At 46.3% G+C, this 484,644-nt stretch overlaps 7 protein-coding genes, 2 long non-coding RNA genes and 3 pseudogenes across 50 annotated transcripts, besides 51 other annotated features; 7 read left to right on the forward strand and 5 right to left on the reverse strand.

Moving 5' to 3' along the window:
- Positions 42,851 to 42,930: an enhancer, noted in NCBI's record as "active region_2302". NCBI's record gives its function as "activates an Ori minimal core promoter by ATAC-STARR-seq in GM12878 lymphoblastoid cells {active_cell/tissue: GM12878}" and the evidence as "EXISTENCE:reporter gene assay evidence [ECO:0000049][PMID:35858748]".
- On the forward strand, positions 43,221 to 165,032 carry CAMSAP2 (calmodulin regulated spectrin associated protein family member 2). Of its 7 annotated transcripts, none has more exons than NM_001297707.3 (18): positions 43,221 to 44,294; positions 65,167 to 65,426; positions 111,704 to 111,865; positions 119,889 to 119,972; positions 132,901 to 132,933; positions 136,528 to 136,669; positions 137,034 to 137,173; positions 146,322 to 146,415; positions 149,110 to 149,197; positions 151,538 to 151,620; positions 151,968 to 152,037; positions 152,360 to 154,562; positions 156,869 to 157,005; positions 157,603 to 157,823; positions 159,145 to 159,217; positions 160,338 to 160,453; positions 161,634 to 161,752; positions 162,082 to 165,032. In NM_001297707.3, exons 1-18 carry the CDS (start codon positions 44,156 to 44,158, stop codon positions 162,385 to 162,387), a joined length of 4,470 nt encoding a protein of 1,489 aa, NP_001284636.1. In that variant the 5' UTR covers positions 43,221 to 44,155; the 3' UTR covers positions 162,388 to 165,032. The 7 variants fall into 7 exon arrangements, with proteins under 7 accessions (NP_001284636.1, NP_001376567.1, NP_982284.1 ...); NM_001389638.1 differs by having other exon boundaries at positions 151,586 to 151,620; NM_203459.4 differs by lacking the exon at positions 132,901 to 132,933.
- Positions 43,571 to 43,930: a silencer, noted in NCBI's record as "silent region_1676". NCBI's record gives its function as "represses an Ori minimal core promoter by ATAC-STARR-seq in GM12878 lymphoblastoid cells {active_cell/tissue: GM12878}" and the evidence as "EXISTENCE:reporter gene assay evidence [ECO:0000049][PMID:35858748]".
- Positions 43,961 to 44,030: a silencer, noted in NCBI's record as "silent region_1677". NCBI's record gives its function as "represses an Ori minimal core promoter by ATAC-STARR-seq in GM12878 lymphoblastoid cells {active_cell/tissue: GM12878}" and the evidence as "EXISTENCE:reporter gene assay evidence [ECO:0000049][PMID:35858748]".
- Positions 47,675 to 47,875: a silencer, noted in NCBI's record as "peak646 fragment used in MPRA reporter construct". NCBI's record gives its function as "represses an SCP1 promoter by STARR-seq MPRAs in K562 erythroleukemia cells {active_cell/tissue: K562}" and the evidence as "EXISTENCE:reporter gene assay evidence [ECO:0000049][PMID:32103011]".
- Positions 71,145 to 71,645: an enhancer, noted in NCBI's record as "H3K4me1 hESC enhancer chr1:200735945-200736445 (GRCh37/hg19 assembly coordinates)". NCBI's record gives its function as "activates a minimal SCP1, AML or CMV promoter by ChIP-STARR-seq in primed H9 embryonic stem cells {active_cell/tissue: H9 hESC(primed)}" and the evidence as "EXISTENCE:reporter gene assay evidence [ECO:0000049][PMID:30033119]".
- RPL34P6 (ribosomal protein L34 pseudogene 6) lies at positions 168,102 to 168,528 on the forward strand (annotated as a pseudogene).
- Positions 170,917 to 170,966: an enhancer, noted in NCBI's record as "active region_2303". NCBI's record gives its function as "activates an Ori minimal core promoter by ATAC-STARR-seq in GM12878 lymphoblastoid cells {active_cell/tissue: GM12878}" and the evidence as "EXISTENCE:reporter gene assay evidence [ECO:0000049][PMID:35858748]".
- Positions 171,257 to 171,306: a silencer, noted in NCBI's record as "silent region_1678". NCBI's record gives its function as "represses an Ori minimal core promoter by ATAC-STARR-seq in GM12878 lymphoblastoid cells {active_cell/tissue: GM12878}" and the evidence as "EXISTENCE:reporter gene assay evidence [ECO:0000049][PMID:35858748]".
- On the forward strand, positions 177,309 to 178,506 carry GPR25 (G protein-coupled receptor 25). The gene has a single exon (NM_005298.4). It carries the CDS (start codon positions 177,366 to 177,368, stop codon positions 178,449 to 178,451), a length of 1,086 nt encoding a protein of 361 aa, NP_005289.2. The 5' UTR covers positions 177,309 to 177,365; the 3' UTR covers positions 178,452 to 178,506.
- Positions 177,361 to 178,003: an enhancer, noted in NCBI's record as "H3K4me1 hESC enhancer chr1:200842161-200842803 (GRCh37/hg19 assembly coordinates)". NCBI's record gives its function as "activates a minimal SCP1, AML or CMV promoter by ChIP-STARR-seq in primed H9 embryonic stem cells {active_cell/tissue: H9 hESC(primed)}" and the evidence as "EXISTENCE:reporter gene assay evidence [ECO:0000049][PMID:30033119]".
- Positions 187,955 to 188,155: a silencer, noted in NCBI's record as "peak649 fragment used in MPRA reporter construct". NCBI's record gives its function as "represses an SCP1 promoter by STARR-seq MPRAs in K562 erythroleukemia cells {active_cell/tissue: K562}" and the evidence as "EXISTENCE:reporter gene assay evidence [ECO:0000049][PMID:32103011]".
- Positions 190,233 to 190,292: a silencer, noted in NCBI's record as "silent region_1679". NCBI's record gives its function as "represses an Ori minimal core promoter by ATAC-STARR-seq in GM12878 lymphoblastoid cells {active_cell/tissue: GM12878}" and the evidence as "EXISTENCE:reporter gene assay evidence [ECO:0000049][PMID:35858748]".
- Positions 195,188 to 196,016: an enhancer, noted in NCBI's record as "NANOG-H3K27ac-H3K4me1 hESC enhancer chr1:200859988-200860816 (GRCh37/hg19 assembly coordinates)". NCBI's record gives its function as "activates a minimal SCP1, AML or CMV promoter by ChIP-STARR-seq in naive H9 embryonic stem cells {active_cell/tissue: H9 hESC(naive)}" and the evidence as "EXISTENCE:reporter gene assay evidence [ECO:0000049][PMID:30033119]".
- Positions 195,329 to 195,448: a silencer, noted in NCBI's record as "silent region_1680". NCBI's record gives its function as "represses an Ori minimal core promoter by ATAC-STARR-seq in GM12878 lymphoblastoid cells {active_cell/tissue: GM12878}" and the evidence as "EXISTENCE:reporter gene assay evidence [ECO:0000049][PMID:35858748]".
- Positions 195,459 to 195,578: a silencer, noted in NCBI's record as "silent region_1681". NCBI's record gives its function as "represses an Ori minimal core promoter by ATAC-STARR-seq in GM12878 lymphoblastoid cells {active_cell/tissue: GM12878}" and the evidence as "EXISTENCE:reporter gene assay evidence [ECO:0000049][PMID:35858748]".
- Positions 195,669 to 195,963: a silencer, noted in NCBI's record as "tiled region #6069; HepG2 Repressive non-DNase unmatched - State 1:Tss, and K562 Repressive non-DNase unmatched - State 20:ReprD". NCBI's record gives its function as "represses a minimal TATA promoter and a strong SV40 promoter by Sharpr-MPRA in HepG2 and K562 cells {active_cell/tissue: HepG2 | K562}" and the evidence as "EXISTENCE:reporter gene assay evidence [ECO:0000049][PMID:27701403]".
- On the forward strand, positions 195,859 to 220,070 carry INAVA (innate immunity activator). 4 transcript variants are annotated; one of them, NM_018265.4, is made up of 10 exons: positions 195,859 to 196,029; positions 202,635 to 202,783; positions 203,801 to 203,925; positions 204,432 to 204,548; positions 205,265 to 205,487; positions 212,162 to 212,215; positions 213,058 to 213,268; positions 213,552 to 213,725; positions 215,781 to 216,465; positions 217,865 to 220,070. In NM_018265.4, the coding sequence occupies exons 1-10, from the start codon at positions 195,869 to 195,871 to the stop codon at positions 217,955 to 217,957; spliced, it is 1,992 nt and encodes a 663-aa protein (NP_060735.4). In that variant the 5' UTR covers positions 195,859 to 195,868; the 3' UTR covers positions 217,958 to 220,070. The 4 variants fall into 4 exon arrangements, with proteins under 4 accessions (NP_060735.4, NP_001136041.1, NP_001354218.1 ...); NM_001142569.3 differs by lacking the exon at positions 195,859 to 196,029 and adding an exon at positions 199,228 to 199,415; NM_001367289.1 differs by lacking the exon at positions 195,859 to 196,029 and adding an exon at positions 199,228 to 199,415 and having other exon boundaries at positions 215,781 to 216,405.
- Positions 199,122 to 199,632: an enhancer, noted in NCBI's record as "H3K27ac-H3K4me1 hESC enhancer chr1:200863922-200864432 (GRCh37/hg19 assembly coordinates)". NCBI's record gives its function as "activates a minimal SCP1, AML or CMV promoter by ChIP-STARR-seq in naive H9 embryonic stem cells {active_cell/tissue: H9 hESC(naive)}" and the evidence as "EXISTENCE:reporter gene assay evidence [ECO:0000049][PMID:30033119]".
- Positions 199,633 to 200,144: an enhancer, noted in NCBI's record as "H3K27ac-H3K4me1 hESC enhancer chr1:200864433-200864944 (GRCh37/hg19 assembly coordinates)". NCBI's record gives its function as "activates a minimal SCP1, AML or CMV promoter by ChIP-STARR-seq in naive H9 embryonic stem cells {active_cell/tissue: H9 hESC(naive)}" and the evidence as "EXISTENCE:reporter gene assay evidence [ECO:0000049][PMID:30033119]".
- Positions 200,145 to 200,655: an enhancer, noted in NCBI's record as "H3K27ac-H3K4me1 hESC enhancer chr1:200864945-200865455 (GRCh37/hg19 assembly coordinates)". NCBI's record gives its function as "activates a minimal SCP1, AML or CMV promoter by ChIP-STARR-seq in naive and primed H9 embryonic stem cells {active_cell/tissue: H9 hESC(naive and primed)}" and the evidence as "EXISTENCE:reporter gene assay evidence [ECO:0000049][PMID:30033119]".
- Positions 201,379 to 201,966: an enhancer, noted in NCBI's record as "H3K27ac-H3K4me1 hESC enhancer chr1:200866179-200866766 (GRCh37/hg19 assembly coordinates)". NCBI's record gives its function as "activates a minimal SCP1, AML or CMV promoter by ChIP-STARR-seq in primed H9 embryonic stem cells {active_cell/tissue: H9 hESC(primed)}" and the evidence as "EXISTENCE:reporter gene assay evidence [ECO:0000049][PMID:30033119]".
- Positions 201,967 to 202,556: an enhancer, noted in NCBI's record as "H3K27ac-H3K4me1 hESC enhancer chr1:200866767-200867356 (GRCh37/hg19 assembly coordinates)". NCBI's record gives its function as "activates a minimal SCP1, AML or CMV promoter by ChIP-STARR-seq in primed H9 embryonic stem cells {active_cell/tissue: H9 hESC(primed)}" and the evidence as "EXISTENCE:reporter gene assay evidence [ECO:0000049][PMID:30033119]".
- Positions 210,261 to 210,380: a silencer, noted in NCBI's record as "silent region_1682". NCBI's record gives its function as "represses an Ori minimal core promoter by ATAC-STARR-seq in GM12878 lymphoblastoid cells {active_cell/tissue: GM12878}" and the evidence as "EXISTENCE:reporter gene assay evidence [ECO:0000049][PMID:35858748]".
- Positions 220,071 to 233,271: 13,201 nt separating the features above from the next.
- On the forward strand, positions 233,272 to 270,996 carry MROH3P (maestro heat like repeat family member 3, pseudogene; annotated as a pseudogene). Its single transcript, NR_147176.1, has 16 exons — positions 233,272 to 233,392; positions 234,218 to 234,306; positions 236,597 to 236,746; positions 241,508 to 241,659; positions 252,420 to 252,564; positions 253,025 to 253,200; positions 253,852 to 253,989; positions 254,087 to 254,202; positions 261,627 to 261,767; positions 262,035 to 262,154; positions 262,351 to 262,527; positions 263,157 to 263,366; positions 264,660 to 264,761; positions 269,359 to 269,461; positions 270,038 to 270,097; positions 270,713 to 270,996. The product of NR_147176.1 is annotated as a maestro heat like repeat family member 3, pseudogene (transcript).
- RNU6-704P (RNA, U6 small nuclear 704, pseudogene) lies at positions 237,673 to 237,775 on the reverse strand (annotated as a pseudogene).
- KIF21B (kinesin family member 21B) lies at positions 273,718 to 328,042 on the reverse strand. Of its 7 annotated transcripts, none has more exons than NM_001252102.2 (35): positions 327,671 to 328,042; positions 313,594 to 313,816; positions 313,097 to 313,279; positions 309,873 to 310,022; positions 309,636 to 309,770; positions 309,094 to 309,261; positions 308,668 to 308,783; positions 307,914 to 308,109; positions 306,489 to 306,678; positions 305,045 to 305,108; positions 304,718 to 304,936; positions 304,211 to 304,292; positions 303,677 to 303,794; positions 302,712 to 302,903; positions 300,524 to 300,723; positions 296,610 to 296,717; positions 295,985 to 296,053; positions 295,245 to 295,477; positions 294,904 to 295,051; positions 294,466 to 294,660; positions 294,270 to 294,371; positions 293,094 to 293,259; positions 292,821 to 292,872; positions 292,624 to 292,681; positions 291,324 to 291,529; positions 291,172 to 291,246; positions 289,187 to 289,300; positions 287,384 to 287,422; positions 285,288 to 285,424; positions 283,863 to 284,043; positions 281,540 to 281,704; positions 281,104 to 281,221; positions 279,827 to 279,997; positions 279,042 to 279,241; positions 273,718 to 277,906 (listed from the first exon to the last, which is right to left on the reverse strand). In NM_001252102.2, the coding sequence occupies exons 1-35, from the start codon at positions 327,709 to 327,711 to the stop codon at positions 277,849 to 277,851; spliced, it is 4,872 nt and encodes a 1,623-aa protein (NP_001239031.1). In that variant the 5' UTR covers positions 327,712 to 328,042; the 3' UTR covers positions 273,718 to 277,848. The 7 variants fall into 7 exon arrangements, with proteins under 7 accessions (NP_001239031.1, NP_001239029.1, NP_001239032.1 ...); NM_001252100.2 differs by having other exon boundaries at positions 273,718 to 278,522; NM_001252103.2 differs by lacking the exon at positions 287,384 to 287,422.
- Positions 275,403 to 275,582: an enhancer, noted in NCBI's record as "active region_2304". NCBI's record gives its function as "activates an Ori minimal core promoter by ATAC-STARR-seq in GM12878 lymphoblastoid cells {active_cell/tissue: GM12878}" and the evidence as "EXISTENCE:reporter gene assay evidence [ECO:0000049][PMID:35858748]".
- Positions 280,992 to 282,191: an enhancer, noted in NCBI's record as "P300/CBP strongly-dependent group 1 enhancer chr1:200945792-200946991 (GRCh37/hg19 assembly coordinates)". NCBI's record gives its function as "activates an origin of replication core promoter dependent on BRD2, BRD4, P300/CBP, MED14 and CDK7 cofactors, with strong dependence on P300/CBP, by STARR-seq in HCT116 cells {active_cell/tissue: HCT116}" and the evidence as "EXISTENCE:reporter gene assay evidence [ECO:0000049][PMID:35650434]".
- Positions 284,016 to 284,165: an enhancer, noted in NCBI's record as "active region_2305". NCBI's record gives its function as "activates an Ori minimal core promoter by ATAC-STARR-seq in GM12878 lymphoblastoid cells {active_cell/tissue: GM12878}" and the evidence as "EXISTENCE:reporter gene assay evidence [ECO:0000049][PMID:35858748]".
- Positions 304,430 to 304,930: an enhancer, noted in NCBI's record as "H3K4me1 hESC enhancer chr1:200969230-200969730 (GRCh37/hg19 assembly coordinates)". NCBI's record gives its function as "activates a minimal SCP1, AML or CMV promoter by ChIP-STARR-seq in naive H9 embryonic stem cells {active_cell/tissue: H9 hESC(naive)}" and the evidence as "EXISTENCE:reporter gene assay evidence [ECO:0000049][PMID:30033119]".
- Positions 320,875 to 321,422: an enhancer, noted in NCBI's record as "H3K4me1 hESC enhancer chr1:200985675-200986222 (GRCh37/hg19 assembly coordinates)". NCBI's record gives its function as "activates a minimal SCP1, AML or CMV promoter by ChIP-STARR-seq in naive H9 embryonic stem cells {active_cell/tissue: H9 hESC(naive)}" and the evidence as "EXISTENCE:reporter gene assay evidence [ECO:0000049][PMID:30033119]".
- Positions 323,769 to 324,063: an enhancer, noted in NCBI's record as "tiled region #10908; HepG2 Activating DNase matched - State 8:EnhW, and K562 Activating non-DNase unmatched - State 5:Enh". NCBI's record gives its function as "activates a minimal TATA promoter and a strong SV40 promoter by Sharpr-MPRA in HepG2 and K562 cells {active_cell/tissue: HepG2 | K562}" and the evidence as "EXISTENCE:reporter gene assay evidence [ECO:0000049][PMID:27701403]".
- Positions 324,169 to 324,268: an enhancer, noted in NCBI's record as "active region_2306". NCBI's record gives its function as "activates an Ori minimal core promoter by ATAC-STARR-seq in GM12878 lymphoblastoid cells {active_cell/tissue: GM12878}" and the evidence as "EXISTENCE:reporter gene assay evidence [ECO:0000049][PMID:35858748]".
- Positions 325,419 to 325,568: a silencer, noted in NCBI's record as "silent region_1683". NCBI's record gives its function as "represses an Ori minimal core promoter by ATAC-STARR-seq in GM12878 lymphoblastoid cells {active_cell/tissue: GM12878}" and the evidence as "EXISTENCE:reporter gene assay evidence [ECO:0000049][PMID:35858748]".
- Positions 325,799 to 325,928: an enhancer, noted in NCBI's record as "active region_2307". NCBI's record gives its function as "activates an Ori minimal core promoter by ATAC-STARR-seq in GM12878 lymphoblastoid cells {active_cell/tissue: GM12878}" and the evidence as "EXISTENCE:reporter gene assay evidence [ECO:0000049][PMID:35858748]".
- Positions 326,237 to 326,844: an enhancer, noted in NCBI's record as "H3K4me1 hESC enhancer chr1:200991037-200991644 (GRCh37/hg19 assembly coordinates)". NCBI's record gives its function as "activates a minimal SCP1, AML or CMV promoter by ChIP-STARR-seq in primed H9 embryonic stem cells {active_cell/tissue: H9 hESC(primed)}" and the evidence as "EXISTENCE:reporter gene assay evidence [ECO:0000049][PMID:30033119]".
- Positions 327,449 to 327,498: a silencer, noted in NCBI's record as "silent region_1684". NCBI's record gives its function as "represses an Ori minimal core promoter by ATAC-STARR-seq in GM12878 lymphoblastoid cells {active_cell/tissue: GM12878}" and the evidence as "EXISTENCE:reporter gene assay evidence [ECO:0000049][PMID:35858748]".
- Positions 327,899 to 328,258: a silencer, noted in NCBI's record as "silent region_1685". NCBI's record gives its function as "represses an Ori minimal core promoter by ATAC-STARR-seq in GM12878 lymphoblastoid cells {active_cell/tissue: GM12878}" and the evidence as "EXISTENCE:reporter gene assay evidence [ECO:0000049][PMID:35858748]".
- On the forward strand, positions 328,277 to 341,004 carry LOC101929305 (uncharacterized). Of its 12 annotated transcripts, none has more exons than NR_188462.1 (5): positions 328,277 to 328,413; positions 329,750 to 329,947; positions 334,906 to 335,559; positions 339,380 to 339,451; positions 340,616 to 341,004. It is a non-coding gene; the product is annotated as an uncharacterized LOC101929305 (long non-coding RNA). The 12 variants fall into 12 exon arrangements; NR_188461.1 differs by having other exon boundaries at positions 329,832 to 330,135; positions 334,906 to 335,693; NR_188460.1 differs by lacking the exons at positions 334,906 to 335,559; positions 339,380 to 339,451; positions 340,616 to 341,004 and adding exons at positions 330,032 to 330,135; positions 332,853 to 332,942; positions 334,451 to 334,875 and having other exon boundaries at positions 328,277 to 328,404; positions 329,832 to 329,947.
- Positions 328,610 to 328,767: a silencer, noted in NCBI's record as "fragment chr1:200993410-200993567 (GRCh37/hg19 assembly coordinates)". NCBI's record gives its function as "represses an EF-1alpha promoter that drives an FKBP-Casp9 reporter gene in an ReSE screen in HepG2 liver carcinoma cells {active_cell/tissue: HepG2}" and the evidence as "EXISTENCE:reporter gene assay evidence [ECO:0000049][PMID:32094911]".
- Positions 332,889 to 333,183: an enhancer, noted in NCBI's record as "tiled region #14143; HepG2 Activating non-DNase unmatched - State 22:ReprW, and K562 Activating non-DNase unmatched - State 20:ReprD". NCBI's record gives its function as "activates a minimal TATA promoter and a strong SV40 promoter by Sharpr-MPRA in HepG2 and K562 cells {active_cell/tissue: HepG2 | K562}" and the evidence as "EXISTENCE:reporter gene assay evidence [ECO:0000049][PMID:27701403]".
- Positions 343,840 to 416,754, reverse strand: CACNA1S (calcium voltage-gated channel subunit alpha1 S). Of its 2 annotated transcripts, NM_000069.3 has the most exons (44): positions 416,516 to 416,754; positions 414,492 to 414,597; positions 398,210 to 398,349; positions 396,300 to 396,442; positions 395,968 to 396,120; positions 393,586 to 393,791; positions 392,154 to 392,257; positions 389,764 to 389,909; positions 389,278 to 389,359; positions 387,490 to 387,650; positions 382,207 to 382,432; positions 381,248 to 381,455; positions 379,823 to 379,943; positions 378,834 to 378,948; positions 377,877 to 377,970; positions 377,083 to 377,152; positions 374,600 to 374,732; positions 373,800 to 373,929; positions 373,465 to 373,524; positions 371,215 to 371,321; positions 370,557 to 370,644; positions 370,166 to 370,273; positions 366,790 to 366,842; positions 366,272 to 366,418; positions 365,595 to 365,796; positions 364,986 to 365,144; positions 363,517 to 363,627; positions 362,736 to 362,819; positions 358,833 to 358,889; positions 357,787 to 357,915; positions 357,537 to 357,602; positions 356,885 to 356,976; positions 355,312 to 355,471; positions 354,717 to 354,844; positions 353,331 to 353,427; positions 352,910 to 353,012; positions 351,853 to 351,954; positions 351,443 to 351,567; positions 348,656 to 348,784; positions 347,609 to 347,859; positions 345,832 to 345,917; positions 344,950 to 345,041; positions 344,559 to 344,702; positions 343,840 to 344,410 (listed from the first exon to the last, which is right to left on the reverse strand). In NM_000069.3, exons 1-44 carry the CDS (start codon positions 416,665 to 416,667, stop codon positions 344,159 to 344,161), a joined length of 5,622 nt encoding a protein of 1,873 aa, NP_000060.2. In that variant the 5' UTR covers positions 416,668 to 416,754; the 3' UTR covers positions 343,840 to 344,158. The 2 variants fall into 2 exon arrangements, with proteins under 2 accessions (NP_000060.2, XP_005245535.1); XM_005245478.4 differs by lacking the exon at positions 358,833 to 358,889.
- Positions 356,257 to 356,757: an enhancer, noted in NCBI's record as "H3K4me1 hESC enhancer chr1:201021057-201021557 (GRCh37/hg19 assembly coordinates)". NCBI's record gives its function as "activates a minimal SCP1, AML or CMV promoter by ChIP-STARR-seq in naive H9 embryonic stem cells {active_cell/tissue: H9 hESC(naive)}" and the evidence as "EXISTENCE:reporter gene assay evidence [ECO:0000049][PMID:30033119]".
- Positions 357,345 to 358,302: an enhancer, noted in NCBI's record as "H3K4me1 hESC enhancer chr1:201022145-201023102 (GRCh37/hg19 assembly coordinates)". NCBI's record gives its function as "activates a minimal SCP1, AML or CMV promoter by ChIP-STARR-seq in naive H9 embryonic stem cells {active_cell/tissue: H9 hESC(naive)}" and the evidence as "EXISTENCE:reporter gene assay evidence [ECO:0000049][PMID:30033119]".
- Positions 361,816 to 361,935: an enhancer, noted in NCBI's record as "active region_2308". NCBI's record gives its function as "activates an Ori minimal core promoter by ATAC-STARR-seq in GM12878 lymphoblastoid cells {active_cell/tissue: GM12878}" and the evidence as "EXISTENCE:reporter gene assay evidence [ECO:0000049][PMID:35858748]".
- Positions 363,265 to 364,018: an enhancer, noted in NCBI's record as "H3K4me1 hESC enhancer chr1:201028065-201028818 (GRCh37/hg19 assembly coordinates)". NCBI's record gives its function as "activates a minimal SCP1, AML or CMV promoter by ChIP-STARR-seq in naive H9 embryonic stem cells {active_cell/tissue: H9 hESC(naive)}" and the evidence as "EXISTENCE:reporter gene assay evidence [ECO:0000049][PMID:30033119]".
- Positions 363,430 to 363,636: a silencer, noted in NCBI's record as "fragment chr1:201028230-201028436 (GRCh37/hg19 assembly coordinates)". NCBI's record gives its function as "represses an EF-1alpha promoter that drives an FKBP-Casp9 reporter gene in an ReSE screen in phorbol 12-myristate 13-acetate-treated (for megakaryocytic differentiation) K562 erythroleukemia cells {active_cell/tissue: K562(+PMA)}" and the evidence as "EXISTENCE:reporter gene assay evidence [ECO:0000049][PMID:32094911]".
- Positions 366,813 to 367,586: an enhancer, noted in NCBI's record as "H3K4me1 hESC enhancer chr1:201031613-201032386 (GRCh37/hg19 assembly coordinates)". NCBI's record gives its function as "activates a minimal SCP1, AML or CMV promoter by ChIP-STARR-seq in primed H9 embryonic stem cells {active_cell/tissue: H9 hESC(primed)}" and the evidence as "EXISTENCE:reporter gene assay evidence [ECO:0000049][PMID:30033119]".
- LOC124904481 (uncharacterized) lies at positions 400,077 to 402,966 on the forward strand. The gene is made up of 2 exons (XR_007066788.1): positions 400,077 to 400,210; positions 402,870 to 402,966. It is a non-coding gene; the product is annotated as an uncharacterized LOC124904481 (long non-coding RNA).
- Positions 405,439 to 405,940: an enhancer, noted in NCBI's record as "H3K4me1 hESC enhancer chr1:201070239-201070740 (GRCh37/hg19 assembly coordinates)". NCBI's record gives its function as "activates a minimal SCP1, AML or CMV promoter by ChIP-STARR-seq in naive H9 embryonic stem cells {active_cell/tissue: H9 hESC(naive)}" and the evidence as "EXISTENCE:reporter gene assay evidence [ECO:0000049][PMID:30033119]".
- Positions 405,941 to 406,440: an enhancer, noted in NCBI's record as "H3K4me1 hESC enhancer chr1:201070741-201071240 (GRCh37/hg19 assembly coordinates)". NCBI's record gives its function as "activates a minimal SCP1, AML or CMV promoter by ChIP-STARR-seq in naive H9 embryonic stem cells {active_cell/tissue: H9 hESC(naive)}" and the evidence as "EXISTENCE:reporter gene assay evidence [ECO:0000049][PMID:30033119]".
- Positions 408,187 to 408,703: an enhancer, noted in NCBI's record as "H3K4me1 hESC enhancer chr1:201072987-201073503 (GRCh37/hg19 assembly coordinates)". NCBI's record gives its function as "activates a minimal SCP1, AML or CMV promoter by ChIP-STARR-seq in primed H9 embryonic stem cells {active_cell/tissue: H9 hESC(primed)}" and the evidence as "EXISTENCE:reporter gene assay evidence [ECO:0000049][PMID:30033119]".
- On the reverse strand, positions 418,271 to 431,512 carry ASCL5 (achaete-scute family bHLH transcription factor 5). The gene is made up of 2 exons (NM_001270601.2): positions 431,412 to 431,512; positions 418,271 to 420,205 (listed from the first exon to the last, which is right to left on the reverse strand). Exon 2 carries the CDS (start codon positions 419,698 to 419,700, stop codon positions 419,080 to 419,082), a length of 621 nt encoding a protein of 206 aa, NP_001257530.1. The 5' UTR covers positions 419,701 to 420,205; positions 431,412 to 431,512; the 3' UTR covers positions 418,271 to 419,079.
- Positions 418,881 to 418,930: a silencer, noted in NCBI's record as "silent region_1686". NCBI's record gives its function as "represses an Ori minimal core promoter by ATAC-STARR-seq in GM12878 lymphoblastoid cells {active_cell/tissue: GM12878}" and the evidence as "EXISTENCE:reporter gene assay evidence [ECO:0000049][PMID:35858748]".
- Positions 419,581 to 420,101: an enhancer, noted in NCBI's record as "H3K4me1 hESC enhancer chr1:201084381-201084901 (GRCh37/hg19 assembly coordinates)". NCBI's record gives its function as "activates a minimal SCP1, AML or CMV promoter by ChIP-STARR-seq in naive H9 embryonic stem cells {active_cell/tissue: H9 hESC(naive)}" and the evidence as "EXISTENCE:reporter gene assay evidence [ECO:0000049][PMID:30033119]".
- Positions 430,706 to 431,696: an enhancer, noted in NCBI's record as "H3K27ac-H3K4me1 hESC enhancer chr1:201095506-201096496 (GRCh37/hg19 assembly coordinates)". NCBI's record gives its function as "activates a minimal SCP1, AML or CMV promoter by ChIP-STARR-seq in naive H9 embryonic stem cells {active_cell/tissue: H9 hESC(naive)}" and the evidence as "EXISTENCE:reporter gene assay evidence [ECO:0000049][PMID:30033119]".
- Positions 431,697 to 432,687: an enhancer, noted in NCBI's record as "H3K27ac-H3K4me1 hESC enhancer chr1:201096497-201097487 (GRCh37/hg19 assembly coordinates)". NCBI's record gives its function as "activates a minimal SCP1, AML or CMV promoter by ChIP-STARR-seq in naive H9 embryonic stem cells {active_cell/tissue: H9 hESC(naive)}" and the evidence as "EXISTENCE:reporter gene assay evidence [ECO:0000049][PMID:30033119]".
- Positions 438,875 to 439,081: a silencer, noted in NCBI's record as "fragment chr1:201103675-201103881 (GRCh37/hg19 assembly coordinates)". NCBI's record gives its function as "represses an EF-1alpha promoter that drives an FKBP-Casp9 reporter gene in an ReSE screen in HepG2 liver carcinoma cells {active_cell/tissue: HepG2}" and the evidence as "EXISTENCE:reporter gene assay evidence [ECO:0000049][PMID:32094911]".
- TMEM9 (transmembrane protein 9) lies at positions 439,100 to 475,886 on the reverse strand. Of its 14 annotated transcripts, NR_109920.2 has the most exons (7): positions 458,773 to 458,802; positions 458,186 to 458,287; positions 456,089 to 456,180; positions 451,068 to 451,176; positions 449,437 to 449,663; positions 448,148 to 448,279; positions 439,100 to 440,143 (listed from the first exon to the last, which is right to left on the reverse strand). NR_109920.2 is itself a non-coding variant. In NM_001288564.2 (6 exons), the coding sequence occupies exons 2-6, from the start codon at positions 458,249 to 458,251 to the stop codon at positions 439,991 to 439,993; spliced, it is 552 nt and encodes a 183-aa protein (NP_001275493.1). In that variant the 5' UTR covers positions 458,252 to 458,287; positions 475,818 to 475,886; the 3' UTR covers positions 439,100 to 439,990. The 14 variants fall into 14 exon arrangements, 12 of the variants coding, with proteins under 12 accessions (NP_001275493.1, XP_011507688.1, NP_001275498.1 ...); NM_001288564.2 differs by lacking the exons at positions 449,437 to 449,663; positions 458,773 to 458,802 and adding an exon at positions 475,818 to 475,886; XM_011509386.3 differs by lacking the exons at positions 449,437 to 449,663; positions 458,773 to 458,802 and adding an exon at positions 475,818 to 475,886 and having other exon boundaries at positions 458,177 to 458,287.
- Positions 458,039 to 458,188: an enhancer, noted in NCBI's record as "active region_2309". NCBI's record gives its function as "activates an Ori minimal core promoter by ATAC-STARR-seq in GM12878 lymphoblastoid cells {active_cell/tissue: GM12878}" and the evidence as "EXISTENCE:reporter gene assay evidence [ECO:0000049][PMID:35858748]".
- Positions 458,599 to 458,878: a silencer, noted in NCBI's record as "silent region_1687". NCBI's record gives its function as "represses an Ori minimal core promoter by ATAC-STARR-seq in GM12878 lymphoblastoid cells {active_cell/tissue: GM12878}" and the evidence as "EXISTENCE:reporter gene assay evidence [ECO:0000049][PMID:35858748]".
- Positions 475,576 to 475,735: an enhancer, noted in NCBI's record as "active region_2310". NCBI's record gives its function as "activates an Ori minimal core promoter by ATAC-STARR-seq in GM12878 lymphoblastoid cells {active_cell/tissue: GM12878}" and the evidence as "EXISTENCE:reporter gene assay evidence [ECO:0000049][PMID:35858748]".
- Positions 475,887 to 484,644: the final 8,758 nt, after the last annotated feature.

The raw sequence follows: 484,644 nt of genomic DNA on the forward strand, positions 1-484,644 counted from the left end.
ACCACAGGCACGTGCCACCAAACCTGGCCAATTTTTGTATTTTTTTGTAGAGAAGGAGTTTCGCCATGTTGCCTGGGCTGGGCTCGAACTCCTGGGCTCAAGTGATCTGCCTGCCTCTTGGCCTCCCAAAGTGCTGAGATTACAGGCATGAGCCACCATGCCTGGCAAATTTGAATTTTCTTTGAGCCTCCTCTCAGACTTAAATTAGATTTGAAGCTATGAATTACAAATGGGCCTGATTATTAGTGAACATTAAGGACAAATTACTTCATAATTCCTTCAGTCTGTGATACTTGTTAAGCGATAATTGAAAGTGACTATGTCCTGCATGAAGGTTATAGACACAGAACTCTCTGGGGATATAAATGACCCACATCAAATGTTCTAACCTAAGAGTTTCACTGAAATCCTCAAATACAAGTAATATGTATGTGATGAACATAAGTATTTTGATGAATTATAAGTGCATACCCAAAGTACTATCCAAATAAGATTACCACAATATCTGAGACTGACAGAAAAGGAGACGGGCTGAGTGTGGTGGGAGGGGAAACCTCCATTTGATCTTCTTGAGCTACAGCCAGAGAATAAGAGTGATGGAAAAGGGAGGTCTCCCAAAGCTCACTCTTACAACTCGCAATGGAGGTGACCAAAGAAAGGGACTGAGTGAGGCTTCCTAGCTTCAAGTGTTTCATTGTGGCCTAAGGACATGTATTTAAGTTAACTTTTGGTGATTTTATAAACTTCTGTAACTTTTTATTTTATTTTATTTTATTTTATTTTATTTTATTTTATTTTTTGAGATGCAGTCTCACTCTATCACCAGGCTGGAGTGCAGTGGCATGATCTCAGCTCACTGCAACATCTGCCTCTTGGGTTCAAGCGATTCTCCTGCCTCAGCCTCCGAAGTAGCTGGGACTGCAGGTGCGCACCACCATGCCCAGTTAATTTTTGTATTTTTGGTAGAAATGGGGTTTCACCATGCTGGCCAGGATGGTCTGCATCTCCTGACCCCATCATCCGCCCACCTTAGTCTCCCAAAGTGCTGGGATTACAGGCGTGAGGCACCGCACCCGGCCTAACTTCTGTAACTTTTCTAATGTTAATTTTAAATCTTCTATTTCTCAGTAATATAGACCAGTAAAAACCCTTTAAGTGCACAGATTTGTGAGCCTGCTTCAAAATAGCAGAAACAACCCCCTTTAAGGCAAACTGTGGAAAAATGGATTTCCGGGAGAAAAACTGGACTAGCTAGGAGGAGAATCAATCTGGGAGAGTCCCTGAAATGTGCAAGAAGAAATTTGGGATCCATGCAGAGCTAATGCTGGGGTTGGAAAAAGTGCTTCACGTCTTCAAATATGGATGCTGAGTTCTGCTTTACATAGCGCCTCATAAGAGGATTTAATACATGTTTTTCTGATTTTGATTAGCATTTTGCTTCTAAATACTGTTCTTAAATTCAAATTATAGCTTTCCAGAGGATAAAAAAAAAGATGAAGAAATATGCTGAGGTCTGCATAGAGATCAAATGACCATTCCACTCTAAAACCATGGATTCTGACATTTGTTGGGTTTTCATGCCAGGTTTGACATTTCTTACGCTTGATGTCTACATACAAACATTCACATTGGAGAGTCTGAACAAAAATCACTTGGTTGGTTTGAGCATTGTAAGGAATACATAAAATGTTCCTTGAAATTATAGTTCCAAGTTTGCTTTTATATTTAGATGACTCGTTGATATGGTTAGGCTCTGTGTCCCCACCCAAATCTCATCTTTGAATTATAATCCTCACATGTCAAGGGAGAGACCAGGAGGTAATTGAAGCATGGGGGCAGTTTCCCCCATGCTGTTCTCATGATAATGAGTGAGTTCTCACAAGATCTGATGGTTTTATAAGAGGCTCTTTCCCCTTCACTCGGCACTTCTCCTTCCTGCTGCCGTGTGAAGACGGTACCTTGCTTCCCATTCACCTTCCGCCATGATTGCAAGTTTCCTGAGGCCTCCCCAGCCACGCTGAACTGTGAGTCAATTAAACCTCTTCCCTTTATAAATTATCCAGTCTCAGGCAGTTATATATAGCAGTATGAAAACAGACTAATACACTCACAAAGACTTTATTTGCACACTATCCATTTAGCATGAAAGATGATCTGGATGAATATGAAAAACAATTAATTTCAAATTTAAGTAAAGAAAAGATGGCAGCTTAGTGTCTCTCACATTCTCTCTCCTTCCAACTCCATCTTGACTCCATCTGCTGGGGCCAATCAGTAGGCAGGAGTGACCTGGAAGGGGAGAATCATAAACCTGATGTAATGGTTTCTTCAGAGCGGGAGGGACAGGAGCTGAGGATTAAAGCTGGATAGTCCTGACATGAAAATCTAAAAATGGTGGTTGCTGGCAGCTGGACCCTCTTGTGGTGCCATGATAGCTGGCCTGCCAAGAGGTTGATTTCTGCTCTGTGAAAGTACACATATTCTCCCTGACTGCAGCTGCTGGGGGAGAACCAAACTGAGGCCAGGAGAACATGAGGAGATCAGGGAGCTTCCTTCCTTCCTGAAAAACTATCTGCTATTATACAACATGAAACATGCAGACACTGCTGTCTTTCACCCTTTCGGTGACACTGAAGCTACTTCCAAGGCACCCAAAACCAGGAAGAGAAGGAGAAAATTGAATAGAGTAAGTCCCTTATGAAACAGAGTTGCTGAAAGAGGCAGATGATAACTTGTGCAGCAAGAACAAATTAATAAGAACACAAAGGAGGTCTAAGTGCAGCACAAAAGAAATGCTCTGGAGATAAATAAAACCATGATTTTTCAGACTATAAGTGTAATAATAAAATAAAGGCCAGGGTTGAGAATAAAATTAGAAGCCTAGAAAATCCAATGGAAGAAATATCTCAACTGACAGAGCAAAAATACAGAGGGATAGAAATTATGACCAAAAAAAAAAAAATCAAAGATAAGAAATTTGGAGGATAGACCCTAGAGGATAGATTCTAGAAAGAGAAAAAAAAAAGAAGATGGAGGAGAGATAATAATAGAAGAAAATATTTTGTGTTGAAGAAACATCTGAGTCTGCAAATTCAAAAGGCTAAGTTCCAGGAATAATTAATGATAAACATATCTAAGCATATGCTGGTAACATTCTTGAACTTTTTTTTGGTTTTTTTTTTTTGGGGGGGGTTTCTTTTTGTTTTTGTTTGTTTGTTTGTTTGTTTGTTTTGAGACAGAGTCTTGCTCTGTCGCCAGGCTGGAGTGCAGTGATACAATCTCGGCTCACTGCAACCTCCACCTCCCAGGTTCAAGTAATTCCCCTGCCTCAGCCTTCCGAGTAGCTGGGACTGGGACTACATACAGGTGCTTGCCACCAAGCCCAGCTAATTTTTTTTTTTTTTTGTATTTTAGTAGAGATGGGGTTTCACCATGTTAGACCTCGTGATCTGCCCGCCTCGGCCTCCCAAAGTGCTGGGATTACAGGCATGAGCCACCGCACCTGGCCACATTCTTGAACTTTAAAAGAAAATCTAACAAGTTTCCACTGGTGAAAAAATGAGTAAATTGACAAGAAAAACAACCAGACATGTAATTTATCTCCAACTTTGGAGGCTAAAAGAAAATGGGGCATACTCTACAAACTACTGAGAGAAAAAGACTACAATCCAAGAATTCTTTATCAAAGCAAGTTATTTGCATGTCAGTGTGAATGAAAGATATTTGTAAATATACAAGGACTCAGAGACTATATCACAGACATACTATCAGTTAAGAAAAAGATTTAAATATACAAATTGATAAATTATTTTTGAGATGGAGTCTCACTCTGTTGCCCAGGCTGGAGTGTAGTGGTGTGCTCTTGGCTCACTGCAATCTCTCTGCCTCTCAGGTTCAAGCGATTCTCCTGCCTCAGCCTCCCAAGTAGCTGGGACTATAGACATGCACCACCATGCCTGGCTGATTTTTGTATTTTTAGTAGAGACGAAGTTTTGCCATGTTGGTCAGGCCAGTCTGGAACTCCTGACCCCAGGTGATCCATCTATCTTGGCCTCCCAAAGTGCTAGGATTACAGGTGTGAGCCACTGTGCCCAGCCATAACAAATTAACTTCGATATATACATATATAAAATATATAAAGTGCATACATATATAATATAGAAATATAATTAATTATCTGTCATTGCATAACAAATTATCCCAAAATTTAGTGACTGAAAACAACAGTATGCATTTGTTATCTCTGTTTTTGTGAGCCAAGAGTGGCTTAGCTAGGAAAATCTGTCTTGAAGTCTCTCACAGAGATGAACTCATGATGTGGGCCCAGGCTGCAGTTACTTGAAGGCTAAACAGGAACTGGAGGATCAGCTTCCCTGGTGAGTCACTCATATAGCTGTCAAGTTGTTTAGCTCTCGGCAGGAAACCTCAGTTCCCTGCAGGTGGGCTCTGCTAGGCCTAGGGCTGCTCAAGTGTCCTCATGATATGGTGGCCAGCATGACCCAGGGCTAGTTATCCACAACAGAGGAAGCCAGGAGCAGCCTCAGAGGTTGCACAGTATCATTCTAGAAGCAAGTCACTAAATCCAGGCTATGTTCAAGGAGAGGGCAATTAGATGCCACCTTTGAAATAAGAAGTGTTAAAATATTTATTTTGAGATGGAGTCTTGCACTGTTGCCCGGGGTGGACTGTAATGGCACAATCTTGGCTCACTGCAACCTTCTCTCCCCAGGTTCAAGCGATTCTCCTGCCTCAGCCTCCCAAGTAGCTGTGATTACAGGAACCCGCCACCACCCCCAGCTAATTTTGTGTATTTTTTTAGTAGAGACGGGATTTCACTATGTTGGCCAGGGTGGTCTCAGACTCCTGACCTTGTCACCCGCCTGCCTCAGCCTCCCAAAGTGCTGGGATTACAGGCATGAGCCACTGCGCCCGGCCTGTGAATATATTTTAAAACACCACATATATAAAGTAAAAGCTAATAGAAATGCAGGGAAAAACCTAATAAAAATTCAATCGTGTTAATAAATTTCAACATATCTTTTTTCAGAATTGGACAAATAAAGCAGACAAAAAATTAAGGAAATGTAGAAAAAATGCATTAATATGCAGATTTAATAAACATACATAGAGCCTTATATCCCTCAGAAAGAGCACATACATCCTTTAATCCATAAAATAAATAAAAGGGAGACCTAAAGTAAAAACATGTAGCAATATATTTGCTAGCATTTTTTTTTTAGTTCATTCTGTATGGCAGGTGCCTAAGCACTTTACATGTAACAATTTATTTAATTCTCACAACAACCCATGAAGTAGGATTACATTAACCACTTGGAAATAACGAAACATATCAACACATGCTAGCTTATCTTTGGTCTAAAGAGGGAATAAAAACTGAAATTATAACTGGGAGTGGATATTCATCAAAGTGCACTAATACAGGTATACTGGAGTTAATGGCTAACATCCATTCAACTGGTAGGTTCCTGCACAAAACACTGGTTGTTAAACATTTTTAATATAACCCCTATTATAAACTATCTAAAGAACTTTGAAGAGAATACTTCATAAAAATAGCTTGCACTTTATACAAAAATTACATCAAAATGGATTTCAGACTTAAACATAAAATTTAAAACTATAAACCTTTTTGTAAAAAAGTAGGAGAAAATCTAGGGAATTTAGGGCTAGACAAAGTTCTTATACTTGACACCAAAAGCATGAATCATGAAAGGAAGAATTAATCAATTGGACCTCATCAAAATTTAAAACTTTTGCTCTGCCAAAGCCCATGTGAAGAGGATGAAAAGATAAACTACAGATTGGGAGAAAATATTTTCAAATCACAGATCCGACAAAAGATTAGCATCTAGAATATATAAAGATCCTTTTGAACACAACAGTAAAACACCCAAGCAACTCAGTTAGAAAATGTGCAAAGACATGAACGAACATTTCACTGAAGAGGCTCTGTATAGCAACTAAGCACATGAAAACATGCTCAACATCATTAGCCATCGGGAAATGCAAGCTAAAACCACGATGGGATTTAACTACAAACCGGTCAAATAAAATTTAATAAATTAAATAAAATGAATATAAAATAAAATAAAATAAAATTTAATCAAAGCTGGAACAATTCGAGCAACAAAATAAAGTAGTATTGAATTATAGTAAAATAGTGAAAACACCAAATGCTGGCAAGGATATGGAGAAATTGGACCACTCATATTTTGCTGGTGGGAACGTAAAAGGGTACAACCACTCTGGAAAACAGTTTGGTAGTTTCTTATAAAACTAAACAAGCAATTTACCATACCACCCGGCCATTGCATTCTTGGGCATCTATCCCAGAGACATGAACATTTATATTAACACAAAAACCTACACATAAATATTTATAGCATTTTTATTCCTAGTGGCCCCAAAACTGGAAGCAGCCCACATGTCTTTCAGCAGGTGAATGATTAAACAGACTGTGGTATATGTTCATTGTAGCATTATTCACAGTAGCCAAGATCAACCTAAGTGTTTACTGATAGATGAATGGATAAAGAAAATGTGGTATATACACAGAGTGGAATACTGTTCACCCATCAAAACGTTGGAAATCCTGTCATTTGCAACAACATAGATGAATCTGAAGGACATTAGGTTAAGTGAAATGAGCCAGATACAGAAAGACGGATACCACAGGATCTCACTTACATGTGGAATCTAACAAAGTTGAACTCATTGAAGTGGAGAGTAGAATGGTCGTTTCCAGGGCTAAAGGGGTGGGGGAGATTGGGGAGATGTTGGTCAAAATATACAGAAGTTCATTTAGACAGGAGGGATAAGGTTTCAAGAGACTGTACAACACGGTGACTATAGTTAATAATATATATTGTATACTTGAAAATTGCTGCATAGATTTTAAGTGTTCTTGCCCCCCAAAAATGTGTCTGTGAGATAATACATATGTTAAGTAGCTCAATTTAGTCATTACACAATGTATAGATATTTCAAAATATCATATTATACATACAAATATATACTTTTTATTTGTCAATTTAAAAATGTTTAAAGTTGTGGTGTATACACACTATGGACTAATACTCAGTAATAAAAATGAACAAACTATTGATAGATACAATAATTTGGATTAGTCGTCAGGGAATTATGCTGAGGGAAGAAAAGCCAAACCCAAAAGGATACGTACTATATAAGTCCATTTATATGACATTTCTGAAATGAAAAAAATTAAGAAATAAAGAACAGTTTAGCAGTTGCCAGGGGTTAAGGACAGGGGTAGGGAGGTTGGTGTCATAAACGAGCAACATGAAAAATTACTGGGGTGGTGAAACTTCAGTATCTCGACTATGATGGTGGATACACATGGAATAATATTATACAGAACTAAATATACACACACACACACACACAGGCATACACAAAAATCAATACAAGTAAGGAAAACTGGGAAAGCCTGAATAAAATTGGTGGATTGTACAATGTCAATATCCTGGTTCTGATATCGTCCTGTAGTTTTCCATAATGTTACCACTGGGGAAATTGGGCAAAGGGTACAAGGCATCTCTCTGTATTTTTACTTATAACTGCATGTTAATCTATGATTATCTCATTACAATTTCAATTAGAAATAGATAGCTTCTAAGTTTTTATTTTTATTTATTTTTTTGAGACAAGGTCTCACTCTTGTTGCCCAGGCTGGTCTCAAACTCCTGAGCTCAAGCCATCCTTCCACCTCAGCGGGACTTTCCCAAAGTGCTGGAATTACAGGCATGAGCCACCGTGCCTGGCCTGAACTTTTAAAATATTTCAAAGGGCATGAAAAATGAGAGAAATAAATGCCATCTGTTATTGAAGACATGTAGCTATAGGTGGACTGTCTATCCATCTGGAAAAAAAATACAGTCAGACCCTGTGTCTTATTATGCAAATTATACCACATAAATAGAAGAAGAGATCATTAGCTTCATCTTTTATATATGTTTGTACCATGTAATTTTACTTGTTATTGCAAGCATGGGTTACTGCTGTAATGTTCAAAAAATCAAATGGAGAATTTTTTTAAGCCAAGCCCAAGTTTTTCCCTTCAATACGTCAAATGTTTACCACAATCTGCATGGAGTGCACATATCAGAGGAATATGCTAAATGTCCATTTTGGAGACAGTATACAGTCACATATTGGCTTAAAAAATTACTTTAGGCTGGGCATGGTGGCTCAAGTCTGTAATCCCAGCACTTTGGGAGGTCGAGGCAGGTGGATCACCTGAGGTCAGGAGTTCAAGACCAGCCTGGGCAACATGGTGAAACCCCGTTTCTACTAATAATACAAAAATTAGCCAAGCATGGTGGCACATGCCTGTAACCTCAGCTACTCCGGAGGTAGGAGAATCCCTTGAACCTGGGAGGCGGAGGTTGCAGTGAGCCGAGATTGCACCATTGCACTCCAGCCTGGGGCAACAAGAGCAAAACTCCATCTCAAAAAACATAACACAGAAAGAAAATAATACTCAAATTTAGGTGCACAAATATGTATTTAAGTTCATCTTGAAAGAATATTAGATAGCGACTGAAAAAATAAAGCAAAGCAATGCTCCCTAATGCAAAGCAAGAAAGAGACTGACTCAGTGTGGATGGGAATATGATGCTGCCTGTAACACACAGCAGCGACTATTCAGGCCTGTGGGCACTACCTGTATTAACTCAGGCAGCCACAGCACCAGGCAGAGCCAAACTCATCATTTAAGACAGTTTGCTGAGGCCTGTAGGAAGACCACCAGGGCCTTAGGCAAATTGTAAAACAGAAAAATTTAAGTGTATTCCCTTTCCTTATGTCTTCCCCTTCCTCAGACTCCCATTGCCCATGTCATTGGATGTGGAAAGAGATTTTCTTGTCTGAAAATTTCAGCACCAGCCTCAAAGCTGTGGATGACAGGTGACAAATGCCCCTGTGTTCAAAAGAGAGATGTTAGATACATTCATGCAAGACTTACTAAAAGGTGACCAAACCGATCTTTGTTTTTTGTTTTTTGAGACATGGTCTCGCTTTGTCACCCAGGCTGGAGTGCAGTGGCCACATCACGGCTCACTGCAGCCTCAACCTTCTGGACTCAGTGGATCATCCCACCTCAGCCTCCCAAGTAGCTGGGACTACAGGCACGCACCACCATGCCTGGCTAATTTTTGTTTCTTTATTTATTCATTTTGCAGAGACTGGTCTTGCTTTGTTGCCCAGGTTGGTTTTGAACTCCCAACTTCAAGTGATCCTCCCACCTTGGCCTCCCAAATGTTTGGGCTTACAGGCATGAGCCACCACACTGGGCTCCTGATCTTTAATAATCACTACTATTACCCATCTCCAAGTTGGTAAGAAAAGGGGAGATTTATTAATGAGCTTCTTGGTAGTAAGAGAATTCGTATAATTAGAATGCCTTATTAACATGCTTCCTCTCCCACCAGCAAGTCAAAAGAAGCAGTTCCACTTGGAAGGGATCCAAATGATCTACTTTAGAGATCGGCGCTATCTACAGGAGAGGAGACTGGCATCTCATTTTTCCATCTGGAAGCTGGATGTCTTGCTGCCACAGTGAAATACAGGAGCATTTTGGGGAGAAAATGTCTTCAGGAAATTGTGTTATACAAGATAAAAGTAGAGACTAGTGGCTTAACTCTCCCCTCATAGGGTGGGGGCCTAGCTAGAGTTGCCCATGGCATCAGACAAGATTGTCTAACAAGCCAGCCCAGATTCTTAAGAATCACTCCTTCCTCTGAGTTCCATATTGCTGATTGGCAATGAAATAAAATATTCTGTCTCTGTAAGCACCCTCAGATCACAAAACCTAATTTTCAGTTGAAAAATGTGGTCACCCTACATCTAGTCTTTCTCATTTATGTCACCATTTATTTTAATGTTTATACCCTACATGTCACTACAAATTCCTTGACAGCAGGGTTATTCTTCTTATTATTTGTCTCATTATATCCCCAGACTTAGCATGCAGTCGATTCTAGGTAAATATTTGTTGCTGGTGTTTATGTTGCTGATAATTCAGTTCTTTCTTTTCTGCAGTCCTTCTCACCTTCTTCCTGGGGACCTCTCCCTAATACTTATTGCCCTTATGTTAACTTCCTTTTTCTTTTTTTTTTTTTTTTTTTGAGATGGAGTCTCGCTGTGTCGCCCAGGTTGGAGTGCAGTGGTGTGATCTCAGCTCACTGCAAACTTCGCTTCACAGGTTCAAGCAATTCTCCTGCCTCAGCCTCCTGAGTAGCTGGGATTACAGGCGCCCACCACCACGCCCGGCTAATTTTTATATTTTTAGTACAGACAGCGTTTCACCATGTTGATCAGGCTGGTCTTGAACCCCTGACTCGTGATCCACCCGCCTCGGCCTCCCAAAGTGCTGGGATTACAGGCATGAGCCACTGCGCCTGGCCACCCTTACATTAACTTCCTAATGAACTGGGAATCAAAACTACAGGCTTACTGTTTTACCAATGATCTGTGGCCCAGATTTCTGAAAATGCTATGTTCCACTTTCTCTGTTTTAAAAATGGGAACAACAATATATTTTTTTCTGTCTAATCACTAAGCATATTAGCAGAATCAAATGAGATGATGTGACTCATGTTGCTCTGTAAATCTGATTATGTATCATTAGCCCTTTGCAAGATCATTTCCAGAGAGACACAGAAATAACTTATCTAAAAGGATACTAGCTTCTCACAGGATTTTCTTTTTTATCCTCTTGTCAAACTAGAAATCAAGATTGGTAAGATTTCGGTCCTATAGGAATGAGATAGCTGGGCCATGAAGCAATTATGACTTATTTCAAGGATTTAAACAATGTAAAGAAAGCTTAGCTCCAAGGCTTCTCATTCTGTAAAGGTTAAAAATTGTATCCTAATTTCCATTTCTGGAATCTCTATTAGTCACAAGGAGGAGTCTACTGTGCCCTAGTTTAGCAGAAGGCAGATTAAGTACAAGATCGACATTTGCTCTCAAAGAAAGCAAATAGCCATATTTTGTCTTGAGAAACTACCACGATATGGAGAAAAAGATGAAAGATAATAAGATTATCTGGTGGGTTTTATTTGCCGTGTTAATGCTCTGGATGATTCAGGAAAACAAGCCCAGAAACTGAATTGTCTAGATTATTTGTCATCATCTGAATCTGAATTTGCTTATTCCACAGATAAATCAGCCAACCCTTCATTTTCCTGCTGGTTGTTTAAAAGTAGGGAAATGAATCAAATATCCAATTTTTCTTCCCTGGTAGTGGAGAGTCCAGAGCTCTGACCTCAGCTAGAATTTTGGGGGTACAAAATCAGAACTGCCTGGGGTACAGGTGAACAGCAATGGGGGCCTGAGGTGGGGGACCCAATGAAGGAGTCTCGGGAAGCAAAAATAGAGGGCCAAAAAGATCAATGGCCCAGACAAAAGACAACTGGATTCGAAACAAAGATCTGCAATAGTGCATACAAGATGGAGTGACTGCGATGACTGAGTGTGGGGGTACCTGAAAGTGCAGCAGGCAGAAGGACATCCTACGAAGTGCCCATTTCTGAGCATCATTAGCTGTAGCAAGTCAGAGCAGCAGCTGTCACTTCACATAACACATTGCCAAGCAGAACTGAGAGTATCTAGTGATTTCCAAAGTACCACAGAGAAGTCAACTAATAGAATCCTTGCTAATTTATTCACCCATTCATTTCTTCATTCAACCAACACTAATCGAGTGCCATTCTATGCCAAGATCTGTTCTGTGCTATTAGGATATGGCAGTGAATGACACATGTGGAGCTTCGAGTCTAATGAAGGAAAACTACAACTATAGACAAAGTAAATAAGAAAGCTATATGGTATTTAATATTTAAGAAGATATTAAGGGCTATGGAAAAAATTACAGCAGGGTAAAAGGTATTGAGAGTGCCAAGAGTGGGAAGAATTTGCCATTTTAAGCAGAGTACTTACTGAGAAGGGGATGTTTGAGCAAAGACTTGAGAGAGGTGAAGGAGTTTGCCATGTAGATATCTAGGAACAGAATGGTCCACAGTGTTCCAGGCAAAGAGGACAGCCAGGGCCTGAGTCAGGGACAGGCCTGTTTGGGGGAACAACAAGGAAACCAGTGTGGTTGGAGGTGAGAGAGTGAGGGGATGAAATCAGAAAGGAAAGGAGGGGAGCAGAGTTGCAGATCACACTGGGCCTTCTAGGTCTTTAGAAAGACTTTGACTTTTGATCTGCAAGAAATGGGGAATTGTTGGAGGTTTTGCAGCAGAGGAGTGATGTGATCTGATTTAGCATTCAAAAGGATTTATTTGGAAACTGTATTAATAAGAGACTGTAGAAAAACAAGGGTGGAAGCAGAGACTAGTTAGGAGGCTTTTGTGTTATCCGAGAGAGAGAGATGTCAGTACAAGTGACGGGTAAAATTTAATCTGCTGTTCCTCAGTGAGCAGTACATTTGGATATTGTACCTATATTGATTCTTTTTTTTTTTTTTTTTTTTTTTTTTCAGACAGGCTCTCACTCTCTCACCCAGGCTGGAGTGCAGTGGCATGATCATGGCTCACTGAGCCTCAACCTCCCAGGCTCAGTTGATCCTCCTACCTCAGCCTCCCAAGTATCTGGGATTGCAATCTCTTTATGCCTCAGGCAGCCAATGGTGTTCACTGACATGGGGCTTGGTGATGAGTCAAGCTAAAGACCCAATGGCAAATTGATGAGGTCTGTTATAGCATTTAAAAGGAATCTAAACACAAAGCAAAATATTCAAAATATCTAAATATCTCATCTGTATTTTCTCATCTTTGTCTATCTAAATTTCATCTATATTTGCTTATGCATTCTTGTTGGGGAGTTTCTACTTCTTTTTACTGTCATATTTGCTGACTCTTAACATGTGTTTTCTGAGGTATTATATCTACAAGTTATCTTGAATCTCAAGAACCCATATGATGGACAGAGTCTGGAGTGGTATGGGTCCTGTACCTCTTCCAACCTTTATTCTTCCCTCAGAGCTGCTAGGTCCACCCTAGCTGGCTGATTTCAGGACCCGTCTCATGGCAGGTGGAAAACTACATGTCAGGGAGACTTAAAGCTGGACCCAGATTTCCTTATGGAAAACAAGATCACTGCAAGAGCTGTCTAGGGCCTGTGAATGTGGGGTGAACTGGGCAGGTATTCCTCTGCTGGGAGATGCCAGGGCTGGCAGGAGCCAGACATGCATCACCTAAGATATGCTGCTGTGGAATTCACAGTGGGCCAGTCACTGTGCTGAGGAGGATCTGTTGTTTGAAGATAGTGATGACTCAGTTTCTGATGCAGTGAACATCAGTGATGAAGTGAATCCTCTGGATACCAGCAGTGACAAAGGATTTCATCTTCGAGAGTAAATGATTTTCTTGGTTTTCAGGATGAAGATTAAAATATTTTATTAATTCTTGGATGTTTTGTGACTGATTTTACTCTACTACATGGAGTGAAATATCAGCTTTTAAAAAAATTCACTTAATTTTCTCCTCTTTGCTCACTAGAGTGTAATGTGACATATGAAGGAACATTACAACATAGGAATCTCTTCTTTTCTGTTCTTTTTTGAGACAGAGTCACTCTGTCGCCTAGGCTGGAATGCAGTGGTGTGATCTTGGCTCACTGCAACCTCCACCTCCAGGTTGAAGTGATTCTCATGCCTCAGCTTCCTGAGCAGCTGGGACTACAGGCACATGCCACCACACCTGGCTAATTTTTGTATTTTTAGTAGAAACAGGGTTTCCCCATGTTGGCCAGGCTGACCTTGAACTCCTGGGCTCAAGTGATCTGCCTACCTCAGCCTCCCAAAGCGATTGACAGGCATGAGCCCCTGTGCCTGGCAGGGAATCTTTTCAACATTTTCTGTTTCTATATTTTTTGTGACCATTTTCTTTTCTTTTCTTTTTTTTTAACTGTGATATTTGTTAGTCTACATGTACCAGAGTCTGTCAAGTAAGAATCTTTGCTTTCAAACATCAGAAACAGACTCTGGGCCAGGCCTACTGGCTCACGCCTGTAATCCTAGCACTTTGGGAGGCCGAGGTGGGCAGATCACCTGAGGTCAGGAATTCGAGAACAGCCTGGCTAACATGGTGAAATGCCGTCTCTACTAAAAATACAAAAATTAGCCAGTCGTGCACCTGTGGTAGCGAGCACCTATAGTCCCAGCTACTCGGGAGGCTGAGATAGGAGAATCGCTTGAAACCAGGTGGTGGAAGTTGCAGTGAGCCAAGATCGCACCACTGCATGCCAGTCTAGGCGACAGAGCAACACTCCATCTAAAAAAAAAGGAAAGAAAAAAGGAAAAGGAAACAAACTCTGGCTAATCTCATTCAGAGTGAATTTACTGGAAGGCTATTAGGAGCTCATGGAATTGATGAGAGGCTTAGAATCCAGCTTTGGAATAGGTCGGATACAAAGACAGTTACTAAGCCTAGGAAGCAGAACTCAGAGGAATTGTCTCATAGTAGGGACCTTCTGGTTCCTTTACAATGACCAGGGTGGCAGAAATTTTGACTGCTTTTAGTCTTTTCATCTCTTTGATCATGATCCAAATTTGGGTGTGGTGGGGTGGTGATGACTGTTAGCCTGGGCCCTCTGAGAAGAAGGCAGACACCAAGATAGGATTAACATGCAAGGATGGTTTTAGGAGAAAAGCCTGTGAGGGGAAGGGGGAGGGAGCTGGGAAGAGCAGAAGGGTCATCAGATCGTAACATGAGTCTGACTCTGAGTGAAGGAGTTAGGGAAGGAAGATAGGGTGGAAGATCCTAGATGGCTGTGCAGTCTAAGGAAGTTTTGGCAAAGGCCCTGGGGAGTTCTCCAACCGAAGCCACCCATCAGAGGAGGTCTGTCTCTCCCAGGAATGGGCCTGCTGCATTTAGTCATTGGCTGGGAGTAGCCCCGGAGAAGCATGACCTCTGGTGTAAATGTGGCCGTGGGTTTCAGCAGGCAGCAGCTGGGGACCCTAGGTCAGTTATGCTCCCTGTAGTTGGATCTCTGTGAAGTGCATTCTCACGGTTGCCTCAGCAACTGACAGGCTTAGTATGGGCCATGGTCCCACTCTGTTAGGGCAGGGAAGACCCCTGTTACGGTATCACAGATGGAAGATGTAATTATCCAAAAGGAAATTAGGTCCTGCTACAGAGGGGAAATGTATGATGGGTGGCCAATACCCAACAAATTCCACTTCTTGTAGCTACTTGTTTAGAAATTCCTTAAAATTACCTATTTTGCCACTTGTTTTGTGCCAACTTTAAAAAATGTATCTGTTTCATCCACATGGGCTATTAAAATTCCATGCAGGTTGGGCACGGTGGCTCATGCCTGTAATCCCAGCACTTTGGGAGGCCAAGGTGGGCGGATCACCTGAGGTGGGGTGTTTCAGACCGGCCTGGCCAACGTGGAGAAACCCCATCTCTACTAAAAATATAGAATTAGCTGGGTGTGGTGGCACATGCCTGTAATCCCAGCTACTTGGGAGGCTGAGGCAGGAGAATGACTTGAATCTGGGAGGGGGAGGTTGTGGTGAGCAGAGATCGTGCCATTGCACTCCAGCCTGGGCAACAAGAGTGAAACTGTCTCAAAAAAACAAAACAAAACAAAATTTCATGCAAACATATATTATGTTGATGCTTTTGGTTATGAATATTTGCTGAAATTACTACTGGTATTTGCTTTGATAGCATGTGTCTTATAAGGATTCTATTAGTAAACATATGTGCTGTTGCCTGTTATCTACCAATATTCAATATTACAAATATATTTCTTTTGCTAAGGGAGTTTATACTTATTTTAGGATTTAGTCAACTATTACTGCATGTCTAGAACTTAAGATTGTTGACTTTGGATTCCAGTATTCTCTGCATTGTATTTACATGAATAAAATAATGTTTTCTTTTATTTAAAAAACTTTATGGCCTGGCCCGGTGGCTCATGCCTGTCATCCCAGCACTCTGGGAGGCCAAGGCAGGTGGATCATGATGTCAGGAGATCGAGACCATCCTGGCTAACACAGTGAAACCCTGTCTGTACTAAAAATACAAAAAATTAGCTGGGCGTGGTGGTGGGTGCCCGTCGTCCCAGCTACTTGAGAGGCTGAGGCAGGAGAATTACTTGAACCTGGGAGGTGGAGCTTGCAGTGTGCCAAGATGACACCACTGAACTCCAGCCGGGGCGACAGAGCCAGACTCCGTTTCAAAAAACAAAACAAAACAAAAAACTTTATTTATTGATTTATTTTTATTTTTTGAGACAGAGTCTTGCTCTGTCACCCAGGTAGGAGTGCAGTGGTGTGATCTCGGTTCACTGCAACCTCCACCTCCCGGGTTCAAGCGATTCTCCTGCCTCCGCCTCTCAAGTAGCTCAGACTACAGGGGTGTGCCACCATGCCCAGCTAATTTTTGTATTTTGAGAAGAGACAGGCTTTCATCATGCTGGCTAGGCTGGTCTTGAGCTCCTGACCTCAAGCGATCCACCCACCTCAGCCTCCCAAAGTGCTGGGATTGCAGGTCTGAACCACTGTGCCCAGCCTATTAAAAAAAACTTTAAAATGAGACCCTCAATACATGTATTAATTTATTTTATTTTATTTATTTTTTTGAGACAGGGTCTCGTTCTGTCGCCAGGCTGGAGTGCAGTGGCGTGACCTCGGCTCACTGCAATCTCTGCCTCCCAGGTTCAAGCGATTCTCCTGCCTCAGCCTCCCGAGTAGCTGGGACTAAAGGTGCAGGCCACCAAGTCCAGCTAATTTTTGTATTTTTAGTAGAGAAGGGGTTTCACCATGTTGGCCAGGATGGTCTCGATCTCTTGACCTCGTGATCTGCCCTCCTCGGCCTCCCAAAGTGCTGGGATTACAGGCGTAAGCCACCGTGCCTGGCTTTAATTAATTTTTCCAGAGAAAATTTTCTTTGTAAAATTGGAGCATGCCTTATATGGCAGTAATCATGGTGGTTTGGGGAAGGAAACCCTGCCATATCCATCAAACTTCTGATAAATTCTCCAAATTTAAATAAATATAAATTGTACATCATTTACTTTACTTCTAATTGCTAATATTGGAGGTTTTCTCCCAGCCCTCTGTAAGTGGATTATGCATCATATGAGTCCCACTCAACATTTTCTTTTTTTTTGAGACAGATTCTCGCTCTGTCATCCAGGCTGGAGTGCAGTGGCTTGATCTCAGCTCACTGCAACTCTGCCTCCTGCGATTCTCCTGCCTCAGCCTCCCGAGTAGCTGGAACTACAGGTGCGCACCACCATGCCCAGCTAATTTTTGTATTTTTAGTAGAGATGGGGTTTCACCACATTGGCCAGGCTGGTCTTGAACTCCTGACCTTGTGATCTGCCTGTCTTGGCCTCCCAGAGTGCTGGGATTACAGGCGTGAGCCACCGCACCTGGCCTGAGTCCCACTCAACATTTTCATAGAAATTATCCGGGCATTTTATAAAATTTTTACCAATTTTTAGTTATTAAAAGTCATACTGCTCAAGCACGTAAGACTGGAAGATATAATTTGCTCATGTTTATAAGAGTTTTACAGTAATAAGGGTTGATATGGCAATATATAAAAGTAGGAATCATTTCAATGTATCCCAGATGATAGTGGCATTAAATAAAAATAATATCAATTAACTAGTGAAAATAGTCTTTCTGATGTTTCTGCTTTTTAGAATATAAAATGACAAATCTACTACATTTGCTTCTGTAAAACAAACTTTGTCTTTAAATATAACATGTGGTCAGGAAAGTATACAAATAAAATGTATGGCTCAATGAATTTTTACGAGGTACATTTTGATAATCACTAGAATGCATCTTCCTGACCTCTAATAACAAGGAGCCTAATTGACCACTGTGCTCTACAATTTATTATTATACCTGAGCTGAGGCCACTCTGGCCTTGGGCTGCTTTCCATCAATGACTGTGTTACTGAGGCAGGCCCATTACGGGGAGACACAGGTCTTCCTTGATGGCCAACTTAGACTGGAGGACTCCCCAACACCCTTGCTGAATCTTCCCCAGACTTCATGGTGCTCTAGGATACTTTCACCCAACATATCTTCCCTTCCTCTTTTACTCAGGGTCACACTTGCATGTGACCACTCTCTCAGTCTTTCCAACTCCTTCCCTATGTTCTCACACAAGCATTTTCCTAATAAAATCCTTGAAGATTTAATTCTGTGTTGGTGTCTCCTTCTTAGAGAACTCAAACTAACACATGAACCCAACTATGTAACTGGCCCCAGATCAAGAGACAGAATATAACCAGTATCTTGAAAGAGCCTTTTGTGCCTCTTCCTAAAAATTATGTCACAACCAGCCCTCTATCAAAGGTAACCATTATCTTCACTTTTAATTCCATAGATTAATTGTGCCTGTTTTAGAATTTTGTATAAATGAATCTTACAGACTATATTATTTTGTGCCTGTCCTCTTTAATGCAACATTATGTTTGTGGCATTCATCCATGCAGTTATATATAGCAAGATTTCAGATAGATTTTTGTGTCTTATTCATTCTAGTTGTTATTGATAGGAGTATTGATCTACCACATTAAGGTGATAGTGAATGTCCTTCACTAAATTTATATTTAGTAACTGTAGTACACCAAAGAATTTATTACCTAAAGAGTACCTTGTTAAATAAATAAGATCTATTCAAGCCTTCACTGGCTTAAAAATGAAGTTTCATTGACTTTTACCTTTAAATGAATGTACATCCCTGGAGGATGTGGATGTCAGGGAGGGACTTCAAATAGAAATGAAATAGACGTCGAAAAATGCTTTATGTTATATACGTACAAAGAATTCACAGTATAGTGTGCCTTTCATCAGCCTTGAATTTATCACTCCAACCCAGTAAAAATGCTCTCTTAAGATTACTAGTGACCTCATAATTGGTCACCTTGATACTTTTCAGCCCTCATTTCATTCCATAGTAGTGAATGACACTGTTAAATTAAATTTGGCCTATGGCTGCCTTCATAAGCAGTAAACTGAAACCTAACTCAGTATGTAAACAAACTGCAACTGAATTAAGCCTATATTCTTGTAACAGGTAGCTGATTCTCAGCCAATCATAGCAGCTGAACTTCAGCCAATCACAGGTTGCCAACTGATTAGACCATGTCCATAACACAAATGGTGACCTGTAAACAATTAAACTGTTTCTGCACGTCACTCCCTTTTTCTGCCTGTAAATACCACCTGCCTGCATTGCTGGTGGAGCTCCCTGAATCTCTATTGGTTCAGGGTGCTGCCCATTTCATGAATTGTTCTTTGCTCAGATAAACTCTGCTAAATTTAATTTGTCTAAAGTTTTTCTTTTAACATCAATGACAATATTCTTCTTAAAATTGTCTTCTTACTTAGCTTCTGGAGGGAGAATATAGTGAAGAGTTTAAAGGTACAGGATCTGGAGCCAGATTGCCTAATTCTGAATACTAGCTCTAAACAGCATTCTGTTTGTAATGTGTCAAGATTATGTAAGCTTTCTATCCTTCTGTTTCATTATCTTCACAATGGAGATAGTAATAGTGTTTGCTTCAAAGGGCTATTGTAAGATTTGAATGAATTAATATTTGTAAAGCACTTAAAATAGCACTGGCACATTTTAAACAGTATATGTTTGCTGTTATCAGTCTATTCACATTACTGATTCATCTCTGATATCCCAGTGGACCTCAGTTGTCTCTGCAGGCTCCTCTTTTTCCCAGTTCCCTAAAGTTTTTGTTCCCAACAATTCTCTGCTAGTCTTCTTGTCGCTTATTTATTTTAGAAACAGGGTCTCACTCTGTAGCCCAGGCTGGAGTGCAGTGGTGTGCTTGTAGCTCACTGCAGCCTCAAACTCCTGGGCTTAAGCAATTCTTCCACCTCAGCCTTCCAAGTAGTTGGGACTACAGGTGTGCACCACAATGCCCAGTTTTTTTGTTTGTTTGTTTTTTGTAGAGACAAGGTTTTGCTATGTTGCCCAGGATTTCCTCTCACTTTAAACACTCTCCTCAGGGCAACTTTACCCATGCTTCCAGATGAAAGACCACTTACATGCCAATGGCTCCTTAGCTTAGTCAGCCATTTTGGCCTCTCTCATGAGCTCTAGATTTATATTTTCAGCTGATTACTAAACATCTAGAGGTACCATAGACACTTCAAACTCAACATGTCAAAAAGCAACTTTATTTTCTTGTTGTCTCCATTTTTCTAAACCTTCACTTTATGGCCAATGAAGAGCCCTAGAAATTAGGGCAAGATGTTCTTCATTGTTAATTTAATAGAAGAGGATGTTGTAGTATTAAATATGGGTGGGGGCAGGTGCTGTTCAAGTTCCTTTAGTGGCAGATATAGTCATGCCTTGTAGACCACATGAAGGGTTTTGGAACAAGACGGGTATGTGTTCAAGATTAGTTTTGAGATACCTAGAGAAAAGGTGTATTGTAGTCCAGGGTGGATACTTTTACCCTTCTCTCCTCCCCTACTCATGTAAGCTAAAGCTCACTTCTCTCCCGTATCCAACAGGAGAATTCAGACTGAGGAGAGAAGAACTTGATCTGGAGCTCAGTGCAAGGTTCTGCAATTTACTAAACACACGAGAGAACTTGATTTTTGATGAAGAAGTGGCACATTCTGGAAAATAGAAGAGAGGTTAAAGACATCAGAAAAGGGATGAGTTAAAAGAGAAAGGGACTGTGGGGAGAAGAGAGCAGATTAGCCATAAGAAAGGTGGGAGTCTTCAACCAGGGACACCTGGAAGATCTGAACCGTGAAGCTCTGTGCTCTTGTGGCCTGAAAGGGGATGAAAGGAATGGGTTAGGGGCACAATGCCTACTTTTCTACCCTCTGACTATATAGGGTTTGGATTTATCACTGATGGCTTTATGTAAAGAACTGTTTAAACACCCTTAAGCGTCCAGTGTTTGTTTACTGCAGAAGCAGTTTTCCAAAACAGAATCTGGAATGAGGGGGGACTATTTTCCTTTATCCTGATTTACCAGTGGCAGTGTTATATTTACTATGAAGCTAAAGAAGCATCAGCTGTACGGACATTCACTTGTGTGAGCCCTTGCCAAGGCCCTTGGAGAAGAAACATATGCCCCTGGTCAAATGTTTTTATAAAATTTGAACAGGCAAGATTTTTTGGTATTCTTTTTCTATGAAGATCTCCCCCACATCCCACCCCTATAAAATTATAGAAGCTTCAAACTATGTAAAATCTGACTGTGACACTGTCCCCCTACAAACAACAAACTTTAAAAACATCTGCATTGTAAACTACAAGGAAAAAATGACAAATCAACAAGGATGGGGGAGATTATAACATCCTTTCTCAGTGACTGATATATAAAGCAGACAAAAATTAGAAAAGATATAGATGTTTGAAAACACAATTAACAAACTTTATCAAATGAACATATATAGAACCTTGTAACAAATAATTAGATAAATTCTATTCTTTCCAAGCATATATGACACATTTATAAAAATCACATAGACTGCCACAAGAAAAAAATTTTAACAAATAACAAAGAATTAACATCATACATAGGATGATCTCTGAACATACCATCATGAAGTTACACATCATTAGCAAAGTTAACAAAAAGGGATAACTACAAACTCCACACATTTGGAAATTCAAAAATACACACCTATAAATTTGGCAAAATTTTGATAATTTTGACTCTGGGTGTCAAAATTCATTGTGGATCTTGGAAATTTTTTCATAATTAAAATATGCTTTTAAATAATTCTCATGTCTGCCAGGTGCGGTGGCTCACGCCTGTAATCCCAACACTTTGGGAGGCTGAGGCAGGCAAATCATGAGGTCAGGAAATAGAGACCATCCTGGCCAACATGGTGAAATCCTATCTCTACTAAAAATACGAAAATTAGCTGGCGTGGTGGCGCGTGCCTGTAATCCCGGCTACTCAGGAGGCTGAGGCAGGAGAATCGCTTGAACCCGGGAGATGGAGGTTGCAGTGAGCTGAGGTTGCACCACTGCACTCCAGCCTGGCAATAGAGCAAGACTCCGTCTAAATAATAATAATAATAACAATTCTAATGTCAAAAAAAGAAGTAATAGGCTACCTGATAGGCCAGGTGCAGTGGCTCACACCTGTAATCCCAGCACTTTGGGAGGCTGAGGCCGGACAACCGCTTGAGGCCAGTTCAAGGCCAGCCTGAGCAACATGGTGAGACTCCACCTCTACAAAATATACAGAAATTAGCCAGGTATGGTGGTGCATGCCTGTAGTCTCAGCTACTCAGGAGGCTGAGGTGGGAGGATTGCTTCAGCCCAGGAGGTCAAGGCTACAGTGAGCCATGACTGCACTACTGAGCTCCAGCCTGGGCGATGCAGTGAGACCCTGTCTCAAACACAAGAATTAAAAAAAAAAAAAAGAAAAAGAAGTAATAATGTAAACTATAACTCTTGTATACACACACACACACACACACACACACACACACATCAAAACTTGTGGGCTGAAGCTGAAGGTGTTCTTAGAGGGAAATTGATAGCCTTACATGGTTACATTGACAAAGAAGAAAAAAAAGGAAAAAACAGAAAAAGTGAAATTAGTGAGGTAGCATCAACTTAAGATGTAATAAAGAGAACAATGTGAACTCAAAGAAAACAGAGGAAGGAAATACAGAGTAGAAAATTAATGATACAGAAAACAAAGATCAATAAAAACAAAAGCTGGTTTTTTAAAAAGTTTAACAAGATAGACATACTTCTGGCACGACTAATTAGAACATAAGAGACAAGGCACAAAGAAGCAATACTGGGAATGACAAAAGGGACATAACTACAGATAAAGCAGAAACTGACATACTGAGAGAATGCTATGAGCAATTACACCAATCAATTTGAAAATATAGGTGAAATAGAAAGTGTTCCTAGAAAAATATAACTGATCAAAACTTACTCATAGAAGGCCTGAATAGACTTTTTTTGTTGGGGTGGGGAGGACAGTCTCGCTCTGTCGCCCAGGCTGGAGTGCAGTGGCATGATCTCGGCTCATTGCAACCTCTGCCTCCCAAGTTCAAGCGATTCTCCTGCCTCAGCCAACCAAGTAGCTGGGATTACAGTTGTGCACCACCATGCCCAGCTAATTTTTGTGTTTTTAGTAAAGACGGGGTTTCTCCATGTTGGCCAAGCTGGTCTTGAACTCCTGGCCTCAAGTGATCCGCCCGCCTTGGCCTTCTAAAGTGCTGGAATTACAGGTGTGAGCCATTGCACCCAGCCCTGAATAGACTTTTAACTTTTAAAATGTTGATTCAAAGGTAAAAATTCTTCCTCTACAAATACTATCAGGCCTAGATTTTCTCAGTAAAGTTCTATCAAACCTTCAACAAGTTGATTATCCTATTTTATGCTGCTCCAGATAACAGAAAAAGATAGAATGCCTTCAAATACAATTTATGTAATTAGTGTATTCTTTATGCCACAATCGGACAAAGAAAGAATGTAAAGTAAGTTCAGAGGTGATCTCAATTATGAAAATAAATGCAAAAAATAATAGTCCATATCAGAATTGATAATACTCATCATGATTAAAACAAAACAAAAGCTCTTGGAATAAAAAGAAACTTCCTTAATCTGATAAAGGTTGCCTTCCAAAACCTTATACAAACAGGATACTTACTTGTGAATTATTATAAGTACTACTTTTAAAGTCAAGAACCATCCATGGAAACCTGTTATCACAATGTATATTCATCATTGTACTGGAAGTTCAAGTCACAGCAGTAAGACAGTAAAGCAAGAAAGATATAAAGATTAAAAAGACAGAAACTATACTATAACAATTCACAAGTTACCAACTATCACAATTAGCGTAGAAAATCTAGAGAATCAATAAATTATTAGAACAATAGAGTTTTAAAAAACTGAACTGCATCTACATATTTCAACATAACAGTACCAAAACCCTTAAGATTCTTAGGAGTAAAACTAACAAAAAAAAAATGTCAGGGACCTTTTAGAAAATAATTCTGAAACTAATTGAAAGAAATGAAAGAAGACCTACATAAATGCAGAGATATACTTTGCTCATTGGAAAATTCAATACTGTAAAAATGTCCAATCTCCCCCAATTAATCTCTGAATTCATTGTAATTCCAGTGCAAATCGCTACAGAGTTTTGGCAAGTGAATTCTGAAATTTACATGAAGAGATGCTTTTAAAGAAAAATAACGAGGTAAAGGAGTTTTTCCTACCATATTAGAAAGTGTATTATAATTAAGCTTTACGTGATAATAAAGACATGGTATTGATGCAGGGATGGGAAAATAAATCAATAGAGTTGCAAAATGAAAACATTTATGCATGGAAACTGTATACAACATTACAAAGCCGTGGGGAAAGGACAAACTTCCCAATGATTGGTGCTGGAAAAACTCATTAATCATATGAAAAAAACTAAAATACCTATTTCACACAATCTGCAAAGGAAAATTTTACATCAAATAAAGACAACACAAAAGCAAAATGGACAAAAGATAGGAATAGGCAAGTTACAGAAGAAAAAACTCAACACAAAATAAAAATGTTCAAGCTCACTTTTAGTTCACTTGTAATCAGAGAGATGCAAATTATAACCAAAATGAGCTAGCATTTCATCCTACCAGAAAGTCTGATGGTGCCAAATGCTGGTATGGATGTGAAACAGGAGAAGCTCATACACTGCTAGTGGGAGCTTAAATTGGATCGATCCACTTTTGAGAGCAATTTAGATATATATAGTCAGGTTAAAGATGCACATATTCATAACTCTTAACAACCCTTACATGTACTCAAGAAAATAAGTACAAGAATATTCTAACACTGCTTGCAACAGTGAATAACTAGAACACCTAAATATCCACTAGCAGCAAAATGCATAAACAAATCATGGTGTATTTGTATAAGAGAATTCTATCCAGCACTGGAAGTGAATGAACTTGAGCTAAATGCATCAAGATAGGTAAATCTCAACATTGAAAGGTAGTATGACATCGTTAATATGAAATTTAAAAACATGTCAGTATAGGTTTTGTTTTACTTATTACACATTCATAAATAATAACAGTATAAAAAGGAAAAACATTTGGTGTATAATAGTGCATGCATGTAAGGTAGAGGGTGATGAATCGAATGGGGAAGAGTGTACAGAAGATCTCTTTCTTTTTCTCTCTTTCTTTCTTTCCTTCCTTCCTTCTTTCTTTCTTTCTCTCTCTCTCCTTTCCTCCCTTTCTCCCTTCTTCCCTTCCTCCCTTCCTCCCTTCCTTCCCTCCTTCCCTCCTTCCTCCCTTCCCTTCCCCTCCCTCCCTTCCTTCCTTTCCTTTTTTTTTTTTTTTTTTTTTGAGATGTAGTCTCGCTGTGTCACCCAGGCTGGAGTGCAGTGGCGCCATCTCGGCTCACTGCAAGCTCCACCTCCCGGGTTCAAGCCATTCTCCTGCCTCAGCCTCTCGAGTATCTGGGACTACAGGCGCCCGCCACCACGCCCAGCTAATTTTTGGTATTTTTAATAGAGAAGGGGTTAGACCGTGTTAGCCAGGATGGTCTCGATCTCCTGACCTCGTGATCTGACTGCTTGGCCTCCCAAAGTCCTGGGATTACAGGTGTGAGCCACTGCACCCGGCCTCTTTCTCTCTCTCTCTCTCTCACTGCTGCAACCTCCACCTCCTGAGTTCCAGGGATTCTCATGCCTCAGCCTCCCGAGTAGCTGGGATTACAGGCGTGCATCACCACACCCGGCTAATTTTTGTTTTTCCTAGAGATAGGGTTTTGCCCAGGTTGTCCAGGCTGGTCTCGAACTCCTGGCCTGAAGTGATCTGCCTGCCTCAGCCTCCCAAAATGCTGGGATTACAGGCATGAGCCATTGCCCCCAGCCAGAAGGTTTCAATTGCATCTGTAACATTTTATTTTTAAAAGTTGAAGCAAAAATAGCAAAATATTCAGATTTGACAAAGATCAGTGGTCAATACTTTACAATATTACTTTCTGTAACTTTTGGTAAGCTTGAAATATTTTAAAATTAAAAAAATACAGTAGAACCAATACTGAGTGATTTATACCTTCAAATAATTACATTAGTGTCTTAATGTAGTAATGACATATTGCATGATGTTAGAAACATTTTTCTAACATTTTCAACTTGATTAAAGATGTCTTATGAAATATTGACTTAATAACAGTATTTTCTTCTTCTTTTCTTCACAGCAAATAATGAAATAATTTAAAATCAAGCAGCACTTGCTGAAATTGCTTCACTAAAGCAAAAGAGTGAAGACAGCAGTGTTTAGTGAAAACGAGTGAATGATGAAGGAGAAGGTGAAATAGGCTGGGGTGGAGCATAGGGATAGAGAGAGGAATATTGCTGAGCAACCAGGAGGAGACAGGACCAAGAGGAAAAAGGACAAGAATTAAAAGGGATGCACCCAAGACCAATGATAAAGTGAGTACATTGGAAAGTAACAAATCAGCCTGGGCAACATTAGCCGGGTGTGGTGACGCATGCCTGTAGTCCCAGCTACTCAGGAGGCTGAGGTGGGAGGATTGCTTCAGCCTGGGAGGCCAAGGCTACAGTGAGCAGAGATTGTGCCACTGCACACCTGCCTGGGTGACAGAGCAAGAGCCTGTCTCAAAAAAGAAAGAAAGAGAAAGAGAGAGAGACAGAAAGAAAGAGAAAGAGAGAGAGACAGAAAGAAAGGAAAGAAGGAAGGAAGGAAGGAAAGAAAGAGAAAGAGAGAGAAAGAAAGAAAGAAGAAAAGTAACAGAGAGTAATAGGTAATTTTTTAAAATTATTTATTTATTTATTTATTTATTTTTTGAGATGGAGTCTCGCTCTGTCCCCCAGGCTGGAGTGCGATGGCGCGATCTTGGCTCACTGCAACCTCCACCTCCCGGGTTGAAGTAATTGTCCCACCTCAGCTCCCGAGTAGCTGGGACTACAGGCATGTGCCACCAAGCCTGGCTAATTTTTGTATTTTTAGAAGAGACGGGGTTCCACCACGTTGGCCAGACTACTCTCAAACTCCCGACCTCAAGTGATCCTCCTGTCTTGGCCTCCCAAAGTGCTGGGATTACAAGCATGAGCCACCGTGCCAGGCCAATTCTTTAAGTAACTATAGAAAGTAATCGGGCCAGGTGCGAAAAGAGCCTGGGTGAAACAGCAAAACTCCGTCTCAAAAAAAAAAAATAAATAAAAGTAATTTAAAAGGCAGACCCAGATGCTAAATGTGATTTGATTTACTTAGACCATAGAATTTTACGGTTACTAGCATTTTTTTCAACACTCTTATTTCAGAATGGGAAAACTGAGTCTGAGTTAAGCACATTTCCCTATGGTTAAGTGTAGAGCTGAGAGTAAAACTCATCCTCTGGAGGCACCTTGATGCAGTGATTCTTCCATTTCACTGCACTGCCTAATATTACCAGGGTCTCCAACAGGCCATGCACTGCTGCTGGGTGGGAGTGCAGTGTGAGAGGGAAGCACAAGGGACTCACCCAGGGCAGGAAAACTTCAAAAAATGGTTGCAGCAGAGAGACATAAACAGAGCTAGCTTTTTATACCTGTATAGTCCTCCTCTTCTGTTTTTAAGCCTTTAAAAAAGAGGCTTGTGGGACATGCTTCTCCTGTTTTAGGTATTTTAATGGACAAATGATATGAGAAATTTAAAATGGTGAGTTGAAAATAAAAAATGTTGAGAACGGTTATACTAATCTATTCTTACACTATTTTTATTTTAGTTTTTCTGGCAGAACATTCTCTATAACATATTCCTTGTAATCCAGTAGAGAAAGTATCAAAAAGGAATCTTCTCTAATTAGGCCCTAAAATAAGATTACAACCCACAAAAGAGGAGCTGGTCTATAAACACTTCTATTATGATTACTCTGATTTCCCTTTTTAAGTGTGAATTATACCACATTTGAACAGTAAACCTTGGCTTTTAATGGTTGTTTGATTTTTCTAGTTAAAAGATGGTTTTTTATATATATATAATATATAGGTATATCTTTTTAAAAGATACATATATTTTAAAGATGGTTATAGTTTTAAAATTATTTTTAAAAATTTACTTCTCTGAAGATAATGCTAGATTTCTTTTTTATTTTTATTTTTGTAGAGACAGAGTCTCACTATGTTCGACTGGTCTCAAACTCCTGGCCTTAAGCAATCCTCCCACCTAGGCCTCTCAAAGTGCTGGGATTACAGGTGTGAGCCACTATGCCCAACCTGGTTATATGTTTTAAGACAGAATATGAAATTAAAAAAAAAACAAGCAAAAACATTGGTTGTGTGATACGCTGAACTTTAAGTTTCTCAGTTTCATTATTTCCTGATGAAATATATGTGCCCAAATAATTTTTGGTTTATAAGAAGTCTGATGCATAAAAAGATGCCCAGTACATTTTTGTATGTTTCTTTCCATGCCTTTGAGTCTTCCTGATAAACTTCACTAACAGCTCTAGCAATCTTATATTTAGCTGGTGACAGACTCAAGCATTAAGTGGCTGACTTGACTCATGAATGAGTCTTTGTTTGAGCAGAGAAGTTGTACTGCAGTGAGGGCACTGTCCTGCCCAACACTTGCCATTTAAACCTCCCTTTGCTGAGATTTATGACTTGGCTGGAACACTTTATTCATCATACAACTTGGTGTCAGAGGATTACTTTTTATAAATTCTAAAAACCCACATACCAAGTAAAACAAATCAAACATTTCATAAATGGTAGAGCCTGATTTTCTCCCTTCATAAGTTGTGTTCTCATTTTTTGGAGAAAGGATGCAATTAGGGAAGTGGGTGTTTCAATGAGACCTTTGATTAAAAACCAATCATACTCTTGGCAAGCATTTGTTACATAACGTAGTTATAGTTTCATTTGGAATCTAGCAAGAACTAAGACATTTGTTTGGGAAAAGTGTGGTAATTTGTTTTCTTTTACAGCATTTCCTCTTAGAAAAGGTACCTGAGATCCTACTGAATCAGTTTAAAAACTGATTGTGGTAAAAGTCACTTAGTGTCTAAACTACAATAATTAATATATTTTTTAAATAATGTAATACTCAATTTTTAAGAAGTTCCACAAAACTGTCAGTATCCACTAAAGTGTTGCAGAATTCAAGGATGAACCGGACTCTGAGGTCACTTGGCCCATCTTTCCACCAGGCAGGGCTGTCCCCTGTATTGTTTCCTTCAGCATTTTCTCCAGGCTCATGGAATGTCTAAAGCAACACAATACAGTCCTTTGAATTATAATTGTTTTTTGAAGTTTTCATCAACTGGAGCAATGCTGAGTGGAAATCATTTTTCTAAATTGAATGTTGCTTTTAATCTTCATTAAGATATTTAAAATTAAGCCAATAATACTTTTAAATAAATGTTGGTATTCTATTTGGGAGTGGGTGTTAGCCTGTATGCAACTTACAGACTAAGCAATGGTTCAAACTTTTACTATAATTAGTTATGTTTCAGAAGAGATAGCTCTATGCAGAGTCATGCTATAATGAGATGCTACTGTAACACATAATATTTTGAAAATGTATTGCTTTATTACATACAATTATTCCATAAAATGCTATACTATCTAAGTATTCAGCTGGAAGTGTTTGGAGAAAAATAATTTAATGAAAGAAATTACCTCAAGACACAAAGAACATTACAGCTGATGGACCCTAGGGAATAACTGCAGACACATTTATTAAAAACAAGTAGGACAGGCACGGTGGCTACGCCTGTAATCCCAGCACTTTGGGAGGCCGATGCGGGCGGATCACGAGGTCAGGAGATCAAGACCATCCTGGCTAACACGGTGAAATCCCGTCTCTACTAAAAATACAAAAAATTAGCCAGGCATGGTGGCAGGCGCCTATAGTCCCAGCTACTTGGGAGGCTGAGGCAGGAGAAGGGCGTGAACCCGGGAGGCCGAGCTTGCAGTGAGCTGAGATTGCACCACTGCACTCCAGTCTGGGTGACAGAGAGAGACTCTGTCTCAAAACAAAAACAAAAAAAAAACAAAAAACAAGTGAGAGACAATTAAAATGCTTTACTTGTGTGAGTGATACGAGTAAATAAGTTGAAAATCTATTATTACATAAACTACAAATATATCCTCTGTCATTTATAAGCACTGAGTTCTAAGTGGAATGGACAATTCTATAAGCAATTTCACCACACCAGTGAAAAATTTTTGAAAAGAAGTACAAATAGCTTTTACTTTTGTGTTTTCAGCTGTTCATCCCATCCCTGTCAGCAAGTTTTCTTCATGGCAAAATACATTTTGTGTTTGTGGATCCATTCTTTTTGTTCTGTTCTTGCATAAAAATCAATGACATAATTTGACTACTTAAAATCACTGTTTCCATAGTATAGTTGGTTTTAAACATTCCCTAAAGTTTGACTATAAAATAACTATTTCCCCAAACAGTTTATTTGAAATCCTTGGGTTGCCCACCCAAAATAGGCACAAAATAAATGAAGAGGCTGCTGGAGGATTGGGAGGAGGAGTGGAGAATCTATCACATATAAATCTACCCCATGGAAGTAATTTGGATGGGGGAGGTGGTGGTAATATGTAATAATCAAAGCTGTTTCCTTTACACACACACACACACACACACACACACACACACACACACACACACAAATCCAGACCAATTTATACAACTCTTTTCATTGCTATTTGATTGGGAAGAGAAAAGGAAGGGAGAGAGAGAATGGGGAGGAAAACAAGGATAAGGACAGGAAGGTAGAAAAGTAGGGTTGTAAGGAGAAGGTCTGGTGAGGCAGGTGGAGGAGTAATACAGAGAGGGGCATTTGCTTTAGCACTGATGGAGAGCAAACTACCACCCAAATACCATCTCCGGGAAGTCTTTTCTGACCCCTCCTCCTGACTCACTGGCATATCCCCTTTATTAGCCATCTATTACTATTTAACAAATTAACTCAAAACTATCTCACACAGTTTCTGAGTGTTGAGAATCCAGGAGCATTTTAGTGGAATCATTGTGGCTCAATCTTTCATGAGGCTATTGGCTGGGCTGCAATCTATTCAAGGCTTGACAAAGACTGGAGGATTTGTCTCCAATATGGCTCACTGACATAGCTCTTGGCAGGCAACCTCAGTTCTTTAGCAAGTGGGTCCCTTCATAGGCCTTTTGATTATCCCAATATGGCAGCATGATTTCCCGGGGCTGGGGTGTACTTCCAGAAAGAGTAAGAGGGAAGCTGCAATGCCTTTTATGGCCTACTCTCCGGTGACCATGTTATGGATGCTATCTCTTATGCCTTTTAAAATTCTTTGGAATTGTGTTCCAATTCTTTTCTCTGGGAGGTCCAGCCCATGTTCAAAGGAAGAGGAATCAGGCTCCACCTTTTGAAGAGAATATCAAATGATTTGTAGACATATTTTGAACCATCACATCACTTACACTGCCTGGGCTGACAGAGAGGTCCTGAGCTCTTGTGTGGTATAGTAGCATAATTTACAATATCAGTTCTCAGCCCATCAGTCTTTTATTCAATTCATAATAAAAACTGCTAGTAGAAATAATCCCTATGAAATAAAAAGGACAATGGCCCAGATTGCGTAAAGTAAAAGTTGTAATAGATAAAAAGTTTTGCTTGGAGAATCACATCTTTTTAACAAAATTAGAGCTACAAAAATGTGACTGAAAACTGAACTTGTTAAAATAATGGCCGAAAAAGAAAATTTATGATAGCAAAAGCTCTTGCTGTTAGAATTTGATGTGGACAAAAAAAGTTGTGCAATACAATAAAATCTTTATTGTAAATTGACATGGAACATAACTAATCCCAATAAAAATATTCTCAGTAAAACAGCAAAAGAAAATGAAAAAATCAGAATAGTTTAACTGCAGAGTAGAGAAAATTGATAAAATAAACTAGCCTAATGGTGCTCACCCTAAAAACACTATCTTCACAATCAACCTATTTGGTAAAATTCTGATTTAAACACTTGTGTTAGTATAGAGAGCTAAAATGTTCTTGAGATCAAAACAGAGGAGTCTAAATATCTCTGGAGACAAAATGTCTGTATCAACACGTTTATTCATTTATTACATGAATATTTATGTATTCAGTTGTATAGCCTTTTGGGTGGGAGTGGCAGTGGAATAAGGGCTTTCCTAAGGTTGACATCTAAGGCAGAAATTGTAAAAGATTGATAGACTTGACCACAGAAGAACAAATGCAACCCAAAATGCTAACACTAACATTAAAAGAGAAATGATCAACTTGGAAAAATTACTGCATTTTATAGACAAAGAATTGATAGGCTTGGTGTGGTGACTCATGCCTGTAATTCCAGCACTTTGGGAGGCCGAAGCGGGAGGATCACAAGGTCAAGAGATTGAGACCGTCCTGGCCAACATGGTGAAACCCCATCTCTACTAAAAATATAAAAATTAGCTGGGCGTGGTGGTGCACGCCTGTAGTCCCAGCTACTTGGGAGGCTGAGGCAGGAGAATCACTTTAACCCAGGACACAGGGGTTGCACTGAGCCGAGATCGTGCCACCGGACTCCAGCCTGGCGATGGAGCAAGACTCCATCTTAAAAAAAATAATAAAAAAGAAGAGTTGATAAACAAATTTATGCACATCTAAGAATAATCAGTGAGGTAGGCAAAAATGTATGTTCAAGGGTATTCTTTATGGTGTCACACTATTATTCCATAAAAACAAAAATCTAGAAAGAATGAACATATCCTTAACAGAGGCTTGGTTAAAATAAGAAATAAAAGGATGTATCTCTATAATGAAATTCTATTATGCATTAAAATTATGTTTTAGGTGAACATTTACCAATATCAAATGATAGAAATAATATTGTTTTATGAAAGAAGTTATAAATGGGATGTACAATATGATACCATTTGGGCACAAAATGAATGGAAAGATATACAAAGGGTATCTGTAGATAATGAAATTATAGATGTTTATTTCCTCCATTTGCTTTTCTTTTTTAAATTAAATAAATGAATATAGATTGCTTTCATTATTAGAAAAACTGTGATTTTTTTAAGTATAAAAAATACACTCAATTGTAATTAGAAGGCTGTCTAGCTTTATTTGTAGTCTTGATGTAGGGTTCTTTAAATTATTTATACTGTTTTTGGCCAGGCACAGTAGCTCATGCCTGTAATCCTAGAACTCTGGGAGGCCGAGGCGGGAGGATTGCTTGAGCCCAGGAGTTTGAGACCAGCCTGGGCAACAAGTGAGATCCTCGTCTCTAAAAAAACAAACAAAAAAGAAAAACAAAAAAACAAACAAACACAAAAAATTAGCTGGGCATGGTAGCTTGTGCCTGTGGTCCCAGCTGCTCAGGAGGCTGAGGTGGGAGGATCACTTAAGCTTGGGAGGTTGAGGCTGCAGTGAGCTGTGACTGCACCGCTGCACTACAGCCTGGGCAACAGAGTAGGCCTCTGTCTCAAAAAAAAAAAAATCATTTATACTGTTTTTCCTCTTCCTGATGAAAAAAATAACATACTTTTAAAAAAAGAAGCTGGCTAAGATTTGGGTACAGGCTGTAGCTATTACCACCCCCTGTTCAACCCTGCCCCCACAGTCCACGTTTCCACTCCAGTTTCCCATTCCTACCCTCACTCTGAAAAGTTAACCTGACTAGCCAAGTGGCTGATGGAAGGTAAACAATAAAATTTATTTGAAGCAAAGTAAAAAGTTAAATGATTACGGTATACAACCTGCTTGGACCAATCCCTTTATGTGAATATGAATGTAAACATACAAGGCTTGGTAAGGGAATAATGGTTTACTATTAGCACACATCCAGGCAGTTCTTCAATTTCCAGTTCTAGTTATAAATAAATAAAAATTTCCTAATTTAGAAATGGTTGTTATTCTGAATTGTATTTCAAATGGCTGTAATTATTCTGGATTGTGTTCACTAATTTCATGTAACAAAAAATGTTTTAAAATACAGTAAGAAAAAAGAGAGAAAAAATACAGTAAGAAAGGGGCTTAAGCAGATTTTAAATGGATTAGTAAAAGCACTAGAGTATTTCTTCTATTTTTAAAGAAATCTTTTATTTTGGATTTGTGAAGGACTAGGTCAGCACATTTTTAACCCACTAGGCTTTGTTGTTGTTGCTGTTGCTTTTCTTTTCTTTCCAATTCCAGCTTTCATTTTGAATAATCTAAAAGTAAAGTGTTTCTCATATGGCAAAAGTAACATTCTGAGCTATCTAAATTCTATAAAGAATATCATTTTGGATGCCACAAGCTTTTGCCTTTTCAAATTCTCGACGTCAAGCTATAATTTTCCTCTTCCAGTTTTATCCAGAACCTTTAAATTAACAGCATAAGAAAGTAAACAGGAAGTTACATTTCTCTGATGTAGAAAATTAGGAGGAAGATGGGGAACAGATGAGAAAGCTAAATCAGGGAAGGACGCCACCATGTTTTGTTTCTGTTAATCAAATCATATATTCAAAATCCTCCTAGTATCCTAACTAAAAAGATGAAGTATCAAAAAGAAGTGTAATATATTTTTCCAGCTGTCCATAGGTCATAATGAAAGGAAGAAAAAGACCATTTCCTCTGATGCACTGATGATTCAAAATCTATTTAAAAAGAGGTCCATGAAAGTTAAAGCATAGCTCCTAACTAATGTTTCAAAGGAAGATTTGATTTATATTTTTAGAGATTTAAAAAGAAAGAAAATTTAGCCCATATGCCACGACTAGTTCAAATACCAACATATTTGAAACGACAACAATGACTGTTTCCATAGCAAATATGAAACACAAAGATAACATATTTTTGCTTTGTTTTTCTGAATGCTATTAGGAGCCAGTTTTGTTAAAGAAGCAATCAGGACTAAGTCACTTATTTTGGTTAATTAGAGCGATGACCTCCACACTCTGGGATTTCACAATGCAACCAAGTTTCTTAAATGAATAAATGAATTGGAGAGAAGTGAATATAAAGGTATTAACTTTTTCATTTTACTAAAGGAGACTACACAAAAGCTCAATTAGTATCTACAACCACTATCATTTCATAAGAGAAAGGACATTTTAACAGAAAAAAAGCAGAAAGAAAATTATAATTAAAAAATAGTCATTCAGAGGAAAAAAATCAGGTGTATTAAAAAATCACTACATTTTCTCAGAATAAATTTTAATAAAACATAATAGCTTTGTGTTTAGGAACCACTGGGAACCACTTGGTATAGCATTAAGGAGATCAACTTTCCATCTTTAATTCCCATATAAGCTAGTCAAGTTATATTGATATATTTCATGGCCCTAGAATGTGTGTTAGTATGTATTTTTTTGTTACCTGCTAATTCACTGATTCTTTCCTCTATTCAAGAAATACTTGCTGTGGTCTATTATATATTAAGCACTGCTAGTGAAGCAGAATAAGATTGTCTTTTCCTTTATGGAACACAGAAAGAATTACAATTCAAGACAAAACATACCACAAGAGAGCACAGATATATCAGGGACCCAAGAGTGGGGCAGGGAAAGCTTTATGGAAGAGGGGGCATTAAAATCATTAATGAAAGATGAGAAGATTTCCATAGCACATGTTGGGCTCATGAAGGGCATTATAGAGAAAGGTTAACAAAGGCCAAACCAATAAGCCTTAAAAAGACTTAAATATGTTGAAGGTCCTTAGAGCCGTTTGGCTGGATATATACAGGAGGATACTAGGGAAATATGAATGTAAAGATAGGATATGTTGTAGAGGATCTTCAAAGTCAAGACAAATGTTTATATCTGGTAAGCAATGCATAGCCACCAAGCTGTTGAGTGAGAAGTTGAGTTCAAGTGCAGGAAAGATTCCTGAACTTGAATTCAGGAACCATGAGTTTGAGCATCGGTTCTGCTCTTTATCATAAAATCTTAAGGAACTTCCTCAGTCTTTCTGAGCCTCCATTTTTCATGTATAAAATTAGGCTAATCTCTATTGTTTTAAAAAACATTTAGACAAATGCAATTTAGCAGAGTTTATTTGAACAAACAAATAATTCATGAATCAGGGCAACACCCTAAATCCTTAAAGGTCCACAGAGTTCCACTCAGCAATGTGGGCAAGCAGTATTTATAGACAGAAAAAAAAAGTGACATACAGAAATAACCTGATTGGTTGCAGCTTGGAGTTTGCTTTATTTGGACATGTCTGAGCCTATTGCAGCTTATGATTGGCCGAAAGCTTGGTGGCTGTGATTGGTTGAGATTCAGTTACTTGTTACAAGAATATACTCTCAAGTTAGATTGCAGTTTATGTACTAAATTAGGTTGCAGTTTGCTGTGTATGGAGGCAGCCTTGGGCCAAATTTAACACTACGTTACATGCTATTTTACGATTAAATTAAATAAGATTCAGTATGTGAAAGGCCTAGTACAATCTCAGACACATGGTCTGAAGTCCCTAAAGTTTGCTGACTGTGGATATTTGTTGAATCCTCAAAGTTTGGTTTAGGAAGGTTAATGTGTTAACGTGTAAGTTCAAAAGAGAGAAACAGTAGGCGTATATGAGAGGAAATAAGACATTTGTGGGAATGGAAAAGAGTACATGGAAGTGACAGACATTTGGATTGCTTGCATGGGGTGAGATGAGAGAAAGGGGGAGCTCAGGGATGACACATTTTAAGCAGAGAAGGGTGTCATTAGTAGAATTTGGAAGATTGGGACTAGAAGCCAAGTAAGAGGGAAATCTCATGAGTTTGTTTTTGATATGCTGAATTTGAAATCCTAGGACTATATCTGGGTTAAAACGCTCAACAAGCTTTAGGAAGCTACTCAGGAAAGGGATCAGGAGCTGAGATACAGATTGGGGAACCACCTCCATAGAGATGAGGGTTGAAGCCAGAAAGAGATCATTGAGCCAAGTTGGGGACAGTAAAGGACGGAGGTAAATAAGGATGGACGGAGTCGAGTAGCTGCCCTGCTGGGAAGGCAAACAAACAAAGGAGGTGAAAAGGGCAGCTGAAAAGGGATTCGAAAAGTGACAGTGAACCAGGTGCCTAAGGGAAGTCCCTGGAACCAGAGAGAGAAGATAGTTTTAAGAACTCCAGCCTGGGCAACATGGCAAAAACCCATCTCCACTAAAAATACAAAAATTAGCTGGGCGTGGTGGCGGGTGCCTGTAATCTCAGCTACTCGGGAGACTGAGGCAGGAGAATCACTTGAACCCAGGAGGCGGAGTTTGCGGTGAGCCGAGATGGTGCCACTGCACTCCAGCCTGGGTGATAGAGTGAGACTCCATCTCAAAAAAAAAAAAAAAAAAAAAAAAAGGAACAAAGGGACACTCATAAGAACTACAAGCTATAGAGGCCAAAGGAGAAGGAGCACAAAAGTCACGACAAGGAGTTGTAATAACTTTTGTGAGAATAGTCTCAGTAGTATGGTGGGAGCAAAAGCCACATTGCTGGGAAAGATTGAAAAGGTTAGTTTCAGAAATATTATTAATTTATATTTTAAGTAAGTAAAAATGAGAAGGTGTGAGCCACCGCGCCCGGCCTCCTTCCATTTTATTTATTTATTTATTTTTTATTATTATACTTTAAGTTCTAGGGTACATGTGCACAACATGCAGGTTAGTTACATATGTATACATGTGCCATGTTGGTGTGCTGCACCCATTAACTCGTCATTACATGAGGTATATCTCCTAATGATATCCCTCTCCCCTCCCCCCACCCCACAACAGGCCCCGGTGTGTGATGTTCCCCATCCTGTGTCCAAGTGTTCTCGTTCTTCAATTCCCTCCTTCCGTTTTTTATTTAGTCTCTACCTTAGCTGGAGGATCCCATTTTCTGCTGTTACCTCCCCTTGCCTTTCTATACAATCGTATCTTAAAACTTTCTGGAAATAAAAAAGTAACTACTGCTCTAAAGATTTAAATCCTGAATACTAGGCAGCGGACTGATTTAACTTTCAGTTATAACCTAGTAAAGTATGTAGATGTCATCCTCCTATCATAGACTATTGGTAATAAGGGTACTTTAGAATGTGCCTGGTTCTATCTACCCTGTTGTTTTATTGCAGGGGAAACCTGAGAGGAGGGAGGTGGCACGTGTTTCCTCAAATCACATGGCAGATATAAAGAGCAGCACTGGAACCCAGAGTCCATCCTCCTAGCCTAGTGCTTTTTCTGTTACCTCCTAACACCCTGACCTGCCTTCAATGATGTTAAAAATAAAAGAAGCATTGCCCATTGTTGGAGGCTAAGGGTTCTTGGTTTAAGTAGGGGATTAATCAAGGAAAAATGTTTTAGGGGTCTGGGAAAATATGGTGCTGTACCTGGACACCTGAGAGCCGGGTTTCTCTGTTTGGTTCAGACACTGACTCACAGTGTGACTCTGGAAAGTTATGTGGCCTCCCGGTGTGTCAGTCATTCCAGCCACACACTTGGCATCATACTACGCAGGCCTCGCTAGAACTATTGTGAAGGTTGATGAGGTAATTCTTATAAAACTTTGCTAGCTATTCCAATGAAAGCCACGAGTGTATCTAGAAATGATAGACTGTCAGATATATAGCACAGACTCTTCTATCTCATGTTGGTTTATTAGAGGCGGCTATACTTCAACCAAGTGAACCTCTTATTGTCATCAATTAGCTTAGCATTCTTTCTCCCCTCTTCACGCCCACCCTTGGCCATTCTTAACCTGGTTGATTTGAAGTTTACTTATTCTAGTCCCTTGAGTTTCAAAGGAACGTAAGGTCTTCACCACTCAAAATTAAGTCTTCTGCCCCTTGGTTTCTCCAGCCACCAAATGAGGATGATAATAGGGGCTGTGGTGGGGATTAAATAAGTTACTATAGGATCGGGACTGCTACATAGAGAGTGCCAATAACTGTTAGCTGCTATTAGTGTAACTTATTGAAAGTGAATGATAGTACATGTGTATATGCCTTCTATTTAAGAAAATAATGTGAAGTCCTACTTATAGTGCTTGCTGGTTTAGTACTTCTTTGCTTCTGAGGGGACACACTGAAGACGTCTATAGGTGAAGTCACAAGGCTTCTAACTTACGGAGATAAGGACATGACAATGAAGGAGAGCTGGGCTGCTCAGGCCATAGGATTTCCAAGTTTTCTTACCAAAACTTTGCTTCTTCAGCTGTCTGTTTAACATCGCATCCTAGCACCCAGGGGCTCTATCAATACTGGCTGATGAATGAATGAACTTATGAATCTATCAGACAGAGAAATAGAGGATCGCCATATGGAAGGAAGTCTGGCTGGCATTTTGAATTCTCCAGGAGAAAAGAGAGAAACATGTTTACAACAGAGAGAAGGAGGGCTGTCTGTGCGGGAATAAGGGTAACTGTTGCTCAATGAACTGAGCCCCTAGGCCTGGAGATAAAAAGTAGAGGGATAGCTGTGCAGTTGGACAAGCAGGTCCAGAGAACCACTGGGTTTTGTTCTGAACAAAGTCAGATATCTTAAGGGGAAGTGGAGAGCATTTCTTTTTGACAGTGATATTCTGCAGAGATTTCCAGGTTTTAAAAGGATCATTCTGAAGGTGACACAAAGAACACCCTATTAGAGTGTCTGTCTCCCTGAAAATGAATCCTTCTTCTTTGTACTCAGGGTGTTTCCCTCTTAATAATAGCCTCCTACTATGACCCCAAGTTGTTTCACAGCCTCCCTGACAGTAAAAGCTGCTCATTGTTTAGGCATTTTGTTTTTTCCCATTCCTAAACACACTCCTTCCCAGTTGGGGTTCTAGTAATGCCATCTCTACTAAATGCATCACCATTGAATCAAGGGACAAGTTGCAGCAACTTACTTTGTTTCCTTCTCTTCCTTGTCTTGTTCATTTAGGTTGAAATAGTTTTCAATGAAATCCAACAAGTATTTACCCAGCACCCATTGAGAGCAAACTACTGTGCTAGGTCACATGCAACATCAAGGTGATTAGGCACGATTTCTGGCCCTGAGAATCTTGTATTGGCTTGCAGATTATTATAATGACTGGTAAAATGTTTCAGTATCTCTCTTCAACCTTTCTGGGCTATAGGTTCTTCCTAACATGATTTATGTGCTCTAGAATTCAGTCAAAGTTGCATTTGAGAACATTAGATTCAACAGATGTCTCCAAGAAACCTTCCCAATCCCTCCACCTATATATGGTCTGCCTGCAAGCTTTTTTTGGTTTGTTTTTTGTTTTTGTTTTTTTTTTGAGATGGATTCTCGCTCTGTTGCCCAGGCTGGAGTGTAGTAGCATGATCTTAGCTCACTGCAACCTCCGCCTCCCAGGTTCAAGCAATTCTCCTGCCTCAGCCTCTCAAGCATCTGGGACTACTTGCGCACATCACCACGCCCAGCTAATTTTTGTATTTTTAGTAGAGATGGGGTTTCACCATCTTGGCACGGCTGATCTCGAACTCCTGACCTTGTGATCCACCTTCCTTCAGCCTCCCAAAGTGCTGGGATTTCAGGCATAAGCCACCGCACCCGGCCTTTTTTTTTTTTTTTTTTTTTTTTTTTTTTGAGACAGAATCTTGCTATGTTGCCCAGGCTGGAGTACAGTGGTGCGATCTCTGCTCACTGCAATCTCTGTCTCCTGGGCTCAAGCAATTCTCGTGCCTTGGCCTCATGAGTAGCTGGGATTACAGGTGTGTGCCACCAGGCCTGGCTAATTTTTGTACTTTTAGTAGAGACAGGTTTTTGCTATGTTTCCCAGGCTGGTCTTGAACTCCTGACCGCAAGTGATCCACCTGCCTCAGCCTCCCAAAATGCTGGGATTACAGGCATGAGCCATTGTGCTTGGCCCCTGACTGCACTTTATATCTCTTACAGCACTTATCACTTTTACATTGTATTATAAATTTATTTATGTACATGTTAGCCTCCATAATGCGGAAAGAGAGCAGGCACAGGGAAAAGTGCCAGAGGAGTGGAGCCAGAAGACCTGTGCTTGAATTTGAAGCCAGACTCAGATATGAATCAACCATGAAATCTTGGCCATGCCACTTAATCTTTGCAATTCTCAGTCCTGCATCTAGAATTGGAAGACAATAATAATTCCTACTTCATAAAATAGATATGGAAATTAGTTATCATATGAACATGCTTTGTGAGTTGTTATCTATCTGTTAATTTTATTAACCTCCATGTGATACAGCAAAGGGCCTTCCTTGCCCATGAGAAAAACCCTATTAATATTAATTAAATTATTGGAAAAATTACATCAACCACCCTCTGGCATATTATTATTTTCAAATTCTTTTCATATCCCACATTGTTAGCAAGCCTCATCTGTTGTGTCCTACTAGGTTTAAGGAGGAGTGTTTACAGGGATTAAACAGAAACAAAGGGACCTGCTTTTTGATGGAGCTGCCCTCTGCCTTTACTAGTTGTGCAGAATAAGAGTAATTAATTTTTTTTTCTGAGCCTTAGTTTTCTCATCTGTATAATGAAGATAATACAGGATTTTATAATGATTAAAATTAGATAATGCTAGCGCTTTGGGAGGCTGAGGTGGGAGGATCCCTTGAGTCCAGGAGTTTGAGACTAGCCTGGGCAACATAGGGAGACCTCATCTCTACAAAAAATAAACAAAATTAGCTGGGTGTGGTGATGTGTGCCTGTAATCCCAGCTATATGGGAGTCTGAGATGGGAGGATTGCTTGAGCCTGGGAGGTTGAGACTGCAGTGAGCTGTGATTTTGCCATTGTATTCCAGCCAGGGCAACAAAGCAAGACCCTGTCTCAAAAAATAATAATAATAGGCTGGGCGCAGTGGCTCACATCTGTAATCCCAGCGCTTTGGAAGGCTGAGGTTGGCGGATCACCTGAGGTCAGGAGTTCGAGAGCAGCCTGGTCAACATGGTGAAACCCCATCTCTACTAAATACACAAAAAATCAGCTGGGCGTGGTGGTGCGCGCCTGTAGTCCCAGCTACTCAGGAGGCTGAGGCAGGAGAATCGCTTGAGCCCTAAAGGTGGAGATTGCACTGAGCTGAGATCTTGCCACCACTCTCCAGCCTGGGCGACTTAACAAGACTCCGTCTCAATAATAATAATAATAACAACAACAATCACTTAAAAATAAAATTAGATAATGTATTAAAATGAGACGTGAGGAGCTAGTGATTTAAGTAAGCTCAGTATGTGTTAACTTTGATAATATTCACATGTAGTCCATTAATTGAGCAATTATACTATGGGGCTGGGCACCGTATAGCTGCTGGAGATATACCCTGTCATCATGTCATCAATGGGAAAAACCGACAAGTAACTGATTATTGCCACACGATGTGACAGATGCTACGACAGAAATAAGAACAGGGTGCTCCGGGAACAACAGGGGAGGCACCTGTGTGACAGCCCTGACTGGAAAGTTGTCAGCAGCTGTCAGGGAAGGCTTCATGGAGGAAGTGACTACTGTGGAGTTTGAAGGTGCAGTAGGAGTAAGCTGGGTGGACAGAGGAACCACCCTGAGCAAGGAGGTAGAGATCTGAGAAGGCATGCTCATTGAAGAAAATAGAGAGCAGTTCTGACAAAATGAAGCTATAAAGGCCTGTAGATGCCAGATCACAAAGGGCATTAGCTTGTTTTGTGAAAGAATTTATGCTCTTTTCTGAGAGAATGGGGAGGCATTGTTGGACGTGTGCCCTCTCAGAGATAAAATTTAAGTGGAGAGCACTGAGTTAAGAAAATATCTCGATATCATGAAATTAACACAGGTTTGGAGCCCCCACAGATCCTCAATCCTGGTTAAGTTCCATGTATGACCTAATCAACTCCACCTCTCTTTCGTGGACAATCAGCAATGACATCTACCTCTCAGGATTATTGCGAGGGCTAAATGAGATAGTGCAGGTCAAGTTCGCTGCAAAGTGTGTGTCACATAATGAACATTTTAAGTAAATATCAACTCTTTTCGATGAAGCACTGTGTAAGTAGAATACGAAAGCTATTGCCAGGCCTCTCCCTCCTCCCTCCCTTCCTTTTCCTCTCTCAGCAGTGCAGGCAGCAGCAGCCAAAAGCCAGGGACGTGGAGGATGTCCACTGAAGCGAGTACTCCAGAGCGATGATTAAAAGGCAGCCGCCCCGAATCCCGGGCGCGGGCGGGGAGCGAGGCTGGGCATGCTCAGTGGGCCGGAGACGGGAGGGAAGCGGGGAGGGGGCGGGGGCGGGGGCGGGGGTTGGGGGGGGTGGGTCGGAGCCGCGCGAAGGCGCATGCTCAGTCTCCGCATCTGCTCCTTCATCCAGTGCCGCAGCCGGAAAACCGCAGCGGCGGCGGCGGCGGCTGAGGGGGAACGATCCAGCGAGCTGCAGAAAGGGGGGCAGGAAAAAATTACAAGGACATTACTGATAAGACAGGAACTGAGAGCTTGGGATTCGCGGCCTCTCCCCGGCCACCACCTTCGCCGTCAGCAAGGGAGGAAGACCCGGGAGACGGCAGCGGCGACGGCGGCAGGGGAAGGAGGAGACGGCGACGGGAGGGAGCACAGAGGAGGGGACGGGCCGGCGGCGGCCTGTGAGCCGCAGTGATTTTGACGTTTTCCGCTGCTGCGTCTCCGGCGGGCAGGGGCCGGGCTGCGCTGGGTGGGCCAGCTCGCCCCGCGCTTCCCCCTCGTCCTGCTCGTCCCTCCGCCCACCCGGGGCCTGAGGGGTCTCCCCGCTCCGAGGGAAGGGGAGAGGGAGGCGAGGGCGTGCGGGCATCGCGATGGCGGGGACATTTTCCACAACGTGATTGTTGAAGGCTCCCCCCATCCCCCCTCCCTTAAAATTCCGGGCCCTTCCAGCCTCCACCCTCCCCCAAGCCCGTGTGACTAAACCGAGACAAAGGGGAGGCGGCCTCGCTCACACGCGGGCTCGCGGGGCGGGTGGCTCGGAGGGGCGCGGGCACGGGGCGGACCTCGCGCGGACGGACGGACGGAGACGGCGCCGCCACATTCCTATGCCCGGGAGCGGCGGCGGCGGCGGCGGCGGCTCCCGCGGGAGGCGGCAGGCGCGCGGCGCGGACAGCTGAGCTTCTCCTCCGTCGGCGCCCGGGCGGACATCGCCCGGGCCCCGATGGTTTGAGCTTGCTTCTCCCTCCCTCCCGACCCCCGTGGTGGCGAGGCCACGCCATGTGAAGGTTAGGGCCGGGACATCCCGAGGAGCCGCGGTGAAAGATGGGGGATGCTGCAGACCCCAGGGAGATGAGAAAGACGTTCATTGTTCCAGCCATCAAGCCTTTTGACCACTATGATTTCTCCAGGGCCAAAATCGCCTGCAATCTGGCCTGGCTGGTGGCCAAAGCCTTTGGGACAGGTTAGTGGTGTCACCCTTTCCCTCCCCTCTTCCTCCTGATGTGGTCCACATCTCGGTTTTTGTTCCCGATTCTCGAATCCCTCCCTCCCCGTGCCTGTCTTCTCGTACAGGTTAAGGGAGATGATGGGAGGCTAGGAAGAGAAAGAAAGGAGAAATAAGGAAAGCAGGTTTGGTCTTCAATGAAGGGCACGTGAATGGTCAGGTGGGATTTGGCCAGATTCCTTTTATTGGATGGCAAAATGTCCCCCCCATCCCCCAGTGAGCAATTTTATGTTTTTACATAGAGTGGTTTTGATTTGTGGTATTTTCTTCATTGTGTTGCGTACATTTCTGCCTCAGTCATAATTGTGATTACACCACCAAGAAATCTGAGTTGGTTTCTTTATTATTGCAAGAAGGTGGATGGTGCATAGTACTATATTGATTTTGACATTTGTAATGATGGCTGCTATTCAGGCTCCGTTGGATGTAAGGTGGCCTGTGTCGAGTGCAGTATTAATTTTTGTTGTCATTCTTTAAGGCTGTATCAGCCTTCTGCACGCATGTTAAGTTCTTATTAAATCAGTTATTTAAAACCAGCGTTCAGTTTGCTGACTGTAGGGTGCAGTTTTCATTTCATATTATCAGTGAGGCATATTCTTTTTTCCAAATGTATTTTGGCTTCATAAATTAAAAGAAACAAAAACTCCCTACTTTGGGAAGTTTTTTAATAGATGAGTTTTTCGAAGGCGTGTGCTGTTGACACAGAAATTGTATAGTACAGTAGCAGTTAAACACTCCCTCCATAACCCAGTCTTTGCAAAATAACAGGAAAAGGGCCTCCCGTTATGATTCTTTAGTGTTGCTTTAGGAGCCCATGTTGTGAAATGTTAAAAAAATTAGAGAGCTGCTTTTCATTGGAAGATGCTTCTGTAATTTGGTAACTTTTAAGAGTAATTTTACAAGATTTCTGTTCCCTAGTTAATGAAGTTTAGATATATGAAATATTTGTTGAAAAGTTCCCTAGTACTCACAAATTTCCACATGTTAAATATAGGGTTTTTCAGGGGGAGGGTGACTAATTTCCAATTTTAGGACTATGTAATGTTTTGGTAAATGGTTTAGTTCAGTTTTACTGCTTAAACTTACACAGCTGAGTATTTTCAGGACTTACACATCCTACTTAAATAGCAGATTAATCTCAGTGTTTGGAAAATGATTTGAATTTGTTTTTGGGGAAACTTGACATTGATGTGATTTTATGTTTATGGCAGCCTTAATTTTACTTGAATTTTTATGCTTTGATATTAAGCTGGCATCAGGAATAAATATAGTAAATCCTTTTCAAATTATTTAAATTTTAAACATCTCTTTGAAATTGAATGTCTAGCGTAACTCATAGGAAGAAACACAAAGTGTTACTGCCTTTATATAAAAACATTCTGGCACCACTGATATAAGCAGTGAGAATAATAGATGTATTTTGGTTTTAACTTAAGCAGCACACTGAAGCCGGTATCTATTTGGATGGCAAATCAAGGCTATTTAAGTGCTTAGAAAACATGGAAAGAGGGAAATTTACATAGTCACCTATGTGGAAAAGTAGTATGTATAAAGTGGAAGGCAAAGGGAATAAGAGAAATATTTTCTTTCCATCTGGAACTGAGAGGATACTTATAGGATACAGATATCAAAATTTTGCCATGCATACACAAAAGCTTCCAGCTAGAAAATGGCCTACTTTCTGGGTATGTGTCAGGCAGGTTCGTAGATTCTAGACCACTTGAACATATTGAACACACCTGAAGAAGAAAGGAAATGAAGGGAATCTAGTATCAGTGGAATCTGATGTCTGCCAGGCACTCTGCTGGATGCTTTGCAGTAAGTTGTACGTTAGAGATTGATAACAAGTCTCTGATGTAGGTAGTGTGTTCCCCATTTAAAAAATAGGAGGAAATCAGTGCATAGAGAGGTTAACTTTCCTACTATCACAGTGTTAGTAAGTGGCAGAAGTGAGTTTTGATTTGAGGTCTGACTCAAAAGGGTAAAGGTATTGGTGGAGGTGGAACACTGCTGTTAGATACCCAGCACTCTGAATACATTACTTCATTTATTCCTGCAGCAACCCTGTAGATACTGTTCTCATTTTGCAGATAAGGTAACTGGCTCACAGATTAATTTGCACAAGATTAAACATCTGGCAAGTGATGTGTTCTGCATGTCTGACTCTGAAGCCTTTGCTTATTACTCTATACCGTTCTGCAGAGTAACCGTTTTATCTGCAGGTGTGAAAAATGTGCACATAGTACATATTGAAGTCTAATTTTTTCTTTAAAAATTGTACAAATCTTAATTCATTTTCAGATAGATGATATTGTTGGCTATTACATTTGCCTTGGCAGCAGTTGGAATGGATGAAAAGACCATATTCAAATGGGATGAAAAACAAGTTTAGAAGACCTTGAGTGACTTAGTAACAATATATTAATACATTATTAAGAATGTTATGTTTGTACATTTTGTTTATTCTTTATCAACAGTCTTTCAAAACAAATTTATATGGAGTGAATAGAAAAAAATTAGGAATTTTTTTGATGTAAATATTCTTTATTTGCTGCAGATACACTTATGCAGGAAAGGTTAATAGATAGCATATTTCAAAGGTATTACCTAATTATATTTAGTTGTTCAAAAAATCAGCCCAGCTTTCAATATGATTTACTAAAATCACTCCTTTAACAATGACTTACAGGGTCTTCAGGCACTGATTTGGTGTTTTCTATTAGAAACTTTCTAACTTTTGATGTACTGAAAAAGTAGTCAATTTTATAACCATATGTTGTAAAAGTCATTTAAAATGATAGCTAGAAATGTGAGCATAGAATGAAGTAATTGAACTTAAAAAAAAAACACTGATGTTGTAATACCTAGAAAGCAAATATGGAATATTTACTTAATTTGAAGTCTTAGGAGCCTTGAATCATTTTCTTCTCTTTACAGTAGTATTACAAAAGTATTACAAATAGCCCAAATTTTAATAGTTTATTTTGTGGAAGATGCAGATACAGGTTTGATTAAATGAAGAATACATTTTTATAGATGAATTTGAAACACTAAATCGATAATCCAAATTCCAAAGGAGGAAGTAGTTCAACTATCTGTGCCTTTTCTATATTTGAAGAGCTTAACCCATTTAAGCAAAGATTTTACAGAATTTTCTTTAAATGTTCTGTTCTCTTAAATCCTTTGGGGGAAATGGTAGATGCAAAACCTCTTGTGACACTCTTACTAAACTCTTGAATTTGGAATTCAAGGCCCACTTCCTAGTGTCAGTTTATCACTTCAATCTTCTCAACTATTATTCTCCTTTTTATCCCATTTAGTTTAGTGATATAAAATATTTCCTATCATAAATATACCTTGTTACATTTCTTTGTCTGTCTTAACAAATCTTGCTGTCAAAGTCCTGTATAAGGTCTGACTCTTGTGCATATATGAAGATAGTTGAGAGCAGTGGGTAGCATTGTGGTTAAGAGAGACCCGTAGCAGAGGGGCCAGTTTGGGACATTATTGCAAGAGTCTGGGCAAAAGATAAGGTCCTGTGTCTTTGACTTTGTAGTCAACAGAAAATTTACCAATAAGAAAAAAAAAAAAGAAGTTCATGAGGTCTTGAAGTGGTAGGGGGCGGGTATGATAATAAAGCTGCTAATATAGGCTGGGCATGGTGGCTCATGCCTGTAATCCCAGCACTTTGGGAGACCAAGGCGGGTGGATCACCTGAGGTCAGAAGTTCAAGACCAGCGTGACCAACATGGTGAAACCCCGTCTCTACTAAAAATAGAAAAATTAGCTGGGCATGGTGGCGAGTGCCTGTAATCCCAACTACTCAGGAGGCTGAGGCAGGATAATCGCTTGAACCCAGGAAGTGGAGGTTGCAGTGAGCCGAGATGGTGCCATTGCATTCCAGCCTGGGCAACAGAGCAAGACTCTGTCTCAATAAATAAATAAATAAATAAATAAATAAATAAATAAATAAAGCTGCTAATACTTATTGAGCTCCTACACTGTGTGTCAAGCACTTTACACATACTGTATCATTTAAATCCTCATGACAGCCTTTTGAGGTGGAAAGGTTACTTATTCCAATTTTACTGATGAGGAAAGTGTCCGGGGACTTAGGAACTCTTCCAGAGTTACCCAACTAATGGAGCTGGGATCTGAACCCAGGGAATTTGACTTCAGCCTGTACTTGTAACTACTGTTCTCTATGGGTAGAAGTCAAAAAATGGAAAGGAGGCAAATGATAGAAAAAATGTTGCAGAGATTTAATCTCTAGTATTTCTAAGTGGGTACATGGGAAATGGTTTGAATGAAAAGGGAATGTGTAAGAGGGTGAGGTCGCCTGAGGTTTTAAGAAGGATGAGGTTACCTGAGATTTTGAGATTTGGTGACTGACAGGCTGAATTGAGATGCCATTGACAGAGAAGAAAGTATAGTAACACTGAAGCCCTGGAAGGAGAAAATTTCAAGGAGAATGGTCTGATTCAACAGTGTCAAATCCTATGTGTTTAAGCTATGCCTTTCTTTTAAGAGTTTATGCTTTGCTAGGGGAGGTATGATAAATGTATAACCACAGTAGAGTTCAGAAATAAGCTAAGAGTCATATAATTGGAAATATGACATTCAGAGGGAGACTGGTGGCGTTAGGATGCGGTGGGGTGGCAGGGGAGAGGCCATTTCCAGCCTCATCAGTGGTCTGTGAAGGAAGACCTCTCTAGTGGAGGTGGTATTTAAGCTATAGGCTGAATTGAAAGTAGGCATGGTAGATGGAGGAAATGGTTTGTGTGTAGACATGGAGTTGTGAAACCCAGGTAGTGCTAATGAAACAACATAGACCAGATTGATGGGATGAGGTTTATGTAATGAAGCAGTGAGAGAGCCAGCTTGAAAGACAAACGGACAGAATTATGTGAAGGGTGAGGTGAAGGAATTTGGTATTTATTTAGTAGTTAAATTATCCTAAGCACATTGGATTAAAAAAAAAAGAAAAAATACTATTAAGTATATTAAACATGTAATTTGTGCTCATTATTCTTGTAAGCGTTTTATATGCATTATTTATTTTAATTCTGAGAATGAGCCTATTAAGTAGATATTATTTTATTCTAAGACTCTAAAACAGGGTTTCTCAACTGCAGAACTATTGGCCAGATAATTCTTTGTTGTTGGGGGCTGTCCTGTGCATTCTAGGATTTTAGCGGCATCTGTGGCCTCTACCCACCTGATGCCAGTAGTGTTCCCTACCACTACCCCTACTCCTACCCCAGTTGTGACAACCCAAAATGTCCCCAGACATCTCCAGATGTCTCCTGGGGAACAAAAGGAGCCCAGGTTGAGAATCACTGCTATAAATATTATAAGACACACTATTGTGATCTAAAAAGGTTTTTTTTTTTGTATGTTGAAGTACAAATTAATTATAAGACATACTGATTTCACAAATATTCAATTTGAAAATAAGAATTTAGGAAATATTATATGATAGTTCACCCTTTTTAAAATAAACAATGAGACAGATTTAGAGGAGTTAACTAACTTGCCCTTGATCATACAACTTGTAAGAGGTGGAAACAAAATTAGAGTCTAAGCCTTTGTGATACTGAAATTTGTATCTTAACCTCTGAGTTACAGTCTTCCTGGATTTTTAGTAGAGATTGGGGTTTTGCCATGTTGGCCTGGCTGGTCTCAAACTTTGGGGTCAAGTGATCCGCCTGCCTCGGCCTCCCAAAGTGCTGGGATTACAGGCATGAGCCTTTGTGCCTGGTTGATGATGATGTTAAAATAGATTGTTGACCATGTGAACTTATTTTCTAATTTACGTTTTATAGAATTTTGTCTCGTAACAGATTTTGAAACAGCAGAAATATTTTCTATTATCTACCCTTTAAAAAATAGATGCTAGAGGTCTTTATTTATATAGGTTCTTGAAAATTTATTGACAGTTAAAAAGTTTTTAAAAATAGGTATACAGGTACAGATTCAAAACTCAAAGGTATAAAAGAGTAGATCTTGTGAGAAGTCTTCTTCCCACGTGGACCCTGAGCTAGTCAGTTTCTGTTTTAAGCGAGATGAAATCATCAGAAGATTTGTTTTTAGAAAATCTCTTGGAATACACTTAAAAATGGTTAAAATAGTAAAGTTTATGTAATGTATATTTTACCACAATTTTTAAAAAGATGTCTTGGAAACAGTAGAAAATGAATTGGAGGAGGGCCAAGAGTTATGAAGGAGGAAACCACAGGGAAGTTATTATGTTTCAGGTGAGAGATGATGGCATCTTGAATGTGGATGGTAGTGGTGGGTATGGAAAGAAGTGGATGAATGTAAAGGATAAGGCTTGGTGATTGATTGGATATGTGGAAGAAAAGATGAGATCTTGGGAAGTGTTAAGATTGATTCTATTTTGTGAGAAAGGGAACAATGGAAGAGGGCCAGTGTATGTGTTTAAGAGCGGGTTGGGGGGAAAGAACCATGTTGAGTTTGAGGAATATAAAATGGTGGTGTGTGCATTAGGCCTGTGGAAATTCATGTATGGAGCTTAGAAGACTTCAGGGATGAGAGCTATAAGTGGTAATTAAAATTTAAAAAGTAGGTGACTACCAGTCACTAGTCACATTTTTTTTTTTTTTTTGAGACGGAGTCTTGCCCTGTCGCCCAGGCTGGAGTGCAGTGGCGTGATCTCGGCTCACTGCAAGCTCCGCCTCCCGGGTTCTCGCCATTCTCCTGCCTCAGCCTCCCGAGTAGCTGGGACTACAGGAGCCCACCACCACGCCCAGCTAATTTTTTGTATTTTTAGTAGAGACGGGGTTTCACCGTGTTAGCCAGGATGGTCTTGATCTCCCGACCTCGTGATCTGCCCCCCTCGGCCTCCCAAAATGCTGGGATTACAGGCGTGAGTCAACTGCGCCCGGCCTAGTCACATTTTTTTTAAGGTCTCACTGTCACCCAGGCTGAGTGCAGTCATGTGATCAAAGCTCATTGCAGCTTCAAATTTCTGGGCTCAGGTGATCCTCCTGCCTCAGCCTTTTGAGTAGCTGGGACTACATGCCTGGCTAATTTTTTTGAAAATGTTTTGTAGAGATAGGGTCTCACTGTGTTGCCCAAGCTGGTCTTGAACTCCTGTATTCAAGCACTTTTCCTGCCTCGGCTTCCCAAAGTGTTGGGATTACCTGCGTGAGCCACCCCACCCAGCTGACTGCCAGTCACTTTGAGGGAGCGTATGGAGAAAGAAAGGACCCAAGACAGGCGAGCCAGCAAAGGAGCTAGGCATAGGGTAATTAGAAAGAAAACCAAGGGAATGTGGAGGCTCAGAAGACTAGGGAAGAGAACATTGAGGATGAAGGAATATGAGGTGTAGCTGAGAAAGATTAATCGAGGACTCTCAAAAAGATCCATTAGATTTAGCTACAAGGAAGTTATTGATGATTTTGCTGAGAACATTTTGAGGGGAATGTAGAGACAGAAGCATGACTAGGTTGAAAGTAAATGGGAGATTGTATCAATTATGCCGTCCTCACTTGTAGTAACAAAAAGTCCACCTCAAATTGGCTAATAGTAAAGAGGATTTATTGTTTCTGAAAAAGTCCTCAAGTGGGATGGGCTTTGGTTTTGATTTGATCAGGGCTGTAGCGTCATTTCTCTGTGATTCTTTTAGCTGTGCCCTTGTTGATGTGTGGATTTCATTCTCAGGCTGTCTAGTCTCATGGTAGAAAATGGCTGTAGCGGCCGGGCGCGGTGGCTCACGCCTGTAATCCCAGCACTCTGGGAGGCCGAGGCAGGCGGATCACGAGGTCAGGAGATCGAGACCATCCCGGTACTAAAAATACAAAAAATTAGCCGGGCGTAGTGGCGGGCGCCTGTAGTCCCAGCTACTTGGGAGGCTGAGGCAGGAGAATGGCGTGAACCCGGGAGGCGGAGCTTGCAGTGAGCCGAGATCCTGCCACTGCACTCCAGCCTGGGCGACAGAGCGAGACTCCGTCTCAAAAAAAAAAAAAAAAAAAGAAAATGGCTGTAGCAGTTCTAGGTCTCACATCTATGTACCACACCATTCAGAGCTCTTCTCTAATCACTGAAAGTTCTACACTCTTCTCTTGCTTTTTTCTTGCTCTTCAAACGGAAGGATTGATTATAGAAAATCTCAAATATATACAATAACAATAATCTTTCATGTACCCATCATCCAGCCCCTGCTGTCATCAACTTATGGCCAATCTTGATTCATCTCTAAACACTCCCCACCACTGCCAATTATTTGAAACAAATTCCAAACATCATGTCATCCCATCTATACGTGTATCAGTATGTATTTCTGTAAGTCCACTCCCTTTTTAAAATGTAATTGTGGCACAGCCATCACAGCACTGTTGTCACAGAATTCCATATCATCAAATCAATATGAACATTTCTGATTGTCTCATAAATGTTTTTTATTTTTATTTTACAGTTTTATTTGTTCTAGTTAGGATCCATCTAAAGGCCATACTTTGTAATTCGTTGATATCTCTTTATATTGTTGTGTTTTTTTTTCTTTTTCAGGTATATATGACCAGAAGATTTTTTTTCTTAATGTATAGGCTCCTTCTCCATCTCATTTTAATCTTCCTTGCAGTTTATTTGTTGGAGAAACCAGAGTATTTGTCCTATAAAGTCTCCTACAGTTTGGAGCTCCATGATATTAACAAGTTTCTCTTTGTCCTCTGTATTCGTTATAAATTGATAGTTAGATCTAGAGGATTGATTGCATTCAGGTTTGATTTTTTTTTTTTTTTGGTATACTTTATACGTGGTGTATAGTTCTACCACAAGATACTTAATATCTAGTTGTCTCTCTATCATGACTTCTCTATTTATTAGCTGAAATGCTGTTTTAAAAATAAATTTCCCTTTATTATTTGGTTACCCTGAGTGCTGTGTGGGAAATTACCTTGATCCAATGGTAGCCTCTAAGTGCGTGCCATACAAAAACTAGCCTAGAGGTCACAGAACAGAAAGCTCACAGAACAACTTAAAATGCCCAAATTATGTGATTTGTTAAATCAGTTTTTAGTGAGAAGCAAGAGGAAAGAGATAGGATGAGTTAAAACACTTAGGATAGGATGCAAACAGGGAGGAAGGACCACACTCCCTGAATGCTGCAGTATATACATTTCATGTGTCCTGTCTCTACTGCATTAGCCTTCTCTGCTGATAGTGTGGTCACCAGGACCAGAGCTGAGGTTTGAACAAAGAGGCCCACACAGACATAGGCCAGTGCCACACACTTGCTCTATTAGACATGGGACAAGGAAGCCTGCCACAGCTGTAGCTTGCCACAAGCCTGATGATAGCCATGGGCATTGTGTTCCTTGGGCAGAGGACACATGGGCCAGACTGGGCATCATCAATGGGTAGCTGAATTAAGGACTCATGAATATCATGCTCATGTGTTCATTGACTCTTGTTTAGTGTCATGCATATTTACTCTGTCATGAATATTTAGTACTTAGTATATTTAGTGTATCATGAATATTTAATACATAGGTGCCTCATAAATATTAGGTATCTTGTTTTTTCCATCCCTTTCTATGTTTAATATATGTGTGCTATTAACTGCTTACCTTTATTTAACATGTTCTATCAATTATATGTTTAACAAACTTTTAAAACTAGCTCCTTATCTATACTTAAAATATCTTTGAACATTTCATCTACATTTTACAAACTTTTTCATCTTTATTTATAATAGAATTGAATAGTCTCAAAAGTAAAATTTTATTACATTGAGATACAGGGAAAGCAGGATAAATGCTATATTCTTTCTCTTTATGGGGGGGAAATTGGACCAGACTGAATGGATCACTGGCCCCTGAGAATCTGAAAGGAGGTAAAGAATAGGGAGAACATTCCAGAGAATGTGAAAAGGCTCCGGAGTGGAAGAGAGCATGGTTTCCAGGAACTGAATGTGACTGGCAGGGATAGGATCATTCCATTCTTGTAGGCCAGAGGAAGGATTTTAATCCTTAGAGAAGTGGGAAGTCATTGGAAACCCTTGGGGATGGGGTGGTGTGTGTGACATGACCAAATTTGCTTATGGGAAATAAGCAAATTCTGGCTACAGTAGAGAATGGTTTGGAGCGGGGAGCAGAGTGAATGTGGGAAGACAAAATTTGGAGTAAATATAGTAATTAAGATAAAAAGTGCTGGTTGCCTGAACTAGGGAGAACCAGAACCTGGAGTCTGAGATTGTGAGAAGGGGGAAGACTTTAGCCTGGATTCTGTAATGGATTTTATTTATGGTTGAAGGAGAGGGAGGCATTAACGATGACTCCTAGGTTTCTGACTTGTTCGGCTCGATGGATTGTGGTGTACTTTATTGATATAAGGAACACTGAAAGATCATCAAGTTTGGGAGAAAAGATTGGTTTGGGGCATTTTGAAGTTTTGTAGCTTTTTCAACATAATTTCAAATGTGTAAGAATAGTATAAAGAATTCCCAAATACTCTTTACCCAGATTTACCAATTATTTTGTCCCATTTGTTTTATTATTCTGTCTCATTCCTTCTTCCTACCTCCCACACAAATGCCTGTATGTGTGTGTGTGTGTGTGTGTGTAGAGAGAAAGAGATAGATAGATAGATACATCTTTTTTTTTTTTTTGAGACAGAGTTTCGCTCTTGTTGCCCAGGTTGGAGTGCAATGGCGCAATCTCAGCTCACTGCAACCTCTGCCTCCCGGGTTCAAGTGATTCTCCTGCCTCAGTCTCGCGAGTAGCTGGGATTACAGGTGACTGCCACCACACCCAGCTAATTTTTTTTGTATTTTTGGTAGAGACCGGGTTTCATGATGTTGGTCAGGTGATCCATCTGCCTCGGCCTTCCAAAATGCTGGGATTATAGGCATGAGCCACCGCGCCTGCCTTTTTTTTTTTTTTTTTTTGAGACAGGAGTTTTGCTTTGTCACCAGGCTGGAATGCAGTGGCACGATCTCGGCTCACTGCAATCTCCAACTCCCGGGTTCAAGGGATTCTCATGCCTCAGCCACCCAAGTAGCTGGGATTACAGGCACGTGCCACCACGCCCAGCTAATTTTTGTATTTTTAGTAGAGATAGGGTTTCACCATGTTGGCCAGGCTGATCTTGAACTCCTGACCTCAAGTGATCTGCCTGCCTCAGCCTCCCGAAGTGCTGGGATTATAGGCATGAGCCGCCATACCCAGCAATGTATATATAACGTGTGTGTGTGTGTGCTTGCATATATATAGGATATAAATAAATATATATAATATTTCTGGACCATTTGAGAATATGTAAAGAGATATTGTACCCTACACTCCTTCAGTGTATATCTCCTATAAAATGAAGGATAGTTCCTGAACATAATCTCATTTAAAAATTGGGAAATTTTAGCTGGGTGTGGTGGTGGGCACCTGTGATCCTGGCTACTTGGGAGGCTGAGACAGGAGAAGCACTTGAATCAGGAGGCGGAGGTTGCAGTGAGCCATGATCGCACCATTGCACTCCAGCCTGGGTGACAAGAGTGAGACTCCATCTCAAAAAAAAAAAAAAAAAAAAAAAAGCTACAAGCTACAATATGAGGCTATGGTAAAGGCAGGGACCAGACTACCAGATTAGTCAGTTCTCTCTAAATCATAACAGAATATTTAACAAACCCTAGGAGCAATGGAAGGTCACTGGTGTGTCAAAAGCTTTCCCTGGCTAATAGTAAGGATGAAAAGATGGTGAGAGCACAGAAGTGTTGCTGGAAGTCACGCAAGAGGTATGGGACCTGGAATGAGGTAATTAAGATGGAGAGACACAGAGGTGTTCACAGTCTGTGTGGGAATCTGTGTTGGAAATAGAGCTTGGTTATAAATTAGATGGAGAATAGGGTTGGGCTGTGGGTGTAACAGGTGCAAAACTGAGCCTCAGTTGACTCATTTGGAAATAGCAGAGTTGTGGTTTACTGACGTGGAAGCACTGGATTGGGGCAGACTTATTGTGTGCAACATGGGCCACATTAACTTGGAAATGCCTGTAAAGCATACAAGGGAAGATATCACAAACATAATCTGTGGCTCAAAGGGGAGGTCTGGGCTACAAATCCAAATGTATTTTTTTAATTTTATCTTTCACTTTAAATTAAACATTAATGCATGACCGTTGGGGGAAAAAAAGCATTAAAAATGACCATAGAGTTCTTTCTCTACATGTGTACACATAATTATTATTTACAAAAGAATTATATTATTTTTAATCTGATTTTTAACATTTTGAGCACAGTTTCTTCAGGTAAATATAGATTCCTTCTGTGATATGTAACTTTACTGAGCATATAATATTGCTTAATGTATCTATACTGTAAATTATTAACCTGGTTCTTATTTTAATATATATAGATGGTTTCTAATATTTTGCTACAATAAGCAGCACTACAATTAACACTCTTATATGTCTTTGTGTAATCACTTAGTAAAATTCATAATTCATAAGAAAAAAAATTGGGAAATTTAACCTTGACGTGATACTCTTATCTGATTCACAGCCCGTATTCAGATTTGCCAATTATGTTGATTTTCATTATTGCTATTTTATTTCCCAATTCAGGATCATGCTTTGCATTTAGTTGTCATGTCTCCTTTTTTTTTTTTTGCTGAGATGGAGTCTCGCTCTGTCGCCCAGGCTGGAGTGCAGTGGCGCCATCTCAGCTCACTGCAAGCTCCACCTCCCAGGTTCACACATTCTCCTGCCTCAGCCTCCCAAGTAGCTGGGACTACAGGTGCCCGCCACCACGCACGGCTAATTTTTTGTATTTTATAGTAGAGACGGGGTTTTGCCGTGTTAGCCAGGATGGTCTCGATCTCCTGACCTTGTGATCCACCCGCCTCGGCCTCTCAAAGTGCTGGGATTACAGGCGTGAGCCACCGTGCCTGGCCTAGTTGTCATGTCTCTTAAGTCTCCTTTAACCTGGAATAGTTCTTCAGTCTGCCTTTGTCTTTAATGATATTAACACTTCTGAAGATAGAGCACCAGCCTGGGTGTGGTGGCTCACCCCTGTAATCCCAGCACTTTGGAAGATTGAGGTGGGCGGATCACTTGAGGTCAGGAGTTTGAGACCACCCTGGCAAACAAGGTGAAAACCCATCTCTACTAAGTGGTGTGTGCCTGTAGTTCCAGTTACTTGGTCCGTGCTTGTGGTTCCAGCTACTCGGTAGGCCGAGGCAGGAGAATTGCTTGAACCTGGGAGGCAGAGGTTTTAGTGAGCTGGGATTGTGCCACTGCACTCCAGCCTGGGCAACAGAGGCAAAACTCCATCTCAAAAAAAAAAAAAAAAAAAGATAGAGCACCCTTAGCTGTGTGCTGGCTGGATATCAAGCCCCTTCCTTAGGCATTGTCTTAGCTCTTGCCAAACTTTTGCCTGTGTGTCTGGTACAAGCAGCCAGTTCTCTGCAGGAGCTGACTGGGTGCCTCCTTCTTTGTGTTCCTCTTTACTCTGGAGTGCTGGGCCCTGGTTTAGCAGATGTCCCCCTCCACCCTTGGTTCAAATGACTGGGACAATGATGAGATCCTTACATGGGTGCTGGTATTGATAGGAATACCTAGACAGTAGGAAAAAAACAAATTACACAGAGTCCTGCCCTCAAACAAGAGCTGATGGAGACCCAGGAACTGGAGACCATCTCCTAAACCCCTACTACTTCTGCCCTCTGGTGCACCCTATCTTTTGGCTTTCTTCCCTCTTTCGTACTTCCCTTCTTCCCTCTCTTCCATTCACTCTTCCCTGCTCCCCTCTGGCAGACCCACTCTGTACTCCTCTTGCTTGTCACTGCCACTACCACGACCACCAGTTGTCTCTCTGTCAGCAGATGTGCCGTGTTGCCTCTCTGCACAGTACCATCCCTGCATTCCACAGAAGACTTGGGCAAGGGTGCCTGAGAGGTACCCAGAGACAAATCACGTGGCAGCCAGGCAGCCCCAGAGCAAAGATATTCAGACAGATGAAAGTCTCCTTACCCCCATTTCTTCCAAGATCAGAACAGCTTGACATACTCCTTCATACACAGTGATGCCAGGAAGGCAGGGGAGGCGTGGGAAGTCTTCCTTCCCAGTACCTGCAAAATGTCTGAGCATTATGTTGATTTTTTTCCTTTATTAAAATGTACTGTTTAATCTTATAAGAACAATATGCCTGTTATTTTATAGAATGTCTCTAAATTTGGATTTGTTTAAGGTTTCTTTATTCAAGTTTGATAAGGTTCAAGTTATAGAAGCCTGGTAGACTACTGCAGAAGAGATGTTGTAGTCTCAGTAAATCATATCAGGGGACACATAATGTTTGTTCCAGTATAGGTGATGTTAACTTTGATCACCTGGTCAAAGTGGTATCTGTAGTTTTCTCCATTATAAAATTATTTTTCCACTTTAAATTAATTAGTAATTTATAGGGAGGTAATTCAAAATATCCTGTTCATTAAACTGTTACCCACCATTTTAGAATCCAGTAATGATCTTGCCTGAACCGATTATTGCTGTTGATTACTATCCTTTTTTTCCATTTGTTTGTTGGTATTATTCTACCACAAGAAAGAGCTCCTTTTTTTTTTTTTTTTTTTTTTTTTTGAGACGAAGTCTGGCTCTGTCGCCCAGGCTGGAGTGCAGTGGCCCGACCTCGGCTCAGTGCAAGCTCTGCCTCCCGGGTTCATGCCATTCTCCTGCCTCAGCCTCCTGAGTAGCTGGGACTACAGGCACCCGCCACCAGGCCCGGCTAATTTTTTGTATGTTTAGTAGAGACGGGGTTTCACCGTGTTAGTCAGGACGGTCTCTATCTCCTGACCTTGTGATCTGCCTGCCTCGGCCTCCCAAAGTGCTGGGATTACAGGCGTGAGCCACCGCGCCTGGCCGAAAGAGCTTTTTTAATGTATTATTTATTTGTGTCAGGATAGACTCATTGATGCGTGTTTTATTCAGTGGGTTATAATTCTTTATTATGTATTCTGATGTTGGTGTTTTCCCAGTTTTAGCCAATGGCATCCCCTTCCATCTGGATCCTGTGTTCTTTTGACATGGCTCCATTATTTGTTAGCATTTCCTTACTTTCTGGCACATACCACAACAAAGATGTTCTAAGCATATCTTATACTTTCCCTGCTCCAGACCTGGAAACATTTCTTCAAGGAGCAGTGTTGCTTTTGGTGGGGAAGGTATTAGAAACCAAGATACAGGTGCTAGGCTTATTGCTAACAGTGTTATTTAGCAGACAGATAGTAAACACACACATATATACATAGTGTATAGCTAAATCTATTTCTTTTGCTATCCATATAAATAAAGAGATATATATCTGAAGCATCATGTATTTATAATGACACTTCCCATTTCAACCAGCACCACAGAGTTTATTCTAGTTTTTCCTTTTTCCATATTTGTAACTCCCCTGGTCACTGAGAAACCTGGCTCCCATTTTGAGTTAGGTTTCTTTGTGACACCCAAGTGAAGAGCTGAGTAGGCTGATGGCTTATAAGGATCTGGAGCTCAGAAGAGGTGCTTTGGCCTTATAGGGTAATGGGAGGAGTAGAGGTGATAATTTAAGCTCAGGAATGCTGTACCACACTTACCATGTTAGGTAATAATGTAGAGGGCAGGAGGGAGCTAACTTTTAATTGGTACCTTCTTGGAAGGCAAGGCTCTATGTGTAGGTACCGTACAGTCTTGGTAAATATTTGAGTGCGTACTGTGTTTCAGACGCAGTTCCAGGTACTAGTGACACAGGACAGATAAGTATCTTGCTCTCCTTCAGGTACCTTATAGTGAGAGGAGGTAGAAATAAAATATTATGGGATAGTAATAGTTGTTATCTAGAGAATTAAACTACAATGAGTGACTGGGTGGTCAGGGAAAGTGTGTTTGAGGAGGTTACATTTAACTGAGATCTGAATGGAAAGAGCCAACCATTCATTCGGTTAAGGGGAGGAACATTAGAGGCAGAAGGCCTCTAGTGCATGGGCCAAAAGGTCTGAACCTGGCATATTCTAGCAACAGGAAGAGTTGGGTGTTTGGAACATAGCGGCCTGGGGAAAGTGGAGGAAGTTGAGGTCAGAGTAGGAGTAGGCAGTACATTTGTGGAATATGGAGAAACTAAAACTCAGAGAAGTTAATTACTGAACTCAAGATCCCATCAAGTAAATGGCTGGGCCGGGCATGGTGGCTGGTGCCTGTAATCCCAGCACTTTGGGAGGCCAAGGCGGGCAGATCATCTGAGGTCAGGAGTCCAAGATCAGTCTGGCCAACATAGTGAAACCCCATCTCTACGAAAAATACAAAAATTAGCTGGGTGTGGTGGCACATACCTGTAGTCCCAGCTACTCGGAAGGCTGAGGCACAAGAATTGCCCGAACCCAGGAGGTGGAGGTTGCAGTGAGTCGAGATCACGTCACTGCACTCCAGCCTGGGCGACAGAGTGAGACTCTTTCTCAAAGAAAAAAAGAAAAAAAAAAGAAAAAAAAGTAAGTGGTGAAATTAGGACTCAACCGATTCTTTTAAAATCTAAAGCCTATACTTTCTCAAAGCCCAAATTTTTCCAAATTTTGGAATGGATGCAGGTAGTGAATGTAGGTAAACTGAAAACCTATGTGGTTTTGAGAGGGATTGCTGTCACAGAAATTAAGTGTGGCCCAGAGAAAACTAAAGTTTCTCAAAGCGTGTACAAGGAGTAAATAATGATTACTAGCACAGAATCAGGTAGTAAACTTGAGGGGGAAATTTGAAACCTGGGAGTACTTTCAGGAAAAGGCTAGTGACTAGAATTTTTTTTAATAACATTTTTATTTATTCATCAAATCTTTCCTTACCACGTACCAGGCGCTGAGTTAGGCCCTAGAGATTCATATCATGGTAAATGAGGAAGACATGATCCTTGCCCTTTGGTCATATATTAGGGTATTCATATCGGTACACCCTTGTCAACAGTGGGTTTAAACTTTTTTTTTGTTTGTTTGCCATTTTGATAACTTTAATTACTGGTACTATGAAGTTTTAAATGTTATTGATCATCTTTATGTCTTTTGGTTAATTTCAAGTTCAGATTCTGTGGCTTACTTTTAATTGGAGTTCTTTGAAACTTAGAAGTTCTATAATAGTTATTACCTTAGAAACTATTTTTTAGATTTGGAAAATAAGGTGGCATTCCTATGATTTAGTGTGATGATATTTCTAAAATGTACTCCCCTCCTGCTTCCTGCCCCTTTATTGCTTTTAATAAATCTGTGTCACTTGCTGGAATGTGGATGCAACTGGTAGCTAACCCAGTTTTATAGAAAATTGCCTTGAGCAGTACTGTCTCTGCTCCCTCTACCTGTACCTCAAGCATTTCAGGTGGATGTTACTTTCAAAACTTAGGTCTAGTCAGGACTTATAGTAGCATGATTAAATTATGTTCTGCTTAAGTCATGGTATACAAGAAAAACTCATCTCATATCCTTTGCAATTCTAGCAGTGGTATTTCATTCAGCTGTTCTGTCTGTATTAATTTCTTACTTTTTGTGTTCTGGAGGTTAGGGAGAGAGTGAAACCCCTTATCTTTGATTTTGCTGTTTATTTTCTAATATGCTGTTTCAGTTCATTTTTTTTTAATGTGGTACAATTCCAAACTTTAAAAAAAATAATAGTTTTATACCATTGGTAAAATGATAGACACATTTGAAGTCTTCTCTTAAGTATATTTAGCTCTTGAAGACTTGTTTTTAAAATGACCTATTTTATATTCAGTATGAAGTTTTACATTCTCTTGAGGGCTGAAAAATCTATTTTTGTTGTATTCTTGAAACAGTCTTTGATTAGCTGTGGATCCTTTCCCTTTTCCTTGCATTGGGGTCTTTTTAAAACTTACACTTTCACAACTTAGGTTAGTGGATATGCTTTAATGAAATGGAAGCAACCCCTGGACTCTTGTCTTCCACCTTCCACCCTTTTGATCTTGGCAAATCATTATTATGTTTGAGCCTGTTTAGCAAGATGGTGTAGAGCTATAATTCTGTGCTTATCAGCTATGTGCCCCTGGGCAAGATGTCCTTTCTTGAGTTCTTTATCTGTAAAATAAGGTAAGAGGGTTGTCAGAATTAAATGACAGAATGCATGTTTAGGACTGTGTCTGACAAGATGTTATAAAGGTCATATATGAAAATGGATGTAAAAGCAGTAAGTAAATGCTAGGTGGATATATAGGTATGATAGATAAATTTGTAATCCTGATAATGAGCATTTACTTTTCACAGCTAATATTTAGATGCCAAATAACTTATATTAGCCATTTTTTACTGATACAGGAAATAAAAATCCATTGTTTATACATTTGATAAGTTATCTTAAAATCAAATAATTTTCCTTTTACAGCTGTTCTACTAATAGTTTCTGTTTATTTCCTACAATACTAAAGTGTAAATGAATACCAGCACTATATTCTGCAATTTAAAACTGAACTTCACCATCACGCTGAGGCAGCTATATTAAATTTAAAGCTGGCTCACTACTGGGTAGTGCATCTACGAAGAAAGGAAAGTGTTTTCAATTATTAAATGAGGATGATATTTTTAGATGTCACCAAAATCCCAAATTGATACATCCACTCTTGACCTCTTTCCAGAGTCCTATATCTCCAGCTGCTTATTGGATATTTCCACTTGGATATTTTTGCTATTGTTTCAAACTCAATATGTCTAAAACTGAGTTTTTGATCTTGCTTTTAGAATTGGTGCTGCCTCTGATTTTCATTTTTCTATTAATGATATCACTGTTTCCCTCATAACGTAGGCTTATTATTGATTTCCATCTTGACCCTCTTTCTTTGCTTTATTCCTGGGTACTTTTTGTTTGTCTTTAGCAGTTAGTCTCTTATGTCCTATACTTTCTGTTTTCACTACTGCCTTTGAACTTCATTTCCTTATATCTATATGGTAATCTTCTATCTCTGATTTTTATGGCCATCAATATTAAATACCAGATTGTTCCAAAACGTCAGTCTTAATGTGACACTGTCCTGTAAAACTGTCAGCACCTCCTTGTTAGCTAATATACAAAGTCCTCGTGTTTAAAAGATGAATATTTCTTTCAAGTCCTCATCACGAACCTCTCCCATTCCAGCTTTGCCTCTTACTGCTTTCCCACATGAACTCTTCTCTCCACCCAGATTGTTCAATTTGGTGTCTCTTCACATCTTTTTTCCCTACTCTTTCTCTCCTCCCTCTCCTTACGTTTAGAAAGGCTCTTTTTTTTCTGACTAAAATTCTGCCGATTCCTGCTATTCTATTTTTTTTTTTTTTTTGAGATAGAGTTTCACTCTTGTTGCCCAAGCTGGAGTGCAATGGCGCGATCTCACTCTCTGCAACCTCTGCCTCCTAGGTTCAAGCAATTCTACTGTCTCAACCTCCCAAGTAGCTGGGATTACAGGCACCTGTCACCATGCCTAGCTAATTTTGTGTTTTTAGTAGAGAGGGGTTTCATCATATTGGTCAGGCAGGTCTGGAACTCCTGACCTCAGGTGATCTGCCCACTTCGACCTCCCAAAGTGCTGGGATTACGGGCGTGAGCCACCGCGCCCAGCTGCAGATTTTTCGAAGTACCAGTTTTGGTTAGTATTGTGGCATTATTGAGCTTATATTAAAGCTGCCTATTCAGGAAACAGCTAAGATCAGTGATGGGATGGCTGGCTTCAGAACCTCACTTTCTAGAGAGAAGGCAGGTGAGGGACTGGCTAGGTCTCAGGACAGAGCTATCAGGTTCTATAATTGCAGCTCCATGTTAACCTCTAACTCAGAAGCCCTACCTCTGGGGGACATACCTCATCCTTGTCCTGCTTCGATGAGAGGTATAGAGCCCAGGTAAGAAATGGAGAGGAGGAGGAAGAGATACAGGGTAGAATAGGCAAGAAAACTTGTAAAACAATGAGAAGTATTTTGTTTCTCTCGTTTGTTTTGGTAATTTTGCTGCTGTCAAATACAAATGCCTTTGCTTAAGTTGATTTGGGAGCAGACATTGGGAGAGTGGGAGTGGACATTGGAAGAGTAGGACTTGGCATTCTTAAAGGGTAGTGGCTAGCAGGAAAGAGAAACTTCGGAGGAGATTTTGGTTTTCTTCCCATCTCCCATTTCTAAACTACTACTTATGTTTTAGTCGAACTTGTCAGTTGGGTGCCCAGGAAGTCTTTTTCAGGTAGGATGGGGAGTGGTCAGTGGTAATGTGGCAATATCAGTGGTTTACTAGTGTAAGGGATTTTTAAGAGTAGTTCTCTCCTAAACAATTGCTATAATTCTTTTTCAGTAGTGTCAGCAAGCTAAGCATGAAGGGAGAGACGGCAGAGGTCTTGAGGCAAAGAGATAGAATAAGTTAGGCAGTCTCTATTCTGCAGCTCATTAGCTGTAAAACTGGGCAGATGATTTTGTATTCTCAGGTGGCAAGGACTAGCAGTCTCCTGAAATACCTATTGTGCATTTCCATGTTGACAGCTTGCCTGTGAGGAGCGTCATTGAAATTAGTTTTTAGGAATCTTATAGTTCATTCTGTAGATTTGACTATGAATGTGGGAATACTTTCCCAAGAGCCACTAGACTCAGAAAGCTTTTCTCCTTGTCTTGTAGTCCCTTTTTGGAATATACTCAGAAAGTATCTTCTGTAAAGGAAATTTGTATCTTTGTCTCATTCCAGAGTATATGTCAAAGTTTAATGAATCATCTTTTCAGTTAAAGGGTTATTGCTATATTTTTAGAGGGAATCTTAAATTCTATGACATAAATAATAATTATTAATTAAATTCTATGTTTCTTTTATAAAAATCTTGTAAGAGAATTTTTTCCATTAATCTTTATAGAAAATGTGCCAGAGGAACTTCAAGAACCATTTTACACAGATCAGTATGACCAGGAACACATCAAACCACCTGTTGTTAATTTGCTTCTATCGGCTGAACTATACTGTCGTGCTGGGAGTCTCATTCTCAAGAGTGATGCTGCAAAACCCCTTTTGGGCCATGATGCTGTAATCCAGGCTTTAGCACAGAAAGGTCTTTATGTCACTGACCAGGAAAAATTGGTAACTGAACGAGATCTCCACAAGAAACCCATACAGATGGTGAGTCTTTATATACCCAAGATTATTTTAAGTTTGAAGTGTGTACTTTTGAGTGTGAATGATATACTGTAAAACAGAGGGAAATGTTTTGAAATTGGATTGTATTTTTGCCTAGAGTTTACAACTCATCTTTTTCTTAACCTTGTTTCCAAATGAAGGAAGATTTTAACGATTTTGGAATGTTTGGTGCCATCTAATACCTTGGAGAAACAACTACATAATTTCCAACTACCTTAATGTAATTTTAATTGAAAACTTTTATTTTTTCCGTTGTAGAGACTGGCTAGAAGAGATGGAAAATGCATCCTTGACTTTATCATTAGGAAAGAGTTGAGATTAATAAGTGCTGATTTATGGCCGGGCGCGGTGGCTCACGCCTGTAATCCCAGCACTTTGGGAGGCCGAGGCGGGCAGATCACCTGAGGTCAGGAGTTCAAGACCAGTCTTACCAACATGGAGAAACCCTGTCTCTACTAAAAATGCAAAATTAGCCGGGCATGGTGGTGCATGCCTGTAATCCCAGTTACTTGGGAGGCTGAGGCAGGAGAATCGCTTGAACCCAGGAGGTGGAGGTTGCGGTAAGCTGAGATCATGCCACTGCACTCCAGCCTGGGCAACAAGAGCAAAACTCTGTCTCAAAAAAAAAAAAAAAAGCTCATTTATGTACTTGAATAACTTCTTGGTAAATTTCTGCATATCAGATATTTTCGTTTATTTGATAGCTTTGAACTCATTCTTGTAGACAACACACACAGAAGGCCTCTAAGCTGGCCTGGGGCCATCATGCAGGAACTCTCTCATAGGCAGTCTCAGGAAACATAAATCTAAATGTTTAAGTTCATTGTATGCTGGTTCAGTCCATTGTACTGCTTTAGCTTGAGTTTCACAAAATGTGGACATCATCAAGGATGGTATTAGAAAGAAAAGTGGTTTTTCCATACTCGATTAAATCAAAGAGTAGTAGTTTTGCTTGGGAGGAAGGTAAGGTGTATATGTAGAAAAGTATATTATAAAATTTATGAAGTTATGTAATTTAGGAAGAATGAACAAAAAAATTAGTTTATAAAATCTATTACTAAATGAGGTGATGACCTGTTTTGTTTTCTGGTTTTTTTCCTTCTTTAAAGTAACTCTTTTAATATTTCTAAGTAATGGAAAATAATGTATTGATTAGTTAATGGAATTTATAGATTTACAATATAGTTATTAACAATAACTAGAATATTGATTATCCAGTATGAGATTGTCATCTTTCATTGATGGCTCCAAAATCACCTTATAGTTACCCTCTGACTTTGGCATACCTGCTTTGCATACATATCATATGTGAACAGTTTGCCCATACCAGGGACAAGCAGAATCTACTTAGGTCCTTATCAGTGTCTCATATTCATCTCCCCCAGAATCATTCCCCTAGCTGGACACTCCAGCTTGTGATTACTTCTGCTTCCGTTGTTTGAAGGCTAAGTGGATAGTTAGAAAGCACATCCATGACTTTGTGAAGCAGTGTTTGTTTAGTTGCTGTTCTTTCAGATACAGATATATATGTCATAGATAACCTACTTATCCTTAGAGTGTCTATTTCAGATCCTCTAATAAGAATGAAACAAATTTAACATGTTTTCTACATTTTTTTCCAGTGTAGTTTGTATGTGTGAAATACTTGGACAATTAATTTTAAAATGAGGGGTTTGGTAGACTGCTGATTGTGTTACTCATGTTTCTTTCACACTTTATTGATCCTGCTGATAGCTTTGAATGTATTTTAATAATATTTAAGGAATGGAGTTTAAATGACTTAGAATCTTTTTTTTTTTCTTAGTTGGAGTCTCACTCTGTTGCCCAGGCTGGAGTGCAGTGGTGCGATCTTGGCTCACAGCAACCTCAGCCTTCTGGTTTCAAGCAATTCTTGTGCCTCAGCCTCCCAAGTAGCTGAGATTATAGGCGTGCATCACCATGCCCAGCTAATTTTTGTACTTTTAGTAGAGGCTGGGTTTCACCATGTTGGCCAGGCTGGTCTTGAACTCTAGACTTCAAGTGATCCTCCCACCTCAGCCTCTCAATATGCTGAGATTACAGGTGCACGGCATGGGCAACATAGAATCTTTATCTCTGGTTCTAACTTCTATTTGTGGATTGTTAGAACTTGAGAACTTCAGGCTGGGTGTGGTAGCTCACGCCTGTAATCCCAGCACTTTGGGAGACAAAGGCTGGCGGATCACCTGAGGTCAGGAGTTTGAGACTAGCCTGGCTAACATGGCGAAACCCCATCTCTACTGAAAATACAAAAATTAGCCAGATGTGGTAGTGCGCGCCTGTAGTCCCAGTTACTCGGGAGGCTGAGGCAGGAGAATCTCTTGAACCCAGGAGGTGGAAGTTGCAGTTAGCCGAGATTCCGCTACTGCACTCCAGCCAGACTGGGCGACAGAGTGAGACTTTGTCTTAAAAACCAACCAACCAAAGAACTTGAGAACTTCATATTTGACCTACATCATCTTAACCCTTTGCAGTGTCACATTTACCAACCTGTGTTTTAATTGTTTACTTTCAACTTTTATCACAATTTGATTTAAAGTTTTCCAGTTGCTGTGGCATTTTGATTGATGATATTTAATGTAACTATTTTCCTGAAACCTGCGTGAGAAAATTTCTCAGATTACTAGTAAAAAGTTGTTCCTTAAGAAACTATGTTTTTGGCTGGGCGTGGTGGCTCGCGCCTGTAATCCCAGCACTTTAGGAGGCCAAGGAGGGTGGATCATGAGGCTAGGAGTTTGAGACCAGCCTAGCCAACATGGCGAAACCCCATCTCTACTAAAAATACAAAAATTAGCCAGGTGTGGTGGCAGGCACCTGTAACCCGAGGTCGGGAGGCTGAGGCAGGAGAATCGCTTGAACCTGGGAGGCGGAGGTTGCAGTGAGCCGAGATTGCGCCACTGCACTCCAGCCCAGGTGACAAGAGCAAGACTCCGTCTCAAAAAAAAAGAAAGAAACTATTTTTTTAAAGAGTAAAGTAAGAGTTAATGTAAATTAACAGTTTTTTTTTCCTGCTTTTTGGGAAGTATCATGAAAAATAGTGTGTTTAATTGCACTGAATATATTGCCCCCCACTTCCACTTCTAAATTATTTTTAATTTGGGATATTTTATTTCTGTATGCCAGCCTTTTGGGGGGAAAAAAAGTGTGGTGGTAGCAAAAGTATCATCCTAATTTTTCAAGAAATAATGTTAGTACTAATTCTTTTTCTTCAAAGTCTCAGTATAAAAATTTCCTGTGAAATAATATATATGAAGACAGAAATCTTTAGAAGAATTTACACCAGACTGTTAACTTTGGTTTCTTCTGTGAAATGGGATTAAATAGGATTGGAGAAATAAATGGTAACTTTCATATCTTATTTGATGTATTTCTGCACTATTAACATTTTTATATGATTTTACTGTTTTAAAATTTAAAATGTAGAGAAGAAATTTAAATTCAAATAGAAATTATCATTATCTGAAATAACATGCCTTGTATGCATACTAAATATTTCTGATAGTTAAATTGTTAAAGAGAAATAAGTATCCTGCATTTAGCCTTTAAGCAGACATAGGAAATAAGAATAAATATTGAAGACCTCTCTAAATGGTTAAATTCCAAATATCCCGTAAATGGCAATTCAAACCTTTAAGATATCTTTTCTGTAGTTCCTTTTAGTAATCAATCTTTAAAAAGAAAAGATGTGGCTGGGCTCAGTGGCACATACCTGTAATCCCAGCACTTTGGGAGGCCAAGGCGGGTGGTTCACCTGAGGTGAGGAGTTTGAGACCAGCCTGGCCAACATAGTGAAACCCCATCTCTACTAAAAATACAGAAATTAGCTGGGCGTGATGGCAGGCACCTGTAATCCCAGCTACATGGGAGGTTGAGGCAGGAGAATCACTTGAAACCGGGAGAAGGAGATTGCAGTCAGCCAAGATTGCACCATTGCACTCTGGTCTGGGCAACAGAGTGAGATTCCATCTCAAAAAAAACAAAAAAACAAAAAAACTCAACGTAACTTCTCAAAACAAAAACATTTCTCTCAATCTCCACCCCAAAATTAATACTACAATCTGCTTATCAGTCAAACTTGCCTTAGTCATACTTCTTTATTTATTTATTTTTTCGAGACTGAATTTTGCTCTTGTCACCCAAGCTGGAGTGCAGTGACACAATTTCAGCTCATTGCAACCTCCACCTCCCAAGTTCAAGCAATTCTCCTGCCTCAGCCTCCCGAGTAGCTGGGTAAATTACAGGTGCGCCACCATGCCCAGCTAATTTTTGTATTTTTAGTAGAGATGGGGTTTCACCATGTTGGCCAGGCTGGTCTCGAGCTCCTGACCTTGTGATCCACTCACCTCGGCCTCCCAAAGTGCTGGGATTACAGGTGTGAGCCACCGCACCCGGCCATATGTTATGTTCTATGTATCCAGCTGACCACTGACATCTCCGCTTGAATGATGTTTGAACTAAAAATCTAATGAGGAAGAAAACTGGGAAAAAAAACTAGACAGTATGAAATAAGTGTTCTAACTTTAAGCAATAGATACTGAGATCTTAGAGGTGGATGTGATCATCTCTATTAGGGAGGATCAGGGAAGGCATCACAGGGTAGAATGATAAATGGGATTTCAGTAGTTGGGAAAAGGGATGGGATGAGAGTAGTAACTGGGTTGAAGGAATTGTTTGACTCAAGATTGAACTGTGAAGGTATGTTAAGTATTATAAATTAAAATATTGACTGCATGGAGGGATAAATGTCAGATGAGGCTAAAAAATAATTTAGAGCTAGATCATGAAGAGTCTGTAAGTTAGATAATGAGGAGGCTGTAAGTCTGAGTTAAGGATTTTTAACTTTCTGTGGGTTACAGAATCATGGAATAGATTTTCATACTATATTACAAAACACTTGGAAGCATTGCAAACTGAACCGCTATACTGTCAGCTTAGTTTAAATAATTATTGCAGTCTGTTAATTCTCAGATTTTATCTATTGTTTATTTATGAGACTATCAAGTAGCTCTTTTTTTTTTTTTTTTCCTGAGACAGGATCTCACTCTGTTGCCCAGGCTGGAGTGCAGTGGCGCAATCACAACTCACTGTAGCCTCGACCTGCAGGGCTCAGGTGACCCTCCCACCTCAGCCTCCTGGGTAGCTGGGTCTGCAGACGTGCACCACCCCACCTGGCTAATATTTTTTTATTATTTTTTTTGTAGAGACAGGGTCTCCCTATGTTGCCCAGGCTGATCTCAAACTCCTGGGCTATGCTGGGATTACAGGTGTGAGCTGGGATTACACCTGGTCTATCAGGTAGCTCTTTTCATTTAGTTTACTGTGTGCCATGCAGTGTGCTTACACTTTAACACTCTATCTTACGTAATTTAATTCTTACAACAACTCCAAGAGGAAAGGATCATCCCTTTTCTATTGATGAAGAAACTGAGGCTTTGAGAATATAAGGTCACAGAGCAAGTATAGTTAAGTAGTGAAGGCAGGATTCTGAACATCTCTGCTTTAACTATAAATCCTATATTCTTTTTCGGTTTTTTTTCTTATTTTACTTCTCTTTTACATGATAACAGGATAAATCCTATGTTCTTAACCACTAAATTGTATTTTCGTCTTTGCCTAGGGAATAGGTAGATGGGAAGTAGTAAGGTGGAAGGAAATAGAAATGGTGTGCCACCTGGAACTCTGCCTGGTGGTTTGTTTGAAATCTTGGTAATTTGCCTAGGTTTCTTTCCAAAGTAATTTCCCCTCTCTGTTCCATTTACCCACTCTGTTCCTGTATTAAAGGTTATGTTAATTCCATGTACCTTAGGAGTAATTATAGCAGTTAAGTAGAATGACTGCTGACAGGGGATGAAGTAGAGTTGTGACAGAGTCTAGGTGGACATGAGTTAATTGATACAGTATTTAAGAATATGCAGGCAGGGCGTGGTGGCTCACACCTGTAATTCCAGCACTTTGGGAGGCCAAGGCAGGTGGATCACCTGAGGTCAGGAGTTCGAGACCAGCCTGGCCAACATGGTGAAACCCCATCTCTACTAAAAATACAAAAAAAAATTAGCTGGGCATGGTGGCGCACTCCTGTAATATCAGCTACTTGGCACATGCCTGTAATACCAGCTACTTGGGAGGCTGAGGTGAGAGAATCGCTTGAACCTGGGAGGCAGAGGTTGCAGTGAGCTGAGATTGCGCCACTGCACTCCAGCCTGGGCAACAGAGTGAGACTCCATCTCAAAAAAAAAAAAAAAAGAATATGCTGAATAATTCTCTAGTTACCATTATTTTTGCTGGATACACAAAATGTATTGAGAACAGAGAAGCTGATCCCAGGAACTTTGTGTTGTCCCTCTTTTTTTTTTTTTTTTTTAAACATATTGGTCTTATTTGGCAACTATGCTTAGGAATTTCCATTGTGTCACCATCTGTTGGAACTCAAGTGTAATTTACTTGTGTAGAGGCTTGTTAAAAAAAATCCTTTCCCTGTTTAAGAACAGGATTATATAAATGTAGTATTGTAATAGTAGGTGAGAAGACATTAATTTCTGGTCACCCTTGTATATGAGTGGCTTGCAAATTTATAAGCCAAACCTGTCTTTGAAAAATTAATTACATTCTCATAGATGTTGTTGAACAGGGTTTTCTTCTTCATGCACAGTGCTAGAACTCAATTTTCTGTTTACTACTCATGTACCTAATAATGTTCCATTATTTCTAGGTAACATCTATACCTCTGTTACAAATTCACAATATCTTTTGATACCTTACAACCATGTTTATCATGTTAGAGTAACTCTTTATTTGTGATCATTTATTTGGAGCTCCAAGTTTACTTTCTCATAGAAATAACTTGATGAATGGTACTTACTTTACTAGGTGATCTCACAAAGACTCTTTTTAATAAAACTGAATTGTCAGACCATTTATTAATTTATTTAAGGAGCTTCTGCATTGTCCTTTGTATTTTCTACCATGATTACAAAGAGTTTCATGTTCTTCAGTGTCTCACTTTCTAGCGGTGGCTTATAGAAAACTGTCCAATGTTTTAGGAGTGTAAAGGCACCAAACTCTGTACTACACTTCAACTGAGTTTTGAAGGATGCGGAGGAATTTACCACATAGAGAAATGAAGGCTGTGTTGTACGGTATTGTATTTGGGAGTATAATGGGATGTTAAAAGGGAGTGTGAGAGCATGGTGACCCTCAGGTCAAAGGAAGCAGCTTAGTTGTGGCGTTAGCACTAGCTGCCTTTTGAGGGGTGATAAGAAACGAGATCACAGAGTTAGATAGGGTTAGGGCATGAATGATGTTTTGTGCTATGCCAAGTGTTTACGTTATCCTGGAAGTGATGGGAACCCTAGTGTAGGGTTTTAAGCCAGAGAGGGTATCATCAGATTTGTGTTTCAGAAAGTCACTGTGGTGTATTGTAGAAGAGATACCACTTAGGAGGCTGTTGAAATAGCTGGAGGCCTGAACTAAGGTGCAGGCCATGAAGATTTATTAGTAGGGTTGAGTGGGAGAGACTTTTTTTTTGTTGTTGTTGTTTTGAGATGGAGTCTTGCTCTGTCACCAGGCTGGAGTGCAGTGGCGCGATCTCGGCTCACTGCAACCTCCATCTCCCAGGTTCAAGCGATTCTCCTGCCTCAGCCTCCCAAGTAGCTGGGACTACAGGCGTGTGCCACCACGCCTGGCTAATTTTTGTATTTTTAGTAGAGACAGGGTTTCACCATGTTAGCCAGGATGGTCTCGACCTCCTGACCTCGTGATCCACCCACCCTGGCCTCTCAAAGTGCAGGGGATTACAGGCATGAGCCACTGTGCCTGGCTGGAGAGACCTCGTTAAGGTAGGATTGAGATGATACCTTGATTTATCAAGAATTGGGAGATTAGGAAGAGAAACCAGAACAGGGCTGGCAAAAAATATTTTATCCCTTATGTCAACTCTAATTAATTAATTAGTAGTTAACTACTGGAAGGTGGGAAAAACTAGCTCCTTGGTTTTCACTCTGTTCCTTTGAGAGCCTCGGGGTCTAGATGTTCCCTTCCCCATCCTTTGTTCCTCCTAGTGCTTTTGAACTCTTGTATTTTTTACCTAATAGTGGTAAATGACAAAAACAAGTAAAGGAACAGCTTTATAAGTTTGAAGTCTTGAGCTGATATTGCTAAACTTACTATTTTTGATGAGAAAGATAAAGGCTGTTCTGTAAGACTCATACTAAGTTTCTCTTTTCTTCTTAGAAAAAGAGTTGAAAAGAGTTTTTCCCAACACACCAAGCAACGGACACCAGTGGGGTGTCCTCTAATTCAGTTCCAACATTATCTACCTGGAGATAGTATCAGATCAGTGTCAGATCCCACAGGTTGAGGGCTTAGTCCCCAAGACTACCCCACCACCACACCAGTCACAAGTCCAGGCCTCCGGTACTTCTCACTGACCGGCTTCAAGTTGGGGTTCCCATGACCCCCTCTTTGGGTTCAGTTAATTTGCTGGAGCAACTCACAGAACTCAGGGAAACTCTTACTTACATTTACTGGTTTATTATAAGGGATATTGCAAAGGATACAAATGAAGACACGTTTAGGGCAAGGTATGGGAGAAAGGGTGCACCACCCTCCAGGAACCTCACTGTGCTTAGCTGTCCAGAAGCTCCCTGAATCCTCTTCTCAGTTTTTTGAAGCTTTATAATCTTGGCATCCCTTTTCCCAGGGTATAGGGTGGGACTGTCTCATAGAGGGTCTTAAGACCCACAGTCAGAAAGGCAGGAGAAGATTAGATTCCTGCCTTGGGGCAGGTGAAAGGAGGGCAGGAGATTCTGTTTCCTGAGGCCTAACACACCCAAGATTATAATGAAAGACTATAACAAGGGCTTTAGAAGTTATGAACCAGGAACTGTAGATGGAAAGCAATATATATCATAACACCACAGTGATCAAGTAGATAGATGATTCTCCCCTATCATGTCTTGGAAGATGTGAGGTGTGGGATTAAAAAAGTGAGTGTGGAAACGGGATAGGACCGAAGGTACAGAATTGTAGGGATGACATGAGGGATGAGGAAAATTGAGTACACTTTACAAATATTATGAATGTAATGTATGATATAGGTGGTGCCCTATTGATGAGGAAATTGATCTATAACTGACTCCAAAAGGTGAGTTAACTTGCCCAAAGTCAAACAGGTAATAAACGATAATGTTAGGATTTAAACTTGCATCTGCTGATTCCAAAGCCCATGCTTATTCTGTTTACACCATGAGGCCTTCCCAAACCAAAACAAAATGTCCCCCTACTATTTCTTTTTTTTTTTTTTGAGACGGAGTCTCTGTCTCCCAAGCTGGAGTGCAGTGGCGCCATCTTGGCTCACTGCAAGCTCTGCCTCCTGGGTTCATGCCATTCTCTTGCCTCAGTCTCCTGAATAGCTGGGACTACAGGTGCCCGCCACCACACCCAGCTAATTTTTTTGTATTTTTAGTAGAGATGGTGTTTCATTGTGTTAGCCAGGATGGTCTCAGTCTCCTGACCTTGTGATCCACCCACCTCGGCCTCCCAAAGTGCTGGGATTACAGGCGTGAGCCACCGCACCTGGCCTACTATTTCTATAGTACTTAATAGTTTGTAAAACATGTATACGTTATTATTATTATTTTCTGATAATAACCAGAGAAGGCAAATAGGGCAGTTATTACCATCTCTTTTTTCACAAGTAAGGAAACTTTACGGATGGGTTTATTTAGTAGATACTCGGTTCTTAGTGGAAAGAGGTGTAGAAAGAAAAAATGCATAGATCATGATCACATGGCTAGGCTAGTTAGTAACAGAGCAGAGATAGATCCCAATCTTCTTACTTCTAACCCAGTGCTTATTCTACAAATGCATCCTGCAGCCATCCTTTTTCCTGTCCTTGTGGATTATACCATGTATTGATTCCGGAAAGACTAACAGAGAATATGAGCATGGAGTAGGATGTCAAACACTGAGAGGCGATAGCAAAGAAGGGGAGAGGGGAACAGGGCAGGAATCCCAAGAATAGGAATAGAAGGGAGAAAAGGGGATTGTTTTGCTCACCTGACTAAAGCATTATTTTCTCATATAAGAGATATATCTTGTTTAGTGACCACCGACAGGAAGATTTAGATCTACAAAAATAATTTACTTTGCAAAGTAATTTTTTATTTAAAAAATGTTTAGAATTAATTTTACATTGTTTTAGAAAAATAGAACTTGAAGTAACAAGTTTTCAAGAACACATGTGAAATGAAAAATACCATATTCATTATAATGTTTAATATAATGTTGATTATATTAAAAATTATCTCGTTCTTAAGTAAAATATACATTCTCCTTTACTGATAACATATTTTATATTTTTTATATTGTACCACATATCATGCCTGGTACATAAGGGCTTGATAAACAAAGTGTTAATTTCTGGTCATAAAGAGATATTTTAGACAAATTGGGGAGGTGGATAATTCCTTATTTTTCCAGAGACCATGTCTATGCCTCTCACTTTGCTTTTGGCCATTGCTGATTGATCTCAGGATTAAGAAATCAGATGTAAGATGGGCTGACTAGATTGTTTTCTGGAAAACTGGAAACCCAAAGGGAGGGAGAATGACTGTACAGTGATGGAAGGTGGTTGGAACCACCCTGTCTTATAGAAGCAGTGCCCTAGGGAGAAATCTGTGAGCTCCTGCTGCTGAAATACCGGTGCTGCTCAATTTCCATGCTTTCTGAGCTTAGTGTTTTGGCTCTTCCTTAGATTCTGTGAACTACTTTAGTGTTCCCTCAGTAAATTACAGCTAATTTAACAGGGTTAGATTCTGTTGCCTGCCATTAAAAGAACTGTAGCTAAACAATAAATAAATAAAAAGCCACCCATTGACCATTTTTACTCACTTGAGGACAGATTTCATTACAGAAGTATAGTTTTAGAGCTGAAAGAGATCCTAGCAATCATCTGGTCTCGAGTTTTGAAATTCTCTTAACTATGACTCACAGTTAGGAATGCATTTTACTTCAAGATACCCACCTGGTTTACCTAGTTACACATGTATTACAGAAACAAAAGTACTTATCCTTGTAACTTTATTTTTTTAAGATTCTATTTGAAAAAAAAATATGGGTTGTGACCAACTAAATTGACTTTATGCATGACCCATGAATGGGTTATAAACCCACATTTAAAAAATACTAATGTAGGCTGGGCACAGTGACTCACACCTATAATCCCAGCACTTTGGGAGGCTGAGATGGGTGGATCACTTGAGGCCAAGAGTTTGAGACCAGCCTGGACAACATGGCGAAACCCCGTCTTTACTAAACATACAAAAACTAGCCAAGTGTGGTGGCATACGCCTGTAATCCCAGCTACTTGGGAGGCTGAGGCATGGGAATTGCTTGAACCCAGGAGGCAGAGGTTGCAGTGAGCCAAGGTCATGCCACTGCACTCCAGCCTGTGCGACAGAGGGAGACTATGTCTCAAAAAAATAAATAAAAATAAATAAATTAATTAAAAATACAAATGTAGTTAAATTGCTTTATCTTATAGAGAAGAGTGGTAAAATGACAGTGTTACTAGAAACTAAATACCATACCCATGTTTTTCTTTAAAAATGTATTTTCATTTTCAAATTACCAATAGCATCTATTTGTTTGAAAAGAGCTATGGAAATAATTTGTTGTACATACTCTTACTTCCTTGAAGTTTGTCTAATCTCTATGGTATACTGCTGCCAGATTAATTTTCCTGAAATATCACTTTGATATCTAGCTTATTTCCTAATTCAAAACTTTTAATTATTTTATTTGACTTAAAATGCCATATATATTTTGGTTTCAGATGTATGTCCTTTTAAATTTGTCAGATTTTCAGAGCTAGCAACTGTAAGTATGAGGGAAGAAGTTGCTGCAAACTTTGTCCATAAATTAGATAATTCACTTTTGAATAGTGGAAGTTTTATATTCCTTTGTTTGTAATCTTATGTACATAAGAGACAATTCAAAGTAACAAAAGCTAAGATACTTAAGGAGTTGTCTGATATTACAGACCTGCCAGCAATAATTTTTATGAATATAGAAGATGAATTAAGCATATATTAACCATGACTTTTCATTTTTTATTTTTATTTATTTATTTATTTATTTTGAGACAGTCTCCCTCTGTTGCCCAGGCTGGAGTGCAGTGGTGTGATCTCGGCTTACTGCAACCTCTGCCTCCCAGGTTCAGGTGATTCTCTTGCCTCACCCTCCCAAGTAGCTGGGACTACAAGTGCACACCACCATGCCTGGCTAGTTTTTTTTGTATTTTTAGTAGAGACGGCGTTTCGCCATGTTAGCCAGGCTGGTCTCGAACTCCTGACCTCACATGATCCGCCTGCCTCAGCCTCCCAAAGTGCTGGGACTACAGGTGTGAGCTACCATGTCCGGCCTCATCTTTTAAAAAGATAAAAAGATTTCTATGCATTCACTGCAGATTAATAAATTTAAATAGATGGTATATTGTAAGTTAGCGTCAGTGTCTGGGACCTGGCCTATTGTGGAGTAATAATGTTCTCCTAGTTTAAATATCTAAAAAACTAATAGTAGACACACACATATAAATAATTGGAGTGGCTTGGTGCGGTGGCTCAGGCCTGTAATCTCAGTACTTTGGGAGACTGAGGTGGGCGGATTGCTGGAGCTCAGGAAGTCAAGGCTACAGTGAGCCATGATTGTGCCACTGCACTTCAGCCTGGGCAACAGAGCAAGACTCTGTCTCAAAAAATAAAATAAAATAAAATAAAATAAAATAAAATAAAATAAAATAAAATAAAATAAAATAAAATAAATTATTGGAGCACAAGGTTGAGATGTTTTAGTAGGTTTGGTATTAAAACTACATATTTTTCTGATTTGCAGAATACAGTATAGTGCTATAGAACAGTGGACAGTCATGGCAGTTGTCTGTGGCCATCCATACCCCAGTGTGTGTTGAGCAGATTGATGCTCCAACACTGCCATGATATGGAACCATTTTTGCAATTTGTTAGGTTATAGCAGTGAAGCAGATTGTTTTTAATTAATGTCAGTGATGTGATTTAGTGGAATAAAATAGGTGGTCATTAAAACAAAAACTTTAGTAACTGTTATTTTGTTGCTTGCTTGTTTTCCGGTAACTGCATAAATGAGCTTCTGTAATAGAAAAAAAAAAAATCTTTACAATGCTCAGATTCCTTCTCAGCCTGTACTGTTCCATGTTTGAAACAGTGTTAGAATGAGCTGTGTTACAAAGTGCACTATGTTAGAAGCTGTCCCAGGGGCCCGTCTTTTCAGGAAGTTCTTTTGCTATACTTGGAGGATTGTGAGAATACTGATTATTGTTTTCCTGAAGCTAAAACTGTTAGTTTGTGGTTAGCAAACAAGTAAACAAATATTAAAAACGTAACTAGAGAGTGGTGAAAGCTGTGAAGAAAGTAAAAGCAGGATAATACAAGTGATCTGAAGGAATCATGTGTTATTATAGTTAGAGTGGCTAGGAGCAGTCTTATACAGGAGATTATATTTGAGCAGAGATTTGAAAGATGAGGAGCCATTTAGGCAAAGATCAGAGGCTATCGCATTGCCGACAGAGGGAATAAATACGAAGACCCTGAGTTAGTATATAATTCACAAAATAAATAAACTTCATGGCTGGATGATAAAGGTCCTACTAAGAATTTCCTGGAGGGAACATCTTCAGGAATTTGAAAGTGTAGAGTCACATTTATTTACCATATAATATGTGTGATAGGAAGTACTTGACTCATTCAATAAGTACTTTTTGGTTACGGGATGTAGTAATGAGAAGACAGACCAAGCCCCTGCTTTCATGGAGCTACTATTTTAGTAGTAAAGTTGACCAGTAAACAATTAGACAAATTGTAACAATTGCAGGAAATGGTAAATGCTGTGAAAAAAATAAATTAGTAAGGAGCTACAAGGAGTGGAACAGGCTCTTTTCATAGGAGGCTTTCAGGGAAGGCCTGTCAACTGAGTTGATATTTGAACTGAGACCTAAATACCTGAAGGAACTGGCAGATGATCTGGAAAAAGAACATTCCAGGCAAAAGAAATAGTAAGCTTACTGGCTCTGATGTAAGAGGAGTTTGGTATGTTTCAGGAACTGAAAGAAGGCCACTGATTTTGGTAGTGAGCAAGATTGATATGGAGAGTGATAAGAGATCTGGTTGAGAAAAAGATTGTAGCCAAAGCAAGTGAAGCTCTATAAGCCAGATTTTATTGTGAATGTGCAAGGATGTCTCTGGAGGATTTTAAGGAGGACAATGAGTTGATCTGGTTTATTTTTTTTTCAGAATCATTAAATGCCATAATAATAATTTTGGTAAAATAGAAAAGCTTCCTTTTTCATGAATATCCGAGGCTTTTTTGTTGTTTGTTTTTTGAGATGGAGTCTCACTCTGTTGCCCAGGCTGGAGTGCAGTGGCGCAATCTCAGCTCACTGCAACCTCTGCCTTCCAGGTTCAAGCAGTTTTCCTGCCTCAGTCTCCCAAGTAGCTGGGACTACAGGCACACGCCACCACACCTGGCCAATTTTTGGATTTTTAGTAGAGATGAGGTTTCACCATGTTGACCCAGGCTGGTCTCGAACTCCTGACCTCAGGTGATCCACCCCCCTCGGCCTCCCAAAGTGCTGGGATTATGGGCATGAGCCACTGTGCCTGGCCAGAATGTTTGTATTTTAATGTAGTAACATTATAGTAAAACAAAATAATTTGGGAAAAGACTTGATGGCAAGTATATAACTTTAGTAAGTACAGAGTGCTATGCCAATATAAAATCACTGTTTCATCAAGGCAAAAGCTTTCAAGGATCTTTAAAAACAAAAAAAAAAAGAAAAGAAAAATCACTGTTTCTTGCATGGTGAAGTAGGGAGTCAACATGAGTAATAATCAGATAAGAACTTTCAGAAGCTTCTTTTTTATACCAAAACATTTTGCCAATCTTATTATTTTTTTAAAAATTTGTTTTTGGTGTTGAAAATGCATAGCTTTAGATGTTGTAATCATAGTATTTGGTCAGGGAGCTTGGAAACATTTTAATTGTTCTTCCATCCAGCCTTCAGGTTGCTTTGTGGAGAAATACTTGAGAGAACTAGGCACAGAAAAGGCAAAGCAAGACCAAGAAAACATTTTAGCATTAGCTCAGGTTAGGTTCCAACCCCTGATGCAGAAATCTGGTAGGTGAAACTGGACCAAGTAAAAGGGCTGTTTTTGTCCTGAGCCAGATTGGCCTAGAACCAAGTGTAGTCATAAATGTCCTTTATTTTCCTACGACAACCAAACATGGAACTCATTCTTCCAAAAATAGGGTCAATGTTCATCCTGCCTGTTTTAGAGGAAGAAGAACTTGAGGGTAAGAGAGAGAGAGAAACCTGGGCAGGCTTGTGCACAGGAAGGGCAGGAAAGAGAGTTGACTGGGTGTGTTGTTGGGTGCCTGTAATCCCAGTACTTGGGAGACGGAGGCAGGAGAACCACTTGAACCTGGGAGGTGGAGGTTGCAGTGAGCCGAGATTGTGCCACTGCACTCCAGCCTGGGCAACAGAGTGAGACTCCGTCTTAAAAAAACAAAACAAAACAACAACAACAAAAAACCCAGACATTCATGAAAAAGGAAGCTTTTTATTTTACCAAAATTATTATTATGGCATTTAATGCTTCTGAAAAAAAGTAAACCATTGGTGGAAGACTTGGGAGAAGAGTGAGAGAAAAGGAGGAAGGAGAGACAATGAGAAAGGAAGGAAAAGAAGGAGCTGGAATGGGGAGGAGACAGTTTCCAGACAGGTGCTTGCCTCAAGGCCCCTTATGTGGAAAATCTTCAAAGGAGAGAGAAGGACAAAACACCTTTCTCAGAGCTCCTCTTAATACCTTATTTAATAATCATAAGGAAGAGAGAATGAGAGAAGGATGACCAACCTTTCTCCTGAGGGAGTAGGTCCTGGGCTCATCAACACTGCAGCCATATGGGAAGAGGCAAAGAAAAGGCCATGACTCAGTGCTGACCTTTGACTCCTTTGAATATACTAACCTACAAAATGTGGGGCCCAGTCTGTGTTTTGGAGTCATTTATTCTCTATCCTAGATATAGAATAAAGGGATGGGCCCCTTTATTCCTCATGGTGCTTTGAAGAGAGAAATTATTTCCTTCCCCTTGAGCCAACTTTGTAATGAAAAGGATTTAGACTTTTTCATTTTTTGTCTGTATAGTAAAGTTGCTTCAGAAAAACACAATGAGAAGAAGCATGGTAGAACATCTTGTGAATAACCTCAAAAGAAAGAATATTGCATGTATCTCTAATTGCCTTTTTTTCCTCCCTGATAAATGAGGAGAGATAAATCGTATTGAACAAAGTACTAAAAAGTGCTCAACAACACTTTTATCTCTTTAAGTTTGTCTTTTTCTAACTTCTAGGAGTCATTTTTAGGAAAGATGGATGCCTGTAGATTTCAGCTTATTTTTATATAATGGAGCCAAAGTGAAATTCTTCAAGTTCTTAATAGGAAAAAAAGGTATACTTTACAGTTGTGCCACCCAGCCAAGGCTAACATATATTCTCTATATATGCTATATGTGCATATATTCTGTAATATAATCTATATTAAAAAGTGTGATTTTGGAAATAAAAAATTAGCCGGGCATGGTGGCAAGTGCCTGTAGTCCCAGCTACTCGGGAGGCTGAGATGAGAGGATGGCTTGTGCCTGGGAGGTAAAGGCTGCAATGAGCTGTGATTATGCCACTGCACCCAGCCCAGGTTACAGAGCGAGAACCTGACTCCAGAAAAAAACTTGTGAGGCCAGGCACAGTGGCTCACACTTATAATCCCAGCACTTTGGGAGGCTAAGGCCAGAGGATCACTTGAGCTCAGGAGTTCGAGACCAGCCTGGGCAACATAGTGAGAACTTGTTAAAGTGTGCTTTTTACAGAATCAAAAAACAATTTTATATAGAATCTTTTTATACAGAATCAACTCCACAAAGAGGGGGCCATAATTGTCATCGTATTCCCAGTGCCTAGTCTAGAGAAGATGTTGAATCATTGAATAAATAAGAGGTATTAGCGAATGTTTTAATTAAGAATTAAATATATTTTTTAAGAAAAGAAAGTCATTCAGAATTATTACTAAGAGAGTGGTGGAGGTTCTTTGTTTTGTTCCTCCCCCTTGACATTTGAATAGAGTAAGCAGTAATTATTGAAATACGTATTTATTGAGTTGTGAGAATTAAGTGTTTTGGGGGAGGCTCCTGAATGCCTGGAGTTTATACGAGAATCTAACCAAGTGATTAGATGGTTTGTTTTCTGCTTTATCATTTTAATATAACAAGTACCTTTATAATTTCAAATACTCATAGGGAAAAGAGTGTTGACTTTTTGTTTCAGTTAACCAGTGATCATTTGACTTTCCTCTCTACCTTTGCTTTTTGTGTCTAGCTGTGTTGTTTAAAATTTAACAAATAATTAATCATGTTTAATATATAATACCTGCATTTTTACCAGTTTTTTTCATGAAGTGAAGCATGATTGAGATATAAATACTGTAGATCTATTTAATACCAATGATATATTTTAGAAACTAAATCCGGCTACAGTAGATTTAGGTTGTTCCTCATTTTTTTTCATTATATATTAATAGTTGGATTGTATTGATCTAGAAATCTTTTAATTATATGTTAATTTGGAATTTTATTGGGTTGGGTCCAAGCCATTTTTTTTGCAAGAGCAGATAAAATCCAAAGAATAGCTATGACCTACGGCTCTTGGCGTGGGGCCTGGCACAAGACAATGAATGAGGCCAATCAGATTCTTTGCCTCAGAGACCTGAACAAATCGTGGAAGGAATTTGCTTGTTAGCAAATTGGGAAATTAAGCAGAGTCATGAGGTAGAGTTAGGGCTGGAGGAGCTGTGAGAAACCATGGAGTTAACGCTGGGGAGGGTGCCTGGAAAAGCCTCATAACCATTTTTCCCTATTAATGAATATAGGTCTATACCATGATTTTTGAAGGCTGCACAATATTCTGTGGTATGAAAAGTACCACAATTTATTTGCCCCAATCCCTTGTTGATGAATGTGTAGGACCTCCCCACACCAAAGGGTTTTTAATCACAACAATGACACCATCAGAGTTCGATTTTTAAAAGATAGAAAAGACTATGTAACCTAGACTAAGCAAACTAGGTATATATTGTAGTGACTTTTACTGACATAGGAAAAAGAGGAGAGAAAGGAATTGGAGTGGGGGAAATGGCCATGGTAGAGTGCAGAGATAATACATTCAGTTTGGGACAGGTTTAGGATGCCTTCAGGACACCCAGGAAAAGATAACCAGGGAGATATGGGCTTGAGATAGAGATTTGGGAATCAGCTGAGAGTAGTGGTTATTGACGTCATGGAAATTGTGATGCCCAGGGAGGGCATGTTTCGAAGTGAAAAGAGAAGGTCAGAGATAGAACTGTTAGAAGACAAATATTCAACTAATGTGCAGAAAATACTGTGGAGGGTAGTCAAAGGTGTAGGATATAGAATTGAACAACTCTGGCTAACATCTGAATCTTCTTGTTCTATGAAATGCCTATTTTTTTTTCTGATTTTTTTTCCATTTTGCTGGTTGATCATGTTTTTGGTCTTATATCTCAGATTGGGAATTTTAACAATGTGTTTAATAACTATAGAATATCAGGATATGTTAAGAGTGATCTTATAGATTTTTCATAATTTTGAAATAAAAATGGAAAATTCTTTAAACTTTTTTTAAATAATGAGGCAGACAGGTTCAGAAATTATTTGGCTATTTTGACATTTTATCATTTGCAATAAATACTATGCATAGGTACCATGTGTCTATAATAAGCCTTTTCTTCTTATTAATAGAGTTTATGCCATACCATTAGTTTCCTTGTCACTAAAAGAATATAAGAATATTATTCAAGAAAGCCTGAAAACGCAAGGAAACTAGTTTTTTGTCTTTATTTTGTTAAAAAGCATTATTTATTGAATTGTTAATGTTTAGAATTTAGATTTAAGTAATGTCTGTGATTTATTACAAATTAGTGTTTTAAAGGATCCTTATGTGACATGGTCTACCAAAATTACAGAGGTCGATGTTTTATGTGGGCAGTACTTGTCAACTCTTTGAAAAGCTGATGCTGGTAAGGTGTTGTCAGCTGATACAGTTAAAAAAACTTAACAGTCTTTTGTAACCCTTTAGCAGTAAAGATTGACAATTTTATGTAGGTAGGAGCATTTAGTGAGAATTATGACACCCTGTCATTTTTGCTTAATTTGGGGGCAAGGAAATTCTAGCATACTTGTTCATATATTCAAACTTATTTCAAGTAAGTATAAGTTCTGGTACCCACCAGATCTACAATTCCTGATAGTTACACTTTCTGTGCTCTGGCCATATGTATTTGTAGAGGCAGTGAGGTGTGGGTTAGGTAATGTTTGGTCTCTTAGTTCCACCTCTAAGGCATGCTAATATGGTAGTTGCTTGCCAGCAGCATTGGTCTGGAAATGGGTGACTTCTAGATACCTGGTAGGTTGGAGGAAAGGTGTTACTACTTCTTACTGTGCTGTTTGAGTATCTGCCATAGATATTTATGTGCAAATCTTGTGAAACCCCCTGCTGTTTCTCAGCTGTAAGTTGTCTTTGTAGTTTATAAAAACCTGGGATGGCTACTTAACGAGGTGGATATCATGACTTTTTCTTTTCTGTTTCTCACAGTGCTTGGGAAGTGAAGCCTGACTGAGTGGTAGAGGTAAATTGGGGAACAGTTACGATTATGTCAAAACCTTGTGTGGTTCAGTTTCGTTTTCTTCTAATAAAACTAGCGCCATGAGGCACTTTTTTTATACACACCCAGCTGAAAGAAATGTGCTGACAAACTTTTTTTCAGGGAATTTTTTGAGTGTTAATTGGAGCTGTTACTGATGGTTATTTTTATATGATAAAGTGTATTTCAGTGAATTTAATGTAACTTGTTTTAGATTTTTAGATTTGAAGCACAGTTTTTGGCTCAGGACCAAATATGCCTGGAAAACTTTCAAATCTGGAAAGCTATAAAACACAAACATACTTTGAAGTACGGCATATGTGACTGTTTAAAATATACTAGGAATGTCTTTATTGGTTAGCAAATGAAAGAACATAGCTATCATTTTTATATTGTTGGCATAGGGTAGCAGCAATTATGTTGAGTGGTGGTGGACAGGCCTGAGCTGCCTTATATAAATTATCATAAAAATAAGTTTGCCCAGGTCACTATGGTTAGGACATTTGAAAAATACGTATGTTCTGTACTTAAATCTTGATTTATTGAATATAATCGTCTAGTGGGTTTTTTCATAAAGCCTATGTTGTATACTGTTTTTTTGTTGTATGTTTGTTTTTGTTTTTTTTGAGACAGGGTCTCCCTCTGTTGCTCAGCTTGAAGTGCAGTGGCATCATCTCGGCTCACTGTATCCTCAACCTCCCGGGCTCAGGTGATCCTCCTACCTCAGCCTCCCAAGTAGCTGGGATTACAGGGATGCTCACTATACCCGGCTAATTTTTTTTGTATTTTTTGTAGAGACAGGGTTTTGCCATGTTGCCCTGGCTGGTTTCGAACTCTTGGGCTCAAGCGATCCTCCTGCCTCGGCCTCCCAAATTAAGAGGATTACAGGTGTAAACCACTGCCTGTAATCTCATGATTACATCATGTGTACTCTTGATAGTTACTGTTTTTTTCCTGCTTACATGTCTTTGATGGCTCATTGGCAACTCCATTATTAGTGAACCAGGCACATGAAGAAATTTCCTAATTTATTTCCTTTAAGTGTTAATTGATATAACATTTTGGGGGGAAAACATAAAAATAAATGATTACAGTGAAGTTTGAAGATTATCTTCAGATTTTATTCATTATTGTAATAAAATGATTCTGTAGGCTAATCTGATGGCCATACAGTGACTGTATAATGCCTTAAGTAATAAAAACACTAAAAATCTTTAGAGCATTGGGAAATTTTTAGAGCAGTTTGATATACATCTCATTTGATGCCGTGTGTGGTAAGAAATGAAGTATTATCCCACATTTAACAGATGAAGAAGATGAGGCTGAGTGAAGTCCATTGATGTCCTAAGGTCAGAACTTACTTTTTAAAAAATCAACTTTACTAAGGCATAATTTACATAAAATGTACCCATTTAAAGTAATTTGAACAGTTTTGACAAAGGTATGCACTCTTGTAGATACCACTACAGTTGAGATATAGAACATAATAACCCCCCAAAATTCCCTTGTGCCTTTTTGCAGTCAGCCCGCAGCCCCACCCCACTTCAGGCATCCATTAATCTCAGTTCTGTCGTTGTAGATTAATTTTTGCCTGTTCTAGAATTTCATATAGATGAAAGCAAACTGCACGAACTCTTTTTTTACTAGATTCTTTTGCTCATATTTTTGAGATTCATCTATGTTGCTATGTGTAGTTTATTCCTTTTTATTGCTGAATATTCCATTCTGTGAATACCACAATTTGCTTATTCATTTACCTGCTGATGGACTTTGATGCTGTTTCCAGTTTTGATGTGTTAGAAATAACGCAGCTATGATTTGTATTTAGACATGTATTTTCATTTCTCTCTTTTTTTTTTTTTTTTTTTTTTTTTTGAGACAGGGTCTTACTCTGTCATCCAGGCTAGAGTACAGTGGCAGTGGCTTGATCACGGGCTCAACCTCCTGGGCTCAGGTGATTCTCCCACCTCTGCCTCCCAAGTAGCGTGCACTACCACACCCAGCTAATTTTTTGTAGACATAGGGTTTCACTGTGTTGCCCAGCCTGGTCTGGAACTATTGGAATCAAGCAATTCGCCTGCCTCGGCCTCCCAAAGTACTGGATTACAGGCCTGAGCCACTGCACCCGACCTTATTTTCATTTCTCTTGGTGGGCCATATGTATGTTTGACTATTAAGCTATCAAGCAATTTTCCAAAGTGGTTGTACTTTCTATTTCACCACCAGCAATGTCTGAGCGTTCCAGTTGCTCCACTTCTTTGCCAATACTTTTGGTATTGTCAGTCTTAATTGTAGACATTCTAGTGTAAATTAGATTCTCCTTGTGGTTTTATTTTGCATTTCCCTGAGGACTAATAGAATTTAATGTTTTTTGTATGCTTACTGGTCATTCATACATCTTTTATGAAATGTCTGTTCAAATCTTTTTCTCAGTGTCTTATTGGGGTTTTTATTTTCTTATTACTGTAGGAGTTATTTATACTGAATACAAGTCCTTTGACAAATACATGCATTGCAGATAGTTTCTCCTAATCTGTGGTTCACATTTTCTTTTCTTTTCTTCTTTTGAGACAAGGCCTTGCTCTGTTGTCCAGGCTGGAGTGCAGTGGCATGATCACGGCTCACTGCAGCCTCGACTTCCTAGCCTCTATCAATCCTCCCTCTTCAGCCTCCTAAGTAGCTGGGACTATAGGCGATTGCCACCATACCTGGCTAATTAAAAAAAAAATTTTTTTTTGTAGAAACAGGGCCTCACTGTGTTGCCCAGATAGTTTTGAACTCCTGGGCTCAAGTAGTCCTCCTGCCTTGGCCTCCCAAAGTGCCGGGATTACAGGAATGACCACCATGCCCAGCCTGCGTTTCATTTTCTTCGTGGTGTCTTTCAAGGAATTTTAAATTTTGATGAAGACCAGTTTACAATTTTTTTCTTTTTTAGTTAGTGCTTTTATGTCCTAAGAAATCTTTTCTTGCCTATATTATGGTTGTAAAGATTTTTTTCCCCTATGTTTTCTTCTCGAAGTTTACAGTTTTAGCTTTTTCATTTAGAACTATGATTCATTTTGGATCAGTTTTTTTGTATAGTGTGGTCGAGGTTCATTTTACCCTTTTTTTTTAACAAGATTATCTAGTTGTTCCAGTAGTATTTATTGAAGACTGTTGTCTCCTCATTGACTGACGTCGACACCTGTGTCTCTTCCATTGATTTAGATGTCTGTTAGGCTGTGCCACACAGTCTTGACTAATGTAGCTTCATAATAAGTCTTGAAACTTGTTAGTGTAAGCCATCCGGCTTTGTTGTTTTTTATCAAAATTGTTTTCGTTATTCTAGGTTCTTTGCATTTCCATATAAATTTTAGAATCAACTTGTCAATTTCTATTAAAAAAAAAGCTTGCTAGGATTTAGATTGGAATTGTGTTGAATCTATAGACCATTTTGGGAAGAATTAATAGTTTAACAATTTGTGTCTTCCAGTGAAAACATGGTTTCTCTTCTCATTTAAGTATTCTTTAATTTATTTCAGTAGTGTTTTATAGTTTTTAGCATATGAGATTCATATGCACTTTGTTGAATCTTTCATATTTTTGATTTGGAATTGCATTTCAGATTTAATTCTTAAATTATTTATTGCTAATATATAGAAATACAATTGAATTTTGAACATTTTTTTTATCCTGTGACCTTGCTATATACATTTATTCCTAGTATGTTTTTGTGGATTTGTCAGAACTTTCAACGTAAACAATCATGTTGTCTGTGAATAAACACAGTTTTACTTCTTCCTTTCCACTATGTATGTGGTCTGCTCCCCGCTTCTTATTGCACTGCCAAACACTAACAGTTAATGTTGAGTAAAAGTGGTGAGACCAGACATTTTTGTCTTATTCCTCATCTTATCAGGAATCTGTTGAGTTCCCATTGTTAAATGTGATATTATCTGTAGGATTTTTGAAGATGTTCTTTTTCGGGTTAAGGGAGTGCCTTTCTGTTCCACGTTTGCTAAGAAATATATGTATGTTTATGTTTTTAAAATCATGAATAACTGCTGTATTTTTCAAATGCTTTTTCTGCCTCTATTAAGATAATCATATGGCTGTTCTCATTTATCCTGTTAATAGGTGAGTTACGTTGATTTCAAATATTAAACTGGTCTTGAATTCCTGGAGTTAAACTCAGTTGGTCACGGTAAATTATCTCTTTTATATATTGTTAGGTTTAATTTGTTAATATTTTCTCAAGGGTGTTTACAGCCATGTTCGTGAGAGATATTTTTCTTCTCATTTCTTTGTCTTGTGTTAGCATCAGGGTAATACTGTTTTTATATAATGAGTTGCAAAGTGTTCCCTACTCCACTGTTTTCTGAAAGACTTCACTTAGGATTTCTGTAATTTCTTCCTTAAATGTGGGGCAGAATTCACTAGGTATGCCACCGGGGCTTGATGTTTTCTTTTTTTTTCTTTTGTTTTTTTTTTTTTTGAGGTGGAGTCTCACTCTGTGCCCAGGCTGGAGTGCAGTGGCCTGATCTTGGCTCACTGCAACCTCTGCCTCCCAGGTTCAAGCGATTCTCCTATCTCAGCCTCCGAAGTAGCTGGGATTACAGGTGTCCCCCCACCACACCTGGGTAATTTTTGTATTTTTAGTAGAGACAGGGTTTCGCCATGTTTGCCAGGCCGGTCTCGAACTCGTGACCTCAAGCAGTCCATCTGCCTTGGCCTCCCAAAGTGCTGGGATTATAGGCGTGAGCCATGTGCCTGGCTGATATTTTCTTTTTTTTGAGACAGAGTCTTGCTCCGTTGTCCAGGCTGGAGTGCAGTGGCGTGATCTTGGCTCACTGCAACCTCTGCCTCCCAGGTTCAAGTGATTCTTGTGCCTCAGCTTCCCAAGTAGCTGAGATTAAAGGCATGTGCCACTACTCCTGGCTAATTTTTTGTATTTTTAGTAGAGAAGGGGCTTCATCCATGTTGGTCAGGCTGGTCTCAAACTCCTGATCTCAAATGATCCACCTGCCTTGGCCTCCCAAAGTGCTGGGATTACAGGCGTGAGCCACGGCACCCAGCCAATTTTGGTTATTTTATATCTTTTAAGACATTTGTCCATTTCATCTAAATATGTCAATTTATTGTCATTAAGTTGGTTATAATACTCCCTTATTATCTTTTTAATATCTATAGAACCTGTGGTGATATCCCTTTTTACTTTCCTGGTGTTATTAATATATATGGAGGTTTATCAATTCTGTTAATCTTTTCTAAAAACCAGCTCTTTGTTTCAGTTTTTTAAACTAATTTTTGCTTGTTTTCTGTTTCATTGATTTCTGTTCTTTATTATTTCTTTTCTTTTTCTTATTTTGGCTTTTTAAAAAAATCTAGCTTCTTAAGATGTACTCTTAGGTCATTAATTTTAAAGCTTTCTTCTTTTCTGATACAAGCACTTAAAGCCATAAATTGCTTTCTTTTTTTTTTTTTTCTTTGAGATGGAGTCTTGCTCTGTCGCCCAGGCTGGAGTGCAGTGGCGCAATCTCAGCTCGCTGCAGCCTCCGCCTCCCGGGTTCAAGCGTTTCTCCATCCTCAGCCTCCTGAGTAGCTGGAATTATAGGCGCCCACCACCATGCCCAGCTAATGTTTGTATTTTTAGTAGAGACGAGGTTTTGCCATGTTGGCCAGGCTGGTCTGGAACTCGACCTCAGGTGATCCACCAACCTCAGCCTTTTAAAGTGCTGGGATTACAGGCATGAGCCACTGCACCCAGCCTAAGCAAGATTTTCGATGTAGATGAAATAGCCTTCCTTTAGAAGAGGATGCCATATAGGACTTGCATAGCTAGAGAGGAGAAGTCAGTGACTGGCTTCAGTGCTTCAAAGGACAGGTTGACTGTTTTGTTATGGGCTATGTGGGCTAATGTAGCTGGTGACTTTAGATCGAAGCCAGTGCTCATTTACCATTCTGAAAATCCTAGGGCACTTAAGAACTATGCTAAATTGACTATGCCTGTGCTCTATAAGTAGAAAAACAAAGCCTGGATGACAGCACATCTATTTATAGCATGGTTTACTGGATATTTTAAGCCCTTATTGAGACCTGCTCAGAAAAAAAAAAAAAAGATTCCTTTCAAAATATCACTGCTCGTTGACAATGCGCGTGGTCACCCAAGAGCTGTGATGGAGAGGGACAAGGGCATGAATGTTTTCATGCCTGCTAACACAGCTTCTGTTCTGTGGCCCATGGATCAGGGAGTAATATTGAATTTCAAGTCTTTTTATTTAAGAAATAACATTTTCTAAGTATATATCTGCTATAGATAGTGATTCCTCTGTTGGATCTGGGCAAAGTAAATTTAAAACCTTCTGAAAAGGATTTACCAATCTAGATGCCATTCATGATTCGTGGGAGGAGATCAAAATATCAACATGAACAGGAGTTGGGAAGAAGTTGATTTCCAACTTTTAGGGATGACTTTAAGGGGTTCAGTACTTCAGTGGCAGAAGTATCTGCAGATGTGGTAGAAATAGGAAGAGAACTATAATTAGAAGTGAAGCCCGGAGATAGGACTGAATTGCTGTAATCTCATTATCAAAATTGTCTGGATGAGGAGTTGCTTCTTACAGATGAGCAAAGTGGTTTCTTGTGATGGATCTATTCCTGGTGGGGATGCTGTGAACATTGTTGAAATGACAACAAACAATGGATTTACAGTATTATATATCAAGTTAGTTGGTGAAGCAGCGGCAGAGTTTGATAGGACTGACTCCACGTTTGAAAGAAGTTCTACTGTGGGTAAAATGCTATCAAATGGCATCACATATTATAGAGAAATTTTTGGTGAAAGAAGAGCCAATCAGCACGCAAGTTTTGTTGTCTCAAGAAATTGCCACAGCCATCCCCTCCTTCAGCAATCACCACTCTGATCGAACAACATGGAACCAAGACCCTCCACCATCAAAAATACTGTGTTTCATTGAAGGCTTGGGTGATTGTTAGCATTTTTTAGCAATACAATATTTTTAAATTAAGTTAGGTACATTGGTTTTTTAGACATAATGATATTGCACTCAATAGATTACAGTATAAGCATAACTTTTATATGCCTGGGGATATTAAAAAATTGTGTGACCCGGTTTATTATGCTACTTGCTTTATTGCAATGGAATGGAATGGAACCTGCAATATATCCAAGGAGTGCCTGTAGTTGGAATCATAAAGAATGTAGCCTTTTCACATTGACTTTTTATTTAATAATGTGCACTTAAATTTCCTCCCATGTATTTTTATAACTTGATTGCTCACATCTTTTTAGCACTGAGTAATATTTTGTTGTCTGAATGTGCTACAGTTTTAAAAATTCATATATCAACTGAAGAATGTCTTGGTTGCTTCCAAGTTTTGGCAATTATGAATAAAGCTTACATAATCATCTGTGTTTAGGTTTTTATGTGGACATAAGTTTTCAGCTCCTATAGGTATATACCATGGAGTGTGATTGCTGGATCATAGAGTAATAATATGTTTAGTTTTGTAAGAAATCACCAAACTCTCTTCCAAAGTGGCTGTATCATTTTGGATTCCCACTAGCAGTGAATGAAAGTTCCTGTTGTTCCACAGGAACTTTCCAGTCCAGTATTTGGTGTTGTCAGTGTTGTGGATTTAGACGTTCTAATAGGTTTTAATTTGCATTTCCCTGATAATATATGACTTAGAACATCTTTTCTTTTTTTCTTTTTTTTTTTTTTTGAGACGGAGTCTCACCCTGTTGCCCAGACTGGAAGTGCAATGGCACAATCTCGGCTCATTGCAACCTCCGCCTCCTGGGTTCAAGCAATTCTCCTGCCTCAGCTACCCAAGTAGCTGGGATTACAGGTGCCTGCCACCATGCCTGGCTGACTTTTGTATTTTTTTTTTTTTTTAGTAGAGACGGAGTTTCACTATGCTGGCCAGGCTGGTCTCGAAATCCTGACCTCGGGTGATCCGCCCACCTCAGCCTCCCAAAGTGCTGGAAATACAGTCATGAGCTACTGTGCCCGGCCAGAACATCTTTTCATATGCTTACTTGCCATCTTTATATCTTCTTTGGTGAGGTGTTTGTTAAGGTTGTTGGCCTGTTTTTTAATTGGGTTGTTTTCTGAGTTTTAAGAGTTTTTTGTATATTTTGGATAACAGTCCTTTATCAGAGATGTCTTTTGCAATTGTTTTCTCCCAGTCTGTGGCTTATGTTTTTCATTCTCTTGACACCCTTCCGCAGTGCAAAATTTTTTATTTTAATAAAGTCCAGCTTATCAATTATTTTTTCATGGATTGTGCATTTGGTTTTGTATCTAAGAAGTCATTGCCAAGCCCAATATTATCTAGTTTTTCTTCTGTTATCTTCTAGAAGTTTTATAGTTTTGTTGTACATTTAGGTCTGTGATTCATTTTGAGTTAATTTTTATGAAGGCTGTAAAGTCTGTCTAGAGTCTTTTTTTTTTCATGTGGATGTCTGGTTGTTCTAGCACCATTTGTTAAAAAGACTGTCTTTCTCCACTGCATTGCCTTATTTGCTTCTTTGTCAGAGATCAGTTGACTTTGTTCGTGTGCTCTATATTCTGTTCCGGTGATCTATTTGTTCTTTTGCCAGTACCACATTGTGTTGATTACTGAATCTCTGTAGTGAGCTTTGAAGGTGGGTAGCATCAGTTCTCTAACTTTATTCTTCTCCTTCAATATTATTTGCTATTCTAGGTCTTTTGCCTCTCCATGTAAACTTTAGATCAATTCATCAATATCTACAAAATAACTTGCTGGAATTTTTACTGGGATTGCATTGAATCTGTAGATCAAGTTGGGAAAAACCGGTATCTTGATGATACTGAGTCTTTTTATCCATGAACATGGACTCTCCATTTATTTAGTTCTTTGATTTTGTTAATCAGTTTTATAGCTTTCCTCACATAGATCTTATGCATTTTTTTAGATTTATACTTAGTATTTATAATTTGGGGGTGCTAATGAAAATGGTATTTTGTTTTTAATTTCAAATACCACTTGTTCATTGTTGGTATATAGGAATGTGTTTGGCTTTTGTATGTTAACCTTGTATCCTGCAACCTTGCTATAATATGGTGGTAAGGTGTGGGGGAGAGGAGAAGCATTCTATAGTCCTATAATTAGGTCTCAGGCTTTTAGTGAGCCTATGCCTCTGGACTGTGGACTTCATAAATGTTTCTCAGGTTTTTTTCTCCTTCTTTAGGTGGGTCAGGAAGGCTAGAGGGGACAGGATTTGAATGTTTCCCTCTCCCAGGTCAGTTAGGCTTTGATAGTACCTTAACAGATTAAGCTCTGGTTTAACCTAGTTTCTTCTGAGGGCAGGCCTTGTTAAGAAGAATGGAGTGCTCTAGTATATTTAGAAATTCTCTCTCCCCTCCCACTGGAACCATGGGGGCAGCGGGGCTGGGGGGAAGGGTTGGGGACAGTTTCTGATATTTATTGTGAGAACCTGTTCAAGCCAGAGCCTGGTTGAGCTCTTGAAGGTAAAGCTCCCTATAACTTGATCCCTTGGAGTTTTAACTCTCAGACTTGTTTACTCTGAACCTGCAACAATTCATCAGTTACAGTTTAGTTTTCCTTCTCCAGCACTGGTTCCCTTGGCTGTTTCTGTTTGTGAGTCTTTGCTCTGGTAATCTGTGACTTCCCTTTGCCTGTCTGTCTCTCCATCCTTTGGGCTGGTGGTTTGCCTTGTGTTCTCACCTTTCTTTCAGATCTACCTAGAATTGTTGATACTTCATTCTGTTCAGCTTTGTGCTTGTTGTTAGAACAGAGTGACTGCTAAGGTTTTTACATGCAGACCAGAAACTAAAGTCTTCTTTCTTTTACATTTTTTTGTAGTGCACATTTGCTAGTGACATCTTTAGATCAATAAACATTGAGAAAAGTTATCTTTATTTTACCTCCTTTTTTTTTTGAGACGGAGTTTTGCTCTTGTTGCCCAGGCTGGAGTGCAATGGTGCCATCTTGGCTCACTGTAACCTCCGCCTCTCAGGTTCAAGTGATTCTCCAGCCTCAGCCTCCCAAATAGCTGGGATTACAGGCACATGCCACCATGCCTGGCTAATTTTTGTATTTTTAGTAGGGATGGGGTTTCACCATGTTGGTCAGGCTGGTCTCGAATCCCTGACCTCAGGTGATCCACCTGCCTCGGCCTCCCAAAGTTCTGGGATTACAGGCGTGAGCCACTGCATCCGGCCTTTACCTCCATTTTTGTAGGTTATTTTTGCTGAGTAAGATGCATTCTGTGTCTTATGGCTTGCATTGTTTCTGAGAGAAGTCAGATGTTATTCTTATCAGATTTCCTCTGTATGTAATGTGTAATTTGATTTTCTTCAGCTGCTTTTAAGATTTCTTTCTTTTTTTTTCGGAATTTGGTTATGGTGTGCCTTAATGGATTTTTCTTTGTATTTACCCCGTTGGGGATTTTTAAAGCTACTCATATCCTTGAGTTTATAGTTTTCATCAAAATTGGAAAAATTTCAGCCATTATTTCTCTGAATATTATCCCCCACCATGTTTTTTAGACTCCATTTGTATAACTGCTTGCTATTGTCCCACACACAGGTCACCGATGAGGCTCTGAGGCTTTGTTCATTTTTTTAAGGCCTTTTTTCTTTTTATGCTTTAGTTGGATAGCTTGAAATATCACTGGAAGTTGAGAACAGGAAAATCTGTTATATTTACAGTCTTATTCCTGTGGTCCCTTTCAAAGATGTATTCTGTTGCAGTTAGCACCTGTGATTGTTATTCTTTTCCTTTAAGACCCTCTTAGAGATTTACTTTTTGTGCGAGCTAGTTAGATATGTTAAAAATTAAATAAATAGTAAGGCCAATATGGTGAAGCCCTGTCTCCACTAAAAATACAAAAATTAGCTGGATGTGGTGGCACGCGCCTGTAATCTCAGTTACTCAGGAGGCTGAGGCAGAAGAATCGCTTGAACCCAGGAGGCAGAGGTTGCAGTGAGCCAAGAACACGCCACTGCACTCCACCCTGAGTGACAAAGCAAGACCCTGTCTCCAAAAAAAAAAATACTTACCCAAAATAATTTTTTTATTTAACTATGCCATATGACCTGAGTTCTTCTTTTTAAGAATATGAACTTTAATTTCCTTAGAACTTTAAACATTCCTAAGAAAGGTAGGTTAAATTGGGAAAATTAGGCCACCCATAATAGTAAGATTAGTACTTCCATTTAATATATTTGAGGTAATCCTAAAAACATTAATGAGATAGTTTTGTTGAATGTTCAATGTGTAAGTCAAGCTGATGTATTTACATTTACAAAAGTGTTTATATTTCATAATCTGAAATAATTGTTGTCTTAAGTAGTTTACCGGAATACTACTCAGCAATAAAAAGAAATGAACTATTGATACATATAACAGCTTGTATGAATATGCATAGACATGCTAAGTTTAAAAAAGCCAATCCCAGCCGGGCGCAGTGGCTCAAGCCTGTAATCCCAGCACTTTGAGAGTTTGAGATCGGGAGTTTGAGACCAGCCTGGCCAACATGGTGAAACCCTGTCTCTACTAAAAATATAAAAATTAGCTGGTTGTGGTGGAAGGCACCTGTAATCCCAGCTACTCGGGAGGCTGAGGCAGGAAAATTGCTTGAACCCGGGAGGAGGAGGTTGCAGTGAGCCGAGATGGCACCACTGCGCTCCAGCCTGGATGACAAAGCAAGAGACTCCGTCTCGGGCAGTAGGGGTGGGGGAGAAGACAATCCCAAAAAGTTACATACTGTATAAATCCCATTTATATAAACATTCTTGAAATGACAAAATTATAGAAATGGAGAACAGATTAGTGATTGCCAGGGGTTGGAGAGAAGTAGATGTGACTGGGAAAGGGCAACATGAAGGATCCTGTGTTGTAGTGTTTTGTGGCTTAATTATATCCATATCAGTATCCTGGTTGTGATATTGTACTATGGTTTTGCAAGGTGTTACCATTGGGGGAAACTGGGTCTATGGTAAATGGGATGTTTCTGTGTTCTTTCTCACAGTTGTGTTTGAACTTACAATGAGCTCAAAATAAAAAGTTTAATAAAAAGATGTATGAGGAATGAATTTTTAAGATGAAAAGAAAATGCTACCATGTGGAGCAGAAATGGTTTCAGTGTCATTTCTCACTGGTAGTGAGAAAGTATGGAGTGATCGAGTACATTATCTCTGTAGTGGACAGACCCCAACAATGATCAGCAGTTTGACTTTATAACATTTCTAAAACTCTCTGAGCTTCAGTTTTCCTCATCTATAGTAAGCAATGATAATATTGTCTGCCTTATAAATAGGTGTGAGGATTAAATACAATAGTGGCTGTGAAGTATCTAATGTGGTGCTTGACCTATAGTAAGAAAGATCAGTAAACGTTAGCAATCATCGTTGGTTTTTATTGACCTACTTCTATTTCTAGGGTGTTTTTTTAATGGATATTAGTATATATGTTAATTTAAATAACATGTATAACTGAGTTACTAGGAAAAATGTTTACTTATATATGGGAAAACAAAATAGTAACAACTAAAAGAAATACAATTATTTTTCACTTTAGATCATAAAATTTCTTAAGAGTGGATTTGATTTTGGAAGGGTTGCTGCAGAGAAAGCTGCCTTGTTTGGATATTACTGATGGTAGGACAGTATTCTGAGCTTAAAACACTTGTATCCTGTTGCTCTGCATATTTATGGTATAATTAAAGTGGCTTATATTTGCTTTGAAAACCCACTTGAAGGCATTTTATTCTTAAGGCTTTTTTTTTTATTTTCATCTTTTATTTCTTTTTGGCTTATTGATCCCTCTTCAGTTTCTGTAACTAATTGTAGCAACTGGACTCACAAACGTTGTTTAATTAGCACTACATTAAGGTTGTAGACTTTCTTATAACCACCTGATGACGTGTGTATTAAACAAACAAACATTTTGAAGTGCATTCTTTATAAGGTAAGGCTTGGGAGGAAAGCTGCCCACAATTAACCTAGGAATTAAAAAGGTAAGCAGAAACAACTTATTCTGTGGATGTAGTAACAGCTCCTTTTTACTCCAGATATTACCCAAAGCTTACTTGTAAACATAGTTTTCTGGGACAAGAATATTGAGATCTGTAAATTCATCTTCAGACCTTAGCTGACTTAGCTATGACATATATAATGATGCATGTATAAGATGTGCTTACTGATTTCTGTGGAAAAAATACAAGCTTTGTTTGCTTCTAAATTATATTTTCTTCTATTCTTAATTTTGCCAAAAGTTTAAAAACTAAGATAAGATAAACATTTTGCCATACAGTTGACCCTTGAACAACATGAGTTTGAACTGAGCAGACCCACTTTATACACAGTTTTTTCAGTAAGTACAATAGACCCTGCAAATCAGCGGGTTTGGCATAACCAAATATGACATAACCAAATATTCCAGACTCACTTTCTTCTTTCCCTATCTCTGACCTGGAACCAGCTGTTTTCTGTGAAGCCTTGGGTTTATATTAATGGGGAATGTTATTTAGAAACCATGATCTGGGGATAGATGTATTTATTGCTGCTGTTTTAGTGTTACTGCTAGGCCCTTAACTCATGACAATGCCAGGAGAAATATGTAATCATGAGTTCTTACTGATATCTCCATAGGATTCTTCCATATTTGAATCTTAAAATGAGCATCTGCCCCAGGGCCCCTTCCCAGAGGTACGCATTCCCAGCACAATGCAGTTCTTGGCTAGGGTCAAGTTGTATTGCCTCCTGTGCCTGCCTTAATCTGGCTCTGCTGGCTGAGATCCATGTCTATCTGGATTCACCAGCAGCACTCACCATCCATGCTCTAATTAGAGTCCCATCTGCATTTCCACATTGTAGTTTTGTGCATTTTTCAGTATGGCAACCTCCAGCCATGTTGATGAGTCTGCCTGGGCAGTCCTCATTGCCTCCTGGTTATAAAGTTGTGTGACTTTTGAGTGATTCATCCTAACCCTATTCTTGACATAAACCATGTTATTTTTACAGCATGAAATGCCTTGTACTATTATTGTCACTCCATTTTATAGTTGAGGTATTGAAGCACAGAGAAGTTAAGGAATTTGCCAAAGATCACCTAGTTAGTAAGTGGCAGAGTTGGGATTAAACCTAGGTACTCTGCTTAAATGGTCTTTGCTAACCTATGCTGCTAGACTATAGGATTTATGTGGGGAAGTATTAGAAGACCTGAAAAGAGTGATTATTTTAAGATCTTGAAGAATTTTAATATTATTTAAATAATCCTGGACTTGTTGGGTAGGCCCTGGGAAGTCACTGAAGGCTTTTGACTGTAGAGTGATGTGATTGGCAATGTCCTGTAGAAAGGTTAATCACTTGTAGCTGTGAGGGACTGTGAAAGCAAGATTCCTGATAGTATGCTGTTCTTGGGCTTCTCTCTAGAGATCTAATGAGTCAGCCTCTAAGGTTTGATGCCAGGGAATTTATGATCTTTTTGATGATCATCCATATTTGGAACGACTGCTCTAAACTGTTTCCTTTGTTTACTATATTGGTTTGACTACTAGTATGCCATTCCTGTATGTGTCCATCCAGTACAGCCACATTTAAATGCCCTTAATTTGCCATTTGAAGCTACATATAGTCCAGATGAAGTCGATGAGTCTGCTCAGGAGACATATCTTTCATCTGTCTGGGCCTTGCGTTTCAATAGATATTTGAGCTATACTCTTTCTTATATATATTAAGTTTGCAATAAAGCTTAATATCAGCTTGTTTTAACATTATCTTGGAAACACTTCTTCATTGGGTAGTGTGATTATTACCAAATGTAAGTGACAAGATGTAAACCAGATACTCATCTACTTGTATATAAACAGATGAAAGAGAACTCTCAACTACTTCCTTGTCTCTAATATTTGCTTCCTAAAAATTTGGGCAGAATTAAATAGCAGTTAAATCAGTATCATTGTGCTGATAGTCGCATGCTAGTCATCATACTTTTTTGACTTGCTCTGCCTACTTCATTGACATATCTAACCAGGGAGGTCCAAATAAAATAAAAATAGCAGTTTTGTGCGATCAGTTGTTTAAGCATATGTCATATTGTTAAGATTTTGAAACTCTTCAGAGAGGTATTTTGAATCTCATGAAAGTCACCCCTCTTGCCAGGGCTGCCACATGCATAGTTCCACCTGGGTATAGCAGAGTAGCAGTGGCACCTTTGGTCCTGACTATGTTTAATACAGATTGGGTATAACAGCAGTACGTCTGGAACAACAATGCCATAATCCTCTTGTAGGTTACTACTTAACTATTTGCTGTTCAATAGTTAAACAAAATTTTTTGTGTTAAAAAAAATCAATTGACCATAGACATATGGGCTTATTTATGGACTCTGTTCCATTGATCTCTGTTTTTATACCAGTACCGTATTGTGTTGATTATTGTTGCTTTGTAGAAAGTTTTAAAATCAGGAAGTATAAGTCCTCCTACTTTGTTCCCTTTCACGATTGCTTTGGCTGTGGTGAGTCCCTTGAGCTTTAATATGAATTTTAGGATCAGTTTGTCAGTTTCTATAAAGAAGCTACCTGGGATTCTGATAGAGATCACATTACTTTGTATACCAATTTAGGAAAGTATTGCCATCCTAGGAGTATGTAGTCTTCCATCCATCAATATGGGATGTCTTTCTGTTTATCTTTAATTTCTTTCAACAATGTTTTGTAGTTTTCAGAGCATAAGTTTTTTTTTGTCTTTTTTTTTTTTTATACTTTAAGTTTTAGGGTACATGTGCACATTGTGAAGGTTAGTTACATATGTATACATGTGCCATGCTGGTGCACTGCACCCACTAACTCATCATCTAGCATTAGGTATATCTCCCAATGCTATCCCTCCCCTCTCCCCCCACCCCACAACAGTCCCCAGAGTGTGATATTCCCCTTCCTGTGTCCATGTGATCTCATTGTTCAATTCCCACCTATGAGTGAGAATATGCGGTGTTTGGTTTTTTGTTCTTGTGATAGTTTACTGAGAATGATGATTTCCAATTTCTTCCATGTCCCTACAAAGGACATGAACTCATCATTTTTATGGCTGCATAGTATTCCATGGCGTGTATGTGCCACATTTTCTTAATCCAGTCTATCATTGTTGGACATTTGGGTTGGTTCCAAGTCTTTGCTATTGTGAATAATGCCGCAATAAACATACGTGTGCATGTGTCTTTATAGCAGAATGATTTATAGTCCTTTGGGTATATACCCAGTAATGGGATGGCTGGGTCAAATGGTATTTCCAGTTCTAGATCCCTGAGGAATCGCCACACTGACTTCCACAATGGTTGAACTAGTTTACAGTCCCACCAACAGTGTAAAAGTGTTCCTATTTCTCCACATCCTCTCCAGCACCTGTTATTTCCTGACTTTTTAATGATTGCCATTCTAACTGGTGTGAGATGGTATCTCATTGTGGTTTTGATTTGCATTTCTCTGATGGCCAGCGATGGTGAGCATTTTTTCATGTGTTTTTTGGCTGCATAAATGTCTTCTTTTGAGAAGTGTCTGTTCATGTCCTTCGCCCACTTTTTGATGGGGTTGTTTGTTTTTTTCTTGTAAATTTGTTTGAGTTCATTGTAGATTCTGGATATTAGCCCTTTGTCAGATGAGTAGGTTGTGAAAATTTTCTCCCATTTTGTAGGTTGCCTGTTCACTCTGATGGTAGTTTCTTTTGCTGTGCAGAAGCTCTTTAGTTTAATTAGATCCCATTTGTCAATTTTGGCTTTTGTTGCCATTGCTTTTGGTGTTTTAGACATGAAGTCCTTGCCCATGCCTATGTCCTGAATGGTAATGCCTAGGTTTTCTTCTAGGGTTTTTATGGTTTTAGGTCTAACGTTTAAGTCTTTAATCCATCTTGAATTGATTTTTGTATAAGGTGTAAGGAAGGGATCCAGTTTCAGCTTTCTACATATGGCTAGCCAGTTTTCCCAGCACCATTTATTAAATAGGGAATCCTTTCCCCATTGCATGTTTTTGTCAGGTTTGTCAAAGATCAGATAGTTGTAGGTATGCGGCGTTATTTCTGAGGGCTCTGTCCTGTTCCATTGATCTATATCTCTGTTTTGGTACCAGTACCATGCTGTTTTGGTTACTGTAGCCTTGTAGTATAGTTTGAAGTCAGGTAGTGTGATGCCTCCAGCTTTGTTCTTTTGGCTTAGGATTGACTTGGCAATGCGGGCTCTTTTTTGGTTCCATATGAACTTTAGTTTTTTCCAATTCTGTGAAGAAAGTCATTGGTAGCTTGATGGGGATGGCATTGAATCTATAAATTACCTTGGGCAGTATGGCCATTTTCACGATATTGATTCTTCCCACCCATGAGCATGGAATGTTCTTCCATTTGTTTGTATCCTCTTTTATTTCCTTGAGCAGTGGTTTGTAGTTCTCCTTGAAGAGGTCCTTCACATCCCTTGTAAGTTGGATTCCTAGGTATTTTATTCTCTTTGAAGCAATTGTGAATGGGAGTTCACTCATGATTTGGCTCTCTGTTTGTCTGTTGCTGGTGTATAAGAATGCTTGTGATTTTTGTACATTGATTTTGTATCCTGAGACTTTGCTGAAGTTGCTTATCAGCTTAAGGAGATTTTGGGCTGAGACGATGGGGTTTTCTAGATATACAATCATGTCGTCTGCAAACAGGGACAATTTGACTTCCTCTTTTCCTAATTGAATACCTTTTATTTCCTTCTCCTGCCTAATTGCCCTGGCCAGAACTTCCAACACTATGTTGAATAGGAGTGGTGAGAGAGGGCATCCCTGTCTTGTGCCAGTTTTCAAAGGGAATGCTTCCAGTTTTTGCCCATTCAGTATGATATTGGCTGTGGGTTTGTCATAGATAGCTCTTATTATTTTGAGATACATCCCATCAATACCTAATTTATTGAGAGTTTTTAGCATGAAGCGTTGTTGAATTTTGTCAAAGGCCTTTTCTGCATCTATTGAGATAATCATGTGGTTTTTGTCTTTGGCTCTGTTTATATGCTGGATTACATTTATTGATTTGCGTATATTGAACCAGCCTTGCATCCCAGGGATGAAGCTGACTTGATCGTGGTGGATAAGCTTTTTGATGTGGTGCTGGATTCAGTTTGCCAGTGTTTTATTGAGGGTTTTCACATTGATGTTCATCAGGGATATTGGCCTGAAATTTTCTTTTTTTGTTGTGTCTTTGCCAGATTTTGGTATCAGGATGATGCTGGCCTCATAAAAAGAGTTATGGAGAAGTCCCTCTTTTTCTGTTGTTTGGAATAATTTCAGAAGGAATGGTACCAGCTCCTCTTTGTACCCCTGGTAGAATTTGGCTGTGAATCCGTCTAGTCCTGGGGTTTTTTTTTTGGTTGGTAGACTTTTAATTACTGCCTCAATTTCAGAACTTGTTATTGGTCTGTTCAGGGATTCGACTTCTTCCTGGTTTAGTCTTGGGAGGGAGTATGTGTCCAGGAATTTATCCATTTCTTCTAGATTTTCTAGTTTATTCGCATAGAGGTGTTTATAGTATTCTCTGATGGCAGTTTGTATTTCTGTGGTATCAGTGGTGATATCCTCTTTATCATTTTTTATTGTATCTATTTGATTCTTCTCTCTTTCCTTCTTTATTAGTCTGGCTAGCAGTCTATCTATTTTGTTAATCTTTTCAGAAAACCAGCTCCTGGATTCATTGATTTTTTTGAAGGCTTTTTCATGTCTCTTTCTCCTTCAGTTCTGCTCTGATCGTAGTTATTTCTTGTCTTCTGCTAAGTTTTGAATTTGTTTGTTCTTGCTTCTCTAGTTCTTTTAAATGTGATGTTAGGGTGTCGATTTTGGATCTTTCCTGCTTTCTCTTGTGGGTATTTAGCACTATAAATTTCACTCTAAACACTGCTTTAGCTGTGTTCCAGAGATTCTAGTACATGTGTCTTTGTTCTCATTGGTTTCAAAGAACTTATTTCTGCCTTAATTTTGTTATTTACCCAGTAGTCATTCAGGAGCAGGTTGTTCAGTTTCCATGTAGTTTAGCGGTTTTGAGTGAGTTTCTTAACCTTGAGTCCTAATTTGATTGCACTGTGGTCTGAGAGACTGTTTGTTATGATTTCCATTCTTTTGCATTTGCTGAGGAGTGTTTTACTTCCAATTATGTAATCAATTTTAGAATAAGTGCAATGTGGTTCTGAGAAGAATGTGTATTCTGTTGATTTGGGATGGCGAATTCTGTAGATGTCTATTAGGTCTGCTTGGTCCAGAGCTGAGTTCAAGTCCTGAATATCCTTGTTGATTTTCTATCTCGTTGATCTAATAGTGACAGTGGGGTGTTCAAGTCTCCCACTATTATTGTGTGGGAGTCTAAGTCTCTTTGTAGGCCTCTAAGAACTTGCTTTATGAATCTGGGTGCTCCTGTATTGGGTGCATATATATTTAGGATAGTTAGTTCTTCTTGTTGCATTGATCCCTTTACCATTATGGAATGCCCTTCTTTGTCTTTTTTTATCTTTGTTGGTTTGACATCTGTTTTATCAGAGACTAGGATTGCAACCCTTGCTTTTTTTTTGCTTTCCATTTGCTTGGTAAATCTTCCTCCATCCCTTTATTTTTAGCCTATGTGTGTCTTTGCACATGTGATGGGTCTTCTGAATAGAGCACACCAGTGGGTCTTGACTCTATCCAATTTGTCAATCTTTGTCTTTTAACTGGGGCATTTAGCCCATTTACATTTAAGGTTAATATTGTTATGTGTGAATTTTATCCTGTCATTATGATGCTAGCTGGTTATTTTGCCTGTTAGTTGATGCAGTTTCTTCATAGTGTCGATGGTCTTTACAATTTGGTATGTTTTTGCAGTGGCTGGTACTGGTTTTTCCTATCCACATTTAGTGCTTCCTTCAGGAGCTCTTGTAAGGCAGGCCTGGTGGTGACAAAAATCTCTCAGTATTTGGTTGTCTGTAAAGGATTTTATTTCTCCTTCGCTTATGAAGCTTAGTTTGACTGGATATGAAATTCTGGGATGAAAATTCTTTTCTTTAAGAAGGTTGAGGCCTGACGCAGTGGCTCACACCTGTAATTGCAGCACTTTGGGAGGCCAAGACGGGCGGATCACAGGGTCGAGAGATTGAGACCATCCTGGCCAACATTGTGAAACCCCTTCTCTACTAAAAATACAAAAATTAGCTGGGCATGGTGGTGTGTGCCTATAGTCCCAGCTACTTGGGAGGCTGAGGCAGGAGAATCTCTTGAACCCAGGAGGTGGAGGTTGCGGTGAGCTGAGATCGCGCCACTGCACTCCAGCCTGGAGACAGAGCAAGACTCCATCTCAAAGAAAAAAAAAAAAATAGAATGTTGAATATTGGCCCCCACTCTCTTCTGGCTTGTAGGGTTTCCACGTAGAGATCCGCTGTTAATCTGATGGGCTTCCCTTTGTGGGTAACCTGACCTTTTGGGTGAATCTGATGATTATGTGTCTTGGGGTTGCACTTCTCGAGGAGTATCTTTGTGGTGGTCTCTGTATTTCGTGAATTTGAATATTGGCCTGTCTTCCTAGGTTAGGAAGTTCTCCTGGAAAATATCCTGAAGAGTGTTTTCCAACTTGGTTCCATTCTCCCCATCACTTTCAGGTGTACCGATCAAACGTAGGTTTGGTCTTTTCACATAGTCCCATATTTCTTGGAGGCTTTGTTTGTTCCTTTTCGTTGTTTTTTCTCTAATCTTGCCTTCATGCTTTATTTTATTAAGTTGATTTTCAATCTCTGATATCCTTTCTAAATTATCTGAAGGTTATTAAAGCTTACACCATCTAAATTATATTTAGATGAGTTACCTATAAGCTAAAAGCTAGAGTCAGATGGCAGTATCTAAGATGAACTCTTAAGTGTAGGTGGTATCCTTGTTTTCTTTTTCATAATCTCTTTAACTCGTCTTAGTACCTTATTTATTTATTTGTTCTGGGAACCACATTTGAGCTTTGAGAGGCAGGAGGACAGTGCTTGATGTGTTGGCAGCTAGTAACCCCTAGTTTAACTGAGTTGAGGACAGTAGTAATACTATGGTGGCAATAGCAAGATTTTTATCTCTGCAGCCTTATAGTACAACTGTCTTGGTTTAAAACTGGATTTTATTTTAACTAAATTCTGTTTTAAACCAAGATAGTTCTATATAAGAATGTCTTTGGATTGGAAGCCTTGGTTTTAGTTTATTCTTGAATTGTCAATATCAGAAGTTTAGAAATAGTAATTCAATGGCAAAGTATTATTACATAATAACAAAAGATTTATTGTGAAATACTGGGGCCAACATGGAGGAATGGCAAGTATACGAGCTTTGACCATAGACAGACCAGGATTTTGAATCCTAGTTCTAACTCTTACTAACTCTGTGACCAAATGTAGATACTCATCCTGAGATTTCCTCATTGATAAAATGACATATCATCTCAGCGGAGTTGCAAGTGGTGTTTTACTTTTATCTCCATGTAAATTAAAGATAAATGAAACTTATGAAAAAGTGTTTATATAGATAAATGATATGTAAAATATTTTCTAAGTTGGAATAACTTTGAAAAACTATAGAGTTTAATATGAATATGCAGTATGTACCATTTTAGCAGAATAACTAGTACCTCATGTTTGTGATTGATTAAAGTATTTATTTCCTCTTAAATACCTGTGGGCGTACTTGGGCATAGTAGGCAGTCTAGCCACTTTATTAGTCCAAAAACTAAGTTCATTTTAGGATTTTTTTTTAAGTTCTATGTCTAAATCTGATACAAGAATAGTAAAAGCCATGCAGTAGTAGATCTTTTATCTTAATTTATGAGGCTAAAAATTTCTTATAACACTGAAACCCTTTCCTTTCTTTAATAGGTTTAACCTTCATTTCTAATACATAAATGTAATTTATTTTTGCTTAGACTCCACTGGTTGGAGATGATAAAAATATAACCCTTGTAACACAGATATAGAACCTAATGGTGGCCTTTGGATGATACTTCAGCTCTCACCCAGTAAAGTCCCTGGGATTCCACATTCCCCAAATCCTTTTCTTTTCATTGAAATGCCAAGTAGCCCTCCTGCTTTTTCTTCCATAACCAGCCTTCCTGCTGCTGCTCTTAGATGTCATGCTATGCTCTGCCACCTGGTGGTTGCAATGTACACTGCTGTTTCTGTTGCTGCCGCAGTTGCCTCCTACAAGGTGCAGAGGTTGGGATTTAAGTCTGCAGGTGTGATGTTCAGTGTTGTGGGCTCTGGAGGCAGATTTCTAAGTTTGAATCCCTACATCACTGCCTCCTTGCTGTGTAACCTTGGACAGGTTATACAGTTTTCTTATCTGTAAAATAGGTAGAGTAATAGTGCTTACCCTCACAGGGTTGTTTCATTAAATTAATACAAATGCTGAGAACATTACATACTGAAAACAGTACATGACAGAAAACAGTAAAATGCCAAAAACAGTATGTGACACTTAACAGTGTTAGTTATTGTTATTATTCTGATCTGAATGCTTTAGGTAAGCAATTAAACGTGTATATTTTATTTGGAGCTATCATAGCTCCAAACTGATTGATTTTAGCCTTGAGTTTATTTTTTAATGTTGATCTTTTCTAAATCCATTGTGTATATACTTTCTGTTATACATAATTTTTAATTATCACTATCATATTGTAAAGTTAAGAAGTAAAAAAAAAAAATCACACTAAAATGTAAGAGTTCTTAAAGTGAGTGAATATCATATGGAAATAACCACAGCACAGTAGTGGAATTTTTAGAAATTTGTTTTTTAATTTGGGAAGTTAATCAGTGAAATGAGCTTTGTTCTGAAAATGTATCCCAATTTTCGAAGTAAACTATAGATTTTATTTGTGTTTTTACATACTATAACAAGGTAATTTCTAAGTTTTACTTTTATTCATTCATTTTCCCTTTCTGTTGTGTGTGCGTGTGTGTCTGTGGTATTCAAACATTATTATGGTATGATGTTCTGTTTTTCTTTTTTTTTTTCTTTGAGACAGAGTCTTGCTCTGTTGCCCAGGCTGGAGTGCAGTGGTGCGACCTCGGCTCACTGCAACCTCCACCTCCCGGGTTCATGCCATTCTCCTGCCTCAGCCTCCTGAGTAGCTGAGACTACAGGTGTCCGCCACCACGCCTGGCTAATTTTTTGTATTTTTAGTAGAGACAGGGTTTCACCGTGTTAGCCAGGATGGTCTCGATCTCCTGACCTTGTGATCTGCCCACCTCGGCCTCCCAAAGTGCTGGGATTACAAGCGTGAGCCACCGCGCCTGGCCAGATGTTCTGTTTTTCTTGTTTCTTGTCTGTTTCCTTCCTTTTTCATATTTTTATGTATATATATAAAACAGTATTATAGTGTGGTATTCTGTTTTTTCCACTCAATTTTATATTGTACACATTTCCCTTATTTTTAAATAGTTTAATATATCATAAATTACTCATTTTGGTTGGATATTGTTTTCTTTCTGTTGTATAATATTATAATGGTTATTTTTTATTTATACAGCGTTTTTATCCTCTCTCATGTGTTTATAGAACAAACTGCCAAGAGGAGTCTTAAGAGTACATGAATGATTTTGTGGCTCTTGAAATATTTTCCCACATTTTAATCCAAAAATGCCATGCTTTTTAATGCTGTTAAACAGGAATTTACTTTCACCCATAAAACATTGTCTAGGAACAAAAGTGAAAAAGACAGGATCCCTGCTCTCCAGGGATGGAGTATAACGGAGAGGATACATACAGATGAATGACTAAGAGAAAGGCTGCAATATTCTGAGTGTGAAGGAAGAACTGGGATAGTTGGACAGTAGCAGTGTGGAAAATACTTCTTAGAGGAGATTGAATATGAAAATGCGGTTTTAATTTGAAATAATTATTGATCCTACTTTTTCTTTCTTGCATATTATGTTTGTCATTTCTGAAACATATTTTTTTGCTTTGCAACAAAATGACTTAACTCCTGCCAACTGCATGATATGGTAGAAAGAGCACACAGGTTTGGACAAATTGCATAATTGTCTAAACTTCAGTTTCTGCACATATAAAACATAAATGATACTTCCTTTAGAGACTTTTGAGGATTATAGAAAGTGTTTTTTATCTATTGTCTCCAGGCTTATTTCAAAAAATATTTGAAATGAAAGAGTTAATATACTAATAAAGTATTTAGCACAGTATATGGCACATAAGTTAGACTTAGTAAGTAGGAGCCACTGTTGGTTTTATGATTGCCAGTGTTAAGCATTCTGCTTCTTACAAAGCGTCAGCTTTCCTATAAATACTGCTCAGTTTTCTAGAAGCTGGAACTGCCACCTCCTAAACGATCAGAATTCACTTCCTCAACCTCCAGAGTAACCCAGCTCTTGAGTCTTTATAGTAACCAAAAGGCTAGCTTCTTTCTTTCCTTTCCTTTCTTTAGCCCCTGCTAGTTGCCAGATACCACGTTAGATGTAGGGAATAGGAAGATAACTGAGATAATATCCTACAACTGTCTATCTAGAGAAATAGAGTCATATGCAGGTGACTGTGCACATGTCAGAGAAATCAGTGGTTCTCAACCCTGGCTGCTCATTAGCATCACCTGGGGAAGCTGTTTAAAAATACCAGTGCTGATGCCGTACTTTAGATAATTTAGAAATTAATGCAAACAGAAACAATATTCTGTAGGAACCTGTACTCATTGATAGGTTGAGTGAGTCATTTTGATTGGAAAGAGAACTGGAAAAATCTTCACAATCAGAGTAACATTCAAACCAACGACAAAACTTAGTCTGTATTGTTAGGAGGACAACAAGCCAGGGCACAAAAGCTTGAAAACTGGTAGCAGATTGGAGAAGGAAATGGTAGATTCTAAGGCTAGACTAACAAAGCAGCTAATAAGAAAGAAAGAAAGAAACTTTACCTCTTTTAAGGAGTTTAGACTTCGTTATGTAGAAAATGAGGTAGACTTTATGAGAGAATGATATGATGCAATCTCCGATTTGGAAAAAACAGCCGCTAGTTTATAACATTGTCAAAAGTAAATTCCAGATGGAATTAAAGTTATGGAAAAAATAGAGAATAATATTTCTATATTTTGGGGTTGGAGAAGACCTTTATAAACATGTTATCAACTCCAAAGCCATAAAGGAAAACACTGAGATTAACAGATTTTACCAAGTAAATATTTAAAACTCTGCAACAAAAGGTACCCTAAAGTTGAAAGTCTGGAGAAAAACTAGGGGAAAGTATTTGCTACCTCAATGACAGAAGGTTAAAAAGTACTTAATATATAATGAGCTCTTACAAATCAGTTAAGAATAGGCAAAAGATTTGAGCAGGTAGCTTTCCAAAGAAGAAATGCAAATGGTTGCTAAAGCACATAAAAGGATGCTCATCTTCAGTGATAATCAGGATTGTAAAGTCAAACAAGAGTGGGGTCTTCTAAACTTTCATGTTGATACAGATTTTTAAAAGTGAATAATATCTAATGTTGTCAAAAATGTGGAGAAACAGGCAGGCTGATAACGTTGGTGGGAGATAAGTTGGTGTAACCTTTCTAGAGAGTAGATTAATGGTTATCTATCAAAACTTAAATTGTGGTTGCCCTTGGACCCAGTGGCCACAACTAAGAATTATCCCTGGAGAAATACAATGTTGTAACATTGTTGGTAATGCCAAGCAGTGTAAATGTGTACATATTTCATAGGCATTAAACTTTTTTGTAGGAATATATACCAGACTGAAGAAACTGGTGGAGGGAGGGGCACTTCATATACTACTGTAATGTTTTTTTTAGAACTTCCATATAATTGTGTGTGTGTGTGTGTGTGTGTATCTATCTATCTATCTATCTATCTATCTATCTATCTATCTATCTATCTATGCCAAATCTATCTATCTGTGCCAAAGGCTAGAAGTCCTGTTCTGGATGAATTAGATGAGGAAGAAGTTGGAGGCAGGAAAACCAGTTAAAGAATTTTTTACCTTGTTCAAGTGTGAGAAATGTTTGGGTCTGAATTGGAACTGTGACAATCAGAATGAGGAAGAGGGAAGATTTGAAAGATAGAGAATCTATAAACTTGTACTATGTGGGTGAGAAGAATGAGGAAAGACTGTCAAAGATGGTTCTGAAGTCGGTAAGTTATATTGCTGAGTAAATGACCATGACATTATAAAAAATAGGAAAAACAAGAAAAGAAGCATCTTTGGAGTAGAAGATAATGAGTATCTTAAATATAGATCCTCAATAAGTATTTGAACAATAAATTAGTTTGGGTCAGTTAGCTCATCTTTAGCATGTACAATTTATGCTTTCTTATTAAGGCTGGTCTTCTGTAGTTATTCTGCTGCTTGTTAGGAGATGTCATTAACATTTCAAAATATGTAAAAAGCAATTTCTAAATATAATTTTTAAACTATTTGTTCTTGTTTTATATTTTCAGAGTGCACATTTGGCCATGATCGATACCCTCATGATGGCTTATACTGTAGAAATGGTCAGTATAGAAAAAGTAATTGCGTGTGCTCAGCAGTATTCAGCTTTTTTTCAAGCCACAGATCTGCCCTATGATATTGAGGACGCTGTCATGTACTGGATAAATAAGGTAGGATTATACTCACTTGAGTAAATCGCATCTCATAGCCAGAAAACGTGAAATTCTAAATTATACATTGCCACTTCATTACTCTTTTTGTTTCAAATCAAAGTGCAAACTTAAGTTGTAAAATACACTTAAATTTTTTAGTAAAAAAGCTTAAAATGATGAAAATAGTTTTCTGTATACTTAGCAATATTTATGATTACTCTTTTTTTTTTTTTTTTTTTGAGAAGTAGTCTCGCTCTGTCACCCAGGCTGGAGTGAAGTGGCATGATCTCGGCTCACTGCAACCTCCGCCCTTCAGGTTCTAGCAATTCTCATGCCTCGGCCTCCCAAGTAGCTGGGATTACAGGCGTTTGCCACCACACCCGGCTAATTTTTGTGTTTTTAGTGGAGACGAGTTTTCGCCATGTTGGCCAGGCTGGTCTGGAACTCCTGGCCTCACGGTGATCTACCCACCTTGGCCTCCCAAAGTGCTGCAATTACAGGCGTGAGCCACCACGCCTGGCCAATATTTATAATTACTCTTAATGATTAATCTGGTTCATACCAGATTATGAAAAAATTCAGAACACTCCTAATAGTGAACTATACACAGTGGGTGTTCAGTAAATATTTTTTGAATTCATTTCAAGAATGAAATAATTTTCTTACATTTCCAGTTAGGGGATTCTTAGGTTTGCTTGACCAAGTTGCACAAGATCCTATTGATTGTGGATTCCTCTTCTTGGAAATTTTTATGGAGCTGTGATTTGTGCTTTGAAGATGCTTAATTTGTCAGCTTATCACTCCCTTTGCCAATTTGAGTAGTTAATTTGTCTTGATCCACTTTCATTTACAACTGCCAGCCAAAAGAAAATTAAACCTTATCTGAAGACAAGCACTAAACGGATTTAAAAGAAGTTATATCTCCAGGTATCCTTTCTTGAAAGCTGGCATGAAGCTCGTAATAAAAAGCTAAATGTAAAAAACACTATTACAGCTATCTTCATTATCCATAATATCAGTATCATTGTAGAAGGACTGCTTAATACTTTGCCTCTGGAGTTCCTTTATTTCTTCATCTTTAGTAATCTTTCCCTGACTCCTCCTCAGCTGTAGAAAATCACAGTTACATTCTAGACCTATTCATCTTGAGAAACTATGCAACCTTCACATCCCATTACAGACTTCCCATTCTTGAACAGTTTCTCCTATCTTCCTAACCCACTTGCTTTAAATAATAATTTTTAAAATGTTGAACCTCATTATGACTTATAAACTATTGAGCCTATTAATTTCTCACAATCTTATTGGACTTCATATTTGTCCATCTTGAACTTAGATTTTTATAAGTACTCTCAGTTCTTATGTCTCCCCTTCCCTCCCTGTTACTCATTTGGTAACAGCTCAGATGGTTTAGCTTAGTTACCCATTTTATTTCTAACCTGCATTTGCAGAGGCAAATATTGCTGGAGAAATTTACACAAGGAAGTTGGTTTCACTTTAAGTTCATAAGCACAAACTTCCACTGCCAGTCCAACAAATGTGTCCCTAAGTTTGCTTTCCCACGCTTCATGACAACTGTGTTACCCATTTTCCTCTAATTCTCGGACCTTCTGTAACCCTTTCCCTACTACTGTCAGCTAAATTTGCCTTATCTTTTCTTGAGACCAGAGATGGGAAGGCTTTAGGTGGGAATTATCTTCCCTTTATACTAGCAAATCTGTAAACAGTTTTGGATCGCACTCATTGCCTTTCTTTTGTCCTACTGTTACAATGAAGAATTTCCCCCTTCACATCAAACGTGAGTTTTCTACTACTTGCTCTAGAACTTTCTTCCCTTTTTTGTGGTCATTGGTCCTGTACTTCAGTTCTTACTTTTTAATGTACATAAGAATTACCTGGTGTATTAGTCCATTTTCTTCTTGTAACAGAATACCTGAGCCGGGCTCAGTGGCTCACGCCTGTAATCCCAGCACTTTGGGAGGCCAAGGCAGGTGGGAGGTCAGGAGTTCAAGACCAGCCTGGCCAACATGGCGAAACTCCGTCTCTACTAAAAATACAAACATTAGCTGAGCATGGTGGCAGATGCCAGTAATCCCAGCTACTCAGGAGGCTGAGGCAGGAGAATCACTTGAACCTGGGAGGCGGAGGTTGCAGTGAGCCGAGATCGCGCCAGTGCACTCCGGCCTGGGTGACAGAGCGAGATCCTCTCAAAATAATAATAATGATAATAATAATAACAGAATACCTGAAACTGGGTGATTTATAATGAAAAGGAATTTATTTCTTATAGCTATGGAGGCTAAGAGATCCCAGGTGAAGAGGCCACTGGTGAGAGCTTCCTGCTAAGTGGGGACTCTGCAGAGTCCTGAGGCAGCACAGGGCATCATCACATGTCTGAGCATGTTAGCTCAGGTCTGTCTTCCCCGTCTTACAAAGCTGCTAGTGATAGCCCGTTGATCCATTGATCTGTGAATTGGGTCTGCTCTCATAACCCAGTCACCTCTTAAAGGTCCCACCTTTCAGTACTGCCACAGTGGAGATTAAGTTTCAACATGAATTTCAGAGGGGGGCAAATATTCAAACCATAGAACCTGGGAACGTGTTAAAATGGCTGATCTGAATGAGGAGGTGTCTAGGGTGAAGCAGGAGAGTCTGCATTTCTAACAAGCTCCAGGTGATACTAATGCTGCTGGTTTGGGACCACACTGTTATTTGTTCACTCCCACATTGTCTGACTCTTCCGGTCTATTGGATCATTCTTATAAGAATACAGATTTGGGCCGGGCGTGGTGGCTCACACCTGTAATCCCAGCACTTTGGGAGGCCCAGGCAGGCGGATCACCTGAGGTTGAGAGTTCAAGACTAGCCTGGCCAACATGGTGAAACCCCGTTCTGAAAATATAGTAATTAGCTGGGTATGGTGGCGGGTGCCTGTAATCCCAGCTACTTGGGAGGCTGAGGCAGGAGAATTGCTTGAACCTGGGAGGCGGAGGTTGCTGTGTGCCGAGATGGCGCCACGGCACTCCAGCCTGGGTGACAGAGCGAGACTCCATCTCAAAAAAAAAAAAAAAAGAATACAGACTTGGAGACTGGGGGCGGTGACTCACGTCTGTAATCCCACTACTTTGGGAGGCTGAGGCTGATGGATCATTTCAGGTCAGGAGTCGGAGACCAGCCTGACCAACATGGCGAAACCCTGTCTCTACTAAAAATACAGAAATTAGCTGGGCGTGGTGGCACGCGCCTGTAGTCCCAGCTACTTGGGAGGCTGAGACAGGAGAACCACTTGAACCTGGTAGGTGGAGGTTGCAGCGACTCGAGATTGCACCACTGCACACCAGCCTGGGCAACAAAGCAAAACTCCATCTCAAAAAAAAACCAAAAAACAGACTTGCTCTAGTGTCTTCCATCCTAAGAAACAAAACTTCCCCATCCAAATACAACCCTATTTCTCCATACAACAGACTCTCTCAAGAGTTGTTTGCTATTTCGTTAGCCTGCTCTTCTCTCTCTCTCCCATACCCATTCCTAACCCGAAATTGTTCCTGAGTTGGTCAAAAAGGCAAATCCAATCAATATTTTTCTGTCCTTAATTTAAACTCAATCTTTACTTCTAAAGCATGAACCATCTTTTTGAAGTTTCAGTGGAAAACCCAAGGTGTTTACCAAGCCCTCCTCTACTTGGTGGGATTTGAACAACAAACTCTGTCTCCCCTGTGGTGGCAGTTTCTTTGGCTTCTCAGCAGTTTTTTCTCCCTGCACTTCTTAGAATCTTTCCTACACATGCACAGTCCAGGGCTCAGCCAAGAGTTGAGGGAAGTTTATATGCAGATTTTGGGCCTCCCCCATTACCCTTCCTAGAATATTCCTCCTCAGTATCCAGCTACTCTAGCAGTGCCAGATTTCCCTTGATTCCTCCTGCCAACCAGACTACAGTTTTCTCCTTGAGTTCTAGTCACAGTGCACTGTTGAATTGAGGGTAAGGCCATATAAACATGGATTTCACTCAGTGTGTTTCTTTCTTTCCAAAGTTGAATTCTTTCTTGCTTCTACTTGCTCTTGGTTGCTCACCAGTACCTCCAACAGATGCTTTATATATTTTGTCCAGAGTTTATAATTGCTCTCTGCGGGGATTAGTGTGATGCATGCTATTCCACTATTACCAGAACCAGAATTCTACAAGTATCTTTTTATAGTGCAGCTTGGATCATGCCATTCTTTTGCTCAAAACTCTTCAGTGACTTCACTTTACCCTTAAAATAAAATGTAAAATTTATCGTGGCCTGCAAGGTACCACCTAACCTGACCCTGTGTACTCCATTGTAGGCTCATGGCCACTGTTCCCCTTTCTCACTTCTTTGACTTCCTTCCCGCTATATGCCCTTTCTCACCTCTGAACCGTTGAACCTCATGTTTCCTATTCCTGGGCAGCTCAGCTCCCAGCTTTCTGCATGGCTTAGTGCTTCTGCTCTCCGTCAGCTTGGATAGCACTTTTTCCTGACAACCTTATCTAAATGAAGTGCCTCTATCAACCCCTTGTTTTCTATACCCTAACACTCTACTTTTTTTCTTTCATAGCACTTTTCAGACTAATTACTTTTCTTAATCATTTAATTTTTTAAAATCTGTCTTCCTCACTAGAATAGTCTATGTGAGGATAGGTACAATGAACTTTTTATTTCTAGTGCCTACGATGACCTTCTTCTTTTCAGTTTTAGTATCTAGACCAGCACAGTGTTTGACAAAGAGATTATATTTAATAAACACTAAACTAATAAAGAGAAGGATAGTTTAAGCCATTGAATTAAGCTAGGCACTTTAGAACTTTGGAAATCTACACAAAATTAAGGAAATCACTTAACTAGGAATGTTCAGCACCTTTATGCAGTCATATCCACCTCATTCCATTTTCAAATTAGGTTTAAAACAATTTGATTCAACCTGAACTGCAGTGTATTTTTTTTCCTTGATCCATTCTACCAGCCCCAGCATTATTTTTTATTCTCGCATTATGACTTTACCCTTGCCTCTCAGATTTAGTATATGTTTTCTCCTTCTGGCTCTTGTTTTGGCTCGTCCTAACCCAGTTGCCTTTTTTCCTGGATAATGCATCCACAAGTATAAAAAAACCTACCAAAGAAAAATGGCAATAACATGGCTAAAATAATTATCAGCATAGTGGCTAAAATGAGTTTAAACTTAAAAAAGCAAAATCACAGAAGACAAGATTATATTGAATGATTGAATCATGCAGAGGTACACAAAAATCATGAATATATTAACCTTATATTATTTGGCTCTACCTCTGTTTCCTATCTCATTTTGTGACTTCTTTGGGTTCACTATGTCATTCTGTTACTTAAACACGCAAGTATTTTTCCTACCACAGGGCTTTTGCTTATGTTTTTCATTCTCTCTCTGGAATGCTCTTTCCTCTACTTTTCCCATAGCCAGCTTGTTCTCTTTAAGATCTCAGCTTAAAGTTACTTCTTAAAGAAATTGTCTTAGTCTGTTTGGGTTGTTATAACAAAATGCCTTAGCCTAGGTAATTTATAAACAGCAGAAATTCATTGCTCATAGTTCTGAAAGCTGGGAATTCCCAGATCAAGGTGCCAGCAGATTCAGTTTTTGGTCAGGACTTGCTCTCTGCTTCAGAATGGCAGCTTCTTGTTGTGTCCTCACGTGGCCGAAAGGGCCACTGTGCTCCTTCAACCCCCTTTATAAAGGAACCAACCCCATATGCAAGGGCAGAGCCTCATGACTTAATCATGCCCCGAAAGGCTACACCTCTTAATATTAACACATTGGGGATTAAGTTTCAAATATGAACTCTGGGGGGCAAACATTTAGACCAAAGCGAAGGCCTTGTCTGATATAACCATCTTTTCTAAAATAGATCTTCCTGCTCCCATTATTTTCTACTCACATTTTAATGTATTTATAGCATTTACAAATGGTTTTTGTTGTTGTTCTATCTCCCCTGCTTCATGAGGACAGGAATCACTTTGGCTTTGTAGTCCATTGTATACCTAGCCTCTTAATACAGTATCTGGCACATAACTGGCATTCAGTAGATATCTGTTGAATGTGCACATACATGAGTGAATGGTGGTTTAAAATGTTAATTTGTGACCACTTTGCTTTTTGGACAGAATCAGATAAAAACCTCTTTAAAAATGAAGGTATTTCCTCAGTGGGGAAAAAAATAAAAACAAGGATATTTCCAAACTGGCAGATCAATTACGACTACCTGACAATGAATTAGAAAGTGTTTGTTTTTTAACTTAAAGGGAATGAGGCTGGGTCTGGTGGCTCATGTCTGTAATCCCAACACTTTCGGAGGCTGAGGCAGGTGGATTGCTTGAGTCCAGGAGTTTAAGACCAATCTGGGAAACAAGGTGAAACTTGTCTCTACCAAAAACAAAACAAAAAACAAAAATTAGCTAGGCATGGTGGTACACGCCTGTGGTCCCAGCTATTCGAGAGGCCGAGACAGGAGGATTGCTTGAGCCCAGGAGACAAAGGTTGTAGTAAGTCGAGATCACGCCACTGCACTCCAGCCTGGCTGACAGAGTGAGACTGTGTTTCCAAAAAAAAAAAAAAAAAGGTGGCGGGGGGAGGGGTGGGCGGGTGGGGAATGAAAATACTACAAAACAAACAAATAGAAAACATTATAAACTTTCCCAGGATTTGGTCCTGTCTTCTTCCCCTCCCCGAATTGGTAAAGAGACCAAAATGCTTAAAGATACATGGGTGTTATAAAACTGCTTTGTAACACAATGTATTACCATGATAGAAAATATGGGGCTGGGCATGGTGGCTCATGCCTTTAATCCCAGCACTTTGGGAGGCCGAGGTGGGTGGATCACCTGAGGTCAGGAGTTTGAGACCAGCCTGGTCAACATTGTGAAACCCCATCTCTACTAGAAATATTTAAAAAATTAGCCGGGCATGATGGCGGGCGCCTGTAATCCCAGTTACTCAGGAGGTTGAGGCAGGAGAATTGCTTGAACCCAGGAGACGGAGGCTGCAGTGAGCTGACACAGTGCCACTGCACTCCAGCCTGGGCGACAGTGTGAGATTGCATCCCAAAAAAAAAAAAAAAAAAAAAAAAACAAGAAGAAGATATGAATGATTTTGTCAACATGTCACACTAAAACTACAACTCTTCCTGTTAGGAACACCTAAAAATGCTTGATAAATATAATTAGAAAAGTTTATACTGCAGAGTTGAGTTTAAAGGAAGAAAAGGGAATTCTTAGGTGCCAGAAACAAAGTGGGGACTGAAAGTTTTGGTGGCTAATGGCATTAATATTTTCTACAGTGCCATGATTAATAAATTTGAACTTTTATTGATTGTTACTAGAGTGACCTTAAAATCATTAACTCAAAACCAAAAATTATCTAAAGTCTTCTCAAGAAATAATTTATGCACCATGTAGACTTTTTTTTTTTTAAACTGTTTTTGGATTATGGACTGCTTGAATAATCTGATGAGAAAGAAATTAAGCTCTCTCCTCAAAAAGTTTTCATATGCAGAAATTTTGCATGTGTTTTAACTGTGGCATTATGACTGCCCTAAACTCCCCCATGATCATGGATATGTCTGAAATCATACCTTAAGAACTTGATTCACAGTGTTATTTATTGATAACAACAACATTAATTTTAGGGAAAATAACTTTCATTTACTAGTTCTAAAATAGATTGTAAAATTTTTACTTGATATTAGTTTGCTTCCTAAGCATTAAAACTGACATTACCAAGTACCTTTTTTCCCTTAGCGCTCCAACCAGTTCCTGACATACAGTGTCTGCTCAACAACTATTTGATAAATTAATGAATTCTAGAATATCAAATAAGTACCCATAAACTATTTTTTTCTGATTGTGAAGCTGAAATTTTCTTTATTTGAGTGAGACTGATATTTGACATCAGGGCTCTGACTATAGGCATCTTAATGTGTGTTATTTTATTGTTATATTTGAATGTAAATTCAAAAAAAGAATAAAAATTCAAACTGATATTTTTATATTTTAAGGTAAATGAACATTTGAAAGACATAATGGAACAAGAACAAAAACTGAAAGAACATCACACAGTTGAAGCTCCAGGAGGTCAAAAGGTATTTATTTCAAAAACAAAAAGGTGCCTTTATGAGACTGTATATATGTTCACATATTTGTATTATTTTGGGAAATGTTAATTGTGTTTATTAAATTATTTTTTAGTGGTGTTAACTGTACCCTAGAAAGCCATACTGTAAACACTAAGTAAATAGAAGTACAAAATGAAGGTTAATTGGATGATGGTGTTTGTAAAAAAATATATTAATGACTAGAACTCAAGTTCTGAGGTTCTTTTGTCAAAAATAACAGTTTGCCTTTCTTTGGTAAAATGTGTAAAACAACAAGGAAACAATTTTAAATGTTCAGGCTTTATAATGACATGCAATGCAGCAAGACCAACATTTAAAACAAAATTCCCAGAATTTCACTGGGTGCGATGGCTCACGCCTGTAATACCAGCACTTTGGGAGGCCAAGGCAGGCAGATCATGAGGTTAGGAGTTCAAGACCAGCCTGACAAACATGATGAAGCCCCATCTCTGCTAAAAATACAAAAATTAGCTGGGCATAGTGGCGTGTACCTGTAATCCCAGCCACTCAGGAGGCAGGAGAATCGCTTAAACTCAGGAGGCAGAGGTTGCAGTGAGCCGAGATCATGCCACTGCACTCCAGCCTGGGGGACAGAGCGAGACTCCATCTCAAACAAAAAAAATATATATATAGGGCCAGGCGTGGTGGCTCACACCTGTAATCCCAGCACTTTGGGAGGCTGAGACGGGCGGATCACCTGAGGTCAGGAGTTTGAGACCAGCCTGCCCAACATAGTAAAACCCCGTCTCTACTAAAACTACAAAAAATTAGCCAGGCGTGGTGGCCGGTGCTTGTAGTCCCAGCTACTCGGGAGACAGAGGCAGGAGAATCGCTTGAACCCAGGAGGCGGAGGTTGCAGTGAGCCAAGATCATGCCACTGCACTCCAGCCTGGGCAATAAGAGCAAAACTTCATCTCAAAAAAAAAAAATATATATATATATATATATGTATATATATACACACACATATATATGCACACACATACACATGTGTATATGTGTGTATATGTACATGCACACATATATGTGTATATATACACACGCACATATATGTGTGTACACACACACGCGTGTATATATGTGTGTACACACACACGCGTGTATATATGTGTGTACACACACACGCGTGTATATATGTGTGTACACACACACGCGTGTGTATGTGTGTACACACACACGCGTGTGTATGTGTGTACACACACACGCGTGTGTATGTGTGTACACACACACGCGTGTGTATGTGTGTACACACACACGCGTGTGTATGTGTGTACACACACACGCGTGTGTATGTGTATATATCTACACATATATACATATATGTGTACCCACATACACACGTATATATGTGTATACCCACATACACACGTGTATGTGTATACACACACGTATATATGTGTATACACACACACGTATATATGTATACACACACGTGTGTGTATATACACGTATATATGTGTATATATACACATACACACATACACACACGTGTGTGTATATACACACACACACATGTGTGTGTGTATACACACATACACACATATGTGTGTGTATATACACACATACACACATATGTGTGTGTATATACACACATATATATATATTTTCCCAGAATTCCAAAATGTACAGTATGGTTGTTCTGTGAAGAAAGAAGAAACATTAACATGGATTTATTCTTTTAAAAATCTCAAACAGACTTTTAGAATTTTCTTCTCTGAAAATTTAGTTGTGTGTTTGTCATATGCTAAGACCAAAAGCATATTTTCTATGATATAGTATATCTTACGTCTTTTAAAATGTATTGTAATTGGAACCCTTTAAACATGTTGTATAGTATTAGAATTGAGGTATAAGAAATTGTAATCATTCAGAAACTTTAATCTCCATTTGGTTTAAAGTTTCTTCATTATTACACAGTACTTCTATTATTTTGAGCTTATTCTTATTCCACTATTCACTGATCTCTCCATAAAAAGAGAAAGAAGGGAAAAAGGAAGGAAAAGCGAAGCTGTTCTGTCTCTTATCAACTTCAATAGAAAAATCTTGTGGAGGACCACGTACAATTTTGTCTGATTTTGATGTTTTGGGATCACAATGCTTTCCCCCATTTGGTTAACTGACTGGCTCCTGAAAATACGATTTGTGCTTAATCCTTCATTCTAACTCTGTTGAGGTCCTTTACCCTAAAGGTAGATTGGAATGGAATTCTCCTTTTTCCCCATCACCCCAGATTATGTTTCATTTCCCTGCTTCCAGCCAATTTCTGTCCTTGCCTCTTCCCTGTTACGTCCCACAGTCTTTTCTTGTCAGCTTCCTTCCCTTTCTCTTTTTCATAATCATAGGAGCTGAAACTTTTGCCTTGGAGATATGTGTAATCCTGCCCCTCAATTTTGCTCCTGGCTTTTTATCAGTAATAAGGTTGAAGTGGCATCATTCTAAATTATAACACTAATGAAATTTCTCTATAGAAATCTTGTGTATTATATATAATGGTTAAATTCTGTAGTATTGCATACACATTATGAACCAAATGGGGATTTTATATGATGACAGAGGGCCCAAGAAACATTTTTTTAATGAAAAAAATGCCATTTGTATTTCAAACAATCAAATAAAGTGATCTTGAAGAAAAACTGTATGGAATCTAGACATTGTTGTATTACATGGCTTTTACTTTTTCACAGCACTTAGCTCCATGCAGTTGCACGTATTAACTGTACAACTAGTATTTGGTGAATGGGTGACTGAGTGAATAAAGAAATGATTGTGCAATTCATTTTTAAATATTTGATTAGTATACACTTGTAGTTTAGCACATACATAGCATTTACCCCTTCATTTTCAAATGAATTTTATCCTTTTCCCCCCATTGTTTTTGAAAATTGAATCTTTGTGAAAATAAGGGTTAATTTAACATAATCTTACTGTAGGTTCAGGTGTTGTCATTATGAAGAAACACACAATCACAGAATAAACTAGGGAAAGGAATCTTGGTCTGTTACCTAACAATGGGATTTTTGGCATTTGAACTGTGTACTTGGTTTGACTGGAAATATTATCATTCCATTCTTGGTTTTTAATTCTGTAAAAGCAAAATTCATGCTCCTTTTCTTCTTTTACAAATGAGAGAGAAAATGACTTGCTCTTTTTATTGCTATACAGTTGGTAAGAAGTTGCCACTCTTTCCATCTACTTCAGTCAGCTTTTCTAGTGAGGCGTACTCAGGAGCCTAGCCCTGTTGCCTATTGCTTGTCCAGCTATAGACAGAGCCCGTGGTATTGAATAATAACATATCTTACCTTTTGTCCTTGCCCAACTACTCTTAACTCAGATGTCCAGTAGAATTTGTTTTATGAAATATCTTTTTATAACCATATTCTTGGTAAAATATATGCACATGTTGAAGGATACTTGTACTATATATTATTAGGGTTGGACTGAAATGAAAGATTTCAAAGGTATTTGTTTAGGGTATTAGATCCTCCAGTGATGTATTTCTGATCATTGGATTGGGTGGTGTCCTAAGAGAAAGGCATTTTAAATAGTGTCATGTCCTAGGAAAATGTTTTGTTTAAACAGTTTACTAATGTTATTTTCTCTTTTTTTTCCAAGTTGCTCATTTTGCTTCTAATACTTCTTTTGATTGTAAATTAGGGTGCCTAATTAAATTTGAATGCCAGAGAAACAACAAATAATTTTTTTATAAGTTGCACAGGTGTCTTGTATTGTGTGAGCATCTTGTATTTATTTGCTAAATCTGGAAGCCGTACTTGAACGATTTCTGAAGTTTATAGCCAAGATGACATTAAGTCCAACATTCATTCTCTTGAAGAGTTTGTATAAAGTACTATGGTAAAATGAGTATTGCACATAAAGTCAGGCTAGTTCTGCCACTAAATAGCTTCATGACCTTTACAAAGGCACTTGACCTCTCTGGGCCTTGGGTTTGTTTTTTTTTAATCTGTAAAAATTAGAAGGTTGGATTAAATGGTTTCTAAATTCTGTAATTAAAAAGATGCTCAGTTTTTCCCTTCTCGATATGTTAGTAAACATGAGACAAAAACAAAAGGTTGGCAAAAATAGTAAATAGTTATCATAGACTTTTCTATATGTATATTACTAGTAGATTTATGCTAACTGTATGCATGAAATATCTAGGAGTACCTTCTAGAGGATGTGGGACTTTAACAGGGCCTTAGTAGATTTCATGATACTAGGTCATAAGGAACAATATAAGTAGTGACACTAAGTCACAAGTGAAGTCACATGTGGGAATTACTGAGTGGATGAATTTGGCAGAATCAGTTTTGAAAGAGCTATGAATTCATGAGTTTGTATTCTAATACTAACTATATAGAGAATGAAGTTTAATGTTTCTCAAAAAATTTTTTTTTTTTTTTTGAGACGGAGTTTTGCTCCGTCACCCAGGCTGGAGGGCAGAGGCATGATCTCGGCTCATTGCAACTTTGGCCTCCTGGGTTCAAGCAATTCTCGTGCCTCAGCCTCCCTAGTAGCTGGGATTACAGGTGTGCACCGCCATGCCCACCTAATTTTTTGTGTATTTTTAGTGGAGATGGGGTTTCGCCATGTGCTGGTCTTGAGCTCCCGACTTCAGGTGATCCCCCAGTTTGGCCTCCCAAAGTGCTGGGATTATAGGTATGAGACACCACCCCAGCCAATGTTTCTCAAAGTATTAAAGATACATGTTTACTTAATGTGGCATTTGCTACTTTTTAAAAAGAAATATTTGTGAGGTATTTTGCAAGGGAGTAGGAATTAGGTGAAGGAATTACCTTTGGAGAAAAGACATCCACAGAGCTCTAATTGCTTTTCACTTTAAGGTGTATCTCAATATAGACTACACTTTCCCCCTGTGAGAGAGTAGGTAAATGCTTATACCTCTTTGCCTGATTACTTCAGCCCTTATGAATTTCTCCCTTGACTAAAATTCCTTAACAGTTACAAACTATAACCCACTTTTTTCTCCCTCAAATGCTGTTTCTTCAAATAGTACTATTTGAGAGAAGGGCTCCGAAGTAAAATACATTTGGGAAATGCTGCCTAGTCTATGCCCCTTTAAGAATGTTGCAATCCATTTCAGTACATTAAAGTCCCAGTCAAAGAGACTGTTTAGCCATTTTCCAAACATTTTTGATCTTTGAACTGTTTTATAAATGACTTTTACTAGCATCCCATAGAATTAGTGTTCTTCAGTGCACAATTTAGAAAACGGTAATTTTTAACGTATAATTTTGTACTTAAGTTGTCTATTTAATATGTATATAAATATATAAAACATTTAATGTTCAAATATAGCGCATCATTCTCAGATACATCATTTCATTTGACTCTTAGATTTACCTCGATTTCTTTTATACCATTATTTTAGTTAACTGTGAAGACATAGCCTGTCTAAATTAGATAATTTTTGTTTTGAATCCTACCCTTAAGATTCTGTTTTATAATTATAAATCTATCCATATGTAGCCTGCTTCTTCTTCTTCTTTTTTTTTTTTCCTTTTGGAGACAGGGTCTCACTCTATTGCCCAGGCTGGAATGAAGTAGCGAGATCATGGCTCACTGCAGCCTTGATCTCCTGGGCTCAAGCAATCTTCCCACCTCAGCCTCCCAACTACTTGGGACTACAGGCATGTGCCACCATGCCTATCTAATTTTTTTACTTTTTGTAGAGTCAGGGTCTCACCATGTTGCCCAGGCTGATCTCAAGCTCCTGAGCTCAAGCAGTCCGCCTGCCTTGACCTCCAAAGTGCTGGGATTACAGGCCTTTGGCCAATGTGTAGTCTTCTGTGGTCAATGCTAATTCATTTCTTCTTCTTCTTTTTTTTAAAATGTTTTTTACATTAATAGGGATGGGGTTTCGCCATGTTGGCCAGGCTGGTCTCAAACTCTTGGCCTCCAGCGATCCACCCGCCTCGGCCTCCCAGAGTGCTGGGATTACAGGCGTAAGCCACCACACGTGGCCATTTCTTTTTTTTATCCCTAATATCAACATACCTTTTCTCTTTCATAATAATTTACTTGCCCTTACAGGAAACACAACAACCTAGAGTACGTCCCTGTTCTATTATTAACTCATTTATTATAGTTAAGAGAACTTGGCATTTTAAACATTTTTTTGAATTCAGAGATGGTACCATGGTTTTAATCTTTACCTAAGAGTATGATAACCATTAGATTTCTCTAACAGTTTTATAAATTAATAATCTTGTGCATTTGGACACAAGACCCTATAAAGACTTGGATTGGTATAGATCTAATATAACTTTTAAAGAACTTTTATTTTATTTTGAAATAATTACACCCTTACAAAAAGTTGCAGGAATAGTAAAAAGAATTCTCAAACTCTGTTCAGATTCATCAGTTTTTCAACAGATTCATCAGTTTTTCAAACTGAAAATTTCCTTTATCATTCTGTCTCCCTCTCTCTCTCTCTCTCGCTCTACACACACACACACACACACACACACACACACACACGTAAATTGTTCTACCACATTTCAAAGAAGGTTGCATATATCATGCCCCTTTACCCCTTAATACTTCAATATATATTTCCTAAGAACAAGGCAATTCATTTCCATAACGACAGTACAGGTAATTTAATGTCAGTATAATACTGTATCATTTATGTTCCCATTTTATCATTAATTTATTTCGCTGTCATATCCCTAGTCTTCTTTAAACTGAAGCAGTTCTTTAGCTTTTCTTTTCTTTGTGGCCTTGACATTTTTAAAGAATCGGGCTATTTTAATAGAATACTTCTCAATTTGGCTTTTTCTAATATTTCCTCATTATTAGATGAAGGTTGTGCTTTTCAGGCTAGAATGCTTTGTAAATTGTGTCCTTATCACAATGTAATATCCAGAGGCACATGATATCCATTTACCCCTGCTAGATAATGTTCATTTTGATCAGTTGGTTAAGATATTCTCTGGTTTCTTGACTACAGGGTTACATTAGTCCTCTTTTATCCTCAGAGGATATGTTCCAAGACCCCCAGTGCATACCTGAAACCTCAGATAGTACTGTATCTACACTTTGTTTTTTCCTATACAGCAATGGGCAGGTAGCATATACAGCATGGAATGCTGGACAGAGGTATGATTCCCTTCCCAGACTGGATGGAATAGGACAGCATGTGGTTTCATCACACTCCTCAGAACAGCATGCAATTTAAAACTTATGAGTTGTTTATTTCTGGAATTTTTCATTCATTTTCAGACAGTGACTGTGAATAACTGCAGATACAAAACTATGGGTAAGGGGGGGACAGCTATATTATGTTTCCGTTTGTAATAGGTAATTTGAGAGGAGTTACTCTACCACTGTAAATAGCCTATCTTTCTTGAAAGCTTCCCCTCATCCTAGATTTAGCATTCATTGAATATACCTACCTGAATTAATTTTACTATGATAGTCACAAATTTATAATTTTCTAACCCCTTCATTTATTCCATATTTATTAGTTAGCATTCTGTTATAAGCAAGTTTTTCTTCTTCCACCCATCTACCTGTCTATATAATATTTCTCTACTATCTGAATGAGCTTATGGATATGTAATGGGTTATAATCAGTTTTTGTCCTTATGTATTTACTTTTAAAATTATTACAGAATTATTTTAGATTTACAGGAAAGTTTCAAAGATAGTACAACTTCACCCAGTTTTCTCTAATGTTAACATCTTACGTAATTGGAGCCCATTTGTGAACAGTAAGAAAGTAACATTGGTACATTATTATTGAGTACACTACAGACTTTATTTAGATTCTACTGGTTTTCCACTGATGTCCTTTTTAAATATTTGTCAGGTGTTTTGTAGTGTTCTTCAATTTGGGTTTGTCTGATATTTCTCATGGTTAGACTGGAGTTACAGGTTTTTTGAGAAGACTACCAGAGAGGTCATATATCATATCATATATTGTATCACGGGGTACATGATAAGAACATGATTTAACACTAGTGATATTAACCATGATCCCTTGGTTAAGGTAGTGTTTGTCAGGTTTCTCCATTATAAATTTACTGGTTTTCCCTTCTTATTTTTGGAAGTGGGTCACCACCTCCATCCTGCACTCCAAAGGAGGGAAATTAAGCTCACTCCCTGAAAGGGAGAATACTTGCATATACTATTGGGGATTCTTCTGTAAGGAAGATTTGTGTCTTCTTCCCCATTTATTTTTTATATTCAATCATTTATTTATATCAGTATGGACTCATGTATACTTAATATTTTATGCTTTGAGTTACAATCTAATACTGCGTTGTTTATTTTGTTGCTCAAAATTTTACAGCATCAGCCACTGAGAGCTTTTTGGGGTTGGCTTTGGTATCTCTTGGATATGCCCCAATCCTTTTGTTTTTTGAGCACTTCCTTACTTTCTGGCACTACAGAATGCTCCAGGCTCATCTTGTTCTTTCCTTGACCTAAAATTAGCTATTTCTTTATTTTGATGCTCAAATGGTCTTAGATTTGGCCAACGGGAGTCCCTTCAGACTGACTCCTGTGCTTTTGATATGCCCCCATTCATCCATCTCTTTTTTTTTTTTTTGCCCCTCCTTATTTAATTTCTAGCTCAACAAGATGTTTCAGATTCATTTTGTAGTTTCCTTGCCATAATCCTAAAATCAGCCATTTCTTCAGTAAGTCTTAATTCTTTTTTATGGAAAACAGTATTTAGCAACTGTAAAATCTGGGCACTAAGTGGCTCATTGCTACAGGAATATCATTACTTCTAGGCCCTATTTCAGTAGACAGAGTTCAGAAATAAAATTTTAAAAATACACAAACATGAGTTCATATATAAACCTCCAATTCCAATCAAACTCCACAGAGTTCTTCCTGGCTTCCCCTATTCCATGCAGGACTTCCCCTTCCACAGTGAGAACTCAGGCTTCCAACAGCATTAATATATTTTACTTATTTGCTCAGTCCTACAATACATATACAGTAGTTTCAGAATTGCTATACTCATACCAATATGAAAAATAAACCTACTGGCCGGGCATGGTGGCTCAAGCCTATAATCCCCGCACTTTGGGAGGCCGAGGCGGGTGGATCACTTGAGGTCAGAAGTTTGAGACCAGCCTGGCCAACATGGTGAAACCCCGTCTCTACCAAAAATACAAAAATTAGCCAGGTGTGTTGGCATGCGCCCGTAATCCCAGCTACTTGGGAGGCTGAGGCAGGAGAATTGCTTGAGCCCGGGAGGCGGAGGTTGCAGTGAGCCGAGATCGTGCCAGTGTACTCCAGCCTAGGTGACAGAGTGAGACTCTGTCTCAAATAAATAAATAAATAAATAAATTTAAAAACCTACTAAGAAGAATTTAAGATTTGTTTGCAATTTTTTTTTAGACTAATAGTATATAGTCAAAGTACAGTGTTCTTAAGTTGTTTCCCTCTGCCCCCGCCTTCACTGTGGTTATATTATTCCTTTGAAATACATTTGTGTTAATTGGTTTCTGTATTCTTTCCATTTTAGCGATCTTTTTTGACACCATCCTTGTTAACTTTTGTTTTTTGAATATGTAGAACATTGACATAATTCCAAAAATCAGAACTATATAAATGGTATACTCAGAGAAGTATCAATCCCTCCCCTATCTCTTCTACCCCTTACTTATTCCACATGTACTCCCTCCCAGCCCTTCTAAATGGACCAAGCACGTATGTGCATGTTTGTTTCTCCTCCTTTCTAGCACAAAACATAACATATTTATTCTTTTGCAGTTTGCTCTTTTCAGTAACTGTATATCCTGGAAATTACTCCATACGGTCCCTAGAGATCATTCTTTCTTTCTTTCTTTCTTCCTTTTTTTTTTTTTTTGAGACAGAGTCTTGCTCTGCCACCCAGGCTGGAGTGCAATGGTGCGATCTCGGCTCACTGCAACCTCTGCCTCCCAGGTTCAAGCGATTCTTCTGCCTCAGCCTCCCAAGTAACTGGTACTACAGGCGAGCGCCACCACACCTGGCTAATCTTTGCATTTTTTAGTAGACACGGGGTTTCGCCATGTTGGCCAGGCTGGTCTCGACCTCCTGACCTCGTGATCTACCCGCCTTGGCCTCCCAAAGTGCTGGGATTACAGGTGTGAGCTACTGTGCCCGGCCAATCATTATTTCTTAAAGCAGCATAGTGCTGCCTTGTGAATATGTGCCATAGTTTCTTCAACTATGTACCTATGTGTAGGCATTTAAGTAGTTTCCAGTATCTTGCTATTGCAAATTGTGCTGCACAGAATACTGTTATATGTGGCCTTTTGTATTTTGGATATGTATTTTCAAGGTAAATTTCCTAGAAGTTGGACTGCTAGATTGAAGGGTAAATGCATACTGTATGTAGTTTTGTTAAATGTTGACGAAATCCCCTCCAAAAGAGCTTGTACCATTTTATATTCCATCAGCGATTCGGCATAACTTTTGGATCTGCAACAGCTAGGAGATTAAGTCTAATGGCTGGGCGTGGTGGCTCACACTTGTAATCCCAGCACTTTGGGAGGCCTAGGTGGGAGGTTCACTTGAGGTCAGGAGCTCAAGACCAGCCTGGCCAACATGGTGAAACCCCGTCTCTACCAAAAAATACAAAAATTAGCCAAGCATGGTGGTGCATGCCTGTTGTCCCAGCTACTAGGGAGGCTGAGGTGGGAGAATTGCTTGAACCTGGGAGGCAGAGGTTGCAGTGAGCTGAGATAGCTCCGCTGCCCTCTACCCTGGGTGACAGAGGGAGACTGTCTCAAAAAAAAAAAAAAAGATTAAATCTAACAAGTTAACAAGTCATGCAGTAACAAGTCACAGCCATGATTAACTCCCTGAAGGACCCCAACTCTTTGAGGTCTCCAATAAAGACCACACCAAACCAATATCCTCCTGGAACGGCCTGAGAGCACCTAGAAGTAGTTCAGGAATTATCCTACCTTGCCAGAATGTTGTAGATACCCAGAGGAAGAGTATTATTTGGAGAGTATTAATGGCAAGTCCTAAAACAACTAGCCAAAATTCAGGGTGAGCCAAACATGTATTATAAAGACAATTGAAAGGAATATTTGAAATTAGAACTATTCCAGAAAATCTGGACTGCCTAGGTTGGCCCCTTTGTCGGTAGAAACTTAATAAAAGTTTTTTCACCTGTTATCCATGGGTTTTAAAAAACCCTTTGTTTCTTGCCTGGTGGTCCTGATAAAAAGAAAAAAAAAATCAAAAAACCTTTGTCCTCGTGGTTATTTACATCTTAAAACAGGATTTGATGTTGCAGTTTGCCTAATTCTTCCCTGAAAACCAAAAGGATAGTTGCTGATCACTTCAGAAATGGCGTTATTCTTCAGCAAGGAACTTATGCTATGTATTTGAGCTTTTTGAAGCATACGTATATAAGTATGCATAGTATATTTATTTGTTCTTTTAGTACATTTACTCTTTAGTTAAATTTCCTTCACACAGCCAATCTGTGGGTTTCCTTTTTCCGCCAAGAAGATTGCTGTTACCAGTTTAGATCAATGGAGGGCCAAGAGAAAGGCCAGAGCAGTCTGAATTAGTAACAAAATCCAATTATTGCATATTTTACAAGAAATATGGAATAACTTTAACCGTTAAGAGACTTCTTTGTACACCTGCTGTTAGGAATAGTCCACAATAATTTCTTGTTATCACCATTTTCTATTTAATGGGTTCTTCTAGTCTAGAAAACAAAAAAATCCTTGTTTTTAAAATTTCTGTTACAAATTGGAAACCCTGACACGTTTTCAGTGGCTTCCTGCTCTTTGGTCCTGCTCTTGTACTTTTTGTGGCTATTATAACTGCAGCTGCCAAAAACGTTCAGTTAAATGGGAGATTAAAATACATTCCACAAAATTATTGAGGCTATTCTTCCTGGTGCTATAAGAAAAATTTATTGGAAATGTTGTTTATATGTAGGAAGCTGGTATGTTTCTGATTCTTCAGGTGACATTTTTCTAATTCTTAAAGTTCTTGAAAATACCTTATTTATATTATTTTTCTGTTTATACGGAAAAACTTTCTACATAAAAATTTTGGATATGAATTTTAATTTTGGATATGAATTTTAACTCAGATTCTATTTACTTTGGTTCACTTCAACAAACATTTATTCAGAGCCAGAAGCTGTTTTAGCAGATACAAAGATAAACAAACACAAATGATTAATTCATGTTATCTGAAATTATGGGTTTATTATATTCATTTTTTTAAAGAAGAAAATTAGATTCTTTGGGACAGCCCTAGATAGTAAATTTAATAACATTTATATTCTCTTTGTGTGAGTAGTTACTTGCTTTAGACACTTACAAAAATCTTAACTGGTAACAATTGCCAACTAGGTTTTTTTCCATTAATTAAAAGAAACTTTTTATATAGTGAAGGAAATGATCATCTTGATATATTCTACTATATTATTATTTGCTTTATACTTGTTTTTATTGAAATTATCTTTCTACTTTGCTTTTTGGGGAATATTGCCTTGTCAGACACAGTCTACTAATACCTAAGAATTATGATTGCAAACCTAGCTGTAGAATATTTTTACTTCCCTTTTGTGATATAGATTTATTTTTTAATATGACATATGATTCCAAAACTCAGAAATAAAATTTTTTGCTGCTAAAGTATACAGCATATTCTAGGTATCCTACAATGAATATCTGTATGGGGAGAGGAGAGAGACAGGAGAAGATAGTGGTCTTTAGCATTAGGAACTTATGTATTTTTAACTAAAATATTTATTAACATATGAAATGTTATGAGAACTATAAACTTGGAACTCCACTATCAGAAGCTTTACTATAATTTGTTAATTGAAGATAATTCTGATGAATTTTCCCTTTACCTTTTGCTTTCCCCTTTTTTCCCGCTGCTTCCTCTGAAGTCTCCTTCCAAATGGTTTTGGAAACTGGTTCCAGTAAGTTTGCTCAGCTACTTCAGTTTGCTCTCCAGAATTGTAATTGTAGAATGGTATTGTTTATGTCTTGCTGTTAAAGTCATTTCATGTAATTCTGTTAGTCATTGAATAGAGATTGGATTTTAAGGTCATGTAAAATGGAAAGATAAAAGATACAGCCAAGGTTTAGATCAGAAGTTCTAAAAATAATTTAAAGGGTAAACATCCTGTTGCTAATCTTGTCAGTATTCACAGACTATCAGTAAGTAGGTTAAAAAAAAAAAACTTATGGGCCAGGTGCGGTGGCTCACACCTGTAATCCCAGCACTTTGGGAGGCCAAGGTGGGCAGATCATGAGGTCAGGAGGTCGAGACCAGCCTGACCAACATGGAAAAACCCCATCTCTACTAAAAATACAAAATTAGCTGGGCGTGGTGGCGCATGCCTGTAATCCCAGCTACTCGGGAGGCTGAGGCAGGAGAATCGCTTGAACCAGGGAGGCAGAGGTTGCAGTGAGCCGAGATCGCGCCATTGCACTCCAGCCTGGGCAACAAGAGTGAAACCGTCTCAAAAACAAAAACAAAAACAAAAATCTTACTATGTAGCTTCTCATTAATTTAAATAATTTTAGTAAATATTAATTTGAATTGCATGAATAAATTGCCTGCATTTAAAAATCATCTTTGTGGCTGAGCATGGTGGCTCACGCTTATAATCCTAGTACTTTGAGAGGCCAAGGTGGGAGGACTGCTTGAGCCCAGGAGTTCAAGACCATCTTGGACAACATATTGAACCCCCATCTCTATTTTTAAAAAATTATCTTTTTGACAGACCTAGTTCCTTTTCAGCTTGAATTATAGATGACACTTCACTTTTTGTGTGATTAAGAAAGCAGAAGGTTTTCTGTGACCTCACCAGTAGCGGACCAAAACCATATTAAATTCTGATTTGACTTAAAGATTGATCTTTCAGATTTAAATATGGGGATGGGTGTGTTAAACCACTTAAGAACTATTTTACATCCTCGATAATAAAACTCTAATTTAGAAATATACCATAATGGCCGGGTGCGGTGGCTCACGCGCATAATCCCACACTTTGAGAGGCCAAGGCAGGTGGATCCTTTGATCCCAGGAGTTTGAGACCAGCCTGGGCAACTTGGCAAAACCTCATCTCTACAAAAAATAGAAAAATGAGGCAGGCATAATGGTACACATTTGTGGTTTCACCTACTCAAAAGGCTGAGGTGGGAGAATCACCTGAGACCAGGAGGTCGAGGCTGCAGTGAGCCATGATTGTGCCACTGCACTCCAGCCTGGGTAACAGAGTGAGACGCTATCTCCAAAAAAAATAATAATAATAAAATAAAAATAAAACAAACAACAAAAAAAAGGAGAAGAAAATAAATATACCATAATGTTGAAATATAAAAATATAGGGGGTTCTTTCTAAATGCCAAACTTCTTAGTTTGCAGAAAGAAAGGGCATGTTTCCATGCAATAAGTTTATAAAGCAAATAGCATGTTCAAGTACAAAAGACTCTTTCATGAACTGCGGATGAACCTTCTGAGTGCTGGACATAATCTCAAGATTTAAAGTTGGTTTACTTAATATATCTTCTAGAATACAATCTTTAGGAAAATGTTTTGGCATCCCATTCATAATTCTCTGTCTAGTCTAAACCATAGATACTTATTGCTAATGTCATATAAAGCTGTGTGTGTGTGTGTGTGTGTGCACGTGCACATACATGTGCCTGTTTGCACATACCTTGTACAAAAGTGCTACTTTGCAGGAGGGAGTAGAACAAATCACATAATTCAATTCTTTGTTGCATGACCCTGGGTGCTTGGCTTAGTCCAATTCAGGTCATAGGCTGAAAACAAACTACTAGTCCCAGCCCAATTTTGAGGATGTCCAAGAGGCAGACTGTTTTTATCCCAGATAACCAAAGAAAAGCATGTAAGGATCTGGAACAGATACTAATTGTGAGAACGGTAGCTTAAGCCTAGAAGATACCGCTGTACTGGTTGATTTCTTTTTTCTTTCTTCCTTCCTCTTCCCTCCCCATGGTTGATTTTAAGCTGTTTCTTAGCTGCAAAGTGAGGAATTTTCTAAGAATTATGTTAAAATCAGAATCAATTAAAGAATCCATATAGTACCTGCAAGTAATTTTTTTCTGAATATAGTTACCCCCTGAATTAGGGATGTACTCTTAAATACGGAGTCTATTATGCACTAATTAACAAGAACCTTCAGAAATCTTTAAGAGGAAAACATGTTCCATGAATTTTGTCCTTGGGTAGCCAGTGAGAGAAATCCAGGAATAAGTATCTCCTTCTTCATTAATGCTGATGCTTTTCTGAGAGATAGCATTGAAAAGAAATCTAACTTCACTACCAAATGTTGTGTTCTCTTTCAGTAAATTTTTATTTTTCTATTTTTATTCTCACAAAAGTGTTTTATCTTATAATTATATTTTAATTCTAAACTATAGAGATGACCAATTTAGATGGAATTAGAAGAAAAAATAGTTTGATAACCTTAAAAAAACTACCAGTAATTTATGTTATATATTTTGCTAGCAAAATACTTTCGTGTGTACATTCACTAAATCTTCAGCATTATTTTACTTGGCTTTAGAAGAGTTAACAGCTAATAATAGCTAACCTTTATTGATTGCTTGCTGTGTGCCCAGCAGGATGCATAGCACTTTGTGTCCATCATCTTACTTAATCTTCCAGTGGTTCTATGAAGTGGGTACTATTATTACGCCAGTTTACAGATGGGAAAATGAGAAATGAGAGTTTAAGTAACTTGTCCAAGATCACAAAACTAGTAAGTGGCAGAACCAGGATCTGAACCAGGATCTGAATTTGTTCTCTTAACTATTACAGCATGTCTCATTTTTTAGAGATCTATTTTTAAAAATTCTATCTAGCCACACCAAACAATCTTTAGGAAACAAAGGTTTCTTCTCTTTTTCTGAGGGGGAGCAAGAACCCGTATACTTGCTCAATTATTAATGAAATCTAAGTTGGAAGGGTTTTTTTTTTTTTCACTTTCAAAGTTGTTAACTATTTGTGTTTCCTCAACATTCAGATAATAACCCAGAATGTCTTGGTGATACTATTCCAGTTCCTCAAATTTCTTTTAAGAATAGTATATTCTTTTACCTTCCCCCTCATTTTGATAACTCTTTCTGCTTGAATAGTATTCTTGCTCTTCCCGTATAAGAATTTTCAGTTTAAATTAAGTCTGAATTAAAGTAGATGAATTTTATTATCTTCAAAAGAGCAGAACTGATTATTTGGATACAAAGTGTTCAAAATCTGTTTTGTGATGCTTTTATACTTAAATATTTAAGCCAAATGTCAGTTAGTGTAAATTAGCAGTATGTTATATTAAGTATTGAGCTTCAAAACTATAGCTATTGTTGCCGTGTATTTAACTTTGGTAATACCTAGCGTTATTTAGAAAAAAAGAAATATTGGTGAGTGGTCTCATTTCTCATGATTTATTTTATTACTGGTACATTAGAATTTACAGTACTGATTTTTTTCCTATGCGTTATTTGGTACTTATTTATTTTCATGTATTTTTTTTATATCGTAGGCTCGTTATCGGAAAGAGCAAACATTGCTTAAGCAACTGCCTTGCATTCCATTGGTAGAAAATTTGTTGAAGGATGGGACAGATGGCTGTGCATTAGCTGCCCTTATTCATTTTTACTGTCCTGATGTTGTCAGATTAGAGGGTAAGTGTTCCATTGTAATACTTCTGAACTGTAGACAGATAGTAACCAATATTTAAGACAGTATTATTTTGCACTCCAGCCTAGGTGACTGAGTGGGACCCTGTCTCAAAAAAAAGACAATATTATTTAATAAGTACTGAAGACTTTTTTTTAAAAATAAAGAACATTTATATATAATTCTGAGGGAGGTAGTTCAAAAAAAAATAGTGCTCGGTTTCTAAGTCTTAATGTATAATGACTACTATATTTATAAATGTATGTTTGTTAACCAGAATTGTGTATTTGTACTAATTACAAGATGGATATGAAATATTTATTATCAAATTAATCCAAAGTCACCACCTTGCTCTTTTCTTATTTGAAGATATTTGTTTGAAAGAAACTATGTCTTTGGCTGATAGCCTGTATAATCTGCAGCTGATTCAAGAATTTTGCCAAGAATACTTGAACCAGTGTTGCCATTTCACTCTGGAAGATATGCTCTATGCTGCTTCATCCATAAAGGTAAATTAAATTATTCTTTTTTTCCCTTTGCTTTGTTAAAATATGTTTTTTTAAAAAACAAACAAAAACACCGGGAACAGTGGCTCATGCCTGTAATCCCAGTACTTTGGGAGGACAAGGTGGGAGGATTGCTTAAGCCTGGGAGGTTGAGGCTTCAGTGAGCGATGATCGTGCCACTGCACTCCAGCCTGGGCAACAGAGCAAGACCCTGTCTCACAAAATAAATAAATAAAATTTTAAAAATAAAAAATAAACCATAGAACAAGATATATAAATGACCTAGCAACTTTAAGCTTATAGATTAACTATATTAGTCAAAAGAACTTTTGAAGAAAGTTTTTAATTTTTTTCTCCTTATTTTGTTTTTTAATATACTATAAGCTACAAGTTTCTTTTATAGTGCAAAGCCAAACTTAAAGTCATGTACAAAATTGGCCAGTTGTAGTGACTCGTGCCTGTAATCCCAGCACTTTGGGAGGAGGAGGTGGGCAGATAGCTTGAGCTCAGGAGTTCAAGACCAGACTGGGCAACATGGTGAAACCCCATCCCTACAATAAATACAAAAATTAGCTGGGAGTGGTGGCATGTGCCTGTGTTCCCAGCTACTCGAAGGCTGAGGTAGGAGGATTGCTTGAGTCTGGAAGGCAGAGGTTGCGGTGAGCTGAGATCGCGCCACTGCACCCTAGCCTGGGCAGCAGAGCCAGGCCCTGTCTCAAAAAAAGAAAAAAAAAAGTCATGTACAAAATTGATCTATTGTCTTAATGTTTGCAAAATAGAGAATAAGCCATTAAATGTTTCTTACAAATAGCAATGCTTACAAATAGTAAGATTCTTTATAAATAATGAAGCTTTCTTTTTCTTAAAGAATTTTTAATTTTTGAATTAAAAAATTAATTGAAAAGTAACATTATGTACTATTTAACTACCATTATGCATAAATATATGATATGTATAGTTAAATGATATGGTATCCTTGCGTATTTTTATGTGTACAATGAGTCATTGAGCATTAAATTGAAATTTAGTTTGTTTATTCTCACTAGATTATATATAATTGTTCTGTAGTTACCAGACTGTTTGAAATTTGTCACGTTTATTGTCCTTTGACTGTAGGCTAATGTATGCTGTCAGATTGTGTTAAAATAATAAAATTTCACATGGGTAGTATTATTTTCTTAATTTTAAGTTGAATATATTTTATTTACATTGATGTTAAATGTTAAAAATAATAATCATGGCTGAGCATGGTGGCTCACACCTGTAATCTCAGCACTTTGGGAGGCTGAGGTGGGCAGATCACTGAGGCGAGGAGTTCGAGACCAGCCTGGCCAACATGGTGAAACCTCACGTTTACTAAAAATACAAACACTAGCCAGGCGTAGTGGCACGCACCTATAATCCCAGCTACTTGGGAGGCTGAGGCAGGAGAATCACTTGAACCTGGGAGGCAGAGGTTGCAGTGAGCTGAGATGGCACCACTGCATTCCAGCCTGGGTGACAGAATAAGACTATGTCTCAAAAAAAAAAAATCATTATTATCATCATCACGAATAGATTTTTGAAAATCATTCCATTCCATTCCCAAGTTTGAAAATTAAGTTGTGTTATGAATACTGTTATTTTTAATACTTCAAGAATTATGTCTTATCCTCCAGATGTTATTTTAGTAATGTTAGTGTTGTACTTTATGTGAGTCAATAATATAAAGTCAATTCAGAAATCAGAAATGTTTTCTAGTTGAGTCATATTAATTTATGAAATACTGAACTACAATATAAAAACTTCAGGCCTGGTGCGGTGGCTCATGCCTATAATCCCAGCACTTTGGGAGGACAAGGCAGGAGGATCGCTTCAGTCCAGGAGTTTGAGACCGGCCTGGGCAACATAGTGAGACCTTTGTCTTTACAGAAAATAAAGTTAGCCAGGCGTGATGGCACACATGTGTAGTACCAGCTACTCAGGAGGTTGATATTGGAGGATTGCTTGAACCTAGGAGGCTGAGACTGCAGTGAGCCCTGATTGCATGACTGCACTCCAAACTTAGTGACAAACCAAGACCCTGTCACCAAAAACAAAACAAAAACCATAGGGGCTTTCTCTTTTAATTTTTAAAGGTTAAAAAAGAGTGTTTAAAATAGTAATTATTTGAAGTTCAAGATTTGCTGTTGTTAAAAACATGGTGGGAATCATATACATGCTATATAAACACAGGCAACCCCCATGTATGCAGTTTTAGTTCTGGTAAACCATTTGGAAGCAGACTGGGGAAACGAACTGGGTACACCTTTGCTTTTGAAGAATTTTAGGATTTGTTTGCAGCTACTCTAGGTTACCAAGTGTCACATGTGCATCATTAGAACAAAGCCCTAATTTAAGACACTGAAGAACTACAGAATGCAAGTGTGTAAAAGTTATTAAGATGAAAAGAAAGGAGCGTTAAACAAGTTTGTCAGCAAAATGTAAAATGGCAAAATTTGGAGATTATTATAACTTTTAGAACATTGCAGGACCCACACTAATGTTTGAAAAATATTTTAGCGAGAGACTATTATATGCTAGACACTGTACTGAGCCTGGGGATTTGGTCATTTATTCATTCATCGGCAGATATTTACTGAGTATCTCCATGTGCCAGACACTATTCTTAGCTTTGGAGGTAAAGCAGAGAACGAAATGGCAGGGTAAACTATAAAGCCAGTGGTAAAGACATTTCTAAAATAAGCCACTGCTCCTGCTGACCCAAAGTTGTACCCAGTCTCTTGTGTCTGACACATCAAAAAAAATTTTTTTCTAATTGATGTTGAAGGTTTACACCCTTGCCATTCATATCAGAATGAAAGGTAATATCATTTCCATATATATCTTGTAATGCTTTTTCTGGTATTTTCAGGTAATAACAGAAATATTAATTTCTGTTAGTACCAGAAAAGGCATCAACATGATATCTACATTGTCAGCTAAAAATTTAAATGCTACTTCTGTAATCTCAAAGGAAAAAAACTGTCTCACTAAATACATGGAGATATAAGATTGCATTTGTTTAAGTTGGTATACCTTGGACTTCCAATACATAATATACAGTCCTGATGTTTATATCAACTTTGTCTGGGTACGACCCATATAAAGATATTTTCTTAAATTAGGTATATTTAAACTATGATTTTCTACAGAAAGGGCTTTGGTCACTTTCTATGTTCTTTACTTATTACTACCACAGCTTTGACTTCATTTGAATCTTTTTTTTTTTAATTCAATCTTATTTTAAACTTTTAGCTTAAGCTCAAGGGTACATATGCAGGTTTGTTACATAGGTAAACTTGTGTCATGGGAGTTTGTGGTACAGATTTTTATTTCGTCACCCAGGTATTAACCTTAATACCCATCAGTTATTTCTCCTGATCCTCTCCCTCCTTTCACCTTCCACTCGTGGATAGTTTGCAGTTTCTGTTGTTCTCTTTCTGTCCCTGTGTTTTCGTCACATAAGTGAGAGCATGTGGTGTGTGGTTTTGTTTCTGCATTAGTTTGCTAAGGATAATGACCTCCAGCTCCATCTGTGTTCCTACAAAGGACATGATCTTGTTCTTTTTTATGGCTGCATAGTATTCCATAGTGTATATGTACCCCATTTTCTTTATCCAGTCTAGCGTCAATGGGCATTTAGGATGATTCCATGTCTTGGCTATTGTTAATAGTGCTGCAGTGAACATACACATGCATGTGTCTTTTTGGTGGAATGATTTATGTTCCTTTGGGATATACCCAGTAATGGGATTGCTGGGTTCAGTAGTATTTCTGTTTTTAGGTCTTTGAGGAATTACCACACTGTTTTCCACATTGGTTGAACTAGTTTACACTCCTACCAACAGTGTGTAAATGTTCCTTTTTCTCTGCAACTTTGTCAACACCTATTATTTTTTGACTTTTTAGTAAGAGCCATTCTAACCGGTGTGAGATGGTATCTCATTGTGGTTTTGATTTGCATTTCTCTAATGATCAGTGATATTGGGCTTTTTTTCATATGCTTGTTGGCCGCGTGTATGTCTATGTCTTTTGAAAAGTGTCTGTTCATGTCCTTTGCCCACTTCTTAATGAGATTATTTTTATCTTGTAAATATGTTTAAGTCCCTTATAGATGCTGGATATGAGACCTTGGTCAGATGCATAGTCCGAAAAATTTTCTCCCATTCTATAAGCTCTCTGTTCACACTGTTGATAGTTTCTTTTGCTGTGCAGAAGCTTTGTAGTTTAATTAGATCCTATTTGTCAATTTTTGCTTTTGTTGCAACTTCTTTTGGCACCTTTGTCATGAAATCTTTGCCCATTCCTATGTCCAGAATGGTACTGCCTAGATTTTCTTCCAGGGTTTTTATAGTTTTGGGTTTATATTTAATTCTTTAATCCATCTTGAGTTAATTTTTTTATATAGTGTAAGGAAAGTGTCTGTTTTCCATCTTCTGAGTATGGCTAGACCGTTATCCCAGCACCATTTGTTGAATAGGGAGTCCTTCCCCATTGTTTGCTTTGGTCAGCTTTTTCAAAGATCAGATGGTTGTAGATATGTGGCCTTATTTCTGGGCTCTCTGTTCTGTTCCATTTTTGTACCAGTACCATGCTGTTTTGGTTACTGTAGCCCTGTAATATAGTTTGCAGTCAGGTAACATGATGCCTCCTGCTTTGTTCTTTTTGCTTAAGATTGCCTTGGGTATTCAGGTTCTTTTTTGGTTCAATATGATTTTTAAAATAGTTTTTTTTAGTTCTATGAAGAATATCATTGGTAGTTTAATAAGAATAGCATTGAATCTATACATTGATTTGGGCAGTATGGCTATTTTAACAATATTGATTCTTCCTGTCCATGAGCATGGAATGTTTTTCCATTTGTTTGTATCATCTCTGATTTCTTTGAGCAGTGTATTGTAGTTCTCCTTGTAGAGATCTTTCACTTCCCTGGTTAGCTGTATTCCTAGGTATTTTATTCTTTTTGTGCCAGTTGTGAATGGGATTGCATTCCTGATTTGGCTCTTGGCTTAACTGTTGTTGGTGTATAGGAATGTTAGTGATTTTTGTACATTAATTTTGTATCCTGAGACTTTGCTGAAGTTGTTTATCAGCTTAAGGAGCTTTTGGGACAAGAGTATGTAGCCTTATGACCATCTTAACTAAAAGAAGGAAAGAAGAAGCTTTTAAATGAATTAATCTGGCATCATTCCTGAAATATGGTGACAGATTTATTGCTGTTTAATCGTCATGAACTCAGAAAGACATAATCTTCATAAGTTTTAATTACTGGGAAAATTATTTCTTACTCTACTGACATCTTGTGGCCAAATAGTACAATTAATGTTATTAGGATGGCTATCTTACCAAAGTCCTTAAAATATTAACTTATTTTCTGTTCAACAGATAATTATTGAGCACTTAAGCAGTATTTTTTCAAAATATAATCAGCTTTCAGTTAACTAGGCTAGTAAAATGGAACCTAGCACCAGTACTTAAAAACCAATTTTATACTTTGGCTTTAGAAAGTATACCATAAAGATAAGTATAAAGAAGAAATATAAATCACAATAATCTTACTAATCAGAAATATTGTGTCAATGTTTTGATGTTTTACTGACTGTTTTTTTTAGTACGTAGATTCATTCATTTGTACATTCATTTAATAAATATTTATTGAGCACCTATCATGTGCCAGACACTGTTTTAAACACTGAAGATATAATGATGAGCATAAACTTTGTCTTTTTAGACTTTATCATCTGGAGGGTAAGATGAGGAAACTTGGAGAATGTAGTAATAGATAAATCTGGGAAGAGAAAAAGGGACTGTACCAAGTAGCCTCTTGTAAGCCATAGTAAGATTCCCTTTACCTCAAGAGCAATGGAAAGAGAGTTGCATTTTGAAAAGTTTGTTTTCTTAGCAAGCCAAAGAAAAAGCTATTGTGTTCCAAACAAGGCAAAAATGTTTGAATCAGAGCAGTTATGATGGAGAGAAGTTGGTGAATTCCAGAAATATTTAGGATGCAAAATCTGCATGCTTTGGTGATGAATTGGACATGGGAGAAAGAAGGTGTCAAGGATGACTCCTAGGTTTCTGGTTTGCACACTGGGATAGTGGTGCCATTCAGTGAGATAAGGACTGCAGTAAGATCACATTTGTAGGGAAGGTCACTATTTCAATTTTGGACATAGGCCTTTGAGATATCCAAAAGAAAATGCTCGGTAGGCCACTGCATATATAAGTGCAGTCAGTACATTTGAGAATCATTTAGTAGCTGATGGACGTAGGCATGGCAGTGTTTCAAAGAGGGGCGAGATCAGGAATATCAAATGCAGCTGAGAGGTCAAGTAAGATGGGAAATCTGTTTGATTTAGCAACATATGTACATCATTGGTGACTTGAGCAGTTGCTGTTAGGGGAATGATGTGACTCAGTGCCAAGACTGAAGTAGATTAGAGAGTAAAAGTGATGAAATGGAAAATGTCAGTAGAGGCCTGCTCCTAAAAGAAGTTTGTGAAGAGGTAAAAAGATGGTGGGAATGAGGAGAAACTAGAGAATAGTTATTGAGTAAAGGTTTTGTTTCATTTATTTTGATGGGAGGGATTTGAGCATGTTTAAAAGCCAAATAGGAAGGATTCTGTTGACAGGGGAAGGATACATATGTAGGAGAGAAAAGTAGGATTAAGAATATAATGGCATTCACAGCAATTTGGATGGAATTGGAGACCATTATTCTAAGTGAAGTAACTCAGGAATGGAAAACCAAACATCATATGTTCTCACTCATAAGTGGGAGCTAAGCCATAAGGATGCAAAGGCATAAGAATGATACAGTGGACTTTGGGGACTCAGGGAAAAAAGCAGGAGGGAGGTGAGGGATAAAAGACCACACATTGGGTACAGTGTACACTGCTTGGGTGATGGGTGCACCAGAATCTCAGAAATTACTTAAAGAACTTATTCATGTAACCAAACACCACCTGTTCCCCTAAACACCTATTAAAATAAGAAATAAATTTTTTAAAACTGTAAAGTTTCTGAGAAGTCAAGCAGGGATGAGAGCCACTGCATAGCCTTTACGGATTATAAGCATTCTTATTACTTTTTTTAGTCACAAATTTTAATGGCTGCTTCAATTAGTATGTATCTGTATATCAACATTCTAAAATTCTGAGAATTTACAGTAAAAGCAAACATGAAGGTAAAGTAGAAACCTACCAAATGCTCTTCACCACTGTGCATTATCTTCTGTAATACTCCAGACTCTTACACTCAGCCACCTACAAGACAGGTCCACTTAAATGTCCAGTGAACATCTCAAACAATGACTCTAGATTCCTTTCATTACCTGTTTCTCCCAGTCCTTTCTATCTCACTATTAGTTGCTCGAGACAAAAACCTAAGAGTCATCACTCTTGATTCTTCTCTTTTCATCACTTTCTTTTTATTTTTTTTTAGAGACAGGGTCTCACTCTGTCACCCAGGCTGGAGTGCAGTGGCACAATCAGCCAAATCCTGGGCTCAAGCTGTATTCCTGCCCTAGCCTCCCAAGCAGCTAGGATGACAGGCACGTGCCACCATGCATAGCTAATTTTTAAAATTTTTATAGAGGCAAGCTATGTTGCCCAGGCTGGTCTCAACCTCCAGGCCTCAAGCAGTCCTTCCTCCTCAGCCTCCTCAAGCACTGGGATTACAGGCATGAGCCACTGCGCCCAGCCTCTTTTCTTCACTTTCTACATACACGATAGCCTTCCAGAACTATCAGATGAGAGATGATATTTGAAAGTCACCAACTTAAATATGAGAAAACCAAGAGAACGCATGAGTTCTAGTGGAGAGCATATAGAGTTTAAGGATTATTCATAATTAGCAAGTAGGAAGAAGGCAAGACATTAGAAAATAACCATATCCAGGATAATCTTAAAAACTTTAATATGAAATAAGACCTTATTAAACATTAATAAATTTGATAGTAACTATTTTATTAAATGCCAAACACCCAAAATTTAGAAAACATATTATTTTAAATAGTTATGAAAACAGATTTTGTAGTTTTTAAAAATTTACCGAATGCCTAAAATTGAAATAATTCTTCATGCTTACAGCTTTTATTTTATATGCATTTTAAAATATAAACTTGTAGTAGAAATGTGCTTTTGAGGACCCTTAATCCTTTCTCTTAATTTTAAGCCATTTAAAAAATTATTTACATTTTAAAATAGTAATAATAAAAGGTAACATTGTTGACTTATTGATAACTTTTCAAAGTTAGGTAGATACATTCATTGTATAAATAATGTTTTGTACATTTCAAAATTATTAAAAATTAGCTATAAAAATTTAGTTTTGGTGTTATTTAGCACCTGTATTACTGGTGAGTTTAACATTACTGAGCACATACATATAACTTTTTTTGTTTAAGACGGAGTCTTGCCCTGTCACCCAGGCTGGAGTGCAATGGCATGATCTTGGCTCACTGCAACCTCTGTGTCTTGGGTTCAAGCTATTCTCCTACCTCAGCCTCTCAAGTAGCTAGGATTACAGGCACGCGCCACCACACCCGGCTAGTTTTTTGTATCTTTAGTAGAGACGGGGTTTCACCTTGTTGGCCAGGCTGGTCTCAAACTCCTGACCTCGTGATCTGCCCACCTTGGCCTCCCAAAGTGCTGGGGTTACAGGCGTGAGTCACCACGCCCGGCCAAATAAAGTATTTTTTTAACACTACATCCAGTTACGTTTTGGAGAAATTTCTAGGGATCTGAGTAGAGCTTAGTTATGTTTTGAAAGTGATAACCCCTCTTTAGAGTGTCAGATGATTGAATAACTTTTTAAGTTGCTTATATTTACTTTGGAATGAAAGTGCCTTATATATTATCTCAGTGTTCTACACAGTTAGAGGTATTCATGCCTGCTAGATCAATTGGACCACCATTTTAGAACTATAGAGCAAATGATCAGCAAGAGGTTTTGAATAGTTATAATTTTTACCCACAAGAGTTAATATTCCATCCCATGTTTAATAGCCTACTATAGTGAATATACTCCAGTGATGAATGAATGAGATTTAAACCTATATTTTAAAACAATAAAATTCTGTTTATCATGAAGTTTTACCTAATGTAGGCTTTCTCTTAAATTTCCTATATAGAGTAATTATTTGGTGTTCATGGCGGAACTGTTCTGGTGGTTTGAAGTGGTGAAGCCGTCTTTTGTACAGCCTCGTGTTGTTCGTCCACAAGGAGGTAATCAATCTTTTTAATTTTAAATGTTCCTATGAACAGAAAAAAATGGAATGTTGATATAACCTTACCTGGTTACATTTTTAGAAATCAGCCTATTATTTTTTTTTTAGATTTCAGCTATTACACTTGATAGATTCTCCTAACCTCTTAAAATGGTTAGAGGAGAAGAAAAAGAAAATGGAGGGAATGGCTTTGAATTTGAAGTCTTATGATGTGGAACTTTTAGCTTTAACTGTCCATTTCTTTTCTTTGCATCTTTTATCGTTATCCCAGCTTTTATTCCCTTTTAGATTCTTAGTTTTTAACATTGTGTTACCCAGAATCCCCACAAATTATTGTTTGGCCTTAACCCGCAACTCGAATTTGCCATTAAACTATAAAAAGGTTTGTATGGATTTTTAAACCTAGTGGATTTTATGACTATTATATCATGAACTATTGATTGTACATAATAAGAATAAAATTAGTAAGAAATAAGGGGGTTACTGTAAAGACCCCTAGATATAAGGAACAAAAAATCTTCCTAAATTTTCTGTAAAGCAAAATTTCACATAGCAAAACCAATTTTCTCTTGGCTCCCATTATAAAACTAGAGGTTTATTTCTAGGCTGGGTGCGGTGGCTCACGCCTGTAATCCTAGCACTTTGAGAGGCCTAGGCGGGTGGATTACCTGAGGTCAGGAGTTTGAAACCAGGCTGGGCAACATGGTGAAACCCTGTCTCTACTAAAAATACAAAAATTAGCCGGGCATGTTGGTGCATGCCTGTAATTCCAGCTACTCGGGAGGCTGAGACAGTAGAGTTACTTGAACCCAGGAGGCAGAGGTTGCAGTGAGCGAGATTGCATCACTGCACTCCAGCCTGGGTGACAGAGATGAGACACCATCTCAAAAAAAAAAGAAAAAAAAAAAAAACTAGAGGTTTATTTCTATAGGGGGAAAAATGATCTTAAATTATAAGCTTAGCCCACTAAAGAACTTTCTTCCAGCATAACTTATGGAAACATTTCTGTCTGCTACCAATAGCTGCCCTACCCAACGCAACACATGATCATTGTGCATCCCAACTACTTAGCAGCTTTCCTTGGCTCCAAAGTTTGTTATTTTTGTAACTGCTACCGTTACCTGCACCTCCCCGCTAAACCCCCAAAAAATAAAAGAAGAGAAAGTGATCAGGAAGGAGGAAAAACATATGTAGCCAAAGGGGAGGCATAGTCTAGTGAGTACAATGAGGTTACTTCAGGCAGCCCACCGCATCTCAGGCAAAAATCTGTGAAATAAGCAATAATTAGAGTATTGCTAAGCTTCTTAAGGCAGATTCTGAATATCGAGTCACTATATAACATTATATAACTTCTTTACATGCCTATAAAAAAATTGAGATGCTCCCCTAAGTCCATTGAATGAAGTCAGATATTCTTAGTAATTTTCATAACCAATATTTGTATAATTTTTAAAAATTATTAACAGGGTTTTCACTACATTGCTTTCTGTGATTTCACCTGTGAAGCTCACTATTCAAAATACCAACAGCTGTTGCATCAGATCTCAAAGTCAAAAAGTAAATTGAGTCTTCCTCCAGAGTTACTTACAAAAATAAAAGTATACCAGCAGGTTTAATTATTTTCTAAAGAAATTCTGTTTTTCTCTAATTGACCAAAATACCAGCTGTTTCATAAAGAAGCAGAGCTGACCATATGTATCTGAAGTTCTATGAAAGCTTTCACAAAACTAAACGCTCAAACTTATTTTTGTTTTTTTTTTGTTTGTTTGTTTTTGTTTTGTTTTGTTTTGTTTTGTTTTTGAGATGGAGTCTCGCTCTGTTGCCCAGGCTGGAGTGCAGTGGCACAATCTCGGCTCACTGCAGGCTCCATCTCCCAGGTTCACGCCATTCTCCTGCCTCAGCCTCCTGAGTAGCTGGGACAACAGGCGCCTGCCACCACGCCCGGCTAATTTTTTGTATTTTTAGTAGAGGTGGGGTTTCACCATGTTAGCCAGGATGGTCTCAATCTCCTGACCTCGTGATCCACCGGCCTCAGCCTCCCAGAGTACTGGGATTACAGGCGTGAACCACCACACCCAGCCACTTATTTTTGTTTTAAATACATGTATTTATTTTATGTTAGGCTTTTTCCCCCTAATTATCCTTAATCAGATGAATTTTTTAATTTAAGAAATTTTTGGCTGGGCGTGGTGGCTTACGCCTGTAATCCCAGCACTTTGGGAGGTTGAGGCGGGCAGATCACAAGGTCAAGAGTTCGAGACCAGCCTGGCCAATATGGTGAAACCCTGTCTCTACTAAAAATTCAAAAATTAGCTGAGCGTGGTGGCGGGTGCCTGTAGTCCCAGCTGCTTGGGAGGCTGAGGCAGGAGAATTGCTTGAACCCAAGAGGTGGAGGTTGCAGTGAGCTGAGATCGCGCCATTGCACTCCAGCCTGGGTGACAGAGCGAGACTCCGTCTAAAAAAAAAGAAAGAAAATTTTTTTTAATTTTGAAATTAAGTCTGAATACTTCAAAAAGATCTTAAAGAAACTTGACCCTTTGAAAATTATTTAAGAAGAAAACTTTATGCTATGATTTCTCAATACGTAGAAAGGGAAATAGAAGTTAAATTTTGTTATAAATTTGCTTATGGTCCAGAATTTTTCATAGAAATATGCTAATTTGAGGGTGTTTTTAAAAATCTTTTATTCCAGCTGAACCTGTAAAAGATATGCCTTCAATTCCTGTCTTGAATGCTGCCAAAAGAAATGTCTTAGATAGTAGTTCTGACTTCCCTTCAAGGTAAACTCCACAATGACTTTATTTTCACCATTTCTATTCTATTTACTAATTAAATTACATAATATTATATTACATTAAATAAGGTTTTTAAGAATTTCAGTTGGATTTTGAACTGTTATAATTAGCTTACCCTATTAAAGCCTGTTTTAACTTAAATATAAATTGAAATATACACTGAAATGAATGTTTATGTACCACACTGAAAAGATGGGACAATATATTCTAAGTTCCCAATAACCAACCTAAAACCAAACTTTTGATGCATAACTTGTTCATAATTGAGAACTGTCTAATAGGTAACTCTTAGGCCTTGGAGGGAAATTTTGAAATTCTATTAGGACTTTTACATATTTTATTATTTTAAAAATCTTTGAAGGTTTTTCCTGCTTTTTTTTTTTCTTGTTAGGATAGCTATTGAGAGATCACAGTGTTACCCACACAACGGGTGGGTTTGGTCTCTTGGCAGATGACAGTCCAAAGCCACAACCAAGGAGGATTTAACAAGACGAGGATTTTATTACTTGCAGCAAGTAAGGAGGACACCGGGAATAATTCCCCAAAGCAGTGCCTCCTCAAGCAGAGGTGAAAATAGGGCTTTTAGTAGGCTGGTTAACTGTATCATTGTGTGTAGAGGTGGAGTAAAGGCAGTAAAGGCACAGTCATCAGTCATGCTTCTGCATACTGGCATGTATAGAAAATGCGGAATAAGCTCCTCCTTGGATGGGATTTTTAGTGTGGTAATGGTAATACATTTCCGTCTCAGGCATCTCTACATCCACCCAGCTTGTGTAGTTTTTGTTTTGTAATGTGGGGTTGGGCTGCTTCCTGGAAATTTCTCAAACAATAAAAATTTCAAGGTGCAACAGTTACAAGCAGGTACCTTTTCACAGTGTGTACCTGAAAACCCAAGGACCCTGGGTTACAACAATAGAATATTTATTACAATATTAAATCTTTAATGTTTTAGTACATAGTATTAGGAACTAAACTGAAAGCAAAGTAAAAATGTCCTATCATATTAATACCTAGATAATCCTGACTTCTCACCCAGGTATATGATAGGGACATTAGTTTGTTTAAAAATGTATTTCAGCAGCTCCTATAAGCAGCTTTTTATTTGAATCTATTAGAACCTACAATTTATATTGACTTTGGACTCCCTAATCTATCTGATTTTTTACGTTAAAACTAATGTCTTTTGTGGGTTTTTGGAAATTCAGACACATTAAAAATACATTTCAAAAATTATGAGTAAAACATTCAAAGTAATTTCTGTATGAATTCTTGGCTTAACACAAAAATATGAAATTTAGCAGGCATGGTGGGTCAATAGTGACATTTCCTTCCTTGAAGATTTAGAAAACACTCAGTGTTCTAGGTCATCACTCTTGCTCTATTAAATCTTTAAATTCCACTTTCAAAGTGGAGGAAAGTAAAGCTTTCCACTCAAAGATTAGATTATTCCATAATTATTCTAGGAACCTAAATGGACAGTCTCCCACATTTCTGAAAAATGTTTTAATTCATGTCCTCTGGAAAACTCATCTCTTTTCTGTCTCTCAGACATCTCAGCAGCTCATTTTTCCTATTTTTCCCAGCAGAAACTCTTTTTATAATGCAGATGGATGTCTACATTCTTTTCCTTGAAAAGTTATTGTGTAGCCATTATTCTAGGCTATTCTGAGTTCCTAGTCATCCTCTCATTTCTATAAGTCTCCATATGGTCCATTGTAGTTCTCCAACACTGTGGAACTTTTGAGAAAGAATTGAAGTATTTTTACCCTTCCTGGGAATAATGTAGCCACATCTCAAATGTTAGTGAACCTAAATAATGATTTTATGAGAAAGAAAAAAACAAAGGACGAAGACAGACAAAGCAAAAGATGTTTTCAGCAGCTACTCCACACACTTGGCTACCAGCTGTTGGAGATATACAAACAGGTCCGTGAGCAGAGAGGCTGTCAAGGTATTTTACTAGGGTTTATTATACCTATAGTTTTTAGAGATTAGATTTGACCAAAGTATTTCAAATTGGTGAGTTTCATTTTACTTTTTTATATATCAGTTTTTATGTTTATAAAAATGAAAATAATTCATATCTCACAAAGACATTGAGATGTATATGAAAGTACTTCAAGTTGTTTGGCTAAAAGACATAAAATATATATAGATACATACTGTAATCACAGCCATTCTTTGGTTTAAACAATATGTTTCCATATTTTTAAAATTTAGGTTGTAGAATGAGAGGTGGTAGTGTTGTTTCTAACTTAAGACATTCTACCTAAATTTATATTAAACAGCTAAAATATAACATTTTAAATTTATTTTCCATTGCAGTGGGGAAGGAGCTACATTTACACAGTCTCATCATCATTTGCCTTCTAGGTATTCACGTCCCCAGGCTCATTCTTCAGCCTCAGGTAATATATTTGAAAAAGCCTAGGAAAATACTCTTTTAAGTAGGTTACCTGGGAAATGATTGACAGTAAATATAAATAAACAAATATCCAGGGTTTTTTTGTGTGTGTGTGTGTGTGTTTTTTTGTTTGTTTGTTTGTTTTCTGAAAAATGGCTATTATAACACACTAAAAGCATGGTCAGTTTCACTGTGGTTGCTTTTCTTGATAAAATTATCTCTAATTCTCCTTATGTACCTATTTAATTTGTATTGCTATTAATGAATCCTCAAATACATGAAATCTCCTAAGTTGCTATAAGTTAATTTTTTTACATGATTTCAATGGCTTTTTCTTTTTTGCATTTGAAGGAGGAATTAGAAGGTCTTCATCTATGTCTTATGTTGATGGCTTCATAGGGACATGGCCCAAAGAGAAAAGGTAAACAAAGAGAATTACTTTTAGTGTATTCAGATTATTAAGAAATGCAAATTGCATCTGTGTCTCTCTTTTATTGATAACCAAATTGCTAAAACTTTTAATTAGTTCCTAAATTTGAAAAAGGCAGTATAGGCAGATGATAGAGATGTAAAAGAGGCTAACTTTAAAAAGTAGCTAGATAGCCCTCCCCTTACCTTGAAGACAGTATGATTATGAGAACTGGGGAAAGAAAGGAAATGTAATTTCAAATAATTCTTGTTAAATGATACTAAAAATCATTTCTAGGATTTTTAAAGGATTTTTCTCTTTAACTTTTTTTTAGATCATCAGTGCATGGCGTATCATTTGATATTTCTTTTGATAAAGAAGATAGTGTACAGAGATCCACTCCAAACCGAGGAATCACTCGTTCTATTAGTAATGAAGGACTTACTCTGAACAACAGTCATGTATCTAAACACATTAGGAAAAATTTGTCCTTCAAGCCAATAAATGGAGAAGAGGAAGCAGAGAGCATTGAAGAAGAACTTAATATAGATTCTCACAGTGACCTCAAATCTTGTGTGCCCCTTAACACAAATGAACTAAATTCTAATGAGAATATTCATTACAAGCTTCCAAATGGAGCTTTACAAAATAGAATACTTCTTGACGAGTTTGGCAATCAGATCGAGACACCAAGCATTGAAGAAGCATTACAAATAATTCATGATACTGAAAAATCTCCTCATACACCTCAGCCAGACCAAATTGCTAATGGCTTCTTTCTTCATAGTCAAGAAATGAGTATCTTAAATTCAAATATCAAGTTAAATCAATCTAGTCCTGATAATGTAACTGATACGAAAGGTGCCTTGAGTCCCATAACTGACAATACTGAAGTAGACACTGGAATTCACGTTCCTTCAGAAGATATTCCTGAAACTATGGACGAAGATTCTTCGTTGAGAGATTATACTGTAAGCTTGGACTCTGACATGGATGATGCATCTAAATTTCTTCAGGATTATGATATTCGAACTGGCAACACCAGGGAAGCTTTGAGTCCTTGTCCAAGTACTGTAAGTACCAAGTCTCAGCCAGGCAGCAGTGCTTCTTCTAGTTCTGGAGTTAAAATGACCAGCTTTGCTGAACAAAAATTCAGGAAACTGAATCATACCGATGGAAAAAGTAGTGGAAGCAGTTCTCAAAAAACTACACCAGAAGGCTCTGAACTTAATATTCCTCATGTGGTTGCTTGGGCACAAATTCCAGAAGAAACAGGGCTTCCACAGGGACGGGACACTACCCAGCTGTTGGCCTCTGAAATGGTGCATCTTAGGATGAAACTAGAAGAAAAGAGGCGTGCTATAGAAGCCCAGAAAAAGAAAATGGAAGCTGCTTTTACCAAACAGAGACAGAAAATGGGAAGGACAGCATTCCTTACTGTAGTGAAAAAGAAAGGGGATGGGATATCTCCTCTACGAGAGGAAGCGGCGGGTGCAGAAGATGAGAAAGTATATACTGATCGAGCAAAAGAAAAGGAATCACAAAAAACTGATGGACAAAGGAGCAAGTCACTGGCAGATATAAAAGAGAGCATGGAGAATCCTCAAGCCAAATGGCTAAAGTCTCCAACTACACCTATTGATCCTGAGAAGCAGTGGAACCTGGCAAGCCCCTCAGAAGAAACTTTAAATGAAGGAGAGATTTTAGAATATACCAAATCCATTGAAAAGTTAAATTCATCCCTGCATTTTCTACAACAAGAAATGCAACGCTTGTCACTTCAGCAGGAGATGTTAATGCAGATGAGAGAGCAACAATCTTGGGTGATTTCACCTCCACAACCCTCTCCACAGAAACAGATTCGAGATTTTAAGCCTTCTAAGCAGGCAGGCCTGTCATCAGCCATTGCACCATTCTCCTCAGACTCCCCTCGTCCTACTCACCCATCTCCACAGTCTTCTAACAGGAAAAGTGCATCTTTTTCTGTTAAAAGTCAAAGGACTCCTAGGCCAAATGAGTTAAAAATAACACCTTTGAATCGAACCTTGACACCTCCTCGGTCTGTGGATAGCCTTCCTCGGTTAAGGAGGTTTTCACCAAGTCAAGTTCCTATTCAAACTAGGTCATTTGTATGTTTTGGGGATGATGGAGAACCTCAGTTAAAGGAATCCAAACCTAAAGAGGAAGTTAAAAAGGAGGAATTGGAATCCAAAGGGACTTTGGAACAGCGTGGACATAATCCAGAAGAAAAGGAAATCAAACCTTTTGAGTCAACAGTCTCTGAAGTCCTATCACTGCCTGTCACAGAGACTGTATGTCTGACACCAAATGAGGACCAATTGAATCAACCCACAGAACCCCCTCCTAAACCCGTTTTCCCACCCACTGCTCCAAAAAATGTTAATCTGATTGAAGTTTCCCTCTCAGATTTGAAACCCCCTGAAAAGGCTGATGTACCTGTTGAAAAATATGATGGAGAAAGTGATAAAGAACAATTTGATGATGACCAGAAAGTATGCTGTGGATTCTTTTTTAAGGTGTAGTATTAATCTGCATAGTTTTGGGCATCTTCATTAGATGAGTGTGGTTGTGTTGGATATTTTTTTTTTCAGTTGACATGCTTGCTTCTTTCAGTAGCAGTCCCTTTTGATACAAGTTCATCCCCATTAACTATAGTAACATTCAAGCACACTGTGGTTTCCAGTATGGACTCAAAGCTGTAATAAATCCTTTTATCACATGTTTAGATGTATTCCTTGGTTTTGCTCCTCTACTGCTCTTTCTCACTCACAAAAGCCTTTTAAAAATTAAGCTACTCAGATCTCTTCAGAGAATGATTCCATTTTGTCTCTTAATCATGTAACACTGCCATTTTTTTTAACAGAATGCTACTGTAGACACTAATAGATATTAAAATTTACTGCCTAGAGACTCTGTTCCTTGCAGAGGAAGGGAAACAAAGGGGAAGAAAATCATTAGTATAAAACAGGCAGTACCTCTGTTGCTTCATTTCTATTCCATTTATTTACACATCTTCACCACCCCATTACTCATCTGTTGGACTATGGTTACAGCTTCTTGACTGGGCTGTCTGTCTCCAATCATGCCATTCCAGTCTTCATACTGCTACTAAAGGTGATAGTTCCAAGAGCATAGCTCCAATTGAGTCTCTTTCTAGTCAAAAATCTTGCCTGTTGAATAAAGTTCAAACCCTTTAGCACAACATTCAGGGACTTTCACAGATGAACCTAAATCTTTTTGTCTAGCTTCTTCCCCATAATTTTATTTTGTATTGTTCTTTAAGATTAACTTCAAGCTTCATCTAAAGCCTTTTATAATTCCTTCAGTCGAGGTCAAATGTTTCATCATTTGTGTATCTATTGTATCCTTAAATATACTCATACCTGTCCTGTGTCCCGGAGTTTTCAACTGTTTTGTATGATTTGCTTTGTCTCTTAGACCATGACCTCCTAGAGGTGCTGCATCTTTTTATTTTTATTTATTTATTTATTTATTTTTTGAGACAGAGCTTCGCTCTTGTTGCCCAGGCTGGAGTACAATGGCGCAATCTCGGCTTACCACAACCTCCGCCTCCTGGGTTCAGGCGATTCTCCTGCCACAGCCTCCCTAGTAGCTGGTATTACAGGCATGCACCACAAAATAAATTTTGTATTTTTAGTAGAGATGGGGTTTCTCCACGTTGGTCAGGCTGGTCTCGAACTCCCAACCTCAGGTGATCTACCCGCCTCAGCCTCCCAAAGTGCTGGGATTACAGGCATGAGCCCCCGTGCCCAGCCAAGGTACTGCATCTTTTTATCCCCATAGCATAATAAAGTGTCTGGCAAACTACAATATATGTAATTTGATAGATGAAGACATATGAATGTTTGAACTAATTGCTTGAATGGTATCTTCTGACTTTCTCCATTCAGAGTTAAATCTCTCTCTGGGTTTCCATACAAAGCCTGTTGTTTGTACCTCTTCTCCTTGTGATTTTTTAGGCTCCTTGACCTGAGGTACCATATATTTTAATATATGTAATATCTGACACTATGTTGTGAGTATGTTAGACACCAAAGAAATGTTTATTGAATTAAGCATTGGCAGGGACAGTTGACAAGGAGACATTAAGACAGTGAACCACTTCTACAACAGCTTGTTACTTTGCTGAATTCTGAAGCATTTTGGAAGCCCGCTGAGAACTAGGGCTGTCCCTAAGGATTCAGGTAGAAACTAGGGCAGGCCCAGGAGGCCTATAGATAATGAACTAGCTCTCAAATTAAAAGTACTGTAGAAGGGAAGTATAATCATCCCCATCTTTTCTTCAATGGAAAAATGTTCATTATAGTTCAGAACCTATCAAGCAGACTGTCAGTACCTCAACTTAAAATCATGCAGCAATAGTTTCATTTATGTGCTACAACATTGGGTGGCTAATTTTGGGATGTTTTTACTTGAGGTATTTTTACTGAGCTTATATTTTAAATAAAATTTAAATGCAATTTTAAAAATTGGTGGGGGAACTACCTACTGTAAGTTATTAAATTAGGGTTAAAAAAAATTTGTGCTTTTTTGTTTTGTTTTTATGGTTGTTCTTTGCAAATCTCATAGGTTTTGACAGAGTGTAATTAAATAAGTTTGCCTGTCCTCTTTTTTGATGGAACTGTTACCACTGTAGTTCCGTTCTTCCTTCATAATTTCTCAACCACACCCACATTCAGAAGGGTTGTAATAGTTCAAACTTTCAGTTATAGGACTAACCACAAAATGTGACTACAACAATTGAAAATGAGAATATTGGTACCTAAAATGTTTGATCGTTTTCAATGAAATTCGTTCTTAGGATGATCAAAAAGCAGAAAATGATATGGCAATGAAACGGGCAGCTTTGTTGGAGAAAAGATTAAGAAGGGAAAAGGAAACTCAGCTCCGGAAACAACAGTTGGAAGCAGAAATGGAGCATAAGAAGGAGGAAACAAGGTAAAGGAAATTGCTGGCCCAGTGCTAGATCTGAACTTTAATGATGCATGGGCATATTTAGAAAAAGTTGGTAAGTACTCAAAGAGGTGGTCTCTCATTAATTTTTATTAACAGATTTCTTTCAGAGAAGTTTGTAGTATAGATAGACAGCTGGATCAATGCTATTTTTTGGTGCTTTGTAGAAATCAATTTATTTTCCCAAAGTATTGCCTAATTTTATATTTTTATCTTAAGTTTAAGGCATCTCATGGGAAAGTTCTCTAGAAACATTAATTTAAATAATTATATGTTTAAAAAACATTAAAATAACTTTCCTGGGAGATACACACACACACACACACACACACACACACGACCTAAATTATCTCAAATACCTTTATTTTTATTTATTTATTTGACTCTTCCTTCCCTCCTTTATTTACTTATTTATGCTTAATCCCATGTCTCAGCAGAATCGTCAAGTACCTTTTAAATGAACCATTTATTCACCAAGGTGATGAAATAGAATTCTCCTTTCTCATATCAAATACATAACTCTCTCCTGTATGGTTTGTCTTTGGTATGCAGAATAAGAACTGTAACCATTTGATTTCTTAGGCGTAAAACTGAGGAAGAACGTCAGAAGAAAGAAGATGAGAGAGCACGCAGAGAATTTATTAGGCAAGAATATATGAGGCGGAAACAACTGAAACTAATGGAAGATATGGATACAGTAATTAAACCCCGTCCTCAAGTAGTAAAACAAAAAAAACAGCGACCAAAATCTATTCACAGAGATCATATTGAATCCCCCAAAACACCAATAAAGGGTCCTCCAGGTAACATAGCTTATTATGAAGAGTCTGTTCATAAAAAACACCAGCTTGATTGGTTTGTCATACTAACTTGGTTGTACTTTGATGTGCAAAATTGGATACACAGTTTGAGATTGTGCATGCTCCCTTTTGGAAAACCAAAATGAGCAAATGAAGTTTTTAATAAATTAAATGTATTATGTGTGCATGCATATATTCAGTAGAACAAATGTGAATGCTAAAAATCAAATCTAAATATTAATCTATTAGGGAACTGTGCCCTCAGATATAATCTCCTTGAACTATTAACTGCCCTTTACATACTTATAAATTTAAATAAATGTTATATGCATGAAATGTACAAGAAACATGTTGGTATAATAAGGAATGCAAGATCAAGAGTTCACAAGTCCCTCCTTCAAGATAGAAATGGTTGAAAATCCAAACTTATAATATCTGGAGTTGAGAGAATATATTTTCTTTAAAAGTCAGTATACATACTCATTATTACTATTATTATTTTTTGAAACGGGGTCTCAGTCTGTTGCCCAGGCTAGAGTGCAGTGGTGTGATCATGGCTCACTGCAGCCTCCACCTCCCTGGGTTCAGGTGATCCTCCCACCTCAGCCTCCTGGGTAGTTGGGACTACAGGTGAGTGCCACCATACCCAGCTAACTTTTTTGTATTTTTTGTACAGATGGGGTTTCTTCATGTTGTTCAGGCTGGTCTCGAACTCTTGGGCTCAAGTAATCTGCCTGCCTTGGCCTCCCAAAGTGTTAGGATTACAGGTGTGAGTCACTGCGCCTGGCCATACTCTTATTTTTAAAAAAATCTTGGGGGGCAGGGATAAATTCGTAAAAATAAAAGAAATCTTTATTAAAACCAAATGCCATGGAAATTTTTTAGAGAATTCTCATAGTTATACTAAACCTGAGGAAAAATAACATAATATTGACTGTTTAAAGAGAACTCTGTTTTCAAGCCTGTAAAACTAATTGATATAATTTTCTACCTAGAATTTAGATATTATGAAATTTTTTTTTGTTATTGTTTTTTTCTTTAGGATCACAGTATCACGTCTCATATTAACACTTTCCTTTTGGAACGCAAGTTAGTTTTATCATTGTTTCCTAAAAGTAGGTTCCTTGCTAATTTTAAATAAATTGTGTATATATGCATGCAAGCATATTATGTGTTTAAAAGTACAGAGAAAAGGAAAAGAAACTACAGAAGCTCAATTTTTATATGCTGGTGTTATCTAATGAACAGACTCTTTGCTAGTTGCTCCTTTTAAATTTCTGATTTTGTTTTTATTCAGGATCATGAATTTATCGTGTTTTTTCAGTCTCTAGCCTTTCTTTGGCATCGCTGAACACGGGTGATAACGAGAGTGTACATTCAGGCAAGAGGACGCCAAGGTAAATCTATAACGTATGAATATTTTTACAGAAAAGAATATAGTACCTGCAATTATACAAACTCTAAGTAAAAATTCTTCAGTGTTTTTACATTTTATAATGACCAAATCATAATCACAAATTTTACTAAGTTTTGCTGACTTAGGACTGTTAGAGTTTCTGTTAAAATAAATTATGTAAAGAGGTGTCTATTCATCTTTCAGTGCTTGTCTTTTAGAATTTAGAATTATTGACATTGATAACATACTTTTTATAAGCTATGAAACATTAACAGTAATTATACATCAGTAATTGCTAACATGATTATTAAATCACAGTCAGTAGAATGAGAGTACCAACTTCTCTAGTCTATTACCAACTAAGACAAAGGAGTTTTCCCCATTAGAATAATTCCAAAGTGGGTTGCCTATGACTTAGGAAGGATCTCTTTTGTATTTTCTTTCTCTAGGATTCTTTCTCTAGATTAGAAGCTAAAAGTCAGTATTTTATTACTTTATACTATAATATCATATCAGAAAAGAACATTTCTAGTGACAGTCATCATCTTAGAGTTCTTATCTTTGTATTACCATCCTTTGTGTTATTTGCCAGTTTTCACATTGAAAAACATTCACTCTTTCAACAGATATTTATAGAATGCTTACTATGTTCTAGGAACTTGGATGTGTAGCTGCGAATAAGACAAACAATGTTATATTATTTTTTATTATTAATTTTTTTTTTTTGAGACGGAGTCTTTCTCCATTGCCCAGGCTAGAGTGCAGTGACACGATCTCGGCTCACTGCAACCCCTGCCTCCTGGCTTCAAGTGATTCTTCTGCCTCAGCCTCCTGAGTAGCTGGGATTACAGGCGCGTACCACCATGCCCAGCTAATTTTTGTATTTTTGGTAGAGACGGGCTTTCACCATATTGGCCAGGCTGATCTCGAACTTCTGACCTTGTGATCTACCTGCCTCGGCCTCCCAAAGTGCTGGGATTACAGGCATGAGCCACCGCGCCCGGCCTTATCATATTATTTTTAGGCCTTTAGGTTGATTTTGATTGTTACTTTCACGTATACCCTCTGGGCCCCATTTTTTCTCTGTTTGAGACATAAAACATATTTTATTTTCTAATTAGATCAGAGTCTGTAGAAGGCTTCTTATCTCCAAGTCGTTGTGGCAGTCGAAATGGAGAAAAAGACTGGGAGAATGCATCAACAACTTCTTCAGTGGCTTCTGGAACAGAATATACAGGTTAGTGTCTATACATTTTTAGAGAAACATTTGAATTTAACACACTCATAAATGGAGGGTGTACTAAAGAAAATTTTATTGGCTCACCTTTGGGTCTTAAACATAGGCAACTAATAAACAGTGAATGCAGGTGGTCACTTTCAGGTAGTTCAGTAAGTTTCTAAACAAAATTAGTGATGCTACTTATATCTCATCCCTCTAACCAATGCTGGCCATTTCTGTGTGTAGTTTGGGTCCGAAGAAGTTTTAGAGAAGTTCTACATAGTTCCTCAGTACTGAGTAAAGGCTAGAATCCACCAAGTCCTCTCCCTAATACTGGGATTCCAGGTATCCAGAATTGTGCACCTTTAGCAAGTATTAAGAGGCTCTAAAAGATAAGAATGCATTGAATCTAGGAAGGTATCTAGCCTCACATATCGCCACCAAGTCCTCTTCTAGCTTCTAGGTAGGCATGATTGGAATAAAAGCAATGAAGAATAGAATGTGGGTTAAGGACACTTCTAAATAAATGAAGCAGGAGAGAAATCAGAAGAAATGTCAGCAGCACGTTGAGAGGTAAGATAGGAAGGCATGGGAGAACATGTATGGGGAAGAGCAGAGGGAAAAGGAGATGCCTCCATCTATCCATGATAGAGTGGAAGTGGAAACCCTAGAAAGGCCTAAGGAGGTTAGAACTTGCTAGAGACCCACTCTGTGGCTTTTAATACTACCTCCTACCGCCAGTCTGACAGCCTTTAAGGCCTGGGATTTGACAGTATTTCCATGTTACTCACTCTGCTTCTCTATGTTAGTTCAGTTGAACAATCTGAAAAAGAAAGCTTTTTTTTGCCTTTTGAAAAGACTTAAATTACTCATGGACCCATTCTACTCTAAGCTAACCAGTAACCGTATAGATTTAAGAAAGAAGGTTAAATAGGCAGTATGACAGTTATAGCAATATTTTATTTTTAGTACTGCTCTCACAGGGTACTCCAAAAGGCCATAGGAACATCCTCCATATCTCTGGGTGGATAAAACAATGTTTTGGTTGGATTGCAGCCAGTAAGAGGCCTTTAAGCACAGAATTTGGTCTTCTATTACAATATTTCAGCAGTGTAGGAACAATTACATCATTTTAAAATAGTAGTATTTCTGACTTAGGAATGTTATTTTTATTATTGTTGTTAAATCCCTACCATAGGACCAAAGCTCTACAAAGAACCCAGTGCAAAATCCAATAAGCACATAATACAAAATGCTTTAGCTCATTGCTGTTTGGCTGGAAAAGTAAATGAAGGTCAGAAGAAAAAAATACTGGAGGTAAGCATGTTTGCATGAAAATTAAATTTGGCAAACTGTAGAAGTCTTTTATCCATTCAAGAGAATGTACTCTCATGGGCCTAGACTTTCAACAGCATGTAAAAAGATCTGTAGCTAGATGTTTTAATTATCAGATTTAGTTTATTTTCACATTAGGTTCTGGAAGCCTGCAGATTTTATTAAAGACTAGCAATAGGCTTTAAGATTTGTCATTGAAATAATGTTATAAAATGTGACTAAGAAACGTAACATAATTATATAAACTTTATTCAGCAAAATAAAGGGTTTTTATTCGTGTTGTTATGTTGTTTTTGTTTTTTATTTTAAAGGAAATGGAGAAATCAGATGCCAACAACTTCTTAATCTTGTTCCGGGATTCAGGATGCCAGTTCAGATCTTTATACACTTATTGCCCAGAAACTGAAGAAATCAATAAACTGACTGGGATAGGCCCTAAATCTATCACTAAAAAAATGATTGAAGGACTTTACAAATATAATTCTGACAGGAAACAGTTTAGCCACATACCCGCTAAAACTTTATCTGCCAGTGTTGATGCAATTACCATTCATAGCCATTTATGGCAGACCAAAAGACCAGTAACACCCAAAAAACTTTTACCCACTAAGGCATAGAAGTTGGGAAATACTTGCTTCAGAACATTCATGGTAAATTTGCACTTCATCTTTCCTGCCTATAGAAAATCTTTCTAATTGCCAACAAGACTTTTATTAATTAAAACTGGACATTAAGCTCTGTTGTCATGAACAACTGGAATGTAAACCACAGTATTTTGGAGTGCAGAACATTCTCAATTAAGTGATAAGTCCAAATGATGAAGGAAATGTTTTAATTCACAAATGGAGATTTGTATGTGTTATCAGGTTCACCTGCTTGATATTAGATACATTAAAGCACTGAATTTTCATGGATATTAGTTGGATTTATCATTGAAATATGGTTAAGATTACAAATTATGTGTTTTATTTGTTGCTTTTTTTTAACCTTTTAATGTATATTCTTGTCTTCAGATGGTTTGCTATTTTTCTCTCCTGGGGGTTTATTCTAAGATACCTTTGTATTTTATTTCATGTGGAGATCATGAAAGTAGGAAATATACCTTTAGAAGTAACTCGCACCTTTCTTATGATGTTAAGAGAAACACTAGTGTTTAGTTTTACAGTAACCCTCATATTTTAATGGTGTTACAGCATTTGCAAAAATTATTCTGCTAAGTATTTACAACTCTATTTATTATTCACTCAAGTATTAACATTCTCTATTAAATAAGAGGAGGTGTTGTAAAGAGCTGCTAGTAGGTTCGCTTTAAACCACATGAGCTTAACCAAGAATATGTTATGAGAAGTTGCTGATTAAATCAGTGCTGTTTTTACACCACTTCTGGCCAACTCAGAATAATTTAGATTGTTCTTTTAACAAAAAAGGCTTTCTATCTCTTTTAAAGTAAGTCACTTTATAAGTTGGCAGAAGTGAATGACACTTTGAGAGTAGTCTTTCAATCTGAAGATGTAAGACTTCCTGAAACAAGTTCTCAAGAAGTCTTTACATTATATTTATAACTCATATAAAAATTATATTTAGAATTTTTAAACATGTACAAAGGGCTACATTTTAATTTTAAAATAGCTTCACATTATTTTACTTATATTGGGTTTTTCTTCATTTTAATCCTTTTCAAGTGGAATGGCTTAGAATAAGTATACACTTGAAATCTCCTCTACATGATCTTTGTTCTTTAACAGTGTATACCAGAGGGTTAGTTGGGGAAAAACTTCATTCTCAGGAAAAGACTTGAATGATTATGTGACCCTGTTATATTTCAGTGTTGTGACAAATGTGTAAACTAGCGGGGGAAGACAGTATTGTATCATAAATGAGATGCGTAGTTTGTTTTCTTTCATGGGAAGTAGAGATAAAAATATATACATTTCTCTAATTGAGTTGTTTAGAGAAAGAACTAATGTCTCATATGATGTATTTACTTATTTTAAAAAAAAGAATAGGAATGAGATGTCCCTGAGCTGTACTTTTCTATTATTATAAGGCCTTTAGGCATCAGTGCATCTGGGTTATCAACATTTTCTCAAATGCTGTCAATATTTTACTGTAATTTATGTTCTTATATTTATGTATATTTGTTAAAACTGTAAAAAAATTTCACAGATTTTTTTCCAATACCTGTGCAAGATACATGTGTAGCTCAAAACTATTTGTGATCTACTGTTTGCATGTAAGAGACCAGGATATGTAACTCTTATATTTTAAGTGTATACATATTGTGTATATAACATATGGATATTAAAAATGGGGAATTGCACATTTTACCTTTTGGACAGTAATTTCTATCACAGTTAGAAGGAAATGATAGTCAAATACACGTTTAGATTAAAACTAGTTTAAAAAATTATAAATGAATCTAATCAAAATGTGAATAGTAGTCAAAAGGATAATTTAATAAGCATTTTACGTTACTAAATTTGTTCATTTCAATATTAACTAAATTTCCCTCATCAAAGCAATCTTTGTGATATTACTTCGCTATTAAATAAAGAAAATTGGATGCAAGACAATGGAGAAACTTTAAAACTAAACAGGACCACCCTTTATTCTTAAATTTGTGTGTGTCCAACAGTTGAATTGAATGTCTATAAGGTCTAAAGGTAGAATGTGAATATTGCCACAGAGTTCATTGCTCTCAGTATAAGATTTTACTTTATTAATGCAGAAGGAATATGGATATATTTCTTTAAGTCTGCAGATTTTTTTATTATGGTGCAGCTTTTTTTTAATTATGTTTTTAAAATTATACAGTTGAAAAATATGCCATTTCATAAAGTCTGAGGATTTTCGTCAACCTTACTGAAACACACTGGTGCTTTCATCATCAGAGGTCAAATTATTATGATAACTATTCCATTAAGTTTGCCAAACATTTGTCGTGGTTACCAGTGCAGCCTGTCAAATTCTGCTATTTGACACAGCTTTGGAAAGATTTAGTTCTTGGTTTTTCCGTTTTGTATTAGAATGACTGTTACAGTTTTATTTGGCTGTTTAAAGCCAAATTCAGCTATTTAATTATGGTTTCATGGACACTGTTGAGCAATGTACAGTGTATGGTGTGCTTACCTGTCCACTCTAGAGCATTGCTTACAGGTTTTTTGTTTTTTAAGATGCTGTGCTGTAAAATACTGTCATACTTGCTATTTCCTGGTACAGTGTAGTTTTTCCCCTTTCATTTGAATAAAAGCATGGCACCAAATGACTCCTTTTCTGTTTCTTGAATAAAATGTAGTTTTTGGTAAAATTATTTGAACTTGAGATAACTCATACAGTTTTTCTATCCCCTAACCTATGTTTAAATTTAATAACTTGAATATTCATAACAGGCAACTTGAAATAATTAGCCTTTTAAAAATACTAACTTAGGGCAATGTTAAAAAGTCGGTAACTTTCTATGCTTAGCACAGACGGTCTACATAGTATGATTTATAAATGTGCTTATCTTATGTTAATCTTGCTCATACTAATTCACTATCTTTTGGTGAATTGATAGTTATATTGTACCAGAACTAGTGCTCTATGTCTTTGAAACTGAATGGCCAGTGAACTCACTGATCTGGAGTAGCCATGAGAAGCTAGTTCTTGACCATTATTTTGTAAGTTTCACTTTGATTTTGCTGATTCTACTTACTCAGAACAGAGTAAAGAAAAAGGTGTTTTTTAAGAAAAAAGAGATCTGATAACAAAACTATAAAATAATCGTCATGCCTAATTATATACCTGAAGAAATATCTGGTTAGTAGACATAAATGTGGTTTTCTAGCTTGGGACCTTTTTGATAGGTTCTGTAACTTCAGAGCACAGCTATATTTCCACAATATTTCCAGTACTTTAATTTTCAGAAATAAAAATATTTAACCCGGCCGGGCGCGGTGGCTCACGCCTGTAATCCCAGCACTTTGGGAGGCCGAAGTGGGCGGATCACGAGGTCAGGGGATCGAGACCATCCTGGCTAACATGGTGAAACCCCGTCTCTACTAAAAATACAAAAAAAATTAGCCAGGCCTGGTAGCGGGCACCTGTAGTCACAGCTACTTGGGAGGCTGAGACAGGAGAATGGCATGAACCCGGGAGGCAGAGCTTGCAGTGAGCCGAGATTGCACCACTGCACTCCAGCCTGGGCGACAGAGCGAGACTCCGTCTCAAAAAAAAAAAAAAAAAAAACCCTAAGACCCAGGCAACATTAGAAAAATGTACACAATGCCAGGTATGGTGGTGGCTCATGCCTATAATCCCAGCACTTCGGGAGGCCAAGGCAGGCAGATCACTTGAGGTCAGGAGTTTTGAGACCAGCCTGGCCAACACGGCGAAACCCTGTCTCTACTAAAAAATAAAAATTAGCCAGGCATGGTGGCATACGCCTGTAATCCCAGGTACTCAGGAACATGAGGCAGAAAAATTGCTTGAACCCAGGAGGCGGAGGTTGCTGTGAGCCAAGATCGCACCTCTGCAGTCCAGCCTGGGTGACAGAGTGAGGCTGTGTCTCAAAAAAAAAAAAAAAAAAAAAAAAAGTGTACACAAACCCTAGAGCCCCCACACAATAAGAATGTGTTGCCTTATGACTGAAATTGATACTTCTTAACTAGGGCAGAGGAAAATATTCTGTAGTGAATAGGAACAAACACCTTTATTTCATGATCTGTCTACACAGAAAGATGATAATAAAATTCAGCAAAGGAAATGTAGCTGTAATGTTATGACCTAGGAATTGGCTATTGGAGAAACACATCTATAAAATGAGTGTGAAATTCTGTCGTCCCTTAGAAGTATATAGATGCTTAAGAAATAGGTATCTTCTCAAAAGAAACAAATGAGATATTAATGATTTTGCCTAATTTGATGGGGGTGGGGGAAGTACACAGATTGGTATGTCAGAGTTGCTCTTCAAATAAGGAGATCTAGAATCTAGTTTCAGTCACTTCCTTTTTGCCCCTGTGGGCATGTAGGTCTTCTAGCAACTCAAGGCCACATGCTTAGACAACACAGATTAGTTTTGTACATGTGTTTAAATCACTGTGGTGATATGTGTCACAACAACAGCTAAAATCAGATAACTTTATTCCATCTACAGTGGCTTATTTATGTCAGGAAAATAGGGGGCAATTATTTTCCATCAAAGAGGTGAAAAGCAAATTAAGAAATGTTTTAAGACCCACTAAGGTTTTTTTTTTTTTTTTTTTTTGGGGACACATTAAGCAAAGCCACCATGGTACCTTAGGCTACTAATGCATTTGATTCTTCTTAACCCCAACCTGTTGTTTTAGGTGATTGAACCTGTGATTCAGCCTTCAGTAGGTGTTAGAGGCATCCAACACAGGTGGCAAGTATCGTCTACAGCACCTCTACTTCACAGTTACATTCAGCTGCTGTGATTCCTGGCCGACCCTATTATTCATACTTCAGGGTTTGTGTGTTTATATAGAAAAGGAAATGTGGCTCTCAACCCGAGATCGCGCTGCTGCACTTCAACCTGGGTGACAGAGTGAGACTCAGTCTCAAAAAAAAAAAAAATTGCTTTATAATTTAAAAGATTCTTTGCTTTGCTTTCTCTTTTAACTTACTGCTGCCTGGGAGGAGGTGAGCATTTACGTCTCCATTCTACAGATGAGGAAGATGAGGCTTTAAAAGGTTAGTAGCTGTCCCAGGGACTCAAAGCTAGTAAGTGACAGCATTACAAGTGGCACCTAAGCCTTCTGGTTTCAAATCCCCTTACTGTGCCATATGGTACAGTTTCCCACTGCGTTGTACATGTTGTGGAATAAGAATAAGGCTCACAGCTGTTACTAGTTAATAACGTATTCACCATTGGTAGAAAACTCAGAACTTGTGGTTAAAGTGGATTTTGTTCTCTTGCCCAAGACTGTTAACCATCATCAACACAACAGCTAAAATCAGCCTGTTACGCTCACCTGCTGTTTAATATCTAGATTCATAAAGATGAGAGAATGGAAAAACTGCAAAAGTGGTGAAAACAAATTCTGATAATAGGTTAATCAGAATTATCTAGGAAACAGTTATTAGATGAAAGGGGCTAGGTAGGTCACAAAGGTAAGTTCTCTTCCATCAAGGAACTCTTGAAGTGGATGCCATTAGACCTTTACAAACAACGGATATACCGTGTGCTGTATTAGAGGTATGGAACCGAAAGTAAAGGACAGATGCGCCCTTGTCTTGTCAACAGTAAGAGCCTCTTGTCCATCAAGAGAATTCATGTACTTTATAGGGTACTAACTCTACTAAAACTAACTCTATAAAGAACTTAAGACTGCTCTTCCTGGGGAACTTGTCTACAGGCACTCAGAATGGTCCAGCATTTGACATACTGTCATAGGCTTTCCTACAATACAGCCTCTAACAAAACTACGCGAACCCCTGGTAATAGAATTGTTTACCTTTATACCAAGAAGGTTGGGAAAGCATCAAAATCTGCGTGTGGCGTGTGCCCAGGCAGACTTTGAAGGGTTTGTGCTGTAAGACCTAAAGTTCTTATGAGGTTGTCCAAAACAAAGAAACATGTCAGCAGGGCCTATGTTGGTTCCATGTGTGCTAAATGTGTTTGTGACAGGATCAAGCGTGCTTTCCTTATCAAGGAGCAGAAAATTGTTGTGAAAGTGTTGAAGGCACAAGCAGAGTCAGAAAGCTAAATAAAAAATGAAGCTTTTTTGAGTAATAAAAATGAAAAGACTTGCTGTATGGAAAAAAAAAAAGACTATCTTACGTTGTCAGCCAACAGGATACCACATTAATTCTTTAAATACTGAATTTTGCCGGGCGCGGTGGCTCACGCCTGTAATCCCAGCACTTTGGGAGGCTGAGGCGGGCAGATCACGAGGTCAGGAGATCGAGACCATCCTGGTTAACACGGTGAAACCCCGTCTCTACTAAAAATACAAAACTTTAGCCGGGTGTGGTGGCGGGCTCCTGTAGTCCTAGCTACTCAGGAGGCTGAGGCAGAAGAATGGCGTCAACCCAGGAGGCGGAGCTTGCAGCTAGCTGAGATCGCTCTGCTGCACTCCAGCCTGGGCAACAGAGCGAGACTCCATCTCTAAAAAAATAAATAAATAGTGAATTTTGAATTGCAGAGACATCAGTTCTGTTGATAGGGCCTTGAGGTCCTCATTTATGATGAGAACAAAACTAACTAAACTGCATCCTCTTTCTTAGCCAGAGGCTAAGTACAGATATTTTTGTATACATTACGAAATGAGTTTGTACTTGGATTCTTTATCCTTATAGTCTCAACACAATCGGTATTCAATAAATATTCGTCAAATGAATACATGAAGGGAGGACTATGCAGTCCTGGCCCAAAATTCAAAATCAAATTCAAAACATGTTCTGATTTCTTCTAGGTCACCCTTCATTTCTTACTATAGATATTTTTGCCCCCAAAATACAAACCCAAAGTTGGCTTTTCTGCTCTGACTCCCCCTGGTTCATGCCATTTCAAAGGACCCAGGTGCAGCTTGAAAATCTGACCTATTGGTCACCGTGACACAATGATGTACTGTTCCTTTTTACCTCTCTCCAGCTCCTCTCACAAATTATGGGCCAGTCTCAAGGCTCAGTTATTCATGTTCTGCTGTCTCCACTCTTTCCAAGAAGGGCTTCAATATCAGCTTTGACTGACACCTCCATTCAGAATCTACATCTCCAGCCCTGAAAGCTTCCTCTGGGCCCACTCATGCATCTAACTGCCATCTCAACATTTTCACCTGGGAGTTCCAAAGTCATCCTCAACTTAATCTGTTTAAAAACCAAAAGTCAACCTGATTTTACAACTTCCTTATAAAAGCAACTCTCCTTCCTGAAAGCCAGCCACCAAGACTGAAAGGTCTTATCCCTTGTCTAACACAGAAGACAGCCTCATGCACAGACAGCCACCAAATCCTATCAAATATTTTTACTTTGAAACTGCTCCTCATCCCTGCTGCCACCAGCTTCAAGTCCAGGCACCAAAAGCTTATGCCTAACTGCAAGAACCTTCAAGTGGTCTTACCCTAATTCGATTTCACCCTCCAAAGTGTCTTGCAAAATCTAACTTTCTTAGACTTATCTTAAAAGTTCAACATTGTTTTTATTTTGAATTGCGGGGAGGATGGGGGTGGGGTGTTGAGGTGGTGGTAATCTGTTCAGTGCTTGGAACCACTAAAGGTCTTGATCCTGTTTTTCAGGCGGCTCCTATACACAGACCTTTTTCTTCAGAAAAGCTGACCTGCTTCAATCTTGATAGAAGTCAGGATATCACAATCTGCCTTATATCAAAGTTATTTGTACATTATAGCTAATCTCCAATAATGTGTAAGCTTCCTGTAAGGATGCACCATGTCACATTCTTTGTATCTGTTACATTACCCAATAACAGTGCTTGCCCCACAGTAAGAAGGGGCTGTTTACAAAGTCAACTGGAATCAAATGTGATATTAAGAATTGGTTTTGGCCCGGGCGCAGTGGCTCACGCCTATAATCCCAGCACTTTGGGAGGCTGAGGTGGACAGATCACTTGAGGTCAGGAGTTCAAGACCAGTCTGGCCAGCATGGTGAAGCCTTGTCTCTACTAAAAATACAAAAACTAGCTGGGCATGGTGTTGCACGCCTCTAATCCCAGCTATTCAGGAGGCTGATGCAGGAGAATCACTCGAACCCAGGAGGCAGAGGCTGCAATGAGCCGAGATTGCACCACTGCACCCTAGCCTGGGTGACAGAGCAGGACTCCATCTCAAAAAAAAAAAAGAATTGGTTTCACTGATCAGTAGCAGGATCACAGCACTGTAGAGGGACCCTCTACCAATGCCAAGGGAATGCTGCCAAATTCCTCCTGCAAATACTTGGAAATTTACACTAACTCTCTGTGAAATCACTGAAAAGTAATGGCAAATCATAGGTTAGAAGCTCCTGTGGGCAGAATAATTGCTACAAAGAGAAAACGTTACTTTCTTTCCAAACAAATTCTGGGGCCATTTTTATATTGGGGATGTCCCTATTGCTTGTCTTTTAAGTTTCTGATGGTTTTTTTTTTACCTTTAAAAAACGTTCGAGCTACAGGAACCTGCAGTGGAAGAAAGGAGTCTCACTTTCCTTGAAAGCTACACTCTTCTCCTCCAGCCTCCCCTCCCTTCCCTGACCCCCTCCCCCATGTCCCCTAAGAGGCATCAATGATGTCCGGGGTAGATGGGGGGCCCTGGGACAATCACACAGCTGCAGGCCACAAGGCTTTCACATTGAGTCATCTCCTTAGCAGTGTGGGCTGAAGCCGAGTCTCATGTCTAACTCAGATGATGCCCTTTCCCAGCTACCCCGTATTTAGTACCTGAAAGTTTCTGAAGTAAATGAACATCTGAAACATTCTGCAGGGCCTCTGGCATCCAGGGTGGGGCTCCTCATCTGGTGTGTGCCAGCCCTCCCTTAGATGTTGAGGGTGCAGGGTAGGGGCAAGAGCTATTACTGTCTTCTGTCCTCTAATACCCTGTCCCTACCACCCTCCCCGCCCCCCGCCCCCCACCCCACTCACACACACGGCCTCAGGGCTATGTGGTCTATGGGAAACCTCATCTTGGTAGCCAGTCAGTAATAGTGAATAAAATAGAGGACTCCCCATTCCCAGTTCAGTGTTTATCGAGAGAGGTTGTAAAAACAAAGAGATGTGGCTTTGCAAGATTTTCCTCACACTCAGGACTCAAGTTACTGTTAACCTCTCCGTCATCCGCAACTGACTTGGCATAAGGCCACCTGTCTGTGCTTGGGTCCTGTCAGCAGTTTCTCTGCAGCATCCAGACTGTCACCTTGTAGAAATCACCATTAGGATAATACCAGGCACCAGACACTGTGGTGGTCAAATCTTGAAGAGTCAAATCTTGGGAGTCTCTCTTTATAGATTCCCAATCCAATCCCCAAAACATTTACTTACCACCCACTATGTGGAAAGAAAGCACTGTGACCTGGAGGGTAGGAGAAGCAGCGCAAGCAGCTGAGTCTAGCAGCAGGACCACCAGAAACTAGAGCCATTCTTCACGATGCTGCCAGCCAGGGAACGGAGTGAGCCCATGAGCTCCGACCCAGCATGGGCAGCACCTTCCACAAAGGGTGCCTCATTTGATCTTCACAACACCCCTATCGGGTAGATACTATCATGCCTATTTTAAGATGTGGAAACTGGAGCCCAAGATCACACAGCTATCAAGTTATAAAGCTGACATTTAACCTGGACTCTGACCACTAATAATCTGATCTGCGTGTTCACTGATCAGAAACAGACAAAATGACATATAAGAAATTGATATTGGCCGGGCACAGTGGCTCACACTTGTAATCCCAGCATTTTGGGAGGCCAAGGTGAGAGGATCGCTTGAAGCCAGGAATTTGAGATCAGCCTGGGCAATATAATGAAACTGTGTCTCTACAAAAGGTAAAAAATAACATTAGCCAGGCATGGTGCTGTGCACCTGTAGTCCCAGCTTCTCAGGAGGCTGATGCAGGAGGATTGCCTGAGCTGAAGAATTTGAGGCTGCAGTGAGCTATGATCACACTGGGCTACACTGCAGCCTGGGCAACAGAACAAGCCCCTGTCTATTAAAAAAAAAAAAAAAGAAATGCATATAATAAAAAAAAGAAATGCATATAATAAATTCTATGTCACAACACAGAGCAAGGTTTTAAAAATATATATTTTAAATTTAATAAATGATGTTAGGAAAGCTGGATAGAAATATGAAAACATCGATTACACACCAGGTAAATTTTAAAATACTAATGAAAATTATTTTTTAATGACAGACTGAATCTTCTTACATTGTCAAAGAGAAAGTAACATTCTAAACTCTGAAATTGCTAATAGCAACAAATTTGACTATATGAAAATGTCAAACTAAAATAAATAATAGCTAAGAAAAGAATTTGGAAAAATATTTGAATCAAGTGGAATAAATCATGACTCATCCTAAATATATAGTTTGTACAAATTAATAAGAAATACATAGATTATAATAAATATGTGAAGGACATGATTAGAATGGTTCACTTAGGAAATAAATAGATTTTCCATCTTATTTATAAACAAGTGCAAATTGAAATGAGGTACCATTTTACCTCACTGCCTATTACAATGGAAAATATATGTTACCGATGAACATCTCTAAGAAGACTGTGTTGAACCTTATACTCTCATACAATGCCAGTGACATTCTAAACTGCTAATCACTGTAAACATTTGTATCAAGCAATAAAAATTTTCATTGCCTTTGTTACAAAATTTGTATTTATAACGTGTTTTACAACATATTTATATAAATGTTATATTTATACATATTTATATAAATATGTTATATTTGTACATATTTATATGTATATAAATACATATTTATATGTACTTATACAAGAGCATTTATGTTATAAAAACAATATAAAAAAGTCATAAGTGCAATTATTCATTACAAATTTCTATAACAGTTAAAAATACTAGAAACATCCTAAATATCCATATTTAAGGGTTTAGAAAATTAAGCAACATAGACTCATGTGGATTTATATGATATTAATTGAGAATACTGTGTACACTCTAATTACAGATACGACTTTGAAACACCTGTGTAAAAAATGTGAAGAATATCTGAAATGGAATATTTAAAAATAGAAAATCTAAAAATAATGAGATTACAAATAAATACTTTTGAAAATGTCCTTCACTGGCTAAGTTTGGTTGTGTAGGGGTAGCAGGTCCAAGATGACGACTACTTCTTTATTCTGTAATGTATTAGATGGCTTTTATGATTAAACATAAAAAGGCAAATACAATTTACTTAAAATGTTAAGATTCTTTGTACAGAAAAATTAAAATTAGAAAAAATAAGTTATAAGAACTTAAATATAACCTGTAAAGGGGCAGAAATAAACCTACTCTCGAAAACAATTTAGCCCGAAGCATTGGATATTTATTTAAAGTATCTCCTCTGTTTTCAGGCTTGTGCTAATCACCCTGATGAGTAGAAAGAAGCTCCCCCTCGCCCTGAGAAGTTCATAATCCCATGGGCAAGGCAAGACGGAGCCACGTAACAGTTGCCCTGGCTCCAGCAGTGCAGAGAGAGGAAGTCCTCTTAGGGATGGAGGTTAGAGAAGGCTCCCAGGGGTGGGATGGAGGAAGAGGGAAGACTTCTTCTGCTTTGTCCACACCTGTTAGAGAGCATGGCCAGGATTCCCAGCCTGTAAGGGTGAGTGTTTCTATTAGTTGACTTGTGTGTAATCCTGTGGGGAGTCCTCCTGAAGGGTGAAAGAGCAGTCTTGTGAAGTTGGCCTTGGTCACTGAAACCGGGCTGGGCACCCCAGGAGACCGGGCCTAAGGCAGTGTCCCTGGCTCTGACCTTTGCTGTTTCTTCTCATCCAGACAAGTTCAGTAAGGCCCATGGACAGCACCCAGGCCTCAGCAGAGAAAATTCAGCATATGCTCTGGGCCACAGACTTCCCTTGGGTATGAGATGATGGCCCAGGAAGCAAGTAGCTCTGTGATTTTTAAAATAACCTACTTCTACTTCCCCTCAACCCCCTTCCTATATTCCCCTCTTGGTCTGCTTGCCCCATTCTTTGTTTTCACCCGGCGGCTTCTCTGCTGTTCATCTCTAGCTTTCAGGATCACTCACACTCTCTGAGCCCGCAGACTGAGGTGTGCCTGAAGGGGTGAAGTCCAGCAACACTGGGTCTGTCTCTGATGGTCTCTGGGCTCTGGCAGGCAAGCACTGCCCCTGCTAGCCTTCTAGGGGAGGAGGCTGCAGCCCCCTACTCCACCCCGGATGTGGGCACCGCTCACCAGCAACCACATGCTCAGACATTAGAAAAGCGGCTCTGGGGTGGGTCTTCAGGGGAAAACCAAGCCCGGAGGCTGAAAAGCCAGTGAAGGGAAGGTCCAGACCATTCATTCCCTAGGCTCTTCTCTTCCCTGCCCATCTTGTAATTGGTGTGGGAGAAATTCTTGACAGGAGCAGCCTAAACACTGCATACCCAACCCTCTGTGAGCTCTAGGACCATTTTCTTTTTGAGATGGAGTCTCGCTCTTTCACCCAGGCTGGAGTGCAGTGGCTTGATCTCAGCTCACTGCAACCTTTGCTCCTGGGTTCAAGCGATTCTCCCACCTCAGCCTCCTGAGTAGCTGGGACTTGCGCGTACCGTGCCCGGCTAATTTTTGCATTTTTAGTAGAGACAGGGTTTCACCATGTTGGCCAGGCTGGTCTCGAGCTCCTGACTTGAAGTGATCTACCCACCTCGGCCTCCCAAAGTGCTGGGATTAGATGTGAGCCACTGCGCCCGGCCTCTAAGACCATTTTCCAAATCCTTCCTGGGGATCTCCGTGTGCCAGAGGGACCCTGAGCGAGGGTGACCTTATGTCCCAGTTTGCCCAAAATAGTCCTGGTTTACGGCCCAGGTTAATTCTGATAGTGCCCCTTTCACTCTCAGAAACATCCTGGTTAGATGATAAATTATTTCATGACCCCACTTCAACATCAAACTGAACACATACACACATGTGCCTCTCTGTGTTCTTGGCAGTTAAGGGGACAGCGTCCATATAGTCCCTAAGCAGAGAAACCCCAGGCTTATCTTTGACTCCTCTTTGTGAGACCTATGATGTTACAATTATCTCTTGAATATACCCTCCCATTTCTGTCCCCACTGCTCATGATCTATTTCAGACACAAATAATTACAACCTACTATGGGGTCTCCCTGGCTTGAGCCTCTCCCTTCTCCATAGTTCTGCCAGCGATCTTTTCAAAACACAGATCGATGCCTCCTGGCTCCCCATGACCTATAGATTGAAATCCAAATCCCCTCATGATCCTTTCCTGCTTCATCTCCTGCCCCCACCTTCCTACCCTGGGCTCTGGCAGACTGCTTGTCCCCTGAAAAGCCCACATTCCTACTCATTTTGGTATACTTGTTCCCTTTACTCCCTCCTCCGAGTCTGACCCTTTCTTCTCTTTTCTGCTGCTCTTATTTGACTTTCAGCTCCTTCCTGGGACTGATCTCAAGTGTCATCTCCTCGAAGGCCTTTTCTGATTCAGCCCTCCCGTCAAAAATAATCACTCCCCCTCCACTAAACCCTAAGAGGGCTTGGTTTTTAACATTTACTACAATTTGGCCCCTGCATAAGATTACATAAGATTCTGCTTATGTAACCATCTCTCCTGCCTATGCAACAAACTGCGAAGGCCAAGAATGGCATCTCTTGCAGTGCCTGAAACAGTGCCTGCTTCATGGAGGAGTTCATTGTTAACAAGTCTTAATCGAACAAAATTGATAATCCACCTCAAATTTTCCACACCGGGTTGCCCGGCACATCAGCCACTCATACCTGGGAACACTGGGGACAGACTCAGAGGGCACTGTGACATCAGTTCTACCACAATATCTTGTGGAAGGGATATCTGCTAAGAAGAATTCAGATGTAAGTGGCTGCATGCCTCCTTCAGGAGAAAGAGCAAGCTTTCCCTCACCCATCCTCTCCTCCTTAGGTCCCACTGCCTCCTCAGGGTCAGACTTCATTCCCCCTCGTCTTTATGAATCCTCCCCTTACTCTCAGTTTCTCAGTTCAGAAGGGATCTTGCTGCCTCCAAGCTCCTGACTCATAATTTAGGACAACTAATCTGGTGTTTCATTAGGTGTCATCTTTTGAACTGAGCTTACATCTGTGTCTGGCTTGACAGGTTTTTTAGGATAGGAGAAGACAGGGAAGAGGCAGATGTGAATCCCAGGTTTCACCCCTTTCCAGCAGGATGATCTGACTACACCCCTTCCTCGCTGCCTTAAAACCCTTTCGCGTGGCTTCATGAGGACCTGACTGGGTCAGAGAAGCCACTCATAGGGTGAAGACATGAGCCCCACATCTCAGGACGCTAACAACTGCTTGACTGCCCAGGGCGGGCTCCCCCACCCACCCAGATCTGCTGTGTCCCGGCAGTGGAGTCTTTCCTAGGGAACAGGTGGATTTGGGGTGGGGCGTGCCTTAGGCCCCATACTCATAAAATCCCGGGGCTCTGTCTTCTCACCTCTAAAACAGAGAAGACAGCAGCCGGTGGGTGCAGGTGGGAAGGGGTGAAGTGGAGGCTGAGAAGAGGTTAGGGCTCTCGGGCACCCACCACCTCTTGCAACGCGACCCTGAGACAGTGGGGCAAGTATCCCGATTTCACGAACAAAGAAACTGAGCAACTAATAGAGGAATGGGCCACGCTCCTACTGGGAGGCCGGGCAGGTCTCCCAGCCCTGAAGACTTTTCCTCCCAAGATTTAGATGTGAAGCCCCTTTTGCCTGTCCCTGCCCTTACCCCTCGGGTCAGCCCCAAATCGGAGGCCACCATCTCTCTCACAGAAGCCTGCCCCTCCCACCCCATCCCCTCCTCCCTCCCCTCTTTCCTGCCCACCCATTTGCCTCCGGCTTGGGTGGCAGGAAGGGAGGTGCAGGGCCGGGCGTGAAGAGCAAACCCCCTCCTGCTCAGAGCTGCTGCCGCCTGCGCCCAGGGCTGCACTCCGCGCAGGCCTCATAGCCAGGCCATGGCCCCCACAGAGCCCTGGAGCCCCAGCCCGGGGTCAGCGCCCTGGGACTACTCGGGGTTGGACGGCCTGGAGGAGCTGGAGCTGTGTCCGGCCGGGGACCTGCCCTACGGCTACGTCTACATCCCCGCGCTCTACCTGGCGGCCTTCGCCGTGGGCCTGCTGGGCAACGCCTTTGTGGTGTGGCTGCTGGCCGGGCGGCGGGGCCCGCGGCGGCTGGTGGATACCTTCGTGCTGCACCTGGCGGCAGCTGACCTGGGCTTCGTGCTCACGCTGCCGCTGTGGGCCGCGGCGGCGGCGCTAGGCGGCCGCTGGCCGTTCGGCGATGGCCTCTGCAAGCTCAGCAGCTTCGCGCTGGCGGGCACGCGCTGCGCGGGCGCGCTGCTGCTGGCGGGCATGAGCGTGGACCGCTACCTGGCCGTGGTGAAGCTGCTCGAGGCGAGGCCACTGCGCACCCCGCGCTGCGCGCTGGCCTCGTGCTGCGGCGTCTGGGCCGTGGCGCTGCTGGCCGGCCTGCCCTCCCTGGTCTACCGGGGGTTGCAGCCCCTGCCTGGGGGCCAGGACAGCCAGTGCGGCGAGGAGCCCTCCCACGCCTTCCAGGGCCTCAGCTTGCTGCTGCTGCTGCTGACCTTCGTGCTGCCCCTGGTCGTCACCCTCTTCTGCTACTGCCGCATCTCGCGCCGCCTGCGACGGCCGCCGCACGTGGGTCGGGCCCGGAGGAACTCGCTGCGCATCATCTTCGCCATCGAGAGCACGTTTGTGGGCTCCTGGCTGCCCTTCAGCGCCCTGCGGGCCGTCTTCCACCTGGCGCGTCTGGGGGCGCTGCCGCTGCCGTGCCCCCTGCTGCTGGCGCTGCGCTGGGGCCTCACCATTGCCACCTGCCTGGCCTTCGTCAACAGCTGCGCCAACCCGCTCATCTACCTCCTGCTGGACCGCTCATTCCGAGCCCGGGCGCTGGACGGGGCCTGCGGGCGCACCGGCCGCCTGGCGCGAAGGATCAGCTCAGCCTCCTCGCTCTCCAGGGACGACAGTTCCGTGTTCCGTTGCCGGGCCCAGGCCGCGAACACTGCCTCGGCCTCCTGGTAGCTGCCCCGGGCCGCTGGAGGTGGGCGGCAGCGGAGCATCGAGAGGAGGCCAGAGGTCCCGGAGGGGACTGAGCTCCCCAGACGCGCCTGTTCTGGCGGCAGCAAGCTGCTCGGGCCGGCATCGCATTTCCTCGCGCGCTGCCTGGACTCCCAAGGCCTCCTCCATCGGTTTCCCCGGAACCTCAGAACAATTGAACTCCCCTAAACCAGGCTCCTGTGACTAGCTGTTCCCTCTCAGCCTGCAGGGTACCTGAGCTAATTTTGTCCAGTCCAAGATAGGTGCTATGAGATGTAGCAGACAGCAACTCGGAGACCCGCAGATTCACCAAGTAGACAGAAGGGAAGTGGGTTTCCTTCTCTGTCCCATCGGGAAGAGAACCCACCAGAATATCTAACCCAGACCCCCAAATGCCATTCTGATTTCTGGCTGTGCTTTCTCCCGTCTCCCACAATAGCCGTTGCTTTCAGAGAAATACCTTCTCCAAGTCAGACCCCCTGCCCTTCTCACTCACAAAACCCTTGCATTGAATCTGGTGACACTTCTCCCCCTGTGAAGCGGCAGGACTCACCTGGAAGTTGTTCTGGTCTTTCCCTCTGGACAGAAGGTCCTGAAATCGCTCACCAGGCGTTTTTTGAGGTCTCCATCACTCAGCCAGGAACCTCAAAATCTCTGTGAATTCATCTTTCTCAATAAACACTCTTGCTAGCCCTGTCTTGACAACCGTCTTTGCTTGAGCAGTGGGAGTGAAATGCATATCAGGAGGCGGGTCGTACACTGGGTGAGACAAAACTCAACACAGTAGTTGAGGTTGATCTCAGGATGATGAGGATTTGGGGTGGTGTCTGGGAGCATGAGAGCTGGCTGCACTCTGCAGGTGCAGTAATCCCACAGGAGGAAGCAAGTCATTTATTCTTATTTTTAAGGACATTTCACATTTTGAAAATTACCGAAAGAAAATATATTTATATAAGGGCATCTGCCAGCCAAGTGTCACTTCCAAGAGAAGATGTGTCATTTTGGATTTTCAAATATATACCAGGCCCCCCCTTTTTTTTTCTATCTTTTTTCAGACCTTCCAGTACAAACTTGGAGGATTAGCCATTTTCTGACTCTGTCATTTCTCATTTGAGGTTTCTGTAGGGTTTGGAAATTCACTGTTTATACTTTTGATTTAAGAGGATTTGGCCTAAAGACATTTCAGTCAGTGCACATCCTAGCCAGATCCCCACAGGCCAGTCTTGATGTTGCAAGCTCTGGGGGAACGGGTGGGTGTGCACGCACATCAGCACCTCAGCACTAGGTTGGGTCTGAAGGCTGGCATTCTGTCGCAGGCTATCCATCCCATCCCCCCATCAAATACCCCTGTATTCTCTTCAGCATTTGGAGCTGCTTGGATTGAACATCGGCTCTCCTAGGTCAGCCTGCCAAAAAGTGCATCTCTGCATGTTCCTACCATATACTCCAAGAGAGGCAAGCCTTGCAGCCTGTGAGGTCACCTCTGCCAGCAGGACACATTTCAGGCACTTCGGTGTTTGAGAGTTCAGTTAAGTCTTGGCCCTTCCTATCCTCACGATTGCTCTCCGAGGCAAGAAATTATTTTTTCATGGGGCTGAGACCCCAGAATTTTCAGGGCAGGGAAGCTGATTCTCATCTGGGTTTGTGTGTGACAAGATCTCAGAGTACAGAGGAGGCACTTTTCTAGGCTATTGGGACTGAGCCCCCACCTCCACCCCTGCCAAGTTGCTGCTTCTGACTTACTGACTAGTTGAGTTCCCTGAAAACAGACAGGAAGAAAGAAGACTTCTCCATGCCCTGGTGGGTTTTCGTCTCCCCTCCTGCAGTAGCTATTGAAACTCAGCATTCCCCTCCTGCTGTGGAACTCTGCAATGTGGAGAGACAGTTTCCGCCCTTTGTTTGAGTAGATCACGGAACTGGTCTACCATGTGTCCTTTGGAAATTTTCCCTTAAATTCAGACAAAAATGAAAGAGGATCAGTGAGCTCCCATCTCCCACTGGGGAAGATGAGGCTCAGATTCATCGAGGAACTGGTTAAACGAGCATTCCCACATATGTGGCTGGTGAGAGTAGATTCCTTTAGAAAGCAATTGTCAATCTTCATCAAGAGCTTTAGAACTTTTCATATCCTGTTTATTTAAAATGTTTATACCCTTCGACCCTGTAGTTTTGCTTCTGCCACTCTCTTCTAATGCAACAGTACTAAATTTAAACGATTCTGCACTGAGTTATAGAAGTTTTTTTGTTTTGTTTTCGTTTTTTGTTTTTTTGAGATGGGATCTTGCTCTGTTGCCCAGGCTGGAGTGCAGTGGTGTGATCTCGGCTCACTGCAACCTCCACCTCCTGGGTTCAAGCGATTCTCCTGCCTCAGCCTCCCAAGTAGCTGGGAATACAGGTGTGCACCACCACGCCCGGCTAATTTTTTGTACTTTTAGTAGAGACAGGGTTTCACCATGTTAGCCAGAATGGTCTCAGTCTCTTGACCTCGTGATCCACCCACCTTGGCCTCCTGAAGTGCCGGGACTACAGGCATGAGGCAGTGCACCCTGCGGCTGAGTTAGAGAAGTTTTTAAAGAGTTAAACCTGAAAGGAAACAACAATGTCCAACAACAGTGTAATGTTTTTATTAAGATGAATGACTATTATGCAAATTTAAGATGCTCTTTAAAGAGAGACTGAAAAATGTTGACGGATAACTTAAAAGGGAAAAAAAGGTAAAATTGTGTCTGTTAAACACACCCACACACTTCAAGTCTGGAGGATGTAACATGGTTAGCACTGGTTTTGTTAAGTAAAACATAACATGCTTCATAGTCCTTTTGATGAAAACGATCTTTTGCTCTTTTATTTCTCATAGCTCAAGCTTTGAACACTATAGGTATATCTCTTTTATCTAGGTGCTAACTAATGGAATGCTGTCGATTTATTTCTTCGTTTCTTGCTTGTCCCTCCTGTCAGGATGCAAGCTCCATGCATGCAGACGGTTTTGTCTGTTGGTTCAAGGCTGTGTTCCCAGTGCCTGGAGCATGCCTGCACATCTCAGGCACTCACTAACTACCTGTTGAATGAATGATCATCAGGACCATGTCATGATATGAAATAATGTCATAGAATGTGAAGAGTAAAAGGAAGGCTATTGCATTTTATGTGTAACAGCTATGGATTGTTAAAGGACTTGCAAAAAAAGGCTAGGAAGAAATACAATAATCATTAATGATAATGATTGTGTATGATTGTGTTAGAGTAAGTGGATTTTAGATCCTTTTTCCCCTCCATTTCTTTACTTTTAAATGTTCTATGAGCTTTTTTTTTTTTTTTAAAGAGACAGTCTTCCTGTGCAATCATAGCTTGCTGCAGCCTCCACCTCCTGGCCTCAAGTGATCCCCCCACCTTGGCCTCCCAAGGTTTGCTAGGATTACAGGCATGAACCACTGTGCCTGGGTTTATAAGCTTCTTTTTTTTTTTTGAGACAGAGTCATGCTCTGTCACCCAGGCTGGAGTACAATGATGGGATCTCAGCTCACTGCAACCTCCTCCTCCCTGGTTCAAACAATTCTCCTGCCTCAGCCTCCCAAGTAGCTGGGATTACAGGCTCCCGCCAATTTTTTAATATTTTTAGTAGAGATGGGGTTTCACCATGTTGGCCAGGCTGGTCTTGAACTCCTGACCTTAGGTGATCCACCCACCTTAGCCACCCAAAGTGCTGAGATTACAGGCGTGAGCCACCATGCCTGGCCCCTATAAGCTTCTTTTAAAGGGCAGTTAACAAATAGCAACGAAGCTACCAAAGCACTGGAGCTCATAACAAGCTGCCTGTCCTTGGCCACCTCGCTTACCTTTCTTGAGACTCACTTTCTTCATCTAAAGGATGAAGATGATAATATCTCCTCAGGCTGCCTCACAGATCAAAGGAAATAATCTTGAAAGTACTTTGTAAGCTGTGGTGTTTTAGACAAACATACTGCAGGAGTTTTAGACAACATACCCTCAGGATTAGCTTGTTCCAGGCCGGGCTACCCCATCCCAATCCTTGTAGCCATGGAGAGGAGATGGGGTGGAGCCACTCTGGGTTTTCAAAAGGTCAGCATCTAGGCTAAGGCTGGGCACACTGGCTGTGTGTGATTCTGATTTGCTTCTTGTGACTAATTCTGGGCTTCCTCCTCACCTCTCTCAACCCCTTGGGTGCTTTCTTGGGGCACAGTGTGGGAACCCAGGGCACTTGGGTTGATGAGTGATTTGGGGAGTTCAGCAGAATGGCAGAGCTCCAGGGGTGGCACTTGGTGATATGACTCAGCCCCACACCACTCTGAAGGCAGAGTGAGGACTCTGGACACTTGTGAGTACGTCTTGCTTGTTAGAGCTTACTGGGGCTAACTCCCTGTCCTACCTGGGCCGAGTGGCCACAAGACATACTTATCCCATCACCCCCAAATGATGGGGCAAAAGGTGCAAATGATGAAAAGACCAGGAAATGCTTGGGATGTGAGAGGAAAGGAGAAAGCAATGATGTGAAATCACCCCTCCTCTTCATCATCATGAACATCAAAAAGTATTTATTGAGTGTGTAAGTACATCTTCCATGAAAGTGGGCACTGCCTGAGATTCATATTTACATCCATCACAGTGCTTTAAGGACAGAAGCTCATTTTGTCCATTCTGAGAACGAGGAGACTGAGGGCCAGAAATGGGGGTCACTTAAGGTAATAATCACCACTTATACCTGTGTAGCATATTAAGAAAAAATTCTTTTTTTGAGACAGAGTCTCACTCTGTCACCCAGGCTGGAGTGCAGTGACACGATCTCAGCTTACTTCAACCTCCACCTCCTGGGTTCAAGTGATTCTCCTACCTCAGCCTTCCAAGTAGCTGGGATTACAGGCACGCGCCACCATGTCCAGCTAATTTTTGTATTTTTAGTAGAGACGGAGTTTCACCATGTTGGCCAGGCTGGTCTCAAACTCCTGAGCTCAAGTGATCCACCCACCTCGGTTTCCCAAAGTGTTGGGATTACAGGCATGAGCCACCACACCCAGCTGCAAATGTTTTAAAAGCAGCCTGGGCATGGGTAGCTCACATCTGTAATCCTAGCACTTTGGGAGGCCGAGGTGGGAAGATCGCTTGAGCCCAGCAGTTCGAGACTGGTCTGGGCATCATAGTGAGACTCTGTCTCTAAAAAAATTAAAAATGGCCAGGTGCAGTGGCTCATGCCTGTAATCCCAGCACTTTGGGAGGCCAAGGCAGGCAGATCACCTGAGGCCAGGAGTACAAGATCAGCCTGGCCAACATGGTGAAACCCCGACTCTACTAAAAATACAAAAAAATTAGCGGGGTGTGGTGTCGGGCACCTGTAATCCCAGCTACTTGGGAGGCTGAGGCAGGAGAATTGCTTGAGGCGGGGAGGCGGAGGTTGCAGTGAGCTGAGATCACACCACTGCACTCCAGCCTGGGCAACAAGAGCAAAACTCTGCCTGAAAAAAAAAAAAAGACAAAACAAAAAAAAATTTGTCAGTTTGGTGTCTGCCCAACTTAAAAAGAAAATATTTACTATCTTGTTATATTATTTCAAAGACAAAAGCCTTTTATACATAATATCTCATTACAATATCCCTCTGAAGTAGATGTCAAGATAATAGCTAATATTTACTGAGCGCAGTTGAGAGGCTCTGAGCTAAAGTTCTTACTTTATATATATATTTATATAATATTATTAATCCTCACAATAACTTTATGGGGTATATAATATTATTGTTTCTATTCTACAGATTAAAAAAATGAGTTCTGGAGAGTTTATATAACTTTCCCAAAGTATCTTGCCTAAAGAACCTGTGTTATTATCCCCATTTTAGATAGGAGAGTTAGAACTCCAAGAGCTCAGTTGACTTGCCAGGATCACACACACACAGGGCAGGGCTGAAAATTGTGGCTTCATGGGCCACAGCTCAACCCACCTTCCAACTTCCACCAGTTTTCTAGTGCCCGCTAACCCTGTTTCTCACTAATTGGTACTAAACCAAGTGTGCCAGAGTCAAGGCTGTTGCCCAGCATGGAAATTACCCCGCTTTTGTTCTCAAAAAAATCAGAATCCCTGTCCTACGGACATGGACAGTAAATTGTTGGGGCATTGGATTGAGAGAGAAATGGGGCTCTTCCCAGGGGTGATAGGGGCAGGACTGGGGAGAAACCCACAAACCCCAGGGTTGCCTGGTAGTCCCAGCAGTGAATGAGAGAGCTGGGGAAAGACGGGCAGGGCTTCAATGGGCTTCGATGGACCTCAGACAACAGCTGCCAGTGTCTGGATGGAGACTGTGGTTTGCCTCAGGGAGATGTGCTAGACAAGGGGTGATTAATTGCTGCCCTGCTCTGAAAATGACTGTCTTCATGCTGTGCATGCAACCATTTCTTTCTATTCATCATCTCTGCTTCTGAATAACCTTAAGCAAGCAGGTTGTGCCATGGGCTGCTCTTATTCTGGGTCCCACAAACACAGAGTGGCAGGATAAGGAAGGTCACAGGGCACTCTGAATTCCGTTTCTTTGTAGGCAAAGTCTTATTCTTTATATAGCCAATTGTCCCAAATCTTCGTAGGTTTCTTTTTCCTTTCTTTTCTTTTTCTAAGAAATGGGGTCTTGCTTTGTTGCCCAGGCTGGAGTGCAGTGGCACAATCATAGCTCACTGCAGCCTCGAAATCCCAGGCTTAAGCCATCCTCCTGCCTCAGCCCAAGTAGCTGGGACCACAGGCACACACACCATCACTCCTGGCTAATTATTTAAAAATTTGTTTTGTAGAGATGGGGTCTGTCCATTTTGCCCAGGCTGGTCTCAAACTCCGGGGCTCAAGCTATCCTCCCATCTTGGCCTCCCAAAGTGCTGGGATTACGGGTGTGAGCCACCGTGTCGAGCCTTCTCAGGTTTCAATTTCTAAAATTATTATTATCATAAAGAGAGAAAATATAATATCAAGAGTGAACTAACTCAAGATCCTGCACCCTAATTGCAATAATTTTCATTTTTGCCCATCCTCTTAACCCTTCTCCACATGGTCACATTTTACATTGCTGAGATCGTGTCGTGTCCAGCTTTATTATTTTGCAGAACATATTATAAACATTTTCCTGTGCCACTATATAGATTTCATAGTTGTCATTTTTAAAGGCGTCATTCAGTGTATAGACCACAGTATAACTAACCATTCTTCCATGATTAGACATTTATGTTGCTCAGGAGCCTCTGCTTTTATAAATATACCATAACAAACATCATTTCTATCTAATTTGGGACTAATTTTGAGTGTCTGTTTCAAACTGAAAAAATTCCCCTGCATCCATCACCCTCTTTTGGGTTCTTCCCCCTCACCACCCTGTGTGATTCTCTCGCCTGTTATGTTCTCCTTCAAAAGATTGAAACCTCCTCAAAAGCAGTAGCTGTGGACTTGTGGAAAACGCACTTTGAAAAGAAATAGAGCACACTAGGCCAGTTGCGGTGGCTCATGCCTGTAATCCCAGCACTTTGGGAGGCTGAGGCGGGCAGACCACAAGGTCAGGAGATCGAGACCATCCAGGCTAACATGGTAAAACCTCGTCTCTACTAAAAAAATACAAAAAATTAGCCAGGTGTGGTGGCAGGCGCCTGTAGTCCCAGCTACTCGGGAGGCTGAGGCAGGAGAATGGTGTGAACCCAGGAGGTGGAGTTTGCAGTGAGCTGAGATCGTGCCACTGCACTCCAGCCTGGGTGACAGAGCGAGACTCTGTCTCAAAAAAAAAAAAAAAAAAAAAGAGCATACTAATGAGTGTAAGTGCTTTTTAGTAACCATATATAGACGTTCAGGGCACAAACTCCAGTGCCACTAGCTGGGTTCAAGTTCCAGCTCTGCTTCTTACTGTCTTTGAGATCTTGGGTATGTTACTCACTTACTTTTCCCCTTGGGATCCTCCTCAGATCACAGGAGGAGGAGATGATACTTCTTAAGTCACAGAGTTTGTGAGAGGGTGAAATGTGTTGACTATGACTATCTGGCACATATTAAGCATTCTATGTTTGCTATAATTTTAAGAGTAAAATTGAATTCTACCATGGTTGTGGATTTCTCTTCTCTCTCTCTCTCTCTTTTTTTTTTTTTGAGACCGTGTCTCACTCTGTTGCCCAGGCTGGAGTGTAGTGGCACGATCTTAGCTCACTGCAACCTCTGCCTCCCAGGTTCAAGCAATTCTCCTGCCTCAGCCTCCTGAGAAGCTGGGATTATAGCCGCCCACCACCACGCCCGGCTAATTTTTTGTATTTTTAGTAGAGTCGGGGTTTCACTGTGTTGGCCAGGCTGGTCTTAAACTCCTGACCTCAGGTGATCCGCCTGCCTTGGCCTCCCAAAGTGCTGAGATTAAAGGTGTGAGTCACTGCACCTGGCCGGATTTCTCTTCTTAAATTCAATGTTTCAAGAAACTTTCATTTTGCATTACTACTGTGCCAGGTAGGATATGCAAGACTGTGGGGCTACAGAAATGAAAAAGACGGCCGGGCATGGTGGCTTACCCCTGTAATCCCAGCACTTTGGGAGGCTGAGGCGGGCGGATCACAAGGTCAGGAGTTCAAGACCAGCCTGACCAATATGGTGAAACCCCGTCTCTATTAAAAATACAAAAATTAGCCAGGTGTGGTGGTATGCGATTGTAGTCCCAGCTACTCAGGAGGCTGAGACAGGAGAATTGCTGGAACCCGGGATGTGGAGGTTGCAGTGAGCCGAGATCGTGCCACTGAACTCCAGCCTGGGTGACAGAGACAGCCTCCATCTCAAAAAAAAAAAAAAAAAAAAAAAAAAAAGAAAGAAAAAAAAGAAAAGAGAAAAGAAATGAAAAAGACTCCCAGCTCTCCTGCAGAGCAACCATGAATAATTTGTCTCCATCCCACACCAAAAAAGAAATGGAAAATGTGGGCTTGTGTGGATCTTTTGTTTTGGGTAAAATGTTATTTTTCCTTTCCTATCTCTTTTTCTTGAAATTAAAAACCATACAAAGAATTCCATGCTGTGAATCGGTTGCTTTTGTATATCTTTGATTTTTGGAGATCAGTTGGTCAGTGTGTCCCCACAGTGAAAGACTGTGAAAGACTTTGTCTCTCTGTCTGGGAATTTCCTGCCAGAGCCCAGAGTGGTCTCTGAAATGAGTGAGGCTGTGTGTTTAATCCACAGCGACAGTTTTGTAGCGGTGCCATCTATCTACAGACAAGGCCCCAGCACTGGGTGGGGATTGGATAAGGAGACCTCTCTGATCCCTGTCAGCCCTAAGATCCCCAAATCCTTTGACTGTAGGCCTAAGCCTGTTCTCTAGAGGCTTGTCTAGTTTATTGCTTAAAATTATTTTTTAACATTTAATAAAATGGACCCATCAAAAGGCTAGAAGCAGACAATCATCAATTAAAAATCAAATAATCAGATCAAACAATCAGGCAAAACAATTTTAAAAACCCATCCATTACTATGAACAACCCCATCAATAGGAGACCAAAGAAAGAGAAATAACTGACAGCACTTAGCGAGTAAAATACACTTATCAGCCCACTTAATACACACTTTGTGACATGTAAGAGCCTGATTCTATGTGGTCCTGTACCAAGAGAGATATGTGCACACATACTTTATGCATTCTCAGAGGTTATGGTCTAAGGAAGACAACAGAGCAGAGTTGGCAGAGGGCTCTCCAGAATGCGGTACTAACAAACAGGGAAGTTATTTTTAATACGTAATCAATCAATACGGGTGTCTTTATGGGATTCTCTTATATCACAAGCTGAATTTGGAAGCTAGATCGGTAAGAAGCTGATTGATCACATTTTATGAAGTTTATTGCTTTTTAACAGTAAAACTCATTTTAGTAGAAATAGCAAATCGCCTTTTGCAACCTCTAATAAAATAATTGATTCAGGCAAAAATCATCAATGGCTGCTAAAACCTTTGGGTGAGAGGCTTCTGGGGAGCTAGACTATTGCAAGATGTCAACATGTTGCCCCACAGATTCTCTCCCAGTGAGAAGGGGGAAAATGCAAGATGATGATGGAGGGGTCAGGCTGTCAACATCTGAACCCACTGATGTACTTAGCATTGCTAAAAGAGGACAAACAGACATGACATGCTTCAGAATAGGAGCAGGATGAAGCACCCAGCATTACCTGTGAGGTACTTGCCAGAAAATGATAAACCTGAATGTTTGCAAGCCTTTGGTGCTAATTTCCATGTTTTAGGAAATATAGGGGTTAGGAGGAGTTAAATGACAATGTGAGGACACAGACAGATAAAACAGAATTTAGGACATTTCATGAGACAACTGACCCGATTTCTTTAAACAAGTCACTGACATGATTTTAAAAGTTGGGGGATGCAGGGCAGGGAACAATACCAGATTAAAAGAGCCAAATGCCATGTGTAGATCTTACTGGATTTAGATACAAACAAACCAAAATTTTATTTTATTTTTTTGAGACAGGGCCTCACTCTGTTACACAGGCTGGAGTGCAGTGGTGGGATCTCAGCTCACTGTAACCTCGACCTCCCTGGGCTCAGGTGATCCTCCCACCTCAGTCTCCCAGGTAACTGGAATTATAGGAGTGTGGTACCACACCCGGCTAAGTTTTGTATTTTTCGTAGAGACAGGGTTTCTCCATATTGCCCAGGCTGGTCTTGAAGTCCTGAGCTCAAGCATGGAGGCCAGCCCAGGCCTCCCAAAGTGCTGGGATTACAGGTGTGAGCCACTGTTCCCGGGCTAACCAACTTTAAAAGACAGTATGAGGACAACTGGAGAACTTGGAATATAACTTGGTATTAGGTGAGATTAAGAAGTGATTGTGATAATGGTCAAGCGATCATATAAGAAAAATGTCCAATTATTTTCAGAGATACATTCTGAAACATTTATTAGTCATATGTCACCATGCCTGGGATTTTCTTTAAGATATTTCACTAAAGAAAAAAATAGTCCCGGTGCAGTGGCTCACACCTGTAATCCCAGCACTTTGGGAGGCCGAGGCAAATGGATTGCTTGAGCTCGGAAGTTCGAGAGCGGCCTAGGCAACAAAGTGAGACCCTATCTCTACAAAAAATATAAAAATTAGCCGGGCATGGTGGCGCATGCCTGTGGTCCTAGCTACTCAGGAGGCTGAGGTGGGAGGATGGCTTGAGCCTGGGAGGCAGAAGTTGAAGTGAGCTGAGATTGTGCCACTCTACTCTAGCCTGGGCAGCAGAGCCAGATCCTGTCTCAAAAAAAAAAAAAAAAAAAAAAAAAACCAAGAAAAATGAAAGGTAATAAAGAAAAAAAAACTATAAAAAAGAAAAAATCATATAGGGAAATGTTAATCTTTACTAAATATACTAGATGTAGGTGATGGGTAAATGGGAGTTCATTCCATAGAACTGACTTTCCTACTGAGCCCTGTCTCACCACTGCCCGAGCCCACAGGGCTGTGAGAGCACCCACAACGCTTTGGTGCACACATTTTTGAACAAACGAATGAAACTGCATTGACCTAAATGAACCAATTGCAGAGGGGTGTGGACGAGTGTGGGTTGGGGGCAGAGCTCTGAGGAGAGATGGGGAGGAGGTCACACGTAGCTGGGTTTATGGACCATTTCAATGGATTTAGACAGCATCTGACCTCAATTAAAACCCTCCTTTCTTCAAAAACACACTCCTTTCTCATCTCTTTGAGTATTTTAAGACAAGGCAAAGGTATAAGGTCCTAATTTGTTTTTATATAACCCATGCCAAGGCCATAGGCCCAGGCCTGATCACAGGGGGAGATTGGTCTTTTGAAGCCCCAAGTTGTTAAACCACAGGAAGTGGAACTTGGTCACCAGTAAACAGGTCTGGACCATTAAATTTGTAATTATCATGAGTAAATACTATCTTGTTTTTCCTGGGGGTTGGGTGTGAGGAAGAAGAAAAACTTTAAAAAAAAAAGATAATTTGGAAAACATCTTCTTTAAAAAACCCTGCCATTTTATTGGGTGCTTACTATGTGCAAAGCACAATGCTCAAAAGCATTTTATCTGCATGATTTCATTATCCTCACCACAGTCACGTGAGTGGGCCTTCTCATGCCCATTTTACAGATGAAGAAACTGAGGCGATCTGACTACAAAACACATATTTTAAAAGTTTCCCCCAAATTATGTACCTGAGCCACGCACTTAACATTCACAGGATAAATTGATAAAAAGCCCCAAATTGTTCAGGTGCTATTTATTTATTTATTTATTTATTTATATTTTTATTTTTAGATAGAGTCTTGCTCTGTCGCCCAGGCTGGAGTGCAGTGGCACAATCTTGGGCTCACTGCAACCTCCACCTCCCAGGTTCAGTGATTCTTGTGCTAATTTTTGTATTTTTAGTAGAGACGAGGTTTCACCATGTTGGCCAGGCTGGTCTCGAACTCCTGACCTCAGGTGATCTGCTCGCCTTGGCCTCCCAAAGTGCTGGGATTACAGGCGTGAGCCACTGTGCCCGGTCTGTCAGGTGCTATTTTAGAGGGCACCTCCAGCCCAAGGTCTTTGAAAAATGCAACTGCTATTAGTGGTATTAAACAAAATTTATTGGAGGTCATTGATTTGGACTGACCTCCTGCTCTAGGCTTAACAGAACAAACCAAAATGGTGTCACTTATGCTAAAGTTTGATGTCACCAAACTGAAACTAAGTTGTTTATCTGACCTTCCAAGAAAACAGGAGAGAGAGAAAGATAATAGCCAAATCCCCAGATAGGCCAGTTTTAGCCAGCATGATAAGAAGTCCCCTCTGCTTTAACCTTTACAAAGAAAGTTAACTGAAGTTACCTGATGCTAACTGGTTGCTTTTTGTTCTGATTCTGCTTTCTTCAGCCCTTTTCTGCCTGTAAAGCCAACCTCCTCTGCTCAGCTCATTGGAGCACTTTTTCTCAGTTTTTAGAGAAAAATGCTACCCAGCTTCATAAGTCACAAATAAAAGCCAATTACATCATTTAACTAAATTTGTCATAATTTTGTGTTTTGACAGAGGGGTAATAATCATCCAGCCCTCAGACCCCCGACACGGTGTCTTCACCTCCTGCCAGTGTTTCAGGCTTCCTGAGGTGCAGCCCAGCTGGGACGTGGAAATTCCCGACCCTACACACCACCGCCCGCGGGGAAGGAAACATGGACCTGCACCAAAGTGTCTTTACTGTGTGCCATCTGATTGCAAACAGAACTGGGCTTTCCAAGAGAAACTGAGGACAGTGGAGAGCTTTTATCTTGAACCCGGGAGGTGGAGGTTGTAGTGAGCCGAGATCGCGCCACTGCACTCCAGCCTGGCGACAGAGCGAGACTCTGTCTCAAAAAAAAAAAAAAGAGCGAGAGAATGGCCACAGAGGCCCGGGCATTAGGGCTTACTGGACCAGGGATGCTGCAGGGGGCTTGGGCTTGCGGTTAGAGAGGGGCCAGGTTTTGCTCTCCCCAAAGCAGGGGTCCAAGTCTCCCCAAAGCAGGGGTCCAAGTCTCCCCAAGTGGGGCCACAGAAAGCAGGGGGCTCCAGGTTAAATTAGAGCCTCCAGGCCACCCCACACCCCGCTCTCTACCCCCCAGCACTTTCACCCTTAGGTTTTCTTCCTCCAGGGCACACAGAAGAGCAGATTTCTGGCAACTGTCAGAAATCTGACCCCCCAGGGGTCCAGCCCAGGAGAGCGAGTTACAAGAAGGGCAGAGGTCGGGGAAAGCGTGTCAGGGGCCAGTGCTCTCCATGTGCAGTGCGAGGTCACTGTCCTGTGGTCCCTGAAATCTTCTGGGAGCCCAGGCAGCCAGGATAGAAGAGCTGTAGAGGAAGGGGGAGGAGGAAAGAGAGAGAACAAAGGGAAAAAAAAGTGAAGAAAGAGAGGAGGCGGGGAAGGTAGGAAGAGGACCCTAACTTCCTGGAGAGGACCTGGGAACATTGAGAAACCAGCCCAGGATTGCTGGCCAGGAGGATGCTGGTGTGTCTCTGGGGAGCAGGCTCCTTTCCCATCTCATGCAACTCAAGAGTCTGAGCCCCAGTGATGGGCTTGCCCCTCTCCTCCAAGCAGCTCTCTAGATTCAGTATCCTGGACCCATTTGGGGGTTTTTCTTCCTTTGAAGCACTTTGAAGCAGCTGAGTGAGGCCCCCTGGCTGGACCTCCTAAGTCAGCTGTATGCGTTTCGCATAGCTACTCACCCGCCTGCAGCCCAGCCTGCACCCGATCAGTTGAGAGGGATCTGGTCCACAGAGGCTGAGGCCAATAGAGGACAGTGCCCCTTCTGCACCTGCCTCTGGCTGTGAGCTGCAGGATGTGGTCAGGAGAGGAAGCGAGGCCTAGGCCCAAGTCATTCTGGGGTTTCCAGAGAGCTTCTCACCCAGGGCATTGACAGGGCACTGTCTGGGTCTAGGCACGCCTCCCTCTCCTCATCCGGCCCCTGGAGCAAGGGTCGGGGGAAAGGGAGAGTGGGGAAGTTCAGCCTCCTCCCCCTCTTCCTCTGCCTGGCCAGAGAGCCTGAGGATTGTGAAATTGGACCAGGATAGCTCCCTCCGGGCAGGGAGAGGACTCAGTGAGTCCCTCTACTGCGTATGGGGGAGGATGGTGCTTCAGGGTGCGAGCAGCTGCCCAGCTACCATGCAGCTTTTAGAAGCTCAGCTAAGGACATCCAACTTTGCTTCCCTTTCTCCTGCCTAGCAAGAACTCAAAGGTTTTCCCCACTTCCCTTCCACTTCCCAGAAAACCCCATCTGATGGAGAATGCTTGCCCCTTCAGCCAAAGTGGGAAGGAGAGAGAGCTGATGGGGGCTTAGCGACCTCTTCCAAATCGCACCTCCTTCCTTCCCCTACATGGGCTGAGCAGTCAGTTTCCAATGAGGACTCTGGTTTCTGCTTCCATGGTGCCTGCTTCTGAGGCCCTTGACCTCTTCCCTCTGCCTTTCACCCACTCTCTCCCCTCTGCCACAACAGGAGTCTAGGCGCCATCGCCCTCGCCTGCATTCCTGCCTGCCTATGCTTTCTCCCCACTCCAACCACTCACATGCCACTCATCTTCTAAAGGTCAGTTTGCCCAGTTCATCTCCTGGGTCAACGTTTTTCAGCAGTGTGATGGTTAATTTTACGTGTCAACTTGGCTAGGCCCAGTGCCCAGATATTTGGTTAAACATTTTTTCAGATGTTTCTAGACGGTGTTTTGTTGTTTTGTGTGTGTGTGTGTGTGTGTTTTTAGATGAGATTAACATTGAAATTAATAGACTTTGAGTAAAGCAGATTACCCTCCAATCTGTGGAAGTCCTGGTTGGAACAAAGTCTGATCTCCCTGGAGCAAGAATGAATCCTGCCAGCAGGTTGCTTCGAACTTGAACTCCAGCTCTTCCCTGGATCTCCAGCCTGAGAGTCTATCCTGCAGATTCTGGATATGCCAGCTTTCACAATCCAATGAGCCAGTTCCTTAAAATCAATCAATCTCTCTCTTGCATTCTCTCTCTCTAGATATAGCTATCTATACATACACATCTTACTGGTTCTGTTTCTCAGAGAGTGCTGATTAATTCAAGTAGCTTCTCTTCAACTTCAGTATAAAAATCTTAAATCCTCACCTAGCCCACAAGGCTCTTAGTCATCTTACCTCATATAATGCCTTTGTACAAATTAGAAAAAGCCACCCTCTCTAGGCAGATACAGCTCTGACCAAACATAGGGCGAGGTGGGTGGAGAATGGTGAACCTTCCCTCTTAGTATAGTGCACAACCTGGACAACCACATGGAGTTGCCTTACTTTTGTTTGTTTGTTTGTTGTGTGTGTGTGTTTTTAATTGAGACAGAGTCTCGCTCTGTCACCCAGGCTGGAGTGCAATGGAGTGATCTTGGCTCACTGCAACCTCTGCTGCATGGGTTCAAGTGATTCTCATGCCTCAGCCTCCTGAGTAACTGGGACTACAGGCTCCCAGCACCATGCTCGCTAATTTTTTTTGTATTTTAAGTAGAGATGGGGTTTTGCCATGTTGCCCAGGCCATTCTTGAACTCCCGACCTCAGGCGATCCGTCCGTATTGGCCTCCGAAAGTGCTGGGATTACAAGCGTGAGCCACCGCGCCTGGCCGTTCGTTGTGGGTTTTTTGTTGTTGTTGTTGTTTTGAGACAAGGTCTTGCCCTGTCTCCCAGGCCGGAGTGTAGTCTCGGGATATTGGCTCACTGCAACCTCCGCCTCCCTGCTCAAGTGATCTTCCCACCTCAGCCTCCCAAGTAGCTGGGACTACAGGTGCGTGCCACCACTCCTGGCCAATTTCTTTATTTTTTGGTAGAGACAGGTTTTCACAATGTTGCCCAGGCTGATCTCCAACTCCTGACCTCAGTCGATCCTCTGGCCTGGGCCTCCCAAAGTGCTGGGATTATAGGCGTGAGCCTCTGCGTCTGGCTGCCCTGCTTCTGGATGAGCCACTGACTGACGAATTAGCCTCGTCTCTCTTCCATGTTCTTTCCCTTTACTCCTTCCTCATCCCAAACCCTAACCTCCCTGCAGCTCCTGGAACCTGCTGTGCTCCCTTGCTGCTGTGCTTTTGTACACCTGTCACTGCTGTTTCAAGTCCCTCTCTTATTTTCTGGTATTGCTTCCTCTGGCCAAGTTTTGCCGAGGCTCAGCCTGGGTCAGCCTTCCCTCTTCTTGCCCGGGGTCCTAGCCCTTACTTCAGGTACTGTGCTGCTTCATCACTCGTCTAGATTGGAGAATCCTCCAGTGAATGGGGCTTGAGCTTTGATCCATCGTGCTGGGCACTAGTAGGTGCTCAATAAATGTTTATTGAACAACTGAAAACCGGGAAGTGAATGAATGGATGAACGGGGACACAGCAGCTCGCAGCGGGCAGCAGGAGGCGCTCGCCGGGAGGGTGCTCCTTCCCTTCAGCCAGCCGGAGTTCAGCCAGCGGGCCCGGCGGGAGGAGTGGGAGTGGGCCGGGGCCAGGGCCGGGGAGAGGGGCCATCCCCGCGCGACCCGCAGCGCCGCACAGCGAGGGGGAGGGCGCCTGCGGGGAGGACAGGGTCGGGGGAGCGCCCTTCCGCAGGCTCCTTTCATTCTTCCACTTAGGGGTCTCCAGGAATGAAAACTGGCCCCAGCCAGGCCAGAGCGCGCGAATGAAAGGCGGCACTGGGACCAAGAGAGAAGCTTCGTCCCGCCTGGGCTGCGGAAACTGGCGGCGCCAGGGGTGTCCCACCGCGCGGGCGTCCGAAAGCGGGGCAAAGGGGACAGCCTCGCCCCTCGAGCGGCTGCTCCCGCAGCTCGCTCACCCCTGCGGGTACGTCGTCACTCCCGCGTGCGGCCCCGTCCCGACTCTTGGATCGGACTCTTCAGTCCCTTCTTGCGTCTTCCCCTCTTTCCTCTGGGCCTTGGTATGCCCCAGGGGACAGATGTCTTGGGATCTTTAACATTTGGGATGCTGCAAATGCCGAAGTTAAATGAAATACCTCCGGGGAGGGCAGGCCGCAGGGAGGCTCGGGGGGAGGGAAGATGGCCTGGACAAACAGGTCCTGAAGCTGCGAGGCTGGAGTGGAGGGCGCAGGGGCAGGCGGGCGGCGCCAGAGCTCCATGGGACAGGTAAGCGGGAAAACTTCGGGGCACCCAGTGCGGGTGAACTGGGGCGGGGGATCGGGCCCCTGAACCCACGGTCTTCAGCCTTAGCGGAGGGTGCCCTACAGGGAATGGGGTAATTTTTTCAAAGGGGCAGGAATTCTGAGTTCCTACCAAAAATGCACATTTCCAGTCCCTCAACCTTTCTCCTTCGACCTTCTTCGTGCCTGTGGATCTTCCTGGCCAGGTTCCGGGAAGCCAGAAAGCAGCCAAACAAAAGGAGCAAAGTCTCGGGCCAGCCTGGATGTGGAGGGCGCAGTGGGGGAGGGGAGCAGGGTGGACAGGACAAAGGGGCTTTTTAGAGAAAGCCTAGAGGTCTCATTTCAGGGCGCATTCCAAGCTGGCTTGGAGTTCCCCTGTCCCAGCCCACTTCACCTTTGCTTAGTGGAGGCGAACACCTTTCCTAGTGAGCAGGGAGCAGACGCGAGTAAGAAAACAGTGAAGGAACCATCTCCTACCCCTCTTGCCTGGAGGGTCCCGGGCTATTTCACTTCTTCCTTTTTTCACTGTTGTCTCTAGCGCTGGCCATTGATTCCTTAATTCTTGAAGTAAGATTTTAGCAGTGCCTGAGACTACTTTGCTGGGGGCTGTTGGGGATGTGAAGATGGTAGGACGAGGCCCTTGCTTTAAAGAACTTCCAATCTGGTGTTATCAGAAGACCCTAAAAGAAGGAACTTTTTTTTAAAAAAAATGGAGAGTGGATGGCTACAGCGCTGGGGAAGAGTTTTCTGACTCGGGACTTTTCCTCAGGAAACGAAAACACTGAAGAGGTCCAGTTTCTCTTCCCTGGGGAAGGGCTCTTGTCTGCAAAGATCAGATTCCAAGTACTATAATGTTTTGCAAGGAAATACCACTTCCTCACCAACTGGTGGTCTGGACGGCACTCTGGGGTTTGGGGCTGGGGCATCAGTCCCCTGACTCCCCGGCCTGACTGGAGTGGGGAGCTGTTTCAGATTCCCAGCTGGCCTCTGGAGTGCCCACCTCCCCCATTGGTATTTTGAATTGAATGACATGGCCATCAGAGAGCTCCAAGGATGGCTCCCCGGGGTTCTTGGCAGGAGGTTTGGTTAGCCAGCTCCCTTCCAAACCTCAGATTCTGCAAGGTTGGGAAATATTGAGCGTGAATTTGGGGGAGCAAGGTGTTTTTGAGAATTCCAAAGGATCAATGCAAACAGTGAGATTGAGCATCTGTACTAACCTCCCCTGAAGTCAGAGATGGAGGATTACCTGAGGGCAGGGATTCTTAACTGGGTTCATTGGCATTAGGCATCTGTAGATGGAATTCAGAGGATGTGTAAACTAGGTGAGGCAAAAAAAGATATCATTGTTTTTCACCAACCTTTAACAGATTTTAACATCACCTTTAGTTATGAAGACAACAAATCACAGTAGCATTGGCAGTACCTGTGACTTTGCCATTAATAGAATTCATAGTTTCATATCACACTGCAGTCACAGCAGTCTTGAAATGTTGTTTACACTCAGCCCTTGTGTGAAATTACCCACTGCTAGACCCTGCTTAATGTTAATAAAGAAGCATATATATTGCTATGTTTTTATATTTTTAGAACTTTATTTCATATAATTGACTTTTTTAGTGATCTTCTTAATTTTATTTTATGCTCAAGAAATGTGAACTGTGAGCCAATTCACAGCTGGTAGAAACTTCCACCAACCCCCACCTGGAGCTGGAGATGGGCAAGGTGGAGGAAGGGCCGCTTATGCCCAGAGTCAACCCCTCTCTGTTTGACTTTGTAAGAAAGTGCCAAGCCTCTATGGGGAGGGACGGTGTGTCACGGAGGACTGGGGAAGGGCAGGGCTGCAGGCTCTTTGGGAGACCCAGAGAACAAGCTCCCAATGGGGCGGGGGGAGGAAGAACTGTCCCCTCTTAGGGCCCCTCAGCCTCAGCCTGGGCAGAAAATGAGGTGGTCAGCCTGGAGCACTCTGGGGCTAGCATTGTTTGGAAAAAGGGTGTGTACAGGAATGTGAAGGTGTGCTGGGTGTGTGTACCGGAGCAGTGGGGGATGCTGGGGGACTCCAGCCCCATGAGTTCCGCTCCACAGGAGATGCCTGGTGAAAGCAAACTTCCTCTGTCATCCCTGCACTTGGGGGTAGGGAGTGGGGACAGGACTTTTTAGGGGCTGGGGGAGGGGAAGCAATCCAGACATGTATTGAGGCACTGGAATCTGGGTCGGGGGAATGGTGGGAAGATCAGAGAGTGGGGGGAAAGGGAGGTGGTAAGATGAAGACTTGAGGGGTGCAGCCTGCTGGGGACAGGCCAGGCAACAGTCAGCGTTAGCTCTGCTTCCGCCTTGAAATAGGCTAGATTCCAGTTTCCCATTTGCTTGGGGGTCGGTGGGATGGGAGATCTTGAGGCTTATTTTTTATAGGAAATAAGTTCCATTTTGGTCTCTGGCTCCTTGCATTTGGGGAGTGGACTTAGGGTCTGGGGTCACAGTGGACCTCCTGTGGAGTAGGAAACAGGACTTGGGCTCAGGTCAGTGCCTGTCAGTGCCCCATGAACATGCGTTGCTGGGGGATGGATGTAAATAATCAACAGAGAAGTGATGGCCTCGATACCCTTGGGGGACAATGTCTGGGATAAAAAGAACAGCCTGATCCTCTCTCTCTAGGATTCTAGAACTTCTGCATATTGGAATTCCAGCTGCCTTGCCTGAGGTTTTAAAATCCTCACTCGGGAGAGATAAAACCCAGGCCTTGGTCTTCATTTCCATATGTGGGGAAGAGCAGTGACCCATCCCTGTCAGTTTGTAAATGTCCTGCTTGTTTTTTCCATGGACAGTGGACATTTCACCTTGCTTCCGGGGTGCTTAACAGGCCTCAATTTCTGGAAAGAGAAACTGAGGTCAAAGGAAGGCAGGGAGAGCCAGGGTCAGGACAGGAGGGCACGCAGGTACCTCACAGCTCAGAATGTTGTACTAGGGTCTCTTGAGGCCATGAAGACATGACTCTTGTTGTTGTCTTCTTTGGGGATTCCTCCATGGGAGCCCCTTTTTCCCTGCTACCCTCCTGCCCCCCGGAAGTGCAGAGGCCCAGGAGCTGCCTGCTGGCACCAGTTGCACGGGATTAGTTCAGGGAAGGACTTGCTCACCTGCTCCTCCCCTCTGACTCAAGTCATAACAAGTAACCTGGTTCCCCTGGCCCGGCAGCCTGGGAGGGACGGCAAGGTAGGCAGGTGAGCCGAGACGGACGGACGGCCAGCAGCTCCGTCAGCTGGAGAGAGAGCACAGGCCTGTGGCTTGGGAGACCCTGAGGCGACATGTGAGGGCCCTGAGCCCCCTGACTGGAAGCAGGGGCTGTTTTTCAACTCCTGGACTAAAGCCCAGAAGCAGGTGAGGGCGGGGGAGGTGGAATGGGTCTTTGGGGCTGAGAGCAGGCTGGCCTGGGAGTGGAGGAGCCCAAGCAGTGGCCATCACCCCCCTCCGACCCCCACCCCCGCCAGCCTATGTCTGGTGTGTAGGGATGACAGAGGGGTGCTGGTGGGCTTGGACGGGAGCCTGTTCTTGTGGTTGCCTAGGCCTTAGTTTCCACCAGAGGGAGAGCAAGCAGAGATGAGCTGGGACAGGCAGGCCTGAGACCTGGCTTTGGGGGACACACTTGGGATAGAGGAGGATCCCCCATGGCCCGGCCTGAGGGAAGGTGCTCTGGAGTTTCCCTCCCTCCCTCTGTGCCCCTTCTGGTCTCCTCTGCCTTTTTCTGGGGACATTGTTCAGCCGGGTGGGCTGCTTTTTAGGGCCCAGTACTGGAGCTTGAAGAGGCCCAGGAGGGATCCCTGTGTTAGGGAGGGGGTGGGGATGTTACCTGAACTGCCTTTATCTAAAAGCAATGCCTTAGACACTTAAGACTCATAGCCTCCTGGGTGGGGGTGGTGCCCTCGCTCTCACCTGTTGACTCTGGGGCAGGTTCCCTACAGCTGTGGAGGGCGGCCTCGGCAGAGGCAGATGTGAGGGTCCGCTATGTGGCTGTACGGGTTTCCTTCTTGGCCTGACATTGACCAAGAGGTCGAGATTCAGACCGGGGACCTGGAAAGGCTTTAGACACTGTGCAGTCTTTATTGTGCACAGGAGGAAAGGAAGCCCCGGGAGGCCTGGTGACTTCCCCAAGGTAGTACAGACCGCAGCAGAACCAAGCCTTGAGCCCACAGCCAGGGGCTCTGGGCATCTGACGCTGTTCTCTTTGCTCTACTTGGGGCAGCAAGTCATCCCAGAGAGGACCCAGCATCAGGCTGGGACCACTGGGAAGATCAGTGCCTCCCCTTTGATGCTGGCAGTCAGAGACTGGGCTGAGCTGGGAGAAGGGGAAGCTGGCGGAGACGGGAGGCGTGCTAAGGTACCCCTCTGTCCCTGTAAGTCCCCACTCCTCTGCAACAGTCTCAGAGCCCCTGAGAAGCAGGGGCTGAGTTGGCCCAACTTTCCAAGGCAACTACTTAGTGGTTAATAATTAATTAGCAAGCGTGACTAATTAATGGCTTCCCCTCCCACATTACTTCCTCCTCTGTGCAAAGCAGACACACTCAGCATGCTAGCTGAGACCACCTTGCTTCCTACCTCTGGCTGCACCCTGCTCTTGGCTTCTGGGGAGGGTGGGAGGATGGCTAGGGTGGGTGGGAAGGGGTGGGGGTGAGCTGCCTGCTCCTCTGTCCTGTTCTTATCTCTACGAGGGATAGAGTTTGGGACAGATGGACAGTGCAGAGCTAATAGTCATCCTAAGTATCCTGCGGGGTGGGGTTCCAGAATATATGGCCAATCTTTCAGAACTTTGGCATGTTTGCAAAGGCCTCCCATAAAGTTAAAAAAAATAATTCTCCCATGCATTCTCTAGACTTCCTTGAATAATTGAAATTCCAAAGTGCAAGGTACATGTTGCTTTCAGGGCTTTGTGTTTGATTGTTGCTGCCTGTGGTTGCTGTGTTGTTTATGTAGGTCTATAAAAGTTCTTGATCGTCCTGCTCTTATCATCTTGATGGGTGGAGAGGTATCACCAGGGACCTGGCTGACAGCAGTCCCCTCTCCCTGTTGGCCTTGCTTTGTTACCAGCTTTCCCAAGGCCGACTTTTCTGTCGTGTTGGCTGCCTGAGGAGGGGTGGAGCTCACCTCCCCCACCCTGCGGCCCCGCGCTCTGAGGAGGCAGGATAGGCTCCAGACAGAAACTCGGAAGGACTTTTGGACTCTTGCTCAATGGGCTGACTCAGTGAGGAGGTGGCTGAGCTCTCTTTCCAGACCCAACCACCTGCATGGGCTCCGCCCACCCCTCCCACCCCTGCTGCAGCCAGCAGCTGCCAGGCCCTGGCCAGCTGGGACCCCAACCAGGGGTGTGGGTTGGTGAGGAGGGAGAGGGGGTGGGCACAGGTGTTATCTGGGTGACTGGTCCCTAGCTGAGCCGACACAATGGGATGGCACCTGTACCACCCAAGTGTTCTCCACCCCGAAGCAGGCAGAGGAGCAGGTGATCTCCTTTCTGTCCTTGCACAGCTTCTGCTCTAGTCACTGCTTGCCCCTCTCCTGTCAACTCTTGGCAACCCTGATAGACACAGCCCTGGGTCTCCCCTGGCTGTGGGGTGTAGGGGATCTAGGCTGATTCCCCTTCAGTGGTCTCCCAGGAGTAATTGATGGCTTGAAAGTTGTTTGAGGGCTTTGGGACAGCTCTCTGGCATACAGTGGCTGCACATATCTGCAGATGATGTGAAGTTCAGAGTCCAGGGCGCCAATTCAGAGAGTGGGCGTCCTGGACTTCGGAGGCCCCAGACCAGGGCCTTGGCCATGTGCCTGCCCACTTCTTGAAGTGTCCTCAGCCACTGGGGCGTAGGACATGCCTCACACCTCCTGGGTTCTTGGGTTGAGGATAGCTGTGTCCCATAAAGATGTCTTCCCCTTCCTCCTTTCTTTTTTTTTTGGAGACGGGGTCTCTCTGTTGTCCAGGCTGGAGTGCAATGGCGTGAACATGGCTCACTGCAGCCTTGACTTCTCCAGGCTCAGGCAATCCTCCTGCCTCAGCCTCCTGAGTAGCTGGGACTACAGGTGCACACCACTATGCCCAGCTAAGTTTCATTTTGGAGAGATGGGGTCTAAGTTGTCCAGGCTGGTCTTGAACTCCTGGGCTCAAGCTATCCTTCTGCCTTGGTCTCCAGAAATGCTGGGATTACAGGCGTGAGCCACCATGCTGGGCTTCCTTCCTCCTTTCTTTGTTATCCCATCCCATTTTTTGTCCCCTTCCTTTTTATCCTGTCTCTGCTCTTTTCCTTCTTGCCCTTCTCCCCAGTCGAGCGGTTCTTGTGGCTACCACAGCTGTCGACCCCCTTAGGCCTAGAGGACTTTGGCCCAGAGGGGAGTTAGGCTGGGCCCCTGAGAGCCCACTGAGAACAGGGTTTGCTGGTGAGGCCCACAGCCCCTTCTCTAGGTCAGCACCCCCAGTGCCAGAATCTCCTGCCCCAGATGGTTCCTGAAGCACAGTCCTCCCTTCCACTCCCCTGCTCTCAAGCATCTATTCAGCTTTTTGTAACCAAGATGGTTCATATCTAGCTTTTTTGTTATTGTTCTCTTTTCTCTTTAAAGCTGGGGAAGCTCCAGGCTACCTACACAACCTGGCCCAGGCTGGTCACGGTGTCCCCCCTCCCTGCTCTGTGCCCTCTCCTTCCAGAAATCCACCATGGAGAGTAAGGATGAGGTCAGCGACACCGACAGTGGCATCATCCTGCAGTCTGGTGAGTGTTCAGGGAAATCCCCCTGCCCTAGTCCCTAGTCCCTGGTCCCTGGTCCCTGGCCCTGACTCCTGAGTCCTGAGCCCTCAGGCACTAGGGCTGGCTGGGCTGAGACTCCCAAGGGCTGAGAGGAAGGGGAGGGAGAGGCCTCTGCTGGGAGGAGGGGGAGGTTCTGGAAGGGCTGGAGCCTCAGGGACATGTGGAGTTTTCCTCCCTGGAGAAAACTGGCTTGGAGTTTTGGTTCTATCTGGAAGAGGGATCTGCAATGTTCAACTTTAGCCCCAGCTGAGAAGTTGAAAAATCTCAGGCAGGCACAGTGGCTCATGCCTGTAATCCCAGCACTTTGGGAGGCCAAGGTGGGCGGATCACAAGGTCAGGAGATCGAGACCATCCTGGCTACCACATAGTCCCAGCTATGTGGGAGGCTGAGGCAGAAGAATCGTTTGAACCTGGGAGGCGGAGGTTGCAGTGAGCCGAGATCGCGGCATTGCACTCCAGCCTGGGCGACAGGGCAAGACTCCGTCTCAAAAAAAATATATCATCTGGCCAATGTGAAGGTCTTGCCTCTCTGTTTGGCCAGACCTGTGGGCCTAGTCTGGCCTAGTCTTGACAGAGGACAAGAAAGAAGAGGCTTATGTGTGTGTGCAAGAGAGAGGGGTAGTGGGGAGAGGGAGAGAGAGAGACAGGAAGAAGAAGGAGAAGGAAAAGAGGAAGAAGAAGGGAGGAGGAGTGGGGGGAGGACTGCACCGGCAGAACTCCCTCCCCTGCACTCCCCCACCATAGGTCACCTGGTGGGACGACCCTCCCTTCTGAGTTGTAACATTTGTGCAGCCAAGAGACGTGGTGTTTTGTGGCTGTGACACAGGCCACAGCAGCCAGCCTGCAATTTGTGGGCAGGCATGAGATGTGTGTGTGTGTGTGCATGTGTGTGCATGTGCATTCCCCTAGGGGTGGTCAATAAGTAACGGAGGAGGCTTCCATCTTCAGCCTCCCTGAGCATGTGCCCCCCAACCCTTGCAGGCCCCGACAGCCCGGTCTCCCCAATGAAGGAGCTGACCCATGCAGTGCACAAGCAGCAGAGGGCCCTGGAAGCGAGGCTGGAGGCCTGCCTGGAGGAGCTGAGGAGACTCTGCCTTCGGGAAGCGGTGAGGCCCCAGCCAGCACACACAAGCATCGGGTTCATCTCAGGAGCTGTGGAGCCACGTGTGGGGATGCGGGAGCTGGGGAGAGGGAGCCCCATTCTTGAGGGAATTCTGGACATCAGGCTGGGGGCTGGGGCCCAGAGTCCCCATGATGCAGTGTTTGACCTTGTGCTGGATGGAGAAGAGTCAGACCCAGGCAGGGGCCCAGGCACAGAGAACAAAGTTCATCAGGGGCTGCAGAGGGACTGCACAGACATAAGTGCATATGAGTGCTGTAACCCGGGTCGGTGTAGCTCTGGAGGAAGTGATCAGAAAGAGGTCTGAAGGGAAAGGGGAGGAGTGCAGAGTGGGTCTGAAGACAGGAGAGACAGTGTGGAGGATGGGATGAGGTGGGGTGGAGGGTGGTCCCACCAGGGCTTCTATGGAAGGCAGGCACATGCAGTGCAGGGGCCAGTGAGCCAAGTCTGGGCAGGTGGAGAGGACCTGGCTGGTCTCTGCTTCCTCCCCAGGAGCTGACGGGCACCTTGCCAGCGGAGTATCCCCTCAAACCAGGGGAAAAGGCCCCCAAGGTTCGCCGCAGGATCGGAGCGGCTTACAAACTGGATGACTGGGCCTTGCACAGAGAGGTGAGGAACCTCAGGAAGCTGCCAGTACCCCTCGATCCCCAAAGCTGATCACTGAGACGCCACACCTCAGCTCAGTACCCTGGCAGGTTCCCTTCCACCCTTTCACACCCAGTGAGGGTGCTTGGCTGCCTGTTGGTGAGAGACACCATGAATATGTAGCCCAAATGGCTGTGGAGAAGGGGCGCCACTAAGGAACCGAGAGCTGGGAGCTCAAGGGAGGACACTGGGTTTGACCCCATTGGGCAGAAGATCAGTTAAGAGCACCAGCCACCAACCCAGCGGGCAATAGCCTGCTCAGACAGGTTACTCTGGCCCCTAGGGCTGTCCTCCTTTCTCAGGAGGAGGTGGGGGCAGTCAGGCCCTGGGTGCCCTTCCCCTGTGGCGTCAATGGCAGCAGTTTCCCATGGGCCAGCCTGCCCCACCCTTTGGGGTCAGGAGGGAAAGTGTCCCACTTGGGTTCCCACCCTGCCCGGTTCAGCAGGTGGGCTGGTGGGTGGGTGCCCATGCCAGCTTTTCAGGCTGACAAGTTTGCTTTTCGGCTCCTCCCACTCCTTCACCCTCTGCTCCACGTCCGTCCATTGGTGCTGCTGTCTGCCTCTCTTCTGTCCTCAGGGCTTAGGACTGGGACCTAGAGCACTGTGTCAGGGCTGCTGTCCACCCTCTGGGCCCCCAATCTCCCTGCCTCTCTCTAGCCTCACTCCTGCCCCCTCTCTCAGGACCCCCTAAGCAGCCTGGAGCGCCAGCTGGCCCTGCAGCTGCAGATCACAGAGGCAGCCCGTCGGCTGTGCCTGGAGGAGAACCTCAGCAGGCAGGCTCGGCGGCAGCGGAAGCACTCCATGCTGCAGGAGGAGAAGAAGCTGCAGGAGCTCCAGCGCTGCCTGGTCGAGCGGCGGCGCAATAGCGAGCCACCTCCGGCTGCTGCTCTCCCCCTGGGCCGAGGTGAGCCGGCTGCCCTGAGGGGGGCCATGCTCCTTAAATGAGCTTTTGAGGGATGGTGGGCGCACAGCCCCGTGCCACTGCCTTTGCATTTGGCTCCAGCTGGGTAAAGCTGATTCTTGGGTTCAGCTCCACCCCATCCTGATTCTCTCCAACTCCAGCAAGGCTTCCCCATCCTGTGAGGTCTTCTTCTCCGTCTCCTTAGAAAACACCCTACTCTCTCCTTCCGTATCCTCCTCAAAATACACTACCTTCAAGAGACTTCCTACACAGAGATATTTCTCAGCTGACCCTGAGCTGAATCCAAGGTGTATTCAACTGGGTAGCCCAGGCTGGCCCCGCTGCCCTCCAGGCCCACAGGGTGATGGCATCTCTGGGTCAGGGTAGTGTGAGGCTCCCGTGAGCCCAAGGCTCTGAGTTGATGTGTAGTCCCCTGGCCTGAGTTAGGCAGCAAAGGGTTTGACGATTGCTATGTGTTACTGATCACTGAATTGTTTCAGGGGCCCACAGCTACTTAGGAGATGTTCAGGTTGAAATCCAGCAGGACTGGTGCCACACCCCACAGCCCCTTAAGTATCTACAACCACCCTGGTCAAGGGTGGGATCCTTCCATGTCTGTTCTCTGCCCTCCTTGTGTCTGTAGTTCAATCCCTGAGCTCCTTGGCCCAGAGACTAGTGGCCGTGGGGGCACCTAGTGAGTTGTTGATGCCCAGGTGCTGCCACATCACATCAGTGTGTCCACCACAGGTTAGCTTCCAACAGGTGGTTCTGAGCCCTTAGGTGTGACTGTTTTCCTTTGTCCTGACCCAAGGCCAGCCTGTCAGGTCAGGACTTGCATCTCTCCATTCCAAACCCCACCGCAGCAGGCCCATGACTCAGCTCTGCCCCCCGTCTCTCACATGGGACCCAGACCTCCCTGGCTGCCTCAGAGGGAACCGGGAGGGAATGAGGCCGTGGCCCTGCAAAAAAAAATCCAGAATTGGATTCAGAGGTCTCGGCCTTCATTCACATTCTCAGGCTCCCATCCCTGCATATCGTGTTGGCTTTTTGCCAAGACTACTCCTCAGCCTGGGAGCAGTCATGGGGAAGCTGGAAAGCCCTTGCTAGTCCCTGTGCCCTGCAGCCTATGCCTCAGGCAGGGAGTTATCTCAGCACAGGTCTCAGAAGTCCCTGCTCCTATCCATGGCTTTTAATTTAGGGTAGAAAGTGCATGACCAGACACCACCCAGGTCACCTCCCGCAGCCAAGAGTAGGTGATAAAGGAGGAGGTGCCTCCATGTGACAGTTAACCCAGTAAACTCAGAAGACAGTGGGGCTGACCCAGGGAAAATGGCCAGACCTCTGTCCGGTTCCAGTGGTTCTGGCTTGGCCGCAGAACAACACTCCCAGTCTCTGAGGCTCTAATGGAAGACAAGTTCTACAACCTTACTCCACTCTCAACAGGGATCCCAGGACTTGACAGCAACCTTGAAAGGTAGCTGCTGAATTGGACATGGAAGCCCCTAAGGGCCAACTTGCTCTGTGCCTGCAGGGAGAGGTCAGGGTGGTGAGATATGCCCGTTGGTTGCAGCGCCTCCTGCTCCCCGGTCCAGCCTCACACTGCTCAGCAGCCTCCCCTGCCCACCGGGGCTGCCATTGCTGGGAGCTTCTGCCCATGATGGGTGGCAGGGGAGTGTCACCCTGATGCTGCCATTGTGACCCATAATGCTTCTTGTTGGGAGTCGGGAGCAGGCCAGGACTGGCCTGGGGCTCTGTGGAAGGCAGGAGGATGAGGTTCTGAAACCTTGGAGCCCTCAGTACAGGTGAAGACAGAGCTGTGGAGAGGAGACAACTGGTGTAGTTGCTGACTTTCCCACATCAGGAATCAAGATCCCACTGGCCAACTTCAGGCCCTGGGATCTAAAGTCCTGTTGTGAGAGCACAGAAGGGATCAGTTCTAGACAAGTAATTTCTGTTTTGTGGCTCCTCTGCCCAGCCGAGCCCTCCTAGAAAGGAGGAAGTAAAGCAGAATTATTAGTAGCTGAGGTGTTTTGAATTAAAAAGGGAAGGCCGGACACTGTGGCTCATGCCTGTAATCCCAATACTTTTGGAAGCCAAGGTGGGCGGATCATGAGGTTAGGAGTTCAAGACCAGCCTGGCCAACATAGTGAAACCCCATCTCTACTAAAAATACAAAAATTAGCCAGACATGGTGGTGCATGTCTGTAGTCCCAGCTACTCGGGAGGCTGAGCCAGGAGAATCCCTTGAACCTGGGAGGTGGAGCCCAGGATCAAGGGAGCCGAGATCGTGCCACTGCACTCCAGCCTGGCAACAGAGTGAGACTTTGTCTCAAAAACAAAAAACAAAACAAAACAAAAAAACAGGAGGCCAGGTGCAGTGGCTCACACCTGTAATCCCAGCACTTTGGGAGGCCGAGGCGGGTGGATCACTTGAGGTCGGGAGTTCAAGACCAGTCTGACCAACATGGAGAAACCCCATCTCTACTAAAAATACAAAATTAGCCAGGCATGGTGGCGCATGCCTGTAATCCCAGCTACTCGGGAGGCTAAGGCAGGATAATCACTTGAACCCAGGAGGCGGAGGTTGCGGTGAGCCGAGATTGCACCATTGCACTCCAGCCTGGTGACAAGAGCGAAACTCTGTCTCAAAAAAAAAAAAAAAAAAAAGGGAAAAAAGCAAACAACCCAAAAACCGAAATAAAAAACCACCCTGCCCCCTTGGGCTCCATACAAGGGTAATTTAGTTTGGGAAAGTAACTGCTAGGTGAGAGTCATCAGCCATACTTTGCAGTGGCAGGGAGCAGTCAGGTGTTGAGCTCATTTACTAGAGTGAACCGCATGAGGGCCACCCAGCACCCACCTGTGCAATGTAATAGGCACTCTGGATGCATCTGTTGATCAACAACACCAGCCATTAGCCACATCCTCATAACATTTTTTTTTTTTTTTTGAGACGGAGTCTTGCTCTCTCATCCAGGCTGGAGTGCAGTGGAGCCATCTCAGCTCACTGCAACCTCCACCTACCGGGTTTAAGCGATTCTCCTGCCTCAGCCTCCTGAGTAGCTGGGACTGCAGATGCGTGCTGCCACGCCCAGCTAATTTTTGTATTTTTAGTAGAGATGGGGTTTCACCAAATTGTCCAAGCTAGTCTCGAACTCCTGACCTCAAGGGATCCTCCCGCCTTGGCCTCCCAAGTGGTGGGATTACAGGCGTGAGCCACTGCGCCTGGCCGCTCATAGCATTTCTGAGATGGTGGAAGTGTTCTGTATCTGTGCTGTCCAATACAGTAGCCACTCGCTGCATGTGGCTATGGAGCATTTGAACTGTGCCTAGTGTGACTGAGGAACTGACTTTATTTAGTTTTAATGAAAATAGCCACATGCGGCTAGTGGCAACTGTGTTGGACAGCATAGCCTTGGGGGAAGCTCAGCATTTGTGAGTAAAATCTCCACCGTTACCCCTCTGTCTGGGGTGTCCTGCGATGCTGCTGCGGGGCAGGGGAACGCTGAGCTAGGGCAGGGTTGGGACAGTTGCTGAGATAGTGAGCAGCTCTCAGAAACCTGAATCTTTTTTTTTTTTTTTCCAATCTTTTTAGAGACAGGGTCTTGTTCTGTTGCTCAGGCTGGAGTGCAGTAGTGTGATCATACCTCACTGCAGCCTTGAACTCCTGGGCTCAAGTGATCTTCCTTCCTCAGCCTCTAGTAGCTGGGACTACAGTCATGTGCCACCACACCCAGCAAATTAAAACAAAACAAAACAAAAAAACTATTTTAGAGATGGGATCTTGCTATATTGCCCAGGCTGGTCTCAAACTCCTGGTCTTAAGCAAACCTCCTGCCTCAGCCTCTGGAGTAACTAAGATTATAGGTGTGCCTGGCCCAATGAAAATCTTTATTCCTAAGGTTTTTATAAAAGATCAAAGGCAGGAGACCAGAATTCAGTAAGAGGGGGTCTCTTTAATTGAACCCTAAAGCAAAGGCTACTTGTGAGCCAAGCAAAGCATGGGCTGGCTGGCTACTCAGGAGTCAAGCCCAGCTCCTGGTACCGTATGTCCTAGAAATCTACTGCCTGCTCTGGGTAAAGATTTTTTCATTAAATTGCGGAGCAGGCTGAGCATGTTGGCTCAAGCTTGTAATCCCAGCACTTTGGGAGGCCAAGGCAGGAGGATCTCTTGGGCCCAGGAGTATGAGACCTGCCTGGACCACACAGGGAGACCCTGTCTCTACAAATAACTAAAATAAAAAAATTGGATAGGCATGGTTGTGGACACCTATAGTCCCAGCTACTCAGGAGTCTGAGGTGGGAGATTGATTGAGCTCAGGAGGTCAAGGCTGCAGTGAGCTGTGATCGGGCCACTGCACTCCAGCCTAGGCAACATTGTAACAACCCATCTTTAAAAAGATGGGTTAAACCTTTGTGGAGCAAAGGTTAACAAACTTTTCCATAAAGAGCCAGACAGTACATATTTTAGTCTTTGTAGGCTCTTTGGTCTTTATCACAACTGTTCAACTCTGCTACTTCAGTGCTAAAACAGCCAGACATTACATAAACAAATTCATAGCCGTGTTCCAATAAACATTTATTTACAAAAGCAGCTATTGAACTGGATTTGACCCCTGGGCCATAGTTTGCTAACCTCTGTTGTAAGGGATTTCAAGATGGTTGGAACTTTTTACTTTTTTTGAAACTTCCTGGGCAATGCCCATGCATTTGAGATGCAAGCTCACAGGGGAGAGCCCATAAAGGGTTGTGGTTAAGAGCAGACTCCAGTCAGACTGTCTGGGTGTGAATTCTGACTCAACCACCTTTGTTGAATGTATAACCTAAACCACGTTACTCAACTCCTCTGAGACGTGGTTTCCTCAACTGTCACTTGCAGGTGATAATATCTACCTTACGTGGTTGTTATGAGAATTACCTGAATTAATATATATAAAGTGCTGTATTTAGAAATGTATTGGCACAGTAGAAACATTAGCAATTATTACTTTTTCCTCATCTTCATTCTCAAACACAGTTGAAAATGTTTCGTGAGTTCCATCCAGGTCACTTTAGGCTTATTCTCAAGATCTGAAGGCCTGGCCGGGTGTGGTGGCTCACGCCTGTGATCCCAGCACTTTGGGAAGCCGAGGTGGGTGGATCACCTGAGGTCAGGAGTTCAAGACCAGCCTGGCCAACCTGGCAAAACCCCGTCTCTACTAAAAATACAAAAATTAGCCAGGCATAGTGGTGTGTGCCTGTAATCCCAGCTACTCGGGAGGCTGAGGCAGGAGAATCGCTTGAACCTGGGAGGTGGAGGTTGCAGTGAGTCGAGATCACACCACTGCTCTCCAGCCTGGGTAAGAGAATGAGACTCCATCTCAAAAAAAAAAAAAAAAAAAATCTGAAGGCTTAAGTTTCTTCAAAAGCAATAGCACAAATGAGTTCCCTCTGATTTCTTAGGTAAAAAGTGCTGCTATACCATGAAGTAAAGTCACACTGAATTTCCTTCAGGTGACTTGCCAGATCACCAACTGAAGAAACTTCCCTGGGGCCAGCTGGCCAGACCTTATCTTAAATTCAAATTCCTACCTTGCGTTCCTCTTGTTGTTGGTAACACAGGAGGTCTCACATTGGGATCTTTGAATTGTGTTTGTGATGTGAGATGATTATACAAAAGTTAGAGTGAAATTCCCTTTTTTTTATTTGAGACAGGGTCTCACTCTGTTGCCCAGGCTGGAGTGCGGTGGTGTGATCACGGCTCACTGCAGCCTCGACCTCCCAGGCTCAAGTGATCTTCCCATCTCAGGTTCCCAAGTAGCTGGGACTACAGGCATGCACCATCATGCCTGGCTAATTTTCGTATTTTTTGTAGAGACCAGATTTCACCATCTTGCCCAGGTGGGTCTTGAACTCCTGGGCTTAAGCCATCTGCTGCCTTGGCCTCCTAAAATGCTGGGATTACAGGCATGAACCACCGCGCCTGGCCATGAAATTCTTTTTATCCTAAGGGCCTTCCAAAATGACCCTTTGTCTTTCCTTTCCACTACCAAGAAGCCCTGCCAGAGGACACCCTTTTTCTTTTTTTTTGACAGGTGGGGAAACTGAGGTCTAGAGCATTGAAATGGTTTATTCAAGGTTGCATAGCTAGTATCAGAGTCAGGATTAAAATCAGGTTTCCTGTCTCCTAGCTCTGCCTTCTATTTTTTTCTACTTCCATGTAGTAAGTTTACAGCCAGGCCAGGCACAGTGGCTCATGCCTATAATCCCAGCACTTTGGGAGGCCAAGGTGGGATGATCACTTGAGCCTAGGAGTTCAAGATCAGCCTGGGCAAGACAGCAAGACCTCTTCTCTACAAAAAAAATAAAATAATTTAGCTGGGTGTGCTGGCATGCCCCTGTGGTCTCAGCTACTTGTGAGGCTGAGGTGGGAGGATCCCTTGAGCCTGGGAGGTCAAGGCTGCAGTGAGCCATGATCACACCACTGCACTCCAGCCTGGGCCACAGGGTAAGACCCTGTCTCTTAAAAAAAAAAAAAATCACTCCCAATGTGTATTTAGCACACAGAGGGTATTTCCTCATAACTGATGCTGTCCTGGGGGAGTGATCAGGCCTGAGCTGCTCAGCACTGCTGGTTACTCATATCTGTTTGTTCATTTCTTCACTTCCTTCTCTTCTCTCCCCTTTGTCTTTCGCAGAGCTCAGTGCCTCTGATGACAGCTCCCTGTCAGATGGGCTCCTCCTGGAGGAAGGTGAGAAGGACGTTTGGGGGACTATTGTCAAGGCTGGACTCCTACTGCAAGACCATGGGGTTTGGGCAGTTTGCTGGTGTGGAATTTAAGTGGGAGTGAAGGCTAGGGTGCCAGGCTTAGGGTTTCCGCTTGGACTTCATGTCAATTTCCGCATGTCCTTGCACATGCTCAGTTGAAGATGGGGAATGTGCGATCATCTCCCATTCTGGAAGCTCATTATTTTTACAGGGAAAGGAAAGGTGAACTCCAAGAGAGCTGATCAACCCCAGATGTCCCTCCTTCACCCTTGGGTGTGATTTCAAGATGCACCAGTCAGAGCCAAAGAGCAATCTGCCCACAATCATTGCTGTTTTTTAAAAGAAGGGAGCAGGAAGGAAACACAAGTCTATAGATTAAGAACCCTGTGTACAAACCATGAGGATGCCAGGGTCAAGGTGGATCGAGAAGCTGTTGCAGTCCTGCCCAGGGGAGTGCCCAAGCCAATAAGGAAATAAATAGGCCATATGGGCATGGCAGGAACAAGAAAAATAGGTAAACAAAAGATAACTGCAGACATGGTACCAGGAACAAAGGTTAGAAAGTGGAGCACTGTAAGCCCAAGAGAGTCAATCTGGGAGGCTTCTTGAAGGAGGAAGGCATAAAATAGGGCTGTGTGGGAAGAAGTAAGTCCCAAAGGAGAAGAAAACATGTTTGAGCATCTAGGGCTGGAGCCATGGCCTGCAGCAGCTGCACAAGCCAGCATGGGAGGGAGAGCGGCGAGGCATGGGCTGTGGTTTGTGGAGGTTCTTGTTGGGCCGGTTCCCCCAGCCTCTGGCCTTACCAGGTTTCTTTTACTCCTGCAGAGGAATCCCAAGTGCCAAAACCTCCTCCAGAGTCTCCAGCCCCACCTTCTCGGCCTCTCCCACCCCAAACCCTTGAGGGTCTGCAGCCAACAGGACCTGAGGCTGGGAGCCCAGAACGGGCTCCAGTCCAGAACAGCCCCTGGAAGGAAACCAGCCTGGACCACCCCTATGAGAAGCCCAGGAAGTCTTCTGAGCCCTGGAGCGAGTCCAGGTCAGGATCAGGGGGAAGGGAGAAGGGCAGGGCAGGGCAGGGAGTCGGTGGGAGCTATGCTGGGGATGGCTATAGGCTGGGCAGATGGAAAAGTGGAAAGGTGGAGGAGAGAGCTCCTGCAGTCGTGGGATGGAGGTGTGAGCCTTGATAGTTCCCCAAGGGTGCTGGCAGTTTGCCCTACTAACTTTGGGAGCCCCTTCCACTGCATCCCCATTCTTCTGCACCTCTTGAGCCCCTGAATGGAGGCATTCCTGCCACTGACCTGTCTCTAATCCTTTTGCAGCAGCCCAGCCACCACACCACAGGATGGGCCCAGTGCCTCCAGCCTGTGGCTTCTGGAGCCTGCCTCCTACCACGTGGTTCCCATCCGTGGTGTTCCTGGCCAGTGGCAGGGCCGCACCAGTGCCCCAGCCACCCCTGAGATACAGGGGAGGAGGGGCCAGTCGCAGTCTCTGAGGTAAGAGACAGCTTCCCCAGAGAGATGGGGGACCCACTTAGAGCTTATCGTTGGAGGGTGGGAGCTCCCAGGACACAGGTGGGACAACCCTGGGTGACACATGGCTAGTGCCTTGACTTCTCTTAGGATCTCTTCTTGGGGCGCCTCTTGACAGAGAATGCACTGCACCCCACTAAGCCAAAGGCCATCCATGAAGCAAGTGGTTTTCTTCCAAAGACTCTAGTTTTGTCTTTTTGCATAACTTGATTCAAATTTTCTACCCTTGCCATGTTTCCTTGTGCTGGTAGATTATTATTGGTCACTGACAATAGGCAACTCACTTTTTCAATTGATGCACAGTTGATTCTCATTATCTGTGGTAGTTATGTTCTATAAAGTAAAATTGACGCAAATCCTGAATTAGCAAATACTGAACCCTTGCCCCTGGGGAAATATAGGGTTAGGTTCCCGTGAGCCTTTGGTCACGACATTTTGCATCAACTGATTAATATATAACCTTATGTTATGTGAGTTTCTGCTTAAGGACACCTTACTTAATATGGGTTGTTGATTCATTAACTCATGGCCAACAGCACTGTAACTCATACCCAGATGAAGCTTACCTAGCACACATATTTTCTCCACAAGGCACACCACAGCCTTTTCCCAGTATGCCTTAGGGAGGAACAGTAGACAGCACTTTGGCACTGTATTTGGGGGCATTTTAAACAGCAGAATCACTAATCAAAGCAAAAACACACACAGTACATAAATATGCCACAAAAAGGACACTGTGCACTTACAGCATGAGAACTGAAACATGAGGGCAGAACATGGCCTCGTTTAACCTCAGAACTTAAAGAGACTCAAATTTGTCACTTTTCTGCAGTGTCCAAGAATGACCATGAAAGCACTGTGTATATTGCTTTGGGGATTAAAAATAAAGTTTAGCAACTAGGAAAATTACAAATACTGAATCTGCAAATAATGAGAATTGACTGTATGTTACTTTCTAAGTCATCTGCTACTTGGTAATAGTTTAAATGGCTAAGCGTTGACAGGCAGTATTGGCCATACCATATGGGGACTGGGGCACCATGAAAGCACTGCTGAATTCTCCATCAGCTTAAATTGGCTGGTCAGGCAGCACTGAACTGGGGGCAGCTTGGGACAACTGCTCTCAAGTAAAGCAATGGATTTTGTTTAATTTTTAAATTTTTTTTGAGGCAGAGTCTTGCTCTGTCATCCAGCCTAGAGTATAGTGGCGCAATCTTTGCTCACTGCAACCTCCGCCTCTCAGGTTCAAGCGATTCTCCTGCCTCAGCCTCCTGAGTAGCTAGGATTACAGGCGTCCGCCACCACACAGCAATAGATTTTATATTTTACATGCTACGAGGGCCATTTTACAAACCATGCCTTTGTGCAAATTAGGAAAAGGCAGACACAGCCCCATACCTGGGTGCATTAGTAGAGTGAAGTGAAGGCTGGATTTCAGCCCCTGCCGGTCTTGGGCTGCAGGTAACTGCTCTGGGTACCACATGACAGCTTTTACACGTTCAAGTAAGGTACCTGGCAGTGCCTACCGAACAGATGCTGTGGATGATCTGCCACTGGACACGGTGTACCTAAGCTGAAAGTACTTAATGTAGTACTTTAAAAAAAGTAGTTAATGTAGTACTTTAAAAAAAGTAGTTAATGTAGTACTTTAAAAAAAGTACTTAATGTAGTACTTTAAAAAAGTACTTAATGTAGTACTTTAAAAAAAGTACTTAATGTAGTACTTTAAAAAAAGTACTTAATGTGCTACTTGATGTAGCACACTTTACACGAATCACAAGCTTGTGAATGCAGCAGGAACACTTTTGCACACAGGGAAGGAATGCGTTGGCACCCACGCAGCCCGGCAGAGGGTTTGTTGGTTTGCTTTGGGAGACTTGACCTAAGACCCTTGCACGAGGGCCATGCTTGGGCCTTGAGGTAGAGCAGGACTCACCTGTTTTAACTCCACCTCCCGCCCCAACCCCAGTGTGGAGTTTCTGCCCCCCACACTCAGAATGCCTCTCTTTCCCTCTTCAGGGTGGATTCCTTCCGGGCGGGTCCTGAGGGCCGAGGTCGCAGCGCCTTTCCCCGCCGCCGCCCCACTCACTACACGGTGACAGTGCCAGATTCCTGCTTTCCCGCGACCAAGCCCCCGCTGCCCCACGCCGCCTGCCACTCCTGCTCAGAAGACAGTGGCTCTGACGTCTCCAGCATCTCCCACCCCACTTCGCCGGGCAGCAGCAGCCCCGACATCTCCTTTCTGCAGCCTCTCTCCCCTCCCAAGACCCATCGTCACCGCGGGGCCTGGGTCCCAGCCGGCAGCAGAGAGCTGGTCGCCCACCACCCCAAGCTACTGCTGCCGCCTGGCTATTTCCCGGCGGGGCGGTACGTGGTGGTGGCTGAGAGCCCCCTGCCGCCTGGCGAGTGGGAGCTGCGCCGCGCAGCCCCGGGCCCTGCTTACGAGGAGGAGGGCACTCCCCTGCGCTACCAGCGTCTGGTGCCCTCCCGCAGCCGCATCGTGCGGACGCCCTCCCTGAAGGACAGCCCGGCAGGCCGGGGGCTCAGCAAGGCCGCCGTGTCCGAGGAGCTCAAGTGGTGGCACGAGCGTGCACGCCTCCGGAGCACCCGCCCCCACTCACTGGACCGCCAAGGAGCTTTCCGGGTCAGGAGCCTGCCCCTTGGGAGAGAGGGCTTCGGACGAGCCCTGGGACCCCGGGCACAGGTACGGCTGCTCTGGAGGGACCCCGGGGCCAGGCAGGAGGGCTGTTTTGTTGGGGAGGGGCTGCAATTCTAGTATGTCCAAGGGTACAGAGGCATCAAAGCAGCAACCTAGTGGCCGGGTAATCCCCGTCTAGGAAGAACAGGCCAAAAAATCATTTCCTCTTGGCTTTGGAAGGCACTCTTGGCTTCCCTGGGGCACCTCCTAATTTTGCCTGCCATGTCTAGCTCAAGAGCATATACACTGGTGGAGATGATCCCCGAAGATAGCTGAGACTTTTTCTCTCCCTAAATGATGATGCACAAAGCAGATAAGCCTCTTCATAATCAAAAGTCCAGTCCAAATCAGCCCCTCAGATTTCCATTTGAAGGTCTAGGACAAAGGGAGAGTAGGAAATGAGTTGCAGAAGCCAGAACCTGTGATTTTCTGGGCATCAGCATCCTCCCTGACACCCCTCCTCACCACCAAGCCGAGAAGAAGGGTGGCATCAGAGTTAAGAGCACCCACCCTCAAGCTAGACCACCAGGTTCAAATCCCAGTTCTGCCACTTACGAGCTGTATGATTGGGCAAGTTACTTAACCCCTTTGGACCTAGTGTTTCCTCCCCTGTGAAATGAGAGTAGTAGAGTACCTATCTCATAGGGCTGCCAAGAGGCTGAAATGATTAGAGCAATGCATGGTAAGCGCTAGATATGTGATATTATTATCATCTGGGGCCACAGAGGCCAGGGAGCAGGCTGGAGGGTAGTATATAGGATAGAGCACCCTGACACTGGGTAGGGTGGCAGCCTTGGTTTCCTTGGCCCCTATTTCTTCATTCTGGAAGTGGGGAGCCACACACAGGAATCCTTTCTTTATTCTTTCTCCCTGGTACGGAGGGCTCTGCAGGTGATGTGCTCCAGAAGTTACCAACAAGCTGCTTCTTTGAGACCCCAGATTCCCAGCAGACCCAGCTGCGTGTCCCTCCCCCACCCACGGTTCTTTGGACTGCAGCTGGCATCCTGGGCCTGGCAGCACCCTGGCCCCGGTCCGAGGCCGCGCCCTCCAGCTGACGTGCTTTTCCCTTTCTGCGCGCTTGGGCCTGTCCTTGGCTGGATAGACCCAGCCCATCCCAACGTGCCAGACAGGGAGGGTGATGAGAAGTGAGCCCAGGAAAGGTGGGGGAGGAGGAGGTCAGGGCGCCTGTCACACCCCAAAAGAACATGGAGGAAAATGTGTAAAGGGGGTCCCTGAAGAACAGAGAGCATCCTGGGAGGAAGGGGCTGAGTGCCAGGGCCTGCTGCTGCTGCTGCTTCTGCTGGTCAGTGTCCCTAAGGGATAAGGATGGTGTAACTGTGCCTGCTGTCCCCGCTTTTCTGCCTGGTTCATTTACCCACCTGTCCTTTCTTCCTGACCCTGGCAGGTGCCCACAGTTTGTGTGCTGCGGAGATCGCCTGATGGGGCCCCTGTGCAAGTCTTTGTACCTGAAAAAGGAGAGATCATCAGCCAGGTGTAACTCTGCGCCCCACGCTGGAAAAAACTGTTTCATAGAGGGGCTGGGCTGAGACCCCCCCACCCCTGAGTGCCTCTTTCAGCTCCCCCATCCCCATCGCAGGCCGATGACCTGGAGCTGAGACCTTTTATTATTTTTTTTTTACACGACTTTTTTCAGAAGCCCTGACCTAAGGATTTATATATGTGGATTGTCCTCAATACCCCTGTGATATGATTATGTTTTATCCCCCAGAGTTTGGCCTACTGGACTTAAGGCCTTGCCTGTCTGACTGACAGCCTCTATCTCCTTATATAAGACAAGTGGCAGGGGACGAGTGAAGCAGAGTGAGCCACCTTGGGAGTTCTCCAACGCTCTGTGCTCTGGTTCTAAGAAATTCCCTGGGGAACTGCCCCTGGCCCTCCTGTCCCACTATTGCTGGAGGCTGGACATGGTACATACTCATGCACATGACTCTCCCCCATTTCCCAGGTCTCTGGGTACCCCAGCCTGGGCTGGGGGAGAATCTCTTCCCCCTTTTCTAATGTGCTCTGTGATGCACACACCAAGTGGTAGGTCAAAGGTCAGTATATCCCGGTGGTGTATTGTCTTGCTAGACCCTGCTATTTTCCTGACCCCCTAAATCCTCTTTAGGGACCCAGTCACTATACCCTGTCTATGCCCTGTGGGCTCCCAGACCCCTGAGCTTTGAGTCAGTGGCATCACAGTTTGTAGCCTCAGGGGGTCTGGCTGGGGGCTGGTCCATGCTTGTGGTTAGTGGACAGCAGCCACCCTTTGACAGCTACCTCTGGGCATCTCAAGGGCTTGCAGCCCCACTGCTCCTTCTAACATTTTGTTTGTTTTTGAGATGGAGTCTCGCTCTGTCGCCCAGGCTGGAATGCTGTAGCAAGATTTCGGCTCACTGCAACCCCCGTCTCCCGGGTTCAAGCGAATCTCCTGCCTCAGCCTTCCGAGTAGCTGGGATTACAGGCAAGCACCACCATGCCTGCTAATTTTTTATTTTTAGTAGAGATGGGGTTTCATCATGTTGGCCAGGCTGGTCTCGAACTCCTGACCTCAAGTGATCCACCTGCCTTGGCCTTTCAAAGTGCTGGGATTACAGGCATGAGCCACCGCACCTGGCCCTTCTAACGTTTTTTCATCATAGTCCCAAAAACCAATACTTTACAAGTGGTTTTGGAAAGGCACCACTTTTGTGGCATGTTCTGGTTGGGAGAGGGAGTCACAGTTCCTACTCCCCCCACCAGCTATGCTTCTGCTCTGAGAAGGTGGTTATTTATACAAACATGGACATACTCACTCCCAAGGGCTGATGAGATGCTGAATTTTCTTTGGGGGCATTCATTAATTGTCCCAGCTGCAGCGACTGGAGCAAGTCTGGAAGCTGCCTGTGCTAAGACCACCCAGCTGTCCCTGGGTTCTCATCCTAGGGCCTTCTTTGCTTCCAGGTCAGGGGACCTGCTTCAATGAGAAAGCAACTGAATTGAGGCTAGGAGAGGTAGGGAGAGCTGAGTTCTGACTTCACCTGTGCAGAACTCTCTGCCCCCATGTTACCTGGACTGGAACAGACTGTGAATATAGCAGAAGGTTCCAAGAACTCTGGTGTCTGACCTAGAAGAGGCACAGTTCTCTCTACTGGAAAGAAAACGATGTAGCCGATTGCACAAGGGTGCCAAGGGAAGACCCAGGATGGCCCATCAAAGGAACCTGGGGGAGGATGCAGGAGGCTGAAGGGATGCACCTGGCATTTCTCTCACTGTGCTCTTACCGCATCAGCAACCCCCAACTTTTGGGCCTACTCTGCCCCCCATGCGTGAATACCCTGCTTGGATGCTGTGCTTTTCCGGTTTGTCTCTAAGCCCCTTTCTCCAGGGCATGTTGGTTTCCCTGGCCTCTCAGTGTCCTAACTGGAGCCCAGAGTGCCTTGTTCTGAGCCAGGAGACGGCTGAGCACTGGCCCTCCACACCTAAGCGTCCTTTACATTAACTTATTGGTCTTGTATAACACCTGGTGCCATTGCCAAGTGGCTGTGTCCTCAGCTACAGAGCTGGAATTGTGTGGGGTTTAGTGCTAAATACTTCAATAAAGTCTGTTTTTTGTGATTGGCTGAGCTGGGGATGAGGGATTTTTTATTTTTATTTATTTTTATTTTTTGGTGTGTGTGTGTGTGTGTGTGTGTGTGTGTGTGCGCGCGCGCGCGCGCCAGGTTTCCCCGAGCAGAGGCTGAGCCCGGCCCCCTGGGCTGCCCGCCAAGGTGGCCAAGTTGCCCGGCCCCTCCAGCTGGTCTGGCCAGGTCCCTGGGGAGCTGGTGTGATGGGTTGGGTGGTAGAGGGAGGCTCTCAGATTCTCTGCTTCCGGGGCAGGGTGGAAGCCAGCACAACCCCTGTCAAGGCTCCTTACAGCCTCTTCAGCTTGAGGAGCTGGCCTGTGGGAGTCACTTCCCCAAGGACAGGGCACTGGCCAGGCAGAGGGTAGAGATGGGTGGCTCAGCGCCTCCAAGCCATTCCTGGAGCTTTGACTGCCCGGAGCCCAGGCTCATGAGAAACAGCCCCTTCCCCATACCTGGAAGACTGGGACCCCTCCTTGGGGTGGTGAGGAGGCGGGGCTCTCCGCAGGCCCCTCCCCCATCGGCAAGAGTGCCCACAGCCCCTCCGCTGCCTGGGGTCCCACTGAGGCCAGGGGCGGGGAGCGCCACCTTGGACACTTCCGTGCTTGCCCTGCAGGGACCGCTCCAGGGCCCCGGAGCACAGCGCCCCCTGGAGAGGCTGTGCCCGGACCTGAGGCGCCGGCGTGTCAGGTAAAGGGGTCCCCCTTCCCGCCAGTTCCCTCCACAGCCAAGGAAGGGGCGGGGAAGGGCCCCGGCCCTCGCTGCCCAAGGGGCGCCTCCAGCCTTGCCTGGGTGCGGCCCTGGGGGCCGCGGGGATCTGTGGGCCTCAGGGGTCTGGGGCACTCCATTCTTGGGGAAGGTAGGGGAGGGGAGACGGCTCCAGGGTCTCTGGAGAAGTTGTGGGGTATCCTGATCTCAGACCTGAGCGCTTCGACCTATTATTTGTGGGGAATGGGGCGCTGGATTCTGTATTTTAGACGATGGTGAGTTAGGCCCGGGGAAAACAGGGTGAGCAAGTTCCCAGGGGATGACCTGTCCAAGGGGCAGCTCCCAACAACAGGACAGAGACCAGCTAAGAGGGGGGATACAAAAGAGACGGACACAGGGGCAGAGCAAGGCCCTTTAAGGCAGTGAGCGATGGGACGCGCCCGTTTGGGGACCCGAAGTGCAGGGCGGTGAGAGAACCAGGTTGCACAGCAGTTTCTTCCTGGTCCACCAGCAGGCTTCCCTGGGCCATGTCTGGGAGGGGCAGACATGTGGGGGCTCTTAGCTCCCCTACCATAGGGCAGAAGTAAGGTTATGAATTAGGGGGTGGGGACAGAAGCCTCTGGGAAGAGGGGACCTCGGGATTTTAGCAGCAAGACTCCCAGAGGCAATTTGGCCTGGAGGCAGAGGGATGGCCACTGTGACCTAGGAGCCCACCTGTGAGTCTGAGATTCTCTATGCTGGAAGATCCCAGAATGGAAGACTACTAGGCAAATCAGGAGGGACCAGGGCCCTTCAGAGGGTCCCGAATCTTCCCATGGGGAAGAAATGGGAAGCTGACCCTGGAACCCGGCACTGGCCCTACTCAACCAATTCCTTTTGTGGTAAATGGGCAGGGTCTGCCTCCTGCAGCTTCCCCCTGGAGTGAGTGCAGAGGCTGTATCCCTAGGAAGGAGTATCTTACACCAGGCCTGCCCACTGTTCTCATCGCAAGCTGCAGGCTGCTGCCCCAAGTGTACAGATGAATCCGAGTTCTAACAAGCGAAAACCAAACAGAGTAACCTTTGAACCATCGACATTACAAATCTCTTGGAAGTCCAGCTTACCGGGTGAGCAGTTGGTTCTGTCTCTCAATTAACTGTGGGTGCTCAGAAGTGGTGGTGATTGCACAAGCCCTCGCTTGAGGTGTACCTAATGGGCACACATCTGCCCACTTCTGGCTACCCCTGTCACAGCTCTAGTCTCTGCATGCCTGTGCTTTTTCAGGCCTGCCTCCCTGAGAAGCCTGGAGCTGAGCCAGGAACAAGACATTGCCTGAGACTTTCAGTGACACCTCCTCTAGCTGACAGCTGTTCAGGAGAGCCAGAACGCTCTCTCTCTCTCTCTCTCTCTCTCTCTCTCTCTCTCTCTATATATATATATATATATATATATATATATAATTTTTTTTTCTTTTGAGACATGGTCGCATTCTGTCACCCAGGCTAGAACGCAGTGGCACCATCATACCTCTCTGCAGAGGTATGACCTGGGCTCAAGCAGTCCTCCCACCTCAGCCTCCCAAGTAGCTGGGAGTACAGGTGCGTGCCACCATGTCCAGCTAATTTTTGGTTATTTGTAGAGATGAGGTCTCACTATGTTGCCCAGGCTGTTCTCGAACTCCTGGGCTTAAGTGATTCTCCTACTTTGGCCTACCAAAGTGCTAGGATTACAGGCATGAGCCACTGCACCCAGGCAGAGAAATCTTTAGATAACATCTACATGCCAACAATTCCCAAATTGGTATCTGCAGTCCAGATCTGCAGTTCTGGAATTCCAGGCTCTTACATCCGACTGCCTATTGATATCTCCACTTTGATGCCTAGTAGACATCTCAAAATTAATATATTCCAAACTGAACTCTTAACTTTATTCCCAACTGCAAATTTGTTCTGTTCCCCACATCAGTTAATGGGAACTCAATCTTTCCAGTGTCTCAAGGCCAAAATTCTTGACTTCTCTCTCTCATACTCACATCTAGCCATCAACTATTCCTATTGGTTCTACCCTCAACATGGATACAGAATCTGATCATTTGCATCTAACCACCTCCCTTGGTGTGAACCACCGTCTCACCTCTGTATTATTGTCATAACCTCCCAGTTGGTCTCTTGCTTCTGCCCACACCCCATGCCATTCTCCACCTCTACTCCTGATCTATTCTCAGCTGAACAGCCAGAGTGCTGTTGTTAATCAAAGTCAGACCACTTTTATTCAAAACCTGCCCAGGGCTCCTGTCCCCAGAGCCAATTGTCTTTACAATAAGCTACGAGTCCCTCATGATCTGCCCCATTACTGCTTTACCTTCACCTCCCACCACTCTTCCCTGCTCCTCCCATTCCAGACACCCAGGCTTCCTTGCTGTTCCTTGAGCTTTCCAGGCACGATCCTGCCTCTGGGCCTTCACACTTGCTGTTGCCTTGGCTTAGAATGCTTTCTTACCAGATATATAAATGGCTTGCCATTCACGTTCTTCAAGCCCACTTAAATTCAATGAGATTTTCTTTGACCTCTGTGTATATACAAACCCAAATGGGCAAATACAAAATAAAAATTCTTTTAGAAGGGTAGTTCCTATGAAGGAACTCCCTGGTGTGTAAGAAGCTCTGTGACAGCAAAGATTATTGTCTCTTTTGTTCCCTGATGTGTCTAGGAGAGTCCTTTTACATAGTAGGTGCTCAATAAATGTATGCTAAAGAATGCACTCATTGATTTCCTACTATATGCCAGGAAGCATTCTAATTTTTTTTCACATATTAATTTATTTAAATCCACAACAATAATAGATACTGTGATGATCATCCCCAGGTTAAGATGTCAGAACTGAAGCTTGGGGGATTTTAGTTTGCTCAAGGTCACTTCTTACATGTATTAAGACTCATTGTTCATTTAATCCTCAAATAATAACAGATAGTATCATCTTCCCTGTCATACAGATGGGGAAGGTAAAGTTGACAGAGTTTAATTTGCTGGAGATCACAGAGCTGATGAAGCAGAGGAGCTGAACTTGGAACTCATGCAGTTTGGTGCCAGGGTCATTGTGTGCAGCTCCCGTGCTTTGGGTCCAAGTCCTATTCTGAGAGGCTTTTCTTGCAGGGCAGTGTGAGAGGGCAGCAGCAACTTGAACTCAGGCCTGTGTCCCATGCTGCTTTGGAGCCCAGTGGTGTCACCAGCTCCTTCCTCTTGCTTTACCTTCTCCCGACTTCACTTGGGGCAAACAGGCTGTATTCCTGGCCTCAACCCTCAGGCTCAGAGAGGCATGCCCTGAAGGCTGTGCCAGTCTAGTTGGCAAAGAAGCCTCCCAGGCTGACTTGGGGTTTCAAGTCCATTCGCAATCAAAACTTTCAAAGTCAGTCTAGGACAGCCCTAGAAATTTGTGGCCACTGGGAGTGACTTAAAGGTCTCCTCCCAATTGTTTTTCCATCCCGGGCCATTGGGCCATACCTGATGCAGAAAGTCTTTTTTTTCTTTTCTTTCTTTCTTTCTTTTTTTTTTGGAGATGGAGTCTCACTCTGTTGCCCAGGCTGGAGTGCAGTAGTGCGATCTTGGCTCACTGCAACCTCTGCTTCCTGGGTTCAAGCGATTCTCCTGTTCTCCTGCCTCAGCCTCCTGAGTAGCTAGGACTACAGGTGCATGCCACCACACTCGGCTAATTTTTTATTTTTAGTAGAGATGGGGTTTAACCATGTTGGCCAGGCTGGTCTCGAACTCCTGACCTTGGGTGATCCACCCACCTCGGCCTCCCAAAGTGCTGGGATTACAGGCATGAGCCACTGCACCCGGCTGAAAATCTCTTATCTAATCCCCACATGATGGCCTTTCCACTTTGGCTTCCATTGGCCTAGAGAAGCTGGTTCTGGGGACCCTGGTAGCTTCTGGGCCTTCTTGGTGGGCAGGAAGGGAGGGGGAGGATGACTCTGGCTTCCTGTTCCATCTGGTGGAATCAGCTAAACTCCCCCAACTACATCCCTTTTCAGGATTGCGCCAATCAGAAAGAGAAGCCTATGAGTTCATAGTGGACTTTCTAGAAGAAGAACATATGGTAAGAAAGTTCTCTGGACCTTTGTGTGAACTGAGGCGGAAAGTAGAAAAAAATAAGAGGGCTTATGCCTCCTTGGGTTTTGAGTACCAGCCCTGGCTTGGAAGCCACCAGATACTCAGCCCATTGTTGCCTCGTGACTGGGCAGATCTTTGGTGGCTAGGCCACTGGACAGGGTGTCTAGGGCTTAGATCTTGCAGTTCCCTTCCTGTAGGAAGGATCTTTGTCAGAGATCCTTAGCCCCACTGTCCTCCAGAGCCCTACACAGGTGGCCAGACATTGGTGAGCAGCAGTCCTGGGGACAGGGACATTGCACTGAGAAAATCAAGTGAGCAATCCATCCTTTGGCCTAGTTGATGGGAATCTGGGCTGGGTGTGAGGAGCAGGGGTGGGGTGTAGGTCTCAGGTGCTGCCTGTGGGCAGAGCCTAAGGGCTGAAGCCCAGCTTATGGGCAGCAATCTGTGTATTGTGTCCTAGTCTGAGTTCACCAAGCTGAAGTTCCTGAGAGCTGTGGAAACCTTGAGTAGTGCTGTGCATGGCCAAGCAGACGGCAATATGGACGATTACTATCCCAAAGCCATCCTGGCCAAGAAAATTGAGGTGAGAAAGACCCAAGCTCTTCTGGGAGTTGGTCATTCAGGGATGAGGATGACAAGTCCCGGACCTGAGGGCTGGCATCTCTCTCTGAGGGGGGTTCTTGTTTTTTTTGTTGTTGTTGTTTGTTTGTTTCCTGGCCTTTCTAGATACTAATTCTTGAAGAATCCACTGAGATTTTGATGGGCAACATGCGTCAGCAAGCCATGCTCTGCATCGTGGCGCTGAGGTGCCTTTCCTGCTCTTACCCCCTCAGAGCGCCTGGGTCTCTTGTGCTCAGAACATTTGGGTTGGGAGGAAGGGCAAGGTTTGGGGACTTAAATTTTGGCCTGTGGGTGGCATAGCCCCCGTGTCTGCCACTTTATCTGCCTGCATCCTTGGGTGGAGGGGGTGTTCTCCAATTGTACTTTTGGAAGCCTATTAAGACGTCCAGTGAGGGAAGCTTCCCTAGCAACCCAGGCCCTCCTTCCCTGGAGGAGAGGCTATTAGAAAGTGTTTGGGGGCTCAGATCCCCACTGTTTCCTGCATCTCAGAAACAGCAGCAGAGCACATTCTCCCAGAGGGTCCCAGTCTCTCCCAGGGACCCCAAAGCCGCTTGTCATTCCCTGCCTCTCCCTGCAGTCAGGTGAATCCACCATTCCACTTGTCCCAGAAACTGGATCTGGTAAATGTGGGCGTCTCCAGCCTGTTCTCTCTGCCGCCTATCGTGCCCAGCCTGTACCGAAGAGACAATGCGAGTCTCTACCTCCAGGTAATCCCCACCTCTTCATGGAGAGCTCCACGGGGAGGTTTTGTCTTTGGAGTCACCTCTTGCCCTTTAACTCTCCCTCCTTTCTCCTGCTCTGACCTCTCTGCAGAGCTCTTGGCCCCATGTTCCTGGGGCTGCTAAGAAGCACTCCAGCTGTCGTACCCTCACCTGTCTTTCCAGGGATTGGCCCATGCTCCCACCCTATCCATGTCCTTGTTCACTAAGGCTCACAGCAGCCTCAGTCACGGGAGGAGACAGTCTGATAATAAAACCCACAGATACTGTGGAGCAACTGACCAGTAGACTGCCAAATCTTCCCAGGGGCCTCTAATTTTTTATTTCATTTTTAATTTTTAAATTTTGAGACGGGGTCTCACTCTGTTGCCCAGGCTGGAGTATAGTGGTGCAATCATAGCTCACTGCAGCCTCAACCTCCGGGGCTCAAGCTATCTTCCCACCTCAGCCTTTGTAGTTTTAAAAATAGATGTGTCCTGGACCTAGCGGAATGAATCTAATGCGGAGAGTCCCACGGGATCTGGCTTTCTTGGGGAGAATGGCCCAATGCCTACATTTCACCAATGGGCTCACAATTTGGGCTGGACCTGGTCCAGTCTTCATTGAGACCAAGAAAAGTCAGCACCAAGGAAGATCAGAGTGTGGCTGGCCATGAGAGAGAGACTGCCGGGGGTGGCAGAGCCAGGCTGGCCCCACTTCCTTCCTCCAGAGGTAGGGGACAAGGAGATGGAGTGCCCCCAGGGAGCCGAGCTGGCACTGTGGCAGTCTGTTCTGGACACTCCCTGTCTCTTCACTTGTCAGAGGGTCCAGGCCTTAGACAACATGTTGCAGGCTCTTGTGATGGACAGGATGAACCCTAACATGCTCATACTACAAAACTTCCTGGAGGTAAGTGGCTGTGGAAATCAAGGAAACTGAAAGTCCATATTAATTCTAGTATGTTTGGGAGGAAAGGAAAAGAATATCAGGATAGCCTAGGTGTCATTCTAGTCCAAAGACCATCGGTTCTCAAGCCTCAGCATGCATAAACATCACTTGAAGACAAATTTCTGTATCTCCCACGAAATACCATTTTGAGGATCACAGTTTTGGAAACATAGCCCACTAAGCTGAGGACCCATTTCTGCCCAGGACTTGGACATATTGGGGCTTCGATGGTAATAACATTTATATCTGTGCCAGACTTTAATCTTCAAAGTATTTTCCCCTTTTGCAGCATCTGCCATTGCTCTGTGATAAAGAAGACCTCAGTGCTTAACCACAGGCTACTCTTATATCCCTTAATGTAATCCCCACCAGAGACTCATTGTACTTCTTTAACTGTCTTTAGAGCTTCAGAGCGTTTCAAATATTCTTAGTTATGACAAATTGTTATCTCCTGAGGGTAGTTGAGTTGGGGAAACAGCCAAGAATCACTTGAAACCGACTTTCATGAACACGATGGTAATCAATTACGGTAATAAAATTTTGCATAAAGCATTAGGTGTGACTACAAAGAAGGAGACAAGATTGCCCAGGCATCTTATAAAAAGACCTTGACAAGGCCAGGTGCAGTGGCTCACGCCTGTAATCCCAGCACTTTGGGAGGCCGAGGCGGGTGGATCACTTGAGGTCAGGTGTTTGTGACCAGCCTGGCCAACATGGTGAAACCCCGTCTCTACTAAAAATACAAAAAAATTAGCTGGGCGTGGTGGTGGGCACCTGTAATCCCAGCTACTCGGGAGGCTGAGGCAGGAGAATCTCTTGAACCCAGGAAGAGGAGGTTGCAGTGAGCTGAGATCAGGCCATTGCACTCCAGCCTGGGCAACAAGAGTGAAACTCCGTCTCAAAAAAAACCCCCCAAAAACCCAAAAAGACCTTGACAAGGGCTTTAGCTAGAGGGAAATTTGTCCACATTTGGATGAGTGACATAGTTCTTTTGGAATGTATCATCTCTGGTATGTTTGTTGAGAAGGATTTTTGTGCTTTTTAGGCAACCTTGCTATAAATGTAAGAACAAATGTTCTGTTGTTCTTGGAGTCTGTGGGGGAACAGAGATGCAAAACTTTGGTCCTGGTCAGGGTACAGTCTTCAAGAGATCCATTACTGGGGTTCTCATTATCCAAAGATAAATGATGCCCTGCAAAATTACCACCTGAAACAGGTTCCAACATTTTGTATAAAATAGTGGAGGAATCAATTTATCTTGATAAATAAAATTAAAAGTATAAAAATAAGTTATTTTTATGCGAACAAAATGTATTTTTGCTACTTTGAGGTAATTCTCAGTCAAGTGTGTATATATTTTAGACATATTTTTCCTACAAAATGACATGATAGCATAATACAACATCATTTATTTCACATTTGACTTTGCAGAGCTGGATCAGAAAGGTCGAATTTGAGGGCTATATGGTTTTCTTAAGGGCCCTCCTTTTTCTTTTGTCTTCTTTTTTTCCGTTTTAAAATTAAGGTATAATTTACATATAGTATAATTCAGCTTTTAGTGTGTAGATCTGTGGGTTTTGACAAATGCATGCAGTCCTGTAACTACAGCCACAATTAAGCTATAGAACAGTTCTATCACCCCCCCAATTCCCCCATGACTCTATGGTCAACCCCTTCCCCATTCCCCATCCCTGGCAATGGCTGATTTGTTTCCTGTCCCTATAGTTTTGCCTTTTCTAAAATGTCATCTAGGTGCAGTGGTTCATGCCTATAGTCCCAGCACTTCAGGAGGGCGAGGTAGGGGGATCACCTAAGCCAAGGAGTTTGAGACCAGCCTGGGCAACATATGAGACCCCATCTCTACTAAAAATAAAAGAAATATATTAGCTGGGCATGTGGTGTGTGCCTGTTGTCTCAGCTACTTGGGAGGCTGTGGTGAGGGGATCGCCTGAAGCCTAGAGGTTGAGGCTGCAGTGAGCTGTGATCATGCTACCGCACTCCAGACTGGGCAACAAAGCTAGACCCTGTCTCGAAAATAATTAATTCATTAATTAAGATAATTAAAAATGTTATCTAAGGCTGAGTACTCCAGCCTGGGGAACAAAGTGAGACCCTATCTCAAAACTAAATAAATAAAATAATTAAAATGTTATCTAAGGCTGAGTACAGTGGCTCATGCCTGTAATTCCAGCACTTTGGGAGGATCACTTGAGCCCAGGAGATCAAGACCAGCCTGGGCAACAGTGAGACCCCCATCTCTACAAATAATAAAAAAATTATCCAGGCGTGGTGGTATGTACCTGTGGTCCCAGCTACTTGGGAGGCTGAGGTGGGAAGATCACCTGAGCCCAGGAGGTCGAGGCTGCAGTAAGCTGTGACAGTGCCACTGCACTCCAGCCTGGGCAATATACAGGGAGACCTTGTCTCAAAAAAAAAAAAAAAAAAAAAAAAAAAGACATCTAAGTAGAATTATCCAGTAGGCAGTCTCTGGAGTCTGTCTTCTTTCATTTAGCATAATGCATTTGAGATTTATTCATGTTGTTATGTGTATCAGTATTTTGTTTCTTTTTATTTTTTAATTGAGTAGATGGATCACAGTTTGTGCATTAATTTTCCAGTTGAGGAACTTTGGGGTTGTTTCCAGACTGGGATGATTACAAATGAATCTTCTATAAATCTTTGTGTGCAGGCTTTTGTATGAACATAGGTTTGTATTTCACTTGAGTAAATTTCTTGGAGTGGGACTGCTGTGTTTTATGGCATGTGGATGTTTCACTTTATAAGATACTTCCCAGCCCAGCGTGGTGGCTCACGCCTGTAATCCCAGCCCTTGGGGAGGCCGAGGAGGGTGGATCACCTGAGGTTGGGAGTTTGAGACCAGCCTGACCAACATGAAGAAACCCCATCTCTACTGAAAATACAAAATTAGCCGGGCGTGGTGGCACATGCCTGTAATCCCAGCTATTTGGGAGGCTGAGGCAGGAGAATCGCTGGAACCTAGGAGGCGGAGATTGCTGTGAGCCGAGATTGCGCCATTGCACCTTAGCCTGGGCAACAAGAGCAAAACTCCCTCTCAAAAAAAAAAAAGGAGGGGGGATACTTCCAAAGTGTTTTCCCAAGTGGCCATTTTCCACTTCCACTAGCAATGTGTAAGAGTCCCAGTTGCTCTGCATCCCTGCCAGCATGTGGTATTGCTAGTGTTTCCTTTTAGTCATTCTTATAGATGTGTAGTGGTATCTCTTTGTGGTTTTAACTTGCGTTTCCTAGTGACTAATGTTGGGCACGTTTTCATAGTCTTATTTGCCATCTACATATCTGCTTTGATGAAGCGTCTATTTAAATCTTTTGCCCATTTTTTTATTGGGTTGTTTTCTTATTTGGGGGTTTGAGGGTTATTTTATTTTATTTTATTTTATTTTATTTTATTTTATTTTATTTTATTTTATTTTATTTGAGATAGAATCTCACTCTGTTGCCCAGGCTGGAGAGCAGTGACACCATCACTACTCACTGCAGCCTCGAACCTCCCCGAGAGACCTTCCCACCTCAGGCTCCTGAGTAGCTAGGACCATAGGTGTGCGCCACCATGCTCCACTAATTTTTGAATGTTATGGGCCAGGCACAGTGGCTCATGCCTGCAGTCCCAGCACTTTGAGAGGCTGAGGCGGGTGGATCACTTGAGGTCAGGAGTTCAAGATCAGCCTGGCCAATGTGGCAGAACCCCATCTCTACTAAAAATACAAAACTTAGCCAGGTGTGGTGGCATATGCCTGTAATCCCAGCTACTGAGGTGGCTGAGGCAGGATAATCTCTTGAACCTGGGGGGAGAAGGTTGCGGTGAGCCAAGATCATGCCACTGCACTCCAGCCTGGGCGACAGAGCGAGAATCCGTCTCAAAAAAAAAAAAAAGAAAAAGTTTATGTAGAGCTATGGTCTCCCTATGTTGCCCATACTGGTCTCGAGCTCCAGGGTGCAAGCAATCCTCCTGCCTTGGCCTCCCAAAGTGCTGGTATTACAAGTGTGTGAGCCACCACGCCCAGCCTTGAGAGCTCTTTGTATATTCTGGATATAAATATTTTGTCAGATATGTGATTTGCAGACATTTTCTCCCATTTTGTGGCCTGATTTTATACAGTGTCTTTTTTTTTTTTTTTTTTTTTTTTGAGACGGAGTCTCACTCTGTCGCCCAGGCTGGAGTGCAGTGGCATGATCTCAGCTCACTAAACCTCTGCCTCCCCGGTTCAAGCAATTCTCCTGCCTCAGCTTCCTGAATAACAGGGATTACAGGCATGTGCCACCACACCCAGCTAATTTTCGTATTTTTAGCAGAGACAGGATTTCACCATATTGGCTGGGCATTCATTGAATGCCCACATCGTGTTGAACTCCTAACCTCAGGTGACGCACCCACCTCAGCCGCCGAAAGTGTTGGGATTACAGGCGTGAGCCACTGCACCCAGCCCTGGCCACTCTTAACAGTATCTTTTGAAGAGCAGGTAGTTATTCATTTTGATGAAGTCCAAGTCATTATTTTTTTTTATGGTTATAGGAATTTTTGCCTCCCTTAAGTATTTTCTCATTTTCTTCTAGAATCTTATCATTCTAGATTTTAAGTCTGTGGTCAATTCTGAATTAACTTGTGTATTGGACGGTCAGGTACACGTTGTAGTTCATTTTTCTTTTTTTGGCACATGGATGTCCATGATGGGGTTCAATGCTCTGGGAGAAAGGCTACCCTGAAGGACACCTGTCCAGCAGCTATGATACGGGACACACTTTCCCAAAAGTTTGTAGCAAGCAGGACACAGGCCTGTCTTCCCTGGTGGGATCTCAACCTAGTGTGGTAATAATAACACTTACAGGGAAGTGTTGTTATGGGAGGATAGAGTGCATTATTCTATTCAGAATACTTACCTGTGTCACTATGATTATTAACCTCCAGAAATGAATGGCTCTGAATCTCATCCTTCAGAGACCACTTTACCCCTTCCCCTGGCCTAGCAGGTAGGGGTTTGCATGGATATGCCACCAAGAGAGCCCTGTCTCCCCATCTTATCCCATTCCTGCTTACCCACTGCTTTGTAATTCTACATCTAAGGCACAGCACTGTCTTTAAACATTCCTGTCAGAAGAGACCCAGAAGGTAGCAGGTGAAGCCCCGGAGACTTTTTTTTTTGAGACAGAATCTCACTCTGTTGCCCAGGCTGGAGCGCAGTAGTGCGATCTCAGCTCACCGCAACCTCCGCCTCCCAGGTTCAAGCCATTCTGCTGCCTCAGTCTCCCGAGTAGCTGGGACCACAGGCATGTACCACCACACCCAGCTAATTTTTTGTATAGCCCCGGAGACTCCTAAACCCACCTTTGCTTTGCCAAGTTCATGGGGCCGTGTGCTCTGGTGCCTGGCACAACTCCCTCCTTTTTGTCTTTTTAGCAGTCAGAGATGTGGAATTGAGAAGGAAGGGAGCAGCACTCCCACAGAAGGGGTTCACAAGGTCTCTTTACTCCTTTTCCGGATCATCATACCTTGGTCATTACTGTCAGACAAAGTGTATGAACAGATGCGGGCCTTGGGCACTATTTCCTGGCTGCTGAGGTTTATTTGCAATTTTCCCGAACTGTCAGTGAGTGCTTGGAGTGGGGGGAAAGGCTGACCCAGTGGGCCCTGCTTCTCTGCACATGGGGTACCTGAGAGTCTGTGGTTCTGCAGGGGGTTACTGGGGGGTGGGTGGTCAGAGTGTCCCTCTTTTTTTGCATTAGTGCCTTTTCTGTTCCTATGGGGGAAGAGGCTTAACTTGTTTGCTTGGTTTGCCCTTGGCCAAGTGAGTTTCAATTGGCTGGACACATCTCAGCCTTGTTGGGGGACCTTGGCCTAAACAGCTGGGTTGGGTCCACAGCTTCCCACTGGCTAACATATTTTAGGGATCTGGCTGCCCCATTTCCCTGGGTGCTGCTTTGAAAGGTTTTCTTGGGCAGGGAAAGAGTGTGGAGCTGGTGTGGTGAGGGGATACCTGCAGGCAAATGATTTAGTGGTGTAGAGGGGTGGGGAGGTTGGAGAGGGATGGTGGCCACAGTATGGGGAATTTCCTTTTGGGGTGATGGGGAGTTAACCAGTTTCCTCTTCTGGGCAGCACATGGAGGAATTCTCAATGAGTGGGAAACTGATGAGCATCTTCGGCCTGTTCGTCATGGGCTGCAACCACGAGATCAGCATAGAGGCATCAGAGGCGTTGCATTACCTGTTCAAAATCCTTGTGTTTCAGAGAAGTAAGCAACATGAGCCTGAGTGGCCACTGGGCTACAGCCGTGGGGACCCATGAATAACAAGAGCATATAAGCACCATTCACTGAATGCCCACATTGTGTCAGGCACACGATGAAGGGCAGTTCCTTCTCATGAGGGCAATGGAGTAAATATGCTATGATGCCCCAAGATGAGGGATCCCCATTACAAGTAGATCTGGAAACTTTATCTGGATGAGCTCCAACCCCATTGCTGATGCAATGCCCTCTTGTAAGAGATTCTAAGAGATTCTCGGGGAAAAGGGGAGCTAGGCTTGCAGCCACCTGTGGAATCAACTTGGATACTCAATATTTCTCAGTGGTCTCAGCCTTACTGCTAGGCCTAAGACTGGGAAAATGAACATCTTTTCTTAGGGAACAAATTTGGGAGTGCCAGATTGAGACCCTCTTTGCTCAAGGAAAACAAAAAATACAAAGAGTCACACACGCTTACAGAGGTGCCAGAAGGATTTGCAAATATCCCTAAAAGGAGTTTCAGAAACTCTGACTTCTCATGGTTCAACAGGGCATACTTCTTATAAGGGCATTTGCTCAGCACCCACGGGTAGAACAGTCCACATTCTGGCACGGCGCAGGAACAGCTGCAAGGACCAGACTGAGTCCCCAGCCACATTCTCCCTCCACCCATTGGCCTGGTGCTGGGGAACTCTTCCCATTCTGTTGAGCAAATGTTATTTCACCCATTTCACTCTGTTGATCTTCTCTGAGGTTTGGAGGGGAAATAAAGAAGGGTGTGTTCCTATTTCCCTGTTAAGGCCCTGCCCCTTAATTGTTGTTTTTGGATTGAAGGTGTGAAACAAAAGACAGAGACTATCCTGAAGGATTTGCAGAAGCATTTCCATGGAGCATGGCTTGCCAGCCTCCAGGATCTAACACTGGTAACCCTCACTCTCCACAGTGCATGAAATGCCCAGATGGGGAGCCATGACAGGGAAGAAAGAGAGCTGGGGTGGGGAGATTGTAGAGGGCCTGGGTGGGGCCACAGAGGAGTACTCCTTCACCCAGGGGAGTGTCTCCAAAGCTCAAGGTCTCATGGACAGCAGGCTGGAGGGGTAAGACTCATTCCCTAGCTGCACTTGAGTTGACTGAGGCTTGAGGTCACTGAGAGAGTTCTTTTTTTTTTGAAATAGAGTCTTTCTCTGTCACCCAGGCTGGAGTGGCACGATCTCAGCTTACTGCAACCTCTGACTCCTGGGTTCAAATGATTCTGTAGCCTCAGCCTCCCGAGTAGCTGGGATTACAGGTGCGTGCCACCACGCCCAGCTAATTTTTGTATTTTTTAGTAGAGATGGGGTTTCACCATGTTGGCCAGGCTGGTCTCAGACTCCTGACTTCAGGTGATCCACCCGCGCTGGCCTCCCAAAGTGCTAGGATTACAGGCATGAGCCACTGCACCTGGCCAAGAGAGTTCTTTAAAAGACGTATAGTCAACCCTATTCTCCTCCTACAGATTGTGCCCTTGTACCTTATTTGTAGCCTAGCCTTAATTTTTTTAATTCAGTAAAGATGTATTGGTTGTCTTAGCCGGGTGTGGTGGCTCATGCCTGTAATCCCAGCATTTTGGGAGGCCGAGGCAGGTGGATCACGAGGTCAGGAGATCGAGACCATCCTGGCTAACATGGTGAAACCCCATCTCCACTAAAAATACAAAAAAAAAATTAGCCGGGCATGGTGGTGGGCGCCTGTAGTCCCAGCTACTTGGGAGGCTGAGGCAGGGGAATGGCGTGAACCTGGGAGATGGAGCTTGCAGTGAGCCGAGATCGAGTCACTGCACTCCAGCCTGGGCGACAGGGCGAGACTCCATCTCAAAAAACACAAAAAGATATATTGGTTGTCTTAGATATGGTGTCTCCAGGCTCAATCAACTCAAATCACTACAGTCAGAAATCCAGGAGTCATCCCTTGCTCTTTCCTCTCCCTCACTCTTCACATCCAATTCAACACCAGGTTTGTTCATTCTGCCTCCTGGATAGCTCTTGAATTTGTCCACTCTGCTCCAGCCCCACTGTGGGGCCCCCAGCATCTCTTGCCTGGGTCACTCCAGCAGCCCCTTACTGAGCATCCTGTTTCCAACTGTGCTTCTTGTCACATCACTTTCTATGCTACAGTCAGAGAACTGCATTTCTAAAATGCAAATGCTGAGATGTATTATTCCCTTTCAGACTGCATTGAATCCCCACTGTCCTCATTCTAAAGTCCAAACTTGTTCACTTGACCCACAAGACCCTTCATGATCTGGTCCCTGCTGTAACTGTCCTGCCTCATCTTGTCTTAGTCTCCTTTTTCCATCTGGCCCAGGTCTCCCTTGCAGGACACAGTAGTTAGGCTGAACTTCCTTCCACTCCAGGCCTTTGCATATTCTGTTCCCTCTGCCTGGAACTCTGTCCTTCTTTTTCCTTGGGTCTGAATCATGGCAGTAGGGGAACCAAACACATCCTTCTTCACATGGCAGTAGGAAGGAGAAGTGCTGAGCAAAGGAGAAAACATCCCTTATAAAACCATCAGATCTTGTGAGAGCTCACTCACTATCACAAGAACAGCATGAGGGTAACCACCTTGACACATGAGGATTATGGGAACTACAATTCAAGATGAGATTTGGGTGGGAATACAGCCAAACTGTATCACTGACATTGCACTATAACTGCCTGTTTACTTGCCCTGACTTGATGGTAAATTCCTTGAGGGTAAAGGCATTGTATGTCTTAGTCACAGTTGTCCTGAGCTCCCAGCAATAGAACCAGGCACAGAGCTGGGCCTCAATATTGTTTGAGTGAATGAGCTTCACGTGGATATGCAGGTGCAGGCTCAGAGGCATGAGGCATGTCTGCTGTACATAATAGCACTCCTACTTGCTTTGGAATGCTGCAAGCTCACTAAACATCAGAACTAATTTCCAATGGACTCACTTGCTTGCATTCCACATGGAAGTAGAAATGCCTTTTGCATTGTCTTCTGTATCAAGTTGTCAGGACCATTGCTCCTTCCTGGAGACTTCAGAGCTGGTGGCACTCTGAGGCTTGGCTTACACCACGGAATAGCCAGATGCTGACCAGGGGCTGCCTCCACTGGCCCCTGGTTGATTAGTCTCTTTGGAAGCCAGAGGCTTTGGGGCAGACCCAAGTTGGGATGCTGACATTGTGGAGACAGCTGTTCTTCTTTCTTCAGTTCTTCAAGAAATACCTGAACCCTGAGAAGAGAGCAGATATGATCATGGTGAGCATGGAGGCCATGACCAACACCAGCAGGCGTGACATCTCTGCAGCTTCCAAGATGTTAAAGATGATCCTGAAGTACACGATTCCAGAGATCGGGAAGGTAGCAGCTCTGGGCAACCTAATGGTTCAAGGTCAATTTAAGGATTCTTCCTTTCTGTTCTGTTTTGGGTCTTGTTCTATCTCCTACCAGTTTGAGTTTAAAGAATCACATGCTTCAACCCAGAGGAGAAAAGGCTAAATGAGGAGTTGTGATTGTGGAAAAGACTCTTCTTTGGGAAGGGTTGACCATCTGGCTTCCATCTCCACCAGGATGGGAAGAAGAATTGAGTCAAAGCTATAGCAGACTACTAGGACCTGCTAGGACCAGGAAAGACCACAGTCATTCTTCCTGCTTCCAGACAGTATTTGATATGTTAGATCTATAGGTGCCTTCTTGTTTATTCAGGAGGGATAATTCAGGGGTGTGTGTGTATATAAATATAAATATAATATATATCCATAAACTTGTGACACACTAACATAAATAGAGATGAAATACAGAGACTCCTTTATGAGACCTGGGACTGGTTCTCAGTAAAATTAAGACAGCGTAGGGCTGGGCGTAGTGGCTTACACCTGTAATCCTAGCACTTTGGGAGGCTGAGGTAGGGGGATCACTTGAGCCTAGGAGTTTGAAACCAGCCTGGGCAATATAGCAAGACCCCATCTCTTAAAAACATTAATAAAAAAATTAAGACAGCACAGTTTAGCTGTCCTTTTTATTATAGTATTTTAAAATATCTGATGGACTGATGGAGTCCCTCTTCTTTTAATGGCCTAACCCACTTCTCTAACTCACTTATGACCTCTCCACTATAGGTCCTATGAGCAGTTCCAGGATCTTACATTTTCCACTTCTCTGGCCTGGATTGCCTTTTGATTGAATGCCTCAGAGCAGACCACTGATAAGTTGAAGGGGACCCCAAAGGTCAACTACTCTAACTCCCCACTTGATGCTTGTAATCTCTTTTTAAGGTTTTAAATCTATTTTGTATGGAATGCTTCACGAATTTACATGTCATCCTTGTGCAGGGGCCATGCTAATCTTCTCTGTGTTATTCCAATTTTAGTATCTGTGAAGCGAGCACAATGCTCGTAATCTCTTCGAGAGCACCCCAGACCACTGGACACCCAGACGGTGCTGAAAGCAATCTTGAGGCCCTCGCTACCTTAAACCATAGCTCATTTGTATTTGTAAATGACTTTCTTTTTTAAAAAAAATAATTTTTAATTTACCAAAAGGATATATATTTATGGCATACAACATGATATTTTGAAATATGTATACATTGTGGAATGGCTAAACCAAGCTAATTAACATATCGATTAACTCACATACTTTTTTTTTGTAGTGAGAACATTGAAAATCTACTGTCTTAGCAAATTTCAAGTATAGAATAGTCACCATGTTGTACAATAGATCTGAACTTATTTCTCCTGTTTAAATGGAATTTTGTATCCTTTGACCAATATCTCCCCAATCCTCCTCACCTCCAGCCCCTGGTAACCACCATTGTACTCTCTGCTTCTATGAGTTTGACTTTTTTAGATTCCACATCTAAGTGAGATCACCCAGTATTTGTTTTTCTATACCTGGCTTGTTTTGTTTTTCAAAACAAAACAGGTTCATGTATACTGTTAAATGACAGGGTTTCCTTCATTTTTAAGGGTGAATAGCATTCCATTGTGTATATGCCACATTTTCTTTATCCATTTATCTGTTGTTGGAAGCTTAGGTTCTTTCCCTATCATGGCTATTACAAAAAACGCTGCAATGAACAGGGGAGTGCAGATATCTCTTCCAGACACTGGCTTCATTTTCTTTGGCTATATACCCTTAAGTGGTATTGGTAGTTTTACTTTTAGTTTTTTGAATAACCTCCATAATGTTGGAATTTTCCATAATGGTTGTGCTAATTTACATTCTACCAACAGTGTATAAGGGTGAACCACTTTCCTTATCTAAAAGTTCTAACTTACAGCACACTGAAGTCTGCATCCCCATAGTTTCTAGTCCCTGGCCCAAGTTTACCTTCTTGGGTTATGCAGAATTCAATTAATATTCAAGTGTTACTAATGCTAGGTGCTATATACTGTGCTAGTTTCTTTTACATATTCTTGTATTGAATTCTTACAACATATCTGTTGTAAGAATTATTTTCTCTTTAGAAACGAGAAGGCCAGGTGCAGTGGCTCACACCTGTAATCCCAGCACTTTGGGAGGCCTAGGAAGGAGGATCGCTTGAGTTTGGGAGTTCAAGACCAGCCTGGGCAATATAGTGAGACCTCATTTCTACTAAAAATCAAAAGCATTAGTTGCGCATGGTGGCACACACTTGTAGTCCCAACTACTAGGGAGGTTGAGATGAGAGGATAGCTTGAACTCACGGGATGGAGGCTGCAGGGAGCTATAATTGCGCCACTGCACCCCAGCTAGGACACCAGAGCTAGACCCTGTCTCGAAAGAAAAACAAAACGAGAAAAGGCTCAAAGACGCCATGAGCCTTAATTACTGAAGTTTCGCCAGCAGTTACTAGGTAACAGACACTGTTCCAACCAATTCAGATGCATTAACTCAGAACTGTTGATGTGGGTAAAATCGTCCTCATATTTTGCGTGAGGAAATAGAGCGCAGAGGATGAAAAGCTTTCCCAAGCTCACACAGTTGGCAAGTGGGGAGGTGAAATTCACATCCAGGTAGTATGACTTTAGAGTTCATGCGGACCACTACCTGTTGCCTCCACCCCACATGGCCAGTAAACAGCAAGGACTGACTCTTCTCTCCCTCCATAATAGTCTTGAGACCATTTGGAGGCAGCAATCGTATGCCCTCCGGCTTCCTCTCTCTAAGTTACTCATCCTTAGATTCTTCCTTCATTCTTCATGACATGGTTTCCAGACATGGTTCTGGTCTCCCCTGGCTGCTCTCTATTTTGTCCCTCTTAAAATATGGGGTCTGTTCCGTGGTGGGCAGGTCTGTATAAAGCTACCCTTAAAATCCAAGGAAGCTGAGAGGTCAAAGAAAGAGGTTGATGAATCCAGTTTCTGAGAAAGAAACTACTCCGGAGGCAGAGGCAGGAGAATTGCTTGAACCCAGGAGGCGGAGGTTGCAGTGAGCCCAGATTGCGCCACCGCACTCCAGCCTGGGAGGCAGAAGGAAACTCCGTCTCAAAAAAAAAAAAGACCCGGCGTGGTGGCTCACGCCTGTTATCCCAGCACTTTGGGGGGCTGAGGGAGGTGGATCACCTGAGGTCAGGAGTTTGAGATCAGCCTGACCAACATGGCAAAACCACATCTCTACTAAAGATACAAAAATTAGCCGGGCGTGGTGGCATGTGCCTGTAGTCCCAGCTACTTGGGAGGCTGAGGAAGGAGGATCAAACCGGGGGGTGGAGGTTGCAGTAAGCTGAGATTGCGCCACTGCATTCCAGCCTGGGCGACCGAGCCAGACTCCGTCTGAAACAAAACAAAAAACAAAACAGAAGCCATGTCCCAGGAGGCTGCGAGATGAGATGGTGGACCCCCCAGCCATCACCCACCATGGCCCAGGGCTTCTATACAATAGGAGTCGGACATGGTGGGTGTGCCTCTAGTCCCAGCTACTGGGAGGCTGAGGTGGGAGAATCACTGGAGCCCAGGACATCAAGTCTGCAGTGAGCTATGAGCATGCCACTACCCTGTCTCTAAGAAACTAACAAATATACCTTAGAGAAGGAATGTGTTGGGCAATTAAAATCAACCCCTCAGGAAAAAGCAAGAATGCTACGCAAATCTGCCCTAAGGGCAGGATTTATGGTAAGGGTTGTTTCGACCTAAGGACTGGATTTACAGCAACAATAGATAAAGTAAGTCCGGGCACGGTGGCTCACGCCTGTAATCCCAGCACTTTGGGAGGCCGAGGCGAGTGGATCAGGAGGTCAGGAGATCGAGACCATCCTGGCCAACATAGTGAAACCCTGTCTCTACTAAAAATACAAAAATTAGCTGGGCGTGGTGGTGAGTGCCTATAGTCCCAGCAATTCGGGAGACTGAAGCAGGAGAATCTCTTGAACTCAGAAGGTGGAGGTTGCAGTGAGCTGAGATGGTGCTACTGCACTCCAGCCTGGCGATAGAGCAAGACTCTGTCTAAAAAAAAAAAAAAAAAAAAATAGATCAAGTAGAAATCTTAGAGGTATTCTGGGAACCGAGATTAATCAGAAGTCAATATGGTGACCAAAACGAAAAGAAAAGGAAAAAATTAAACAAAAAGAAAAAAAAGAAGTCAATATTGTAGGCCAGGCGCTGTGGCTCATGCCTGTGACCCTAGCACTTTGGGAGGCCGAGGTGGGCAGACTGCCTGAGCCCAGGAGTTCAAGACCAGCGTGGGCAACATGGTAAAATCCTGTCTCCAATAAAAACACAAAAAAAATCAGCCGGGAGAGGTGATGTGCACCTGTAATCCCAGCTACTCGGGAGGCTGAGGCACGATAAAACCCAGGAGGTGGAGGTTGCAGTGAGCTGAGATCTCACCACTGCACTCCAGTTGCATGGGCGACACAGCGAGACTCTGTCTCAAAAAAAAAAAAAAAACAAAAAAAAGTCAATATGGTGGATTAGCATCCAACATGGGGTTGCTTCAGGCCCCATAGGGTCCAAAACAGTCCACAGTCCTGAGGGTATGGCCTGACCAGAGCAGAGTGCAGTGGGACGGTGACTTTTTTGGTCTGGGCATGCTATGTATGCATCATGTGCAGCTCTACAGGTGAAGTGGGTGCCTAGTTATGTGGATGCTGGTGATCTGGTGTTGAATGTCTGGAAAGAACCTCCTTTTCCCTCATTTCAGGTGCTGGAAATCATCCAGTACATTCACTACCACATGAACAGCATTACAGAAACCACAGCCCAAAAGACCATTAAGAAGATCCTGTATCTGCTGTCCCAGTACTACACTGAAGTTATCCTGACAGTATTGAAGATAGAAGATCAGTCACAAAAGTAGGTGACTTTCGATCCCACAAGTACATGCCCCCAATAGTCTGTTTGCTTCTTCTTAAAACATATTCAGGACCTGAGCAGGGGCTCACTTCTGTAATCCCAGCACTTTGGGAGGCCCAGGTGGACAGATCACCTGGGAGTCAGGAGTTCGAGACTAGCCTGGCTGACATGGTGAAACCCCGCCTCTACTAAAAATACAAAAAATTAGCCAGGCGTGGTGGCGGGTGCCTGTAATCCCAGCTATTCAGGAGGCTGAGTCAGGAGAATTGCTTGAACTTGGGAGGCAGAGGTTGCAGTGAGCCGAGATCACGCCATTGAACTCCAGCCTGGGCAACAAGAACGAAACTCCATCTCCAAAAAAAAAAGGAAAAAAGTAGCGGCTGGGCACGGTGACTCACGCCTGTAATTTCAGCACTTTGGGAGGCCGAGGTCGGTGGATCATCTGGGGTCAGGAGTTCAAGACCATCCTGGCCAATATGGTGAAACCCCATCTCTACTAAAAATACAAAAATTAGCCAGGCGTGGTGGCGGGGGCCTGTAATCCCAGCTACTCAGGAGGCTGAGGCAGGAGAATCGCTTGAACCTGGGAGGCGGAGGTTGCAGTGAGCCGAGATCGTGCCACTGCACTCCCGCCTGGGAGATAGAGTGAGATGCTGTCTAATATATATATATAGATATAGATAGATAGGTAGCTGTTCTAACAAGTGTGTGGTAGCCTCTCATTGTGGTTTTAATTTGCATTTCCCTAATTCAATTGCAACTAATGATGATGGGCATCGTTTCATGTCTTTCTTTGCCATTCATATATCTTCTTTAGTCAAGTATCCAAATCTTTAACCCATTTCATTGTTGGGTCGTTTGTTTTCTTATTGGTGAGTTTTGAGAGTTCTTTATATATTCTGTATACAAGTCTTTTGTCAGATATACAATTTTCATGTATATCTCCCATTTTGTGGATTGTCTTTTCATTCTCTTAAGAGTTCAAAAGTTTGTAATTTGATGAAATCCAGTGTTTTGTTTCTTATGGATCATATTTAGAGTCATAGGTATTTCTTTCCATGATTTCTTCTAGAAGTTTTAACTTTTGTGTTTTATATTTATATTTCACTTTTACTTTTTAGAAAGCGTGAGGAATGGGACTAGGTTCAGTTTGTTGCATATAGAAGTCTAATTGTTCCAGCACCATTTGTTGCAGAGATTATCATTTCTCCACTGAATTGTCTTTGCACATTTATCAAAAATCAATTGACGGCTGGGCGTGGTGGCTCACGCCTGTAATCCTAGCACTTTTGGAAGCCAAGGTGGGCAGATCACTTGAGGTCAGGAGTTCGAGACCAGTCTGGCCAACATGGCAAAACCCCATCTCTACTAAAAATACAAAAATTAGCCGGGGATGGTTGCTTGCACCTGTTATCCCAGCTACTTGGGAGGCTAAGGCATGAGAATCACTTGAACTGGGGAGGTGGAGGTTGCAGTGAGCCAAGATCGCGCCACTGCACTCCAGCCAGGGTGACAGAGTGAGACCCTGCCTAAAAAAAAAAAAAAAAAAAAAAAAAAAAAAAATCAGTTGACAGTATTTGTGTGCCTCTAATTATGGGCTGTCTTCTGATCCATTAAGCTATATGTCAGTTCTTTCATCAATACCGTACTGTCTCTAATAGTGTAGTTTTATTTTAAGTATTAAATCAGGTAGGATGAGTTCTTCAATTTTATTACTTTTTTTTTTTTTTTTTTTTTTGAGATAGAGTCTGACTGTCACCCAGGCTGGAGTGCAGTGGTGCAATCATAGCTCACTGCAGCGTTGAACTTTTGGGCTGAAGCAATCCTCCCACTTCCACTTCCTGAGTAGCTGGAACCACAGGCACATGCCACCTCACCCAGCCTTTTTTTTTTTTTTTTTTTGGTAGAAACGGGGTCTCACCATGTTGCATGGCTGGTCTCAAAACTCCTGAGCTCAAATGATTCTCCCGCCTCAGCCCAAGTGCTGGGATTACAGGGTGTGAGCAGTTGCACCTGGCCTATAACTCTTTCTCAAAATTGTTTTGACTATTTTATTTTGCTTTTCCATATAATTTTTTTTTTTTGAGACAGAGTCTCACTCTGTCACCCAGGCTGGAGTGCAATGGCATGGTCTTGGCTCACTGCAAACTGCATATCCCAGGTTCAAGTGATTCTCTCACCTCAGCCTCCCAAGTAGCTGGGAATACAGGTGTGTGAGCAGTTGCACCTGGCCTATAACTCTTTCTCAAAATTGTTTTGACTATTTTATTTTGCTTTTCCATATAATTTTTTTTTTTTTGAGACAGAGTCTCACTCTGTCACCCAGGCTGGAGTGCAATGGCATGGTCTTGGCTCACTGCAAACTGCACATCCCAGGTTCAAGTGATTCTCTCACCTCAGCCTCCCAAGTAGCTGGGACTACAGGTGTGTGCCACCACACCCGGCTAATTTTTGTGTTTTTAGTGAAGATGGGGTTTCACTATGTTGGCCAGGCTGGTCTCAAACTCCTGATCTCATGATTTGCCTGTGTCGGCCTCCCAAAGTGCTGGGATTACAGGCATGAGCCGCCACGCCTGGCCTGCTTTTCCGTATAAATTTTATAATTTAAATAGAATATTTATTTATTTAAAAATATGCTGGTGATATTTTTATTGGGATTATGTTGCATCTATAGATAAGTATAAGGAGAATTGACAACTTCACAATATTGAGTTTCTGGTCCATGAACATAGCGTATCTCATTTATTTAGGTCTTTAATTTCTTTCATCAGTCTTTTGTATTTTTCAACACACAGATCTTGTGAATATTTTGTTAGTTTTATACCTAAGTATTTTTGTGCAATTGTAAATGGTACATAAATCTTTTTTAAATTTTTAATTGTTTACTACTGCTACATAGAAATAACATCAATTTTTGTATATTGACTTTCATTGACTTTATATCCTGCAATAAGTGAGGTTTCACTTATTAGTTCTTGGAGCTTTTTAATAGATTCACTGGAGTTTTCTACATAAACCATCATATCATCTGTAAATAGAAGCAGTTTATAGTGTTTCTTTTTCTTCCAAATTTGTGTTTCTTTTTCTTGCTTTATTACACTGGCTGGGACTCCTAGCATAATGCTGAGTATGGGTGATGACAGTGGACATCTTTGCTTTATTCCCAATCTTAGAGGAAAAACTTTCAGTCTTTCACCATTAAGTATGGTGCTAGATGGTAGGGTTTTGTTGTTGTTGATGTTAGATGTCCTTTATCAAGTTTAGAAAGTTTCCTTCTATTTCTAGTTTGTTGCGAGTGTTTACCACTAATGGAGATTATCACAAATGTTTTAACTACATCTATTGAGATAATTGTGTGGTTTTTCTTTTGTATTCTGTTAATATAATAAATTGCATTTTTGACTGTGGAGGCAGTCTTGCATTCCCAGGATAAACCCCATTTGGTTGTGATGTATTATCTTTTTAACATATTGCTGGATTCGATTTGCTAATATTTTGTTGAGGACTTTTGTGTCTATTTGGTTGAGGATTTTTTTCATGGGAGATATTTGGTCTGTAGTTTTTTCTTTCATTCATTTATTCTTTCTCTTTTTTCTTGTACTGTCTTGGGTTTTTGTGCCAAGATAATGCTGAACTCAAAAGATTGTTTTGGGAGTATTTTCTTTTTCTTTATCTTTTTTTTGTTTTTTTTTGAGAGACAGTCTTGCTCTGTCGCCCAGGCAGGAGTGCAGTGGGACGATCTTGGCTCACTGCAACCTCCACCTCCCAGGTTCCAGTGATTCTCCTGCCTTAGCCTCCTGAGTAGCTGGGACTACAGGCATGTGCCACCACACCCAGCTAATTTTTGTATTTTTTAGTAGACAAGGTTTTCACCATATTGGCCAGGCTGTCATCAAACTCCTGACATCATGATCTGTCTACTTCGGCCTCCCAAAGTGCTGGGATTAATGGAGTGAGCCACCGTGTCCAGCCTATTTTCTTATTTTCTATTTTTTGGAGGAAATTGTGTAAAATTGGTATTACTTTTTTTCTAAACATTTAGTGGAATTCAATACTGAAACCATCTGGATCTAGAGTTGTATTTGTTGGAAGTTTTAAAACTATGGATTGAATTTATTTATTAGTTAGGGTCATTCAGATTATCTATTAATTTGCTCATCTTCTAGTCACTTAAGGTGGAAATGTAAATTACTAATTTGAGAACTTTCTTCTTTTTTAAAATAAGCATTTTTATGCTATGAATGTTCCCCTAAGCATAGTTTTACCTGCATCTAACAAATTTTGATATATTGTATTTTCATTTTCATTTAGTTCAAAAATTTTTTCTAATTTTCCTTGAGTCTTTTTCTCTCACCCATGAATTACTTAGAAGTATTGTTAATTTCCAAATATTTGTGGATTGTCCAGGTATATTTCTGTTACTGATTTCTAGTTTAAATTTATTAAGGCCAGATAACATACTTTATGGGATTCCTTTTCTATAAAATTTGCTCAGGTTTGTTTTGTAGCCCAGAATGTGGTATATTATGGGGAATGCTCATGTGCACCTACAAAGCATGTGTATTCTGGCCAGGCGCAGTGGCTCATGGCTGTAATCCCAGAACTTTGGGAGGTCAAGGTGGCTGCATCACCTGAGTCCAGGAGTTCAAGACCAGCCTGGCCAACATGGTGAAAACCTGTCTCTACTAAATATACAAAAATTAACGAGGGACGGTGGTGCGCGCCTGTATACCCAGCTACTCAGGAGGTTGAGGCAGGAGAATCACTTGAACCTAGGGGGTGGAGGTTGCAGTGAGCTGAGATCCTACCACTGCACTCCAGCCTGGTGACAAAGTGAGAGCCTGTCTCAAAAAAAAAAAAAAAAAAGAATGTGTATTCTGCTGTTGTTGCCTGGAGTGTTCTGTAAGTTAGGTTATAGAACAACACAGTGTTGTTCAGGACTTTTATAACCTTGCTGAATTTCTGTCTACATATTCTGTCAATTACTGAGAGAGGAGTGTTGAAGTCTCCCAATATGCTTATGGATTTATCTATTTGTTCCTTCGGTTTTATCATTTTTTGCTTCATGTATTTCATTAGGTGTATATACATTTAAGATTGCTACATCTTCTTGATGAATTGACTGTTCTACCATTAATTAATGTCCCTCTTTGTCCCTGGTAATACTCTTTGTTCTGAAGTTCCCTTTGTCTGATGTTAGTATGGCCATTTTTGCTTTTCAAACAGTTTGTATTTGTGTGGTATATCTTTTTCCATTCTTTTAACTAATATGTATAATTATATTTAAAATGTTTTTTTAATATAGCATATGGTTGGACTTGTGTTTTTATCTAACCTAACAATCTCTACCTTTTAGTTTGCGTATTTAAATCATTTATAATTAAAGTAATTAATAATATGTTTGGATTTAAGTCTACCATTTTATGATTTATTTTGTTTTTCCCCTTTGTTTTTTATTCCTGTGTTCCCCTTTCCTGCATTCTTTCAAATTGTTTGAATTTTTTTAAGCATTCTATTTTAACTTGTCTATTAGATTTTGATTCTTTGTACCAATTTTTAGTGGATTCCTGGGCATTTATATGCCTAAAGTTTTATAGTCTACTTACATACCTAAATTTCCATAGTCTGCTTAGAGTTAGTATTTCACAATTTTGAGAAAATGTAGAAGCTTTCACTATACAGCTTCTTTTACCTTACTTTTTTTTGAGACAGAGTCTTGTAGGCTGGAGCACAGTGGCACGATCTCGGTCACTGCAACTTCCGCCTCCTGGGTTCAAGCGATTCTCCTGCCTCAGCCTCCCAAGTAGCTGGGATTACAGGCGCACGTCACCATACCCAGCTAATTTTTCTATTTTTAGTAGAGATGGGGTTTCACTATGTTGGCCATGCTGGTCTTGAACTCCTTGAACCTCAAGTGATCCGCCCGCCTCAGCCTCCCAAAGTGCTGGGATTACAGGTGTAAGCCACCTTGCCCGGCCTAATTTTTGCTTTCGATAGTCATACATATTTTTAAACTTAAGAGGAGAAGAACGGTCTGTTACATTTACTCATATATTTGCCATTCCTGTTGCTTTATCTTCATTGTTAAAATTTCAACTTTCACTCTGATACAATTTCTTTTCTGCTTGAAGAACTTCATTAGCATTTAATTTAGAGCATGTCTTTGAGTGATAAATTCTTAGTTTTCTTCCATATGAGAATGTTTCAATTTTACCTTCTTTTTTTTTTTTTTTTGAGGCAGAGTTTCGCTCTTGTCACCAGCTCTTGGCACCCAGGCTGGAGTGCAATGGCGTGATCTCTGCTCACTCCAACCTCTGCCTCCTGGGTTCAAGTGATTCTCCTGTCTCAGCCTCCTGAGTAGCTGGGATTACAGGAGCCCACCACCATACCCAGCTAATTTTTTTGTATTTTTAGTAGAGACGGGGTTTTGCCATGTTGGCCAGGCTGGTCTCGAACTCTGGGCCTCAAGTGATCTGCCTGCCTTGGCCTCCCAAAGTGCTGGGATTACAGGCGTGAGCCACTGTGCCCAGCCAATAAATTTCTGTTTATTATAAATTACCCAGTCTATGAGATTTTGTGATAGCAGCACAATACAAACTGAGACAATGGCAAAGGGGCTTTTTCAGCTAAGAATCTTGAGAAAGGGAGATTATTGTGAATTACTCAAGTGGGCTCTTAATGTAATCACAATGTGTCTTGTGATTGATGTATCTTGTTCGAACTTCACTGCACTTCTTGAATCTGTAAATGTATGTCTCTCACCAAATTTGGGAAGTTTTAGGTCATTATTTCTTCAGATATTTTTTTCTGTACAAGTCTCTTTTTCTTTTTATAAGATTTCAATGACATGAATATTCGACTTTTTAATGGTGTCCTATAAGTCCCTGAAGCTCTGTTAATTTTTTTCTAATTTCTTAGTTCTTCAGATTGGTATAATTTTTATTGATTCATCTGCAAGTTCATGAACCCTTCTCTCTGCAATCTCCATTTTCCTCTTGATCTCATCCAGTGAATTTTTGTTTCAGATATTGTGTTTTTCAGTTCTAAAATTTCCATTTGGTTTTTTTAAAAAATAGCTTATTCCTCAGCTAAGAACATGAGAAAATCCGTCTTTCCACTTCTTTCTTTGTTTCTTTGCTTCTCTCTCTCTCTCTCTTTCTTTAGTTCTTTTTTGAGACAGAGTCTTTCTCTGTTGCCCCAGGTAGGGTGCAGTGGCATGATCATAGCTTATTGCAGACTCAACCTCCGAGGTTAAAGCTATCCTCCCATCTCAGCCTCCTGAGTAGCTGGGATCACAGGGATATGGCACCATACCCAGCTAATTTTTTAAACTTTTTGTAGAGACAGGGTCTCTCTATGTTGCCCAGGCTAGTCTTGAACTCCTGGGCTCAAGTGATCTCCCGCCTCAGCCTCGCAAAGTGCTGGGATTACAAGTGTGATCCACCACTCCAGACCTTTCCATTTATTTCAGTTATGTACATCTTTACCTCATGCAGCATGATTAAAATGTCTACTTAAAGTATAATTATTATTATTTTTAGACAGGGTCGTGCTCTGTTACTCGGGCTAGAGTGCAGTGACGTGATCATAGCTCACTGCAACCTAGAACTCCTGGGCTCAAGTGATCCTCCTGCCTCAGCCCTCAAGTAGCTAGGACTACAGGCATGTGCCACCATGCCCGCTATTTTTTAAATTCATTTTTTAGAGAATGGATCTCACTATGTTGCTCAGGCTGGTCTTGAACTCCTGGCCTCAAGGGGTCCTTCTGCCTTGGCCTTCCAAAGTGTTGGGATTATGGGTGTGAGCCAGTGCACCCGGCCATCTCTCAGAGTTTTAGCTGCCTGTGCTGCTACAGCTGCACAACTGGATCTGGCTTCAGGGTGATGAAATGAGAAAAAAGAGAGAGAGAGAAAAAAATAGCGCTTCCCCCACCCCTACACTCAGTGGGCCACAGTGCCCTGTGTTAGGTGCTTTTGTTGCTGCCCCAACTGCTTCCACTGTGCAGCTCTGCATCTGGACTCACTCTCGGGACAGAGCTTGGGAGAGGAAAGAGACAAAGAAAGAAAGAAACAAAGATTCCACCCATACTTCTCCAACTCACAAGGACCCATTTTCCCAGTCCTCTGGCCAGAGAGACAGAGTTTTACTAAGAGATTTTGTTGCCTGTGCCTGCTGCATAGTTCAGCACTCGGGTCACCTTCGGGTCAAAGCTGGAAGATAATAGAGAAAAAAGAATTCTGGGAAACTCACTCAAATGTTGTTTTTCCAGTGTTGGGAGGTAGTTGCTTTTTGTATTTGTCCAGTGTTTTTAGTTTTAACTGGTGCGAGAGCTGGGCTGGAGTGGACTTGCTCTGTCCTAGCAGATTGTGTAGACTCTCTTACTAGGGAAATTAGGATTGCTTGTTGTTAATTTCCTTTATCATGAGAAGGAAGTGTCTTTCTAGTCTATATCTGCTGAGTATTTTTTTTCCACTCATGTGGAATTGTTTAATAAAAGGTTGATATCATATAATTAGAGTGTTTTCTTTTGGGTCGGGGGTGGTTTGAGACAGAGTCTCGCTCGGTAGCCCAGGCTGGAGTGCAGTGGTGCAATCTTGGTTCACTGCAACCTCTGTCTCCCGGGTTCAAGCGATTTGCCTGCCTCCCGAGGAGTTGGGATTACAAGCCTGTACCACCATGCATGGCTAATTTTTGAATTTTCAGTAGAGATGAGATTTCATCATGTTGGCCAGGCCGGTCTCAAACTCCTGACCTCAGGTGATCTGCCTGCCTTGGCCTCCCGAAGTGCTGGGATTACAGGGTGAGCCACTGCACCCGGCTGGACAAAGTTATAATCTGATAGGAAGAAAAAGTTCTGGCATAGTAGAGTGACTGTGGTCAACAGTAAGGTATCATATATTACAAAACAGCCAGAGGAGAGGCTTTTGAATGCTTTCAACACAAAGAAATGGTAAAATCTGCTGAGTTTTTTTGAAAAATAAAAATTAGGCTTTGAAATACCAAATGCCCTTACAACATCTAATGACATATTTATACAAATGTATACAGGTTTCTTTCTTTAACCTTTTAATTTCCAAGTGGTTAGATATTTTGATCATCTTTTTCTAGTTTTATTGGATGATAACTGGAAAACATGATCTAAATGTCTTCTCCTTTTGAGAATGTGTTGAGGGGTTCTTTTGTGTGTATAGACCAGGAAGATTAATGTTATCAATTTTACTATATGTTTAATGGCTATTTGAAATAAATTTATATTCTCTACTGCATGCAAAGTCATCTATTAGACCAGGCTTGTTTATTTATTTATTTTCCTTTTTTGTATATTTTTAAAGTACAGATGGGTCTCACCATGTCACCCAGGCTGGTCTTGAGCTCCTGGGCTCAAGCAATCCTCCCTCCTCGGCCTCCCAAAGTGCTGGGATTGCAGGTGTGAGCCACCTCACTCAGCCAGACCAAGCTTATTTAATTGTTTTATAATATCTCATTGTACAATAACTACAAACTTATTTTACCCATTTTTTTAATGACTATTTGTTGTTTCCAGCTTCTTGCTATTATTAACAGTGCTGTTATGCTCATTCTTACTCTAATATTGTGTTTGATTTATAGGCATATTTACCATTTTATTTGCTCACCATCCCTTGCACCTCAAACTTTCCTTAGGAAATTATTTTTCTTTTCCCTAAATGGGAAAGAGAAAACAATACCTCTAAAGGTATTATTTAGGAGTTTATCCTCTAGCGAGGCTCTATTGATCAAACCATCTATTTTTGTTTATCTACAAATAAAGCAAATCTGCATTAAATGATAGATTTGCTGGGAACTTGTGGGTTGATGTTTATTTTTGTTCCACACTTGGAAGGTTTATCCCACTGTCTTCTGCTCTCCACTGTTTCTGTGGAGAAGTTGGCTGTCAGTCTCATTGCCATTCTTTCACTGACGACTCATTTTTTCTCTCTTGTTTTTGTCCCCAGAGCATGCGTGTATTGTTTGCCAGCTGTGAAAGTCTGTCTTCACCTTTTATCTCACCTTCATTTCCTCAATGCTTTCTCCTCCTGTTTCAAAAAGGCCATGACTTCTTGAGGACATTAAGCACATTTTCTTAAAATTTTATGTTATTTGTAGCAAATGCTTTTCAGATATGTACTTTTCTTCTGAGTGTGATTTTTCCAGGTAAAAATGAGAGGGGAGACATGGTAGGCAAAGGGAAAGGCATGTGCCCAATGATAGAGGAGAGAGAGCTTGTGTATGGGGTGAGGCTGGGGGTGCTGTGCGGGGCTGGTGATCAGACCTGGCCTGAAGAGGGGTGTGGTCATGCTGGGTATTAAGGATGACAGGGGAAAGCCTGGAAGACAGATGCAGTGGTCTGAGGGTGGGTGGGTAGTGAAAGCTTGGACAGGCCAGAGAGAAGGGACCCACAGGGAGGCTCTTCTCACTGATCTGACACATTCAAGTGTGGTCAACAAGCTTTGGCCTCAGATATTTTCTCAAACCAGGTTCATAGACCAAGTGAACATTTCCAGATTTGTGTGAGATGACAGAGAACAGGGAGGTCTGGAGGTGATGGCAAGATGAAAGAAATAGAAGGAAAAAGAGAGAGGGGATAATGAAGAGAGAGACAAGAAAGGAGGAAGAAACCAGGGGAGCTAGGGGCCTGGGCAAAGGAGCCTAGAGTCGCCTCCCCTGGAAGCACTGTGGAGCCTGTGGAGAGTGGGTTACCTGGAGTGGGTAACTGTGTCCGTGGGTTTCTGACTCTGCAGGGGGGTTTGCAAACCCTGGGAAATCCTGGCATCCTTCCCCAAAGGCTACGAAATGATCGTGGACTACCTGCTTCAGAGGCTGACTCCACACTGGAGGCCAAAGGACCAGGAGCCCAGCCACAGAACAGAGATCTCACCATTGATTGTATGGAAAGGCCAGAAGAGGGGGGCCGGGGTGGGGAAGGGGACTCCCTGCTGTCCTGTTCTCGGCTGCCTTGGGCTCTTTGGCCTTGACCTTTTAGGTATCGGTGTTTGGTAGAACAGTATAATGGCAGTCTTGGAGTTGGGTTGCAGGGAGGGTTTTCCAGTTAACTTTGCTTTGTCAGGGAGATAGAAGAACTGGATTTCCCAGCTGCTCTTTAACTCTCAAAGATGGTAAGAGACTAAAACAACCACCATGATTAGAAGAGCGCTTTAAAACAATGACATTCTAGAAATTGCCCTTTATTTGTCTGGCTCACACTAACTTAGTCTTCACTTGCTCTAGCAGCACGGGTTTTACTGGGCAAGTCTGTCATGGTGATGGGTTGTGGAAAGAGATTTCCTGGTGACAGGACCTATGAGTCGAAGATACGATAATGCTTCACTCTCCTCCTCCCTCCAAGGCCACCAGGGCCATCCATGAGCTCCTGCTGGAACCCAGTCGGCAGATGGAGGTGCAGTCCTTCTTCTCCTCCTTGTTCATGGCCCTGCTGTTCCAGATCTCCTTTTTGGTGGTTGAAGGGGACGCTGAAACAAGCCGGGATCAGCAACACATAGCTGAATGGATGGACCCCATAAGGTACTTTGGTGTTTGCTAGTGATTATGCTCCAGGGACCATCAGCTTAGCACCTTTGCCTGACTTGGTGTCAGCCTACTGAGCCTGAATACCCTCTGTACACCCTCCTGCCAGGGCATTTAACATGTTCCCCATGCATCATTTCAAGAAGTGTCCCTGGGCTTAAAAAAATTATATTTTATTATTTTATTTATTTAGAGACAGGGTCTTGCTATTTTGCCCAAGCTGGTCTTGAACTCCTGGCCTCAAGCCATCCTCTTCTCTCAGCCTGCTGTGTTGCTGGGATTACTGGTGCGAGTCCAGCTGTCTGGACTTTTTAGAAAAGACTCCTTCTTTAAACCTGGCCTACTAGGCTGATGCAGAGATTCTGCACCAAAATGAGATCAATACTGTGGATAAAACACACATCTGGATCCACAGACCTGGATTGCATTCCTACCCTTCTGCTGGCTCGCTGTGTCACCTTGCAGATGCCACATCTCTCTTGGCCTCAGTTGCCTCACTTGTAAAATATTAGCCTGGGTCTCTGGAGGCTGTCCCACCACCAGCAGTTCATGATCCTGAGAAAGCTTTGGGAGTCGGGCAGGTGGCCAGTGAGGGAGAGGAGCGCAGATGGTGAATGACTTCGTATCTGTTTTCGGCCCTTTCTCCAGTTCTACCATGGAGGCCCTGAAGACCTTGATTCAAAGTTCTGGATATGGGGACTGTGTGTCTTCTATTCAGAGACATGGGGTCTGGGGGCTGCTTGTCAATCCTGAAAGACACTATGGCGGAGTCACTCTGCCGGCCAGGTGAGCTGCACCTGGGTCCATGGCTGGAGGGCTGTCCATTCACTTGGCCCTCTCCTGCGGCCCAGGCCTCACCTGAACACTGTGCTCTTGTTGATAGGTCCGTTGTCATCAATAACTGTTGGCACAACCGCCCCCTCTTCAGCTCCATCATCAGGTTCCTCCAGGACCCAGACCTGCAAGAATCACTTAACGGCCCTTGTGTTCCTGACAGAGGTGACTGGCTCTTGGCGGGAGGGGGCAGGTGAGGGTGATCCCTCTGTGAGACAGCCACGTCCAACAGACACCTCCTGGGAAGGCCACTGATTCACTGCTAGGAAGGGTTGGGGGACATGGCTAATGGCACTTGATTTGGTTACCTTGAGCCGGGGGCTTTGGTGCCTCCTTGAATCTCATGGCAGTTTGACTCTGCCCTGACTTTACAGAAGAACACAGCTCTCTCCTTCAACCACCTCAGCCTTGAGCAGCCTTTTAAAATTAATCCTTGCTTAGCGTCCCTGATTGACTCAATATAATTCAGCCACCTGACAGAAAAAAAATAGGAAATTTAGAAAATATGGAAAAGTATATCAAAAATTATAAAGCCATCACTAAGCATAATCCCCAGAGGAAACCATATTCATTCAGGTTTTTGCCTGTATACAGGTGTGTGTGTGTGCGTGTGTGCTAGTTGAAATCATTTTCTACTAATATTCTGTATCCTGCTCTATTCAAATATCTGTATATGTCATTACATGTTCTTTGTAACATACATTTTTAAATTTTGTTTTATTTTATTTTTTGAGACAGGGTCTCACTCTCTTGGCCAAGCTGGAGTGCAGTGGTGTGATCATGGCTCACTGCAGCCTCCATCTCCTGTTCTCAAGTGATTCTCCCACCTCAGCCTTCTGAGTAGCGAGATCTACAGGCATGTAGCACCGCGCTTGGCTAATTAAAAAAAAATTTTTTTTTTAATATGGAGAAGTGGTCTCACTATACTTCCCAGGCTGGTCTTGAACTCCTGGGCTCAAGTGATCCTCTCATCTCGGCCTCCCAAAGTGCTGGGATTACAGTTGTGAGCCACCATGCCTGGCCTATAAACATAAATGTTAATGGTGATATAATGTTTCATCACAAAGATGATCTGTAATTTATTCGACATTCTGTTTCCAATTTTACACAATTATAAATAACAGTTTAATGAACATCTCTGCGAAAGTTTTTGCCCATATTACAGATTATTTCCTTAACTATTGAATATAATAAGTGGAACTATTGGTTCAAAAAATATGAATGTCTTCTATAACTTTTAACAATAATGCCAAATTGCTTTCCAGTAGAGCTGTACCAATTTAGACTTCCACCAACAGTGTTTGGGAGAATTTCAGAGTTTCTGACCCACTACAGCTTTAAATGGGATCCTTTTAAAATTCAAGCCACCTGATTTTTTTTTTTAACAGAGGCTGGACTACTTTTGAACATAACCACAGAGATAGAAGATAATGCATTACTAATACTAGGATGTACACTGATGTTATCCCAGTGTGTCATCGTGTGCCCTTATGTGGATTACAGGACACTGGTGTCTTGTTGGAAGGTGTCCACTGCTAGAGGCTGATCTGTACATGTTGGTATGGGGTGCTGAGATACACATTCAAGGATATATGTCATGTTGGCAGAACTTTTGCTCAGGGTATGGGAATGAGACATGTAGGATTCAGAACCCTGACTGGAAGGGGATGGCTCAGTCCAGTGGATCTCGATAATTTATGAACTTCATATCTCAGGGAAGCTGTTTAAAATGCAGATTCCTGGGCCCTGTCCCCAGAGACTTGGATTCAGGAAGTCTGGGGTAAGGCCAAGAAGCCTTTTTTGCTGGTGGTGGTTTTTTTTTTTTTTTGAGATGGAGTCTCTCTGTCACCCAGGCTGGAGTGCAGTGGCATGATCTCGGCTCACTGCAACTTTTGCTTCCCAGGTTAAGCAATTCTCCTGCCTCAGACTCCTGAGTAGCTGGGACTACAGGCACGCACCATTACGCCCAGCTAATTTTTGTATTTTTAGTAGAGAGGGGGTTTCACTATGTTGGCCAGGCTGGTCTCGAACTCCTGGTCTCAAGGGATCCGCCTGCCTTTGTGCCCACCCTCCAGAAGTCTTCATTTTCTTTTTTTCTTTTTTTTTTTTTTTGTTGAGACAGAGTCTTGTTCTGTTGCCCAGGCTGGAGTACAATGGCACGAACTTGGCTCACTGCAGCCTCCATCTCCTGGGTTCATGTGACTCTCCTGCCTCAGCCTCCCGAGAAGCTGGGACTACAGGCATGTGCCACCAGGCCCGACTAATTTTTGTACTTTTAATAGAGACAGGGTTTCACCATGTTGGCCAGGCTGGTCTCGAACTCCTGACCTCAGGTGATCCGCCTACCTTGGCCTCCCAAAGTGCTGGGATTACAGACGTGAGCCACCACATCCAGACGAAGTCTTAATTTTCTAAAAGTACTCCAGTGGTGGCTGTGCCACAGGAAATGCTTGGACCCAGCTTTGGGAAACAGTACAAGGCACAAACCCGTGTGGACAGGAGGCCACCATGAGATAGCTGCCACTCTCTTTAGAGCAGTAATTGGGAACCCTGGCTGCGTATCAGTATCCTCCCTGGAGGTTTCAAAAATGCTAATGCCAAGCCCCCACCCCGCCCCTCACTCTCTGTCAAATTTTTCTATTTGAATCGATCTGGGATGGGGTCTAGGCATCAGTTTGTTTTAGAAGCTCCCAGGTTTAAAGGGATGCTCTAAAATACAGCTAGGATTGAGAATCACTCTAGAAGTTCCCCCAAGTGTCTGATACCCAGCTGAAACAAGGGGACACACGATAGAGCGTTTGCTCATCTGCCACTCTGATTGGGGTTTCGGGCTGATAACGGGGAGGGGAGGTCAGCATGCTTGGGAAGAGGCTGGAAGGAGCACCCCAGTAGCGAGATGGGTGAACCCCATTCTTAGCAATCAGAGAGAGAAGCAGTAGATTCTAAAGTGGAAAGCCAATGGGGTTTTAGGTACCAGCTAAGTAAGTAAGTCAAGATCTGTTAAGTGAGAGACCATGGCTAAGAAAGCTTTCTAATATTTCACAGCCTTTGTCACTCCCTGTTTGTTGCTTCATTATCTTTATTCATTTCCTTGAGATGATCACAAGTAGAAACGTTTAAAACAGAAAAGGTCGTATGCTTTTCTTCAGTGTACTCAAGAAACAGCAGAGCTCTGTTATTTTAATTCTCTCTAATTCTGTGAAAAGGGTGTTATTTACCTCTATTTTGTAGAGCACGAAAGTGAGGCTCAGAGAATTTAAGAAGTTACTTACTCAACTAGAGGGTAAATTAGGGTGGTGGATCTGCCTGACTGCCAATCAAAGACAGATGAAAACTGCTGAGATGTTAATGAAGACTTCTTTGCCAAATGTACATTCATATGTGCATGCATACATGCACACTAAAGCAAGTACATATATTTTAAATGTATCTGATTGAATTTTGCCTTTTTAAATGTTATTTTATTATTTAAAAGATATTTTCTATATCACAAGTCATCAAGCAATAAATGTTATTTAAAATAATCTATATACACATATAATACGAATAAGTAAATTAAACCATGCAAACTGATTATTTTTTTATTTTATTTTATTTTTTGAGATGGAGTTTTGCTCTTGTTGCCCAAGTTGGAGTGTAATGGCGCAACCTCAGCTCACTGCGACCTCCACCTCCCGGGTTCAAGCAATTCTCCTGCCACAGCCTCCTGAGTAGCTGGGATTGCAGGCGCCTGCCACCACACCCAGCTAATTTTTTGTATTTTTAGTAAAGACGGGGTTTCACTGTTGGCCAGGCTGGTCTCAAACTCCTGACCTCAGGTGATCCACCCGCCTCAGCCTCCCAAAGTGTTGGGATTACAGGTGTGAGCCACTATGCCCAGCCTATTTATTTATTATTTATTTTTGAGAAGGAGTATTGCTCTGTTGCCCAGGCTGGAGTGCAGTGGCATGATCTTGGCTCACTGCAACTTCCACCTTCCGGGTTCAAGTGATTCTCCTTTCTCAGCCTCCTGAGCAGCTGGGATTACAGATGCCTGCCACCACGCCTGGCTAATTTTTGTATTTTTAGTAGAGACAGGGTTTTGCCATGTTGACCAGGCTGGTCTCAACTTCTGACCTCAAGTGGTCCACAAACTGAGTTTTGAAGTGCAGTCTTTTTTTTTCTCTTCTACTTTTGCCTTCTCCCCTCCTACCACATTACGTCTACACCTCCACCTCTTCATCTCCCAAGTATCTCAGATGCAAGCAACCAAGTACGTACCCTTCTGCATGCTCAAATAATCACACACACATAATAGATGTTGACAGATTGTTTTCCAAAGAAGCACTAACAATTCACATTTATCTCAGGGAAGTGTGAGAGAACGGTGTCTCTATCTCTTCCAACAACAAAGCTTAACTCTTTTTAGATGTTTGTCCTCCTGGCAGGTATAAAGCAGGGGTGTCCAATCTTTTGGCTTCCCTGGGCCATATTGGAAGAAGAATTGTCTTGGGCCACGCATAAAATACACTAACACTAATGGTAGGTGATGAGCTAAAAAAAAAAAAAATCGCGAAAACCTCATAATGTTTTAAGAAAGTTTACAAATTTGTGTTGGGCCACATTCAAAGCTGTCCAGGGCTGCGTGGGGCCTGTGGGCCGTGCGTTGGACAGACTTGGTGTAAAGCAGTATCTCATTGCTGCTCTGGTTTGCATATCCCTGGCTTCTACTGATTTTGAACATTCCGCATATAATTCTGTGATTTGGATTCGCCTTTCTGTGAATTCCTTCCCATGTCCTTTGCCCATTGTCCTATTGAATTGTTTGGCTTTTTCTTGTCTACAAGACTAATTTAACTTCTGATTTTCCATTTGCATGACTACATGTGTTTTTCCATTGCAATGTTTTCCATCACGTGCATGCTAGTCTATTTTTAAACAGAGTGCATGCCAGGCTGGTTTATCCAGGTGAATGTACTGATATGTGTAAGTCTGAGCCAGCCTACCTGTGCAGACTCAAGGTGTCCATCTGGCATGTTCATTCCAAAGCATGTGCACTTAGAGCAGGAGTTCTCAACCCTGGATGCATATTCATATCTCCAGGAGAACTTACACTAATACTTGGGTGCCAACTCAGTACAATTAACTCAGAATCTTGGGGGTGACGTGGGGTCCAAGAATCAGCATTTTTAATAGCTTTGCAAGTGACACTAACATGCAGCCAAGGCTGACTGCCTAGGAGTCAGCATCGCTTTTCGATATCACCCAGCAGAGCCTGGAGTCCCCAGTGCTGTTGAATGATCATTACAAGGATTTCTTTCTTTTTCTTTTTTCTTTCTTTCTTTTGTTTTTTGTTTTTTGTTGAGGCAGAGTTTCGCTCTTGGTGCCCAGGCTGGAGTGCAATGACACGATCTCAGCTCACTGCAACCTCCACCTCCTGGGTTCAAGCGATCCTCCTGCCTCAGCCTCCTGAGTAGCTGGGATTACAGGCATGTGCCACCACACCCGGCTAATTTTGTATTTTTAGTAGAGATGGGGTTTCTCTATGGTGGTCAGGCTGGTCTCGAACTCCCGACCTCAGGTGATCCGTCTGCCTCGGCCTCCCAAAGTGCTAGGATTACAGGCGTGAGCCACTGCGCCTGGCCGACAATGATTTCTTAATAATTCTCCTTTTTCCCCCTCCCTTTAAAAAAGTTACTATTCTAGGGGACTGTCTTTGACTTTTCTCTTTTGCTTTTTCAGCACGTCAGTAAATCTGACTAATACGTGCTTTGCAGTGTTCTTCAGGGTCATCCTTTCTCCATTCCCACTACCCTGGCCTAGTCCAGACCCTTATTACCTGTGCTTGAAGCAATTATTTTAACTTTTTTTTAGAGACAGGGAGTCTCGCTATGTTGCCCAGGCTGGTCCCCAACTCCTGGCTTTAAGTGATTGTCCTGCCTCAACCTCCAGAGTAGTTGGGATTACAGGTGTGAGCCGCCACAGTTGACTAGAGCAACTCCAAAAGATAACATGCTGATCTCTCTCCTCCTAGGACCTTCTGTCAACCCAACACATTTCCCACGCCCAACATTTCTTGCCAATGGGATCCTCCTCTGGAGTCGGGCCAGCACCCAGTTGCCCTTCCCTCAACTACATTACGCTTAGCTTATCCCTACATTTCGCCCTTGTTTTGCTATACCCACCTTTTCCCGTTAAACACACACATGTTTACGTTCCCCTCCCATCTGCTCATTGAAGTTCTCTTTATTCAAGTTCAGCTCAAGTTTTACCTTTCTTTTTTTTTTTTTTTAAATTTTTTTTGGAGACAAAGTTTCGCTCTTGTCCCCCAGGTTGGAGTACAATGGCATGATCTTGGCTCACTGCAACCTCCGCCTCCCGGGTTCAAGCGATTCTCCTGCCTCAACCTCCCGAGTAGTTGGGATTACAGGTGCCTGCCACCATGCCCAGCTAATTTTTTTATTTTTAGTAGAGACGGGCTTTCACCATATTGGCCATGCTGGTCTCGAACTCCTGACCTCAGGTGATCCGCCCACCTCGGCCTCCCAAAGTGCTGGGATTACAGGCATGAGCCACCACACCTGGCCAAGTTCTACCTCTTTCACAATCTTTTCCTAGATGAATCAACACCTGTTTATAATAATTTTTTACTTGCTTTTAATTTGTGTAGTATTGTTATTGCCTTGAAATGTTCACTAGGTCGTTCATGTACCTAAGTCTTGACTCTCCAGCTGAATTGCTAGGATCTTTGAGGGCAGAGTGCATTTCTTACTTTTATCTCCTGCAGTTTCCCTTATCAAAAATGCTTAATGCGGCTGGACGTGGTGGCTCACACCTGTAATCCCAGCACTTTGGGAGGTTAGGCGGGTGAATCACCTGAGGTCAGGAGTTCGAGACCAGCCTGGCCAACATGGTGACACCCCCCTCTCTACAAAAAATACAAAATTAGCCAGGTATGGTGACACATGCCTGTGGTCCCAGCTGCTCGGGAGGCTGAGGCAGGAGAATCGCTTGAACCCGGGAGGTGGAGGTTGCAGTGAGCCGAGATCGTGCCACTGCACTCCAGCCTGGGCGACAGAGTGAGACTCCATCTGGAAAAAAAAAAAATGCTTAAGGGGCCAGGTTTGTGGTGGCTCATGCCTGTAATCCCAGCACTTTGGGAGGCTAAGGCGGGTGGATCACCTGAGGTCAGGAGTTCAAGATCAGACTGGTCAACATTCTGAAACCCCATCTCAACTAAAAAATACAAAAATTAGGTGGGCATGGTGGCACATGCCTGTAGTCCCAGCTACTCAGGAGGCTGAGGCAAGAGAATTGCTTGAACCCGGGAGGTGGAGGTTGCAGTGAGCCGAGATCATACCACTGCACTCCGGCCTGGGCGACAGAGCAAGACTCCATCTCAAAAAAAGAAAATGCTTAAGGAAAACTTGGAGAATGAATAAATGACTTCTGGGATGACAGGTGCAAATTCATCCTTAAAGCTTTGGCCTCTCTACCAATTCTAAACCCTTAAGAACATTTCCCTACTAGTGAGTAGGAACCTAGTCCAAAGTCATTGAGGATTTTTTTTTCTCCTTGCCCACCTGTCTTTCTTGGTCTCCCTTCCCCAGCTGCTTCAGTGCCCAGATGTGGCAGCCTTAGTGGATGACTTCACCACCTGCATTCTGGCAAACTGGTTCAAGAGTGAGGAGCCAGCCACAGTGAAGCCATTGCTGCAGATGCTAGAGGTCTTTGCGAAGCATGAAAACATGGTAAAATGGGGCAGGGGCTAAGGGTGTGCGCTCAGGAGATGTAACCAGGAGAAGGAACATCTGGTGTGTCCAGTTATAGATAGGGTGGGACACACTCTTGGGATCAAAGAGAGCAAATCCTCATGAGGCCAGTACAGCACAGACAGGAGTTGGGGCTTGAGCCATTCATGATTTCTCCCTCCCAGGAAAGGTCTCCTGAGGAAGTTTTTTCATGGGTCATTTCAGAGAATAGACCAAGCTAACCCCAGGATCTCACACGTCATCCAGGTCCCTTGGAGATTGCTGTCATCATCAGGGATGAGAAGCGCAGTGGCGATGGAAACTTACAGTGTAGTGGGAGGAGGGGGCCTCCTCTGTTTTCTCCCCTTCCCTCATGATGGACACAAGGTACCTCCCCAAATGCCCTCCTGGGCAGCTCACTCCGATGGCCACCCAGATGCTGGGCCAGTCCCAGCTCTGGAATGAAAAAGCAGTAGAGTGTGGCTCTCAATTGTGGGGCTGAATTGACTTGAAATGAGAATTCCTTGGCTTGGCAGGAGTTATTTCCCCAGCTCCCCATTCCCTGAGCCACTGTCTCCCGCAGGTGAGGCGGCTCCGAATCCTCCAGCCCTATGTGCTGAACTGCTGCTACTCCTCGAACAGCGACATCGTACTGGAGACTTTGCTGGTGCTGAAGAATCTCCTGAGCCACCTCACCTGGCAGCACTCCTCCTCCTTCCTGACCCAGCTCACCTTCACGCTGGTGCCCTTCTTTGAGGAGGTGAAGGCCTCTCTGGGGTCATTTTCTTTCTTTAGGCATCTGTAAAATAAGGGAGTTGGCCGCGTGTGGTGGCTCACACCTGTAATCCCAGCACATTGGGAGGCCGAGGCAGTGGATCACATGAGGCCAGGAGTTCAAGATCAACCTGGGCAACATAGTGAGGCCTCATTCTAACAACAACAACAAAACAACAACAACAACAAATTAGCTGAGTCCGGTGGTATGCGCTTGTGGCCCCAGCTATTTGGGAGGCTGAGGCAGGAGGATTGCTTGAGCCCAGGAGGTCAAGGCTGCAGTGAGCTGTGATCGTGCCATGCACTCCAGCCTGGGCGACAGAGCGAGATCCTGTCTCAAACAAAACAAAAAACAAAACCCCTCACAGAGTTGGCAGAATGATTCAAGGTCGTTCACCTTGAATACGATACTGTTCTGTAGGGACTTGATTGCTCCTGCCCTCCTTGTATCTTTCTGAAGGGGTGAGATGGAGCAAGAGAACAGAGCACAGCAGGCGGGGGTCAGAGCAGGTCATTTGAGGGAGCGAATGGACACAGGAGTGTGGGGTTGGCGGGGGTGGAGCTCAGGGACGTGATGGCTTCTGCTTCCCCACGCATGCGTGTCTTCTCTCCCAGGTGTCAGAGCATCTGCGGTTGGCAGCCTTTGAGATCTATGGGAGTCTCTTGACCAAGGTCAAGAAGAGGGGCCTTGTCTTCCCCTTGAAACACCAGATCCTCAACTTGCTAGTCCCCCTGGTGCTCCACCTGAGGGACGTGAATACCGATGTGTCTCTGGTGAGAGGCCAGGCCTTGGAGCCTGGCCTTCAGTCCCCGTTTTCATGGGAGGTAAATGCTAAACATGTTGAGTGCTTAGGCAGGGCTGTGGCAGTACTGGATGGTGCTGAAGGAGTCAACTAGTCTCTGACCTTGCAGAGTTTTAGTGAGAGACTAGAGATGAACAGACGCTTGCACTAAAGTTTTTTTTTTTATTTTTATACTTTAAGTTTTGGGGTACATGTGCACAACATGCAGGTTTGTTACATACGTATACATGTGCCATGTTGGTGTGCTGCACCCATTAACTCGTCGTTTAACATTAGGTATATCTCCTAATGCTATCCCTCCCCCCTCCCCCGACCCCACAACAGGCCCCGGTGTGTGATGTTCCCCTTCCTGTGTCCATGGCTTGCACTAAAGTTTTCTCCAGCTTCTGGCTCCATCTGGTTGGCCACTGACTCCCAGTGGAATACTGTGGGTGTTTCTCCTGGGAGGAAAGTCTCATCGACGGGCAGCAGTCCCTCTCTCTGCCTCCCTGCCTGTGGCTCCAGGGGGCCCCTCTCCATGCTGCTCTCTGCATACTCTCTGCCTGTGAATAGAGACAGAGTTCCCTGGGTCGGGAAGACCCCGTGGGAGGCAGTGTGGTGGGCAGAATAGAGACGGCCTGGAACTGGCCTACATTTCGGAATGAATGAGTCCAGCTTTGAGCCCAGGAGACCCAGGAACGTGAACTGCAGCTTGAACACTTGAAGACTGGCTGACTTACTCTGTGACAGGACACCTTGTTTCCACAGAGCAGGCTACTCTGCCGTCACTGAGGCCTCTTAGGCGCATCTGAGGCCGGCTGGGCAAGCGATTGAATGGGGATATTATCTTTGCGCGGGGGTGTCCCACCGGTGAACTCAGCCGTGGTATTCCTGACAGAGCCAGCCCTGATTTAGAACAGTGACCACCCAGTTGGGGGATTAAGACTTCGGGGAAATTTGTTTTCAGAGAGACTGTTTTGTGGGGCAGGGAGGATGGGGGGGCGGCGGCGTGGGAAGCCATGTCTCTGGTGAATAAGGCTCTGAGCTGGATAGTTCCAGTGCTCCGGGTCGCAGTGTCACACCACAACAATTGGGAAAATTGTTAGAACTGTAATTTTTAAACTTCTTATTAGTGGGAAAAGGGGGTTGTAAGTAGAGCCAAGCTGCCTGGACCCCTGCCTTTTTCCTAAGCCCTGGATCCCTGTCGATTCACCAGTGAGATTTCCATCCCATCGAGGCTGAATGTGATGCCGCTTGTCTCCGTTTTTTGCACCCCTCTGTGTCCCTGCCCAGTGCCACTCCCCAGCTCCTCATGCTGAGCCTCCTTGTCTCCCAGATCTGCCGGTCTGCCCTCTGCCACACTGCTGCCGTGCTGGGCTGGTCAAAGCTGAAAGCAGTATTTGCAGAGAAAGATGTGTGGAACATTCTTGGAGCCCTGGTAAGCCAGCAGCTTGCTCACTGTCTGCCCCTATGCGAGGGAGGGTGGCATCCCCAGCGGTCTAGGTCCTTTTCCTGCAGCTCTGGGGTTTGCAGCAGTAGTGGCAGCGGGCAGCAGCAACAGTTCAACGATGAGAGACTCATTAAGCACCTACTTTATGCTCAGCACCTAGATATGGTTCCTGCCCTCCCCTTGTTTCCTGTCTGAATTGGGGAGCTAGGCACACAAGTAGACAATCCCAGAATACTTTGGGAAAGGCAAAGGAGGGGTACCCAGCACAGTCTGGGAGTTGAAGGAAGGCTTCCTGGAGGAGGTGTCATCTTCAGAAGGAGAAATAGAAGGCAGGGTAACACTTAGGCAAAGGGACGGAATCAAGAGTGCAGGCCAAGGTGATGCTGTACACAGGGGTGTGGAGCAAAGCACTCACTCTGTTCCAGGGACTTTGCACACATTATCTGGTATGATTTGATCCTCACAACCATCCTGAGAAATAAGGGCAGAAGGGCCTGGTGTGTGGGGAGCTATTAATATAAGTGCCTTGGAATCATTAGAGCAGGGGCAGAAAAGGCAAATGCTTACAAGGCCATGTGGGAAACACTAACCAGAGGTCAGACTGGGTGGGCCCGGAGGAGAGATGTAGGCCCCAAGGCCCAGCACAGGCAGCCTCCTCAGCATGGCCAGAAACCACACACCGTTGTCACAGCACACATTTAGTGACACCAACTTTACTCTCCTAAAGTGAAATTCGTAAATAATATCCTCTACCTTTGCATATTTCCAAAATAAGTAATATAATGCCCTAACGCCAAAGGAGAAGTGAAAGTAATCTACAACAAAATAATCTGTGTGAATATATGGAACACAATACAGCATAACACAATATAATAATAGAAAATAAATACTATATGTAAATGCTTGGGCCAAGTTACTTTTTATTTATTTATTTATTTATTTGAGACAGAGTCTCACTCTGAAGCCCAGGTTGGAGTGCAGTGGTGCGATCTCAGATCACTGCAACCTCTGCCTCCCGGGTTCAAGCGATTCTCCTGTCTCAGGCTCCCGAGTAGCTGGGATTACAGGTGCTTGCCACCAGGCCCGGCTAATTTTTGTATTTTTAGTAGAGACGGGGTTTCTTTTTATTTTTGAGACGGAGTTTCATCATGTTGACCAGGCTGGTCTCAAACTCCTGACCTCAGGTGACCCGCCCACCTCAGCCTCCCAAAGGGCTGGGATTATAGGTATGAGCCACTACGCCCTGCCAGGGCCCAGTTACTTTAGAAGAAAATGATGTGCATGAATCCTTGCCCCTCTCCATAGAATCAATGTGAATGGATCTGCTACAAATGCAGAATGTTATAGGAGTTGGAGACTCATACCACAAGAAGGGTCACCGTTGGTGATGGGACTTCCAAAATGATTATATTAATAGCTCCCCCCACACCAGGGAAGTCTGATTAGACCAGAAAGTCTGATGACTTTCTGAACAAGATGAAGTATAGTCTTTGATGTCTATTGCAGATGCATTCCTAGAAAATCCAGTATGTAGTTGAACTGTGAAAAAGTTCTCTGTTATCTAAAAAAGCCAATTTCTAGGCATGGATTATTATAAGTAGGTTTTTGAGAGACATAAATGTGTAATGGGATATTAGAAATAGGTGTACCCCCACTCATCATTTTGAAAACCATAAACATCCCCCAGTTCCATAATTCCCTCCACACAGTACAGTCCCCAGTTGAGAACCCACCAATTGTTTCTAGGAAAGTGGCTCAGGGTTGTTAAGAGAAGCAGGAAATCGATGCCAGGTGCGGTGGCTCACGTCTGTGATCCCAGCACTTGGAGAGGCCAAGGTGGCTGGATCACCTGGGAACAGGAGTTTGAAACAGCCTGGCCAACATGGGGAAACCCTGACTCTACTAAAAATACAAAAATTATCCAGGCGAGGTGGTGGACGCCTGTAATCCCAGTTACTCGGGAGGCTGAGGCGGGAGAATCGCTTGAACCCAGGAGGCGGAGGTTGCAGTGAGCTGAGATCGCGCCACTGCACTACAGCCTGGGTGATAGAGCAAGACTCTGTCTCAAAAAAAAAAAAAAATTAAAAAAGAAAGCAGGAAATCCTGATTGGGGTGAAATTTCCCCCATTAATGTTGGCAAATAATTTAAAATGTAAAATGCTGCGTAGATCAAACAAAAAAAAATATCTTCAGGCTGGCTTTGCTCATGGACTGTCAGTGTGCAGTCCGGTCTGGGCAGGAGACACCAAGCAGGAAGCAGGAGGCTGGGCCACACTGTGCTGTGGAGGTTTGGGCCCAGTGAGGAGCAGGACTTGAGGCTGTAGGCAAGGGGAGTTGTTGAAGCGTTTTAAGCAAGTGGGTAGCATGGTTACAGAGCTGTGCATTTCACACAAATCACCCAAGCTACAGATCAGAGAAACATTCCCAAGGGACGGAATTGGAGCCTGTGCTGGAGAGTGTCTGGGGAGAAATGATGAAGTCAAGAAGACAAAGGCATGGGCGGGATTAGCTAGTTGTGGAGATTGATTTGATGTGAACTGTGGAAGTAAAAGTTGCCTCTTGGCTTCTGACATGGGTGAATGCTGGTGTCCTGGACTGAGGTCAGAAATACAGAGGGAGGAACAGGTGTGGAGGGGAAGGTGGTGGCTTGATTTTGGGCATGTTGAGCTTGTAAAATCTGTGAGAATGCTAGTACATCTATTCCATTGGAAGTTAGATATGTATCACTGAAGCTTGGAGAACAGGGCTGTGTTTGGTGAACGCTGAGCATACCATTGGGTGGTAGATGGAGATTGCAACCCTAAGCCCAGACATGCTCTCCTAAGGTAATTGTGTGGTGGGAGGAGTATATGAGTCAACACTGAGATTCCAGGAGACATCAGTTCCAAGGATCCCACAGAGGAGACTAGAAAAGGAAACCAGGCAGAAAGTCAAAGGAGGACAACAAGAGAGGAGAGTCATGGTCACCTAGGAAGGACCATGACCAGTTTCAGGAAGCAGTCAAGGGTACAAAAACCCAAGGGTTTCTCGGGTAACTTCAAAAGATGGGAGAGATGAGCAGGCAGGCTAGGCTCAGCCTCCCCACCTCCTTCAACCCAAGCAGCCCCACTTCTCCTTCTCTTTCTCCTTCTCCTTCTTTTTTTTGTAGAGACAGGGTCTTGCCATGTTGCCCAGGCTGGTCTCCAACTCCTGAGCTCAAGTGATCCTCCTGCCTTGGCTTTCCAAAGTGCTGGGATTACAGGCGTGGGCCACCACACCTGCCCCCCCACCCCTTCTGTTAGTTTGGGATATTGGGTTTCCAGTTAAGATTTCTTTTTGAAGAAAAGATCCTGTCAAAAGAAGTTGGGAAAAACCATGGATGTAGCCTTCTGTTTTAAGAACTTAGACTGCAGAGTGAAAGAGGAGAGTTAGGATCAGAGCTAGGAAGGAGATGCAGGAGATGGGGTTTGGGTTAGTGGTTGTTGCAAAGGGAAGGACACATCATCCTTTGAACCTTCAAGGATGGAAGTCTGATGAATGCAGAAGGGGCTGCATTCCTAGGCAGGCGATGGAGGATATGAAAACACGTAATTACATGCAGCACTGCTAGGCTCTGTTATTTTTATTTATTTATTTTAAATATTTTATTTTATTTTATTTTATTTATTTATTTATTTATTTATTTATTTATTTATTTATTTATTTATTTTTTGAGACGGAGTCTCGCTCTGTCGCCCAGGCCGGACTGCGGACTGCAGTGGCGCAATCTCGGCTCACTGCAACCTCCGCCTCCTGGGTTCAAGTGATTCTCCTTCCTCAGCCTCCTGAGTAGCTGGGTCTACAGGCACACACCACCACACCCGTCTAATTTTTTGTATTTTAGTAGACATGGGTTTCACCATGTTGCCCAGGCTGGTGTTGAACTCCTGAGTTCAGGCGAGCTGCCTGCCTTGGCCCTCCAAAAATGCTGGGATTACAGGTGTGAGCCACTGTACCCGGCCTATTTTAAGAACTTTAGATTCGGGGGTGTGGGTGCTGGCTTGTTACATTGGTATATTGTGTGATGCTGAGGTTTGTGCTTCTAATGTTCCCATCCCCAAGGAGTGAACATAGGCCATAGGTAGTTTTTCAACTCTTGCCCTGTTCCCTTCCTCCTCTTTTTTGGGATTCTCAGTGTTTATTGTTCCCATCTTTGTGTTGATGTGACTAAGGCTCTGCTTAAACAGAATGCTGTAGGCATGATCTTTTGCAACCTAAAGCATATGACTTTGAGATTGAAGATTTAAACTAAGATAGAAATAAACAGGATTTAAGCAACAGGGTTCACTCTATTGTTGGGAGTAGGAGAAAAAAATGTATGAGCCAAACAGTGGGGCCAACCTCTTATGAGTTTCATGCTCAAACTGCGTCAAGGCCAGGGAGTATGATCTCTGTGGCATGTTCAGTCCAGGAAGGCTTCATGAAAGAAAGAAGATTTCAGGAGCCGGGGTAGGAGGGGATGGAGAAGGAGACGGTTTTGACAGATTTTTGCCCTCAGGGGATGGCTCCAGTGTAATCTCAAAACTGTCTGAGGGTCCCTGCCATAATCTGACACCTTTTCTTACAGCTGGATCAGGAGACAAACAAAGCCCTCTGGTTTCTGAAGCAGTGTGTGGCTCTCTTCAAGAGCCCATAGGTTCCCATCCGCTGGGCAGCTGTGTGGTTTGCAGGTATGGCCTTTTGTCTTCTTGGAGCCACTGTGTCCTTGTTGTAGGGTCCCTTAAACAGACTGGGCACCCAGGACATGAGGACATACAGAACCCATGGGAATTATGTTGGGTGGTGGGACTGGAGGTGGGAGTGCCTACCTGTGCCTACCTGCTCCCTCCCCTGCAGGAAACTCCTGGTCGGGTTGGGTGGTAATCTTCCTACAGCAGAATGTGCCAAGTCCTACGAGCCAGCAGAGAGACAAAGGGTGGGGCATCCGGGGTCTGGGAGCTGCTCAGTGGGGGAAGTTCAGAGATAGGCGGGGGACTGCCTCAGATCACCCCAGGGAAGAGCTCTTCAGGGCAGAGGAAGATCCACTCCTTCACCCAGCCCTATTTGCTTAGAATCCTTCAGAGAAGCAAGGGACACAAGTTTGACTTTATGGGAAAAGTCCAAACCTGAGGCTGGTGGCCAAGGGAGGGAAAGACAGGAAAAAGGAGGGAATAGTGAGTGTCTGGGAAGGGGGCCAAGAGTACTTGCAGCCAGGGCCCCACTGATTCCTTGTGGGGCCTCTGAGGTGCTTTTGTGTGCTCCTGTAGGTCAGATTATCCAAACCCTAGACTTGGAAGAGATCGATGAAATTGAGGAGGCATACACAGGTGAGTGGCAGCCCAGTCGCCCCCTCCTTGCATCTTTTAGTGGCACCGGTGTTGGTGGGGAATGCTCAGAAGTTAGGAAAAGTGAGCGGATGGACTCACAAAAATGATCATCCAGACGTGTGAAAAGGCAGGCTCATCCCCAAGGTGCTTAGGTTTTGAGGTGCTGGTCAGAGCCCTCCTGCCCCATGTTCACTCACACCCTCACCACCACGGAGCCCATTCATCAGCCAGGAGGGTCCCTTGGGTTTCTTGTAGGAGAGACAGTTTTGGGCTCCCATGTGTGGTCGAGTCCCTGGCTGCAGCTCTTTTTGAAGTCAGAGAACTTCACACACAGCTATTCTATGGGAAAGAGAGGACGCAGGGCCAGGGAGGGGCAGTGGAGAGGAGTGAGTGGGTTGGTAATGGGTGTAGGGTCAGGAGCAGGTGGGCCTCGCATCTCCCTGTGCTCATGGCAGCTATGTGGTCTTGCTTGTAATGGAGCATTGTGGACTCCTAGAAGAAACTCTTGCTCATAGTTTAAAATCCACCAGTCCCGACCCCATTGCCCGGTACATGTCTGCACCACAGGGCCTAGGCCCTCCTACCCAGCCCACTAGGACTTTCTCTGTGTTTCAGCCCTACGGCACATGCAGAGAGACTCCAACCCCACGGTCAGCTGCCTCACCACGCAGACTTTCCATATCCTGGAAGCCAAGAAGAAGCTGCTACTGGCCAAGCCCCCAACCTCCTGCTTCTGCAGGAGGAGGCCCCAAAGGCACTACTTCTGAGCCTGCATCCTTGAGTCTCAGATGTAGGCCTGGCCATTAGACCCTGTGACAATGGGGCCAGATTCCTGGGTCCTGCACTAGAAATGGAGGTGTATCCCTGCAGAATCTTTGTAATAAAAGGAAAAAGTATGCACCTTTGTGAAAATAGCTATTATGTTGTCTTTCCAGTCAATTCTTGGCCTTCTGGGGTAGAGCCACTTGTAAGCCGCCTTCTTGCCTATGCACATCTGGGTTAGGCTGACCTCTCCCTGCTCTGCCCCTCTGTTCCCTTCTCCCATTCAGCCATGGGTCTGAGGCCAGAGCCAGCCATTTCTTTTGAACCAACTTCAACTATGAGCCGAGGGAGAAGTAATGTTGGCACACATGAGGTGTTCTAGAATGCAGTTGTAAGCAACAGAGTCCACTCCAGTTGGCTTAAGAAGGAAAGTGATTTATTAAAGGATTGTTAGTGAAAAACATCCCAGAAGATCAGAGAGTTTGGGTACCACAGAGCCAGGGACAGCGCTGCTCTATAGAAACACCACCATGGCTGGCCCTTGGCACAGCCCAAACCACACCCCAAGCATCAACACTCAGGCCTGGATACTTGCCCTGCAGTGCCCTGCCTCTGCCAGGGCAGTTTTGCTTTGTTACAAGCAATGATAAAAGATAGATCTTATTAAAAATCTATTAACCGGTCAAGTGCATTGGGATGAGACCCACTTTAAAGACTGTTCTGACACCCCCACAAGTCACCCCCTCACTTTGGTCAAGCATAAAATAATGAATACAAGGTAATGAATGCATGGAAAGTAATGGATTCTAGGGCCATCTCTGTCCCAGGATGATTTTGGCCAACTCTGTTGGCTTCTCTGGGCCTCAATTCTGTAGAATGTAAATTTATAAACAGAGAGTTGGAAAACATTATCTTTGTTTTTAAAACTCAACTTCAGAGGCTGAGGAAAAGATACCTTTAAGATGCCACCTAGTTCTGACAATTGAATGGCTCTTACCAAATTCTGAGAGGTGCCATTCCCTTGTGCCTGGGAAAGCTGCCCCATAGCTTATATCCTAAACGGGATTTTTCTTGACACTCTTGCTTTCCAAATTTTCTAAAGTAAGCAGATATTATTCATGTAATCTGGAAACAAAACAACACCCCACATTAAAAGAAGAAAAGAGTCTCTTAACCCAGTGTTCCTGTCCCCCACTGCACCCTGCAGGAGCCTTGGCATCCTCGAGAGACAGGGTGAACTACATTTGGAAAAATTACCTTGTGCTGCAAACTTTCTGGAGGGTGCAGGGAGGAGCGCAGTGGCAAGAAGGAACCAGATGGCTGGAGTCCACTCCAGGTCTGGCCCGTGACCAGTTCCCCAGTGGCCGGTCTCTGGGTCTTGCCCACACACCCTGCCCAGTCTGCAGCTGGCCATGCCCAGGTGTCACTTCCTGCAGTTCACAGTGGGCTCTTCTGTCCCACTGTCAGGCAGGATCCTATGCAAAATATGGACCTGTGGGGAGCGAGGGTGGGGCGGGGAGTGGCATGGGTGATGCCGGGTCAGCCAGCCAAAAACAACTGTCCGCAAGAAGCCACCCTGCTCCTGGGGCAGGAGGCTCTGTGCCTGCCAGCGGGGCTGGCATGTCAGGGCAACTCTGCCCACTTGTGTCTCCCTCCATGGCTCAGGGTCCCTCTCTCACTCACCAAGGCCTTTCTGTTTGAGGACCAGAAGCCTCTCTAGAGGAAACCTTCCCCAGGAAGCTTCACCCTCCCACCCACGGTGACTTCTGCCTCCTACAGACTCCAGGAATTCCCTGGCCAGAGCACCTGTCACATCCATAAGTCTGGACAAACAGCAGGGGACCTGCGCAGGCTGAGGAAGCAATTTGGTTTTATATTTGGGAAACAAAGCAAAGAGAAACCCTATTATATTCCTGATACAAATATCAGGAAGTTAAGCTTTTTAATCAGTTGTGGCTGGTGATGAAGATGTGGATTCTCCCCGAGGGGCCTCTCTGCCCAGGGGATGGGCCGGAATCTCCAGGAGTTGGTGAAACAATTCATGGTTATCAAAAGGGAATATGGGTTCTTAAAGACTGAAAAGCACTGATCTAGGACAAAAATCATGGTGAGGCACAGTGACTCACGCTTGTAATCCCAGCACTTTGGGAGACTGAGATGGGAGGTAAGGCTTAAGCCCAGGAGTTCGAGACCAGCCTGGGAAACATAGTGAGATCCCATCTCTATTTAAAAAGAAAAGAAAAGACCTTTGTAGAGCTCTTTTCTTGTATGATCTTTTTATAGTCTTGCCTTCTTTCCATAAGTGGCAAGGGACCGAGATGCGTTTGGCGTGCACCACGCACAGCGTAGTCCAGGCCCTAGAGAGGTACGTGTTACGTTAGCAAAAGGCAAAGGCTGCTGTGGTTGGGGAGGTCTAGATGCAGATCCTGGCTCTGTCCTTACTAGCTGTGATCCTGGGAAAGTCACATCCATCCCGAGACCTTTCTCATTTCATAAAATGAGAATGTCACCTGTCACACAGGGCAGTGAAGACACAATGAAAAATGCTCTGAACAGTGCCTAGGATATAGCAGTTGGTCCACAAATGCTGCTGCCCACTCTTCCAGCAACTGCACCTGCCTCTGGAGACAACATATGGAGTCTGGAGGAGAATGTGACGCTCTCAAAGCTCTCTGCTTTCTAACTGGTGAAGCCCCAAACTCACAGCTCAGGAAGTTCTCATCAGGCTGGGCCCAGCCCCAGAGGCCTGCTGCACCCATTCACCCACCCACCCACCACCACCACCAACTCCCTCTCCAAAGGCCCCAGCCAAAAGTCAGCAGCCCCCTGGAAGGGGACAGGGGACACCTCCACAGACATTGGTCATTCAGGTTTTATTTATGACAACTTCTTAGAACACACACATCCAATCTAGGAACAGAAATGTACAACATGGGGCTTAAATAACTTTCATACACTATGTACAGCCATCGGCAGAGGTACAAAACATATATACACCTTGTGCTAGTCACATCATGGAGGACAGCAGGAGCCTAATGAAGCCTGCAGCCTGGGCAGGACATGATTGCTAGAAAAGAGTTGGTGGGCAGGGCAGGGCCCTGATTCATCTCAGGGGTCTTCTCTGATCCTCGGCTCTTTGTGGAGGAGTTTCTATTTCCTACTTCCCTGCAAGGCCCTCAGGACATGGTTCACAGGACTGAACTAGAGTGTGATAGGGGCTTCAAGATCATGAGTGCTGGGGATGGGGCAGGGGACAGAACAAAGGTATCAAAGAAGAAACAGAACTTTCCCTGCAAAATCTGTCCTTGCACACAAGAGGGCAGGGAAGGATCTGGGAGTCAGGAGAGGAGGGCCAGGCCCAGGAAGGCCTGTGGGGCATTGGCCACTGACCAGGAGGCTATGCCAAGCAAGGAGAGCAGCAAGCAGTTGCCTGTTTGGGATGGCAAAGGGACACATACCACAGGTCCGGGACACACAGTGGGAAGAAAGTCACTGCTCCTGCAGGGCAGGCTCTGCCCACACAAACACGATGGTGAACAGACCAGGCACAGGCAACAACCAGGGGATATGCCTGCTCCCAGCCCAGACCACATCGGGGGATGCCCCCCAGAGCTGAGAGCTAGCAGGGCAAAGAAGTGTTATGTTCCCTAACGTCACTGCAGCCACCTGCTGGTGTCTCCCTCCACCACATCAGGCACATGAGAAAGTCCCCGCAACCTTGTGTTTTCCCCATGTGGTTTTGTGCTTTAAACTGCCCTCTGCCCAGGCCACACATCCCCAGACAGGCAGCAGGGCTGGACAGCTGAGGGTGAAGAGATTCCTAGGCTGAATCCAGGGTGAGGCCACTCCCAGACCCACCGCTGTCCCTTCCCAAGGGGCTGAAGGTGGCACTCTGACCACCTCAAAGGCTTGGGTGTGCCAGGCTCCGCCTGTTAATCTTTCCTCCTTCCTTGGAAATCTCGCAAGGCAACTCCATGCGCTGCCTTTGAGAGTTCTGGCTGCTTCAGAAGAGTCCGCCACTCACGTGAAAGCAAATACTGAACTGACTGATAGTGAGGACAGGGCCCTGGCACAGGACTATGCTGAAGAGGCCCAAGGGCAGTGGGGATGGAAGACTCCTTCTATCCAGGGAACCCGCTCATAAGCTTCGAAAGCACAAAGTGGGGCTTGACCCAGGAGACTGGGAATCAGTCCAAGCTCTTCAGGCTCACTAGGGCTAGGACTCAGCCTGAACTCAGGCGTTTAGAGATTTGGGGTGCGGGGTTTAGAGAGCGCTTTACTCCTGGTCCCATGGCGTAAAGATGTGGCTGGGCCTGACAAGGCTCAGCCTCCAGTCTTAAGATGGGCACAGAAGGGCAAGAAGTAAGATGACGAGTCCCAGAATTAGGACAAGCCATGAGCCAAGGCCTGGTCTGAGCAAGGGCAGCCCCCTGTCCCAGACACAGGCACCCCCAATCTCACTTTGGACAGAGCCAACGTGGGGGGATCCTCCCGGGCCTGGGCCTGTCAAGTCTGCCTGCGGGACCCTGCCATTGTGCTCAAATCACAACCATTTTGTGCTTCCAACATTTAGGGTGCTTGTGCAGTGAGTGGAGCTGGGGGCCTGCCCCCTAACATGGACCTTGGACATCCCTGAAAGAGTGGGCAGAGAATCCAACTCTCATGAAGCACAACTCGGGGTGTCTCATGGATGTTGGGCTCAGGGCTCCTGAAGGACTTCAAGTTTAGAGAGTCAATGACACTTGCCAGGACAGCAGAGCTGGCCCCGCCGTGAGGTAGCTGACCCATCAGAAACAGCAGAAAATGGGCATGATGATGAGCACCTCTCGCAGGGCCATAAGATCACACTTCGTGCAAGAACACGCCTTGCAGCTACAGTGCAGTCACCCCAGGTGGGGCATCCCCGGCCCGGGGGTGGGAGCTCAAGGGGACAGAGTCTTACGTGTTTCTATCGCTTGTAAACAGTCATGCGGACGGATTCTTTCTTACAGGTTGCAAGGTCAAAACTTTCTGTTCAGGTTGGCGGGGAGGAGTGGGAAGAGATTTGTGGCCACATCTTAGAGCTAAGGGGGTTGCCCGGCACCCCCGGGGTGGCCAGAGGAAGAAGGATTTCCAGCCATTGCTGACAGACTGTTCAGGTCCCAGGAGACCAGCATCCAAGGGGGTCTCCTTCCTGCTATCAGCTGCCCCAGACTTCAATACCACATCCAGCAGGGCCAGCACCAGCAGGACAGCCGTCTTAGCCTCTGTGGCAGCTCCGAGGAGGGCACGGGGAAGGGACCAGGCCTCACTCAGCCTCCACTGGAGCCTGCCTCCCCCCAACACTGGGCGCCACATGGAGAGGGCTCCAAGTGCCCCAGCCCAAGACGGAGAGGAGCCAAGGGCAGAAACACAGAACCACCTCTGGAAAGTCCAAAAGTCACTGCGTCCTCTGAAGGGAGGTGGGGCTGGCTCTTGGCTCCCAGACTGAAGCGGGAAGCACAAGACCAGCGATGCAACGGAAAAACAGGGTGGGCAACTTTGGGTGGGGGTGGGGCGGGGGAGAGGGATGGAGCTCAGTCCCCCCCAAGGCCCACTCCTGTAATTCCAGAGTTCCCCCAACAGGGGGCGCCAGAACACTGATTTAACAATTTCCCCGGAGCTCCGCGTCCCCAGCCCCGGGGCAGAGAAACTCTGCCAACTCCCTCTTCCTTGATAATTTTCTGCAAGGGAGGGCCTGCGCTCCATGCCAGTTTTAAGGCCGAAAATGTGTCTCCTGAATAACCAGAGAGAGAGAAGCTGGAGAGACTCCCCGGCCCAGTGGGGGACTGCAGGGCTGGGGAGGGGCGGGGGTCAGGGTGCCGGGCTGTCCTCCCCATCCAAGCCACCTCCCAGCAGACACAGCCCCCATGCTGCTTCCTACGTGGCCCACGCAGGACTGTGGGGCAGAACCCCGGGGCCTGGGCTGTGGGGTGAGCGCCCCCGCCTTCCCGGGGGCGCTGGGCACAAGACCTCGCGAGTGAGAAGACACATGTGGTGCCGCGGGCATGGCTGGTGTAAGGCTGCCCGGCACGGGTGCCAGGCCCCGGAACGGAGGAAGGCACTGAGCGTCAGGCGGCCTAGAGGCCAGGGGTAGCTAGAAGACTCCCTGGGGGCTGTGTCGGGGACAGGCCTGAGCTGCAGAGTCGAAGGAGCAGTTCCCTCCTCTGCAAAGCAAACAGAGGAGGCGGCCCTGGAGGGCCGGGGCAGCGGACTCCCTTTGGGATTTCTGGCCCCCAAGAGCTGAGGGAAAGAATATAGGGGAAGAAACTTCAAGTCCGTTTCCAGGAGGCAACAGCAAAAAATAAAAATAACAAAATAATAAATAACTGAAGTATTTCTGACCATCTCCCCAAAGGAATCTTTCTAGCAGCTCCACCTTGGCCCCATCCAAAAGGGACCCCAGGGAACTGTTGGGGCCAGTTGGGGCTATCTGCGGGTTGCCAGAGGGTTAAGGGTTAGCTGCAAGGCCCAGCCGCCCACACCTGGTTTCCTTAGCTACCTGAGGACTTATCTTTTTGGGCTCAGAGGCAGGTGCAGTGGCTCTAGAGGCTGGGCTGGGAGAAGCGGGGAGGCCAGCTCCTCGGAAGGGTGGGATGGGGCCAGGCTGCTGCACCTCCCCACAGGGCTCCACCACTGGGCCAAAGGCCTGAGAAAGGGGCAGAGCCGGTTCAGCAGGAGACAATGTGGCCACGACTGCCAGGAGGGGAACAAGAAGGGATAATGCCCTTTGGCTTCACAGCTTAATTTCCTCCCCAGCCTCTCTCTCACCCAGAGGCTCCTGAGAGGCAGGGGAGGGATGAGGGAACAGTGTCCTGTGGGAAGGCCAAGGGAGAGGGAGGAGGGCAGGAGAGGGGGCCACGCCCTCTGTCCCCAGAGCAGCTGGCCCCATCGGCCGGGTCACAGCTTCCCTTCCATGGTGTCCAGGCTGCTGGGGTCGAGGGTCCGGGGGCATCCCTCTGACCTCACTCCTAGGGTGGGCCGCTGTGGGGTAACCGCCGGACACTCCAGAACTTCACCGTCAGGTCACTGGGGTGGAGGACAAAGTGGAGGGGTGCCGGTCAGCTCTTGCAGTGGGCTTGGCTGGCTGCCCCCAAAAGTAGAGGATGAACTGGATTCCCCAAACTCCCCAAATGTGGTTGGGGCTGGGAGGCAAGCATGGCTTACGGGGAGGTGGACTGCAGGTGGTGGGGTGCTGGGCAGATGGAGAGGCCTGTGCACTCAGAGGCCCCCAGGGGAGCTTTGTCATGGGTTTTCTTTTTTTGGGGGGGTGTTTCGTTTTGTCCAGGCCTGAAGGCTCCCCCTTCTGCTCCCTGGCACCCATCTCCTGGGGCCTGTCCCACTGTTCATGCTTGGAAAAGGACGGTGGGTGCAGGAGGGACAGGCAGGGCACCTCTCTAGGCCAGGCAGGACAGGAAGGGAAAGGAAGAAGAAGGAGTAAAATAATCTCATACCGTTAAGAAGCAGCTCAGATCGAAGTGGGGAAAGAGAGGGAAAAGGAAAGAGGGGAAGAATGAAAGAGGAGACAGGGAGAGTTGGGGAGGGTCAGGGCAGGGTGGTGGCGCGGCCCTTTATGGCCAGGACTCGGCGAGGAAGGCAGGGGGTGAGTCCAGGGACGTAATTCCACAACTTTACCCGGCAGTCACTGTGTGGGGAGAGAGGCGAGGACAGAGAGGAGAGGTGGGAGGAGATGGGAAGGGGAGGGGAGAGAAGGGACAAAGTCGGAACAAGAAAGAAAGCCATCTGAGTCGCACCCCATGGGACAGAGGGCCTGGCTGCTCCCCACACAGGGGGCCAGAGCGGGTGGGTGGGGTGTAAGAGGCGTGGTCTGGGGCTGGCAGGGCTGCTCTGTGCTCTGAGAGATACCTGCACGGGGGAAGACAGCCAGGGCAGGGGAGGGTAGGAAGGGCTTGGAGACAAGCGGGCGAGGCTTGGCCCAGGGCCCAGTACCTTCCTCCTCCCCTGCCTAGCGCAGTGCCCAGCACATGGTGGGCACTCACTGAAGGCTGGCACAGGCTAGGTATGCAAAGGAGGCCACCATGGAATCTGCTCTGTGAACCGAGCCTGCGGGGACAACTGCAGGGCCCTGAGCCTCCCAGCCTCCCCTGCCCACACCAGGAAGGAGATGAGGGAGCAGAGGCAGACCTCTCTGACCAGCACCCACCTGGAGGCTGTGAAGATATGCTTGGCATTGGTGCAGATGGCATTGATGGGACTGTCGTGGCCCTTGATCTCACCGATGGGTGTGAAGTTGTCCACGTTCCAGACCTTGATGACACCCGCACGGCAGGCGCTGAGCAGCATGGGGCGGCCCGGGATGAAGGCCAGGGCGCACACCCAGTCCTTGTGCGCATTGGGGATTTGCTGTGAGAGGATCAGGGCTGGTGAGGGCTGGGGGAGGTGATGAGGGAGAGAACCTGCCCCAGGGCCCCTCTTGCTAGTAGTGGAGCTACTTCCAGGCTCCCCTGGCCTCTAGAGCTGCCACACGGGCGGGTGACACTGGTTCCAGGAGCCATGCTGGGGTGGCCTGTGCTGTGGGCTTTAGGGGACCAGAGATGGGTCCCTCTGCTCTACTTCCCAGGTTCAAGCCTAAGATCCTGCCCTGGCAGAGAACCCTTCAGCCCTCACACGGGTCAGGCTAAAACACAAATGCTCCCAGGAAAGGAATTGGGTAACTGAGCTTCACATGCAAACCCAAGAGCTGAGAGCAAAGGCTTTGCTGAGAGCAGGTTGCCTAAGAGGGAGATGTGGCATCAGGAGAGGCCGCGGGTAGGGAAGAAGGGAGGATGGAGACAGAGGAGGAAGAGGGAGAACAGGAGGGCTTGGGGAGCTGTGAAAACCATCTGGCCTGGGGCCCGCGAGTCCAGGTCCCAGGGTCTCCAAGGCCCTGCGTGGGCTATGGAAACCACCCTACCCGAGTCTACCCTCTCCCTTTCCTCCTGACCCCACCTGGATGAGCTCCTGCTGGTCTAGGTCCCACTTCTTGATGCCGTTATCTCGGGAGCCACTGAACAGGATGTCTCCCTGGATGGCGAGACACTCGATGCCATCGTAGTGCGGGGGCTCGAAGTTGTGAGTGGGGCCGATGGTGCCCGTCACACACTCGCCCAGCTCGAACATCTGTGGGAGGAGGGGCCAGTAGGGAGAGGCCAAGTGGGAGGATGGAAGGCAGGGCCTACAGCACTGTGGACCCAGAGGCCTGAAGACCCAGGAGTCTGGCTAGGGTGACAGCCACTGCCCTCTGGGGAGAGGAGCTTCCCAGCAGGCGAGGGTTCCTGGAGGTGGGGCTGCTCCTTCTAAGGGACTGGGAACACGGAAGGTTCAGATCTTGACCCTTCCTGTGGATACTGGGGCAGGGGTGGGAGGAGACCAACTCAAGTAATGCAGGGGTGAATCAGCTCATCACGCCGAGACCCCACAGCTCAACAGGCAGCTGCTAAGGAGAAGGGTGGGTTTAGGGTGTGAGCCTCCCTCTAGAATTCTTTTGATTTTTACTAAATATTCACCATAATCCCACCACCCCTGAAAACCCTACTTCTTTCCAGTTTCTTTTTTGTTGGAGACTGAGTCTCACTCTGTTGCCCAGGCTGGAGTGCCGTGGTGCAAACTCGGCTCACTGCAACCTCTGCCTCCCGGGTTCAAGCGATTCTCCTCCCTCAACCTCCCAAGTAGCTGGGACTACAGGCGCCCGACACCATGCCTGGTTAATGTTTTGTATTTTTAGTAGAGACAGAGTTTCACCATGTTGGCCAGGCTGGTCTCAAACTCCTGACCTCAAGTGATCCTCCCACCTCAGCCTCCCAAAGTGCTAGGATTACAGATGTCAGCCACCACGCCTGGCCTGCTTCCTTTCAGTTTCTGACTGTGTATGGACAGTTTTCAATGGCATAATCAGAGAGCAAACAAATTAGTGTTTGTATACTTCATGTTTGGTTTGCTATTTATCATTTTAATAGCTGCAATGCATCCCATTTAGTGGATTTTCCATAATTTGATTGTTATTCTACCCTTCAACATTTAAGTTATTATGAATTTTTCACCAGTTACAAAATAATGCTGCAATCTATAACTTTCTGCACATAAATTCTTGCCTTCTTTGGGGTGATTTCTTCAGCAGACATCCCCAGAAGTCTTATAATTTTTCATGGGTACTCCCAGGGCAACAGAGGGCAAAGATTGGGGAGAGTGGAAGACCAGCCCCGACCCAGGCCTCATAGCTGAGGTACCTTAACGTAGTGGTCCTTGGAGCCAGTCACCACGAGGTCATGCTGGCTGGCCGTCTGGGTGACCGTCAGGCACATCACAGGGCCGATGTGGCCAGTCAGCTTGCCGACAGGCTGGAACCTGCAGTGGGAAGAGGCCCAGCCAGGGGTAGGTGAATTAGAGGGGACCCTGGGTTGGGGTGGGGTGTCTGCCCCAAAACAAATAGGCCTGGTCAGGGTACTCACCCTCCCCTCTCGCTCAAGGCAAGATCAAGAATCTAGACATGAGCTACCCTGCATCCCAGCAGTCTCACTGGAGAGGGCACAGGCCCAGCAGCATGGGGGGAATAAAGGTGTTGCTGAGGTCCTACCCACCCTGGGGTGGGTCCCCCTGAACCAAGACCTGGGGACCTTGCCTGGGAATGCCAAACCCTCCTCCCTCCCCAGGTATCACGCTGACCTGCTAAGCTCCCAGATGCGGACGGCATTGCCCGAGGCGGCGTACAGCATGGTGCCCGAAGGGCTGAGGGCGATCTGGTTGATCTGATGCTCGCCCTGAGCACTGGTGATGGCACGGGTGGATGTGGCGGCACAGGCATCCCCTGAGATCACCTGGCCCGAGGACCTGCCCATCGGAGAAAGGCAAGGCCAGAGGTCAAAACAATCCATGTGCACAGTGCAGGAAACCAATAAAACGTCACTAAGACCAGCCCAAATAACCTACTTCTTCCAGGAAGTCTTCCTTGACTGACAGAGAAGAGCAATAGCTTCTCCCATAAGTGAGACCCAGGGGAGAGCTCCACTCTAGTCCCCTATGAGTCAACTCCCCATGTGGCCTGCCCATGTGCCTGGTCACTGGCTTGGAAAGATGGTAAGGCTCAGTCATGAGAGTGGGTGTGAACATGGATCTTCCGGAAATCAACCTCTCTGAGTCTCGGTTTCCTCATCTGTTAAAAGAGGTGATTATATCCATTCTGTTTACTATTTTTTTTTTTTTTTCTGAATGGAGTTTCGCTCTTGTTGCCCAGGCTGGAGCGCAATGGCATGATCTCGGCTCACTGCAACCTCTGCCTCCCGGGTTCAAGCGATTCTCCTGCCTCACCCTCCCGAGTAGCTGGGATTATAGGCATGCGCCACCATCCCAAGCTGATTTTGTATTTTTAGTAGAGACGGGGTTTCTTCATATTGGTCGGGCTGGTCTCGAACTCCCGACCTCAGGTGATTTGCCTGCCTCAGCCTCCCAAAGTGCTGGGATTACAGGCGTGAGCCACTGCACCCAGCCTGTTTACATTTATTTATGTTTGTTTGTTTGTTTGAGATGGAGTTTCACTCTTGTTGCCCAGGCTGGAGTGCAATGGTGTGATCTCGGCTCACTGCAATCTCTGCCTCCCAGGTTCAAGCAATTCTCCTGCCTCAGCCTCCTGAGTAGCTGGGATTACAGGCATGCGCCACCATGCCTGGCTAATTTTGTATTTTTAGTAGAGACGGGGTTTCATCATGTTGGTTAGGCTGGTCTTGAACTACCGACCTCAGGTGATCTGCCCGCCTCGGCCTCACAAAGTGCTGCGATTACAGGTGTGAGCCACTGCGCCCAGCCTTGTTTACTTTTTTTTTTTAAGACTTTATTTTTTTTTTTAAGGCCAGTTTTAGGCTCACAAGAAAACTAAGCACAAGATAGAGATTTCTCACATGCCCCTGCTCCCACACAGGCACAGTCTCCCCCATTATCAACACCCCCCACCAGAAAGCTGCCTGTGTTTCGATTATGAACCCATGTTGACATATTGTTATTGCCCAAGTCCATAGTTTATGTTAGAGTTCACTCTTGGTGTTGCACATTCTAAGGGTTTGAACAAATGTATAATGGCATGCATCTACCATTACAGCATCATACAGAATAATTTTACTGCCCTAAAAACCCTCTGTTTACTTTATTCATTATTATTATTTTTTGAAACAGGGTCTTGCTCTGTCACCCAGATTGGAGTGCAGTGGCACAAACATGGCTCACTACAGTCTCGACCTCCTGGGCTCAAGCAACCCTCCCACCTCAGCCTCCTGAGTAGCTGGGACTACAGGCATGCACCACCATGCTCAGCTAACTAAAAATTTTTTTTTTGTAGAGACAGGGTCTCCCTGTGTTGCCCAGGCTGGTCTTGAACTCCTGGTCTCAAGTGATCCTCCTGCTTCAGCCTCCAAAATACCTAGGATTATAGGCATGAGCCACTGTGCCCAGCCTGTTTACTTCTTAAGGATCAAATTAATAGACTGTAGCTTACAGTGTTAATGTAAGGATGTAGCATGACTTCTGCTAAAAAAAACCACTTTATTTTGCAAGGCTCTTGGTCTCAGTTCTGCCTCCCCTGCCCTATGCCTGTGTGTCTGAGACTGTCGGGGCAGGGCTCAGGGCCATGACTGGGTGGTCGCCTACACAGGCAGTGGCCAGCATGGCTTTGGAGGCTCACCCTGTTTCCTAGCTCCTCTTTCAGACTCATAGGATGATATCTAACACACCTCAAGGGGCAGGGCTTGGGGGACTGGGCTGTGGGTGGAGGCCAGGCAGGCCAAAAATTCCTCTAGTGGTGCTGCCCCAGACACTGTCTCCCAAACCAAGAGATCTCACCTTGTACCCCAGGGTCAAGCCAAGTTCATAGGCTGGTAATGGTCTCTGTGCCCATGTAGCCGGGCTGTGCTGTGCTGAGTGGGTCACTTGGGCTGGGAGCATCTGTACCCAACACAGCCTGCTGCAGCCGACCACTGTGAGGCAGGCGGGGGTTACTCACGTGAGAGTCCGAATGCACTTGGCTGAGTCCCGGATGTCCCACACCTTGATGTAGGAGGTGGACACGGAGAACACAAGCCCCGAGTGGCTGCAGTACTTGATGGAGACCACGTTGTTGGGGTGGCCCTTTAGAGCTGCGATCTCCTGTCCCGTAACCAAGTTCCACATCTTGCAGCTTCGGTCTGTGAGAGATGGGAGGAAGCCACAGGGAGGGGAGGGATGTCAGCCACTAGGGGGCGCAGCTCCACCTCTGCAGGGGCTGCCCAGGATAGGGGAAAGGGATCCACAGGGCTCCAGAGGACGGAGCTCCAGGTCTGAAGAGGAAAAAAACACATACACATGTGCTCACTGGCATGTGTGTGCTAGTAAAAAACTCAGGGAAGAGAGAATTCCCTCAGAACTTCAGACCAGGGTTCCTCAAGCAAACTTTCCACTAACACCAGAGTTTTGTGAGCCATACTGCTAAGGTGTCCAGGGCTAAAATAAAATTCTTAAGCTTTTATGGTGCCTGTTCCTCCAAACACTAATTGCTGACAAAGCAAATGAACCAGTGCAAGCAAATGTTATGGGAAAACTTGGAATCAATCAATCACACCTAGATTGACAGCTATCCCCCTACTGCCGTGGAGAGCTATATTTATGCTTGTGTTATAGTATGCGTGTCTATTACAGACTAGTTCTTTCTGTCGGTAAAATGAATGAATGAAAGAGTAAATAAAGAATTTTGTATTTGCTTATTGAGATAGGGTCTTGCTCTGTTGCCCAGGCTGGAGTGTAATTGCACAAACACAGCTCACTGCAGCCTTGACCTCCCGGACTCAAACGATCCTCCCACCTCAGCCTCCTGAGTAGCTGGGGCTACAGGCACATGTCATTGTGACTAATTTTTTATTTTTTGTAGAGACAGGATCTCACTATTTGCCCACGCAGGTAGTCTCAAACTCCTGGGCTTAAGCAATTCTCTTGCCTCATGCTTCCAAAGTGCTGCAATTACAGGTATGAGCCACTGTGCCCAGCCTATCTGCTGGTAAAATGTTTGACTTTGTTGCTGTAATCAGGTGAGCGTGACTTTGTAAAGTGCTGCTGCTGAGATCATAGGGAGTGCCTAGATGTATGAGCTGGGGTGATGTTGGGCAGTGCAAGTACAGGTGGGGCACCCAAGAAGCTTCCTGAAGTTTCCCTGGAAGGTCTGGAAGGAAGTGCTGGATGGAGCCACCAGGTCAGGTATGAGGGAAGGCTTGGCCAAGGATGCATGGGATGGGGGCCTTGAGCCAAGGTAAGAAACAAGGGTAGTAAGCAAATAGACCCCATATCCTCAACTCCTGGGGGCTCTATGTTCTTTTCTCCTTCACAGACCACTCTGACAAAGGAAGCAGGGGTGAGTAGGAGACCCCAACCCTACCTGGCTAGTTGGCGTTCCACATACCTTTGGACCCTGTGAATAGCAACTCATCTGTGGCATCCAGGCAGAGGATGGGCTTGGTGTGGCCTTCGGCCATGGAGACACACTGCAGTGGGGCCGTCCGTGCACCCTTGGCTCCTCCAACCGGGGAGATGATGCCCCTTCCCGGGAGAGAGGGAGAGAAGGCATGCTCGTCAGCCAGGGAGACTGTGGCCAGGCTGATCAAGGCACGTGTGTGGGATGGGGACAGGGCAGGGAGGGGATGAGGACCAAATAACAGAGACTTTAAGGACTCCAGCCAAATTCCACCAAGGTCTGAGAGCCGGGAACGGGCTACACAGAGTGGAGATAGCCTGTCTTAATCAGCAATCATCAGTTGCCATCCTGAGCACTTCTGGGGAAGCAAACCCGGTGTTAGGCACAGCTAGAAGGTGCAGGAGGTGTGGGCTCTGTCCACAGAGAGTTCCTATCTGACAATGTCTGACCCAGATCCTGAGATGTGAATGCGCCCGGGTCCAGCTGGGCAGGGCAGAGGCCCAGGGGCTGGAACTGGGCCCTGTAGCTTCCACCAGAAGCTGCATGCTGCTTCAGTTAACCGAGTGTGAGGGAGGGGTGCTGAGAGGGAGGGTTGCTCAGGCCATCACCCCCATGCACCCTGATCCCAGTAAACCCTTCTGCTGGTAACTGCCTCTGAGGCTAGCATCTTCCAAGCAGAGAGCCATGTGTACACATACACACTCCTTTTGGACCAGCGGGGTCAAACTTGTGACTGGCATTTACGAAGGGCTAAATCCCTTTGGGGCTGGCTTGGCTTTGGGTAGGAGGTTTGGGGCTCTCTGGAATGGGGCTGTATGGACCTGGAACAACACCTCCTCGCTCCCATGATGCTAGGGGAGCGAGAAGGAGGCTGGCCCAAGTGAGCGTGAGGGTTTTGCCACATCCAGCTTCCTGAGGTTCTGAAGATGATTTTTTTCTCAGTGAGGGTCTTTTGGGATGAGACCCTGGCTGAGTCATGTCTGAAAATATATCCTAGCTTTGTTTCTTTTCCCAAGAGAAAGCTGCTCCTGACAGTGACTCTGGCCAAGGGTCTACTGAAATGATCAAGGTTTTGCCTGTGGCGCTTCTGGCACAGCTCCCCCCAGACTCTGCCAGGCCCACCCTTGAGGATGGTGGTCGGATACGTCCAGCTGCCAGCCAGGTGCCACACATGCACAAATAGCTCCCCAAGCTGCTCCAGCACCCTGCTTCTGACAATGGTTTGGCTTCACTGCATGGCCACAGAACTATGTCAAAGGGATCATGCTCCCCCCGATGACAGCCTGGCCAGCTGGCTAACATCTTGTGGTGGCAAAGCCTCATGATTCACAGTAAACCAGTTGTCGACACTCAGGGCTGGAGGCTCGAGGAGCTGAGACAGCCCACCAGGAGAGCCGAGGAAGCTCTCAGCCCACGAGGGGCCCTTGGCTTGTCAGGGGCTCGGGACCCCAGGTCCTGAGTCTTGCTCCTCGTTGTGCGGTGTCATGCTCGGCTGGCTGGGAGAACCAGCCTCCAGCCATCCCACAGGCTGCGGGAAGGGGAGGTACCCACACATCTGTGTGCTAACAGGTGTGGGCAAGGGGCGCTGCCCCCATGGTGCCCCTCCCCCCATGGTGCCCCTCCCAGAGCCAACGTCTGAAAAGCTCACCCCCAGCACAAGCTGAGGGAATCAAAGGACCCAGAGCACACCACCGGCACCCCCAAAAGGAGCAGCCTTCAGCATTTCCCCTGCCTTCCAGTCGTGGAGAACTCAGCCCCAGCCCAGCATCCCCTAGGCCTCCATGCTGCGCCCCTCCCTGCCCAGGTGAGGAGGGAGAAGAGAACAGGGCCTGCGACAAGCAACTGTGCACCCTCCCCAAGCCCCCAGCTCTAGCTGGCGCAGTCCAAGGCCTTGTGGCCACCCTGAGAGAGAGGAACCATGGGGGCAGGAACAGGTCTGGAGAGGGGGGCAGCAGGAAGGGGAGTGGAGGGGCCGCATGCTGAGGACACGGGTGTCAGGCGGGAGGGATGCAGCAAGAGACAGAGAAGAGAGGGTGCCGAGAGTGAGAGTGGGGAACCAAACACGAGAGACATTCTGTGTGTACCTCAGGACCTCCGACAAAGAGGAGTCGCTGTCATCAGACCTGGGGAGGGCAGAAAATTAGCTGGATTAGGGGGTGAGAGGAGACACACACAGAGGGACGCAGAGGCGGCAGCAGTGTGTGGGGTGGTCAGAGGGCAGGTTATTCTCTTCCAGCGGAGCAGAGACAGGCAGAGGAATGAGGGCCTCGGGAGAGCAGGGGAGGAGGTGGGTGGGCTGGTCTGGGAGCTGGGACTCTCCCCCAGGAGTGGGCTGCCAGGGTCTCTCGGCTGGCAAGGGAGGAGCGAGGAGGGGGCCACGGGGAGATGTGGGAGCACCAGCCCCACACATGGGGAGACGTTTCCAGGGCTGTTTGCTGGTTCCAAGCTCTCTGGCTGCCCCATCGCACAAGCTGGGGGCACCTGCCCCACCCCAGCAATGCTCATACCTGCCCAAGGCTGAAGGAAGCCATGCCTGATCCTACCCCTCCCTGGGAGCTGGCTTCTTCCAGCAATTCCTCAGGGGCTCACTTATTTACAAAGCCCACTATCCCTAGGGGGCCCACTGGGACAGTGCCTAGAAGTTGGCTGTGCACCATGCACAGGCTCCAAGACCTGGACCATTGGACAAGACCAAGGCCTCCAGAAGACCATCAGGCTGGGATGGGCACAGCCCTGCCCCAATCCTTCCAAAAAGGGGACCTGTTGATTGTAACAACATGGAGATGGGCTAGGAGTGATCCATGGCTCCCCCCACAGCAGCCTGAGCCAAGATAGGTTTGGGGAAGGAGGTGTCTGGGGTGCCAGGTCTGCAGGGCTCTGACTCCTGGGCTCAGCATTCATCAAGTAGTATTTTGACCCAGGAAGGGGCATTTCTGTGGAGAGGTGGGGAGGGTGGACATCAGGCACTAGGTACAAGGACAAGTATTTTCTAGTGTGAGACTCCCCTGAAGGCCACAGCACTGTCACCCCTGGGGCAGGGAAGCCTTCAGGGAGCTAAGAGAGGAGCCCTCTTGAGGGCTGCAGAGAGCAAAACAGGACCAGGGTGGGCCCAGCAATGCTGGGGAGCCCAGAGCAGCACATGGAGGATAGGGTCCTCCCCTTTCCTGAGGCACAGCAGGCAGGGGCTGGAAGTCCCAGGCTCTGGGTGCAATTCTGCCACTTTCTAGGTGAACATCCCTGGCTCCCTCTTTGAGCCTCATTTCCTCTTATGTGAAATAGGGAAGACAATTCTCGTGGTTGTTTCATAGCCTAATGAAATCACATATATGAAAGCAGGTTGTAAAGCACAGGGAGAAAGCCTGAATGCAGGGGAGGCTGTTAACATAAACCACACCATTAGGCAGTAGAGTCTTGCATCAGGAGCTGTGAATATAGGTGGACCTGAACCTGCCTGAGGAAGGCAATTTGGGGGTCTGGTCTCTTTCTGCTGGGAGAATGCACAGAGAGTGGAGTGGTTGAAGCTGAAGGAAGGGGCTTCAGAGCAGACTCAAAGCAGCAGCAGAGGTGGATTAAAGGGCAGCTCTGGAGAGCCCTCAGGCACCGGCCCCATGCGACCAGCCCACCTGACTGCCCGGCCCCAATCCCTGTGGCCTCCTTCTTGCCCTCTCCTGAGGTCCTGGCATTCTCAGGGGAGGAGAAGGGCCCATGGTTAGTACAGGAAGGAGAGAAATGCCAGGAGAGGGCATCAGGGCCTCAGCTCTTGGAGGGGCTGGAACTTCAGGCTGGGGTTGGCTTGGCCACCTGAGCCCTCCTCCAGCAAGGACCATCCACAGGCTCCCCATTGCCACCTCAGTGCCCTCCCCCACTTGCCCTCCAGCCCTGCTTACTTGTCCAGCGCTGACCCCTGGCTCTGATTACTGGTGAGACGAGAGAAGACATTGCGGTCATTGCGGGGCCGAGTGGGAGGGGATGATGGGGGTGTGAATCCCACATCTGTGGACCTGGTGAGTCGGGACAGAGGGCAGCCTGTTAGTGACCACCCCTGCCCACAGGCCCCTACTTGGTGCTGGGCTTCCACCTTCTGCCTTGTGAGGCCCGCAGGACAGGGTCTGCTGTGCAGTATTCTCAGAGCTCAACACCCAATGAAACTCCTGGATGCTGTCTTTAAACATCAATCCTCATCATTCACAGATTCCATATTTGGGAATTCACCTATTTATTAAAATGTATTTGTGGCCAGGTGCAGTGGCTCACATCTGTAATCTCAGTAAATTGAAAGGCCGAGGTGGGAGGATTGCTTGAACTTAGGAGTTTGAGACCAGCCTGGGCAACGTGGTGAGGCCTCAACTCTACAAAAAGTAAAAAAATTAGGCGGGCATGGTGGTGCATGCCTGTAGTCCCAGCTACTTGAGAGTCTAAGGTGGGAGGATCGCTTGAGCCTGGGAGGTGGAGATTGCAGTGAACCCTGATTGTGCCACTATACTCCAGCCTGGGTGATGAAGTAAGACCCTATCTCTAAAAAGAAAAAAATCCTCCTGCCTCCCAGCAAGGCAGGTGGCAAGAGGCCATCTTGAGCCCCTGCTTTCCCACTATTTAGCTGTGTGCCACCAAACCTCTTAATTAAGTGCATGGACCAGAAAACCCTGAAAGTCATCCTTCGATCTACAGAAGCTCTGTGGGCCTGGCCCACATGTGGGTGACCAGCTGGGGACTTCCCTGCCATTCTGCATTGATCTCTTTTTTCCTTTGAATTTCTTTCTTCTTTCTTTTCCTTCCTTCCTTCCTTTTCCCTCCCCCACTCCCCTCCCCTTCCCCCTCCCCTCCCCTCCCCTCCCCTCCCTTCCTTTCCCTTCCCTTCCCTTTTTTTTTTTTTCCTTTTCTTTTCTTTCTGAGACAGTGAGTCTCACACTGTCACCCAGGCTGGACTGCAATGGCGTGATCTCGGCCCACTGCAATCTCCACCTCCCAGGTTCATGCAATTCTCCTGCCTCAGCCTCCCAAGTAACTGGGATTACAGGTGCACACCACCACGCCCAGCCAATTTTTTTGTATTTCAGTAGAGACTGGGTTTCACTGTATTGCCCAGGCTGGTCTTGAACTCCTGAGCTCAGACAATCCACCTGCCTCAGCCTCCCAAAGTGCTAGGATTACTGGCGCCCGGCCTTTCCTTTAAATTTCTAATCTTCTCTCACACCATAAGGCCTTAAAAAGACCTGAAAGCTCCCCAGAACCTATGGTCATGAAAAGGGGCTGAAGCACATCAGTGCAATGACTAATCCAAGCCACTACAAAGCCACTTGTGTTGGGTGCACATCAGCAAACAGTTTCCAGCATCTGGCTCGGCTATGCAGTTTAAGGTGCGTTACAGAAATTACATTTCCTTTTTTTTTTCTTTTTTTTTTTTGAGACAGAGTCTCTCTCTGTTACCCAGGCTGCAGCGTAGTGGCACGATCTCAGCTCACTGCAATCTCTGCCTCCCAGGTTCGAACCATTCTAATGCCTCAGCCTCCCGAGTAGCTGGGAATACAGGCATGTGCCACTATGCCTGGCTAATTTTTATATTTTTAGTAGAGATGATGTTTCACCATATTGGCCAGGCTGGTCTCAAACTCCTGGGCTCAAGTGATCTGGCCATCTCAGCCTCCCAAAGTGCTGGGATTACAGGTGTGAGCCATCACGCCTGGCCCATTTCTTCAGTCCACACCTGACAGGGTGGGGAAGGGACCACTGGGTGAACCTGAATGGCTCAGTCAAGCTGGCCCAGGTTACACTGTGTACAAGATGATCAACAGAGCAGAACATCATAGCCACTCATGTAACCAAGAACTAGACTGGTGGTGACTCTGGAGCAGATTCTAGAACATGATCTCACCTAATGGGCTGCCCTCGGTCGTAGGACTTCCTTCTCGTCAGCGGGGACGTCTCTGTGGCTCGAGATTGCCTAGGGCTACAACAGAAGAGTCCAGTGAGGCCCAGACCCAACTCCACCTCCACTCCAACCCACATTCCTGCTCCCATCCTTACAAAGTGCTGCCCCGGGTAGGCAGACTGACGGTGCGCGAGACCCTGTCCCGGTAATAGGGGTCTCGGACAGAGAAGCCCACTCCGTCCTCTTTGATCTCAACGAGGGAGGCCAGGGACTTGGTGATGTTCTTGGTGGAGATATCCAGTGGGGGGCCCAGGCACTCAGCCGACACAGCTTTCATTTGGGCAGACAGTTTGGGCTCGCTCTGGGAAAAGAAGAACAGGGTGGATCAACTTGCCCAAATTGCATGGCACATAAAGGGGAGCCAGGGGAAATTCTATTTTTTTTTTTTTGAGACAGTGGTGCAAACATGGCTCACTGCAGCCTCAACTTCCTAGGCTCATGCGATCCCCTCACCTCAGCCTCCTCGAGCAGCTGAGACTACAGGCACGTGCCACCATAGCCGGATAATTAAAAATTTTTTTTCTGTAGAGATAGGGTCTCGCCATGTTGTCCAGGCTGGTCTTGAACTCCTGGGCTCACAAAATCCTCTTGCCTCAGACTCCCAAAGTGCTGGGATTACAGGCATGAGCCACCACACCCAGCCCGCCCGGAAATTCTAACAAGAGAAATGATGCCGTCTTGGCCTAAGGTAGAGGACCTGATGGAAGGACCCAGACAGACATCACCTGTGCTCCACAGCTAAACTCTTATGGTTTCTGGAGAATCCAGAGCAACTGAAATGGTTTCACGGCCCTTAGTTGGACTATGTAAACACAGAATGCCCAGCCTGACTTCTTTGCTGGTCACCAGCTAATCAGTTTACCTCAAAACTATGCATAATTTGCTATTCCCAGTCTGAAGCTTTTTCCCTCCTTGTCTCCTTAATAAACCCTGCATCTTGCTTCAGTCTAATGAAACTGATCCCTCATTATTAGGTAAACTTCCTTATTTTTGACTCCCATATGGTTGAATTGACTGTGTGCACGTAAGATAACCAGACATTTAGAGGTAGGTTTTGACTTAGAGTGTGAGGCAGAATCATGGGTGGGGGAAAGGGGATATTTTTGAAAGCAGGGCCCCTGGTTATGGTGCTGTTGCTAGCAGGGTGGCAACAGAGGCTAGCGGTGGCTCCAGCCACTTCTCCCACCTTCCACCCACCTCAGAAGGAATGGGCTGCAACAGGTTACATATCTGGACAACCCCCAATTCCAGACTAAATTTTCTTGGCACCTCCCTCCCAGCTGGGGACAACATTGTGTTGTGGCTGAGGGTGGAGCAGAGCCACAGTAAGCGGTGAACAGGCTGTGTGGAGGCTGGCCCTGCTGCACCCACTGCCTGACTTCCGGCGGGGCTCACCTTGAACTTGAAATCGTCATGGCTGGTGGAGCCTTTCATGGTGAATGACTGGGAGAAGCTGAGGAAGAAGCAGAGAGAGTTCAGGATCCTGAGGAGCCCCCAAATTCAGGCTCAGCCCTGGGACCTATGGCAACTCCTCCCACCAGCCCCAGGTACATGCTGTGAGCCAGCCTCTCACTCCCAGCTTGCAAACTCACCTGCCCTCAGAGAACTCTGAGATCTCCTCATCTGTGCTGGCGTAGCCATTCTCTGTGGGAGGGCGGGAGGGAGGGAAAGGGGTTGAGAAGCCCTGTCCAAGTGTCGGGGGAGGGATGATGGTCTCCCTCCTATATCTCACCCACTGGAATCAGACCAGGGCTCCTGGTGGGGGTTAGGGGTGGTTCTGGGGAAGTGAGGGCCTTGTGGGGGTCTGAGCCCAAGAGCACTGGAATGCCAAGGAGCTGGCAGCTTCCAACCGCCCCTACCCGTACCCTGCTGCACATTGTAGATGAGGGCCTGCAGCTCGGGGTGAGCTTCAGCCTTCTCACGCAGGGCGTCCAGGAGCAGATGGTTCTGGGAGGAGCCTGCCATATCCGTCTGCCTCAGTCGGCCCTCCAACAGCCGGATCTGGGCTTCCTTTTGTGCCACTTGCAGCCCCTGGGGGCAGGGAACAAAGCCTGGAGTTACCCCTCCTGGGGGTTGGGAGTCACCCATATCACACAACCTGCACCCCTCAAGACACCTTGGAGTGCTCCTTTCCAGCTCCCAACATCACCCTTGTACCTGGCACAGACCTGAGAGCACCGCCAGCCCCCTTAGCTCCCACATACACACATTAAGTGAAGGTCACCTTAGGACATACCCTATTATGGGCTAGGTTATGTCCCCCCAAAACTCATATTCATCTACAGCCAAGGAGAGAGGCCCCAGAAGAAACCAGCCCTGCCAACACCTTGACCTTGGACTTCCTGCCCTCTCTTGTTTGAGGCTCCCAGACTGGTACTTGGTTATGGCAGCCCTAGCAAACTCATAAAGTCCCCAGACACAAAGCGGAGCTGAGAGGAGCTCAGTGGGGCCCAGAGGAGGGGTCAGGCGGCAGAGTCTCCTGCCTCCTTCCAGAGTTACACAGATGCACACCATGTAGGGTCTGTCCCCAGAGACCACAGGCCCCAGGAGGGAAGGAGGCACATCCTCTGCTTAGCTCTCTGTCAAGGAGAGAGAAGAGGAGCCCAAGAAATGTCGAGGGACACCTGATGTTCTGGTGTAAACCCTCCTGGGTGGAATGTGGTCTGTCTGTAGTTCCCCTACCCCCACATACACACACTTCTCCCTCCACCTCCAGCAGACTCAAGCCTAGCACTGCTTTGGATAGGCTTGGGCCAGACACCCAGAGTCAACTTTAACAGAGGCCCTGTTGTGTGCCAGGTGCCAGGCCACGTCCCTTACACACAGCATCTCGTTAAAGCCATGCAACAAGCTACAAGCTTGGTATGGTCGTCCTCTCAGCTTTACAGCTGTGGCATGGGAGGTGCAGAGGTTAGGCGGCTTGTCCTAGCCTGTGAGTGACGCAGGTGAGGAGGCGCCAGGCCCCTGGGCTTCACACTAGGGTATATCACAGAGGCATCTGTGCCCATAGAGCCCCCTGCCCATGTACGCTCCCAGCTTACCTTGTCAATGGATGCCTTGAGGAAGTTGTCTAGCAGGAGGCGGGCTTCAGCCAGGGAGCAGGAGCTGATGACCACGGATGTGTCTGTGGAGTCCAGCTCCTCCTAGGACCGGGAGGCAGAGAGCCCCGTCACCTGGGGCTACCCCTGCCACCCATCTCTCCCGCCTCCGCCCCAGCAGGCCCAGCCCTGCGGATACCTTGGTCTCCTCCAGCTGCACGATGGTGGCCTGGCAGTCGGTGATGCCGTCATTGATGTAGTCAATGTTGGCTGCCAGCACCTCGATCTCCTCAGCCAGCTCCTGCAGCCCCTTCTCTTCCTCGGGGCTCTCAGCCTGCAGCCGCTCCCGCTTCCTCCGCAGTGCCTCCTGCAGGAGGAACAGCTCCTCCCTTTTCTGGGGTCAGAGGGGAGGGTGGTGATTGTGATGAAGGAGAGGCCTCAGGTAGCTGCCAAGCCCTGCCCATAGCTTCCACCACAGGCTGGCCTGTGAGGTCCCCCCAGCACCTCTGGATTCCAGAGCAGGCAAAAGGAGCAGAGGGAAGTGGGGCAGGGAAAGGTCTGAAGAGCCAGAGAAGTTGGAGGTGTCAGAGGACAGGCAGAGGGGTGGAATGGAAGAGAAGGGGGAGGCAGGGCTCACCTTGATGAGCCGCTCCATGTCAGCCTCCAGGTTGACAATGGTCATTCTCTGCATGACGATGTCAATGATCCGTCGCTCCAGGGACTGCCACTTGAGCCTTGCCGCCTTACTGAAGCTCTGGCTGGCCCCCTTCTTCTGGAACTTCTTTCTGGGAGACATAGGCAAAGGGGATTGGATGGGACTCCTTTTAACCTCTGCAGCTCCACTGAGCCCCCATCTGGAGCTGACAGCCACGGGGACCCGGAGCACTCCCCAGAGCTTCCCTCTTCCTCACCCTGGCCCTGCCCCATATTCCCACCCCCTCTGCCTGCACAGGCCAGGGGACTGCCAGTCCACCTTACCGGGCAGGACGGGTGCCATTGACAGTGGGCGCAGGATGGTCCCCCAAGAAGTGGTTGATTTTGCGGTTCCACTGGCGCACGATGCTGGAGACAGAGCGGGCCCCTGATTCAGCCTCAGATGAGGTAGTGCTGGCCGACACCTCAGCCCCAGAGTCCAGCATGGGTGGCTTTAGTCCTGCACGCCCTGCCACCCGCTCAGACATGGGCTTGGCCAGGCGCCTCAGTGCAGAAACCTGGGGCAGCAGGGAGAAAAGAGGGAGCCGGTGAGCAGGGTGGCCTGGAGCCACACAGAAGGGCCCAGGTTGGGGTGCCGGGCAGCAGGAACACAGAGGCTGCTCTGTGCTGGCCTGGGCTTGGGCTGCAAAAGGGCCAAGGGGTCTCTGTTTGATGTGACATGCACACAAAAGAGGCTGCCACCTTCTTTTTTTAACGCACAGCTCAGGCATTTGGGAACTGGCCTGCAGTCTGCCCTGCAGCCTGAGCTCTTGTTGAGAAAGGCCCTTCTAATAGGTTGGACACAATTTGGACACCAAATATGCTTGCTGAATGGAAGGAGGGAGAGCCAGGGCCACAGGCAGGGCTTGCTTCCCCTCCCTGCCGGCTCTGGCAGAACTGGGAAATACCGCCTTTATTCCACCGCCAGGAAGTTGGAGGCCCAAAAGAGAAGGCAAGCAATGCACACATGCACGCACACATGTGCAGCAGGGCCAGGGCCTCGCCAGCCCCTCGAGTGAGCTCACCTCCTGGGTCTTCCTCCTCAGGACCATCTCCTGCTGCCGCTTCTGGGACTCCAGAGCTCGGATCTGAAACTGTGGGAGACAGAAGAGGGCTGGGCTCCACACTCAGGCACCTTAGCCCTCTCTGTCTGTGTACAGGCTGGCTAGCCCTGTAGTTGAAAGCCTGGGCTTCAGGGTGATTCTCATGCAGCCAAACTCTTGATAAAGTGGGACCCAGGGTTGAGCTCCCCTCCCCAGAGGTTGCAGTGAAAACTGCTTTCTCCACAAGGGCAATTTCCTTAGCCTCTTCTTCCCTCCAGTGAGGAGGAATCCTGGAGCGGAGGGCTCAGCCCTACTGGGGCTTCTCTGCAGGGCCTGAAGCTGCACATTTCCAGCTTGCTGGTCACCTTGGGCAAGTTCCTTCCCCTCTCCAGGGCTCAAGTCCCTCCTCTTAACATGTGGGGGCTGGACCAGAAGCCACAGGGTCTCATCTTGCTCTGACAGGCTGTACTGTCCTCCAAGCATGACCATTACCACTTAGGACAGTGGAGACTGAGGCCCGCTTGGTCAGGAGGGGCAGCCAGGTGCACCAGGAGGCTGGGAGTGCTAGGGCCAAAGGCTCCTGGGAGGCTCAAGGGCCACCCCTCACCTCCTGTCGCCGCTGCTCCTTCTTGAGCTGTGCGATCTCCCGGTTCCTCTTGGTCTCCACTAGCCGCCGCCGCTGTTGCTCCTCACGCATCTGCTTCATCAGGGCCACCTGGGATGGGCAGAGATTATGGTGGTGAGACAGGGCTGGGAGGCAGGTGGCCCACACTCTCCAGGGAGGGGCCAGCTCTGAGGGCATGGGGCAGGGATAGTGGCTAGCCAGGCAACACTGGCTCAGGGCCTGGGGGTCTGAAGTGAGGGGTTCTACCTCCCACTCCTCCATAGGAGCTTAAGCCGCCTGGGCAAGCTGCCAAAAGGAGTGGCCTCACAGCCAGCCCAGCAGTGCAGGTGCCCCACTCTGCAGGGCCCAACTGTGGCCCTTGCTGCTTGGAATGCCACAGCCCCTGGTGGCCCTCACCCACAGCCACTGTCCTGTGTCTGGCCATTCCAGAAACAGTCTGGGTTGCTGGAGGCAGGTAATCCTCTCCCCTGCTGAAGGCTGAGCTGCAGACAGGGCTGAGGTGAAGATCAGGGCCCTCATGGCCAGGCTCACAGTGACAGCAATAAAAACCACCATTATTTACTGAGACCCAGCTGTATGCCAGGCACCCTCCTCATGACAATCATGAGAGAGGCATTATCGTTCCTGTTTTACAAACAAGGAAATGAGCCTCAGAGAGACAAAAGGACTTAAAGTCATAAAACTAGTAATGGATGGCCATATTCCGAAAACAAATCATCGCCTCCCAGTCAGCTCTTCCTGCAGCCCCAGGGATGGCTCCGTGGTAGGTCAGCAAAGCTAAGGACCAAGCACAGAGAACCTGGACCCCAGAGTTGTTGGAAATGTAGCCAAAGGCACAGAAAGCACCATTAGTGCGGCCGGAGGCGACCCAATGTGCTGGGAAGCCACTGACCTCGGGCCCTGCGGCATCTGCCTCCCTATTCCTGGTGCCCAGAACATAGAAGTGTAATGTACACAGGGCTTTGGACACCTTCCAAGTGACAGGGGCATAAGGAACACATGACAGTTGATCCTTCCTCTGGTCACCTTGGGCAAGTTCCTTCCCCTCTCCAGGGCTCAAGTCCCTCCTCTTAACATGTGGGGGCTGGACCAGAAGCCTCGAACATCACCAGGAATGTCATCAACCTGTCCTGCCCTCAAAACAGTCAAGAAAGGAAACAGGCCGAGCGCGGTGGCTCACACCTGTAATCCCAGCACTGGCACTTTGGAGGCTAAGGTGGAAGGAATGCTTGATTCTAGGAGTTCAAGATCAGCCTGGGCAACATAGTGAGACTCTGTCTCCAACAAAAATAATACAAAAACTAGCCCGGTGTGGTGGTGTGTGCCCATAGTCCCACCTACTCAGGAGGCTGAGGTAGGAGGATTACTTAAGCCCAGGAGGTTGAGGCTGCAATGAGCTGTGTTAGCGCCACTGCACTCCAGCCAGGGCAACAGAGCAAGACTCTGCCTTTAAAACAAAACAAAACAAAAAAAAAAAAAAAGAGAGAGAAAGAAAAACGAAATGGCATGAGGGAGTGGGCTAATGGCCAGCAGGGTCAGCTTCTTTCTGGGAGGGTGGGAGGGCAGGCAGGCTCTGTTGGGGTGAATCTGCAGAGAAGAGGAGGGATTGCTTGCTGCTGGGGCTTTGGGGTCCAGAATGAGTGTTCTCCCAAAGGACTGGAAGAACAAGTCAGACCCTCGGCTAAAAGTGGACCTGAAAACTCCAGCATCCCAGGAGCTGTGTGCAAACCCAAGGTGTCAGGTGTCTTCCGGGGTCAGGGGCTTAAGGCTTCCTGGGGAGGTGCTATGTCTTCCTGGTCAAAGACTCATCCACCCGACTTTGCATGTGTAGCCAAGCACCATGGTGGCTACCACAGAGGCAAAGGTCTCAGAACAGGTGAGCACATTCCAGGCACATGACAAGCGGAAACATGCCACGGTACCCGAGACCAGCATCACTTCGCAGGTTTAAGGTAGAAGGCATTGTGGCCTCTCCCTGGGAGACCCCGTGGCTGCAGGCCCCACCCCAGTTCCATTCTGTGAATCGCTGGGGCCCTGTAGCTGAACAGCCATGGGAGGATTCTGGGGCACTGGCTCTCACAGTGTCTGATTTGAATCCTCGGCTGCTGCACCTTCTGTCCCTCCAACAGAAAACCTAGGCCCCTCCTGGGATGACCCAAGGGTGTTCCTCTCTGCTTCTAGCTCTGGGTTCATAAGAACACTGTCAATGTGGACAGAGCCAGGCACGTGGCTGAAGGAGCTCAGCAATCCAGAGACTGAAACACAGGTCTACACATGAGCCTTCTGTCAGATGCATCTTGGCGTTACATTATTTGCCAGGCTTCAGAGCCATACAAGGATCTTCCCTCATGAGGCTCTCCAGGGCCTCCGCAGCTGAGATGTGAGCTGGCCAGGACACGATGGGGTACCCTGCAATGGCATCAGCTGGGAACTCCCAGGGAGACAGAGTGGGGACGCACATAAGCGCACCCCAGAAGCTGCAACAGCATGTGCAGGCCCCTGTTGGGAGTGCTGCTCCACCCCAGAGATAATGAAGGCCCACCAGCCCCTCCCTCTAAACCATCAGTGGGTGCAGGGGCCCTTGGGTGATCTGGGTACTTGAGTCCACACTTGAGTCTCAACACCCCACAGGGTGAACGCACTGAAGGAGATGGTGCAAACAGGGCTCCTTGGGGCCAGCCCAGGCCAAGCAGGTCTGAGCACAGCAAGGCAGGGACTTCTCCACTCTAGTCAGGTTGATGAAGCCTCCGGACCTGCAGCCCAGGCTTGGGCACAGAGCCTGCCCAGGTGAGGTGGCTGGGCCTCAATGACAGCTATGGGTCCACCACCTCTTCTCAGAATCTACATCAGCCACCACTGCATTGCCTCTCTCCTCTGCACATTGAGTCGGCTGTGAGCATGTAGCTACCAATGGCTGCTAGATGCCCCATCAGCCCCAGGCACTGGGGAGCTCCCCTTTCCTATGTCTCTGTCCCCAAGGCCAGCCCTTCACAGCTTACTGGGGCTGCCACCAGTGCCCAGGGCCTAGCCCAGGGCTGTGGGGATCTGGGCTCCACTGAGGGCTGAGGATCAGAGCAGGCAGGAATGTAGGACTTGGAAGGTCCAAGGGGAGGGAGGACTGAAAGGGAGCATGGATCTGCTGAGCCCCAGACAGGAGCCAGAACACACCAGACACTGGAAACACAAGACTTGAGCCCTGAAGTCAGAAGCACAGGGGCAGGCCCCAGGCCCCAGAGACTAGAGCACTCTGAGTGGTGGCAAAGTAGAAAAGGGAGGCATTGTGCCACCTGGAACACACAGTGGCTTGGGAGCCAGAGAACTGAGTTCAAATCCCAGTGCTACCTCTTGGAAGCTGGAATTAACTTCTCTGAGCCTCACTTTCTCATACATAAAAGAATAATAATAGACTTCTTTCAAGAGGTTCTTCTAAGGACTGAATGTGATCATGCGTGTGAGATGACTAGCCTGGAGCCTGGCCATAGTAAATGTTCAAACGATGGTAACTGTTACTATTATCACTCAGGGCCAGGTTGCACCAAATGAGAGGCCTCATGTGCACTTTGCGCAGACCCGAAGCGAGTATGCTGCAGCCTCCCCAACAGGAGGCAGCACCAAGTGGGGTCCCCTGAAATCCTCACCTGCCCTGAACACGACCCCTGTGCACCCCAGCATCCCCGCACACTGGCCCCACTACTGGGCAGGGTGTTTCACCTTGGACGATGCACTCAGCTAAGAGGACCGTGTCAAGGGCCAAGACAGGGTCAAACTAGGTTAATGCTGTGTGTTGAGAAGAGAATCCACACTTGACAGCAATGATTATTTTTACGATGGTGAGTGGATTCTAAGAAGATGTCACAGGCACTCCAGGCCCCACTCCTCACACCCTCGGCCCCTACCTTGGCCTTCTTCATCTCAGCCACCTCGGCCTGTAGCTTCTTCAGCTCCCTCTCGTAGCGCGACTGGTTCTTAAGCAGCCGGGCGTGCTCTTTCTGGGCGGCCTGCAGCTTCTGCAGGTCCCGGTTCATCTCCCGCAGCCTCTTCTCATAGTCTGCCTTGATCTTGTTGGCCTTCTCCTCAGTATAGCACTCCATGGTGCCTGAGAGCAAGGAGACGCAGCTGTCGGTGCTGGGTCCCTAAGGGCTCCCACTAAATACAGGGTCATCAAGGGGGAACGCAGGAACCCTCTGTTCCAGTCTCATTGTATGACCTTGGGCAAGTCACACCCCTCTCTGAGCCTGTTTCATCATTTGAATGAGGGGGTCAGACTAGTTGATGCCCAAGGCCCCTTCCTGCTCTGACATCCTATTGTAATGGGCAGGGGTGTTTTCATCTTAAGATCTCTGAACCCCTGGTCCCCAACTTCCCACGAGGGTCCTGTAACTCACTCATGCTGGCTGGGTTCTGACCCATGATCCAGTGTTGGAGGAAAGAGCTGGGGCCTGTGGGAAGGGGAAGAGTTTGCAAGAGAAGACAGAATGGTGTGGGCCAGGGCAGAAGGAATAAGCTGATTCTCCACTCTTGGCCTCTCCTACCAGAACTACCAACAGACATCTCCAACTTAACAGGTACAAAACCCAACTCCTCATTTCTACCCCTCTCCCATCTCAGTACACAGCATCACGCTCCTTCCAGAAGCTCACACCCTGAGGCATCCTTGGCTCCCCTCTCCCTCACATCTACCTCCCAGCAAGCAATCAACAAAGCCTTCTGGCTCAACCTGAAAAACATATCCAGAATCTGACTTCTCACCACCTCCTAAGCCACCTCTCCTGGGATCTTTAGAACAGTTTCCTAAGTGGTCTCCAGCTTCCACTTTCACTCCCCCATGCAGCAGCCAGAGTAGTCTTTTAAAAATGCTTTTAAATTTGGTATCACGTAGCTCTCTTGAAACTCCACACATCCCGTCTCCCTCAGAGTATAAGGCAATGTCCTTACAATGACATTTCTTCTCCGACCTGTCCCCTCTCACTGTGCTCTAACCATCCTGGTCCCCTTATCGTTCTGCCAAAATGCCAGGCACATGGCACCCTTATGGCCTTGGCATCTCCTGTTCCCTCTGTCTGGGACGCTCTTCCCCTGGTTGGTGCTGCTCTAGCACTATCAACTCCTTCAAGTCTTTGCTCAGTGAAGTCTTCACGACCATCCTTTAAAAAACTCCAATTCGGCCAGGCACGGTGGCTCATGCCTGTAATCCCAGCACTTTGGGAGGCCAAGGAAGGCGGATCACAAGGTCAGGAGTTCAAGACCAGCCTGGCCAATATAGTGAAACCCTGTCTCTACTAAAAATACAAAAATTAGCCGGGCGTGGTGGCGGGCGCTTGTAGTCCCAGCTACTCAGGAGGCTGAGGCAGGAGAATCGATTGAACCGGGGGTCAGAGGTTGCAGTTAGCCGAGATCACGCCACTGCACTCCAGCCTGGACAACAGAGAGAGATTTTTGATTTGTTTTGTCTCAAAACAAAACAAAACAAAACTCCAACTCACTCTTCAGTAGTTCCTGTTCCCCTTCCTGGCTATACTTATCACCATTTGACACACTATAGTTTCTGCTCTTTCGTTTATGTTTGTCTTTCCCCACTAGAATGTATGCTGCACGAGAGCAGGGATTCTGTCCACTCCAATATCTCTAGCACTAGAACAATGTCTGCTCTGTAAGACATATTCAACATGTGTTTGCTGAATAAGTAAATCAATGAATGAATAAAAAATGGAATGAATGGGCTGAAGAGCAGCATAATGAAGATAGAATGTAAGAACGGTTACAAACAGGTCCAAAGGAAAAGACCCAAGGAACTGAGTGCAGGAGGAAAGGCTGGGAGTGTCATGTTCGCGTGCCTAGGTATATAAAGAATTCTAATACATGACGTGATAGCAAAGAAAAAAAATCAATTTACAATGTTTCATAGGAACTAGGGTTAGACGTAAGAACCTTTAACTGTGGGTCAAAGGACCACAGTCAAAGGTTGGGAAGTCCCTTGCCTAGAAGGCCAGGATAACCCCAACACACCAGCTGCTTTTGACAGAGGAGGGGCTCAGGGAAAAGGGAGGGTCCGGATGGGGTGGAGGGGCATGGCGGTGGCCTCACTGAGGTTCTGCAGCACACGGTCGCGCTCCAGCTGTGTGTCTCGGATCTTGTTCTGCAGCAGAATCAGCTTTTCCTCATACTGGTGCTTGAGCGTCTGCAACCGCCGCTGGCTGTTCTCCAGCTCGTCGATCAGCTTCTGCTTGATTTCGATCTCACAAGTCAGGTCGGCCAGGTCCGCCTGGAAGTTCACCTCTATGGGGGCACAATCAGGCTCAGCCCAGCGTTAGGGCGAGGGGCAAATTGGGGAGCAGATGTGCCAGTGCTGGGGAGCTGGGACCCTCCTTTGGTCAGCCATGACCAATCAGTGACCAGAGACTGGGCAAAATGATAAATCCTAATGCAGGTAGAATGCGGCCAGAAGGAGGAACACATTTAAAGAGCAGTTCCAGAAAGGCAAGGTAGGGCTCAGGAGCTGGCAGGGGGGATCTACACGTCCTTCCCAGCCATTCGAGGCCAGCATCCACCTGTTCCAGATGACATGGGACCAGCTTCAGTGGAGGAGGGTGAGATGGCTGAGAGCAACTTACAGGGCTAGGGCCAGGGCTGGCAGCAGGCAGGGCTGAAGGGGCAGGCATCTCCATTTAGAGGAGAGGGCTTTGGCACCAGTCAGGCCTACATTCATGTTTGCTCTGCATGGACCACACTGGGGAAGGTCACTAAACCCCTGTGAGCTTGTTCCTCTGTGGTGATATAGGGAAGCTCACCACCCCTATGCATACAGTTGCAGTGAAGACTGAAAGAACCTAGCCGCTCAAAGGGTTAAGGTAAGCACAGTGCCTGGCACCTAATGAACGACCAGGAAGTGTTTGCCATCATTCTCATCATGACTGCCTGTTGTCATTGGTTTCACGTCTGGGAGTGCTGGGGCCTGGACACCATTATCTTTGAGCAGGGCCCGACCCCACACTTGGGCACTGGCAGCCAGGCATTGCATCCCCCACAGCCCACAGCTCAGGCCCACGCACCCTTCTCCTCGGGGTCTGAGTCTGAGTCCACCAGGCTCTCTTCACTGCCCGAGTCCTCATCTTCATCCTCGCGCCCTTCCTCCTCCTCACAGCCACTCTCGTCTCGCTCTTCCTCCTCCTGGGCACCAGGCACCATTGGGGTGGGCCTGGCCTCAGAGAGGGGAGCCCAGAAGCAGAGGTGCATCCCGACACAATGCCTCAGGTGTGTCAGGAGGGTGGGGATTGGGGCAGGCCACAGCTGAGCCCCCCTGCCCACCCCCTACTCCTGGAAGAGTGCCGCCTCCCCCAACACCACCGCAGAACCCCTCTAGGAGGGCCTCCCCACCTGCATCATCCGTTTGGGATGAGGTGGGGTCCTAGGGGATGGAGATCACCATGGTAACCAGTCAGAGATATAAGGAAGTACAAGGATCAACTGGATGCAGACCCAACCGCCTCCTTCACTCCATACAAGGATGCGGATGGGGCCCCCGCCAACCCCAGCAGGGACACAAGGCATGCATGTGGTGAGGTGGGGCGGCCCGTGCTCCTCACCTCCTCCGCCTCGTTCTCATCCGTCTCCTCGCTGTTCTCCTGTTGGAGTTTTGCCCTCTTTTTGAAGGCTTCCTTCTCGGGGCTGCTCAGGGAGGACAGGGAAGCTGGATTAGGAAGGCTGCCCCTGCCCTGAGCACATGGGCAGGACGGCGGCAGCGGCAGAAAAGGAAGGCTCTCACCAGAGGCCGGGGAGAGCACTGGCTCCTACTCTGCAGAGAACCCCACTGCTCTTCCCTAGGGCCACCCAGAGCTGACCTTGGCTCAGCTCAGTCCTTCCTCTCCTTGGGGGAAAGCAGATGGCATAGGAGAACGTGGGGGAGGGAGGTTGCCCAAAAGGCTGAGCAAATCTGCGCCATGAATTCCCAAGCAATACTGAGGCAGCCCCTGGGGCTGGGGGCGTGGAGGTTCCCTCCTAAACACTGGTGGGCAGCAGTCCTCCTTGGGGACGGGCAGGGTCCACTGGGGCGGTCTGAGGGCTCTCAGGGGCGGGGACGACACTCCACTCACCTCTTCCTCCGCTGCCTGACCTCCTTCTTCTTTAGCCGCTCCAGGTCCTGCTTGGCCCTGCGGATCACCTCCGAGGCATCCTCCATGGAGCTGGCAGGGCTGCCCCCGAAGGCCGGGGCGGCTGGAGAAGCACCCAGGGAGTAGGGGCTCCTAGCCGAGGCCCGTGAGAGGCTGCGGCGCAGGGACTCGTTCATGGCTTCACTCTCTAGAAGCTTAGTCCTGCACAGGAAGAACGAGTGGACGGGGCCGAGTGAGCTGCCACAGCCCTTGGCGTCACCTGGCCGAGGCCCCCAGCCCGCGCACACCTGCCGGAGCTCACTCACTCACCGTAGCTCCTCGATCTCCCGGATGTAGTTCTGGATCAGCGCACCAATGGCCTCATTGCCATCGCCTGGAGTGGGACGGCGGGAAGAAGGGTGCGATAAAGAAGATAAATAGGCCAGCGCGGTGGCTCAGACCTATAATTCCAGCACTTTGGGAGGCCAAGGCGGGCGGATCACCTGAGGCTGGGAGTTCGAGACTAGCCTGACCAACATGGAGAAACCCCGTCTCTACTAAAAATACAAAATTAGCCGGGCGTGGTGGCGCATGCCTCTAATCCCAGCTACTCGGGACGCTGAGGCAGGAGAATCGCTTGAACCTGGGAGGTGGAGGTTGCGGTGAGCCAAGATCACACCATTGCACTCCAGCCTGGGCAACAAGAGCGAAACTCCGTCTCAGAAAAAAAAAAAAAAAAAAGATAAATAGCAGCAAGGGTCTTCAACACCACTGATACTACTGCTCTTATATCTGTGCCTCTAATAGGGCAGCTCATATGGGCCTTTTCCAAAAAGAAATCTATAGAAAAAATACTTTGCACAGAGGTATACAAGCACTGTTGGCAATAGCAAGAAACTGGAAACAACCTAAATGCCCATCACTAGAAGGCTACTATAATAAATTTATTCATCATTGTCACATATGGGACACCATGGCAGAAGATGAAGAGAAGTAGGTTTTTTTAAATTTTTATTTTTTGGTTAGAGCCAAGGTCTTGCTCTGTCGCCCAGGCTAGAGTCACAGCTGACTGCAGCCTCAGCCTCCCGGGCTCAGGCAATCCTTCCATCTCAGCCTCCCAAGTAACATGAACTACAGGCATGTGCCACCACATCTGGCTAATTTTTGTATTTTTTGTAGAGACTAGGCGTCCCTATGTTGCCCAGGCTGGTCTCAAACTCCTGGGTTCAAGTGATTCTCCTGCCGTGGCCTCCCAAAGTGCTGGGATTACAGGCGTGAACCAGAAGTAGGTTTAATATGGAAAGATTTATAAAACATAATGCTAAATGAAAAAGGGAAGTCTTAGAGCAATATATATAATCTCATACATAGAAAAAGTAGTCTATATCATACACACATTTAAGAATGTATATGAATACATATTCATACTTGAAACAAATACTGAGAAAGGTGTGGGAAAATACACACCAAGCTGCTCATAGAGGTTCCTTCTGAGAAGTAGAGAGGGCTTGGGGTGGAGGGTTCAGGGAGAGGCGATTTTAATCTTTCACTTCATATAGTGATGTATTGTTTGCATGTTGAACAAGAAGGATGTGTTCATGTATTACTTGTGCCATACAAAAATGTTTTAAAATCAAGTGAAAAAAAATGCATAAATGAGTTGAACTATGAATTGACTGGCTGGCTTAGTCCACCTGATACTCTGGGGTGGATGTCGGGGGAGGGAGTCCTAGCCCGTTGGTGCTCTGACCTGGCCTGGCACAGCCCAACTCACCGGCCTTGGCTAGCAGCAGGTTGGCCTCCTGGCTCATGAGCTGGGTGACGCGGTTGTTGATGGCATCGATGGCCTCCTGCATGGCTTTCACCCGCAGCCGCAGGGCCCCATTCTCCTTCTGTAGCATGGCATTCTCTCGGAACAGATCACTATAGCCCTCAGCGCCATCCTCTCCTATCACTCGCTTGCCCTGGGAGCAGGGGCAAAGGGGAGCAGTCAGGCAGCAGAGCTCGCGGTTGGGGGGGTAAGGGGCTGATGATGCCCCTCCCTCTGCCAGCGCCCTGGCCTTCCCCTGGATATGGCGCATCACCAGTCTCCCCTGCCCCAGGTTTCCTAAAACACAGCTACTGGCCCCCAGTGATCAAAAACCTTACACAGTTCTCCTTGACAATAAAAAGTCCAAATTTTGTAACCAGCCACTGAAGGCCTCTCACAATCTTACTTGACCTAACTTTCCACAGTGTATTTTCATATCTCCATAAAGTCTAGTCCAAGGGTCAAAACCCTCTCTGCCAGGCAGTTGGCATAAATGAGTCAGGCTGGTTGTAAGACAATAGGGAGTGGTAGAGACTGGAACTAAGAGAGTCCCAGACTCAGTCTAGAAGGGGCAGCCCCTATGCCTCTCCAGCCAACTTGGTACCATGAGTTGTTAGATCTTGAAAATTTTCTAGCAAAACTGAAACTCCCTGATTTTCAGAAAGGTTGACAACTACGTTGTATTCTTTTAAAACAAGTGCAAGCCAAACCTAAACTCATCCATGTGCCAGATTTGGGCCATGGGCTACCAATTGGTGACTTCTGTCTTAGTCACATAGAATTAGACATTTACCCCAAAGGACCCATTTTTTCCCACTCTGTTCCTTTGTGCATGGCTTGTTCTTTACCTAGAATGGCTGTCCCATCTCATTTTGCTGTTACCTCATTCATTCTTCAAAATCCATATAAAAGGCCCCTTTTTCCATGAGGCCCTCTCTGACCATCCATGCAAGTAAGGCCAACTCTCTCCTCTGCCCCTCTGCAGCACACTGGATACTCCTGTGGGCCCCTCTATCAACGATTCTGTGCCAGTCTAGCAGTCTTACCTGTTCCAACACAACACATTCAGCAGATATGAAAACACCCTGGAGAGTGTCTGCCCTGTGCACAAGATCTATGCAACAAAAGCTGGGGAGCCCTTCTTTCTTGGACTTAGTATTCTAAAATCTTGAGGGCTCAGACTATGCTTGATTCACATGGGTGAGTCCCTAATAGTAAGCAGCATGCCTGGCACACAACTGATGCTCAAGAGTCATGTCCAAAGTGGATGATGGTAATAGGGAGGTGGGAGGGATGCTGAGGAAGTTAGGGTGAGGCTGCAGGGCAGAGGGTGCATATGGAGCACTAGCTCCAAGGGGAGTGCTGGGCAATGCCCAGGAGCATGCTCACCGCCTTATACTCCATCAGCTCCATCTGCAGCCGAGCAATCTCAGCCCGCAGTGCACTGATTTGCTGGCTGGTCTTGTCCTGGTTCACTACCACCTTGTTCTTGATGTTGCGGGCCCGATTGGCATATTTGAGTGTGTTGAGGGTCTCCATGAAATCTCGGTCTGAGGGGCTCACACAGGCGATCATGATGGTCTGGCTGGGGGTGCAGAAAGGCTGTTGTGAGGGTGAGGGACACAGCCAGCCCCCAGAAGCATTGCCTCAGGGTAGAGGTCCTGCTCCCATCCCATTCCCCCACTACCTTAATGCCCAAAGCACGTGGGCATTCAGGACAGAACCTGGGATGTGGGGAGCTGGACCATCTGGCCAGGAGTTTTCACTGCAACAGCAGGTAACCATAGTAAAGGCAGCTACCAAGGCTGGGGAGGTGGTGATGCATAATTGCCAGAGTCCTTTGCTTGGTGATGAGGATGAGTTACAGCCCTGCATTTTCTAGCATTTCCCATCTATCATCTCGTCTGGGTCATATGACTTCCCTTAGAATGTCTCTCTCTGTTTTACTGATAAGGAAACTGAGTCTGGCCATAGCTGCCTGAAGGTCATAAAGCACCTCAAGGTTCCTACCTCCTAAACCTGCAGCCTAGGATGGGAAGGCCTCCTCCTCCTGGGGCAGGCTTGCGCCATACCCACACAGCACTATTTTCCAGGAACCTCCCTGCCTCCCCTGTCCCTTCCCTGGGTGTTGGTCACCAGATACCTGTTGCCCCCCAGCGAATCCTGGAGGAGCCGAGTGAGCTTGGAGTCCCTGTAGGGAACGTGCACCACCTTCTTGCTCTGGTCCCCTAAGGCGCTGATCACATTGCCCAAGGCCAGCTGTGGGAGACAGACCCTGGCACTCAGCAGTCACTCAGGGAGCGAAGGGTAGGGAGGGACAAGAAAATCCCCAACCCATCTGTACCTGCCTCTTTGGCCCCAGCAGCCCTCTTGCTCCTTGGGTGGGTTTATAGGCACATGGATAAGTTGGTGAAATGGGGAAGCTGGGGACAGGGGTGACGCCTGAGAGTGAAGGGCTAATTGGCAAGATGTCCAAGGAGGACTCAGCAGGTGTAGGACTGCAGGGCCTTGGAGGGGTCTGAGACTGAGCTGTGTGGGTGCTGGGGCTGATGACCCACCATGTGCCTACCAGGCCACAGTTGATGGAGATGCCCTCCTTGGCCCGCTCGCCAGTAGCCCCTGTCCGCTTCAGCCGCTCTGAGCCGGCCAGGTCCACAAAGTGAAACTTAGCAGTGAGTGTCTCATACTCACTCGAGGGAGGTGTACCATCAGGAAGCCCAGTCACCGCCTCATTCACCTGCAGCAGAAGTCAGCTCTGACTCACCCAGCCCTCGCCCACCTCACTGGCTCCCCTGATCACAGTACTGCCATCCGGGAGAGGCACGGTGGACGGCCAAGCGCCTTGCCCTTCGCACATGCAGAGCATCTGACAATGTGCACAGTATTTGCACAAGCCTGATTTCCATTTAATCCTCACAACACCACGATACAGAGATCATTAAGCCATTTTACAAATTGGGCAACAAGGCTCAAGAAAAATATAAAAATCAACAAATGGCAGAGGCCAGCCTCAATCTGGTTTGCTATTTCTGAATCTGTGGCTCCTCATCTTGCCCTTCCCGGGATACCCCTGCAGCAAGCTGGCTCCTGGGCCCCCTGCAGGCTCCTCACCAGGTCGGGCTGGGTGCACATGCGCATCTGGCACAGGTGGATGGTGAAGATGGCGTGGGAGCGTGAGCTCTGCACGTTCATCTGGGTGCTGGCTGTGGTGCGGGACAGGGCCCCCTGCTTCAGGCACTGGATCAGCTGGAAACAGAAGCAGAAGTGAGGGCTTGGGACTACCGTGGTGCCAGCCCCTGCCCTTTCAGGATGCCCTGGACCTGCTCCAGACCTCCAGCAGAGGCTCACCTCCTCCTGGGAGTGGATGAGGCGAGAAGTGACGCCAGTGGTGTAGATGCCACCGTTTGCGTCCTCGTGGATCTTGATGTTGGACCTGCGGTGGCGGGTGTCAGGGTCACGGGTGCTGTCAAACAGGTCAAGGATCTCCTCGTTGTAGAGCTGTGCAGGAAGGAAACAGCTGAATTCATAGGGCATTCACTGGGGCCCCAGGTGGCTGCCACATGCCTATAAACCATATCTGTTTTACAGATGTGGAAACTGAGGCTGTGGGTCCCCTCTGGGTTTTGAATCCCATGACCTTTCTGCAGGACAGGGGCAGGAGACAGCTGGGCCCTGGGCAGAACTAGCTGGAGGCTGCACACTGTTCCTCATTCCCTAAGGAACCAGCAGCCAGCAGCTCGGTCCCAGCATGGGCTGAGGACCAAAAGAGGACAAAGGGACACGGGTCCCAGATGTAGGAGATAAGGAAGATGTGGCCACAATTTGAGAAGATCCTGTCGTATTCCTGGACTTGGAAAGAGTAGATGGGGATGTGATTCCAGATGAGGCAGGGCAGAGACAGAGCTCAGTGGAGACCAGGGGAGCTGTGCCCTAGCCCTGACTGTCTCTGAGGTGACGACAAGCTCTCGAAGGGGAGGAACACGCCTGTGTGCCTTGCCCTATGCTTGGCAGCGGGTGGGCATGGAGAGCACGCCACTGTGGCCTAGTGTCCTGGAGAGGGCCTGGTGAGACCATCGTGGGGAGGGGGCCTGGCCAGGAGCAGTCACCCCATTTCAGGTGGTCTCAGCCAAGGAGATTCCTGTGTTTGGAACTGCTGGCATGGAAAGTGTCACCTGCTGAAGAGCTGGGATGTTCAACAGGCAGGGAACTAGGGCTGGGGAGTGGAATAAGGGATGGGGGCAGCTAGGGCAGCAGCCAAGAAAATGCTGTGGGACTAAGGGGGAGACTGCAGCCCTCTGACATCTGGGGCTTTGACAGCCCTAAAGGGACAGAAATACCCCACATGAATGGGGAAGAGGAGATGGAAAGGATGGTGCAGATGGGGGCCTACAATATCTGTCTGTCTGTCTGTGTTGGGGTAGACACACACTATCATTTGACCTCTTGTGGTTCACCCTATGGAACTGATTTTCTAGGAACCTGCTCTTCCGGGCTTCTCCATGGCAACAGGATAGGGAAGGGACAAAAACAAAGAGATGTGAGAGAGAAGCTTATTGAGATCACAAGCAGCAGGACACAGACACAGACACGAACACAGACACACACACAGAGACACCCACATAAAGACACAGAGATACACAGACACAGACACAGAGACACACAGACACACACACACACAGACACAGAGACACATAGACACACACACACAGAGACAGACACACACAGACACACACACACAGAGACAGACACACACAGACACACACACACAGACACCCACTCACAGACACAGAGATACACAGACACGGACACAGAGACACACAGACACACACACACACAGACACAGAGACACATAGACACACACACACACAGACACACACAGACACACACACACAGAGACAGACACACACAGACACACACACGCAGACACCCACACACAGACACAGAGATACACAGACACGGACACAGAGACACACAGACACACACACAGACACAGAGACACACAGACACACACACACACAGAGACAGACACACACAGACACACACACACAGAGACAGACACACACAGACACACACACGCAGACACCCACACACAGACACAGAGATACACAGACACGGACACAGAGACACACAGACACACACACAGACACAGAGACACATAGACACACACACACACACAGAGACAGAGACACACAGACACACACACGCAGACACCCACACACACAGAGATACACAGACACGGACACAGAGACACACAAACATACACACACACAGACACAGAGACACATAGACACACACACAGAGACAGACACAGACATACACACACAGAGACACACAGACACACACACAGACACCCACACACAAACACAGAGACACACACACAGACACACACATAGACACAGAGACACACACAGAGATACACACACACAGACACAGACAGGCACACACACACACACACAGACGCGCACACAGAGACACATAGACACACGCACAGACACACACAGACAGATGCGCACACAGACACATAGACACACATACACACACACACATACACAGATGCACTCACACAGATGCACACATACAAAGATGCGCACACAGACACATAGACACACACATAGACACACAAGACACAGAGCCACACACAGACATACAGACAGATGACACACACACACAGATACAAACACACAGTCATACACACATAGGCAGTCCATTTATCAGAAGCGAAAGTCCAGAGGGGCAAAGAAAACCTCCAAATTCTAAAATGCAGGATACCCTGCAGGGCAAGCCACCACCTGTGTGCCCAGGAGGGAGTAGCTGTGTTGTGGTAGGCAGGGGCTGGGGTTGGGGAAGGCCTGGAGAGGGCCAAAGCCACATGCTTCCCTCAGAAGGCAACCTGGACACAATCAGAGCAGCAGGGTTTATGGGATAAGTGCCCTTACTGAGTGGGGGCTCAGCATAGGCCCAATGGTCAAGAGCACAGAGACCCCCTGCTCCCCACTAAAAGCCCCTCCCTGGCTGCCACAGTCTGGGCCTGATATTCTCCCAGAGACAGGAAGGGCCAGGTGCACAGAAAGACCTTTCCTAGAGGACCTTTCTGCCCTGGGGTCAGAGAAGACTCAGGGGGCCAGGAAGCATCTGAGCCAGAAAGGGGCAGGATAGGATGCCCTGAGGCTGAGGGGGAACCCAGAGAAGGCCAGAAGGAAGGGAGAGAGCCAGGGTTCTCACAAAACCCTAAGGAAACAGGTACCACCCCATTTTGCAGATGAGGCTCAGTGTGGTAAATGACTAGCCCAAGGTCACAAGGCTAATCAGTGTCAGAGCTAGAACACGTCAGGGTGTGAAGGGATCATACAGTCATCAACTCAAGCTCCATCTGATGCAGGAACCCCTTTTGAGTGTCCCACCAAGTAGTCCTCCAGCCCTTGCTTGGATTCTTTCAATAGCAGGGAACTCATCACCTGGAGATGCCCCCATGGTTCCCAGGACTCATTCCACTGCACTGGAGGAAGGCCCGGCTTCCATGGTCCTGTTGTCCACCAAGCCTCCCACCTGCCCACCCTATGGGGCCACAGTACCTCCAGAAACTGGGCGCTGACTTTGAACTCAGGTCCAGCCACGCCCTGCTCCTGTGCCCGGCGCTTGCGCTCGGCAATGCCCCCAAAGAGGTGTGCGATGGCCCTCGGGATGATGCCCTGCTCCTCCTCCGACGTTGCCATGTCAAAGCCAGTGCCCATGGTGTACGTCTTCCCGGCCCCCGTCTGCATTGGCAAAGATAGGAGGGTGTAACCCTGCACCCTTTGGGGGCACCAGCAAGCCCTGTACCTGGGCCAAATCCCCTTAGCTCATCTACCTCCCAGCCCGGTTCCCCTGCTGCTTTCTTGGTCCTGAAGCCACACTCTGGGGAAATCACTGACAGCCCTCCCTCTGCTAACCAGCGGTGCAACGGCCTCCTTAGACAATAGACAAAACCCTGAGGCTATGTTTCAGCTGCTCTGAAGGTGGAGCTTTCTCTCCATTGGATGCAGGGAGACCAAGGCTGGAGCCGCCATAGGTGGGCGTGAAGATGGCTTACCTGCCCATAGGCCAGCACCGTGGCATTATAGCCCTCGAAGCAGCCCTCGATGAGCTTGCTCACACAGGTGGAATAGATCTGTTCTTGCCAGGTGTCCAGGTCGAAGACAAAGTCATAGGTGAAGGCCTTGTCCTTCCCCAGCAGGACCTGGGGCTCTCCCGGGGTAACAGAGGTACAGATGTGACAGCCCTCAATCTTCTCCTTCGACAGCTGGGGCCGGATCCTGCCCATGATGGAGAGAGCCCTGGGTCAGGCCCAGCTAGAAGGGGGCTGCCACAGGCCCCTCCCTCACACTGCCTGCCAAGCTGCCACTTCCCCCATGAGCCAGAGGAAAAGGAAGGAAGCTTAGGTGACCCCAGAGGACATGGGCAACTTTTGTAATACAATAGTAATAACAGTATCAACATCATCAAAACAGCAGTTGTTAACATTTATTGAGCATTCAGTATATATCAGATCTGTGTTCAGAGTACTTTCCTTAAATTAATTCACGCATTCTTCACTATAAACTTGTGAGGTACCTATTATTTGCCTAATTTTACAGATGAGAAAACTGAAGCTGAGAGAGTTTAAATGACCCTGCCCAAGGGTGTATAATGGAAAGTGATGGCGCCATGTCCAGGTCTGTCTGACATAAAAGCACGTACTCCTGATTGGACCAGAAGCCCTAGAAATCAGCATCTCGTCAGGGGAGAGAAGGCGGCTTGTCCACTGCTGGGGAGGCAAAGCACAGGGCCAGGGCGGGGAAGAGAAGGAACTGGATGCTCCCACAGCTCTGGGCCACATTCCCAGAGCCAGGACTAAGTTCTAGAGGAGGCCAGAGCCTCTGCCAATGCCCATGGGGGCTGCAAGCAGGAGGCCGGGAGCTCCCCTCCCTGACGCCAGACCAGGAGCCCCCTTCCCAGATGCCAGAGCCTGGTAGACATTCTCAGGCTGGAGCTCTGCTTCCTTTCCAGGAGTTGGGCGGGGGAGGGCAGACCTGCATAGCTGGGGCTGACCAGGTCAAGTCCCAAGTTCCCTTGTGAAGGGCAGGGACCTCTAGAAAGGACGCCAGGCCAGCCTGGGGTGCGCTCCCAACCCAGATTCTGGCAGGCTTCCCTGTAAAGAGGAAGAAAAGCGGCATCAGGACTGAGAAGCCAGCCATGGACACAACTATCTCCATCCAGCCACCCCTTCCTTTCTCTCCCAAGCAGCCATCACCACGACATGGTTCCCATGGCAACCAAGCAGGAGTCAGCAAGCATGCGTGTACAGGGATTGGCGGAAAGCACCACCCCCACCCCAACTCCCTAAAGTAAAAGGGGCTGGGGGTTAGGCTCTCATGCCCATGGGCTCACACAAGCCAGCCCATCAGCAGGCACTTACAATGAGCTGCTTGTCAGGCCTCCTCTCCCTAAGCCAACACTCACCAAGAGAAGAAACAATGCCAGGGGCCAGGCCAGCACCCATCCTGGGCCCAGAGGCGCCTGGTCACAGAGTCTAGGGCCTCCAAGTCGCCACCCTGTCTCTGTCCCCAGCTGCCCCAGCCCCCAAGGCCCACTCAGAGCTGTAGGCTGGGAAAGGTGCTCACCTGAGCCTATTGCCTGCACTTCCACGGCAAGGGAGTTAAAGGGGAGTTAAAGGGGACTGGGGAGGTGGGGAAAGCCCAGCGGGGAGGGGTTGGGGGTGAGCAACACCAGGCTCAGTTCCTACCCACAGATGGGAGTCTGGGCCTTCTTCAGAAGTGTTTCCGGGGTGTGAACAGGTTCTTATAGGTCAGTGGTTCTCCCCTAAAAGGGATGGAAGCCCAAAGGAGGTCACCACATTTATCCAGCTGTCTCGCCCAAATTGGAATGGCAGCCCAGCTTCTTCGTCTCCCAACTGAATTGGCTTCTGCCTGGGAAGAGAATGGCTGATTCTTGCTCATCCTTCTGGACCTCCAGACCAGAAACTTGAGTCTCCAGTAAGAGCTCAGGGTCAGCAAGGCTCCTACCTCTACTTCTACCTCTACTGCTAATAAGGGCAGCAGACATGCACTGAGCACTCACTCTATGCCAGGCAGCATCTAAACACTACCATGGATTAACTCTTGGTCCTCACAACACTGGGAGGTGACGATTATGACCCTCGTGTATGGATGAAGAAGCTGAGATGGCACACAGCCAGAGTCACAGGTCACAGACAGTCAGGAGCAGAGCCAGGGCTTGAACCTATGCAGTCTGCATGCACTGCCCTTTCAATGGTCTTATGCTACACCGTCTCTAAAGACCAGGGTTCAGAGTGCCAGGGGGAAAGAACATCTCATATATGCAGGGAGAGAGAGCAAGAGCAACCTTAGAAGGAGGAGCGTGGCATTGCACACAGGTACTGAACAGGAAACTGTCTTTTAGACCTGGCTCTGCCCCTGGGCTCTTGGGACCCAAGGCTAAGCACTTCCTCTCAGAGCATCCAGGTATTCCTAGGTAAACCAAGTGCCTGGCCTGGGCAGCCTCTGAGGACCCTCCAGCTCTGCTGGCTAGCACCAGTTCCTGAAGACAGCTTCCCTACCACGTGGCTGCCTGAAGTGGGATTTCTGGATTCAGTTCAAATACCATTTAATTACTGTAGGCAGATGGCAATGCTGATGATTGGAGAAAATCGAATCATCATCCCTGGAGACAGTGGAGCAGGGGAGGGGGAGCAACAGCCCTGCTTGTCAGAGCCCTTCAATGAGAGGGGCAGCTTCTGCTTCAGCAATCAGCCCCCGGACCACCTGGGGAGCCTGCCTTCCAGGATCAAGACAGTGGGCAGAACAGTCTGGGGGAGAGGATATAGAGGAGGAGACCCCAGGGTTTTAGGGTCCAGGAGTTGCGTGGTCAGTTGGGCATTCACCCTGGGGCCCTTTTTTGGCCCAACACATCCTGAGATGAGGGTCTTTGTGGTCAGAAAGAGACGTCCAGCCCAATGCTGGTCCACTCTTAGCACCAGACTGCTTTGCCAGGGTGCAGGTGAGCATGCCTGAGCAGTGTCACCCAGAGAAACTGATACTGGCTGGGAGACAGGGGGGCATGGACCCTGGTTGAGTCACCAATTCCCCAAGCAACTTACCTGGAAGAGGGAGAGACTGTTGGACTGACTGAATGAATAAATGGAAATGGAAGCAAAGGAAAGCTAAGATGTCAGGGACGCTCTCCATGTGCTAGCGCTGGCTCAGGCACCTCCACAGGTTACCTTGCTTAAGTGATGCTATGACCTAGGGATTTAAATCCCCATTCTTCAGCAAGGAAGGTTGAGGCTTGAAGTGGTTAAGCCACACACACAGTAAATACAGTGAAGTTGGGTATCAACTCCTGATCTGGCTGACTGAATGCCCTTCCATTCCTCAAGCTGCTTTCTGTCAGAAAACTCTATGTATGTATGTATGTATGTATGTTTTTGAGACAAAGTCTCACCTTGTTGCCCCAGGGTGGAATCCAGTGGTGCAATCATGGCTCAATGCAGCCTCAGCCTCCTGGACTCAGGTGATCCTCCCACCTCAGCCTCCCAAGTAGCTGGGACAACAGGCACGCACCATCATGCCCATCTAATTTTTATATTTTTTGTAGAGACAACGTTTTGCCATGTTGCCCAGGCCTGTCTCGAACTCCTGAGCTCAAGCGATTCTCCCACCTCGGCCTCCCAAAATGGCATTATAGGTGTGAGCTACCACGCCCAGCTGAAAACTCTTAATCCTAAAATCACTAAATAAAATTCATCCCACACCACCTCCATCAGAGCCATGGGGGCTCTCTAGAAGGAGTCCTGCATGTCTGTTCACATATGCTCAGGGCTGGGCATCAGGCTTGCCCTGCCTTTGAGGGCTCACAGTTTGGCGGTGGCAGACACTGTCTCAGTCATCCTGGGCTCACTCTTTACCACACCCTGCCTAGTGGCAAATTCAAACTGACGCCCCACAGGTAGGAGACAAGAGGGCTGGGAGACATGAGACCAGGGTCCTTGCCAAGCCTCTGCCCTGGCTCTCTTGTGGTTTACGAGCCACTGCTTCCTTCTAGGTTACCTAGAAGGTCTGTTCCTGCTTTCAACTTTCTAAGAACTCCATTGCCCATCCCTCCAGCAGCCTCTTCTCCCGGCCCCACCCTTGGTGAGGTCACTTCTGTGGGCTGCCCTCAAAGTGACAGTGGCCTACTTGGCCCCAGATAAGCAGAAGGAAGAAGCAGTGTGGCAAGGATGGGCACCATCTAACAGTCCTTTTCCTCCCTGGGGGCATGGGAGGGGGGTCAAGGATCTCTAAGGTCTTCCTTTTTAAAACGTTTTTGCAGAGACAGGGTCTCACTATGTTGCCCAGGCTTGTCTCAAACTCCTGGGCTTAAGTGATCCTCCTGCCTTGGCCTCACAAAGTGCTGGGATTACAGGCATGAGCCACTGCATGTGGCCTCTAGGGTCTTCCAACTAAAATACAGGTCCTAGAGGCTGTGGACCAGAGCCAGGACTAGGGTGAGGCATTGACCCTCAGTACAAAATTTAAGGAGGCAAGGAAAAACCTCAGTAATCAAGATAAATTACAACTTAGTGCAATATTTTAAAAGTCAAATTAGCAAATTGTGGCCCACGGGCCAGCTGCCTGTTTCTGTCAGTAAAGTTTTGCGGCCCAAACATCTAGTGTCATTTCTGTCCAGGGTACCTGGAGGTCATCTCACTCCAGGCCCCACCCCTCCAATCTTCCGTCCATCCCTTCTCAAGGTTCTGCCAGGAGGGAGGGCCGGCTGGACAGCCCCACTCAGAAAGGCCCCCGGAATCTCCCAGAACAGAGCCGGGCCTATTTGCCACTTGGCAACCCGGAGGCTGAGCGGCGGGTAGAGCGGGCGCGAGAGCGAGGAGAAAGGGCCCGGAGCTTTTCAGAGTCAGGATCTGGCACAGGCAGCGAAGTTGCTGAGCTTCCTCTGTTCACAATTGAGCAGGAGCGGGTGTGATGTGGGAAGCCGTCCTCCACCCCCGGAGAAACGCGCACGCGGAGGCCAGGGACATGCGGGCGGCTGGGGAGCCCCTATCCTCCCAGGCTGACCCCACCCCCTGCCCCTGACCCGCTGGGTGCCTGCGGTGGCAGCGGGACAAAGGCTGCGAGCCTGGAGCACAGAGCTGCAGGAAGAGCTGAGCTCAGCGGATCCTCGGCTCTTAGGGGAGCCAGGAGGACAGGGCGGAAGGGGAGGACAGAGGAGACAGGGAGGAGGCAGCCCAGGGGTATGCTGAGAGACTGCCAAGGAGAGAAAACTGCAAAGGGTACCGACTGGGCACATCTGGGCACGTGCTGGGAGCCCGCACCCTCTCCCGCGGGCTTAGGAGGGGGAGGATGGCCCTAGCCGGGCCTCATCCCCAACCTGGTCCTTAATGACATCACACAAAGCCCACCAATCAGCCCTCCCAGGAGCTCTGCCCAGTGACCTTGGACTCCTAGGGGTTGGCTCAGCTTCTTAGGTGAAGTCAGTCCCACCCAATCAGCTGGCTAGGGTCCCTCCCTTAGTTCCTAACTAAGCTGCCTCCAAATCTTTACACTGAGGTCCCCATTGGTGCAGTCCCAGGCTCTTTCCACTTGAAGGGTCTGTCTTCTCACTGACGAGAGGTCACAGGCTATGGTATTAAAACAGCTAACCAGAATCCAAGAATTTCTTACAAATATGGTGCATGATCTGTGATTCCTGATGCCTTTTCCTTGCTAGTAATGGTAACACCATCACACTTGGCTTACTAAACTTCCTCAATTAGTCACCACCAACACATTTATAGAGCCAAGACTGCCTCTCATAGACACTATCTAGGGTGCTTTGCACATGTTAGGTCATTACATTATATCATTTAGTTCTAAGGTGGGTGTTTTTGCCCTTAATTTACAAATGAGAGCTCAGAGAGAAACCGATAACTCGGCTCAAGGTCACATAGCTAATATGCAAAAAGGTTTTCACCTTTATTAGCCATCAGCCCTGAAGATTCAATCCAGGGGAAATCTGGGGAGAACTGGCATGCTCGCAGCTGCCCACTTGTGTGTAATTTGCACTTTAGGGATTTTAGGCTGGCAGACACCCTCTTCCCTACCTCAAAGGCTTTGAGAAGAACCAGACAGCTGGACTAGAATCGCCTTTCAGATGGCCAAAATGTTAGTCCCTTCAGAAAAAGCCCCAGGGGGGCTAAAAGCATATCTGCTCTTTTCTGCTATAAGACCCCTGATGCCTTTCTGGAATCTTGAAAAGGAGCTCCTAGAAGCTGGTGAGACAGCCTAGGGAGGGACTGCAAAGTCAGCAAGCCTAAGGGGAAAAGCAATGTCTGCCCTGATTCCATGATCTCTGCTTGTGCCCAGCCTCCAATTGGCATGCCTGGCTCAGCCTGGGCAGTGGGGCAGAGCAGAGCCAGGCTGCTGTATCCTCTGTGGCGGATGAGTGAGTGTATGGAGGGGACACAGAGATAAGCCCGGTGATGGCTAGTCTGCCTGGCACACAGGGGTCACTTAGCCATGTGGTGACTTACCAGGCACCAGCTCTTCCTCATCAGTGAGAGGGCAAGATCAAAAGGGAACTCAGCTGTAGCAGGAGGGATTTAGATAAGCTAGCAAAAAGAACTTCCTGCCTGCAAAGATGATTAAGCCTGGGAGAGGAGAGGCTGGAGGGGTCTGTGCAGACTTCTTTCTCAGAAATCATTCGTCATTGATATCCCTCTTGCCTTGTTCTACGTGTTCTTCACCACCTAGGACTTATCTGATGAGGACACATACTACCTAGTACTTTTTAAGAGCCTATGTGCCAAGCTCCTTTATGTACACGAACACATGAAATGTGTTAAGACAACCCTGTGAAGCTGGGGATATGTGCCCCATGTTACTAAGGCTCAGCAGGTGAAATTTAACAAGCTCAAAGTCACACAATTTGTAATGGTGGAGATGAAATTCAAACCAAACCTGCCTGTGCCCAATCCTGAAGCATTCACCAAGCAGCTCTGCACCAGGGTGGGAAATAGCTTGGCTTGGAGAAAAACGATCCCTTCAGAGAATCTCCCGGACTGATCCTACGGACAGCTGCCAGCAGTGCCACAAGCTGTCTGCTGGGAAAGCGTTTTCCCTGTCTCATGCTTAAGAAAGCTGAAGCCTGGAGCAGGGAGAAGTACGGAGTCGGGAACCCAGGAGGCTGCTTCCCTGTCAGAGGAAGGCGGCTTTCCTCTGTGGCAGAAAGAGGACGTCTACACCCCCACTTTAATGAGCCTCCTCTCCTCCTCCCCATGGCAGCCTGCCAGCTCTGGGGAAGGCGGCTGGAAGCAAAATCCCTGCTCTCAGGGGAGTCTGGCTCCCAGACACCCGGGGGCTTTTAGCTGACAGCCCAGACAAAGCATCTTCCCATAGAGACCAGTCTTCTATAAAACAGGGTGGCAAGATCCAATTTGGGGTGCTTGCCCTTTTAGCTGCAGGGGTAAGGTGTGGGGAGAGCCCAGTATTATTGGGGGCAGTGCCATCAGAGCTCTGTGACAGCCAGAGGGTCTTGTTGCCCTCCCATTTGTCCCTCTCCTGGCCTCTCAGACCCTTCCCCAGGCCAGCCCTCCTGAGACTGCCCTCAGGACTCTGAACCCCCAAACAAGAAGGCTTTGTATTATGGAGCCAAAGAGCATGGGTTTAGGAGGCCTTGGCCGGCATGGTGCAAGCAGTCTGTCAATTCTCTCTGCCTGATTTTTGCCCCTAATCACTTTCCTGTCCTGGGTGTGATACTCCAGGAAAACCTACAGGAGGCCTTGGGGTGTCAGCTTGGGATGCTTGGGGTTCAGGACTCTGACCCCACCCCCTCCTCTTGAGTGTCCTTGACCTTACTAGGGTCTTGGCCACTGGCTTCTGAGTAACGCTAAGGGTCAGGCAGGCTAACAGGGGAGGGGGTGCCTGCCATGAGGCACCTTGAGAGTCCTGTTGTCTATGGCCCTCCAGGGCATCAGGATCTCAGCCGTGCAGAGGAATCGGGCCAGCAAGGAGAGTGGGGTGAAATGCCAGGGAGCAGGGATGTGCAGGAGGAGCTGAAAGAAGGGGCCAGTCCCTGTCCTGAGTTGGATATATCCCCAGCCTGCCATTGGCCACACAAGCCTGGCTGTGAGCAGGAGCCAGGAACTTCCTGGGCCAGGGTCGGACTCCTCCATCTCTGGGGCCTGGGAAGAGGGTAAACCCAGCCCAGGGAAGTACTGCTCAGCTGTGCTGCAGCGCCACTCTCCCTGTCCCACCCCCATCTCAGGGCATCTGGCAGGGGTTTCCCATGACCTCCCCAGAGACAGGAGACGCTGCAGAGTCAGGCTTCGCCCAGAGCCCAGAGCTGTGACGGTATTGGCATCTGCATCTGGTGGGGAATGGCCAGTGGGGACTGGGCCCTGGGGATGCTCCCCTGCTGAGGAATGCAGAGCAACAGAAGGCTGGCTGTGGAGGGCAGCAAGCCTCTCCCCACCACACCGGCCCTGGCCCCCTGCCCACACTGCATGCAGGACAGCTCTCCAGGGTGCACCTTAAGTCAGCCTCAGGTGGGACCAGCCCAGCCTTCATAAAGGACAGGGGGCTTCACCTCAGGAAAGCAGAGGGATAGACACTCAGGCATTTGGGGATGGGATGGCAGCATGACCTCCTTTCCACACCCCAGAGCAGCTGGAGGTGAAAGAGAAAGTCCTCCAGAAACAGGGTACTGCAGCCAACACTGCTGCCGCCTGCCCTGGAGCTTCACATAGGGATTGAGGTGGGTGGATCTCTGGGGCCAAGGAAGAGCCGTTCCAGTCCAGCTTCCCTCATGGCAGGGAAGCAACCTCTGACCCCCACCCAGCCCAGGGCCCTCTCAGTGCCCCTCTGGCTGTTCTAAGAGGGAGGGGCACAGAAGACATTGCTTTCCTCCTCAATGTTCTCAATACTTTCTAGAGGGTAAAATGAAAGGCTAGGAGACCTAGCACACATGGGGTTCCGCCCTTTGGTGTGTGTGAGGTGGGGGGCCAGCAAAAGACTTGGCTGCCCCCAGAATATCCTTCCTGAGAGAGTGCCAAGGTGGAATTCAGGCAGGAAGACACATGCCAGGGATGGCTGCAGTGATCTAAGAAAGGGAGAATGTGGCTGGAGAAGCTCCCCAAACACAAACGATGACAGCACGGATTTAGGAGCTAGGACCATGGTGGTGCCAGGCAGCCCCATGCTGCTAAGCAATCCCATACAGGAGAATCTGGACAGCCTCAGCCCTGCCACACATCTGCACAGCACCATGTGCCTTTCCATTTTCACTTTCCCACATTCATGTTCACGGCCACTGTGTGTAGTAAAGCATTTGAAGAAACTGAGGCATAGAGACTTCAAGAACACAGCTAATTAGCACCTCAATTAGGAGGCAGCTTAGAGTTGCATGAAGAGCATGTGTTCACAACTGAGAATACCCTGGGTTCAAATCCAGCCTCCTCCATTTGCCACCTGTGTTTGTGCATCTATATGATGGGAATAACATCAATCACCTAGCCAGCTGAATGGGATGCTGTAGGCACAGAGTAAGTGTTCAATACATTATAGTGCTTAGCCACCTCCTGGTTCATACTCCTCTCCACCACACCATGCATTCTGCTCTAAATTAATATATTAATCAAAGGACTGGAGGTGAATTCAATTTACTAAATAGTTCACTAAAGCTTAAACTACAGAGACATCTCTTAGGTACACTTACATTAGGGCCCATTTTATTTTATTTTATTTTTGAGAAAGATTCTTGCTTAGTCACCCAGGCTGGAGTGCAGTGGTGCGATCTCAGCTCACTGCAACCTCCGCCTCCCAGGTTCAAGTGATTCTCCTGTCTCAGCCTCCTGAGTAGCTGGGACTACAGGCATGCGCCACCATGTCCGTCTAATTTTTGTATTTTTAGTAGAGATGGAGCTTCACCATATTGGTCAGGCTGGTCTTGAACTCCTGACCTTGTGATCCACCTGCCTCAGCCTCCCAAAGTGCTGGGATCACAGTCATGAGCCACTGCGCCTGGCCTAGGACCCATTTTTTTTAAAAAAACATTTTATTTATATTCAATTCCTCAGGAATCTACTCTGCATTTTGTTCCCTCCAAAGATTTTATGTCCGTCTTCCTCCAAGCCACTGCTCTTCACAAATGAACAAACCAGAACACAGCAGTTCCCATTTTCCAGTGGGTAAAACTGAGGCCCACAAAAGACAAACAGGGAAGGTGCCCCATGACGAAGCCAGTGGATGAATTGCATCAGTTCCTGCCCTGCCCTTTGCCCCCAGGGTTGCAAAAATAAGCATGCCAGGCACATATCACCTCTGCCACCTCCCTGGCCCAGGCCTGGGCCCCGCCTCACCTCCACTTGGAGGTTTTCAAAAGCTGAGATCCAATCAGGCAGGCAGGCTGGGTGGTGGAGGGGGAGGTTTCCGGGGCCTGTGGTTACTACACTCCACTTCCTTATGATGACATAAACCCTATTTCTGCAGCAGGAGGCCACCACCAAGATTCTCAGGTCTCCACACAGCCCACATGAGGCCCTGTATGGGCCTCAGTTTCTGAGATCTGTAAACTGGACACAGGTGGCATTGATTGGCATTGACTGGCTTTGGGACTCGGAAGGCACCCCAAATACCCATTCCCCCACAGTTTCTTCTGTCTTCTTCAGTCTTTCTCTCCCAAGCCACCACTGCTCTTGGTTCAAAATTCAGACAGTCATTGACCAAGATTTCAGAGTAGCCTAGAACTAGGGAAATAACTGCAGCTAGAGAACCCAAATGGGAGAGGGCTGGGGTGCAATCTAACATTGTCCCTTGGGTCCCTTGGATCCCCCCCAAACCCCTACCTATCCCCTACTTAACCCTGTAGTATCAACAGATGGATGCTGGGCTGGCCAAGCACCGCCAAGCAGACTAAAGGAAGGAAGCTTAGGGAAGCCAGGCAGAGATAAGAGGGGAGGGGGCTAGGCAACACTGAGGTCTCCCCTCATGGTGGGGGCTCAGAGCTGGGGACTTGAAAGGGTCTTAAACAAATTTGCCATGTGACTTAGCTTCCTTCCCCAATTTCAACTTTGCCAACTTGCATTTCTTAACAGCTACCCCTTTCTCGCCCCATTTGTCAGGCCTATATCTCTGCAGCCTGGGGCAGGTCACAGCTCCGCCCCACCTCTCTCTAGCCTTGCTACACACCTCCTCCCCCAGGTGACTGCCAGTTCTAGTCCAGCCCAGGAAGCTGAGAATCTTTACAGTACAAGGGGATTAATGGATAAAGGGATCACAGGGCAGGCTGGAGAGGCCAGCCTGGGAATCCCTTGGTGCAAAGCCGACTAGCCTGGGTTCAGGGACAGATGGGCCAGATTCCATCTAGCTGGGGAGGCCACAAGGTGGGGCTTTTGGGGTCTGCTCACCCCTGAACTTTCTTCCCTTACCCTGAGCCCCAGGTCCTGAAAGTTTCCTCCTCCGGCTCTCCAGGAGCCCAGGCCTTCACTGAAGCGTTTCACAGCCAGCCAGCTTCGATCTCTTCATCCCAAACAGATTGCAGGGCCAAGAGCCTTAGGCCTGGCACTTCTCACCTAGTCTAATAGCCCTGGGACCTCTCTCCTCTACACACACACACACACACACACACACACACACACAATCAGACCACACCTGTCTCATTCCTGGCCTTCCCTGTCTGAAGAGCTGGACTCCAGGCTCGCTATGTTATTCTCATGGAAATTCAGAAGGCACTTCAGTTGGATTCAAGAAAGGACTTCCAGAAAGTCAGAAAGACAGCTGAACCTGGCAGGAGGTAGTGAGCCCTGGGGCTGGACTAGGCCCTGGACAAGCCTTGCCCTTCCCATAAATGGTCTACTGTAGTGCAGCCCACCACCCAGTCTTTCAGGTGAGAGAAGTGATTTCTGGGGGTGCTGCGGGGGAGGATGGGTAGAAGAGGATCTAAAAACAAGGAAAACTCCCCCTACAGCCCATCACTGGTACCATCTGCTCTCCTTCCCAGCCCAGCCCAGCCCCAGCTCAGTCCTAAGCTCTCTGATTAGAAACTGGGTTCTGTCCAGGCATTGTCTGCTGTACACGGCCGGCTGCCCATTGAGGTCTGGCGTGTGCCGGGGCTGGGCGCTCATGCTGGGGTGGGAGGGGAGGAGTGGGCGGGGCCCTTACCTTCCCGGAGACCCTGAAAGCCTGACTTCTGATGCTCAAATGCCCCACCCCCAATCCAGATCAGCAACTGAAAGGCAAGGCGTGGGGGCACCCAGACCCCACTTAGGGCAATCTGACTGGGAACCAGAGATGACACACATGGTCCTGAACTGGGTGCAGAGGGCAGGCATGATCCCTTCTCTGCAGAAAGGGTCCCGGGAAGCTTCTAGAGGTGGCAGTGGGAAGAGAACATCAGCTTCTCCTCACTGTGCCAATCCCATGAGGCTCCCCGGGTGGGAGTCCCACATCTTTTCAGCCCCAGTCCAGCCTGGAGACCTGAACAGAGGTAGGGGGCCTTTGTTTAGCTCTCTCCAGCAAGATGGAATCTAAAGGAAACCCCCTGTGGAAAGGGCACCCCCAAGCCCCTTCCTTCCCAGCCCTCATTCACAATGGGTGGGGGCCAGAGCTTCATTTCCCTTTTATGGTGTTCTCGGACTCTCCCAATCTGCTGCAGATGCCATATTTACATTTCTCACTCCCACCCCCCAGCCATGCACCCCTCCCTCGACCTCCACAAGATCCTGCTGCAATGTCAGCCCCAGCAGCAGCCTGGCCCCGCCCCAGTCAGCCCACCAGGCACCTGCAGGGCTCCTCTTTGTCTCTGGCTGCTCAGGGCCAGGAAAGCTGTGCTCAAGTGATTCTTGAGTGCTGCCTAGGGTGCATGGGTGGGGGTGCCTCAATCTCCTTCCCTTCACCCAAGCACTGATCAGTGTCAGCTCCTCTTTGGGCTGCAGAGGCCTGGCCAGGTGGCCGTGGCAAGGGGCATCTGCCCTGGGGCAGGAAGAAGAAAGCTTTTTCATTGCCATCTCTGACTCTGTCTAGGAGCAACCTCCTAGGACCCCTGGAATCTGGGTCACATATGACCCAAGGGATCTAGAGACCTGAGAGACCTACCCTAGACCTGGACAATCCCCCGCCCCCTCCATCATACAGGGCTGGGGCAGAGATAGATGTTCTTGCCACATCCCTACCTTGGTGAGCAGCTCCAGATTGGCACTCTGCCGCCAAGACACCCCTCTCAAAGAGAAAAACCCAAAGCAAAAACTGGGAGAAGTGGTGAGGTGTGAAGCATCTCCACCCAGCACAAAGAACACAGATGGCTCAATTTCACAGCATTTCCTGCTCCTGCACCTTTGTGTACCCCTCCCAATAGAACCCACCCAGCCATGTCCTCTCCCTGTCTCATTTCTGCCGGCTCAAGTCCCGGAGCTGTTGAGAATGGAACCCCAGATAAGTCTAGGCAACCCTCCCCTGCTCAATTTTATCTGAGTGCCTGAGGATGGGGCATCTGCATCACACCCTCCTGCCCTCTCAGAGAGAAGCACCTCAGATACACCTCTTCCTCCCTTCCTAGGCCCATCTCCTCTTGGGACAGGACTGGTAGGATTCTCCCCCAAAGCCATTGACTTCCCACAGAAGGCCAAGGCATCATCCCAGCTTTTCCGTTGGTCCCCGCACCCGATCTTTGTCTGCAGATCTGGCTCCCAGGGTGGGTGTGCTGCCTTTGCTAGCTGGACCAAGAGCACATAACTAGCTGACTCGCATGGATGAGGGGAAATTTCCCTCTCTGGTATCCCCGTATGAGACAGCAGCCTCGTGGGGAGGCGAAGAGGAAACGCACAGACGCTCCGGCCTGGGCCAGAGCTGGGTGTGAAATACCGGATTTCCTTGTTTATTCGATTTTCTGATCATTAAGGGCTCCCAAGAGGGGCCCAAAATTACCACCCAAACAAAGCCACCTTCCAGTAGTCGGCGGGGTCGCCGCTCCCCTGCGGCAGACTGGCCAGCGCGCGGCGCCCTCCATCCCGTCCCACGCCGGCCCCTCCTCCGGGAGTGCAGGCTCCAGCCCAAGCGGTGCTCGCGCCCCCCGCCCAAAGCCCACGCGAGACAAAGCCCGAGGCTTCTCCGCGCGCCCCCTTCCCCGCCCCGGGTCCCTACCTGACGGCCACCTTGACGCAGCAGTCCCCCTGGCCGGCCATGGCCCTCTGGAGCTAGGGTCTGGGCGTGGATCAGAGGCGGGGGTCTGGGGGCCAATGCCCGAGGCAGCGGCTGCGGCTGCGGGAGGCGGGGGCGCGGGCGCGGCTGGCGGAGGCTGCGGCGGCGGCGGCTGGAGGTGACATGCTCGCGGGCGGCAGGCCGAGGGGCTCACCCGCGGCCGGCCCCCCGGGGCTGGGCCCGCGCGCCTCCTCGCGCCATCGGGCGGCGGCGCGGAGCTAGCTGACAGCCGGCGGCGCGACCCGCCGCTCCCTACGGCGCGGCACACGCGCACACACCTCCCACCCGGCAGCCACCTCCCGCCGCAGCGCGAACAAAGGGGGCGGGGGCCGATCCGGCCCCGAGCCCGCCCCGAGCCAGCCCCGAGCCCAGGCCGGGCCCCGCCCCGCCCAGGAGCCGCCAATCGAAAGCCCTAATGAGCAGTGGGGGCGGGACTCGCGCCTTTAAAGGGACCTCTTGGCTCGCGGCCACGGGGTGGCTGGGGGTAGGGGGCGGGATTGAAGGGTGGGGGTGGGGGTAGGGGTGGGAGTAGGGGTGGGGGCGCTGGACGCAGACCACGTTAGAACCTCGGCTCCTGGAGTAGCAGAACCTCGGCTTCAATGGGACCCTCATTTCATAAATGAAGAAACTGAGATTCAAAGAGGGGAACTACCGAAGGTTACAGAGCGAGTTCGTGGGTAAGCATGGTAAGAACCCTGGTCTCCCGGGGATCCCACAGCGATTGACGGTTTATAGTTCAAAAGAGCCAGGAAAGCTTCCCTTCTGCATTTATTCCAGTAAATTCGCCAACCCTTCTCGAAGGGAGTTCTTGCTAGCCCCTAACTAAAATTTCCCCCACCTCCACCCTGCAGCATCTTAAAGCTCATGTTTTAGTTGATTCCTGGCCAGGCTCCTAGCCCAAGACTAGCCCCTCCCTACTGCTAGACGACTGTCCCATTGACCTTTATGACCCACAGATGACCCCACTGGGCCTGGCTCACACTCTGCTTGTTGTGGCTGTGGGGCCAGAGGGTCAGTGTGGGAGGCCTGAGCTGCCCTGGGGGAAAGGAGGGAACAAAGGGGGCCCTCAGTTCCGAGCACCTGGGTAGAGAGGCTGGGCGGTGAAGTGGGTGGGGAAGGGAAGGAGGGCAGCTGCCTGCAGGAATGGGTATAAAGGACAAGGAGGACCATGGAGACTTTAACGCTGGGCCTGGATGGAGGAGGAGACCAGTGCTGCAAAGTCACAATTCCCTTCCCAGTCCATCTCCCTCCCTCTGAGCCCAGACGCCTCTTCCCTGCCCCCTGCCTCCCAACATTGGGGCCATTCACAGGGCCCCTCACCAGCTGCCCTCACTTCACCCAGCTCCCTCCCCTGGAAAGGGCCCAAGAGGAGGACCCAGCTGCAGCCCCAGATGTGGATGGGGATCTCTGGGGGAGGGGAGGAAGGGGAGTCTGACTCCAGGCCTCTTACATTACCCTCAGATGATGAAACCATGTCAGAGATTTTGGCAAGGGTGTGGACTGGGGTCTGAGGATGCATCTGTTGGTACCATCTTCCTCCCCTTCCCTCCTCCACTCACACCCCCCTCCCCGCCAATAACTGCTTCATGCAGTAGCTCAGATCCCTGTTTGGCTTGACCTATTAAGGTCAAATCAAAACCAAAGATAATTTCAAGGGCAAATTTCAAGGGCCAATCAACACATCCTTTTCATCCCCATGGCAAACAGGAGGAGCACCGCCAGCAGTGCCCCCATGATGGGGGCTGGAGAAGAGGTCTTGGTGGTATCCTGGACCTTTTATTAGCATTTGAATCTAGAGGAAGCTCTCCCTGGGGCCAGGGGATCACCTCTCCTGGACCAGGAGGTTAGCAGAATGTTGCAGTCATATCCTGCAACATTCCTCCCCATCTTCCAACCAAAATAATTCGTGGGGAGGAGACTAACACATATGGACCACCTACACAAGGTATTTTATGCACATATTCTCATTTTTTCCCTATAACCTTGTAAGCTAGGCTTTTTTATTCTTTTTAAATTTTGCAGATGGGGAAACTGAGCCTCACATGTATGAATTCCAGCATATAAGCAACAGACTCCAGATTTGGACATGTATATCTTATTCCAGGCTTCCCAGATGACCACCAAGGTGGAAGGGATGATGATGTCCAGGCAGAAGGGAGCTAGGCCGGCCCAGGCTTTTCCTCTAGGCACAGCGGACTCCAGGTTCAGCCTTCCCGGATGGTAATGTTGCATTCTGAAGAGCTACTTTCCCGCCAACTCATCTCTGGACTTCTCTGGGGCCCAACTCTGGTTTCCTGCCTGCAGGAGGTCCCCTCTGACTTCCGACAGTAGATGACCCTTCTGACTCACAGTTCTACTGCTGGGAAATGCCTCCAGAGCTGCTGCCCACCCTCTCTGCATCCCTCCAGGTCACTGGGTGTTGAGTCAGGGGAAGCAGGGATACACACGGGCGGGAAACTCAGGTCTCCTAAATGTCAGAGCCTCAGGACTTCGGCTACTCAGAAGTAGCTCCCTCCTGGGCCACCAGGGAGCAGCAGGGCAGCCAGCATCCAGACATCCCCCCTGGGTTCTGCTGCTCAGAGGCTAGATGGAGAACCAAGGTGGGAAAAAGGCTTAAACCACAGCGTGGGGAGATTTAGGTTAGATGGGTCAGAGGAAGTTTAGGACAAGCCTTGCCCTTTTCAGTTTCTGTCCAGCTTCAGCACAGCCACTGCTTCCTCTCTTTGGTTTTTACCCATCCCCCTCTCTCCCATCACCTCTATCCCCTTCCAGCTTTCCTTTCCTTCCCTCCTTCCCAAACCCCAGAGTTTCTCAGGATTAGCTGCCCGTGTGCCTATCTCCCCCACCCCCATGCTTTCCTCACTGTCTCACAGAAACAGGCAAACACACACACATGCATACAACCATGAGCTGGCCCTGAGAGTTCTCTGACTGGACTGGGGTTGGAGCCCCAGCTCTTGTCCTGAGCTGAGGCCCTTCCCCCAGGTATCTTGGGGCTTCCATCATTTCTCTTGACAGGAGCTGTGGGCGTCTGGGCAGATGGGAACCTGGGGGAGGTGTGGGGAGCCCTCTCTGAGGCAGGAAGCTCCCACGCTACTGTAGTTAAAATAATCCGGCAGCAACTTGGGGCAGCCATCTGGGATGCCCAGATCTTCCAGGACACCCAGCTCTCAACAACAACCCTATAGGAACAAATCAAAAACCTAAGAGATACTTATAGGCCCTGGAAATGTCTCCCAAAAGTGGCCTGAACTTGAGCCCTGTTTCCTTTTATCTTCTTCAGGTTAGCACTGGGCATTGGCATTTGCAAAAAAACTCTAAGCATTAAGCAAAACTTGTAGGAGTGGAAGATACAGCGTTCTGGACCTCCAGTCCTAATACCCAGCCACACCCCAGCAGCTATGCATGGTTCCATGGGAGAGCAGGCATAGCCCATCCTGCTGGCATATAGTCCAGCCATATCTTCCAATGCCCACCTGGAGACTAAGCCGAGTTCTGCCCAGCAACAGGAGCTCAGAGCTCCAGAGAGCCTCTCCTGGGGTGCAGACTCAGGAGATCTTAGCTCAGGAGCAGACTTAGCCTGACTTCCTCTTTTATAGGAGGAGACAGACTTAGTTACAGAGGAAACCAGAGTTGTTATAAATAGCAAGGAAGGGAGAAACCTGCTATGGATTACAAACACGCCATCAATCTTAAAACAAACTATTTTTAGTTTCAAATAATAACGAGAGTCTAATTAATGCTCTGTATAACTTCAAATGTGGGATCTTTATCTGCCTTTCTACTTTGTGATGCTTTCTAATACAGTATTAGGGCCAAAGGCAGGAAGAGATGTGGGCAATTCTCAATGTTACCAAATCCTAGATATGGAAAGAACCTGAGAAATTTAGTCCAGCCCTTTCATTTTCAGTGAAGAAACTCAGGCCCAGAGAGGTAAAAGGACTTGTCCAAAGTTGCATAGTAAGGTAGGGACTGAGCAGTGACTAAAAGCCTAGTCCCTGTACTCCAGAAGCAGGACAGTTTCCACAGCAGCACAATAGAACCCAAAGGCTAAACATCTGTGGTTGGGCAGTTGGTGAGTTTATAGCCTGGATAAAAGTCAGGTCTAAGCCAGGTGTGGAGGCTCACGCCTGTAATCCCAGCACTTTGGGAGGCTAAGGCAGGTGAATCACTTGAGGCCAGGAGTTTGAGACCAACCTGGCCAACATGGCAAAACCTCATCTCTACTAAAAAGTACAAAAATTAGCCAGATGTGACGGCACATGCCTGTAATCCCAGCTACTCAGGAGGCTGAGGCACGAGAATCGGTTGAACCCGGGAGGTGGAGATTTCAGTGAGCCGAGATCGCACTACTGCACTTCAACCTGGGGGACAAAGCAAGACTCTGTCTCAAAAAAAAAAAAAAAAAAAAAAAAATTCTGAATGAAATAGCAAAAGACAGCCCAGAAGCTGAAGTGTGGTCTTCTGAGTCACCGAGTTTTGGGTTCACATCCCAGCTCTGCAACTGACTAGCTTTGTAACCCTGGGCCTGTGTGTAACTACTCCAAGCATCAGCTCCCACATCTCAAAATGAGAATAATCACACTCACTTCATTACAGGACTATTATGAGGTTTAAATGAGGTAACGTGGGTCAAGCATCCAGCACAGTGCTCAGCAAAAAATAGATGTTAATTTCCTTCCCATTTCCCTCGGATTCTCTACCCCTTCTTCAATGGATTCTTATCCTCTAACTGGACAGAAGGGCAGATTTGTCATAAAGCAGTCACGTGAGGGATAAGAAGTCTCACATGAGTGTGAATGAGGCTGGGGGTGGGGGCGTAGTTTATGGCAATGAAGTTTGCATGGCACAAGTGGTCAGTGTCAGATCCAGAGGGCGGGAGAAGACAGATTTGCAGAAAATTATCCATCCTCTGCTAACCACTCAGTGACGGGCCTCGGGGTTCAGGGTCAGTGTTTACAGGGGAGGAGGGAGGCTGGGCATGCTGGGTCCTCATTGTACACAAATACCCCGGGCCTCAACCTCACCCATGTGCCACACTGTGCCAAGGGTGTTACATAACATTTCTCTTTTAATCCTCACAACAATCTATGAGGCAAATACTGTTCTCGTCCCCATTTTGCAGAAGAGGAAATGAGCTCAAAGGTCACTTGGCTAGTGTATAGTCATTAGTGCTGTCTCCAAATATTTCCGGCTCTCTGCCTTCTGGCACAAGGTAGGACTGCATGTTCTCACTCTTTGATGCTAGCTGTGGACATGTGACCAACTTTAACCAATAAAACGTGGCGGAACTGATGTGCGTCAGCTCTAGTGGAAGCATTAAGACTCTGGCACCCTCACACCTATGTTGTTCATAGAGTGTAAATGAGAAATAAACTTTTATTGTTAAACCACTGAACTTACAAGTTGTGTGTTGCCACGGCAAGCCTGGCCTACCCTGACACAGTTAGGAAGAGGCAGAGCCAGAGTTCGGAGGCCTGGTCTGTAAAGATGCCAGATGGCGTAAGTACCTTCCAGAGACTGACCTGCTTGCCTAAGACACACAGGAGCCCCTTTTTGGGCTACTTAGAGCCCTGTGGGGCAGGGGAGGAGGGTAGGCAGCCTCCCTACCCTTATCTCTTTCCCCCCGATTTGACTGTGATTTTGCGGGGTTTCCAGGTTGCTGAGCCGGGGGGACTGAATAAATGAGTGTGGTTTTGTATGAACCCTTAGGGGCTCATAGTCTTCTGGTTGGCTGTGCTGAGCTACTTATCAGGACTCTCTAGGAGACACTCTGAGAAGTAATTGGAAAATTCCGACTTCCTCTCTGCCCATCACCCAACTAGGAAATAGTTGGGTATCAGGACACGCCTGCATTCACTCCCAAATCAAAGATCGACCCTGTCAAGTCACTCTTTGCTTTGGGACTCAGTAACTCCTCTGTGAAATGGAGCCACTTCAAAGGGTTAGGGTAACTGCTCGGAGATTCTAGAGGAAGCCCATTTCGGATTGTATAGATCTTCTCAGAGGTGCCTGCAAAATAAGAACAGCTACTATTTCTGAACATTGTGCTGGGCGTTGCACTAAATGCTTCAGATCCATACAGTCATGGAATGCTCACACAACCCATGGAGGTAGGAACATAAAGAAAACCAGGACACCAAGAGGGGCACAAGGTCACACTGCAAGTGGTGGGCAGGGTTCAAACTCAAGCATGCTGCCTGCCAGTTTCGTCCTCTGCTGAATTACAGGGACGGAAAAGGATGAATCTTGTCTTGGCAGCTGCTGAGCTGCCAAGAAAGTGAGCACAGCTCCCTAAGGAATTATGTGCTTCACGTGTCTACATAAAGACTTGCCCATGAAAGACCCCAGCAGCTTTGTCATAGGCCCAAACTGGAAACACAACAAATGTCCATCGACAGGGGAATGGATTAAGAATCTGTGGTGTATCATATGGTGGGATACTATTTAGCAATAAAAAGGAATGAACTATTGATACATGATACAATATGGATGAATCCCCAAATTAATTATGCTCAGTGAAAGAAGCCAGACCAAAAAGAGCACATGCTGTACAATTCCACTGATATACAAATTCTAAAAAATGTAAACTATAGTGTCAGAAAGCAGATCATTGGTTGCCTGGCAAGGGGAGGGAACTGGGAGGGGTAGGAGGGCATGAGGGCATGAGGAATGTTTTGAGGTGGTGGGTATATTTATTCTTTTTTTTTTTTTTTTTTTGAGACGAGGTCTTGCTCTGTCACCTAGGCTGGAGTACAGTGGTGCGATCATGGTTCACTGCAGCCTTGAGCTCCCTGGGCTCAAGGGATCCTCCCATCTTGGACTCCTGAGTAGCTGGGACCACAGGTGTGCACTGCACCACCATGCCTGACTCATTTTTGTATGTTTGTAGAGACGGTTTCACCATGTTGCCCAGGCTGGTCTTGAACTCCTTGGCTCAAGCAATCTGTCAGCCTCAGCCTCCCAAAGTGCTGGGATTACAGGCGTGAGCCATTGTGCCTGGCATATTTATTGTCTTGATGGTGGTGATGCTTCCATGGGTGTATGCTAATACATTTGTCAGACTAATCAAATTACACACTTTGAATATGTGCAGATTATTATACATTAATCATATTAAATACCTCAATAAAGCTGTTGAAAAGTAACTTGTCCCAACTTCTTCTTTGTTCAAACAGAGGTGCAGAGTGGTTGGTGACTTCTCCTGGGCCATGAGGACAGTCAGTTAAAGTCCTGGCTACCTATCCCTGAGCCCACATATCCTATGGCTTCACGGAAGGTCCCACCTCCCAAGAAGGGGCTAGTGGCAGGGAAGTTGAGAAACAGAGAGACGGAAAGGTGGCATAAAACCAAAGAGGGGGACACTGGAGAGGAGCCAGCAAGAGGCCAGGCTGGGGATGTCAGAGAAGAGGAAAACAGAGATGAAGCCACAGGCCTGGGGACAAGGGAAGATGAGAGACAGGAGATGGAACCCCTTCCCAGACCTGGTGATGAGGAGGAGGCTCTGAGCAGTCCTAGCCAGGCCCCAGAGAAGCCATTCCCTTCCTTTGACAGATGCCACCTGTGTACGCCCCTGCCCGCGAAGAAGTTAACAAATCACCACCACCACCCTGCCCTGGCCTGGTTGCTGTTGACGTTCAGTCTCCAGGATGCATCATTTTCTTGGATTTTAATAGATAATTGCCTCGGCCAGACCCTGCAGAGCAAATTGCCAGCAAATGTTCATTGAACACTTTAAAAATCGAGGGGAAGAGGAGAGGGCTTGGAGGCAGCATGTGGGGAGAGGTCAACCTCTAAAGTGCCAGCTCTCCAGAAATGCAGCCGGAATGAAGGTTTGAAGGGATGGTAGTGAATGGAGCACTCCAGGCAGTGTGTGTGCTGAATCTCAGGGCGGTTTTAGGAGCACTTCAAAGGCCTTTTTGACCAAGATATTCACGTTGGCCTGAGGTGAAACAACTCTTAAAAAGTTAGTCTGTGTCCTCCCTGCAACCCTTGTATTTCCTGACACTTGTATCCGTAGACAGAGGAGACCCTTTGCCTTAAGGAGAATTTGGGAATTAGGATCTAGTGAGGATGCGGAGAAGTAGGAAAAGGTCCTTTTTTCTCTTTAACTTCTAAACTCGGAGGATCCAAATAGCAGGCCAGGACTGGGTGGAGCAAAGACTTTAAGTCATAACCAAAATTAAAAAGAACGTAGAGGAAGAGGCCCTTTTCTCCTACCCTCTAGTGATGAGGGTCCCTTGGCCTGGAAAAGGGGAAGGAGGAGATAGGGGGCTAGGCCTTGAAGGAAGTCAAACCCTAAGACAAGAGGATCAGATTTGGGGTGCTGTAAGAGGCGAGGGAGGTCTTCCTGGAGAGACAGTCAAGCTCTGACAGTGGCTGGTGCTAGAGTGGCTGGGCCCCCACCTGCAGACCACTCCACATTATCACTGAGTCAGCTTTCGCCTCCCCGCTCAGAGGGGACTCAGAGGGGGACCTCTCAAGGTGGTCTCAATGAGAAGAGGTACAGAAAGCCCCCATCAATTTTGGTCTGTATACTGCCTAAGAACCACCCTCCTTGGTAAGCCCCCATCCTAACCCTTTTGTGTGGTAAAGACACATGTAAACTGTCCCAAAACAAAAGACAGAGAGCAGAGACTACCAGAGGGTGAGTGGAGGTACTTGGGTGGGTCTGGCTAGTGGGGAAACACCCTCATTATACCAGGTGAAATATAAAGTTACCATTTTGTAGACAAGAAGGCATAGAATATTGGCAATTTCAAATGATCCCATCTAATATGTTCTATGTAGCAGTCTTTTGCATTTGCCCACCTTTCCTCCCTCTCTCCCTCCCTTCCTGCTTTCCTTTTTCCCTTCCTTCCATTTTTTCCTTGCTAGGAATACAAAGTTGATAAAGATTCAATGCCCGCCCTTGAGAAACTCACAGTATGCTTGGAAAAAACAAAATACAAACCCCTAATTAGGATATAGTGTAATAAATGCCAGAATGAGAGTTATCAGGTGCTCTAAGAGCACTAAGGAAGCAGCAAGTAAGTTTACTTGGGTGATCAGAAAAGACTTGCAGGAGGCACTGTCAGGCTGAGACCCAAGGAGGAGTTTGTTGGGTTCAGAGACACTGTCAGTAGAAGCCTGAGAGTGTGTGGCCTGTGCAAGAGGGAGTTGTTGAGTTGTGTGTGGTTGGGCTGGTGCTTGGCAGGGTGTGCAAAGGGTTTCAGGCCAGATTAGTGGAGGTTGAGTGGGGATTGGAGGGTAGGGGTGGATTGTCATGTGAGCCTCACAAGAATACAAGAAGTAAGAGGCTTAAGAATAGTGGCCAAGCTCCTGCTAGACACCTGGCTTCACCATTTCAGGGCCAAGTGACTGCAACTAATTCACTCCTCCTTTCTGAACCTCCGTTTTCTCATCATAAAATGAGATTAATAGTAATACCTATTTTATAGGTGTTGCAATGATTACATGATATGAAAGGCAAAATGCTTAATGAATCAGGCTTAATGTATGTTATAGCCATTATTGTTCTACAGATGAGGAAACCAAAGGGCAGAAACATTTTTAGGAGAACATACAAGAGGGAATGGGAATTTGTATTCTCCAAGTCCAGGGCCTCACTCTGCTGCACCCTGCACGTTTCAGGACAGCCTTTCTGAAGCTTGGTTGAGGGAGCCTGGGGTCTCTTCCTGGTTCTTCTCATGAACTTAGTGATGTGAGGTACATGGAGTTCTTTCCTTCCCCAGGTCTTCATTTACCTTCTTCCCACCATGGAGTCTCCTCTTTCTTCATTTGACTTTTTTTATTTATTTGTTGAGATGGGGTCTCACTCTGTTGGCCAGGCAGGAGTGTGATGGTGCAACCATGGCTGACTGCAGCCTCGACCTCCCAGGCTCAAGGGATCCTCGCACCTCAGCCTCCCAGGTAGCTGAGATGACAGGCACACACCACCATGCCTGGCTAATTTTCTTTGTTTCTTTTTCTTTTTCTTTTTTTGTTTTGTTTTGTTTTGTTTTGTTTTGTTTTTGAGACAGAGACTCACTTTGTCACCCAGGCTGGAGCGCAGTGGTGTGATCTGGCTCACTGCAACCTCTGCCTCCTGGGTTGGAGCAGTTCTCCTGCCTCAGCCTCCCGAGTAGCTGGGATTACAGGTGTGCACCACCACGCCTGGCTAATTTTTGTATTTTTAGTAGAGATGAGGTTTCACCATGTTGGCTAGGCTGGTCTTGAACTCCTGACCTCAGGTGATCCACCCACCTCGGCCTCCCAGAGTGCTAGGATTACAGGCATGGGCCACCGCACCCAGCCTCCTCTGAACCTTTCAAACCTTAGTGTCTGTCTCACCAAGGTATGTGACACCATCACGTTTTCAGCTGACACTCAATACCAGAATCATCGCTTGCCCCTTGTATTTGTGGCCAGTTTATTTTAAAAATGCTTCTGTGCTTTGGTTTCCTCAACTGGACTTTAAGTTCCATTGAGACACACAGTTATGGACCACAGGGGAAAGTAGCCATGGAATTAGAAGGCTGGAGGGCACATCCCAGATCTGCCACTTACCAGTTGTAGGACCTTGCCTGTCAGTGGCCTCATCAGGAAAATGACAGGAGGATGACCTGTGGTGAGGTTGGCACTGTGAACTGTCAGCCCCAAGGCTGGGGTGACATGGTACTAGGGATCAGATGCCAGAAGAATGGGGGCAAGACCTTGTGAAATAGGAGTTGGGGTTAAGGTCAGCCTTGTGTTGGCAGTGTCTCCTCTAGCAGTCTGGGGCAGGAGCCGGCCTCTACATCCACGCCAGTTGGTGAGAGCTGGCAGGGCCTCTAGGAGGACGAGGCCTGGTGCTGAGGTGTGTGGGCTGCCCGTTGCTGCTGCACCGTGTCCCCTAAAGTGCCCGGGAACCCCCAAGGTTGGCTTCCTCCTGTCTTACAGGTCTGACCCCATCACTAGCTAGCATCAGACAGAATCAAAACAACAGCTTCCTTCCCTACCTGTGCCAGGCCCTTCCCCTGTGACATTCGTATCTCACAACCACCCTGGGAGTAGGAATGACTTTCCCATTAGGTAGAGTGAGGAGCAGAGACTTCAAAAGGTTATATGAACTGCCTGACCATCACTCAACATGGACACAGGGGAAGGGGATTCGGGCTTCCAAGGCTTTGCTCGGAAACACCTTGCAGACAACAGCCACCTCCCTGCCTTAAGAGCCCAGGAGAGGCAACTTGGCAGGAGTCCCTCAGGGCCAGGGAGCTCCTCCCCATTCTGAAGACATACGGGAACTGGGGCCCACCATCTTCCACCTTTCCAGAGACCCTCCAGCTGAGCTCCGTGCCCCCTAGATGGAGGGCTCCCCCAGCCCCCACAGCCCCAGCATGCAGCTTTGTGTCTATCCCTCCTGCCAGCCACACCCCGCCCCTTCTGGCAGATCCCCCCACCCAGCAGCTGGGTCCCATGTCTGCAGGGAACTGTCAGGGAGAAGACAGGGATCTGGCACACACTGTCCCTGGCCAGTGCCCCCAGGTAACAGAAGGGAGCCCACCTGCTCCTACGGGTACACTGTCTCTGTCAGGGGGTCCTGCTGAGGGGCGTCTGTCTTCTCTGTATTTGCCCACTTCCCCTCCCTCCCACTTCAGCCCTCATCCTGCCACAATTTGTTCCTTTTAGGCTTTATTTGAGGAGCCTGGCAGTCCTATAAGGGGAAACCCACCTATTACTTCAAGCAAAGCTGATGCAGAGGTAGGATTTTGCACATTCTGATAAATTACAACATCTTATATGTTGCAAAGGAAAATGCCTGAACTTTTCCATAGGGTGAAGACCTAATAGGAAAGTTTCTCAGAGCCTGTGTTTATGCATGTTATCTGTTAGTTAGGCAGGGAGGGACGGCATGGATTTGACAAATGGTGTACAGTTAAGGACGTGGAATTGGATGCTAAACTGCCTGGGTTTGATTCCCACCTTGGCTCTCTTATGAGTTGTGTGGTTAGGCAAGTTACGTTTGTTCTCTCTGTGTCTTTTTTTTTCTTTTCTTTTAAGAAGGAGTTTCACAGTTGTCGCCCAGGCTGGAGTGCAGTGGTGTGATCTCAGCTCAATGCAACCTCTGTCTCCTGGGTTCAAGCAATTCTCCTACCTCGGCCTTCCAAGTAGCTGGGATTACTGGTGTACATCACCATGCTAGGTTAATTTTTTGTATTTTTAGTAGAGATGGGGTTTCACCATGTTGGCCAGGCTGGTCTTGAACTCCTGACCTCATGTGATCCACTCACCTCAGCCTCCCAAAGTGCTTCGATTACAGACGTGAGCCACTGCACCTGGCCCTCTCTGTGTCATTTTTGCAAAGTGAGGATGATGATACCTTTCTTAATTGTTAAGAGGATTAAATAAATTAATATATGCAAAACCTTTGGAAGAGGGCCTGCCATATAGTTAGCTTTTTTTTTTTTTTTTTTTTTTTTTTTTTTTTTTAGAGACGGGGTCTTATTTTGTCACTCAGGCTGGAGTACAGTGGTGCAATCATAGCTCACCTTGAACACTTGGGCTCAAGCAGCTCTCTCACCTCAGCCTCCCAAGTAGCTAGGTCTATCAGATCGTGCTACCATGTATGGCTAATTTTTAATTGTGTGTGTGTGTGTGTGTGTGTGTGTGTTTGTGTGTGTGTGAAGACAGGGATCTTGCTACATTTCCCAGGCTGGTCTCGAACTCCTGGCCTCAAGCAATCCTCCCACCTTGGCCTCCCAAAGTGCTGGGATTACAGGTGTGAGTCACTGCGTCCAGCCCTAGTTGGCACTCTGTATGTGGTAGGCATTACTATAAGATGTTCAGATCCCTCATAAATAAGAGTGTCCTTTTATAAAACTTTACAGCATAGACTTATGTTCCATTTTATCTTGTCTTCCCTAGAGATGAGCCAATTGAGCAGGAGACAATGTAAGCAGCTGTGGGGGTGTCGAGTACTCCCTCCTGCCTGTGGGAGCTGCACCGTGGAGTCTAGCTTGTCACCCTCCGGAGGCAGAGCCCCTCCTCCCTGCCTCCTCTTGGTCTAGATGGACAGCCATGGCAGCGGAGGCTGCAGAGCTGAGCAGGTGATACTGGGCAGCGACCCTGCTGCGGGCAGCGTCCACACCCCACAGCTCTTTACTGCATTTATTTAACAAGCGACATTGAGCCAGCAATCTCTGCTGAAAAGTGCTCAGCCCTGGAGAGAGAACTGTGAACAACGTGGACACAGCTCCTGCTTTGTGGAGCTTGGTGTCTGACTGGGGTAAAAATAAACAAGCAGTTACAACACAGCTACGATCCCTACTGTAACGGAGGAGAGAGGGCGGCCACATTTCTGGGCCAGGCTACAGAGAGTTTGGGGGTGTTCAGGGAAAGCCTTTTGCAGGAAGCAATAGCAAAGCTGAGGTTTGAAGGGTGACTAGAGCTCAGTCAGGTAGAGGGCTCAGAACATTTCCAGAGAGAACAGTACATGTGAGCTCAGAGGTGAGAGCTCCCTCTGGGTGGGGCGAGTAGGAGACTTGGGCAGGGTCTGATCTGGGAGAGGCTTGTGAACCCAGGCAAGGGTTTTGCTCACTATTCAGAGGGCTTTGGGGGTGCCTTTAAAAGTTTTCAGCAAGGAGACAAGATGAGTGGTTCTTCCTTTTAGAAATATCAAAGACAGATGGGAAGGAAGAGAAAAGAGGAGATTGGAGGCCCGTTCAAAGGCTGTCACAATAGATAAAGCATGAGATGATGGTTGAACGAATCAAGAAAGTGACCGTGAGGATGAAGGGAAGGGAGACAGATGTGAGAGATACTTAGGAGGGCAAATGTGCGGGGCATGGTGGGAGGGGGAGGTAGGCATCCAGGACAACACCCAGACTTCTGGTTTGAATAAGGATTGGGTTTCCCCGAGACCAGCAATACCAGAGGAGTAGCAGGCTTTGGGGAAAGGATAAGAGGCCACCACTGGACAAGGTGAGCATTAGGCACAAGTGAGATGTCTATGCAGAGTTGTCTGGGAGGAACAGGATACAGAGTCCTGGAGTTTAGGGGAGATTTTGACTAGAAATATGGATTTTGGAATTACTGGCACATACATGCAACTAAGATATGAACGTGTACTACATGAGAAGAAAGGGTCAAGGAGACAGAGTCTACCTGAGAAGTAGGCAGGCCAAGGGGGAACTCCCAAGGAAGCTTCAAGTTGGAACACTCGAGGGGTAAGAGGAAATTCAGGAGATCTGACACTCGGGGGATTTTCAGGCAGGGAGCGGGCTAAATTGTATCTCATGCTGCCTAGAAGTCAAGTAATGTAAAGATGTGAGAGTCCACTGGGTTAGCAACCAGATAGTTGGTGACATTGGTGAGCGTGTTTCCAGAGAAGCGATGGGGCAGAGGAGGATTGCCTAGAGAGGAGAAATGAGAATGGAAGGAGAAATAGAAATGTGGACAAGGAGACCACCCAGGTAAGAAGTTTGGTCCTCAGTCAGCAGTGGTGGCTCACGCCTGTAATCCCAGCACTTTGGGAGGCTGAGGTGGGTGGATCACTTGAGGTCAGGAGTTCAAGACTAGCCTGGCCAACATGGCAAAACACAGTTTCTACTAAAAATACAAAAATTAGCTGGGCATGGTGGCACACACCTGTAGTCCCAGCTACTCGGGAGGCTGAGGGAGGAGAATCACTTGAACCCAGGAGATGAAGGTTGCAGTGAGCTGAGTTCATGCCACTGCACTCTAGCCTGGGTACCAGAGTGAGACTCTGTCTAAAAAAAAAAAAAAAAGATAGATCATAGATGATGGATGGATGGATGATGGATGGATGGGTGGATGGATGAATGGAAAAACAGAGAGGGAGACAGAAATAGGGAAATAGGATGGCTGCAGGGTCAGGCTGCTAGGAGGGAGGCACCTGGAATGTGTTCCATGCAGCTAGAAGGGGCCTGTGGAGAGGCAGAGAGAGGGGATAAGGGCTGGGGTAGAATCCGAGCAGCTGGCAGGAGAGAACTGGCTTCCACTGGGTCAGAAGGGAAGGAGGAGAATGAGACAGCAGAAACAGGTGGGTTCATCAGTGTGGAGACAGGAGCTGAGGGAGGAACCTTCTGGTAGCTTCTATATATTTTTTTGTGTGTGTGAAGGGAGCAAAGCTAGCTGCTGGTGTTGGGGTTTCAGGAGAGAAGGGCGTTGAGATTGCTGCACTGACAGGGACTAGGAAGCATTGGGGCCCTGTTGAGACTGGGGGAAGGGACGTATAGTGCATTAAGAGTGCGAGCGTCCCTGCCCTGCATGACTGATACCCTAGGCCCAGCTGAGAAGCCCAGAAGCCGACTGGGGGTTCGCTAGGAGGCTGCATGGGGAGGCCAGCTTGGTTTCCATAGCAACAGCCACAGAGCAGGCGCTTGGCACAGGCTTAATGATGGAATGGCGAGAAGAGCAAAGAGTCCAGTGAAGGGGGAAGGATGCTGTGGGGACATGGAGGGCCCGGTGCAGAGTCCTGACCTTGCCTCTGGCTGTGCACCCCAGGGCTGTCCCATCACCTCTGCATGCCTCCATTCCTTCATTTTTAACGTGGAATTCACATGTACTTTGCATGGTTGTGGTGGCAATAAAATGAATATTGTACATGAAGGTGCTTTGTAAACAACGTATTGCAGCCCCTGGCATGAGAGCAGGTGTGTAGGTGGCACGCAGGAGGCACTTGGTAAATAGTAGCTACTGTTACTCATAGTTACTTGGTGTGGCTAAGAGGAGCCCTGGAGAATGTAGATCTTTGATATTCAAGGCAATAAACAGGGGGCAGTTGAGGGCTCTGAGAGCCTGTGTTGGCAGTGGACTCTGGCCAATGCAACATGGTCGTAGCTTCGAAGATGTTTGGCCATGGTGTGACCTGGGGTGTGCAGCTGCTTCTGAGACCACCAGTCCTTTCTGGGGCTGCTTGGTCCCAGTCAGTGGACTTGGCTGTGGACTTCAGGAGAACCCACAACAGGTCCCTCTCTGCCTCATGCAGAAAAATAATCCAGATGGCCCCTCTGTCTTTCTCCACAGCCCAGTCTCCCAAGCCCATGGGCAGGGTTCCTGGGGAAGGGACTGGGGAGGGGGAAACACAGGTGTAGAAGAGTCCAAAAAACTGGACAAGCAGAGGCCAGTTGCCAGTGTCACAGGCCTGGAGATTTTAATGTCCTGCAGGTGGGAGTGGCCCTAGGCCAGACAGGCACTGACCAGGCCTTTTTGAATGACATTAGAAGCTCCATCCAATCATGCCTCTTGCTGGTGAGGGGCAGGGCCTGTCCAGCTACTTCCTCCGCACTTTTTGAGGTGGTTCCTGACCACCCTGCCTCAGGCCATGCATCTAGCTGCTGAGAGGGAGGGAGGCTGCTGCGGTGGGCTAGCCCTTCTCCACCCCAGCAACTTCCCCACCCCCATTGGTCATGCCAGCTCTAAGCCCATGCTGATGCTGTGTGGGCATCACAGCCTTGGAGGAATAAGGGTCTCCTGGGAGCCCTGGTGTTGGTCGAGGCTGCCCAGGGAGGACCCGAGGTTCAGGCATCCCAGGGAGCTGGCCATGCCCTCTGGGGCCTCTCGTCCTTTCAGTAGCTCTGTTGCCATGATCTCCACTTCCTCTGGTTCCATTTGGCAGGCATCTGCCAGGGCCTGGCCTGTTGCCATGATGAAGTTTGCATCAGCTGCCAAGGTGCCCAGGCCCCCTCGAACCAGAGCCTGCAGGGAGGAGAGTAGGCTGAGTGGGGTCTTCCTGGGGAGCCACATTTGGGGACCTGCCTCTGTTGGCCCTACCCTCTCTCCACGCCAGGCCATCACAGGGCCACCACTCAATGCAGCCACTGCTGTGACCCAGCCCCTGGCTCACCTTTTGGATCAGCAGGGCTGTAGCTGGTGCTGAGCACCTGGAAGTATTCTCCCTGGTGCTCCTGCTGTGGGGTGTCTCCTCATGAAGAGACCCTGGTGTGGAGCTCTTTCTGTCCTCAGGCATGGAGGACTCCACCCTGGGGCACTGTTCCAAAGGTACAAAAGCAAAGACCCCGACAGGGGTGCTGGAGCCCACCAATGAGCAAAATTCCAGATCATCTGAGGGCAACTCAACCAAGATCCACAGAAAGGGGAGGATGGAGGGATCCCGTCCCTTCTGTACTGTTGGACACATTGCTGCCACAGCCTTCCCCTGCCATGATCCCACTCCAAGTATCAGGCCAGGCAGGGTCTCTGTATGGAGTTTGCTCCCAGGCCTCTGCCACTGTTACCTGGCAGGGGGCAGGAGGTGCCTGGCCTCTGGGCATTGCCCTCTGGGTCAGCAGTCCCTTCAGCATCTCCACACAGGGTTTGCTGTGGGGTCCTGTATGCAAGAAGGGGCAAGGATAAGAGGGGCTGCTGACTCCTGCCAGGAGCCCTGAGTCAACAGAGGCTCGCTTGGCTGGCTAGCCACACTCTGTGAGAGCTCTGAGATTCTCAGGGCTGCAGAAGGTGTCTTAGAGGGTGGACACATGATGAGGCCCAATCAACTCCAGGCCAGGCAGGGCTGCCCCAACTTTACTGGCCCTGGTCGCTGTTCTTGAAGGTTTGGGAGAGGGGATAAGGGCCAGAGTCTCTGGCCAAGCTGGTCCTCTGTGGTCCCTGGGTGTGTGCACATTAAAGTGAAAGTGTGTTGGGGAACACAGCAGTATCCTTATTGCCACTAGCCCCCAGCATCCTTGGGGCTCCTACTGTCACACAGCAGTCTAGGACATACTAGACTACAAGATCATTTGCAGAAGGGCCCCAGAGTCAAGACGTCAGTGTGTCCAGGGGCTGCCCTTCCAGGGACCTGGGGCGGTGTGGGGACTCCTGTGCTGGGGATGGTGTAGGGGGCTGTGTGAGTTTCCTGGGAGGCCTGCAGAGGGCCCTTTAGCATGAATGGGCTTTCCCCCTTCCACCTCACTCAGCCACCTAGATGGTGCCCTGCTTCCCCCCTGGACAAGTAGCTGGTCCTGATGGTTTTCCCATTCCAGGGCCCAGATGACTGCCATTGTAACAGGCTCCCAAGCCAGCCCTCCCAGCCAAGTTCCCAGACTCTAAGAAAAGAGTGGGGCTTCCCGGACTCCTCTGGGAGAAGACTCAAGCTTCTTAGATGCACAGAAGGGACTGACCCAGGACCCTGCAGGGTTGGCCAAGGGCTCGTCCTCTGGTAGCAGGCGTCTCTGTCTCTTCTGGGAACTCCCTTTCATAGTGGACACTGAAATGGAAGCAAGGCTGGGTGAACCAGAGAAGGCTGCTAGCTCTCTCGGCATCCCTGCCTCTCTGGCCCCAAACATCCTTTTCCCTCAGAGCCTGTACAAGGCCAACCTAGTGTAGCAGCCGTGACTCTAGGGCTGACGTTTCCACCACTGTGCCCCAGCCAGCCCTGACTCTCTAGGAGGAAGGAGTCCAGAGCATTCCTGACTCCACTCCTTTGCTCAGTTGCTCCCTCTACCCTTTCTACATTCTGTTCATCTTCCAAGGCCCAGCTGCAGCCTCCCAGCCTTTGGAACCCTGCTTCTCCATCTTGGCCACACATAGGATCACCTGAGGAGCTCAAAGGTGAGTGGTGGCTGAGTCCCACACCCAGCATCTGTGGTGAGGCCCAGGCATTGGGATTTGCAGAAGCTCCCTGGATTATCTAATGCACAGCCAAGGCTGAGAACCATTCTAGGTCTTTCCAGCCCATGGTGATCCATACCCCCTCTGCACTCTCAGGACACTAAATATCTGTTATTATTTGGTGTTTTTTGTTTATTTGTTTTGTTTTGTTTTGTTTTTTTGAGACGGAGTCTTGTTCTCTCACCCAGGCTGGAGTGCAGTGGCACAATCAGCTCACTGCAACCTCCACTTCTTGAGTTCAAGAGATTCTTCTGCCTCAGCCTCCCGAGTAGCTGAGATTTCAGGCATGCGCCACCACACCTGACTAATTTTTTGTGTGTTTTTAGTAGAGACACGGTTTCTCCATGTTGGCCAGGCAGGTCTCGAACTCCTGACCTCAAGTGATCCACCTGCCTAGGCCTCCCAAAGTGCTGGGATTACAGGCATGAGCCACCACTCCTGGCCTCTGTGATTATTTGGTCCCAATCATATCACATAACATATCACCCAACAAGACGACAACCCCCTTCAGGGCAGGGCCCAGGGCTGATGCTTCTGTATTTCCACGTTACCTTGCACCATGGTGACCCAAAAAGGTACATGCACCCTTCAAGGCTTGTGGGCTGAATTTAAGGGGTCTCTGTGACTGGAAGGGGTGCAGGCAGCCCTGGCCATGAAAAGGGGCTGGCTGCTGCCTTGTTCTGCTTATTCCTGAGGCCTGGGGCTAAGCCTTTCCAGGCCGAAGAGGCCTCCAATCAGCTGACCTCCTGTCTAGAACAGAAGCTTTGCCTGAGCCTAGCCCCTAAGTTATGATTGCTGAGAAGTTCTCCCCCTCATCCTGCTGTTTTTTATGACACTTACGTAATCACAGATTATATTTAGTCTACAGCCCAAGGTTGGTGAGATGGGAACCACCCAGCACAGCGGGATCTCCTTGGAACCTAAATCCAGTGATGGAATCTTATTGTCCACAGTCTTTTGTGGTATGTGCTACCACCGAAGATCCTCTCCTAACCTATCATGTGTTCAATACGTCTCAGCTCCTAGACTTGCTGAAGCCGACGGAATAAAAGAACCTCTCAACACTGGGGCCAATACTGACATGATGTGAGGCTTCCCCCTGCTGGCCAAAGAAGCCTCTGCCATCGAGGTCGGCCTCTTACATTAAGGTTCAGGATGGATTGGGGCACAAAGGCAAGCAAAAGACACCCTACAAATTTGGGGTACCCTCTTCCAATCCAACCTGGAACCTGCTGACATTGTCCTCCCAGTACCTCTACACCCAGGGATGGCAGTGGCCGCCACTACCTGGAAAACACATGGCTGTTGCTATGGTTGCTGTTGCCATAGGCGACATTGGCGTTGGCATTGTTGGTATTGGCACGAGCCAGGGGGTTGGTGCGTGGATCTTGTGGGAAGTCCTCCAAGAAGACAGGTGACTCCATCTCTTCCATCTCTATCTCAGCAAACTGGAGGGGTCTCTGATTGGCCATGACGGGGGGCAGGGAGTTGGTCCTTTCCAGGAAGTTGTCCACCTGGCCAAACAGGCCTCCAGTCCTCTAGGGGCAAGGAGAAGAGCAGTGACTGGGGGTGAGGGCAGGGAGGGCATGGGGGGCTGTCACTCTGGGACAGTGGTATTGGGAACAAGCAATAGTATTGGGAGACAAATCTTATAAGGCCAAAGGAGGATGGACTGAGTGGTGAGATCAAAAGAAGAAAATTCCCACCCTTAGAAAGTTCTTTGTTTGATGGGGTAGACAGCACACACCTAAGGAGGTATATAGGGGACACAGGCACACAGAAGAGAAGTGTGGTGTAGGGGAGAGAGGGCTGAATCGGGAGTCTGCAGCACTGGGTTCTAGTCCCCGCTCTGAAACTGATTTACTAGGTGATATTGGACATCTCACATGATCTCTGTGGGCCACTATTTCCTCATGAATAACCCAAAAAGACCTAACTAGGTGTCATTAAAGACCTTCCAGCAATAAAGTGTTATAAGAAACATGAGACAGAGCTAAGGATGGAGGACTGGCCTCAGTGGAGGCAGGCAGGGCATTTGATCCTGGAGGGCCTCTGGGAGATGGGTCGTTGCCTAGGGTTTGTGGGGAGGAAAGGGAAGGGGTGAGATTTGGTAGGGAAATGTGGGAAAGAGTGTGTTGCATTTGACACCTCTAGTAGATCAGGTCATTGATTCTGAGTCCCAGGAGAGGTGGGTGGTGAAGTGGAGAGACGGAGTGGGGTATCTTCAGCTCCCATGTCCCCCTCTCGTGTGGCTGGGCTCCCAGCCCTCCTCTCTGTGAGACACTGCCACTCATGGTGTCTAGACCACTAGGGGTGCTCCTGGCTCTCCCTCACCCGGAATATTCCCTCCTCCATCGCAGCCTCCACCATGGCTCTCTCCAGCTCCTCCTCAGCAGCCAGGTCTCCTGAGACCGTGCGACAGATCTCGGGGGCTGCCTCTTCCTCAATGGTCCGCAGCCCTGCCTGGGGATGACGAAGGGACTCAGTTATCTCTCCAGCCCAGGAGAGGAGACCAGAACCACTTTTTCTTTTTTTGAGACAGAGTCTCACTCTGTTGCCCAGGCTGGAGTGCAGTGGCACAATCTGAGCTCACTGTAACCTCTGCTTCCCGGGTTCAAGTGATTCTCCTGCCTCAGCCTCCTGAGTAGCTGGGATTATAGGCATGTGCCACCACTCCCTGCTAATGCTTGTATTTTTAGTAGAGATGGGGTTTCACCATGTTGGCTAGGCTGGTCTCAAACTCCTGACCTTGTGATCCACCCACTTGGCCTCCCAAAGTGCTGGGATTACAGGCATGAGCCACCGTGCCTGGCTAGAACCGCTTCGTATGGCTTACTTGTTTCTTATCACTGTACCCAGGGCTCTCCCAAAGCCCCAGCCTAGGCCCCACTCTCCCTCTTGGGTTATTGAATATCTCAGGTACCTGAGAGGCCACCAGGTCCTGCTCTGGCCTCTGGGATAGCCCACACCTTAATTGTTCCAATTGAGTCATCTCTTGACCCCATGGGTGGAAATTTCATGCCCTTCCCAGGCTTCCAGGTTGAGAAGTGTTCTTACTCAGTACAGTCTTCTAGATTGGTGATCTTTATTGATTGGATATGTCATATATATATAGTTGAGCAAAGTTAATATCACCAGTAATGGGACAAGTCAAGACTGGTGTCACCTAATAGCTTGTAATGAGAACACAGAATCATTTCTGTGGCATTCTTATCCAAGATGCATATCCTAGTAATCAGACAAACCCCAACTGAGGGACATACTGACCTGCAGTCTTCAAGTGTCAAGATCGTGTCAAGGAAAGACTGATGAACTCTTCCAGATGGAAGAGATGAAAGAGATAAGGCAACTCAATGCACTGTCTGATTCTGGATTGGATCCTTTTGCTATAAAGGACATTTACTGGGACAGCAAATGAAATTTGAATGGGGTCTGAGGATTAGAATGTAGTAATGTATTAGCCTGGCATGGTGACTCACGTCTGTAATCCCAGCACTTTGAGAAGCTGAGGCAGGCAGATCACTTGAGGTCAGGAGTTTGAGACCAGTCTGGCCAGCATAGCGAAACCCCATCTCTACTAAAAATACAAAAAGTAGCCTGGCATGGTGGTGTGTGCCTGTGATCCCAGCTACTCAGGAAGCTGAGGCATGAGAATGGCTTGAACCCGGGAGGCAGAGGTCGCAGTGAGCCAAGATCATGCCTCTGCACTCCAGCCTGGGCGACAGCGAGACTCTTGTCTCCAAAAAAAAAAAAAAAAAAAAAAAAGCATCAGTGTTAATTTCCTGATTTTGTGGTTATGTTGTGGTTACATAGAAGAATTATGCAGGATAACGCCCTTGTAATACACATTTTGCCTTGAATACACACAATGCCTTGAAATATGCATTAAAGTGTTTTTGGATGATGGAACATCATTTTGGAGTTACTCTCAAATGGTTCAGAAAAAAAGGTTTTATATTATACTTGCAACTTTTTAAAAGTATGAGATTATTTCAAAATAAAAATAGCCATTGAAATAAATTTTTGAGCACAGCTCAAATGCATGTGTATTTGGGGGTTTTATAAATTATGTGCATTACAGTGAACCCAAAAATAGAAATAAAACCAGATAAGATAAAACAAAAAGTTCTAAAGTTTTCTTTTCACACCCAATGGGACATATTTATTTATTTATTTATTTATTATTTATTTATTTATCTATCTTTTGAGATGGAGTCTTACTCTGTCACCCTTGCTAGAGTGCAGTGGTGCAATCTCACCTCACTGCAACCTCTGCCTCCCAGGTTCCAGTGATGCTCCCGCCTCAACCTCCCAAATAGCTGGGATTACAAGCGTATGCCACCATGCCCAGCTAATTTTGTAATTTTAGTAGAGATGGGGTTCTACCATCTTGCCCAGGCTGGTCTCAAACTCCTGACCTCAAGTGATCCGCCCTTCTTGGCCTCCCAAAGCGCTGGGATTACAGGTGTGAGCCACCGCACCTGGACCCATACCCAGTGGAACATTTTAAGAGCCCTTCATGGATCACCTTTCTTTAGAGAGAACTGTTCTTTTTTTTTTTTCTTTTGAGACACAGTCTCACTCTGTCGCCCAGGCTGAGGTTCAGTGTCTCAATCTCGGTTCACTGCAACCTCCGCTTCCAGGGTCAAGTGATTCTCACGCCTCAGCCTCCTGAGTAGCTGGGCACATGCCGCCACACCTGACTAATTTTTGTATTTTTGGTAGAGATGGGGTTTCGCCGTGTTGGCCAGGCTGGTCTTGAACTCCTGACCTCAAGTAACCTGCCAACCTTGGCCTCCCATAGTGCTGGGATTATAGGTGTGAGCCACTGCGCCTGGCCTAGAGACCACTGTTCTTATCTAACTTGTCTCTCCCTTGAACAAATCCTATTTTCTTTGGTCCTATCATCCAGAGATGAAGCGCCCTGGTTCTTTTTTTGAGGTTGAAACATCTTCAATCATGGACTACCCAGAACTGTCTTGACATTTTTTCACTCTTCTGGGCTTCCTTTTTCCCTCTATGTCTCCATCATTGGCCCCTCAAGGACATGGAAGGATAACTAGAGTCTGGAGACCTGGCTCAGTGGGGGAGCCCCTTGGAACATACCTGGATTGGGCTTACCTGGATCTGTACAATGTCCTTCTTGGGCCGATAGCCATAATACTCCTCTTGGCGTTTCATGAACTTCCGGAAGTGCTCCTGGATGAGGAATGTGGCGTAGAACTTCCCCACTGTCACCTCATCATCTGCAGAGGAGCCAACAAGAGATGCCCTGAAGGCTAGTGGGAATCTGACACTGGATTCAGAGTGGGAGCCAGCTGTAGCCAGGCCCGGGCATGCAAGCAATCCTTTGTCTTGCTGACTTGGTCACTGGGCACTTTCCATCCTGAGGTTGGATGCCCGTGGGATCTACCTAAGGCATTTATGGAGGATCTGGTCCGTTCTCAGATTCCCATGGGGCTCCTTGGAGAAGCTCCCCACTCCCATTCCTTGGCTGCTTCTGGACTCTGGTCCCCCAAAGTAGCACCTACCTCCTATTGGAGGGATGACCTGGTCCAAGAGCTTCATGCTGGTTCTCTTCCAGATCTTCTTGATGATGGCCCTCAGCTCCTCGTTGGCCTGCTCAAAGTTACCTGGAGCAGGAGAAAGGCAAAAGTTACCCAGATCACACCAACTGCACTTGACAAGGCCACCCAGTTCTTTCTGAACCTTTCAGACAGCCAGTCATTTACTAAGAAACATTGGCTGAGTTTTGTGGCAGCTGCCTTGCTGGGTACTGGCAATGGTGGGAGGGCATCACTGTCCCCCTGGGGCAGCCCAACTCTTGGGTCATGTACTTTCTCCCCACAGGCCTTGGCTTCCAGTGCCCAGAGTGGTTGGTTTTACAGGCTGTCATCTCCTGCTCTTCTTCCAAAATCTTTCAATTCCCCAGGCACTGTGGTCTGGCCCAAATACCCCCAGGCAGACTTGCTGCAGCTCTAACCTGCTCCTTCCTGACTTCTGGTCTTCCTCATCTTGCCCTGCTAATGAAGCTCACCCTGAGGTTGTCTCAGACTCCTGGAGTGGTCCCCATGTGGGGATGGACCTGATACAGCTGGAGACTTGAGCTTGATACAGTGTGAGCCCTGAGCAAGGGCTCAGAGACAATACTGAGACCCCACCCTGACTCCTTCCCCTGCTCCCACCATGCTTGTCTTCCCAGTAGGTGAGGACCTGCAGATTTAGTGGAGTCGAATGTGGACTCCCGTCAGCCTGCCCAGTGCTGCCTGAGAACCTCCTCTGCTCCTGCTCACAGCCAAACTGCAGGGCACCCCTGACCCCTGTGCCAGCACTGGCCCTTCTCTGGCCCCCAGACACAGCTGAGGAGTGTGGGAACAGACCCTTGATGATCTTTGCCCTGCAGAAAACCCTCAGGCTCCCTCTGAGCCCTGAGGGGCATGAGGACTTTGTGCCCATGGCCTGGGGTCCTCCCTCTACTTCTTCCCACAGTTCTTAAGAGCAATCTTGAGCTCTGAGAATCTGGCAGAATCTGTGCCAGAAACAGCCTCTGGGAGAAAGGAGGGGGCTCACATTGGAAGGCACTCTCACCTTCCGTCTTGATCTTGAGTGCCGTGCGGACCAGGGCAAAGAGTGTGGCATTGAAGGTGACTGTGCCGTCGCTGTTCAGGGGCATGTTCATGCCCACCAGCCGCTGTACAGGGAGACGCAGTGGCCTGCCGCTGAGCTGGGACCAGGCCAAGCTTGGCAAGTCATCCTCACCCGGTCTGTGGACCGGGAGGGGACGGGACACGAGGGCTGGGGGTGTCAGCTGACCAGGACATCCTTTGTGAGGGGACAGAATGATGAGTTGGGTGACATTGCTGAGACTTCAGGCCCTTTGGGAGGAACTTGGGGACCCAGGAGATCCCGGCTCTACAATGCTTCACTCCATCAGGTCCTCACCAGTTTCCCTCTGCCTCAGTGACTCTTCCCCTCCCTGGGGCCACCCATCCCTGGCAGCTCTGGTTACCTTACAAGCTACCCGATGTGGGCAGAACTTCCCAAAGCCCAGAGGGGGCTGAATCCTTCTCAGCAGGGTCACCACGTCCAGGTGTTTGATTCTCCCCCTGCGGGAGGACACACAGACTTGTGTACCTGCTACCCTCCTCCGCTGCCAGAACCTTTCTGCTCAGAGGATGGGCAATGGGAAAGAAAGCCAGGAAACAGGGGAGCATTTCCTTATTTTCCAACTGTGTTTAGGAAGTGGGAGCCCAGCTCCCTTTTAAAAGAAGAGACAATGTTAGGATTAACTGTTGTCTACAAAATGGGTACCCCAAAATAGGCTCTCTCCTTTGGCGCATTCCCTCAGATATGGGATAACCAGGTCTGGAATCCAGACCTCATTTTCCCTATCAGTATCTTTCTTAGGTTTTGGTCAAGTTAATAGGGGCCCTTGGGCTATATTAATAGAAGTAGTGGGTGTAGATCAAAGGAGGTGGAAGCCCACTTCCAGAGGCTGGTCCAGAGCTGGAAACCACATTTTCATTGGCACCGTGACTCCCAGAATAGACATAAAACAGAACAACCAGGGAGGTCAGATCAAAAGACAAGCATGGCAAGAGCAGCTTGTGAGTGTTGCCTGAGAAAAATCATTTTGGAAAGTCCTACTGGCTTCCTCTTTTCTTTGATGGGCAGGCTGCGAAAAAGAGATGAAACATTCCCCGCCTGTCTCCAGAGGGCTGAATGAGGACCTGTGGGTGGCTGGTAGAGGCAAGTAGGTTTGGCTCCTGCTGATGGAGGCACTTTAAAGCACGGTTGCTATAGGCACCAAACAGACCTGCACTGTATCTTGGCACCATCTCTTACCAGTTACATGGACTGGGGCAACTTACTTAACCTCTCTGAACCTCAGTTTCCTCATCTGAGACTGAGACCATCGGGAGATGCCTATTTCCTATCGGGAAGGAAAGTAAGAGAGCCGTGCTCTCCAAGCTTTAAATGCATACGAATGTCCCAAGGCTCAGGTTCAGAGCAATGCAAGAGTTAGATTCAGTCAGCCTGGGAGGGGCCTGCGACTCTGCATTTTAATCAAGCTCAGCTTCTGCTGGTCAGAGGACCGCACTTTGATTTGGGGTCTAGAGTGTCTGGTGAGGTATATAGCTTCCTACTCCTAGGAGTGTTCAAGCAGGAGCTGGATGACAATTTCTCAATAAAGTCAAGGGTGTTTCCACCCCGGAAAGCTGTAGGATTCCCTCCAACCTGGAGATACTCTGATTCTCTGATCTGAGACCTCAGATAAATGAAGGGGGAAGGAGAAGCCCACTCATACTGAATAAACTGGAGAGTGACTCCCTGTGAGACGGTAGGAAGGGTCTAGGATGGAGGGCCCAGCACAGAGCCTACAGATTGGACTCACTTAGCCTCTGGGTCATACTCTGCCCAGATGGCCTTGAACTCATCCAGGTGATGAGGGCCCAGGATGGACCAGTCCCGGGTGAGGTAGTCAAAATTGTCCATGATGACAGCCACAAAGAGGTTGATGACCTGCAAGAGAAGAACCAAGGGGTCCCAACACAGAAAGGCAGGTGGTACAGGGTTAGGGTGGGGGAGCTGGGAGGTGTCCACTGGCCCACAACTTCTCGCTTCCTGTGCCCTTGATTCTAGCCCTTCTGAACCACCCACATCACACACACAGCAATGCTCTGTCATGTCTCTGTGCTCTTGCACAGACAGTGCTCTCTGGCCTTGCTAAATTCCTTTTGATGAGTGCTAACCAAAACAAAAAAAAAAAGTAAGAACTTTTGGCAGCCTCTCTGGAGTATGAAAAAGCACCCAGGAAACAAAGCCACACTCAGGATGACCAGAATGGGGGACAACCTAACTAGAGCCTCCTGCGTCCCCGAGATGAATCCCAGGAGAGGTGGAAACTGGCCAGGAAGGGGCAGGCAGGCTCCCCCATGCCTCAGCTTATCAAAGCCCTCTCCCTGCCCCGCAGGCCCTCAGCATCTCACCAGGAAGGCACAGAGCATGTAGAAGCTGATGAAGTAGTAGTATGCAAAGTTGGTGCCACATGTGTACTCCTCCCCTGGGGCATAGTCCGACTCTGGGTCACACAGCTTCCCATAGCTGCAGGCCAGTAGGATCTCCTGCCAGGCCTCACCTGTTGCACACCTAGAGGACAGAAGAGGCTCCTGTCACCTATCTGCTCCTGCCTGGCCCCTCAGAAGGCTGGCAGTCAGGTGGCAGCAGGGTGTGGACAGATGAGCAAACTGGGGCTGTTGTCCAATGGTAAGGAGGTCAGATCTTCATGTTCACTGTGTAGCTCAGTGTGAGCTGGGCCTCAGTTTCCCCTCTGTGCTGCAGCCCTCATGGGGTGTTACAAGCAGGAGCTAAACTTTAGAGAAGAGGGCAAAATCAATCTGATTCAAGTTACTAGAGGGATGCACTGTTCTGACCAAAGCAAGGCAGGGTCATATGTCACAGAGGCCTCAAAGAGATTAACTGACTCCACTCTCTGAGGTAACCCCACAGTTGAACCCAACTGGCTGAATTCAACTGCCACCCACTCTGGCTGAGTCACAAAAGCAGCCCTTAGATTTCACACCTTGTGGATGTGTCGCTGTTGAATGAAGAATCTCAATGCATCCGAGGTGCATATGCATGACATGTTTGCATTTTTCCAGTAACTGCTACAACCTGCTCTGTAGATAACCTCCCTCCACCTCTCCAGCTGGGAAGAAGTGTCTCCTCTAGTCACATTCAGCCAGACTACATAACTTCCCACTCCTTTGTGTCTAATAACTGTCTCATTTCAGCTAGCTCCCTTCCTTCCTAGAGCAGGCAGTGCAGGGTGGCCTCGGGTTTGGAGTTGAGGTGCAGAGCTGGGGCGAGGTGGGAATCTCTGCCTGCACACGGTGAGGTGCCGGTCTCCTTTTCACAGGCCATAAGGGCTGCAGGCTGCTGTGACCTCATGGAGCCTTTGACACGCTGTGCCAAGAAGGGGCCCTGGGTGTGGGTGTCCCTAGGCCTTGTCTGGTCTCAGTAGAGCATTCCACTGTGGGCCAGGAAGCTCACCTCTCCCACCTGGCTCCTGCACGCCCAGCAGGCCTGCAGCCCAGGATCCTCGGTTGCAATCCAAGCTCTAGCTCCTGTGCCCTGGCCAAGCATAGGCCCCTGCGCCCTACCTGTGGCAGCGCCCCCCACCCCATCTGGAGCTTTGCTCTGCCTTTCCCTGCATTCCTGCTCATGCTCTGGGAGCGACGAGGGCAAATGTCCGGGAGAAGATATCTGACCTCTGTCTCTTGCTTCATGGGGATGAGATGGGAGGAAAATGCAGCACTTCACTCAGTGGAGGAGCCCAGTGCAAAATAAAGCTGTGGGACCACTTGTTCAAAATGATGAATATCTTCAAGGCAGTGACGGCAGAGCATGCAACCAAGCAGGGGACCCTTCTGAGTATAGGACCCTGTGTGGCTGCACAGGTCACACACCCATGAAGCCAGCCCTGGCTCCAGTGCACATTAGAACAGAGCAAAGGCTGGACTGGTCAGCGGGGTAGGGGTGGGGGTGGCGGGAGACGCGTGCCTGAAGAGCAGTAGCACAGCTTGTGGGAAGGTCTGGAAGTTGTTGTTCCGGTTTATTTGGGTCCCATCCACCAAGGCGATCTTCCCAAACATCTGCAAGTCACAAAGGGCCCTGACTGTGGAACCTAGATTAAAGTGTCCCCTCAGCTTATCCCCCACTGCCTTCTCCTGCCTGACCCCTACCTTCGCCCCTACTTCCCCAAAATTCCCTTCATTGCGGGCCACATCAGACCTGAAGCCAAAAAAAACGGGATTATTTTCTAGATCAGGTAAAGTTCTTCTTAGCAAGCCAAAGAAAAGAGGGAGGGTAGACCCGTTTTCCCAGCAGCAAGCAGACCCGGTAAGTCAATGTGTGGGGGAAGTGCTCTCAGGGGAGGGTAGACAGAGGCCACCCAGGGCTCCAGTCAGGCCTTAGAGAGACAGCCTGGCCCCTGCTGTCCACCCACATGCCCAGGTTTCTCCTGGCTGGCATCCAAGCATCTGACACTCCAGCCATCCACGATCAGGGAGGTTGTCCCTCCTTCTTTCTCACGAGCAAGGCAGGGAGGGCGGAGGGTCCAGCCCGTGTGCTGCTCAGGCTCCTCAGGGTCCACTGATGCCCCCTCTAACTTGGCCAAGATCCATGCTTTGGCCTGGGCCCGCCTGCCTCTCACCTGCATGCCGATGACAGCGTAGATGAAGAAGAGCATGACGATGAGCAGAGCCACGTAGGGTAGGGCCTGCAGGGCGGGCGGGAGCGCCAGTCAGTGTCTTAGGGCTCCACTGTGTGTCTGCAGCCCTGCCCTCTGTTAGCTCCCCAGGGCTCTGCCTTGCCCAGGGCTCCCCTGGGGCCCACCCTGGGCTGAGGCAGATGTCCCTAGTGGCCTCCCCAGGTACGTGCAGTTTCCAGGGTCCCTGTTGCACCTGGAAGGACTTGATGAACGTCCACAGGAGGGTTCGCACTCCTTCTGCCCGGCTCAGCAGCTTGATCAGCCTCATGACACGGAACAGGCGGAAGAAGGCGCTGGAGATGCGGGCACTCTCATCTGGGTCCTGCGGGGCAGCAGCCCCAGAGGTCAGTCTGGGGGCAGAACCTCAGAGGGGTAAGGGGCAGGGCGGGGAGGGAGGTGCACTGTGTGTTTTGGGGAGATGTTTGTGGCATGGAGGAACTCCAGCCCCGCCTCTGGCCCCTGCTGTCCACTAGTTCGGGACCATCCTTGGGCACAGGGCTCTGGGGCTGTTCAGCTGGGAGGCAGGGAAGAGGACGTGGGGCACCAGGCAGCGTGGTGAAGCCCACACTTGGGAGCAGTGGCAGGGATTTGCCCTGGGGTGTGGCTGCACCCAGGCCCACTGCCTGCCCTCTGGGACCTGCTGCACATCTCACAATCTCCTCAAGCTGCCACTGAGTCGAGGACCCTGGTGGCCCTCCTAGGGCTCCTCCCCTGGCGTCCTCCCAGTGCAAAGATTTCCCAAAGCTTGGCTGCTCTATTGCCACAAACTCAATGTGGCTACTCCCCATCACTCCCACCCTGCACACGGCTGTTCTAAGCCAGGCAAGCCTCTAATCTTGTGCCAGCCTTAGATACACGAAATACTCTGGAAGGGGAGAGCTGCCCCTGCTCTGCTTCCTGTGTCCTCAAAGGCCTTGTGCCCAATGAACTGTCACTAAGGTCCTTTGCCAGCGATCACAGTTCTCTCTGGACTGTGTTTCCATCTGCATAGAGGGTGCCAGAGAGAACCCGCACTCCATCTCCCAGGGCTCTGAGGAAGCCGCTATATCCATGCACACTTGACTGCAGAGCCTCTGCCCCCACCCGAGCCTAGCCTGGGTCCTCAGCAGGGCCTGCCCTGGGGAGGGAGCCCTGAGTGCTGATCCACCCCATGCAATCCACGCAGCCAGGCCCATGCATGCAAGTGGCAGGGCAGGAGCTGGTGAGCGTGCCAGGCAGGCTCGTGCAGCCTGAAATTACAACGTTCCCGCAGCCTCCACCCAGGCAATACAGTCCCCCGCTGGAGGCCAGGAAAGTCTGTGGAGAAAAGAGACGAAGGGAGGGGAAGGAGAGGAGAGAGAGGAGGAGGGACATGTGGGAGGGAGGTGAAGAGACGTGTCAGAAAGGACAGACACACAGAAGAGTTAAAGAGAAAAAGAGGCAGGGGCTAAAGACCCCACATGGCTGCCAATCAGGGGCGGGGTGGGTGGGAGTGAGGACTGAAGCTCTGTGGGAACTGTGAGGCAAGAGGTGGGGGACAAGGAAATAAGAAGGGGAGGGAAGGCTGGACACAGACAGATCCCTTCTCATTTTGGAGATGCAGCTACGGGTGGCAAGGGTTTGGGTTTTTCTTATGTGTTTGGGTTATGTGATGCTGGGGACGTCCCTAATGAAGGCGCATTGGAAGATGCCTGCTCATTGTAAATGGATTCACATCCATAGTGCCCTGAGGCCAGGGTCCGGGCCCCTGTGGAAGTCCCATCTCCCAGGGGCACAGCTCCTCTGGGGGAGTCTGAAATCCCCACAGCAGATGTTTCTCTGTCCAGGACTGGACCTGGGACCAAGGCTTCTATCTCAGTATTCGGGCTCTTGAAGAGCAGGTGGGTAGGTGTGTGGGAGCAATTTCTTCCTGTTTACTCCCTTGGGCCACACTTCATGAGAAGCCCTTGTTCTGCAGCCCTGGGTCAAAAGAAGTCATTGTTTTATCTTCCAATTATCCACAGGTAGACTGATCCCTGGCATACTGGTCTTCTCATTAAACAACAGATTTTCCCTGGGGCAGATTTTCCCTGGACCACTGGTTCTCCACCCTGGCTGTATGTCAGAATCACCTGAAGAACTCGAAAAACACATATACCTTTGCTGGGTCTGCACTTAGGTCAATTAAGTCAGCTTCTAGGGGATGGGGCCTGGCTTCAGAAGTTTAAATGCACCCCAGGTGATTCTCATATGCAAGCAAGGATGACGACCAGTGTTCTATACCTGTGCTATCCAATATGGTAGCCATTAGCCACATGTGACTATTTGAATTACAATGAAAATTGAATAAAACCAGAAATTTGGTTCCTCAGTTCCTCTAGCCACCTTTCCAGTGACAAGTAGACATGTGTGGCTAGTGGCTACTCTATTGGACAGGGCAGACCATTTCTGTCCTTGCAGAAAGTTCTAACCAATGTGCTCCCCTAGTCCTTTCCCTGGTTTGTACATCAGGTATGTAAATCAATCTTCACGTGACTTTAAGCAAACACTACTGGTAAGGGACATCTGCTAAAAATCAAATAAAAACCAGTGACACCCTCCTGGCCTCCACCACCAAAGACACTGTTTTGATATATCCAGGCTTCCGCTACACAGACCTCAGATTTTAAGAAGTAACTATTTTTAGTTTGGGCTGTTTATTTTGGCTGTTTAGATTTCTCTGTTCTGGCTGTGCTGGTGAGAAGTGCTGCTGTCAAACCATGGAGGCTTTTGGGATACTATTTCCCAGCAAAAACTGAGTGTGGATGGAAATACACAACACACACACACAGACAGACAGACAGACAGACACACACACACACACACACACACACACACACACACTGGTTTTGCTCAGAGCCCACCCTGCCCCTCGCTAGCTCAGCGCCCCCAGGGGATCTGAGCAGATGGGGTTGTCTGTCACCGTCTGTTCTGTGCATGGAGGGTGAACAGGGTTCCCACCCTGGCCCTCCCCTAGCACATCAGACAGACGATGTGACAGCCAAGTCCCTACTCCCTGCCAGAGCTCAGCCTCAGCTGAGGGCTCCTTCCTCAGAGACTCCAGACTTTTCCTCAGCCATTCCTCTCACCCACACCCCACCTCAGGCATCCCCAGTGCTGATCCTTCCACCCCTATACCCAACTCACCCTAAGGTTCACCCCACAGGCTGGCACAGCCTAAGGGCTTTCTGTTGAGCAGTGGGCAGTTCAGAAGAAAGCCCTATGCATGGGTGAGCCCCTAGCTTTGGGACCAGTCCCCTGCTGGGATCCCTCGTGGTCAGATCAGCCAGCCCTTGGGTGACATCCCACCATGGCTCAGAAAGAAGAATGCTCATCTTTCTCTCTTTTCCACTGTGTCCCTCCCAGGATGCCACTTGGGCAACTGTTTTTTGATTTTGGCCTCTGACTCTCGGATCTTCTCCACCCTCCTTCGTTGCAGCAACCTTCAGCTACAGACCCCTGGCAAGGCAGCCTCTGGAGGGATCGGCTTCTAAGGTCTTGAATGTGGACCTCTCTGGCTGGAACTGCCTCCCTGCTCCTTTCATCCCCTTCATAAGGCAGGTCCTGCTGCTGTTTCTCATTCCACCTCCAAACCCTCATCCCCTTGGTCCAGATTCTGGGAGCCTTCCTGTCAGCTCAACCTTCAAAATAGATCCAGACACTGATCCCTTCTCACAGCCTCCACAGCCAGCCCCGGCCCCCATCGCCTCTCACCTGGATCACTGCGGGAACCCCCTGACTGCTCTCGCTGGGTCAGCCCTCTTGTCCCCTACAGTTTAGTTTGTTCGCAACACAGCAGCCACAGTGATTGTTTTAGAACTAAAGTCTGTTCACACTTAAACCCTCCAAAGGGTTCTCATCTCCCTCAGAATAAAATCCAAGATCATAACCATGGCCTTCAAGGGCCTAGATGATCTGGCCCCTGCCTTCTCTCTCTTACCTCATCTCCACCACTCTCTCCTCCAGCTACAAGGGCCTCCTGCTCTTCCTCAAACTCAGCAAGCACCATCCTGCTGCAGGGCCTTTGCACTGCTGTCGTGTTCTGCCAACACTCTGGCCCCCGTTCTGGCATGGCTCATGCCCTTGCTTTCTTCAGGCCTCTGCTCCAGTGTCATATGGACACCACCCTCCCATTCTCTTCCACTCTAAGCCTCTAACTCCCTTTATGTTTCTGTATAATACTATGTACTTGTCATACCTGTCATATTAGAGATTGATTTATTTATTGCCAGTTTGTTCCACAATTTTGTTCACTGCTGTATCTCAGGCAGCAAGAATCATGCCTGGCACATGGGAGGTACTCAGTACATATTTGAGAAATAAATGAGTGAGTCTTCTAACTGGGTCTCTTAATTTTAGTCATCCTCACTTCCTGTTGCTCATCTCCAGGTTAGCTTTTTAGAAGCAGGGCTCTAAGGGCTCAGCGCGGTGGCTCACACCTGTAATCCCAGCACTTTGGGAGGCTGAGGCAGGTGGATCACTTGAGCCCAGGACTTGGAGACCAGCCTGGGCAACACGAGGAGACTCCATCTCTATATTTCAAAAACATATTTTTTAAAAAAGAAGTAGGACTCTAATCCTCCCACTGCCCTGTTTAAAAACCTTTAGTGACTTCCCACTGCCTGCTCCATAAAGCTGAAGCCCACTCTCACCGCTTAGCTCTCCAGCCTTGCCCTCTCTGTTCTCTTCTCTGCATGTTCTTATGCTTCCAATAAACTGGACCACTCAGCATGCCCTGAACCTTCTTTGCATTTCCTGCGCTGTGCCTCTCCTACAGTAGCCCTGCCTGAGGTGCTTGCTCTCCTCTCCAGCTCCAGTCACCACCTCCCTTTCCTTCAGGCAGATGGCACCACCTCCATGAAGCCTTCTCTGACCACCCCACCCAGAGACGACTTTCCTTTCCGTTACAGCTCTTGCCTTTGATAGTGTAGTAGGTACACCCATTGTGTCCCCCTGGTATCTGAGTTACCTCTCTGCCCAGCAGGATGATAGTTCCTTGAGGGCAGAAGCCGTGACTTGTCATTCCATCTTTTTAACCCCTGGGGTTCCATGTTGTACACACAGTGGGCACCCCACAAATATCTGTGGATTGAACACATGCTCTTGGGCCCACCCTAGTGATGGCTCTGCCTGCCTGATACTCACGTCGATCTCACTGAGGATGACATCAATGATGCTGCCAATGACAATCAGGAAGTCAAACACATTCCAGGGGTCTCCAAAGTAGCCCTGGGAAGGAAAAGGATGGGAAAGCGAGGGGGTGAGCTTTGGGAGGAAGGAGCTCTGGCTGCTGGCAGAGGACAGTGTCCCACCCGAGCTAATGCGGAGCTGCGGGTTAGGCCAAGGTGGGGTGCCCATGACTCCACCTCCCACTGGTGCTCCAGTGGGCTCCCCCAACTCCAACACTCCTCTCCCCTTTGCTCTTTAGTTCCCTTCCTCCAGAGCAGAAAGTAGTGGTGGGGGGGAGGGGAGAATTGTTGGGAACTCAGGATTTGGGGTCCTGGTCCAGATAGAGATCTCTTTCATCCCCTGAACCCCACTGAACATCCTATCTGGGGCTTGACAGTGCGGAACTGACAGGGCTGTGCTGGGAACCATGGCAATGGACTTGAGAACGAAAGAGACAAGGCAAGATTTTCCCCCAGCCCTGGGACTGTTCTTCAGAAACTTCAGAGCAGGCGAGAATGTAAGAGAAGCTCCAAGGAAGAGGCGCCCAGAGTCTTTCTGTCATTGTCAATTCTGGCTGCATGAAGATCTGCCTGCCCTGTGTCTGAAGGTGGAAGTGGGCAAAGGGGTGAGCAAGTTGGGAGCAGAAGTGCTGGGCAAAGGAGCCCTGATAGGATGAGGGATGGGGGTGGATGTTCCACTGGAAGGTCCCACCCACCAGCCCCAGCTTCTCATCTGGCCCGGTGGCCCCCACACTCACCCTGGCCTTGAAGGCCATGAGCTTGAGGATCATCTCCAGGGTGAAGATGATAGTGAAGGCCACATTGAGGATGTCTGAGATGTGGTTCATCTGCTCCGACTGGTTGTAGTGCTGTGGAGGGGACACAGGAGCAGTGGGTCAGGGGGGCCGGGTTTGCCCACCCTGTAGATTGCATTCCCAGAGCCCCTGCCTCTTCCTGGGAAGCCCCCAACCCTTTCTTGGGCCCCCTGCTCACTTTGTTTTAGCTCAGAAAACTAGAAGCTGCTTTAGCAATCCCCTGAGTTCCGCCAAATTTTATGAACACCCTCCCCCTACCCCACCACCACAAAAGAGATAACACAGAAGGGGAGGGGCTCCAATTCCAAGTCCTGCTGAGTGCGTTCATTTACATGCAGGGCTGCAAGGCCAAAGCTCATTTACATATCTGCTTTGGGAGGACCAGGATGGCAGGTCGTCCAGGCAGGGCTCTGTAACAGGTTCTGTTTAGTCATTTGGGTACAGGACTGGGAAAGAAGACCCCTGGATTCCATAGTCCATGTTATCACTGGCTACTAGTGGGAAACTGAGAGCTCACCAAGCTTACTGTGTCTGCACACCACCCCCAGTGATTATGAGGCATGATGGTGAGGCCCCTGTCACCTACCACTATGACCCTCCTTAAATCTACTTCCTTGTAAGTTTTCCCAGGGATCTCTTACCCTTTTATTAGAAAGTGGATGAAATTCTACCTCTTCCACAAAACCTTCCAGGTAGTTTGGGAGGATCTGATGGCTGCCTCCACCCTGCCCTGCCTTGGCAGGACTGCCCAATTCTGCTGCCTGACTCAGCCCCAAACACAAGCCAGTGCTGATGATCCTCTGCGACCTGGGCCTCCTGGCTCAGTGATTGTCTTTCCATATCACCATGACCTAGCAGTGTGTGTTCTTATCATTGGGTGTGTCTTGGGCTTCTAGGAGCAGGGAGCCTAGTTACACCATCCTATTTATACAGGGCTTAAGGAATCAGATGCTTAATCGAGGCTTGATAACGATGCTGCTAATTATGATATTGTCTATAAAGGGTGCTCAACTCCCAAGAGAGACATCTGTTTTGCAAATACTAAACCCATTTTTCTTGGGACCAGAGCCAAGATTCCAGCCAACTCAACCATCCAGATTTGCAACAGCAGAAGAAAAACAGAGAAAGCACTTTCTACTTCCCACACTTTCTCCTCCTTCTGTGGTAGCTATCTCCTGTTTGCAGAATTACCGTACTATTTTTATGCTTGAATTACCTCCTTAATAAACCATAAGTGCCTGGTGACAAGGCCTGTGCGCAGTTCACTTCTGTATTCCATGTAGCACCTCAGCACACAGTGCACAAGAAATGTCTACTGGGGGGAATCCTGGCTATCCTGCCCTACTCATCCTGCCCTACCCAAGGCCCAGGTCCCAGTCTGATCAGACATTTTTCTCCTGGGGAGCCCTTACCTGCATGCCGAGGCAGATGGTGTTGAGCATGATGAGGGCAAACATCAGGTATTCAAAGTAGGAGGAGGTGACAATGTACCACACCTGGTACTGGTATGGGTTTTTGGGAATGTAGCACCTCAGTGGGCGGGCCTTCAGGGCATACTGTACACATTGGCGCTGTGACACATACAACAGGACAGGTCAGCACCAAGAGGCCCCTCCCTCCCTCTCCACACCCACATCCATGGGATTGACGGGCAAGTCAGGAGCAGCTGTGGCCAGGGGCTGTGGCTGAGGACTGTGAACTGTTTAGGGGAATAATCCTGTTGGGCTTTGGGTTCCCCTTGAGTTATCACAGCCCATTCCCATGGGTGCTATAGACTAGACTGTGGGTCTGAAGGGCTTCCTTTCTCTGGGCATCATGAGGTTCCACAAGAAGACCCACTCTACCAACTTGTATTGCTTCAGTTTGGAGATAGGGTAGGGTGCATGGAGGCTAGGGCTTGGCATCAAATGCAGGTTCTGGGGTCACCCTTAGGCCTCTCTTCCCTGGCTGAACCTAGGGCTTGGGCCAGCAGGAGGCCTGCTGGAGCTCTGCCCTCCACCTCTGGCAGGCAGCCCAGGCACCTGGTTCTTGTCCAGCTCACAGTTCTTGTACTCAGTCTCTCCCTGCTCCTGGAAGGTGACAATGACGAAGCCCACAAAGATGTTCATCATGAAGAAGGCAATGAGGATGATGTAGATGATGAAGAAGATGGCCATCTCCACACGGTTGTTGTAGATGGGACCCACGTCCTCCGCATTGGAGTCTATGGCCTTGTACAGCAGCCTGGGGGTGGGCAGAGAAGAGAGGACAGACTGGGTGGGGTGACAAGGCAGAGAGTCAGGCTGGGAAGGATGGGCTTTATCCCACTGGCTGTGGAGAGCCAAGAGAGCCTTCTCAACAATCAAGTTACGGGACAGGAGTTAGGTCGGCGCCAGGAAAGACCAGACCCAATCCTGGAATGGCCCTGCCTTTCAAGAGGTTGCCCCATCTATCCCTAATCAATCAGTATTAACAATCTGCCCTGTGGGCAGAGAGGCATACACCTATGGGGGACTGCGTGCATTTTGTCAGAGACCCCTGGTCAGGCCTACTTTGGAGTGACCAGTCAACATACCATCAAACCATCAGAGAGTTGGTGGGTTTGTTGGACGCCTGCCACAGGTAGCAGTAGCACCGTGGGGGCTGCAGAAGGGCAGGCTGGCTGCCTGGTCCTACCTGACCATGTCCATGAGGGACCTAGGCCCCAGCCATCACTCACTGAGGCCATCCCTCGAAGGTGGAGACCGTGAAGAGGGACATCATGGCTGAGAGCACATTGTCGAAGTGGAAGTCGCTGTGTACCCACTCGCGGTGACGCAGCTCTATCTGCATGGGGTCCCCGTCCTTGTACACGTAGTAGTAGCCCCTGTGGCAGGGAGGCCCAGTCACTCCACAGGGCATGGCTGGGCTGCCTTGCCCCACCCACATCCTCTGGGCCCTGGGTGGGGAGTGTGAAGGAGAAATGAAGTTCCAGATCTGGGACCCAAGGGGACACCGCTGGGCGAGTCCGAGGAAAGGGGCCTCTGTGAGTGTCCCTCCTAAGCCTAAAGGCTGAGCTTCCCCAGTTTCCAGCTTGAAGGGCCGTCATCCACCAACACACAGTCCCCTGCCCTGTGATCGTCCTGCCACACTCCCTGCCCCGTGACCGTAACCCTCCCACAGTGCTCCCTGCCCCGTGACTGTCCCACCATGCTCCCTGCCCCGTGACCGTCCCACTGTGCTCCCTGCCCCATGTACCTGCACTCCTCCTCTGTCATCTTGGACAAGTCGGTGCACCTGAAGAACTTCCCCTGCAGCCAGGAAGAGGGAGGGAGGGAGGGAGGCATGTTGTCATGGAAACAGGATAGAAAAGTGGGCTCTGGGAGTGAACAGTGGAAGGGGGGAGGGAAGGCAGGCATCTGAAAAAAGGAGCCCAAGCCCATCTCTTCCTCTCAGAGGCGTGAACTCGCCCTTGGGGCAGGGCCCCAGAGCAGCCTCCTTTCTTCACCATCGTTCATTCCCACAGCTCCCCCAGGGCTTCCCCACCCAGCCTAGATGCTGCCAAGACCGAGAAGGCAGTGCCTCAGAGGGGCATTTACTGAGTGCCCCCTGATGGGCTGAGGGGATGGACATGAGTGCAGCTTGGCCCCTGCCCCTCCCTCGGGGAGCTGAGCCTCTGAGCCCCTTACCTCCCGCACTGCTGCAGGAGGCCTTCTGTGGTCTCCCATTATGGAACAAGGAGGAGGGGCTGCCCACCTCCCACCTCCATCCTCCTGCCAGTGGGGCGGGAGCAGCAGAGTTGGAGCCCAGCTGGGCTCTGATGACTCAACTTGTCTCAGAGTCAAGCGGGGTCCCATGTCCCAGCCCAAGGCCCAGGTAGGGGGGCTCTGTGCTCCTCTGCACTGACTTTGGCCAGAGCAGTTAATCCTTTTTTTTTTTTTTCAAGGCTTTGCAGATTATTTATTATAGAATTTTTTTTAAATTATACTTTAAGTTTTAGGGTACATGTGCACATTGTGGCAGTTACTCCTTTTATCTGTGTCTCAGATTGGGTCCCTGAGCAACATGTTTGAAGGAAAGTAGTGGATGGCTAGGTCTTTTTTTTTTTTGTTTGCTCACTCTGTCGCTTAGGCAAGAGTACAGTGGTGTGATCTCGGCTCACTGCAATCTCCGCCTCCCCGGTTCAAGCAACTCTCTGGCCTCAGCCTCCTGAGTACCTAGGATTACAGGTATGTGCCATCATGCCCAGCTAATTTTTGTATTTTTAGTGAGAAGGGGTTTCACCATGTTGGTCAGGCTGGTTTTGAACTCCCAACCTCAAGTGATCCGCCCGCCTCGGCTTCCCAAATTGCCGGGATTACAGGCATGAGCCACCGCGTCCAGCAGGATGGCTAGGTCTTAAAGAGGCTAAATCAGGCTTGAGATCCACGGATTCTGGTGCAGTTCCTTCAAAGACCCAGATAGGGAAACTGCCTCGGCCAAGGACACAGCACTAGTTGAAGACACAGCTGGCCCTTGCCCCCCGCTGCCCCTGCCACACAGATCTGTGCTGTTCCTATCACATGCCCTTTTTATGGTTGCTGGAGCAGAAGGTGAAGGTGAGGCGGGTGGTACTGGGGGTAAGCAGAGAGTGGATAGAGCTGCCACTGGGCAGGGTCTGGGCACTTAACACCAAATGCCCAGTTTACTATGGAAAGCAAAGCTTGACTCTGCTATAATGTGGAATGCACGTGGTGTTTCCACAGAGTCAAAAGCGACATCAAATGCCAACTGGAACTGTTATGCTTCTAGAACCTCCTGGAAGGCAGGAGCTGGGGGTCTTTTAATGAGAGACAAAAGCATGGCGAGAGTTGGGTGTTGACAAGCAATTGCTCTTGCTTGTCTGGAAGGGACGTGGAAGCCAAAGGGAGGGCAGCGGCTCATTCATTCCTTCAGGGAGCGTGTCTGGTGGGCCTCCTCTGCACCAGGCCCTGGGCAGGGGGCCAGGCAAAGGGATGAGGCAGACACAGACACTGCCCTCAGGGGATTCTGGGGACCCAAGCTTGGCAGAGGAGGGGGCTGGGGAGCAGGAGGTGGACAGCCCTCAGTTGGGCCAGGGGGAGAAGGCTGCACGCAGCTGGCAGAGTGGCCAGACACAATAAACACTCCCATCCCTCCCGTCCCTCCAGGACAGGGACCAACAAGACCTATTCCCCGCGAAGATTCTCTAGGGGCTCCACGCTGCTGCTTCTCTCAGAGCCTGTTCCCTGCCCTCAGCGAGGATTTGGCTTGTAAGGCCCTCAGCTCTAGCAGAGGCCCTGGCTCAAGTATGGAAAACATACTCCATACATGTTTGTTGAATGAATGAATGATTGTAAGATGATGCCATTTCATGTCTAAGACTGACTGGGGTTATGTAATTATGACTTTGAAAGATCGTGCTTTGGTGATAGGAGGAGCAGCTGGGTCATGCAGGAAGTATCAAGGGTGTTGGTGTATACTTAGGAATCAATTTCTCTGTCCTGCAAATGATCTGAGAGCCAGAGACATCTGGAAATCAGGGTTTGTGTGAGGGACATCTTTGTAGGGCTAATTCCTAGAGAGGAACTGAATAGCTGTGTTCTCCTAGGAAAATGAGAAAAGTATAAGGTTGGCTCCGGATGTGAGATGATGAACTCCCAGCCTTAGAGGCTCCTGGTAGATGTGGATGATGCCAGACATACCAGCCAGGAAGATGGGCTGCCGCAGCCCAGCTGCACTGACGGAGGCGGAGTGTGGGGCTGGGATAGGGCGTATGCTTGGCACAGGCCTGGCAGGATGGGAGGAAGCGGGCAAGGGTGGGAAGGGAGAAGAATGGCTGTGGGGCCCTGGGAGGAGGGGCCTCCCTCCCCAAGGAAAAGCCACGTGGGGTAGGGAGAGAGCAGATACAATGGCAACAGTGGTCAGCAGTCAACCAAGAGGCCCGGGATGGATGTCACTGAGGAAACTGGATCTGGACTTGCCACATATTAGCCTTAAAACTCTGTGCATTCAGTTGAAGCAAATTCACTTTGAGTCTCAATAATGTGTTGTGTTGCTTGTGTATTTAATTTTTAAAAGAGCTTAAGATAGTTGCTGTCAGGTTTTCATTTTAGCTTATTAGATCTCTTAAAGCTATTAACCATCATTGAAAGATGGCTGTCTCTTAAAAGTTTGATTTAGGAGAGTTGTATTTATAGATTGAAGTTTCATAGTCATATTTAAAAGATGGACATCAAACTAACCGTTTTCTTGTTTTGTTTGATAGAATTCTAAGTGCATGACAATAGCTTTAAGAGATGGGGCTTGAATTGTATTTAAATTTCAACTCAGTAGACACATGACCCTCTGCTACCATTTCAGTAGTGTTAGAAGCCCATTGACTGTTTCTGAGATTATCATTGGGCTGCTTTTGTGGAACTCAAGGTGCTATTTAAATGTAACGATGTCTTACTGGCTTTCTGCAAACTTATGTGTTTGGTGTGGTGAAGACCTATTTTTCAAAATAAAATATTCTCATATGGAAATCTGTGCATTCGAAGACATCTGTTTTCACAATGTGGGGCTCCTTGTGCTTGAGAGTGGGCACCAGGGCTGGGAGCGGGAGGGGGAGCTGCTCGCGCAGGCTGGGGCTCACCTTGAAGAGCTGGACGCCGATGCAGGCAAACATGAACTGTAGGAGGGTAGTGACCAGCACGATGTTCCCGATGGTGCTGATGGCCACGAACATGCACTGCACCACGTGCTGGGGACAGAGGGGCCAATGGGGACTGGGGGTGCACCCACAGTAACCCTGCTAGCCCAGTTGAGGAAACCCCAGGAGTGCAAGACTTGCTGCCTCCTGATGAGTTGGAGGTGGGGAAAGGCTGGTGGGGAAGCATAGCTACCCCAGCCTCATCCTTACCCCTATCTGCCCAGGGAGATGGGACAGGGGTCCCAGCCATGGCTGGGCTGAGGTTTCTGGAGCGAGGAGGCCCCTGTAACCCCTCCCATTCCTCTCTGGGGCTCCTGCCCGGGCCCTCTCTCACCTTCAACCCCTTGGCTCTGTTGATGGCTCTGAGTGGTCGGAGCACCCTCAGCACCCTCAGGATCTTCACCACGGAGATGGCACTGGACCTGGGGGGCGGCAATGGTGAGGGGGCTGAGGGCAGCCTGCTCCAGCCAGCCCAGTCTGCGGTGGAGCCTCCAGCCATATCCTGCCCTCCACACCAGCTGCCTTTCTGCCTGAAAACACTCCCACCTTCCCCTTCCCTTTCCTCCAGCCGTGAGAGTGTGCCCGACTCCAGGGCACAGCCACCCCTGCTATCTGGACCATGCTCTCATGGGTGTGTCATGAAGCAGAAGACAGCCTTCCCCTGTGGGTGGCTAGAAGCTCCGTCCCTCCCGTCAGACGGTGAGCACCCCAAAGGCAGGGGCTGTGCTCCCCACAGGGTCGGGGAGGGAGGGACCACTTCCTCCTCTCTGCATCTCCTGCCAGTCTCTAGAACAGAGCGCTGCCCACTTCACTGGTGGCAACCCACATTCCAGCTGGTGACAACCCACAGGACCCCCTGCCTCCATCGGAGGCCCCGAGAGACCCTCCTCTTGTGGCAGGGGCCCACCAACATGGGTGGGACTCCCACTACAAAGCCCTGGCACAGAGCAGAGGGTGGTCTGTGCCCAGGGCTGGCCCTTGCCGCTGCTCACTCAAGTCCCATGGAGATGAGGGACACGGCCACCACCAGCAGGTCCAGCATGTTGAAGTAATTGCGGCAGAAGGAACCCTTGTGCAGGAAGGCTCCGTAGGTCGTCATCTGGGGAGAAAGAGGCAGCAGCCTGGATGGAGGAGCTTGGAGAACAGGCCTGTCTCCCACAGACAAGGGCTTCTCGCCTCTGCTCAGGAGAGCACTTACTGAGGCAATAGCCTTCCAGAAATCTCTATATTTCACTCAACTCCTTGCAGTGGCCTAAATGCATTTCCTATCTCTGCTCGCAGTTGTTGAAATGTGAGGACTTCTCACGGGCAGCTGGGCCAGAAGTCTCTTTCTTTACATGCCATAGGGAACCCTGGGTCTCCTTTCCCATGGGGCCACAGAGTGGGGGAGCCCTGGCCCTACTGTCTCCTGTGGGACATAAAACTTCTCCTTCCTGGAAAGCTTCTTGGGCAATCCCCTCTGCCTTGTGGTTTGCTAAGTCAGGCTGAACAAGCCCTCCAGGACTCTAGGGGTCCTAGGCCCTCTCTCCTCCCTCTCCACCTCCTTCCCATCACCTGCCTTCTTGCTCCCCTCTCAGCTTCTTTGATATATTCTCTAATAATCTCCCATGCCTTTGCACAAATGCATTTTGCCCTTAAAATCGAACAGGGTTGAAACCTTTCCCAGCATTCAGGGACCTATATGATTTTGTCTTAATTTGCCTTCCCAGACTCGGCACCCAGGCCTCCTGTATGTGCAATATATCCCAGCCCAAAGGGGCCACTTTATCCTCTCTGGCAATGTCCCCAGATCTCCTTATAATGCACTTGCTACTGTCTGTCCTAGGCCGCCCTAGCTATCTCTACCCAGTGAAGGCCTGTCCAACTTCAAGTTCTGGCTCTCGTGCCCCAAACTCCACAAACTTCTTGACCTCGAGGAAGCCACCATCTCCCTCTACTCAATTCCTTCAATAGTTGAGGCCCCGAAATAAGGTACTGTCCTGATTTCACACCACAGCCTGCTCTGAGCCTGTTCCTGGGGCTCGGCTAGCTTCTCCTCTCTTAGTTTGTGAATGTGCACGCGGGGGCTACTGGGTTTCAGTTATAGATGGGTTCTCCTTCTGCCCCCAGAGCCCACCACCCCCAGGATGGCTGGAACCCCGTGCATCTGTGTTGGGAATGGGTGAGCAGTGACGTGCTGTGGATAAGGTGTGGAAAAGGCGTGATAGGGCAGAGCTGCCAGGAACCCAGCTCAGGGCAGCAGTCACTTCTCTGGGGACTCTTGGAGGAAAAGGCCTTTCCAGTCACTGTTAACAGAGGTCTAGGGATGACAAATCACACAGCTCCCCGGCTCTGCTCTTTTTTTTTTTTTTTTTTTTTTTTTTTTTTGAGATGGAGTCTCTCTCGTCACCCAGGCTGGAGTGCAGTGGCATGATCTCAGCTCACTGCAACCTCTGCCTCCCAGGTTCAAGCAATTCTCCTGCCTCAGCCTCCTGAGTAGTTGGGATTACAGGTGCCTGCCGCCATGCCTGCCTAATTTTTGTACTTTTAGTAGAGACAGGGTTTCATCATGTTGGCCAGGCTGGTCTGAAACTCTTGACCTCAGGTGATCCGCCCGCCTCGGCCTCCCAAAGTGCTGGGATTACAGGCGTGAGCCACTGCGCCCGGCCACCAGGTCTGCTCTTAAGCTAACTGTATGGAAGAAAAATGCGAGAGTTCGCTGGGCGAGGTGGCTCATGCCTGTAATCCCAGCACTTTGGGAGGCTGAGGTGGGCGGATCACAAGGTCAGCATATCAAGACCATCCCAGCCAACATGGTGAAACCCTGTCTCTGTTAAAAATACAAAAAATTAGCTGGGTGTGGTGGCAGACGCCTGTAATCCCAGCTACTTGAGAGGCTGAGGCAGGAGAATCGCTTGAACCTGGGAGGTGGAGGTTGCAGTGAGCTGAGATAGTGCCATTGCACTCCAGCCTGGTGACAGAGTGAGACGACATCTAAAAAGAAAAAATAAAAAGAAAAATGCCTGAGGCTTCAAGACATGGGCTGTACTCTGTGGATGGGGGAGCCACAGGCTGGCTGGGCTTTACTTTCCAGCCCTCCATCCAGATACTTGTGGGCCTGCCGGTGTGCTGGGTCCCATGAGTCTTTCCTGCCAGTCTCCACCTCTTTTCTGCTTCTCTCCAGCCCCTGAGTTCAGTGTGTGTAAACTGGAGCCACATCAGGGAAACTCCCTCCCCAGGGCTGCCCCACAGCCTTCACTCACCTTGAGGACAATCTCCACAGTGAAGACAGAGGTGAACCCGATGTCAAAGTGTTTAAGGATCTGGGGACAGGGCAGGGGCGGGAGCAGCCAGTGAGAGGAGGAGGGGGCAACAGTATCAGCAGCAGCAGCAGCATAAAGCAGGCAGTCAGAGCCATTCTGTGCCCCAGCCTGTGCCGTTCAGAAGGAGTGGAGTGGGCAGTCCTATCCCTGAGGAACTGAACTCTAAGAAACTCTGATGCTTGTAGCCACATAGAGGATACAGCTGAACCCTGGGCACCAGACTGAGGCTGGAGGGGGCAGGGGTGCTGAGTGGCAGAGAGGGTGAAGCCCGTCACCTGATTTCTCATGGAATCAGCCCGGATGGGGTCTTCCGCAGCCAGTGCAGCGCTGCTGAGCAGGATGAAGAGCAGGATGAAGTTGGTAAACCAGGTGGCATTGACGATGCGGTGACACAGGACACGGATCCTGGTGGGGCGAGGTAGGGAGGGCAGGGGAGCTGTGAGCTGCTGGAGGCTCAGGCCTCATCAGCCTCCATCCTGCGGACGAACATGGAATACACCTCCTGCTCCTCCCTGGCCAGGAGAGAAGTGCAGCCCTGCACCTGCAGGGTCCTCTGGCTGGACACACAGGGGGCCCTGACCTCTCACTCTGTTTCTAAAGCCTTAGTTCCTCCTCCCAGCCAAGCCCCTCCCACCACCTGCCCCTTCCTGCAATTATGGCACCACCCTGAGGTTTCCCATCAAATGAAAATGGGACAGGCTGGTCTCTATCCATGAGGCAGACAGATGAAACTCCACAGAGACTATGGCCTGTGTATAGTTTAAAGGTGTAAAATTATGAAGCCGATAAAAACTATAGCTTCCCTTGCTCTCTCCCCCTTGACCTGTCTAAAGCTCTTCTCTCAGAAAGGAACCAATAAACAGGTCCCTCTTAGGTGTAAATAACTGATAAGGTTTAAAGCATTACTTTTCCCAGATATACTAGCATTTTAAACAGGGCACAAGATCTTAAGCTAAAACACTGAGTTTCTCATAGTATAACTGTAGGCATGGAGAGTCAGACAGGGTTTTTTCTAGGGCAGGGAAGCAGATGAGAGCCGCATCAATCACCCCCACAGCAGCCAAGGGGCACCCACTTATTGGTGGGGCTGAAGATGAAGAAGGAGCTGGCTTCTGGAATGGGCACGGCCTTCTCTTTCAGCTGCAGCTCAGCCAGGGGACGTGGTCGGGGGCTCAGCGGGATCTCAGGCTCATCTTCCTCGTCATCCCCTGTGGGGAGAGAGAGAGGAATTAGGGGTGTCTTCCCATGCTTTGCTATGCCCATGGCTTCTGTGCTCAGAGCCCTCCTAGGAGCCCCTGCAGCCAGTAAGCAAGGGACCACCAGGCTGACTTGGGACCCTAGGGCTTTGGCAGAGTCCAGCCCGGGCATCTCCTTCTCTTCACAGTGAGCAGATTTGAGCGTCAAGGGTAGGTAAGGGAAGCCCACAACCTTCCAGAAGTGGGGCAAGGAGCAAGCCCAAGTAACTTTGTGGCTGCATGTTGTGTCTCAAGGCTCGATCCACACAGCCTCAAATATCCATAGGCTGGGGGATGGAGTGGGAAACGCTGCTTCAGAAGAAGAGACCTGGGTCCTAGTCCCAGGTCTGCGTCTAACTTGCTGTGCAGTGCTGGGAAGGTCTGTGCCCTTCCTTAGCGTCAGTTTCCAATTTGTGAAACCGACAAGGGGCAGGAGGGTTGTTGAAATAAAAGGACCCTGTGATCCTCTCCTGGGCTAGGATTTTAAAAATAGTAACTTCACAGAGAAGCTTCTTCCAGCATGGAAAAAAGCAATCAGAATTTCTTGAGCTTCACCCAGTCCCCAGGATGCAGGCAGGGGATAGGGGATGAAGAGACGGACATTCCAAGCACATTCACTGAGTCTCATGACCTCAAGAGGAAGCTGAGTACCCGAAATCCTCAGCTCCCAGGGTGGGAGAATCCCGTGATCAGACGGTGGGGGCACTATTCAAAGCTGGGGTTTCTCTTGGTTCCCTCCCCTGACAGCTACCTCCTCCCTAACCCTCCTGGCCCCTGGCAGAGGCCTTGAGGGAAGCCAAGAGCTACTGGATTCTACTGTCTCCATCATGGCCACCTGTAGGGGTTCTCAAATCCACCAAGTCACATTCCAATTTTTCTGTTCCCCCGAGAAGCTAGAACTCTTATTCCTTGGAATGAGTGTCCTAACGTGACACTTTCTGTCTTGCCCAGCCTGCCACAGACCCCAGAGACACATTTCACGCTTAATCGCAGAGACCATTAATTCTTCGAGTTAGCATATTTGCATCTTTCCCCCGCCTTCTTACTTCCTCCACCTATGCCCAGTTTGTTAATTTCATTGCACATATCTTTTGCTGTAAGCCATTTCAAACTATTTTTAGAAAGAAGCAGGATATAAACACATTCAGTCCCCTTGGTAAGACTCTCTTCCTGCTGTCCAGCCCACACCCCCTCTACCCCTCCTCTCCTTACTTCTTTCCAGCCCCTTCCTTGTCCCTGACCTCAGATTTCCTGTCAGCCACCATCTCACCTGCACACAAGTCACTGCCATCTAAGAGGTGATAACTGTTAGATGAAACAACTCAAAATGAGTTATTCTAAAACACAAATATTCATTGCTGGTAGATATTTGAAGAAATTTCATTATTCTTATTTGTACCAGCTCCATTCTCCCCATACTTCACTTTGCAAAATTCTTTCATGCATTCATTCATTCAATTTATTGAGTGCCTCCTCTGAGCCAAACACTGTGCTGTGTGGAACACAAAAGTCCCCCTGGAGCTTAGAGTCACTGGGGCAAACAGATGCTAATCAGCTGATTCCATAAGTAGACATACAAGTAGCTGATCAGCTGATGGGACAAGTAGATCTAAAATTGCCCCACTGACCCGGTGATCCGAAGGACCCAGGACCCAGAGAGTTCTTGGGCCCCAGGGCTCTGTCAGGTGGCCTGGTAAGATTAATTCAGCCTGGTTCTGCTTGTCCTCTTCTTGGTCCAGATAAATGGGATTTCTGCAGCAGTCACTGGCTATTTGCATTTATGAGATGTTTGTGGTTTATCCACGGTTGTTTCTTATCCATGCTCCCCCTACCCCACCATTGTTTCCTCCTCTTGGACTTTCCCACATTGCCTGCCATGGTTCTATCCATCCCTGTATCCTTCCGGCCCCCAGCCCTACCAGACACTGGATAGTGAGTAATCTGCCTCATCACGACATATATGGGCGTGTCCTCATTTATGATCCATTCTGCATGACTGGCAGGGAAGACTTGTATACCCACGTGTCCCTGTGCTTCTTGAAAACTGAGTCCTTGGCAGTGAGGCACATAGCTGGCACTCAATAAATACTTGCTGAGTTACATGAAAGTAAAATGTATGGGTTTTTCTGTTGTGTGCATTGTTGAGAGAGACAAGCTGGCAGATGGCTTATTTGCACAGAAGGGATGTCTCCGGTGTTCTGATCTCCACATGGAGGGGTACAGGTAGGGACACACAAGAGACTGCCCATGGGGAGAATTCAGGACCGGCACACCCCTACTTCACCCCAGCACCCTGCTCCAGTCCAGTCTCCAGCATCCTCACCTGGGAAGTCGGCTGAGGGGTAGGGATCCTTCACCTCATTGACATTAGATTCAAACTCATCGATTTTCAGCTGTAGGAAGGAACACAATGACTATAACAATGAAAAAGAAGTTGCGGTTTCCCCTCAATGAGCATATACTGGAGAGCCTGTTAGCGTTCAGCTCACTTAATCATCCCTACAGCCTAAGGAACAGGGAATATTATGATCATCCCCATTTTACAAATGAGAGGCCAGGCCCAGCAAGGCCAGACAACTTGCAAAAGCTCCCACGGGGCAAGGCCTGAGCCCGCCCTAGCCTGTCTGACTCTATCTTCACATACCCACTGCTTGGTTCTCCAGAAGGGAGTTGAGCTTCCCCAGGCCAGGACCTCGAGCCTCTCTGGGCCCAGTTCCCTGACTTTTTGAACTCCACTTCCTCAGTTTTCAGGAATGGTGAGCAGAGTCAGATGGGAATGAGCAGGGCAGGGCTAGCAATGGTGGAAGCCGGTCTGGGCCTCTCAGTGGAACAGCGGGTGTCAGGGAGAGGAAATACCTCCTTGGTCTGGAGTGGGAAGCTGCTACGCTGGAGAAGTCTGGTTCCCAGATTGGGAGGTCTGCTGTGCCTCTCAGTGCAGGAGTCCCTGGAGATGGATTCGCTGGCTCTCCCTCCAGTCGTACGCAGGGAGATGCCCTCACCTGGCTGATAACTCTCCTACCTCCCCACCCTACCCCACCTGTACCCTGTGGTATGAAGGGAACCATGGATTGGAAGAGCCCCTAGACTGCCTCTAACATCCCCACCTGAGGTGCTCACCTTGGCAGTGGTGGGGATGCCCTCACCCTTGGGTTTCTGCTCCAGCTTCTTGGCCATCGTTGACTTCTCCTCTTCTGACTTGTCTGGGAGACCCCTGAGTTAGAAAACCCAAAGTGGAAGCCAAACCAGAAAGTTCTCAGGGATCTGCTGAACCTGACAACACCTTCAGGAGGATCCCACACCAAGGGCTCCAGGGGATCTGTAGGAGGAGTGGCATCAGCCCCCAAATGGGAAGGGCAGTGGGCTCAGGCAAGTCCCTTCTCTGTGGTGAGAGGGCCCGACACACAGCATGGGCCCATGGCTACCGGTGGCTCACTGGTCAGCCATGTTTAACGTTGGTTGATAGTGAATGGGTGGAGTGTGGCTTTGTACTGGGTTTATACGAGATTCATAGAGTGGAAGCATGGTTTGCCCAAGATGGCTCCAACTCTTTAGAAATGTCTGAACTCCATTGCTGGTCCCTCTTTTTCCATCTTGCCTCCACAGGAATGGGTGTCCCATTCCTGTAGGCATGGGCATTGGAAGAAGCAGAACTCTGTCTAGAACCTAGGTACTTGAAGCATAATCCTCCAACCAGCAGCATGGGCACCACCGGGGAGCCTGTTCGATGTAGAACTCCAACCCCGCCCAGAGGCATAGCGACTCAGTGACAGGGTTGGGAGGGGAATTCCCAGGATCCCTCCGCAGGGGAGCCCTGCCCAACTGGCCAGGCTCTGAGGCTCTGGCATTCTACATCCTGAGGCCTGTCTGTCCAGAAGGCCAACTTGTCTCTGTTCTTGCCCCCAGGGAAGGATCTCAGCCACCCCCATGTGCAGGTTACAGAAGTTTGCCCACTGAGGTGGGTGTCACCATGTCAGGGACCCTGATCATTGGGTTACAGGGAGGCCCTGTCCAGAGCTGGAAGGCCATGGCCACGACTGAGCACTCCAGGTCCCTTCCTGCTAAGGAAGCACTCACTTGGACATCTTCCTGCGTTTTTTCTCCTCAGCCTTGGCCTTCTGGGCAGAAGTCAGGCTCTCCGCCTCGGCCAGGTTGTCCACGGCAATGGCCAGGAAGACATTGAGCAGGATGTCTGAGCGGGTTTAGCTAAGGAGCCTTTGGTTGTAGGTGGAAGGGAGCCTGCAGGGCAGGAGTTCTGTCTGCCTGCATGTGGGCAGGACCTAACCCCACTCTCCCAGAGCTACCCATGGGAAGGTGTGGATCCAGGGACATAGTGGAAGGCCCTCAGGGAAGCCTGCCTGCTGAGAGTACCCAGGAAGGAGCCTGAATCCTGTGGCCTTGAATCCCATCCGTTTCCTGTCCAGACTGGTCCCAGCTCCCACACTGAGCTGCGTGGAGAGCCAGTGAGGCAAAACAAGTGAGACCCATGCGAGGCACACATGAGTTGGGGAACAACGGTGCCCTTCCTCCCCACTCCCCATAGTATCACATTCCAAGGTGCAGGCACCAGGACGGCTCAGGCACTGCCAGTAACTCTCCGGCCCCATCCACCTTACCCTCATATCTGCTCCTCTCATCTCTCAGCCTGTTCTGGCTCCGTCCTTCTGGTCCCAGCGCTCAGACTGATCATCCCGGCCACAGGGTCCTGGTGGCTCCCTGCCTGCCTCTGAACCTTTGGAGAAGGCTGTCCCACCATCTTCATGTTCCTCAGCAAAGCTCTGTCCTTCCTCCCCACTGCTCTAGGCTCACTGACCTTACTGGGCTTTTAATTCCTCCCAGCTGTAGCCAAACAACCCTGTGAGTCTCTAATCTTTTTGGCACAAAGAATTATCCTACAGCTGTACCTGCATTTGCTATGTCCTACCCCCTACCGCATGGGCCTGGGAGCTCCCCTCCAGCCAGAGGGCCTGGCTACCTAGAAACTGGACACCCTTGACCCCCATTTTAAGCCCTTTCCCCCACCCCCTCCCTAAGCTCTTTTCTGCACCCTGCTCCCGAGAGGATACAGTTGCCACAGACGAAAAGGATGATGAAGTAAATGCACACAAGCATGCCAGGGTAGGACGGCCCGCCGTAGGCCATGATCCCATTGTACATCATTGAGGTCCAGTCTTCCCCTGTCAGTACCTGTATGGAGGGAGGATAGAGGGCTCGGGAACACAGAGGGGCCTGAGAGTCTTCTATTGGGACCGCATTGACCGAAGTTCTCCTCCAACTCTGTGGTTCTCTCAGACCTTCCCTCTTTTCATTCCACAGTCTGGGTGGCCAGCCCCTGCTATCCCCAAAACCCCTATTCCAGCTGGGGAATAGTGGCTCACGCCTGTTACTTATCACTTTGGGAGGCCGAGATGGGTGGATCATTCGAGGTCAGGAATTCGAGACCAGCTTGGCCAACATGGTGAGACCCCATCACTACTAAAAATGCAAAAATTAGCCAGGCATGGTGGTGGGCACCTGTAATCCCAGCTATTTGGGAGGCTGAGGTAGGAGAATTGCTTGAACCCAGGAGGTGGAGGTTGCAGTGAGCTGAGATTGTGCCACTACACTCCAGTCTGGGTGACAGAGCGAGACTCCATCTCGAAAAACAAAACAAAACCCCTATCCCAGTGATCTAGAAGCTTATTGCTGCTCTCTATGGACAAGAAATTGGACTGTGGGCTCACCATTTCCCTGTTCTCTTCCTAACCCCCGGGCTTCACTGTGCTTCACCCACCCAGGCCTCCTGTTATTCTGGCCTTAGAAGTCCTGTGAAATGTCGAGTCTCTTGAAAGGCCGGAGGCCTGACCAGCCAGTGGGGCTAATGGAAGAAAGAGAGGATCGACGGACGATCACACACTGCCTTTCTCACTGGTACAAAAGGGAGGTGTCACTCATGAAATATGGGCCACTCCAGAGAGGAATGTTTCCACGTCTACACTAAGAAAACTCCTCCAGGAGGCCAGGGACCCTGAAAGCTTCTCACTGGGCCACAGCCATGCTCCCTTGGGTGGCTGATAGTGAATCGGCTGTGCCGCCCCTGCAGAGTGAGAAATGGTTTGCGTTTCTCTGGGGCTTTCTCAGCCTTCGGGAGAAAAAGCTCCCCTTATCTGACTTTGCCCTGAGACCTGAGTGGCACATGAAAGCACGCATCCGGACTCCCAGGCCATCCCTAACCCAGTCATATTATCCTGCAGTAGGCCAGCACTGTGCTGGGCACCAGAAACAAAGACTAATCAGACAAAGTAGGTGCAGCTGCAGTGAAGGAGACCCATAAGCAAGTGTTACAATGGAGAGAAGCACAGGTGATAGGGGAGCCCAGAGAAGGACATTGCACTCAACCAGCAGATCAGACAAGGCTTCCTGGAGAAGGTGATGCCCACCTTGATCTTGAAGGACAAGAAGCAGGATTCAGCAACCGTTCAGAAGGAGGGACACGCAGAGGGAGAGCCTACCTGGAAGACGCTGATGAGGGCTTGGGGAAAGTTGTCAAAGTTGCTGCGCCGTACTTCTGTGTCTTCAAAGTCATACCTCCCCCCAAAGAGCTGCATGCCCAGGAGGGCGAAGATGACGATGAAGAGGAAGAGCAGCAGCAGCAGGGAGGCGATGGAGCGGATGGAGTTGAGCAGGGATGCCACCAGGTTGCTCAGCGACGTCCAATATCTGAAGGAAGAGGAGGCACAAGGTGGGAGGAGACAGACCCTCTCACTGGGGCCCACGAGGTGTGGACAGGCTTGGGGGAAAGACTCAGGACTGATGTGACACAGAGGGAGGGGGCTGCCTCACTGCTGGAAGACCCTGGATTCATGGCTGCATGCCCACTCTCTCCTTCCTGCAGAGCACTTGTCTGTTTGTAATTTCACGCTGGTTAATATGACTATTGATTAACTTTAGGTCCCATCACTGGACGAGAAACCCCGTGAGAATAAGGACAGCTTTTCTCCTGTGCACCCTCGATGCCCTGTGCTTAGCACAGTACCCAGCTCATGCAAGTGACGGATAAATAGTGCAAGCAGATGAACCTCTCTCCACTTCCCTCACCACCTCACAAAGGCCCTGATAGTCTGTGTTCCTCCTTCTTTCTTATTTCCACCCCTTTCCCTACAGCTCTTCCTGTCCTCCTTCCCTCTTCCCATCTTTCCTTTTCTTTTCTTCCTTTCTCTTTTCCACCACCCCCACTCCCTGCCCTGCCATAGACTATGGTAAGAAAAAAAACAGAGAAATGAGTTCAAAGTGGGGAAGTGATTCTTTTTTCACAGAAGGAGGTTATTTCAAGGAGGGAGGGAAGTCTGGGCAAGGGACCAGTGGTGAACCTGCACAGATCCCAGACCTCAGGAAATGAGATGGGTGTAGACCAGACCAGCCCGTGGTGCCTGCCGGGGACCCGGGAGTGCCAGCCGACCCCGGCACTCACTTGGTGATCTTGAAGATCCTCAGGAGGCGGATGCAGCGGAGCACGGAGATGCCCAGGGGTGTCATGGCACCCGACTCCACCAGCAGGATCTCCAGGATACCGCTACACACCACGAAGCAGTCGAAGCGGTTGAAGATAGACATGAAGTACTGGCGCAGGCCCAGCCCGTACATCTTCATCAGCATCTCAGTGGTGAAGAGGGACAGCAGCACCCGGTTGGCAATGTCTGTAGGGTTGGTGGCACAGCCCCGGCATCACTCTCCTTCCCTTCTCCTGACTCCCAGCCTTGGCTGTGGCTGGGCCTCAACCCAGGACGCCCCTTCCCTTGTTTCCAAGGCACCATGGATGTTTTTTGGGGGTGCAGGGGGCAGGGCCTCACTCTGCCCAGACTGGAGTGAAGTGGCACAATTATGGCACACTGCAGCCTCGACTTCCCAGGATCAAGTGATCCTCCCCACTACCGGCATGCACCACCACATCCAGCTAGTTTTTTGTATTTTTAATAGAGACAGGGTTTCGTCATGTTGCCCAGGCTGGTCTTGAACTCCTGGGCTCAAGCAATCCACTGGCCTCAGCCTCCCAAAATGCTGGGATTACAGGTGTGAGCCACTATGCCCAGCGAATTTTTAAATTAGCTTCAAAAAAAAAAAAAAAAAAAAAACCCGGTAAATTTTGCCCATTGATTTCTTGCAAGCTAACTCATATCATATTTAACAGGAAGAGGATTTTATTACTCTTAATTCTACTGAAGTTCATTAAGTCTGCTACTCTCTCATTCCTATACACCTCCCTCCTGGTAGAGAAGGGTCCTGCCACCTACCTGAAGCCAATCCATCCTCCCACGCTTTGCCCCCTCCCCCTTTTCGGGAAGCTCCCTGTCCGTGATTCTTTTTCTTTCCTATATATTTAACTTCTTTCTTTCAAATGGACCCTCACTTTGCCATTCTTAAAGCCAAAGTCTAGGCCGAGCGCAGTGACTCACACCTGTAATCCCAGCACTTTGGGAGGTCGAGGCGGGTGGATCACAAGGTCAAGAGATCGAGACCAGCCTGACCAACATGGTAAAACCCCCTCTCTACTAAAAATACAAAAAGTAGCTGGGTGTGGTGGCATGAGCCTGTAGTCCCAGCTACTCGGGAGGCTGAGGCAAGAGAATCGCTTGAACCTGGGAGGCGGAGGTTGCAGTGAGCCGAGATCAAGCCACTGCACTCTGGCCTGGTGACAGAGTGAGACTCCATCTCAAAAAAAAAAAAACAAAAAAACCCAAGACTCTCCCATTTTCCCTCTATCTTCTATCCTAGCTCTCTCCTCCCTGTCACCGTCAAACTCCCGAAAGTTGTCTATATTGCTCTCTTCACTTCTTCACCCCCTGCCCTGCCACATTTGCTCTTCACCTCATCCCTACCTGGATGCACCCTCACTACTTCACCAACACTACTCTCTCCAGGGGCATCGATCTGCCACATCCAATGCTAATCTAACCCTCCTGCTCCTGACCTCCCAGCAGCACTGGGCACTGTTGACCATTCTCTTGCTTTTTCAAGCATTCTGTCCTTGGTTTCTGTGGTGCCACATCCTTCTGGGTTTCCTCTACTTCTCTGTATTTTCCTAAGCCTCCTCTGCAGATGCATTCTTTACATCAGCAAGTATAGGGTCTTCCAGTTCTCCCCACCCCTACCCCTCCACTTTCTTTCTGTGTCCTGACTGAAAATCGCAGAGCGCTTTGACCGCTCTGGGACCCGCAGCTACAGGTTTTCCTCAGCAGGCTTGACCTCAAACTGGGGCCTTGAACATTCCTAGGCACTAATAAAGGTAATAGGTGTTGCCCCAAACATTGAAAGGAACTGGCCACAGCCCTGAGCCAGATTCCTTAAACCCTTATCTAAAGTCCATGCCCTGACCCCATTGCTGCGGATAAGTCTGGGTAGAACACCCCTTTTCTCTTGCTGTCCATCATGAGAATTGCTGCAACATTCTGTATAGTAAGTTTCCCCAACAAAAGCTTTGGACTGATCACCCTGGCATTTAGTGCTTCTTTCTTTGGAATCGCAACCAACCCTATCTCAAGACTGTTTGGGGTAGTCCTTTGTGAGAATTCCCCTACCACAGCTTTTGGGGCAATTCCAGCTGAAGGTTCAGCAGGATGAAACAGCGAGTCATTGAATGCTTGATTTGAGTGATACCCTTGAGTATACACTCTCCCCTGGAGATCTGGTGTTATCTAAGACCACAGCTTCAGACCATCCCCTCCAATGCGTCCCAGATTTAGTTCTTCAGCTGAGACTGCTCTGCTGAGTTCCAGACCTATTTTTCTGTCTGCTACCTTGACATATCCATTGGGATGTCTCAAAGGCACATCAAACTCACCATGCCCAAGACAAAGCTCAGGGATACTGCTCATCCTCCCCCACTACCCCAAATACTTGGTCATTAACCATTTTCTCAGTAGGTGGCACTACTAGCCATTTATCTGCATAGGTCACAAACCTCAAAATCACCCCTGACTCCTCTTGGTGGGCACTGTTCACATCATCTCCACATTTGGTCATTGACAGTGTTTTGACAACGATTGGCACATTCACGGTGCTCTCGAGAAGATTGGTTGAGATGAATGAATGAATGAATTCATCTGACCTGTAGCTAGTAATTTAAAACTAGCTTTGTTTCCTATTTCATTCCCATAGAAAAAGATAATCTTGTTTTCTATTTATTTTCCTTCTTTTACCTCTTTCATCATTTTAAACAGTCTCCTTTGTACTGTTCTATCATCTCAGGTTTTTGGGGCTGCCAGCTTCCATTGATTGTACCTGATGACTCTTTCTCAGGGTGGCTCTGTTCCTTATTTGGTTTGCAGTTTTTTTTTGTTGTTGTTTGTTTGTTTGTTTTTTTAATTGTGATCTCATCTTCAGGAAACACTTTTCCCTTCAGAAATTCTATATGCCTTAGATTAAGAAGCATCCTTAAAGAATGGTTTATGTTTGCTTCTGTTGAGTACCCCAGGGATTTTACTTGTTTGCAACTTGATTTTTATGTTACTATCTTAGTTTAGAATCCTTGGACCATGAGAGGTAGTGTATATTGGACCCCATACCTATATAAGGCACTGATAGGATTTTGATTTTTCACTTGAGACATTTTTCCTTTCTCCCAGGGCCTCTAGCAGGAATAAACTTCCAAGCTCATTTCCTGGCCCAGTGAGATTTTGGCTTCCCTTCCATGGGGGCAGACTTTCCAGGGCCCTGGCTCTATGTAGGTATGACAGTGCCAGTTCCCACCTCATGCAGGTCCAGGGCCCTGTCTCCAGCCCTGCACAGGCCTTAGGAACCCAGCTGCTACCCATTAGGGTTTAGGCCTAGGCCTAAAATGTCCTTGGAAGTCAGTTCACAAGCTCGCTGCTCTGGCTTTGGGTCACTTCTTTGTTTCTGCCACTAAAAGACTTCCTTTTCATTCCAGGAAACATCATTCTTATGCCTTATGCAGCAGTGTTACTTGTTTGTAGTGGGGAGGGCACTGAGTTTGTCCACCGTGTTGTTGGAACTGGTCAGTCTTTTCTCGTATCCTACTCGTCTCACGGTCCAGAGCTTCACACCCAGGTGAACATCTACCATGTGGACGAGGCCGACTCACTGACCTTCCACCAAGACTGATCTTTCCAAGACTCAAGTCTGATCACATTATATTCTTGCTTTTAACTTCTCACTGGCTTTCCATTGCCTAAAGTGTAAAGTCCAACACTTTATTCACATATAAGGCCTGATATCGTTTGGATAGACAGCCCTGCCCAAATCTCATGTGGAAATGTAATTCCCAATGCTGGAGCTGGGGCCTGGTGGGGGGTGTTTGGATTGTGGGGACAGATTCCTCATGAATGGCTTGGGCCATTTCTTTGGTGTTAAGTCAGCTCACTCTGAGTTCACCACAAAACCTGTCATTTAAAAGTGTGTGGCACCTCCCCTCCCACTCTTTCTCTCTCTTGCTCCTGCTTTCGCCATGTGACATGCCTGCCCTCCCTTTGCCTTCCATCACGATTGTAGGCTTTCCAAGACCTCCTCAGAAGCTGAGCAGATGCCAGCCCATGTTTTCTGTAAAGCCTGCAGAACTGTGAGCCAACCAAACCTCTTTTCTTTATAAATTACCCAGTCTCAGGTGCATTTTTTTTTTTTTTTTTTGAGACAGAGTCTCGCTCTGTCACCAGGCTGGAGTGCAGTGGTGCAATCTCGGCTCACTGCAATCTCCACCTTCCAGGTTCAAGCGATTCTCCTGCCTCAGCCTCCTGAGTAGCTGGGACTACGGGTGCATGCCACCACGCCCAGCTAATTTTTGTATTTTTAGTAGAGATGGGGTTTCACCATGTTGGCCAGGATGGTCTCGATCTCTTGACCTTGTGATCCACCCACCTCAGCCTCCCAAACTGCTGGGATTACAGGCGTGAGCCACCGCGCCCGGCCTCAGGTATTTTTTTTATAGCAACACAAGAATGGCCTAACACAAGGCCCCCATGAGCAAACACATGTGTTGCCACTCTCTTAGTCACATGCAAAGTTCTTACGGCTTCCTGAATTTACTAAACTGTTTAACGTCTTCATATCTTTGCACACACTGTTCCTTCTCCAGGATCCCCTCCTCCCTTTGACTGCCTAGGGCTTGTTTACCTATCCTTTAAGATCCACAGAGTTTCAGCATCTCTTCTGTGATTCTCCTCTTGCTGCTACCTTGTATTTACCTCTATCATTGCCCTCCTTCTATTGACTTGGAATTATTTATTAAGATCAGTCTTCCCCTCTGGCTAAGTAAGCTCCTTGAAGCCAGGAGTGGTGTATTAGTGTTCTCTGTATCCTGAGTTCTTTTCCTGTGCCTTACATGTAGGATGCACTCAATAAATAGTTGGTGAAAGACTGTTGTTTTTGTAGAATTTGAACTTGGGTGCTTAGAGTTCCAAATTACTAGCAATTTTATGTCCAGTGATCTGTGATTGGAATAATCTGCCCGGACACCTGGGCAAGCACCTGTCCCAGCCTATTGCTTTTACTGACCTTGGTAAGTAACAAAGCCATGAAGAGGAAAATTGGGTATGTTGCTTTGCCACTTGAGGTCTCCGTTTTACCCCCGTGAAAGGAGCTGATTAGGTCATATAATCCAGCACTCATGGTCCATAATTTTTAGAAAAATGATGTCAATATCTAATTGACCTCTTCTGCACAACCTGTGGTGCCATTGGCTGATTTTGACATCAAGCCACAGCCACATGTGCCCTCCTCCCGGCTTCACTCCGTTCCGCCTCACCTTGCAAACGGGTCAGCCAGAGAGGCTGGTTGTGGTGCTCTGAGGCGATAGACAGGGTGTTGAGGGCAACGATGAGAATCACCAGCCAATAGAAGACCTTGGACTTCACGATGTCATGGCACTTCCAGCGAAAGATGCGGTTCCACTGCCTCCAATGTCGGCTGAGGGAGGGGACAGAGGATGGTCTACAGTGCTGTGCTGTTCTACGCCCCACCTGTCCAAGCTACCTTCAGACAAACTCCAGGCATGCGTAGCCTGACCACCCCACTTCCGCCAGCCACATGAGAGAAGCTCAGGGCATGAGCTAGGGAGCCAGACTGAGTAAAATCCTCCATCTTTCACAGAAGAGCGATAATGACACAAACCTCCGAGGCAATGGAATGAGAGGATGCACGCAAAATGCTTAGCACAAGTGCCTGGCAAGGAGCAGACGCTCCGTGTGGTTTAATTTTAGTTAAAGCAACTCTGAGATGCCACGTTTTGCCCCTTATCAAAGGCCACTCTTCAACAAATTAATAATATCTGGGGAGGGTGAGGGGAAATGAGCTTTGACAGTACAATCTTTTTGGGATGAATTGGCAGCACTTACCAAAATTTAAAGTCTATATGCTCTGTTTATTAATGTTTTATTATTTATTTATTTAGACAGGTCTTGCTAGGTTGCCCAGACTGGACTTGAACTCTTGTGCTCAAGTGACCCTCCCACCTCAGACTTCCGAGGAGCTGGGAGTAGCTATACCCTTTGACCCAGCAAGTCTATTTCTAGAGTTCCTTTGGCAGAAGTGGTCATACTCATCCACAACTGTTCCCTGCAGCACTGTTTGTATCGCCAAAGAGGGGAAAAATTAACTACATTATGGCATATTCATCCTGTGGAATGTTTTACATCCAAAGATACAAGAAGGAAAGTGAATCTGCTCCGAAAATTGCTCTCAATAGATAATTTTAAGTAAAAAAAGGTAAGTAACTAGATAATCCTTTATTGGATTATCCTTTAGTGTGTATTATATTCATTTATTTGACAAATATTTGGCAACACCTCATATGTGCTAGGCACTCTTCTAGTCCCTGTGGTGACAGTAGTTAACATAAACAACCCCATTATGTAAAAAATCAAAACAAAAACAAAAAAATCCTGGCACGTGTGTGTGTGTGCAAGACGGATGAAAGCACAGAAAAGATCTTAGAGGCTGCACATCTGTTACCATGGTTACCTCTTTGAAGGGCACTGGAGACCTTCATCTTTTCTTTGATGTATAGCTCTATTGTTTGATCTTTCAAAATCATAATTAAGTATGAATTTGTAAAAGGAAACAGCCAACCAAATAAACAAACCCTCCTCTTAAGACAATGGCGAGAGAGCGTGGAGTGTGCTCTTGCCTCCAGCCTCCTTCCTGAGGGGCTCCCGGTTTGTGCAGCCTCTGCTGTGTACACTTTCCCTCTTCCCTCGCAGAGGTTTCCAACATGAATGACCTCACCCAGCTCTGCCCTGATCAGGGTGAAGTAGCAGCAAGCATGCTCACTGCTCCTGGAGGCTCCCAGTGTCCTTCTTATGTGCTATATAAATAGGTCATCTGCTCAGGACCCCTCTGATCACACATTCCCCGAGGATCTGGTCCCTGCGGAGTCCCTCAGAGCAGGAACTGGCCCTATTTTCTTAAAAAGGCTGCCTTTCTAAAGGATTAGACAAGTGACTCTGAAACCACTGAGGGGAAGTAACTGGACTCTACCCTCATGTCTCAGGGAGCTGGGGGTTGGGGGTTCCTGGGGCAGTGGGCAGATACTCACATGAACTGGATGATTTTGTTCAAGCCTGCAATTTCATACAGGCTCTCTGTGTCAGAGCCACCTTCATCCAAAGACAGTTTTCCTGGAGACAGGAGAGAAAGAGTCAGCCAGCCTTCGGGGCCCCTCTGGGCTGGACACACCTGGACTGGGCACCCGAGACAAGGGCCCATTGACCAGAGACATCTGCAACAATGGGTCCTAGGTAGGCCTGGATTGCTTCGTGCTTTCCAGAGACTGAGAGTTCCAAGAGCTAAAGAGCCCACTTTATCTGCAGGGGAGGCGCTATGAGGATGGGCAGCAAGTACCTTTGGGAAGAGCTCTGGTCACACCTGGATCTTACCATTTTGAGCCATTTTGCTTTAGGCAAGTCACTCACCCTCAAAGGACTAATGTTGGACTTGCTCAGTGGGCCTGATTGCAAGGTATGACTCAGAGGTGGGAGTGAGAGAGTGGGGTGAGTGCTGACCACAGCCTTTGGGCCCAAACCTTCTCTGAAGTCCTCAACATCCATGACCTCGCCCTGCGTGATCCAGCTCATGTAGCCCCGAAGGTCCTCATCTAGTTGCTGCTTCTCCCGGAGCTTCTGGAAGGTTCCCCTGGACTTGGCCTTCTCCCGCTCCTTGGTGAATTCCCTGAAATGAGATGGGGGAGCCAGGAGAGGAGGAGAAGAGGGAACAGTGTCAAGGAAAGACTGAGCTTCCTGAGGACAGACAAGCCCATTCTGTGACTGGAGCGCTCCTTTTTCTGGCCCCGGGGTGTTGCCTGGGGTCCAGGTGCCCCTCAAGGTGGCTGAGAGACAGCCCCTCTCACTTCCTGCTCACCCGTCCCCACCCTCCAGGAACATCCTGGAGTACTCCTTGCCCCTTCCTCATTTCTTTCTTCTCATCCATCTCATTGTCTCCTGCCTTGTTTTGGGGTTCCCCTTGCACATTAGGGGTTAATGACAAGGCAGTCCATTGCCTAACTGAATCAGCCACGGAGCCTCAAATTGGCCATACTGCCCCAACCCTTCAAACTACCTTAGAAATTTAGTTTTGTACAGACCAAAGGCCTGGGGAAAATTCTCCTTGGACTCCAAGGAACCAGTTGGCATGGCTGGAAGAAAAGGACCCAAGGCTCCATGAGGGATCTTCAGGCCAGCAGAGGGCAGCCCTGGGCTATGACCACCTGCCCCGCAGGGCAGGAGGAAGAAGACAGCACAGGGGTAGTCTCTGAGGAGCTGCGCCTGGCAGCCAGGAGGGGTTGGCCCACAGGGCAGGTCGAGTTGCCCTGGTCAGGTGGGGTCCAGGGAGGGGCTCTTGACCAGTTTGTGCCATGGACCCTTTGAAAGTCCAGTTAAGCCTATGGATCTCTCTTCAGAATAATGTGAAATGCACAAAATAAAACCATAGCATGACAAAGAAGCCAGTTACAGCTAGGCTTCACTTAATGACTGGGATGCGTTCTGAGAAAGGCATTGTTAGGTGACTTCATCTCTGTGCAGACATCAAGAGCGTACTTGCACAAACCTAGATGGGAGAGCCGACTACACATCTAGGCTACATGGCATAGCCTATTGCTCCTAGCCTACAAACCTGGACAGCGTGTTACCATACTGCATACCGTAGGCGATTGTATCTGTGGATCTAAACATAGCTAAACATAGAGAAGGTACAGTAAAGATACAATCTTAGCGCACCACTGTTGTGGATGCAGCCCGTCATTGACTGAAATGTCATCATGCAGCACATGACTGTATGTTAAAATATAGTTATCCATACAAAAAAATTGTGATCAAGTAATACATTTGCTTTTTCATTAACTCATTAGCAAGATCTAGCTGCAGGTTTTATATCTATCATAATTTCAAAGTATGGAGTAGTTAGTGTAAATACTATTCGCAACAACTGTAATGTGACATGATTTCTATTAGGACAAGTCATAGGCCCTGCTAATAGCACTGTGGTTTGTTGCCTATGTTCATTACTAAAGGAAACACTAAATTTCAGTTACAATTGTGAAAAATAAAGATAAATGTTTCCTATGCAAGTTTACAGACTCCCAGAATTCTATCTATAGACTGCCTGGAAGGAAGCTTCTGGAATGGGATGATACCAATGGGGAAGAAGGCTGATGGTGACTTCTAGCCTCTCTGCTGTGCTGGGGTGGGTGGAGGGATGACAGCAGGACTGGTCTCAAAGAGAACAGCTCTCATTAATAATGACCATTAGTATTTAGTGCTTATTTTGTGCTGGACTCTGTTCTAAGTACTTTATATGTATTAACTTATTTAATCCTGACAACAACCCTATGAGATAGATACTGAAATAATTCTTAGGTGGCAGATGTGGAAATTAAGGCACAGAGAAGTTAGGTAATTAGGTAAAGCTCACACAGCCACCAAGCAGTAGTGCAGGGATTTAAATGTGGGCATTCTAGCTCCAGAGTCTGTGTGCTTAACCGAAAGCCCCACCGCCTCTTAGTGCTAAGGCTCCACTTAGGCACCCCCGGGGCCAGGAGGCTGGAGTTTCAGGGGCTTCACTGAGGAGTGTCAAAACAGAGGGACGGGAGGGGTGAGAATGGGGGAAGACTTGAGGAGGAGGAAAAAGGCAAATTAAAAATTGAAGGGCTCCTGTGTGCCTCTCCTCTCTTCCTGCTCACCAGGAAGGAAGCGCTCTTGGCCCAACTGAGATGACAGGGAACCCAGGGATGAGCCGAGGGCCTGACTCACAGCCCCCTGCCCTGCTCCACTCCTTCCTCCTCCTCCCTTCTCTCCTCCTCCTCTCCACTCGCCCCCCACCCCTCCTGTTTCTTTTCCCTCCGTTCCTTTTCCTTCCTCCTCCTTCTCCCCTCCTCCTCTTTCTCTTTTCTCCCCTGGCTACCTTTGAATTTCTTACCCACTCAGGACACCCAGCACCAGGTTGAGGATGAAGAAGGATCCCAGCAAAATGAGGGTGACAAAATAGATCCAGGGCCACTCATTCCCGATGGCATCATTGACCTGGTCAGGACAGAAGTGTGATCCTCTGAGTTGAGGGCTTGGTTCCTCTTCCCCAAGTCTGCTCATTAAGACTCCACCCAACCCTGGGGGACAAGGAGAGAAGCCACGCTGGGATATTGAGGGGACATTTTTCCTAACCTGAGGACTAGTCTGGAAGAACTTTTCCAGCCTGAGGACTAGGATCTGGTCTGGAAGGATCTCCCTAGGGAGACCTTGCTGACTGCCTACCTGGCCCGGGCAAGACTGACCTAATTTCCCTCCAACCAAGAGTGTCTCCTATCTGCCTCCCTCACTTGATCTCCCTCATAGACTCTATCTCCAGTTGATTTATTTAAAGCCAAGATTTTTCAAATGAACAACGTCTGTGACCCCGGACAAGTCACCTAACATCTCTGAGCATTATTCCCAACCATCTAATGGCGATAATGACATGGGCTGTCTCTCCTCACAGGCTTGATACAGAGGTGAAATCATACATGTGACAGTCCTTTGACATTTTAAATAATTTGCTCTCCTAATACACACTTACAATAAATATTTGTACTAATCCTTGGTATTTGCAAAGCATTTGACAGTTTTACAATCCCCCCACCCCCACAATAGGCGGCGTCATATTGTGGTTAATTCTGGATTGGAGCCAGGGGGATCAGAGTTCGATTCTTGGCTCTGTTGCTCACTAAGTTCTTAACCATGGGCAAGTTACTTTAATCTCTCTGAGCCTCAGTTTCTTTATCTGTAAAATGGGAGCAATGCCTTCCATCATTGAAGGATGAAATAAGAAATCTAGCTCTTAACAAACACCAAATAAATAATATACTCCAACAAAGAAACTCTTACTGGAGTGTTGACTGTGTGCCGGGCACTGTTGTAATTCTCCCACTAACTCTGATATAGACAGTATTATTATCCTTATTTTATAGGTGAGGAAACTAATATCTAATAATAGTTATATGGGAAAGCAGTCTTGCAGAGGCAAGGAAAAAGACTCAAAGGGCCCTTCGTTCCTCAAAAAGTGTGAAATTCTAAGCCATCAGAATTGAGTCACTCACAGCCAGGTTTTTCCTGGTTTCCATTCTTCACCCGCCCCTTGGATCCTGCACAGACATATTGTATCATGGGGATTTCCCCATAGGATGCTGGGGCACATACCTGGGAACCAGAAAGGGACACACATCCTGTATAGATTCCCCAGGGAGGAGCAAGAGGGAGCTGTGGTCACGCAAGTCAGAGACTGGCCTCCTGTGTGGACTGGCAAGCCCTCCCTCCCCACTCCCTTGCAAGCCTGTGGATGAAGGGAGATGGTTCTGCAGGCGCGGGCCCAGACCCACCCAGTAAAGGACGTCAGTCCATCCCTCCATGGTAATGCACTGGTACACGGTGAGCATGGAGAAGCCGAAGTTGTCGAAGTGGGTGATGCCATGGTTGGGCCCTGGCCAGCCGCCCCGGCACTCACTGCCATTGATGGTGCACCGGCGCCCTGAGCCCGTCCTGGCGCAGGGCGATGGCTCTTCATTCTCCACCGTGGCCACGATATCTGGAGGCAGAAGGCAAAGGGAACATCAGACAACAGTAGTAGGTGGACAACGACAGGAGGAAAGGTGTATAAGAGCAATTTAAGAGAATTGAGCAGTAAGTCTAAAGACACTCTGCTGAAAATGCAAAAGACAGCTTCACATGGAGCAGACGGTGACAGTGAAGAGGAATGCCTTGGGCTGAGGATGGCTACAGGCAGCGGGAATTATGTCTTGGGCCCCTGGGCCTCATGGCAGGGTCGGCTTCTAGGATTAATTGTCCTAAGCAGTGCAACCCATGAAAGAGGAGTAATCTGAGTGTCATTTGTCCCCACAGAACTTTAAAAAAGAAGGCAGCTGCCTGGCTGGAGCAGGGCTGGAGGTGGAGGGCTCACATGTTCTGACTTGAGAGTTCTGTCTGGGAGGTGAAATTGGAGAAGCTCCAAAAGCACTGGGCTGAGCTTTACAAGATACCCAGCTGACGGGGCAGGGGTCTGCACTCAGGGGAAGTTCCCACCAGGCCCGAGCCTGCACTCTCCTTTGTTCCCCTGGATGATGCTTTCTTGTCTCTAAAATCCTGTACTTCTGATGACATCCTGCATCTCCTTTTATCTTAGGATGTTTTACAGTCTCCTTTTGTGTTCAGAGATTAGATTGGCTCATCAGAACTGGAACACCCTGCCTTACCCATATTTATCTATTTACCATGTAGGCTCAATGCTCTGAAGATGGAAAGGAGAGGACATTGATGGGTCTGTAGGGGCCCTGACCCCATGAAGTCAGAAGCCCCGATCCGAGAGGGGCTTTTGAGCACTGCTGCTCAGCATTCCTCAAGATCTCATGAGAACACCAGTGAGACCTCCAAATTTGGGTTGAAGGTGTGATCAAAGGTCACCTCCTATCCATCCTGATAATGCTTATGATAGGATGTAGATTGTGGTGGTGATGGGAGGAGGCTGAAATGGGAGGGGTCTAGGAATATAATCCCTGAAAGCTGGACCAGAGTTTACTCTTGTGAGTTGGGTTTAGGACTGGTGTTGACTGTCCCTTTGTTGTCAGCGGTCATGAGGAGGTGAGTAGAGTCTTCTGAGACACTGAAGGCCTAGAACAGTTATTCTGGTGAGTTCAATGCCAGGGCTTATGGAGGAGGCTAAGTCCCAGTGAGCTGCTGGCAGGGTAGAGCAGCCAGTCTCAGAGTGGGACCCGAGATTCTTTCAGAGTGTCGGCCTGACCAAAATGATTTTCACAATACTGCTGAGACGTTAGTTGCCCATCTGTCTCTCATTCTCTCAACAATGTAGACTGGAATTTTCCAGAGGCTACATGAGTTGTGATTTGGCAGCACACACACACAGAAGTTGATGTGAGAGTCCAGCAGCCTCTATCAAGCCAGGCAGTGAAGAGATTTACAAAAAGTGTAAAATAGCGTCACCACTCTTCTCACCAAATATTACTGGTTTTGGAAAAATCTAGTTATTTTTTATTAGAAATATACTATTTATGTTCTCATGTCATGGGTTTCTTACTGTTCTTTAAAAGTGAATTAATAAATTAATATTGTGACATGTTCCTCGGTTTTCATTTCTCATACCATGAATATCAACAGATCAAAACCTATATAAACAAAAGCTCTCTGAGGTCCTCAGTAATTTATATGAGAGAAAAGGGGTCCTGAGGCCAAAAAGTTTGAGAACTGCTGCTTCAGCTCAAATATATCTGGGCTTCAATGTAGGTTATTTCTGGAAACTCAAAAAATGACTCCATTTGGCTCTTGGGTGTTTTTTCTGAGGTCCCATTCAGACCCTATTCTGGGTGCCTGCTCTGAGGGTCAGCTCAGACTAAAGCTAAAACTATGCGACAGGAAATGTACACATAGAAATTCAAGCTTATCCCATGCCTATGTCTCCATCTACCACAGGTCCAGAGAGCCTGGAACATACCACATTGTATGTGGGGCAGGGGGGTGACGGTGTTTCAGAACCAGCCATGGCCCAGGCCCCTGCTCACTTTCTTGGCTCACTGACTCCAGTAGAGCTGCCCTTCCTCCAAGTCCCCCTTATCCAGGAGAAACCCATTCTCAAGGTCAACAGATGTGGGCGGCAATGGCTGAGCTCCGGGCTCCTTCACCAGGTAGGGTGGCTCCCCCTTCTGAGCCATCCTAGGCCCTGCCCCACAGCCCCACTTTCCCTGGGAGCTCACCTGTACCAATGAAGTAGCAGGTCTTGTGCATCTTGCCCTTGAAGAGCTCCAGCCCGATGATGGCATAGATGATGACCATAAAGAGGACCAGCAGGGCGATGTGAAAGAGGGGGAGCATGGCCTTGAAGATGGAGTTCAGGACCACCTGCAGGCCTGCAGAGGCAGGCAGGGAAGGGAAAAGAGGAGTCGCCTCTGCTTGGTCTCTTGGCCCTCCCTCCCTATAAATCCTGGGAAGCCCCTGAGATGTCAAGGTAGGAAGGGGACCCAGAACTGGGGGACAAGGGAACAGGAAGGGAGAGGAGAAAGGGGTCTGCAGGGACACTGCCACCCACTAGGCACCCCCGACACCAGCCGGAGGGGTCTGAGCACTCGGAAGGCTCTGAGGGCCTTGACATCCAAGCCGGCTCCTTTGCTGCTCATTGGGGCTGTGTGGCTTTGGATGACGTTAACCTGTTCCAGAATCACGGTGAAGACCCTAGAATGGAGAAGAGGGAGAGAGGGGGTCCAGGGGTTGGAAAAGCCACTGCCCCAGTGGTCTGAGGCCCTGTGTCCTGTCCATGCTTGAGCACCTGTGGAAAGGCCTAGGGGAGAGACGGCAAATACGGGTGCATCAACTAACAAATGATCTGATCATGCTTATCTGGGGAATTTCACTTAAAAGGATTCTGACATCAAGTTCATACTCAGTGAAAAGAGTATGGTGCTCCACTTGTGAGGTCTACTTTGGGTGCTGAACGGGGGTGAGGTATGTGTGCCACAGGGACAGTCCCTGGCCCTGGGGCTGAGTACCCCCAACACGGGCTGGAGGTTACCTGTACATAGTCAGTGGTGACCCAGAGAAGAAACTCCACAGCAAGTTCTCCCTCTGTGCTTTTCCTCCTGGCTGCACTTTTTGATAATGCCCTTTATTTTCTTTCCTACTGGCCTCCTCTTCCTCTCTTAATTTACTCAAATTTCCATTATCCTTTGAAGTCTACCTCAAATTCCTTTGCCTCCAAATACTTCTAACGGCAGAACTCCCTGGGACACATTGCGTATGAAACAACAATGCGCTGTGAGGTACTGCTTTCTGCACTCTATTATTCTGTACGCATTTGTCTTGGCTTCCAACCAGGGCAGTTTGTAAAAGGCAGAGGCAGATTCACAGAATTCTTCTATTTTCTCTACTGAGCCAAAAGTAGCACTGGATGGTTAGCAGGTAACCAACACCATCCTTACGGAACTGAAGGACAGCATACTGGTTGAGCATGCAGCCTCTGGAGCCGAGACTGCTTTGGCTTGAATCCCAGCACTGCCACCAGCTAGCTGTGTGACCTTGGGCAAGTTGCTTGACTTTTCTGTTCTTTAGCCTCCTTATTTATAAAATGAGGGAAAACAGGATTGTGGCAAGAATTAAGTGAGAGGGTACATGTAAGCACATATTAAGTGCTTGATAAATGCTATTGTTATCATTACGTGGTAGTTACTCATGGTAATGCTATGGGTAGAGATATGTTCCTTCTAAATTCATATGCTGAAGCCCTAACCCCTAGCACCTCAGAATGTGGTTGTATTTGGAGACAGGGTCTTTAAAGAGGTGGTTAAGATGAAACGAAGTTGTTAGGGTGGGCCCTCATCCAATTTGACTGGTGTCCTTATAAGAAGAGGAACTCTGGACACACAAAGAGACACCAAGGATGCACAGGCACAGAGGAGAGACTGTGTGAACCCAAACCTGCCAGCATCTTGACCTTGAATTTCCAGACTCCAGAACTGTGAGAAATAGATTCCTGTTGTTTCAGCTTCCCAATCTGTGGAATGTTATTATGGCAGCCCTAGCAAACTAATACAGGTTAATAAATGTCCGTTTTTGTGAACCCAAATAACAGGTACTCAATACAGGTCTGTGGAATAAACTAATAAATGACAGAGGCTGAGAAACTTATGAACATCCAGAAACTGCTGGCCAGTGGAAACATCCATATCATTTCCAAATTTGTGTGATGTGAGGAGGATAATGGAATTTATAGCATCTAGCAGGGGAAGGAGATTTGACCTGCGGGCAGGGTCGGGGGCAATGATCCACTCTCCACCAACATGGACAGCTCCCTTGCTGGGCCGGCCTCTAACAGAGGCTGCTCCATGCAGTGGTTAGCACAATGCTGGAGTCCCACCCCACCTCTAAGATGCTGGTGGTGGTGGCAGTGGGCACACAGTCCTCAGCGAGGGTCTGACCTTCAGTCTCCCCACACCCAGCTCTCACCCCAGGAAGACAATGGTGAAGTCCAGCACATTCCAGCCACTGCGCAGGTAAGCGTCCTGGTGGAATAAGAAGCCGTAGGCAATGATCTTCATGGCGGCTTCAATCGAGAAGACAATGAGGAAGAAATACTCCAGCTTCTCCTGTGGGAGCAAACGTGGTCACAGCATGCCTCTGTGCTCTCTGAGTGCACCCTTGCTCTCTTCCCTGCAGCCGTGCTGGGTTCCCTGCTGTTGCTCAGGCACGCCCACCTCAGGACGTTTGCACTTGCTGATGGAATGCCTACCCCCCCACTCCACACCTACATGCCCCCACACTGCCACTCCCTCACTTTCCACAGGTCTTTACTCCAAATTCCTTCACTGAGGCCTTTTCTGGCCACTAAGTGTAATGCGAGCCATCTCCAGCATTTCATGTTCCTCTCCTCTGCTTAATTTGGTCTTCTTAGCACTTATCCTTAGCTTAAATACCATATCTATATATATATTATACATATAAAATCTTGTTCATTATCTATCTTCTCCACTAGAATATAAACTCCATGAAGCATGGGGATTTTTGTCCATTTTTTTTTCATTACTCGACTTCCAGATATTAGAATGGGTTGAATAAATGAAGGATCTGAGGTACCCAAAATGAAAGTCCCCAGGTGGTTTCTGGCTTTGGCACCTTTATTCTCTCACCATGCAGGGGATGGATGGTAGGAGACGGGGGTGGATTACTCAGAACTCCAGATGCCTTCCCTTGCTGGGCAGTGTTGCTCTTTAATTCATTTTCCTTTAGGGTCCCCTGCCCGTCCCACCTGCCCTCACATTGGCTTCCTTTAGGCAGCCCCTTAAAGGCCGTGACACTATTACGCAGGGTGAGTGGAGTGTGGGGTACACTGTGTGTGGGGAACACAGGTAAGAAGCTGAGGTTTCAGCTCAGCCCCACCCTGCAGAAGGCCCGGCCGACACTCCAGGACCTGTCCCCGTAGCCTGATCCTCTGGGTTACCCTATCCTTGGCCCCATCACCTTTCCCCCTCTTCTGGGCCCAGGTGAGAGCTATTTCTAACTGAGGAAGCAAGTCTCTCTTGTCAGGACTCCAGGCTGAAACTGCTCTCCTTGCAGCCATCTGAACCCTGGCTTGGCAGCTTCTAAGAGCTCTGGCCTCCAGGCCTTCCCAGATTAGCACAGCCTCCCGAGGGGGTGCTGACCCAGCCTGCAGTCTAGGCCAGCCTGCAGCACGGCACAGCTCCAGGAGGTGTGTGTGTGTGTGTGTGTGTATACATATATATACATATATATATATACACACATACATATGTACGTGTGTATATATATACACACACATACAGATCTATCCTGATTGGTGCTCTCTGGAGTTACACAAGGGGGTCTGTACCCCCACAACCCAGCCCCCATCACCATTAGTCTGCAACACTCACACCCATGGAAGCATCTCCTGGGACCAGGGGCCCACCCCATCAGCACACTGCGGAGGCGTCATTCATATTCACAGTTCCTTAACTGCGGAGCCAGACTGGGGAACTGGGCACTCCATTAATGATATGGAAGATAATTTATTTTTACTTCCAAGTGAGTAGGTATGGGAGGCAAGGGAAGAGGTCCCCAAATGGCTCACTATTGTGGATATGGCTCCAGAAACCTCCAAACTTGTCATTCAGAGAATTTTCCTGAAAGCATGATTTTCCCCTTCCAGATAGAAGGGAAGACTGCAACATACAAGGACTAGACTTGCTTTTCTTAATTTTGCCCTTCATTCCTTCTATTAATTTGTGATCCCAAAGCTTTCCCCTTCTTCCAGAAAATGGTAATGTGATGATTAAAATGCAAAGCCATGCCATTCTGTGAAAGGGCCTGTTGATGGAGACTGTGCTTGGCACTCTTGGGGAATCGTGGGGCAGCTGCTCCAAGGAGGAGAGCTGCAAAGGGAGGTCTTGGCACCCTCCCTGGCAAGAGGAGCGGGCTGGAGCAACTATGGAGGGATCTCCCTGGAATTGGGTGAGTGGTCTCCCCTCCTCTGTAGGACAGGTTTCCTGGGAGTCAGGCACACCATTAAGGAAAAAGTGTAAGGGAGGAGAGTGAAGTCAAGGCAGCATTTACAATTTCAGGTTGCTGCAACCCCAGAGGGATAGACAGAAGTGGGGTTGAGGCAAGGAAAAACAGGACCTGAAATAGTTTCAGTGCTCACAGGCTGGGCGGCCAGCCATGAACACCGGAGAACTGCCTGCACCTGCCACTGCCTGTCTGGCTGCGGCCTGGCTCAGAGAGAGCTTGTCAGGGGCTGTGGGCTTCAGATGAGGTCACTCAGTTTCCTCAGCCTGTTAGCTCCAAGGCCTGCCTCTTTCCACCATACTCCCTCCAGCCCAACCCTGGAGTGCCTGGAATTAAAACTCAGTACCATACAATCCCTGTGTGTGCACACAGTGTGAGCCCCCGTTCCGGAGGAGAGGGAAAAGGGATGTGTCCCCTCTTGCATCATAGGAACAGTGTCATCAATGTCACACTGGGTTGGCTGACAGCCTCTGCAGCCTGGGCTCAGTCTTCCATGGAAAAATGAGGGATAGTCATTCCACAGATATTTATTAAGCTCTGGACTGGATGCCCTGGGTAAGACCTGGCTGTCTCCCCAAGATCAAAGTCACCAACCTTCCTAAAACATCCTAATTTCCTGTGACACCCCCAAGCATCCATCGTGGGCAGGTGGGAGGCAGAAGATGTATGGTGTGACGGTTTTCACCAGCTCTGCTGCTTTGGGCAAGTTCCTAAGCTTCTGTGAACCTCAGTTTCCTCATTTGTAAATCTGAAATAATGAGAGCTACCTTGAAGAGTCATGGTGAGGATTAAATGGCACCTTGTAAGTGTCTACCCCTGCCTGGCATGCACCAAATGCTGAATACATCACAGCTATTCTTATGAGACACGTGGGCCCTTGGTGAAGGTCTGTTTTCTGCCTACACTGTGTTCTATTGGTTTCCATTATGTTCTATTGGTTTTCACAGAGCTGTTGTTTGATGTCATGTCTGTGGGTGGTCACCAGGGCTTGGCTTCGACCCACCTCACACTCAGTATGTTTGAAACGGAACTCCTTCTCCTGATAAACCTGCTCTTTTTCATGTGTCGCTGTCTCAGCCAAAGGCACTCAGTGGCCCAAGCCAGAAACCTCCAGGGTCTTTCTGGACTCCTCCTCCCTCTTGCTCTCCCCGGGTCCCAGTGTCCAGCAGGTCCGGGCCATTCCACCCCTACCGTCTCCTGCATCCAGCTCCTCCTCTTCAACTGCCCCTGCCATTGATTGCTCTCCCCTGCCTGCAGTGGTCCACCGCCACCCACGTCTCCTCCCCCGAGCCCTTCTCCATACAGACCCGGCTACTGCCTTGCTTGCAAGTCTGCAATGGCTCCACAACACCTACCAGAAAAATCCAAATGCGTTTCCGTGGCATGCAAGATCCTCCATAACATGACCCTTGCTGACCCCTCTGGCCTCGTCACCAGCCTGCTGGCCACCCCGTCAATCATGTGGAATGACTTTCAGGTCCCCTAGCTCTCTAGCTGCCCCAGCCTCCACCTTTGCTCATCCCGGCCCCTCTGCCCAGAGTGTCCCTGAGGCCCACTGTCCAAGTAGACCTCTTGCCTCTTACAACCCTCTGACCCCCCACAGGGAGCACCAGCTCTGTGTCCTCACTGTCCCCTATAACCCTGTGCTTCTCTTTGCTGCCTCCTGACAGACCGCAGCTTCCTTGAGGCCACGTCATCCTCACATGTGTTTCTAACTGTGGGGATTCTCCATGGCTTCTCTGCCCCAAGAACAGGTGACATTCCCCCATCAGTAATAGCATTTGGGCTTGGGGGCCAGGGTCACTCTCCAAAGAAGCCCTCTCGGAGTTGCTGCTGGTGGTGGGTGAGGGGAGGTTTTATGGCTTGAGAAGGCACCGCCAACTGGTGATTCTGATGCCCTTCCCTTAGTGACATATGGTCCCCCGACACAGATGAAAATATTTTGGGCTCAGGGCTTCTGCCCTTGCTGTTCTCTCTGCCTGCAATGTTCTTCCCCAGATATCCTCATGACTCACTTTTTTCTTTCTTTCAGGGCCCAACTTGAAGGTCACTTTATCACTGAGACCTTCCTGGCTCTCACCCCCCAACTGTCTATCTTCTTAGCCTGATTTGTTTTTGTTTTTAGCTGTTGTCAAAACTTGACTCGCTATATATTTGTTAATTTATTTGACCCATCTCTCCTGACCTGAATATAACATCATTGAGAGCAGGGACTTAGCTCTGTTCACTGCTGTGTCAACTGCATCTAGAACAGTGCCTGAAAGTCTGTGATGGAATAAATGAACCAGTGTCCCGGGGCACTGCTGCTAGAGGTGCAGGCTGTGGGCAGGTGCGGCTGCACACCGTCGATATCACTCTGAGATGAGGTCAGTGTAGGCATTGAGTAAGCATTTGGAAAATTCTATGGCAATCTGCAGCCACTTCCATGCATGTGGGTGGACTATAGACCATTCTGGGTTTGTCAAAGTCACATGGCAAATCCCAGCTGGCACACACACACGAAGAGAACAGTGTCATCAATGCAGTACACCCATGCAGTAGGACCATGTATCAGGCCATGATGGAGTAGAAATTAAAAACGACGAACTGTGGTCTTTCCCTACAGATCATCTGAGAAGCTCTGCTATAGAATGCGTCATCCTGCCCAGCACACAGGAGGCTCTCAGGCTATGTTTGTTGAATAAATGAACAATGGAAAGTCACAATTTCTGCTCACCTTCGAACCAGGTGCAGCCTTGGGATCTGCATTCCTAAGAAGAGACACTGGACCTCAGGCTCTGACCCCAGAGCAGGAGGGCAGTGGCTGTCCCTGACCCCCTGATCTCTGAGCTCAGGGGAGGACAGTGAGCCCGTCCAACTTCGTGAGGTGAGAGCTCCCTTACCTCACCCCCCAACAAGGGCCTTTATTATTAAATGTCCCCTTCAAGGAAATTCTCATCCTTCCATAGACAAGCCTCTAACTGGTGCTCCCTGGGGCCAAACTTAGCTGGAGGTTGGCGTGGTGTGTGACCCCTGATGCACAGGCCTTGCACCTGCTCCCAGGGGCATTGGAGCCAGGTACTTCCAGAGTCTTGGGTTGAAAAAAGCAGGGCTGGGACCGCACATCCCCTCACCCTCCCACTGCCTCTATTTTCAGGCTGAGTCTGCTATTTCCAAGGGTCAGCCAGTCCTGAATACTTCTCCTCCCCTGGCCCGCATGGGGCTTTGTGGGAAGATGATGAGAGCTGGTTGGGTTTTCCTCCAAAGGGATCTGCCCAGCTCTAGTCTCCCTATCTGGGACCACAGAGGCAGCAGATACCACACCTTCTTCCCCTGCAATCCTACCCCTAGCACAGTGGCCTGGTCAGGACTCCAGGCTCCCAGGCTCCCCATGTGCCCCGCTGGAGGGTTCTGGGATCTACAGAGCTCACTGAAAGGACCTTACTGGGCTGGCCTGGGAAGGGGCTGGCAGAGGCAGCAAAGTGGCTGCAGTTGAAGGGCTCCCTGGGAATGTGCACTGCCACCACATGACTGCCTGTCACCTGGGCCTGAAAATCTCCTTCTTTAGGTTCAAGGCATGGTGACCTGCTCAGGCATAAATCTCACTGGGACAGGGAGGCAATGGACTCATATTCGTTGTTAACTCTTTAAGGCACGTGTGCTGCATGGAGGCAAGGTGGATTTGGCTGAGGAGGAGGAAGCCCAGGGTGCTTGCAGGGAGCTCAGGCTGGGGTGGAGGACAGACATCCTCAAATGTCCCCTCCCTCTTAGGAACCTTACAGGAAGCTCTCCACACAGGCTTGGCAGGTGCTACTATTAGAAGACAGTTTTACAATATTCCTGATTGCTTTCCTCCCGGATTCCCTCACTTTCTTGTTCCCTTAAGCTGACAGCTGGACTGGGCCCCCTTGCCTCAGGATGGGTTTGTGGCAGGGCCCCAGGCTTTTGTTTTTCAAAGCCTGAGAATCACTGCAGCTTTGGGAAGTCTCAGGGGTAGAGCTCACAGTTTGAAGGTGTGGCAGGATCTGGGAGGAGGCCCTGGGACCCCCAAGAAAGCAGGACCCAGCCTCGATTCCTGCCTTAAGAAGGGTGCAGAGGACCTATAACCCTGTCACCTGCACACTGCCTGAGACCCAGGGCCTGGGCACATTCCCCAGGCAGGCGGGATAACTGAAAGCACCAGAATAGCTGCAGTGATCCCTCTCCATCCCAGAGGGATATGTGCTCAGGATCCATGGAAAGTTGGTTCACAGGAAAAAATAAGTCATTTCTTGCACACCTCAGTTGTGGACGGAGGTTTGCTCCGGCTGTGCTGTTTTTCCTGTTTCACAGAGGTTGGAAGTGAGACTTAGAGGGGAATGAGGTGTCTGCTAAAGGCAAGGAGGCGTTGCCTGCTGTGACTGAAGCAACAGCGTTTCTGGTAGGCCGGCCTGATGTGCTGGCCTCTATGGCCACGCCGCACACTGGGTGTCCAGGGCCCTGGCATCTCCACAAACACCTCAGCCTCCAGGTTTGGAAGATGACCTGCTGAGGAGTGAGGGAAGTGGCTATGTTTAGCCCAACGAACGCTCACCCAAATAGACGTAACTGGAATGGGTATCCCTTGCCATCCTACCTCTGTCTCAGGGGTCTCATTTCCCTCTTCCAGTTCCCTCTTCCCCTCCCTGTACAGCACTTCCCTTACCAGGGAACCAAGCTCCCTCAGGTCTGGGTGGGCCAGACACACCAGGGCTGACTAGACAGAGGGACAATGGGGCTGAGGGTCCCAGTAGGGCTCTGCATGCTCAGGGTGAAGGGGGCTGGGAGAGAAAGGGAGACCAGTGCTGTCTTGGGTAATGAGGATAATAATAGCTAAGCTTTAGTAAGCACCCGCTTATGAGCCCGGCCCTATTCTGGCCACATGCATACATTTAATCCTCACTGAAACTTTATAAGGTAAGTACTTTTTTTTTTTTGCCTTTTCAAGTTTTTATTTGTATACATTTTTGTATTAAAAAGAAAAATAATCATCACAGATTACAAAGGGCTAACGCAGTAATAGAAGAATGAATGAATCTCTTTAGCCTAGAAAGCGGATACTCTCAATAGTATTAATGTCATAATACAAGCTCATCCAAGCGTTTTACATTTCTTTATTTTAATGTCCTTTTAAATGTGATGTCCTAGCATGTAGTAAAGATCATGTACTATGAGTGTAAGATGGAAATTTCTCCACAAAGCCAGATAAGTTTTCCTCTCTAGTGAGAAATGGGCTATAATAAGTTCTTAAAAATTCTTATCTTCTCTGCCATGAATGAACATGGCTGAAGGTGGAGAGGCTGCGGGCTGGGGAAAATCCAGGGACCTTTCCACACAGGAGGTTCTCTGGGGTTCCATCCCGGAGGGTGTCACATAACCCAGATAACTCTACTCAGGCTTTTGACAAAAAACAACCCTCACCCTCCATAACTAGTCATCTTCCTTGCCCCTCCTTCTCACTTCCAGGGCCTTCTGAGATGTATCTTTCATAAAATCAATAATCAGGGAAGAGGAAAAAAGAGCTAGGATGGAACAAAAGTAAAACGTTTAGCAACTTTGACACAGGGGCTCGGCACCTCTACCTGAGCTGCAGGGGTCCCGGCTGGGGCAGGGCCGGGTGGCCCTCCTCTACTGGCAATGCATCTGCTCCCAGATGCAGGAGAGGGTGAGAGAGACTCGCACCTTTCAGGGCCGAGGCACACACACCTTCTGGTGTCTGATGCCCAAAGTTTGTGCTGGCATGGACCAACCTTGGGAGCATGCAGGATGAACAGGGGGATCTGGGCAGGCTGCTGCCTTGTGTCTCAGGTCTTGGAGCCCCATGGGAGGATGGTGGGTGTGAGGTGGCCAGCCCCGATGGCCCTTGCCATGACAGCTACATTGGTCCTCAATTCAAGTGTCTTCAGAAAGTGAAGATGTAAGCTACTCTTTGCAACATTAACTCCTAACAAGTCCAAAAAAAAAAAAGTACAAGAAGAAAAGAAAAAGCATCCCCCCTCCTCCATCAGCATATGTTGAGATGAAGCCCTCACCTCTCTGCCCCAAAGGGGCTTTCTCTTTCAAGGATGTGTGTGAAGAAGACGGTAGTCCCCTGGCCTGGGAGTAAACTCTAGATAAGAACAGTCTTTCACCACACCCCAAGGCTTCCTTGTGCCTCCGAGCCCAGTGGAGGACGAACACTGAGGTTTCTGTGGTGCTGGATACAGCACAGGGTGGCGTGACCTGAAGACAAGAAAGGGGGAGGAGGGGGTCCTCCTGGAGTCCAGTGCCTGGTGAAGTGTGGGGCAGGCTCCAGACTGGGCAGGGAAAGGCCTCGGATCCCAGTGTCACAGCAGAGGCCAGACACTCTTCCTTGGTTCAAGGTGAATAGGTCACAGGAACTGAGACGGGCTTCCCACATACAACCACTGGGAGGGCAAAGGTAGGGAAGGGTACAGGCCGGAAACAACGAGGTGCCCAAGGTAAGAGGCAGGCCCTCGTCAGCCTCGGATACTGTCTCCTACTCCCAACCCTTGGGCCCAATAGAGGAACCAGTTGAAAAGGAAGGCCCGACATATTTCCATCAGCAAGCAACAGGACCACCAACTCCTCCGTGTTGCCCAGCTCCCACTGAGAGTGGACATACAGTCATACCCATACCCAACACGCATCCCAGTCTGTGCGGAGCAGTCCATCATCATCCTCCCTAGCTTCGGACGACAGCCGACTAAGGTAGGTACTCTTATCCCATTTTACAGATGAGGAAGCCAAAGCACAGAGGGATTAATTTCTCCAGGATCACATAGCTACCAAGAGGCAGAGCCATGATATGTATAGACAGTTTGATTCCAGACTCCATGGTCTCAACCACTATGCCAGGCAGAGGGGAGAGAAAGATACAGTATGCCTGGGACACCTGGGTACATTTGTCAGATCCCGCCCTCAATCCACCCCAGGTCTGTCTTTGCCCCCCGAGGCTTGGGTTCAGTGTGACTTCAGCTGTGGGCTGTTAGTGCTGGGAGGTCAGAGAAGGAAGGGAATGAACATTTATTGAGCAACTCTTGTGTGCCAGGTCAGACACGAGGTTGTTGCACTCATGGATATAACAGTCCTGAAAAGAAAGATATTGTGGACCAGCCTGACCAACATGGTGAAACCCTGTCTCTACTAAAAACAAAAAAAAATTAGCCAGGTGTGGTGACGTGTGCCTGTAGTTCCAGCTATGCGGGAGGCTGAGACAGGAGAATTGCTTGAACCTGGGAAGTGGAGGTTGTAGTGAGGTGAAGTCGTGCCACTGCACTCCAGTCTGGGTGACAGAGGAGACTTGGTCTCAAAAAAAAAAAAAAAAGAAAGAAAGATATTGTGGTCCTCTGTTCACAGATGAGGTAATGGAGGTTCAGAGAGTTTAGGAAGCTGCCAACCAGTCTAGATTGGAGGCAGGTTGGTTTGACTTGAGAGGCCGTCCTTTCCTGCGACTCCCCAGGGAGCTAGCAAAGCTTGGGCAAAGGCTTTCCTCCAAGGCTTTCCTCCAAGGCTTCTGTTGTTCAGCTATTACAGTGTCTGCAGCCCCTGTGCCTGGTGTGAAGGGGCATGGGTTGGGATGGGCGGGGGAGAATCTAAGTGCCCTGAAAGGGGACCTGAGTTCTTGCAGTGGTGGGAGGGCAGGCTCCCAGGTGGGTCTAAAATCCAGGCTTTCATTCATTTCCACAGACCCTTTTGGAGCACCATCACTTCTCTGTACAGTGGCCCAGGCTCAAACCACCCTGTGCTCTGCAGGTCCTGGATCTCTAAGGGGTGAGGCCAGAGCTGCGGTCCTTCTGAGGCCCCAGCCTCCCCAGATGGCGAGGGGAATGGGCTGCTGGCCACAAGAGTTGGCGAGCGCATTCCAGACCCTATAAAAAGACAAACGCCCTGGCTGCCAGAGGCTTAGGCTCCAGCCTCGTGGAGGACGCTGCAGCAACTTGAACCCCAGGAATGCGACAGGGGCCTGGTGGAGCCTGCTGATGCCTGAGGGGTGGGAAGCCACCCTGCAGCCCAGGAGGGGCCAAATGGGCAGCCATCTTGCAGAGCTTGCCAGGCCCTGCCCTGCCCTGCCCTGCCCTCGAGGAGAGCAGGCACCATCTACTTAAGAAAAATCTAAATTATCCAGAACTTGGAAATAAAGCAAAGAAAGGATGCCATATCTTTGTAATATCATGTTGGAGCATTTTATAACAGGCCTGGCCAAGGATTATCTAATTATCCAGGTCAGGGTTTCTCAACCTCAGCCCTAATGATATTTTGGTCTGGATACTTCTTTGTTGGTGGGAGGGGGCTGTCCTGTGCATTGCAGGGCCCCTGCCTCTACCCCACTAGATGCTAGTAGGACACATCTCCGCCCCTGCCCCTCCCCCTCACAATTCCAGTTGTTGCCAAATGTCCTCTGGGGCAGAACTACTTCCCCTCCCCAATCCCTTGAAAACCACTGACCTAGGAGGGAATGTAACTTTGTTTAGCTCTCACTATTCTGTCCTCTAGAGATGCAAATGAATTCTGCCTGATAGGAAGATAACCCCAATGGTTAGAGTTTTATTGCCCTGTAGGACATTAACCAGCTTGGTATCTAACCTAGCAATCCTATTCCATCATTCTCTCTCCGGTGTCATAACTTCTGCTGCTCTAATTCCCTTTAACTCAGCTTCACACGCCTGCTTGTTCTCTTTTGAGTTGAACTAATCTTTGATATGTGTTCCTTGGATATTTTACTCACAGTTGTGTTTTCACTTTTTGAACATCATACTTTGACATAGGATTGCTTTGAGGGTGAAATGAGATAATGTAGCAAAAGCAATCAGTTTATCATGTCTGCCCAACAATTAGGAAGTCTGATAATTGTTTTTGCTTTTCCACATTGGTCCCCTCAGCCTGGCCTAGGCTGGAATGGTAACCCTGCCCAATAAAGGATGTAGGCCTGCCCACAGAGCCACCTGGGCATGTGCAGTGATCTAACCTCTCTGCGCTGTGGTTTACTCCTCTGTACAAATGAGAAAAATAAAAGTACCTGCCTCATGGGCATTCAGTGTGATAACACATATAAGGCATTAGAACAGTGACTGACAATATGCAAGTAATCGATAAATATTGAATGTCATTGTTGCTGCTGCTGCTGCTGATTTGCTGGAGGACTGGGGAGGGGTGATCAGGAAAGCCATTAAGAAAAGTTAGGGGTTTCAAGGAGAGAAGACACAGAGTTAAAGAGAAATCAGGGACAAACGATGGGCAGGGTGAAGAGGAATTCTTTACCTGAAATAATCCTTTGGCATAACTGTTGGGGGTTAGACCCTTTGAATCTAGAACAACCTGGGGGTCTCTGTGACTATAGGCTTTTTGGCTGGTGAGCCTGCTCTGTGGGGCCTGCATGATCAAAGTTCCTTCTGTTGATAGATAAAGCACTACAACTTAGAAGGTCTTCACTCATCCAGTTACCTCTCTCAAGTATACAATATCATCCCCATTTTATAAAGGAGGAAACTGAGGGAACAGAAAGGTTACATAACTTGTCTAAGATCACACAGCTAGTAGGTGAGTGGGCCTGGGCTCAAAAGCAGATTCTAGCTCCAGAACCCATTTTTATAACCACCATGCCATAATGGGCTGATTTCAGAGGCCCGTGCCACTGTGACATCCCACAGTTGGCCAGGATGTCAGCATCCTGGATCCTCCTCTTGCCACCCTCTGATCAGCTGCATATTCATTCCCAGGACTCCTTGCTCTCTCTGGGCCTCAGTTTCCTCTTCTATTCAGGGAAGATCCTGGGATTTCCCACAGACACAGAGCAGGCAGAGTCAGAGGTGTACCTCTAGCCCCAGGAAACCCGGGCCCCAAGTCTATTACCCTCAGCCAGTGCTGGCAGAAGGGATATGGAGGGACACTGCCAAGGGAGCCTATTCCCACAGACAGCAGTCACACCCCCGGCCCTGCTCGCACACACGGCAACTGAGGGAAGCCCTTCTTGCCCACAACCATCCCCGCCCCTGCCCCACCCAGCCAGTTTGGCATGTGCCAAAGTGAGGAAACCTCTGTCATAAAATGCTTGGACCTGCAAATCCAATTACCCATCAGTGGACACAGGCACCTGTATCACCACACATCTGAAGTTGAACTCACCACCTTCCTCCTCCCTACCCCCATCTGCAGTCTTGGTAAGTGATACTGCCATCTGCTCTGTCCACTTCTGACCCCCAAGTGTCATCCTCCCCCTCCCCCACACCTCCATCCCCACCTCCAGTCCTCACCATGGATTCCACCTGGCAGGTCTTTCTTAAGGCCACCTCACAGCCATCTTTACCATCACCAGTGCCTTGGCCCAGCCTCCCCTGTTTCCTGCCTGGATGACTTCCCTGGGCTCCCTGCCCCCTTCCCTGCTTCCCATCTCACCCCACGTCACCCCAATCCATGCTCCACATGGGGCCTGAGAGATTTTTCTAAATCCCCCCCTGACCTCTCTGTCTCTTGCCTCCAGCCCTTTGCCCACGTGGCTTCCTCTGCCCAGAATCCCCTCTCCCGCTTGGCCTTCTACAATGCGCTCCTTCACAGCCAGGCTACATAATGGGGGGCCCAGTACAAGTGAAAATGTGGGCCCCCACGTTCAAACAGTAGGAAATGAGTGCTGATGAAGGTACTAAATATAAAGCTTTTCCCTTTCTTTCAGCCCCTTTCTCAGCCTACTGTGGTGTCTTTTGATTGCTGTTCAGTGTTGTGCAGGGCAAGTGCAGATTGCCACAAGCGCCTCCTCCTAATCTTCCCCCTCCACCCTCACCATCCCACAGCCCGACATCCTGTGCCCTGGCCAGAGGTGGAGGTGTGGAGCCAGGCATCTCCCCTTCACTCAGACCCACCACCTCAACCCATAGTGGACATCCGGCACCCAAGGGTGTTGCAATCTCTGCTTCCTGGGAAACAGTAAGTACCCAGAATCGGGGAGGGCCTTGGAGGCTCAACCTCATAGGTCATTTACTGAATGGACTGCAGCAATGTCAGCCCAGGGTAGAGACAACCAGAGCCATGTCCTTCCCTGAGACACGGCCCTTCCCATTCTCCCACTCAGGCCTCTGCCAAGTGGCCCAGGACCCCAGAGGGCAAAACATCAAGCTGAGAGCCCCTCCTTAGAGGCAGGGAGATGGCAGAAGTCAGGACCTTTTGTGAGCCAAGGTTCCAAGCTTGAGGTGCATGTGCCATTGTCCCAATGGACTTCACTTACAAATCATAAATTCAAAGATAAAATTAATTAAAATCTCAATACTTTGACCACAGAGCATTCAACCCCAAATGTGGGGCCCTTCTGAGTGGGAGTCCTCTGGGACTGCATAGGTGGCACTTGTGTGAGCTGTCCCTGTCCTCAACCTTTAGGTCTCAGGTTAAACATCCCATACTTGGGGAAGCCTTCCTGATCTCAAGACTAGCTTAGGTTCTCTGTCAATATGCTACCATAATATCCCCAAATCTTGAACCTTTCCCATTTCATTTTAACTACCTGTTTAATTGGTTTTATTATATTTACTTGTTTAATCCATGTAATGAAGCTCTGTGAAGATGGGAAATGTGTCTATTTGGTTCACAGTGATATCCCCAGTATGTGCCAGGGATGTGATAGACACTAAAGATGCATTCGTTAAATGAATGAGAAAGGTCATGAATAATTAAACCTTAGGCCTCCTTTCTTGAAAGCTACGGGTTATTCTGGATGACTGGAAAGACCCCAACCCTTCTCTGCTACCTACAAAGCAGCCAATAGGGCAAGAGAGAGAGTGCCTACTGCCCTTTTCTACTCTGACTCCTCTCATCTCCCTCTTGCTGGGTTTTGTGGACATGAACAGTGAGGACCCCTGAGCTCGAAGGTGGCTGAGCGACCTTGGGTATCACCGACTTTCTCTGGGCTTCACAATTAAGGGGTCAGGTTAGGAGTCCTCACTGAGCATTCATTTCCCATAGAGCTCTGACATGCCAGGTGGCATTTGCTGCTTTGGAAACATTTCTGATTAGGTTTCCGACTTGCAGGGAACTCATAATACTGTCTCTATGAACTCTAGGCCTAACCCAAGGTTTTGCAACTCCAGCCCACAAACTAAAGAAAAACATACACAGGACCACGTGAAACAGTTAAGGGAGCCAATTTTGTTTCAGGATGGAAGATGACATAACCATTAAGATGTAATTTTTTTTTTTTTTTTTTGAGACAGGGTCTCACTGTGTCACTCGGGCTGGAGTGCAGTGGCATGATCTTGGCTCACTGCAGCCTCGACCTCCCAGGCTCAAGCAATCCTCCCACTTCAGCCTCCCGAGTAGATGGAACAAGAGGCATGCACCACCAGGCCCCGCTAATTCAATTTTTGTAGAGACGGGAGTCTCTCTATGTTGCCCAGGCTGGTCTTGAACTATTGGATGCAAGATTTCTTCACGTCTCAGCCTCTCAAAGTGCTGGGATTACAGGCATGAGTCACTGCATCCAGCAGAGGTAAAATTTAATATCCTCCAAGGTGGGGCAGAGTTTTTTTACAAAAGTAGTCAATGTCACAGGGAACTGAGGCCCAAAAATATGAAATCCTGAAGGGTGGGGTAGACCTAGAGCTCTCCCTGCATTCAGGGACATGGAGACTAACCCTATGGTGTAGAATGCCCAGAGTTTAAGAAATGCCTTCCTTGCCGGCAAAGGTGGCATTGGCCCTGCCAACATTTAATCCCACTCTCCTTCCACACTCAGGAGCTCAGAGTGTTTTCCCCTCATAGCAAGCACACATTTAGAATCCCAGCTTCCCATCAGCTCAAGATAGATTCCCATGGAAACCAGCATAAAGGAAAGGCAGAGATGTGTCAGGCCCTGGACACATGCAAATATGCCTCCTCCCTCCCAGGCCCTGCAGTTTCAGTGCAGGAAAAAAGCCCTGTTGAAAAGGTGGTTCCATTGTTCTGTCCCCTAGGGAGCCTGAGGCCACTGTTTATAAGAGGGCTTCCCCTAGAAGTCTTTCTGCCGTCACCCATCACCTTGGCAACACAGCCTGTACAAGAGCAGGTTCTGGCTAGGTGTGGTGGCTCACACCTATAATCACAGCACTTTGGAAGGCTGAGACTGGTGGATCACCTGAGGTCAGGAGTTCGAGGCCAGCCTGGCCAACATGGCGAAACCCCATCTCAACTAAAAATATGAAAATTATCTGGGCATGGTGGCAGGCGCCTGTAATCCCAGCTACTTGGGAGGCTGAGGCAGGAGCATCACTTGAACCCAGGAGGCGGAGGTTGCAGTGAGCCGAGAGCCGAGATCACACAGCCTGGGCAACAGAGTGAGACTCTGTCTCAAAAAAAAAAAAAAAAAGAGGTTCTAAAATCAGAGAGACCAAGCTGGAGGCCCTACCACAAGATATAGATGTGGGTGACCCTGGGTAATGTGCCTAAACTCTCTGAATATCAGTCTCCTTTGTCTTTTAAATGGGTCTAATAATGTTACTTACCCCACAGGAGTAGTTATAGGGATTAAATAATACAATAATGTAAAATATTTAGCACAAATCCTGGCATTTAATAAGCACTTACTAAATGCTAGCCATTTTTATTATTAATTAGCTATTGAGTAAGTAAGTCCCTGAACCTCTCTAGGTCTCAGTTTTCTCATCCATAAAACAGAATGAGGTGGGGAGGAGGTAGGACAGCTTAATTTTTGAATATTCCTTCCAGCCCTGGCATTTTATGGTTCCAGGTATGTGTTACTGATGAAGGGGTGAAGAGATAGTGGTATTATAAAACTCTAAAACATGTCCTTGCTTCAGATTCCTGGATAAAACTCTCCCATGAAGGCAAACTTAGTGGACACAAGTTTCTTATGAATTACATTTGGGGAAGAGAAATTAGCATTCAACCTCTGTGGCTCACTAGCTGACCTTACTAAGCCTCAGTTTCCACATCTGTCAAATGGAACCACTTTATGAGTTGGTTGTGAGGATTAAATGAATTTACTCTCATCAGGTATTAGCACAGTGCCTGGGACCAATGAGTGCGTGCTTAGTGCTGGCTGACAGTATCAGAATCTGGAATAAGCAGGTTGACCCTGGAAACCCATTGAGCCACTCAGCCAGCCCTGCAGGTGGCTGGGGATGCAGGGCCTGCATCGTCAGGGAGTTGAACCACCGGCACCATCCCCCAGAACAGAGTCCACCAAGGGGGCCTCCCCAAGCCTGGGGCTGCAGGCTCGCAGGAAGGGAGATGGAAGGGCCAATCTTACCAGGCCGAGGTTCAGAGAGTTGTTGTCATCTTCCGGCATGGGCAGGTACACGGCCAGGGCCACACAATTGGCAAAGATGGTGAGCAAGATGATCGTCTCGAAGGGCCTGGAGCCAGGGTTAAGGAGAGCCCTCGAGTGAGGCAAGGGACTTACAGGGTTAAGGGGATGAGGGCGCTGAGGGTCAGTCTGGACTGTGACTCTGATGCCAGGCTGCTGGACAGGCTCATGGACGCTCGCCCACGCTGCTCCTTCCCTGAGCCCCTGCAGGGTACAGTGAGGACCAGGTTCCTGCCTTGACCTCTGGCTCCCTCTCCTCAGGAACAAGTCACTTTCATGTAGACTCCTTGGAATGGCAAAGGTCTGGTCCCTGGCTGAGGGCTCCTCAGCTTTAAGGCCTAGGGGGTCTTCACACCGCTCCACTCTCAGCGCCTGTCCATGCCCTTGCCTGCTCCCAAGGAGCCATGACTTTGGCAGATTCTGGCCAATCCACAGAGGCTTACCCAGATAAATGGCATGGGAGGGTAAGGGTTGATGCAGGGTAAGGTTGAGAACTCACTGAGTAGGACTGGGAAGGAGAGATGGAGAGATGAATGCTGAATTTCCAGAGCCATGTGCACATGCTGGTGTGCACGTGCTCACACCCATCACACCTCACCCCTCCCAGACACACCCACCCCGCCACAGCCATTTCCAGAGGGTACCCCAGGCCCATGGCTTTCTCGACTTTCTGGCCCATTAGGCAGCAAGTCTGGAAAGAGCTAGAGAAAGCAAGGGAGGAAGCGAGGGAGTTGTTTGGGGGTGGATGGGGAGGCATATTACGTAGTTGGGCTTGACAGAAAAATCCCATTCTCTTCCCAGTAACCTCCAGTGTTTGAGAAAAGAGGAGGGCCACAGGGGCAGGGCGCAGAGGAGCAGAGGATGGAGGAGAGGGAGAACCCACAGAGTAAACCTGATTGCAGAAGAGAGGCAAGGAGGGAGGGCCTAGGAGGGTTTGATGTGGGCGATATACCGCCTGGCCGAGAGCGGGTCAGGGGAACAGGGCTGACCCTGACCCCAAACTATCTCTACTTGCCCCACGTTTCTCTTGTCCTTCCAGTTATCCCTCATTCTCCTTCCTTCTAGGGAACAGCTGGTAGGAGCCCAGCCTTCCAGAACTCTTCAGAAATATTTCAAATATGCCCCACCCTCGCTCTCAGAACCCACTTGACACAGCCCTCCCCTTCTCTCTGTCACTCCTTCCTCCCTTCCCCAAATAACCCAGATATTTTCATCATTCTCCCCACCAGAGCAAATGCAAACATAGCATGAGTTTCAAAGTCCCTGTCCCCAGGGTGGCACGTCTGAGCTAGAACAACCAGGCTTGTTTGGCCTGTGTCTTGGAGCCACTGAGACCAGGTGTCTTTCAGATCCATTTCTCCCCTTGGCTCTGTCCTCAGCTGGGACCTGCCCCCAGAGGAAGCCTTCCTTCAGCTCACCTCTGTCCACTGTCACCCCCCACCCAACCCAAACAAGGGAGAGTTTTCTCAAAGAGGCCATCGCATCTTTTTTTGGTCCCTATCCTATTCTAAAATGAGGCTGGTGCTTCAAAAACCTAGTGGCACCCCATGATAATGTGGATTTGGGCACACATGGGAACAGTCCCCATGAAACAGGCCCCACCCATAGGTGGTCAGTAGGCATCTCTGGTTGTCATCCAGGACTTGGGTGGCCCACTCAGGCCCAGGAAGCCCCACCAAGTCCTCCTTCTCTTCCTCTTCCTCCTCCTCCTCTTCCTCCTCCTCCCCCACCCTCCTCCTCTTCCTCCTCCTCCCCCACCCTCCTCGTCTTCCTCCTCTTCCTCCTCCTCCTCTCCTGCTTAGCCGAGGGCTCCTTCCCCCAGCTCCTCACTCAATTCTGTGAGTTCACCCCATGTCTAAGTGCCAGGCCTCCCTGGCCCTCCTGTAGGAAGTTTGTGCTCTGTGATCACCCCGAATCCCTCCCTCATGACGCACACCCCCCCCCACGGCCCGGGCCCTGAAGGATACTTCCATTCTACAATGCTGATGCAGGCCTTCCTCAGGGGGTTCTCCAGGGTCAGGCAGAACAAGGCCCGGGGTGGCCTTGGCAGAATCTCAGGAACTGGCTTCTTGGGCTGTTTCTTCCTCAGGCCTTCATCCTGGGGTGAGGATGGCTCCATGGCTTCCCTGGGAATCTGGCTTTCTCCTGCTCCCCCACCCCAGTGCTTTCCCTTCCCTGTGTCCCCAATGCCCCCGCCTTGGGGACTAGGCTGGCTGAGGCTGTCGGCTGAGCCTGCCCTGCTGAGCCAGCCAGGGGGCGGGGGCAGGAGTGGGGGCAGGAGGATTACTCTCCTCGCTCCCAGCAAGTAAAATTAGCCTCCACTCGGCTCCCCGCTGCCGGGCCTGAGCTTCTGAGGCCAGGCAGCTGTCATTCCACCCAGCCCAGCCAGTGACTTCCCAATCTGTCCCCTGAGGAGGGTGGGGTGGGTCGGGGGAAGAACTTACACACAGGCCTGGGATGGGGCAGGGGCAGTGGGAGAGGGAGACAGGATGGAAGGTTTCAAGCCTGGGGCAACAGAGGTCAGGAATAGGTAGCCTTGGATATGGAACCTCAAACTGCAGAGTGGCCCCCTCATGCCAAAATTAGGCTTACCCCTCCTCAGCCCCATGACATTGTCTGGAGAAGGCACTGGGCAGCCTAAGTCAGGACAGCTCCACAGCAGCCCCTACCCATCTCAGTATCTGCACCATCAGCCAAAACTCCCCAAGCATACCCTCAACCCACCCCCACAAGCAATCCCATGTCAGAGAAACAGTAAACCCCTCTCCAGTGGGCTAGAAGGCTCCCAGAACAACCCTGAGTGTGCACACCTCTGGCATAGCACCTGCCTCACTGTGGAGCATCTGCTGTGTATCTTTCTTCCCCATCTCCTCCCATCCCTACAGGTGTAAAGGTTGTGTGCATTATCTCTGGGACTCTGGCCCCTTCTCTGCACAGTCCCCCTATGTACTATGCTCCCTGTAAATGTTCACTGAGGCCAGGCATGGTGGCTCACGCCTGTAATCCCAACACTTTGGGAGGCTGAGGTGGGAGAATGGCTTGAGCTCAGGACTTCAAGACCAGTCGGGGCAACGTAGTGAAACTCTGTCTCTACAAAAAATACAAAAATTAGCAGGGTATGGTGGTGTGTGTTTGTAGTCCCAGCTACTAGGGGGGCCAAGGTGGGAGGATCAGTTGAGCCTGGGAGGTTGAGGCTGCAATGAGCCAAGATCTGGCCACTGCACTCCAGCCTGGATGACAGAGTGAGACAGAGTGAGACCTTGTCTCAAAAAGAAAAGTTCATTGAGGATAGCCACGGTAATCCCAGCACTTTGGGAAACCAAGGTAGGTAGATAACTTGAGGTGAGGAATTCGAGACCAGCATGGCCAACATGGTGAAACCCGCATTCTACTAAAAATACCAAAGATTAGCGGGCGTGGTGGTGTGCACCTATAATCCCAGCTACTCTGGAGGCTGAGGCAGGAGAATTGCTCAAACCCAGGAGAAGGAGGTTGCAGTGAGCAGGGATTGAATCACTGCACTCCAGTCTGGGCAACAGAGCAAAACCTGTCTCAAAAAAAAAAAAAAAAAAAAAAAAATTCATTGAACGCCTGAGCTAACAACACTGAATCTTAAATGTGCTGAGCTAACAGCGAACCCCACATATCCTCCCAGCAAGTACTCTGGGCTGGGAGTGAGAATAAGAAAGGGGCACCAGGAAGGGTGAGGGTAGACAATGATCTAGGAATGAGAAAATTCAACAATCCTTTTATTTAGCTCTTTGGTGCCGACGCAGTGCCTATGTACCTATATGCACGCCCCCCTCCCCCAAGGCTTACAGTCTGAGGGAAAAAAACCACAGTCCCCACCCAACCTGGGACAAAACTAGACGACCTCATGGGGGGGATGCGGGGAGGGAGTAACCCCCCCTCCCAACCCAGGAAGCCAGAGAACGCCACCGGGGCACACAGGTCGCCTCTGCTGAGTCTGTAGGTTCGGTCTGGGCTGAGCGCCAGCAGCAATCTGGCCTCCCATCCCTTCCTCTGGGTTCCTTTCTCGAGGAGTAAGCGTGCTCCCAAAGAAGTCGCTAGTATCTGAGGCCATCTGGTGGAGAGCAGTGGCATGGTAACCGAGGGCTCAAAGTCGGGCTCGCATCCCGGGGACTCGCAGAGACTGGACTGCGCCTGCGGCAAGGAAGGACGGAGCAGAGCCACCTGAGGCCGAGCGGGAGCCAGACCCAGGGATGACCGTCCTGGGGAGCCCCTCTGCACCCCGGAGGGGACGCAGGACGCCCGGAGCAGTCCCAGGCCCTGCCCCTCGCTTCACCCACGGAGCTCCTAGGTCTCTATCGTGCCCATCGTACCCGCTGCCCTGCACTTCCGCCCCAAGCTGGTGGAGGAGGGAGGGTGTCGCAGACACGGGAGCGCCGCGGACCTCCTACAGTCACCGTCCTGCGGCGCATCGCGGGTGACCCAACAGCCTCCCGCTGCTCCCGAAAGTGGGACGGGGCCGGCGGATCATCCTCCAAGCCGGGGGCGGCCACAGGCCCGATCAATGCCAGGATTCCTCCGACTCCAAGAAAGGCGACGGGGAGAAGCAGGAGGACTCGGATGACTCCGGCACCAGGGAGGAGGGCGCCCGGGCCTCGCCGTCGCCAGGGCGGTCGGGACGGGGGGTGGCGGGCGGCGCGGGGCAGGGCCCGGTGCCCGGGAGGCCGCGGGAAGCGGGGGGCGTCGAGCCGTCGGGGGCCGAGCTCAGCAGCTCTTGCAGGTACTTTATGTAGCGGATGGCGGCGCGCAGCGTCTCCACCTTGCTGAGTCGCTTCTCAGCCAGGGCGCCGGGGAGGTGGCCGCGGAGGCGAGCGTAGCCCTCGTTGACGCACTTGACTCGCTGCCTCTCGCGCTCGTTGCGCTTCTGGATGAAGGCTGGCTCGAAGGGGTATTCGTAGACCCCGAAGGCGCCGGGGAAGGGCACGTAGGGGAACACCCCCGCATAGGCGTCGTAGTAGGGCGGCTCTGCTGGGCCCGGGTACAGCAGGAAGGGCACGTTGCCCAGGGGCTCGGCGGGGGGCAGGGGCGCCTGCCGGGGAGGGGGCATGACGCCCAGCTGCATGCAGCTGGGGGGCCCCAGAGGCCTCCGGTCCACCAGAGCCCGGCAGAAGTTATTGTTCATGGTGCCGCGTGGAGCTGGACCCAGAGCGAGGCCTCCACCGAATGGCCCCGGCTTGGGGTCTGCACCGTCTCCACCAGTGGGGCAAGTCACATCGCTAGCAGCAGCTCTTGGGTACCAGGACTTGCTAGGGCCTCTTTTCGCCCTTTAGGGTGGCTTCCAATGACTCCCTAACAAGAGCCATCGCCCTAGACAAGTGTGGCCCCTCTCAGGAGGTCGGTGCACGCCTTCTCAGAGCCAGCCCATGGCGCCGCGGAACTCTGAGGGCCCGCACCCCGTTCCGCAGCACCCATGGGCATGGCCACAGACCCGCCCACCCTGCCTCTTGCTGCCACCCAACATGGGCACCTCAGGCCTAAACCACGGGCTCCATGTCCTCCACACCCACCCCAGCGCCTGGTCCTTGGTCCTCGCGGCCTTCGGGATCCCCGGGCTGTCCGGGGTCCCCAAACTGATGGCTGCTGTTAGGAGTGCGCCAGCTCAGTGGAGGGAGTCCCCGGGAACATTTCTAAAGAAGAGGAGAGGAGAGTGAACATATCAGTTAGGAAAGACCTGTATTATGGGCTTCTTTGTATCATCCCCACCCGCAAACGGGATTGTAAGCCTCATGAGGAGAGGCGGTTGGCTACTGAAGGGGCACAGATCTGGGTTAAAATCTTGTGTCCACTCCTTAATAGTCGGGTGACCACTCTGAGTCGTGGTTTCCATAACGGAAGGGCAAGGGAAACATCCTTGACAGGAAATTAATAAGATATGAGAATCAAATGTGAAAAAATATATGCAAAAAACACCTCCTAAAGGTCATAGCTTATAAAAATGCCCAGTTTTGTCATGTCCCTTGAGACTGGGGGATTAAGTCTCATCACTGATCCCTTCCGGGGTCTTACATCTAGAAGCGGGTCTGAGACTGCTTATTGGATTAGCAGCAGCAGCCATCAGCCAATGAGGGAAGCCAACTCTTTATGGAAAGGAATGCCTCTTTGATAACAAGGTAGGTGTTGCTGGTCCATTCAAAGCCCTCTGCCTGGCAGAGACAGTCATCAAAGCCTTCCCTGCCCCAGTCCCTGTGGTCTGGGATACACCCTCTCACCCCACCCTGGGTTTCTCCATGGCACCTAATGGAGCTGTCTATTCTTTCACCTGTATGCCCTGAGCCTAGCCCAGCCCCTGTTGAGTATTAGATGCTCCACAAATACATGTGGAATAACAGAGAGAGGATTAGGCAGAAAGCTGGGTTTGTCAGGGTGGGACTGATTACACGTAGCCTTTCATAGGCTTTAGGAAGTTGTTATTTCAGAAATAATTGGTGTGTGTTGAGTTTAGGTGCCACCAAGCTTCATTGCATGTGGTTATCAGATCCAAGTTAGGTGCCATTTTGTCTAGGAAGCCTCTCTGATCGCACTCCCCCCTCTTGTGTGTGTCTACAGTGTTCCATAAGTGCCATCTTAGCACTTATCACACTACTCTATTATTTTTTCCCTCTTCATAAAAGATGATCAGGACTTAGCGAGTGAGTGAGTGATGGGCAGCATGACACCTTGGCCACTGGGCACGGCCTCTCCAAGAGACAGAAAGGAGCTAGCTCTCTCCCTGACAGGAGGAGGTGGTGGCAAACTCAGATTCCCGAGAATGTCTCCTTCTGCACCCTCTCACCTCTGTCCTTTTTGCAGGCCCTGAGTCTGTTTCCAGCTAGCTTTGTCCTCCACACTAAATGAGGACCAAGAAAAATCAACAATGATTCTAAGCGTCATGGAGACTTAGGTATGCTCTCAAAAGTGAAACCAGGCCGGGCATGGTGGCTCACGCCTGTAGTCCCAGCACTTTGGGAGGCTGAGGTGGGCAGATCACTTGAGGACAGGAGTTCGAGACCAGCCTGGCCAACATGATGAAACCCTGTCTCTACTAAAAATACAAAAACTAGCTGGGTGGAATGGTGGGTGCCTGTAATCCCAGCTAATTGGGAGGCTGAGACAGAAGAATCGCCTGAACCTGGGAGGTGGAGGGTGCAGTGAACCAAGATCATGCCACTGCATTCCAGCCTGGATGACAGAGCAAGACTCCATTAAAAAAAAAAGAGTGAAACCAAATGTCTGAGAATTCAGGACAAATTCACATATCCCTCCCCTTCTCAGTGGCCTTCAAAGCCTCCCCGTTGCTTTCAAGAGAAGGTTCTAGAAAATGTCTCCCAAACAGACCTTCAGATCTCTCAGGTCAATCTTCTCTGGAACTCTTTGCTTTCCGGATCTCACACTTGGCTTGTGCTGGCTCCGGTCCTGGGGGCCCTCTCTACATCTCTCTGCTTTACCCAGAGTCCTGCCATCCTTGATTCCAGCTCCTGCCCATCCTGACTGCCTGAGCGCTCCGGCTTCCAACATGGGTTGTGCATTCTAAGATGGCACATTCTCTTTAAGGTTGTGCATTCTATGTCTTCAACCAGAATGTAAGCAGTCGGAAGGCAGGGGCTAGGGCTTTTATTTCTCAGGTAACACCTATCAGTCCCTTGCTCAAAATGATTTTCTAGCGGTTCTCTTTTATTGTACAAATTTGGGATCCAGACTACACTCTCCCATATGATCCCTGTCTATTCATATTTGACTTAATTATTTAAATTTAATTTGATAGGGGTCAGAAGTTTATGACAATTTTAACAAGTACAACTTACTATTTGTTCATGTTGATTTAATATTCATAACTTATTTATTTTCCTCATATACTATTTACCTTTTTTCATACAACAATTCAGAAAGGTGATTCAAACAAGAAACTTCACAGCAGGACTATGTATTTCTTAAGCCAATTCTGTCTTTACTGTTAGAAAAGAACTGATAAGCCAGGCGAGGTGGCTCATGCCTGTAATCCCGGCACTTTGTGAGGCCAAGGAGGGAGGATCACTTGAGCCCAGGAGTTTGAGACCAGCCTGAGCAACATGGCAAAACCCTGTCTCTACAAAAAATTAAAAAAATTAGCAGGGTTTGGTGGCATGTGCCTGTGGTCTCAGCTACTCAGGGGGAGGCTGAGTAGGGGAGGATGGCTTAAGCCCAGGAGGCAGATGTTGCAGTGAGCTGAGGCTGCACCACTGCACTCCAGCCTGGGCAACAGAGCAAGACCCTGTCTCAAGAAAAAAAAAAAAAAAGAGAACTCATAACCTATCTGCAAGATACCATAGGGGGGTACACAGCTGCAAGGGAATTGTGTTCTGCATCTATCACTGAATACCAGAAGCTGAGGAACACAGTGTAGCATATGACCATTAAGCGGCGTGATTTTCATTCAGTAAATATGTACAGAGGGTCCTGGATATCCTGGGACTGCTCTAGGTACTAGGATAGAACAGCAAACAAACATTGTAGTGAAATAATAATAATAATGATAATCATAGCTACACTTATTATTCATGATGTGCAAGACCTCATGCTAAGAGCCTGATGTGAATCATCTCATTTAATTTTCACGCCATCCTTGAGAGGTAGGTGCTAATATTGTCTGGTTTTACGGGTGAGAAACTTGAGGCACATGAAGGGTAAGTCACTTTTTAAAGGCCCACTGTTAGGAATTCATGAACTAATAAAGGTTAATCCACCACCTCAGTTTCCCACCTCTTCCCTCAGTATTTCTACTAGTGGCTTCTCATCTGATCAAAGGAACAGAGAGGTTTACACTGACCTAACAAAAGGATCTTAGTAAATTATTCCTGCTGGAGAGGAATTACAATTATAATGATAATTCCTGGAGGGGATGTCCCGCTGAAGATTCCAATTATAATGCTGTTATTTAGCTTCTGCTAAGAGAAGAACTAAAGGTCACCCCGGTCATCTTTTGGGAGGGTAGCACCCCCTTGAAGATGTGTTTGGAGGGTGGCCCATGGAGTTCTGCTGCTGGGAAGATACAGACTGGAGTATCATCAGACTGAGTCAAGCAGCAGGAGCCCCCTTGCCTGAGCTTAGAAAACCTGAGCAAAGGCCCCAGGAGGATCTATCAGTAGCAGGGAACCTACTCATCGGCTAAGTTCATGGGACTGGGCAGAACCAGCTATCAATAGCGCCACGGTGTGGTGGTGAGACGCAGTGGCGGCAACAGATTGATGAAATTCGCATCCCGACCCCACGGGTGTCGAAGTCATCACTTCCTGTGACAGCTCCCTTTGGGGACTGTGGGTCCCTAGGTCTCCTGGAAAATTCAGGGTAAGAGAAGACCCCTTAGGAAAAGCTACTGAGTTTTCTGTCAACATCTACTAATTTTCTCCCTGTGTTTGTGAAGCAATTCGTATCACTTAAACTTTCACTATGTACACATACATAAAATATGTATTAATACAATTAGATGTATTTTGTTGTTTTGAATTAAAAATAGCAGTTGCATCAGCATTAGGCAACTTACTAGATAAAAATGTGACTCTGAAACAGTGGAAGAGCTTTTCCTCTACTCTTAGCCCCCATGGTGACTGCTGAAAGAGCTAGTTGAGTGAACCCATTGATTGCATTGAGTAGGCACAGACTATTAGTTGCAGGCAATGCTGTCCACCTTTTTAAGGGGCCCTGGTTCCTCTCTGGGACCAGAGCCACTCCTTGCCCTCAGCAACCCCATTCATTACCAGCTGTACTCTAGTTTACTTTGCCCTGGGAAGCAGCCGAGCAGATGTGCTTGGCAGGAAGTAACTGCTGTTCCTCCCCAGAGCTTTCTTCGTGGTGCAAGCTACACTGAGCTGTTAGGCCTGCAGTCTACGCTCAGTTGTACCATGTACAGTTAGTTTGTTTAGGGCCAGCTATCATCAATTATTGTGCAAAGAACTTTCTAATCCTCAAATCTGACTTGCACCAGAGAGGGCGTATTGTCAGCGGGGGTCTCCTGGGCCTCCTTTGCAATACCTTGCCAATTCTAATTGTGTAGCACTAGTGTTTGCCCCACCAATATTAGCCCCTTGTTGTCCCTATTGCCAGAGGATCTCACTGTCCACACCCCTGGGGATGGCACATTATCATAACTTGCTGTTAATGGTTTCATACTCATCCCCTGCCCATCTCTCCCAGGCCTCTCCCTGGTGCTCAATGTTCACCAGGGCCCTGTCTCCCCACCCTCCTCAGCCTTATACTCTGCATGGGCAACAGGCAACCTGAGGGCCCTCTCCCCAGGGCTCTTCCTGTCACTGCCCCCAACCCAGGCTGTAAACTGTGAGCCCAAGAACTCTGGTCTTATCCTTCTTTGAGACACACAGTACACGCTCAGTTAAGTGTTTGTTGATTGACACTGGTGGGAAGCCCTGGGGAGGCAAAGGCAGATGTGAACTTTGAAGAAGCAGACAACATAATTCTACCTTTCAGGCTTTCCTCATTGTCTTTAGCAGGACTGGAACCAGAGTTGGGGGTCTGAGGTCAGGAATTGGCTGAACATGTCTCTTTCAACAGGGAACCCATGGCTCTGAAGGAAGTATTGGGGAAAGTGATTCCATAGTCTTCTTCTTCTCCTACCACTCTGAGAGATTTCTGAGAGTTGACCAGTCCATAATGCTGCTTTTGGGCAGCAACAGGGAGACTGCTTCCATAGCCTCCCCTCTACCCACTGCCGCCAAAAACTGGGAACATTTGTAAGGAAGCCCCAAGGACTCAGAATGACAGAACTCATTAGCTTTGTGGAATCCTCACTCATTCCCCTGCCTCCAGGCAAGGTGGTTGCTAAAACCTTTCCCCTAAGGGCTGCATAATTTGAGAAATGCAGCTCCCCGCATTTCCCTCCTTGGATACCCACATTAGCGTTGGCCCTTGGAGGGCATGTTAGCATCAGAGGCCCTGGGAAGCCCTGCAGGTAAAGAAACCTGTTTGTATTTAACCCCCAAATTCCCAATGGAACCACAGAACACTTAAAAAATGGTCTTAAGCCCACTAACATCAAATAGAATACACTTCAGGAAATTCTGCCTTTAAATCTTCAGGGTAAATGTATTTTTTTAAGAAACAAATAGGGGCTGGTGTGTGGCTCACACCTGTAATCCCAGCACTTTCGGAGGCCGAGGTGGGGGGATCGCTTGAGCCCAGGAATTTGTGACCAGCTTGGGAACCTTGTGCTTCTAGTCTTGTTTAAGTCTTACTCACCGCTACATTTTCCTTTAGGAATTCAGTTTTGTGTGTGGTTTCCAATAGGGTTCTGTTTTAATTTTGTAGACCAATAATTAGCAGTGTCGATTTATTTAGCATTCATTAAGCAGGCCATCTTTTTATCACTAACTTGAAAAAAATCTCTCATTAAATATTGTATTCATCTTTCATTAGGTTCTGCATACTTTAGTAGAGACCCTATCTCTACTAAAAATAAAAACGGTTAACTGGATGTGGTGATGCATGCCTGTAGTCCCGGCTACTCAGGAGGCTGAGGTGGGAGGATCAGTTGAGCTCAGGAGGTGGAGGCTGCAGTGAGCTGTGATTGCAGCACTGCACCCAGCTGGGTGACAGACTCAGACCCTGTCTCAAAAAAAAAAACCCCAAAACAACAACAAAAACCCAAATAGGAAATCTTACAATCTCCCTTGGGGGGTCTGTCACATAACCTGTACATATTTCTAGAAGGATAACCTCACCACCCCCACCATATACATAGTGAACACTCCAGACCACATATTCAACATAAGCAATCCTTTCAGAATCTTGACGGGTATAGTTTCAACACTGATGGGAGAAGGGGCAGCCAGGCCCTGTGACCATGAGCCCACATGGCACCTTGCTGGGTTAGAAAATGATGCTTCATGCTCTGGGTGGGTGTTGTGCAGGCGGGATTCCAGCCCCACTTGCCCCCTTAGCCTGCACTGAATGAGGAAGTACTATCCATGGGCCCCAGAGCCTGCTTAGCCCCTCACGCTGCCCTCCACGCCATCCTCCCTGCCTCAGGTTTGGAAACCTCTGTTGCTCCGCAGCAACCTGGCTGCATCCAGTTTCACAAAGAGAAAAGCTCACAGAGCTTTGACATGGGCTGACCAAGCCAAGTCCTCAATGTGGCATCACTTTGCTGAGAGTCTTAAAGAAGAGAAACAGGGTGGAGAAGGATGGGCTCGCGTGGATTAGGTGCCCTCTGATGCTTGGTGCTTTGCGGCGTGCTCTGCTTTCCTTATCCCATGCTATCCTCACACCTGAGAGAAGGTATTACTGTTCCTGTTTACAAAAGAGGAAACAGGCTCAGAGAGGCTAAGAGAGCTGCTCAGGGTCACACAGCCGATTGAATTTACCAGGGTCTCATTGGGTTGATATGAGGACTTTCTTGGCCGGGCAGCGGTCCCCACCTTTTTTATGAGTAATGATTGTTACAGGATCTCCTGGGGGTGGAGCTGGGTGAGGAATTTAGTCCTTCCCAGTTCCCTGAATATAACCAGGCATTTGCAATGCTGTGGAGTTATGGGAAGATGTTCCCAGAGGCAACCACCCCACTGCTAAACCCTGAGCACGGGCTTTAGATTAAACTGGCCGGGATGAATCCTGGCGCTGCTCTTACTGGCTAAGTAGCTTTAGGCCAGTTACTGACTTCTATAAGCCTGTTGCCTCATCTGAAAAGTGAAGGTAATAATACCTACCTTAGAGGTTACTGTAAAGACAAAGGTAATGTATGTGAGCCACGTGGCACCTAAAAGCAATTGAATTAATGGTAGCTCTTATTGCCGTTAAGGGACGGGTGACCTTCAGAAAAGCTCCCAGAAGCTCTAGGACCCTTGGATGTGGCTAAGAGAAGCCCAGGACGGCAGGTGCCCCACCAATATTGTTCCACCAATGCTTACACCCAGTAGCTTCCCACAGTCACATCTGTCCTGAGTCTAAAAGGAAAATTCTATGCATTAAATGTCCGATTTTTCCCCTCCAATCTTTGAATGAAAAGGGTAACTGAATTCAAATAATTCTAATAAATTGAATTTATTCAACCGTGTGTTCTATCGCCTGTCAATCCACCTACCAAATAACATCTCCTGAGCTCCTTCAAGGAATCCTTCTGTGGGCTGGGGACCCAGCAGAGGACAACCTCAACTGCTGCCCTCAGTTTAGTAGAAGAAAAAAGGACTGCATCTTAGTGCCCACACATGCCTAGCACTTACCTATATGCCAGCCGCTGTTCTAAGTGTGCTACAAAACTCTCATTACAGCCTTATGATGTCAGGACTGATGGTATCCCCAACTTACAGATGAGAAGAACAAGGCAAAGAGTGGTTAAGCAAATTGCCGCAGGTCACACAGCTGATAAATGTTGACCTGGGATTCAAGGGATCCTTTCTACACTCTGGGACTGGGGCATCGTCATCCTGTCCAGGAATGAGTCTTTCTTAGCCCAGAAGAATAAGACTCAGATTCAGAAGAAAGTCCATTCCCTACATTACTCCTACTACCCCACCCCACCCAAGGGGAGGAGGAAGAGTCTATGGCTCAGGAGCCCGACACCTGGACTCTTGTCCCAAAGCCACCAATAAGTGCTAATGTGACTCTTCACAAATCTTACCATCAGATAAAACTGCTCCGTACTTTGCCTTTCGGGGAGTAGAAATACCTTCTGAGGAGTCCAACAACCTCATTGGGGGTGGGTTTTGGGGTTGCAGAAGGGAAAGGTGAGACCCTGGCCAAAATTGTGACTAGGAACCCAGTATTTAACTTGCTCTCTCTGGCTGAAGTGACTCACACTGCTGTGCAAATGCAAGTTACTGCAATTCCTGTTCTCATCATTGGTTACACACATAGGTGCTCAAGAGTGTTTCTGAATGCTTATGATTAATCAATGTTAATTTCAAAGAAGACAAAGAGGAAGGAAAATCATCCTATAGACACAGTGAAGTCATGGTCAGAATGAACCAGGCGGTTCTGCAGATGAAATCAGTTTGAATCCCAGAAATTCAAGCTGTGCCTGAGCCTCCCTTGATGAGGAACAGTCAGCCTCAGAGCTGGGTTCACAGGCTAGGAAGCTAGGGAGGCTGGGGTTGAGGGGTGGGTACCATGGAAGCTGCCCCCAAGGGTGCTGCCTGCCAGCCTCTGCCCTCTGAACCACACACCCATCGTCATTGTTGTCTCCTCCCTGGCCCTACTGCCCTAGGCTCCAGTGCCAAGCTCAAGCAGAGTCATGCCCTGGGGCCCATATTATTGCCAACTCAGGGGAACAGAGGAAAAAGGATTCTCACTCCTTTCTCTACAAAAAGGAGTATCCCTTGTAGGTGACGGCTATTTCATGGGGGAAAAAAAGCCCTTAGGGGCCACAGAACAAAAGTTTGAGGGTTCCCAAGGAAGATGGGTCTGGTGGCCTCTGCAGATCATATTAATAGATCCAGAGAATTCGTAGGTGGGAAGTGACTGCAGCTGCAGGGCTGGAGGGGAGACGGTGCCCGTAATGAGGGAAGGAGATTCATGAACCAACATTGTTCAGCACTTGTGATACTTCACACTCTGGATCTCATTCGAGCCTCAGGGTGTCCTTGTGAAGTGGGTGTCTGCAGCCCCCACTCCACAGGAGGGACCGAGGCCAGGAGAGCCTGGACCTGTGGCCAGGGTAGACCATGGCCCTGGTTCTCCACTGCCCCCACCCCAGTTTCCCCTCCTGGTGGCTGAGGCCCTCGCAGCTCCCTCTGTGTGCAGGCTGTCACTGGGATTCTCCAACCTGTCTCATGCATGCGGTTACCTGTATTTTAGAGGGAACTGGGGCTCTCTGAACTTGTCATACGTTGGCTTACGACCAGGGACTCTGGAGCCAGCCAGATGTGTCTGAGAATCCTGGCTTTGCCACTTCCCAGCTATATGACTTTGAGCAGGCCTATTCCATTTCCTCTTCTGTAGGCTGGGGAGAGTAACAGCACTCACTTCCTAAGGTTACTGTGAAGTTCAAGGAGATCGTGCATGAAAACACGCTGGCACGCTTCGTGGCTGGGAAGTGCTCAGTAATCAACAGCTGTTCACACTCCCAGGCCCGGCATCTAGGTTCCCAGCAGTCTGCCATCCTTCTCTCCAACATTCTTTTCCCCCATATCCCCAAATCAGCCCTCAGCTTCAGCGTGAACATAACTCTCTTCTCTCAAGCAGCCTCTGCGTTCTCCCCTCTAGCCCATGTTCACAGAGTTGCTCCTTTCCGGGAGAATTAGCCCCTTGCCTTTCCACTCATCCAACTCCTACTTCTGGAAGCTGTTTGGGTCTTTCTTTGTCCACAGAGCTTTACTACCCTCTCCTGTTTCTGCTCTTTCTCCTTCTCCCTGAATCCTAAAGCCTTGGTGCGTTGCTCTCAGTGGTCATAGTTCATTGGCGTGCCCTCGCCTTGCTGTTCACCTTGCTGTGCATTTGTGTCTTGCTCTTTCAAGGAGCAGGAGTTCCTTGAAGGGCAGGAACCTCATGCTCCCTCTGTATCCTGCGGGCCCAGCCCTGCCCCTGACACATAGGAGGTGTCCAAGAAGTAGCCTGATGTGGAGGGGTAATTGAATTGCTGCTGGATGAATGGCAATTGAATGGGCACAGGTGAGTGTCACCAGTCCATGACTGTTATAGCAAAGCAGGTGGTCTCACGAGCCGTGTCACCTTCCTTTAATGTCTGTGGTAGAGCAGCGATGCAGAGGTCTGAGCCTGAAAATACAAAACTCATCCATCCAAACTGCCTCCTCGGGGAGCAGGATAAAAAGCACAGGCACTGAGTGGGAGGAAATGCTGTGTTCTAACGGGGACAGAATCTTGGCTCACACCGTAGGGAAGGAGACTGTTATTTACTAGGCACCTTACCATGTGCTAGCAATTTATTTATTTAATCTCTTCAAGTTCCCTTAGCTCTTTTAAAGTTAATTTTTTTTTTTTTAAGTAACAGGATCTCACCTTGTCATGTGGGCTGGAGAGCAGTGGGACGATCATAGCTCACTGTAAACTTGAACTCCTGGGTCCAAGTAATCCTCCTGCCTCAGCCTCCTGATTATAGCTACACACCACCATGCTGGGTTGTTAAAAATTTTTTTGTAGAGACAGAATCTTGAACTTCTGGCTTCAAGTGATCCTCCCGCCTCAGCCTGCTGAGTGGCTGAGATTACAGGCATGAGCCACTGTGTCCCGCCCTCCCTTAAATCACTTTCTATTCCCATTTTACAGATGGGGAAACTGAGGCTCAGCAAGCTTAAGTGAGTTTAAGGGGGATCATATTTTTAGTAAATAGCATGATTAAAAACAACAAAAATATTTATATAACATTTATTCTATGCCAAGTACTAGTCTAAGCACTTTACCCATTTGATTCTCACATAGTGCTGTGAGCCATATACTATTATTAACCCACTTAACAGGTGAAGGGACAGAGACCTAGATATGCAAATGGCCTGTGGTCCCACAACAATTAAGTAATGGAGCTAGGGTGTGAGCCCGGGCCATCTCTCCTGTGGCCAGGCCCTTCACCACTGCTCTGCACCTCCTGAGCCTGCTCCCAAGTTCAGACCCAGGCCTAGCTCTCCTCCTGCCTAGACCCTTCACGACGAGCAAGTCCATGGGAAAATGCCCGCTCAGTGGCAATGTCCTTGGCAGCACAGCTGATCTCGCCTTCTCCCAGCACTGGTGGGTGCCGTAACCCCAGCCAGCAGGTGGCTTGGCTCTGTTTTCCTTTCCTTTGGGTAGGAAAGCCATCAGGGGTGACTAAGCCCTGAGTAAACAGTGTTCCTGGCCTCCCTCCTCCAGGCCGGGTGGGGCTATCACTATTTCAGGATCAAACTCGGGCACATCCCTCAGCCACCACCTTCGCACGGTTACCTCTCTGGGTTTGTTCCTCCGGCAGCGCTTATCCTGATCAGTGGCTCTTGAACCTCCTGGGGGGACTGCGGAATCTCCGGGGCTGCCCGCCTGCCCAGCAGCACCTTCAGCAGCCTCTGGCCGGGCTTTCCTGCCACAGCACCGGGAGCCAGGTACACTTTACCTGATTCAACTTCAAACGGCAACACACCCAGAAGGGGAGGGAGGAGGGGCGGCAGGGGGTGGGGGCTCCTCTGATCTGGGATCAGCTCCCAAGAAGGAGAGAGGGCCACTCCTGGCCTCCTGTGATTGGCTGCCCTGAGTCTGGGCAAGTGACATGCAGCTCTGGGCTGGAGCCTAGGAGGAGTGGGGATGCTGTCCTCTAGGGCGCTGCCCTGCTGAGAGCCAAGGGAGGGGGATGCATCTGGCCCAGCTGGCAGGGAGCCTCAGATAGCCTCTGGATGGAAGTCCATACAGCAGGAGGGACTTGAATTAGCGCGTAGGAAATGCGTCGTGAGCGTGAAGGGCAAGAGACCAGGAACACGCAGGGAGTCTCTTTTTATGGGGGAAGTCCTTATGGTCAGGAGAAGACAACACTCTCTCTGGAGTGGCTTTCATGATACCAGTTTGGGGGTGGGGACTGTCAGGTGATCACTGGGCACTCCAGGGGTTGAACCGGGGACTAGGAGGGCTGCAGTGGCTCTCCAGGGACACAGTGCAGGGCTGGGGGGCACTCGCACCGCCAGCCTCCACCAGGGACTGCAGGGTAGCTGCACCGCACATGCACAAAGCTGCCTGAAGCCAGAGCTGGAGGGGCCCGTGGAGGTCACCAAGGCCATCCTCCCCAGTGGCCAGCTGAGGAAAGTGGCACCCAGAGAGGAAAGAGGTGTGCCCAGGGATACGCGGCCCACTAGATGAGCCTCCGGCAAGGCGAAGGCCCAGCTCTGTGTGGTGAGGCCTGCGGCTCTAGGGAGGAGGCCTGTGCTGGGAGCTGGGAGGCCTGTGCTGGGAGCTGGGAGACCTGCGTTCTAGCTTCTGCTTCCCCACCCTCCCACCCTCACTCCACATCGAACTCTACATTGTTTCTCTGCAGACAGAAAAAGCCTAGGGACTAGGCTGAGGTGCCAACAGGGACCTCTCTCGGTAGCCGTGGGGAGGCCCTCCTTTCCGCCACACAGTCACGTATTAGGAATGACAGACAACCACAGCCACTCAGCACTCACTACATGCCAGGCCCTGCTCCCTACACACTCACACACACTTATCCCTCGTCACACCCCATGAGAGAAGTTACTATTCTCATGTTTTAGTTGGGGAAATGGAGACAGATTGATTTGCCCAAGGTCACACAGCTAGGAAAAGTCAGGGCTGGGAATGAACCCTTGCGGTCTAGCCTCCCGGCCGACACTCCTGGCCACTGCACCACAGTGTCCTTCCCTGTGTGGATCCATTCAGGACCTGGTCTGAGCTGCCCTCTCACCACTGCAGCAGCAGAGCCTTGGGCAAACCCTCTCTTCACGCTTTTCAGCCCCAGTCGGTCAACACGCAGAGTGACATCTAGAGATTCTGTAGTGTACAGATGCAAGATCTGAAGGTCCCTTAGAGAGCGATTGGTTCAGGGCACCCAAACTGGCATCGTCAGCACACAGCTGCTTCCGTGGTTTCTGCCATTTATAGCATCATTTGTACTCGCTGTTTTCCTAATGATTTTCTTTATATATGCTCACTCCCCGACCCCTTTTTACTTGTCGTTAGCATTAATATCCACAAAATTGTGAGATGTATGTGCCAATTATGTTTTTTTCTAATACACATTAACGTAATTACATAACTACTACAGTAAAAAGTGTACTTCTGGGTACCACCTAAAATCGCCTCGCGTGTGTACACCGTGCTTTGCGAGACCACGGGCTAGTTTAATGTGCTCTATCCGGAGAGGATATCTGGAGAGGCTGAGGCTCAGAGAGGAGGCCTGCCCTGCCCGAGGTCACACAGCGAATAGCAGCGGAGCCAGGGTCAGGGGTCCCGACTCCCAGCCTGGAGCCTTGGCCTCCGTGTCCACCTGGAGGCAGGAATCAGAGGAGCCCCCAAACCTTCAAGAGCTCAGGCGCCCTCAGAGCCAGCACTGCCTGCAGCCTTGGCTCCATGCTCAGTTCCACGCCTCAGGGCAGGGGAGCCGGAGGAGAAGTCGCCCCACCTGGAAGTGTGGAGTTGGACCTCAACAAGGGTGGGATCTAGCTGAGGGGTCAGGGTTTTCTGGAGCCTAAAGCGCCCCTGGTAACACTGAGTAGGAAGTCCCTGTTGAATCTGCAGAACCTTGACTTGATGGCTGGAGGTTATGTGGTGATAGTAATAATAGTGACGTGACCAAGAACAGCCGACACTTGCTGAGCGCTTACACTGCAGAACTCTTCTAAGTGCTTTATACACATTCACAATGCACTCCCTCCGACAACCCAACACAGTCAGTAGTTGTAGCCTCATTTTGCAGTGAGGAAACAGAGCATATAGAGTTTGAATATTTACTCTAAGCTGCCTACCTAGTAAGTGGCAGTTAGGATTTATGCCCAGGGTACTGGGCTCAGTGTTCGTGCTCTTAGCCACGCCACTTAATTTACTCGGTGGAAGATTGGTCATTTAGGGAGCTTTAGGCCCCAGCACCTCATTTGTTGAGGATTTACTACAGGCTAGGCCCTGAGGCCTGGTATTATTAGAGATGAGGAAACCGGCTCAAAAGGGGTTCAGGCATTGCCAAGGGGCAGAGCTGGGTTGAGAACCCAGGTGGCTTCCGGCTTTCGGACCACACTCTGTCCACGGCACCTACTGACTCCCTGCAGCCACACAGGCACTGCCTGTGCAGTGGGAAACACATGCTCCAGTGTTAGACAGTAAATGTTGGCTTGGGGCATCCCCCCTCTACCGCTTCCATCACTTCTTCAAGCTCAGCTCCCGCCTCATCCCCTAGGGCAGGGCCTGAGCTGTGGGAGCTGGTGGGGAGATGAGGCAGCTCCTACCAAGGACACAGAGCCTCATGGGGCAGCCTGGGATTCACTGCCTGCCTGGTACTCAAGACCCCACACCCACTTAGGTGTGCACACATCTGGAGGATCTTTCCAATTCCCTCACTTCCAAGACTCCTGCCAATTGGTTCTGAGGCTAAAGGCCAGAGGAGCAGACATGGCCTTGAGGCCCTACAGGTCTCAATAAAGAACTCACGCCTTAGGAAATGGGGAGCCCCTGATGGCTCTGAAGGAGGGAAGTGACCTGGTCTGATTAAAAGCATACTCTCTGGCACTCCTGACAAGAACCGCAGTATCTGGTGAGAAATGGGGAAGACTGGGACAGTGGTAACAGGGGCTGAGGGGAGGGGACAGATTTGAGGACTATTTGGAGGTAAAGTTGGTGGGACGTTGTGAGTGATTGTACAAGAGAAGAATCAAGAATTGATGACCTTCAGGTTTCTGGCCTGAACAACTTGGTGGGTGGTGGTACCACCAGTTAAGAATATAAAAGAAGCCACCAGGCGCGGTGGCTCACAGCTGTAATCCCGGCACTTTGGGAGGCTGAGGCAGGCGGATCACTTGAGATCAGGAGTTCAAGACCAGCCTGGCCAACATGGTGAGACCCTGTCTCTACTAAAAATACAAAAATTAGCCAGGTGTGGTGGCACGTGCCTGTAGTCCCAGTTACTCCGGAGGCTAAGGCAGGGAATCACTTGAACCTGGGAGGTGGAGGTTGCAGTGAACCAAGATCGTGTCATTGCACTCCAGCCTGGGCAACAGAGCCAGACTCTGTCTCAAAAAATATATATATAACATATATTATTTTATATTATATATAATGTATATTATAAATATTATATATAACATCTATATTATTTTATAATATATAATTGGCTTATTTTATATATAAATATATATTACACATGTATATATTATATTATATAATCATGTATACATATATTATATATTTACATATAATTACATAATTTTATATATTAAATATATATTAAACATATGTACTATATATAATAAAATTATAATTTATATATTGTATCTATATATAATTGTATATAGATACAATATATAAATTGTATATAGATACAATATATAAATATATATTATATATAAAATAAGCCAATTTCAGGACAAAGATGAGTTTAATCTTGGTCTTGGGGTGCTCAGGGGCACAGTCCAACTATGCAGCTTGGGGGCTGGTTAGGGCTCAGCTCAGGGGCTGGTTAGGGCCGGGCTAGAGATAGAGATGAATAAACGCCATGAAACTGCAAAACAGAATAAACTTCCAAAGAGAGTACTTAGAAATTAAATTTTAGATAGAGCCAAGTAGGCTGAGCATGGAAGCCTGGGAAACCAACATTCATGGGGACAGGAAGGGACAGTCAGAAAGGCTCAAGAGGTCAGGTCCCAGAAGCCAAGTGAAGAGTGTTATGGAGGGAGGATCAACACCACCAAATATAGCAGAGAGGGCCAGAAGGACAAGAACCAAAGACACCCTCTGGGCCTGGCGCTCCCAGAGCCAGCTGTGACCTTGCTGAGCGCAGTTTCAGAGGAGCGTGGAGGGCAAGGTCAGTTGGCAGGGGGTGAATGACCGAGTGCACAGAGACAGGGAGGAGACTCCACTGTAGTCAGGGGTGGACCTGGAGCCCCTGGAAGGTTCTCAGGACAAAGACTTGAGCATGTTACCAGGCTGAGGAGAAGTGCCAGTAAATAGGGTAAGGTTGGAGAAATGATGGCGGTCCCAGGCAGTATTGGGCAGGGGGGATTGGAGAAATGGAGGTCCCAGACAGTATTGGGGGTTGGAGAAATGATGGAAATACCATGCAGTATGGGGTGGGCGGTTGGCTTTGAACAGGAACACACTATCCCCAAGGCTGTAGCAAAGGCAGTCAGGATGAGTATGAATGAAGAATGATTTAACAATGGGGCTGAGTTAAGAAATCACTCCATTTTCTTGAAGTCATAAGCAAGATTTTCTAGGGAAGGGAGACGGGGAGACAGGAAGGTTGTCTAGTGGCCTCAAGAGTGAGCCTCATGGGAGGATTATTGGCCCTCATGGGGGAAGGGAGGGGGTGGAGGCCATGCACCTGCCAGGGCACCCTCAGCCTCTGTGGCAGCACTGGGCTGCCCAGGGAGGAGCAGGGAAGTCAGACTGGGTGGGATTGGGGTTTTGCTGGCAGATGTGTAACAATGGATGCCAGGAAACGAGAGGAGGAGGAGGACCAAGTCGGGCTAGGTGAGAAATGAAGGAAAGGCCACGAGGAAGCAGGCTGGCCTCTCCATCAGCCTCCCTGTGAGCCACACGAGGGATGAGTGCTGGTCTCTAATCGTGGAGACCAATTCTTAAGGCTCAGGTTCCCAGGGCCAACCCCAACCAGTTGTTTTTCCAGGTGGGACCAATCTATTACAGAACAGCATGGTTGGTGGGTTTGAGGGAAGACAGGATTCTGAACACAACAGCACCAAGTTCTGTTCCTTTTTTTTTTTTGGAGACGGAGTCTTGCTCTGTTGCCAGGCTGGAGCGCAGTGGCACGATCTCAGCTCACTGCAAGCTCCACCTCCCTGGTTTAAGCGAGCCTCCTGCCCCAGCCTCCCGAGTAGCTGGGACTACAGGCAGGCGCCACCACACCCAGCTAATTTCTGTATCTTTTGTAGACAGGGTTTCGCCATGTTAGCCAGGATGGTCTCGATCTCTTGACCTCGTGATGCCGCCCGCCTTGGCCTCCCAAAGTGCTGAGATTACAGGCGTGAGCCACCATGCCCAGCCAAGTTCTGTTCCTTTTACATCATACGAGACAGGGTGAAGAACGTCATTTCTGATCTTTTCCATCATTGGCTGCAGGGGTCTTCATCTCTGTTCCAAATACCAGCCAAGCAGTGTGCTCACCCCTTTGCTGGGGATCTCCGCCCCTTCATATTCACAGAAAGATGAAGTGTACTCTGCCATCGTCTGAAAATCGGGTTTTGTGTGTGTGAAGTTGAGACACAATGAGACGTTTGGTTACTAGTTGAATCCTTAGTAAAGTGAACAGTCACTCCTAATCTTTTATAAATGTTCATATACTGGACTTATAGTTCGGCTTATTTATAGTTAACAACAGTTGTCCCAAAAACCACCAAAGCCAGTTTGGATCATCTGCAGGACTTACCCAAGCCTCAGAGAAATATAGCACTCAATGTTTCCCCCAGGGCATGTGGTTTTACAGGGGAGACCTGGCAATGTTAGGCACCAATTTCTGGCCTGGTTATTCTTGCTAAGTTAATACACCCACCTGCCCACCTTTGGAAAGTGCTGCTTTTGTATGCCTCTTGAAATAAGAGCATCCCCATCCTGAAAGAATAAAATAGCCCACTGTAGCTTCCACAGCAGTACTTGACCCTGGTAGGCACTGAGCAGCTGTCTAGTAAATGACCCAGTAGAAATGTTGTCAGCACCAACTCCTCTGTCCCAGCCTTGCATTTGGGGGCACATCTATCGCTTGCTAGCCCTACCACAAACTTCCTAAGTGCACTTGCTCAGGACCCCACAATCCACTTGGTCCCCTCTCAGCTGTGTCCCTTGTTTCCAATGCCAACCAGAGTCTCTGCTCCTCCTGGGAGCCCCATCTGCAGGTCACCCCAGTCCCATCCCCTTTACGCTTCTGTCTTGGAACTTTGGCAAACTGTTGCAAACTGACCCCCCATCTCACGTCGTTCTCTTGCCTCCCACACCTCTCCAAGAACCCAGCATGGGGGCCCACACAAAGGTTTTTTTTTGTTTGTTTTGTTTTGTTTTGAGACGGAGTCTTGCTTTGTTCCCCAGGCTGGAGTGCAGTGGCGCGATCTCAGCTCACTGCAAGCTCCGCCTGCCGGGTTCATGCCATTCTCCTGCCTCAGCCTCCCGAGTAGCTGGGACTACAGGTGCTCGCCACCATGCCCAGCAAATTTTTTGTATTTTTTTTAGTAGAGATGGGGTTTCACCGTGTTAGCCAGGATGGTCTTGATCTCCTGACCTCATGATCCGCCCGCCTCGGCCTCCCAATGTGCTGGGATTACAGGCGTGAGCCACCGCGCCCAGCCCACAAAGGTTCTTAATCCATGTTTATTTGGACAACCCTGATGACACCAGATCAGCTCAGTCCCTCTAGATGCCTTGCCTCTGCCTGGGTCTTGGACATGCCCTGCACCGCACATCCATACTGGAGCTGACGCAGTGCCGGGCTCCCCTGGATGTCCCTGTTGAAGCTGCTGGCATTTCCTTCTGTATGGGGCAGCTCGTTTTCTAGCTGCCCCCACCCACCCCTCTCCAAATACCTGTTGGTTTTCATTTGGGGATACTTACAGGTTTTGCAGGGAGCGCTATTTACTGTGTCTGTAGGATATTAGGATGAATCACGCACTGTTCAGTTTCAGAGGAACTGCCCATAAACATGAAGTAAAATCTCAGGATAACTCCCAAGGGCCAGTTCACCCTGTGCTCCTTGCCCCAGCCTACCCACCTCTTTCCTAATCAGGTGAGGAGGACTTCCAGCAAGCCGTGGCCTTGGCCTGATTGCACTGTGGCTGGCTCTGCCACGGCCGCCTGGACTTCCCAAGGCTCTGCCTGTCTGGACCTAGCAAAACGCAATGCTCTCTGTCCCCTCTGGGATACTACATTTACCAGGTCACTTGTGAAAAATTCCTAGTTCCCTAAATCTCTTAAAAACCAGAAAGTGAGAGAAATAAAACAATTTAATGATGGCTTCCTTGATTTACACACAACTCTAAGACAAGAGGACAAAATTTTCTCTCCATGCACTGGTACAACGAAGTTCAGGGACAAGAGGCAACCCAAGTACAGGGGCTGTGGTGTTCAGATCCACGCTCAGCCTCGAGTCTCATGTTCCAACCGACCGTCTGGCTCAGTGACTGTGGACACTGGGGAGAGGAGGGACTGCCCAGACCCCTCAAGTGCAGGTGAGGGGACCGGCAGCAGAGTATGCATGGGCACTCCATGCCCCAGTGCGAGAAGTGCACAGGGGACAGCGAACACCAGCTTCCAGTGCACCCTGAAGACCCAGTGGGCTCAGGGGGCCCAGCTCTCCCATCAGAGCTGTCCTCAGGGCTGGAGCTGGGGCTGGGGCTGAGGCGCTGGGGCTGGGAGGGAGGTGGTGATAAGAACCACTGCAGAAAGGAACACATGCTGAATGCTGGGCCATGCTTTCCTCCCAGACACTGAGTTCCTGAAGACCCAGCTTTATCTTCCAAGGGTAACAACATTCCCAAGACTCAGAGCTGGAAGGCGGCAAGAGTGGAGCCAGGAGAGACAGATCGCATCCACTCCTGAGGCCGCCTCGAATGTCTCCATTCCCTTCTGGCCTGCCTTCCCCCTCCCTTCAACCCCAAAGACCCAAGAAGACAACAGAGATCAGAGACCACATCCCTCTTCCCTAATCAAAATAGCCAAGTACAACATTTCTAAAGTTAGGGAGAAGGAGGAAAAATGCCACAGGCTTTTAAAGGGAAGACTGGAACCGAGGGAAGGGAGAAGTAGCCCCCTGCTTTGTCCAGCCTGGAAGCTGGCAGCCATGGTGTTGGGGCCTTGACCCAACCACACCAGCCCATCTAGCTGAGCATCTTGTGCCGATCGAAGACTGTCTTCCGCTGCTCCTGCACCTGCAGCTTCCACCGCTGCTGGGCACCTTCCACACGCTCCAGGACTGTGTTTGCTCGGGGTCCCCCGAGGGATGCAGCAGCTGCTGCCATAGAGCGAGCATCCTGTAGTGGGAAGAAAAAAAGAGAAGATCTGGCACGGTAAGCCAGAAGGGTCTTGGATCCTGAAAGTCTGACATGGAAAGAACGAACCCCAAAGCCTTACCTTCCCCAGACTGGGAGGCTGGGCCTCCCCAAGTGCTGCAGGCTGAGGACCTTGCCTTGTCATCTGCAGAGCTGAACACAGTGTGCCAGGTCTGCTGGAAGCCTTAGTGTCTGTAGCATCTGCAGGATGGGGCCCCTGCCCCTCCCTGGGGCCTGGGAAAGGAAGCACTCCAGGAAGAGTAGGTTCTGCTGGGGCTCCAGTTACTGCCACACAGCTAGCTCAAGGGAGGTTCCCAGCCTGAACCCACCCCTCACCATGCCCCATTCCACTATTTCTAACTCTCAAGAAGGATGCTAAGTATAGGCTTCAAGACCTCACTTAGGCAGAGGACTTGATGACATCTGTTGTTTCAGCAATGCACCGAGGTGCCCCCAGGGCTAGTACTAGGCTAGAGAACTCCCCTGCCCTCCACGCCATTGCCCAGGGGACAGGAAGAAGGCCCAGGGGCTAGGGTCTGGCTACCCTGAGATGGCAACACATCTGCTCCAGATGGGAGGGGGCCTACTGAGGAGTCTGCATAGATCCAGATCCATGGGATCTTAGTTTCCCTGGGAAAGAGGGATGTGACATCACTCAGGGAGTCTGACAGGGATGGAAATTCAGAGCCGCCCCAGCATTCCCTTTGCAGAGCCCTCTCTGGCCCATTCCCTCCTTTGATAGCTGAGGACAGCTCAGCTTCCTCCCTATCTGACTCTGCTGATCCCCTTCCCCTTTGCTTTCAGAACTGTTGCTGCCGTCAAAAGCATCCTCCCCTAATTACCACTTCTCTGCCTCTGAAGCTCCGGAGCCTCTGCATTTCCTGCAGGACCTGAACCTGATCTTTGGAGAGAATTAGAGCTGAGGGCCAGGCCCACACCCCCGTGGGGATTTCCTCCCTAGCTTTCCCTGCCTCTCATCTCCTGCCACACATCTCTTAAGGGATTAGTGCACTTCTCTAAGCCCAGAGCCGCCCAGTAAATGCAACTTTGCTTCTAATGCCCCAAGCTGGCACGGCTTCTGTCACCATGCAGCTGCTACGCTGGGGCGAAGGGGGGTGGTGAGGTGAGGGTAGGGTGGACAGAGAACAAGCTGGCAGTGAGGAGGCTGGGAGAGGGTTCATCATCATCCTCTCAGAGCTCTGAGGACTTCATCTTGTGAGTGCTCCTCTCTAAGCTGCGTTAGAGATGGACACTGCCTTCTGGGAGCCTCCCGCCCAGGTCCTGAGGAAGGCTTCCTGTGCCAGGCTAGGTGAGGCTCAGGCAACGCCTGAAAGGCACGTGTGGCCATGTCAGGCAGGGGGCATACTGAGCTTGGAATTAGGACCCCTGGGTTCTGTTCCTGGGCTGGGGATCACCTGCCCCTTCCAGCCTCAGCCTCCCCTAGGCTCGCGTCCCAGGTGGAACTACAGATCCACAGCGGGGGCTGGGAAGGAGACATGGCCTCAGTCACTTATGAGGCTATGTGTCCCTGAACAAGTTACTTTATTTCTCCAAGCTTCAATTTAATGTAGTAAATGTAGTCATTGAGACTTTTTTCTGCTATACGGTCATTAGGAATTATAGTTACCAAATTATCTAACACACACACACACACACACACACACACACACACACACACACACAGAGTGAAAAGAAGTTTCATAAAACAATACTTAGTGTAATGCATTCTGATATTCTTTGCTCTGTTCCATTCCATTTTTTTAAAAATCCTGGTCATGACTCACAGAATTCATTTCATGACCTAATGGCTTGCTTGAAATACACTGGTTTAAGATTAGTAGATGGGTATGGCAAAGTTAAATAACACACATATAAAGCACTTACTATCCTGGCTGTCACAGAGCTAGGGCTCAAGAAATGTTTGGTTTCTTTCTTCCCTAGGAGCGATGACTAATATCAGAGCCTAGCTCTGGAAGCCACTAGGCAGTAAGGCTGGCGGCTGGCTGCCAGGAGAAAGCCTGTGAAAACTGCCATGGCTGCTGCCCCTCCTTCCAGTTCCATGCCTTCCCTGTTCACTGTGCTGACTGAGCTGGCCACAGTGCTAAGACCAAGCCTCCACCCAGTCCTGCCTCAGTGTGGCCGTCTACATGAGGTGGGCACTAAAGACCCATCTGGGAAGCTATTGGCCCACCGGGACTTGGCTCTGGGGGCTGGATTGCCTTCTCTTCTTCTTTCCATTCCCAATCTCATCCTTTCTGGGACCATCTTTCTCATGACAGGGCTCCAGTGTGTGTGTGGGGTGGGGTGCTACGCTTGGAAGGGTGGGGCAGCTTTAGCCCTGCCCTCCTTCCACTGCTCTGTATCTCAGGGGAGCGTCTTGAGAAGGGGAAGCCAGGGAGAGCCCAGAGCACAGCATTAAGGGAACATGCTGAAATTCACCACATTACCACAGTATCATTTGTTTTCCCTTCATGTAAAGTCTTAACAAACAGCTCCTAAGTGGGGGAAAGCTGCCACTGAGAGGCTGAGTTTCCATCGCTAATAGTCTGATTAAAAGGTATTAAAGACTCCACATCTGTTTCAGAGACAGCCCAGAGTGGGGCCTCATCCTTGCTTGCTCTGCAGCAAGTATGGTGGGTGGAAGTGGGAGAAATGCCACCAGTTCCTCCCCTCTCCCTCTGAGGCTGGGCCTCCGGTTAACTCGGGAGCAGAAGGGCAGTTAGGAGGGGAGGCGGGTGGAGCCCCTCCCAATCAGAAAAAGAGCTTGGACATGGATGGATTCCCAGGAGGTCCCCAGGGGGACCAGACCAGTGTGACTATGACAAGTGCCACTATGTGCCAGGCGCTCTGCTAGGCACTTTACACAGATTATTCCCAGGCTTACAACACTGGCAAATGGGTAAAACCATCCCCTATTGTAGCTGCAGAAACTGAGGCTCTGAAAGATGAATCATCTTGCTGCCCAAGGCTGCATGGCTGTTTAGTGGCCAAGTCGGAATTTGAACCCATGTACGTATATCTCTTATCCTAGGACCCAGCTGGATCCTTCTTTGGCTGGTTTCTCCTAAGAGGGAGCCAGCATGGACAACCAAAGAGACAGGCTGGTATATTTCCCCACAGCTAGAGCAAGAACAGAGCACTTCTAAAGGAACCAATGCTCAGGACATCAAGCGAGGCCCTCTTCTCCACACTGGAAGGACCCAAGTAACTGTGTGGATAAGCCCCAGCTGATCAAACTAGCCCTGAGCCCTTCAGGCCGTCCCAGATGAAACCCTCTTCAGTCTGCCCAGAAGCACTGGTTCTGAGCTGGCACTGGACTTGGCCAAAGCCTGATGACAAGGAGACAGGGAGAGTGAGAACCCCACCTCAGGCGGCTCTCCTCTCTCTGGCTGCTCCTCCTCCCTCCTCCCCAATCCCAGGCACAGGAGCATGACCAGGTGGTCTCATCACTTACCAGCCACTCAGCAAAGCATGGTCCTAGTGCAAAGCCCTTCAGCAAGAGGACTATACAGCCTCTCTGAGTTTTCCATGTTTGACCCAAGTCCTTGCTGCTGTTGCTGAGTCCCACTGCACCTCTGCTGCGAGGCTCTCCCTGACCCCTGCACGCTGCGGCTAGGGCCACCTTCCTATGACACACCAACTCATGCTGTTTCCCTGCCCAAAAACCCCAGCTGGGACCCACCTGCTCACAAATAAAACCCTGCTGGGCCTGACATTCAAGGGCACTCCCAGCCTCACCTCCCCCCTTACCCCCCAGCCCAGCCTCTGGCCACACTGGTCCATGCATCCTCTGTCTACCTGCGGTGATCCTCACTCAGGCCCTTGTGCACGCTGCCCCTCAGGCTTCCCTCCAGCAATCATGATGCTACTTAAGTATTAACACCTGATTGAAATAGCGCATTCTTAAGGACGAGCAAACACTTGTAAAGCTTCCATACACACGATCGCAACAGTTATGCTGAGGTAAACATGATTATGTGTATTCCAGACTTAGAAAACTAAACCAGGAGGTTAGCACCAAGGATAGTAAATGGCAGGGCTCGGCCCCTCCCAGGACTGTGATTAACCACAATGCTGTGCTGCCCCACTGGAGGCTCTAGAAGCGTCTGTTGAACCGCACATCTTTCTATTCTGCCCTCAGGGGAGGAGGCCGACTGGATTGCCCTCATCAGTGTGTCTGTTCCGTGTTTCACTGTCAGCTTCCCAGGGCTGGGGTCCTCAGAACACAGCTGCCACCCATGTGCAGACAGGAGGGGAGACTGCTCCTCAGTGGCCCGAGTCTTCTCCCCGGTGCCTGCATGTTCCAGTTCCCATCATCATCATCACCTTTCCTTGATTTCCCTGTATACTCTCTCCCAAAGGGGGCCCAGAACTCTACCCACTGCCCCAGCAGGGTGAGCACTTTGAAGACCTCTCCAGAGCTTGGGCCCATGCTGTGAGCAGCGACATCCCCAGCCTCAGAGAAACCATGTGTCTCTCTTCAAAGAGGGCCCAACCTGCACATCTAAAACAGCTCTGTTTGCCGTTTCTGCCCCAGCAAACATGCTTGCTTCCTCCTTTCAAAGGACGTCTGAGCCCAGGGATTATGCCTAATGCTGCTGGAATCCCAGGGGAGGCAGCGCCCAGCAATCAGGGCCTACTGAGGCTCTGCCAGCGCTTTCAAAGGGAACATGACAAGCTTTCATCTCCCTCCATGAACGGGGCTGAGGCTGAGGGGGAGGCCTCCTCTTCCTCTTCCAGTTCTTTACCCCCTGGGCAGGAGAGCTCCTGGTCACAGGAATTGGGGAGAAGGAACCAAGGGGTCCCTAACCCTGAAAAAATGCCCTGACCTCCAGATCTCACCCCTAACTGGGTCCCAGACTTCTGGGGCGTAGGGCCTGAAAGCTCCTGGAGCCTAGACAGAATTTTCCTTCTAAAGTCATCGAGTTGTACAGGCCTAGGCGAACTTTCAAGGAACCCAAGAGGCCATGTCCTGACTTTGTTCCTCTTGGGGTGAAACCCAGAGACATGGCTACAGCCTAGGTGCTGCTGCCGCTCAGCTGAATGCCTGCCCCCCAGCCCCATGTTTCCCCACATCCCTTTCCTCTGTGCACTGAGAGGGGCAGTAGATTATCCCTCGTCGTCCAGGACTAGGGCCCCCAGTCTCTGTAAAGACAAGCTCCTTGGGTTCTGTCCAGCCCCAATGCCCTGTTCATCCTCCCTGCAGTTCAGCGGTCACTCTCCCAACCACCCTGAGTGGGCACTGAAAATCCCCCTCTGCCAGGAAGCCTTCCTTCCCAGACTAACACAACGAGAAGGGTAACTTTCCGACCCCTTGTCTAGTAAAGAGGGGCCTCCCAAGGCACCTGACTTTTCAGCTGACCACCCGTCTTACGAAGCCAGATCTTACTGCCAGCCTTTACGTTTCCTGCTGCTTTACCTGCTTTTGGCCGTCTTGGGGCTTAAACCCCCGAGGGCAGACATAAGGTCTGTGCAAATCTCAACACTGTGCCACCTGCAGGTTTTCTGAATACACTGAGAAAAGCAGAGTTGCTGAACCACAGACATCTGTGACCTGGAGACCACACAGAATCACAGGAGGTGAGGGGATAGAGAGATGATGCCAAAGAACGGGACTGGGGGCACTTCCTTACCCAGCCAAGGGCACCCAATGAGATCTACCTGCCCCAGGCCACAACCAGCGAGAGTTGGCTGCACCCTAGGTCAGGGTATCAAAGAGATTAAACACAACTTTTTATGAGCTTTTAGAACCTCAGGTGAGAGGTGAGGGCGTGTCATCCTGTCCATCCCAGGGCCGCAACTTCCCCTACAGGAGGGAGCATGGCTCGCCAGCTTCTATGTGCTGCAGCCTATCACAGCCTACTGTCCTCCCAGGCAGTCCTGCCACAGTTACCAAATCTAGCCCTTCTTCCTCCCAAGGCCCCCTCATACAAACAGGCTTCAAATGAGGAGCACTCCAGGTCTCCTGGGGGTAAGAGAGACCTGGGTTCATACCCAGGGACGGCAAGCTGCTCTCCCCAAGCTGCCCTCCCTCTGGCTCCCTGGCTAGGATGGCAGGAGACATAACAAGGCCATGCCCCAGAGCCATGCATTCCACGGAAATCATTGGGCTGCATCTCTCAATTACTACCCCAGCCAGGACTGCAATTACCACATTACCCCTAATCGCTGAGTGTTTATTAGCGATGCTCCTCCCCTATCAGAGCTGCTATTACTCTACATTAATAACCAGGTAGGCACACGAGGTTTCCTCTTGAACACAGACCACCCAACTGCCAGTGCCACCACCTCCCAGGCCCTAGCTCCAATGGGGCGAGGCTCATCCCCTCTGCTCCACCTTCGGCCAAACTCATGTCAGCAGGAGGCTGGGGGCAAACTGGGAGCAGTCCAGGCATGTGCGCAGGGTGGGGCAACACAGCCCTCGAGAGCAGCCAGGCTCCCTCCCTGATCTGCCCTTCTCTTCGCTGTTCATGCTGGCCCAGACCCACATCACCCAGGCAGCTTCACACTTAGACTTGAGCCCCTGGGTCCTCTTTTTGGTGAGGAACTGGCTCATGGTCTTGCAAGGGAGCCCAGCCCACCTACCCCATAGTTAGACCACGCTGTCTACAGGAAGACTCCCAGCCTCCTCCTCATATTGTGTTAAATCTCTCTGTCCCTGGATGAAGCCAAGCTGTCTTCTACAAACTTCTGAAGGCAGCTATCATGCGTCTCCTTTAGTTGTTTTTCTTTTCCTTTAAGCTAAATGACTCTCAGTTTCTTCAACTAATTCTCTGAGGCCTAGCTGAGGCGCTTCCCGACTAGATATTCCTTATGCATACGCATGAGTTCACTCAGGGCATCCCTCCATCAGTCAATAAACAGGAGTATCTTCCAGCAGCAAGGCCCTGGGGACAGAGCTCAGAGTGGAAGCAGCAGCCAACCCCGCCTGCCTTGGCTCCACGCCTCTAAGCAGCCCGCTCTGCTGTCTCATGCACCCAGCTAGCTGGTACATGAGCGCATAAAGGGGGAGCCCGAGGCACACGGGGCTGTGCAGTCCTCACTCAGGCAAGATTCCCCTAGACCACCTGGGGAGTGCAGGGCTCATCACAACTCTGCTCAGCATGGAGGTACACCACGTCTCACTCCCACGAAGAGCCCTTCACCTGAGCCCTCCTGTCCCCCCGGGTTTCCTCGCCATGGTGTCCACAACTTTTTAGTATGAGGATGAATGGGAAGACGGTGACAGCGCTTGTTAACTGCACTGGGCCTGGTCCAAGCCCTGCCAGCTCCCCACCATTGCATGAACTCCTGGAGGCCTTGCAGGCTGTCTGGGGTCAGTGGTTCCCCACTTTCCTTGTCAGATAAAGCCAAACCCCCTTAGCTTGACATTTGGGACTTTTAATAATGTGACCTAAATCTACTGGCCAGCTCTCTTTGCCACTATTCAAACATCTCTACCCTATCCTTGCAACGCTCAAAATTCCTCACACATACTTGGCAATGTCCCCTGCCCGGCACCACTGTCTCATTCCTCTTCCGCTCTTGAAATCCTACATTTCTCCCCAGACCCTGGAGCTCTGGTTTGCATTGAGCAAGTGTTCAACAGATGTTTGTGGAATCACTGGACAAACAAATTAACCTGCTGCCGTCCAGTCCACCAGCAGCTTGTCACCAATGTCTGAGCACACGGGGGATATCATGTGTATCTATGTGTGACTGGCTCTGGCTGGCTGCGCCCCCTCTGCCTGGAAGCACAGTACAGCAGGATGACATGGCTCCCCCGGCTTGTACATGGAGACTGCTTGATGCCCGGTGTCCTGCTTCATCTGGAAGGGCAAAGAGCAGGTCCCTGCTGAGTCTGGGTGATGTGTACGACACTGACCAGAAGAGCAACTTGAAGCATTTTGGGGAGGTGGGACCTGGACCTAGGTGACGCTCCTCTGGGTTTTGCCCTGGGGACGCACATGCAGGGACCCAGGGCCTGGGCACTCAAAGCCCTCTTACCTCATTCTCCTCCTCATTGTGCAGTTGCTCAGTATATGCATCCGGCTTTCGGATCAGAGGGTCCACCAGCATCAGGAAGGCCATGTAGAGCAACAGGGCACCCACCACGGACAGGTAGATGACAATGATGACCTGAGGAAGAGACCGGCGTGCCTATGAACCATTATCTGAGGCCAGGGCTAGAAATCCGTTGCTAGTCTTGGGCCATCTGTGTCCGGCTGGCAGTGACTCCTCAAGTGGTGCACTAAGAAAGGACTTGGAGGCAACGTGGGCTCAGAGGGAAAGCATGCCCAGAAAGGAAAGGGAGGGCCCTACTCCACAGAGGAAGCACTCTGTCCTAACTTGAGGGAGTCTGCACAGCAGGCATCACGACAGCAGGCAGATGACAGAGGAAGAAGTCTGGAGCCTGATGCCGAGAGGCTCCCGGGGTAGAGATGGGAACACAAGGGCCTCCCTGGCTGTAGAAGAGTTCATGATGAAGGGTGGAAAGCAATCAGAAACTAAGAGCAAGGAAGAACAGGCTGTGGAGAGGCTGGAAAGCTGGGGCCAGGAAAAGTAAACCTGGGCTGGTGGGCTCATTGCTCCTGTGGAGAGCAAGACGGATGGGGCGCGCTGGCCCACTCATGGCATGCCCCTGAGCAGAGTGGCTAGGGCTGGTAAGAAGGTGTGTGCTGGGGGTGAAGGTCACGCCTGCCCTCCCATCAGCCCCTCTGCAGGGAGGGGAAAGCCAAGGGTAGAACAACAACTCCACGAATCTCTTACATACACAGTGCTTCACAAGCTGGAGTCATTTTGTTTTTACAGAAAAGACAGATTTAATGAGGCAAATTCAATGTTTCTCAATGTGGGTGCTCTGGGATTTTGGGTGGGACATTTAGCATCCATGGTCCCTGTAACAGTGTTGGTAATACACCTGTTATTGGGACCACAAAAGCACCTTCACCCACCTCTAAATGCCCCCTGGGGGGGCTGTAATCATCTGATTGAGAACTGCTGGGCTAGATCACCTGTGATCCCAAGGCTACCAGATGGTGGAGGTGTGACTCAAACCCAGACTTGCTGACTCCCTCTCAAATGCTTTTCCTAATTCCACAATGCCTGGCCATTGCCGGCTTCTGATCTCAGCCCTGCCCTACCTAGACTGTGAAGAAGAGTGAAAAAAAGAACCTCAGGACTTTCAAGCTGGGTGCCCCGCTCAGCCAATAGCCAAGTTCCACTGGACCAATGTCCCACCTGATTGGGGCACCGCGTTCACGCCTGTTTAAACAGGGCAAATAATCAGACCTCACCTGTACCCCAGGAAGGCGGAAGGAGAACAGAGGCTGGGTCTTCAATAGGCTGAAGTTGAGGGGAGCCTCCTAGGTAGGAGGACTGGGGGAAACACGAGGGATTAGGAAGTTGTATCTGATGAGGTCCCCATGCCAGGAAGTTCCCTCCCGGCCAAACAGGGAGCAGCGGTGACATCTGGCTCTGAATTTCAGGTCTCAGGCATCTGGTCCCTGGAGGGTGAGGCCCACTGGAGCAAGTTCAGAGAAGGAGAATGACAGTTGCAGGAGGGGCTGCCTCAGGTGGATGAAAGGAGTTGGGTCTGCACAGGGCACTGGCTGGGAGTGAAGGACAGACAGCTGCTTTTTCCCTGAGTGGTGAGAACACAGAGGAGCTACAGCACAGGGCTCCCTGGAATAGGCAGGAAGGACAGCAGTGAAGACCACCGCCCCCTAAATGTGCCTCGAAAGGAGAAACCTGATGGAGGACCCAGCAGTGCCTTTAAATATGAGAATTATTTTCCAATGCTATTTATAGACTCTTCAAAGGACAAGCAGAAAAATGCTACAAACTGGAACAGAAAGGGCTACATTAGGCCAGGCATGGAGCTCACACCTATAATCCCAGCACTTCGGGAAGCCAAGGCTGGAGCAGTGCTTGAGGCCAGGAGTTCGAGACAAGCCTGGGCAAGACAGTGAGACCCTGTCTCTACCAAAAATTTAAAAAATTAGCTGGGTGTGGTGATGTGCACCTGTGGTCCTAGCTAATCAGGAGGCTGAGGTGGGAGGGTTGCATGGGCCTGGGAGGTCAGAGCTGCAGTGAGCTGTGATCGTGCCACTGGACTACAGCATAGGCAACAGAGTCAGACCCAGTCTCTAAAAAACAAACAAAAAAAGAAATGGCTATGTAATCAGTGAGTACTGTGTGTGCCAGGTGCCTGGCCCAGGATTGTTAGAACCTGGACTAGGAAGCCGCACTGGGGGGCTGGGGGTCATGACGGTCTCTGCTAGGGCGGCTTCACAGCCTCTAGAAGACACGGGAAGTTCTGCCTGGTGCAGGAATGAACAGACACCTCGTGACGTCTATGGTGGTGACTGTGTCTATCATCTCTTTCCTGAATTCACCCAAATGATCAATGAGAAGGTGGTTCAGGAAAACACAAAAGAACCAATCTGATGTTCTCCCAGCACCCAACACCCAGCCCTAGTCCACAGCTCTGATGCTTTTTAGAGGAGCTTAGTCACTTTGGAAGCTTAATTAGACTAAGCTCCAGGAGGGCAGCCCAACCTCCCCATTGGCAGCATCTTGCCCAGAATATAGCAGGCACCGAAAAGAGATTTACTGGATGAATAGAAGAAGGGAGAGGAACGAAATAAACTGTAAAGAATGCAGGGAAAAAGGAGTCTCCAGCAGCTCTCCCAGGGCTCTCCCCTCTCACTGTAATGGTAACTACTGGAAAGAGAGCAGAGAAGGGAGCTGGCTCCAGGAAGGTGTGGGATGTGGGTCCCAGTGTCTGCACTAGGCCAGCCTAGAAGCCAGTCTCATAGCCATTGGGACATTCCAGAATAAAGTGAAAAACTGTGGGTGTAGGCCAGTCTGCGATTGGAGAATGGCGTGTGGGAATCCCACTGGCTTCCTGAGACCCTGGCGTTACCTTGATGGTGGTGGTGCTGCGCTCCTCGTACCTGCACTCGCACAGCAGGCAGTAGGCCTCCACGTCATGGCCAGGCACTGGCATGGGCTCCACCACGTGCAGGCAGTTGCTACAACAGAGAGAGACAGGGCTGTCGAGGCAGGGCCACCACGTCTTAGAGCCTCAAGACCAGAGAAGCAGGTAGCCAGGGGAGCTGAGAGGTAGGGGCTAGGCAAAGGTGAAGGGTGCTCCCAGAGAGGGCCAAGGGCTTATAAAGGATTAGGCTGGCAGAAACCCTTCCTAACCCACAGCCTCACAGCCCATGCCCCTTACACATCAAAACCAGCTCTCCAAACTGCCTACAGGGCTGGCTCCAAAACCATCAACGTTCCCAGGGTTCTACCCCCAGCCGCCTTCCTCATCTCATGCTATGTTCTCCCGGCATGTGCTCATCTGTCCCAAAGGTTCAACTCAGAAGCTGACGGATCTTAGATCAGAATCTCCAGCCAGGGCCGCTCTCCTCTATGAGCTACAGGAGTCACTATGTGCATGTCCCATAGAGACCATGAACTCTACACCCGCCCCTGCACACCCTTTGCCCTCAACTCCCTACTCCTGCAAACTGGCTCCCCATTTGCAATGGCAGAGAGAACACTTCTACCGTCCACTTCACTGTCCGGGTCAAACCCTGGAAATCATCTTTGACACTGCCTTCCTCTCATCTAAGTAAAATCACCAAAGGCCAGTGATTTTACTTCCCTAAAAATTCCTAGAATCCATCTCCTTTATTCTCTCCCACTGCTGTGTCTTAGCTGAGGCCCTCATCCTATCTTCCTCGGACAACCGCACCAGCCTCCGCGCTGCCCTCCTGCCTCGAGTTTGGCCTTTCTAACACATACTACCTTCCCACGGCAGCCAAGTGGTTTTCCAGAATGCAACTCTGGTCATGTCATTCCCCAGCTTAGGCCCGGTCAGTGCCTCCACAGAGCCCCTAGGGCCAATGCTAACTCAATTGCTCTGCCAGGGGTCCCAACCCACCTCACTCCAGTTCCATCTCTTGCTACGCCTCCCTCACCCACTTTCCCAACCTCCAGCCACACGGATCTGCCAGGCTGCTCTCTGAAGGAGCCACACCCACACTCTCACCAGGAGGGCATGGCTTTGCCACCTCATCTTTTAACTCTCAGCTTAGCCACCTGTGCCCAATAGCCAGCTCCCCCCAACCCCCCGCCAATGCACTGCATTGTAATCCAATCTTTATTCGTGCTGTCTCCCCAGGAGATGTACGTTCCTTGAACACAGGGTTATGTCTTATACATCTCCATATTCCCAGTACCTAGCTGGGTGCTGGCCAGAGCAGGCTTAGTAACTACATGATTCCCAAAGGAAGAGTAGACCCACTTTCATCTAACAGCACTCTTGCGTAAGGTGGGATAAAGATCATAGGTTCCACATCTAAAAACAGGGAAAGAGGCTTAGGAGGCAAAGTGGCATCTCCATAGTGGTAGTGAGGCCAGAACCCAAATCTAGACCCTCAGCCACAGGTCTTTACTTCTGACTCAGCCTCAGTGGGGCCTGGGCTGGTACCTGGCTTGTCTCAGGCCTCTCATTCCCAGCCTTCCTCAGATCAGCATGGTTCCAACCTGTTTGGTTCAGGGACCACACTGACAAAGCAAAAAACTCTACAGAATGCACCTTCATTACTACCAATGGAAAAATCCAAACCCCTTGGAGGTGTGCAGAGGTGAAGCAGGTGTCATGCTGCAATGCACCTGGGCTCTGTCCTGGCTCTGCCACCAAGTGTCTATACCCTGGGCCCGTTCTCTTCTCTTTGAGATAAAGCGGTTGCACCGGATAATCTTTAAAAGGCCCTTCCAGCTCTGACAGGAGTCCTGCAAGAGTCAAGCATAGCTCCCTTCTGAGCTACAGGGCTGGGTTTCTGGCAGAAGCATCAAGGGTGTGTGATATAAAGACCATGTGTTGGATTAAGAATGGGATGTGCTCTAAAGGACTCTGTTCTCCCAAAAAGCCATATGTGGCATACATGAGTTTATCTAAACCTTTCATGATCCAGTTCCACCTCTGTGTCCAACATGTTATTCCCTGCTCTGAGCAGGTCTCCCCTGTTGTAACCGGAAGTACTGCTTTCAGGCCTTGCATGCTGCTTCCGCTGGGAGCAGCGGAAAAAGGGTCACCCAGGGCACTTGGCTGCCATTCCTGTCCAGAGGCAATGCCATCTTCCCTTCTCCAGGAAGTCTCTACAAGCCTCCAGATTCCTCCCTTACCTGAGCTACACTGGGTCCTGGGTCTAGAAGGTCATACCAGTATTGCAGTGGAATCTATGGATTTCTCACAAGGCCAAGGTGTCAGGGGCAGTTTGGAAGGGCGACCTGAGTTCTTCAATGTGGGATCTTGCTACCCAGGGGAACAGCAATAAGGAGCTGAAATAGTTCTGCTGTCTCCAACTCTCCTGTGATTGGGGGCAATTTATTTAACTTCTCCAGGCCTCGGTTCCCTCATTTATAAATGGAGACTGAACTTGGTCAGTGTCTTTCAAACTGTACTCTTTTGGGACCCACAGGAACCACTGTACGGTGGGGTGGTAGTCAGGGAGGGGCTGAGGGACAGTTCCCTCTCAGGCAGAGCAATTCCGACTTTTATGTTTTATAGATTTTGTTTCCAAAACGGATTTTGTTTGCAGAGAAGTTCTATTTTAACAAGTTTGAAAGGCAAGGAACTAGCCAACTTATTCAGTGCTTTCCTGCTCTGGGAGTGTCTCTAATAACACATCTCCTTGCCGGACCCACCAATGGGGCAAAGCTGGGGTTTTTGCCTTTTTATGCACATATGGTCATAATCTCTCAACACTAGGTGGCAGGATACCTGTAAACACAGGAACATACATGGCTTGGCCATTAAACCTGAGGACCGCATGTCAGATGATTCTGGCTTTACTCTGCACAACCAAGGAGAAGGGTGCAAGTGTTCTTTAGCATGGACCAACGTGACAGCAAAGTGAAAATGTGGCAGAGACCAGAAGACCCACTCAAACTGGCCTCCTCTAACCCTAGCACTGAGGTACTCAGATCAATGTCAAGGCCCCACCCTACCCTTAAGAGGCTCCAGGCAAGCACAGGATGACTCCCAGTCAAGGTCAGTGTCACTGGGTCCTAGAATCCTGGAGTCTTTCCTCCAGCCTCAGTTTACACCCACCACCCTTAATGGAGCTGCCCTGAGGTTCCTGATGTAAGGCTATTCATCAAGCAGCCCCTTAATTCTGACTTCTGAGGGGAAGAAGGAGATAAACTACAGCCTGAGAGGTCTAGACAGGACTCCGTCCTCTGCAGGCATCCAACCTTGGGTTTTCAGGCCATCTATAGCTCCAGGACAGAGAGAGTGTTCCTAAATTTGCAAGTGTCTGCCTGCATAAGGAGTTTGGGATATAGCCTTGTTATCTGGTGAAGGGCTAAGACAGCCCATCTAAGTTTTTACTGATGCTATTTGAACTATAACCACAAGATACAAGGGGGTTACTTGGAATTCTCCTAAGTAGAAGGCTAGTGCTTCAGGAGGAGCCCATTTTCTCAGTCTGTGGTGTAAGTTTGACCATGACTATCTATGTGGCCACCAGTAAGGCATGATAATATACATTAATATCAGCTAACATTTATATAAGCATTTACTGTGTGCCAGGTATTGTTCTAAGTGCTATAGTTACTGACCTGTGCACATACACGCACAACACACACACAAACACGTACATACTTAACACAGAAAATACTGCCACTATTTATAGATAAGGAAATCAAAGTGCAGTGGAGATTAAGTAATTTGTCACACAATTAACAAGCAGCTAAGCTAAATTTGAAGTCAGGAAGGTGGAACACAGAGTCTGTCTATCTAACTAGACTGCCTCTCAGAAAATCACCGACAGTCTCAGAGTTGGAAATTCAACTAGTTTCAAAATTCTCGAGTGTTGCTCTGGATCAACTGCATCCTAAGCACCAAAGGAAAGAAAGGTTACTGCCTCCCCTCACCCTCACTCCGTATTTGAAGAATCAAAATCGAGCAGTGGTGGTGGTACTGGAAATGTGTATTTTCTCAAAGCTCATCTGCTTTGAGAAAGCAGGAGAGGCAGCACTGACCCGGACCTCTCATCTGATGTTGATCTCTTCTACAGTGACCTCAGCCCATCTGTGCTCGGGGCCCTCCAAGAACGGAGCTTCCTGGCTCCCAAAACTGCCTAGATTAGAAATGCTCCCTCAACTCATGCTTAAGTCGGTTTCCCTGAAGCTTTTATCCTTGGCCCCAACTCTACACCAAGAAACCCCACTGAACATAACTGATCCACACCAGTACCTGCTCCCACATGTCCCACCTCCCATAACATGCCAGCTTTCAATCAATCATCGTGTGTCCCCAAGTCCTCTCCTCTTTAGGCTTTCCTTGCTTCCTTAAACCATTCCTTCCAGGACAATGTGCTAAAACTTCCCTTCACCGCACTAGTCTCCTTTCTCTGAATGAATTCTGGGTTATTCTTCTCTTTTTAAAAGTGAGGTACCCAGAAATGAATTCAACACTCTAAATTATTTCTTTGGGCCTCTGTCTCTGCTATTATAAAATGGGAGCAAAATCCATCCCACCTACTTTACAAGGATGCTATAAGACTGGCACAGAATAACACATGTAACACAGCTTTGCAAAAGCATTAGGTATCCTACAGCATGTGGTCAGAATACCTACCTTTGCCAACTTCTCTACTACTATTCTGTATGCATCACTAAAGACCAATATTCAAAGCAAAACAACAAAATCCACTCCTCTAGCCAGGGACCACTCAGCTGGAATTCAGACACCTGGATCCTGTTTCCACAGACAGTTGACAACTATGAAATTGGTTCTGTGACATGAATAATTACTCCTTTGAAAGGCTCTCCATAGGAATGGGAGAGCATGCTTATCCTCCAGGGTCCAAGAACTCTAGTAAACACCCATAACTTCAACTGGGTATAGCAGCCAGGGGCCTGCGTGTAATGCCTTACCAGTCCTTCTGGGATACATTCTGGTTGTAAATGTGCCCACTGATGTTTCTATAAGGTGGACAGATGCATTTGCACCGGATATCTTCAGAACTCTGGAAAAGAAAGCACATGTCAAGTATGCAGAGACCCTGCCTGGGGTTCAGGGGGTTCAGGCTCTAGCAAGGTTGTCAACTTTCTGTTCCCCATCCTGTTAGGTGAACCATATCTATGCTCTTGAGCTTTCTCCATCCCCAAGTTCAAATCCAGCAAGGACTGCCACTGTAGGAAGCAAGCTGCAGCACCGGGTCCTAAAGATAGAAAAATGTCCAGATGGCAAATGAGACTCACAGAAAGTTGTCTAGGCCTGCCAGTCCCAAAGCAGGTACTTAGAGGAATGCGGGGAGAGGGATGAGGGGAAATGGGTGTGTGTGTGTGTGTGTGTGTGTGTCCTCTACCCCAGACCCCACACTTGTGTGTGCACCTCTGTCCAGTGGACTTGGCAGCCACCCTCTTCCCCACATTCCTTCTCCAACTTCTTAGGTAGGATTGGGGAAACATAAAGGGCGAGGGTGAATAAGAAAAAGTGGATCATTTCTGTGGGAATACTCAAGCAACCCCTTTGAAAGTTCTTCCCTTCTGGAATGAGTAAGAGATATCACCATAAATGTCTTTACTAATTAGGATTTCTGAGGAGAGAATGGAAACAAACTCTCAGCCTTAACCTTACTTCAAAGTCTGGATGATCTTTAGTTCCATAGATCTACCCAAACAGCTCCACAGGAATGTAGCAATAAAGAATGGAAGTTATCTCAGGAGTCCCAGAACTTAGGTGGGTCACCCTTAATAATGGAAACTTCAAACTGTATAGGACTTTACACTTACAGGGCATTTTTACATTGTCATGTAATTTGATTCTCCCTAAGCAGAGTAATAGATACAACTGCTACTACAGGTGGTAGTACTAGCACCCCTAAAACAAAAATTCGAAATGCTCCCAATCTAAAACTTGTTAAGCACAGACATGACCACAAAGATGATGTTAACATTGCAGAAAAGCACCTACAGACATGGTAACAATGAGTGACGGGCTTCTTGAAAGACTATAGCAGAGCGCATTCATAACAGAACAAGAAATCGTGTCAGTCTATAAAATCAAAGAGACTTCTAAGACAAAAGCTTGTTAATGAATCAGGTGACTGGCAAAAACATTTTTAAAAGCCATCTGGCAGAATGCCTCCTCATCTCTAGAGGACCCACTTTCTGGTCCCTCTACTGCTTCAGATACTACTTCTCACCTAAAAAAATACTGTGCACAGTAACCTTTAATCAAAACACAGCATCACAGCAGGAGACAGAAAGCCTTATGTTGCTGTGTCTAACAGCTGATACAGGTATTCTGGTGATGCTACTGTGCTTAGTTACCCTGAACACATCATTTATTTTCACTGTGTTAATAGTACATCATATTTTTTTACCGTTAAGAACTTATGTGTAACGTAAGAAAATATTTATCGGTAGCATATAAATTCATTGTCAGGAATGGTGGTGATGCCAACCAACCAGACTATCCACATGGGTGCCTGAGATAGTGACGCCTTTGCTTTCTGATGGTTCAGTGTAGATAAACTTTGTTTCATGCACACAATTATTGAAAATATTGTATAAAATTACCTTCGGGCTATGTATATACAGCATATATGAAACATAAACGAACTTCAGGTTTAGACTTAGGTCCCCTCCCCAAGATAGCTCATTTTTTATGTGCAAATACTCCCAAATCCAAAAATATCTGAAACAAAACATACTTTGGTCCAAAGCAAAGGAAGGTATGGAGAACTTAGATAACTTCTCCAAACTTCCTTGCTGGAAGTCCACCACTGATCTGTCTGATCAGAGTGAGCCAGTGCTCTGTGCCCCACCCTTCCTCACTCCTCACCCGCACTATCCTTAGGGAGGCCAGCAGCCTTGAACCTGAAGGAAGACCACTAAAAGAAGTATGGCCCATAGGTGAGTGAGAGGCAGGCTTAAGGAGCAGCTGGCTACCTCTGAGTCAGCCCTGTAGACAGGGTGGCCGTGCACTGTGGTCGTGACCAGGTGCTGCAGGCTCACCTCCCTCACCTTGTTGGCTTCAGCTGGGGGCACCAGCAAACACCCGACCACAGCCACCAAAGATAAGAGCTTCATGCTTATCAGGCTTGCTGGGCCAGCAAAGCCGGACACCTGGAAAAAGAGATACGGAGTCGGAGAAGGGGAAGGTGGCCACACCGCAGCCAGCACGCTAGGCCCTTAACCATCCGGCCAAGTGGGAATGGGGTTGGGGGCTGGGCTCCAGGATTCCAAGGCCTGCTAAACCTGGTCGCCAAACCCTGCTTCCCTCCCGCCCAACTCTCCGGCTCTCCGCCAGCCACCTGGTGAGCCCGGCAGAGGGGTCCTCGAGGGGACACCGCTGCCAGGGGCCTCCAGTTCCTTCTCAAGGCCCGGCTCTGACCCGCGCATCACGTCCCACCGCCCTCCGCCATCTCCGCCTCTGCCCGCCCCGCAGCTCCTCCCCGCTCGGGCCCGACGGGAACTTTTGGGTGCGAGTCTGGGACCCCTGCTCCGACGGCGAAGGCCGGTGCCCACCACGCCCAGAGGTCTTAAGCCGGACTGGGACCCCCAATAGCCCCGCGACCCCCGTCCCCTCCCCCAATGCCGCGTCCACGAACCTACAAGCCCGCTGCAGCCGCAAAAGACCCAGTTGTCCCCGCCCTCTCCTAGCTTCTATTGGTTGCCAGAGCAGCCCCTTAACCCGACCGCGCTGTCGCCATGGCAACAAGACCCGCCTTCACCTGGGCGGGGAGACTCTTGCGCAAGGGAGAGGCGGGCATTTCTCAAACCCGACCAAACCAGAAAAGGGAACGTCAGCCTTCCAAACTCCTGGGGAAGGGTCTTGCCTTTGTGTGGCCTGAGAACTCCCACTGCGGTGCTTCTCCCTTCCTTGTATTATAAAACTCAGCTTGTTTCATCTTGCTGTTTTAGAAAGAAAGCGCTTTATACACTGTAAGCTAGTAACGTCAACAAAAACGATACGAGATTGAAGGGCTTTGTCCTCATTCAAAATCTGGAAATGTTATTTAGGGATCCACGTCTTTGCTGCAGAAGACTTTCTGCGCGGCAACGTCTCTACCCCTACACACACCTCTGAGAAGGAGAAATCTAGGGTTGGCGATGGGTGGTGTGGGCTGGGCCTGTGAAGAGTGTGCACAACAGCGTCCTCAGCCTGATCCCCCTACCCCATGCTGGTGCTGGGCCTGGCAAAATGGGGCAAAGTGTGCATGGCCAGGATGCAGGGGTGAGGGTCCCTGGCTGCTATGTGGCAGATGTGAACTTCTTGCCAGCTGTGAAGGAAAGGGGAGTCATATGAATTCAGGGCACCAGACCCGGAGTGAGGACACCGGGGCTTTGGCCCTGGCGCTCCCCCTAAGCAGCTGTGTTAGCCTGGAAAAGATACCTCCCTTCTCTGGGCCTCAGCTTCCCTTACTTCCCTTATCTGTAAAATGATTCGGTTGGATTCTAAGATCCCCTTCAGCTTTGATATGTTGGGATTCCTTAGGGGTGGGTGGGAGGGGTATCAATATGGCCCAAACTTGAGGTTGGTGGCTGGATTAGCATAGGGGCTGGGTCCAGGTGGAATCAAGCCCCTCGCAGGCCCTGTGAACTGAGGTGGGCACTTATCTGGAGGCCACTGAGTTTGTGTTCCTCTCTCCTATGCTTATGTCTTATTCCTCTTTATATCCTTGCCACCTGGCAGAGTGACCTGTGTTTGGTAGGTGCTCAGGAAGTGTTTGCTAAACTGAATTCTATAGAATTAAATTAAATCTAGTTGGCAGGGGGCAGGGGCAGGAGGCCTGCAGTGTGATGCAAAGGTCAGGGGCTTTGGAGCTAGAGTGACCAGGGCAGGAATCCTGGTTCCTCCCTTCCTAGTTGTGTGAATTTGGGTGGTTTCCTTTAGGACACCGCCTTTGGATCTTTGGAAGTCTTTGGAATCCTTTCAGAAGTCTCGGTTTCCATGCCCATAAAATGGGATTAATATTACCAAATTTTCAAGGTGGTTGTAGGGATATAATGAGTTTACATATGCAAAGCACCTAGAACAGCATCTGACACAAAGAGGGAGGCTCTATAAATGGCAATGTTAGCTCATTGTGGAGGTCAGAATGGCTGCTTTGGTGAGCAAGCTCAGGCAGAGACAGAATGCCTACCTCGTGGGGGCAGAAGGGATAGTTCAAGTACTGGAAAAAGACACTTCTTCCCCCCATATACGTTCCATATGAAGGTGGGACTTTCATGGGGACAAAAGCATGGGGCTGAGTCTGTCACCTCCAATGGATGACCCTCTGACACACAACACTAAAGATACCCAATGCTGAGCTCACCATCTTCCTCATCAAACAGAAGGGAGGCCTTCCACTGTCATTCTGCATTTCTGCAGGTCCTAGATTGTGGCATCAAACTATCTTTGACTCCTCTCTCATATTTCCACATCTTGTCTATCCAGGTGTCCCCAGGAGGTAGCTATCATCACCCTGCCTGTATCTTTCCTCGGCTAGCATTCTGCTCCCTGAAATGCACTCCCTTCCTGTGTGCTCCTAGGTCCATCCTGTCTTCCTCCAATTCTGTTTTCAGCACATCGCTCATTGCTCAATCCCTGGTAGCAAGCACCCTGTTGCATCCAATTCAGACCCCTCCACTTGGCAACCAAGCCAAGTGGTTACCATTTCTGCACTTCCCCACCCCATCTCATCACTGGTTACTCCCCCCACCGGCTGTCCCTATATCTGACTTTGCTCATTGCAGTCCTCCATAGGACATTATCACCCCCAGCACTGCCAGTCGTTATCTTTCATCTTATTCAAATCTTTGCCCAAGCATTTGCCTTGCAGAAGCTTTTCCCAAATAGTCCTACCTGACCCAGGGCACCTCATTCCCATACATCCTCCATGTGCCCTGTGTTTATGAGCCATGCCAGTGAAGTGAGTCTGAACCTATTCATTAAATTTAATTCCATAAACATGTGCCAAGCACTATCTGTGAGCCAAACTCCAGGGCTCACAGATGCTAGGTACCCCAGGGATACAACAGACAAATCACATGCAACTCTGCTTTCAAGTAATGCACAACCTAATAGCAGACCAATCACATGGTCAGAATGTAACATAGAAAGTGATGTGTTGTAGAAGTGAAGCAGCCTTGTTGTCTGTGGTGACACTTGAGGTTTGTTGTCTCCTGGCCATGAAGATCAAGGAGGTAGACACACAAAGAGTGAGGTTAAGAGTGGAAATTTAATAGGTGAAAGAAAGACAATAGCTCTCTGCTACAGAGAGGGGTCCTGGAAAAATGAGTTGCCAATTTAAGGTGAAATGCAGGGGGTTTTATAGATGAGCTAGTGGGGAGGCAGTATCTCATCTATACAGGGCATCTCAAAAAAAGTTAGCACCAGGTGTGCCATCTGCATAGGGCACAAATCTCTGGCAGCTCCCAGCCCAATCTTTATTATGCAGGTGGTTTCTCTGCCTGAGCTTCTCCATGTTGCCCAGTTCTTTCTTACTGTACATGTGCTAACAAAAAAGGGAAGGTGGAGTCCCATGGTGAACATGCCTGGCCCCCCGGTAGCCCTTTTCTATGAGTGCAGCTGCCAGCATTCCTCCGTGCAAGCTTCCAGCTTCCTTATATATGTTTGCAGCCCAATCTTTGAGGCTGCTCTGTGTTAGAAAAGAAATGATTTCTAGGGCTGCTTCTTATTAGAAGGGAAGTTCTGCCAAGGACTTTTTTGTCCTTGCTATCTGCCTAAATAATTTCTATCTCCCGTATCAGAAATGCTTTTTCCCTTCAAAAATTTTTTGAGCACTGTGCTAGGTGCTGGGGATATCTCAGTAAACAAGACAAACCCTGTCCCTGTTCCCACAGAACTTGAAGTTTATTGCAAGAAAACCACAAATCAACAAGCAATGACAATTCAGGGTGGTAAGAGCTGTGCTGGGGGAAGGCTGCAGAGGCACTTGGGAAACCTAGACCAAGGGCCAGGGGAGCCCAGAATGGTGGAGAGGGGGCTTTGAGGGCAGTGAGGGCTACTTGGGCTGGGCCAGAGTGGTGGGCAGAACAATGTCGCACCCCCAAATGTCCACATCCTAATCCCTGGAACTTGTGAATACTGTCTTACACAGTAAAAGGCACTTTGCAAATATAAATTAAGGCCCTTGGTTGGGGAGAGTGGCTTGGATTATTCAGGTGGGCCCAATCTAATTAGATGGCTCCTTAACAGAGGAACCTTTTCTGGCTGTGGTTAGAGAAGGAGATGGACATGGAAGTAGGGTCAGAGAGATGCTATGCTGCTGGCTTCAAAGATGCAGGCAGGGGGCCACCAGGCAAGGACTGTGGGTGCTGCAGAAGCTGGTCAAGGCCAGCCAATGCATTCTTCCCTAGAGCTTCTAGAAGGAATGCAGCCCTGTAGACACCCTGATTTTAGTTCAAGAGAACACCTCCGTCAGACTTATGGCCTACAGAGCTGTCAGATAATACATTCGTGTTGTTTGAAGCCACCAGGTTTATGGTAATTTGTGACAGCAGCCATGGGAAACAAATACTGCCAGGAAGGGTGGGCAAAATTTGAGGCACAATTCAAGAGCAGGGTGATGGTGAGGAGGGCATTCTGGTGGGGGGTGGGGGCGGGGGCAGGGGCAGTGTAGGGAGAGCAAAGAGATGGGACTGGGGAAGTTCAGGGAGAGACATGTAGAGAAAGAGTCAACAGTTCAGTTTGTCTTGATCCCAGGACAAGCGAATGGGAAAGGAAGGCAGGGAGCTCAGTGACATCAGAGTCAGAATGTGAGCCAGGAGGGAGCCGGGAGCCCCTGGCTCGGGGCTCAGTGAGAGGGTGGAGACCAGGTAACATCAGCAGTGCACTCTCCCCAGCAGAGGAGGCCTAAGGAAGCTCTGGAGCCTTCCACTGCTTCCTCTCAGGACTTAGCCTTCATCCTGCCTCCAAGTTTGGAGCTCTAGAACTCAGGCCAAAACCCATACCCTCTAGTTCATACCTGCTTTTATCCAACAACCCTAAAATCAGTTTGACTTTATGAGGCGAGGTCTTGGCATCCGTGCCACAGCTGTGGGTCTGGGTTCTTCCTCACTCCCTGTCCCTACCGTTGGTGCTCCTGGATAGGGGATGAGTGCTGTCATCACTCCCAAATGGTGTCTACTCTCCCTGGCATCAACTATATGCCCCTGCTTTTCCTCTAATCCCCACTGAAGCTTATCTGTCCAGTGTCTCATAACCTCAAGCTCCTATGAGATGATTGACTTCCTAATTTTTGCATTAGCAACCATGTCTTAGACACACTAAAAGATCATCCAACCTAAACAGAGAACAAAGCTCAAGTGATAGAATACAGATATGTGTTAACACTCTCAAAGGGGCAGTAATGTGGGGGTACAAAGGAGCGCTTGACCCACCTCTTATAGGACATTGCCCTCTAGCCACAGATGGCAGGTCAGGTGCCTGACGATGTCCTTAAAATAGTATGGGCACCATCCTCAGATACCTGAGTACCTCTTACCTCTCTGGCCACAGCAGGATTTCTCAGGCATCAGGGAAATGGGGGCACTGAGCTAAGGGCAGAGAGCGCCCTGCTGTGTAGTACCCTTTTCTAGCTGGGCAAGGCCCTGGACAAGCACGCTGTTTTTGGCTGGGGTCCCCACATTTGCCTTTTTATACACACACACACACACACACACACACACACACACACAGCTCTCTCAACACCACTTGACTAAAGCAACACTTAAGCAAATAGCAATTAAACCTTTTTTTTTTTTTTTTTTAAAGAGATGAGGGTTTTGCTGTGTTGCCCAAGCTGGTCTCAAACTCTTGACCTCAAGCGATCCTTCTGCTTTGACCTCCCAGTGTTGGGATTATAGGCATAAGCCCGTACGCCTGTCTGAATTACATTTTAATTGAACAAAACTTAGAATAAAAGCATTATTCTACCTAAAGCTTAATAAATGACAAACTCTACCTGGTTTACTATTTTTTTCTATATAAATGCACACACAGATGTAATATGCACACTCATATTTAAATTGATATACTAGACCCAGTTTATGTCAGGCATTCTACCAGCAGTTGCCCATTAGCTACCCTGATGTGTACAGTCCTGGGTGCTACATGTTCTGCTCCCTCTGTTGTATTTTTCCTGGTTCAGCTCCCACCACTGCATGTGCTCTTTTGGGTGTAGACCTCATGGCACTGCATAAATAGAGGATAACAGCTAACTTTTTGGTTTCAGTGTTCTTAACTTCATCAAATATCTTGGGTTTTTGTTTTTCAGCTCGCAGTAGTGAGTAGGAGGCAGGGTAGGGTTATGGTAAGGCCCTGGGGCCAGAAATCATAAGTTCCGGCTTCTAGTTTGAACTTACTCCTGTCAAAGCACTAGTCCATTGGGCCTCAGTTTCCCCCTGAAAAGATTTGTTTAGAAGAGCAGTTTTTAAACTTTCAGGTCTTGTGTCCTTTTACATTCTTAAAAATTATTGAGGTTAGGCCAGGCATGTTGGCTCACGCCTGTAATCCCAGCACTTTGGGAGGCTGAGGCAGGCGGATCACCTGAGGTCGGGAGTTCAAGACCAGCCTGACCAATATGGAGAAACCCTGTCTCTACTAAAAATACAAAATTAGCCAGGCATGGTGGCACATGCCTGTAATCCCAGGTACTCAGGAGGCTGAGGCAAGAGAATCGCTTGAACCCAGGAGGCAGAGGTTGTGGTGAGCCGAGATCGCGCCATTGCACTTCAGCCTAGGCAACAAGAGTGAAAATCTGTCTCAAAAAAAAAATATTGAGGTTATACTGGGGAAATTTTTTTTTTTTTTTTAAAATCGAGGACCCTAGGGCTGGGCGCAGTGGCTCAGGCCTGTAATCCCAGCACTTTGGGAGGCTGAGGTGGGCAGATCACGAAGTCAGGAGATCGAGAACATCCTGGCTAACACGGTGAAACCCCATCTCTACTAAAAATACAAAAAATGAGCCGGGCGTGGTCGCAGGTGCCTGTAGTCCCAGCTACTGCGGAGGCTGAGGCAGGAGAATGGCGTGAACCCGGGAGGCGGAGCTTGCAGTGAGCCGAGATCATGCCACTGCACTCCAGCCTGGGGGACAGAGTGAGACTCTGTCTCCAAAAAAAAAAAAAAATATTGAGGACCCTAAAGAATTTTGTTTATCTGGGTCCTATCAATATTTGCAGTATTAAAACTAAAACAGAAAATTTAAACATATTTATTTGTTTTGAAATAACAATAAATTCATTGTATGCATAAGCGTCTTTTGGTCAAAAAAACCCCTATATTTTCCAAAAGATAAAATTTAGCACGAAGAGTGGCATTAATTTTTTTTTTGTATATCCCCTTACCATCTGGTTGAATAGAAAACAGGTGCATTTTCACATCTGGTTCTGCCTTCAGTCAGTTGCAATATCACATGTCATCTAACCTTCCGAAAACCCCACTATATGCTTGTAGGAGAATGAGTGAAAAAAGCAAATAACATCTTAGTATTTCTAGGAAAATAGTTAGAACTTGTTTCCCTAAAAGAGCCTTGGAGACCCACAGAGTCCTCAGACCATACTTCAAAAATGGCTGGTTTAGAAGGCCCTAAGTTTCCTACCAGATCTGATACTCTGAAGTGTTTCTGATAATACTCTATGGTAGCATTTTTCAAAATACACTTCAGGGAATATGCTCCCAGGAACAGTATCATAGGATGTTATTGTATGTGGGATGCAAACTGTATGTGGGGAAAATGTGGTTTCTATGAATAAATTAGTTCGGGGAACCTTAAAGTAAATGAAATAGGCATATTTTACTTCAGGACTTTTCAGATGCTTTGATGTGATAAAACATATTGTGAATCCCTTACAATACATTATTTTGTGTAGTGTTTCCCCACAGTTTTGACCACAAACTCTTTTTCGAAGAGCAGCCTTCAAGGCTAGAGTACCAAGGAACACACTTTGGGAAGTGCTGCTCCAGTGACTTCTAGATCCTTTCCCTGAGTATTAACAGATCAGGTTCTATCATTTGGAAGCAATTTTCCTCTAAATAAAATTCTACTTATGCACTTTTTGGTTTTTTAATGCAGAGACTTTATGATAGCCATTTCTAAGGCTAAGAGAACTTCAAGTTACTAAAATAGATAAGGGGCATTTTTGCTGAAAATTAAAGAATATTAGTAACTATGTGAATAGTAGTATATATTTATAGGGTGATTGAATAATAATTCCATGTATTGAGCATCTACTACATGCCAGGAACCTTTTAATACATATGAGTGATCAAGAGTGTGTGGTATTAGTGGAGGTATAGACATATAGAACAGAGAACCCAGGCATAGATCTAAACAAATATGCCCAATTGATTTTTTTTTTTTTTTTCCTGAGACAGGGTCTCTGTGACCCAGGCACAATCATGGCTCACTGCAGCCTTGACCTCCAGGCTCTTGAGTAGCTGGGACTATAGGCATGTGCTACCATGCCAGGCTAATTTTTTTATTTTTATTTTTTGTGGAGACAGAGTCTTGCTATATTGCCCAGGTTGATCTTGAACTCCTGGGTTCAAGCAATCCTCCCACCTCGGCCTCCCAAAGTGCTGGGATTCCAGGCATGAGCCACTGTGCCTCGCCTTATGCCCCATTGATTTTTGACAAAAGTGTATAAGCAATGAAGCGGAGGAAAGATAGCCTTTCAATGAATGGTGCCGGAACAACTGGACATACATAGGGAAAAAAAAAAAAAAACCCTGACTGAAGTCTCATACCTTGTAAAAAATATAACTCAAAAAGAATCATAGACTTAAATGTAAAACTGAAAACTTTAAAAATACTTAGAAAAAAATCATAAGAGAAAATTATTGGAATCTAGGGCTAGGCAAAGAGTTCTTAACACCAAAAGCACAATCCACAAAAGAAAACAAATGGTTAATTGGACTTCATCAAAATTAAAAACTTTTGCTCTGTGAAAGACCCTGTTAAGAGACGAGAAAGAAAATATTTGCACATGACATATCTAATGAAGGACTGGTATGTAATATATATGAAGAACTTTTACAACTCAACAGTAAAAAAAAAATACAATTAGAAAGTAGGCAAAAGACAGAGACATTTCACTAAAGAGGATATACATATGGCAAATAAGTACATGAAAAGATTCAACGTCACAGCCATTAGGGAAATGTAAATTAAAATAATGAAGGCAGAGTGTGGTGGCTCATGCCTGTAATCTTAGCACTTTGGGAGGCTGAGGCAGGCAGATTGCTTGAGCCCAGGAGCTAGAGACCAGCCTGAGCAATATGGCAAAACCCTGTCTCTACCAGAAATACAAAGAATTAGCTGGGTGTGATGGTGCACGCCTGTAGTACCAGCTACTCAGGAGGCTGAGATGGGACGATCACCTGAGCCTGGGAAGTTGAAGCTGCAGTGAACCATGGTCATGCCACTGTACTCCAGCCTGGGCGACACAGTGAGACCCTATGTCAAATAAAAAAATAAAAAACAAGGCCGGGCGCGGTGGCTCACACCTATAATCCCAACACTTTGGGAGGCTGAGGCGGGCAGATCACCTGAGGTCAGGAGTTTGAAACCAGCCTGGTCAACATGGCAAAACCCCGTCTCTACTAAAGATACAAAAATTAGCAGGGCATGGTGGCGTGTGCCTGTAGTCCCAGCTACTTGAGAGGCTGAGACATGAGAATTGCTTGAACCCAGGAGGCAGAGGGTGCAGTGAGCCAAGATCACGCCACTGCACTCCAACCTGGGTGACGGAGTGAGATTACGTCTCAAAAAATAGAAGTAAATAAATAATAAATAAAAAATATTTTAGAAATAAAAATAATGAGCTATCACTACATATCTATCAGAATGGCTAACTATGTATCTATCAGAATGGCTAAAATAAAAAAAAAATAGTGACAATTCCAAATGCTGGTGAGGATGTGAAGGGATTGGCTCACTCATACATTGCTGGTGGGGATAGAAAACGGCACAGCCTCTTTGGAAAACAGTTTGGCAGTTTCTTTAAAACTAAACCTGGAACTACCACACGACTCTAGGCAATTGCACTCCTGGGCATTTAGCCTAGAAAAAAGAAGACTTATGTTCACATAAAAACGTGTGCATGAATGCTTGTAGCAACTTTATTTAAAATAGCCCTAAACTGGAAACAACTCAGATGTCCTATTATGGGTGAACAGTTAAACAAACTTCAGTATGTCTGTACCGTGAAATAGAACTCAGCCAAAAACAAACAAAAAAGGAATCAACTATTGATAGATGCAACAACTTTGATGAATCTTCAGAGAATTATGTTGAGTAAAAATACCAATCCCAAAAGTTTGCATACTGTATGATTCCATTTATATAAATTCTTGAAATGGCAAAATTGTAGAAATGGAAAACACATTAGCAGGTGTTAATGAGCGGGTGGAGGTGGATATGACTATAAAAGGCAAAGTAAGGGATCCTTGTAGTGATGGAAATGTTTTGTATCTTGATTATGGAAACGTTAATAACCTGGTTTTAATACTGTACTATCATTTAATAAGATGTTATAAGTGATCTTTGTATATTATTTCTTATAACTTCCTGCAAATCTACGACTGTCTCAAAAGTTAATTTTTTAAAAGCCTACCTGAATTAGTCAAGATGCTAACTTGCAATCTAACTCAATTTTGCTTTGATTATTAAGCTGAGCCATATAAAATTGCCAGTATTTGACTGCTTTTGACTTACAAAAATGGTGGTTTCATATGGTTCAACCTAATAAAAATAATAAATAGTAATGCATTAGCACACATAACTGGGAAATTAATGTGTAGAACCAGCTTCAGGCACAATGGGATCCAATAGAGAAATGGTATCCTGAGGGCTCTATCACTGTCTCCATTTCTTGGCTCGGCTTTCCTCTGGGAACGTGCTTTATTCTCAGACAGGATCATTTCACACAGTTGGAAAGATGCTGCCAATGACCTCAGCCCCGCATTGTTGTGGCTTATGAACATCAAAGAAAAAGTGACCCTCTTTATCATAGCGTCCATGTGGCCAGTCTCAGGGAAGACTCTAATTGTCTTTGCTTGCGTCACAAGTTGATCCATTAACCGATTATTGTGGCCAGGTTGATGAATAACTCTGATTGGCAGTCTCCCTAGGGAGGGTGAGATACCGTAATTAACTCATGTCAGGCCCAATTGGATGCTAAGCAGGGAAAAAACAGATTGTTTGCTTGTTTTTCACAGGAATGGATAAGGAAAGGACAATGGGTAACTTGTTTTTTATTTTACTTTTCCAGTAAAATTTTTCTTTAATGAGGACACATCACATTTTATCACTTTTTAAGAGAAAATTATATATATATATATATATATATATATATTCATTATCATGAGGGTAATATTTAGGAGAGATAAAAGTCCAGGATGAGCTGAAGTCTGCCAAAAATTCTAAGAATACTCAGAAAGGGCTCTTTTATAAAGTTATATTAGTAACTTAGAGATAGAAGAAGGTATAGGTTTGCTACCTGGAGCCAAGGGTGTAATGCTCATGGTGAATACAGAAAAAAGAGAACAGAAATGCAGATAATGTTTTATGTCTATGGTTTCTGCCAAAGAGAATTGTCTTTTAATTTTCTTTTTCTTTCTTTTTTTTTTTTGAGACAGAGTCTTGCTCTGTCGCCAGGCTGGAGTGCAATGGCGCGATCTTGACTCGCTACAACCTCTGGCTCCCTGGTTCAAGGGATCCTCCTGCCTCAGCCTCCCGAGTAGCTAGGATTACAGGTGTGCGCCACCACGCCCAGCTAATTTTTGTATTTTTAGTAGAGATGGGGTTTCGCCATGTTGGCCAGGCTGATCTTGAACTCCTGACCTCGTGATCCTCCCAGCTCGGCCTCCCAAAGTGCTGGGATTATAGGCGTGTGCCACCGTGCCTGGCCAATTGTCCTTTAATTTTAAAGGGTGGGACCTTGCTTAGCCAGAATGGCAGACTGAAATGGAGGCCTTGATTGTAAGCAATTGTTCTCCACTCATGTCCCCTGATCACTTATGCATGGAGTCCTAATTAGGGAAAAGAAGTTAGACTGTCAGGAGCAGGGGAAAGCAAAAAGAAAAAGCAGATACGCTGTAAGTCTGCCTTTCTTCGTGGTCCAGGACATAGAGCCCTCCCGTGCAAATATCTCACAATCTTTCTGCGACCGACTTATCACCAGACCTTCAGCTGATAGAAAAATGCAAGTTAGCTCACTGCAACCTTGACATTATCAGTATTGCATGTAGCCCCCTCCAGCACACAGCACAGGCACCATCCTATAAAATCCCCGGCAAACCTTTGTCTCCTTGCAGTCAGCTCCTCTCTTGCTAATTTGTCCGTTGCTTTCTTGCAATGTGTTTTTCTACTTTCTCTAATAAATCTGCCTTTCTTTCCTATGACTGTCTTGGTATATTCCTTTTACCACCCACACCACTGGCCCCAGTTAGTTGGTCACTACCCACGATACTGTGTATGAGCTTCACAATCTTTTTCCAAGTCCATCTAGTATTGGACTTGGAAAAAAAAAGACTATGATTCTTTTTTTTTTTTTGATACAGAGTCTCACTCTGTCACCCAGGCTAGAAATGCAGTGGCATGATCTCAGCTCACTGCACCCTCTGCCTCCTGGGTTCAAGCAATTCTTGTGCCTCAGCCTCCCGAGTAGCTGAAACTGCAGGCACCTGCCACCATGCCCGGCTAATTTTTGTGTTTTTAGTAGAGACGGGGTTTTGTCATGTTGCCCAGGCTGGTCTTGAACTCCTGGCCTCAAGTGACCCGCCTGCGTTAGTCTCCCAAAGTGCTGGGATTATAGGTGTGAGCCACCATGCCCACCTGACTTTTTATAGTTTTATTAAAGACTCTTCTACCAGTGGTCAAAAGGGAGAAAATAAACCCTAGTCCCGTCATATATTTTGTTTTTTAATTTTTTAAAATGGAGGTATAACAGATCTACCATAAAGTATATAAGCCCCAGTGTACAGCTGCATGAATTTTTACATTGGAAAACTCAGGTCTAGGAGCCAGGAACCCTGGTTCTGCCGCAGCTCTGCTGTTAAATCTCTGTGTGATTCTGAGCAGGGCAGCTCTTTCCTCCTGAATTTGTTTCCCTAACTGTAAAGTGAGAGCACTAAACAAGATCACTATTTTACAAAGTGTGCTATGTGTATGCAAGTTGATTCTAAGTGTATTTGGGAGAGATTTTATTTTGATAGAGATGTATTTTTTTATTTTTTAAACCTTCATATTGAGTTACAATTTGTATAGGATAAAGTATACAAATCTTAATTGAAGGGTTCAATGAATTGTTACTATAACCGCCTGATGGGTTTTTCCTTCCAGCTGTACAAACAAAATTCCTGAAGACCGTGGCACTGCAGTACACAAAGAGTTTAATTGATGCGGGGCCAGCCACGCCACGCGGGCGACAGAGTTATTACTCAAATCAGTCTCTCTGAAGGCTCAGAGGTTAGGAGTTTTTCAAAGGTAGTTTGGTGGGCAGGGGGCTAGGGCATGGGGAATGCTGATTGGTTGGGTCGGAGATAAAATTATAGGGAGTCAAAGCTGTCCTCTTGGGTTGAGTTGCTTCTCCATGGGGCCACAGGGGCGGCTGGCGAGTCCAGGTGGAGCATGGTGTTAGACATGGAAAAAACCTGAAAAAGCTGTTCTTGGGTTCTACAACAGTGACGTTATCTGCAGGAGTCACTGGGGAAGTTGCATATCTTGTGACTTCCAGAATAATGACTGGCGACCATTTATGTCTACACCTTAGCTGAATTCAGGCTTCTCTATCCTGCTAGCCTGGTGGTCTCTCATTAGCTTTGCAAAGGTGGTTGAGTTTGGGGGATAGGCTATTATCCTTTAAACTATAAACTAAATGTCTCCCAAAGTTAGTTTGGCCTAAGCCTAGGAAAAATTAAGGGCAGCTTGAAGGCCAAAGGCAAGATGAAGTTTAGCTAGATCAGATCTCCCCTACTGCCATAAGTTTCTTACTGATATAATTTTTGCAAGGATGGGATTACCTTTGCATAAACTTGTGTAAATATAGATATAAATCATTCCCAGTTCCCCCAGAAAGCTCTTCGTGCCCTAGTTACTACCTTCACTGTGAAGGTAACTAGTATTCTGAGTTTTTTCAACATAGATTGGTTTTTGCCTGTTTTGAACTTCCTGTAATTAAATCATACAGTAACTACTCTTCATCTGTGCCTTGCTTTTCTGGGTCATCATTATGTTTGTGAAAATTATCCATATTGTTCTATGTAGCAGTTCATTCATTTGCATTGCTAAATAATATTCCATTGTATGAATATACCACGATTCACTTATCCATTCTATTGCAGCTGGACATTTGCATTGTTTTCTTTGGCTATTGTGAACAAAGCTACTACTATTGTAAATGTCTTTTGGTGGACATGTGCATTCATCTCTCTGGGGTATATACCTAGGAGTAGAATTGCTGAGAAATAGGGTTCTCAGTGTTATCCCCATACACAATCTTGTATGAATCTTGTATGAATATACACAGGTGTATTTTAGGGGAGGGAAATAAAGATGATCTTAAACTTTTTCAGATTCTTACAGGGATTTTCTAATTTTAAAAGGTTTTTAGGCCAGGCATGGTGGCTCACGCCTGTAATCTCAGCACTTTGGGAGGCTGATACAGGTGGATCACTTGAGGTCAGGAGTTCAAGATCAGCCTGGCCAACATGGTGAAACCCCGTTTCTACTAAAAATGCAAAAATTAGCTGGGTGTGGTGGCGCATGCCTGTAATCCCAGCTACTCAGGAGGCTGAGGCAGGAGACTCGCTTGAACCTAGGAGGCAGAGTTTGCAGTTAGTTGATATTGCACCACTGTACTTTAGCCTGGGCAGCAAAGTGAGATTCTGTCTCAAAAAATTAAAATAAAATAAAAGGGTTTTTGTGTCCTGGTAAACAATCCTGGGGCAGGGGGCATTATTTTTATTTTTATTTACTTATTTTCTAGACAAGGTTTCACTGTGTCACCCAGGCTGGAGTACAGAGGTGCTATCATGGCTCACTGCAGCCTTGACCTCTTGGGCTCAAGTGATCCTCCCACCTTAGTCTCCCAAGTAGCTGGGACTCCAAGCTTGTGCCATAATGCCCAGCTAATTATATTACTTTTTTTTTTTTTTTTTTAGAGATGGGGTCTCACTACGTTGCCCGAGCTGGTCTGAACTCCTGGGCTAAAGCGATTAGAGGGAGGGTTTTAGAATGCACACATTTGTGTAAAGAACTTAGATGAGGAGAGAGCACATGCTTAGAAAATTGCGGAAACTGCAAAGCTGTGTGTAGGTATAGAGGTGGGTTGGGGAGGAGGGTACAGGAGCAGGGAATATCAGGATCCAAAAAGATACTGTAAGGTTGAAATGAAGGCTGAATCTAAGTTTCCCACTTACACAAATATGAGAGGGACAGGTAAAAGTAACTGAGGATAGCTTAGTGAATAGTACGAGTGTAACGTGACTGACAAGAACAAACAAGCTAATTTGACCTCAGGCTGAATTAGAGGAACTTAAGACCTAAGAACTCATTTTCTCTAGAATAAGGGTAGTGGTGATCCACCCACTCTGCACCAGTAGCCTACAGCTGGGTGCTCTGTTCCATGTTACGGACACATGCTCCAAGGAACACAGACCAGAATGCATTTAGAGGACAGTGGCCAGTATGGTGTATGGTAAAGGCCTCAAACCCTGCCACATGAGGAACAGCTGTAGGAAATGGAACATTGTCCTGGGAAAGAAAAATCTTGGTGGTGATAGCAGTCTTTGGCTCTCTGAGGGGATGTCATGTGGAAGAGAAATGAGTTGCCCAGAGAAATTTCTTGCTATCAGTGAGGGTGTTCACACATTTTTTTTTTGGATGAGCACTTGCTGAAGCTATTTCAGAGGGAGATTAAATATCAGATGAAAAGTTTGATGAATGACTCTGAGTTCCCTTTTAACTCTGAGATCCTGTGAATCTGGCTATGTGACCTTGACTTGGTCACTGAACTTCTTGGAACCTTAGTTCTTCATCTTTAAAATAATAGGTAGACTAAGGATTCTTTAGTGCTGAACACAATCTACTGAATTGCTTCCCAGAGAAGCTAGGTGGTGTTACATATTCCCAATCTTCAGCTGTGACTCCTGCAGTTAAGGTGCTTTGGTCTTAAGCAACAGAAACTGACCGTTTAAGGAAAAAAAAAGAGTTTGTTGGAAAGAAGTGGGAAATTCATATAATCTATGAAACGACTGAAGAACAAGACTTGAAGAAGGCAGAAACCAGAGCTTCCTCCCCTGGCATGCCATGGGGGTGCATTGGCTGTGATGGATTTTTCCCTTATTCTCAGGTCACTATTCAGCATTCAAAGTCCAGATGACAGAATCAGTCCCTTGGACCTAAGTTGGCCTCAAGCCTGCTCCTTGGCAGGAAGGTCAGGACACCTTGATTATCAGCCCAATGTCATCCCCCAAGATGAAATCAAAAGCTATTACTAGAACAAGAGCCAAATAACATGTACCCTACAACCTCCACCCTTTTCTCTTCCATTTATGACAGCACATCAGACTCAAGAGAGTGAGCAGCATTATAATGGAAATAATCTTCAATCTATTTCAATTTACCTTTAAAAGTGAAAAATGCACTCATCTGGATGCTCAGTTTTTACCAGTAGTAGCCCACATGACATGTCATAACTGGGTGCTGAAATGCTGACAAGTCTGAGAACACGACTCCCCTAGGAGACAGACACGCTGACGGGCTTGAGCATTCACAAACAGATATCGGATGTCTGCTATGTGTCAAGCCCTGTGGTAGACACCGAGACTCATTAAGTCAGTGCAAAAAATGGAAAGGTTAAATATTTGCCCCGGGTAAACGCAAAGGGCAAGTGTATTGCATCAGGGTTGAACAGGGTGGCGCCGGCCAAAGAGGGATTCCTTTCAGGCCCGGGCCTCGCAGTCCAAACGTGGCCCGCCCTAGCCCCACCCCCTAGTGACCGCACACTCCAGCCGTCCAATCCCGTCACCACCCCGTCCAGTCTCCACCCCGGGAGGCTCCACTCCGGGTCCAGGCCGCCTGGGGCGTTTGCAGTCCTCTGTGGGAGGTGGCGTCCCGCAGAATGAGAACATTTCTGTGCCGGGCCAGCAGGTGTTACCTGAGTAAGATTGAGATTCTCTCACCAGGCGACAAGGCTTGTTGTGCCCGAGACAGGCACAGCTCAGATTCCCTCCCCGTGGTAATTAACCCGGGGAGAAATGTAACCAATCCCCGAGACTCGGGCCTCCAGCCAGCCGCCCGCTCGCTCCGTCCTTCCCCACCCGGGAGCCGAGCCTGGAAGGATTGCGGGGGGCGGTGCGGCAGGTGGAGGTGGGAGAGTTTGAAATGGATCCTGGCTGGGAGGACTTCCCAGGCCCCCTGCCGGACGGCGGGCTAAAAGCGTGAGGCGAAGGTCGTGGAAAGCCCGCTGGGACCCACCGCGGGGGTGCACTGGCCGCTGGGTCCCAGGCGCCGCGGCGATTTACCGCGCCTGGAGGTCACCGCTCCGCGTCCCAGGGAGGGGCAGGAGGCTGGGTCCTTCTGATCCCAGAAGACATAGCAGCACGGAGACACTAATCCGCTGTTTTTACACATAAACACTTCACACGAGAGAGATTACGTACCTCACATTGCAGTCATAGAGGGATCTGTGGGTGTTAGAGGCTTTCAGCTCCTGCTCTCGGGTGCATTGTGGGACAGAGCCTAGCAGGGAGGGAGCAGAGGCCGCGGCAGCCTCTCGGGTTCTAATCTCCCACCTGCCGCTCGCCCTAGATCATGACGTCACCCTGGACCTCAGTTTTCTCACCTGCGCAGTGGGTTAAGCTAAAACCTGCGCCTCTCTGCCTTTTGAGGATAAAACTGAGACTCCGAAGAGTGTTCGGAAAGAACACGTCAGGAGTGTGCAAGGGTTTCTTTGAATTGTGGATCTCACATCCCTGTCTGGCCTGCACGTTTACTCACCAAGGAATGCCAATTTCATTGTTTTTTGTTTGTTTGTTTGTTTTTTTAATGGTGATAATTGACTTGAAGGAAACCAAGCTAATTACTTGGCTGGATGAGTGTAGAGAGGCAGGGGATGACCAGGTGGAAGAGGGCTGCTGCTTTGCAAAGATTCTCTCAGGGAAAGAAGGAATGGAACTAAGGCCTGGAGTGTGATTTTTTTTTTTTTTTTTTTTTTTTTTTTGGTAAAGATTCCTGTATTCAGAACCGCTCTTAAGTCTGCCGAGTAGAGTAGGAGACTAGGAATCATTTTGAACCAAACCTCTCATTTAACAAATAATGAAACCGAGGCCCAGATAGGAGAAAGTGACTTACCCAAGGGCACGCAGCTGTTGGCCAGTTGGCTCTGGGATTTCTTTGAGGCTGATTGAAACTACCTTCCTTGACCTGGACTTTAATTTCATCTCGCCTAGGCTCCACTCCATGTGAAACCAGGTTTTAGGATTTGGGCTTTTCCCCCAAAGAATTCATGGAGTTGTTTCCTGCTTCCAAGGCATTTTGAATTCCTCTGGTTAAAGGTGTACTCTCTGTCACTATGTCTCTCAAACGAGGCAAGGCAGGAGGTTTCGGGGGTTAAGGAGTAAGTACTCACTGGTGTGGAATTTAGCAGAGGTGAGATTTTCATGGGCACTGTGTACTTTATCAGTTTACAACTTGCTGTTAATAGAGGCCATTAATCACAGCCAACTGCAGCTGGCTTAGCCTGGGACAGGGACAGTCCAGCCATGGTTAGGAGGGGCAGGCGCAGCAGGAGTAACCAGGGAAGGACCTCCTACAGTTACCCTTGAGGCCCGAAAATCAGTCCTAGGAAGAAGACAGTGGAATAAGTGCTCCCAACATGAAGACACTGGCACATATAAATGGTCTCACGGTCTCCGGCTGAGTCCTTCCAAATGACCCAACCTGTGTTAAATGCCTAACACAGTGTCTGACACACATTAGGTGCTTAATGAATACTCTGGAGTTTGAAAGTCCTTGCCCCAAACATCAAGATATCATTTTATTCCCACTTTACAAGCATGGAAACAGAGGAATAGAAAGGTTAAATTATTTCACCCAAGTTATAGAGCAAGGAAGGGGCAGAGCTGGGATTCAAACCCAGACCCTCTGGCTCCAGAGTCCATCCTCTGAGCCACCCAGCAGGGATGGGCCTGGGAAGAACTTACTAACAGTCTAGTTGTCAGCCTCAGACTCCGTCCACCCAAAATATCCTTCCTCCCTCCAGCTGGGTGTGTGCAGCTCTTGCTGGAGAAGGGGTGATCAAGATGACCTCTGGAGGCCCTTGAAGATTTACAATCCTCCAATCCCCCCCTGGAGAATTCCCCCCTCTCAGACTTCACTTGCTTCTCTTTCTGTACTGTCCAACAGGCCGGCCTGGGCCTCCTGACTGAGTTCAGCTGTCATTGTGGGACAGAAGAGGAGTGTGCAAACCCTGCAGGATTAGGGGTGCTGATGAGGCAGCCATCAGAAGACATCACTTGACAGGGCCTCTCTATTTCATGAGTCACAAGGGCTGAGCATGGAGCCCTCTTCCTGCTCCTCCAGAAGCCCTGGCCTCCCCGTGACCCAGCCCTTCTTGTTTCCACCTGATGCTTCTCTCACAGCTGCCATGATTTCATAATCTTTTGTCATAACCTTCCACATCATCCCTCCATCATCCGGTCTCAGCTCACACAGAGGGCTAGGAGGTGAAAAAGTCCACTTCCTGCTTCTCTGCTGGATGACCCCTTCTCCATGCCCAACTGAGAACTCTTCTTACAAATCTCCATAGAAGGGGGTTCTTCATGTTTCTTGTCAATGTTTCTCAGTGTTGACAACTTATAAGGCCGGGGTATTTGGTGAAATGGAATTTCTGGGGGCAGGCTTTCAGGGATTTGTTGGGGCATATATAAGGATTTAAAGTATTCAGATAATCTAGCTCAGGGGTCTGCAAACTTTTCCTGTAAAGGCCTAGACAGTGAATATTTTAGGCAGGTTATACAAGTTCTGTGGCAACGACTCAGTTCTGCTGTTGGAACACAAAAGCAGCCACAGGTGCTATGTAAATAAATGAGTGTGGCTTTTTCCAATAAATTGTTATTTACAAAACTAGGCTGTAGACCAGGTTAGGCTTGTGGGCCATAGTTTTGCTGGCCTCTGATAGAAGTGGTTTAAGGTTGGGGCCTGGGTGGGCACCCCAGGGGAGAGCAGTGGGTAATTTCTGTGTAATGCCATTGGCTGCCTAAGGTGCACCCTGGACCTGCACAAGGATGGGGTACCTCCCTCACCCATCCTACCAGAGGTCATCAGTGGACAGAGGGCGTTGGGGAGCACTACCCAAGGGTCAAGATTGCTCTTCTGTAATGGAGCTGTGGGATGCTGTGTCAAGAGGGTGGAGACCCATAGGTCTTTTTTTTTTTTTTTTTTTTTTTTTTTTTTTTTTTTTTTTTTGAGGTGGACTCTCACTCTGCTACCCAGGGTGGAGTGCAGTGGTGTGATCTTGGCTCACTGCAACCCCCACCTCCTGTGTTCAAGCGATTCGCCTGCCTCAGCCTTCCAAGTAGCTGGATTACGGGCATGTGCCACCACGCCTGGCTAATTTTTGTATTTTTAGTAGAAATGGGGTTTTGCTACGTTGGCCAGGCTGGTCTCAAACCTGTGACTTCAGGTGATCCGACTGCCTCGGCCTCCCAAAGTGCTGGGATTACAGGCATGAGCCACCGCGCCTGGCCCCCACAGGTCTTCTGACCACTGTATTCAGTCCTGACCTGCCCAGACAGCCTTCTCCCTAAGGAAGGAGTCCCACACAAATCTCACTGGCGAATGCCCTTATCTTCTGCAGCTGGAGCAGCAGCTTACTAGGCCTTTCAGATACACTTAGGAAGAAATCCTAAAGCAGAATCTCATTAGCTTGTGTGTGGCTGGTGAGGTGGTTTTTGCTCAGGACAGGGTGCCCAACAGCTCTGGGAGGTCTTTGGTGAGGAGGGGCCTCAAGGAATTATCTCAGATGTGATGGACTTATTTCATTTCCTCTGGGGCACCCCCTCTTTCTTCCACCTCTAAGCCTCTGCATATGCTGCATTCTCTGCTGTTTCTTCCATCTTCTCCACATAGCTAAGTCCTTCTCATCCTGTCAGCTCCTCCAGGAAGGCTCCTCAGATTGCTCTTCTCCCCCAGTTTTTGGCTGGTGTTCCTGTATGTGCTCCCGCTGAGCTCTGATTGATAGTCCCCCACTAAAGCCTTTGTTATGCTTCTCTGTGATCACTTGTTTCACCTGTATCTTCCACTAGAATGTAAGTTAGACTGAAAACTCTGTGAGGACAAGGACCCCAGCACCTTGCACAATATCTGATCTGCAGAAGTAGCTCAATAAATATTTATTAAACAAATTAATGAATTTCACTCACATCAGTGGGCAGAACTTTCCTTTAACTATTGTGAAAATGAATGTGTCCATCACATTCTCTGTAAACTTCCCAAGAAGTTTGAGAGAGCAAAGGTCCTTTCCTGTGGTTATAGAACCAACCTTTCCCTTTCAGCTTCTGTTCCTATTAGTATGTGTGCCGCATGTTGCAATAATTGTTTGAACAGAGGCAGGCATCTTGTTTCAGTGGGATTTCATTTGGAGAGGAAAGTGATGGAAGGAATATTTTCCTGGACTCCTCCTGGAAGGGGAACTTCGTGTCTCCCTTTATTCTTAAGCACCATATTATTTCTCCGTGACTTAGTTCCCCTTCATAAGTATGAAGGTATACCCAGAGCTCTGGGAGGCCAAGGGAGGAGGATCGCTTGAGCCCAGGAGTGCGAGGTTGCAGTGAGCGATGATGACTCTGCCACAGCACTCCAGACTGGGTGACAAAGTGAGACCTTGTCTCTAAAAATACATACATACATACATACAAAATAAGTGCAAAGGTACTGTGTGTGTGTGTGTGTGTGTGTGTGTGTGTGTGTGTGTGTGAAGGAACCCTTGGTAGAGTGAATGTTTACATTGGGAGTAGTTTGAGGGGTTTTCTTTTGAAAGGGGTGTTCCTGAGCTCATTGTGTTCTCAGAAAATTCCAACTGTAGCTGGGATTAGGATTTTTACATCACCACAGATTAATTGCAGACCACCCCCAACCCTCCTCTCCTGGGGGTCGACACGGTCCCCCAGCTGGGGAACAAGGGCTGGGCTTGCAGCCTAAGGGTTCTGATAATACCCCTTGGACTCAGCAACCGTCTCCCAAGGAGCAGCAAGAACCTTCCAGATGTCATCATACCAACCTTCCCAATTTCCCCAGAAAGGAGGAGAGGCACCCAGATGTATGTTGCAGAGTCAGGGAAACTGAAACACAAGTTGAAGAAAATCAGGTGAAAGGAGCCAGTGAGAATTTGAATTCAAATAGCAGCCCACCCTCCCTTCTGCACACTGCCTTGCTCTAGCCGCACTGCTGTGTTCCTCAGTGCCCTCACTGGGGCCATTGGAGGTGGTAGCTCTGCCGCCGCAGGCTGGTCAGTGACCAACTTGTGGGTGGAAAGGAGTTGGGGAGAGGAGGAAGGAGAGATGCGTTTCCAGCCTGTTCAGGCATCCTCCATGCCCATCTCTCCTTATCTCTTTGGAAAACCTGTCTTGACCTATTTTCACCCTTTTTTTGGGGGCCAGCCATAAATGGCCCCAATCACAGCCCTTGGGTAGTGCCAGACCTGTGACTCAGGAGTTGCTGACTCTCTTGATTTCAGGATTTTGTGACTTTGATGGGATAACCTTTGAGGAATTCTTGGGGGGGCAGCTGGAATGAGCCTACTTGGAAGCTCAGTTAGGCCTTGGTTACGAGCAAAGCATGTTTATGGGATATTAAAAATAGATTTCAAGCAAATATATAAATCTCTTTCTATCCTGGCCCTTTGTCTCTGGCCTCTGGCCTCTCACCTCCTGGGGTGGCCCTCAGTACGGAGGCTTGATTTGCCCAGGTCCCCTTTAGACTATACAGCCTCTGCAAGCCCCTGCCCTGTAAGACTTGCCCTCCTTCCCCATAGTTCCAGGTTCTTCTCACCTCCTCTCCTCACCAGAGTGTCCCTGGCAGAAAAGCTAACAATGAACTGAAGGCAATTAACAGCCTGGGCAGTTCATTCATTGCTAGAGCTGGAGAGGTGCTAAATCTTCTCCAGCCAGTCAAGGGCAACCTCCTGCAGGTCATTTAGTAGGGGAGGTCCGTGTCAAGTTCTGAGACTGGCCTTGCTGGGTGAGAAGCCTCACCCTAGCACCTGTAGTCCTGAGCCAGCCACTCTCTGACTGTCCCGTCCACACCCCTCTCCATTCCTCAGGCAGTCATTTGGTAAACATGTGATATGCTTAGTCTGCTCAGGTCTCTGCCCTTAAAGATCCCATCTCCTGGCAAAACACCCAGGGCTGAGTAATTCCTATGCAGAACCCAGGCTGAGGTGCTGTGGGGATAACCAGAGGGAGAAGGAGACACTGTCCTCTCCTTAGGGAGCTCACAGGGATTGTGAATTGAGTGTGTATGTGACGGGGAGGGGAATGGATAAGACATGCAGGCCTTGTCTCTGGCAGGCATTCGTGTGATGCTGGAATGGCAGCAGATGGAGGGGGAGATAGGGAGGAGAGGGCAGGAGGAAACTGAGTCAAGAAGAGTTAACCAGGGAAGGTTTCTGGCAGAGACAGTGCTTCAACAAGCTTTGAAGAATGGCGCATGACAAAAAGAAAGAGATCCAGATTCAGAGCAGATTAAGTGACTTTAAAATAGGCTCAGAGGCAGCAAAGGGGGCCTTTGATTGGAAGGACTACAATAAGGCTCCTGTAGGTATGTTGGGCTAGAATAAAATTCCAGTATCACCAGAATTTTCTCTCTCCAGATTAGGCCTAGGAGAAGAATGATGAGGCAAGAAAGGCGTCACATTTCAGGGCAGGACTTGCGATCTTAAGACTAAATTGCCTGGTGCCTAGACGGGTGTGTGTGTGTGTGTGTGTGTGTGTGTGTGTGTGTGTGTGTGTGTCGTATGTATGCATGTGTTTACACACATGTTAGACAACCAAATGTGTGAGGTTCTTCTATGGGTGAGGCAGTGGAGAAAGCAAGGAGTGTGTGCACTTATATGTCACAGGTAGCAAGGTGAGCTGTGTATAGGGGTAAGCGTGGGCTGTGGCCACAGCTATGAGACAGCCTGTGAACATGTGTGAATCCCTGCTGAAGACAGGGATGGTGGGTGATGGCCTGGTGAGGGAGGATCACTAATTTAAAAAGAAGATGACAAGGCCGGGTGCAGTGGCTCACGCCTGTAATCCCAGCACTTTGGGAGGCTGAGGCAGGCGGATCACACCAGGAGTTCAAGACCAGCTTGACCAACATGGTGAAACCCGTCTCTACTAACAACACAAAAATTAGCCGGTCGTGGTGGCACGTGTCTATAATCCCAGCTACTCAGGAGGCTGAGGCAGGAGAATTGCTTGAACCCTGGAGGCAGAGGTTGCTGTGAGCTGAGATTGCGCCATTGCGCTTTCCAGCCTGGGTGACAGAGTGAGACTCTTTCTCAAAAAAAAAAAAAAAAAAAAAAAAAAAAAAAAGAAGATGACATGGGTCAGAAGAGGGGCATCCCTGTATCTCTGTGCCCCCCTTTCTTGTGATCCCTTCTCTCTGTGCCCCCATTTCCTGTGATCCCTTCTCTTTTTCTCCTTCATACCCCAGCCATGATCTGCTTTCTTGTTGTCCCTGAGGTGCATTCATGCCCCGCCATGCACCTCCACATGCACTATTCTCCTCCTTCAGTTTGCTCTCACATACACATGCCCCCTTGGTATGGTTTGAATGCCCCCTCCAAAACTCATGTTGAAATGTAATTGCCATTGTGGTGGTATTAGGAGGTGGGGCCTTTAAGAGGGGATCAAGTCATGAGGACTCTGCCCTCATGGGAGAATTAATGCCATTATCTTGGGAATGGGTTAGTTATCATGGTAATGGGGTCCTGATAGAAAGGATAAGTTTATTCCCCTTTCTCTTTCTGTCTCATGCACTCTTCTGCTTTCTGCCTTCCATCATGAGATGACATTCGCCAGATGTTGGTGCCATGCTGTTGGACTTCCCAGCCTCCAGAACGACAAGCCAAATAAACTTTTATCATTCATAAATTACACAGCCTGTGGTGTTCTGTTACAGCAGCATAAAACAGACTTAGACACCTCTTCAACCCCAATGTCTCCACCCACCCACATCCATTTCTACCCTGTCCCAGAACCACCAGGCTACAAAAGAGGAGGAAGTCAGATATAGACCTTCGACTATTGGTGCCCAGGGAAGAGCACAAGCTAACAACTCCATGCCTCCCAGTATTTCTGATGTAAAGTCCATCCCTACCATGCCAGTGAATCAATGTCACTGGTGGACTGATCTCAGAGGAGCACCTACACTAACATTAGCCACAGAAAAGCCCAGGTTCCATTTCTGTCTTCTTTTGGCCCCAGCCTCCATCCTCCATGTGACTCTCCCATCTCCTCCATGTGACTCCTCTCCTCCCTCTCTTTGGCCCTGTGATTATTCAGGCTGCTGCTTGAGTATGTCCTTCTCATCTCCACATTTCCTTCCCCTCCACCTCCAACACCACTTTTCCACCACTCTCCCTCTTTGTCCGTGGCTGCAATTCCTCTCTGGCCTCAGCTCCAACCAACCTGTCACTTTGCTGTGGAGTCAGAGAATTGCTGGAGAGAAGTGGAGAGGGTGGGCAAGAGAGAGTTGGCTTAGGGGGCACAGCAGACACGGCTTGTCAAGATGTTCAGGTTTCATTCCTTCATCAAATATTGCTGAACTGAGCTCAACATGGGAAACTCATCAGTGCATAAAATACACACGATTCTTGCCCCATAGAGTATTCAGTTTAGTAGATTAGACAAATTCTTAAAAAAAACCTACTCAGTTATAAATGATAAACTATGACAAGTCAGTAAATCCTTAGAATCCACCTGCAAGTACGTCTAGAATCTGACCTGCTCACCATCTCCACTGTGACACCATTGTCCAAAGTGTCATCCTCTCTCACTTAGATTATTGCAGGGGCTGTGTATCTGGGTCTCTGACTTTCCACCCTTTTTTCCCTTCAGTCTATTTTCAACCCAGCAGCCAGGCCAATCTCTTAAAAACATGAATTACATCTTGTGATCCCTCTGCTCAAAACATTGCAACAGATTCCCATCTTATTCAGAGTAAAAGCCAAGGTCATTACTATGGCCTTATAGCCCAATGTGATCACTGGCCCCTTCACTCTCTGATAATTCTCCTCCCACTTCCCCTCTGCTCCATCCACTCCAGGCTCATGGCCTCCAGGTAGTAAAAGTGGGATTTAAACCTGGGTCTCTCTTAAATTAAACCTGGGTCATGCTTAAATTAAAAACCCAATTTAAGCATGGGTTCAAAAGTCCATGCTCCTTCCACTAATAATATTGTCATCCCTTCTTACAAATGAGGAAACAGACATTCAGTGAG

Source organism: Homo sapiens, chromosome 1, assembly GCF_000001405.40.
Source record: "Homo sapiens chromosome 1, GRCh38.p14 Primary Assembly".
In the NCBI taxonomy this organism is placed as follows: domain Eukaryota; kingdom Metazoa; phylum Chordata; class Mammalia; order Primates; family Hominidae; genus Homo; species Homo sapiens.

What these genes read in the sequence shown, in the direction of transcription:
- INAVA (NM_018265.4), top strand. Translation starts at nt 195,869, where the DNA reads ATGCTGCAAATGCCGAAGTTAAATGAAATACCTCCGGGGAGGGCAGGC. An exon ending in TGCTCTCCCCCTGGGCCGAG is followed by an intron (nt 205,488 to 212,161) that starts GTGAGCCGGCTG and finishes TGTCTTTCGCAG; the next exon opens with AGCTCAGTGCCTCTGATGAC. An exon ending in GAGCCCTGGAGCGAGTCCAG is followed by an intron (nt 213,269 to 213,551) that starts GTCAGGATCAGG and finishes ATCCTTTTGCAG; the next exon opens with CAGCCCAGCCACCACACCAC.
- ASCL5 (NM_001270601.2), bottom strand. Translation starts at nt 419,700, where the DNA reads ATGAACAATAACTTCTGCCGGGCTCTGGTGGACCGGAGGCCTCTGGGG.
- GPR25 (NM_005298.4), top strand. Translation starts at nt 177,366, where the DNA reads ATGGCCCCCACAGAGCCCTGGAGCCCCAGCCCGGGGTCAGCGCCCTGG.
- CACNA1S (NM_000069.3), bottom strand. Translation starts at nt 416,667, where the DNA reads ATGGAGCCATCCTCACCCCAGGATGAAGGCCTGAGGAAGAAACAGCCC. An exon ending in CACCTCCTGCCCCCTGCCAG is followed by an intron (nt 344,703 to 344,949) that starts GTAACAGTGGCA and finishes CCTTTGGAACAG; the next exon opens with TGCCCCAGGGTGGAGTCCTC. An exon ending in CAGCCCTGCTGATCCAAAAG is followed by an intron (nt 344,411 to 344,558) that starts GTGAGCCAGGGG and finishes TCCTCCCTGCAG; the next exon opens with GCTCTGGTTCGAGGGGGCCT.
- TMEM9 (NM_001288571.2), bottom strand. Translation starts at nt 458,251, where the DNA reads ATGAAGCTCTTATCTTTGGTGGCTGTGGTCGGGTGTTTGCTGGTGCCC. An exon ending in TCTACAGGGCTGACTCAGAG is followed by an intron (nt 456,181 to 458,110) that starts GTAGCCAGCTGC and finishes TTTCTTTTCCAG; the next exon opens with AGTTCTGAAGATATCCGGTG. An exon ending in ACAATGAGGAGGAGAATGAG is followed by an intron (nt 440,144 to 448,147) that starts GTAAGAGGGCTT and finishes TTCCCACTACAG; the next exon opens with GATGCTCGCTCTATGGCAGC.
- CAMSAP2 (NM_001297707.3), top strand. Translation starts at nt 44,156, where the DNA reads ATGGGGGATGCTGCAGACCCCAGGGAGATGAGAAAGACGTTCATTGTT. An exon ending in AAGCTCCAGGAGGTCAAAAG is followed by an intron (nt 119,973 to 132,900) that starts GTATTTATTTCA and finishes CTTCCTCTGAAG; the next exon opens with TCTCCTTCCAAATGGTTTTG. An exon ending in GGTTTTGGAAACTGGTTCCA is followed by an intron (nt 132,934 to 136,527) that starts GTAAGTTTGCTC and finishes TTTATATCGTAG; the next exon opens with GCTCGTTATCGGAAAGAGCA.
- KIF21B (NM_001252100.2), bottom strand. Translation starts at nt 327,711, where the DNA reads ATGGCCGGCCAGGGGGACTGCTGCGTCAAGGTGGCCGTCAG. An exon ending in CGGTGCTGGCCTATGGGCAG is followed by an intron (nt 313,280 to 313,593) that starts GTAAGCCATCTT and finishes TTGCCAATGCAG; the next exon opens with ACGGGGGCCGGGAAGACGTA. An exon ending in AATGGCACCCGTCCTGCCCG is followed by an intron (nt 295,052 to 295,244) that starts GTAAGGTGGACT and finishes TATGTCTCCCAG; the next exon opens with AAAGAAGTTCCAGAAGAAGG.